This window comes from Crocodylus siamensis, chromosome 1 (assembly GCF_052110815.1).
Source record: "Crocodylus siamensis isolate JL-2025a chromosome 1, ASM5211081v1, whole genome shotgun sequence".
NCBI classification, from domain to species: Eukaryota; Metazoa; Chordata; order Crocodylia; family Crocodylidae; genus Crocodylus; species Crocodylus siamensis.
This window is the reverse complement of record NC_143395.1, coordinates 150617263-151168942: the sequence shown is the minus strand read 5'-3', so window position 1 is coordinate 151168942 and position 551680 is coordinate 150617263. Positions and strand designations below refer to the sequence as shown.

The 551680-nt window shown below is 43.2% G+C and overlaps 8 protein-coding genes across 15 annotated transcripts; 4 read left to right on the top strand and 4 right to left on the bottom strand.

Annotated features, from left to right (window-relative positions):
• Positions 1-13822: 13822 nt before the first annotated feature.
• Positions 13823-21643, bottom strand: CYP1B1 (cytochrome P450 family 1 subfamily B member 1). The gene is made up of 3 exons (XM_090045440.1): positions 21186-21643; positions 19131-20138; positions 13823-17024 (listed from the first exon to the last, which is right to left on the bottom strand). Exons 1-3 carry the CDS (start codon positions 21203-21205, stop codon positions 16412-16414), a joined length of 1641 nt encoding a protein of 546 aa, XP_089901566.1. The 5' UTR covers positions 21206-21643; the 3' UTR covers positions 13823-16411.
• A 107239-nt stretch (positions 21644-128882) lies between these two features.
• NANP (N-acetylneuraminic acid phosphatase) lies at positions 128883-135592 on the bottom strand. Its single transcript, XM_090045426.1, has 2 exons — positions 135394-135592; positions 128883-134431 (listed from the first exon to the last, which is right to left on the bottom strand). Exons 1-2 carry the CDS (start codon positions 135481-135483, stop codon positions 133709-133711), a joined length of 813 nt encoding a protein of 270 aa, XP_089901552.1. The 5' UTR covers positions 135484-135592; the 3' UTR covers positions 128883-133708.
• A 7467-nt stretch (positions 135593-143059) lies between these two features.
• LOC149873474 (sulfotransferase 6B1-like) lies at positions 143060-167200 on the top strand. The gene is made up of 7 exons (XM_090045418.1): positions 143060-143564; positions 152879-152991; positions 153386-153475; positions 154143-154269; positions 158428-158522; positions 162466-162622; positions 163096-167200. The coding sequence occupies exons 1-7, from the start codon at positions 143378-143380 to the stop codon at positions 163224-163226; spliced, it is 900 nt and encodes a 299-aa protein (XP_089901544.1). The 5' UTR covers positions 143060-143377; the 3' UTR covers positions 163227-167200.
• Positions 167201-176740: 9540 nt separating this feature from the next.
• EIF2AK2 (eukaryotic translation initiation factor 2 alpha kinase 2) lies at positions 176741-220526 on the top strand. Its single transcript, XM_090045379.1, has 16 exons — positions 176741-177169; positions 178064-178172; positions 180456-180576; positions 181940-182130; positions 198254-198380; positions 199640-199722; positions 200985-201048; positions 202056-202087; positions 202237-202308; positions 202755-202874; positions 207373-207483; positions 207577-207769; positions 211532-211657; positions 212287-212385; positions 216417-216479; positions 216588-220526. Exons 2-16 carry the CDS (start codon positions 178075-178077, stop codon positions 216705-216707), a joined length of 1620 nt encoding a protein of 539 aa, XP_089901505.1. The 5' UTR covers positions 176741-177169; positions 178064-178074; the 3' UTR covers positions 216708-220526.
• A 605-nt stretch (positions 220527-221131) lies between these two features.
• GPATCH11 (G-patch domain containing 11) lies at positions 221132-231091 on the bottom strand. Of its 3 annotated transcripts, none has more exons than XM_090045388.1 (9): positions 230957-231091; positions 229917-230003; positions 228991-229217; positions 227460-227501; positions 227259-227379; positions 226590-226680; positions 225731-225841; positions 224952-225033; positions 221132-222362 (listed from the first exon to the last, which is right to left on the bottom strand). In XM_090045388.1, exons 2-9 carry the CDS (start codon positions 229967-229969, stop codon positions 222307-222309), a joined length of 783 nt encoding a protein of 260 aa, XP_089901514.1. In that variant the 5' UTR covers positions 229970-230003; positions 230957-231091; the 3' UTR covers positions 221132-222306. The 3 variants fall into 3 exon arrangements, with proteins under 3 accessions (XP_089901514.1, XP_089901531.1, XP_089901520.1); XM_090045405.1 differs by having other exon boundaries at positions 231037-231057; XM_090045394.1 differs by having other exon boundaries at positions 230864-231045.
• Positions 231092-231150: 59 nt separating this feature from the next.
• On the top strand, positions 231151-321888 carry HEATR5B (HEAT repeat containing 5B). Its single transcript, XM_090045366.1, has 37 exons — positions 231151-231266; positions 235871-235995; positions 236118-236301; positions 237871-238082; positions 241270-241378; positions 242685-242834; positions 244341-244512; positions 246484-246641; positions 248225-248474; positions 250722-250877; positions 252737-252987; positions 253446-253557; positions 254817-254969; positions 255291-255390; positions 255966-256075; positions 258586-258749; positions 259692-259867; positions 264212-264317; positions 265445-265635; positions 268091-268250; positions 269594-269783; positions 270938-271107; positions 274217-274361; positions 275222-275461; positions 275701-275952; positions 277323-277504; positions 285166-285234; positions 289331-289507; positions 292512-292749; positions 295122-295382; positions 298124-298251; positions 300755-300899; positions 303191-303460; positions 305938-306162; positions 311201-311352; positions 318032-318245; positions 320109-321888. Exons 3-37 carry the CDS (start codon positions 236176-236178, stop codon positions 320411-320413), a joined length of 6219 nt encoding a protein of 2072 aa, XP_089901492.1. The 5' UTR covers positions 231151-231266; positions 235871-235995; positions 236118-236175; the 3' UTR covers positions 320414-321888.
• Positions 321889-325269: 3381 nt separating this feature from the next.
• STRN (striatin) lies at positions 325270-417022 on the top strand. The gene is given in 20 exon segments (XM_090045353.1): positions 325270-325435; positions 325438-325613; positions 342158-342261; positions 356270-356343; positions 359786-359864; positions 361424-361591; positions 370013-370148; positions 374724-374859; positions 379835-379945; positions 382244-382330; positions 382907-383050; positions 387610-387746; positions 394176-394351; positions 395817-395864; positions 396738-396859; positions 397710-397877; positions 399257-399397; positions 405692-405799; positions 407267-407353; positions 407443-417022. Coding segments are annotated over 20 exon segments (2475 nt in total). The 5' UTR covers positions 325270-325332; the 3' UTR covers positions 407613-417022.
• A 6554-nt stretch (positions 417023-423576) lies between these two features.
• On the bottom strand, positions 423577-536219 carry VIT (vitrin). Of its 6 annotated transcripts, none has more exons than XM_090045290.1 (19): positions 535939-536218; positions 487767-487839; positions 483420-483485; positions 482379-482535; positions 479131-479264; positions 471269-471346; positions 466538-466618; positions 464217-464423; positions 462740-462790; positions 455852-455890; positions 455693-455749; positions 454626-454688; positions 449150-449197; positions 438163-438225; positions 435240-435387; positions 434665-434768; positions 432472-432698; positions 428625-429138; positions 423577-426941 (listed from the first exon to the last, which is right to left on the bottom strand). In XM_090045290.1, exons 2-19 carry the CDS (start codon positions 487795-487797, stop codon positions 426763-426765), a joined length of 2247 nt encoding a protein of 748 aa, XP_089901416.1. In that variant the 5' UTR covers positions 487798-487839; positions 535939-536218; the 3' UTR covers positions 423577-426762. The 6 variants fall into 6 exon arrangements, with proteins under 6 accessions (XP_089901416.1, XP_089901425.1, XP_089901442.1 ...); XM_090045299.1 differs by having other exon boundaries at positions 536161-536183; XM_090045316.1 differs by lacking the exon at positions 438163-438225 and having other exon boundaries at positions 535939-536219.
• Between the last annotated feature and the right edge of the window lie 15461 nt (positions 536220-551680).

The window sequence follows — 551680 nt, the reverse complement described above, 5'->3', positions numbered from 1 at the left end:
AAAATCTGCAGGGCTGGCAATGAGCAGAAACAGCTTTTTACATATGATCGAGCTCATTAGACCTGAAAGTCCTTGTGAGACTACAAGTACAGAAGCCAACTTTGCCATGATTGCAGATTCACTTCAACAACTAGGTGAGATGAAGCAGATGTGTATTCTAATGTCACGCTTGGCTCATGATATAAAAGAACCACATTTCAGCAGTACGCCTTTTTGTTAACTAGATGGTATACTATCTTGTAGCTGAGGTTAAGAGGCAGTAGGCTAAGAGCCCGCAGACATTCTGTTCAACACTTTTTCTCACTGGCTGCTTACCAAGCAATGTGGTCGGCACTGAATTAATGTGATCCACTCCCCAGACAACTGCTCTGGCTCTGATCTTACAGCACTACCCACGTAGGTTGGTCCTAGATGTTATCCAGGGCCAGGTTCAGACGTTACACATCACAAATTAAGCAAGCAGAAAGCACTCTGAAGCAATAACTGAACAGATGTCCACACTTCTTAGAACATTTAAAAAATGGCAGATCATGCTCTAAGTTAACCCTTGATGAATGTATACTAACCTAAAGCACCTTTTGTTAGCGTGCTTTATCAAACATCTGCGTCAGATCTCATTGAGGGTTACCTTAAAGTGCAATTGCCCAATTGCCACCTTTCCAGGCACTGTTGTGCGGGGCTGTGCTCTAGCCTCGGACAGAGCTCGTTTTCTGGGCCCCAGCCTGGGCCAGCCCCACTCCCTTGACTGCCACTAATCCAAGTCAGTGACCGCCTCTGATTCCAGCCTCACATGCAGCCGTGTCAAGGAGGTGAGGGAAAGGGAGTTTCTGTCCCCGCAGTGTTCCCCAGCCTGGGCATGTGTGGGTGGACACCACCGAGTGTCCTGGACACTGACCACCTGTGAGAAAACTAAGGGGCGGAGGGTTGTTGGGCCTCCTCAGACAGCCGGGGCCTTTCGTGTATTATCTAGGGGTGGATCTTGGGGTCAGGGATATACATAGAGCTACAGCCCACCTCATATACATACACAGAGGATCCAATAAAGTTCAAAAGTATATTATAAACTCACAATCACAATCCTGGAGTTTGTGACTGTTAGACCTTGTTATCCCTTGGGGAGCTCTGGTGAACAGCTGTTCTCCCAGGTCCTGATGTACCCCTCTTATGTAATTGTAGGCTCCTACCAAGTCCCACCCCCGGAGCCTTCTCTTTTCCACACTGAAGAGTCCCAGATCCCTCAGCCTCTCCTTGTACGGCCTGCCCTCCAGGCCTAGGATCATACAAGTGGCTCTTCTCTGGACTCTCTCAAGCTTTTCCACATCCTTCCTGAAGTGGGGCAGCCCAAAACTGGATACAGTACTCCAGCTTCGACCTTACCAAGGCCGAGTAAAGCAGAAGGATGACATCCCTGGTTTTCCTGAAGATGCATCAGTAGACGCATGCCAGAGTTTGGCTTTTCCAGTTATAGCATCACATTGGTTTGAGGTTTTCTTTACAGCCATGAGGCCTATTCACTTACTTTTCCTTAAAATTAAAGCCTAGTTTCTTATGTAATCACATCCAGAAGCTGGATGGTAAGTTTTCTATCATTAGATGTATCCAAATTAAGAGGATAATGTCTATTCTTTATTAAACATTTTACAAGCTGAAAACATACATGGTTGCAAACTATTAGTTAGTACAGGCCTTCATTTGTTTGAGTTCTTAAATAAAGCAAGTAAAAGAGCTTCTGAAAATCAGATTCCTTCTATCTGTTGAAAGCCATAATTCTTTTCCTGGGTTGTGATCCAAAACCCATTAAAATCCATGTGAGTCTTGCAATTGATATTAATGGGCTTTGGATCAGACTCTAGTTGACTGTGAATATTAACTTCTTTCTCTTTTAACCTGAGGGAAGATCAAGAAGGGAATTGATCATGTTTCATTGTTTCACAGTTTCATAGTTTGTAGGGTTGGAAGGGACCTGAGCAGATCATCAAGTCCAAACCCCTGCCTCGGCAGAAAAAAGCAAGGTGTTCATCTAGCCTTCTTTTAAAGACCCCCAGGGTAGAAGCCAGCACCACTTTGCTTGGAAGTTGGTTCCAGATCCTAGCCACCCTGACAGTGATGTAGCACCTCCTGATATCTAGTCTGAATCACTCTCTGGCAGCTTGTGACCGTTATTTCTAGTCACTCCTGGTAGTGCTCGGGGGAACAGGGACTCCCCCAGTGCCTGCTGGTCCCCTCAGACTAGTTTGTTACAGGCCACTAGATCCCCACTCAGCCTTCTCTTGTGGAGGCTGAACAGGTTCAGGTCTCGTAGCCTCTCCTCATAGGGCCTGCCCTGCTGTCCCCTGATCATGCGAGTGGCCCTCCTCTGGACCCTCTCCATGTTGTCCACATCCTTCTTGAAGTGTGGCACCCAGAACTGGACGCAGTACTCCAGCTATGGCCTGACCAGTGCCGCATAGAGGGGGAGGATCACCTCTTTGGACCTGCTCGAGATGCATCTGTGGATGCATGACAACGTACGGTTGGCCTTCCTGACTGCCTCCCCACACTGCCGGCCCATGTTCATCTTGGAGTCAATGATGACTCCAAGATCCTTTTCCGCCTCTGTGCTGACAAGAGGGGAGTTCCCCAACTGGTAGGTATGGTGCCGGTTGTTCCTCCCCAGGTGCATCACCTTGCACTTGTCAGTGTTGAAACCCATCCTGTTCTCATCCACCCACTCCTGTAACCTGTCTTGGTCTGATTGCAGCCTATTCCTCCCTTCTGACGTACCCACATCCCCCCACATCTTAGTGTCATCAACAAATTTGAACAGGGTGCTTTAGTTAGTTCTGTTAGTACCTACATGGGTAGACAATTTCCAATACTAGAAAGGATCAATGACCACTGGAGTGAGTTATGTAGTAGTAGGGTGGATTTTCTGTTTGGCAAAGGGCATATCTAATCTTGAGCTTATGCATCAGGTCAAATGAGACTGTTTCAAAAACTTTCAAAGGTAAAGATTTGAATTGCCATGGGAAGTCTATGCTTAGTGAGGCACTCATTCTACCATGTGCTAGAGATACACTAAAGGAAGGGAAAATTCCCATGAGTCTGCACAGGCCATTGATTTATTTTTAGTCCTTAATTTTATTTTAGCTACACTGAGATAAACAAGTGGAATCTGATATGCATAGCTTGTAGTTAGATAGAAGTTTATATTTTCTAATGTTTTGGGCATTAGGAAATATAATTTACTGCTTGCCTTTAATAATTCAATATTGCTTTTATTAAAATAACATGGCAAAGCTTAGTTGGAGGTGTTGTAGGGCTTCATTTAGCATGACTTAGAAATATTATATTGAGCACGTAATAGTATTCCTGAGCAACATAGTATGAATCAAGAAAAACTTCAACAGAGGACATTTTATAAACATATTTTCTATTTCTTATTTCATCTCTATGCTTTTATCAGATCTGAAACTTTCCTTCCCAAATTTGCAGTGTATCTAAATGTTATAATTGTTTGTCTCTAATGGATACTGTGAGAGTTCCATAGTTGGTGGAAACTCCTCAGCCACCCCTCTCCTTCACTTTGGGTTGCCTCTCTTAATACTTTTCTGCCATGCCTTGATGTTCAAAATATAAAAAAAGAGAAAAAGGGAAGTGAGATTTTTCCAAACACCCATAGTGATCAGGATGAAAGTAAGGGTTGTCTCCACAGGGCTCCACCTTCCTTACACCCTGTACTTATCAGATCTATGCAGGTATGCATGTTCTCCCCTGGACTTGCCCTTTCAGTAAGTATGATGTGACAACTGATTACTATCCAGTTATTCAGTCTCTTATTCTCAGGAACTGGCCATTAACAGGCCAATACTTATGGGTTCCCAACCCTGCTAGATCTTTTCTTCAATAGACAATAGGCTAATCCCCACGGGGTCTATCCATAATAGGTCCTTGTTTCCCTGGGCCACCAGTTAAGTATCAATATTCAATTGATTTGTCTTTACTTTGTTCATCAATTAACAAACGTTTCTACACTCAAATCTATTCTCACCCCAGATCTATTAGCTAACGGGTGCTAAATATTAATTAATTCATATTTACAGTCCTTCCATTTCCACACATAGCAACCTTATATTTCACCAACTAACAAGTTTACCAGCATCTTGTCAATCACTCTTCCTATATTTTCTTAACCTGCTCAGGGTTCACTTAATATATACACCAACCCTCAATCAATCAATTCATATACATTCCATCCTTTGACCAGCTGGCCCATCAAAAAGCTTTTCCACTCTGACTATAATAGATTTTTCTACATCTTACTAATTGACAAAGTTCATTTAGATTATGCTTCTCATTTAAACTCACTGGAAGTGAGTTCACTCAATTCTGGACTAACTAGCAGCAGTAACTCTCTCACCCTGGCTGCAGATTCTTGTGCTGCCTCCCCTGTAGAGGCCTTTTTTCTCCTCTTACCCTGTTCTGGGTCTGTCTCCAGCTCAATGTCCCAGCTCCTCTTATAGTTCCTATGCCTCTGCATGGTGCGCATGAGCTCTAGCACACTCATGCTTCCCCTGTCTGGGGAAAATCTTCCTTCCAGCCAGCCTGGCTTTACCTTTCAGCTTGGTCTCCCTTGGCCAATGGGGCCCAGCTCTGGGACCTCACATGCATCTTTCACCTCTTGCCAGACACATGGGTCACCGTGTTCACCCCAGACACTGTCAGCACATCACTCTCTGCTGCTTGATTGGCTCCGCATCTCCTGGTAAGTCCTCTGCTCTGTCTGGACCTGGAGGAGCACTCTGAATTGTAATAGGGCCTGGGGCCAGTGCCCTGTTACAGATACCCAAATTCAGATTGTAGTCTGGTGAATTACTTAAAATACTGCTTAAGAGTCAAATAAAGAGGAGGTAAAAGAGGATAAATTCCAGAGCAGCTTCCATTTCTCATAGGAACATGCTGATGCACATGGGAACACGTGCTCATGATGGCTTCTTTTGTAATGGCGAGAGGAGGAAAACCTGAAATCCTTGACAAATCACCACCAAAATTTCTAAACCAGATTATTGATTTCCTATGCCTGGCCAGGTAATCACAGCCCTCTTTTAATCCCTGCTAAAACAGAATGGCCACTCTTCTTACTGAGAGTACTGTAAAGGCTCTGGGAGCAAAACTTAGTATCGACAATTCTTTGTTACTCACAAGGGAACTGCCTCACAATTCAAAATGTTAATAGTGCTAAATACCATTAAAAGATGATGGAACTCGTACAGGTGGAGATGTGTTCAGGCCTGAGTGTTCCAGCCCTATTGGCTCATATCAGCTCAGGAATGGTTCTGTGCAATAGCTCTTATGCCTCTGAAGAATCTCGTACAGATGTTAAGCCTGTGGGCAAGCCAGCTCTTAGCTCCCCATGTCAAGTGGAGATTTTTTTCTCTTGATTGAGCTGGCATTGGTCTTTAGGGAGAGCAGGCAATGCAGAAGGTTCCTATTAGTTCAGAAAACAGAAACATCTGTGGAAGTCATGAATGACTTGCTGGCGCAGTTTAACAGCAGGAAAGCCTGAAACAGCATTCAGGGCCAACACTGTTACGCACTGCAGAAGGGAGCAAATATCTTGGCCCCCTCAACAGTATAAATTCCTTTCTACTGGTATAACTTCATGCACCCAAGGAGTTATATTGCACTAACTATATCTTTTTCTAAATTTTTCAGAGGCCAGAGATGGTTTAGACCACCCCTAAACTGAAGTCAAGAAAAAAAATACAAAGGAAGAGTAAACAGTAATGAGTAATGAGAGTAATCTCAGAGTACTGAGAGACTTTCACTTTTACCTAGAGAATTGTTCAAGATTCCCCTAGGATAGTGGAGCCTGCAGCCTACAAGCTGTGGACTGTTTAGAAATGTTATGAACCAAGGTGGTGGTTTCAGTGCAGTTGAGGGTTGATAAAGATTCTTATGTTTGAGGAAAGGACTGCAGATATACTGAAATAGCTTACAAATCTAAGTGTCTTGACCTGACATTTGCATTCTCGAGAGACCATCCCTTATAAGCTGTGAAACAGAGCTGAGGAATTTATTTCCACACCAGTTTCATATTATGAAGGTTTCTGTACATGCATTTCCTTTAATTAACTATGTGATTATTCTAAATTAAATATTTAACCCTGTATAAGACAACCCAGCTTCTTGGCTGCCAATGAAGGTCATCTAGCACAGCTGAGGAGGAGGGGCATAGCAATGACTTCAGTTGCATCTGGAAAACTTGTTCAAGTTCAAGTCCCATTTTGGGTGTCATTTTGGAATCAGCTATAGTTGTGCATGCATACGATCCTCAGTGGGAACTGAACCTAGTACCAGGAAGCAGATCTCCTTTAAATCAAGTAGCAGACCTGTGATTTTTGATGCTAAAGAGTCTGTCTTCTATGCCCCTGAATTTCTACAAGGTGTGTGATTGTGGAAGCATGCCCAGGGGGATCTTAGGAGTTCTGAGACAGCAACTCTCTTCTCCTGTGCATTTTTAAGGTCTACAGAGAGTTCTGGCTCTTTCATTCTCTAGTGTACATGCAGTGATATTCAGGAATTCATCTTCAAATGCTTACTGTGATTTCTTTAAATGGTAAGCAAGTTGTTTTTTGAGTTTATGCCAGCTCTTTTTTTCAAGTGTTTTCCCAATGAAGATGAGACTCTCCAGTGACAATGTCTTCTAGGCATTGCATTGAAGCTGTATCATTTGCAATTTTTTTTGTTATTGGTATATTCCTGTCTTTGATCAATTCACAGAGTGATTCTCATGCAGGCTTTTCATAAGAATAACATCTTTTGTCACGAAAGCTGTTGAGGCTGACTATTGGCAGGGAATAGAAAGTATAAGAAAAATGGGGTAATAAGAGAAGGAAAAATAGAGGAAGTTAGGAAATGGGAGGGAAGAAAGACAGTAAAGAGAGGAAATATATGAAAATAAGGAGAGAGGGAATGAGAAGGAGAAAAAAGGATGAGTGGAAAGAGAGACCAAAAGAACAAGCAAGAACAAAGGATGAAAGAAAATGTAGAAGGTGCCTTTACCAGTAGAGTGACTCCTTGTGTCTCCACCTCTGGACACTGCAGTTTCTTGCTGTTAAATTTTCACTGTAAAAATCTATGGAAGGTGCTCCTGGAAAGTGCTTGGTTGGAAGTACAGAACACTGAACTTGTCTGCAACCAGAAAGCCTTCTTGCAAGCTCCCTCATGTTACTTGTATAATGGCAGTGTGACTAGAAGGCCTAATCACAAACTGAGATTCTGCAGATTGATCTGGAGGGGTAATTTTAGATGTTCACCCTGGATGACTATTCACACTTTGACCTGTTTCTTGGAAAACTGGCAGATAGTAAAACAATTACCTGTGACACTTCCATGGCCAGTTAAAGAATTCAGCTCTCTATCTTCAATCCATTCCAGGCTTTTCTTTTTTTTTTTTTTTTCCCTTGGAGAGGGAAATGTGCCGCAAACCCCAAGATTTATATGGCTCTGATGTAGGGTTCCATTAGGCAGATCCTTATTGGAAAAGTTGACTTTGACAAATCGAGATACAATCCTGACATCATAGAAGATTTAAGGAGCTCCAACCTGAATGAAAGTTGTGCCTCATGAACTTCTTGCTATAAACCATCTGGAAAACTGGATACTTCCGTTGTGTTCAGAAAGGTGTAACTGACCACCTAAGACCCCAATTTTTGCATGCAAATATTTTGCAATAGCTTCATTCTGCTTCCAGATGTTTGGTGATTTAAACAATTGATGAACATGTGCTCCAGTTTCCTGAGAGGACATTCTGTTTTGCCATACAGAGCTCTTTCAACAGCACCCATAGCAAGCATCATCTCAAGAGACTGATGAAAATAATAGTTGCTTACTTCTAGTAGTGCTATAATAAGAGTAGATATGGGAAAAAGTGATAAGACAACAGCAGACTTGCATAGTTCCTTGTGGTATTTTGAAGCCTGCTCCTTCCCCCCTTCCACCAACCCCTGTAGGACTTGCAGGTTGGACAAACTGCCAAAGCCCTACAGCTCAGCATTATGTTGGTAACTGGATCACCAATGATTTCCTGAACCAGGGAATTCATACATGTAGATACCCTCCTCTCTCTCTCTCTCTCTCCCCCTCCCTCCTCTCTTCCTGCTGTTTGATGGAGATGCCTCCAACAGGCCCCTCTGAATATGTTTCATTGGATGGGACATACCCAGCAATCATGTTATGCATGTTCTTGCTGGGGATAGAACACACCTGTTTGTTCATGTGTAAGTTCTTCTTAACCCAGATGTAACACTTTTCATCGATGACCCAGGCATCTTCTTGCATGGTTCTTTTTCATACATGTCTCATATTAGCTGCAACTAGCAGGATTATATTCAAAATGTGGATAATTCAAGATGTTCTTATAGCTGCCAGAGGCCATGTGGTACAGTGCATCAGCCTAAGAGTCAAGCAATTTGAATTCTGTTCTTGGCTGTACCACTGAATTTGCAGAAGGAGGTTTTTGTGTGTCACTTTCCCCACTTGTAAAAGAGGAACAGTGATTCTTACCAATTCATGTAAGGTGCTTTGGGATCTGTGTGCAAAAGCTCTGGTTATTGGCTTTATTTTAATGCCAATGAAAACAATTGCTTATCTAACTCTTGCTGGAACTGGCTGCTTAAACAGAAGATTTGCCTTGCCGTTCTAATTTTACCACATCCTTTTTAACAAATAAAGGTAGCAAGATTTGCTTCAAGTTATGTTTCCCCCTATTTCTGAGATTTAACCTTGTTTAATTTTCTTGCATTTATTTCCTGTAGTGCTTTTGCTTACAATTTATGAGCTACTTTGTATTCAGCTCACTGTAGTAGGAGTATTTGTCACACACTTGGAAGACTGTTAGCTTGGCAGTGAGATACAGGCTATTAGAGAGAGACACCTGAGAGAAAGAATGCATCACACAGAGAGAGAGCTCATGGAAAACGCTTCTCTTTTGTTCTTGTGCCACTTGGAAAGGTTACCCAGAAAGCTTCCCTGCAGGGCATACTGTTCTGGAGTGTAGGTACAGCTCTATCTCGCTTCTGCCAGAAATGGAAAGATGAACCCAGTTATGTCTTGGAACAAGTTACAGCATGATGCTGTGTTCCAGCAGCTACTAGACTGTGTCTCACCAAGGGAAGAAAAAGTAGCTTTGCGGTAGTGATAAAAACAAAGATTCCTTTAAAAGAATCTTATTTTTCATTAGAGAGAGCAATTGTGAAATCATTTGGTTTAATCTTCAGTGGCACTTTTTGCGTGAATTGAGCCAATCATCTTTCTTAAACAAAGAGAGGATTGATCTAAGGTTCAGAACTTTTATGATGTTCTAAGCAGAGTGGGAAAACATTAATAAATAATTAATTAAAATACAAAATACAATTAAATATATAAACTGCAGCAAGAGGCTCCTTTCATCCAGGAACTGCACTGTGCCATTTCTGGGGTTCTACCCTGCAGTGCACATCATACTTAATTTACACTATCAGAATCTGACACGCAAGCTGTTCAGAACCTAATTGCCTAACTAAAGAGACACTGCATCTTCTTCACTTCAGATGCATTGTTATGAATATGCATGTTCTTCATCATCCCCTTCCCTCTACTGTGGGAATAATCTAGACATGCTTTTAGTTTGGGGTTAGATGACAGACTTCTACCTGCATTTAATGAACATGTACCTCACTATCAAGACTGGAAAGAAAAAATAAGTGGTGGTACCTGTTAAAGCTCTGCCCCTCACCTCCCACTGAAGTGCCATCAGTTATTAAAATAGGCCATTGCTTCTGGCACTCAACTCCAATGGCTTCTGACATTCTCATGATACAGACCATTTAATTCAGTCCTTCAGCTGATACAGATATGTAGATCTCCATGGGATGCACAGATCCTTGCCACCTCTGCTGGAAACCCATGCAGAACTACACATACAATGCTAACTGCCACATTTTGGTAGATTTCATATTCATTAACCACCACCCCCTGCCCCTACAGATTCCTTCACAAATTGTACAGAGCCATGCAAATGATAAAGATGGACCATACATACACATGGGCTTTGACACCTCCCCTCCCATATAGCCTTATCCAGAAGATCTCCACAGTTCATTCATCCTTCAAATGCATATAGTCTCAACAGCTTCTTCCACAATTGATACCACCTTACAGGCCACACACTTGATTCACTCCACCTACCCAAGACCCCATTCCTCAACTACAATAGAGACACCCTAGGCACTGGGGAATGGGCATCAGCATCCTAAATCAGGTAAATATTAGTGGATCTTCTCACTGTCCCCCTGCTCCCAAGTTTGGATGGACTGTGAAGAGGCAGGACACCCCTGCTTCATTGTCTGGCTGGAACTGGCTCTGCCCATAGACAGATCCAGGATATGAAAAATGGGGATGCGGGAGCAGTGACCAGCACTGTAGGGGTGGCTGCACCCTCTGCTCTCAGCCTCCCCCCATACTGGGGCAGACAGACCCTGCCATGGGAACAGCAGCCAGGGACTTTTTTAAAGCCCCCAAGTCAGGTAAGAATCCCTTACCTTTTCTGCTCTCAGCATCATCTCCCTCCCCCATGTGCTCATTAAAACCTTCCCTCTCCCACACCCAATTTATTTGTGCCTCTGAGCACAGAAGAGAGAACCCACCTACTGCTGTTCCTGGGCTGGTGGGGAAAACCTGGGAGGAATAGGGAGGAAAGGGGAACCTGCCTATCATCACTGCTACTGTCCCTAGCTGAGCCCAGCTCCCCACATAGCTGTTCTCTGCAGCCCTGGCTGGAGAGGCAAGAATAACTCTGAAGCTTCCCCTGTTCCTGGGGTAACTGGAGACAGTGGGGAAAGCTGAAACAGTGGGTAGGGGAGGGAGGTATGGGAGAAGAGGGGACATGACACTGAGCACATAGGGGAAGGGAGGAGGTGCCAAGAGTAGGGTGGGTGTATTCTTACCTGCTTTGGAGACCAAAAAGTTGCAGGCTGCTGTTCCCACAGTACAGTCTGAAAAGGATGTACAAATGCACCCTCTGAATCCACCCCTGGTTCTTCTCCTTGCTTTCAAGAGAGAGTGTGTTAATGCCTTCTACATGTTGAGAGGTTAGTTATCCATAAGCACAAGGAACAGCTTTGACTGGCCAGCAGAGCTATCACATGCAGGAAGAGATGGCAGCAGGCTCTTAACAGTGATGATAGTATGTATGGGCCCATCCAAGGTGTTTCTGAGTCCTGAATGTCTTATTTTCTGCATGTGCGATGTAACATACTTTCCATTCAACTTTTGTTCAGACCATCTGATGATGATGAAGTAGGCTGCAGCCTACAAAAGCTCATGCCTGTGTGAACCAGTTAGCCTACAAAGTGCCACCCCACCCTGCCTTCACTATAACAGTCAGCCAGGTTAACCCAGCTCAAGTGACAGTGACCATGTTGCAAAACAGCTCTTCTATCCAGAATGACTGAATTAGATACTGATGAGTAGTAACTCAAGTTAGTAGCTCAAGCTTCTTTAACTTCACTCCATACTAGCTGGAAACATCGCTGGTAGTCAAGTTTCAAACCAACCTGCTGGAGAGCTTGAACTATCACTCCTGAAGCTAGAGATTGTCATGTGTAGATAACAGATGGATTACATGTAAAATTTGAATTATAGTTTGAACTAACAGTGTGGTGAGGATAAGCTATAGTCCCTCACATCCTACATAAGACTCTCTTCATTTATCTTAAGCACACTTTATTTTCTCGGTCCCCTCTCCCTTTCAAGGTCTCAGTCTGCATAGCTGTTCTACTTAGGTGATCCTTTTTGATATCTTAAAAGTTGGTGTACTGTTACCAGTATAGTTATGGGAGCATGGAGCTTTGTTTCTTAGGCAAGTTATGCACCCCATGCATGGCTCTGTGTCTATATTGTTAGTAGTACCCAAGCTTCCTAGCTTAGGTGCATCTAAACATGGTGCAGCCACTTCTGTGACAGCAGTATTGCTACACTCTAAGTCATTTTTAACCAAGTCTGTCTGTCATCATTCCTTCTATATGATTTCCTAAGCTAATCTATTTGCTTCCCTGTCCTCTTAACCAAGATTATTCTCCTATCCCTGCTGACTGTCATGCCCATGTATAGGATGGTTTGAACAGAGATGATCCTGCCTCAGGCAGGTGTTAGACTAGATGACCATCAATGACTGAGTGGTTGAGAAATGACCAGAGCATTTTCTGGTCCTTGGCCTTTTGTCATTTGCTCTTTTCATTCTGATCTTGTTACTCTTGAAGTTAATGGATGTTTTACTATTCATTGGGAACATGATTACACCCTTGGTCAGTAGAAGTGTCCCTAGCCTCTGCTATATGTATTGTTCCAATTTACATGACTCCATCTTTTGCTTGTATATTGACATAGTTGTGAATCTACTGGTCTTCCAAGAAACTCATGACAGTGCCGTATTCAACATGAGTTAGCAGTATGATGCTGTTGCAGAAAAGGCAAATGAAGTTTTGGGTTGCATTAGTGGAAACATCATTTACAAGACACAAGAGCTGATAGTTCCATTTTGGGTAGGCCTTGGCTGGAGTCCTATGGCCAATTTAGGGCACCACATTTTAAGCCAGTGGTAGAAGAACTGGAGAGAGTCCAGAGGCAAATAAGAACTATGACAGAGGGGTTGGAAAACAAACTATATGGGGAAAGGTTGAAGGAACTTGGCACGTTTGGTTTCGGAAAAAAATGGAGATTAAGGGGAAACTATGATAGTCTTCAAATCTTTGGAGGGCTGCCATGGAGAAAAATTGTTCTTCATTGCCATAGAGGGGAGGATATCAGGCAAAGCAGATACAGATCCATTTGCAGGAAAAACTTTGTAACTATAAAAGCTACCTCAGTAAGTGGTGCCACTGTCTGAACCTGAAGTTTTCCAGACTGGGTTAATTTGTAAATCCTGCATTTGTGCAGAGGGTTGGACCTGATGGTCCTGAAGATCGCTTCCAGCCTTATGATTCTGGGGGAGAGGTGGGGAGTATGAGAATGTCCCTTTTCTTGAGAACTCTTCCCATAAGAAGATATGAATGTGCTGGTATCTGACTTCATGGTTTCTGTGAAATCACTGGGCTCTTGAGATCTGTATTTAAAAAATGGATTTGAATAAAATGCTTCTGCCATTTTTTTTTATTTGATTCACTTTCTGTCTCTTTCTATCCTGATACAGTTCCCAGGAAGAGCACATATTTTTGTGATGTTACCATAGGGACATCAAGTCACAGTTTAGGAAGGAAGTGACAGGGCAAAGAGGGAATCTGATGAGGTGTGACATGTCTGTTCTTGGACATAGTTTTGCCCAATCTAGCAGTTACTCCAGAAGCTGCCATTTTCAACTGGGAGGTGGTCTGGTCGGGAGGAGAAAAGGGGGGAGAAAGTTGGAACACAGGACAAAAAAAGAGAGAGAAATGAATTGAAGGTACTTTGTCATAGAAGCCTTCATTTTATCCCACTTCTCTAACTACCGATTTTTGGCCATGATGGTACAATTTAGAAGCCTGAGTCGCCTGCTCAGCAGTTACAAATCCTAGCAAGAATCTAATAACTTCATGCTAGCTGAGAACTGCAAATAAGGAACAGTTACAGATGTCCTACTAAAGCCAATGTTCCCTGGCTGCGTCAGGACAAGAAACTGTTCAGACAGAAAAGATTACTGTCTAGCAGAGAAAAGGCAACTCTTTGGCCTGCCTATAGCTGAAGAGTGCAGAAAAAGTGTTTGAACAACTAAATTTTTCCAGTTTATGCATAATATTGAAAGAACAAAGCCAGCAAATACAAAGAATGCAGGTGCTGTATGATTTATAGTTAATAATTTGGTAATACAATCATCCATCTTAAACATGTCCACAAATATTAGCTTAAGAACTGTATACATTCTAAATTAATGTTAATGAATTTAAACTTTTTTACAGTGCATATATTTGACCATAAAGTATATTGCATATTATCTGTTCATAAACATCAGTTTCAGCTGTATGAATGAAAGTCAATGTTAGCAGCCACTTATGTACTTTAAAGCTTTCGGGTAACATATAAAATTACAAAAAGTTATTTTATTTGTTAAAATACAGAAAAAATGATCTGGGAGTTAGCACAGCTATTCTGTTGTGATTCATATATTTTTTAATACGTGAGATATTTATGTAAGAAGAAGAGAAAAAATGTGTTGCTGGCATCTGATCTAATGTAGATCTGAATATGAAACTGTAGAGTATGTTATAAAGCATTTCACAGGTATAGGCTAAGTTCTGGGATATCATAGATTTTGTCATCCATACAATACCTGAGTATACCCCGTTATACTGAAAAGGCCATTTAATGTTTATTGTTGCTGTTTTGAAATCCATGAAGATGCGCTCTTGTGCAAAGCCAAAAAGATATGAGATAGCAGAGTTGGGTTTGCTATTACCATGTGGAGAGCAAAGAGTTCTTTTAGGTGTAGGCAACCCCTGGCACAGGTGCCAGAACATGGCATGTGAAAGCATTTTGCTTGGCACGCACCTCAGGACAGATAGTGGGGAATGGCCCAGGGCTGCGCTGCCACAAGTCAAGGTTTTCGGTGTTTTGGGCACTCTGCCCAAAAACACTGCTGACCTCCTGTAGACCCTGATATGGCCCTCCTTTGAAGTCAATGGCAACGCTCCAATCTGTTTCAAAAGGGTCAGGATCAGGCCTTAATCCTTCTCCTGTAAGTGTCAATGTGAATTTTGCCATACTATGGACTTTCTATATAAGTTAAGGATCAATCCTGCAAATCCTTATTCATGCTAATAGTCCTTATTCAGACAAATTGCTCCATTGATTTCAACAGGTTATGAATATTTATAGGATCAGGCCCATATTTTACTGGATACCAGATGGTCTGACTATACAACAGTCAAATAATAGGCCAAGTGCCTTTAACTCCCATTGATTTCACTTGGAACTGATGGTGGTTTGTACCTCACAAGACTTTGCAAGGTCATTGACTTACAAATAATGCGTTTGTGCCATATCTATAATGAATATCATTTATTTCCTACTGAATACATCGGGACAGAGGGACAAAGCTATAAATATTTTTCAGATAAACTCTGAACTGAAGGATATCATAAGGCTCTTTATCTATTTATTATTTTTTAAAAGTGTTTTCTGAGTAAAGCAAAAGACATTTTCGAGTTACAATTAATGGACCCAATCTGTTTCTGTATCCCAGCTTCCCATTAGTTTTTGTTTCACATCCTTTTTTGAAAGCGTAGTGCATTAATCCATGATGAACCATCATATGCGTAATTTTAACTCAAGCTAATAGAAAGACTATGTGATAACCATCAATACTGTATACATTATTCAGTCTTTGTAGCACAGAAGTTCCAACCCAAAAGCCCATTACAGGAAAAACGTTACCCACACAAATTTCAGCTGGACAACTCGTGATTAAGGATCACTCCTGTGCCTAAGAGTTGGTAAACTTGGGGCATAAGCTTTTAACTGAGAAAACAAAGTTCATAATGGAAGGCCACTAGTAAGTTTTCCTAATTAAAAACAATTGCTATTTTCTTTTGATTGAGTCTTTTCTTTCTTTTTATGAATATGTTCATGGATTATATAGCGCATCTGCCATTTGGTGATAAACCATTTTTTTTCTTTCCTTTCAAGATGTAATGAAAGTCCATGTGGCAGTACATTCCATTTGTTCATATATGTAATTTACAGACAAAATATGAACTACATTTCAAAATATTGTGCTTATAACTGAGTCTAGTTTTTTTGTCATACTTGTAAACACTTTGGAATGTTAAAGGCAAGACTTCTTACTACAAATTAATTTAAAAAAATTGAAGGTTCTTTTGTTTAAATCAAAGAACAGATATACATCCCAGTAGTTATTATACAGGACATACCAGTTCCCTGCAGTGTATCCTTGCAGAATTGAGCTCTAATATTCTGGGCACCTCTCTTTCTACAACAGATGTCACTTTAGGATGTAGAATCAGGGAAGGCAAAATCAGGGCTTGGAGCGTTTCATAGAAACAGAGAATGGATTGTGCAAAACTGTGTGTGTGAGGATACTCCAAACAGGCAGTAAGAAAAGCATGCTACAATAACTGTTTTCTTCCTGCCCATTCACAGACAAGTCAATGTACTTTCCAATCCTGTCCTTGTCCTTGCTTCATCACTTCATATAAAGGGTCCATTGGTTCTCTCTTTCGGAAATTCAAATAAACAAACAAAAAGAACTTGCTTACTGCTACTCCCTACTCTTGTGCCTTCTGTGCCTCCAGCTTGCTTTCTTCCAAAAAGCCCACCAGAGTATATTATAATTTATTTAATTTATGTCTAAAGAGAGAGAGAGAAGAAGGAACATCCTTACACACTCAAATGTCAATGTTCAGAAATTTTCTGAGAGGTGATTTTCACTGGCTGTCTTCTCTGTTTGCAGTCTTTGAACAGCACTGTCTAGCAAATCTAGGGAGTCCCTAAGTGTGACATTAACTGTAAAAGGCTTAGGTTTAATGGTCAATCCGTAAGTAAAATCCATTTTAGGGTCCTCATTTGGATTAGCAGTAAAATTGCACTGGTGCACAAGTATGGAAGTAAAGAGAAAGAGTTGCATCTTAGATAACTCCTCTCCAATGCACCGACGTTTACCTAACGAAAAAATCATCACACTGCTTGTAAGATCTTTGTTGAGAAATCCTTTCTCATCCAGGAATCTCGATGGGTCAAAGTCCTCTGGGTTGGACCACTTTGCTGGGTCATGATTCACTGACCACTGATTAACAAATATCACTGTATCTTTGGGAATGAGGTAGCCCATTAGGCAGGTGTCAGCTGTGGTAGCATGTGGAATAGTGACCGGCACAAAGCTGCTGAAACGCAAAGATTCATACAGGAAAGCCATGACGTAGGGCAGGTGTGGCTGGTCTTCAGCGGAGGGCAGGCGATCTCTACCAACAATCTTATCTATTTCTTCTTGCATCTTAGCTTGCACTTTTGGATACCTGTTTAAATATAAGTGTGTAGATATAAACTATCTATGCAAGCAGAATATTAACTTTCAGCCAGCTAATTTTTAATATAATTCTGTGCTACTAGAGCTGGTCTGAAATCACTGACAGAACATTGAAAAATGCAGTTTTATCCAAATCAAAATGTTTGGTGAGAATTGGTAGATTTTGACCAAAATTTGTTGGGGAGAAGCCAAAATATTTCATTTTGATAGTGTTGTTTTGGTTCATTTCCACTTTTATAATATTGTATATGCATTCTATTTAATGTTAACTTTATTTATTAATGGAATATGAAATAGGAAATTCATTAATAAACTATCAAGATAGGTAGACACTTACATTTGAATAGAAATGACATGTTTAAAACATGGAATGAAAATTCTGCTTCCAACTAGCTCTCTCTATGATTTTAAGTCCATTAGCACTGGTGCTTAAATTAACAAATATTAAAAAATTCTATTATAGATTGTTGAGAGCTATATGCTTATTAAGCTAAAAATAAATTCCCTAAACTTAAAATATTATCCAAAGAAAATAGTTCACGAGCATTTTAACCCATCAATTTGTGAATACTTACCATAAATGATATCAAACTAAACTTTCTTAATACTATATTTTAGGATCACTAGCAAAAAATTATCCTATATTATAGACTTGTCACATAGAAAGAAAGATTATAAAATAACTTCATAAAATAACTCTTCAGAATTGGCTTTTCATGTCTCTGTTTCCCCTCCCAACATATTTCTGTAAGAGAATTTACATGTAAAAAAAATATATAATTTCAAGTTCCAAGCCGGGTATGGATACATGAAATTATATCCTATCCTTAAGGTGTGAAATATTTGTCTGATTTTTAAGCAGCAGTGGAGTAGATGAGCCTAAGGAAAATCTCATAAAATACCCCCAGAAGGCATAAATGATTAAGGAAAAAAAATGGGAGCTAAAAACTTCTTCCAGCTGTAAGATTCCACCCTCCCACCGCTGCACTCTGCTGAGTCCAATCTGTTCTAGGAAACCTTGCATCATAAACATGTTATTCTCATAGGTCCCCAACAGATCTGCTTATTCAAAAGTTTTGAGGTGGTTTTCCACAAGTCACACAACAATAATAAAGGTACATATTATAGGAGCATTAATAAAACAGGACAATTTTTTTATCTAGCTCAAGTAGATGTTATCTTACGATCTCCTTGATCTTGACCTGGGAAAATCTATTATTTCTAGGTTTGGTTTTGTTGCCTTTTTGCCAGCTTCACTCTATATGCAACTCCAACAGCAGAACGGGTTTTTTTCTCCAATATCTTTATTTCTGGCAGATTTCCCGGAGCTTCCGTGTTAGTTAATCACAACAACCCTAGTACTTCACTGCCTACAGTTACAGGATTGTTACCTTACCTTTACTTTCCATTAGAAACCAAGAGCTAATAACCAGCTTGCTTTGGTTTAGAGCATGTACATCACTGCAACTCTAAGCTTAGGCCAATTTGTTCATGGACTGCATTGGATTTCAGTTGCAGGATTTGTTCCAACTTGTCTTTTTAATGTCAGGGAAAGTGTTCCGGACAGCTAGACCTATTAGCTTATAAGTGTTGTTTATTTGAGTTGGCTTTGATCTGTGGATCGTTTCCAACAGCTGCATCTTGTTGGCTTCGAAGATGCAGAGCTGTTGGGCAGTGGTCCCCAGCTTTGCTTTGTGATGGGTGACACCAACGCATACACTTGACACTTGGGGAAGGCAGGAAATTGCCCTCTTGACTGAAAATTAGTCAGAGCAGTTCTCGTGGGGCTGAGATGCAAAACTGGAGGGTGAGGAGGGGGAGATCCTTGGCCTTCCACCCCTGAAGCTAAAAACAAACAGCAGTTTTAATCTAGGGCTGATGGGCAGGTGCTGGATGTCTGCTCTAAACATGTGCTAATTAGGATACATCGGAGCAGACTCGATTAATGCAGTCAGCTGTTCTGTCACAAATCTACTAGTGCTCGTATTACATGGCCCCCCAGAAAAGTTCTTGAGGCACCCCAAGCTGTCACCGTCCCCTGGTTGAGACTCCCTGGTGTGTATGCATGTGTCGGAGGGGTGTTTAGTGAACGCACCTGATGAGGAAGAGGAGGAGCCACTGCAAGGCCGTGGAGAGCGTGTCCTGACTGGCACCGAAGATGTCAGTGACTGTGGCAGGCACATGCTCAAGGGGCAGACAGGGCTGCTCCTGCTGCAGGCGGATAAAGGCATCCATCATGTCGCGGGGGGCAGCACCTGGGCGGAGGCTGCCATGGTGCTGCACAAACTTGGCACGCACAAAGCCATAGAAGTCACGGTTGAGCTCGCGGAAGGCGGCATAAGCAGCTCGCACAGGGCTGGGGAAGCAGCGCAGCCAGGGCAGCACATCCACCAAGCTGCCGGCACCCACAGCTTGGCTGAACTGCTCATTGCGCCCCACCAGATGCAGGAACTCACTGTCACTGTGGCTGTAGCGACGTCCGAAGCACAGCGCACTCATCACGTTGGCTACTGCCACCACCAGGCTTCGCGCTGGGTCCACAAAGGCACCACCTGAGCTGCCCCATGCCAGTAGCTGCAGCAGTGCCTGGGCCTCAGCCAGCAGGTGCCGCTCGAGGCGGCGGCGGGCCCCAGCACCACCTGTGGAGAAGGAGCGCACCATGCCCTGCGCCACCCGCCGGTGCAACTGCCACAGCTCAGAGTAGGTACTGAAAGCCAGGCTGCGTCCACCTGATACCAGCTGGAAGGATGGGAAGGGAGGGCGCCCTGCAAAGGTGGCAGCCTGGCGCACCAGTGCCTGCCGGATGGCTTGCTCACCATTCAGAACCACAACGTGCCAGGCACCCAGGCGCAGCTGGAAAATATCACCGTAGGCTTGGGCCAGGCGAGTGAAGGCCAGGTGTGGCGTGCTGCCCAGCTGTGCCGCATTGCCAATCAAAGGCCATGCGAAGGGGCCCGGTGGCTCCCGGTATCTCTGCTGCTGCCGTTGCAGCAGTAAGTGCTTGCCTAAGTGTAGCACAGCCAGCAGGGACAGCAACAGCAGCAGGCAGCATTGTGGCACTGGGAGGCTCCACACCACTGCCACCAGTCGCCGCAGGGCTTCACTGCAAGGAGAAGGGGGATATCAGAGTGGGATGCACGGCCCTCGCATCTGCCCAACCACGGGAAAAGGAAAGTGATAAGGATATGGTGGCAGCACCTCCCTGGGCAGCCTATCAGGGTTGGTGTGGCAGCCAAACCCCAGGCACAGCTGGGATTGATGGGGATAGAGACATGGCAGAATCTGTATCCACACACACATAAAAATCTATCTATCTATCCATCTATGTGTGTGTGTGTGTGTGTGTGTGTGTGTAAGGTACTGGGGTGGGCATAAATAGATAGATGGATATTGATATCTATATGTTATTCTCATAGATGCCCAACAGACCTATGATTGATAAATAAAGATATATAGATAGATATAGATAAAAAACACTACAGCAGAGCCATTTGCCATGTGTGTAACTTGAATTAGCCCACCATTGTTCACAATAAATACTATGATATATATAAAGTATTCTCGTATATACTAAGTACTCTATAAATATATATGTATATGCATATTCTGTTTGGGCCCAAAAGCTTGCAAAGAACACATTTTTCCAACTATTTAGTTCGTCTAATAAAAGAGATCTCATTTACCCAAAGAACCTTGTCTGCCTATGTATACACACACACACACACACACACACACACAGTGGCGCTGCTGTAGCTTTATATATACACATGCAAACACATACATACAATATGTATATATGCTATATATACTTCTATATGCTGCTGTAGCGTTATATCGATGTCTATAGATAGATACATACGTGTGTATATCCACCTCTCGATTGATCGGTGGAACTACCTCTCGATTGGATATGATTGGATCGATATCCGCACACCCACTACATACATCCACACCACAGGTACATCTGTAGACACACACACGGAGCGCAGGCACTCATGCCCCTGCCCCACTGGCCGCGCCCACCCCTGGCTCCAGCCCCGCGCCTGGTCGCCGGGCCCCGGTGCGGTGCGGTGCGGCGGAGCGCCGCGCGCTGCCCGAGGAAGGGGACAGCTGCCTCGGCTCCTGCAGCCCTGCGCGGGGCCGCACTGACCTGTCCGGGAGGGCCTCCATCGCGGTGGGTCCCGGCGGGTCTCCGCAGCCCGGGGCAGCGGCCGCTCAGGAGCGCCCGCGCTCGCGGCCCCGGGCGCGGCGGGGCCCGGGCGGGCAGACGCCTCCCGCCATCGCCTGCCCCGGGATGTCCAGCTCTGCTTCGCCCGCTCCCGCGTGTCACCCGCTGCTCCGCGGAGCCGGGGCTCGCGGCGTCCCGCGGCAGGCGGGGAAGCGCCTTCATCTTCGGCGCTTATGAAGGTGCCGGCCCGCCCCGCCCCGGCCCGCCCCGTCGCCTCCCCGTTGCGTGCGGGAGCCGGCGCCTCCGCCTCCGGCACCTGACACGGGCGGCGGGGACACGCGGCCGCGGGCGGGCGGCTCGGCTCGGCTCGGCTCGGCGGCTGCGGGCAGCCCGCGGTGCTGCAGGGCCCGCTCCAGGCGCCCCCCGGGGCTCCTGCTCCTCCCGCCCTTTCCCCAGCCCCACAGGGCGCCCGCCCATCCTGTGCCGCCGGCTTCCCAGTGCCCTCTCCTGCCCTTCCGGCGAGGCGGCCCGGGCCGACCTGCGCGCCCTTGGCTTTCCTCTCACTGAAGCCACGGGGGCCTGAGCGGGCCCTGCTGGAGCCAGCGCACTGAGCCCTGCCTCAGCACCTCTGTTTTGTCACCCTGAGAGAGAAGAACAGCCCCCATCTCCCATCCCTGTTCTCTCCCAGAGATAGAGGCAACTAGGAAGAAAAGCCTGGCTATGGAGCTCTGCTGTTGTCCAAGGACTGGGGAAAGCCAGGGCAAGTTTGGTAGGTTGAGCTGGGAAAACAAGTTTGCCACACACACTGAAGTCTCTCCACATACACCCTACACACACACATACACACCCACTGAAGTCCTTACATATACATACCCCTACACACACTGAAGTCTCTACACACCCTATACACACACATCCCAAAGTCCCTACACACAGTTCCTACCCCCTACTGAAGTCCCTACACATGCACACACACAAAGTCCCTAACACACACATACACACCCCAAAGTCCCTACACATGCATACACACACACTGAAGTCTCTACATACACCCCCACCCCCCAATGTCTCTACACACCCCCACTGAAGTCCCTACACCCCCCTACATACACACATACCCTACACACCCCCCCACTGAAGTTCCCATACACACACAGACACACACACACTGAAGTCCCTGCCCAGGGCACCTGCAGTCTAAACAGTACAATCTGAACCTTATTTCCAGCTTTCTAGCATGGCACAAAGGCTGGGGGAGGCATTGTTTGGCCTTTGGTGTCTTAGCAGGGTCCTGGCAGTCAGGAATGAGACCCTTAGCTCGTGCTACGTTCTGGAAAGGGAAGAGCCATTAGGAAATGTCTTCTCATGTCCTTGTGCTCTTGGCCTTGAAACCAAGGCCAGTGTCTCTGACAGACTCCACATCCAAAGCCATCAGCTGGTACCCAGACTCAGCATTATTAAGGAATGCAAAGGTTCCTTGAAACTGAGATAATGACATAAAATAATGGCATTACTAAGGACCAGATCCAAAACCCACTAGTGTCAATGGAACAATTCCTGTCATCCTCAGTGTGCTTTTGATCAGGTCCTAAGTCATTTCCACTCAGTTTTAACACCCTTCCCCCACCTAATTTCCTTTTTCTTACTTCCCATTGTGACACTCATCCCCAGTCAAATATATCTGAACCTCACTTAGATGCTTGTTTCTTCATGTCTGGTTAAGGCATATTTCCCCAGTTCTGGGTGGAGACCTTACTCCAGACAATACTTGTGGTGAATCCATTCCATGACGGTAGTCAAAGTGGATTTTGTTCGACTGGTGATTTAAGACTGCATCCATCAGGCGTGTTCTCCAAAAGGAATACCATTCTCGTTTAAGGCTTAAAAATATAGCTGATGCAGGATGGGAAAGAGAAAATTTGCTGGGAGAGAGGCAAATAAGGGTGTCTGGTGAGGTATGTGGGAATTTTGAGGTGAAAGGAAAGGAGTTTGGATCCATTAACTCTCCTTAAACAAAGCTCATGATATAAGTCAGCGGGGATTCAAAATTAGTCCAATAGCAGAGACTCCAGAGAGGTCAAAGAGCCTTGCAATTCATTGTTAAGGGAAGTGACAGCTGGCTAAGGAAGAAGAGTTCCTAAGGACTAAGTGTAATTGCCTGCTTGGAGACTAAAGAGGTTTTCTTTACCCTTTGGGGGAAAGTTGGGAGCCTTACACTAAAGTTCTCTTGCTCAAGTAGCTCTGCTTATATCTACTTGAACTTTTGCATGAATAGGAATTACTTATGTTAGTAAAGGTACATACAGTCAACTCTGAGCTTGTCTCAAGTGGTGGCAGCAGTTCTCTCTTTTTGGTGCTGACCGTACTGAGCCATTACATAGTTTTGAAAGCATCAGCTTCCTTTCATTGAACTGACTGCTGCACACAGGGACTCATGCAATCAGCAACTGAAACTGCACAAAGGCTTGAGTCAAGAAGTTGCTGAATTCTTCCCATCCTACTTAGCCTCCCTGTTCTGAGGGTAACACTGTCCCTCTTCATTTTCACACAAACCTAGAAGGTTTTCAAGAAGTGCCTGGAGAGGCATCTATCTGGGGTGGTTATGGATAGGGGTGGGCAGTTATTTCTGCTGGAGGGCTGCTCAATGAATTTTTGTGAGAAGTTGAGGGCCACAAGGGTAGCCCCGCCCCTTGACAGGTGCCCCTCCCCCAGTCACCATCTTGGGACTGGAAGTCCCACCACCCTAGCCCCCAATCTTTGCCACTGGATGTCTCTCCCCTTGCCCCAGAAATATTCCTTTTGTGGGGGGGGGGGTTGCCATCTTAAAACCAGAGAAAAAACATATATGCTAAAAAATAATTTACTATAACTTATTTTAATTTTATTTTTTAAATATTTTGTCCTGAGTTGTGTGTGGTTGCATGGTATATCTAGAGGTGATTGCAGTCTTACTCTTGTATATTGTGTGGGGGGTAAGGGGGTGTATGTGGGGGGATGGTTGGGGAGTGGGGGGTGTCAGGTGTGGGTATGGTGGGTGGGATGTGGAGGGAGGGTGTGGAGGGGTGAGAGTATGGGGTGTGTGGTTGGGATGTGTGGGACGTGTGTGGATGTGTGTTGGGGGTATGGTGGGTGGTGGGGCTGTGGGATGGTGCAGGGGTGTGTGTGTGTGTGGGGGGGGTGTCCTCAGAGTCCCCAGAGTGTGCAAGTCCTTGAGCCACATGCGGTAGCAAATGAGGCCAGCCCCACACAACCCCATAGCATGCAGCTCGCCGTGCTTCCACCCCAGACCCCAGCCATAGGTGGTAGCACCATGCAGGGCCAGCCCTACCCTGCCCCATAATATACAGCTCCCGCCCAAGTCCCTGGTTGCACATAGCAGCAGCACGTGGGGCCAGCCCCACCCAGCCCGTAGCGCGCAGCTTGTGCACTCCTGCAGCATGCAGGGCCAGCCTAACCTGGCCCCACAGAGGTGCTGGCTTGCAGAGGGGCAACAAAGGCCAAGGTTTACAGAGGGCTTACAGGGGGGCATGAATGATGCATGCCTCTGGAGGCTGGGGGGCAAGGCAACCACCCACAGGTGGAAGCAGCGGGGGTGTGGCAGTGGCAAGCAGAGAGCTTCCACAGGCAACTGTGGCAGCAGCAGCAGTGGAGGGTGGTGTGGCAAGTGCTGATTAGCAGTTGGTGACCACCCACAGACGCCGTTGGCAGCAGTCAGTGGCAATCGGCAGCTGCCTGCAGATGCTACTGGCGGTGTCAGCGGTGAGGGAGGGGTGGGGCTGGCGAGTGGCGACTGCCTACAGGCGCCACCGGCAGCATGGGCAACGCTTCTCTCAGGGGGTGCACCGCCAATCTCAGGGGGTGCATGTGCTTCCGAGTGCTCCCCCTACGCATCACCAATGCAGAGTGGTTCCACGGGCTAGGTGGAATTGCCTGGTGGGATGCTGCCCACAGGCAGTATTTTTCCTGCCCTAATTTAGGAGCAGCACAGCCAGTATTTCTGCAATAGCCTAGACTCACTAGGTGAACCCTGTGGTCCCTTCTAGCCCTGTGAGTCTAAGTTCTCTCCAAACCTATGCTCTCTTGTGTCTTTCCTTTATTGGGATCATGGGATCTCTCAGTGAAGTTTTTGTGGACCAGTGATCACTCTTTTATCCTTGGGTGACTTCAGAATGGAGTTTGTACAAAATATTTACAGCTTATAGAAGATTCCAACCTATGACTCAAAAGGCTTTGAATGTATTTTTTCTGATCGTGTGCTTCTGAATTGTGTGCAAAAATATACACGGTTAAGAAATACATGCAGTAGCATAAGTGCAAAATCGAGATAGTATGAAACTCCTGGGCAGCTTAAAACAAACAGTATAAACAGAAGCATACCTTATTTTTTTGTACTATTTAATCTCACAGGCATTTTGTAAACATATGGGGCCCGATTCTGATCCTGGGGATACTGGTGTAAACAAAAAGTAGCCCCGTAAGAAGAGTTATACCGGTTTAAGATCAGACTTAACTCTTAGATATTTACAAGGACACCAGATGACTGCAGCTAAGAATTTGGCTCCTAGGCTTTGTTCTGTTGCTGGGCTTGTGTTTTGTTTTTTAGATTTCAGGCACTTCAGTCACAGTAAGACAGACAACTTAAAGAAAAGGTCTTATGTACTCTGGGAATCTACCTCAGAAAAATCCACACTACCAAACTGTTGCCAGGAGATTTCTCTTTTTCTTTTCTGTTTGCTTGCTTAAATCTTACAATTGCAGGGGAAATTAAATAAAATACAAAAAGAAAAAAATCTATTAAATAACTTAAAAGGCCTGATTCTGATCTTATATCAGAAGTAAATATGAGATGTATATAGTTATGTATGATGTATAAAGCCAGTCCTGGACACTTATGCTTATTAAAGAGCTATGACATTATCAGGGATTAGGCAGGTGTGTTCACTGCCTGCACTTCACTATAACTGGAATAATTATGTTTTGCCTACCACCATTTCAAATGAATAGGCCAAAAGTTGCTCCAATTATCAGTCATTGGGCATGTGATGACTTCTTGGTGGGGAATGTTCAGAGTCCAAATGATTAGTATTTTAAGTGGGTAAACTGTCAGTGTTTTCAACCAGCAACTTTCTAGTAATTCATCAGCCACCAACATATGGTAACCTTTGTGCCCTGGAAGATGAACGCATACTATTCATGGAGATGGTCTGTGAGAAAAAATAATTAGCACTTGTGAAGCTGACAGCTGAATCAAGCAGGGACACAGAAGTATGAACATCACAAAAGTTCTCCTAAGCAAAAATGCCTTCTTCTCTAACCTGCAGGGTCTCAGCTGCTGTTCTGTTGTAGCTAATGGAGTTAAGACAATTTATACTAGCTGAGAATTTGCTTCTAGTTGTTAAGGGTCTTCCCCTAATGACTCTCTCTCAATCAGCAGAAGACTCTTCCACATTAGTAATCACAATCTAGTCATCCCTTTTCTTCTCATTGTTAGACACCAACAAGTAAAAAATTAATCTAAAAAACAGAGATTGGGGGTTGAGGGTGGAGGGAAATAGAGCAATATGGGTTACTTTGCAGAAGGGCTGAAATCTTCTGTGAGAATATGGGTGTGTCTGTACCATCTTTTCTGAATTTGAAATGTATTGTTACATATAAAGATAAGAATCCAGCACCTTTTCTATTAGAAGAAGGAGTTAGACAAAATGAGTTCAAGCCATGGAGAAAATGGCAACTCTGTAACGGTATCTAACTGCTTTGTGTGCTTCTCTTTACTTCCTAGGTGTTCAGCTTTATCAGTCAGGCAAAATCAAAGATGACAAGAAGAATACTCAAGAAGGTAGTGTTGCCTTGTGCTAAGGGCACTGGTGAGTATCAGCAGACCTGGGTACTTTTCCTCTGTCTATTATCTCTCCTTTCTGTTTTCCTTGGTCTGCCTTTGATTTAAGGTGGTGCATGTAAACTATTTAGGATAGTAACCACCTTTTTAGTTCTGTGTCTGGTACAGCATTTGGTACAGTTGGGTCTTGGTCCCTGATTAGGGTCCCTAAGCTCTCCAGTAATACAAACAATAATAGTAATTATACCAACTGTATGATGTGGCTTTTCAGCACCCAGCACAGTGGGGCCATGGCTTTGGTTGAGACCACAAGACACTTTTGTAATGCAAGTTTGACCCTGATCCTTTTTGTAAATTCAGCAGACTTAGAAGGAAAAAATACACCCCTTGGCATGGGTATTTCTTCTGGCAATTGAGAACAAACCCAAGGGAAGCTTGTGCTTGTCTCTGAGCCATACTGTTATTCTAGCCTTCAGCAGTAGCAGATCAAAGACCACAAAGCAAAGAGGCTGCAGGTGCCAGTCGGGACAGGTTCAGTCTTTTCACAACATCGCAGTAATACACCTTCACTAATGCCTGTTAATCTCATGGCATGCCAGTGAGGAAAGAGAGAGACAATACAAGAAATCCTTCTCCCAAACACCCACCAGACTCAGATGGACTGCAAAGAGTCCTGTCAGCTCCCTCCATAGCAGCAGCAGTGCTGGACTCGTGCTCTAGGTTTCATAGATGTGGTAGAGATGGAAAAAGTGATATTTGGGGTCACAACAGCAGGGGCTGACTTTTGAGGTGAAAGCAGGGATGTCTAGTTAAGGCATCAGAAGATATCCTTTGTGAAAGTAGTAACAGCAGCAACACCAAGGACAGAGAGGGCAGGTGCATTCCAGAAGCAGGGCAGGGCTCAGGTGAGCTCCTTCTGGAGGGGTATCAGTAATATGGGGGCTACACAAGTGAGCTGGCACCCTCTCATGGAGATAACAAGTGGTGTCCAGCTCTGGCAGGTGGTTTCCAATGGCAAAGGTGGCAGGAGCAGCATTACTGGAACAGGATGCAACATTCCTCCCTTGAGCAGATAGGCACATCAAGCTTCCTACTGTCATCCTGTGCTCCTTCCACTTCCTGAGCTAGTTCAGCTTTCTTTACTCTATACTGCAGTGTGTGGGGTAAACATACCAGGAATTGCTATTACTATATGATTTAGGGAAAGTGTAAAACGTCCTTCATGGACAATTATGTAGGACTGTGGGACTGAGGCGGCAGACACTGCATATTTGGGCTTATACCAGTTTCCTCAGTGTGAGGTGGGGGTTAGGAGCAGCACCAGGCCCTTGAGGGACTGCTTTGGCTGCAAGCCAGACCTGCTTCTTCTCTTCCTTTCTGAGGTATACATGATATGCAAGCCAAGTCCAATCAGTGGCTGTCCCAAGAAGATAGATAACATGATCCCTTGGCTGTTTGCATTGCACCCCCTCCCCCTGCACACCTCCCCTTCTCCCTGAGTGACTTTGATTACTGTACTTTACATGAGCTTTTAATTTGTGTGCAGGCAAGTACAAAGGCACAACCGGATATACCTGTTATTTGCCAATGACCTGAAAGAGAATAGTTTATGTGAAGCCTTGGGTTATGGTAATGCTTGCACGCGATTCCTCAGTATACTGTAGGCTGCAGGCAAGTGATGGATAGAAGTGATGAAGGGTGGAGGGAAGCTTTAAAGCAACAGACCCTTATTTAATTCCTTTTTAACTTTCCAATTATGTAACCCTCCTGGCTTTATATTGTTTGGGGAGCCAGGCTTTTGCCTTGTCTACAGGCAAGAAATGCATTGTTCACACCACATTTATCCAGGTGAGTATTTGCCATACTTTGCTAGGAATCGTCACTGCAGCTTCTAAGAGTTAAGTTTTTCACCCATCACTTTTCAGTTGTTCAGCAAGCCACCCATATATTCATTGATACCTTATCAGAGGGAAATCTGTCTAGAGCAGAAGACTGGGAATCAGGGGAACTGGCTTCTATTCTTTGGTCTAACACTGACTTATTGAATACCTCTGTAAGTAGCTATACAAAAGGAGAAAGTAATATATTTACTGTATTTCGATGATTCCACCTCAGATCAGTTAAGTTGTGAAGCTCCTGTACATGGCCAGCTAGCTCAACCTGAGTGGTTTTATTTCTGACATGTATATTATCTGCAAAGATTTTTTTGAAAGGAATTCAGTCAACATTATGAAGAAGTATGAGCTGGAAGGAAATCCAGCTTGTTGCTGGCTTTTCTTCAGAGTGCTTGCAGGTCTGAAATGTAGGAGGATTAAAATTTGGGCACCATGGGGCTGATTCTGATAGTCTTATTCACAAAGGATATAGGCTCAGAGACAATGGCACAAGGACAAGTGTAAAGTGCTATTCAGCATGAATCGGAGTATTGTAATACAGCCATTGAAGAATATGTGATATATCACAAAGCCAATCTGTTAGGTAAGAAAGCATTGCTTTGCCTTGCTTTCTGAGAATAACCACACTTCATCTTTTCTGTGCCTCTTTCTCAGGAATATTGTAACAAACTGCCTGATGGATAGAAACTATCATTGACCCAGCTGTCGATACCTAGGAAGACTCTTAAAGTTTAAGTGGCAGAGAGCTGTGTTTCTGAAGTAAGAGGATTTTAGTTCTTTCCTCCTTTTGGGGAGTCAGACATATGAGAAGGGCCAGTATATCCCTGATACCCACAGTATATCAGTTAACCACATTTCTCAAAAAAAGGCACTCCCAAGAAATGGATCTGTACCTGCAGGCAGTATACATGCATAGAATTTTGTTCCATCCTATCCTTTTTTTCCTGTCCCAAACTTTCCAATTTTTATCTTTTTCTATTTCCCATCACCTTTTGTGTTATAAAAATTACAAACTTAGATTATATTTAATTTATCTATTTTGCGATGCCCCATTTGTGTCAGTACTTGGGGTGAACATGAAAAAATTGCTACGTGGTAGTAAGTTTGTCAATTCTAATTAGAACACGTGGCATGTCTTCCTATGGTGGGAATGTTTCCCTAAGCCGGTACTTGTTCTCCCTTCTAATTACATGTTCAAGCTTGGACTTGTTTAAGGAAGTCTGGTTTGTTTGTTTTTTTAAATTTCACATAGGATCATGCATAGTACAAGCTCCCAAGTCTAAGTATTAAATGTGTTTAATAAACTTAAAGTAGCATAATGAAATTGTATGTAGCATACTTTCAGAGTATTACACTTATGAAAACAGTCTTTATGGTCCTTAAGTTATCTAAGGCCAGACCATACATAAGTATGACCTGGAGTACACTGTATTGTTATGGAGTACACTGTATTATTATAAAGTTTACAGAAGACACAAAGCCGGGAGAGCAAACACTTTGGAGGACAGGATTACAATTCAAAATGACCTTGATAGATTGGAGAAATGGCCAAATGAAGAAGATAAAATGAACTAAAGACCGTTGCAAACTGCTACACTAGGAAGCAAAAAACAAATGTTAAGATACAAAATGGGGACTCAGTAGCTAGGTAGTAGTATAGCAAGAGGGTATCTGGGAATTAAAGAGCACAAACTGAATATAAGTCAGCAGTGCTGTTGCAAAAAATACAACTCATTTTAGGAGGTATTAACATAAGCGTGTAATTTAGGTTCAGAAAGTGATTATTCCACTCTATGTAGCATTGGTGAGGTTTCATTTGGTATGGTCTAACTCTGTGTCTAGTTTGCAATACTGCATTTTCACATTGATTGTTATAAAGAAGATGGTAATCCGTTATTACCAGGGATCCAGGTTTTCCATTTCCCATGGAAAAACGGAGTAAACCACAGATTTCACCTTTTACCAGAGGCAAACACAGATTTCTCATTTTACCAGAGGACCCCATTGATTTTGAAGTTTTGCGATTAGCCCTCTGAAGGCTGGCAAGAGTTCCAGCCTTCAGTGGGTTGTGGGGGAGCAGGAAGAGGGTGATCAGGCAGGAGACGCCATGTGCATATAGATGCACATGGCCCCAGGCAGTCTGTAGAGTAGCTCCCCAGGTAAGTAGGTGGGTAGGGTGGAAATTGAGCCCTCGTAGGGAGGGAAGGGGGGAACTGGGCCAGGCTGGGGCTGCTGTCCAGCTAGGCAGTGCTTGGGGCCTAGGGCCACAATGCGTGGCTGCAGAGCCCCACCAGAGTAAAGGATGGGGCCACAGGCATCTCGTCCAGGGGCAAGGAAAAGGGCCAGCTCTCTACCACTGCACACATTCCCCAGAGGGGAAGAGGGACCCATGCCACCCAGATCTATACATGGGATGGGGGTGGGGGCAGATGTAGGCTGTAGGCTTGGGCTTCCGCCCTGCTGCCCTACTCCAGGGCTTCTGCAGCCCAGCACATGTGACCCAGTGCAGCAGGGGACCATGGGGCTGCGCAGAAAAGCCGCTTGTTGCTACGAGCTCCAAACGGCCCTGAAAACATGTATCCTATGTACACAGCAGCTTTGATTAGTGCAACCCTGTGCTGCTGTCCTCTCTGCAGGAGACATGTCACCAGGGCAGCACGTAGCTCACAGCTTTTCCACTTGGCCCTGCTGTTCCCTGCTGCACCAGATTACACTCACCAGACTGCAGAGGGCAGCAGAGCAGGGTGGGAGCCTGTGCCTGGAGCCTACACCCACCCCTACCCCACCCCCAGATCTGGGGGCCACGGGTCCCCCTGCCTGCGGGGAGTGCATGCAGCACCAGGGAGCTGGCCGCATGCCCCTGCCCAAGCCCACAGCATGAAGCCTGCTGCACCCTCACCCCATGCACAGATCTGTGGGGTATGGGTTCCCTCTGCTCCCTGAGGAGTGCATGCAGTAGCGGGGAGACAACCCTACTCCCCACCCACCTGAGCCTGCAGCAGGTAGGCAGGCAGCAGGGGGGGACTGGGCTTTGCTGCAGCAGCCACCACCTCCTGCCAGGGGCAGGGGGCTGCTGACCCAGGTCCCTGGACCTGTAGCCCTGGCAGCTGGGGCCCCCTCCGCAGGGCTGGGGAGGGTTGGGGGGGCTGTGCAGGGGTGGGGAGTGAGAGGCACTTTAATTAAGGTTTTAGGGGTTTTATCAGAGAATTTGTGATTTTCTATATTTATTTATTTTAATCAGGGAGAACCAGGATCCCTGGTTATTACCCATGGACGGGGTGGGGGAATAAAAGTAATCATATTAATTGGCAGCAAAGATTTAGGTTGGATATTAGGAAAAATCTTCCTAAATTGTAGGGCGATGAAACACTGGAACAGGCAGCCCTGGGGATGTTGTGGAATATAGTGGAGCCTAATGGAATATAATGGAGACTAAAATCCTAGCTCAACTGGGGTAGAGTGGGAGAGAGCCAAAAAATCTCTGCAGCTGTAACCCAGTGGTTAGTTAACTGACTGGCCAAACTCCTGGGTTTAAGACCCTTGGCTCCATAAGGTTTGGGGGGTTTTTTTTGGGGGGGGGTGTTAACGTTGGGGCAGCTGTGACCAGTTGGGCTATGCCATATAAATTGCCTGTGGGCACATCTATATGTGCAATTACAGCGCCTGAATAAACTGCAGAGCTTATTGCTTCAGAACTGATTGCTCCTGGGTGCACCATTGGAACATGTGCCCAGGAGCAACTACCTCTGGATCAATAAGCTCTGCAGTTTATTCAGGCACGACACATGGAATTTGGGAGTAGCAGCCCCAGCTGGCAGGGGGTCCTGAGGCTCAGCCTGCCAGCCCAGGTCTGCTCCCCCTGCCTCATTGTGCTGCCGAGGGCCTGGCTGGGGCATGAGGGAGCTTCAGTGCAGGGCTAGCCAGCAGGTTAGCTGCACTTGCACTAAAGCATCCTCGTACCCCAGCCAGTTGAGCAGTGTCTACACATGCCTGCTGTGGAGTTTTTTACACTGCAGCAGGATAATACTTGTAAATACAAGTAAAATAAATTACTTTACTCCAGCCTAATAAATGTCTTGTGTAGATGTGCCCAGTGAAAAGAGGATATGCAGCTTTGGTACTTGGTAACTTAGGGTCTGAGCTTAGAGCAGCCTACAAAACACGTTGGCCTACATGCTTTGGCTGGGTGCTTTTAGCACTGCAGGCTATCTGCAAGGCATGAAGGTAGCACTTTGCACGCTTGTAAAGTTTTCAGCAGTTTGAATTTCAAATGGCTTAAACTTAGTGGCTGAACTTTACCCAGTTGAACTAAACTCTTGTACCCAATTGCATTTACACAAGCAATAAATGGGCATTGAGTAAAACTCTGGAGCTTATTGTTCTGGAATGTACTGCTCTCAGGTGCGCTGGTTGAATGTGTGCCTGGGAGCAATAAACTCTGGAGCAATAAGCTCCAGAGTTTATTCATGCATAGCCCATTGAGCCAGGTTGCAATAGCCCTGGCTGGCAAGGGACCCTGTTGGGGAACGGAGCCCACCTACCAGTCTGGAGCTGCTCCCCCAACCTCAACATGCTGTGGAGGGGCTGGCTGGAGCACAAAGGTGCTTCAGCATGGAACTAGTTGGCAGTCAACCCCCTCACTGAAGCACCCTCATGCCCTAGCAGCTGGGGCAGCATCTACACGTGCTGCTGCTGTTTTTTACTCCCTAGCAGGATTTACAGGTACTATCCTGCTGAGGAATAAATTAAATTACTTGGGCCTAATAGGGGTGCACGTGTAGATGCCAAGACATTTACTGTGCAGCTAATTAGTCAACTATGAAGTAAATATCTTGTGTAGATATGTCCAAAGAGTCTGAAAAAGAAGGTCCTTCAGCCTCTGTGCTTTGGGCCTGTAACGTCAGAGGTCATGAGTTTGAGGCTGCCCATACCCTGCTCTTGCTGACCAGAGGTTCTTCTTGGGTGCACATGACTGCTTTTTTTAAATTTAGGGGTGGCCATGGCCCCCTGGACCCTACCACATAAGGTATCCTGCAGGAGGGTGCTCAGCCTGGGTGCTTGCTAGCTCAAGGGCTGGGCTTTGGGGTGAAGGCTGCGTATTTCATAGTTTCATAGTTGTTAGGGGCTGGAAGGGATCTTACAGGTCCAGCCCCCCTGCACTTGGGCAGGAAAGACTGCTGGGATCAGATGACCCTAGCAAGTTGGGCGTCAAGACACTTTTTAAAGATTGCCAGGGTGGGTAAACGTACTACCACTGTGGGGAACCTGTTCCAAACCCTCAACACTAGACATGTAAATAAGTTATGTCTAGCCTGAAGTGATCTTCAATCAGTTTGTGCCCATTATTTCTTGTCCTTCCGGGGGGGGGGCCTTGGTGAATAGATTCTCCCCCTGATGTATGCCCCCCAGATACTTATAGGCTGCTACCAAGTACCCTCTGAGGCTTCTGTTCTCCAGGCTGAACAGTCCTAAGTCTTTCAGCATCTCCTCATATGACCTGGTTTCTAGGCCTCTAATCATGCATGTGGCCCTCCTTTGGATTCTCTTGAGCTTCTCCACATCCTTCCTGAAGTGTGCTGCCCAGAACTGGATGCAGTACTCCAGTTATGTTCTCACCAAGGCTAAGTAGAGCAGGAGGATGACATCCTTTGCCTTGCTCAGAATGCCTCAGTGGATGTATGCAGCTGAAGGGAGCCTACTTTTGCTTATAGAATTACAGACAATTAGGGTTGGAATGGACGTCAGGAGGCCATCTTGTCCAACCCCCTGCTCAAAGAAGGACCATCCCCAACTATATCATTCCAGCCAAGGCTTTGAATGGCCGGGTCTTAAAAACCTCCAAGGATGGAGATTCCATACCCTCTTTGGGTAACCTGTTCCAGCACTTTACTACCCTCTTAGCGAGAGAATATTTCCTAATATCTAACCTAGATTTCCATTGCTGAAACTTGCTGGGTAGAAGGCCCTTTGGCTGCATGTGGCTTTAAAAAATACCCTGAGGTAGCCACAGCCCTTCTGGCCACATCATATAAGGTGTCCAATAGATTAGGGTGCCCAGTTGTTCCTGGGCTTGGTGTTGGGACTGGGAGGAGAAACATCAGTATCTGAGGCTTGGGCTGTTTTCTTGTAAGGCTGGCACTACAGCAAGGGCTGGTGCAGGAGAGACTCTAAAAGTCTGTGGCTGTAGCTTGGTGGTTATCTTGCTGGCTTCCCAAGACCAAGGCCTTGTGTTCAAGGGCCTTAGCCACGGTCCTTTTTACATGCATATGACTTTTTAAATATTTAATTTACAACCCCTTGGGCCATACTACGTAAGATGGTTGAGAGAGGTATGAAGCTTTTGGTAGCTTGGGGGCTGGAATGACTCTGGGGAATGGCAAGGGTATGAGTTGTAGGCTACTTGTGTCTACCTGCTGCTGAGCAGAATGTCCTCTTGGCTGCATGTGTCTGTCTTTTTTAATTTTGGTGCATTTCTGTCCAGTGTAAAGATACCACATGGAATATGATATTAATTTTAAACCAGTGTGAATTACACTAGTGTAGGTGTTCTGTGTCCACAGCTGTAATCAATCATCACAGAAAGTGCCTGGGTAAGATAGCTTTGCTTATCCTAGTGCTAAAGTGTTTTAATAGCAGCCTACAGTCTACCCCTCCTTGATGAACTACTGTAATTCTGTTCCCATTCTGAAATAAGGTGGCTTATATAATTTAGTTAGTTGTACTAAACCTATATACATTAAACCTGCTGTTGTGGTTCAGTGGTAGAATCCTTATCTACCACAAGAGAGACCTGGGTTTGATTCCTGAATGCATATAAATACAGCCATTAAGGCAATGAATGTCCAGGCTTGGTCCAGCCTTTGGATTCTGTCTTAAGTGGTCTAAAGGAGAGATGCAAGGTCTTGGCAGCTTCCACTCCTGCCTAGGTATACATATAAAAAATCCTGGTGATCATACACCATGATCCAGAAGGATCAACAACTGCCTACTATATAAGCTGCAGCAAAATAACATGTGGTCCACAAACTAAGCATTTTTTTGGTCAAAGTGATGTAACACTCAGTGAGCATGGAACTGTCCTTGTTACAGAGTTTCTTTTCTGTTACTAATTTCATTTGCATTAAAATCTGCAGATTTCAGACTCTTGGAGACTCCAAATAAAAGGCAGGCATCAATGATCTTTGTTCTCACTCTTTCTCAGTTGCACACTAATAAACACACTCCTGCTGACCATTACTCTACATCCTTAGTAAAGCCTTCCTGGCTTTGGTCTGCTGGCATGGTTCGCCAGCACTTCAGATGAACTCTACTCAGAACAGGAGAACAGCAGGGCTTCACTAGCACCCACAGACAAGGGGGGGCTAACAATAGCCAGAGCTTGCTAATGCCTTTCGTATTTTTTTGTTCAAACAAAGGCTTAGGAAGTAGAGTGCGGGGGCCAGCTTTCTGTAAACTGACATCACACTGAAGATGAGGTAGGGCTGACCATGGCCCATTGATAATTTTCCCCCAGGTTCTGGGTTGGGGAGTGGTGTTAATGAGGCCAGGTTGTATATTAAATCAACACTAGAGAATAAGCTTTTTTCCTTGATGAGGGTCAAAAGTCAAATCCAACTCTTTAAAAGGTGCAAAATATATAATATTAAGAGTAGATGGGGTGTCTCAAATCAATACCTTTTTATAGTGGTTCCTCATGCAGAGCACCTCTTTCCATCAAGCTTGAAAAAAGCAAAATAATGTTAAGACCAGAGAAGAAAGACTTTTTACTAACTCTTTTCATTGCTACTATAACTATGGAACTTTGTTGATCAACAGTTACAACACTAAAAGTGACTGTTCTGGTCTTAAAAGACAAGTTTTAATGTAACAGAAACGTTGGTTGTTAATTAATGCGTCTTTTATTTAATTTTTTGTAAGCCTAGCAGCCCAATCTGCAATCACCTCTCTCACCTTGTGCTGGTCAGAAAAAATTCAGACATTCTCAAATAGTATAGAGTTTTCATTCCTAATTTGAGAAATTAGACACCTGCAGGATTGGATTTAGAATGAGCAGGGACAATCTTTAAAGCTTCCCTGCTCAAGCAGATTAAACTCTATCCATACAGCTGTTGTACGAAAAGAAAGGATTGGGAGGGGCTTCTTTAATGACTGCATTTGTCAATCGTATATACAGTCACAGGCATGTATGGCAATACTGTCAAACTCCTGGCCTTCCCTCTTAAAAAACCCTGATTTATTCATGTATTTTTTGAAACAAGCATGGTCTAAAACAGAAGTGAATGTTAGACTGAAATTGTAGAGCAGCAATTCTCAGCCAACATGTCAAAGTATCCTGGAGTGCTGCAAGCTCTTTCTAGAGTGCCACAGGGTGCCATACTTTATTAGGACTATTAGGTGTGCGAATTCCTACACATGATTCACAAGAGAAAAGCAGCTTTCTGTAAACAGGAATCCAGTGTCCAAAAGGCTGCTCATACATGCTATGGGGGTTTACTTCAGTTTAATTCTCCCTAAATTGAAGAGGTGGGTTTTTAAAAACACCACTTCAGATTAGGGCAAAGTAAACCTCCGTGGCGTGTACACAAAGATCGGACCCAATTCTTACCTGCCTCTCTGAAGGCAGTGGGGGGAGGGAGAGGGAAGGCAAGCTACCGGAGAGCTGAGTGGTCCCTGAGCTGCAGGGGAAGGGAGGGTGGGGTGCTTCCCTCCGCAACAGTGGCAGTGCCCCCCAGGCAGCACCTGCCCACCGGCACCCAGCCCGGGCAGTCCCAGGTAGCACTGCAGCTGTAGAGAGAAACACCAGGCCCCCTCACAGGTCAGGCAGGAAGGTCTGGCTCTGGGGAGGAAAAAAGAAAAATCAAGCTTGCTGCTTGCTTTTCTTTTTTTTCCTAGGGGCCTGGAGCTTCCCTCCATGACTGTAAGGTAGCAAACTAAAATACCCTGGACATGTTTTATTTTGCTGTATCCCAAAGTCATTTAATGCTCAATATGCCACTGACAGTGTAAACGGCCAGCAGTGCAAAAGGGGATTTAAGCTAATTTTGTGTCATGTACAAAGGTCCAAAATCACTCTGACCAGTTGTGTCTTTCAGAGTAAACTGTAGCAGAAGAATTGCTCTATTATTTTTCCATAGTCAAAACCCAAATAAAAGCAAAGCGTTGGCATTTTCTAAGACATGCCTTGAGCCTAATGAGGGGTGCCTTGAGTTTAAAACCCACTTGTGTAGAGAGTCTATAGGTCTAGGAAGGGATGAGCCACGGCACACCTGATTCAAACAATTAAGAACTGAAACTTCTGGGGCAGGGAGTTGCTTTTGGAGGCCTGGGTGGTGGCAGTACTTGGAGGCAGATTCCAGCCTGACATGGTCCTTGTCCCTGTGCTTGTGTTGTCTAGGTCCAGCTTGTACCTTATTCCAGCTATCCAGCATATGGCTGTGAGACTCCCCTTTCCTCCTCCCAGTTCCCTGTTTGCACTTACACTTATCCATTTGGACAAATCCTTCTAGACATTAAATCTATTCTGGTTTTGTTTTGGGACCAGACTGCTCGGAGGGTTTGGGAATGGTGAAGGATGCACTGGAGCTCTTTGCTCGGCAGTAGATGAGTGGTTAGTCCACCCTTAGCTAGGCCCTTGAAGAGGACAATTGCTAGGCAATGAAGAGCTGTGTAGTGATGCGATCACTGGAAAGTGCAGAGGCCTTGGCAGGTCCTGTCTAGGTGAAATCTAACAACTCAGTCAATTTCCCATCTTGATCCCTTCTCCCTGCTGCTGCATGCTGCAAAAGTGTCCCACTCAGCTCCTTGCTGGATGTTGTCCCCAGGCAAGTTGTACTGAGTGTGGCGAGCAGAATGATCTTGATGTGGCATGAAACCAAAAGCTAAAGAAAGGAGCCCCCCAAGACAGGCAGGGTGACTCAGCAATGGTTTGCATTGCTTTGATGTGCACATGGAGTATACAGGGGAGTTTCTGGATTGCAACTATCTATGGATTAACAGCTGCATGAAATAGTGTTCAATGTTTCAGAGCCAGTCTTATACCCTTCCTCACTGGGATCACTACAGTAATCCAGGAGGTGTCCTGTGGAAGTTAGCAGGGCTAATGTTGAAACCTGTTGTTGTTCAAGCTGCCACCGGGGGATTAGAGTCTGTATTGGGGTCTGGTAGGATTTGTGAATGCACCCAGGGTGAGGCGGGGAAATGTTAACACATGAACCTAGGCAACTTTCTTTCAGCCTCCTCCTACCCTCAGTCTGTGTAGTTGCAGTGCACTTCTCCCAAAGCAGAACCAGGAATTTTGCTATATGACCTCTGAAAATTAAATGGAGCCTATAGTCCATACTCAGGGACAAAATGCCATTTTAGGCACTGGGAGCTTTGTATAAAGCTGCTGGATTTACTCTTTGTGATGTTCAGCACATTTTAAGGACTGAATTCTACAACCAACACTTAACCAGTGTAAGGCTCATTTCAGTGATGAAACTCATAGATGCATAGAAGTAGGGTCGGAGGGGACCTGAGCAGATCATCTAGTCTGAACCCCTGCCCTGGGAAGGAATGAATACAGGGCTTTTATATACCCTGACCCCTACTAAGTTTAAGCTCAAATGACCCCAGCTAGGTAGTTATCAAGCCTCCTTTTAAAGACCCCTAAGGTAGGAGCCAGCACCACTTCCCTTGGAAGCTGGTTCCAGATCCTGGCCACCCTGACTGTGAAGTAGTGCCTCCTGATGTCTAGCCTGAACCTACCCTCAATCAACTTGTGGCCGTTGTTCCTTGTTACTCCAGGGAGGTGCTCAGGGGGAACAGGGTCTCACCCAATCCCCTCTGGTCCCCCTGGTAAGTTTATAGATGGCCACTAGATCCCCTCTCAGCCTTCTCTTGTGAAGGCTGAACAGGTTCAGGTCCCTTAGCCTCTCCTCGTAGGGCCTGCCCTGCTGCCCCCTGATCATGAGAGTGGCCCTCCTCTGGACCCTCTCGATGCTGTCCACATCCCTCCTGAAGTGCTGTGCCCAGAACTGGACACAGTACTCCAACTGTAGCCTGACCAGTGTTGCATAGAGGGGGAGGATCACCTCCTTGGACCTGCTCGTGATGCATCTGTGGATACATGACAAGGTGTGGTTAGCCTTGCTGACCGTGTCCTCACATTGGCAGCCCATATTCATTTTGGAATCGATAATGACTCCAAGATCTCTTTCTGCCACTGTGCTTTCAAGAAGGGAGTTCCCCAGCCTATAGGTATGCTGCTGGTTCTTCCTGCCCAAGTGCAGTACCCTGCACTTGTCAGTATTGAATCCCATCCTATTCACATTTGCCCACCCCTGTAACCTGTTCAGGTCCAGTTGTATCCTGTCCCTCCCTTCTAGCATGCCCACCTTGCCCCAAATCTTGGTGTTGTCAGCAAATTTGAACAGGGTGCTTTTCACCCCCTCGTCCAAGTCACTGATAAAGAAATTGAACAGTGTGGGCCCGAGGACTGAGCCCTGAAGGGACTCCACTGCCCACATCCCTCCAGGTCGAATATGACCCATCCACCACCACTCTCTGGGTGCAGCCCCCTAGCCAATTTGTGACCTATCTGACTGTGTAGGCATCAGTGCCACAGTCACCTAGCTTTTTAATGAGAATGCGTGTAGGAGACCAGTGTTGAAGGCCTTCCTGAAGTCCAGAAAGACTACATCCACTGTGACACCTGCGTATCTAAGGATTTTGTGACCTGATCATAGAAGGCAATCAGGTTGGTCTGATAGGACCTGCCCTTAATGAAACCGTGTTGGTTGCCCTTGAGCATCCTCCCCCTTGCTGGTCCCTCTCAAGATGTGCTCCTGGATAATTTTTTCAAAGAGCTTCCCAGGACCAAAGTAAGACTAACAGGCCTATAGTTGCCTGGGTCCTCCCTCCTCCCTTTTTTGAAAATGGGGACCACATTGGCCTTCTTCCAGTCTTCTGGCACCTGGCCAGAGCACCATGAGTGCTCGTAAAGCCGTGCCAGGGGCCCCACGAATGACTCCTGCTAATTCCCTCAGCACCCTGGGGTGGAGAGTGTCTGGACCTGCTGATTTGAACACGTCCAGCCCCTCCAGAAGTTCCCTAACTCGGTCCTCCCTGACCCTAGGCCTGGTGGAGTCACTCCTGAGTCCGTCCTGTATCCTGGTGGGGGAGAAGTCCCCCTCCTCAGAAAAATGGAGGCAAAGAATTTGTTAAAAAGGTCTGCTTTTTCATCTGGTGCAACCACCAGATTGCCAAGCATATCCTGCAGGGGCCCCACGTTGCCTGATGCTTCTTTTTGCTCCCTATGTATTTAAAAAAGGACTTTTTGTTGTCCTTGATCCTTGTTGCTAGCCCTAGTTCCATCTGCATCTTAGCCTTCCTAACAGCCTCCCTACATACTCTTGCTATGGAGGTATAATCCTCTTTAATGATAGCCCCCATTTCCACTGGATGTACGCCTCCTTTTTGGCTTTCAGATGTTCCTGAATGCCTTTGGTGAGTCCAAGGGGGCTTTTGAGCACTCTTGCCCTTTGACTCACATTGGGACTGTCACCCCTTGGGCTCGGAGGATCGTCTCCTTAAGGAACGACCACTTGTCTTGGACACCTAGTTCCCCTACTCTCTGGAAGTGCATTGCCTCTCCTACCAATCTCGTCAACTCATTGAAGTTGGCCCTCCTGAAGTCAAGGGCTTTACTACATTTATTATCTTAATCTTGAAATTAAGACCCTGCAGGTTGCAAAATATTGCACTGTAACTATAAGTATACTGTTATTCTCCAAAGCAAATCCAAGCTGTCTGCTACAGGCCTTTTTAATTATTAACACAATTAAAGTTCTTCTTTTCTTTGAAGACTGCATGGGTAAAAATGGCAATAAGGAAAATGATGATTGACACTTCTCTTTTTGCCTATTCCAACGTTTTATATCCATTTAGAGTCTTAATGTTGGACTGGATTTAAGAAGGAAAGCTAGGTATGAATCAATCAAATTTACAGCTAGTAAATGTTGTTAGACCTCAACAAGATGTCATTTGGTATTGCCTTTTGGAACACCAACTTAAAACTAGTGGTTCAAGTAGATGAAAATGGGTGGGCAGTCTCATCAGTTTTGGTGGTTTTTATTACAGGCTGTGACATGGTGTCTTTTTGTAGGGATACCAACATAAACTGGAATGAGAGCCATATAGTTGTTACCTGGAGGGATTACTATGGCTTTAATGATCGATTTGCATTACCTGCTGCTTGGGCTTCCAAATAGGAAGTGAGAGTGGGGGAAACTGCCACGGAAAGAAGTATCTCTCCTACTTCATCCCTTTCCAGGTTCCTGACAATGTGACTCTCTTGGGCCTTGCTACTAGGCCTGCTTCACTATAGCAGCTACCTAAAAAATCAATTTCAAAGGGATATCCCTGCAGCAAGGTGGCATGAATGGCAGCAGTGTCCCAAGTTGAATATTCCAGATAGTTTTGGCTGAATGCCGCGGAACTGTTAGATTCCCCTTCGGCCCACTTACAACTCATCCAGATCTTCATGAAGAGAAGGCTGATCCACGAGACACATTTTGTAGGACAAGGAGAAAGAGTGATGGGGCAGGTGGGTGAGCCCCCACCCCTTTCAAGCATGTAGGCCTGAAATTCAGGCAAGGAGGCCTTCTTCACATGTGGACTGGGCAGGCCTGATCCCCAGTCATTTCTAGGATTATTTTGTTTAACAGTTTTATTTTCCCTTGACTGCCCCATGTTTCTAGAGGCTGCAGACTCATATATGCTGTTGCAGTTTGTAACAGGGAGCCAGAAGCTCATGTTACTTTAAGGGGATGCTGCAGCAGGCTAAGCTTGCTGTGTGGGACTAGCAGCTGTGCTAGGGCTAGCTGCAGGGAAACAAACAGGCCAGTATTAGAATAGGATCTACTCCTGGGGGAGGGCCTATCCCAGGAGCTTCCCATGTGGAGCCAGCAGCTGGGCTAAGCTGCAGCAGGGAGTTTGGGACATGTATTGTCCAGGACAAGTATGATCCTACAGTAGAGTAGGTACACTCACCAAAACGTGTAGGTCGACAGTTACCAGGCCTGACTGGAGCATGAGGGTGTTACAGTGGAGGGACTTCCTGCTGGCTAGCCCCACATTGTAGCAACCTTGTGCCCCAGCCAGCCCCTCAGCAGCACATTGAGCCAGGTCGGAGCAGCCCTGAGTTAGAAGGCTGACATCCCACCCCACTGCCAGTCCGGAGGTGCTCTGCCCCAGCAAAATGTGCTACAGTCCTGGGAGCATGTATAAATGCTGAGCCCGGGAGAAAAACTCTGATGCAAATTGCGCTGGAGTTTATTACTACATGCTAATTACATGAGTATATACACCCCCTGGGGAGAGGATTTATCCAAAATTAGTTCTATTTGTTGTTAGTCAGCTCTTGCAGTGCACATCCTGATCTAAATTCAACCCTGATCTCTGAGGGTACAACTCTCTTGCCTTCATCTGTACTCTTTTATTCCAGACTCTAAGAGATCTGGTCTGGGAAGCAGACATAGTAGCAGAAATTTCCACCTGAAAATGAGAATCATTACTAAAGAGGGTAATGTTAACTGGGCTATGCTGAGAAGCATAAATAATAAAAAAAATTGAGATATTTGTCATTTCTCTTCAGTCTACCCAGCATTTATTTCCTACATCCCATGTTACAAGCAAGTATGAACTGAGGGCTTATTGTATTACTACCAAGGAAGTGTGATATCATCTTCCCCACAGGTGCTAAGTCAGTTTTCCAAGGTGATGGTACGTGATTTACCCTATGCTTTTCAGAATAAGAGCACACACGGAATATTTAAATAACATCTATAATTACTGGAAAGCTTGTAGAATAAATACTGTCTAGCCTGATGAGTTATAAAACACTTTATGGCAAAGTACAGCAATATCATTTATCTTCATCTTGATAAATACCTGTTATGGTTTGAATTAGATTGAAATTAAATGAAGCTGATAGCCACATATATAAATGCTCTGCACATAGCTCTTATGTAATGCTGGTTCTTAATAAAATTAATGATATAGTCCATATTACTGCAGAAGCAAATTTGCTTCTATTTTGACATTTATAAGTCTGTATTTCAGAACTTTAGCCTGTTTTATCTCAGATGAAAACCACAAACACAATAAATGTTATGAGATTACTGCAGGAAAAGTGAACACCAGCTTCTGTAACAAATGCAATAACCTGATGCTTTTTTCCTCTTAGATCATCACTTGACTGAAAAAACAGAGAAATGTTAACGCTGTCTAAATATTATCTCCTATTTATACTCCCCATGTCTGTGTTTATTGAAACAGTTTGGTGTAGTTGCATTAGTGTATTTAAACAGGGTGGAAATTGCACTTGCTTTCTAAGCCTATTTGCTATTCATTATCTTTCTGTATTTGAAGAGACGCATGGTTTGAAGCTGCAAAATGGGATGAAAAAATAAATGTGTTCCTGCTTGGTCACTTTTGTGCTAATTTACAGTTCCAAATTGGGGGACCACTGTCCTTCTAGAGCTCTGGATATTTTGGTAAGAAAAACAAGTTTGTAATTTTGGACAAATTTACAAGTGTAATACTTTTTAGATTATTTTAACTTAGATTCTGCAAGCCCACAGTTGAAATTAGGTACTGTATTCACTCAAATCCAAGATGAGAGGTTCCCCCCCCTCCATTTTAACATGAGGGGGAACCTCTCATCTTAGATTCAAGTATGAGGTATAGCAGGAAGCTGCTGTGGCTTGGGCTCAGGCTCCAGCCCCAACTCAGAGTTAGGGCTGGAGCTACATCTGCTGTCTGTCCCCATCACCTTTTCCTGCTCCCCCCAAAGCCTCTGCTCTATGCCCTCAGCTTCTGTGGCAATAGCTTGGGCCAGGCCCTGGAACAGGGCCAGAGCTGGAGCAAGAGTAAGCAGCAGCAGGGAGGGGCAGAGGATGTAAAGGAGAGGAAAGATACAGGGAGACAGGAGGAAGGGGGACCAAGGCTGTGGGGAGGCAAGCATTGAGGTGGTGGGGTGGCAGGCAAAAGGAAGCAGGCACATGGGGGTAGGGGTGGAGGCAGATGGGCAGTAAAGGACAAGATGCCAGGGGCAAGGGGCAGGGATCAAGCTTCTTGCCCCCACCCCCCACCTGTCTTATTGTCTCCCTCCAATAATTAGTTTCTATACATGGAAGATTACATCAAATTTATATATTTCCCTTGTAGAGAATCTAATTATTGGAGGGCATCTTCAATTCAGGGTTGTCTTTGGATTTGGGTAAATACAGAATCACCATTAAACTTCATCATAATTATAAACACAAAGGCCTCCATTATGTCCATCCAGTTTTACCGGGGTAAATTGGCCAATTATCTATAACAAATCTTCAACTGTGATTTTTTTTTTTTTTTTATAGCAGCACCAGTGAACAGAGAAGCAGCATCCCAACAGATAGTTTTGGGATTCTGTTTAATTGAAAAGCAGAAGTATTACCTTTCACTCCTCTTTCAATAAGCCAGCTGACTACAGAGCCCTATTGTTACTGGGAGAGTTTTGCAAAGGCATTAGAAAGCTGCTAGTGAGATTAGGGGAGAGGACGAAGGGAAACAAAGTCTCTTCCAGAAGTTCTGGAAGCTGAGCTAGATAAAACATCCCGTAAAATGTATCTCTGTTCCACAAGTAAAATGCTATTGATCAAAGCCACTACCTTTATACAGAAGCATGATATAACAGGTAAATCTAGGATCATATTCCAAAGGTCAACAAACTGGTCTTGTTGCATTAATGGAAGAATAGAATTTCAGAGCTCTGATAATCTGACACCTGGGGCACTCACAGATGTGTAGCTCCCTGTTGTAGCTCATGGCACTTCACAGAAGGAGCCATGAGTTACAGCAACCCTCCCCACACACACACCCTCTGACCCAGCTTGCAGTAGGGGAGGGGGGCTCCAATCCACCCCTTCCCTCTCCAGTAGAAGCTTGGCAAACCTCAGACTGGAGCTCTTTCCCCTTCCCCATCCCTCCTCCTATCCTGCAGACAGCACTAGGGTTGGGGTTTTTCACGCAGGGGCAAACAGAAGTTAATGAAGGTACTCCACTTTGGAATGCCTTCGTCTGTACTTTCATTAAATGAGGGTTAACTTGTTGCACAATTGGGCACTTTCAAAGCAGTCTGCAGCCAGGCACTTCTGTCAGGGCATGACTGTAGAGTGCTTTCAAGGGGCCGATTCTGTGACAAATATCAATTCTGTCAGCGCCCCTGGAGACAAAAAACCCCTGTGATTACATTGCATCATATCCTTCTGTGGTCACCTTGCTTAAGCACATGTTGGGCTGGAAAGGACCTCAAGACTTAAGTTCATCCCCCTGCTGTGAGGCAGGTTTGAATACTTCTAGACCATCCTCTACAGATGTCTATCTACCATGTTCTTAGAAACTTCCAATGAAGGAGATTCCATAACATGTTTTATGTTTCCAAACAGCTGGAAAGTTTTCCTCAGTCTCCAAATGAAACTTTGTTTGTTGCAAATCCTTGTGATTCAGCTGATTTCTTCTTGTCCTTTTCCCTACGGGCCTCAGGAATATGATTTCATAGATTTCACAAACATTAGGGCTGGAAGGGACCTCAGAAGATCATCGAGTCCAGCCCCCTGCCCCAGGGGCAGGAAGTCAGCTGGGGTCACAGCATCCCAGCAAGATAAGCATCCAATTGACTCTTAAAGGAATCCAGAGTAGGTGCTTGCACCACTTCTGGCAGCAGCCTGTTCCAGGCCTTGGGGGCTCGGACTGTAAAGAAGTTCTTCCTAATGTCCAGCCTGAAATGGTCTTGAAGAAGTTTGTGATCGTTTGACCTTGTCATCCCTTGGGGCACTCTGGTGAACAGGTGTTCCCCCAGATCCTGATGCCCATCCCTTAAAAACTTATAGGCAGCCACAGGTCCCTCATGAGCCTGCGCTTTTGCAGGCTGAAGAGTCCTGTAGCTCTCAGCCTCTCTTCATAAGGTCTGTTTTCCTGCCCTCTGATCATGTGCATGGCTCTCCTCTGGACTCTCTCAAGCTTCTCCACATCCTTTTTAAATTGTGGAGCTCAGAATTGGATACAGTAGTCCAACTGTGGCCTCACCAAGGCCAAGCACAGTGAGAGGATGACATCCTGGGATTTGCTAGAGAAGCATCTATGGATGCAAGCCAGAGTTTTGCTCACTTTGCCAGTTGCAACATCACATTGGTGGCTCATATTCATCTTGTGGTCAATCATGACCCCCAAATCCCTTTCAGCCATGGTGCTAGCAAGTGTAGCACTGCTGAGTCTATAGGCATGCTGCAGGTTTTTCTTCCCAAGGTGGAATACCTTGCATTTTTTGGAGTTGAAGGCCATCAGGTTTTCATCCGCTCATTTTCCAAGCCTGTCAAGGTTGGCTTGGATCACTATCCTGTCCTCAGGTATGGACACTTTACCCCAAAGTTTGGTGTCATCAGCGAACTTGGCCAGTCTGCTCCTGACACCAGTGTCACATCATTAATGAAGAAGTTGAATAAATGATGAATGTCTAATTTGTGACCATTTGTGTATTGAAATATGTATTCATTGGACTGTTACCATTTCTTCTCTCAGTCTTCTTGCTTCTAGACCAGTGGTTCTCAACCTTGTCAGACTCAAGGCACCACTCGTTAGACTCCAGGCATTCTTTCATAACTTTTGTGAATGGCCCCATTTCAAAAACTAATTTATTTTTTTACAGTGTTTACCTTTTTGCAGAGAAGCTGGGCACCACAGCACGTGGTTAAGAATCACTGTTCTAGACTAAACAGAACCAATCACTTCTTCCTCTCCACATGGGTCATGAGTCATATCTTCTAATTATTTTTATAATTCTTGTTACTCTCCTTTAGATTCCCTGCAGTTTGTCATTAGTTTTCTTAAAGTGTGGTGCCTAAGACTGAGCAATTACTGCAGCTGAGTTCTTAAGGTCTAGCTAAGAAAAACACTTTATAATAGTCATCCTTATTTGTTGGAGGAGATAGGTTTCAAGGGGTAACAATATTTGCAGTTCCACAGTGGTAGTTGCCAAAAGTTGTCCATACCTTTGCTGGTTACATCACGAGCAGGTCCAAGGAGGTGATACTCTCCCTCTGTATGACACTGGTCAGGCTACAGTTGGAGTACCACATCCAGTTCTGGGCACCGCACTTCAGGGGGAATGTGGACAGCATTAAGAGGGGCCAGAGGAGGGCCACTCTCATGATCGGGGGCAGCAGGGCAGGCCCTACGAGGACAGGCTATGGGACCTGAACCTGTTCAGCCTCCACAAGAGAAGGCTGAGAGGGGATCTTGTGGCTACCTATAAACTTACCAAGGTGGACCAGCAGGTAATGAGAGAGTCCCTGTTCCCCGGAGCACTACTGGGGGTAACAAGGAACAGTGGCCGTAAGTTGACTGAGAGTAGATTCAGACTAGATATCAGGAAGCACTACTTCACTGTCAGGGTGGCTAGGAGCTGGAACCGACTTCCAAGGGAAGTGGTGCTGGCTTCTACCCTGGGGGTCTTTAAAAGGAGGCTAGACAGCCACCTAGCCAGGTTTGTTTGACCCCAGCATTCTTTCCTGCCCATAGCAGGGGGTTGCACTTGATGATCTGCTTAGGTCCCTTCTGACCCTACCAACTATGAAACTATGGTATGGTAGGCTACAATGCAGTGGGAAACTGTGAAAATAAAAAAAATCCCCTCACAATACGCATATGAACCAATGGCAGAGCATTGACTATGCATATGCTGATGACACTGGGTCACCTTGGTCCACAATGTGGACAGGAAGAAAAGACAGCAACCAAGAGCAGTAGCTGATTCTGGTCCCTATGTAGGTGTAGTTTCCTAATACCACTTACAATACGTATGGGTCAGATTCTCACCAGGTACAAATCTGTCTAGCTCCATTAAATTTAGTGCATCAGAGGCTCAGCTGCTGTCAATTAGCGCAGAGATACTGGTATAGTCAACTCTTCCCTGCTGAAGCAGGATGTAGTAATTAAGTTGACTTCCATGCTCTTCAGCCTCCCTTTAACTGCCATTGACACAAATAAAATCATTGCTTTCAACTTCAGTGAGGTTTGAATTAAGCCCCATGTGCTGGAACAGCTTCATTGCAATATGCAAGGTGCCAAGTAGGCCTGTGCGAAGGTATTCAGTTTAGATTCAGCCAATTCAGAGGACAGTGATTTGATTTGGAGATTTAGATCACTATCCCAAATGTATTTGGCCGAATCAGCTTCGGAAGATTATGCACTGAATTGGAGAGACTTGGTAATTCAGCCATAGACTACAGTGGGCAATCACTAAAATACCTATTACTTTGTCATTTTTTGGCAGATTTAGATGAAAACAGCAGGGATGGTAGCCCCTTCTGAGGTCATGAAGTCTGCCAGGTTTCACATAGATAGGTGCAGGGGTTTCTGGGAACCTGGACCCCAAGGTACTGACAAGCAAAACTTGTGATATGTGACTGTGTGTGTATGTTAAGGCGCAGTGGGGTGAAAACAGAAGACATGGTAGCCCCTTCTGACGCCATGAAGCCTTCCAGGTTTCAAGGAGATAGGTGCAGGGATTTCTGGGAAACTGCACCTCAAGCTTCTGAAAGCAAAACGTGTGACACATGTGACTTTGTGTGTATGTTAAGGCACAGCAGGATGAAAACAGCAGGGATGGTAGCCTGTAACAGGGGGCCAGAACTGGCCATCACTGTCATAGTAACTAAGGAGTAATTGAAATGAGAATAAGGTCTGAGAACATCTATATCAAAGGTAGCAGACCAGAGCTTATTATAATATTCTTTCCTTCAAGCTGTCAATTAAAGATCTGTTGTACCAGTTCCAGTTGCCTCCAAAGGCAAACCAATGAGAGTTTACAGCACTGTCACAAGCCTGGGCTAAATTCATCTCTGATTAAGTTCTAGAGTTATAGTAGGAATGAATGCATCTTCTAGTGACTAACACAATTATTTAAAACTCAGACCCCAAACACTGAATAGAGGAACTCAGTTACCATTTTTGGAGATTTTGATTTAAATGCTCAGTTCTCCATTTTTTATCCAGCTGCTAGTCACTTCTGAAAACATGAGTACATGGCCTAAACTGACCACCCTAATCCCTTTACCAAATTTTAGCATGTACAGCTCTAGCTACCTCCAGCTACAACTGGCATCAGGAACCACCACTCTCTTCCTTCCTTCTTCACCTACTTTCCTTGGTGGGAAAAAGAAGCAGTACTGGCTCAAGGAAAACTACTTGCTAGTGGAAGGTGCAGGACTTGCACAGGGGCAGATGAAGAAGCAGTTTCCCTGATCTGCCTCCACTGGCCCAGGGGTTCCCAAACTGTGGTACATGTACCCCTGGGGATAGGCAAGAGAAATTTTGTAACGGTGGATTTAATTTTCATTATAATAACAATTGGCATTTAAGGGGTTAAAATATAAAATGTATGCTGATAGGAGTATGCAGGCAGCTGGTAAATCTGGAAGGGGGTACACAATAAGAAAAAGTTTGGAAACCTCTGCATTAGCCCTCACAGAAGAGGTTAGCTGGAGGGAAAACACACCAAACACTGAGTTATGTCCAGGTGGACACATCCTGTGCACATTTCCTTTTTCATGGAAGATGTTCCTTACTGACAACTCTTCTCTCTGCAGTGGGGAGCCCTTACTACTGTCTCATGTGCTCTTTGGGTCCTGAACAAGAGCAAATGGCACAGAGGGCATATGGCAAACTGCTTCGGCAGAGGCAGTGCTTTCAGAAAGAGAAACATTGAGTACCCTGCTACCAATCACACTGTTAAGCCAAGTCAGCCCTGGTATTTGCTGAAGAGTCTCAACAGATGTGCTTGGCCACCCACTGCCTCCTTGGACTCCTTCCCTTCATGGTTCAGATATTTGTACAATCCTAAGTATGTGTTGCTCTCTGGGGCTATTCCAGTTTCCCCAGATGCACTATTATAAAAAAAAAAGCAGGTGATAAGTCTGAAAAATATTTGTCCAAACTCTTCCTGGCTACTGTCCCTAAAAGTGCTCAAGAGAAAAGTTTTCAATGTTGTTTAGTTCAAAACAAAGTATGTACAGGCAATGGCTTAGTTCTCTTGGCTGAGCAGGGCAGTGTATTTGTTAGTGCTTGTTCTAAAGTCTTAGACCTGCAGTTTTCAGTGGAGTTTTTACGTGGTATTTATCCTGTATTTCAGATCATCCTCTCGGTGTGTCTGTTGTTTTATGCTCAGCTTGTGTATTATTGAGCCCCGTGGGGCTTTATACTGCACCTATTTTTTACATGTGCTTATGTAGTCCCTTGATTTGATTGTCCACCATTGGAATATAGTGTCTTTCTGTGATAGCAATCACACTGTGTGCTTCCTCTCACCGTTGATTCCTGCTCTGTGCTAGAAGTTTAAGATTGGTAGGATCCAAGTGTTCAATGGAAAAACCTCACTCTGAACGACACTGAAATAAAAGTGATTTGCACTTTACATGCAATATTTTTCTTTAGCTTCTATTTAACTGTAGCATCACAGCTTTCTTCTGTCAACTGTTCTCCATGGAAAATTATCTAAATGTTAATTTAAATGTAGACCGTGTTTTTAAAGCTGCATCAGGTCTAATTATGCCTTTCTTTGGCAGTGTATAGTACATCACTTACATAATCTTCTCTACCTTTTTTGTGGTGAAAGAGCTTCAGGTATTCCTGTCTCCATGCAGTGGAAGCATTGGTTCCATTTATGGTCCAATACCCACACAGTGGGACATTTTGAGATGCTGAGGATCTGAGCCTGTGAAAGAGATAGAATTGGAGTGGGCTGCTTGGGAAAAGGACAGAACAGATGCATGTGTAGATCACCTGCATGGAAAAGTCAGTTAAAAGTTAATGCAACCTAAGTTTTAGGGCTAGGTCACTGATACCAACAACTGGCTGGTGTATTGTGGAGGTAGGGCTTCAGAGCTTTCCCTAGCTTTCAGAGTCAGGATGTAGTGATATATAAGTGAATAATTACAATTTAGACCTATGACAGGGACACGTTTTTACATGCCTCCAAAAACCTGATGAAACCATGGGGTAATATGTCATAGAATTAAAGAAACTCAGTAAGATCTGTGACTTTGGTGAGTTGACAGAGTCTCTGATCAGAGAGAGAATAATTTGTGGCATTAAAAACAATGTGTTGACAGAAATGGCTTCATGCAAGGAAAATACACCACAAATAAACAACATACTCCAGATATCAAGGGCAGCCAAAACATTGAAAGCTCAAGTTAAAGTTCTGCATCTATCGTAAGAGGTTAACTTTGTCCTTAGAGCTATACACAGGAGACTGTAGATAGAAAAGTTTACATGAAAAACCAAAACTACTTGCAATGAATGCAGCGTCCAGGAGAGATACTGCATACCAGATATCAGGAGGTGTAGGTTGTGGCTAAGCCCCAAACCATGTTTAACTTTTGGGAAGTCTTGTTATAAATGTGGCAAAATATATACTTTGCAAAATACTGCAGCTCTCAGATGCAGAAAAGTCAAGTGCATGCCACTGATGACAGCTTTGTTGAGAAGTTCTATGTAGATGTATTACAGGGATGAGCAAAATACGGACCACAGACTGGATGTGGCCTGCCAGGCAATTCTGTGTGGCCCATGGTACCCCCCCATTAGCTGCCTGTAAGCCCTTCCCCTTGCTGCCTCTGCAAGCTGGCAAGTCCCTGCAGGAAGTGCAGCTCTGGTTGCTAAGCACTCGCCACCCCAGCCTGGCCTGACGTGGCCTCAGCCCCAGCCCCAGCCCCAGCTAGAGGGTTCTAGAGGCAAGAAGCCTCAGCCTGGCAGAGGCTTTTGCTGGCCATGTGGTGGCTGTTCCCACCCTCCCTGCCTGCAAGCCTGGGAATTCAAGTACGGGGCCCACTGGGCTGGGGTCAGGGACTCCAGCTGGAGGGAAGGCGTGGGAGTGCAGGAAGCTGTTTGCTATGCAGCTGAGTCTGGCTGGCCGTGCACACTGCCACTATGTGCAGCTAGGGACTTGGCCAGGCATGCAGGAGCTGCACGCTTTGGGGCTGGGTGCAGCTGGCCCCACACCCTGCTACCACATGTGGCCGGGGTCTCAGATGGGAGTGTGGGAGCTGCATGTTATGGGGTTGGGAGGGGCTGGCCCTGCACGCTGCTACTATGTCCAGTCGGGGACTTGGGTAGGAGTGCTGTGGGCCTGGATGCGGTGGCCCTGCATGTTGCTGCCATGTGAAGCCAGGGACTCAGGTGGGAACACTATGAGGCTGGGTGGGGCTGACCTTGCTCACTGCCATCACATGCAGATCCACAAACTGGCACACTCCAGGGACTCCAAGCCACCCCACCACACACACACACAAACACCCTCCCATAGGCCTCACACACAATCCCACCCCCCCACCATAACTCCACATACACCCACACCCTCACATACCCCATGCCCACCCCCTTCCACACCCACCTCCACACACCCCACCAATCATACTCACACCACACCCACTTCCCAACCACACCCCATGTACACCCCTTCCCCCTCACATAATATACAAAAGTAAGACTGTATTTTGAGCTACTATGGAATCTCCTCTAGATACACTACATAAATACACATAAATCAGGACAAAAATATATTTTTCAATAGCATTAAAGTAAGTTATAGTAGGTGTTTGATTTTGTTAGTGTATAACCTTTTTTCTGGTTTCAAGATGGTAGCACCCTCGCTCACAAATGGAGTACTTCCAGGGCAAGAGGAAGGACATTCGGTGGCAAAGATCAGGGGTTACAGGATGAGGGCGGGGCACTCGTTAAGCAGCCCTTCCCCTGAAATAATTGCCTGCCTCTAATGTATTAGTGTCCAGCAAACCATGGAAAAGGATTGGTTAATGAAAAAAATATTCTGCTCCAACTGGATACAGGGATGCAGGTTAAAATTCCGCCTTAAAATGATTATAATAGGCTGAAAGTAAGGCCAAAGTTGGAACCAGGGCCAGATCCAGGAGGTATGGGGTAGGGTGTGGTCTCATTTCCCTTTGGCTGTGTAGCGTATGCACAGGGAGGTCTCTAAACTCACCAGCTTGGTGGTGCTGGACCCACCACTTTGGCTCACGTCTGGAACCTAGCAGGTGAACACAGCAGCTGGTCACTGCCCACTTTTCCTGTGCCAGCAGGGGTGGGCAAAAGGTGTGTGCAGGGTTAGAGGCAAGTGGAAATATTGAACAGCACCAAAACCAGGATGAATTGCTGGGGTACTTTATTTGATGCTTTTTCCCAGTGTGACACTGAATCATTGATAAGCATGATTATCCAGTCATTTAATTTATACAATTTACAGTCATTTCATCTGGACTGTATTTCCTTCCTATGTGAAATAAAAGAACTTAACTCTAGGCTGGTAAATTATACTATGTGGGTAAATATTCCATATCTACCATGTGTTTGTGCAGCACTTAGTACATTGGAACCCCATCCTAGCTGGTCTCTATTTTTGTCACAACTTGCCTCAGATAGAGAAATCTTGTGGATTTTTTCTTTTATGGGTTCAGCAAAAGAAAAAACGTGAAAGCTGAACCTCTACGTAGTCTAGAGGAAACCTTAAACATATCCTTCCTTTAGCTCATCCTTTTTGTATAGCTGCCATTCTTCTCAACAACCCATGTATATCTATAAGCATTTAAAAAGGTAACATTTGAGCCTAGAAGTGACTAAAAAATCTACTTGAAAGAGGATTTGCGCTCTGCAACACCTTGCCGTCAGCAACATTTTCAATGAGGAGTGAAGTTTCCAACATGAAAGAAAAGAAGTCAGTGTTGGATTTAGAAGCTTCTTGAGGTGAGTAAATAAATTGCTCATGTTTCATCCACTGACATCTGAAGTAGTAACTGCTTCTTAATATTGATTGACAGCACAGATGTGGAGTCACCCAGGAAAGCATCTGATATACAGATTCACCTCTAGCTTTCCACAGCAGAGAACTGAGAAGTGTAAAATTAAATGATTTTCTAATGCTGCCTCGGGCTGTTGTACTAAACAGTTTGCTTTCTCTGGAGCATATTACCTTTCCGTCTCTTAAAAACAGAAAATATTAAACAATCACAGAGTCATTAAGCCCCAGCAATGGATGCTTATGCTCTTTTTATAATATTTAATCAAAAACATTAATAAGGCAAATATGTAGCTGAAATTGCTACCTCCCCAGCACAGGTCCTGCCCATTTCAGACTCCTGCAGGAGTGTGCAGTCACAAGTACTATATGGAGCAAATGCCATTGTCTTTATTCCCCACCCCTATGGAAGGACTATCATGTGTCCCTGCATCTAGGTTGGCCTCCACTTTCTTGTTTCCAAGTCCAGAATTTAGATCACCTCCTAGACAGTCCTCATCAGTCAAGGTTTAATCATCTATCTTAAAAGCAGTATAAATGCATCAGTTTTTCATTGTATAACCTAGAAATTATTAATGGACCCCATGGGCTCTCCAACATTCTGTGATTTATTTTTTCAATACAAGCCAGGAAAATTCTTCCCACTCAAACCCTCTCATTTGTCTGTAAACACTGAATGACTTGCCATCTTTCACAATATATATCTCTCATATAGATATATATTATTGATATGATATATATAACTATAGATATAAATAAATGAATAGATGCACACAGAATATTTGTTATTTTAAATTTATACGTAGCATATATAATATAAACACAACATATATATGTTTGCACTATAATTTTCTGTGTAGGACTCTTATCTGGAGAGGACATGAACAAAAGGGGACATGTTAAAAAGAGACAAAATAATAAATGGCCTAGAGAAGACAGGTTTGTTGCTTCTATTTACCTTTCTCATAACCTAAGAACAAGGGGACCTTCAGGAAAAATGAAAAGCAGCAAATTCAAAACGGATTAAAGCACTATTTACAAAATGCACTATTAGTCCTGAGACCTCTTTGGCATAAAATGCCACTGGTGCTTGCATAGCACTCAGACTGTTTCCCCACAGAATTAACCCTCCAAAATTGGGGTGCATGGCTTAAGCAGGCTGTTTCTACACTGGGACAGAAGCATGGCGATGCTGTAATGGCTGCTGCTTTTCTCTCTTCTCCCTAAGGCAGCCATCAGCACTGAGCAGAGCCTACTGTTCAGTGTTAGAGCTAAAGATAACCCTCTCACAAAAATTATGCCAATTCTGCAGTGGCTATGAGAGGTTAATTCTAGCTTTTGCCTGAGCAGGAGAGGGAGGATGAGTGAACCAAGAGCAGGCTCTGACCCTTCTCCATGATGTCAGCTTTCAGCTATGACTGGAAAAAATATTGTTTCTTCATTTTGCCTTCCCCAAAAGATGCATGTATTATTTGGGGGCACATGGTATGTTAGAAAATACAAAAACAAATCTATGAGGCCCCCTATTAGCAAGATTAAGAAAAGGTCTTTTTACTTGCAAGACTATCCAGAGAAACCTTAGAAAACTTTAAAAGCATGTGGGAAAGAGTTGTAAAGAGATTCTTGGGGTATTATTTGTCTGACTCAAGCCTTATCCGTAGCCCGCTTAAGTCTTACAACATTAATGTTCTCTAAGGTCTTTACCTTGTTTGACATTCTTTACATTGCTTGACATTTCTAGGCCATAGATAAAAGTGTCTATCAAAACTTCTTTGGTCTGGGCAAGACACTGATTTCTTTTTGTCTCAAGACGACTCTTAGCTGTTCTCCATGATGCAGCCACATGGGCCATACTCTTTAAGTTTATTACTTTTTGTTTTCATTTCTTTTGAATAGTCCTCCTATATCCTACCCAAAGAATTCAAACTCCTGGAGACTTTCTTTGTTTCAGATGTCCCAATTTACAGGTCAAAAAAGTTTGGTGAGGGGATGGACTTGCCAAAGGGTTGTGTGCTTACCCCAAATGTGTTTTGAACCCATTTAGGATTTCATGGCCAATGGTTACTGATATTTCTGCTTGTGAGACATCTCCCAAGCTGCTGTTCTCCAGGGCTGAGACTTGTGCAGATTTGATATTTAGGGAGGAGAACATCACCTTGCAAAATTCTCACTCTCCCACACTTTTCACTTCTGGGTCTGGCTTCTTGGATGAAGTTGTGATATATTTGTGGCATAACTTTTGGGCAACCATGTGCTCATTTCTTGTGTCTCTCCTGGGAAGTTCATCTTTGAAAGGAATTATATTCTGAATTTGGAGCATTTATCAAGAAATGAAGGCAATCTCCTGCTTCCTGGTTATGAAAGACCTAATCTGACCCGCCTTGAGCACGTATAACAATGTCCAACAAATCAAAGAAATAGAAATAGACAGTTGTTGACCTAGCAATGATCTGACCTCTGTGCACTTCCAGAATGAAGCCAAGAAAGAGGCCTGCAAGCCCATGCTTCTGTCATTTCAAGACAAGCTGTGTTATCTGTGGATTCTTCAGGTCATAGCTGTAGTCAAACTTTTAGGAACAGATTAAACTTTATTAATATATTAAACTACAGGACAGCATAGGCCATGGAACAGGGTGGGCCACCCGGGCCATGGCCCAAACAACTTTTAGCATGTTCATTTATATAACTCACAAATGAGCAATTGTCATTCTGTTTAAAACTGTGTAGCTATTTTTTTAACTGCATAACTAGCTAAATTAATGTGCTAAAAGTTGGTTGGGCCGTGGCCTGGGTGGCCCACCTCATTCCACAGCCTATGGAGAGGGATATAACAGGGAGACAACTCTGTTATCCAGCTCCTTGCTTCAGACCAGCTGTCCCCAGGCAGTTCTATACAACCAGCATGGATAGCACCAGCCTCTTAAAGAGTCACCATCCTTACATCTCCCTTTTTTCCCATAAAAATACTGAAATGACCACATCTGTTTACATTCATAGCATTTTCACCCCACCAGCTCTTAACTAGCCTTTCACTAGGCTTTCTTATTCTTGTAAACCTCCCAATGTTTGCTGAGATTTAGCCTCACTTTGATGCCTCTGATTCTCACAGATTCACAGAAGTTTAGGGCTGGAAGGGACCTTGTGAGATCATTGGGTCCAGCCCCCGTGCTCTGGGCAGGAAGCACTGCTGGGGTCAAATAAGCTGAGCAAAGTGAGCATCCAGTCTCCAGTCACCTTCTGCAACTTGTTCAGATTGAACTCCTGAAGCTTCTGTGCATTGCTCTGTTAAAACAAGCCAGAAAACAACGTAAAACCTTGACCTATTATGTCCACAGGAGAGCATCTCCCAAACTTCACTGAGGCATATCAGAACGGAGTCTATGGCACTGTTCATTCTTCAGCTACTTTGCATTCCTCTAACCTTAACAGCAGAACAAAGTGTTTCAAGGTTTTCAAGGTGCAGTTACTCTTTACTTTGTAAACAAGTACCTAACCTATTCAACTGTAGCTGTCTCTAAGATCCGGGTTTTGATTCAATAGAAAAGTGCTGACAGGTGTTGTCATGCAGAAATTAATTCTTTCAGCATAACTGTCTTTGGCTTAGGTGGCTTACCGTGATTTATTCTGTGTAAAATATTTGGCAAAAATAACATCCACATGTCCTGTTTAAATGTTAAAACAAAATTGTTAAACCAGGAATTCCATTCAGATCAGCCTCTAAGACACTAGTTTAAAACTAATACTTTCACAATGATAATGTTTTAGTTTAGGGAAAATTAAACTGATATCCAACAGGTCATCATAATTTGGAAAGATCTTTTCAGCAAAAAGAAGAATGCCGGTTCTTGTTTTAGGCTGGCACCAAAATCTTTTTCTAGTATTTCATTGCATAAAACCAGACTATAACGTTAAAAACAAAGTTCTCCATTTCCCAAATCTGTTGCTTTTTTCTCATGAGAAGAAGTCTGCATCTGTCCATTACCATAAATCAAGGTGGCAGACTATGCTGAAATTAATCAAACCTGACAATGTAATAAGGGTGATTGCAACTTAAATTGAAATATATGAGTTTAATCCAAAATCTCATCTCAAAACAACAAGAGTTCTTTAAACCTAGTAGATCTCACACTGAACTTCTTCATTAAACTGTGCTTTACCCCATGGTAAGAAAACTATAGCTTTATTTCTTTTGAAATACTTGACAGATGAGCATTCTTTTCATCTACATTTCAAGCTAGTGTAAAAATCATTTCCATGTGACAGTGTTGCCATCTCTCAAGTGTAAATCCCACAGTATATGTTGCTTAAAGACCTAGTTCCTGAATATATGAGATACATGAGATTCAAAGCTTTCATTTTTAAAGTAAATTTTTAGCACTTCTGATTCAAAGTAAAAGCTTGAAAATATAATCCCAAGGGCTATTAACCCCCAGACAGACACAGACACACATGCACTACACACACACACATATGTAGACAAATATATGAGAGAATATATATGTTATATATAGATGTATATATGCACCTATATACATACTTCCACACATGTATGTATATTTAAGAATATACATCCATGCATATAAAAAGACACACACGTATATAATAATGTTTAAGTCAGAAATCATGCCTTGCGTGATTTATGTCATGATTTTTCAATTATTGGGGTTGGAAATATTGATGTTATTTCTCATACTTAAATAGTGCCTGCTGAGACTATCAGTGTCTAGAGGTTCTGGATTTGACCTGTAATTTACAACTCAACAGCAAGAAAGTTACTGTTATCATTTTTTCTCATTGAGCACCAATGTGCCAAACATCTATGCATCTTTTAGGTGAAGTCATTTCAGTTATGAGCAGACTGAAAAATAGATAAGGAAAACACTGTAACCAGAATTTTAGTATTATAGTGTTTTAGTATCCCAGAAAAGATATTCCTTTTTTTAAATTAAAAGACAGATCAGTGTGCATATATCTCAACTCACCACTGCATTTTATACTGCTTTAATTTCACTGAAATTATCTGTATCATGTAATTCATGACCCTAGATCAGAAATCCCTCAAATTTGTAAGGCTAGATGCAGGCCTCATCTTTGTAGCTGGACTTTGTCTACTTTGGGGTGATATAAGGCTGTTAATTTAGATGTTCCCTAGTGCTGAAAAAATGTGCATATAGATGTGGATTTAATTTTTTCAACTTAGGCCCACTTTGACACAGTAAGATGGAAGAACCAAACTGGAGTTTCTCATATGCATCATCATTCTTTAATAAATTATTTTAAAATATTTTAAACAAGCATATATGTTCTAATGACTAAAATCTTAAGTTGTCTAACTACAACCCGTCCCCACCCCACCCCGCCAGGACTTTTTGCATAATATAGGTAAGAAAATGTAGAATTACATTAACACCATATGCCGTGGCATAATATGATCTCCTCCTCTCAGTAAAAAAATACTGTCCCTAACTTATAAAAAGCAATACAATTTTGCAGTTTGATAAGAACACATTATATAGAAGAAGAGAGTATAGGCAGAATTATAAACAGGCCTAGGGTACAGAAAGGTAATTTGTAAAGCTGTAATTTAGACTGGATCTCTGAGTCCAGCGCCCTGCTATTGCAGGCAACCATGTTGTATACTTGGGTCACACTCCATTGTAAAAGTATTTCGTTATTTCCCCCCAACTACTCCCCTTGGGAGGCTTGCATACCCAAGTACTAAATGACTGTACAGTAACTGGCATTATTGCACAGTAACATCCCCGCACAGCTTCCTGGTGAGGCTGACTGCTCAGTGTCTTGTTACTACTGTGCAGTAGCGTTGCATCACAGCTCATGCCCTGCAATGCTACTGCATAGTAGTAACTAGCTACTGAACAGTAAGTGTCTTGTATAGATGTGGCCTGGGATTAGTACTTTCTTAATTCTGCTGGAAATATTACAGTGGGAGTGTCCACATGTGACACTATGTCACCGTAGTAATGCACTGTGGCACCTAGCATTGGTGGCCACAAACTGTGACACCACAGCTATGTTACTGTAGCTACCTGCTCCCTTGATATAGTGCATTGCTACAGTGACATAGGGGCTAAAAGTAATTGTGCAGTGCTGGTACAGTGCAGTACAGGCTGTTACTGCACCATCGTTTAGTACTTCCAAAAGGGAGTACTAAATGACAGCGCAGTACCAATGGCACCATAGGGGCATGTATAGACACACCCAGTATTCCTCAATATGCAATAGTAATAAATGTCTCGCTGGGTTCAATTTAGGAACATGGCATTAATCAGTATAAACTTGCATGCCTACTTTAGACAGTATAGTGTCATCACCATTTAGAATCACTAAAAACCTTAATCTGGGCATGCTTTCCTTTTATTAATTCTGTGTTGTCGTTATTTGAAGATTTGCTGAATTTGAACAAGATGGAAAGCGTAATTTTGTGGTTACAGCCTGAAGTATAGAAACTTTTCAATGGATTTTCATGAAGGGGGTTTGAAAATCTGACTGCAGCTATAAGCCCCAGCACTATGATCAGTGGACTGCTATGCTCCTATTCAGCCCCATTGCTTTAAGCATGCAACTCTCTCTTCTGTGCTTTGAAACCTACAGAATTGAAGCCTTAGTACCCCAAGCTAGTTCTTTGTAGTATGCCACAAAACTGAGAATTATGGATTGTGACACATCACTAATCTGAGGCAATGTTTTCTGGTATTTATCCCAGTTAGAGGTCAAACTCAGTATCCATCAGAGTAGTATTTTAAAAAAATAACAGTAATTACCTCTTTAGGGGCCTGATGCAATCCTATTCAAGTCAATGAGAATTTTCATTGACTTCAGTGAAGCTGGATAAATGCTAAAAAACTACATTTTGCAACCTTAAAAAACAGATAAGGAAGATTCTGTGCTGCTGCTTTAAAAGCATAAGGAAATGTTTCCTAGTGAAGGCAAAACCCCAGCTCTAAATCTAACCCCAGTTGAGCACATCAGACTTTTACTACCTGATTTAGTGTTACATCATTCATTAAAAAGTAACTTTGAGGAAACGTGTAGAAACCTGCCTGGTGAGCAAGTTTTCTCTTTCTTTCCAAGAGCTCTGACAGCTTTGAAGCCTCAGGAACTCTTAACTTGCTGCTGTATAACTTTATAATATACATGACCTGCTCTTGCTTTGATGTAACTGTGCAAGAAAAGTGACACTTTCAAACAAACTTTTAATTTTATATTGTTTTATTTATTTATTTTTTAAAATCTAAATGCTTACGTTGAATGCAGGGTAAAGCACCTTCCGCAACTGTGAAGTATTGAAGGCCCTCAGGAAAGACACTCGCTCTTCTGAAGCACATCGGGGATGTAATTAGATTCTATACACACAGCCTTGCTTTAGGAACTGTAGAGAGCTACTACCTCATACAAGCTCAGGGAGTTATTGTCCTGTCCCCCAGGGCAGAGAGGCCATGTATTTCATGCTATCCTTTCACTCTCCTAGATGTATGGGACTCTGCAACAGAAGCTGTATTGCTTCTGAGATGCCCCCTTTCTCCCTATCATTGTGCAGCCTTCTCTTTGGTATGCTGGAGGGTAACGGCCTGTGTCCACATTGACTCTGACACATGAAAGATCTTTTAGTTTGAAAAAAGTCCACCCATTCTTTTTTATGCATTTATTTGGAAAAACGTTTAGATTTCCTGAAGAAGCCTGATGATACAAGGGTTTTCATAGGCCTTGTTTGAATCAGGACCTAAATGATGCCAGGTGCTCTTTCACACTGAACTCCTCAACACAGAAGCTGACAAACTGGAAGGGTTTCAGAAAACAGCAACAGGGAGAGGGATTCTCTGAATAAAGGGAGAGTGATTTTTATGGTGGCGAGGGAAGACCTAAAAGAACTAAGTATTTATAACTTGGATAAACAAAAAATAAATAGGTGATGACCCCTAAAATCCCAGGACAAATTGCAGTTGTACAGATGTCCATGTCCATTATCCCAGGACCCAGGATAAATTCTAAAAAAAATTACCCTGAAAAGAGGTAGAAACAATTTTTCCTGGGATCCTGCAAAGTATATCTGTTCAAGTTATCCCAGGAATCAATAGCAGAAAAACAGCACTGCATTCAGCCACTTATTAATCCCCAATTAGACGGGCAATCTGTGTACATGCCAATCCTGGGTTGTTTTGGTTCTGGGATAAACACAAGCATAATTTATGCAGATGACAGGAAGCAGGTAATAGCCTGTTTGCTACAGCAAAAGCCTATTCCAGGGCAGAAGCAGACAGATGACCCCTAATCAGTACATTTTTGCTACCAATTTTTCCTGGAATAATTTTTTCCCTGATTCAAGGAACTTACACAGGCTGAGAGTTTTATAGTGTGTCCATTCCTTGTTTATAGTGCTGTAAAGACTAATACACCACTATAAACTTGCTGTGTGTCCAAGCCATCACACATGTACTTAATTTTGCATTATTTCCTGTTGAATTTAATAAGACTGCTTTTCTATATAAAATTTAGTATCAGTGTGTGTGTGTGTGTGTACTCGCATGTGTGTAAAACATTAATTCTTCCTCCATTTTTGCCTGTGATTGATGCACTGGTTTCCAGAAAGTCAGTGCAAGGTAGTAAAGATTTAGTACCAATTTAAACTTTGGCATAACTGGACAAATATGGCTTTGGTTAATAAAACTGATATTGGGACAGATGTTTAAAAACAGTGTCGGCTGCACAGGTATGAATGAGACTTTTGTTTGAAAAGTCTTTTTGAACAAATAGAACAATGAAACTGTTAAATTTCAGTTAATTTTAAATGGCAATGCCTACTTTATACTATTTTTAAAACCTGTTTAAATAAAACTTTAGTCTAACAGAAGGATATTGATTCATATGAATCCAACAGGAAATCCAGGATGAGACTGAGTGATGTTGGCAATCCTTCAAGTTTCAGGAAAGGTGACTTTATTAGTCTGGAAAGCTCCAATGGAACGTTTACATAGTGTGCATTTGTATAAATATTTTATTAAAGATGGGGAGCTCATATTAGACTTGCATTGATCCAGCTTGTATGGCTTCCTGGCAGAAAAGGGAGAGGAGAAGCAACCTGTCATGGGAAACAGAAAAAAAAAATCCAACAGAATATATTCAGTTCTGCAGTTAGGGCCTGACCCAAAGCCTAAGAAAATCAATGGGAGTTTTTCCAGTGACTTCAGTATGTTTTGGATTAATTCTTAGCAATATCTTTAAAGATGATTTATTTTGAATTGTGTAGGGCTATACTTTCAAAGGGGCCTTTTTCAACTGTCATGTTAGTTACTTGCCACCTGTTTCACTGAGCTGAGAGAAAAGATATAGTTCAGGGCAGTCCAGGAATGGGGCACAACAAGTGTCCTCGGCACTAAACAGAGTTGTCTTGAGGCAGTTTTGGACTGGCTTGTGTTCCAGTGGCCCAATCATTCTTGTCCCTTTTTTAGTCTGTAAGAAAGTCTTCCCCCTTACTCAGGGAGGCCCGGACAATGCAGGTATCATATACAGCCAGGAGTTCAAGATACTAGTCTGTTGGCTGCAATAAACAGGCAAGAGACTAATCTACTGTGCAGGAAAGCATCTTGTGTAGACACACCCTATAATTAGTTCATCTGCCCATAACTTGAAAGTGACTTACTTTGGTTTATTTTAAACCAGGTCCTAAACTTATAAATAAGCCTGGTTTATACCAAGATATTAATGCTTACATTGCCTCTTTGTGGTAGAGCACCTTTGGGGTGCTCGCCACGTAGCAGGGGCTGCAGTAGGCTGGGGCAGAGCCCAGCAGGGAAGGCAGCCAAGTGAAGCCCCCCAGATCTCATTCTAAGGGGGGAGGTGTGGGGTGGAGCACCTTTGGGGGTGCTCACCACTCAAAGGCTCTCACAGGCTCCGAGGGGAGCCTGCTTTGGAGGTGCAGCGGGGAAACCTCCTCCACCATTTTAAGGGGGGACGTGTGTGGCAGGGCACTGTTGGTGCCTGCCACTTTAAGACCTAAGCCAAGCAGCCAGCAGGCGCCTGATTGCAGCAGCCACTTTAGAGTCAGGGCTGCCTATAAAAGCAGAGTATTTTGCTGCTGGTAGGGGAGGAAGCAACATTGCCTGGCTGCAAGGCTTCATGGAACACTCCTGGAGGTAAGGGAGGAGCTGTAGTGGATGGATGGATGCTTCTGGTCCTGGGCATGACCTAAAACTGTACCCTGCTGGGAGTGGGTGGCCTGGTGGGGCTCTCAGTGGTGTGGGAGCCCCCAGGAAATGCCAAGTCAGTTACCACCCTGGTGAAAGGCGGGTAGGGGCGCCTTAACCCTAGCCCTCACCTTCGGGTGGGTTTGCGTAACGTCAGAGGTAGTTGGGGCCAGGCATGGCTATGGCGACCTGAGCCCTGAGGCACAGGATGCAAGACCCTGTGGAAAAGTAGTTGGGGCCACGCATGGCTATGGTCACCTGAGCCCATTGGGGAGTGAAGCCCCATTGCCCCAAGTGAGGGGATCAGAGATGAGTAGCCCGGAGTGAAGGGGGCAGTGTGGAGCCCCAAGTGAGGGGGCAGTGTGGAGCCCTGAGTGAAGGGGGGTGGAACATAGCACAATGACATGCTGCTCCGGGGGGAAGAGTGAGAGTCCCCATGAGACCCTGGAACACCAGTCGCGGTGTCGGATAAAAATGCCCTGGTGAGGGGTAGCCCCAGAAAGGGGGCAAAGACAAGGTACCCCAGTGTGGGGGGAGAAGAATCAGAGGGCTCATGGCCCAGTATGTTTATATCTATAGAGTTGCCCCGGAAGGGGTCAGAGCAAGCTTAGACCTGGTCGGGTAATTGGCTGGCCACTATCCCAGTGAGTGTCACAGGAGAGGCCCAAAAGACGGTACGTCTGCCACCCAAGAAATGGACTAGCTAAGCCTATGTCCTAAGGGGCCCGTTCCAAGAGGGAGAAAGGCAGAATAAGTTGTCAATGCATGAAAGAGAACCTGTGAGAGAGGGTGGAGTGTGAGAGGCCCTAGTGAGAGGAGGGTGGTATGAATGTGTATGCGACTGAGGCCTGACAATGAGGCCTATGCTTGGTCCAGCCATAGGCTGGGAGCACTGTAACATCTGGATGCCATCTGTGAGACATGGGCTGCGGTGTAAGGGAGGTACAGAGCTGCAGATAGTGCCCCCTGGCATCAGGGCACAAATGGGCAGCCTCCCGCCTTAATTAACATCCTAATTAATTAAGAACAAGGCATGGCAGGCAGATCAGGTGGGTGGCGTGCCCAAAGGCAAGGGGGGAGCCTAGCACTGTGGCTAGGTGGGGAGCCCCAGTTTGCCACACTCTCTTACTGGCTTAGGTAACTCATTTTAAAATCACACCTTTAGTTAAGCTGCTGCAATTCTGTGCATAGGCAAACCCTGAGATTGAATGAGATGTGAGCTCCCTCAAGGGCCACGACTTGCTGGAGCCTTCATCCTCCTTTTCATGGACTGTTACCTCCTGACAATTAACAATTGCTTTATAAATGGAAAACAACCAGATTTATATAAGGCAACACCTACCTGGCCAGTAGATTTATGAAGAGGGACAGTTTATGAACAGGAAAGCAAACTGGAAGGAAAGAGGAGCTGACTTAAAATTCTCTTTAAAAAAAAAAAGTATAAAAGGAAGTACATGAACTGTCATTAATAAGAATGTTTCTACAGAAATTGGCCAAGTACTCCACAAGTTGCTGAAAGAAATCTGATGCTTAATTCTTTAAGACAATTTGGATGTTGCCAGAGGTACTGTTCCACCTGCCTACAGGAAATAATCTGCAACTTTACATCTGAAAAAAAGGTTTAAAACTTTATATTAATCATTTCTGTTACAAGCTACCGGTGCTATACATGTTGCTGCAGATTAAACAAATTGTTGGCTGGGTTTCAAGTACTAAAATACTAAGCTCCACACATTGGACTGCTGTTTGTATTTGTTTTATTCCATCTGCAGCTCTCAGCAGAGAGGTCCATGTAGCCCTGAAAATAATTGAACAGTTATCACAATCACATGGGAGTTTTTCTCATTTTTGTGATGGGATTTCACAGTGAGCCCGTCCTGCTTCAATATGAGAACAAAGGTGATTTTGTGATTAAGGAACTAAAGAGACCTGTCTGGGTTCAAGATAGTTCTCAAGTCAGGTCACACTTTTTTTCATTTTTCTATCTGTAACATAAGCATAGCAACATTTTCTTTTGCACCAAGCCCTCCCTTTTCCCTGTCTTGTCTATTTGTATTGTAAGGGCATGGGAACAGAGGGTGACACATAGAGCTGCACCTATTGGCTATCTAAGTGGACCTAGGTGCTTAAATGTAAATGTGTTCAAGTTCAAATTACTGAAAACCCATGAAAGCATCTATTTTTATACCATACCATTACCTCACCAGAAAGCTGCAGAGGGTGGGGAGGATCCAACTACCTTTTGGATGAATGTTTTTTCAGGGACTCAAGCAGAGTGGAATAGGATCACACTTGGACTCCTAGGTCCACTTATGCACCTGACATGTGGAGTAACATTTTTGGTTTTACTATTTAGCTTTACAGTACCTGGCACAATGGGGCCCCAATAATTGCTGTATCATAATCGTAATATTTCAGTTGTGCAACTGCAGATGTGAATACACAACAAAGTAGATAATAACCTGCAAGAACTTGAAGCAACAGCAGGTTAGGGTTTTGTACACAGAAGGCACATGCTTTTCTTGGGTTGAAACTGTTGTATGAGGTATGCCCACATAAAACTAGTGTGACATGCTAGCTGGCAGTAACCTAGCTCAGGGGTTTTGAAAGGGCAAAAGTTGATTGGAGGACTTGGCATTCCCTTTCCACACCAATCAGGCCCCAGAGACTCACCGCCCCCCCCCATGTCCTGATTCACCCCTTAGGTCACCTGGAGGGGAATAAAAGGGGCAGCATGGGCTGACTCAGGGGAGAGACCAGCAAGGGACAACAAGGAAGGAGCTTCACAGAGCTGAGCCAGCAGGGCAGGAGCAGTGCCTTGGAAGAACCTGAAAGAGCAGGACCTGCAGGCAGCAGTGGGACCCTCAGCAGTGTGGTGTGTGGCCAGTAGGAGAGGCCCCCCACTGGGCTCCAGGATCCCCAAGGAGAAGCTGCAGCCAGCAGGAGAGGCTTCCCCTGCTCCAGGAAGGATCTCAGCAGCAACCTGAGAGGTTCCCAGCTCTGCTTCCAGCTCCTCCAATCAGAGGTCAGGCAGCTCGATGTGAGGCCAGGGCTCTGGGAGGGTCAAGACCCCTAGCAGGTTGCACTAATGCCATCAGCGGTGGTTGTGTAGCAGCATTCTTGCATACCACATGGGAGATCTGGATTCAAGTCTCAGCTAGGTTGAGTGAGCTAACAAGAAGCAAATCTTCTTGCAGTGGAAAGGGGCCATTGTGTTTCTCCCCCTTTCTCCCCCTCCAGGTACCAAGGACCTATATTTCCTTGACATTTTGTGCCTTTTTATATTTCACTAACCCGTATTGTTTGTTCTGCTGTTTGTGTTTTATATTTTGTTAACCTTGGTTTTTGTCAATGATTGTGAGTGTCTAACCTTTATTGAATCCTGCCCTGACTAAGCCATGCATAAGTACTGAACTTCTGTGTACTTCTCTAACCTGAATCAACCCCCAAGACTATACTATCAATGAACCCAACAGTTGAAAACCCATAAATTGGGCCCCACAAAATCACAAGGGTTACTTAAAATCATGCAGTTCAAAATGGGTTCTCTTTATTTCTCTTTTGATTTCTGAACCTTTAAGATACATGTTTCAAGGTTCTTCTCTGCAAGCATAACTGGACTTTTTTTTTAAAAAGGGGAAAAAATCAAACCCACATTCTCATAAAATAACATGACTCCAGATATAATGAAATTCATTGCAAAGTTCTGGAGTTTGCAACCCTGGGATCATTTGATATTTGTCTACCCCTAGAAAATTCCCTCATAGGGTTCTGCTAGAAAATAAAATCTGACTGTGGGGCCAATCTTCCCTCACCCACTTCTTATAAATACTGCTGCTTCTTCCTAACATGGCATAGTGCTGGAGTTCCAGCAACTGAATCACATAGGTGTTATTCTAACATCCACAAGTGAGGACAAGATATGAGGTCTGTTCAAAAAGTATCAAGACTGATGTTGTAGGAAACAAAATATTTTATTTACAGGGGTTTCAGCTTAATCTCCTTCAAAGTATGCTCCTTCTGCAGCCACATACTTCTCTCAACATTTCTGCAATTGTTGGAAGCACCTTTGATAAGCAATTTGTGGAATCGCTAAAAGCTGCTCAGTTGTATTTTGTTTTTTGGTTTCTATATCACAAAATCTTCCTTTCAAGGTTTTCTTTAGTTGAGAGAAGAGAAAAAAGTCATACGGGGCCATATCAGGTGAATATGGAGGCTTCGGCACTTGTGGGATACGGTGTTTGGCTAAAAATTTTATTAAAAATTGCTTCACAAGCTGTGCTGAGTGGGCAGGTGCATTGCCATGGTGAAGTATCCATGATCAGACACCCAGTTTTCTGGTCGTTTCATTCCTAAATCACCAGTTAGAATTGAATGACATGAATCAACAGAAATTCCAAATTCTTCTGCTATCTCTCAGACAGTCAATCACCTATCATTACAAACCAAACTATGAACCACTGCCACATTTTCATCATTTCGTGATGTTGAAGGGCATCCAGAACGCTCACACTTTTGACCGATGATCGTCCTTCTTTGAAGCGACGATAGCATTCAAAAACCCTTGCACAGCTAATAGTGTCATCACCAATTGCTATTTTAAGTAATTTATATATTCATAGATGCTCGGGTTAGAAGGAACCTCAACAGATCATTGAGTCTGACCCCCTGCCTAGGCAGGACAGATGCTGGGGTCAGATGACCCTGGCCAGATGCCTATCCAGCCTTCTCTTAAGGACCCCCAAGGTAAGGGAGAGCACTACCTCCCTTGGAAACCCATTGCACATTTTGGCCACCTTTACCACGAAGAAGTTTTTCCTGATATCTAGCCTAAATCTGCTCTCTGTCAGTTTGTGACTATTGTTCCTTGTTACCCCCAGGGGCGTCCTGGTGAACAGAGCATCTCCGATCCCTTGCTGTGTCCCCCTAATGAATCTGCAGGCAGCCACAAAATTACCTCTCAGATCTTCTCTTGCGGAAGCTGAAGAGGTCCAGGTCCCTCCATCTCTCCTCACAGGGCTTGTTCTGTAAGCCCCTAACCATACGAGTGGCCCTCCTCTGGACCCTCTCGAGTCTATCCACATCCTTCTTGAAGTACAGCACCCGAAACTGGACGCAGTACTCCAATTGCGGTCTGACCAATGCCACAAAGAGGGGAAGTATCACCTCTTTGGATCTATTTGTCATGCATCTGCTGATGCATTATAAAGTGTGGTTAGTTTTGCTGATGATTCAAATTCAATTGTTTCATTTGCCATTTTCCCAATTTTCATGCAAAATGTAATACACACATGTTATTCTGGACACTCTGACATAGCGAAAGGGGATGCAAGACACAAATGATTTTATTTCAACCGCTGGCCACAGAAAACTAAGGAAACACCATGAGCTGCAAACCTGCCCAGAGTCCCAACATGCCCAGACATGTTCAGCAAAGCCACCCCCCTCCCCCAAGGCTTTGTACCACAAATACACATTCAGTCTCGATACTTTTTGAACAGACCTTGTATGCCCCCACTTTCAGAAAGCATCCTCACATCTGTAACCCTCATGGATTTCCAGGCTGTTTCTCAAAAGATTCCCCACTATCCTGCAGCAATTTGGAAAACCAGCATAAATTTTAGTGTTAGGATATACATTTGTTTTGCTTCTTTTTATTGTCTCCCATGGAGAATCTTTGGCTGCTTAATGCAGCTTACAGTGACAAAAGCTACTAGTATATAAACTGGTATCTTGAGATCAAAGCATGTTGGATTTAGAAATACGATGCATTTCCTCTTAACAGTTTTTTGATAATGGGCCATCCTTTGTGGCAAGGGTTACAGCAGCAATATATTGGGTTATGAAAGATTTCATGAAGCAAAACTTTCTATAGCACTTGCCTTGTGAGTGTAGATGGGCAAGGAAAGACAGAGAAAGAGAATCAGACAGATAAAGGCCATAACTACTTAACTTGTTACAGGTAGGTATCAGACACTTGCAATGAGTTATATAGAAGGGGACACTGTGCAGAGCCCCAGGGAAATCAAATGAGCAATTGCAGGTGCTAGGGTCCACTTGCCTGAAGCTCAGTGTGTGAGCAGTGCTTACTTTGTTCTGCTGTAGATGTCTGCTCTTCCCGGTTCCTAAAGTTAACAGTTACCTACTACAAATTGCAACAGTGTTTGCTAAAGGGGTAGCAAGCCATTGATTAAAATGCATGTGAACGCACCACTGTACCTAAAGCAGTGATTCTCAACCACGGTGTCTTGATATCCTTTCAAGGGTCCTACAAGATGCTGTGCAGTGTTAACGCGGATAGGCATGCAAATGTGATTCACAAGATAAACCCAGAGATTTCAAGTAGGAATCAGTAGCATAAAAACATTCTCCTCTGTTGTGGTCTTTCTGAGATTTTTGCAACAGAAAAATTGCTCTATTATGGTTCTTTAGTCAAGAAACAAGTGAAAGCTAAGAGCTGGCATTTTCAAAGTGATGCCTTAAGTCTAAAATGGTTGAGAACCACTGGTCTAAAGGGGTAGAAAGGTGCAAGCATGAGATTTTCTGAGCATGTACATTCCTAAGGCAGTTCACCCAGACTTCTTTAGATATGTGGGCACATGCTACAGGTGTCTGAATGAATGGGTCTAGACTCTCCTTTTGGAGATACATAGAATGCAGGTCTATATATGCTATGCAGATACAAGGCCTGGAGGACTGCAGATATTATGGGGTGCACACATTTTTAGAAGCCCATCAGAGCTTGTTGGCTATAATATTTACATCTAGCTTCTCATTGGTTCAGTACTCACTTTGAGAAGGAAAAAACCCACTAAATGTATGCCAGCAGTATATTTTATTTGAATGTAATGAACTGCGTCATTTTATATTTAGCATTACAGGATGTGATGGAATTTAAGTTGCCTCTCAGAGATGGCAAAATGTTTGTACCAAAGCTGAAATCCTCTTTCAAATTTTGTACAAACAACTTCTAGTAACTTGGACTAAAAGAAAATTACGCCCATGACATTCAGCTGACTTGCTGAAGAGTTCAAATGGGCAGAAGCAAAGCAACTCTCAGCTTGAAGAAACAGGAAAAATCTATGTAAATACCCATCATGATAGTTATCTTCAAAAATAATATTTTCTGAAACTTCTCACTTGGTGGCAGAAAGAACCGAGAGAAGCTTGGGAGCTGAGGCCTAGGAGAATAAATTAGTCATGCACTTCCAAAAAAAGCAGTTCTGAAAAACAAGGTTATGAAAGGCACAGTTAGGAGGGGTGAGGGGGTATCCACTCGAGTCAGGAAACAGACTATGAGAAGTGAAGATTTTAGATGGGGGTTCTGGTGAAAGTGAAAGAGAGAAGTAGCAGCAAATCCATATGGGTAGCTGACTGAACAGGAAACTGCTTCTGATTCCATATAGGATCTGGGGAGGGTGATACTGGAAGTTTGGGTGGATTGGTTTCTTAGCTGTGATGGGGAAGGGAGAAAGGGACATAAAGAATGGCAGAGATTCTGATGAGGCCAGGCAGCAGACCAGGTGTAGAAGGAAGAACATATTCCTTCCCTCAGCAGAGTTAGCTTAGAATCAACACATCTGGTGGTGCCCAGCATTTTTTATTTTGCTTTTATATATATATATATATATATATATATATTATTTTTTTTAACTACAGTATAGAACACACTAGGTGCATCCCCATAAGCATGAATGTGCTGCTTGCAGTGCTGCAGACCCAGTGTAAAAAAAATCTGCACAGAAAAAACCAGGGCAACACATATGGTGGTAGTGTGCCGCCTGAAACCAGAGCCTGGCCAGCCAGAGCCATGCTTGGACTGCTGCCCAGGATCTGTGTGTCTGGATCGCTGCTGCTGGAACCCCAGAAGGCTCCCAGGACCCTACGTAAGGCTGCTGGGACCAGTCCAGGTGGTGGGCCCACACTTCCATACCCCACCTAGGGCAAATTGCCATGTGCCAGAGCACATGTGCAGGGGCATTCCCTGGGGACAACTAGCAGTGGCAAAAAATGTGTCACTGTTAGTTGTCCCCAGGGAACACATGTTCCTGCTTGTGGGGATGCGCCTACTCTGTTTGCAAAAGAACTTGTATGGCAGAGTACAATAATAACAATAACACAGTGAAAGTGAACCTTATTTTCTATTTTCATCAGGGCACATTTAGAGAAATGGGTATAAAAGTGTACAAGTTTATAATTTTTGCACAGAACATGAGCTGCATTATACTGTTCATGAACCTCTAGACAATTGCATTAGATTTCCACTTGCAATGACATTAGTGTTACTCAGGGAGGGGACTGAGGTGATTACCCTAGGTGCCAAAGTGAAGGGGCACCAATAGGCACTTTCCAGCTGGAGCAGGGTACAGGACAGAGCCATGAGCTGCTTGTTTGCAGGGGTGCCGGGATGGGGGGAGGGTGGCACTTGCCACTGCGTGCACTCCTGGGCAAGCATGGCAGGGCATGCATCTCCCCGATCTGTGTGCAGGGTGAGGACGGGCTACCACTGTGGGCTTTGCCCCAGGTGCCAAACTTCCTTGCTATGGCACTGGTGTTACTACTCCCAAGTCATGGAGTTGCAGCTGTGTATTGCAGTTCTTCACTTGGTATAGATCAGCATAGCTCCACTGAAGCCCTGAAAGTTCTGGAAGGCAACAGGGGATTTGGGAACATATACAAAGATAGCAGATGAGTGTCTAAGAGGACATGAAAATGCAAATGAAGAAAGGTGTGCAACTGTGCAGAGTCTTAAAGACCAGGATGAGATTCTTGAAAAGTTGTGGCTGGCTCAGGGCAGGTATATGAAATGGGAACTGGCAAAAATCAAAGCAGCAGGAGAGGAATATGGTTTTGAGAAGATAGGAGACCACAGAGTAGGGAGTTCTAGTAGTTCAAGATGAGCTAACCAACATGTGGACAAAGTATTGGGTGTAAGAAAGGAGAGGAAGTGAAATACAGAAGAGAACAAGTGATAAACCCATTAGCACCTTCTGCTTGTATTGAATTCTGGTTCAGGATTAAGGGTCTCCTGAAATTCTCACTTTGCTAATTCAGGAATTTCAAATTTTTAAATATATACTTAGAAATGAAATAGGAGCAATAACTCAACAACTAACATTAAATTGGTTTAGGGAACCAGTAACTTTGGGATTTTATTTTTAGTAGTTCCATTAATTGTCAGATTAATATGACATTTTATACAATATCTTTTATTAGGATATTAAAGTATATTTTTGAGAAAGCAGAACGAAGATCATCTTGATGACTTTTTACACCATTTCTGGTCTTTTGATTTAGAACTATTTTATAACCTGTTATAAATATGATATTTTCCTAAATAAGATTATCATTACCTCATGTGATTTGAAAGTGTTTTTCAAATATTTATGTTAAATTTCATATAAAAAGACTCCAGCAAATATGCTAATTTTAAAAAGCAAACATAAATCCAAAAATGTATGTCACTAGGATTCTTCCAAAAACTATGAACAGTGAATGATTTTATTTTCCCTCCCAAAAGCCAATACAGAGTTGACACTTCTGAGTTGATGAAACGTCTAAAGTCCTTCTGTAATCTGTACAGGCACTGTGCTGTATTTTAAAGCACCTTTTGAACAAATTGAAACATGACTGTCCCCAGGAACTGTTATGCTGTATCAGAGCAGTCGTCCATTTAGTTCAGTATCCTGTCTTTGGCAGCGGCTGATATACCAGCTATTTTGGAAGCAGGTGCAAGAAATACTGTAATAGGCAGTTATAGATAACCCATCAACAAGGGAAATGTATTCCTAATTTGCATCAGTTGGAGGCTGGTTTATCCTCTAACACAAAGAGTGTTACTGTATTTACTTGAATATAAATGAGTGTGGCCCCACCTTGCAGGAAGTGGACCCAAACCAGGTTGCCCTGTACCTCACCTGCATATACATTTTTGGAGCATCCCAGGTCTCATGACCAGAACATTTGGTTCCAGTCATGAGTGGGAAGAGGGGGCGCTAATTAGCATATAGCCCTTTTGTTGAGGGGTTTTAGGGTACACACACCTACTGAGCAGTGTGAGTTCTGGGGTCACCATGGCTTGAAACACTGTTGACTCTGCTGGGACCCAGCCCAGTGACCCGTATGGTATATCATGAGCTTTGTGACTTTGAACTAATATTGTGCATAATTTGTACGATGTGAGTACAGAAGTGCTGCTTTAAAGTGTGCTATGCAGTACCTGTGCTAAAACTTGAAGTGGTTGAAAAAAAAGGTAAAATGTACCAATTCTGGATGAAGCAAGTCTATAGGTACCCTTGATATTTTGCTCATATGCAAATTACTACAGGCATGTTTATTTAAAAAAATCAGTATTTTCAAATTTGCCCCTCACTTTTATACGCTTAGGGAGAGCAGGGTCTGACAGGAAGGCAGGACGTGGAGAAGGGACTGCAGGAGGAAGAAATTGGGCGACCAGATGGCAAAGGAGCCATCTGACCCTGACCTCTGCCGGATTAGTTTTCCTGTTGCAGCAGTGGGAAGGGGACATATTCAAGGCAAACCTCCAATAATTAGACTGTAATACCTGGAAAATTATTTATATATGGTAAAATTATTTATATATGGAAAAAAATTCCATATATGGAATATAATTATTGGGAAATTCCGTATATGGAATCAAATTATCTTTTATTCAAGTAAATATGGTATATTCCTCCCAAAAATCCTAAAGAAAAACATGAATTCTGCCTGAGAATGTAAGTAAAGGTGATTGTGAAAATGATGTTAGACACTGTACAAGATCTGATCCTGTAGTCCGTGTTTATGGCCTAACTGGGCTGGAAACCAAACACTTCCAGTGACGGGTAAATACACTCTACTCCCTTTGGCAATCTTGTGAATTGAGGGTGTAAATGTGGGTTTCACAGTGGGAGGAAAGTCATTCATAGGTTTTGGCCTTTACTCCAACAAGCAAAACCCAAGAAATGTCAGAGGCCTGGGAAAGGGTTGCTGCTTGATTTACTCTTTTACACATTAAGAGGAAGTTGCTGCCTTTAATCCAGCAGATTCTACACACAGAGATGGGAACCTTCAGAAGAGCACAAAGGACATTGTATTGAGCACCTCTGCTGAATAACCTGAGTTTCCTCTTTCAAGTGCAAAACAGTATAATAAATATTACACGTAATAAAAATAAGTGACCATGTGTCCAAATCAGGCCTGAAAGATTTAAGACTTTCTAAGCCTAGGTTACATGCTTCAGGATTCACAGTGCATTTGACATGAAGCTGAGGATGGTGATATGTACTCTTCATTTACAAGCCACATAAAAGGATTAAAGAGAAGTCTTCCAACTGGCATTTCCATTGCTAGTCATAGGCACAATCTGTGTTACCCATTTCATTATTAATACAAAAAAAAAAAAGAGGACTTATTCTCAGAAAGTGCCCTTCAACTGTTTCGAACAAGTGTGATCAACAGCCTGAAGACCCTAATTGCAGCCTATTAAGAATAATGAGATTTGCATTGTAGAAGCCAGAGAATTACAAGGATAAAAGGAGAATTTTCACAACATGAAAGGTTAAGACAAATATATACAGCCTGAAAGTGCAGAGGACACAAATTGGTGGCTCATTACTGCAGACTGACCCATGGGTAAAAGTGTCATCCAGTTCAGAGGCTTTCCCAGGAAGTTTGGCTGCAAAAGTTACAAAAGATAAGGACATGCTTGTGGAAACTGCTAAACTAATGAGAGTTGAAAGTTGCTTGAAATATCCCAATGACCTCACAGATGGGATGCTTATTAAGGTATCTGCATCAGGCTCCTTTTTTTTGTCTAATGGACTGTTGCAAAGCTTTGCCGAGGCGTAGCCAACAGTCCGTGAAGGTGTCTCCATGCTTTCTGACATAGCAAAAGCATTTTTGAATGAATTCAAAATCAAAACCAACATGCATATCCGATTTTTGTTTGCGGGCATGTTTGTGAAATAGCGCAAGCAAGGCAGTCAACTATGATTACTTCATCAACACGGGTTCTGCCGCCACTTACGTGACGATCTGCTCGAGTGCGCTGGTAGTGAGCCAACTGCAAATTTAGGTCTTGAAAGTATGAAGAAAAGTGCTTTATGTGTATGGGTTCTATGAAGGCTTCGTGAAACAATTAAGCCATGTTTAACAAAAGCCTTGCCATTCTGATCAGGCACAACATAAGTAATTAAAATACTATTTTAAAGACAAGTGAACGTTCTTTTTCACTTTAAAATATTTTCAAAGAATATGGAAAAACAAGAACATCATTTTGCTTGTTCTAAGCTATGGTAAATGAAAATAATACACCGTATAATAAGTCAACAGTAAAATAACATATCTGTTTATCTAGGCTCCCCTGTCTCTGAAGTAGCAGATGCCTCCCAATAATAGAGGAATGGTAAAATTTCTACCTCTTGTTTCTTTCCCTGCTTGCAAGATACAAATTGATGAGGTTGGGTTTTTTCCTCATTTCATTTCTTCTGGTTAGTTTTTGGACATCTATGGAAGTATGAAATGACTGCAGAAAAATATAAGCAAAGAAAAGGGGTGATGGAGAGTACAAGTTAATTAAAGATATCCCTTTGTTTCAAATTATAAACATTAATCAAGTTTATAACGCTATTAAATCCATTTTGGTCAACAAAAGTATAAGATAAGTGGCTGGTAAAGACTGCAAGCTTCAATTCTAACCATGTCTAAGGAAGGTCAGGGGGGAAGAAATTAATCAAAAAGAGTGTAGGGTATAACTTATGAAAGGCTGTATTGAACAGGTCATGTTGTCTCAATGATCACATTTCAGGAAAACCCCAACTGTTAAATTCTGTGGGCGCATCCACACATGCAAGCACATGCGCTTGCAGCAGCTCAAACAGAAGCGGTGCAAATTTGAGCCAGGGCTTTTTGCCTCTGTGCATGTGCCTGGGCATGCACTTTGTTGTAGAGCAAGTTGTGCCACTTGGGGCAAAATAACCTTGCCTGGCTCCTCCCGGATCTGCAGCCAGCGTAAGCTAGAGCCCAGGGCTGGGGCAGTATAAAAAGTGGCCCTGTCCTGGCCCCATCCATACAAAAAGCTGCCCTAGCAAGCAGCTCAGAGCTACTCTCTCTCAGGAGCTTCTGGTGGCCCAGCCAATTGGTACCTGGGGACACTACCCCTTGTGCCAGCTGGACTGCTTGTAGCAGCATTCCAAATCCATTTTTCTGAATACTGCAAAATCCATGTTCTTCCACAATTAGCACAAAAGACCACTCTATACACACACGTATAGAGAGAGACAGACAGAGAGGGACCGATCAGTTGGGCAATGCTTTATTGGTATATTTACAATGTTAAAGCAGTTTGGAAGCCTACCAGTGTCTCTATCATTATAATAAAATTAATTCTAAATATATACATATGTGACTCTGTGCTTTTGGCTTTCCTCACACATGATGGGTGTGTGATGGGAGGGATGTGGGGTTTGCAGGAAGGAGCTGGGAAGGGGTGCGGGGGAAGGCGGGTGGGTGTGTGGGTGGGTGTGGAGGGATGTGGGTTAGTGTGTGGGTGGGTGTGGGGTGACTGCAGGGGGACTGGATGTGGGGGGACCCTGTGGGGGGTTCTGTTCAGGAGGGGTGGGTCCCCTGGCCCACCCAGGATGCAGCCCCCCCACACAGCACATGGACTGCCTCCCCCCTGCAGGGCCCCAGCTCCCCCCTGCAGGGACCCAGGCACTCTGCAGGGCCACAGTCCCCCCCATGCATGGTCCCAGGCACCATGCAGGGCCACAGTCCCCCCTGTGCAGGGTCCCAGGCACCTGGCAGTGCCACATCGCCCCAAGCAGGGCCCATAACTTATCTTCTGTAGCAGGGACAGCATACCTGCAGGGACCATGCCAGCAGAGTCCATCAGGAACCAGGTGCCAAGCTGTCCCGGGTCCTGCCAGCACTGGGGACCTCACACAGCCAGGCCGGCCTGGTCCCATGGCTCCAGGACCTGGTGTGGCATGCAGGGACTGCGTGCTGAGCCGTGCTGGCTCCTGCTGGCACTGAGGTTGCTCATGCAGCCAGTGTGAGTGACCCCAGTGCCAGCAGGACCCAGAGTGCCTGAGTGCACAGTCCCTGCACATCACGCTGGGTCCGGCTTCTGGCAGCAGTGCTGCCTGCCCCACTGTGCAGGCAGGGAGGTGGCGTGCGGCAGACCAGGCCAGGTCCATTCAGCATGTAGGAGCCTGGGTCACACAGCACTGCAACACTACCCGCTGTGCCTGCAGCAGAGCCACAGCTATGCTGCCTGCTGCCACCAGCGCTACGGGGGCCAGGTAAAGGGACAGGCATGTGGCAGCTCTCCCTTGGGCCCATTCACATCCCCCACTGGGACATGCCTTCCCTCCCCCGCCACTCCCCATCCCCCTCCACTTCCCATAGCCCCCAAGACCCCCTCCACTTCCAACACCCCCCAAAACCTCCTTGCCCCCACACACACTCACACCCACCCACACCCATAAATCCCCCCATCCCCATTCCCTAACTTACCTTGGACAGTGCTGGGGGGCAGCAGGAGCACCACAGAGATGCTCTGGTTTCAGCATCTTCTGGAGGACTGACTCCTAGGTTTGCTGACCATGCCTTGCCCTACTGTCCTGCAGAGTGGTTGTTTTTGACCCCTGGATTTCCAGGGGTCTGATTTGGCCCTGCGCTGCAAAGTTGCAGCACAGGAAACATTTTTCGTTCCCGTATGTGCCTCTTGCCTTGTCTTAAAGGGGTTTGAGACATGGCAAGAGGCATGTGTGCACTCATGTGGACATGACCTGTTGGGTAGCTTACATAAAATCTAATCACTTTAGTGCTTTGATATGAATACTGAAATAACCCATGAGATAGAGGTCCAGTAGATAACACCTCTGCATTTCATCTTCTGAAGCTGTTGTGGAAATCAGTGTGTCCACTATGCATCATGCAGCATGACTAGATTGTTGGCAAAATATAAGTTTAATAGTAACCCAAGGCAAAAAATCCTGTTACTGGACTAAGCTGCTTCATGAAAGCAAGTGGCATATCACTTCAGATGTGCCCTTTGATGTAAAAGACTTCTTCTGTTAAAGAAGTCTTTGGAAGGGACCCTTTGATGACCTTACCTTAGAGGAAGGGAGCCTTAACTGCAAATTGTAATTCTAAAATGCTTTTTTTATATTATTGATTGATGGTAAATTCTGTTCCTGAAGTAAGAACAATTAAAAAAAAACCAAGCAGATAAATGAAAATTAAAATCAAGGACGGTTCTGATCTGTCTTCAGTATTATGTGAACCATACAAATGTAGGAAGAGGAGAATGTAGACAAAAGATTCCCACTGCATTGCATTTCTAAAAAATGCAGATAGTAGTAATAAGCATATTGTGCAAAGTTATACACTTGTGTCACCTTTCACTATCTGTAACTCCACCATTTTATAGTAGGATTGTTGCATGAACTGGCCACTTGAATGTATAACTGCCTTACAATTTGTTTTTCCTACTCTTCCATCCTATTGTCCATTTTTTAATCATGAGTGTGCATGTTTCCACTCAGATCTAATGAGCAGTTAGGGTTTGCTTAACCCCCATTGAAGATAAAAGAATTCCAAAAAGGATAAATGTGGTTTCAGGGCTTTTTGTACACTTTAAAAAAAATAATTTTCCCAAATGGTTTGGATAGGGATAATGCTGCCTGAGGCAGGAGGTGGATTAGATGACCTCTGGAGGTCTGTTCCAGTTTGACTTCTCTATGATTTTCCTTAGGTACAATTAAAAGATATATTCACCTAGGTGAACACCTCAAGTCTTCTTCTCTTCTCGATTTATTGGAATGTACTATTAGCTTTACTGGCAATTGTGAGTGTTATTCAGTATGTTTACACATGCAATTTATGAGAAGCAATAAACTCTGGCACATCTTGCACCAGAGTTTATTGCTTTTGGGTACAGCATTTATACTTGTGCCTGGGACCACAACACATTAAGCTGAGTCAGAGAAGCTCCAGCTGGCAGGGGTCCTGTGGGGTGAGCCTGCCAACCCAGGGCTGCTCTGACCTGGCTCAGCATATTACGGAGGGGCTAGCTGGGGCACAAGGCTGCTCCAGCATAGGGATAGCCAGCAGGCAGCCATTGCACTGAAGCACCCTCATGCTTCAGCCAGCCCCCGTCAGTATTTACACATGCATTCCTGTGTACTAAAGATGGTACTTGTAAATACAAGTAGTAACCTCCAGTAGAGGTAATTAATTTACTGAGCCGCATGTGTAGACACAGAGACTTTACTGCAGAGCTAATCAGGCAGCGTACCAGTAAGCATCTCATGTAGAGGTGTCCACTGACTTCAGTAGAATCATGACAATTTATAACAGCTAAGGGGGGAGGAGTGTAAAAATACATATGCATATGTATTTGCTATGCATATGTATTATCCTTTGCTAGGATTTAATCATACATACGATACATTTCAGATCAGAGTAGATTTCTTGGACAAGCTCTGTATTCCCCCAGCTGCCAGTGTGATGCTGCAGCCATCAGGGCAAATAATAATCTGGCATGCATCTATCAATGCATCTCCAGCAAAACCAAGGAAGTGATTTTTCTGCACTACTCGGCATTGGTGAGACCACAGCTGGAGTACTGTGCTCAGTTCTGGGCACCGCACTTCAACAAAGATGCACTTCAACATGGAAAAGCTTGAGAGGGTCTAGAGAAGGGCCACCTCTATGATTAGAGACATGCACAGCAAGCCATATGAGGAAAGGCTGAGGACCTGGGACTCTTCAGCCTAAAATACAGAAGGTTGAGAGGGGACTTAGTTTACCACTACATCAGGGGCATACATCAAGGGCTTGGTGAACAACTGTTCACCAGGACACCCTTGGGGAAAACCAGGAGTAATGGTCACAAACTCCTTAGAAGACTGCTTCAGGCTCAACCTTAGGAAAAACTCTGTCACAGCTAGGGTGTGGAATAAGCTTCCTCCAGAGGTGGTACAATCACCTACCCTGGAAATCTTCAAGAATAGACTGGATGGTCACCTTACTGGGGTCACCTGACCCCAGTTGACTTTCCCGCTTGGTGCAGCAGGGGCTGGACTTGATCTTCTGAGGTCCCTTCCAGCCTCACAATCTATGAATCTATGACAAGTGATCTACTGTAGGGATCCCATTCTACTCTCATTAACATGAATGCCAGTAGCAGTTGTCAGGATGAAAACTCTAGTATCTTCTAATGAGAAAAATATTCCATTATTTAAAACAAATAATATGGTCTCTCTATGCCTGCATGTCCTGATGCAACAGGGTCCCACTGAAATCACTGGTGATTGCAAAATCTTTTATACCTTTTTGCTTTAATTCCATTGACATCATTTCATAATGTTATAAAGTGCAACTGAATACGTGAATGTCATCAGGTATTTAGAATAATAATAATTTAATAGTTTTTAATTCTCAATCCAAAATCAGCTTCAGGTAAAAAAATGGTTACCAAAAGTTTTTTCTATGGGATGATAATACCTATGAAGAGGCAGGACAATATAAAGTGATAATATAATTTATTCTGAACCCTTCCCTACTAATACAACTGCAAAAATTTCATCACTGGACCAAAGCATTCAAACATTAAAACATTTCAACAGTTCTACAAACTATTATAATATTAAATATCCTTCTCTGAAATTATGAAGTTGGTAACAATTAATAATACCCTAAATGTTAACTCTATATTGTAGTCATTAGAAATAAATTTTACTCACCTTATTCACAGGTTTAGGTCAATGTGTCTCCAAGTGTGGAAAAAAATGGTTTGGCCATGTAGCAGATTACTGCTCAGGAGGTTTTATTCTTGACTGCTGCGGACTACCTATTTGATTTTTATCTTCAGTTCACTGTGCCTCATTTCTCCATCTGTCATCATACTTCTCTAGTCTGTCATGTCTAGATCACAGACATTTTGCAGCATAGATTGCCTTTTACTATATGTTTGTCCCAGCACCTAGTATACGGGGCCCTAATCTCAGCTAAGGCTTCTTGGGGTTACTGTAATAAAAATAATATCAATAATAAATAGCACTCAGGATTCACATGACCTCAGAGTTCACCTGAGTGGGACTACCCAGGGGTGCACTGGGGAGATGCAAAACCAGTTGGAAAATCAACTATGATTATTTCCACCACCTGAGGACCCTATACTGGTTTTTTTCTCCCCTTTAGTGATTTTGCTTGTGTGCAGTGGTAACAATAGACAGACTGTGAAGAGCTTTCTGAAATGTGCTCTGCCCTTTTCCAGTATTCTAGGAAATTAACCTGGTATAGTCAAGAAAAATAAACAGCAAGGTTTTGATCAGGATTTTTTGCTAGGCCCTATTTGAATTTCACACTGGTAAGAGTACTACCCCAAAAGCTATTGAAGGGACCTGGCAAGGGGACAAAGGCAGATTCTTACTGAACCAATTTGCCTGCTCCCATTTGGAACAAAATGTAACTTGATAGGACAGGCTGGATCCAGGAAACAAAATCAAATGGCAGAAGCAGAAGTAATCAGGCCTCAATTTGGCAGCAAGCAGTAAGTTCTCTCTCAACCTGGCATATAAGGACCCCTGCTGTAGCAGCTCTGAATGATTCATTTTGAGATTAACAAACTTCTTCACAATGCCACAACCTGTGATGGTGGGAATGATGGGTTCCCATTCAGATTTAATCACAGCATGATGGCTGAGTTGTTTTTTTAACCCTAACAAGATCTGTCATTAAAAGTTACTGGAGCCTGACTTTTCTTCATTCTTTATCAGTCACCCTTAACCAGGGCTGTGGGTCAGATATTCTTTGAAGACAGCTGAACTACTGCCTTGCTGCCTTTTATTTTCCTTTTTGCTAGATAATAATGATAGCCAGGACTGAGTGATGGACTGGCTCTGATGTAGCACAGAAGGACCTCATGAACCTTGGCAGTCACAAATGGTAATCTATAAGCAAACTAGCTAACAATCTTCCACAGTCTTTAGTGCCTTCTGTCTGTTAAAATGAAAGATAGTAGAAAAAAAAAAGGTGTTGTATTTTGGCCAGCAAATGTTAGACCAAGAGAAAATAAGAACAATATTAAGTTAGAAATCAGGTACAACATTTGATAGGTATTTTTGTTGTTTAAAAAGGCTATTGACATTTTTAAAAACCAATTAGTGATAAGGTAGCTTTAACCAAGAAAGTTTGACTCCTTACAATATACACTCTTGCTAATGAATAAGTTTGAGCCACTTTCAGATATTACTTGAAGATTATATAATGTTAACGCACATTTCAGAAGTTAGGCAGTACCCTTATCAGGTATGTAGGTTTGTACATACACTCAATAGCTTTTCCTGTGATTTGTTACTGATTAGTTACTGTGCAGTAATGTATGTGTACATGCCTTACTACGCAATAACACTGTATGTGTGGACTGACTTGGGACTAACTTTAGTTAATTTGGGATTAACTAACGTTAATCTGCTTTAACGCCTGCATGTGTAGACGCAGGCATAGTCCCACTTACTGCGCAGTAAATTAGTACTCAGTAAATTTAAGCTGGCATAAATTCATGTGTAGACATGCCCACTATGGGGAAAGTGCCAGCATTAACAATTGATAGCTTTCTTGGAAGTAAATCTGTGTTATTTAAAAATGAAGACAATGCATTGGTAAGTATTGCCACCACGGATCCTTTTTCACCACCAGGTTTTGCAGCCACTGTGCTGTCTCCACTGACGACATTATATACCCACAGTTAGTCAAATCACTCTGAAGGTTGGGAGTAATTTTAGATGTTCACAGAAGTTGAGTTCTAATTGAAGTGTTTGGGAGAGACAAACTCAACCATTTGCAAGTGCCTGCTACTCATACACAGAAATCTGCATTAATGGATGCAAAACCAGAACTCTGATGAGCCAAAAAGTTATTTTGTGAAAGAAATAATTTGGTAAATATAGTGTGCCCTGGAGATATGGGATGATGAGATCTCCAGCTGGTATAAATCAGAATAACTTCACTGAAATCAATGAAGCTGCACAGTCTTATGAAAGCTGAGGATCTGGGCTGGTGCTGAAAGCCTGCCATTATCCGAAAGAGAATGTGATTGCTTGTACGCTTCAGTGATGCCTGGCTTATCCACATTGCCCTGCAAATTCTCCTTCTTCCTGGTGTCAAAATATGCATATTCACCTTGCAGGCCAAAAAAAAAAATCAGGCTTTATTCTTGACAGCCTTGTGGAATCACTAGTACTTTTTTCAGATAGGTGTAAATTGCTAATAAATCTTAAAGGGAACCTGGATAGGAAGAAAGTTTGTGTTCCTGCTTTGTATTGGGGTAGACAGAAGAAATAATTTCCTACTAATTGCTAGTTTAAAAATGTATTTGTTTTCAACGCTTTTATTTTGCAAAACTGAATAGAGGAGTGGCCCTTTTGAGCAATCCATGCTCTTGGTGAAGAGCTACAGCATAGCTGGGTCTATCTGTATGATACTGGAGTACACAAAAGCCCCAAAGGAAAGTGTAGTAGCAACAGGGAAAAGAAGAAGAAATACCTGATTCAAATATATGGGCCAACTGAAAAATCAGTAAGTATGGATTTATTTTATATTTATTATATGCTGTTAATATCCTATCTTTACCAATCTATCTGAGCATTTCTAATGTGCTTTTCACCATGGCATTTGGGCATTACAAATAAATACATAAATACGGGTCTTGCCCATGATACTCCATTTCAGCTGATAATGTTTCTGCCAACTGCTAGTAGTTCAGTCTCCTTTTTGCTCATTTAAAAAGATTTTGACAGGAGAGAAGCTACATTCCAGTTGACGCCTATTCTTCCAGATGTCCTAGAGTATGTCAGCTCAGGAAGTGAAGATGAATGACCATAGAACCCAAACCATCCATTTCAAGCGCTCCTGCTGAGATGACTTAAATTGAATTAAGCCCAGTGATTACAAATCTGAGACATGTTTTCATTCAGTTACAAAAAGATCAGGGACAAATTCCTAACTCCTCCTGTTTTGGGCCCAATTAAAAGGGAGTAAGTGAACTCTAGTTCTTTCTCTGAACTAACTGTTGAGCATGACAAGCTGCAGAGTACATCTATCTACTTCCTTATTATTCAGTAAATTTTTGTCTGTATGGTTCATTGGTAATTAAAGTAATAAACACCATTGAGTCACTAGTTCACCAGAAAAGTTTCAGTGAGCTAAAAACAAACAACCGAAGGAGGTCCAAGCAAAACAGATGAGACCAGTGATGTCATTATTGTCTTTTCAGTTACTCCCTTTTGTCATTCATTTAGGCAACTTATTTTTGTCTACATCCATTGAGACCCCAGATGCAAAGTTTTTCTGAAGTTAAATTAGAAGCTTTCAAGATATACCTTTATTTTTGCATTTGGGACATCAAGTCTAGATCACAAAGTAATTGCATATGGAATAATGTAATTTTAGTACTTGAATTTGCAAAAACTTACTCATGTGAAGAATCACATGAAAGAAGTCCTCATTATGGAATCAGGCTTTTCCTTTCCTTTCCTTTTTAATTTTAAAATGGGAATAGATGGAATCAAGCATCTTTTATAAGGGTATTTATATACCCAAGGAAGTTAGCATTATGATATTATAGATTAGTCAACTTTGGTCTGTTATGATAGTTAGGAATCTGTCACCCATATAGCATTGTACTGAAGTACCTGTACTATAGATTGCACAACAACAAATTACTGTGGTGCTGTCTTAGGGAGAATGACAGTATAAAGCCTGTGAACAGCAACACCTTTGAAGTACTGCAGCAGCATTTCCAAACAAAATTAACCCAAAAGTCCAGATTTTGCTCAAGATGAGCAGATACATTCATTTGCTCATGAGTGAAAATATTGTTTTGGTTGAAAATCAATTTTCCATCAAACGCAGTTTAGACTGAAGGTTTTCTACATAGTTTAGATGATGTAATTCCCAGAATTCAACAATATACCTAAATAGCAGGCATACTTGTACCAAAACTGTTTAAAGGACTTGTGTTACAGGATTCTTGCAAACACTTCCAAAAATTGCATGGCGCTTCTCTTTGCAGAATAGCATGTCTAATTTGTTGTTCCCTAATTCTCTGGGTCTCTTCCAATAGTACATATTCCTAGGTGTCTGATTTCTACTATGTGTGTGCATATGTGTATTTTCGTTCATATGTATTGATGAAAAAATATGAACATTCAATTTTTCAAAGTAATTCTTCCCCAGGGAATTTTCATATGGAAACTTGTTGATGGTAAACATTTGACCAGCTTCTAATAAGCATATTTTTTATGTGAAAGAGACAAGCCCTTCTGTATAATCTGATTTTTGTTTGACCTGGACTCCATGTTTGGTTCATATTCCCAGAATGATGTTTCAGCAATATAAGACCTGAGTGAGTCCTTGGAGATCAAAATGTTTCCACCACACAATCAGATCTACATCTCCACTGGTTTCTGTGGAATGTGGGACATGGTCCGGCGGTGGGAGCATGACTGTAGTAAGAGGGAGCTCCTGCAGATGCCACCAGCACTGTTGATAGGAGGGAAAGGGGTGGCAAGTGGTGACCAGGTGTTGACAGCCATCTACAGATGCTGCCAGCAGTGGCAGCGGCAGCCAGCGGGGATTGCTGACCATCCACAGATGCCATTGGCAGTTTTGGTAGCTGGAGGAGCTGGCGAGCAGCAACTGCCTGCAGACCTTTTTGTAGCGGGTGCACCACCATGCTTAGGGGGTGCACATACACCTGCATGCACCTGCTAGGTGTTGCCCCTGCATCAGAGGCATCTAACACAACTCCATCCCCTGGGAAGATCTTCTATTAAAAGAGGAGGGCCTTCACTCAAAGTCTTCCTCTAGCATCTGAACATGTCTCATTCTCCTGTTCTTCCTACCTGGACTGCATGTTCTGTGCAGCAGTCTAACTACAATGGTCAGAGATGCAATTTCATATTGAGGACAAGCCAAAAGCTTATTATAGCCTCAAGGACCTCAAGTTACATTAGGTTCAAGGCAGCCTGCTAGAAGGTGGATGGTTGTTGCAGCAATCCACACCATAAAGTGCTTTGACACAAAAGCAAAGTGTCCTGAGGAGTGTATAGACTGATTGGAAGAGTCCTTTTCTCGGCATCCTTTTTCCCCAGTAAAAGAGTTGGGACTACAGCTTACAACAGGAAAGATAAAGTGTCCATGGATCCAAGCCCATGCTGAAGTTTCACGTTTCCCTCCAATGCCTCTTTACTCTTCATAAAACCAAAGGTCTGATTTAGACACTAATCCTTTCCTTCTCTGGATGTGACATTGATGTCCTACTATAAAACAAATTGGCTGCCACCCTTTTGACTTGCATATAATCCTTCAGTCTATCCTGGAGCTGTCAAATGAATGTGAGGATAGACAATGCTTTAGTTTCCTTCATACACCATGGTAATAGACAATGCATAAAACTCTTGGTAGAATAGTGTGAAATGGGTCAGCAGCCTACAGCCTGCAGACAGAAAAACGTTGCCTACCTGTAACAGGACCCCCTAAGCCCCATTATTTAAGTGGAGAAAGGGTAATATTATATAACTAGACTATTGCAGGCAGATTCACAGAAGTTTAGATAATTGAATGCCATTTGCAAAATGCTAAGCAGATGATGGAAGATGCAGGCAGGAGCTTTAAAGCTGCAGAAAGCAAGTCACAAAAGAAATAGGCTACAGCTACAGAGCTCAAGGCTTCTAGAAGTAGTGGCTGCAGCAGAGCTGAAAGGCTAATGAGAAACCCCTGTCTTTGGCTGAGAGAGTCACAGGTCAGAGGATGGAAAGAAGACCAGAGTAGTATAAGCCTAGCTTCTGGGCTTGAGACAACATTCTGGCCCAGATCCTTCAGGAAAAAGGAGATCCCAGAAGAGTGTTGCAAACCTGGCCTTGTGAGCCATGTGGATGGGGTCTTTTGGAATGAGGGATGATGTAGTGAGTAGCTCAGAGGATATGAGGCTGGTGGGTAGAAGGCAGCTAGCAAGTGAGTAGCTCACGGGGGTTGAAGTTGGAACTAACACGAAGCAGCGGAAACAGGGCAGAGCCTAAGGGTTATAGACAGAAGTTAGGATAGCCTTCGTGAAAGGCAAAGGCAACCCCCAGTATGCGTGTATCATTGTGTTTATGAAAGCTGTGAGGCACGGGGTGGCTCGAAGGGGGAGTGTGGAGGCCACAAAGCGGTATCCTGGAGAGGACACTGGTAACTGGTTTGGTTCACAGAGGTTATGAGTCCTGCAGAATCACTGAAAGTGTCCAACTGGAGACACTTGAACTGATTACAGAGTTTAGGGGAGTTGATGTTGGGCGCTTGATCCCAGGGGCTGTGTTAAAGTAGAACCTCCCACGGGCCCAGTGAATGAAGGTAGAATCAATAAAAGGGCCTACAGAACCATGCTGAGTGAACTGAAGCAGCAATGTTGGGAACACCTAAAAGTTCTTCAATTAACAAAGCTTTGGCTAAGCACAATTATTTATATATATTACACATTTTATGGGGAAAAAAACACATTCTGGATAAACCAGAAGTCTGGATAAATGAGGTTCAGATAAATCAAGTTGACTAATATAATGCCTATCTTATTTCAAGATGTTTTATGTTTGTTCTACTAATTGTTTGGCCTTTGAAAACCTCTCATAAAAGAGAACCTAAAGCTTGATTCCTTTCAGTTTGTGCTTTGAAAATAGTGGGGTAAGGCAATCTAAATATTTGGCAGGTCATGACAATAGCTGAAGGAAAAATTTAAAAAACAAAAAAAAACCCCACTTATTCAGGACTGTTATAGAAGTGGGAACTCTTATTTTTCTGATTTTCATTAAGTTTCGCTTTAAATGCTTTGTAGCAGTTTGGGGGTTATTGCTAGCTCATACAGTCTTATTGCCTTCACCAAGTTTTTTTATTTCCTGGACACACTTGCCTCTCAGAAACACCAAAATATAAATCAGTCCTCAATAACACAACTCAACATGGTCCATACAGGATATACTCACAGTCCTGGGTCTCCTCTAGCCCTGAGGAGAAGTCTCTAGCTCACTGCTGCTTCCTCCACACTGCAGTCTTCCTCTGCCTGGCTTGGCTCCAGTCCTTTCCTGGTGCAGCTGCCTCCAACCTCTCAGCCTTGGATCTCTCCCCAGACCCCGAGAAGTAGCCTGGCTCCTCTCTCCTCCCCATTTCTCCAGCTTCTTCTCAGACTCCTCTTCCCAGGAGCCTTTAAGGTTCCTGTGGGCCAGCTAACTGTCTGAATCAGTTGGCCCAGTCCTCCTAGGTAGCTTGTAATCACTCCCAGCTGCTTGGAGCTGGGCTGTAGTCCTTGTAACTCTGCAGACTCCTACAGCCTAGTGTGTACAGACTGCTGCAATCCTCTGCCAACCAGTCTGCTCCATGCCTTTATGAAAAAATTAAACCTATAAAAACAAAAAGTATTAGAAGTAAATGTTGATAGTTAGATCATAACTACAGCTTAACCTTCTTACACTGATTTGTGAATGATAAGTTGTACCATTTAAAATAATGTCAAAAGACACAAAGAAATTGTCTTCCAACATAGACAACACATCTTCCTCTTTGAAGAATAAGAACGTTTATACAGCTTGCTTCTGTTAAACTCCAGATAATTGCTTCCACAACTGACTCACTTATTAACTTAATGGCTTACATACCATTGTGCAATATTTAACAGATTTGAATGTTTCATTCTAACTAACAGATCCCTGGAAATTTATAAACTTATTCATAATGTCTGTGATATTGTCAGTCTGTTTTAATCTGGTCATTAATCTGTTTGTCACAATAACCTGACTAGTTGCAACTGAGATTTAGGGAAAACTTAGTTAGACTCTAATGGGGACTGCCTATAATCTGTCATTATACTTTGTGATCTAGTATCTGTGGATCAAGAAATTAAATGCTGTTATAGTTTGTTTATCCTTGGAAACCCTGCTAATGCAAGCTGTAGGCAATATTTGATACTTTTTACCTACAGACCTTACTAGAACTATTGAGAAATGTTCTACTGGAGCCTAGACTGCAAGGAGAGAATTGATTTCTACACCTAGGGATATTAGAACCATTTTTTGCATAGTGCCCTGAAAAGGTATTGGTTCTAGCCAGATTAGGTGGATTTCATTCTATGGTGAAGAACCCACTGTGAATTATTTGCAAAATGTTTTCCCAAGCCACCAGGATCTCTGATGATGCTTTAACAGCTTTTATTCTGCAATATAAGGCCAGATCCTCAGTTAGCATAGCTCAATGCAACTCCATTTGTTTCAGCAGAACACGGCTTCTGCTGGCTATATCCTTTTATGCTGGCCATATCCTTTTATAGTAGTCAAAAATATCTCTACTTGTTTGTGTAATTCATTTACTATAATATTTTTTGTTAGGTGTCATGGACCACTGGGGGTTGCAGTATTCTGTTATCTGTTTCCTGGTAAGAGATTCTCTCAACCCTTCTCAAAGACCTGAAGATCCCATCATTTCCTGCTGCTTACTCCCCCTCTCATCTTTAGATGAGCAATATCAGCGGACCTTTGCTTCTGGAGGATAAATAGACAATGCTCCTTCCAGAATCCACTTTGGAATATAGGAAAGTAGAGCTGGAAGGGACCTCACAAGGTCACATAGTCCTGTCCCCTGCTCAAGGCAGTATCATCCTTGACTAAGCCATCCCAGCCGAGGCTCTTGACAACTACCAAGGATGTGGATTCCACAGTTGCTCTAGGTAGTTTGTTCTAATGCTTGACCACCCTAATAATCAGAAAGTTCTTCCTTAATCTTCAGCCTAAACTTCCCCTGCTTCAGATTGCTTTTAGTCTTATCCTCTACAGTCATGGATAAAAGCTCACCTCCATCCTCTCTGTAATCCCACTTCAGGTTTCATGATTTCCTTAATTTATTATTCAATGTTTATAAAATGGTTTGAAAGTTTAGTATGGATGATACATTTTGTAAGGCATTAGAAATACCTAACAATGCCTAATAACTAACCAAGGGTTGAGACTAAAAGTTTTATATACAGTAACCCATAAATATTCTCCATTTTCCTCTCTTTTCTAACTGGGGGAGGTAACAAAAAATAGCATGAAATAATGCTCAGCCCCAGGGAGTTACCTTGCTGTCCCTATATCATTCCTAACTTCTGAAGGCCCAGGAAATACAAGTTGAGGATCTACTTTCATGGTACTGCATTACGGCTAAATCCCAGAGCCAGTATAGCGTGACTGACTTATTAATCTCAAGGTGTAGCGTGCCAGGAAGGCTGCCAAGTTTTTTGAATATGTCTTTGTTGTCTTTTAGGATGTAGGCTGCCAAGATATGTGGTTTGGCTGACTGGAAGTACTTTTTGTTTCCGTATGTCAACACAGCAAGCTGGTTGATCAAAATGTATTATTACTAAGTTCCTACATGCATGGGATACTGGCAGATAAAGTGGTTTCCGTATCATTTCAATAACTGGGAGCTATGGGATATGTTCCTGTCCTTGATGTTTGCTCTTGGCTCACAGTGGGTTTAGGAGCATTAGAGTGATTGCAACTTTATAGCACAGACTAATAGCAGAAAGGTCATGAGGTTAGAAGAATGTTGTTTTTGCTATGGATGTTTGGGGCTGAAAGCAAGCAAGGATGTTGGCCTCCATTCTTAATGATGGGGTGATTGGGTGATTTATTTATGAAACCCACATTAATGCAAGAATTAATACATAAACAGCACTCAAAGATTCATATCTGGATGATAAATACACTGTTCATCTGAGCTCCCAGGACTGGAGGAATCAAGAGGCCAGCTAGGGATTCCAAAAATTCAGATTGTCAAGACCCAGTTAACCAGAAGCAAAAGATCTAGTGACCCCTTCTCACATACCTGTGGCCTGATTGGCTGTCATACCCTTGGTTCTCATTAATCTGTGCCAGTCAGGAAGCTCAGCTGCTTGAACAACTTACAGAGAATCAGTAACAGAACTACTCAGTGGGTGCATCTACATGAGACATTTACTGTGCAACTGCCTAATTGGCTCCCTCAGTAAAACAACACTGTCTACACGTGCGGTGCTATTAGGATGGAGTAAATTAATTAACTCTGACATAGAATAGTGCTGCCAGACACAATGGAGTTATTTACTCTGCTGCAACACATTTGTAGATACTGATGGGTCTGGCTGGGGCACAAGGGTGCTTCAGTGTAGGGACTCCCTGCTGGCTACCCCCATACTGAATATCCTCACATCCCAGTCAGCCCCTCTGCAGCATGCTGAGCTGGATCAGAGCAGCACCAGGATGGCAGCCTGCCCCTCAGGGTCCCTTGCTAGCTGGGGCTACACTGCCTCCGCTCAACGTGCTGCAGTCTCAGACGCACATGCAAACAGCACACTCAGGAGAACTGGAATTCATTCAGGTGTGCTAATTGTACACATAGATGCACCCAGTGAGTCTTCCTGATTCCTGCCTAGCCTTTTCTCCTGTTCCTGCTCTGCCTAGTGTCTCTTCTAGTCAGCTGGCCCCTGCTTCAGACTTCACATCCTCAGTTTGCATATGTGCTACAGTGCTCTGACCATACATGCTCTTTCTTATAAATAAAGACTCGAGGTCAAAGCATGCATTTCTCATCTCTACCCCCAAGGGAAGCAATAATTCTAAATCAGTGCAGTTATAGGATTAGAAGTGTTGCTATCATCTGAAATCAGGGCTGGCAGCTTTCTTCAGAAGATGTCCACAAATTTACCATCTAGAAATGAATCTGGTGCACATTTCAGCCAGTAATAATGGTGTTTCCCAATTGTCATATTGGTCTTGTGTGTGAAAATAGAAGCTTTACACCACTGTGTATCACAATACAGGAAGCACACATTCAGTGTCCATTACCAGATGGAGACTATAAAAAATAAGAAAAATATTTAATGTACTGTAACCATTTTTTCTATAATAGTTCTGTTTGGCAATTTAAAGCCAACATATAATCTATGACAGCGGATCCCAGACTGTGGTACACGTATCACCAGTGGTATGCAGGCAACCTGTGAGTGGTATGCAGAAGTCTGGGGGGAGAGGCGGGCCACACACACACAGACACCTAGCCCAGCCTGCTGCAGGAGGTCAGGAATGCAGCCCAGCTGCATGTGCAGCAGTGCGCAGCAGGTAAGTGTGTTGAGGGGAAAGGGCAGGGGAGAGGGGTGCAGATTGAGGCCCCCATGGTGAAGGAGGGAGTGGGACAGAGGCAGGAGCAGGGGTGAATGTGGCCCCAGAGCAGGGTAGGGGGGTGGGACAGTGGGAGCCCCAGGTGGCTCAACCAAGGGCAAGTGGGGCAGGCAGGGCTCCTGCCACTGTGCACACCCTGGGGTAGGCACAGGGAGCACCTGCCCCCTGGGTTTGTGCATGGGGTGGAGGTGGCTTTTGTTGCCTCATGGCCACGTGTGACGCCATGTACCTTTTGTGCACTGGCTGCCCAATGGTGGAAAGCACATGGCATTTGCATGCAGCTCCTGAGGTGCAGAGCTCAGTGTGCAGCAGCAGCTGCCTCTGCCCCACACATACTTCTGGGGGGCAGGTGGCCCCCATGACTATCCTGGGGTGTACACAGTGGTGGGGGGCCCCCGCACCCCTGGAAAGGCCCAGGTCACCCCGGGAAGGGCCGTGGTGGGTGGGCATGCCCAGCAGCACCTGAGGTGGGGCCTGGCCAGGGGTGATTTGTAGGGGGTGCACACGGGTGTATGTGCACCCCCTGAGCGCTCGCCAACCCACTTCTGACACTGCTGGCAGTGCCTGCAGGTGGTCACCGACCCCTGGACAGCACTCACCACCTCTACCCTGCCACTAATGATGCCGGTGGTGTCTGCAGGAGCTCCCCCATTTACTGCCTCCAAGCTTCCACTGCTACCACGCTCCCACCACCAACAGCGCAGCTGTGGCCCCCCAGTCACTGGGGACACACACCATTCATGGGCCTGGCAGGGCCTGCGCAGCTCCACAAGGGGACACCACCTGGCTGAGTCAGGATGCTTGGCTTGGGGGTACTTTTGGCTTTGGGCTTGGTCTCCCTGCATGCTGGGCACAGTGCAAGCAGGGCGCAGCTGCCAGTACCGCAAGGGGCTGTCCACAGGATCTTCCAGGAACAGCTGCCCCAGTCTGCCCAAGCTCTGGCCTTGCCCACCCTCAGAGGGTTGGGGCTGGGGCCAGGGCCTGGACAGGCATTGCACAGGGCTGCTATGCTGTGAGATCCCGGCCAGCTCAGCTCTGAGTGCCACCTGCAGCAACTATTCCCAGAGCCCAGGGAGTTCCTGCTGCGGCTCGGGGGTCTCCACCCTGCTCACACTGTGCCTGGCGCACACAGGCTGATCCGGGAGCCTCCCAAGCCTGGCATCCTGCCCCAGCCAGGTGGCATTCCCCAGTGGGCAGAGCGGCTGCACCCCATCCCCTGGAGCTGAGCACCCCCGCTGCAGCCTAAGTCTGCAGAGCCCCAGGGCAGCCCCCGCTCCCTGCCCTGTCCCAACTCTCCTCTAGCTGCTGCCTGCTCAAGGGACTAGCTGGGCCCGCCTGCTGGCAGTGCCTCCCCCCATGTCTTCTTCTCCTTCTCTCTTCTCTCACACTTTCTATCTCCTCTCTCTTTTTCTCTCTCTCTTCCCTCTCCTCTCTCTCTTCTCTCAGTCTTCTCTCTCCCCTCTTCTCTCTTCTTTCTCTTTCTCTCTCTTCTCTTCCCCCGCTCATCACAACATGCTTAACAAAAAAGAATACACAAGAACAAAGGTAGCATATGAAGTTTTATTTATTGTCACCAAGCTTAGAATTTTTAGAAAACCTGGTATTTACTGTAAAAAAAAAAAAAAAGCAACAGCATTTATTATTATTAACTATATTAATATGTAGTGCATCCTGCCATGTACCCTCTGCCTCAGTTTTGTTTTTCTGGTGTGCCCACATTCCAGCACCTTACAGGGTACACATTGTGGGTTTTTTTCAGTACTCTGGCCAAAAATGTTGCCTGCCCGTGGTTTACACTTTCTTTTTTCTGATTTATAATTGTTTTATATGGCTACCATAACTGATAAAACAATATTTTACAGTTACTAAATGTTTTGATGTTGTTTTAATACATAGTTTCTTACCTATGTGTATGAAAATTATGCTGGTAGTACTAAAGGCTGTATCATTTTAAATTAGTGGTACTCAGTCTGTCAGAGTTTGGGAACCGCTGCCCTATGATATAAATTACATTTCCCATGATTTGTCAAATGTTAAACCTTTGATTGGGTTTGTCTTGCCACTTGCCAGATATTTTGGCCATGCTCTGATGACGTTTTTATACTTGTCCCCTTTTTTTGCATAACACACACTATGTTACTGTAACAGGATGATTTGACCCTTTAAGAACTTAGTGGGGAGCATGCAACCATTCCTGTTCACGAAAAAGGCCTACCAAGATATGAGAAGGACCTCCTGATCTGGAGCTGGGAGGTGTTTTCTGGGGAGTTTGAGAAAGTTCCTGAAAGAAGAGTAAGAGGGAAAAGAAGTAGCCAGGGGAGTCCGTGAAGGAACAGCTCTGCTACAGGAAGGCAATTGGAACAATCCCTAGTTTTGTTTGACTGCACCAAAGAATCACAAGGTGGGACAGGACCTCAAATATCACATAGTCTAGTCTATACAGGATTTGCTGTCCCTAATTCATAAAATCATAGAATCATAGAAGTAGGGTCGGAAGGGACCTTGTAGATCTTCAAGTCTGACCCCCCGCCTGAACAGGAGAAAAACTGGGCTCAGATGACTCCAGCCAGGTAGGCATCAAGCCTCTTCTTAAAGACCCCCAGGGTAGGAGCCAGCACCACTTCCCTAGGAAGTTGGTTCCAGCTCCTAGCCACCCTAACTGTGAAGTAGTTCTTGCGGATGTCTAATCTAAACCTACTCTCCAACACCCTGTGGCTATTATTCCTTGTCATGCCAGGGGGCGCTAAGGGAATCAAGGTCTCTCCCAAACCCTTCTGGTCCCCTCTGGTGAGTTTATAGATGGCCACCAGGTTCCCCCTCAGCCTTCTCTTGTGAAGGCTGAACAGGTTCAGGTCCCGCAGTCTCTCATTGTAGGGTCTGCCCTGTTGTCCCCAGATCATGCGGGTGGCCCTCCTTTGGACCTTCTCTATGTTGTCCACATCTCTCCTGAAGTGGGGTGCACAGAGATGGACACAGTACTCCAGCTGTGGCCTGACCAGTGTCGCATAGAGGGGGAGGATCACCTCCTTGGCCCTACTTGAGATGCACCTGTGGATGCATGACAAGGTCTGGTTAGCCCTGCCAACCGTGACCTAGCATTGTCGGCCCAGGTTCATCTTGGAGTCAGTAATGACTCCAAGATCCCTTTCTGCCTCCGTGCTCTCAAGAAGGGAGTTTCCCATTCTATAAGTGTGCTGCTGGTTACTACTGCCCAAGTGCAGCACCCCACACTTGTCAGTATTGAAACGCATCCTGTTTTTGTTAGCCCACCCCTGTAACCTATCCAGGTCTTGCTGCAGTCTTTCCCTCCCTACTAGTGTGCTCACCTCACCCCAAATTTTGGTATCATCAGCGAATTTAAACAGGTTGCTTTTCACCCCGTTGTCCAAATCGTTGATAAAGAAATTGAACAGTGCGGGCCCAAGGACCAAGCCCTCGGGGACTCCGCTGCCCACTTCCCCCTAGGTTGAATATGACCCATCTACCACCACCCTCTGAGTACAACCCTTGAGCCAATATGCAATCCATCTGACTGTGTAGGCATCAATGCCACAGCCACCTAGTATTTTAATGAGGATGGGGTGGGAGACAGAGTCAAAGGCCTTGCTGAAGTCCAGAAAGACTACGTTCATGGGAACACCTGCATCCAATGCTTTTGTGACCTGATTGTAAAAGGCAATCAGGTTGGTCTGACATGACCTGCCCCTAATGAAACTGTGCTGGTTGCCCTTGAACATCATCCCTGAAGCCAGCCCATCGCAGATGTGCTCCTTGAGGATCTTCTCAAAGAGCTTCCCTAGGATTGAGGTAAGACTGATAGGCCTATAGTTGTCCAGGTCCTCCTTCCTCCCTTTTTTAAAGATGGGGACCATGTTGGCTATCTTCCAATCATCTGGCACCTGGCCCGAGCACCACGAGCACTCATAAAGCTGTGCCAAGGGCCCTGCAATAACCCAGGCTAGCTCCCTCAACACCTTAGGGTAGAGAGCATCTGGACCCACTGATTTGAACACACCCAGCCCCTCCAGAAGCTCTCTAGCCCGGTCCTCCCCAACCTGAGGTCTGGAGGTGTTCCCCTCGAGTCCGTCTTGCATCATGGTGGGGAAGTCCTGGACCTTGCGCAAGAAAACAGAGGTGAAGAATTGGTTGAAGAGGTCTGCTTTCTCCTCTGGTGCAACCACTGGATTGTCCAGAGTATCTTGCAGGGGCCCCACGTTTCCCGATGCCTTCTTCTTCATCCTCCCTATATATTTGAAAAAGGACTTTTTATTATCTTTGATCTTGGACGCTAGTCCTAACTCTATGTCCGCCTTACGTTTCCTGATAGCCCCCCTACAGGCCCGAGCAGAGGAGGTATACTCCTCTTTGGAGATAGCATTCCCCTTCCACCAGGTGTACACTGCCTTTTTGGCAATCAGGCATTCCCAGACGCCCTTGGTGAGCCAGGGGGGCTTTCAGGTACTCTTGCCCCCTTTGCTTCTTCTTGGGATGGTCACCCCTTGGGCCCTGAGTATCATCTCCTTAAGGAACGACCACTCATCTTGGGCACTGAGTTCCCCTGCTCTCAAGAACCCCAGCACCTCTCCCACTAATCTTCTCAACTCATTGAAGCTGGCCCTCGTGAAGTCTAGGGCTACCACCTTGCTGCAGGCCCTTGACACCCTGCGCTGGATGGTGAATTCCACCAAGCAATCATCACTGTCACCCAGGTGGTCAAGAACCTCGAGGCCCCTTACCAGGTCATCACCAGGACCAGGTCCAACAGGGCATTTCACCCCAGACGGATGCAATTATTATTAAATTTCTTCTTGAAAACATCCCTAAACAGCTTTTTCCACTGATCTATTGCTTTTAGGATTAGGAAATTTTTCTTGAGGTTTGGTGTACACCTGCTATGCTGCAGTTTAAATTCATTGCCAGGCATCCTGTCCTCTACCAGGGAGAACAGTTTTTTTTCTCCATTTTCTTTCAGACAGCCTTTCAAGTAGTTGAAAACTATGACAGAGTCCCATCATAATTGTTTTTTTCTCCAAGCTTTTCTCATGCAGCTTGCATTTCACTCCATTTATCAACTTTGTTGCTCACTTCTAGACTCTCTTTTCAATTTCTCTTCAGCTTCTTTAAATGAAGTAGGCAAAATGATACAATACTCCAGTACTCCACCTGAAGCCCAACCTGAGTAGAGTGGGACTGTCCCCTCCTGTGTCTTATATTCAATATATCTTTATATTTTGAGTATAAGTTTCGCTGAAGAGGCTGCAGGCGGAACCAGTAGGAGTCTGACTGCTGTGGCACAGGCTGGCACAGCCCTGCAATTACTAATAAGGTTAAAAGCAAAAACTGGGGGAAGTTGCTTTATATACTTGGATTCAGCTTCTGGCTGCAGTTTTCATTCCCCAGCCCTTGGTGCTGGGATTTCTGTAGAGAGAGGATGTGCTAGAGCTAAGGAGCAGCTACCCCCCAGAAACTCTTTGTCTTAGGTTTATAATGAGAAGACCCAGTCAGCTTCTGTTTTAAGGGGGGAAAATCATTATGCAGATTTTTAAAAGTAGAGAACCTCAGCTCAACCACCCCCTGCCCACAGGTAGGTAGGTAGATAGTGTTAGGCACTGAGGGCAAATCCATTCCCATTGAAATTCATGTTAAAACTTGCATCACTCTTTAGGATGTTTATTCAATGCATTAAGCTGGGTAATTCTTAGATCTCCAAATGTAATTTTTAATAGGGAATTATCAGCTACTGGGGAGAGTTTTAATAGGGTTCCCCAGGGATGCTATTAAAAAGTTCAGTGCTATTCAGTATTGGTATAAAATGGTCTAGAAGAAATATAAACTCACTTGCAATTTTTTTTAAACCAGCAGATGACACAAAATAGCAACAGGTAATTGATATAGTGCAGTCTGACTTTTTTAGTTGCAATTGAACAATATGGGAACGTGAAGGATGAGTAACAAGGAGTTATTACCTGTATACAGGGATGGATTTTGGGAGGGAGAAGAGGAGGGGTGCAGTGGTGCAGATCCACCCCACTTTCAGTTGACCAGGCCACAAGAGCAGCAACCAGAAACTGTTTTTTTTAACTCCCTGAAACAAGTAAGAGTTTCCTGTTCTTCCCTGCTCAGCAGCACCTCCCCTTCCCTCTGCTCCCCTTTCCCCCTCTCCTCCTCCTCCACTCACAGCAGCTGCTGTTACTGGGAGCCCCAGGGGCAGGGAGCTCCTCCAGCATGGGAGCTTCAGAGCAGAGCTCATCCAGGGACAGTGACAGCAACAGGCAGGTCCCTTCTCCCTGCCCAGTCCTCCCAGGTGTTCCCTGCAAGCAGAGGAGCAGAAGTTGGGGAAGAGAACCTGCTCACTGCCATCATTGCTCTCTTCAGTGGATCCTGCCTCCACATACAGCCCAGCTGGAATGGAGCAGGACTGGCTCTGGAGCCTCCTAACCCCCCAGCCAGCTGGGGACAGCAGCAGTGGGTGTTGGGGGAGGGAGGGAGGAAGGGGAAGTGCTGCTGTGCAAGGAGGGGGAGGGAAGATTTTTGCCTGCTTGAGAGACTTAAGAAAAGTGTTTGCTGCTGCTCCTGTAGAATGGTCTGCCCATCCTGGTTAAGTGAAGGAGGCTGGGAGCTGGGGTACAGCCACCCCGGCAGCACAGGTCACTGCTTCTACGGCCCCCTTTCCAAAATCCTGGATCTGCCCATGTTTGTACATACACAGCAGTGAGACCACTGCAGAGGCTGATGTCCATACATTCCCAAGAATATTGGAAATGGTTCTGAACCAACTCTCTATGAACTGTAGTCTAAAAGACAGGCCTTGGATAAGAGACTAAAGAAGATCAGTCTATTTCATAGAATCGTAGGAGAAAAATCAGGTTGGAAGGTACCTCCAGAGGTCATCTAGTCCTGCCCTTTTGTCAAGATAGGATCAACCCTGGTTAAACCACCCTAGAGAAATATTTATTTAACTTACATTTAAAAGACTTACAATTGTGGAGATCCCACAGTCTAAGTATTCTGTTCCAGGGCTTAAGCACCTTTACAGTTAAACAGCTTGCTTTAATATTTAACCTAAATCTCCACTTTTAAAGTGTAAGACCATTACTACTGTTCCTACCCCTTGTGGATACACATTTACACACACACGCACAAACCCAACTGATAACCATTCTCTCTGTAATAACCCTTTTTGTTTTTGAAAACTATTATCAAGTCCCCCTTCAGATTTTTTTTCTCGAGGCCAAATAATCCTAGTTCTTCCAACTTTTTTCCCTGTGAAATGGCCCAGATGAGATGCAGTGATGGGGCAAGCGCTAGGAGGCACAAGGATTAATGAAGCCATCACTTGCCTTCCACTGTAAACATGTCACAAATATGGCTTCTCCCTCTGCTAGTCCCACCCTTAAATTCACCGCAGGCTGTAAATTGAAAACCTAGACCAAAAGTTCCTTATTCTATGAATCTTTTTAGTCTACCGGGCCAAAGCATGCCAAGATGCAATCCCTGGAAGTTGAGGTCAGCAAAGTTCAAACTAGAAAGGAGATATAGCTTTTTAATGAAGGTCATTAGTCACTGAAGCAAAAGGATGTGATAATTCTCTACTAAGTTTTTCAATCAATGGTAGAGATTGATGTCCAATGGATATACTCTCGCTCAGTCATCAGTTGAAGAATAGCTGCTGTAGTCCCCACACAGTGATATTTGACAGCCCCATTATGCAGAAGGTAAACACCAATGTACTAATACCTGAAAGGTCAAGTCCCTGGTTAGTAGCACTCGGGCAGTTATTAAATAACAATGTCTAACAATTATAATTTCTATTACTGTAGCACCCCAAAAGCTCTAGTCCTAAACCAGGATCCCATGCTGGTAAATGCTGTATACAAACAGAAGAGAAATTATTCCTTGCCCCACACACATCCTTTCTTCTGGTTGATTTTAAAAAAGGAAATGAATTGCTTTATTTATCCCTTCTCTCTCTGAACGGATTAAAAATAAATTAAAATGACAGTGCTCATATTAAAGTCTGGTGAATTTGCTGCTCCAAGGGGAATGCAGATAGCAGTAAATTATCAGGAGTTGATAGTTGGGTAGTGGAGGAGCTCTGGTGGACAGTCAAAATGATGGTGAATTGACAGTGGTAGATTTACTGTACTAAAGATTTATCTTGGAAAAGTACCTGGTGCTTTGTTTGCCTCTTTTACTAAATAACAGGCATCACATACTCTAAGTCTGCCCAAATGGGTGTGTTTGGCTGTTCTTCAAACTAAAAAGAGCTTTGGCAGATTAAAGCGGAGCTTGGCTGTTGCTCAGGTGAATCAACATGGATATAATACCATGAAATGGCCTGCAGGACAGCCTTCTGATCCACAATTACACAGGTTTGTTATGCCATGCAAGATAAGGAAGCTATTTAATTTCTTTATCTGCTCTAATTGAATATGCCACACAAGCAAACAGCTAAATGTCTCTTTGTTTCATAAATGTTTTTTGCTCTTAAGGCAAGAAGCTGAATGGGTTGGCTGGGCTAAAGCCTAATTAGGACTTTACTTTTAGGCTTACACTGTTACAGAAGTTGTTTATAAAGCACAGTTTTTCCAAGTACAGCCTTTGGTCAATATAGGATTTTACATTCAGGATAAAGGAGTGGGATTAAGACTTTCCATAGTGTTTCCACACTTTGGATCTCAATGAAACCAGTAAAAAGATTTTCACTGAATCGATTATCATTGGTCTGCCCATTGAAGAAAATTATAAAAATCCCATGGACAGCTATAGCAGCAGAACTGGACCCACATTTGTGTGACACTTAGGTCTTGTATAAAATGAGAACAATAATACTTTATTTCCTAGGGTGTTTTGAGGCTAATTTCAACATGTCTCTTCCCATCTATTGGTAAATGTCTCATTCTGTGTGTCTTGCTTTTAATTTTAAAGGCATAAGTGAGCCTTGACATGTTAAAGAAAAGGAACCAGAAATTAAAAGGCTATGTGAAAGGTGAAGCAAAGAGGGTCAGGAAACCAAAAATATAAAACCCTAACCAAGGAATGAGCAAGAGAGTGAACTAGGCAAAGCCAGAAAGGCATTTCTCTGCATAACCCTTGTTACAATTTTCTTAAAACTGGATTCAGTACAAAAAATATTAGTGGCAAGTTCAGCATGAATTTGCATTTTCAAAGCAACATAAGACATTTTGTAGAATGTCTGCAGCATTTTTCTTATGAATTTTTCAAATAAGACACAAGATGCTTGCTCACCACCACTGAAGAAAATGAGTGTATTTAAAGTGAAATGTGTTTACATTCTAATGGCTTCACTACAGTTAGCTGACACTGTTGCTTTACTGTTCCAGTTTCAAATTTGGACCCACATGGTGTTTTTCTTGATTTATAATGATGATATGTTTCCTGATTTATAATTGTGTTAAGTTTGTGGAAAGACCTAATATTCCAGGTGTTTTGGAGTTATGATAAAATGTGCTGTAAAATAGACAACAGCTTTCTGATGCAGATTAAGGGTAGGTTGGAGGGTGGGGGAAGAGGTTTCTGAAAGCTGTGGTATTGCTGGCACTGGAATATTGCCTAGAGCACAGCCTAGGCTCTTTGGTTGCTTTGGGAACTGAAAGTAAAGATAAAAGAATATGGGTGTTACCAAATCTATCCAGCAAAGCTTTGGCAATGTTTCCTGGTAATAGAAAATTATATTTATGGGAGAACAAAGGATTGGCTTACTCAGCCTTCAGAAGTGATGGTAATAAACTGGAGTATAAAGTGCTTGATTTAAATAACTTAAACTGTATTTAGTCTTCCATAAAATCTACACTATATAAATGGCCAGAAAGCTGAGACAGCGTGATGCATTTTGGCTATGCTGTCTTGCATCCCTGGCATATTGCTGAAAAGGCATAAAAAGATGAGGACTGAGTATGTGACCCAGCGATCTGACCCAGGCCAAAAACATGAAAGACAAAGTTAGGACTTTTGATGTCTTCATAATGATCCCACATGTCAGAGTCTGATTGAATTCATTGTTGCTTGCTTGCACTGCATAAGGTGAAATATTTTTTGAATGCCACTGAGGACTGCATTGTATTAATTTGGAACAACTTGTTCCAAGTCCAACATAATGAAAGCTAGCAGAAATGGAAGGCATGTGTTTTTGACTTCAGCCAATGCTATGATATAGCTGATTTGTGATTCATTTGCCATCCATGGAAAAACTTGAGGCATGTCATTGAGTGCTCAGAAGCATTTACGCTTTCTGAGGGATCATCATTAAACTTGCCTTTTATATGATTGTTTTATCATATCTGATATTCCTGAGTGGCAAATATTGAAATGTAGTTATTGTCTGGTTTGCTATCAAAAAAGCAGAAAAAAATCACCCTGGAGACTGAAAATCCATGGCTGCCTAATGACATGGCTGCCTTTGGATGTTCCAGTTCTACAGTAGTATAGCAACCATTTCCGTTTGAACTCAGGATCAGGAGGAGATATGGGCTGTTATATGGACTATGGTGATTCAGTAACCAAAGCTTGCTTTTCATCCCCTCGATAGGGGCGGCAGCAAAATGATGACTGCTGCAGTGACACTGAGAGAAAGAGGGCCATGGGGAGTCTTGGCAGGAGACTGAAGAAGGTGCTTAAGAATGCAAGGAGAGGAGGTGGTTAAGGGGTAGGAGATTTTGTAATGAAAACGAGGGAAAATATGGGAAGGTGATTGCATGAGGTAAGTGTGTCACAAGACACTGTGTGAAGGAATGTGGCAGGAGAAAATGAGTGAGGGAGGAGCATAGGCAGATTAATGCACAGGCCAGCTGGGCCTGGGCCCAGGGGCCCCTGCCTCAGTGCAAATGAACTGGCAGCTGGGCTAGGTACCCACTCTTTGCTAGGCGCTGTTTGCCAGGCACCATTGCAGCTGGACTGCCCTGTGGTGGAGCAACAGGCTGTCCCCTGAACGCGGTGTGCGCTGCACATGTCCAGTGGGCTGTGGCTGTGCACCCCTGGCGTCAGCTCCAGTGTGGGTCTGTGGGTAGGGGCAGCCATGGCTCCTACCTCAGGCCTTGGGGGGTAGTGCGTTCCACTCAGGCCACTGCGCCCACTGCGCCAGCTGAGGATGGAGTCCACAGCTACAGGACAGGGTATGGCGGGGGCAGGCTCAGCACACCAGTGAATCTTAATCTGCCCCGGGGAGGAATGAAACAGACAGGGAGTCAGCAAGAGAGGAGGGGCAGGAAGGAAGAATGGGAGAACTGTAGCATCCCCTTTTCAGGAGTTAGGAGAGAATCAGTTGAATCTGTCTCCCTGGATACTTAGAAGGATTACATTTTATATGTGCATTGTTTGAATGCAAGATTGAATTTAGATTTTACCCCAAGATGATCATAAATTTGCTTTCCCCTAGAGAGCAAATGAAGAACAAAGTGGCATATAGCATAGCATAGCATATACAAAATAATATGTTAATCTAAAGCAGACAAGGTTTGTTGGGTAAATCTGATATCTTTTATTAGACCAACTCAAATATTTGGAAAAATTCTTCTTTGCAAGCTTTCAGGTATAACTACCATTCATCAGGCTGAGGAAGCATCTGCAGCTGGTCTATGCTCTTCATCTAATGTATTGGGGGGGGTCTGACTTGAGGTTTTTGGGATTACTGGAGTGGACAACACTCTTATTATTCTCAGAACAGTACTTTTCCCATGTGTAAAACAGCACCAACAGCAAACCAGGCATGTTTATAATCCAGCTCAGTTTCCATTCATCTTGGCTATAAACCACACATAAATTCTTTACAGAACCTCCTACCTCCTGAGACACACACAAGTAAGAAGTTCTACTTTATATGTGCAGTAGTGGTAGGTAATGCAAGATATCTTTTAAATATCCATATATATCTTTTCAGTCTTTTGAATGCTGTGAAGCCTCCCGAGTGTTACGCCTGTTCATGGGCCATCCTGCTTTCCTTAGCATAAATGGTTCCCACCCCATGGAAGTTCAGCTTCTTTTGTCTGGAGTTCTGCAACATCCATGGACTCATGGGTTAGTGTGTTTCCTGAAGTCATCTTCATAACAGCAATTTTCTGTGTTATAACAGCACCTTCCTGTAACAGAGAATAAGTACTTTGAGACCTTGTATTAAAGGCTTTTTCATGTTGCTGCTGCAATACCCCTCCTTTATTGAAAAGTACTGTATTTGCCCCAGTCCTAGACAACCGGGAATTTAAAATGACCCCCAAATAATTAGGTTCTCTACCTGGAAAATGCATAATTTTTTTGCATATTTTTTTTATAATTTTCTATGTATAGAATTTAGTTATTGGAGGATCATTTTAAATTCACCCCTTCCACTGCTGCAGTGGGGAAGGCAGTGAAGGTGGCAGGAAATGGGGAAGGCAGGAGGCAAGCAGGAGGTGGGGAGGGGGTGGGATGATAGGCAGTAGGGGGCAGGCAGTGGAGGAGGCAGGTGGTGGGGCTTCACCTCTGCCACTTGCCCCACAACACCTGGACCCTGCTGCCTGTCCTCCCCACCACCTGCTCACCCATGCTTCCCCCCATATCTTTGCTTTTCCGTGCTGCCCCCCTCCCACAGCCTGGATCCCATTTCCCTCTCATCTTCCCCACTTGAAGCCTCTGCTCCCCACCTTCCTCCCTGCTGTTTACCCTTGCTCCAGCTCTGGCTTCGGGGCCTGGCTTGAGCTCCTGCTGCTATTGCTACCACTGCAAACATGCTCCCCTCCAGCTGCAGCAGAGATAGAGACTGCTGGAGCCATACCCAAAGTAAACATAAGCATTGGGAGTGGGGGCAGGCAGGGGCAGAAACTGTCGGTTTGGGGGGACAGGGAAAAGACATGGGCCTGAGCCTTCAGGGGGGCAGGCAAAGGAACAGAGCAAGGTGCCCAAGGCTATGGGGGTGAGAGGCAGGGGCAGAGGTAGCGGGATGCAGGGGGCGGGAGGGCAGGCAGCATCTGTGGCTCCAGCCCCAACCCTGGAGCTGGAACCACAACAGCTCCTGCCACTTTGTACTCAGATTGCAAGCATTGGGCTTTCTTGCCTCATGTTAACTGGGAGAAAAAACATTCTTTGCTCTGATGCTCAGGTTCCTGTGTCACCTTGGACACACAACTTAATCTTTCTGTACCTCAATTCCCCATCTGTAAAACTGGGATAATATGAGACTTCTGTCTGATTTATCCCCTTACATTCTAATAAGCTTTGGGGAACAAGCTCTTTATTATAAGCACAAAAAGCAGCTAGTACAACACAGACAGGATCTGTGTTGGGCCCTCAAGGCTTTAATTTAACTAATACAAAGGAAAGATGTAATGCAGATTTGCCATTAGAAGTTATGGTGATGGATGCACTATGAGAACCTAGAAAGACACCCCACAAGAACTTATTTAATAATCCAACTGATAGTTGAATTACTCGATAAGAAATGTGTCTAAAGTGTCCATTCATTATATTCATGCTGTCACTTCTTTGCTCAAGTCAATTTGTGGATGAATTCTATCCCATCTTAAAAAAGAATAAAGTGGCTTCCAAGCCATTGGTAAAGTACATGTAAGTATTGAGATTAGGATTTGAATTAAGAAGTCTTAAAAGTGTTTGTAAACATGTGCACAAATGATACAGGTACTGAGCCACTGTTGAAAATTTTGACAAGAAAGAACTTTCAATATGATGCATAAAGCGGTTTGTTTCTCTGGAGGCCCACAAAAAATCACAGACACACATACATTAAACGGCACAAAGGTGGCATTTGTTTGCAAACAAAGGTCAGAGCAGAGTCAGGTACTCAGATTACTCTGACCCCGCATTGGTATTCGCAAGCGAAATTTATCTTCTCTCTCCTGGGCACGTGTGCAGAAACAGGAACTCGTACAGCTTACTTCCGTTTCATACAAGCATACATGTAAGTTACATCACTACATACATCGCATGTATAGTATAATTAACTACTTAAGTATGCAGGGCGGAGAAGTAAATATGCATCAGCTAATTAAGCATGCTCAGAAACTACAACAGGTCACCAAAAGTTTACTTTCTCCCCACCCTTTCAAGGACACAGATAATTGAATTTTGGCTCCTGCAATCCGCATGAGAAAGACTTAAGCCAGGTGAGGGGGAGAACTGCAATTAGCATAAGAAAAGCTGTAGCAAGGCTGGGAAAGAAAAAGTCCTTGGCAGTATTTCTTGCTTATCAGGTACAAGATGCAAGCTGCGCATTTCTAACAATATTCTATTTCTAACAAATACTTGTCATGTCATGGTGCATATAGGAGCAAGAAAAACACAGGGCATGTATTTCGTCTGACCCTGGTTTGAGTCTTATTAATTTTTTGTGATAATTAGGGGCAGCAGCAGTACTAACTTTTCAAAAGCCTGGATGTCACTTCTCCTTTTTTTTATTTTTGGAAACAACTACTAATATCAAAAAAGGCCACTGGGCCATATCCTAACACTAGTGATGGATGATACAGACTACCAGAACCTCTAAACTTGCCAAGAGAACTGTTCTGCTGCATGTTCTTCTGGCTCTCTGTCATTGAACTCTGGGTTTTATTTTTTTGTTTAGTGCCTCTTAATGTTTTTCTGTTATCATTGTCTCTAATACATACATTATATGGAATCTTGTTACACTGCAATCTAAATACAGCATGGTGTCATGTTTTAAACTTAGGAGCCTGGTAAACTCTGGTAAATCAAAAACATCCAGTCAGAGGTTTATTTTCCTATTAAAAATACTCTGGTATTAAAACTTGTTATATCTTCTGTCACTTAATATTTTGTGAATTGCCAGTACCTTAAGTAGTAATTTTGGACTTTATCACAGTGCACTTGTAATCATTACAAACTACAAAGGCAGAATAACTTAAACTTCAGTAGACCAGAAATTGTTATAATCAGAAATTTTAGCTAGGTTTGTTATTGCTGCATTTTTTCAAAACATGCAAATAGTGTTTGAACAGGCGTGGGATAAGCTGATATTCACAAACCCATGTTTTTAACCGTCCCTCAAGCCTCATACAGAAGGGAATGGCGAGTTGAAAATTACAGGCATATATTTTACTCAGAAATTAGCTTTAATAATGACACCATTACAGCATAATTCTGTCTCAGAGGTCATAAACCAGTATGGAAATAGATAGATCATCATTAACATTTAGTGCTGGGGTATCCATGAGCATGGTATTATATTTATTATGCCTCACAGGCAATTTTAAAGTATGGGTTATGGCAGCATAGTACTTGGAGGAGTCCTAGAACTTTTTAATTTAAAAAAGTTTTATCCAAAAGTACAATCCTCTTATAAGAAGAAGTGCTTGACAATGGAAAAGCTATCTGTGAGAATTCAGCTACCTCACACAGAGGAAGTAGTATAATAAAGAACAGCTTTGATGTAGTCAGTTGTAAAAATAAATTACATTTAATTATTTATCAGTCCATAAGCAGTATGCACCATTTTATTTCATTTACAATTTTGTTTCAATTGTAACTCTTCCAGAAATGTCTCAGCTTCTGTGAGCCTTTCCTTTGTCAGTAGATTTAATAAAGATGTGATGATGTCTGATAGTTTCCAGATCAAATACTTACTTAATCAGATGAAATTCACAAGAAAACACATGGAAACCGTAAGAGTTTCTGTAAAATGTCCTGTACCTTTTAGTAAGTTTGTCTTTCAATGAGATATTGCATTAAATGAAATAAGCTTTGGCAAAGCTGTATCTTCCTGTACAATATTCCTTTAACAAAAGTCTTCCTGGGAAATTATGTTTATGGCCAACACATGAGTCAACTGTACCCAGTCAGATGGGCTAGGAACAGAAGTTACACATACACTGGTTTAAGTGATCAGAAACTGGTTTAAACCTGTAACAGAACAGAAGTGCAGCACCCATAAACCAGTTTCAAAATGGCTGAAACTGGTTTAAGATAAACCTGGTTGAATGTGGTATTAAGATTTAACTGATCTGGGTCAAACCAGTTTATAAACTTGTGTCCCAGATCCTTTCCTAGTTCAAGTTAAATCAGAGTCCCCCAGGATCCCAGCATGTTTTCGAGCTCTGGGCTGGGCTGTGCTGTCTGCTGCAGCAGACAAGGGGAGTGGGGGAGGGACTGCCCCCTGCAAGGCAAACCCCAGGTGGGGTCTGGGGCCGGGGAGGAGGGTTAAACACCCTTTCCCCCACTTAAACTTACTGCTGGCTGTAACTGTGGACTACAAATCCTAGAGGCACCTGGAAGCAACCCCTGCCTGTGCCTGGAAGCAGGAGGAAGAAGTGATGAGCAACCCTACAGTCTTGTTGTTGTGATTCTGCACTGCAAATCTCAGAGACCTTGAGGGCTGCAGGAAGAGGAAGCAAACACACAGCCCATGCTGGCTCCATGCCAAAGAGCAGTGCTCTAGCGCCCCCTAGCTTGAGCCACTGCAGGCATGTGACTGCATTTCCTGAATCAAAAGTCAATGTGTGTTGAGTTGTTTCTCAATTTAACCTCTGCAGCTTAGACTAACCTGCAAAGACTGAAATGATTCATCTTTGGACTTTTTGACTGTCTGTACTTACCCATGGAGGCACATGAAGGAAAAACCCCTACCTCTGTCCTCATGAACAAGACCCCCAAGCTCCTTGAGTCCAGATGCAGATAAGAATATCTTTTGTTTTTCTACAAGACACCTGTGCAAGCAAGTGAACATTTAGGAAACACAAGGGTATGGAGTGGAGGAGGCTATGGTCCTGTCCTTACATGTGTCAGCCGGTAAGGCTGGAAAAGCAAACAGTGTGTTTGAAGCAAATGGAGTCTGAAAAACAACACCGTAGATTACTACTTCCTGGGCTGAGGGGACTCGGCTATATATTGCCCCATTCACAGGCCACCAAGTAAAAGCTCAATCTAACTCTTAAGTGTGTCAGTGTCCCAGTGATAATAAAATCACTGGGATCTAAAAACCATAGCACTCGCATTGGAATGATAATCTGACAGGCAAAAAGATGGTATTTTTAAAATTATTATTTTATTTATGTGGTGCGTTTTAAATAATTACCATGCAATGGAATATACTATGCAGAACAGAACATTGGTTGAATCTCAGAGTGAAAATCTGGTAGATTACATTGTATTATACACTGTGGAATTTAACCTTGTGCTTCTTTGTAAGGAAGTTTTTTTATATTTACCCAAGCATGGTGTATGCTGATTCTGTGCAATATGCACAGGAACTTGTCAAGCCATAGCTCCTTGCTAAATCAAACTACTAAGAAAATAAATCAGCTGATATTTATATAAATCTATTGGTGCATTTCTCTGTAGGTTTTTAAGGAGGTTTTGAATACCTGGCTAGAAAAAGCCCTGGCTGGGATGATATAGTTGGAGATGATCCTGCTTTGAGCAGGGGGGTGGACACTCCTGAGGTCCCTTCCAACCTTCATTTTCTATGATTCTTTGTAGGGCAATTTGACAAGGGTCCTATATTCAAATAAGGGCCTGAGCTGTATATTAAGACCCTTTTAAATGATTCCGCCAACTGAAGGATCCTTAAAGTTGGGTGTTAAAGGAGCCTTTGTAAATGAAAATTGGGCCAACGAGCAGCACTTAAACAAAAAAATCCCCTCAGAGAACTGCCTACTGCTCAGTAATGATAATGACAAATCAAGCCAGAAGCTGACTTTGAGTTTTTCCTGCTTGAATGTAATTAGACACCTCAGCGTTAATATTTCCATCTTTTTTTTAACACAAGAAATTGGCCTGGAAGTAAGTGAAACCAATAATGAACATTTTATTGGTTTATTGAAAGGAATATAGAAGAAGTAGAAAGAAGAGACCAAAATACTTCTATTTGAAAATCAATAGAAAATATAAGGGCTGTTTAGTTTAGCAAGGAGACAAAAATATGACATAGTACAATAAATCCCTGATATCTGGCATGAGTGGGGCATGCAAGGTACCAGTAATGTAAAAATGCCGGTTACCTGAGGGCACAAGGTTTAGCCCAGATGTGGAGTGAGGGTTGGGGGTGGTGGCAACTGCACGCAGAGTGGGGGCAGGGGAATGGTGGTGGCTGTACGTGGATTGGCAGCAGTGCAGCATGACCAGCCAGCCAGAAATTCTGGTTGCTAGAAATGCCAGTTAGTAAAATCCCAGATAACAGGGATTTTACTGTGGAGGGCTATAAAATAATTGAAGTACATTTAGTCTCTGCACTTTATCATAATACAACAAGGATTTGCAAACTCTTCTTCGGTCATGTATCCCTTTTTAAGTTAGTCACACTACTATGAAAACAGTTGTTCCCTTTATGATTCCATGTTAGGGATAATAAAAAATAACACTTTTTCAATATAACCACACTCTAACTTTTCCAGCAACTTAAGAGAAATTGTAGAGTTGTCCTTCATTTTTTCTTCTTTTCCTCTCTTTCTTCCATTTATTTTCCCTGTTCCCTTCTACTTTCCCATTCCTTCCTCTTTTGTACCATTTGGAGGTTCGCCACATACCTCTAGGGATATGCTTACTTCATTTTAAGAATACCTAAAATAGAAGAACAAGGGGTAAAGATACTAAAAGACAACATTTTAATATAACTTATGAGTTGTACAAACCAGTATGTGGAAATCACTGTCAAAGGTAGGCAAGGACCTGCAATAGTAGAATTCATAGAAAGTATTAGTAAGATGTAAAACTAGACTAGATGCTAGACAAGAATGAGAATATTATCCAGAATTAAAATAATCTTCTAATGTACAAAATGTATCAGTTATCTTGCTTCAGGACATCAGTCAACTAAGTGCTGCCTGGTGTTTGATGAACCTTCTTTCAATCATGCTATTATGTAATTAACCATTATGGCAGCTTTATATTTATCCCTGTAAAGCATCTGCTGCTGACAAACTGTCAGAAACAGGATATTGGAGAAGCAGAACTGTTTATCTGATCTATGATGGAAATTTCTATGATTCCTCTTAAATTAGTGAAACAGTCATTAGATGTTTCTGTGTTTAAAAAAAACCCAGAGAAATTAGGATTTGCCTTATCCCTTGTACCAGTCTAGCGTTGCAGGACTGAAGAAGCTTTGAGTGTGAAGAGGAATGTCCATCATGTTTATAGGTAGAGCTTCATCTTAGGTGAAGCTCCTCTGCCTTCTACATAGCTATTATGGCAATATATACCAGCTGAAGGTAGAAATGCTTCAGCATGGGAACTGTTAGCATCTAGTAAAAGGTGTTTGTTCTTTTATTATTTTGGAGGAGAATGAATGATTAATTATTGATCATCAAGATGGAAACTCTTAGCTAAAGGTCTGTTCTTTATGAATCATAAAAATGTCTAAATTTCAGTTTATTTCTTTGGGTCTTCTGTTTCTTAAGGTGGAGAACATGCCTCATACACATGGAACATACTGTCACTATTTAACAAACAGATAATGTTGATCTAGGTGTATCTTTAGATTGCCTTTTCCAGTGTATAACATGGAGATCCCTGCTATGTCAATATGTCAGCTTTTTAAAGACAGCTCTCTATACTTACATTCTTATAGCATTCACTAGAATGGCTGGTTAAAGAACACAGGAACATAAGATGTGCCACACTGGGTCAGACCAATGTTCCATCAAGCCCAATATCCTATATTCGCAGTGGCAAAAGTGGATGCGACCTTCTGCCCCTGGGGCGCATCTGCACGTATGCTTTAATGTGCATTAGCCTATTTTAATGAGCATTAAAGCGTCACTTTAAAAAAAGCATGCTTTTTACTTAATGAGCATTAAAATAAGCTAATGCATATGAAGCGCCACTTTAAAAGCATGTTCTTTAATTAATATGCATTAAGCCAGGCTAATGCGCATTTTCCTAGTATTGTACCTCACAACGGAGGGTGCCTATACATGAGCAATGAGACTGCTCTGACATGCTGAAATTCAAGTGCTACTGCTCCCTTGCCTCCAAACCTCTGGACATGTGGGGAGCCCTGTGGGCCAGATGACACAGCATGACAGGCTGGATGTGGCCCATGGACCGGGTGTTAAGAAGCCCTGCGTTAGAGTGATCTATTCTCTATTCCGTATCCACCCTAGCATCCACCATTATTGACTCAGAGATACCAGAGGAAACATCTACAACTGTTCTGTTCAAGGTATATCACTCTTTATCTAATCGATTCATCTCAGATTAAAACAGATTTACCTCTTTCATGATTGAATATCACACTAAATATCACACAACTTTACAAGGTTTCCACCCAAGTTAAAATTCAGCGGCCCTTAAAGTGACCGTTAAAGACATTTCACATGATCTGCAAACACAAAATAATTCATTTCTGGAGTCTTCATTCCCCTTTAGAGTCTCTTCCTGACCTGACTATGAGGGTTGACTTAAATCCTCTCTCAAACCTATAGTCTCCTGTCTTAGGCCTTTACCTGAAAGGCTGGAACTCTTCAGCTTGGAAAAGAGACGATACTGGAGGAATATGCTAGAGATGTATCAACGCATGAATGATATGTGAAAAGTGACTAACGAATGCTTTTTTTTCTCTGCTACAAGAACAATGGGACACCTGTGAAATTTCGAGGTGGTAGGTTTTTTTTAAAAAAGCAGGTATTTTTACTCAACACATAATTAACATGCAGCAGCCACTACCATAGCATGTTGTAGGGGCCAGTAGGATATCCAGGTGCAAACAAATTTGATATATTTACGGATGGATGAAACTAACTGCTGGTGACTGGGGTGGTATACCAGGGAATGGATCACTCTACACCTGCCCTTCTAAAAATCAAAGCATCTGCCACTGCTGGATTCAAGGCTAAGTGGACCCTTTGTTTGACCCAGTAATTTGAATGGTCCTATATTTATGCTCTTCTCCATATTGAAAGTTACACTGGTTTAATTAAAAGGGCTAATTCTAAATACATGTAAAAGTCAGGATTCATAGGCATTATAACATATTTCTTGATTTTTTTGTGTTTTGTCCCTTTCAGGTGAAAAATGCCACAAAAATTAACAAAATAAAAGTCCTAGCATCATTTCAAAAGAGAATTGAGATGTATTGAAGTTAGTGATAGCCAGTCTGAACTTATACTAGAGTATATATATGCCTATAGATCCTGACTTTTGCTCCACCCTCTCAGTCCAGGGCAAAACACAGTGTGGACACTATTAATTCTGTTTTAAACTTGGTTTACATCAAGATACCCAATGTAAAATGACAAAAATGGATTTGTAATTTTCCACTTTGGAAAAAAATAGCTTTCTCTTTATAGGATGGTATTTGCTATGTCTGCACTGCATCACTGGTATATCAGGAGTGTCAAAGATAAAGTTTGTAGGGCTTCAGAAGGGAATTTGGGGGTAGGATGAGCTGGGGACATGCGTTGGCAGCAGAGAGGCTGTGTTAATCTGTGGCTCCCTGACACTGCTTGCCCCTTCAATGCTGCTCACCCTGCCACTAGAGATGGGACTACATCTAGCCTGAAGGGGGCCGATGGTGTTTGACGCCCCTGCTGTTTACAGTGTTGAGCTGGTACTCCTGACACTGGTTGTTGTTATAGCATGGCTAATTCACCAGTCTTTTTAAATCATTTCTATGCTTTGTTCCCAAGAATAAACATAGATTTCTAATGTAATTTAGTGCTAAGAAAATGCAGTACTAGAGATCCGACTTATCTCGAAATCACAAAGTAGAAATGTATGGAAACACTGGGGGGTTGAGGGTTTACATGAATGTGCAAAAAATGAAAGAGGGCCCCTCTGCTGAAATATTGGGTATGAATACATTACTCAAATAACCAGGGTTGGGTGGTACTACCTCCAATTCTATCCATCCTGACACTGCCCTACACAGGAGTCTTGCTTCAACGAAGAACTTAAGTATCAGTCTAAATTTAAACCTATGGTTTCTATTAGCTTCAAGGGGATTAACGCACATGAAGGAATCTTTGCAGATTCAGGGCCCATAATTATTCAGATTTCTAGAGCTATGCAGTATCCACATTGCTTTTGGGGATGCTATTTCAAAAGCATACATGGCTAGCTCTTTATTAATAACTATTACATGATTCTATACTCATTTATTACAGTACTCTATATTGTACAGCAATTTATTTGAACACTCATGTATCTGTGCTTGTTGAATTTGAATGTACAGAAAAGCAAAGAAGGTTCTGTTGTGAACCCCCCTAGAATAGTACTGGCAGTTTTGGTCACTCAGGCTCAAGAAAGATGAACTCAAAAGATGAACGGGGCAAAGTAGGACTATTTGGATAATCAGGGATGCAGAGATTATCATGGAGAGGAAACTAGAAGAACTTTGTTTAGTCTAGCATGAGGTACAGCGTGTATGAGGATATGCCTGCTTTCTATAACTATACCAGGGGTGTAAACTCAAGGGATGAAAAATAAATATTTAAGCTAAAGAACAATGTTGGCATAAGAATAAATGCATATAAATTGTCCATGAATAAATTTAGGTTGGAAATTTAAAAGGTTCCTAGATATTAGAACAGGAAGGGTCTGGAACAGCTTTTTCAGTGGAAATAATGGGCGCAAAATCCTATTTATTTTTAAGATAGGACTTGCTAAGAGTTTGAATTGGATTATATGACAAGGTATCTGCAACAGCAGGAGACTGGGCATGATGACATAAAAGGTCCTTCTGGTCCTGCATTCCTACCTGCATGGGCTGGAGCCTGAAGTTATGCCAGAGACCATTCCTTCAGTGGTGCCAGTTGTGCTCATAAGTTTTAAATGATAATCAAGATGGTGAATGATCAGAGGTCATTACCAGTGAATTTGAAATTCCTTCTGGTTTGCAGTGTAGAGGCAACATAATGAAATATTTCTAAATAGGAAGTGAAAGCAATATATTGATTTGTGTACAACCCCATCACCAAGAACTTGAGAATTGCACGAAAATCTTGCTAGGTTTAGTTGCCATTGCTTTGTGCTCAGCTCGAATAGTTCTGCCTTCTCTAACTTCTAACCAGCAACTGAAGGAGTGGAGTCAGAAGCAGTGCACTACAGCAGAGCTGGCCAACATGCAGACCCCAAAGGGTTAAGTTGCAGTTCCCAGGCTTCTCCCTGGCCATCACTGCTCCCCATCACTGCAGCTGCAACAGCAGCAGGAGTCTCCAGGTTGTCCATCCCTCCTCCAGCTTGTACTTCTTGCTGCTCCCTCTAGTATGGTGTAGTACAGGGAGATGAAGATGAGGTTATGGAGGCAATATACAGGGGAGCATGCAATGCAGCTTTGAGGGTCAACTGTCCAGGCATGTGTTGGCAGCAGAGAGGCTGTGTTAATCTGTGGCTCCCTGACATGAGCAGGGGCAGTGTCTACACAGCATGCAGCCTTGGAGGCCCTGTCACTCCACCTGGTGCAGCCCACGTCATGCAGTGTGTGGCTCCCACTGGTGCTTCTCCAGGGGTGTGCAACCTCAGAAGTTGAACAGCTTGCACTAAGGAAATTGAATTTAGGGAAGAACTCGGGATAGGGTTACAGATTGCTGCATCCTGAGTGAGTAGTTGCTGCCTTCCAGATATTTGAGTCATCTTGGGGAATTCCAGGTAAATGTGATCGCTCAGTTTCTGAGGGGGAACAGCTGCTTTTTTTGCTCAAAGGGAATTCCCACTGACTTTGATCATAGGACATCACCCCTGATTTTGTTTTGCTATAATAACCCCCTGGTGCAGAGTCAATACATTTGTCAGCCGCAGATGATAAGGATTAGTTAACAAGTAGAGGGTCTGATTCTCCCCTTACTTACACTAGTCTTACACCTGTGTAACAGCTGCAGCCATACATTTCATTTATACTAGTGTAAATATGACTAGAATTGGATACAGGGGAGCAAACATAACTAACAAATGCTACAACTTTGCTTGGAATGACCTGTTAGACTCTCCATGAAAGTTAGATTTAGAGCTTTTGGCTATCAATAAGTGAAAAGAACAAACAAAAATCTACTAAATTTGTCATCTTGGGCACAAAAGACTTGAACTGGGCCCACTTCTTAGGAAAAAAATTAACGGTTTACCAAAACTAAACATAAAGTTCATTATTATTATTATTTGGGGAAATTGCATTGAAACCCAATGATGAGATCATGTAGTATGCAAAAGTAACTGAGAGGGGGCACACAGGGGAATAGCTGAAGGGATTAGGATCTTCTGGCTGAGAACTTTTTAAATTGAAAAATGAAGTTTTAAAGGCAACAGGTTCCCCCCTCCCTCCCCCCACCATTTCAACTGATGAGGAAAATGCTGCTCTTCACTTCTGCAGTGTTTCGCCTTGAAAAATGGGGAGGGGAGTAAAAGGAAGAGACAGCAAATTAACTGTGCATTCTTTTTTGCTTCATGAACTCAGTCTCAAACTTTAGACATTTTTTTAAAAAATAGAAAATTAGCAGGGCCTCCATCTGTTTATCTCTGGACAATTCTAGCAAGTTCTGTGCAAAGTCTTATACCGGACTATTGCACAGAGCCATGAGCAAGAGCTCCCCCTCTCTAGTGCCAGGTAAAGAGGGAAGCACCTCTACATCAACAAGACACAGCTATAATGATGTGGATAAAGTTCTGACTTTCACATGTGTGCTTGCTCAGTCTCAAAATGAAGGTCAAAGAAGTGTAACGGGGCATGATAGAACAGTTCTTTTTCTTTTACCCTACATTAGGGATGGCCAACCTCCAGACTTGTGCCTCAAGTGGCATAGACCACTGCTAAGTGTGGCATGCCGGTCCCAGGGGCTCAGTAAAGGCAGGGAAACCAGAATGGAGGCAAGGGGACTTGAGCAACCTCCTTAAATGGCGGGGAGGCAGGAGCTGCAAGGGAGGATGGTGCTGGAAGCACAAGTGTCAGATGTCACGAGGAAGAGCCCAGGTTAAGCTTTCCTGGGCCCTGATGTTTAAGAGGTAAACGGGGTTACCGTGGCCATTTGAAGAACTGCCTTTCTCCAAAAATGTTCCGTAAAATATATGAGCAAGAAACTACGAATATGAAAAACTAGATTCAAATGTCACTTATTTTTATTATGATTTTAAGAGGAGTTGCAAAACAATAGATGCATGCCAAACACTTGAAAAACAGAAGAAGCTCATTCAAGCGGGTCACTCTCCCCCTGTATATTGCCTGCTCACTGCATAAAAGTGGCTTTGCAATCAAATGAGTAGAAGATTAGAACAGTGTTTCCTGTGGGTAGAAAGCGTGAAACAGAAAAGCAGTCTTAATCTGCCACCTACCGCACATTATGGAAAATGCAGTAAAAATTATATCTGTGTTCTCAAACCTGAGTGTTAAAATTTGGTTCATAAATCTGTATTCTAACCACCAAACTGCAAATGAATGGTTTTGGGAGAGCTCCCACTGAAGTAGCTTGGGATGTGAGTGCTATGAAGATAAAGTTATTTCTATTTTCCTAAGTGTGGATTTAGGCATTTACTTTACACATAAAAATTATTTTTTTCCCAATGTGTGTATACAGTTACAGTATAGACAGAAAGAAAAAAATTGCAGATGTGCTCATAGAAACAAAGCATAACTGTGCTGTTTCCTTTAATGTAGGGGTGAAAAAAGGTATATGCGAGCAGCATATAATCAAATAGGTTTATTTTGTTGTACCTACCATACTGGTAATAACCATCTTCTTTCTTAAATAAATCTCACAATGATATTAAATAAAAGAAAACCTATTGGTACCATCAACTTGATCAACATACACTTGGACCTTTTTTTAATGTGGATGCTGTTTCTCACAAGTAAATCCAGGATGGCAAACATATTGCTTTTTGAAATTTAAGACATGTTTCCTTTTGATGAATTACAAAAGCTACTCTACATCTTCTGTTTTGATGATCTATAAATAGGGGTTGGAGATGAAGGATTTTGTTATAGCTAAACCTCCAAATTTGGATGCAAGAAATTCTTACATTCTTAGCTCTGCAACTATTTCTTAGGTAATTGTGGACAACTCATTGAATTTTGCTATGCATCAGGGTGCTGGCAGACATTTCATTTATGGCATGGTTGATCTGTTAATCATAACATGCCACATTTTCAGGCAATTTATGGCATCTTAAAATGTCAAGGCAGCCACAGAAGTGTTCCACATATAATGGGGAATATTTTTGAAACAAATTTGTATGGCACCTTAAATTGAATGTGTGGCATGCCCCACAACAATCAACTGAGTGTTGGCATGGGGATCAGGGTTGCTGGACTGCTCAGGGGTCTGTAAATACTGAATGAGAGGGAGCCAATTGGCAAGTCCAGAGCTAGGCGCTTGGCAGCCCTGTATGCACACAGTCAATAATCTCCCTCAGTTCAGCTAGGTCAAAGCCAGGCATAGCATATGGTAAGGCAGGATGCTCGATTTTTGGAATCTGGATTCAGATCATATCTAACAATTAAATTAACATCCATCAGGGGCCTCAGTTTCTCACATTTAAAATGAAGATGCTAATTCTTCCTTTACCTGTTTTATCTAGAAACCCTTCATGGTAAAGATTATTTTATTAGGTAGCTTTGTACAGTTACAGTACTTCATACAACAGGGACCTAATATCGCTTGCTACATCTAGATGTTGTAAGAGTGAGAAATAAATTATACATATAGCTAGACTTCACAAACCTCTAATGCCATTTATTGAGAAAAACGTGGAAATAATGAAAAGCATTTGTGAAGTAATAAACCTAAGGTGTATAGCAAATTACATAATCTTGTTCATTTTTCAATTATTTCAAACATTCAAAAAAAAGTTAGGTGGGAAATTGTGACCCTAGTTAACATGATTACCTAATCAAAGATACTATTTCTTTATGCAAACCGCTAGTAAAATAGCCAGGTACAAGGCTAAGAATATCAAAGTCCATTGCAATACCATGGCAATACATTGCAAAACCATGGCATAGAATCATAAAAGCTAGAGATATAATCTACCTGTTGGATAGTTCACAGCTCTGCAAATACAGAACTGCTCCCTAGGTCACTTTATACTGACAAATACCCAGACAGTGTATTTTGAAGAGTCCTAAATATAGGGCTTCAGTTGTTTCCTTTAGGAGAGGCCGGAATATAATCTTTTTCTCCTTTTTTACTCTGAAGTTTGTTGACCACATGTATTTGTGTGGCTCAAAGATAGTCTAATGAGAGCTGAGGATGTGTCTATAGACGTGTACACATAAATGAGGTGCACACAAATGTAGGCCTGTAATTGTGTACAGAACTCATTTTAAAATTCTTACCCCTAAAGCATAAGTGAAGACTGTTTTTGGACTGGCTTCACTTTAGTATAAACTCTCTTCTCTTCAGCTCATGATGTTTGTGCATTGTGATGAAGTGGAAAAATCAGACCCACTACAGCTGTTTCTTGCTGGCTACTGTCTTATAGGGAAGGACGTGATTGTCTACTCTGATATTCAGTGTGTGTGTGACTCAATGATAGTCCAGGAAGAAGAGGGAAGATACTGATTTACTGATGCTCAACTTTAAGCGCTACTTGTGGACATAGTCAGCAATGAGTTTCATGTCAGTAATCAGTGTCTTTTTCTGTTCTGTCATGCTTATTCCCTGGGCTACTATGGCAAGATCTTCAGCAAACATGTATTGCTTAGATGCTTCATCTAAGTTATATACGTTGAAAAGCACTGATGTTATCACTAACACTTGGGGGACTCAATTCTTCAGAGTTTGTACTCTGCTTTTTTTTCCTTGGCTGGTAGTGAGTTTGAAAGATCTGTTGGAGATCGTGTTCAGGATGAAAGCATGTAGCTTGTGGTCATGTATCATAGAGTGCAGTTTATATATGATGCCTTGATGACATACAGTGTCATAGGCAGGTGTGAGATTGATAACAAACTCACCTGTTTTCTGCCTTATTTTAAATTTGTTTTCTATGTCAGATATAAGTAATCTAACTTGGTCAGTGGTACACTGCTTTTTCTGAAAGCCAGTTTGCTGTTTTGGGAGCTGTGGATCAATGATGTTCTCTATTTTATTCAGGATTATGCACTCTATGAGTTGTATGTAAAGCAGAGTAGTGAGATGCATTGGTAGCTCTTTGGATCCTCTGGTGGTTTACTAGGTTTCAGAAAAGCAATGATGACAGCTCTTTCCCAATTTTTGGAAGTCTGCTACTTTTTAGACATTTATACATGAATTTCTGAAGCCATTTTTTCATTGTGCTTCTGACCCTGTAACAAATTCTGGGAATATCTTATCCAGTCCAGCAGCCTTGCAAGTCTTGATCACTTTAATAGCTGTGTTGAACTTGTTGTCAGAGTTGGGGGATGGTTAAATTAAGGTTGGCATAGGGTGATTTACGTTGCTCATGAATCAGATGTCTGATTGTTTCTTAATGTGTTGCTTGCTTGGGTTACCATACTTGCTGCTATTGCACAATATTTTCATGATGGAATTTGCTGACACAAGGCAATGTCATTTTTTTGGTGCCTTCACCTGTAAGATGATTAATGGTGCTCCATACTTGTCTACTCAAGTGGGTCATATCCAATCCTTCTATGACAGTAAGCTTTTGATATTGTTCATTGTGATAGCCAGCTGTTCTGTTTCTTTGTACAGTTGCAGAGTCATTGCATTGTTTGATGTTGTTAAAGATATGTTCATACTGCTTGTCTCAGCTTGGCACATCATAACTTAGGTACATAGAGTGTGGTTATTTTAATTAGACTGTTTGCAAATGTATTGTAACCTTGATAAATGCTGGTTTGTGATGGATCCTCTAGTTGGTTTTCTCTCTTTTTGGTCAGTCTTTGGTATTTCTGCCAATGTGCCTTCCAAAAGTTCCATCTTGGAGCTGGTCTAGATGGTGCGGGCTCAAAAATCATATTGTCAATAGTGATGAGTCCATGGGTCTGTGCTGGGAGATGGAAACTTGTCAAGTACCTTTCTTATTGGTATTTTACTTGAGTCACCCTTCCACCAGGCAAGGTCTGGGTTTGTCTCAATGTTCCAGTGTCTAGAGTGAAAGGTACTTGGCTTCTTTGGGTCATATATGAAGGTTATGTCTTTCAGACTTGACCAGAGACAAAGACTGGCTTTGTTGATGCTATTAAAGGAGTATCCCCAATCTTGATGGTGACAGCTGAAGTCTCCAGTGAATAAGGTCATCTGATTATAAATAGGAAGGGATGTGCTTCACAGCGCAGTAGAGGGGCTCTTTTATGCTGCTGCTGATTAAGTTATTGGCCTGGACAGCACTCCATTCTGTTGCATTTCAGGAGGTGTTATGTCCTTTGGCAGTGTATGGAAGGGTGTTTCTTATGAAGGTAGTGAGGTTATGGATTGTGCTAGCTACAGAGACTGCAAGACTGTAGCCTGAGGGCTTAATCTGCTGCAACTGCCATATAAGTGTTTCTTGTAGAAGGACAGCATGTGGTTTCATTTCTCTGGTGATGCATTCCAGCAGTGATTGCTTGAGCAAGGTATAGCCTTCAACATTAAGTTGAAGAACAGTCAAGCTTTCCCCTCATAGATAGGAGAGGTTGCTTTGGCTCACCTTGTAGTTAATTAAGTACATCAAAATTGGAAAGTATAATGTATTAAAATTGGAATTAAGTTTTAAAAAAGAGATTTTTTCCAGATAACAGCCTTCTAGTCACTCTATAAAGGTCATATATATTAATAGTTCTATAGGGAAATAAACAGAAATAAATGTTATGGATAGGCTATATTTAAACAAGCTGGAAGATTGAAGTATTGAGCCAAAATAAATCCCATGAGGTTCGATAAGGACAAGTGCAAATACCTGCCCTGAGGGCGGAAAATTCCCATGTACCAGTACAGGCTGCAGACCAACTGGCTAAACAGCAGCTCTGCAGAAAAGGACCTGGGGATTATAGTGGACCATAAGCTGAATATGACCAACAGTGTGCTCTGGTTGTGAAAAAGGCTAAGAGCACACTGGGCTGCATTAGTAGGAGCATTGTCAGCAAATTGAAAGAAGTGATTATTCCCTTCTATTCATCATTGGTGAAGCCACATCTGGAGTATTATGTCCAGTTTTGGGGCCCCCAGTATAGAAAAGGATATGGACAAATTTGAGACAGTCCAGGGGAGAGCAAAATAAATGTTTAGGGGATTGGGACACATGATGCATGAGGACAGGCTGAGGGAGCTGGGTTTATTTAGTCTGCAGAAGAGAAGACTGAGAGGGATTTGGTAGCAGCCTTTAACTACATGAAGGGGGGTTCCAAAGAGGTTGGAGCTAGACTGTGGTGGCAGATGACAGAACAAGGAGCAAAGGTCTCAAGTTGGAGCATGGCGGTGTAGGATAAATATTAGGAAAAACTCTCTCACTGTGAAGGTAGTAAAGCGCTGGAACAGGCTACCCAGAGAGGTTGTTTAATCTCCATTCTTGGAGGTTTTTAAGACCTGGCTAAAGAAAGCCTTGGCTGGGATGATATAGCTGAGCCTTGGCTGGGATGGCTCTGCTTTGAGCAGAGTTGGACTAAATGACCCCCTGGGGTCCCTTCCAATCCTAATTTTTCTATGACGCTAAAATGATAACGTTCAAACTCTTTACAAAACCATGTCATAGTTGTTAGATTCACTTTGTGCTAAAAAATTCTCTGTCATGCTATTTCTTCAACAGAAAACAAACAGAAAACAGGATGAATGTTGAGTCCCTGGTTAAAAGATGTCCCACTCTTGGCAGAGACCTAAAAACCATTACAAATTAATGTGGAAAATATTAGAATATCTGAAATCCCTTAGGTGGACATGATAGGAATAATGGGAAACAGCATTTTCACCCACTGACATTTATTGAAAGAGAAATAAACAACCTGTTTATGTGTTTGATGTATTTTCTTACTGAAAGTAAAAAAAGGACTTAGAATGTTCAGGACCCTTCTCATTTAAATATCTGCAACAAAACACAATGGAAGGCATCAACAGTTTGAAAAACAAAGCCTATCGACCCATCCACTGCTGGTATCCTAATAAATCCTACCCCTCCCTACTCTGGAAGATTTACATGCCATAAAAATATGCAGTGTTAACAATACTAAACACTGTATTAGCAATGAAATGAATAGGAAAACAGAGAACAAAATGTTAATGATTTATGCAGAAAGACTGACCAAAACTGTTACCATTACTATTTTGGCAAAAATGCTATGCTGTCCCTTTTCACATTATAGTGGTAGATAATAACATTTATTTTAAAATATAAAACAGAAACATTAACTGTAATTCTTAGTTTTCAAGGGTTAAAAGAACTCCACAATTTATAGTGGCATACTTGATATCTTCTTTTATAATACAGACCCACATTTAATTGGAACCTGTCTGAAGATTTTTTTTTATCATTTCTAATATATGTGTCTATTTTTATGTCTTGTTTTTATTGTAAGCCACCCAGAGCCTTTTTGGGGAGAGTAGCATAGAGATCAATAAAGAAATAAATATGCTGGTTACTGCTACAGGAACTCTTGTTCTATCTTTTGCCAACTTTTTCATGGCAACACAGAGGAACAATTTTTTATCATGAACAAAAGAAAACTATCTGTAATGTGGAGATACATAAAGACCAACTTGCCACATTGATCAAGCATTCAGTCTATAAAACTGAGAAGCAAAATTACTAGAAATCCCCCTCCTTCTCCCTCCCACCCAGTTCCCTTTCCTGAAAGCACATTGATCTTATGTATAACAACTTCACATTCAGTGGAAGCCAATGATGGCTGCTAATACAAAAAATGAAGAAACTAAGGCCCAGGTACTTTAAGTGACTCTGTTGCAATTCAGGCACATGTAGGATGGGTGGTTCTGGACTCTTGATTCAATTTGCAAGTTTCTGCCTCTCCCACTTTTATGACCCCTGTTGTCATCACTGTAAGGTTATGACATACTGAGATTCTTGCAGTGGACTCTTCCTCCATTTGGGGTGCTCCTAAGCAATAGTCTTCCACAAGTTGATGATTGTATCCACAGATAAATGCAATCATGGACAATCATCCTCGACTGTGAGGATTTGCTGATGATGATGACAGATCAAGGGAGGCTACACAAGGCTATAAATCAGTTCCCAGACTCCAAGTACCCAATCCACTGGAAAAGACGGACAGACTCCTTTTCTGTCCCTTAGTTTTGGCACTGTACTTAGACTGATGTCCTCAGAGTCATTCATATAGCATATGAAGAAAACAAGCTACTTCTTTTCCAGAACAATGTGACACAATATAAATGAGAACCCAAAGAGATTTTACAAGGATAACTTTTATTCTCAATGTTTTTTTTGGAGATGCATCTTTATCATTACAGTAATATGCTGAAAATGTGAAGATAAAAAGTGCTAATTCATAGATAAGAATTCCCTTTCTTCTTTGATCAACTTAGACATAAATTATAATAGTAAATATTTTTCTAATAGTACCATGTAATTTTAAATACTTTATTTAAACATGTACCATTAAATTTGACTACCATTTTTGTGAGTAAATAGAAAAATCTTGTTCTTAGAGTGTGTGGAGAAAAGTCCTAGAATGTATTAAAATATTAAAAGAATTATTAATATTTAGTTTTCCCCATAGATTCATTTCTAAGAGCAGCAAGTCAGCAAAATTGTATTTGAATTGTGGGAAAAAATATCTCATTTAGTCCATTATGAGCTGTGATATCCAAGTGCGATTAAATGCAGTCCTTTTCCATGCAAGGGGATCAAATGTTCCCGGCCTGTATAATACAGGGTGCATCTACATGTGCAATTAATTTACAGCAATAAAATCTGGTGCATATCATGCCAGAGTTTATTGCTCCCAGGTGCTGTGTTTGAATGCGCACCCAGAACCGCAGCATGTTGAGCCAAGTCAGAGCAGCCCTGGCTGACAGAGGGCCCGGGAGGTCAGCCTGCCAGCCCAGAGTTGCTCTGACCCAGCTTAACGTGCTGTGGAGGGGCTGGCTGAGGCATGAGGATGCTTCAGCACAGGGCTATCCAGCAATTAAGTACTAACCTGCGCAGAGTTTATTAGTTACCTCTAGCCTAATAGGGCCACATGTGTACAGACCGAGATGTTCGTTGCAGAGCTAATTAGGCGCTCCACAGTAAATGTCTCGAGTAGGTACACCCACAGAGAAGTATCTTCAGAAGGACGCCTATTTAAAACAAAACACAATCTAAACAAATACTTCCAGCAACACCTGCCATGCAAGACAGCGGTAGGTTTAGATTCTCATCTCATGTTCTGTGTGAAAGTGGAAAGTTTCTACTGGAACCTCTTGCCAAATTTTTCTCGGACTCTAACTGTATTTCTGTTTCAGGAACCATAGGGTATGTGGTTAACCACACAAGTGCCTGAGATATGTTAGCAAAAGGATCAGACAAGGATGGAAAAGAAAAGAGAACCTTAAAAGTATCTGTTTATATTATGATCCTGCAGAGATTTATATACATGTTTATTTTAAACATGAGTAGTTCTACTGGCTTCAGTGGGACATCAATGTACAGATTATTTGTTAAGGTAAGGCCCATATAAAAGTCATTGTAGGATTGGGGCCTCTGATTAAGCATTGGAATTCCTCATAGATCTTACCTTCTTACAGTGTAATTACTCATACAAAATAAAAATGAACACCCTTTATGCTTTCCTGTTATAGAATCATAGAAACATAAGGCTGGAAGGACCCCCTGATTAAGGCAAGGGCTCCTGGCCCTTGAGCAAATCTGTTAGAATTGTCCTGTGCAACTCCCTACTAGTTAAATGAGATAGGGCACCAAACATTCCAAAAACGTGAGGACAGTACGTGTTACTGTATATCTGGGTCCCTCACAACATAGGCACAAAGCTGCAGTTTTGCTTTAGGCACAGTTGACATCATCCCTGCATTGTTGCATCTCTTGTATGTACACAGTGTGATCTAGAAAGCAAGTTATAATGGGCAAAATCTGTTGCAAGGCTTGGTAGAAAAATAAAAGCTAAGCACAGAAGAAAGAAAACACTGTACAGAATACAGATTGTTTCTGTTTTACTTCTCATTGTATACAGCTGGTTCCCAGATGGCAATTTTAACAGGAAAATAAGGTGGAAAACACACACAGCTAAGCCTTTAGTTAAAAATCTTAAGGCAATTTTACAGTAAAACTAATTAATAAGACAGATTCAAACAAAAATGTTAAACAGATAAGCAAACAAATAGCATAAATGTGCACAATCAACACCATGCAAACAGCCTTAATTTAGTCACTCAGGGCACCTATACATGAGCAGTTAGGCTGCTCTGGTGCACTGTAATTATAGTGTCAGAGCAGACTTGATTAATCAAGTCTGCTGGAGCATGGTAATTACCACACTCCATCAGACTTTAACTAAAACTCGTTTGAAAAGCTTTAAAGCGCCCCTGCTGCCATTTTTCAGCATAGGGATGCTGATACATGAGATGTTCTGGGTGCTTTAATTAGAGCTGCTTTTGGAGTGCCTTCCCCCACTCCACTCCTGGAAGCACCAGAGATGACCATAGCAGGGTGCAGGGCCCAGATGCAGTAGCGGGGGTTGACAAGCGGCCGGACGTGAAGCCAGTTTGGCTTTGCGGGGCCTCCCAAAGCATGGGGCCCACGGCAGTCACCTTGATTTGCCCCCTCTAGGGATGTTCCTGATAAACACCGTCAATCACTAGCCATTGACCTAGGAACAACCAGAGACATACAGACAATGAGTTTCAGTCTACTTCTGTAGCCTGTAAATCCCATTGACATCAGATGGACTAGCTCGAAAGACTCAAGGCCTACTAGTTTGATCTTACTACCTGAAAGTAGCTCTTGAAGCATCCAAAATGATCAGTAATGACATTAAGAACATGAATGGTTTTAATAAACTGGAGAAATGCTCTAAAATTAATAGAATGAAATTATGAAGGACAAGTGCAAAATCTTGCACTTGAGATGGAACAGACAGTACTGAAGAAAGGATTTTAGTGGACCATGAACTGAGTAAGCCACCAGTGTGCTCTTATTAAAAAAAAACAACCAAAAACATACTTGGCTATATTAATCTGTATTATTAGCAGTGTGTGTGTGTGCATAACTACAAAAAATCCAGTTAGTGTAACTGCACATGTGTATGCATCCAACTGGAGGGCTTGGTGGCAATGTGGCAAAGCTAAGCACAGTGGGATAGCTCCTATAAAATACAATGTTGCAACTTCCAGAGTAAGGCAAATTTAGGGCACCTCAAAACTCTAGCCCCCTATGCTTCATGGGACTTATTCCTTGATTGGAAAAAGGCTGAGACATCACCTTGACAGAAATGCACCATCGCTGAGGTGTTAGGCAGTTAGCAACAGCTTTAATCCGTTGCTCTCTAGCAGAAGCTATAACCATTGAGGCATTGAACATTTGCGCAAGGCCTGGCCTTTGGACTCTGTCTCGGGGTCTAAAAGGGGAAGGGTAGGCCTAGGGCAGCCTCCCCTCATCTATATTCTTGCCTAGATGTACACTCTGAAGGTTTTGGTCTGATCCATACTGGCCAAAACAAAGCGACTTGCGTGCTGGAATGTTCAGACTCTGACCCTGGGGCTTGATTTGGACTCTGATTTATGGAAAAGAGCACTATTAAACTGTTAGGTATTCCTCATCTCCAATGATTAATGATTTGCTTATTCCCTAAAACATGAGATTTAATATCCTTTCCAAAACCCTTAGCAGTAACTCAATATTATATATGCACCCATAATGAACTGTGGTTCCTACTTGTTCTCTCTCCAACTCATTTACACACAAAAACCTCTTACCCAAGTGTATTGCTACTTTCAAATAGAACAAGATGGACCAGCCAGATACAAGTCAGAGCTCCCATTCTGCTTTTACTCAGGCTGGCTATCCCCTCACTTTGCAGGCTAAATCAGTTGAGTACTAATGGTTCTCCAAAGCCCTACCACAATAACCTCATCCCTGGTTGCCAAGAGGATTGGCAACTTGTTCCATAAAGAACCCAGGGATGGACTTGTGACAGTAGTGTCAGAAACAGCAAGAAAGTAATTCCTATGAAGATGCAGGAACTCAGGTCTGACTTTGCCCATTGTGGCTTATGCCCAGTCCAAGAAGTTAACCGGGATGACAATCACTGGGTTAACTCTGCAATGCAGTAATATCCTGTATGACTTAAGAGATGTCTACCATGCAGTGACTGTAGTTTACATACATATATTTGAACTAGCTCAAGTACTAATAGCAATGAGTGTTGCCACAACAGCACAGAGCTAAAGTTCGAGAGAGATTAAAGGAATAACTGTTTCAGTGTCTAATCATTACAGCTGTATTTGAAGTCAACAGTAATTGCAGATTTTCAGCAGCTCTGAAAATCAGGTACAAGGTTTTAAAAGTCTAGCTTTATGATACTATTTTTGAAAATACAGGCTGTGTTTAAAGGAAAACATATAGTTATCCATAGAAATTAGAACTAAGTAAAAACAGGAGATATTTTCTTAAATTAGTACATAATTTATTTTTAAATCAACAATTAAAAAAACAAAGCCTTTCATTTATCCATGTTAAACAAATGTCCCCCCCACCAAAAAAAAACAATTCAAAACTATTTTAGATTGTTTCCCTTAGAAAAGTACTTATCTCTTGAGGTAAACATTTTTAGTAAAGGTGCATGTGGAATCCCTTGTTTTCAAGTAGTGTTTCTGGGCAGTGTATTTTAGTCAGGTTATTTATTTTCTTTTTTGGGTCATAGTCATGACACAAAAATAGAAATCAACTCAATAAAACTGTTTCACTATTCTGGTTTTTTGCTGCTCCAGATGTGAAAGTGATCCAGAACTTTTTTTTCAAGAAAACTCAGCCCAGTTGTTGAAGCAGCCTTAATACTATATTATCTAGATTAAGTGACTGGTTCTTTGTAAACACCTTACATTTTTCCCCCTCTTCCATGTTTCTCACATTTTTCTTGTTTTATAGTAGCATACTAACAATGGAAAGTAGCGTAAGTGCAGGCTGATGGCTTGGTACAGTATTCAGGAAATGAGAGAGAAATATTTATTTGGCCACTGCATACCAGTGTATCACCTGAGTATACAATAACAGTGCTTTTTTTCTTCTTTTATGACTAGAAGTAAGAAAAGACTGGCCATGTGCAAAACAAAAATAACAATGTTCCACTGTAAAACAGAATGAGACTGTCCAGACATTAAGCAGGCTCAGTAACCTAAGTCAGAATGATACTTTGGCAAGAAGAGAGTATGAACCAGATCCCAACTTTCATAAATCATGGAAACTCGATTGAAATCAACAGAGCTGTGACAATTTACAACAGCTACCTGAGTCCATGAACAATATTATGAATTATTACAGTTTGTACTCTCTACTACACAAATACATAAAAGCCTCTCTGACTAAGATGCTATTATGTGTGGTGCCAGACAAACAACCAAAGTTTTAACTGTGATAAAAGCTAAGTGGTTATAGTACTCAAACACTTGGAATTAGGATGGTTCAGTACCAAAAGAAATTTACAGCCAATCTAACAGTTCCACTCACTGACAGTTTCTTTTTTATTCCCCTTTACATAATCCTCCTCATAGGCGTAGTTTAAAAAAAAAAAAAAAAATAATAACACCCCCCAAACATTAATATATACTAAAAGCTTTTCTGTTCCTTGAAGCTTGCTTAGTTCTTCAGTTGAACTGGTCACATTTTTTCTGAAAAGCAATTTATTAAAAGAGGTACTAGATAAAGAGTGACTTATTTTATCTTAAATCTCAGTCAAGTTAGGCTAACCAAATTGGACCTTATTTCAACCAAAATAAGGATTTCAATGCAAGAGACTACACTCACGTAACTTAACTGGTTTAGATGCATGCTTTGCTAAACTAACTCGCACGGACAAGCCATTCCACATACCCTGCTTTCTAGTAGGTTTCTGTGCTTTGTGTGCTGGTCTTTTATGACTCTCCAAGTCAGCAAAACATTTTTCTGCTAACTCACAAAAATATCCATAATACCACAATGCCTACTGCCATAAGCATTATTGCAAAACATGAAACCTGTCAGCATGTAATGACATATTTGGCTACAACATTAAAAAGATTCCATGATTTCACAGACGCGTATAAATTCCAATTAAAAAAAAAAATCAAAATTAAGCTTTCCCAAAACTTCAAAATTTAGGAAATAATGAAGCCAGTTTTGTCTTCAGAAGAATCTTAAAAACTGTTCTTTACAGAGATCTTTATCACAAAGGAACCAAAGTACAACAAAATTCAATTAATAATTTTGTGAGGGGACAGTAGCTGTATAGTATTTAATGATGTAATCTTCTAAAACCAGTGAAAAAGGTGAGCCACAGCCATTTATCACATACAATATCATTATTAAAGTTTTTAGAAGAGAATGATGTACACCATTTACTTGTACTAGTTCCATATGTAGTTACTTGAAGAAAATGTAAAGACATGTAGCATCTGCAATTAGGAGAGGTTGTACAAACATACAGTTAAAGAGAACCCCACAGCCCTGATCTCATATCTGGATCAGAGTCAGCAGACTCTTGAGTCTCCCCAGCCAAGTAAAGGATCAGGCCCAAAGTCTGCAAAATGGTTAGTTAGATTCACCAATAAAACCAGACCAAATAGAGGCATAAGCTTTAAAAATATGTTCAAAACTGTATGAAGACCACTGAAAATATCCCTGTGAAATCACTTAGCTAAAGAGTTACATGAGTTATAACTTGCATTATGGTTATACTTAGTATGAATGCAATATAACAAAAACTGATCCATCGAGTATCTCTGATAAATGGTCCCATATATAGATGGAAGTTTTGAAGTGAACATGTATTTCTGCCAGGGAGGTATCCTATTTAAAAAAAAAAAAAAAAAAAATCACTGTGGGGAGGAAGGAATCTGTGAATAAGGGCAACAACTCTCAAAATTAACTGAAAAACCTTACCTCACTTTCCCTCAAAAATCAAGCCAAAACTTGTTAAAGCATCCTGACATGTTGGATCCCATTGTTTTTATGTTTTTAATATTGAAATTCAGTTCTTCTGGAGAAGAATTTCCATATTCAATTATGAAAGTTTACTAGATTTACTCTCTCCTGACTTCTCCTGTTTTGCACACTGCAAACAATCCTAACAATTAAAGTTCCTGCTAAACTTATAAGCCAGGAAATTAATTGGGGGTGGGGAAAAAAAAAAAAAAATCAAAACTTTTTTTTCCCCTTTTCATTATGAAATTAGAGAGACTGATAAGAGACTTAGGTCAGAGACAGACATGCCTAAGAAACAGTCTGTCAAAATAATTTCCAGGTGTAGACAGTTTAAGAGAACTGCACTTATGCTTTTCCTTTTCAAAAACTTTCAAGCAGTAAGTATTGGATTGAATCTTCTATACTTTTCCTCTACTCAACTCCATGCACAAATATCCACGCATCCACCGTTTAAGTAAACATAATGTTCACATTAGAAAGATTTTTAGAGCCAAATTTTAACCTGAGCATTATCAATCTAAGCACTTAGCATTTCTGTAATTCTATAGTGGAACTGTCATGTATTTCATTAATACTAGCCATTTTATTTTCTAGGTTAGCATTCACTTTGCGGTCCATATTCTGTAAGAGTGCTGGAAGATCAAGAACAGAAGAAATGACATAGTGAGGTACTGGGGAGGTATTCATAGGCTTTACCACTGTTTTATTTATCCAGACAGTTGCTTTCAAACCAGCATTCAAACCTCCTTGAATATCTGTGTCTAGGGAATCACCAACCATGACACACTCCCCAGGCTGCACTCCAAGGAGATCACAACAGTGATGAAATATAGAAGGTGCTGGTTTTTCTTCTTTCTGCTCTCCTCCCACAACAATAGCATCAAAATATGGTTGACAGGCACAAGCTTCAATCTTCTCCCTCTGCGTTTGCTTGTCTCCATTAGTTAAAAGAAGCAGGCGGACCATTTTTCGAAGTTCAGTTAACATGCACCTTGTATCCTCTGGGAGGATGAGATGCTGGAGGCGAGTCTTTTTCCACAGGAAATAACACTCTGCAGCCAGATTTCGATCGACTTCACCACCCCTTGTTTCTTGTATAGCTTCTTCCCAATGTGAAATTCTTAGATCAGTAATGCACATCTTTGCTGGATCATGACACTCTTTGAGGAGCTTCGCTTGGACCTTCTCACAAACACAGCGGGCTTCTCTTTCGTCATAGTGATGTTTGGACTGCAAGACACTTATTACCTTTAGCAAATGAAAGGGAGAAAGAGGGTCTCAGTGGTGTATTATGCATTCAAGAACAACTAACACCTTCACTTATCACCAGCTGTACTTTCTTCTAGCAGTCACAAATCCATTAAAAAAAGCACAAGTTTTTCCAGTAACGTATTATCCAACATAAGTAAGGAAGTCTGGCCCCTGTCTACTTCGCACTTATGACTGTGCTCCACCAGAAAGCACCTGGGATGGCTCTGTGCTTCTCAAAGGCACTCTAAGTTACTACAACCTTTTTCACATGTATCTTGTGCTTTCACAAGAAGTCTTTAGCTCCGTGGCAAATCCTTCATGCTCTCAAGCCCTTGCTACATGTTACATATACTACACAACTGACTGGCAAATTGCATGATAAATGTAGGCCAGCCACACATGCCACATCATTATCACACAATAAAAGTGACTTTCCAGCTATAAGAAGACCCAACCAGCTATCAAGCTAGCGCTTCAAAAAAGCTTGACAACTTTATGGCTGGTTTCAATCCAGCTTTCATTCGAATGTGTAGCAAGGTCCTACACTACAAAGCAAGAGCCTTTTTTAAACGGCATCTTTTACTGGACTGAGTCACTAGATCTCTCTGCCAAGTGGCTCAATAAGAGATACCACTGCTCCTTCCATATCTCCTAAACCACCAGGGCTCCCATACTGCACTCATGTAAGAAACAGATGCAATAACTAGGTGAATGCAGAAAGCTGCTGGCCCAGCTAGGCAGAGGCAGCTGTTACCCCCACGCAATGTAGCATCCCTCTTGATAAGAGCCCTCTAGCTTCACCGAGGGCTGAAGCTACGTGGCCTTAGCTCCCTCCTGCTGCTACAGGAGCGGGGCCGGTGCCACCCTTGCTCTCCAGAGCCTGCGCGGGGGGGGGGGAGGCGTTGGCTCCCCCACTCCGAGGACTGCTGGGAGACGCTAGGGGGCCGCTGGGCCGATACCTCCTCGATGGCGCGCCGCCCCGCCGCCGCCGTGTCCACCAGCGTGTTGTCCAGGTCGAAGAAGACGGCCTTGACACCCTGCAGCCCCATGGCGCCAACCAGCCTCACACTGCCTCAACCGTCACCACTCGCGGACACTAACGTAGCTCCGCCCTCATCTCGCAAAACTCCTCTGATGTCGCGGGAGTTCCAGCCTACAGAGGTTATGAGGTGGGACGGAGGGGGACGAGGAGGTTACCTCTCGCGAGGACCCTTATCTACGTGCCGGGGCCGTAGGTTTCGTTTGACTTGCCCCGCTGCTTCCCTTCGAGGGAGGGCGGGGGTCTGAGGCTGCTCTGTGCGCATGCGCCGTGGCGTAGGCTGAAGCGGCCGTTGACCATCGGCTGTCCCGCTGTATAGGGAGCGCTGAGGCGGAGGCGCTGAGCTCAGCAGCCCTTCCCTCTGCCGGCAGCCAGCCGGGCGCAATATGGGATAGGTGCATTCCCCTATGCCGGAGGAAGAGTGTCCGTGCTTGAAAGCTTGCAAATAAAAAATACATTTTGCAACGGTCTAGTTGGTGTGATAAAAGATATTGCGTGTATCACACTGACCGCCTGGGTACACGAGGACCCCCTGTACATATGTGGCACAGTCGCCTCTCCGGCAAAGGGCCTTCAAAGCTGCCTGCATCTTTTGCAGACCTTGTGGGGTGTGACAAGTCTTGCGTGACCATCAGCCTCAAGTCACCAGTCTTGAGGAGCCATGTCACAGAGCAGGCAGGAAAGGGATGGGTGTCACTGTCCTAGACCTGAAACTAGATCATTTCCATAACGGGCTGATACCAAAGGGGCAGCAGGTCGCCATGAGGAAATTGTTGCCCCTCTTTTAAATGACACTTCTGTTAGGAGAAGGGCTCTGGACTCCGCCCCTCGTCCATCTCCTGTGTGGCCGTGCTGGTGACCCCGCTCCTCAGAACTGTTGACCAGGGCATGCTGAAGTGACAGCCATGCTCTGGGGGCTCTCCTGCACCATACAGTGCCTCTCATTACTTTTATGGGAATGCGAGTTGTCTGTCCTGACAAGAAAATGCCAACATTTGTGTTTGTGCAGTCCCAAAAAGGGATTGAACCAGGGGTCAGCAACATTTTTGGGCAGAGCGGCAAAAACATGTGCAACCGTGATTTGTTGGCGTGCCAGGAGTGGATGGCAGGGGAGCTGCAAGGGACCCAATACTTGTGGCAGTGACACCCTGGCCCCTTCCCTGCCATCTATTCTGAGGTGCACACGCCTTTGTGTGCCACACTGGTTGGGGGTTGCCTAGCTCTGGACTGGACAAATTTTGGGACGGAAAGGGGCATCAGTAGCTATTGAGTATGGGAGTTATGGATAGAGATACAGCCTCTGAACTGGAGCTTCCTAGACCTTAAATGCTGGAGGCTGCAAGTGAGAGAGGAACATTGGAAAAAACCTTGGTCATTCCCAGTTCACTGCCTTTCAGATTCTGCTGTCTGCCACCAGGACAGGAAACTGGGTAAGATGGACCTATGGTCTGAGCCAGTCGATGGCAGTTCGTGTATATAATTACATCATTCTGAGAGGCAAGGATTTCTGAGGGTGATATGTTTTATTAGACCAACTATGTAGTTGGGATACAATTAGACAAGCATTCAAATACAAGTTATTCTTCCTCATGTCCAAATGTCATTTTTTTTACCTGCTTGAGGAGAGAGGCACCTTAATCTACATGAAGTGCAAGCCGATTGTCTTTATGGAGGAGAATATTAGGGTAGCTAGAGCTTAGTTGCACCTGCTCAAGTGGTGAATTATAGTATTTAAACTTTTATTTTATATTCAGCCTTATTTAACCATTCCTTAAGTTTTTATATAGCCTCTTTATAATTTGAACTTTTCTTCTCCATTCTGAGGTTGCCTTGAGCTTGCTTTCACATTGTTTCTGACTTTTCTTACCACTGTAAAAAGCTGTTTATGTTCTTCTAACATTACTAACACTGGTGTTTATAAGTGTGAGTCTTGTTACTAGCTCAAATAAACTGAACTTGGCACTAACCAACTAAATCAGAGGGATGGCATGATTGGATATGTTAATAAAAGGTGATAAGAGGGAACCAGTTGGACAGTGTCCGCCCAATTGCAGAGCCCTTGGAATTTCCAGAGTTGATGGACAGACCAAATTAGGAGTCTGGGGCATGCCCAAATTAAGGTACTGGTAAAAGACCAAACTGAGATGTATGCATATGATGGGCTTGTTGGAACAAAGGAATATGATGATAGGATAAGAATATGAGCAGAATGATGATCACAGGGAAACCATTCATTAGTACCTGGAAATGAAGAGTCATCAGAAAAAAAGCATAAAAGGTGGGCAACAAGGAAGTTGAGTGTGTGTTGTCATCCTAGAACATCTGGACTGAAAAACAGCCGTTACCCACAGATGACCACGCTCTAATTTCAGGAACTGATTGGCCACCTTTCTGTGAAGTAGAGTAATATCTGGGATTAGGTGAGACTATCGAACTACATGTTTTTCTGTCTATGTAGAAACTATTAATGCATTTAATATATTATAAAGTTAGATTTTAGTTAGGTTGAATTGTATGAGGTCTATTCCGTGTTAGACTCCTGGTTAATTATGCTTTAACAATCCTTTAGCGCCATGGGGCCATGACAGATAAGGTTGGTAGTCTTAAGGAATAGCTGATAATCTTTCAAAACACTGGGGATAGATGTCCACATAGCTCTCCACCCCTGCCGGTGGCACATGACCCCCCTATCCTGAAGACAGTCTTCTGGCTGTACGTGGGCCCTTGGACCCTGTCATGGCAAGTGGCTGCATCACCCCCACCCCCTGCTGTGCTTTCTGGGCCCTTCTCTGCTGAGTGGCATGACAGAAGGCTTCCAGGGCATGCAGGCCACAGGTTAAGTGCTTGTAGATTTGGATAAGCCCACTGGCCACCAGTTGGACAGCCCTGAGTTAGACTATGGAGAGAAGGAGACTTAACAGATAGCAGAGGGAAAAATTGACAACTGTTACCAGGTTTGCCCATCACTTTGCAGGGGTGCTCATTTATTAGGGGTATGTTTCTATCAATGTGCTGCTTGTGTTACTTGTGTTTCTATATGGAGCTGTATCTCTCCCTTCTGAAAGTCCTCACCCCCAATGGAGCTATCTTGCAGGACTCAGTTTCAATGGGGCTGGGTTCCTTCAACCACCGAATCAGTCAAACACAGGTATGCACATACACAAACAGGTCAACAGGATATGCCTGAGCCAGGCTGGGTTATTTAGCATTGACAGACTAACACCCTCATATGCCTTGAACTCAGTTCATCAGGGGAACAGTAACATGCAGTCAGACACAAGCACATGGGTTCACAGAGCAGATCTGAGTCAGGCCGAACTATTCAGCATTGATAGGCTGACACCCTCACATGCCTTGAACTCAGTTCATCCCTTATTTCAGCAGAACAATAATGAATGCAGTTAGGCACACATACACGCATGCTAACAGAGTACGTCTGAGCAGGCTGGTCCGATCAGCACTTTCAGCTGATACCCTCATGTGCCTCAAAACTCAGCATGTCACAGTGGTCCTAGTAGTAACCCCCTTGATGAGCAGACCCCACTGTAGTATTGGGCATTACAGGGATCTTTGCCTTAGGTAAAAGAAGTGTTGCTGCAGAGCAAATGGGGAGGTCACGGGGAAGAAAGATTAAGTGAGGTTCAGAGAGAGTATAGCAACCAGCTTGACCATAAAAGTTATTTATTGCCAGGTATATGAACTTATAATGATACCAGTAATAATAGCCATACAAGAGAGAAAAATAAACAGTTACAGTATTACCTAGTTACAGTTAGGTTTTGGGGGAAGTCTAGCTTGAGTTTGATTAGCAAAAGTCAGGTCTGGAAAGCTGTTCCTAGAGCAAGAGAACAAAAGTCAGGTTCCTGGAGGGAGAGAGAGAGAGAGAGAGAGAGTGATCAGCAGAAGTCCAGTCTAGAAAGCTGTTCCTGGAGTGAGAAAGTAAAAGTCAGATTTAGAAAGCTGTGCCTGGAGTAAGGGAATAGAAGTCAGGTTCCTGGAGTCAGACAGAGAGAGGGGGAGAGAGAGAGAGAGCGAGAGTTGGGATCTCACCACCCAGCAAAGCTTGAACCAGCTGAGGTTCTCCCAGGTGTTTGTTGGAGCTTGCAGACAGGCATAGTGCTCAGCATGATCAATGGAGGGATTCCAGGCAGAAAAGGAGTGGAACTGGTGCAGCTTTTGGATCCAATCATCAGTACAGTAACTTGAGCTTTGGGTAGGGGTTTTGCAGAGAACTAACAATGGCTCAAAGGAGAACAGTAGGTTTATTTATGGGTAAACAATGGCTCATATGGTGGATAATAGGAACTGATCACTCCTGGCTATGAGTGGAACTCCTCTGAGGAAGCTCACAATACAGACAGGCAGATTCATTGTTTTGGATACCAATAGAGGAGTCATTACTAGAACTGGTCTGATAAATGCTGAGCTGCCTGTGTGTAGATATGGGTTGATTAGCATTTGGAGCAAGGATTCCCCATCATGAAGTGCTCCCCTGCTTTTCTGATCCCAGAATTCAGTGCGTCCTTGCCTTGGAATCTCTGTTCTCCATCCTGAATGCTAATGAAGGTTGTCAGGGGACCCAAGGAAGCCAAGAAGACTTACCGGGAGAGCGGGACAAGAGGGACGCTGCGATGGAGGGAGAGCCCGCGCGGCTCATTAGCTGTGTCTATGTACAGCTGTGGCCGGCAGCTGACGGTGACGTCAGACGCCAGCTGGGGGATTTAAAAATGGCGGCTGCCGCTCCGGAGGCGGTGGATGGAGAGGGGAGCAAACGGCTGTCAGAGCCGTCCCCGCCGTTAGCCCAGCGGGACGGACGCTACAGAGCCAGAGTGCTGGAGAGTCCAGTGGCCCGGAGAAGAGGTGGAACGGCTGGATCACTGGCAGATAGAGCCCGAGGCGCCAGATCGGGTGAGCAACGGAGGATCAAGACCACCCAGGAGGATTCCACGCCACAGGAAGTAAGTGCCGAGGCAGTGGGTGCAGGAAGCGCTGAAGAGGGGCATGAGGCTGAAGGATCACCTGGCGGGAGAGAAAGATCAGGGCGGGATCGCCGCCAAGAATAGAAGGCGCCGATCGAAGAATAAGGGGACAGTGCGAAATATCCATCCAGGAGGTTTTACTCCTGGGCACTATCAGAGGGTGCTGGTGATAAGTCCGGGAGGTAGTCCATATAGTAGGGTCACTTTGAGAAGTACACAGCTCATGGTGTAGGGTGATGGATCGGTGGTGGAGATTATCTATTGTAGTAGGGCTGGGACACCTATACAGGTGGGGAAGGCCATTATAGAAGTCTGCAGAAACATCACTGAGCAGGCGCAGGGAAGTGGAGGTCACAGGTGGCGTGAGGTCGGGGTGTAGGGGTGGCAGGAGCCCCGCATGTAACCGATGAGGCCAACCCGGGACACCGAGGGACCTGTGAACTAGCCCCGCCCCACTGGGATAACAGCAAAGTCATGGCAGGCGAGAAGCGGGGTTAGCGAAGCGGGAATACAACCTAACCCAGTAACACCAACACTCGGTGAAGAGGGTGGTCACCAAAACGGAGAGCCAGACTACTAGTAGAGATCTACAAAGGCCTGTTGGGGACAAAGGTGCATGCCTGTTCCATCTCCCATTTAAATTAGTTGTCATCAGGTTCAATCTCTGATGCAAATGAGACTGGGGAGTTGCTTCACTTCTTTCAACTTTGTTGTGTCTCCCACTGCATCTTCCTTGTCTTTTGTAAGTCCTTCCTCTAATCAGTTCTTGTTCAGGCAGAGGTGGGGAAAGGGAGAGTTTTTTGTGAGTCAGACAGGCTACATCCTGTGCCAGGGTTTCCCAAGAACACAGAGCTGATGGGTAACAACTTCTGCTCATATCAGACAGAGCTAAGGCAAGCCCAAGAGATCATCCATGCCTAGCCAAAGACAGACTACTTAGAAGAGTGAGCAGGACATTTTGCAAGCAACAGGATATTTTGTTGCCTTCCACAAGAAAAACATAAAGATTATGAGACCATAGCAGGGGAGCTGCTGGCACATTTTCCCCTTATTTGTTACATCTGGCATATATGTCAGGCTCCTGAAGACTAAATAAATACATTTAACTTAAGTTTGGCCTTAATGTAGGGGTGAAACTTACTGGCCAATGACATAGCAGAGGTGTCCTAAACCAGGGCTGTCTAATTGGCAGCCTGCAGATCACATGGGACCCATGAAGGGTTAATGTGTGGCCTTTGCAGGTGCCTACTTAGCCATCACTCCCCCAGGCAGTTCAGCTGCTGCCGCTTTCCCTTCCTCTCTCAGCCTTAGCTTCCTGCTCCCATCCTGCTGGACAGGGCAGAGCAGGGCAGGGCAGACCATGGTGCTGGGGTAGCCCATAGCATGGTGCAGAGGGAGATGAAGTGAGAGCTGGCCATTGTATGGTGTGTGAGGGGGATGCTTCCCACATGCAGGCAAATTACTACAGGTACCCATAGATTTAGTTCATCCAGAATTGATACAGTTGACCTTTATTTAAACCGTTGCAAGTTTTAGCACAGGTACTCCATAAACACGCTTTTAAGGAGCACCATTGTACCTACTTGTACGTTTTTTGCAAATATATTTTTGCTACTTGCATTTGCAGGTAGCAAATTTACTTGGGATTGGGGAGATTTACTGTAAAGTAAGCATGTGTATGTGTAGCATACGCTTACTTCAGAGTTATCTATGCTAATTCACTGTTGAGCATCTTGTGTAGATGCACCCTCCCCTTATGGTCCCCTTATAGTTGTGCTCAGTGTCAGCTACATTTAATCAACTTCATATGTGATTTTGATTACTAAGCACATGCTTTAATGAGGGGCAGTAGTTTAATGGGTTTAATAAGGTTTCCTTACATGCAAATATAAGATGAGGGGCTTTTTCCTATGTTGTTGGGGAGGGGGGTGGGGGCTCAATTTCTTTTCAAGTAAATACAGCAAATTGAATTAGTTCCGACTGGGGGAAGGGGGATGGTAATGTGTTATCATAGATACTTCACAGGTACTTAAAGTGGGATAATGGACTGTAGAATGCTAAAATTAAAGACAGAATTGAGAAATCCAACCTGTTTTTAGCCTTAGAGTGGACAGGGTAAAGTTGTTTTATGGGTGAAGGATATTGGAATATGGGTTTGATTGGGTTGTATTAATTCCCTATGGAATTAGTAGGTTCTGATGTGGAGGGATTCATATGAAATGTTGAGGTATGCAGGCTGTCAGGTTTTGACCAAATTAGAGCTTGATGTGTGCATTAGTAATAGACTTACAGGAAAAAAATATGCAAAATCTTCACTATATAAAAATGTCAGTCTCTCCACAGTAAGATCTTAATTATCCCATAAAAGAGGAAAAACAATTACTACCAACCTTTCACTTGCTTTTAACTCATTATTGATGTGACTCACCCAGTTTTACAACTCTTGGTTCTTACGCAAACCAGAATAACAAGGCATCAGATTCCAGGCTGCCCCTTAAAAAGATCCTGTTACACAAGGGGAAAATTACAGCAAGGATGTTAGGTCAAAAAACCTTCTTATCATCACGACTTGTGGAGGGGCAAGACTTTTGATGCTCCTCCTTCCAATTGTCACGTTTTATTTACTCACCCCTCCCATCTGGAGAAAGCTGCATTTAAATGTAATCTACAGTACCAATACTTAACAAAAGCAGTTACACTTTATAATATAAGGCAAAAGTTCATGCTGCAGAGGCTTGTAGTTCAGGCTATTTTTTTTTAGCTGTAGTTTCCCTTATTAAGCAAGAGGAGTACATTCAGACATTGAGTAAGCAAAAGAGTTCGCAATCAAGACATCCTCACTCCACCACCACAAACTAAAGAAATCTAGAGAATCATTAATAATTGCGAGAGATTCTAGCAAGAGGCACACAGCAAGTTCCAGCCATGGCCAGCAACAGAGCTGTTTTAGAGAAACTTTTTGAAGAAGCTGCTAGGAAAAAGTCTGAAGAGCTGCTCATTACCTACCAAGGAGTGTTGTACCCTTCATTGTGTAGTGCAGAAACCTTCCAAGCACTGGACATGATGGAAGCTAGAAAAGATGATGTGTTTCTTGTTACTTATCCAAAATCCGGTGAGTAGTGACCTTTTGTGTACACATGTGCATGTACAAAAATAAAGTTTCATAGATGCCAAATGTATGATCATTTTTAGGAGTGCAGAAAAGCACTAAAATTAAGATGCTGCTTGTAAGTAAAGCCTTATTTACTTATCACAGGGAACTAGCATATTAGGGAGCACTGTGTAGCTCATATAATTTTAGATACATGCATCTAATTTAGCAGTGACCTAGATATTGGGGCAGACAAATGATATTTGCTATAGTAAACTAAATGCCAAGAATTGTACAAAGCCATGGGGAGCTTAATAATACAAAGCTCCAGCACTTTAAAGCTCTTTGGTTTCTATAGCAAGCATATCTCAATTTTTTATGTATATGTAGTACTATATGTGGTGGATAGTTGGGAAGCCAAATCAGACTCTGAATTGTCCCAAAGGGTCTCATTTCTTAAACACAGTGCAGTTAAAGCTATAAAACATAAAAGGCATAGATCAGTATAAAAAAGGCACAGGCAAGATTGTTCAGACAGAAAACAGGATGGGATTTTCAAAAACAGTCAATATTGGCCCGGTTCTGCTGATGTTAAAATCGATGGTAGTAAAAGCCAGGCAGTTCAGAGCATGCAGCATACTCCAGGTAAGTGAATCATTTGCTTCAATGTATAACACAAGTCAAATCCAAATCCACTGACTCGTGTATTTGGAATAAACATTGGTTATGGGCATATCAGTTAAGTGCATGGGCAGAAAGGGGGTGCAGATGATGAGGTGCATCATCCCATATAAAACAGCATATTTTTCTCTGCTTAAAAATAACTAGAAGCTTTACCAATATGCTAGGGGCCTACAGCTGTATTATTCAGTTTGACTGAAGCAAAAACAAATAATCTGCAGGGATGTGAAATAGAAGTTTCATTAGCAGGAGCAGCAAACAGACAGCAGAATTGCAGAAGAAAGGATTGGTGGAACATCACGGCCATTAAAAAGAAGAGTGGGTCTGTAACACCTGTGGAATGGAGAGTTTGGAAGGGAGCAGGTAGATTGTAATAAGTCATGAGATCAAGTGACTCCCTCAGCCAGCCCTGTGCAACTAGAAATGCCACTGCCAGGCAGGTGGCTTTAAACTTTGAATGAAGCAGGCACCCCTCTGAATCTGTCCCTGGTTAAGTGCATAAACTGCATTTTTGCAAATTATATTTCAGCCTTACCATCTAACAATAATTGAAGTTTGCATATTAACTTTAACTGTCTACTTCTTAACTAAGTGTTTTCCCTTTAACTGTGCTGGAAAGTGAAGAGGAAACAACAGTCAAAATGGTGCCCTTGGAAGCCTTGTATTTGTGTCAATTTGGGGCTGCTGATCCCACACCCTGTGTGCTTATTTTGTATTCTCTACATCATGTTGGATGAGTGCATTCTCTGGAGAGATGCACAGCTGTTTTTTTCCGTTCTGTGGCTGTGGACTTAAAAAGAATAAACCGTAGTTGAAAATCCCAGTGTCAGAACTGATAGTGCCTTGGAACAGTTGTTCTGAAAGTCTTTTTTGGAAATGTACTTTGAGGAAGGGTGTGAGGGAAGAAAGGAGTTTGCTTGACCAAAGAAGTCAAATGGAAAGCAATCTAATTAGCTAACGGGTTCACCATTACATTTATACAGAAAATGTAGCTGTGTTGAGGAGTTCATGACCCCTTGTGGAGCTGTTCCCAAAGACACAGAGTTGCTGTCAGTCTCAAAATTTATTTCAGCATGCTGGGCACCTTGAGCAAGCTCAGAGGCCCCGAATAAAACTGTTAGAGGTGATTTATAGTTTACAGACAAGATGCGCACGCAGGTGGGAATTTTGCACTGTGAAAGAAAACAAGATATCAGGTCAGTGTGAGAAAACTCTTAATTGTTTCAAAACTGATTTTTGGCTGCATGCTAACTAATAGGGAGGGGAGGGGCTGCATTCTTGATTGTTTCAGACTTCAAGGCGACTAGGCCTGTGTCTTATCAGCCTGTCCTTGAAGCACTGAGTCTGCTGTATAGTTAACTTCTACACTATTATTTATGGTCTTGTTAGTAAATTTCTACAGCTGGACTACCAAAAACATAGGCACAGGTAGAAAAAGACTGAAATGTGTAACTCCCCCTTTGTGCATTTCAAATAATAGCATAAACTAACTAGTGTGTCTAACTTTTTTCCTCAGAGCTGTTGTCTGAGCAACTGCAGAAAAAAAAAGTTAATTAAAGACCCAGGTTAAATTATTTTTTCTCTGGGATTTTCAGTTTATTTACAAGTTTCTTGTCCAGCTGAGATAATACAAACTGATGAAACCTGAAGCCACATGCTCTCAACATAATTTAAATAAAATATAAACAACCAAGGACAGAACCAACCATTCTCTTCCCCAGGAGTACTCATTATTAAAGCACTAATCAGCCCCTTTTCTTGTGTTTTGATGAGTTTAACACTAACTGGGCACACAGTTACACACAGATGTATACACACACACAGCAGTTGCAACCCCAGTGAGATTAAACTTTTGTAATCCAACTTTCTATCTGATTTGGAAACATGTCCTACAAATGCAGTATGAAATAGCAGAATCTTTTTGGGGATGGAGGGGTGTTCTCAGCCCAATGCTAATATCTGTTTCAGAAGCTACAATAAAACATTGCTTTTTCATAGATTCCATAAACATTAGGGCTGGAAGGGACCTCAGAAGATCATTGAGTCCAGCCCCCTGCCCCAGGGGCAGGAAGTCAGCTGGGGTCACAGAATCCCAGCAAGATAAGCATCCAATTGACTCTTAAAGCAATCCAGAGTAGGTGCTTGCACCACCTCTGGCAGCAGCAGCCTGTTCCAGGCCTTGGGGGCTCAGACTGTAAAGAAGTTCTTCCTAATGTCCAGCCTGAAATGGTCTTGGAGGAGTTTGTGACCCTTTGACCTTGTCATCCCATGGGGTGCTCTGGTGAACAGGCGTTCCCCCAGATCCTGATGCACATCCCTTGTATACTTATAGGCAGCCACAAGTCCCTCCTGAGCCTGCGCTTTTGCAGGCTGAAGAGTCCTGTAGCTCTCAGCCTCTCATCATAAGGCCTGTTTTCCTGCCCTCTGATCATGAGCATGGCTCTCCTCTGAACTCTCTCAAGTTTCTCCACATCTCCCCATCCTTTTTAAATTGTGGAGCCCAGAATTGGATACAGTACTCCAGCTGTGGCCTCACCAAAACCAAGTACAGTGGGAGGATGACATCCTGGGATTTGCTAGAGAAGCATCTATGGATTCAAGCCAGAGTTTTGCTTGCTTTGCTGGCTGCAACATCACATAATATGTGACGTTCACAGCCTTCCATCTTTTATAGGCCTTTCTTTTTAGACGCAGGAGGTCCACTAGTTCCCTTCAGAGCCAAGGGGCTGCTGTGCCCTTTTGCTGCCTTTCCTCTGAGACAGGATAGACATTGCTTGTGCTTTCAGGATCGCTCCCTTGAGGAGCAACCACTCTTCCTGAACTCTTCTCCCCTTTGGGTCATGGTCCTTTAGGGCCTCGCCAACAAGCCTCCTGAGTTTGTCAAAGTCAGCTTTCATGAAGTTGAGGACTTCTGCTTTGCTGACTGACTTGCCTGCTTTATGTGATTATTATGTGAACATCTCATATTCATCTTGTGGTCAGTCATGACCCCCCAAGTCCCTTTTGGCCATGGTGCTAGCAAGCGTAGCACTGCCAAGCCTATAAGCATGCTGCAGGTTTTTCTTCCCAAGGTGAAGTACTTTGCATTTTTTGGAGTTGAAGGCCATCAGGTTTTCGTCTGCCAATTTTCCAAGCCTGTCCAGGTCAGCCTGGATCACCATCCTGTGGGTGTGGATGCTTTTCCCCAAAGTTTGGTGTCATCAGCGAACTTGGCCAGTCTGCTTCTGACACCAATATCCACATCATTAATGAAGATGTTGAAGAGGATAGGTCCAAGGATGGAGCCTTGGGGGACCCCACTGGTGGCAGCGCACCACAGTGATTGAGTTCCATCAACTACCACTCTCTGGGTCTGACCTCAGAGCTGGTTCCCCAGCCAGTGGACTGTGATGTAGCCAAGGCTGCAACTGGCCAGTTTTTCTATAAGATGATCATGGGATACCAGATCAAAAGCTTTTTTAAAATCAAGATATATAATGTCAGTCTCTTCTCCCTTGTCCAGGTGATATGTCACTTGGTTGTAGAAGGAGAAGAGTTTGGTCAGGCAAGACCTACTCGCAACAAACCCATGCTGGCTACCCCTCAAGAAGTTGCCTTCAGCCAGTTTATCAAGAATGGTCTCTATGATCTTCCTGGAGATGGAGGTCAGACTGATGGGCCTGTAGTTCCCTGGATCTACTTTTCTCCTTTTTTTCAAGGCACCACATTGGCCTTCTTCCAATCTTTGGGCACTTCACCTGAGCACCACAAGTTCTCGAATATCTGTTCCAGTGGACAAGCTCTGGTGCTTGCCAGCTGCTTAAGTGCTCTGAGGTGTAAGCTGTCTGGGCCAGCTGATGTGAAGGTGTCCCGTCTCTCAAGGTGTTCCTTTACATGGTCAACATTGATGAAGGGTAACAGTTCTCCTTCACCCTGGCCGTCCCATACCGTATTGAGCAGGGCCATCCCTTGGGGCTGGTGGAAATATCGACACAAAATACCTGTTAAGCAGGTTGGCTTTTTCCTGGGCATTGGCCATATGGTTTAGCAGGGGTCCAATGTTACTCTTGCTTTTCATCCGGCTCCCCACATAGAACTTTTTATTGTCCTTGATACATGTAACCATTTGGAATTCAATTGCAGCCTTGGCTTTCCTGGTTCGCTCCCTACAGGTCCAGACCAGTGCAGAGCACTCCTCCTTTGGAGTGGATTCAGCTTTCCATCCTTTATAGGCCTTTCATTTTAGACACAGGAGGTCCACTAGTTCTCTTCAGAGCCAAGGGGCTGCTGTGCCCTTTTGCTGCCTTTCCTCCGAGACAGGATAGACATTGCTTGTGCTTTCAGGATCGCTCCCTTAAGGAGCAACCACTCTTCCTGAACTCCCCTCCTTTTTGGGTCATGGTCCCTTAGGGCCATGCCAACGAGCCTCCTGAGTTTTTCAAAGTCAGCTTTCCTGAAGTTGAGGACTGACTTCCGCTTTGCTAACTGACTTGCCTGCTTTATGGCAGATGGTGAAGATAATCAGCTCATGGTCGCTGTCACACAGCTTCCCTTTGATCATTAGGTTGCTGATTTAAGTCATCCCCTGTTGCCAGTACCAGGTCGAGCAGCGCTTTGCCTCTCATCGGTCTATAGACTTCTTGAGTCAGATAGAACTCATCCACACACGAGGAACCTTTGTGACTGTTTGGATGTGGCAGAGTGCTCTTTCCACGAGATGTCAGGGTAGTTGAAATCTCCCATGATAACCATGCACCGGGAGTGCACAGCTTCATGTAGTTCCCTGGAGAAATCCTGGTCAAGCTCTTGATCCTGGCTAGGAGGTCTGTAGCAGACCCCCACTGTTGTGTCCCCTGGGTGCCAGTGTCAGCTTGCAGGGACACGTAGCTTTCCTTGACATAGAGAGCTACCCCCTTGCCCCTTTTGCCCATACGATCTCCCCTGTACAAGGTATAGCTGTCTATACCTGTGGCCCAGTCATAGATGGAGTCCCACCAGGTCTCCGTTATCCGTATGAGATCATAATCCGTTTTGTTTAGCAGGAGGATCAGTTCCTTCTGTTTGTTCCCCAGGCTCCTGGCATTGGTATACAGGCATGTAAGTGTCCCACTGGGGGCCTTTGCCTTTCTTACAGATCGCTCTGGGGCTGGGGCAGATGTGGGTTCCCTTAAGAGTCTTTGTTGCACAAGGGGCCGTTCAAGCTCCTGGAGGCTAAGTTCCAATTTGGTCCCCAGAAGTGAGTCACACCACGAGCCACAGAGATAAAGCCTTTATTGCTTGCAAGCAGGTCAGCCTGGAGTCATGAGACTCAGATCAAAGCCGACCCCTAGTGCTGGTTCTTCATTACTTATATATCCTGTTACAGAGTACTGGAATCTTTCTTTAGCGCGTGCGTACTTTAGGCCAACATAGTTACAAGACTTGGGACTTTCTAACTGTGAGTTAGCAGGGCGGGAGAGAAACAAGTAGCGGATGCCTCTTAAGATATGGGAAGGTAAGAGAAACAAGTTAGCGGATGCCTCTTAAGATATGGCAGGGTAAGAGAAACAAGTTGCCAATGCTTCTCCAGATATGCTCTTGTGGAATGACTAAGCGTAAAAGCAAACAGTTTTCGCCCCTGCTTTTTCTACATCTTGGCCTGCTGGATTTACAAAAACTGCCCAGTGGGCTTGCAGTGGTGGTACTCCCCCCATCCTCCGGCAGGCTCAGTTTAAAGCCCGGTTGAGCAGGTCAGCCAGTCTGGCGGAGAAGAGCCTCCTCCCCAGCAGAGTGAGGTGGAGGCTGTCTCTTCCCAGCAGCCCACTGCCTCCCTCAGCAAAGAGTGGGCTGTGATCGTGGAAGCTGAAGCCTGGACTTTTTTTTTTGGAAAGTTTTAAACCTTTCATATTAGAAAAAATGCCGGCTGCTTTTTTTTATACTTGATTTTTCTCAGAAGTGGCTTTTTTTTCAGTGATGGATCAGAATCAAAAAGAGTTACTCTTCTTGGCTGGGGACAGACATTCAAAAAGCCCAAGCCTGAACTGATTCAGTCTTTGCAGGTTAGTCTAACCTGCAGAGAGTGAACTGGTTTGTAAGTGGATAGACGTTCGGCACATGGCTGTAGTGGCTCAAGCCCAAAGCCCAGGGGTGTTAGAGCAGTCCTCTCTTCCACAGGTAAGCTGAGCTGAGAAGCAGGGGCATGGCCAGGCCCCAGCAGGCCCGCCCCAGTGGCTCCCTGACAGTGGGAGCAATCCTGGCACACAGGGATGCCTGACCCCAGAGGGGAACTCTTCCCCCTCCTCCCTGTCCCACTGCCATGGCATGGCTCCAGCCAGCGCTGTGCCGGGGGCAGGCTCCGCTCCCTCCCCCATCACTGGGGCTCTGTTTCCTGTGCCTGCAGCTCCAGCACTTGCAGCAGAGCAAGCCCCACACTGGAGCCTGCTGCCTCCTTGCTACGCAGGTCCCCGCACTCTGCCGGGAGTGGAGGGAGCTCCGCTCCCTCCTTCCATGTGGAATCCAGGACAGGGCTTCCCCGCTGTGAGTGTGGAGCTGCAAGTGCATGGTGTGGAGCCCCAAGGATAGAAACGGCTGAGCAGGCTGCATGGGGCTGTGCTTCTTGTCCCCAGTGCAGCGCTGGCTGCCTCTGTCCCTGGGGCTCCATGCCACGCATCTGCAGCTGTGTACTTGCAGCAAGGAAGCCCCATGCTGGACTCTGCACAGAAGTCGGGTGGGGCTCCCTCCACTCCCTGTGGAGTGTGGAGACCTGCGCAGCGAGGAGTGGGGGATTGTGTTCAGTACACCACCTGTTTGTTTATTTTTTCTGGACTGTTTTTTTCTATGTTCCTTTGCCTCCAGCTTGGGTGTGTCTCCTTATAACCTTCACTGTAATTGTTTGTATGGGTCCTTTGAACTAGGATTTGTGATTTCACTCATAGGGCAAAGCCACTCAGACTTGTTCCCTTGCCTGATGATTTGCATTAGTTATTTCCAAGTAATTCAAGGAACTCACAGTTGTATATAATGCATATGTTGATTATTATTCTATAAACCTCATGTGATCTGCATCTGGGACATCTCAGTATAGTGGTCTTTGAAATTTCCATGCTTCCAAGATCTTAAATCCATCACAACGATGAAGTAGATCTTGGATCCATCAAAATGTTGGGGGATATGCGAAATATGTGGGTTTTCCTTAACTTCTTGGAAGCTCTTTCCTCAAATTTATCTTCCTTTTTGTTCCATGTTTTTCCCTTTTCTCAAGTATCCTCCATCAAACTTTTTTCTGTCCACCTTATCTGTTGTTCTCCCCAACTCTCTTTTTTTATTTCCATTCTTGAACTCTGCTGAAATATTTTTCTCCACCTTTGCTCACTCTCTCATGCTGAGGTGGAGAGGAATCCTGCTCACTATTCTTCAGCCTTATAGCGAGTTTTCCTACAAGGTACCTATTCTACTGCTGATGCTCTTTATTGTCCCAACTGAGTATTCCTGAGTCAGTTGCTTCTGCATTCTTTTTCACATCTAGGCTAAGTACAGTCAAAAAGCCCAAGTCTGAATTGATTCAGTGTTCACAGATTGAAGTCTGAGCTATGTAGATAGAACTAATAAGCAAGTGAACAGACATTCACTTTTGATTCCAGAAATGCAGCCACATGGCTGCAGTGGCCCAAGTCAGAAGCTGAGGGTGCTAGATCATGCTTCCCTGCTTGGCTGGAGCAGACAGCTTGGGCCAATGCTAGCCCATCTACCCTGCAAGGGGGTATAGGGGAGGTGCAAAGCATCCTGGGATGCTGGAGGGCTGAGAGTTAACTTGAATCTGGAGGAGAACTGAGACAAAAGTCCAATAAAGCGATTCAACGTAAATCAGTTAAGTCTGATACTATATCCATCCAGGTTTATCTTAAACTGGTTTTGGCCATTTTGAAAGCAGTTTACATATGCTGAACTTCTGTTGTGTTACAGATTTGAACTAGTTTCTGATCACTTGTACCGGCTTGTATGTAATTTCTGTCCCTAGCCCTAAAGAGAAAAATATTCCCTGAACTGACTAGGGTTATAAAGAAAAAATATACAGCAGTTTGCAGAATTTGCAGGAATAGCTTTTAATTAATCATCTTCGCTTGTTCTCTTTGCTCCTCAGTTTTGAATGGAAAGTGCAAGAATTCTGTGGTCTTTTTTAAACTATTTCCACTGTATTCCTGTGCTGCTGCCTATTTACCATATACAGCAAAAGCAGCAGCCAAAGTACCTATTGGAGACATTATATGCATAAAGTAAACTAAAAGACAGCTGCCCTGGAAAATATGACTGACTATGCAGTAATCGAATAATACTGCGCAGTGGCATGTCACAGCACAGACAGTGCTAATATGCTACTGCATAGTATTTTTAGGCTACTGGGAAGTAGTGTCATGTAAAAGACATTCACCGGCACTACTATGCAGTAAATCTGGTTACTTTGCCTTTATTTAGTACTTGCTAATGCACAGACTGCTCAGTAACATCTCATGTAGATGTGCCCCTAGTTGCAAAAAGTACAGGAAATCCATTTTTGCCTATAATACAATACAAAGGAGATATCATCGACTTAAAAATCACCATTTTCTTTTGGAAAATTACAGGTGTCCTGGATATTTCACAGGTTACAATTTTAAAATTCCTAATTTCCTTCTCTAAACTGTTTTATTCTATTTCAGGAACTAATTGGGTTTTAAAGATATTAAATGACTTGAGAGCTTCACATCAACAAAAGGCACCCACACTGGAGCACCAGCTGATGCTTGAATTTGGAAAGCCAGAAAAATTTCAGGTCAGCATTGAGCAAATTTTGAAATGTCTTTTTAGCATCTAGTATTTTTAATTGTTTCTGTTTTTTTAACAACTCAGATTAGAACAAAACGTTACAAAATCATAGATTTTTTTCATGCTGGAAATTTGAATTTGATTCTGTCTTAATTTCTGTTACTCTTGGAAATCTTAGCATAAGGTATCGAACCATGGAAGTAAGTATGAGATGATAAAAAGAAAAATATTAATTTAACCCTAACCTCAAGCCTAGAAAAGGAGAGAAAAGACTATCTGACACTTACAACTTTTTTTTAACTTCAGAGTAAACATATTGGTATCATAAACTGTCAGCATCTTTGAGGCAGAAGTTTTATGGCTTTTTTTGTTTTTGCTTACACTTTTTTGTTTTGCTTTAGAAAATAAAAGATTTATCTTCTCCGCGAGTTTTTTACACACATCTCCATTATGATAATATTCCAAAGTCTGTCTTTGAAAAAAAGGCTAAGGTAAGTGACTATTTTAATAAGGGTTGACAACTTGACATTATCCATTTCCTGAGATAATTCATATTTTCTCCTGTCAGTTGATCTCTGTATGGCTTCTGTAGAACATGATGCATTTTAGTCTGACAGGGCGTGTCTACATGTGTGCATTTACTGTGCAGTAACCAAAATTACTGTGCAGTATGGGTGCTTCTCTACACTGTGCAGTAAATATGGTGACTTACGCCTACTTGAGTGGCTGTAAAGTAATGGGCTGCCAGGCTCTGGAATGGACTCCCAAGGGAGGTGGTGCTCTCCCCTACCTTGGGGGTCTTCAAGGGGAGGTTGGATAGATATCAGGCTGGGGTATTATGATCCCAGCACTTGTTCCTGCCCAGGCCAGGGGGTTGGACTTGATGACCTGTTCAGGTCGCTTCTGACCCAAGAAACTATGAAACTAAGAAACTATGAAACTGTAAAGGAACTGAAATTTAGAAACAAAGCCCTGCCTGCAGGCAAGTTTGTATACTTGTATAGACAGATCTTGTGCCTTCACAGGCTTCCTCTGACTTTAGCAAAGCTCTGTTGAGCAATAATGATTTCCCCATACAGTGCACCTGGCAAGACATGAATATGTTTTTAACACCAGATGCTTGTAATCAAGACTCATTTTTCTTTCCTGTTTTAAAAGGTAGTGGTTGTATTTCGAAATCCAAAAGATACAGCTGTATCCTTTTACCACTTCTACAACAACAATCCTGTGCTTCCAACTATGAACTCCTGGGATGAGTTCTTTCAAAAGTTCATAAGCGGAGAAGGTATACTTGTTTTATCTTAGTAATATTTGTTCTTAGCTATAGTGTAATAGTGCACTCATTATACAATTTATAATTATATAATTATACAAATACAAAATAACCTGGTGGGAAATAGCCTCAAATAGACCCAGTAAGAAGAATAGCAATGAGAACAACACCAATTTAAAGTGAAGCTCTACTGTAGAATAAAAATGGCATTGTGAGTACCATACACATATCAGTATGTATACGAGTACATCTACATGAGACACTTAATACCCAGTAGACTAATTCTACTGCACATTATCATGTCATGGCAAAAACCTTCATAGATTTCATAGACATCAGGGCTGGAAGGGACCTCGGGAGATCATTGAGTCCAGCCCCCTGCCCAAAGGGCAGGAAGTCAGCTAATGCGCAGTAGAATTAGTCTACTGCCAATTAAGCATCACAAAAAGACTGTGCACCATTGCTGCTGCGCATTTATGTAGTACTTCACATTAGACATACTAAACTTAATGCACAGTAGCAGTGGTACCATTAATGCCCATGTAGATGCACCTGGTTATTTCCAGATGAAAGGTATTTTGTTAAAAAATAGAAACATTGTTTATAACTGCCAGTTTTTCAAATTCAAGCTGGGACTGTGAATCAAGTTGAATTCTTCCATTCTTCTGCTTCATCACCACAAAAGATGGCAGTTCTTGAGGCTACATTACACCTCTAATAAGTTTGAACTTCCAAGCTGGTACACTGTTCCAATGATGGAAAATGGAATAGGTTCCATTCATATATCCACAACTGCTTCAGCTCTGCAGAGCTACCAGTGTAAAAAGGGGTAAAACAATATTTTATTAAAGTCAGTAGATATGGCTTTGGTTACATGAAGAGAAACAGATCTGAGTAAGTCAGAACCATGTATTTATACAATCATTTTTCTGAGTGGAACTGAATTTTAACACCAGGCTCACTCTAATCCCCTTGCTGTGCTGGCTACTATGGTTCTCACATGGGTTTCAGGGTTTTTATTAATTTGCTGATAAGTTTACCTGAAACATTGTAACATAGTCCATTTCCTGATTTCATAACTGCTGTGTCTCTGCAAAAATAATAGGAGTAAAAAGCAGTAAAATACATTTTTAAAAAGGAAAGACTTTACAATGTAGGGTTGTGAGAAGCTTCAGTCGCTGATTTGATTCGGCAGAGATTCAGCCTGGTTTGATGCTGAATCTCCTAATCTGAATCGAATCAGGAGACCCTTTAATCTCTATGAATCAAATCGGAACTTTCTGAATTGATTCCTAGAGATTCAGAAAGATTTGATGATTCGGCCATAGACACAGCTTTAAATGTTTTTTCTACATACCTCAAGGTGCCAGGTGGCTTGTGAATGCTGAGATGGTGGGGTGGATGGAACATCCCACAGGAGTGAGGGGGGTGAAGGGGGGCTCCGCAGTGTGCTCAGCAGCAGACTCAGAAGTGGACCAGAAGCACTCTGGTCCACTTCTGGGTCCACTGGGGAGTGTATTGGGGGGGCCCCCCTGTACCCTCCCATCTTGATGACTGGTGCCTCCTAGGTCTGTAGGGCACTCAGGGTCCCCCTGCAGCTGATCACCAAGCTGGGTGGGCAGGGGGGGCCACTCCCACAAGCTCAGCGGCGGACCCAGAAGTGGACTGGAAGTATTTGTGGTCCACTTCTGGGTTTGCCACCAAGCACACGGGGGGCCCTGCTGTGCTCCTGTGGGATGCTGCATGTGTCCCACCATCGCAGTATTCACAAGCTGCACTGGTACCTTGAGGTATGTAGAAAAAACATTTAAAGCTATATCTGTGTCTGAATTGCTGATTCTCTGAATCAACATCAAATCTTCAGATTTGGATTTGGCTGAATTGAATTGGGACAGTGATCCAGATCAACGAATCAAATCACTGTCCCCGATTTGGGCTGAATCCAAATTGAATACGGCCCATTTACGATGCTCAGGGTTGAAAGGGACAGGGAGAAACATCTGTCCTGTAATGTGTGGCGTACATGCGGTTTCAGTGCAGTCTTACTCTTTGTTCCAACCCCTTTTACACTGTTTTGCAGTAAAGAGGCCAGAAAGCAGCTGGATTTGAGCAACTGAAAAACCTCTGGAGTAGGGGAACTTCCAGCTCATACAAAACTTGCATACTTGATTTTGTACCATTATAAATCCTAGTAAAGGGCCTATATACAGAGGCTGTGGCGGGCCAGTAGGGGGCGCTCCTGCATTGAGCCACCCACCTCCCTGCGCCCGACCACCTGCCAGGCTCTGAATGCCTCCCTAGGGGCGCCTTATGTCCAGCCCGACCCCTTCCTGGAGCACATACGCTAGCCTGGGGGTAACGTCACCGCCACCACCCCAAGAATGGACTCACTCCCGGCTCTGTGTCCTTGGGGAAACACAGGCCTAATGTCCTATGGGTACTCGACCCAGTACAGGCATTTGGGGCACTTCCCCAAGTCAGGGGACAAAAAGTAAAGTCCCCCTTAGTCCGGAGACCTAAGGGGTCTCTTAGGCATAATTTAGACCCAACCCTCAATAAGTCTCCCACACCAGTCACAAAGGAAGTCTTTATTGGTTACAGGGGTAGGGTGAAAATAGGGTACAAGATTGAGCAATATCCTAGAAATCCTAAAGAGCAAACAGTCTGGCTGAGGTACCCTTTTGATCATGCATCTGAGTTACTGCCAGCTAGATATCTAATCAGATCTCAAGTAGCTTACTCACACGCATCTTCCAAAAGCCGGTGAAGTTTTCCTTTGGAGGCAGGCGGTTTCTAGCTCGTGAGTATGGGGGAGAGAGCCAATTTTAGATGGTCATGCTCATCTGTGCCCCCCGCTTGGCTGCTGCCTTACCTCATGGCCCAAGCTAGTCCGCCTCCTAGCCCGTTCTAACTTATATAGCCCCTGTGACCTCATTCACCTGGTCCAGTGGAGGCCAGCTCCGGTTGGCTCTCCGCCAACCAATTTGAAATACATCACCAGTTACTGGGCAGATTCCAGCTCACCAGGTAGATGCCCCTCACCCAGGTAACTGATGCCAGTCACGTAGGCAGAGGGAGCAGGTTTCCCCCCTCCCTCAGGAATGCAGCCAGCTCAGGTTACCTAAAGAGACAGGTTGAGGTGTGAATCCTCTGTGCTGGCCCATCTTGATCACATTGTTGTAGGGCAGAGATTTTGGGGAGAAACCAAGGTGGCTTTCTGCCACAGAGGCTATCTCTGCTTCGCATATGGGGACCGCTGCTACTTTAAATTACACTAAAGTTCAGGCTAAACTGAACAGAGAATCAGCAACCATGAAAAAATATCCCACAGTTCTTGCTGCTGCACTTAAATGAAAGTTACAGCATAGGATCTGTATCATATTTTAATAAAATAAAATATACTGGCTGAAACTAATTTTTAATTCAGCTTAAGGGCCTACTTCTGCAAGCACTTAAGCATGTGATAACTCTACTCAGGCTAAAAGCTCCACTTAAGTAAATCCTGTATATGGTGTTTGCTGAACCTTAAACATATTTGTGCTTTTACATTTTAATTTTTTTCACACTTGATAAGAAAGATGTCAGCCAGGTTATGTGATGGACAATGCACGCACTTTCCTAATATTTATACACTATTTTATTCCTGATCCCTTTAAGGGATATTAAAGAACTAATTAGTTGTAAACAAGTACTGTAACTTGACAGGTAGAATCTTACTGTTTGGTTTGAAAAGAAACATGGGCAAAGAAAGTGGAAAAAAAAATCCTGGAACAAATGATGTACAAGACAGTAGTTCCCAAACTCTGACAAATTGCACACCACCAAATTAAAACAATACAATCTGAAATACTACCAGCAAATTTTCCAATTCAACCTTAAGTACCACCAGCAAATTTTTGTCATATAAATTAATTATAATAAATCTGTTAACATGTACCACTGAAAGGTGATCTGCGTACGACTCATGGTACCTGTACCACAGATTGGGAACCGCTGGTCTAAGACAACTTCTTTCATAGAAAAGTAGTGAGAACAGACTGCAGAAATATTTAGGCAGTCTAAGCTTTCCAGGATGATATAATGAACTTCATCTATAAATTTAATCTAAGTGCTAATTTGAATACATATTCAGTTTCCTTGACTTGCCATATTTGCTTTATTCAATTTCAGTCGTCTGGAGCTCGTATTTTGACCATGCGCTTGCTTGGAACAGACACATTGATGATGAGAATGTCTTGATAATCACATATGAAGAACTGAAAGAGGTGATTTTTACTATAAATTAGAAACTGAAAAGACATATTGGGCCATTGTGCTGGAATTAATAGGGAGTTTGGGTGGTTTTAGGGGCATTGGTGGGATCTGAGAAAGAAAGGAGTAGGATTGCATCAGTTTTGCTCAGAGACTCCTTCTAGGTCACAAATAGAAAGTCTGGAACCTAAAATTCTGCAGATATTAGGTGACAGCTAGAACAGCTAGTGAGTGGAGAACAATTCTACTAGAGTAGGGATATCAAATGCAAATCAGTTGGTGGGCCATGTTTCCTGCTAGCAGCCAGGGAGTCAGTGCCACTGTGGCTCACCCCTGTCACTGACTGCTGCTGATTTTTGTAACCACCAGTGATTGAAAATGCTAAATTTGGTGGTGGGAAAACAGGAGTGGTGAGAAGGTGCCTGACTGCAGTGACAGCTGTTAATCCACTGGGTGCTAGCTATGCCAGGACAATAGTTCTGACAGCCATAGCAAAAATCACCACAGGCCAGATGACCCACCTCTACAGGTTGTATTTGGCCTGTGGGCTGAATGTCTGAAACCCCTATCCTAGAAGAAAGGCTCATCAGGAACATAACTCAGAATTCTGCACCAAAAGTTGTGAGTGAACTGCGAAAGATGAGGGTATGTCTTGACTTGTGGACTTTGTAAATAATTCCAGGCATGAGGAAGAGAGATACTAACTTAACTGCTGGGGACCCTTATTTATGTTGTTGGAACAACTTGGAGGGAGTAGGGAAGTGGTGCTTTCTTTAAGGGGTAAACTGTATATCCATATGGGACTGTGTTCAGTGATGGTATCCTGCCATAGGCATTAGTTAAATCTGATATAAAATTGCTCATTTAGTATATTCTCAATGTCTTGTCCAGTCCAGATCCATTTTGTTCCAGGCAAATTATGCTTTCCTGTGCTCTATTTTCAAAAGCTAAAGAGGGCAGGCATGATGTAGCAGCCATTTTAAAATCTCCTTCTGGCTGTTTCTGACGAATTAAGGTGCCACTTATGAAAGCTTATGCACCTCTGATTTAGTCTACAAGGTGCGAATATACTCTGGTTTCTGCTGGTCTTGTATGAGACATGTGATTAGATAGCCCATTCCCATTTTTCATTCTAAGCACAAAGACCCTGATCATGAAACACTGATGGAGCTTATTAACTTTAAGCATGCCCCATTGTCTGTGAGACCCCCTGAAACAATTAAATTACATTATTGTTAGAATGATGATCAGGGATCTGGGTTTTCCATTTCCCATGGAAAAGTGGAAAAGAGATAGCGGGATGAGTGAGGAACGTGATGCGGGTGTGTGGGGCTAAGGGAGTGGGGAGGTGTCCATGGGAAGCCCCACATGGACTGGTAGCTGCATGTCATAGGGCTGGGTGGGAAGCAACACATGGAGGCACCAAGTTGTGCACCACTGGGTTAGGTAGACTCCTGCTTGCTTTCATGTGCAGCTTCCTGCTGTAGTGCACATGGAGGCATGAGACCACTTGGCCCAATGGTTTGCAGCTCCTGCCTGCAGTTCCACAATCTACATTATGGCACAGAGCCAGCCCGGTCTGGTTCAAAGGTGTGCACCAGCGGGCCAGGCCAGCTCCGTGCCAGCAGGTGAGGGACCTGGGACTCAGCCAGTAGTGCATACTGCTGGGGGCTCTGCCTGCTATGGCCATAAACTTCACAACGGCCTGCCACCTGCTACTGCTGAGCTGCCGGCGGTGGGAGCTGTGTACCACAACACCCCCCCCACACACCCCTTCACAACCCCTCCACAAATCCCACACTTGTTCACAAACTCCACACACACCCCTACAACACTTCACAACCCCCCCACAAACTCCCCCCACACCCACACCCCCAACACTGCTTCACAACCCCTCCACAAACCTCACACCTGCCCACACCCCCTCATACCCGCTCTCCCCACACCCATTCACAAGTCCCCCAGAAGCCCCACACCTGCCCACAAATCCTACATATTCCCATACCCCTTCATAACTCCCCCACAAATCCCTCACACACACCTCACACCCACCCCCAGCCATACAAAGTACCTGCATACATTTTAAACAAGGCCCAAATAGTGTTATATTAGTTTAATTTGTAAAAAAAATAATAATACATTTTGCATAATGTTGAGTTTTCTTGCACATAATTTTGAATTTTTCTCTGTATAATTCCCTGGAGTGTATAGAGTAGTCTCAGCAGGAATTCTGATTTTCCATAATGAAAAACCCTAAATCAAATGCCAAAATTTATAGGTATTTAGCATGCAAGAAGCAATTTTTGTGGGTGATATCCAGGGAACCTGGTTTACTCTGTTTAAATATCCAAAATTATCTGATTAAAAAAAATCCCAAATCCATGTCTTTCCATGATTAAAATGAAATACCACTATATATATAGGTATGAGTTGAACACTTATTTTTTAATATATTTACAATTTAAAAGCAATTTTGAAGCCTTGTTACATAAAATAAATGCTAAATATCTATATATGTTTATGTTTGATTTTGTTTTTTTTATCATAGAAAATCAGAGCTACCCCTGTCCAGGACATGAGTCCAGCTGTGGCTATCCCTCTCACTGCTTTGTGGCATGAGCAGCCCTTATTTGCTGGTGCCCCTCACTCCAAAGCCAGAACCCCCCTCAAGCCCTGCCAGTGCCCCTCATTCCCAACCCACAGCCCCTGTCTCCGGCAGTGCCCCTTACCCCAGTCTGTTACTCCTTGTGCTGCTAGCAGTGAAGCTGGCGTGGGGGGGTTGGCAGTAGCAGCAGCACCAGCAACTAGTTTTGCCACCTCTCCTATGCTGAGTCCTACCCACTGGGCCATGGAGACAGCTCCTGCTTATGCCAGTCTGGCCAGGCTGCAGGCCTGTGCCCTGCTGTGGGTGCACAAATCTGAGGGAGCATGTGCCCCCCCGTGCCTCCCCGACACACTGCCTATGGTGCCCAACCCCGCCCCCCCTGCCGGAAGTGTGTGCAGCAGCGGAGAGCCAGCCCCCCTGCCAGCTCCCCACCCTCCTGATGAGCCAGCCATGGTTCTGTCCTGCTCCCCAGTCAGGCCCCCTGGCCACACATTCTCGCCCCAGGCGCCGTCCCAGCTGGGCGGCAACCACAGCCCTAGCTGCCAACCCTGCCCCACTCCTTCCCTTACTGTGGGGACTTGGAATGAGCTGCTGTCACTGCCACCTCAGTCTACCCCCTCCTGCCCCCCCCACGTCACTTATGCCCCCTTACCCATAGACTTACCTGCAGAGAGATTCAGGAGCTGCTCTACACCATGCTTCCTGACATCCATGTGCATGTATGCAGGTATAGATGTATGTGGCACCCCCTGCCTGTGATCGCCCTCCTCCTGCTCCCTCCAGCCCCAAGCACTCCCCTGTAGACTGGAACTTTCCCAGTCTGCAAGGGGAACCCTGTGGTTTCCATGTTTTTCTCCTTTAAAGATGTTCTTGATATTTTTTTTTTCTTCTTCTTTTAAAAGAGAAAATCTTTTGCCTGGCAAATGGGAAACCTAGATCCCTGGTGATATCTATAGCAGCCAACTATATAATTGGGAGGGTAGGTGAACTTTTGGGCACTATTGTGCCTTTCCTCAGATCTCTCAAACTACAGTATGTGTACATTTACTCTTACAATTTAAGATTCCATAATAACAGTTCCTGCTGTTACACAAAAATCCTCAATTGCAATAATTAGGAAAAACGCAAAATATTAAGAATGAATGCTTCCTGTATTTCCATTTTGAAGAGGGAATTATAAAATATTATCTAAAATAATCACCTTTCCCACAGCCTTTTTTGGTTGAACTTAATACTCTAATCCTATGTGTTGTGGCTTATGTAAGAATGACGTATGTTATATGATACAACAGTACAGGAAAAGATCAGACATATTTACTTTGACTTGATTCCATCACATTCTTGTTTTTCAGAATCTGTATGAAGGAGTGAAAAAAATAGCTGCATTTTTGGATTTTTCTCTGCCTGAGGAAAAGATGCAATCTATTGCAGAAAATGCCACTTTTCAGTCAATGAGCAGTAAATCTGAAGAAAAGTATGGCAAGTTTGGTCCTATTATTTTCAGAAAAGGTAGATTTCTATAGCATGATTACTCAAGTTTCAGTCCAAAAATCATCAAATAAATGTTGATCTAGAGAGTTAATTACTTTTTAAAAAATGTTATTAAGATATGTGCCCTGTGTGAGTTCTGTTGGGAGGTCCCAAATGCAGGATTAATGCTTTTGAATCATGGCTGATAATTAACTTTCATCTTTTGAAAAAAAGATTTTCAAAACTAGCTGGCTATTGAAACACTTACTGTTATTCCTTCAAAACGAGATTGGGGGAAAAATGTCTTGGTTATAAAAGGTGCTTGCAGAGATGCATGTAAAAGTCACTGTAAGACTTCAACTTCAAAGAATCCTGCTAACATTTGTATAAGCAACATGTTGATTTGAAATGAGGTAATAAGGTCAGTCTTTCAACAACTTGGGTCAATATTGCAGTATTCTTTATCTGACTTTTTTCAGAAATATTGATTTGTCTATTTCATTGTTTCTGAGGTGTTGTTCGAGATTGGAAGACCCTCTTTACTGAAGCTCAGAGCCAGGAAGTGGATGCAAAATTTGAAGAGTGCTTAGCAGGAACTAAACTGGGAGCAATGTTAAAATATGATATATACTGCAAATTCTAAATCTTGTAACATCAGAATGAAGTTACCATGTGTTCAACAACAGTACATACTTTACTATTAAATATAATTGTCCTAAATAAATATGCCATGAATCATAGATTAAAATAATCTAGACTTTCACATATTTATTGGCAAAATAAAAAGTCTGAAAGCACTGTAAAGTCACTAAGACCAACTTTTCCCCATTGATACATATGCAGAAGAACTTGAGAACATATGGCTAGGATACTAAAGTACTCACGGCTATTTCAAATTACTAATATTTTCTTGATCTGCCACTAATCCACATTGATCCCTGTTCCACATCCAAACATTTTGAAAGTTCAAGCTCCTTGAAATTTTCCTGGTATTTTGCTTTGGACCCATCTTCAGTAATTGATTTGGTTTTCTACACAACTTGTGCTGCCTGATACCTTGTATGAGGTTCTTGTAGCATCCAGGAGTTTAGTGATTAATTTTTTATTGTAGCAGGAGTCTATCAGGAGGGTGCATTGGCATTCTATGTAAGATCCAGTGACCTATTAATGATTTAGAAAAAGGGGATGACTGATAAAGCAGCACAAGTTGATACTGAAAAAGGGTATTTAGTAAAGACCAAGAAGAACATCAGAGAGCTAAACAGAGTGAAAAGACAAATTCAGTTCATTGATGATAAATACAAAATAATGCATATTGTCAGGAAAGTTTAACTGCTTATATCATATCAGGTTCTAAATGAAATGTATCAGTGTAGAAAAAGGACCCTGACAACACTGCAGACAGCTCTATGCAGACCTCAGCCAAATGTACAGTTGTGATCTCAAAAGGCAAGCAAAATAATATGGAGCAGAAGGAATGGTATGGAGGACAATATTAATAATTAAATACTATGAATCAATGGGTTAGGTTCCTTTGAGATAATGTATATGATCCTCTTCCCACCACTTAAAAAAAATACTGAATTAAACGAGTTTCAGAGAAGGGTGATTAAAGACTTGGGAGAAAATCAATTGAAGAGATATTGACAAGGAGGTGCAACTAAAGTATAAAACAAGATATGTCCTCAAGAAGTCAGAATGTCTGGGTTTTTTGTTTGGGTTTTGTTTATTGTCTTAGTATATTGATATTAGTATATCTAATATATGAGAGGGATGAGATATTAGTATAGCAAATAAAACTAAAAGATGACATATTTAATGCTGATAAAAAGAAATATTTAAAAAACAACATATAATTATGGCTGTGTATAATTAATTCAGATTCAAGAAGCTGTTGAGATAAGAGAAACACATTTTGAAAGACAAAAAAAAATTGAAAGTGTTATTACGTCTTCTGCTTTGTACTTCAGGACTTATGCCAGTTCCTACTAACAGAGATAACTATTGTGGGAACAGGGGAAATCTTCTACTTCTATTTGCTGCAAGAGTTATTGCACCTTCCTGTGAAACATCTTGTACTACCCACTTTCAAAGACAGGACATTAAACTACATGGACATCAAGTCTGGATAAATATGGCAAGCCTGATGTTGATTCAGAACATGCAGGGTTTCAGTCATGAATTATACCAGTATCTTAGGCAAGGTTTTGTTTTGATATCTTATATAGGGCAAACTCTGTAGTTGGACGAGCTGTTGGACAAAAGGTGTTTGGGTGTATTGCATCATTCTGGGTAGAGGAAGAGGTAATTGTTGGGGCACTACTGCCCTCTGCTGGAACCTTTTTCCCCCCCTGCGTGCATTATTATTCTCTGCATAAAAACAGACTGAGTACTAGTTTGTGTAACTATCACTCTTTTCTCAACCCTTCTAAAATCAGTGTTAGTGAGAATTGTAAGCTGTGTAGCAAAAGGCCAAAATTTTTTTATGTGTCCCGGGATCCGGGGTAACATAGAACACCTACCTGCAGCCCGGGACGAAAGCTGTGTAGAACCGAAGGAAAAACCTGCGCGGCTCATTAGCCACCTCTTTTTACAGCTGTGGCTGGCTGGTGATGTCGGCGTCAAATGCTGGCCAGCAAAGTTAAAAATGGCAGCCGCTGCTCTGGAGGGGGCAGATAGCCTGGAGATCAGGCTGCAGCCAGCACCTGCAGCAGAGCATGCTTCACGGGCAAGCCTCCGGGGATTCAGCATGCCGGAGGGACTGGTGGCCAAGGAGAGAGGCACAGCAACCTGGACACCGGCCGTTCTTCAGAGGAGTGACGGGCCAAGTAAGCCAGGGAAGACCGGGGCAGCCCAGGGAGCATCGGAGGTCACTGAAGTGAGTATTGAGACGGCGGGCGTGGAGAACTCTGAAGAAGGGGTGAAGAGCCGAGGACAACCTGGCTGGAGGGTAATCGGGGCGGGATCGCCGCCGAGGTCTTCGGACTCTGATGGAGAGACCCGAGCCAGGCAATAAGTAGCTGACAGAGGGGAGTGCCCTCCCTACTCATAAGGGTCCCCTGATGGGGAGCTGGGGGAGGGTCGGCTAGGAGTAGTAAGGACTCCAGCGTCCCCGAGTAGGGGCATGGAGCATAGAGGTGCGCATGGTGGAGAGGCTTGTGGTGAGGTTTCAATAGAGGTGACGGCATAGGTGCTCTTATAGGATAGGGTGAGGGCATATGACACTTTGGGGTACTCGTGCCCCCCCAGTATTTGGCTCTCAGAACTAGAACGGCGTCAGAGGCGTGTGGGGACAACCCTGGGGAACGAGAAGGCGACGCACCGAAGGTGGCGTGAGGCCGGGCTGTAGGGGTGGTGCAGCCCCGTGAGCAACCATCAGGCCTAGCCCGGGCCACTGAGGGACCCGCGAACTAGCCCCGCCCACTGGGGAACATCAAGTTGTGGCAGGTGAGAGCGGGGTTGGCGGTGCAGGAAGAAGAACTACCCCGGCGACAAACAGGCCCAGAAGGGACGAAGACAACTGCAAGGAGATCAGAGCCGCCCTAGAGCAGCTGGAGAAGGCCCACTGGTCGCATTATGGATTTCTTTTCTGTGAACAGGAAGCAGGTGCCATCTTATATACATAATAGATGGAATGGTTCATTTTGGCCTTAGCAACTATGAATTGGATCACTATGCCACCTCAGTCATACATTACCTTGCAACTTACTTTGGTATTGATTCATGGTACTTGTAAATTTGGTTTTGTGTGTTTTACTCTATCTGCTCATTGATAGTAAATCAGTAGGTGTTCCTGGGTCTTTGCTGTGCTTGAGATTTTTTTGTTGTGTTGTCTGTAAATATCTTATTTTATTTCTGTATAACTGCTGTGCGGCACTCTCACATTTATGTAAACTTGAAGTTTTAGCTTTTAATCAAAATGAACGCTTTGTACTTTTCTACGCTTGTATTAAGCTGCACACGCGCATTCTGTAAGTTTAATTTCTTATCTGTAAGTGTCATTTCTGCAGAAATGAAACTTATGTAGAAAATCTACCTACTAACTACTGTGTAAAAGAAACTATCCTATCCCTGTATGCTTGGCTTATATCATAGTTAGTGTCACAGAGGCAGTCCAACCAACATCTATAAAAGAGGCATAGAGGCAGAAAGTAGCAGAGATGACGACTGGACGACCCTGCAGGCCTGATCACCCTGCAGCCAGTCCTCAGCCTCCCCGCCTGGGCATATCCCAGCGAAAACCAAGGCCTCGAAAATCCGACAATCGACAACGATTCACCGTGTTACAGTTTTGTATTCACCATCCCATTTATGAGCTGTTGACCAGTTCTGGGACTTAAGGAGCCGGCAGCCGCACCCATCATTGGACTGGTTCCAGTGGTGGAAAGCAAGGGCTTGCTCCGGAACCCTGTGAACCAACAGACCCCCTTTGTATTCGGCATACTGTAACTGAAGAAACATCGGAGACTCCACTTCTCGACTGCCTCTCTTCGTAGCTTAGACAGCATATCTACGCTCTCTATACTTATATTTATTGCAACTTCGTTCCAGCCGGCCTCCCCTCTTATTCGTAAGAGGGTGAGGCCAGGTGGGTGAATAAAACAAATTTTTACTTCACATTATATCTACTCCATAATAACTTCTACTACTAACATCCCATCTCAATGAGCTGTTGACCAGTTCTGGGACTTAAGGAGTCGGCAGCCGCACCCATCATTGGACTAGTTCCAGTGGTGGAAAGCAAGGGCTTGCTCCGGAACCCCGTGAACCAACAGACATCCTATAGACTTATTATAAAAAACTAACAACTTACTCTAAGTCGTCTACTTGTGCCAGCTCGGCAAACCTTGAAGGCAGTTATAAAGCTACCTCCAATCCCGCCACACAAGCCGCGCGCTCGCCTGCTCCGTAAAGCCCGCAGCTCCCCAAGCAGTGCCGGAATCGCAAGCCCGGCATTCCGCCACACTGTCAACTAAATAAATCTGTAGAAACTGAAGTTATTTTGCCTCTTTGCAATGGGCTTTGCATATCTGTGATGATGCTGTAGTGAAGAGTATTTTTATGACCAAACTCCAATAATTGGTCAAGCTTGTGAGGTCCTGTACTCAATAATATATTTCTATTTGGTGTAATGTAATAGTGTTTAAATGTTGCAGCTGATTCATTCCAAACATTTCAAGGAGAGAGATTATTTTTGAGAGACAGCATGATGGAGAGGGTACATATAGCCCCAAACATATGAGGAGAGAATGTAGGAAACTTATGTGGAGGACGGGAGAACACAGATCATGCAAAGATCCTTACATAGGGGGCAAAGCTAGTTGAGACCAATATGAAGACGGGCAAATCAGCAGGATCATCCATCTCTCCCATCAGTGATAGCATATCTATCCTTCCACACATCAAAGGTGATATATTCATATTTCTTCATCCATATTTGTCTTTTTGAACCTTTTTGTCTGGTGACTCACAGCTTCTAATAGGTTGTCTTTTCAGATTACTTTACCCTCACATCACCTAATAGCTTGAGAATCATTGCTGTTACCTAATGCAGCTGTTAACACTTTTACTTCTCCATTTCTTCCTAAGAAAATTAAATTTTTCATTTTGAGCAGGCTGGCAGTTGTTATATTTTGTCCCACTGTTCATCCCCTACAGCAGATCTTGTGATTACAGTTACTTCTGGGCCATCTATCTCCCTATGCAAAACCTGCTCAGGTTTGAGGTCTACTACTTATGCCAAGCCTCTGAAATATAAGTGCCTTTCTGTGCTGTTGGTTGGTTGTCTTCTTGTCTTGCCATCAGCTCAAAATCCAGAATTATATCTGCTTTTTCTGTAGAAAGTAGAAGGTGGTGGGTACTGTCCTCTTCATTGAAAACACCAGAAATCTGAAAGAAGGATAGCACAGCTCAGAAACATACTTTCCTTGCAGCAGCCAAGCATGCAGGAGACAAGGAAACAGCAGAAACCCTTCTCCATCCTGAAAGCAGATGGAGGGCTCTCTAGGGTTATGAACAGAAATTACACATGAACTGGTATAAGTGATCAGAAACTGGTTTAGATTTGTAACATAACGGAAGTTCCATATACATAGACTGCTTTTAAAAAGGTCAAAAGTGGTTTAAGATCCCCTCAAGATTCAAGTTAACTCATAGTCCCCCAGCATCCCAGGATGCTTTGCACCTCCCCCACAACCGCCCCTCTCAGGGTGGGCTGGCTTACCGCTGCCAAGCTGTCTCCTTCAGCCGAGCAGGGAGGCATGCTCTAGTGTCCCCCAGTTTCTGAACTTGGGCCATTGCAGGCATGTGGCTGCATTTCTGGAATCAAAAGAGAATGTTTGTCACTCGCTTATCAGTTTAATCTATGCAGCTTAGACTCACCTGCAAAGATTGAATCGAGTCAGTCTTGGGAGTTTTGACTGTACTTAGCCTAGAAGGGGAGAAAAGAACAAAGATTTCTATACCTTTGTGCTTCAAATATATCTAACACCTTCTAAACTAGCCTTGCAAGTCATGTACAGCCTTGCAAACTGAGCCTTGCAAGTCATGTATAGTTCCCAGTCAGTGCCAGAAGAAAAAGCCATATGTATTCCCCCTCACCTTTTGCTACAGAACAGCACAGAGATATATCCTGTCATGTTAGGGCAGTGCTTCTCAACCAGGGGCTGTGGCCACATAATATTAACACTGTTAGCAAACATGATTCACAAGATAAACACATGATTCACGAGATTCCAAATAGAGTCTGACCTGTTGTGGTCTTTCTGAGGTCATTTGCAACAAAAAAAGTGTTATATTGTTTTTTCCATTGTTGAAAACAAAAGTGAAAATGAAGAACTGTCATTTTTCCAAGAGGTGCCTTGAGTCTAATGAGGGGGTCCAAAAAAGTTGAGAACCACTGTGCTAGGATAATGACCTGACTCAAATGCAACAATACCGTCCCTATTCACCCTGTCTTGTTACAGGGAACTAAAACCCCTCCTCATAGAGGTGAGACGTCTTGCTGAGACAGGCCTCTACTGTGTCAGTTTATTCTATCTTGGCTCTCCTATACAGGTGCCCTGCTCCACCACTCATTGGCCTCATCCATCCCACTACTAGAGGACCTCATCCATGCATGGTGCCTCTCCCTTATCCTGCTGTGGCTCTCTCCTTACCCCCTCAGCTCTACAGCTGTAAGGTGCCAACTCCTCAAGCTGAATCCCCCAGTGGAGGTTGGCTAGTTTCTACTTTGGGACAAGTGTTTCAGTGCACAGCAGGTAGGAGACAGTTTTTAAAATAAAGCAAGAAAAAGAGATAGAGGAGATAAAAATAAACATGAAGGGTTTTTTATATATTTGTTGTGTTGGGTTTTTAACCATGTGATCCATCAGATAAGTCAAGATATCCAAGACCAATGCTCAATAGACATCTGTCTGTCTTGTGAGTCAGTAGATTTGCACTGAGATATCAGCTCATTGAACATCTGTGGGTGTGGTTGTGCTATTCTTGAATGACAGTCCCTTCTGCACTGTCACATGTGCAGTTCGTATCTAACAGTCCTGAATGTGGTGTGAGGTTTTTCCTGAGGTTTCGTCTTTCCTCTGCATGTTGAGCTCTTTTTTCCTCAGCATACTTGTGACATCTGATGCTTTGCCTGTGTGAGTATTCAGTCCAGCTTCAAGGGACAGGTTGTTGGTAACAATATGGCCAAGGTATACAAATTTACTTACAACTTGTGATCATAGGTGGTGAATCAGTGTTCTGGCTGATTATAAGATCAAACTCTTAACAGGCATGAGTGAAGAGACTCATGGGGCTTTGAATGTCTCTCTCTGGACTATCAGTGCAGTGTAGTGTCATCAGCAAATGGCACTCACAAATCAAAACTTTCTGCACTTTAGTCTTTGCTTTAAAGCATGTGAGCTGAACACGTATGTAAATAAAATTCTTTCAGCATCTGTCTGTAACAGGGCCCCTGGCCCATTGTTGAGAAAGGGGAGGGAGCCCAGGGTCTGCTGGTCAGCCTAGCCCCTGCAAACAGATTTGATGGGTTGCAGGGATCTAAATAAGATGACTATCTGCCTCAGGTGTGGACAGTGATTAACAGGCCAGGGGTGGAAGCAGAAGGTCAGGTGACCCAAGGAAAGACTCAACAGCTCAGAGCTTAGCCCAGAAGATGCAATCTGGCCCTGTAGACCACTGAGGCAAGAGCTACAGAGCAAGGGGAATGTAGGAAATCTGCTAGCTGGTACTGGGACTGTCTCGAGTAAGGCGAACAGAAGGAAAAGCCATATGCATTTCTCTCCACCTCATGCCACAGAATAGTGCTGATGCCCTACATGGGGTAAGCGGAAGCCTTGTTATGCAGGCAGGTAGCCATTGTTTATGTTTGGACTCAGCAAGGGTTTAGTTGTGTTTGCCAGAAAGCTTACTCCTGGGTTCCAGTTTCAACTGGTAGTTTGGGAGTGGTTGAAAGGTGAGTGAATGGAGGATACAGCAGGGTACCTGGGGTTTAACCCACAGTAGGGTGCCAGGGGCACACTAGTGTTTAGGGCCCTCCTAGGGGCCTTGATTCCAAGCTTGGACCTGAGGGGGAGATCCAAGCCTAGAGTGAGGGAAAGGCTGAAGCCTAGCTGGGGCATGAGCTGGACAAGGGCTGGGAGGCCCAGTGCCTGGGGAAGACAAAGCCAGGGCCAGGGGGGTCCTGTGCATGGGAGGGGCAGAGACAGGAGCCAGGGGCCCAGATGGAGCCAGAGCAGGCTCAGTGCCCAAGGCAGGGTGGAAACAGCTCTAGATGGTCGAAATCTGATCAGTGGCCTATAGCCCAAGTGGGGTGCAACCCAAGAGGGTAAGATTCAGGCTGGGACTCAGAAGTTAGGCCCAACACAGTATTCTGGGATAAGGGAACAAGCAAGAGAAAAGGGGCTGGGGCCAGGAAGGCCGAGGCTCTGACAAGGGTATAAAGGCCTGAGGTGGCCTGGTACTGGACTAGGGCCAAGTGTCCACTGAAATCATTGATGGGTAGCATAAGCGGCAGGTGGAGCCATGTAATTAGCCTTTAAGACTTACAGGTGTCCTGGAGCAAAGATGGGCCAGGAGTGCCCACTCAGCTTAAGGGCAGGCTTGAGTCCAGGAGGAGCCTGCTGGCTGCTAGAGGAACTGGGGCTTGCTTTAGGACCTATTGGGTAGCCTCCCTTTTGATCTAAACAATTACATCAAAGGCATGGCAGACAAGTGAGAAGGGGAGGGGACCCTAGAGCTGGAGCAGGGTAGGAGTTGCGTGACCACTAGGAGGTGTTGCAGCCACCCTTGGCGCTCAACTTGATTATACCATCTCAAAAGTGTAGGTCAGAAGAAAAGAAAATCTTGAATAGGTTGAGGGCAGGGACACAGCCCTGCTTGACTCTGCTTCAAATCTCAAAAGCCTTATATGTTGATCCCGTATAGGTGACTGTTCCCCACATTCTGTCATGGAAAGGGTAGATTATGCTGACTGAGTTCTGGTGGACAGCCAATCTTTTCCAATAATTTAAAGAGGCCCATATAAGTGATCTGTTCTGCTGACAAACTCAAAGACCAAGCACAACTAGTAATATTTGTTTGCTATTTTGGAATAGATGAAAATGTAAAGAAAGAAATGGCAGGCATTGTGGCTCTTAAAGAAACAATGCATGGAATTGACACAAATGCACTAGAGAATGCACTGGAGAATGCTAGTGTCCCACTAGGTAAATTTGCTAGTACTGCGATGGACAGAACTCCTGCAATGATGTGGTGAAAGGTAGGTCTCGTTACACCTGTAAGGCCTTAGCAAGGCAGTCAGGCAACTTGGTGACTAACACTCAACCCCCTAAGCAGGGCCAGCTGAGCCTGAGCCCGCTGCTTGGTTCCAGTGCTGCTCTTAGGAGCTTTAGCAGCACTTAGCCCCTGCTGTGCAACAAAACAGCCTCAGTCTGCATGTAGCTCTTGTCTGTGTGACTTCCCTGGAGCCTGTTCCAGCCTGTATACCCAGTCCCTGAACTTTGGACCCCAAGTTTGACTTTGGGTCACGTGGCCAGGAACACAGGCTGGCAGCCTGGAGAGTGGCATCTAACCAGTTAACTCTGTAGGGGGGAAGGTGTGGGGGAGGAAAGGATCATGGAGGGTGCAGATTGAGACCCCACAGTGACGGATGGAGTGAGGCTGGGGCACAGGCAGATGAAGCCTTAGGAGGCTGATTTGGGGGATGCAGGTGGTGGGAGGGGGCAGCTCCCTGCCTCTGCACACTCCCTGGGAGAGACATAAAGGGTATTTGTGTGTGAGGTGAGGGTGGGCTGGGTGCTGTGCCAGCCTCTTCCCAGTGGGGGGGGCTGGGCTAGGGCTGCACTTGGTACAGGCAGTGGCAGCAGTGGGGGGGAGGGAGCAGTGGGGGGGTGCCTATAGTGAATTTTGGAGTGGTTGTAGCCCACCTTGTAGCCCCCCTCCCAGCACTGCCAGTGCCTACCCCACCCCTGTCCCTCCCTGCCCTGAGTGTAGCCCTGGCTCATTCCCCCCAACCCCGAGCCCACAGTGGGCAACTTGCGCACAGATCTGGGGGTACATGCCCCACATGCCTCCTTTGGGGGGTGTGCAGAGACAGGAGCTGCCACTCCCCGCCCCAGACAAGCCACCTGCAGCCCCAGTCCCACTCCCGCCCTCACTGCAGGGTCTCGACCTGCCTCTCCCCATGCCCTTTTCCCCTGCACAGACTTACCGGGTGTGGGACACTACTCTCAGAGCTGCCTGGCTGTATATCAGCAATCGGATTGGTATTGGCCAATATGGCTGATAAATAATTGGCCATCAGTATTGGCCAAAAAAATCCTTATTAATGCACCCCTACAAATTTGTGCTGCCACTTTTTGCTGCTGCACATGTCCTGTGTGGTACCCATATACTCAGTTGTGCTGACAGCACAGAAAGCAGACATGAAGTTGACACAAGAGAAACCTAAGTGTTCTGACTGCACAGTTGCTACGGAGCTGCCAAAACAGGGAAACGTGGTTTCATGACATTGTCAAGATAATAAAACACCTGTGCTGCAGTGTGATGAAAACCACAAAACTGTGCCAAAAGGTGAGCAGCTCGCCCAACAAGACAGATGCTCAGTGCAGCATGACACATTTTTAACCACGATAGGATACAATATGAACTTAGCTGCATAATGTGGATAAGGTTGGCTAACTGCAGGTAGAATAGCCACTTAGCCAATCACAGTAAAGGTTAATCCAAATTTGGTTTTAAGTTCCGCTTGAATGCGAATAAATTTGGGATTAAATTTCAACAAAGTGTGCAGATCTTCGGGTCCCCATACTGCTGGGGAAACAAATGACTTAAGAAGCTTTGCAGGTGCTGCAGAACCAACAGCTTAGCTGATCTGGTCCAGGCATCATCTGTAAGGGTGTCTTTAACAATTGTGCATAAGAAGTAACAAGGCTTGAACATGCTATATTGGATTTTGTGAGTATACTATAAGTTATTCTTTCTCTCTTAAATAAAACAAAGCTTGACTTAGAGAGCTGCGTGTCTACTTTAAATAACTCATCCACTCGACCCGTTATGGGTACAACACCCTGCATATGCACTTTGGTGCACGGTAAAATGCTCCACTTGGCATCCTGGCTCCGAGCATACTGGAGAAGCCGGGGCAGAACTAGAGGAGGGGAGATGCTTTGGCCAGCAGCCAGAGCATCTTCTGGAAGGACTAAGCCTCTGTCTACCAGTGCACACTCTTTGTGGCATGCACTGCACCATCTTTTTTTTCATGGTGGTTTTTTTGCTACTGGAAACTGGGGGACTGTGGTGTTGACACCCCCACAGTCAATTGGGTCACCAGCTGGCTGGAGTGCCGCACCCAGAGAGTGGTGGACGGGTCATTTTCGACCTGGAGGGATGTGGGCAGTGGGGCCCCCCAGGGCTCGGTCCTCGGGCCCGCACTGTTCAACATCTTCATCAGTGACTTGGACGAGGGGGTAAAAAGCAACCTGTTCAAATTTGCTGATGACACTAAGATGTGGGGGGATGTGGGCACACTAGAAGGAAGCAACAGACTACAATCAGACCTAGACAGGTTACAAGGGTGGGCGGATGAGAACAGGATGGGATTCAACACTGACAACTGCAAAGTGATGCACCTGGGGAGGAACAACCGGTACCATACTTACAGGCTGGGGAACTCCCTTGTCAGTACAGAGGTGGAAAAGGATCTTGGAGTCATCATTGACTCCAAGATGAATATAGGCCGGCAGTGTGGGGATGCGGTCAAGAAGGCCAACCACACCTTGTCATGTATCCACAGATGCATCTCGAGCAGGTCCAGGGAGGTGATCCTCCCCCTCTATGCGGCACTGGTCAGGCCGCAGCTGGAGTACTGCATCCAGTTCAGGGCACCGCACTTCAAGAGGGATGTGGACAACATGGAGAGGGTCCAGAGAAGGGCCACTCGCATGATCGGGGGCAGCAGGGCAGGCCCTACAAGGACAGGCTATGGGACCTGAACCTGTTCAGCCTCCACAAGAGAAGGCTGAGGGGGGATCCTGTGGCCTGTTACAAACTAGTCAGGGGGGATCAGCAGGCACTGGGGAAGTCCTTGTTTCCCTGAGCACTGTTAGGAGTGACCAGGAATAACGGTCACAAGCTGGCAGAGGGTAAATTCAGACTAGACATCAGGAGGCGCTACTTCACAGTCAGGGCAGCTAGGGTCTGGAACCAACTTCCAAGCGAAGTGGTGCTGGCTCCTACCCTGGGTGTCTTTAAGAGGAGGTTAGATGAACACCTTGCTGGGGTCGTTTGACCCCAGTACTCTTTCCTGCCATGGCAGGGGGTTGGACTAGATGATCTGCTCAGGTCCCTTCCGACCCTAGAAACTATGAAACTATGGAATTTCCCAGTAACAAATTTTGACCCCACACTGTAAAGTTGCAGTGCTGGACATGCTTTAACATGCCAAGTATAGAGTTTGTGGCACTGCAAAGAGGTTTTCAGTGCCACAAACCACATGTGCCTGCATATCTGGATCTGGCCTGACTGCCACACAGATCTCCATCCCCTCCCCAATCCATTGCTCTGCTTTCTGCTCCCTGCCTCATCTGTGGCTGTGCTGTGTGCACTCTTCCCTAGTCTGCCAAGTGCCACATGCAGAGTTACCATGGCACTTGTGACATGTTGTGCCACAGGGTGACTGTCCCTGAATTATCAGATGACTTTCATGGTAGATTTAAAGACTTGCAAATACTGAAACTTGTGAACTCATTATTGGTTGGTGTGGTTAATGAAGGCTGCTGGCCTACCCACAGATCCTTACTTGCCCATCCATCTGCTGTAGGAATGGACGTTCCAGCATTCTTAGAGCAGCATTTCTCAGCCCGCGGGTCATGACCCAAAAGTGGGTCACAAGAATATATGAAACAGTCACAAACAAAGTTTAAAAATGGATTCTCCTTTCAAGGAGAAAAACATGGGAAACTGTGGCTTTTCCCTTGCAGGCTGGCAGAGCTCCAGCCCCTCCTGCCCCACACACTGGAGGGCTGGGGGGCAGCGGTTGGGAGTGAGGGGCACTGAATTGGGACTGGCCATTGATGTTTACAAATGACTCCTGGTTAGGGTGGCCATCATAGAGGGGAGTCTGGTTGTCCTTTACTGCTACAAAACCGGATGCCTTTATGTCCCCTATTTTTTCTTGTTGAAGAGAAAAATAGAGAACATAAAGGTGCGGGGTTTTGTATCAATAGGGGACAGAGGAGCAGAACACAGGCATGTCCTCTACCATGGTCAGCCTAGTCCCGGTACAGTACAAAAATGGTTGAGAACTGCTGTCTTGGAGGAGACAGGTGTCTGAGGCCAGTGAATACATCAGTGCATTTGGGTGCGATGCTTTAAAGGCCCCCTGTGCTCAGAAAGTGCTGCATCATCCTCTGAACATGGGGCTCCTTCATAACTTGGATCGGCTTGACCCTCTCTGGTTGGAGGAACAGGGCCCAGGGTCGGATTCACCATTTCGTGGGCCCCCAGCTGAAGAAAAAAACTTTTATATGACTCCCCCCCATTCCAATACGTAAAAATAAGCACCTCTTCACTTAGGGCCCGGCGTTGATCCGGCCCTGACGGGCCAGTAATGCCCCCGGGCTTCACGTGCCTTCGCCCGGGCTCCGCTTGCCCGGCGCGCCCCCGAGCGCTCATGCGAGGCGGGGCGCAGCGCGCCGCCGGCCCCACGCCTTCGCTTTCGATTCCCGGCCGCGGCGGCAGGGAGCGGGGGCGCGGCGGCGGAAAACGAAACCGGGCGGCGGCAGAGGGCGGCGAGTGGTGCAAAGCCGAGAGCAGGCAGGCGGGCAAGGAGCGGGTCCCCCGGAAGTAGTGGGAAAAACACCACTTCCTCGCCTTCCCCGGGTTGGGGATCCTGTGGAAGCATACTGCTCAAGGTTTGGCCCTTTTCTAGTCCAGGCGGCAGCTGCGTGAGGAGCTTTCCGGCAGGATCCAGCGGGAGGCAGGCAGTGGGACAGCAGCTGGAAGCGCCCTCCGGGGCTGGCGTGTGGTGCAGCCGCTGCCTGAGGCCAGATCGTCCAGGTCCCGGGCCCACACTTCCCACAGGTAAAGCCGGGGGTCGCCCGCTGTGCCCACAACGTGCCCTGCCTTCTTTGGGGAAGGGGACGTTTGGGGGTTATGCTGTAAGGTCCTCATCTCCCCCAGACAGGCCCAGATTCGGCCCCCAGTCCCCACATGGCAGCTGGAGTCCAAGCTTCCAAAAAGTTTTAATACAAATTTTTTCCTCCCTCCCACCCTACCTAGGTTCTTGGTGGCCCCAGGCAAACTTTTAGTCCCTCTTTACCATGATCATGGAGATCATGATGGTAATAATCAAAAAATTACCATTTTTGGGCCCCCTTTCTGCCTGGGCCCTGGTTAGTCTCCTGGTTTGCCCAGGCCTGTGTCTGGCCCTGCTCCCACCCCACAGACCGCTGCTAGAAGGTGGGGGCGGGTGAAAGAAAAAAATGTGGATCCATCATTACTTAGGGCAGGGATTCACAACATTTAGGTGCCCAAGGGCACATTCACATTTAAAAGAAAAAGCAGTGGGCCTCAATATGACAACATTTTTTGTTGGAATAATTAATTTTACTGATCAGGAAAATTCAGGCAGGCACCTGAATAAGCTTTGGGGGGTGGGGGGGTGATGGCACCAGCAGGCACTACATTGGGAACCACTGACTTAGGGTGATCATATTTCTTGAACCTCACTTCCTCTCTACCTCCTCTCTCTGGCATGCTTGGCCGTTTCTAAGTCCTTGACACACTTCTTTTAGCATGCAACAAATATTTTGTAGCAAAACAGCCTATAATTCTTTATGCTCATAAACACTTCCTGGATCTGTGTCTGTACACTTGAATTATAGGTCTGCAATCTCTGTGTTTGTTTTCTTATTTTCTTGGGGCAGAGACAAATGCTAAAAATACACATTCATTGTCAATTTTCCCCCCTTGCAGATTGGGTCAAAATGGCATCCAAGAAAGAGCTTAATGAATATTGTCAAGCACATGGATTAAAGGTGTTGTATGAGATTGTCGGGGAGGAAGGCCCACCTCATGATCGCAAGTAAGTTCATAATGGAGGCCAGTAGATATCAGTGGATCTTCATTAGTAGTCTGGAAGGTGGTAGGGAGTGCATTTTCAGCAAGTTCACAGATGACACCAAATTGGGGGAGTACGTGCTGGAAGGTAGGCCTAGGATTTAGGGAGACCTAGACAAATTGGATTATTGGACCAAAAGAAATCTCAGGAGGTTCAATAAGGGCAAGTGTACAGTCCTGCACTTAGGATAGAACAATCCCATGCACCAGTGCAGGCTGGAAGCTGATTGGCTAAGCAGCAGCTCTGCAGAAAAGGACCTGGGGGTTACAGTGGACAATGAACTGAACATGAGTCAACAGTGTGCCCTTGTTGCCAAGATAACTAACAGCATACTGGGCTGCATTAGTAGGAGCATTGCCAGTAGATCAAGGGAAGCAATTACAGGCAGTCCTCAGACTTACGACATAATTGGTTCCTGAAAATCAGGTCATAAGTCAAAACCTGGTAACTCAGAACCAATTTTCCCACAGGAACAATGTTACAAATGGGGGATTTGTTCCTTTACCATGCTCGACAGCTGTGTCTAGCTGGTAAGTCTGTTGTGGGGGGGAAGGGGGAGGGAAGTGGCATGGAAGGGCAGATCAATGCCCTGCAGTGAGGAAGGGATTGGGGCTGGGCAAGCAGCGGGAGGGCAGAGCCCCCATTCCCAGTGCCACTGCGCCCACCTAGAGCAGAGTGCAGTGCAGCCCTGGCCCCACCCCAACCCCATGCAGATCAGATGCACATGCCCCCCATGCCCTCCTGGACCAGCAGTACTCAGCGGCGGGAGCCATTCCATGCTATCCCTGAGTCCTGACCCTGCCCCCCCACTCCAGCTTGGCAGCCCCTGTCCCAGCCCCAATTCCTCTCTCACTGTGGAGTACTGATTTGCCCCCTCCCCCCACACCCTTTTCTCCTTTCTTCCCCCAACCACAACAGACTTACCAGTGGACACAGCTGTATCGAGCATGGTAAAGGTGAAACCTGCATCAGAACCTCAAAACAGGGTATCAATTTGCAAATATCGCACATGCTGTTTGTCATAAAGTGAAAAGTTGTAAATTGCGGACTGCCTGTATTTGCCTCTGTTCTGCACTGGTGAGGCCACATCTGGAGTGCTGTGTCCAGTTCTGTGCATCCCACTACAGTGAACAATCTACTAAGTTCAGCAGAAGGCAGCAGAAATGGTTAGAGGGCTGGGGCACATGACATGAGGAGAGACTGAGGGAACTGGGTTTATTTAGTCCATGGTAGGGAAGACCGAGGGGGGCTTTAGTAGCTTTCAACTACTTGAAGGGTGGTGACGAAGAGGATGAAGCTAAACTGTTCTCAGGGGTGGCAGATGGCAGAACAAGGAGCAATAGCCTCAAGGAAAGTTTAGGGTAAATATTAGAAAGAACTTTCTTATGAGGAGGGTAGTAAAGCACTGGAATAGACTACCCAGAGAGGTTGTGGCATCTCCAGCCCTGGAGATTTTTTAAGACTGAGGTAGGCAAAACTGGGATGATGCAGTTGAGGATGGTGCTGCCTTAAATGACCTCCTGAGGTCCCTTCCAACCCTGATTTTCTATGATTTTTGTGATAATGTAAGAATATGTAAGCTGCTAGATTATCATTCTTATGATGATTAAGTGGTGATAGTTTTTAAATGATCCTTGCAGCAACCCCACAACATGTGACCTAAGGTAGGCTCCACCCTCTCTCTGCTGTCAACTTGTAGTAGTGAGACATATCTTCGTTGGTGTTTTGGATATGTATCAAGAGATCCACTCTTGTTGACCACCGTGCAATATGTTTTTTAAGGAGTCCATCTTTCAGAAAGTGTTATCGGAGTTGGCAATCCCTTGATTCAAGGATAATGTCTTCCATGGTTCATTGAGGGGTCTTGAGTCCAGTCCTTGAGCCACAGATCCATCTGCAAAAGTTGGTGGGTCTCTCCACAAGGGAAAGTTGGCTGCAGGATGGCATTTCTGTCTTTTCCCTTTCTCACCTAGAAAGTGTTATACTAAGTGGAGAATATGTATATGTGAGTTGGGGGAAGGGGAGAGAACATATTTAAATAAAAATGTTTCAATGTAAATTTCTAAAACATTTTGGAAAGGAGTTAAATGCGTGAAATCCTTGAATACCGAAGTACTTTCATAGCATAGCATAACATAGCATAGCATAGCAACACTCTGAAGAACAACAAGCAAATCTTTACAAGGTACTTAAGTATATGGCAAGGTTTGGCAGTGTTTTGTGAGCAGTTAATTTTCTTTATTGCAGGTTCACTATTAAGGCTGTAATAAATAAAAAAGAATATCCTCCAGCTGAAGGTCAAGCCAAAAAAAAAGCAGAAGATGCAGCAGCAAAAGCTGCACTGGAGTCTATTGAAAAAGAAGGGAAGGTAAACTGCATATCATGTTTAAATATAAAATAGAAGATGACTTTGCAAAGTAAACAGTAAAATACCATTCTTACATTGGGGTTGGAAAGGCTTTTAAATTTGTCCTCTTCTGATGCATCCTCTGAACCATGGCAGACATCATTTATATTTCACTAAACTGCCTCTGAGTTATGGGTATCTGTTGTATGGCAAAGCCAAAACTAAAAGCCTCTGCATTCCCCTGCCTGCAGGGAGTAAATTTGATCTTGGCAAGGACCAGTTCCCTTTACTGTCTTCTATAGAATGCATCTGTCTATGTGGAGTTTCTCAACTGTGTGACAGCTTTAAAGAAGTGATTTGCAGATATGAAAAACTCCCTTCATTAGTTGATTTCCAAACATATGAAGAAAAACAAAGGCCTGCCATGGAAAGAGACATTGCAAATGAGTCTTTACAAAACAAGAATAATTGCCATGTCAAACCCACATTAAGAGCTTTATCCTGGCCAGTTTTGTAGACCAGCAGTATCTTTGATCTCTATGATACTAAACTAATAGCAGCAAAACAAGCCTTCTTTTACATTGCTTCATATGTTTCTTATCCATGAACTGAGGTGAGAAACTGAAGCATAGTTTTCAGACCTAGTCAACCTTTATCTCTCTTCTGTGACTATAAACAGTATCTGATGAAGTGAATTTGGAGTCATGAAAGCTTGTGCTCTTTATATCTTAGTTAGTCTATAAAAGTTGCATATCGACCCTCTAGAGTTGATATGCAGCTTTATAGACTAAGAGATATATTAGTGGGAACCCCATTGTGAGCAATAATTCATTATGCATAAGCCACCAAACAGTCATCAGACATGAATTTGGTCAGGATTTACATTTAAATAGACCAGTTAATCGCACCTTAAATTGTAACCCAGCCACACTTTAAAGCAATTAATGGCACCATAAACAAGGAATAAGCCACAATAAAGTTGTTCTGCAAAAAATGTATAATAACTTTGTGGCTGATTCCCATCATGCCATTCATTAAATATATGGCTAGGTGCACCCTGTGGCTAGGAGCCATGTCAACTGATCTGGATTCCCATGTGTTCCAGAGGCTGGAACGCTGCAGCTGATGGGGCTACCATGCTGTGCTTCCGTGGCTGGAGTCTCCTGGCTGGGAATGCCTTTGCTGATCAGGTGTGTCCCTGCAGTTGCAAGTAGGGATCAGCTGATGGGCTCCCAGCCTTGGAGATGCATGGTGCAGGAGCCTGTTGTGTGCCCCTGGAGCTAGGAGCCTGGATCAGCTAATGGGAACCCTCAGACAATGTATATTTCATGCTATTTAGTAAATTGCAGCTTTTAAAACTATTCATCCTTTATATATTTTGTAGCCTGAGTGTGCCTCAAATGTACAACCTTTGGTATCACTGCTACCACCAGCACCTTTAGCAGATGTAGAAGAAAAGAAACCATTACCTTCTAAGGTGGACTATATTTCTTTATTGTCCCAATATGGACAGAAGAACCACTGTATGGTTACCTATTCTGAAGAGTTGCAGTCTGGATTACCTCATTTACCAAAGTAAGATGCACTTAATGTTGTTATTTGCTTTTGGTTCTTCCCTGTATTTGGTTCATGGCATCATTTCTTAACACACATTCTTTTATGATATTCTTCAGAAATTCAACCAGATATCAGTTGTTAATAGCTAAAGGACATGGTGATTTAGTAGGTAGAAGAAAAATAAGGAATAGGACATTTTTAGGCTTTAGTTCTAGAAGTTTATTGGCCACAGTTTTTGTATGGTGGAGGTGCTATATTCATAGTTGAAAATACAGATAGAAAATAAGTGAATCACTTAGTGGAATATTGATGTACAGGCAGTCCTCAACTTAGGACTTTTTGAGTTGCAATGAATTTCACTTATGACGTTTATAAATTGGTGCCCTGTTTCAACATTCCAACATGGATTTCATCTTTACAATGGTTCATACTGCATGCAGCTGGTAAGTGGTGGAAGGTGTGGGGCAAGGGAAGGAGTGTCGGGGGCAGATCAATGGCTCCTGTGGTGAGGGAGGGACTGGGACTAGGTTTGGGGCAAGTGCTGCCCAGCTGGGGCCAAGCGGGCGTGGGGAAGGCGGGCACACTCCTTGTCTGGCAGTTCCTGCTGCTGCTCCTGCTGCTGGTCTGGGAGGGCATGGTGGGGTGTGTGCCCCTGGATCTGTGCAGTGTAGGGTGGGCAGAGCAGGGGCTGCACTGCCTGCCCTGCCCCAATTTGGGGCCACATGCCCCTCCCCCCATGCTCTCAAAGCTACGGCTTGTCCGGGGTGTACGGGGGGCGGGGGGTGGCTTGTGCCACTGAGTGCTCCTTGTCTGGAGGCAGCGCAGCAGCTCCGTCCTGTGCCTGCCCTGTCCTGGCTGGGCGAGCAGTGGGAGGGCAGGGGGGGTGTATGCCCCTAGATCGGGGCTGTAGGAGGGCTGCAGCCACCCAGAAATTCAATATACCCCTGCTGCCTGCCTGGAGTGCAGCCTGGTGTAGCCCCAGTCCCACCCTGCACAGATCCAGGGGCACATGCCCCGCCGTGCCTACCTGGATAAGCAGTGGGAACTGCTGGTTGAGTCCCCAGATAAGCAGCATGAAGAGGCAGGAGCTGCTGCCCCAGCTACTCCGCCGTACCCAGCTGGTCCCAGCTGGACAGCGCTTGCTCCATTCCCAGCCCCAGTCCCAGTCCCAGTCCCTCTGTCACCATTGGGGGTTGTTGATCTGTGCCCCTACACCTTCCCTTCCCCCTTCCCTGCCACCACTTACCAGCCACATGCAGTATCAACCGTTGTAAAGGAACCAGTTCCCCATTTGTAACATGGTTCCTATGAGAAAATTGTTTCTGAGTTATGACGTATTGATTTAAGATGTGTTTTTCAGGAACCAATTGCATGGAAAGTCTGAGGACTGCCTGTACTGGAGCAAATGAAGCTCCACTTTTCTAGTTCCTGACCTTAAAAAGGTCAGGTAGAAAGAACCAACACGATATGATTCATTAAAAAAAAAAATTACAGCTTGTAACAGTGCCAGTGTCTGGTCCCCTAAATTCTCGCTTTGTTTTCTGTTCAGTTTTAATTTTGATAATAACTTGACTCTTCATTTATAAGACTCAGTTATTGGCACTTGTGTTATGGTGTTCATAGGGAGCTAGATTAGCCCCACATGTGCTAAGTGGTGACCTTTAAAGGAGAAAATATGTTGTTTGTGAACTCTTTCTTCTTATAATGTATAATCTGGACTGCTTTATTCTTGAGGCTGTAAATCAGGAGTGGGCAAAATATGGCCCACAGGCTGGATTCAACCCACGAGGCCATTCTGTCCGGCCTGTGGGACCCCTAAAAAATTTAGAAAATATTTCTCTGTCTTTGGTTCATGTCAAAAATGACAGAAGCCAGGGGTAGTAGGACCCAGGGGAAGCCTGGCGGGCTCCCACAACTGCAGAGTCCGCCCAACCCTGCCTCGCCAGCCGGAAGCCCCACGAGGGGCTTCTGGCCTGGGACCATCTGGCTTCTCTGGCACCGGAACCTCAGGTAAGTGGGGCAGGGAGGGTGGGCCCTCCCTGCCCCACGGCTGGTGCTCCCTACTGCAGCCGCTTGTAGCCCACGCGAGGCTGTCTTGAGCAGGCACAGGCATCCCCAAGCAGGCTGTGAGCGGCTGCAGCGCGGGGCACAGGGCAGGCGAGGGGCCACTTTTCCCTGGGCTCAGCACCAGCTTGTAACCCACCCCTGCTGCCAGCCTGGGCCCCACGCAGCTCTAGGCTCACTGTCGGGACTGTGCACAGCAGCAGCAGCTGTGGCCCCCCCGCTTGCTGTGCTGGCCAGTATTTGCTGCTGCTGCCCCTCCAGAACTCGTATGCTGGGCAGCAGCAGCCAATGCTGCCCAACACAGCAAGTGGGGGGGCCACAGCTGCTGCCATTGTGGAGCAGCCCCAACAGGCGAGCCCAGAGCCGCTTGGGGCCCAGGCTGGCAGCGGGGCCAGGTTACAAGCTGGTGCTGAGCATGGGGAAAGCAGCCCCTGCTCCGCCCCATGCCTGGCACCCCATGCTGCAGCTGCTTGCAGCCGCCTGGGGTTGCCTGTGCCTGCTCAAAACAAAATGAGGGCAGGCGGTACATGGCAGGATGCCCTGCTTGTGCCCCCTGCTCCCCACACCTGCTTCCCTTTGCCCCCCACCCAGAGCCCCTGCCCCCTAGCCCGGGCTCTGTAGCTGTCAGCAGCTACCCAGAACCTGGGCCAGCTGCAAACATCTGCAGCCTTTCCACCCTGGCCCCCGTCTGTGCCTGCTCAGGACGGCCCCACGTGGGCTGCGAGCAGCTGCAGCAGGGAGTGCTGGCCATGGGATAGGGGAGGGGCTGCCCTTCCCCTGTGCTCAGCACCAGTTCATTCCCTGTGGGCGAGCAGGATGTCAGGGCTGCATGCTACCCCCAGCCTGTACTGCGGGGCTGGGAGGCACTGGGAGTAAGCAGGTGCACAGGTCCCACACCAGTGTCCTGGGGCCAGTGCCGGAGGGGCCCAGAGCAGGGTGGCAGGGGTACAGGGTCCTGGCTGGCAGGGGCTCTATGGAGCTGGGCCAGTTCCCCCCTCTCCCTGCTGGTACAGCCCAACCCGGCTCCACAGACCCCTGCCAGCCTGTGTCCTGCTCTGGGCCCCACCAGTACTGGCCCTGAGACATTGGTTCCAAGATGGTGACCAGGGGGCGGGGCACCTGTCAATGGGCGGGGCTACCTATTAACAGCTTGCCAAAACTGGGTAAATGGCCCTCCGCCTGGAATAATTGCCCACCCCTGCTGTAAATAGAGGACCTCCAGAACAGGTTGGAGCAGGACCACTGCCTCTTGTTAGAACTTTGTGTTAACATTTAGGGTTACCACTCCTTTGAGTTAGATCTCAAATGGCACAGAATATATTCCAGGCTCTGCTTTTGGCAGCATGAAGTGGAAGATATTAATTCTGACATAATCGCTGACATAATCATCTTCCAAGTTCTAAGTGAATAAGGCAGCTTAGTTTGACTTTTTTCAGTAAAAGGTGCATGAAATAAAACCAAACTCAGTGTAGCTTCTGTAACCTTCTCTAAAGGAAGCCTTAGCACAGCAGCTTTTTCTTTGGTATACAGGTTTCCCTCCATTTACGCGCATTCTTTTTATGCGAAATTGCTCCTATGCGATGAGCATATTTAGACCCATATTTCGTCATATGTGAAGTAAACTCACTCTTATGCAATCAGCATAGATGTCCCCCCTCCCCCATCCCCCACTCAAGCAGGTAAGTCTGTGGTGGGAGGGGAAAGGGCTGTGGTCCCACTCACCTCAGCCCTGTCTACAGGAGCCCTGGGAGCGGCCCGCACCAGCTGCCTGCAGCCGCAGGGCTGCACTGTGCTCCACTTGCCCCCACCATGCCTGGGCTCACTCTAGCTCCTGGGCTGCACCGTGCTGCGGTGCAGGCAGTTGGTGTCGGCTGCTCCCAGGGTTGTTCCAGCACAGGCTGGGGTGAGTGTGGACAAATGGAGCCCCCGGTGGCGCAGGGCACAGTACTCACCCCAGCCCCTGCTGCAGCAGCCCTGAGAGCAGCTGACACCAGCTGCCTGCACCAAGGCACAGCACAGCCGAGGACCTGGAATGACTGGGGACAGGCGGAGCATGGTGCAGCCCAGTGGCTGAAGGCAGCTGGTGCCGGCCACTCCCACTGCAGCTGTGGCTGGGGCGAGTGCCGCTCTATTCCCTCTGCTTTGCTGCCTTGTGCAGCCCCAGGAGCAGTGCCACTTCCCCAGCCCCTTCCCTAGTCCCAGTCTCACTCCATCCCTCCCTCCCTCACTGCCATGGGAACGTATCCCTATTTGTTCATTATAAACTGGGTTTGCTTTATGCAAATACAATTTATGCGCCATTCTCTGGCAATGCATGTACAGCATAAATCGAGGGAAACCTGTATTAGTTCCCAGACCTACTAAAAATAGTTTGGGAACTTGGTTGCCTAGGTTCTCCTTTTTGCCAGGTATGGGTCTGAATTTTCCTGTTGCTTCTTTTTATGGTTTCCCAAGTTAGAGAGTGCAGCTACACACTTCTGACCCCATTAGAATATCAGGCAACTGCTGCAAGTCCTCCCTCTGACCAAGTCTGGTCATCTTTAAGAGGCAGGTTTCTTTTCTCAGCTCAACATAGGAGTTTACTAGTTTCTTGTTATTCAAGAGTAGAATACTTGCACCTCTTCCCATATATGATATTGATTTAGGTGAAATGAGAGGATAATTTATTTATTTATTATGGTGGTAGACAGAGGTTACATTCATGAACAGAGACCCATGGTGCCATGCATTGTGCATTCAGTAAAGAACAGTGCAAAGATCAACATGTCTAATTGAAATTATGTGAGAGGCAAGGATTTCTTAGGGTGATATTTTTATTGGACCACCTGTGTAGTTGGGGTAGAGATTGATAAGCTTTTGAATGAAAGATGTTCTTCTTCAGGTCATAATCTAATCTAATCTTAGTTATAGCTAGTGGTCTCATTAAATCATGCTGGAAGTACCCTCCACAGCAGCTCCTTTAAAGTTTTTCATTTCACTGCTTCTTCTCCTCTTCCCTCACCTGCCCCTGATTGCCAGAGGGGCTCTGCTGGCTGGGCTGTTTGCTGCTGATCACTGGGTAAGTAAAAATTATGGCATATTTAAAACCATGTTTTTTGCTTCCCCAGCAATCAGCAGCAAACAGCCCAGCCAGTGGGGCCCCTCTCCCAGGGCAGGTGGTGAAATGAAAAACTCTGTCTGTCTGGGTCCCAGGTCCTAGGCCTGTCGGTTCCATCTATGCCCCCTCTCATGCTGCTGTGCCTTCAGAGGCTCTCTGGTATTGTCCCGCTGGGCATGTTAACTGTTCCCCCCTCCAGGCACTCTGTGATTCCCCGCTCTCGGGCACTATAGGATTGCTCCCGTGGGTGTGCTCGGTGTACCCCCTGCTAGGTGCTCTGGATTTGCCTCTCACAGGATCTATAAGATTGCCTCTCTAGGTGTGCTTGGTGCACCCCTTGCAGGCACTCTAGGCTTGCCCTTCATGGGCTCTATGAGGTCATCTCTCGGGTGTATTAGGTACACCTCACCTAGCCAGTCTGGGATTGTCTATCATGGGCTCGACATGATTGCTGCACCCCATGCTCTGGGTGCTATGGGATCTTCAAGCCATCCTTCACAGTTTCCTCCCTCCCAAACCACTGGGTTCTTCACTCAGTGTCTTGTCCTGCCAAGTCACAGGGCTAAACAAAAGTACAAACACAAGCACTCAGGGCTCTAAGAAAACTCTAACCTGGGTTAACAGCTGCTAGCCATTGGATTCCCTAGCTGTCTCAGGGCCTAGCACACTCACAGTTTGCCTGTAAATCACAGATGCCTCCAGCTCTTCCCTGCTCACCAGATTGCCTGCCCTATATTTCTCCTATGGTCCTGCCTGCTTCCAGTCAGGTAACTCCTTTGGACTTCCTGCAGGTGCTTGCTAACTAATCTGTTTAACTGATTACTTTGGCAGCTCTGCTCTGCCTGTCCTGCAAAACACTCCCTAAGCTGCTTCCCACTTAAAGTAACAGAGTGTCCCAGGCTCTCTGTCACACTTGACTACTGCGTAGGTAAGTCAAGGTAAGTTTTAGAAGTGGGAGAATAGTGCAATGCCCAAGAGACTCTATAGAATCTTATGGGATAGCTGTTGAGGCACAGAGAGGACCAAAAAGGATAAACTTTAGAGAGAGAAACTTTCAATGAAGACTTCAAATGTATTAATAGGTTATACTACTAGCAGCCTTATTAGGAAAATAAACTTGAATGCACAACATTGATAGTTCCTAGAGGTAGCCAATAAAGTGACACTTTCTCTTACTTAGTTTACTCAAAAAGGCAATTAAGAAATAATGCGCTCCCAACTTAACGCTGCCTGCAACTATGAACACTCTAAACAGCATGTTTATGTAATATATCCAAGTTTGCATTTCCATTCCTGCCTGTCTGTTGTGTTCACCCACATGACATCTTGTTTGTACTTCGAGCCCTGTCATACAAACACTTATTTGTGCATGTAACTTCATTCTCATGATACTTTTACTGATTTACTCATAAGAGTAAAGTTAGGTACGTGCATTATGGTAGAACTAGAGAAGAGGTGGGCAATTTATTTTGGCTGGAGGGCCATTTAATGACTTTTCCTGAGCTGTTGAGAGCTGCAAGGGTAGCCCCACCCCTTGACAGGTGCCCGCCCCCTGGTTGACATCTTGGGACCAGTAGTCCCATCCCTAACCCCTGACCTTTGCCACTGGAAGTCCCGCCCCTTGCCCTGGAAGTACTCCTTTTGGGAGGGGAGGATTGCCATCTTAGAACCAGAAAAAAACAAATCATATACTAAAAGTCAAACACCTACTATAATAGGGGTAGGCAACATTTTTTGGCCGGAGTGCTGAAAAAAACACAATGTCTACCTTGGAAGGTGCTGGAGTGCAAACGTGCTGGAGCCCAGAGCAGCTGTTTGTAGTCTCTGGCTGCAGCTGGGCCAAGGAGCCCAGTCTGCTTGCAGCAGGGCTTGCAGCATCCCAGCTGCCTGCTGGGAGCAGCCTGGGCTCCATGGCTGGCAGCAGCTGCTTGGAGCCCGAGCTGGCAGTGGCGTGCCAAGCAAAATGGCCTTGCTTGCCATGCTTGGCATGTATGCCCGGGGTTGCTGACCCCTGTACTATAAGCTATTTTAATTTTTTTACAAAAAAAATTTTTTTGTTATGATTTGTGTTCGCGTACTGTATATAGTTTCATAGTTGGTAGGGTTGGAAGGGACTTAAGTAGATCATCAAGTCCGACCCCCTGCCCTGGGCAAGAAAGAATGCTGGGGTCAAATGACCCCGGCAAGGTGTCTGTCTAGCCTCCTTTTGAAGACCCCCAGGGTAGGAGCCAGCACCACTTCCCTTGGAAATCGGTTCCAGCTCCTAGCTGCTCTGACTGTGAAGTAGCACCTCCTGATATCTAGCCTGAATCTACTTTCAGTCAACTTATGGCTGTTATTCCTTGTTACTCCTGGTAGTGCTCGGGGGAACAGGGACTCTCCCATAGCCTGCTGGTCCCCTTGGCCAGTTTGTAGACGGCCACCAGATCCCCCTTCAGCCTTCTCTTGTGGAGGCTGAACAGGTTCAGGTCCCGTAGCCTGTCCTTGTAGGGCCTGCCCTGCTGCCCCCTGATCATGTGAGTGGCCCTCCTCTGGACCCTCTCCATGCTGTCCACATCCCTTCTGAACTGCGGCGCCCAGAACAGGATGCAGTACTTCAGCTGCGGCCTGACCACTGTCGCATAGAGGGGGAGGATCACCTCCTTGGACCTGCTTGTGATACATCTGTGGATGCATGACAGGGTGCGGTTAGCCTTCCTGACTGCTTCTCCACATTGGCGGCCCATGTTCATTTTGGAATCAGTAATGACTCCAAGATCCTTTTCTGCCTCTGTACTGACAAGAAGGGAGTTCCCCAGCCTGTAGGTATGCTGCTGGTTCTTCTTCCCCAGGTGCAGTACCTTGCTCTTGTCAGTATTGAAACCCATCCTGTTCTCATCCGCCCACCCCTGTAACCTGTCCAGGTCTAGTTGTAGCCTGTCCCTCTCCTCCAGCATGCCCACTTCTCCCCACATATTAGTATCATCCGTGAACTTGAACAAGGTGGTTGTCATCCCCTCGTCCAAGTCGCTGATGAAGATGTTGACAGTGTGGGACCGAGCCCTGAGGGACCCCACTGCCCACATCCCTCCAGGTCGAAAATGGCCCATCTACCACCACTCTCTGGGTGTGGCCCTCCAGCAAATTTGTGACCCATCTGACTGTGTAGGCATCGATGCCACAGTTGCCTAATTTCTTAATGAGAATGGGGTGAGAGACAGTGTCGAAGGCCCCAGAAAGACTATGTCCACCGCGACACCTGCATCCAAGAATTTTGTGACTTGGTCGCAGAAGGCGACCAGGTTGGTCTGACAGGATCTGCCTCAAATGAACCCATGTTGGTTGCCCCTAAGCATATGTTCCCCTGCTGGTCCCTCACAGATGTGCTCCTGGGTAATTGTCTTAAAGAGCTTCCCCAGAACCGAGGTAAGACTAACGGGCCTGTAGTTTCCTGGGTCCCCCTTCCTCTCTTTTTTGAAAATCATAGAATCATAGAAGTAGGGTGGGAAGGGACCTTGTAGATCTTCCAGTCCGGCCCCCCGCCTGGGCGGGAGAAAAACTGGACTCAAATGAGTCCAGCCAGGTAGGCATCAAGCCTCTTCTTAAAGACCCCCAGGGTAGGAGCCAGCACCACTTCCCTTGGAAGTTGGTTTAAGCTCCTAGCCACCCTAACTGTGAAGTAGTTCTTGCGGATGTCTAATCTAAACCTACTCTCCAACAACTTGTGGCCGTTATTCCTTCTTATGCCAGGGGGCGGTAGGGGAAATGGGGTCTCCCCCAAAGCCTTCTGGTTCCCTCTAGTGAGTTTATAGACAGTCACCAGGTCCCCCCTCAGCCTTCTCTTGTGAAGGCTGAACAGGTTTAGGTCCTGCAGTCTTTCATTGTAGGGTCTGCCCTGTTGTCCCCGGATCATGCGGGTGGCCCTCCTCTGGACCTTTTCAATGTTGTCCAGATCCCTCCTGAAATAGGGCGCACAGAACTGGACACAGTACTCCAATTGTGGCCTGACCAGCGTTGCACAGAGGGGGAGGATCACATCCTTGGCCCCACTTGAGATGCATCTGTGGATGCACGACAAGGTCCGGTTAGCCCTGCCAACCGTGACTTCGCATTGTTGGCCCATGTTCATCTTGGAATCAGTAATGACGCTGAGATCCCTTTCTGCCTCTGTGCTCTCAAGAAGGGAGTTTCCCATTCTGTAAGTGTGCTGCTGGTTTCTACTGCCCTGCATTTGTCAGTATTGAAACACATCCTGTTTATGTTAGCCCACTCCTGTAACCTATCCAGATCTTGCTGCAATCTTTCCCTCCCAACTAGCTCACCTCACCCCAAATTTTGGTATCATCAGCTAATTTAAACAGGTTGCTTTTCACCCCATCGTCCAAATCTCTGATGAAGAAATTGAACAGCGCGGGCCCAAGGACCGAGCCCTGAGGGACTCCGCTGCCCACTTCCCCCCCAGGTTGAATATGACCCATCCACCACCACCCTCTGAGTATGACCCTTGAGCCAATCTGCAATCCATCTGACTGTGCAGGCATCAATGCCACAGTCGCCTAGTTTTTTAATGAGGATGGGATGGGAGACGGTGTCAAAGGCCTTGCTGAAGTCTAGAAAGACTACGTCCACGGTGACACCTGCATCCATTGCCTTTGTGACCTGATCATAAAAGGGAATCAGGTTGGTCTGACATGACCTGCCCCTAATGAAAGTGTGCTGGTTGCCCTTGAGCATCATCCCTGAAGCCGGCCCATCACAGATGTGCTCCTTGAGGATCTTCTTAAAGAGTTTCCCTAGGATAGAAGTAAGACTGATGGGCCTGTAGTTGCCCGGGTCCTCTCTCTTCCCTTTTTTGAAGATGGGGAACACGTTAGCTATCTTCCAGTCATCTGGCACCTGGTCCGAGCACCACGAGTGCTCGTAAAGCCGTGCCAAGGGCCCTGCAATAACCCTAGCTAGCTCCCTCAACACCCTGGGGTGGAGAGCATCTGGACCCGCTGACTTGAACACATCCAGCCCCTCCGGAAGCTCTCTAACCTGGTCCTCCCCAGCCTGAGGTCTGGAGGCGTTTCCCTCAAGTCCGTCTTGCATCACAGCAGGGAAGTCCCGGTCCCTGCACAAGAAAATGGAGGTGAAGAATTGGTTAAAGAGGTCCGCTTTCTCCTCTGGCGCAACCACCAGATTGCCCAGCATATTTTGCAGGAGCCCCACATTACCCAGTGCCTTGTTCATCCTCCCTATACATTTGAAAAAGGACTTTTTATTATCCTTGATCTTGAACGCTAGTCCTAGCTCTATGTCCGCCTTAGCTTTCCTGACAGACCCCCTACAGGCCTGAGCAGAGGAGGTACACTCCTCTTTGGAGATAGCACCCCACTTCCACCTGGTGTACGCCGCCTTTTTGGCAATCAGGCATTCCCGGACGCCCTTGGTATGGGACCACATTGGCCCTTTTCCAGTCTTTCAGCACATCACCAGAGCACTGTGAGTCATGAGCGCTCATAAAGCTGTGCCAGGGGTCCCGCAATGAGCTCTGCTAATTCCCTCAGCACTCTGGGGTGGGGATCATCAGGACCTGCTGATTTGAACACATCTAGTCCCGCCAGAAGTTCCCTGACTATGTCCTCACTGACCCTGGGCCTGGCAGTGCCTCCCCTGGATCTGTCAGGAATCCCGGTGGGGGGGTGCCCCGGGCCCTGCTCAAAAAAATGGAGGCAAAGAAATTGTTAAAAAGGTTAGTTTTGTTATCTGGTGTAACCACCAGATTTCCTAATGTGTCCTGCAGAGGCTGTACATTACCCGGTACCTTCTTTTTACCCACTATGTATTTAAAAAAGGACTTCCTGTTATCCTTGAGCCAGGTTGCTAGTCCCAGTTCCATCTCTGCCTTAGCCTTCCTAACAGCCCCTTACAGTCTTCAGCAATAGAGGTATAATCCTCCTTGGTGATGGCCCCTCCCTTCCATTGGGTGTGCGCCTCCTTTTTAGCTTTGAGACATTCCTGGTTGGTTTTGGTGAGCCATGGGGACTTTTGAGCGCTCTTGCCCACTTTATTCCGCATTGGGATTGTCACCCTTTGGGCTTGGAGGATCATCTCCTTAAGGAACAACCACTCTTCTCGGACTCCCAACTCCCCTCCCCTCTGGGATCTCAGTGCCTCCCCAACTAGTCTCCTTACCTCATTGAAATATAGAGGTGATTGCCTAAAAACTCCAGAAATAATCTTATTCCTATATATTGTGTGTGGGGCAAAGGGCTGTGTGTATGGTGGGGTGTAAGGGGGGTTTGTGATGGGGTGTGGCTGTGGAGCGGGCAATAGGATGGGGGACTGTGGGGACCCCCCACACCCATCTCCCAGTGGCAACAACAGCAGGTGGAGGAACTGGCCACCTCCTGCTGCTGCTGCCAATGAGGGCTGTGCGTCATGCAGGAGAAGGTGTGGGGGTGTGTGTGTGTGGGGAGTTCCCTACACCCTCCCTCGCACCCATACCCTGCCCACCGGAGGTCTGTGTCCCTGCTGCCCCGCTAGGCATGGGTGCCACGTTGCTGCCAGCTCCAGCTTCAGCTCTACACTTCCTGCCCCCACCTAGCTGTAGCTCCGCCCTGCTCTGCTACTTCCCTACCTCCTGCATAGTGTGAGTAGGATGCTGGGGAAGCCAAGCAGGTCTCCCAGTGGCTGCAGCAGCAGCAGCTTTGCAACTAAAGATACATGAACCAAGTAAAGTCACTAAAGGACAGAGTTCAGACAAATCTTGGTGCCATAAACCTGGTGCCATAAACCAAGCTAGCTCCATAGATAAAAATATTTTTCTTTACTTTATATTAAGTCCAAAACTGATTGATCTGTTGGGCTGTAATGATCCCAAGGTAATTTACTTCAACATGTTTGATGGGAGAATTGTATCAGGGTATGGACATATTAAGGTATGCACATTTGCAAGTGTTTCAAAAGGAGAGGAGGAACTCTTGCTACAAATATAACAAAACAGCTCCAGCTTTAACACTGTTTCACCAGGGTTAAAGTTGGCACTGCTTTGCTATGTTTGCATTATTCCCAGTTTGTCCACACATAACTTGTTAGAACGTAACAGCTGCTGCACACTTTCAGTCATCAGCTCCCCTTTTCGGATGTTCCCCTTTTTGAAACGGCTCTAAATGTGTGTCCATACCCTCGAAGTCGTCTTGTGACATTAGGCTTAGAAAGAGGCATTTCCAAAAACAAAATGGAGAAGCTAGTTAAAAAGACCTAAAATCAAAGGAACAAAAGCTGAATTTCTCAGACTTAGGCTGGGGTCTGTTCATGTTGTGGACACCTTTGTAGTTACAGAAATTACCAAATTAGTAAATCACAGAAAATGAAAATCCACTCCTACTGGACTCCATACCAGCTTACCAAAACTGGTCAAGTGGCCACACCTGGCATATCATGAAGAGTGTGCATGTGTATTTATATGTATCAGGAGCAGGAAACTTCCAAAATACTTGTTAGATCATCAGGAAATAATGGAGACAATAAAGTAGGCTAGGATTCTACAGAGCTGCTAAGCAGTTTGGGCCGTGTCTTCACTGCAAAAAGAGAAAAGCTAAACAAAACAACAGTTCATCCATACACTGAATTATATCAGTATAAAATCCTAACTTAAGATAGTTGTGTTAAACCTCAGGTTGTGGAGGCCCTAGCTATGCTGATATATTGTAGGATCACTAAAGCCCATGGGGTTGTTTGTGTCAGGGCTGTCCAACTCATGGCCTTTCACCCATATACAACCTGCAAGGGGTTAATTTGTAGTCCATGGACTCCTGGCTGGATGCCAGTCCCTATACTACTCTGGCTGCTGCTGCTGCTTGGGTCTCTGGGCTCCCTCTCCCTCCTCTTCTTTTGCTTCTATTTCCTGCCTCTGTGCCTGGGAGCAGGACAGGATGGTGTGGCCTAAAGGGCCCAAGCAATTGTTCAGTGCAGTAAGGTGGGCACCTGTGCGGCGTGGCTGTCACAGGCCAGCTGGGCACTGTGAGTATATCAATTTAGCCACTTGGCTGTTTGGTTCCAGGTTGAGAAAGCAGAGTTGGGAGTAAAACAATGGCAATTTTATTATAGCTTTACACACACAACAGTTAACAGAGAAATAAATGCAATAAGCAGATAATGCAATATTAAAGAGCTAATAGTAAATAATAATGGATAATAACAACAGATAAATAGATCAATCTGTTGCAGGCCAGCTATGCACTGCGAGAATATCAGCCCCTGGGCTGTTTAAAACAACAGATAGACAGACATGGGTTGGCAACTTATTAGCAGTCCCTCAATGCCAGGTAGTGTGCCAGGTGATTCCAGCGAAGTCAGCTGTCCCCGATCAACGCTGTCTGAAGGATTAGCGGGGAAGGTCCCTTGATCAGGATCCGATCCTCACTCACACCAGGAGTCCGGAGTCTGGGCTTGGAACATTGATTTCCATCCTGTTCCCTTTTTTTTTTCTGTTGGTCACCTAATGCATGCACTTTTTCTATCTCGTCTTATGCTAATTTGCTGGCCTTAGGGCCGTTCACAATCTTGTTTTATAGATATTACCCTATGGGATTAAAAGGTGTTAAAATTATTATAAAAGGTTACTACCCAGATTTGGGTTTATCCAATAAGCAGATTGCAACACAGCATCTTCAGGTTTGAAATTAACATTACCCCACCTAAATCCAGCCCTTTTAGAACTCTCTATGCTTTTTTGAGATGTCCTTTTCTGAAATGTGCTGGATAAGCTAGGTAGTTGAATCCAGTTTTTATCATCATCAAGGCTAAATTCTGAGCAAGAAAGAACTGTTAGGTCAGCTAATTTCACAGCCATAGCTTTGTCTTTGAGGCCTAATCAGTTCCACAAACAGAAGTTACATTTGCGGGTTACAAAAATACAAGCCTTATATTAGACAAAAGTTCCAGATGCCTCTAAGAAGCACATATTTATTGCTTATTAATTTCTTTGGTTTTGGCTGTCATATACGGCTCATTGGCAGGGAGTGCTGGTGACATGGGAAGTTGGAAGCCTATATAACATGTGACCCCTTCCCATGGTCCACATGAGTGCAGTCCCTGGCTGCTCCAAAGTTGGATAACTCTGATTTATGTAATTAGAATAAAGTTTAGTGTATTTGTATTAGTTTTTGGAATCATCTGGGTTTGGAATCTTCCCAGACGACAGAGACATAGAGGGAGAGAAAGCAAGCGAGCATACTTTAGGCTCCATCTACATGTTAAACTTAAGATGTGATTAATGGGTGATTAATCACTACTTAAGTGATCACCTTGCCACACAGTCAATCAACTAATGGCTTGATAAAAAGAGGAATAAATTACGAAATTATTCCATAAATTACATGTACAGGTTTCCCTCGATTTATGCGGTACATGCATTCCCAGGGAATGGTGCACAAATCAAATTCACATAAAGCAAACCCACTTTATAATGTAACAAATAGTGATGGGTTCCCATGGCAATGAGAGAGGGAGTGAGGCTGGGACTAGGGACAATGTGAGGGGTGGGGTGCCGCTCACAGGGCTGGACAAGGGAGCAGAGCAGAGGGAACGGAGTGGCACTCACCCCAGCCCCTGCTGCAGCAGCCCTGGGAGCAGATGGTGCCAGCTGCCTGCAGCTGCTGGGTTGCACTGTGCTCGTTCTGTCCCCACTCGCCCCAGCTTCTGGGCTGTGCCGTGCCCTGGTGCAGGCAAGTGGTGTTGGCTGCTCCTGGGGCTGCTGCAGAAGGGGCTAGGGTGAGTGGGAACAAGTGGAGCCCGGGGCAGCATGGGACACAGCACAGCTTGTCCACACTCACCCTAGCCCTTGCTGCAGCAGCTCCAGGAGTAGCCGACACCAGCTGCCTGCACCAGGGTGTTGCAAAAAGCGGTTTGTTTCTTTGGAGGCCTGCAAAAATCACAGACACACAAACATCAGCCGGTACAAAAGGATGTATTTGTTTGCAAACAAGGTCAGAGTGGGGCACTGATGCCCGAATCAGCTTCTGACAAACTAATTGTGTTTGCAAGTGGAATTTATCTTCTCTCTCCTGAGCACGTGTGCAGACACCGGAACTCTTACAGCTACTTCCGTTTCATACAAGCATACATGTAGTTACATCATTGCATACATCGCATATATAGTATAATTAGCTACTTAAGTATGCAGGGCGGAGAGGTAAATATGCATCAGCTTATTAAGCATGCCCAGAAACTACAACAGTTCGCCAAAAGTTCATACCCCACGGCCACAGTCAATTGAATTCCAGCTTCTGTATCAGCGTGAGAAAGGCTAAGGCGGGACCGGGGGAGAAAGGAGCCTTGGGCAGTATTTCTTTCTTATCAGGTGCAAGATGCAATGCGCATTTTTAACAAGGGTGCGGTGCAGCCCAGGAGCAGAGCTGAGTGGGGACAGGGGGAGCATGGTACAGCACAGTGGCTGCAGACAGCTGGTGCCAGCCACTCCCAGGGCTGCTGCAGCAGGGGCTGAGGTGAGTGGGGCCCCCTGGCCCTTTCCCCTTCCCAGACTTACCTACTTGGATGGGGGGTGGGGGGCACCTAAGCCAACTGCATAAGAGCAAGTTTACCTCGCATATAACAATTGTGGGTCTAAAAATGCTCATCGCGTAAGAGCAAATTCACATACACACAACCCGCATAAATTGAGGGAAATCTGTAATAACTTTGAAGCTGCTTCCTATCACCCTAGCTGTCGGTGCACACCATGCACCCCTGCAACATGCACGCCATACCTTATTGCTGGTGCAGGGGGAGCCTGATCCTGGGTTTCCCCTGCAGCAGCAAGAAGAGAACTCTTGTGGCTGGGAGCCCCCTCAGTTGACAGAATTATTATTTATACCTGCAAGCAAAAATATATAAAAGAATGTTAAAAAAAAAATTCTTTTAAAACCTTTTCTCATGTAAGTGGCATATAAAATTAGTCCTTGCCATGCAGGATTTATGGATATTCATTTATTTCCCACTAAACATTTTCTACAGGTTTACTTGTTCCTGCAAAATTAGTGGGAAGATTTATGGAAAAGGCACTGGAAATAGTAAACAGGAGGCAAAGTATGCTGCAGCAAAAGAAGCATATTACCGGTTAACTGATTCAGAAAATTCAAGGGTATGTATTCCATGTCATCTGAACAGGGAAGTTTTATTTCTGCTTCCTCTATCTTTAAATGTACCTTCATAATCATTTGATTAAAAAACATATATTAGGTTTAATTTTGAGGGAAGAGAAACCCTTGCCTCAAAGATTTCTATTGATGATGGTACAGTGTAGTATAAGTAAAATTCATATTATATTCCTATATTTAATAGACTACTGTTTTTAAAGTTAGCTGTCCAACTGCATGTGTTTATAAATAGCACTTTCTGACCTTCAGCCTTGGACACAGGTTATCATCTCATAAATAGAAAGAATTATCCAGTTATCTTAACACATTTTTTTAATCCAGGGTGTACTCAGACCCAGGCTTGCCTGTGTGACAAATGAGTTGTAACTAAAATATATAACTTAACAAAAGGTAGTGAGACCCAACTTCATTTTTGAATCTCAAGGGAAAAAGGTAACTATAATGCATCGCTGCAGAATTCTTAATACATAAAACAATAAAATACATTACATTTAATGAATGTGTCATGCTACTACAGATTGCATGAAATTCTAGATGCTTTGAATAAAGATTCCTTTTAAGTGGCTGTTGGAATTTTAATTTTGAGTTTCCTCATTCTTTGGTTTCTTAAAATTGATATCATCCTGGTAGTTTTCTGCCTTTAAACATGAACTTCATCATCGATTATTACATGAAAAAATGATAGGAAAAGACAAGAAATTTCTTAGAGACAGGTTTTCATATGACTAAATTTGCAACACAATTTTTGGTTGTTTTTTATTTTGCTCACACAGTTATTGCATGTGTGTGCACACTGAAAAATTACATTTTCTGTTAATATATTTTATATGTACAAGTTTGTGCACATGCATCTCATTTTTCATATACATGATGAGGTGAAGTTGACAACTGTGAAAGCTTTGCCCTTTAATTAACTATTATCTTTATTATGTTCTGATTTTTAAAGGGGTTTTACTTTAAAGATGTCACTTCCCTTCTTTTTAACTCCTGTGAATGAGAGCATGTACTCTAGATATCTATTTGGCTTGTGGACATGATCAGGTCAAAGGACATTTTATGTACTTTTTTTATGCTCATATTTAATTGCAGATGTGGAAAAGGAGGCAAGTTTAAAACCAGGAATAAAATTCCTGGTTACATGGAAGTCAGTAGAGTGAGGATTTCGCCTCTCGTACTATGTTAAGCATTTTTTTCCCATTTAGAAAGGTGGCTCTTATGGTTAGGTAATTTATTTATTTTACAGACAGAGGACCAACCCTCTATTGCCAGTTCCACAGCTGATGAATCTAGTGATACCAGTGAGGTAACACCTCAATCAGTATCAAAGTAAGTTGAATCTGTTAATACTGTGATGCCTACCAAAGTGTATTTGTTTGTTACAGATAGAGTACCTGAGAGAGTTTTAGGCAATCTCTAACCCTGTCTTCAAATATAATAAATGCATTTTAAAATTAATTTATAATCACATTTTTACATTAATTTTATTTGACATTTCTGTTTCTTTCTCTATAAACCAAGAATAAAGTTCAATAATGCAAGTACATTTAACTTTTTCAGTATACATTACAAAACAAAGCAAAAAAACCTGTGCTTTCCTGGAAGAATCAGCATGTTAGTTTGATCTGGCTCTGCAGTGTCTGTATAGATCAGGCACCTTATTTTATAGATCAGGTGCTTTAGTGAGGCTTTTTATTACATAAAAGCACCAAAAAACCCCACTAAAGTGCCTGATCTATACAGACATTTGGTGAACCGGTTCCAACTAATGCAGTACCTCTTCTGGGCATGTGCTGGGCTCAGTGCAGGAACAGATTTGAAAGTAAAGCACCATTTTTTATTTTTTTCCTTAATGTCTGCAAGTAGCTTATGTGATATAAAGATTTTGCATTTTTTCCTGATTCTATTCCATTAGAAGCATTTCTGTTAGTATGTGAAAGAAAAAAGTCACTTCATTAGATTTTTCTAGGAGCCATTTTCCTCTTATGACTCTCTTTACAAGGAAACATTAATTCTTTGATAATTTCTTATACCAGACTTATAATTTCTGCAGTACTATTTTTTCACTTGCCATGAATGAGCAGGAATGACCTATTCTTGGAGAATGAAGGGAAAATTTAACAGAAAGTCAGTTGTGAGAAATTTTCCTTTCCTGGGACAGAGACCCTTGACATAGACCTAATATGCTGGTACTTAGGTCAGTAGTTAGTGTGAAAAATTGCCATACTCACATTTTCCCAGTTGTATTGTGCATTGTGAAAGAGCTGGTGTGTTCTATGCGAGCTGGCTTCACTTCACTGAAATCTTTTCCTGTACCTAACTTGAATTAAAGGTGAATACCTAACTGAATTAAAGCTGGTAAATCACATTGACATCTTTGGATGAAATCCATTATAGAGATAAATAATGTGTTATTGTTATAAACTTTAATTAAATCACTACAACCGTGGTATGACTGAAGTTTTGTAGTTTAAATTTGTTCACATTATCCTTTCTATATTATATCAAGAGTTGTAGTTTTGATTTATGGATTAAGCAGATTCTGGATTTATGGATTAAGCAGATTCTGAAATTCATTTTTCCTTCTCTAGTGATGCTTACTCTCTGAACTCAGCTGACACAGGAAAAACAAATGACAATTCTTCATCTTGTCAGGTACAATGGGGTAGTTTTCTTTCCATAATTATGTTTCAGGCTATCATTATTGTTTCTATTGCTAATATTTTTTGTTAGTGAATATGAGAGATAATTAACATTCTCAGATGCTTGTGACTATCCCCAAAATATTAAAGTTGTACATAGGTTAAATAGGATATGCTATCATCTCCTGTGACCTAAATTTTGGAAGTTTAAAAAGTATATCTGGTTTGCTGGCCTGGGATTTCAGGGCAGTATGTTGAGGTTTATTTTGTTTTGGGGAATAGCTCTAGGCTTCAGTTTTATATTGTGATATGCCAGAGGCTTAAAGCTAAAAACAGTGTGTCACATTTCCCCACAAGAGTTAACTGTTTCTTTCAGTAGCCTCTTAAAGCTAGAGCCAAGTGAGTTTTAGGAAATCATATCAATTTTCCTCCTTTTACCCATGAAGGTTAGCATGACAGCAAGTATATCATTTTTATAAAATGAAGCAACATAACTAATGAGGGGCAACTGGAGTTAGCAACTCTGGGTAACATTTTTGTCAGGGGACGCAAAAGCAGCTACCGCCATGTAGTAGTAGCAGGCTATGCTGCCATGATTGGCATGGCAGCAGCCAGCACTGCCCTGTGCATCATGGCTGTCCCAGGCACAGAGTTGCCCTGCTCTGCTTGTGATAAAATGTTTACGTTTTCACCATGATTTTTTCCATTATTACTATCTACATACTACAGGCTGATTTTTGTGGGTGGCATTAACAGTGACAGATCCATGGACGCTAATGGAGCTGTGTTTGTATTTTACATGCAAATTAAATTATTTGAAAAGAATGATAATGCTCTACCTGGCTTTCATATGAAATTTATATTGAGGTACAATACAAAGAAATTACTAGTCACTCAGCATGACCATATCTATGGATAACTGTCAGCCACATCCTAAGCTATAAATAATGAAACATAATGACGTGTAAAAGTAATAAATAAATACATTTTAGTCCTTTTTTTCTCTCTCTTTTGGTTTAGGCAATTTCCAGGAATGCTGTGAAATCTAAGAGGTACATACTTATTTTGTGTCTAGCTATTACATGTTCTAACATTATATTGCAAACCCTGTTTAGTTGCTTTTTCACTTGTCAAAATCATATATATAAAATAGAATTCCACACACACAAGATTTCATTTTAAATTTTCTTTTATGTCTAAGAGGAGGAGTGACACTGGCACCTAAATTCTCATATCCGGAGATGAAGGAAAATAAGTACACAATGAATGGAAGGTGAGAAAAAGCTTTTACGTAAGTTTTAATGAGTGATTGCAGTGATGCAGTACACTAATAGGTTGGCATGTTTTTAAAAAAGGTGGGATAGAAAAAATTGTTTTAAAGAATGTGTGCAAACTAACACTTGGGGTTAAGGCTGTATTTTAGCTTAGCTTACCTTAGTTTAGCTTATTTTGTTTATATCAGTAATTCCTAGCAAAATGCGCTGTTCTGATTTTGTCTCTTGAATGAAGTATTTTCTAAATATAAAAACAACTCACTCGCTTAAATTTTGGCTCTCCTTGAGACTTTGCTTTACCCTGTGAAGACTTGCTCCTGTAAAAGACGCCTAACATTATTCAGGGGTCACTCCAGGCCTTGCAGGGTCAGATGGTCAGATACATACGTTTGAAATATAATGTTACGTAATTGTACTAAGAATGCTTTATATTTTCTCCCCTAAGATTTCTCAAGGATTTTGAAGGTATAGAGTTTATTGGTTCTGGTGGATTTGCGAATGTTTTCAAAGCAAAACACAAATACGATGGGAAAACCTATGCTATTAAACAGGTTACGCTTGATGAGTAAGTACTGTACATTTATTTGCTTTTATTTAGGGAACAGTGTCATTTAAATTGTTTGTAACGCTTCTGTAGCTATTTAAATATTTTCCCTTCTGTATGATCCAGTTTTTTTAACATTTGGATAAACTTTTTATAAAATTTTGTCATTGTTTTTTCTGTCATTGAGCCACTTACTGAAAAGACCATAATCCATGAGCGGGCAAAATATGGCCTGCAGGCCGGATCCTGCCTGTCAGCTGACTGGAACTGGCCCATGGCGGCCACCTCAGCAATCTGCATGGGGCTGAGACCCACTGGTTCTCACTGGGGCAGCCTGTGCTATGCTTCTGACCAGCACACGCAGCTTGTAGCAGGGCTGTTCCCAGTGCAGTGGCAGTCTGCCAGGTGCTGCACTGCTCCCCTTGCTCCTCCCACTTGGTGCAATATGTAGCCACCTGCAGGCGGGCATTGGCAAGGTGTAGGGGGTGCACGTGCACCCATGAGATAGATTGGCGATGCACTCCCTGCGACTGGCCGCTGCCACAGCTGCCAGTGGCGCCTGTGGGCAGTTGCTGCTCGCAATCCTGAGAAGTAAATTAAATGTGAATTCTAGCTGTTCTTCAAATAAATGGTTTTAGTTTGTTTACAGGTGAGGTTAAAATAGTTCATAAGATGAAAATACATTAATTTAGAGAAGCTGGACATGTACAAGTCCATAGTACTGGAAGCAATGCATCTGAGGGTGCTGAGGGACTTGGCTGCTGTGATAGCAGAGGTGCTGGCCTTATCTTTGAAAACTCGTGGTGACTGGGGAAGGTCCCAGATGATTGGAAAAGGGCAAATATAGTGCCTGTCTTTAAGGAAGGGAAGAAAGAGGATCCAGGGAACTACAGACTGGTCAGCCTCATCTCAGTCTCCAGAAAAATCATGTATCAGATCCTCAAAGAATCTACTTCTAAGTACTTGGGAGAAGAAAGTGATCAGGAACAGTCAGCATGGATTCACCAAGGGCAAGTCATGCCTGACCAACCTGATTTCTTTCTATGATGAGATGCTGGTCAATGTGGTGTCCTTGATTTTAGCAAGGCTTTTGATATGGTCTCCCACAGCAGTCTTGCAAGCAAGCTAAGGAAGTATGGGTCGGATGAATGGACTGTAAGGTGTAGAAAGCTGGCTGGATTGTTGGGCTGAACAGGTAGTGACCAATCATTCGAAGTCTTGTTGGCAGCTGGTCTCAAGTGGAGTGCCCCAGGGTTGGCCCTGGAGTTGGCTTTGTTCAATATCTTTATTAACAATCTAGAAGGTGGGATGAAGTGCATCCTCAACAAGCTTGCAGGTAATGCCAAGCTGTGGGAAGTAGTAGATATGCTAGAGGATAGAGCTAGGATTCAGAGAGACCCAGACAAATTGGAGGATTGGGCCAAAAAAAATCTTATGAGGTTCAACAAGGACAAGTGCAAAGTCCTGCACTTAGGATGAAAGAATCCCATGCACCAGTGCAGGCTTGGGACCAGTTGGCTATGCAGCAGCTCTGCAGAAAAGGACCTGGGGATTACAGTGGACAATAAGCTGGATATGAGTCAACAGTGTACCTTTGAAGAAGGCTTACAGCGTACTGGGCTGCATTAGTACAAGTGTTGCCAGCAGATCGAGGGAAGTAATTATTCCCCTCTATTTGGCACCAGTGAAGCCACATCTGGGGTAGTATCCAGTTTTGGGCCCCCCACTATAGAAAGGATGTGGATGTGGAAAGGATGAGAGAGTCTAGCAGAGGGCAATGAAAATAGTTAGAGAGGTCAGGGGCACGTGACTTAGGAGGAGTCTGAGGGAACTGGACTTCTTTAGTCTGGAGAAGAGAAGGCTGAGGGGGGATTTAATAGCAGCCTTTAACTACCTGAAGGGGGATTCGAAAGAGGATGGAGCTGGACTGTTCTCATTGGGGGGCAGATGACAGAACAAGGAGCAATGGTCTCAAGTTGCAGCAAGGGAAGTTTAGGTTGGATATTAGGAAAGAATTTCTCACTAGGAGGGTGGTGAAGCACTGGACTGGTTTACCAAGAAAGGTGGTGGACTCTCCATCCTTGGAGGTTTTTAAGGCCTGGCTGGATAAAGCCCTGGCTGGAATGATCTGCTTGGGGATGGTTCTGCTTTGAGCAGGGGGTTGCACTAGATGACCTCCTGAGGTCCCTTCCAAACCTCATTTTCTATGATAATTCTATTACTCTAATAAATATATGCCACAGTCCAACAGGTCTTTTTTAAATGCAGATATTTTCACTGAAGTCACTTTGCGTATAGAGACAAAAATCGAGGTATAGGCAGTCCTTAGACTCACGATATAACTGGTTGCTGAAAACTGCATCTTAAGTCAAAACGTTGTAATTTGGAACCGATTTTCTCGTAAGAAACAATGTTATAAATGGGCGATTTGTTTCTGAACCAAGGCCCAGTACCCTATTTTCACCAAAAATACCCCAGAATTTTGTACTCGATCAATTATAGATGAATAATATAGCTACATTAATGTAGTTATATTGTAAATAGCAATGATATTGATTTGGAAGGACTTCTTTGAAATTACTTTGGAATTTTTTACGGGCTCTTGGTTGGACTTCTTGAAGGATTCTTGGCTGGAGTCTTCTCAGGAGTCTCGGCTGCAGGATTTTCTGGAGTCTTGTTTGCTTTCTTAAAGAAAGTGTCCAAAGAAGTTTGGACAGATGTTCTTCCAGGGAGTTGAGTGACCCAGTGAACTTGTTCACTGGCATGGCATCACATCGGATCAAGCATTGTAAAGTTGAAACTGATGTCAGAAAGTTGAAACAGGGTGTCAATTTATAAACGTTTATAAATGCGAAACGTTACTTGAAACGTTGCAAGTTGAGGACTGCCTGTACTAAGTTATGTGCAGTAATGTTTACAGGATTGGAATCTTTGCCTGCTAATTTTTTCTCTGTTAGTATGGATTGGACCCACTCTCTACATTGTTTATCTATGGTTCTCTTGGGGGTAAGAATGTCAGTACTTGGAGTGACTGAGCATACCGCAGTGAAGGACAGGGATGCATAGAGAATAGAACACATTTTGTAGACATGATTTTCAGTTCCTATTTGAAAGTATATTTACTTTTAAAATAATCCAAAGTAGAGATACAAAAACCTAATGATTATTGTTGCTGCTTGATCTCCTGTTTTTAATTTCTCTAGTACAGTAAACTCTCTGGTAACCGGCACATTACAAGGCAGCATGCTCTGTTAGCCGGCATGCCGGCTTCTAATCATAGAATCATAGAAGTAGGGTGGGAAGGGACCTTGTAGATCTTCCAGTCCGACCCCCCTGTCTGGGCGGGAGAAAAGACTGGACTTAAATGAGTCCAGCCAGGTAGGCATCAAGCCTCTTCTTAAAGATCCCCAGGGTAGGAGCCAGCACCACTTCCCTAGGAAGTTGGTTCCAGCTCCTAGCCACCCTAACTGTGAAGTAGTTCTTGCGGATGTCTAATCTAAACTGACATTCCAATAATTTGTGTCCATTGTTCCTTGTCATGCCAGGGGGCGCTAGGGGTAACAGTGTCTCCCCCAACCCCTTCTGGTCCTCCTCTAGTGAGTTTATAGACAGTCACCAGGTCCCCCCTCAGCCTTCTCTTGTGAAGGCTGAGCAGGTTTAGGTCCCACAGTCTTTCAATGTAGGGTCTGCCCTGTTGTCCCTGGATCACGCGGGTGGCCCTCCTCTGGACCCTCTCAATGTTGTCCACATCCCTCCTGAAATAGGGTGCACAGAACTGGACACAGTACTCCGGCTGTGGCCTAACCAGCATCGCATAGAGGGGGAGGATCACCTCCCTGGCTCTACTTGAGATGTACCTGTGGATGCACGACAAGGTCCGGTTAGCCCTGCCAACCGTGACCTCGCATTGTCGGCCCATGTTCATCTTGGAGTCAATAATGACTCCAAGATCCCTTTCTGCCTCTGTGCTCTCAAGAAGGGAGTTTCCCATCTTATAAGCGTGCTGCTGGTTACTACTGCCCAAGTGCAGCACCCTGCACTTGTCAGTATTGAAATACATCCTGTTTATATTAGCCCACTCCTGTAACCTATCCAGATCTTGCTGCAATCTTTCCCTCCCTTTTTCTAAGGAAAAGTGAAACCAGAAGTGCCCACCATGGCACTCCAGTTTCTCTGAGCCCCCATGCCCCGGGTCAAAGCAGCCTGTGCTGCCAAGTCCCCATGGCCCAGGGACATAACAGGCTGTGTGGAGCTGTGCAGGACCTGCCTCCTTGTCCCGCCTGGCCCACAGGGCCCATAGGAGGGACGGTGATGCAGTGGGAGGGCGGGTGATGTGGCGGGAGGGGGGGCGGAGGGATGCCCCAGACACGGCATAAGAAGCGGCAGCCCGGGCCTTTCACTGGCATATTTTGTTATTCAGCATCCCCAATTCCTGGGGATGCTGGATAATAGAGCTTTTGCTGTAATTTTTATAGAAATTTTTCAGTTAAGTAATGGAAATATGTGTTTGTTTAAACAGTAAAGTAAAACGTGAAGTAGAAGCACTATCAAATCTCAGCCATGAAAATATCATAAGGTATTACACTTGTTGGTCTGGGGATGACTTCATCTTTGACGAGAACAATTCAAGGTAATTAAAAATCAATTCTGCAGTGCATTCACGTTATTTAACTGAAATATCTAAATTGTTTTAATGATTTGATTTATATTTTTTCTTTTATAGTCAAAGAAAGTGCCGATTATATTCTTGCCTTTTCATCCAAATGGAATTTTGTGAGAAAGGGACACTAATGCATTGGATTGATGAGCAAAGAGGAAAGCAGCATAACCAGGGTGTCTCTCTAAACATATTTAAACAAATAGTGAAAGGAGTGGAATATATTCATTCTGAAGGTTTAGTCCATAGAGACCTTAAGGTAAGCAGAATCAATCACTTTTTGATGAGTAGACAGACGTAAAGATTAGTATTGGATTTTCAGTTGTTTGTTATTCAGGTACATCCATAAAAATTATACCCACAAGTATCATAGTTGGCTTTTTCAGCAACTAGCTGACTGCAAGGTCTTAACCAAGCAAATACACAGTTTAATAGCTCTACAAAAGAATTGTCATCTAACATGCTTATACTGTGTACTAATTGTTCCCACACCCTAAGATCGCCAGTGACAGATACAGAAACATATTCTTTTGGGTACCGTAACTTCCTCTGGTAATAGAGTTGCACAAAACCTTTTCCTTGTACTAATAGTGATAGTAGCCCAGTCTGTTTCCTGGTCTGGTGCTGGAAAAAAGGATTTGTTGGAAAGCCTTTTCTAACCATACCATAGAAGAAAACAAAAATTGTTTCAAACAGTAAAATCTGGTTAATTTGTCACTCCAAGGGGTTTGGTAATGATGACAGTCAAATGGGTCGCTAACTGGTTGGAGGGCCGCACCCAGAGGGTGGTAGTGGATGGGTTCTTCTCGACCTGGAAGGACGTGGGCAGTGGGGTTCCGCAGGGCTCGGTCCTCGGGCCCGCACTGTTCAACATCTTCATCAGTGACTTGGATGAGGGGGTAGAAAGCACCCTGTTCAAGTTTGCTGATGACACTAAGATGTGGGGGGATAAGGGTGCAATAGGCTACAAGCTGACCTTGACAGGTTGCAATGGTGGGCGGATGTGAATAGGATGGGGTTTAACACTGATAAGTGCAAGGTGTTGCACATGGGGAGGAAGAACCGGCACCACACTTACAAGTTGGGGAACTCCCCTCTTGCCAGCACGGAGACGGAAAAGGATCTTGGAGTCGTCATTGACTCCACGATGAACATGGGCCAGCAGTGTGGGGAGGCAGTCAAGAAGGCCAACCGTACCCTGTCATGCATCCACAGATGCATCTCGAGCAGGTCCAGGGAGGTGATCCTCCCCCTCTATGCGGCACTGGTCAGGCCGCAGCTGGAGTACTGCGTCCAGTTCTGGGCGCCACACTTCAAGAGGGACGTGGACGATATGGAAAGAGTCCAGAGGAGGGCCACTCGTATGATCAGGGGTCAGCAGGGCAGGCCTTATGAGGAGAGGCTACGGGACCTGAACCTGTTTAGCCTCCACAAGAGAAGGTTAAGAGGGGACCTTGTGGCCTGCTACAGACTGGTCAGGGGGGATCAGCAGGTATTGGGGGAGTCCCTGTTCCCCCGTGCGCTGCCAGGAGTGACCAGGAATAACGGTCACAAGCTGGCGGAGGGTAGGTTTAGATTAGATATTAGGAGGCGCTACTTCACAGTCAGGGCGGCTAGGGCCTGGAACCGGCTTCCAGGGGAAGTGGTGCAGGCTCCTAGCCTGGGGGTTTTTAAAAGGAAATTAGATGAGCACCTTGCCGGGGTCATCTGACCCCGGTGCTCTTTCCTGCCAAGGTAGGGGGTTGGACTAGATGATCTACCTAGGTCCCTTCTGACTCTAGCTACTATGAAACTATGAAACTATGACACATTATTCAGAAATTATTAGTAGTTAGCCATTTTCAACTTTTTGTGAGATAGTGTATGTTATTTTAAGACATGATAGAGAATGATATTTGACATTTATCATGAATAAAAATATATTATCCAAATTTCAAATACAAATTGTACACGATCTGGCTTGCCTGATGAATACTGTAAGATTATAAAGATAAAAGCTTGATGTACATTTTTTACTAGAAAAAATATCACAGGGCTCACAAAACAAGAATTAAATTATTATAATGGAGTAATCAGTTAAAGATTTTTGCTTTGTATACTTCTGTGCTTTTGTTGCCAAAATAGAAAATAATTCCGTAAAACTGAATGATTCATCATTTTGATGAGGCAGGAGAGACTGAATAACATTCAGTGCTTTTTGAGAGGTGCTGTAGAAGGTATTTCTTAAGCTGGCTAAGTATCAGAAGCTATTGTGATTTAATATGGATGTATATTTAGAACGAATTACTTAAACTTTAACAAATGATGAATTAGCCAGTTTTTTGTGTACAAATCAAAAGGATCTGGGTATTCAGTGTAGTGAGTAATAAGACAATGGTGATGACTTATACCAGTGAGTAATTGTCCAGATTTCACTGTTCATACTAGTCAGTTCTAATTTCTTTGTTATATATGTATATTCCATTTTATATCCATGTCAGTTATTGCCACATTCTGTATAAAAACAAATGTATACTTTGAACAGCATGCTTTTTTCCTTTTGCATAATTTTTAATCCCTACAGAAAATGAATAACAATCATATTAATCTTCTGATCAAGTAAATATAAAATATTATAAAACAGCACAAAGGCTACAAGCAAAACACTCAGTAGTCAAAAAAATACCAAAGTTCATGTTGAGTGTGCAACGATCTGGCTTGCCTGATGAATACTGTAAGATTATAAAGATAAAAGCTTGATGTACATCACCTCTCTTGTGTCTATGTGTTAATAACATTGTATTTAATTACAGAATTGCAGGAAGTTTTTTCCACAGTAGGCCTGATGAACAGTGCTCATTTTGTGCTCATATCTTTCTCTAGGATTGCTTTCTTATTCTTCATGGTGTTTGTAATTACAATATCTGAATTCTTTACAAACACAAATTAATTTTCCATAATGCTTCTGTGAGAGGAGGAGACAGTATTATTATCCGCATTTTACAGAAGGGGAAGTCAGGCACAGAGAAATTAAGGTCAACAGTATCTAGTTACTTTTGATGCCCAATCTAAAATGCCTAGATCTGTTTGTTTTTGTGGGTTTTTTTCATAAGGATATAATTAATGATCTATAGAAAGTTTGATTGAAATGATTTATCTAGCATCATCTAGGAATCCCATGGCAGAGGCAGGGATAAAATTGAATTCCACAGGCCATCCTACATCTGTCTTGAGCCGTGCAATGTTCTTTTCTCTTGTGGCTGTGCCCAGCCTCATTTATAACATATCTTCCAACTACTTCAAGATAAAAATAAGGTTTTACAGACGACAGTCCCCTTTGCTACACCATCCTGATTCATTCTCAGAGTATGGTCATTCAGTGCAGAGAATGAGTCTGGAACTCTGCCTTTAATATGAGATTAAAGACTGCATCATAACACACACACACACAAATTTAGGAAAATGCCAGAATTAAGATTTTCACTTCTGTGGCATCTTCCTAATTTTGATTGTCCTATTTAGCAACTTTAAAGATGTTCTTTTAAGGCAGGTGTGTGTAATTTTTAGTTTTTAAAAAGCAACAAGAAAAATAAAAATTCTGTCACGTAGCATCATTGACACTCACAATTGGTATTGGAGAGGAAAGTTTTGGATCCACCCCATAGATTACTATCACTTGATAGAGTCTGTAATTCTCTAAGTTTACTAAAACTAGGAGGGGGGACACTATGCCAGTTGGATTGCTGACATCAAGGAATTGGGCATCGCAGGAAATGTGTCCATTTCTGACTCTGGAACAGTGTTGTTTTATAGGACACTGTTTGCCTTTTCCTCACACTTAACCTCTCCCTGATCATTGAAACAGTCATGGGTTCAAATTTGGCTTGTGTGTTTAAAATCTGTCAAATTAACAAATTTTGTTTTTCATAAATATAACTTCTCTAATCATTTCCCTGAATGTTTAGTAATTTTTCCACAGAGGGACACTTGCTGTTAAATTTTTGTAATGTGAAAACTTACATTTTTTTAACTTGTTTTTTAGCCTCAGAACATATTCATATCAAGGGAAGATAAAATAAAAATAGGTGACTTTGGACTTGTAACTTCAGTGAAGGATGAGCCTCGGACAAAAAACAAGGGAACAAAATCATATATGAGCCCAGAACAGGTACTATTTTTTAACAGTTCTTGCAGGTTTAATAATACAACCTTGTTGTCCTAGTGTCTTCACAATTAGTCTGGCATTGCAAGCTCACTTTTGGCTATCATCTAACCTAATTTCACCAATCTAAAACAATTTGCTTTAAGTTTCCTGGGTCTGCTTTTAAGTCAGGGTAGGTTTGATTCAAACTGGACAAAACTATTGTGGAAAAGCCATTAGGAAAAGATGTGATCCCGTCTTACTGTTGTTCCCCTGTACTACAAAACTTGAAGTCAGCGGGATGATTATCCTTCCTGAAGAGCAGCCCACTGGCTTTCAATAGGCCACCATTTAGATAATTTAATATACATTTGGTAACTCTGGCACATGGTTAGGAAAATCTTGGCTCTGTCTGAGCCCAACTCTAAAATGTAAACAGTTATTTATCTTAACAGTATGGCCCTAAAGAAGGCTTAAAGTCTATGTAATATAATTTCATTTCACAGTGATATTGTCCCAGTCAGGTAGTCATCTTAGGCCAAACTCCCTATGATTTCAAAGGGAGTTTTGCTCTTATAAGTACTGCATTAACTAAAATGCATTTTTTGTGTAAAAGGCACACCTGGTTAATGTTGTTTGCATTATATTCTTCATAGGATGGAGACACTTATGAACAGGAAGTAGATATATATGCATTAGGATTAATTTTTTTTGAAATTCTTTGGATATTTCCTTCTGCCCATGAAAAAGTTAAGGTAAGTTATTTTTAATTATTAATGAGAAATAGTTTAAGAGAAAACTATTTAAGGCATACCAGTTTCTGTAGCTAACAGCATGCAAGGAAGTGATGTAGTTAACATCTTGCCCAGCTGTCCCGTGACTACTTAGCCCCAGTGACCAGGTATGCACTCACAGCTGGGTCAGCCTTTTGGTATGAAGCCAAAGAAGCTTGTACCACCAGAGCGATAGCAAGATATTATTGTCCCTCTGCTGCCAGGAGTCTAATTTTAGCCACCCAGTCTACATAGCAATAACTCTGTGGAAAAGTCAGAAGGGCAGAAAAAGTATACAAGGCACACTAGTTCAAAGAACAGTGTTGCAGCATAATAAGCATGATAATAGGATTTTCCAAAAGGCAGGATTCTCACGGGGATTATTAATTATCATAACATTTGCTGGGAGGGGACCAGCAGTGAACAAGCAGTACAGCAAGTTCTTGGAGTGTGTAGGGACAGGTAGTCAAGAGGTCAACTGGTGGGAAAGCTCTTCTTGACTTGCTGCTCACAGACAGGGAGGAATTGGTTGAGAATGTGAAGGTGAAACATAACGTGAGTGATAGACACCCCCCCCAAAAAAAAAAACAAAAAAAACAACAAAACCCCCAGCTGCTGTAAATTGAAGTGTGCATTGTATGTGAGAAATATGGTTAGAGCAATTTCTGTTATTAACCAGCAAAAGTGAATGTAAAATCTGCATGGGACTGCCTGAGAGCAGAACAGTGAGCAGACTCGGTTCCTTAGCTGTTGCTGCTCAGTTGCTTACTAAACGTAAAGATTAATTTTGGATAAGAAGCTAAGAGAGAGCCTGCAGCAGCACAGACCCAGGCCTTGAGGCCTGGGACTGCTAAGTAGCTAGGGAGGGTAGAGGCAGGGCAGAGGGGGTCCAAACAACTTGTTAGACTGAACAGAAACCCCTGGGCCCCTTAGCAGTCAGAGCTTAGCTGTAGCAGAAGGGGCAGGGCTTAGCTGTATATAAGCTCAGCTTCTCAGGTAGGGCTGGAAGTCTAGTCCTCCAGGTGAAAGAAATGAGGATGGAGCTGGCTGCCAGGAAAAAGGAAGTACCCTGGGAGCTGGGGGAATCCAGTCAGCTCCTTATGGAAGGACTGTGGAAACTGTTACAGCCCTGAGGGATTTGAATGAGTTGCAGCCAGAGGGTTAGCACTTTGGGTTCTAGTTATTATTCCTGTGTTTGAGTTTTTAAACACCGGAGGATTGGGTTATGCATATGGGGGAGGTGTGTGGAGGTCATATGAGGAGCCTGAGACATCCAGCGTAAAGCCTTATACGAGTTGGGGACCCCAGGGTGCTGCTGAGCAAAATCAGCCTTGCCTGGGTCAGGTCCCCCAGAGGTCGGCATAGAGGGTGAGAGCAGCTTTGCCAGTGTCAGGGACCCTAGGGATTGGTATAGAGAGCGAGACAGGGCTGAGGCCCAGGGGAACTGAGAAGAGATATCTGTGAGGCATGGACATGGCTATTGGGGCAGGTGGAGACCATGATTATAGCCTCTAAGGTACAAATAGGGCTATCTTAAAAGAGAAACACACCTTGTGGAGTTTGGGCCTTTGGGTAGTGGAGCCCTAAGGGCTGTAACAAGAAGGAAGGGACCAGAGAGGAGGCTACCCTGGTCTCTAGAGGCAGCCTGCCCATTTAAATACTGTAAGATCAAGCTGTAGCAGGCAAGACGTAGGAAGTGAGGGAGGCCAGGAAGCATGGGCAGGTGAGTCCGACCACTAGGGTGCATCAGGCACTTGGAGCAGATTCCTCCAAGCCTGTCACAAGAGGGAGAAGACATAACTTTTAGGTTAGACATAACTTTTAGGTTCTGCAGGAAGTGTGTGGTTAGGGCTGCTCTATGCAGTGGAAACTTAGACATTTCTAGAAGGTAAATGTCTACAAAAAGTGAAATGTTAGAGATGACTGCTTATGATTAAGACCCTAAGAATATCGCAATTTTGTGGACTGCGCAGAAACCACGACATTCACCCCACACCGTGATTTAAAAGGGTTGTGAGCATAGGTGGTGGAAGGCCGGGGTTAATGGGGTTTACCCCTCTTAAACGTGAGGCAGTGCAGGGGGCTGCAGGCCAGTCCAGGTGAAGGGTTTGGGTGGCTGCAGTGGCGGGGAGGGGCATGCACAGGTAGACATGGAGCCTGCAGGTGGCCAGGATTGCAGTCAGATGGCATGCGAAGCACTGCCCACCACCACAGGTAAGCTGGGGAAGGAGAATGGGGGGCAGGGGCAGATCAAGGCCCCCCACAGCGAGGGAGGGAGTGGGGCAGAGACAGGGGCAGGGGCTGTGGTGAGTGGAGTCCTGGGGCTGGTGGTGGGATACTTGGAACCTGGGTGGCTTGTCCAGAGCCGGGAGGTTGGGGCAGGAGGTTGGGGGTGGGGGGAGGGGGAGGGGCTCCCACTGCTGCATACACCTCAGGAGAGGCCCAGGGTATATGTGCCTCCTGGATTTGTGCGTGGGGCGGAGGTGGACTGCCCACTGGGCTCTGTGCCCCACTGCTGCTGCCCTGAGAGCCAGCTGCCACACGCAACACCATGTGCCTGCCACTGTCAGCTCCTGGGGCAGCAGCAGCAGCACACAGAGCTCAGCCCACAGCAGTAGGCCACCTCTACCCTGCACACAGATCTGGGGGGCATGTGCCCCCTGGGCCTCTCCTGAGATGCACGCAGTCCCAGGAGCCCCTCCGTGTCCCTGGACAAGCCACTTGGACTCTGAGCATCCCAACACCTGCCTCGGGGCTCCACTCACCCCAGCTCTTGCCCCTGCTTCTGCCCCATTCCCTCTCACAATGAGTGTCTTGATCTGCTCCCCCCTTCCCCACTCCCCTTCCCCTTCTCCAGTTTACCTGCTGTGGTGGGCAGTGCTCTGCAATTGTCTGGCTGCAGTCCCCGGCCTTCTGCTGCCTATGGCTTTCTGTCTGCCTGCCACACGTGGGTGGGGAAAATACCATTTTTCATGGAATATTCATGGAACTACTGGGATCCATTTGCCAAGATCAGTGGTAGTTCTGTGAATATTCTGTGAAAACTGATACTTTATCTGCACATGTACTGCGAATTTTGACAAGAAATCCACAATTTTCTCAGGGCCCTACTTATGATCAGCTGGCACAATCAGGTTAAAAGTAAGATGATCTGAAAAAAAAATTAGAGCAAAAGTGAGAGGCAGCATAGAGAAGAAAGCTTCAGTTGCTTGGACACATCTACTGGAAAGAATGTACTCTTTTGCTTATCAGAAGGCAGAAAGCAGACTAAAAGGTGGGAACAGGCACAAAGTAGCATGGATCTAAAGATTCTATGTGCTTAAGTGTTACACAGAGCACAGTGCAGAGGTTTAAAGTACAAGATGCAACTGGGCCCTGTGATCATTAGGATGGAATAATATCTTTCCTATCTGAAGTTTGCCTTCTAGATCAGGGATGGGGAACCCCTTTGCTCTGAGCATGCTACTTCAGTTTTTTGAAGGTAGTAACATCAATAAATCCTAAAATCAGGTTAATATTGATTGGAATCTCAGTTTTTGATTCAGATTCCTACAGTTTTAGAAGCAATGTAGCCATGTATACTTGTGTTTGAAAGAGAGAGACTAAGTGAATATGTGCGTGGAAGTGGAGGGGAAAAGTGCTGTTTGTATCTGCTTTGTAAGCAAGTAGCAGTCATGTCAGCAGGGGCAGAGATTTTTTCATGAGGTAGGAGGGGTACAGAGCCACTGCTTTTAATCTTAAAAATTCTGAGAGCAAAATAAACATAACTAGGTTCTATGGAACATGAAGCTCTCCAAAGGAAAAGTGAACTAACTCAAAGCTTTACATATTATTTTTAAAAAGCATCTTATAGCCAACTTTTCACTACTTTTTTTGATAACTGCTGCATTTTGAAGACTTGTTGGCTCCATACTGCTACATTTACTGGTATTAAGTTTTCATACATTATATGGTTCAGAATCACTTAAAGAAATAGGAAGTTATACTAAAATACTATTTGATGTGACTTCCAGTTGTGGCCAGAAATAAGAAAAGGCACATTTCCAGATGCTTTCAACACTCAGTTTCGTGCAGAGGTACAGTAGAACACTTTATTTCTCTTTAAATGGTTTTCACATTAAATCACATTCAGTATTTCATTTCCTATACTATATATATTGTACCGTGATATTTTTCTTTTGCAGAAATACATCATTGACCAACTGCTTTCAGCAGACCCTAAAAAGAGACCTGCAGCATCCAATATATTGGACCTTTTGAAAGTCACTTCTAAAAATATAGTTACAGCCTCACGCACTCATTAATCTGCTTTTAAAGAAACGTTCTCACTCTGTTTAGATCTGGATATTGATTTCTTTCAAAAGTGGAAAAAAACAAGCTTATTTAGTACCCTTGACCAAACCTTTGGGTTGTGAGACCGAAAGCTGCTTTTATGGTGTGATTCGGACAAATTGCTATTTACAAAGACCTTGGAATGAAGTAGAGCCTCGGGTCCTCATGCTTTCTCTCATCTTAGAGCTTGTGGTCAGTACCCTCTTTCACAAGCAGATAAGCAGAATCATGGACCCATGGTCATTTTCTTCCAGTGTTGCAGAGCATTAGTTTATGGTGCTTGAGAAGAAAACAGGGGAAAGTTCCTTTTTGTGGCTTCTGGTATGGAAAAGCATGGAAGGGACCAAATCCTGCTCTTAATGTTGCTGCTGTTCCCTGTTTATAATTGCTTGCTCTATCACAGTAATTTAATAGTCATTTAATAGTCACAGTATAATAGTCATATAATTTTGTATCACCAAGAAAAATGAACATTTCTATTTCAGAGAATTTAGGAAAAGCTTCCAACAGTGTTTCAGTTGCACTAGCAGGAAGTCTTATTGGAGAGCAGGCATTTATGACTTCTGCTGCCTTCTTCATTGTTTCTCAGAGTCTGCTAAAAGCTTGGAAGCTGCTCCAAGGTCTCTGTGTTGTGCTGTTAACCTAGCTGTAATAGTATTTGTATAATTAACAAGTTCTGTTACCAAAGCTTTGCTGATGCTAACATATGAAGAAAAAATCTGGGGCCTCTTCAAGTACATCACAAACTGATTTTATTCCAAGTAGTATACTGTATTGAAAACTGAAGATGAGTTAGCATGTGCCAAATGTAAAAAAGATAAGAAAGACATTTCTAAAGACTCTAAGCTTTTAAATTTTTTTTATACAACAAAGGTAATATACTAACAAATTGCTGTTGCTAAACAGTGTTGCAGTAAATTAGGAGAGCCTTTCAAACAGTGTGAGGAACTCAAAGTCACTTAATTCATTTTTATTCTCAAAGGAATTTTAAAGTGATCTTCATAGAGGCTAGATGATGTGCCAAGTTTTTTATCAGAGAAGCCTGGGATTTGAATGAAATGAAAAATCTACCCCACCTTAAGGCACCTTTGTCAGGTCTAAAATATCCTCTTAGCAGCAGCTGCAATGAGCAGTATGGCCTGCAGTTTCTACTGACTATAGAGGAGAGGCTAAGGGACCTGAACCTGTTCAGCCTCCACAAGAGAAGGCTGAGGGGGGATCTAGTGGCTGTTTACAGACTAGTCAGGGAGGACCAGCAGGCAATGGGAGAGTCCCTGTTCCCCCGAGCACTACCAGGAGTGACAAGAAATAACAGTCACAAGCTGGCAGAGGGTAGATTCAGGCTAGATATCAGGAGGCGCTACTTCACGGTCAGGGTAGCTAGGATCTGGAACCAACTTCCAAGAGAAGTGGTGCTGGCTCCTACCCTGGGGGTTTTAAGAGGAGGTTAGATGAACACCTTGCTGGGGTTGTTTGACCCCAGTACTCTTTCCTGCCATGGCAGGGGGTTGGACTTGATGATCTGCTCAGGTCCCTTCCGACCCTAGAAACTATGAAACTATGACTACTCAGGGTTAGAGCCTGTGGGTAATGTGCTGTATCTGTTCTACAGGTGCCGACTCCCAAGCCCAAAGCACTGTAGTGCTCAGCTGTGCCTCAGCAGAGTTTGTTGGTGTGCCTGCAGTGCTATACTAATTCAACTGCCGTTTTCCATTCAGAAACTAGCAAGCACAGAGGTGCCCTATTTCAGCACAAGGTCATGTTATAGACATACCCTGTGATAGTCTTTACCTCCAGCATCATGTGTGGCACCTGGAATATGTTTCCAGGTATAATGCAGTGTGATGGATGGTGTACAGATACTCAAGGTAAGGCAGGGAACGAGGAGCTGTGTCTCTGCAGGGCTCCACACAGGCTAATATACTTGGCTAGGAAGGGCATATTAGCATAGGTGCAGTGTGAGTTATTTGAACTAACTCAGTGGTTTTGACACAGCTCTGCATTAGACTTAGAATGGAGATGAATTCCAGGAAGGCAAGTAAAACAGACCACGTGGATGCAAGGGAGAATCATAGAATCAAAGGAGCGGAAGGAACCTGCAAGATTGATTCTGGCCCCCTGCCACAGGCAGGAAGTTATTGGGCTGAAACAAGCTCCACAAGGTGCTTGTCCAGTCTCATCTTGAACACCTCCAAGGATGGTGACTGCACCACACTCTCAACAGATGTGGTGCTCGCCATCCTTGGAGGTGTTCAAGATGAGACTAGACAAGCATCTTGTTGAGCTCGTTTGAGCCCAATAACTTCCTGCCTGTGGCAGGGGACCGGACTGGATGATGTTGCAGGTCCCTTCTGGTCCTTTGATTCTATGATTCTCCCCTACATCCACCTGGTCTGCTTTACTTGCTCCTACATCTGTATACCAACATGGCCATACCCCATGAGTTCTGTGGTCTGGGCAAAACTCTCCTGCTGTATGGGATGCGAGTCTTACTGATCCGGGTTGTCCCAGCACATGGCTTCTCAGGCTGGGTGGTGCAGGGCTGCTGTGGTAAAGTGGTTGGGGCATTATTTTAACACCCACTTTAAATCAGCACCTGAGGCTGCTGCCCCACTTGCCTTTAGTTATACTACTGGTTACCAAACCCTGTAAGGAATGGTATTTGTAGTTGGGGGAGGTAGTGCTTTCAAATCAATGAAGGCACCTCCAATAGAATGGGGTGGCGTTGTGAGAGCTCAGTAAAATAGTCTCCCGCCATCAGTGTTGCCCAAGCCTTTCCCTCTTTTCAATGTTATACCAACTCTGGTCCTACAAAAGGAGATGGGAAGGGCTGTTGTTTGGAAACACACAACTTTGCTTTATGTTACATGTACAGAAGCCTGTATTGATACAAGTGAGATATATTGTCCCAGTCTGAACCCTGGCTGAAGCAAGGTTTGTCCATGCCCTCACTCTTCCACCCTCAAGACAGCCAGTATTCACTTTGGCTCTTAACATTAGGCTAGAACAGGGGTAGGCAATATTTTTTGGCTGGAGTGCTGAAAAAAACCAATGTCTACTTTGGAAGGTGCTGGAGTCCGGAGCAGCTATTTGCAGCCTTTTGGCTGTAGCCAGCCCACAGAGCCCGGTCTGCTTGCAGCCTCCCAGCCGCCAGCTGGGAGCAGCCCGGGCTCCACGGTTGGCAGCAGCTGCTTAGAGTCCGGGGTGGCGGTGGTGTGCCGAGCAAAACGACCCTGTGTGCTATGCTCGGCATATGCACAGGGAGTTGCTGACCCCTGGGCTAAAACATAGGATAGAATTTAGCTATGTATTTTAAGCACTTTTGAATTTTTTGTAGCCACATTTCAGTGTTTTCACTTCCCTGCTTTACCTGTGAAAAGCTGAAGGGTGTTTTGATGTTTTAGGAATTTCTAAAGATTGTAAGAAAGAGAGTTGGTCTCAAAATTTTTAAGAACTGGTTAAACAAATGCTTGTCTAAGGTGGTTTAGAGAGGGGTTATCCTAGCTATGCTTGGGGATATAGCTGAGGATGGCCCTGCTTTGAGCAGGGGGTTGGATTAGGTGGCCTGAGGGCCCTTCCAATCCTAATGTTCTATAATTGCATGATCCTGCCTTCAGCAGGGGTTGGCCTGGATAATCTCCTGCGGTGCCATCCAGTCCTGCTTTCCTACTAGCAATCTGTTTGTCTATCAGAATGAATCACTGTATGTCTTTTTAAAAGATACATGGTGGCATATGCATTCCTAATTTTGTGCTTTGTTGAAATCTAGTAATAAAACACTTTACTGCTAATCTGTGATGGTTTGTTTTTACATAGTATTTTAAATTTGCATTCTTCTGTAACAAACAAGATTATTTTTATATCACTATATTTTAATGAATATGAACACTTTCTTCACGATTAAAAGAAAATAACTTTCCTGTTTTAAGACTAATGTATGTAACCTAGTGACGCAAAGTGCAAGTGAGACTACTGTGGCATAAAAGAAAATAACTACTTTTAACTTCTTTTTCCCCTCATAGTGTCAGGCCTATATCCTACTAGCATATTCTCCACTGGCAACTGAAATTCAACGACATGTTTCAGCCACATATTCATTAATTGCAGAAGAACCACAGCGGTAACACGTCACTTGTCACATTCATCCCAAAACTGAATCACCTTTGGGGTTCACTGTCTGGCATACATGGATGTCCTAATTACATCACTTTCCCTTTCTACCATAAATTGTGTGGAAATATTGACCCAGAATTCTTGTTAGGTCTGCTTTACAGTTATAGCTAGCTCTTTTAATTCAGTTTTTTTTTTCTTTCAACTGGGATGACATGATACCAGAGATGTTGCTTGCTGACAACCACTGCTAACATTGACTGGATAAAACCAAGTTGTACAAAAACATATTTACAAACATTTGTATTTAATGATGAACAAAACACATTGAAGTTACTAAATACAATGAAGAAGTTTCCATACAAACAAACATATTTACATAGGGCAGAAGTTACTGATTAATTTTAAATGTTTGTTGTGCAGATTCACATTTTCTTTCTTCAACATTCAGATTTCTGGCTGCATTATGTTGACCAAGGATAAACTTAGTGAGATTTAAAGGTGCAGACAACCTTGCAAAGAACACATAATAAATGAATTGTCTAGCACTGCCCAGAATAAGCACTAATATACTTTACTATTCACTTCCCTGTGAAGCTGAGTTTTATGAGTCTGTTCCATGCTTTATGCTGAAAAATGAAAGGTCAGTTTTACTTTAAGGAAAGCTGTAAGCAGTTGTTTGGGTACCTGTTCCTAAAGTCAAGTACTGTTCATTTGAAGCCTCCATGTATCCAGTCGTATGAAAGGGAGTTTATGCTCTGAACGTAGGCAGCTCCATGTAAAGATTTTCAGAAATTCTATGCCAAAACTTTCTAGAGCTTTCGGGGCTTGTGCTCAGAAGTCTAAGACTGCAATTGCAAAGATGGTGCTGGTCGGTCTTTAATTTATTAGAACTGTGGTGAGAACCTCATAAATCCTGCCTGCCCCTAAGTTATTCAACACCAACAATACTGGTAACTTGTAATACCTATTAGATAGCGAATTCAATGATTAGCTTCCTTTTAAAAAATGTCCTTTTAAGAAAAAGGAGCTTAAAAATGGCATTTCTTATTCAGAAGCAAACAACTGAAAGAAGTCAGGGTCCAGCAACCTTTTACAGCCCTGGGTCAAGAACAACATGGCTCTGGTCTGACATGAGCGGGTGACATCAACAATGGTCCTTTCCCCATGTCCACCACTTCTACCAGCCTCCTGTTCTCCTGCTATGGTGCTGATGTAGCTGGAAGTTGCCTGGCCCAAGTGTGCACACAAGTATAGGAAGGCAAAGCCATCCAGCTCTGTGGGCCATATCCAGTGGCTCCTCAGGTCAGATATGGCCTGTGGGCTGTATGTTGCTGACCCCTGGTCTAAATTGCTCTATATGCCTTTCTACCTGCTTGATTTGAATGAATCATGAGAATTCTTTTAAACATGGCAGTGACTTTTCCATATTTTTCCAGAATTCTTTTTATTAGAAAAAAATTAGTCATGATCTGCAGAACTGTCTCCAGGGCAGTTTGAAGACAAGTCTTCTGAATCTAAAATGCAAGAGGGAAAAAGGTATTTCAATAATTGGAAGAAAAGATGTATAACCTGAATATTAAAAAACGAAGAAAACAGAGTTTAGTTAGCTTAGAACATCACCTTTCTTCTGAATTAGTAGTACAAACCAATTCATTCCAGGAGTTTTGACTTGCATGTGAATTCTGATCATGTTCTTTCAGTCACGGCTTTTCTAACTGGTGGCCCATGAGGGGTTAATATGTGGCTCCTGCCTAGCTGCTGCTCCAGTCTCCAAGTTCCCCTCCTTCTTCTAGCTGTTGCTTCCTGCCTCCACCCTGAAAGTGGGGCAGTGTAGCACATTGCTTGGGAGGTCAGGGTTGGGCAGAGGGGATCATGCTCCTGCAGTTCAGCAGTTGTGGGGCAGAAGGGTGCCCACAGAGGCATGCAGTGTGGTAGGGATGTAGGGGGAGCACCCACACAGTATTCAGCTGAGTGGCCTGTGCCATGTTTGGTGCAGCCCACACAGTGTGTGGCTCTTGTTTGTGTGGCCTCAGGGCTTAAAAGTTGGATAGCCCTGCATTAAATAAGCAAGGGAAAAAACCAGGTCTTAACAGCATTCCTTATCTAGCTTGCTGACATAGGAACCTGAAACACAAACTCCAATACTTCTAGTTGCAGAAAAGTTTAACCATTAGACTATTATTAAATAAAATAATTCCAGATAATATTCTAAATACTTCAAGCAAATTTTGATACTATCCCATTAACATTTATTAAAGGAACCAAATATTCTATTTTAAGCACAATTTCAGACATTTGTATAAACTTTCCCAATACTTTTTTCCCCCACTTTCTAAGCTGGAATTCTGTTAGCTAGAGTGTTGTCCTGAGGGAGCTTCTTCAGCTTTAGGAACACAACTCCTTCAGCAACAGCATCATTTTTAAAGCTGCCCTACCTGCTATACAAACATTAGCCTGCAGGAATGTCTGAAAACATTTTGCCCAAAGCTAGAAGAGATGTCACTGTATGGAGGCATGTGCCATAAGTCAAGCCCACAATCACCCAGACAAAAGAAAGCAGTATGACATTGATGTAGCTTCATCTGAACTTCTAGATCTTCCTCCGGAAGATTATGCTGATCTGCAAGTTTCCATTTTGCTTCCTCAGGTCAATCTCTTTCTTCCATAGCATAATCTGACTTTTCTCGTAGCAGCCACTTAAACCCTCTTCTACAGAGCACAGATGGAAATACAAGGGAATCCAGCGGCCTGCTGAGTGCACCTGACTCTCCCTCAATAGAACAGCAATCACTTTTCATAACTATCTACCAGTTGAGTGTTTTAAGAGGTGCTTATTCAAGGCTCTGACCATACAATCATTGCAACTTGTCTAGTCCATGTTTATTTGAAGGCTCTGTTCTTAAGCATAACATCATTAGACCAGCAGCTGCTACTCTAAGGGTGCATCCAGATGAGTGCACATGTGGTATGTGGTGCCACACATGCAGGTGTTTCCCCACGCTGCTGATTTGCACCATGGGCATTTTATGACACTGGGAGACTCCCCCCCCAAAAAAAACAAAACTGTGCTAGAAAAAAGCAGGGTGAAATATGTGGCAGCAGTGTGCATCACCCAAAACTGAAGCCTGGCCAGCTGGCACCATGTTTGGCTGCCAGCCAGGGTCCCTGCTGCCAGATTGCTGCCACTGGAGCCCTGGGAGGCCCCCAGGATCCCATGTAAGGCTGTGGCTGCCAGGCCCTAGGTGCTGGCCCCAGCCTCCCCTACCTCATTTAAGGCAACTTGCTGCGCACCAGGGCACATGCGCATAGCCTCCCCACCCCCCATGTGCAGATCTAGGGGCACATGCCCCCCATGCCCTCCTGGGGTGCATGTAGCAGTGGGAGCCAACCCCTCCCTGCACCTCTTGGACAAATCTTGTGGCTCACCCTGGCTGAGCAGTACCTGCCCCTGCCCTGCTCCCTCCCTCACCACGGGGTCTCTATCTGCCCCACCCACCTTTAAAAACAAGGACAAAATATAAAGGGGTACATGAACTGAAACTTTGAGACAGAAGGGGTACACTTGATAAAAAAGGTTGAAAACCCCTGTAATAGCTGACTGAACGAGCTTTACATAAAAGCTCCCAAAACCCCTGCTGAAGTTCTCAATCTTTACAGACACTGCCAAGCTAGGTAGAAGTAACACATTGCTTCTTTCAGTAAAGGGGGTGGGGGAGGAGGAGAAGGCAGGGGAAATGAGTTGTTTTTAACATCTGCAAGCGGCTTGGTGGGTGTTTGAGCCCTGGAGTACCCAGAGTCAGTGCCTATGACAGCTATTACACAAGCAATTGTTATTATACAGTAATAACTGCTGAAGAGCTGCAACTCTGCTGAGTACTGGGGAATACTTTTACTTCTCACCTGGTTGGTACCAAGTGCCCATGCTTAATTTTCAAACCAGCTAAAGTGGAAAAGAAATTGCATTGGCATATGTAGGCATGATGAGAAATGTTTTCTAGCAAGATGTTGCCAAGCTGGGACAAAAAGGGAGTAAGGAATGCAGAATATGGTTTCAGAAACATAACCAAAGGAAAATCATTTAAATATAAGAAAGATTTACTTACCCTCATAGGCTGTTCCACACCAGATGCAATATAAATGTTCCTCTCTTAAATAGGCTGTTAGGATTTGTAGCTTTTCTGATGCCTATTGATGCACAGAGAAGTAAAAAAGCTTGAGACGATTTTACATGGCACACTTTTGAACTACTGTCCCTTCTTAGCTTTTTTGTGCTAAAACTGAGCTGACTAGGAGATCACAAGGTAATTCAGAGATTCCTAAATGCAACTTAGGAACATTTGGTCGGTCAAATGATGGTAGTTTTCCTCATTTCCAACTAAAGAAGATTTAAAAGACAGCCAAAATACATTAGCCAGCTGCATTATTTTAATGGAATACTGATTTTTAGTGGGTTTTTTCATACTTTTCTCCTCTGCAAACTGAATCAAGACTGACAACATTAGTGGAGTATAGGGCATGATGCTCATCATTTTCAAAAACAACCGTGATTTTTCTATGCCCAATTTGAGATGCTTCTGAGCAATTACTCGATGCATCTAAGAAACAGGCCCCTCTAAGGTGACAAGCTGAACACCTGAAAATAAGACACCCCAAACTACTCCTATTTTCTTTTGAAAATTGTAACCAAAATAGTAAAGTGGCTGGTGTTTAATTCCCAATATGCTGTTCTCAACAAATGAGCACACTTGTGCTTTGTATTCTTTCTAACAGTACTGTGAGAACTCTTTGCAAGATACCACTTGTTAGTTTTGAAAATACATATGTATGTAAATATTTCACAAAGGAAAATAGCTACATATTAAATTTTAGTGTCAGGACTCACACTTAAGTCTGAACTTTTATATTCATCCTCCTCCTCCTCCTCCTCTTCATCCTTTTCTTCCTCTGCTTCTGATTCCATCCAGTACCAAATCTCTTTGGGAATTTTAATGTCCTTAAAAATAAAACAAAGATTAAAAGAAAAAAAAAATCTCTCAAAAGGGTTTTCTAGCAGATGTAATCATCCTGATGTAAGTAATAGCTAAGCCAAGTAACATTTACAACAAGACTTATAAAAATATAATTACACTAGAAGGCTTGGTGTAAAACTGCTAAAACATAGAATACAATGGACCACAGGTAGGCTTGGTTGTGGGTTTAATGCTTTTTTTAAGCAAATTCAAAAGGGATGTTAACTTAACTTTTGATCTGATAAAGTGTCAGACTATACCACCAACCATTCTTTTCTGTTATCAGTTCTCTTTATTGAAAATATCCACTTCCAGCAGGTAAACAACTCTTTTTAACACTTTGATACTTAAACGCCTAGAGTTTATTGAATCCAATTATCATGCTATTTCTCCCTCAACTAGGATGGTGAGAGCAGCTTTGACTGAGGCAACTACCTCCCTCACCCTTATAGCCAGACAACTATTAGGAGGAAGGCAAACTGCAAATGATCAATTAACCCAAGGATGTACAACTTCTGTTATGTGAGCTGTAATAGTCCATGGGACACAGGGCTGGTGTGTAAGGATATGCACTTCCGAGCCCAAACACATGGCCAACCGCCGCCGCCACCTCAGTCAAGCAACATTCAATATCACATCATAATTAATGACTGAAATCTCTCTCTCCATAAATACTGACAACTTTAACCTACAAATCATCCTTCTACCCCCAAAACAGTTAATCAGCCTTACCTTTTGAGAGTCTAATTGCTGACAGGCCTTCTGGCTTTTTCTAAGGTCCCCTTCTATCTTACGTTCCTCTTGTTTGTTTTTGAATCTTACTCTATTAAAAATGTAGATCACACATAGACGATTTTTTTTATTTGTACTGGTTTCCTACATCAGTAACTTAGTGTCTTGGTATATGCAGACAATTCTCTGAAAGAGGATCAAAGCAAACTGTCCTAAACAGGGCCATAATAGTGTGGATGTGTGTGTTTGTACACGCATTTGTGTTTCATAAATCACTGTGAAATAGTGTTTTAAAAGACAGACTTTTGATTTAAGTACCGGTCTCTAAGAAAAGTCTGTATTTGCATTTATTAATCTAGGTACTGGTATTACTGGTCATAATAGTATGTGGTGCTGTAAAGAGAATATACATCTTTTAATGCTGATGCATCTGAACCAGTCTCTGTTCATTCTTTAGAAATGATTGGGAATTCCTGTACAGTTCAAATCCCAGCACACATTCACTTGCACAAATGTTACTCAGAATTGACAGCACATTTAAAAAACGATGGTCAAATCTGGGAGAATGCCTGTAACATGCTTATGAGAATGAAACCTGGATCCTATTATTATTACCTAAATATCTGTACAAGAAAACGTGGCTAGGATTTTTTTATTTTTAATTTTTACCTAAACTGATCTGCAGCCTGTTCATCTGCTTGTTTTTTCATATGAATTTTCCGTCTATAGTTTTCTAGCTTTTCTTCAGCTTTCCGCTTTTTTTGTTCTTCATGGCCAAGCCCACTTCTGCCTATTCAAGTTCAAAATACCAGTGTGAGCAGTTTGAAAGCTTTGAACTCCAACAAAGGAAAAAAGATAAACACCACATACCTGTTTTAATATTCAGTGGAATCGGCTCAATGATGCCTTTTCCTGTGTGGGGAAAAAGAGCAAAGACTTTAATGCAGCTAGGTCCCTCACCAAACCATAGATGAAGCATATCCAAGTAGACAAACTTTAGACATCAAACAATATTTCTGATCTTTTGGAAACTGATAAATTCAACATCAAGTTATATTTAGTTCTTTTGACAATAACCAAGTTGAATCACATGTGCCTTACCTTCCTCTGTTGTATTCCTGTAGTACAGATGTAGGCTGTTTACAGGATGCTGTCCAGTTCATCAAGAGTGGCATTTATTTGATGCATCACCCTTTTTGCAGTTAACAATAACAATATACCATTCTTCTGCAGCAGCTTTCATATGAGAATATCAGGATGCTTTACATTTCCCTAACCAGCTGCAAAACGTTACTGTGGAGTGCAAAGAATCCAGAAGGAGCTAAACATATAGAGCAATGGATCCTCATGCAGAAGTGTTACAGCATCGTTAGTCTTAATTGCCCTTCTTGCCTCATTGCGTCTCAGTGCAGGAAGAAGGGGAATGGACACAAACTGCTTTCCAGATTCAATATGCAAGTTGGTATATATTGGGACTTTGACTCTTTAACCTCTGGCTGTACTTAAAAGTTCCCAGTTTGGAAAGAACAACAAATTAAAGAGACTGGGCCCTGTCACAAGTGGTAAAATTCCTTTGAATCACTGGGCACATCTGATACATCAGTTAGGCAGAAGCAAGAACAGTGTCTTCCTCCTTCAGATCCCCCAATATTGCTCACGCTTTTGTATTTAAAATTATGTATATGCGTCTACAATAGGGGTGTCAAACATGCCTGAGCTCAATTCAGCCTGTGGAACTGGTCCATCTGACCAGGAAGGCTAGTAGAAGTAGATGGGCAAAGCCTACTACAGATCGCCATGTCCCTCAGGATTCAGGGACCCCAAAATCGGTAGTAAGTCCTCGGCCCTGGCCCTGTCGCAGCTGCCCCTGCAGACCTGGTCCAAGAGGAACCCGTTCAGTCCAGATCCAGCTGGGGGCAAGTTTGACATCCCTGGTCCATAAGGTACAAAGTTGTGCCAGGTAGGAACATCCAAGCTAGATCTGCACATGCAAGAACTGGAAGCAATATGGCTTTGGAAGAATGACACTACATACAGTTAATACACTTAGCTTCTCAATAGAGCTATTTAGTCCAGGCAGAGTATACTAACATGGCTGTACTGTTTTCAGATCCACAGCTTGAGCATGCAGAGCTAGCCCACATACGTCTGGCATAGCTTTACACCTTGCAGAGCTACTCTAACAATTCTTTAAGGCTTGCCCTTGCCTAGCTGCTGTTTCTTCTCTTGCAGGGCTAAGGAAGCAGTTCAGGACTGCTGTAATAAATAGCTGTTGTTTTTCTTAGAGAGCTATTTACTGAGTTCACCCAGAGATCAGTGGAGCAGATCATGCTATCCTTTGAAACTCACATTTTGAAAACTTGGCACACACACACAAAAGGTCCCAAGTGGACAAACTTACCAGTTTTGCCAAGGGCCTGGCCAGTTTTGTACCCCATCTTTTGAAGCAGAGCAAAGCCTTTGTTTTCATTTCCTAATGCACTCTGCAACACAGTGTCACGTCTCTCTTTTTCTTCTTCTTTTATACTCTTCTGTCTGTTCTTCTCATTAGCTTCTTTCTGCCTTTCTTCTTTCTGAATAGTTTCCTTCACACGCCTCACCATTGGCAATCCTGGCCTTACATCCTGTCTATAAGGAACAACAACAAAAATATTGTTTGTTTTATTGTTACTGAGGAACAGCAAACATGTCATAACAGCATAAACCAGTAAATCAAGACAGTGAGAATATTAAACAAGCAAATTCTGGTGGCTGATACAGGTCCCTGTTAAATACTGGCATAGCAGGTTGGCCCTGTCTATTCTAACTCTAGTGATAAAACAGCTTCTACAAGGACAGAAAATTTAGGAGCAGAGGGGCAACAAGAATACAGAACAAAAACCTAAGCTGAGAAACAAATAACCTGTTTACACTTATCCAGATTTTTTAAGTCACTCCACTTCCTCTTTAAATTCCTACTTATGATTACTGCATCTTTCAGGGCAAATCTTCTCATTTTTGCTTTTTGTGAGAAGAATCTGGGCTGCTTGAGGCATGTAAAAACCTTTTTTAGTTTTTTTGAGTTTTAGACAGTAATGATTCAGAGCTGTTAAGCTGGGAACCCAAGAACAGACCCACCTAGTTTAGCTCAAGACTTTTAGAAGTTTGGGCCTAAATTCATTTTGGGCAAAAAACATTGCTTGTACCTTGTGTGAAGATTTGACCCTTAGACAGTTGCCTGGTTGCTTTAGCTTGTTCCCTAACATTACAGAAAAACTCAGAAGTTAAGCTGTTCCCAAACATTACAGAAAAAAGCAGCATGGCTACTGGATGCAGAGACATACTTACTTCATATTAATGAAAATATCGGACATGTAGTCATCTTCCTCCTCTTCTCCCATGTTCAGTATCTTTGCCCTGCTTAGATCCTCCTACCTATATATAACAAAAATGTGTTAATGACCCATTTTCCTTTTGCAAAGGAAGTAAGGAGCCTGCCTTAGATAAAAAAACCCTCACTGCTCTACATCTGCTGCATGTAGCACTAGACCAGTGCCAAAAATACTGTGCGGCTGACACACTAACAACAATTCCATAATACTTGATGGATTATCCAGCCTACACATTATTTATGGTTTTAACTGACTCTCACAACCTAGCTCCTTAGTGCTCAGCCTGCAGCCCACTGAGCCTGGGCTCCCCAAGTGTCAGGAATCTGGGGGAGTGGTGGCAATATTAACTGCTGCTGCCAAATTTCTGGATCCGGTTAAAGCCCCACAGGGCAGATAGACTCATAGAGAATGAAGGTTGGAAAGGACCTCATAAGGTCCTGTCTACAGTGTACTTTAATGTGCATTAGCCTATTTCAATGCAGATTAAAGCACCACAAAAAAACCTATGCTCTTTAGCTTATGTGCATTAAAATAGGCTAATACACATTTTTCCAGTACCTCACAATGGAGGGCATTTTTACATATACAAGTGCTGCAGCAGCATGGAGCACTTTGAAAAGCACCCAGCGCCGCATCACTTGCAGTTGTACAAGCGGCAAAATGAGCATCAGCACTAAGAGAATGGCAGTGGCATGCTTTTGAATTAAAACACATATAAAGCACTTTACTTGAAAAGCACACCACCACCATTTTCTCTGCGCATTTTGCCACTTATGCAAGTGCATATGGCACAGCGCACATCAGCTCCCAAGCAGAGCAAACTCAATTCATTAAGTCTGCTCCAGCCTGTCGCGGGATGAAAAAGTATAAATGCCCGGAGGTACTAGATTTAACATGCATTACCTAAAGCACATTCATGAACGTGTAGATGCGCCAATCCAGGCCAACCCCCTGCTCCAAGCCGGACCATCCCCAGGGACAGCCGGCGCCACCTACCGGGGCGCGTGTCCCGGCCCGTGCCGGCGGCGGCCCCGGCGGTGTCTACCCTCAGCTCCCTGCCCGCGACCTCGTCCCACCTGCCGCAGGCCCAGCTAGCGCATGCGCAGAAGTGGAACCAACCCGGAAGGAACCCTCGCAGGAGCCGCCCCTTCCCCCCAGAACTGCCCCGCGAGCCTCATTCGCGTGCGGCTGTTGCTTGCGCCTGCGCAGTCTCCCCCTTCAGTTGCCCGGAACGAGCTAGTGCGCCTGTGCAGCCGCTTGGTCCTTCGACTCCGGCCTACAGCTGCTGTGGGGGCTGGGTTTGGCGGTGAGTGAGCGCTAAGGGGCCGGGGGGCTTGCCATAGCACCCCCCCCGCGACGAGCCGGGGGGAGGGTGTGACATGACCCAGTCGGGTGGGGCGGGGCCGTCCCGCAGGCGCAGCCTTGTTCTGAGTCGGACTTCAGCGCCGCGAAATGCTCGAGGGGGATGGGGGGACACGGGACGCGGCGCTTCTCCCGGGGCAGCGCCTGCACACAGCGCCTTTCTAATCCGGGCTAGCACGGGGGTGATGCGCTCATTGCTCTCCCCTCCCAGCCTGGCAGGGCTTATCCCGGGACAGTGGCTCCATGCTCTATCCCGAGATAAAGTAGCTTGTCCCATTAGAGCCCACAGAGTTGTGATGTCCTGCCTCAGGCGGGTGGTTCTGCACTGACAGCCCCGGGGAAGGACAGGTGGTTGGTAGTGTCATCCAGGGGTGCCCTCTTGCCCGGTGCAGCCGCTCCTAGCTCTCTGGAGCCGAGCAAGCACTCTGCGATGGGCCCGCGGCTCAGAAGCGTGAGCGAAAGAGCTGGGTTCGGCCTTTCCTGGGAGCACCTCGAGGCCAACAGGGTCGAGCCTAGCTGTGCTAGGTACTTACTGCCAGTTGCTTCAGAGGGCCGTTGGATACTCCTGGGTTTTGGCTGACTGGGTTTCGCTGCATCGTAGATGTCAGACTCAGCTGAGGCCCTGGCTGACAATCGTTTGAGTTGTTGCAGGCCTTGGTGGGGGCAGTGCCAGTAGCAGCGGGGCAGGCAGCCACTGAACAACTGAGTATATTGCACAGCCCTCGCTGGCCCTCAAGGCCCCAGAGTCCATGGCAGGCCCCAGCCCCAGCTTACTGTACCCATTAATAGCTGGAAGCAGCTCCATGAGTGGGATCTGTCCTGTCAGGCACTGTGTTTGACACCCCTGCTCTGCATTGGGGATGGTCCTGCTTGGAGCAGGGGGTTAGACTAGATGATCTCCTGAGGCCCCTTCCAAGCCTAATTTTCTGTGATTCTGTGATGCAGTAATGATTTTGCCCATTTTCCAGTTGTAGGTACTTTGCCCAGAATGTCCATAGACAAAGCCAGAGCCAGCACCATTTCTAATTGAATTCAATGGAAACTTACCCTTTGTTGTCTTTGAATGCTGCATCAGGTTTCTGATACTTGTCCATGACTTTCTGGTTTGCCTGCCTACATGTCTTAATATATTGTTTTTTGTGTAGAATCGGGGCCTACACATTATAATACCGTTTAGTTCATTGCTGTCCTGTTTGAAGGCAGGACTGGGGTCCATGAAACATGAAGCTTGGAGCGACCTTTCATAGTTTCTAGGGTCAGAAGGGACCTGCGTAGACCATCTAGTCCGACCCCCTGCCATGGCAGGAAAGAGTACTGGGGTCAAACAATCCCAGCAAGGTGTACATCTATCCTCCTCTTAAAGACCCCCAGGGTAGGAGCCAGCACTATTTCTCTTGGAAGTTGGTTTCAGATCCTAGCCACCCTGACTGTGAAGTAGCGCCTCCTGATATCTAGCCTAAATCTACCCCTCTGCCAGCTTGTGACCATTATTCCTGGTCACTCCTGGGAGTGCTCGGGGGAACAGGGACCCCCCCCCAGTGCCCGCTGGTCCCCTCCGACCAGTGTAACAGGCCACTAGATCCCCCCTCAGCCCTCTTCCGTGGAGGCCGAACAGGTTCAGGTCCTGTAGCCTTGCCCCATAAGGCTTGCCCTGCTGCCCCCCAACCATGCGAGTGGCCCTCCCCTGGACCCCCTCCACGCTGTCCACATCCCTCCTGAAGTGCGGTGCCCAGAACTGGATGCAGCACTCCACCTGCAGCCTGACCAGTGTCACATAGAGGGGGAGGATCTCCTCCCTGGACCCGCCCAAGATGCATCTGTGGATGCATGACAAGGTACGGTTGGCCCTCCCAACTGCATCCCCACACTGCCGGCCCACGTTCATCTTGGCGTCAATGATGACTCCAAGATCCTTTTCCGCCTCTGTACTGACAAGAATGGAGTTCCCCAACCTGCAGGCACAGTGCTGGTTGTTCCTCCCCATGTGCACCACCCTGCACCCGTCGGTGCTGAATCCCATCCCATTCCTATCCACTCACCCCTGCAACCTGTCCAGGTCCGACCACAGCCTATTACTCCCCTCCAGCATGCCCACATCCCCCCACATCTCAGTGTCATCAGCAAACTTGAACAGGGTGCTTTTTACCCCCTTGTCCAAGTCACCGATGAAGATGTTGAACAGTGCGGGCCCGAGGACCGAGTCCTGTGGCACCCCACTACCCACATCCCTCCAGGTCGAAAATGACCCGTCTACCACCACTCTCTGGGTGCGGCCCTCCAGCCAGTCGGCGACCCAATTGACTGTGTAGGTGTTGACACGACAGTCCCCCAGTTTCTCAGTGAGAACAGGGTGAGAGACAGTGTCGAAGACTCTCCGAAAGTCCAGGAAGACTACGTTCACTGCTACCCCTGCATCCAATGACTTGGTGATCTGATCACAGAAGTCCACCAGGTTGGTCCAACAGGAGCTGCCACTAATGAACCCATGTTGGTTGCCCCCAAGCATGATCTCCCCTGCTGGCCCTCCGCAGACATGCGCCGGAACAATTATCTCAAAAAACCCGCCCAGGATCGAGGCAAGACTAACTGGCCCATAGCCTCCCGGGTCCTCCTCCTTCCCTCCCAGAAGATGGGAACTATGCTGGCCCTCCCCCAGTCCTCCTACCTTTGTATCCCTGTGACGGGCATGACTAAGTTTAAATTCTGTGGGGAGAACAGAGGTTATTGGATTGGTATCAGGTGATATGGTTGATTTAATCATCACCTATCAGTATTGGCCAAGAAAATCTTTATTGGTGTACTCCTAGCAAGACCCTTAGCCCAATTCCTACATTGGGCCTTGAAATCTTGTCTCCCACATGGAGCCCTGCCAGTATAGCTGTGATAGCAAAGCCCTCTTGTCTAGATGCAACATATACTGATGCATTTTTCAGCCAGTGTAGCTTCATCATTACCCTAAATGACATAAGCTAACAAAAGCACTCTTCTCTTGACATAACTCTGTCCGCTCCTGTGGCTTTGCTGACATAGGTAAGTTAGTTTTTTTTCACACCCCTTAATGGGTGAAGTTAGTAAAACGTTGATGTAGCTTGAGTTGGATCCCAGATATTTTCTCTGTAACGTTCTGCCTGCCTGCTTAGAAGATCCATGCTCTGCTGGATGCTAGCATGTTGGCTGCTGTTTGCATCATGATTATGTGCACATACGTGGTCTGCAGGCTGCTAGTGAAGCTTTGCCTACCCCAGGTTGCTAGGACCTGGGAAACCTCTGGGAATGTTTCTGCCTCTCAGCTTTCATAGAATCATAGAATTATCGTAGAATATTAGGGTTGGAGGGGACCTCAGGAGGTCGTCTAATCCTCCAATCCCCTGCTCAAAGCAGCACCATCCCCACCTAGATCAACCCAGCCAGGGCTTTGTCAAGCCGGGCCTTAACCTCCAAGGATATAGATTCCACCACCTCACTAGGTAACCCATTCCAGTGTTTCACCGTCCTTCTAGTGAGAGTTTTTCCTGATATCCAGTTTAAACCTCCCTTGCTTTGTCATGTATGGAATATCTTACCTCATACCAAAGGCAATTCTTGCCTTTGACTTGGGTGGGGGAAATCCTTTTTTCCTTTGCACCCTGGGAATTGCTCACTACTAGTTAGAGGGCTTATGGGAAGAAATTAGAGGATAATCTTGTTATGACTGCTCATTGCTGTAACTCTTTTTTGCATATTCCTTGGTAGTGCTGTGCCCAATAGATTCTTCAGCGTCTGCCTGGTAACTCAGAGACAGTGTGGCTACTGTGCTGCAGACCACTGATTTAATTGCAGAATTAACCTGGACTACCTTAGGATCTCCACTGTAAAGTCCTACACATGTAACTGTGTTCACAGCAGTGCTGTACTTGCCTATGTCCTGGGTTTTGTTTCTGGTGAGATATAATAGTTCTTAGCAGTGCTTTGATATGGTTTGTTCTGAATTTATTTGCAGGGTGCAAATGCTCTGTCTACTCATGTGGAGCTGCTGTTTGTAGCAGAGATGTGGGGGTTTGGGAATATGTCTCCCTGGTTTTGTGAGGGGTCTGGCAAATGAATGGAGTTATACTTGGTGAAATGCATGTTTTATAGAATTGTACCATTCTGGCTCTGTGAAATGCACTGTTTCTTGGCTATTTACTTCAGAGACAGCCCTCAGCTAGAATGTGTAGAGACTTGAATCCCATCAGCTATGCTGGTCCCTAAACCATGATGGATTGTTCCATACTCTGCCCTTCAGCCTACCCAGTGTCTTGGAGGAGTTAAAGGGATAGCTAAATTCATTCCACAAGCCACAAAGGAGGGATGGGTCTGTGGATACTGAGACTCCCAATCATGCAGTTAGTCCAATAAAAGATATCACACACAAAAATCTTTTCCTCTCCTGTATTTTCTGGACCGTCATGGCTGCAATATCACTTTGATACTACTTGTGCTGTCTTTTTGGGAAGATGAGAATAAAGGGGGTTCCTTTATTTGGTTGGTAACTTTCTCTCTGCATTGCTTTTTTTTTTTTTTTAACAGGACTTCAACATCATTCTGGCCAGAAACAAATTCAGATTTCACAGGAATTTATGTATGAATTTCTGCTTTTAACATTTAGGGTCCTGATCTCTCAAATACCCATGTTTGCGGCTAATCTTAAACATGTGAGTATGGCTTCTTTGAGACTAGTTCAGTGGAAATGTATGTAAGATTATGGTTTGATACCATAGTTTTATATGCTGAACACTGCAACTTACTAAAATATTTTTCATCTACTGTTTTACAGTAACTTTTTTGTAGAGGGAATACATGAATCTACAGGAAAAATCAGAATTTAACTAGAGATGGAGCTAGCTCATAGTTTGTTGCTAAATGAAGAGGCTTTGGTTCAGATCACAGAAGCCAAGAGACCAGTCTTCATTTTTGAGTGGCTGCGGTTTTTGGATAAAGTTCTGGTAGCTGCTAACAAGGTAATTTTTTCCCCCGACTTCAAAACTGTGATAATTTCATTCACATTAAAGATACTGGATGGACATCTATACTGTAGCAGTAAGACCAAGGAGTTGTTACTGGACTTTAAGTGGTGACACCGAAATCATGAAAATGCCTGGATAAGAATAGGCTGTTCGCTGAAGAGAGAATTTATTGAGCACAGCAATTTGCAGTTCCAAACATAAGACAAAGAGCAACAGAAAAAACTATGCTTAATCTAAGACATAGCCAACTAAGACACAGCAACAGCACACAACTCAGCCTAAGTCAAGAAGCAACAGAAACTTTGCATAAGTCTTAGGTAGTCCGGAGAATAGAGTATGCAGCTAGGGATTCAGAAGGTTTTTTTGGGGATCCATAAGCCATCATAGCTGGTGGGGGTGGTCCCATAGATTTCATCTTAGCCTTGGCAATTTGCACCCCTCTTACTCCTTGGTTACCTTAATAACAGCACATCTCTCACCCCTCTCATGTCTTCCACGACTTCTGTGTTCTGTCTCAGGATGTTTTTCCTGATTCTGTAGCATCTGTGGCTTTCACAGGTTTTAACAAAGTGCCCGCAGCTCGCTCTGAAGTGTAGCCCCCTGCTTGCTTATGTCACATCAGAGTGTTCAATCAGTCTGGCCCCTTCCCTGCTACATCAGGTTTGCACTCAATGTCTGTCATTCAGCATGTGTGACCTAGCTTCCAAATTAGTTAAAAGGCCAGAGACTATTAATTATATCATGCCTTTGCCAACAGAGTCAATCTGAGGAGTGACTTTAAACTTGTCGGATTGTGGGGGGAGGAGGGCGGGTCAGCAAGAAATAGGGGATGCGATGTTTACCAGGGCGCCTGTTGGGGTAACTAGAAATAATGTCCACAAACTGAAAGAGAGCACATTCAGACTGGACATCAGGAAAAAAATATTTACAGTGAGGGTTGCCAAAATATGGAATACGCTTCCAAGGGAGGTAGTGCTGTCCCCTTCCTGCGAGGTATTTAAAAGGAGATTGGACAGACACCTGCCTGGGTTCATCTGACCTCAGCACTCTTTCCTGCCCGGGGCAGGGGGTTGGACTCAATCTAATAGGTCTCTTCCGACCCTAGCATCTATGAAACTATGAAAACAAATCTGTATACTTTAGTTTGAATCTTGGAGTTTTTTAGTTACCTGTGCTTGTTTATTTCCTCATTATGTGTGCTAAGTGTCTATACATTTAAACACATCTGAATTGGAAGGTTTTGCAGTTCTTCAGTAATATGATACATATTTGGGAAAGTAGAGCGCTTCCTTTCCACTGGGGAGACTTCTGATGGTGAGGAAAGAAGGCGAAAAACATGGCAGAGAGGAAGTCTTTGAAGCGTGCAAGATTCTCTAGAAATCTGTTCTTGAACTGCTAATAGATAATAGAGAATAGAAATAACTTCTCACTAAGCAACCATATATGTGCTTTTCATATAATAGCTATATTTGCTAGCATTGAGTATAGTGTGAATTTTTGTTTAATTGAAATGATGTTGAATCGCATATGAGTGGAAAGATAACACTTTTGTTCCTTTAACAGACAGATGTCAAGGAAAAACAAAAGAAACTTGTAGAACAGCTAACAGGACTTATCAGCAGTTCTCCTGGGCCACCCACACGGAAATTATTGGCTAAAAATCTTGCAGCTCTCTATAGCATTGGAGATACATTTACGGTTTTTCAGACACTTGACAAGTGTAATGACATTATCAAAAGTAAAGATGACACTGCTGCCTACTTACCAACCAAACTGTAAGTAAAATGAATTATGGGTGGTAGTAATGGTTTTTAAGGAAAATAGTCTTTTATAGTACCAGCTCTTCTGTGTGTGTGTCTAATAAATAGATGAGTATATTACAAGAGAGATTCGGGAGAGGACAGAAACTTTGTTGAGTTGTGTGTGCGTGCACGTGTGTGTGTGTGTATATTACATATGTGTTGCTACTTTGTGTGAATGACAGAAAGCAAGAGCACGATTGGGAGTGTGCAGAGAAGTCTGTAGACAAAGGTCCACATGGCTCTTTGGAAGTTAAAGGTCTATCTTCCAGTTAAGGGGATATTATGTTGTCAGAATTAATCTTTATATGTGCCATCTAACGGAAAGCCAACTGCTTGGTAACACAATGGAGAAATGCCTCAACTTGTAATTTATAAAAGTATTTATAGGTAGGGACCTACTTAACTTGTGGTGAGTCCAAGCCATTTTTGCAGCTCTGTCTTGGCACAAAGAGCCCATGTTGTGGCAGCCCAGCCCTCCATGTTGATTGGTGGAGAGGCCTGGGGGGTGAGGGGGAGGGGAAGGGACGAGGGAGCAGCTGCCATATTGACTGCTGGCTGCCCTTTGTCTGGTGCTGTATTGGCGGGGGCAAACACCATCTTATCTGCTGCCCCCTTTGTGCTGCCCTGTCAGCAGCAACGAGCTGTAAGGCCTGCCCAGGAGGGGCAGACTTAATAAAAACTTACTTTTATTTAGGGGTTTTTTCGTGCATTTCGCCGGCAACCCCAGGTTTCATGGTTTCTGAAATCTGAGAGGCCCCAATTTAGGTAGGCCCTATTTATAGAGACAGTCCACTCCCTCAAGTAAATGTTATATGACAACTTGCAGGTTGAATCCTAAAAAATGTTATTTATTTTAAGAGGGAACTTTTATGTAATGTTATGTACTTAGGGAAAAAAGGGTGCCTGTTTTCTGCTTGTATTTAACTATTATAGCAATGGTTTTCAAACTTCCTAAATTCATGGAACCCTTTCTTATAATTTCTTCTGCCATGGGACCCCTACATCTAACGTAAAGACTGACACAGAGCCAAGCAACCCGGCCTAGCAGCAGTGGTGCACTGTCTCCCTGCCCACTCCACCATTAACCCAGTCTCTGTGACCTGTCGCAGAACCCAGGGTTCTGCAGAGCACAGTTTGAAAACCACAGTATTGTGGTATGCAGTATATGTCTCTTGAATAAATAATTGCTAAGTGTGTATGTGGTTTTAGTTCACATTTCAGATACTATTCCAGTCTTGCTATTAGTAACTTAGGGCTTTAAAACAGTTTGCTGTGACTTACAACTTCAGTTAGGAGTGTGTTTAAAAAAATATCCAATCTATTTCTATTTGTTTATGTAGTGTTTAGTGAACTGGGCCCAACTTCTTACTGGCTCCTATGCATTACTGTAGCAATATGTTTAACAATGCCCCCTCCCATGCAGGCATTATATTTATTGTGCAAACATGTTTTAACATGTTAATTGTATATGGGCGTTTTACAATTTATTGTGCAAAGAATTTATAGTGGGCTGAAATGGCAAACCAGACACACAGATGTTTCACATCTGTGTGGCTGGTTTGTATCCTGCTTTAAATTAGATGCGTGGCATGTATAGTGGTTGCCTCCTGCCTGACCTCGTTGGTCAGCTAATCATCGAGATCAGGGGGCAGCCCTGGGTCTTGGTTCAATGAGTTGGTCTGAGTCCCAGATTATTTTGATGGGGCAGGGGTCCAGGACACAGCTGGCCCATTCCTAATATCTGCAGTTTCCTTTGAGGGTTTGGCTGTGGGGAACCCAGCATCAAGGACTTGGTCCCTGTGCTGGGCTCCCTGCACACCTGTAGTTGCACTGTTGGGATCTGCAGTATTTTCCATGTGATTCTAAAAATTGTATCCTACCATGCCAGATGTTCATGGCTGGAGGAATGATTTTTTTGGGGGATCAGGCATAAAATTCTTAATGGCTGCTAGGGGCCAGTAGCATCAGAAGTACTCTTTGGGTGGAAACTATCCTTGCTTGGATGTTTGAGGAGAGAATTTGGGCATTTTTTTGTGAAGTAAGAATTTGAAATTGTTACTTTTCCACATAATATTGCAACAAGACTGTTAGATTACCTAAAGACTTTAAGTTCAGTACTTTCTACTTTTAATGCAATGTGTTCTTGTTGAGGAGGTGAATCCTTTGATAAGTTTGTAACAAACAAAGAAACTGCTTGGATAATTATGTTGTCAGTGATGGAAGACACAATTCTGAGCATCCTACATAGAATCTAGCAAGGATTTTAAATTGAGACACTTAGCTCCTTTGTGACATCAAGTTGCATGTCCATAGCCTTGACATGCAGAGGAGCTAAACCTGTTAAGCTTCTGGACTGACAGTGCGCATCTCTAATTGAAACGTAGCATAACTTAAAATCTTTCAGTTTGTTTGAGTATCTGAATGTAGGGGAAAATATGGGTGCAAAACTTGCATAAAGGTAATGACTTAAGAGTGTCTGTAATCTTAGGTGCATTGTAAAATTTGCTATACCGAGGGTTGGCAGCCTTTTTGGAGTCACAGGCCAAAATAATTCCGCTCATTCTGAAAGTGAGATGCCACTTGCAAGCTGGCCACTGCTGCCACTTCCTCTGCTACTCATTCCCCCTGGCTGCCAATATACCATGGATTTATTTTTTTAGCCATCCTCTGCCAAAATGCTAACTATGTCCCTGCTTCAAGGGCTGGATGAAGTTGCTTAGTGGACTGGATCCAACCAGCGGACCATAGATTGCCAGCCTCTGTAGTTGGCAGGGAGTAGGCCTCAAAATATAAACAGTGTAGCTTTGAAGCTGTTTTTCCTGGAGAATGTTTTATGCAATCATTAAAGGTTTTCATCCTACAAGGACGTGAACACATAAGTGCATATTGAGGCCTAAAGTATAGATTCTGCCTCTGAATTCGCTTAGATGCATCTCTGTACCTGTAAGCTTAGTGAGAGAAGAACGTTCAGCTAAGTGAAATGTTCACAGTGAATAATGAATATAGTGGCTAGTGCATAGTAAATAATTTTATAATAATCAAAAATCATTAAGAACATAGAGAAATTTATTTTTAAATGTAATTTCTAGGCTGATCCGTCTCAGGTAATGTGTTAGACGTTTTGAAAAGGAAGCTGCTAAGCACTGTCTTTTCTTTGTAGGGCTGCTGTGGCATGTGTTGGAGCATTTTATGAGAAAATGGGCAGGATGCTGGGCAGTTCTTTTCCAGAAACAGTTAACAATCTCTTAAAGTCTTTGAAAAGTGCAGAGGTGAGTTATAGGAATGTGTCATCTTAGAGCTACAAACCTAGCTTGCTTTAAGGCCCAAACTACTTTCAGTTAAAATGTCTTCATGCTTTTCTTATGTATTGGGCAAGTAGCTACCTGTGCAGCCCATTTCAATATAAAGATGTGTGTTTATTTGTACTGTATAATTGGCTTAAAATTTTGAATATTTTAACGAGTGGAACAAGCCAACATAATCCTTGTAACAGGTACTGGTCTTTGGGGTGTATGTTCTTGTCTTTTTATCTTAGTCCAGTGCTCAGTCCTTTATGACTGAGGTGATTATGGGGATTTCTGCTTTCTTCTGTAAAAAAGGTACAGATCGCTTTCCAGGATCATCTGACCATATATTAACCAACATATTTCTTGTCACTGTCATGGCAAGGCATTGGCAATGCCCTTGTTTCTTCTGCTCTTTGCCTGAGGCTTGTTGTAGGGCTATAAACTGCTTTATGACTTTTATTTTTGTAGACTGTTTTATGACTCTGGGTATGAGAGAGGTCAAGGGTGTTTTATCTTGTCGACCTTTTGGATAAATAGTTGCCTGCAAACGTGAGGGAATTAGACTCGATGGCCCAGGAGGTGGCTTCCGTTCTTAGGTTTCCTTGTTTGCATTTGTGATAGGTTTGATGCTTGGATACAGAGCATACTTTAAAAATTACATGCATCAATACATACGCTTGACATATGTATCCAGGATAAGTGGGGATTGGCTGGTGAAAGACTAACTAAACTAAACTAACTAAATAGCTCATATTTTTTCCCCTTTTTTGTGTATGAAGTAAAATGCAAAAAATCACCTGCATTAATGCAATACTGTTTTCACGGTTAAAACAATAACTTGCACATGTACACTACATTTAAATCCTGTTTCTTATTGAATGTACACTGTAATACTAGGTGTGTATTGTACATAGTGTATTTGAAACAGGAGAGGCAGCTTTTGCTGCACTAGTTGGAGACCTTGGGGAGTTTCTGTTAGGCTTTTAGCAGGGGAGTGTATTACTCCATGTTCACCAAAACCTGGATTTTACACAATGATCTGTTTTAACAACTGAGACTGTTTCACACAAGTATAGAGTATGCTATTACAGATGCTGCACAGTAAGTTTGTAATTGTTGTTCAGTACCAATATATTTTAAGGGGCTTTAGTAAAAGAAGTTCTTATGCTCTGTCGATCTATCATTGTTCTTTTTCTGCAGATATAACTATAATACTGATACTCGGGGACAAAAAATTACTGAGTGCTGCCAATTAAAAACTACTTTTTCTTTGCTTTCTTACTTGCAGTCACAGGGTCGAAGTGAAATACTAATGAGTTTACAGAAAGTTTTAAATGGACTTGGCGGTGCAGCAGCTTCTTGCCATCGTGACATTTATAAGAATGCGCGATCTCTGCTGACAGATCGATCTATGGCTGTACGATGTGCAGTAGCTAAGGTGGGTATGCTTTTTACAAGGTTTAGGAATCCTGTCTCCCTTGTACCCCAAAAGCAGTTAAATGAGGAAAGTGACAAAATTTGCTGTTCATTTGCTTAAGTTTTCACTAATCATTTTATGTTTGGAAGAATGAAAGAGTTTGATGTGGTAAGAAATGTTCATGAGAGAGCTTTTGTATATTTCCATTAAATCTGATATTTGTCTATATAGATGATTGTAATTAGTATGATATTAGTAATAGTAAACTATTTTTGAAGCAAATTCATGATATAGAGAGGAGCCACCTTCATTTGGAGATGCAATCTTTGAAAAAATGGAATTACATTTCTAAAGGTGTTTCATAGAAATTTGGAGCTACAGAAGCAGGAATGTTCTGTGCAGTACAGTATTTTGGGCCTTGTTCAATTTAGTAGTCATGTCCTAAGTAATGTGGCTTCTATTTCTATGTTCTTACTTTCTAATAGAGTTCAGCATTAGGAAGAGTTTTTTTTCCCTGATGTTCAGCCCAAATTTTTGTTGCAAGCTGATGTTTACGTCCTTTAAATATTTATAGGTTATATCCATGTTACTTTTTATTTGTTGATCAATTATGGCAAGTTAGTATTCATGACTAATTCATTTAATTGTTTCTCATAAACCAGTCTTTACCATCTCCTTGTCATTTAAAACTAGATTGGACAAGGTAAAAAGACATGACCTAAACAATACACTCTCATTTACTTATTCTACTCTGTAATATTAGCAATAAAAATGAAGCTGTAATTTAACGCATGCCCATTCCAACACCTAAACTTTATTGCAGTTTTAGATTTTAGAGCAATCCTCAAACAGCAATCTTGCCCCTGGTCCTCCAGTATTTAAGCTGGCTATTATCTATTTAGTGCATGGCACATTCATATTTGACTTGATCCTATGACATAATTATTTTAAAACAACAATGTACACACACAGGACTCATACAGTCTTAGTCCATATACAGGAAAGAATATGGTATAGTAGAGAGAGACCCATATTATCAAGAAGTCTTAGTGTGAAGTGTTAAAATCTCAGTGGACTAAGGAGACTGTATACACTGCCCATTTTAAAATAGAGGGTGGGATAAACTTTTTCCACAAAATTGAGGAGGCCTTTGGTTCATTGTGACCAATACAGTCTGTCCAGATACAGTAAATCAGGAGTGTCAAGCTCACCTGGCCCCTTGCATCAGATTCAGACAGGGACAATTGATGGCAAGAGCAGTGGGGCTGTTGCTTGTACCCTGCTACCAACACGTGGCCCTAACGGGGCTTGCTATTCCACATTTTATCTGCATGCCCTGCCTCCAAATTCTCAGGCCCTGTAGGAGCACATCTCTGCAGTCTGGATCTGGCCTGTGAGAATTTTGTTTGAAACCCTTGTACTCTACAAAAATATTTACTAGATAAGTGTAACCTGTGTGATTGTATTAGTTATCAGAAGAGGGGGAAAAGGGTGTAGTAGTATTCAATAGTTCTTATTTTTCCTCAGTGCCTGCTGGAACTACAGAATGAAGCTGTATTTATGTGGACAGCTGAACTAGAAAATGTGGCAACACTCTGCTTTAAGGCCTTGGAAAACTCAAATTACGGTGTACGTGTTGCAGTGTCAAAGCTTTTAGGCACTGTCATGGCTACAGCATTGATACCAAAGCAAGCAACAGGTATACCGGCTTTATAAAATCATATTGCATGAGATGTCATTTTAGGGAGGATGAGTTACATTTTTGTTTTGCATTGTAAACTTCAATTCTAATTAGCGTACAGTAAACTAAAATGAGTTATAAAATGAGTTAAGTCTGTGCATATCCAGTTATATTCACATAAAGAGGTAGAAGAAATAACTCACTTGAAGCATTTTGCTAGCATAAAACACAAAACTTCTAAAAGTATAGGCACGCCAACCAGGACCTCAAATGTAATCCATCCAGACCCGTAATATACAAGTCACTTCACCTGCATTCTGCCGGTGACCAAACCACCCCCTCCTACTCAGCATTTTAGGCAGGGACAGTTGTATTGGCACCTGGGCAAGCTGTGTCTGTGTTTGTCTGAGAACAGAAATATCCTGGTGTTGGTGTGTAAACACATTACCCTTCTGATGAGTGTTTAGTGAGTGACTGAATGCACAGCCGCTTCTCTCATTGATTCAGTGAAGCAGTTCTGGGGTACTTATTCAGATGGACTTTGTGATGTCCTAAGATAAAGTACTTATCCTGTGAACCTTTTTACGATTTATCTTAGGACAATGGACCTGGTTACTTGAACGATTGTATTTTGTCCCAGGGTAAAATGGTTTATCCTAGGACAAATGCAACATCTGTTTGTAGCCTTAGTTAGCAGGGAAAACTCTTTTTTTCTTTGATATACTTGTCTTTTTTCCCTCTGTATACTCCCAACATTTAATAGTTTTGTGAGTTGGTCTGGTGACACTAAGGAGGATTTAAAAAAAATGGAAATAGATTGGGCATGCTCTGAGGAAACCTAGACACTAGGGTTAAGAGAGAAACTCTAGAGCTGAACTCTCAGAGAGCATGGAAGAGAGACAAACCAAAGAAGTCCTCAGGAAAGAAATACATCATTAACCATAGGAGATTAGTCAGACTCAGAATGAAGTCAAACAGTTAGCCCAGGGACTGCTTGTAATCTGGGACTTCGTCAGATAAAAATGACTGGAGCAGAGGGACCTGGGCATAGTAGTTGAATCACAGGATGACTGGTTGCCAATATGATATAACTGTGAGAAAGAGATAAGATTTGATCTTCGCAGGGATCAATCAAGAAATTTCTAGTAGAGGTAGGACAGTACATAATTGTTCAAGGCACTTATAACACTCCATGGGAGCATTATGTACAGTTCTGGTCACCCTTCATTGGCAGTGTATAGGGGATAGGCGTGCATCCCCTGGAAGTGCTGGTGGAAGTGGACTTCTGGTTTTGCCTGGGGGAGTGCCGCCACCACCCCGTCGGTGATCCGGTGCTCCCCCAGACTTGGGAGGCACCAGTTGCACACCCTCAAAATATTTTAAACTGAGGGGAAGCCTACTAGAATGATAAGGAGAATGGAGAGCATGCTTTAAAAGAGACTAAAAAGGCTGGATATATTTAGTGTAGTGAAGCAGACCAAGAAGGGACATGATTGCTCTCTGTATGTACCTTGATAGCAAGTACTGAGTGGGCAGGAAAGAACTAGTAAAGTAATGGACAGTACTGATACAAGAACAGATGGATATAAACAGGGCATGAATAGGCTGGAAATTAGAAGATGATTTTGGCTAAAATTCAGCATCTTCCATGTTTCAGGGATGTATGTGGTAGCTGGGTTGATCTGAGACAAAAAGAAATGCAAAAATCTCGAACTCTTGGTTTGAAAATGATACCTTTTATTAGACCAACTGAGAAATTGCAAAAAATATTTTTTTCTGCAAGCTTTTGGGCTCATGAACTCCTCATCATGCTCAGGGAAAGTTCAAGATGGTAAAAAGTCCCAATATATAGGAAATAAGCTTCATTTTCACACAGAGGAAGCAGAAGCTGGAAAACTGTAAGAGTGGTGTTAATGGACTCTCCAAATCATTGCTGATGAGGTCTTGTTATATCTCTGATATGAAATACTGCCTTTTTCCTTCCACAAGTGATGCGTCAGAATGTGAAGAGGGCTACACTTGAGGAAGTCTTAGAACTCATGGCCACAGGGTTTTTGCGAGGAGGGTCTGGATTCTTAAAGAGTGGTGGAGAGATGTTAAAAGTAGGAGGGTCTGTCAATCGAGAAGTACGAGTTGGTGTCACACAGGTTTGTAATAATTTTTTGAGAAATTCTCTTTCTTCATTTCAAAATAGAGGAACAGTATTACACTCAGTATTACACTGTAGCTACAGATTTGTGTGTTTAAAAAAAAAAAGTCTCGGATTTGTGATTTTCTTGTTTGTCCCAAAACATTAGAAGAGCATAACCGTGCCATATACTGTGTCAATTAGTGGTTCCTGTAAATTAGCTTCATACTGGTTCATTATCTAGTGATTTGGGTAGATTAGGTGAATTTATCTGCATAAATATTCTTTTAAATTTTTTTGCTTAGCTTGCAGTAGTGGTTGAATTTTTTTAATTATTTTTAAATTGCAATATATGACAACCACAGGTTGAGATTTTTGGCTTTTGTAAGTAAATACAAGAAAAATTCCTTAAATAACAGAGTACTTTAGGTGCTGTCTGCACCTTAAAACTATTTAGAAATTGATATAGTTCAGAATGCAGCTCCTAGTTGAAATTGTGTTTCCTTTAGGGAGAACATCACATTTATCCCCAATCTGTGCTGACTACCTGCTGGTGTTCTAGATAAAGTGTGTACCCTAAATTCATCTCTTCTCCTAAGGTGCCTCTATATTGGGATTTGCTGGGGTGCAGGAAGTCACAGTTACCTAGTTTAAAACTGAAGAGGGTAGGAATAGTGTGCTCCATTTTTCCTCATGCAACTTGTTAAGTTTCATAATTATACAACACCTTGTACTTTTACACATGTCATAATTATTTTAAGTCTATAAATAATAGAACACATTAATCATAATTTAGAATTATGGTTTATATGTAATGGACAAAATGTATATCACTGTTATAGTAAGCTTCTACCTAACTGGTATGATGTGGAATTACAGTTTTAAATAAATAACCATTTATTTATTTAATTTATATGCTACCTTTGTTGGAAAGTATTCCCTCTTCCTGCCCAACCCAGCCTTGCTTTTCATTCCCTATTCACAACCATAACAGAAGACAGTATTTTTTCTCTGTCCCATATTCCCTTCCATTCCTACCCACATTCCCCAAGTCTCACACGTAGGGGAGACCTCCCTCCTCGTTCCCAGCCCATACCTCCCTGTCTTTACTTGACATTTGTGGTGATTGATGAGAGCATTTGTTTTGCAAAATATTTTTCAGTGAATTTGGGGTATTTTTTTTTATTGGATCAGTTTATAGCAATTTCAGGCATTTAATTAAATCTCAAGTTCAGATTTTCTTTAAAAAACTAGAGCAAGTTATGCACAACATATCTTGCATATGCTTGCCATATCTGAAATGAAAACATTAGGAAAAAACAGTCAGTGTGTATTTTTAATTGGATTTTCCTGAAATGCTTCTGAGGTTATGTCTGTATTGCACAATGTAGCATATTGTGGGCACAATGAGTTAGCTTGGTTACTGGGAGGAGTCTCACTATGGTGTATGGAGCTAATTTAACTTAGCTTTCTCTGCTCTGCTCATTCACAACTAGTAGAAAATATTTTTCAGTACAAATGTATCATTAATCTTTTTCTTTTGAATACTAAGTATATCCTCTTGTTTCCATATTCACTATGTATATGTATCTGTATCTACAGGCCTATGTTGTCTTTGTTACAACGCTAGGAGGTCAGTGGTTGGAGCGCAACTTTGCTACATTCTTGTCTCATGTTCTGGATTTAGTTTCCCATCCCCGTGCGACACAGACTCATGTGGAGGCGGTATACTCTCGAAGATGTGTTTCCTTTATCCTGAGAGCAACTGTTGGCAGTTTATTAGGGGAGAAAGCACAGATAGCAGCTGCCAAGGATATCTGTCAAGCCATTGGTAAACAAATGAAGGCAGTAGGTAAGAACCATTTTTGTCTTTACTTAATGATGTACTCAATTTGTTTCTTATGAATGGCCCGCTAGTTTTGTCCAGGTTTGTCATTGTCTTCCAAGTCAGTAGAGGTGCACTGACCGTTGCATTGGTCCAATATCGGATCAGTACCGATATAAAGAAAAGTGGCTGTATTGGAAATCGGCTTGATGGGGCTGATAATTTGACCGATAAATGCCCAAGTTGCATGCAGCTGCAGCATAGCACTCAGTCACTGAGGAGCAGAGCTGACAGCATGGAGAGCTGCCTCCAGCTGGTAAGTTTGGTGTGGTGGGAGGGGAGAGGGAAGGGGTGTGGGGGGGCAGATCAACGCCCCGCGTGGTGAGGGAGGGGGCAGGGGCAGGTGCTGCTGAGGCAGGGTGGGTCAGGCGTGGGGCAGAGCCGCAGCTCATGAGGGGGGTGGCTCTGGCCACTGCTTGTACCCCAGGAGGGCAGTGGAGGCAGGGCATGTGCCCCCAGATCTGCATGTGGCAGGGCAGGCGGACTGCAGCCTTGGGCTGGAGCTGGAGCTGGAGCTGCATGGGGCTTTTCTCGCCAGGGGCTAGGCTCAGAGGGGGTGTTGGTGGCACTGGGAGGGGGCTGCAGCCACCCCAGATTTTGCCACAGCTCCGCTCCCAGCGACATCACCGCCAGCTGCCTGGTGCAGCCCTAGCTCATCTTGGCGTGTGGGTGGAAGCGGGGCATTGAGCCAGGGTTGTGCCAGGCAGCTGGCCACAATGGCACTTGGAGTGGAGCTGCAGCAAAATTTGGGGTGGCTGCAGCCCCCTCCCAGCACCGCTGGCACTTGCTCTGAGCACAGCCTCCAGCAAGAAGAGCTCCGCAAAGCTCTGGCTCCAGCCTGCCTGCCCTTCCCAGCACAGATTTGGCACATTCCCCCGCAACGCCCTCCTGGGGTGCAGTCAGCAGAGCCACCCCTCCCCCTGTGAACTATGGCTCCGTCCTGTGCTGGCTCCAGCTCGGCAGGGCAGTGCCTGCCTCTTCCTCTGCCCCCTCCCTCACCGCGGGGGCATTGATCTGCTCCTCCCACTCTCCTTCCCTCCCCACTCCCCTTCCACTACACCAGACTTACAAGCTGGAGGCAGCTATATTGGAAATTGGTTCGGCATCCACCGGCATGCTTCTTTAAATATTGAGTATTGGTACTGGCCCCCAAAATCTCTATCAGTGCACCCCTACAAGTCAGTATTTTTCTCTTTATTACTGTATTACTGAATTATTACTGTAGTTATGCTCCAAAATGGCTCAGGTAACTTTTTCAGTCAAGGCTGAGTTAAGTCTTCCAGGTAGCTTAGTTTTACTCTGAAGACGAATTTTTTTAAGTAGCAGAGATTTCTGCATGTCATTGCAATGATTTCCATAGCAAATTTGCTTAGTTAAAGTCAGCAGAAAATCCTAGTATCCCAAATTTTGTCTGTTTTAAAAATTGTTTTACTAGCTGCCCACGGTGTGAGAATGATGAAATAAAAACTTCAAATTGGTACCTTCTTATTAGGAATCTGTCCTTGCTATTTTGTAGACTGGTGGAGATTTAAATTGTGACTAAAAAATCACTCCTGATCAGACTTATTGTCTTCTAAGACTTTAATAGACACCAAAATCTTTTCTGTGTTATCACAGACCATAGATGTTCCTGCTAAGACAGTGGGGAAGAATCAAAGTATAGATGTCATGGAAATATACATAGCAGAATCCATCAAATTACATTTGTCTCATACTGTCATTTTAGTGTTAATGTAATTTGCATTTTCTTGTGAGCTTGTCACACATTCTTTGCCCACATGTGTGTGCATGTAGATTCTTAATACAGAATCCCAAACTCCTAATATAGTATTATTCCTACATATTTTGCATATATGGGTATACATATAGATGTTCTGTATGTCTGTTTTTTCATAGTCATGTTTGACATTTTATAACTCTCCATTTCTCAGTCAAATGGCTTTTTTAATTATAATGGCACCCCCTATAATTTCTGAGAATCTACTGTAACTTGACGCTTTGCTGGGCAATTTACTTTGGCTTTGCTGTAAAGATGTTACTTTTTTTCTGAATTAACTTGCTTTGCCAAGCCTTAAGAGGTAGAAAACGATTTGCATTTTTAATGTAACTGCGAACCTTAATTTTTCCTTTCTCTCTTATGTAGTGATTTTTATGTGCATCCATTCAAGTGTGAAATGAGAGTTTAGTAGGATATTTTGATTTTCTTTTTTCCAGAAGCAGTAGTGAATGATGCTAACAGTGAAAATAAATCGGGAGCTGCTGATGTAGCTGCAAGCCAACATGTGATGGTGTGTGCCCTTCAAGAGCTGGGTAGCTTAGTTCAGAGTTTGAATGCCACTGCATCTCCTCTTATTCAAGAACCCTCCATAGGTATGAAAGTGAAGTTGAATGGTACTATGTAGCATTTCATAAGATATATTGACCAGTTAACATGAAATCAGTGTAGCTAAAACTGGTCTATATGAAGTTTATAAAATTATTCAAAGCATTTTGCTTCAAATTACAACTTCAAACATTGGAGTGAGTTTGCTCTTTCTGGTTCCTAGCGCTCGTCATAGATTGAGCTACTTGTACCTCCTGTAGTTAAAGTTGTTCAGTATTTCCCATTATAAAGACCCTAAATTTTCTGTGTTGAATTTCTGTTTCAGGCTAAGCGTTTGGAGAATTTCAGCAGAAATGTTTCAGCATTTCTGTCATAATATCAAGGAAAAATATGTTGTTTGGTCTTACAGCATTTTAATTGGAAAAAAATCTGCCATCTCCAAATGTCGGTCTTGAAATTTTAGAAGTGATTGCTTTTGTGCTCGGCATACATCTTTTTGCTGCCTGCTCCTCCCCCAAAAGAAAAAAAAAGAAAAAGAAAAAAAACCACATTTGCCGAAATTATAAACTTTAAACATCTCAGTTCTCACACCTTTAATAGGATTTGAATTTGGTAACAAACATCTCTGAAAAGCGTAATCACGTATGACCTTCTACATTCTTTGGGGTTGAGGCAGACTTTTCTTACAGTTGCTTCCCATGACTACAAGTGGGGCACTGAACCTTAGGACAAAGGTGACTCTTTTCTCTGTCCTCGGGGTTGCTGGTGCCCATGCAGTAAGATGGGGGAAGCAGCCTTCTCCAAGTGTAGATGGGACAAGAGCTAGGGCAGAGGGAATAGATTGGGGAAGTGAGCACTTCTAGGGTGACCCTTCCTTCAGAGGATGGGATGGGTGACAAAATGCCTGAGTAGATGCAGGGGGGAGACTGAGTTTGGGTTGAGGAGTAGTATACAGTGGGCCAAGGAATGGCACAGAGATGTGGATACTGGGAATTGTTAGGCTGGAACATCATAGGGTGCAGAGAAAATGGGGAAACAATCACTACAGTTGTAGGTGGACTAAGAGACGGGACTGTAACAAGGACAGACTGGAAGGAGTCTGCATAGCATGCACTCTCATCCAGAACCTGGAATGAATCAACCTATTGCTTCCAACCACTGATCTTTTGTTAGCAAATATCTGTGAAACACTGGCAACATGGATCTTATCCCCTATGCAACATATAGAATTACAGCCTGTTACCACTATCAGTTACTTCATTAGTTCAAGTGTCAGAGGTCTTCCCTGTGTACCTGACAGTTCCAACCCTTCTGGTATACTATGTGGGGGTCAGTATGATGCCATCGATAGAAATTCTGTTGATTTGGTTTGTTTTCTTTGAAAACATAGGCAGGGCCGAATTATGACATGCTGGGGCCCTAAGCTAGGGGTTCCCAACCTTTTTATTTTGCGGCCCGGCAAACAGCAGACCACCACACAGAGCTCTGTGGCCGGAGTTTCCTGCCGGAACACAAGTAAAGATACTTCCACCCCCTGGCTGGGGGGTAGGCCCAAACCTCAACTGCAGCTGCTGCGGGCCCTGTGGTAGGAATCGCGGCCTATCTGTGGGGCTGCAGTTTGCTGGTCTGTGGTCACTTCTGGTCTGGCAGCTAACCCTTCGCAGCCCAGGGCTTGATTTAGAGGCCCCTCATAATGTGAAGCTTACTTAGTTTATGCCTAAATCTGGCACTGAATATTGGCATTTACATAAAAAAACGTACTAAAAGATGTGGGTTGTAAAGTCAAGCACTTCAGCGTTAGGAAATGTGAGAATTAAGCTTGCTTTTGTAACCTTACTTTGGACCCCTGTACATTGTAATAAGGAAGACGTTTTTAATTACATGGTTACAGACTATTTTTTCACAGGGTTGCTGGAGACCGTAACCTCAGTTCTCCTTCATCCAAGCATGGCTGCTCGACTTGCTGCTGCATGGTGCTTGCGCTGTGTAGCTGTAGCGTTGCCTTTCCAGTTGACTCCATTTCTGGACAGATGTGCGGAACGGCTCAACAATCTGAAGACCTCTCCTGAAGCTGTTAGTGGCTATAGTTTTGCAATGGCTGCTTTACTCGGTGGAGTACATCAATGTCCCTTAGGTATTCCTCATGCAAAAGGAAAGGTGAGATAAAAGTGCAATTTTAGTCTGTGTAGCTACTGTATATAACAGTATAAAAGCTAAAGATATTTGTATCCAGAAATAAGTAATTCCACAATTGTGCAACACTGACCATTAAAATTATATTGATATAACTCATACCTGATAAATATTTAAAAAACCCATGAGCTTCTGTATTTCAGACAAGGTGTTTCCCAGGTTTATTTTCATTTTTCTAGTTTAATGGAAGTGTGTTTTGGGATGTCAGTCAGAAATGTGATTGCACAGACAGGTTGTCCATGTCAACACTGCTAACACTCTGTTATTTGCACAAGAAACATGTGATCTGTTCTTAACACAAATTATCTGGTTTGAAGACATCTTTACATTATATTATAGCACAAGTAACAGCTATTTTCTGATAGTTTCTTTAAGTGATTTAACTTGCATTGTAAATCCATTATTGTATGTAATCGTTGCAGATGGTAGTAAGTATTGCTGAGGATCTATTACGAACTGCTGCTCAGAACAGCAGATTGTCTTTACAGCGCACTCAAGCTGGGTGGCTTTTACTTGGAGCACTTATGACTTTAGGTTTGTACTAGTAGTTTTTTTTTAATATTGTTTTAACCTGTCTGGCATTTTGGATTTGTCTGCTTCAGTAAATGTTTGCTGTGCAGTGGTAATCCAGTACCAGTCTAATGCTAGGGGACAGAAGGCATATTAGTACTTCAGTGTAAAACAGCAAGATAGTAAGAATTACCATATCAGGTCACACTGCTGCTATCTTCTGCTGAGTTCTTCCTCTAGCAACTGCATATAACTGATATGTGGAGAAAGGCAAATCTCCCCACACCAGTAATGTATCTTACCTAATAAGTAATGCTATAGTAGGGAAAGGGACTTCTTTTCTGCTTCTATCAGTACAAGATGTCATTATCCATTTCAGTATCTCGCATCTTGAGCTCAAATGCAAATGTTAAAGGTCCTAACATTATGTAGTAGTAGTTTTTGAAATCCAACCCATTATTTGGCTCTGATGTTCTGTGACTCTGGGTTCTGTAAATAAATTATATAGTGAGAAGATTTAAATATTCTCTTCTTAAATGTCCATGTTCTTGGAGAATTTTTAATTTTAGGAGACATGATGAAAAGGACTTTGGTGCTTTCAATGCACTGTAATAGTTTGATCTCAGTCAAGTTCCACCTGAATTTCTTTCTTTTTTATCTAAATAATCCTACCTGTAACATTTTATTATAAGAATGCCTAATGATGCATTTAGCTGCTTTCATTATCCTTTTCTGAACTTTTAAATGTAAAAAAATAGTTTGCAGGAGTGGCTTTTTTTTTTTTATAGTTTACAGAACTTCTTGAAAGAACTGACCACTCAGTTATTTAGTTCATAACTATCAGTTATTTTTTGTAATAGTAATACAATGAGATTAAGGTTGTTTAAAGAACTTGTTTTACTCAGAATATTAAGAATACAATGAAGTAAAGACCAAAACAAGATTGGTAGGTGTTAGTCATACATTAATTGATGAAAACCTAGACTTTTAGAGGGACATTGGCTCCTTAAATTTGATCTCAAATTATAAAACAAAATGTTACTGAACTCAAAGTCAATAGATGTGTCTGTAATTTAAAAAAGAAACATACCATTGCAATTTATTTGAAGCACTTTTAACTGGGAAATGAAAATTACTAATTTTTCCCCCCCTCATTAATCTGCTCAGGTGAAATGGTTTCAGTTTTTTGTTCTTAAAATTTTCAAATTTGTTTTTATAAATTCCCAGTATATTTCTATTTAAAAGTAGGTACTGCAGTTTCAGATTAATATTTTCGTGGTTAGGTCCTTCTGTTGTTCGGTACCATCTACCAAAGATGCTGCTGTTATGGAGAAATGTGTTTCCTCGTTCCTTGAAGGAGCTGGAAGCAGAGAAGGCACGAGGAGATTCTTTTACATGGCAAGTAACGTTGGAAGGTCGTGCTGGAGCTCTGTGTGGTAAGGCTTACAAAGAAGTGGTCAAAGTTCGTGTGTTGTTTTTTTTAAATGCATATTAATTTCAAAATCGCAAATAACAAAGAATTTGTAACTTCACATCTTTTTTTCAAAATAGATTTGAAAAAGAAAACAAAGTTTTGAATTTTTAATTACTTTTAATAATTTCATTATTACTTACCTCATTTATAGGGTTAATACAAATAGATTTGTTATTCATTGCTTATTGGCTAACCTATTAATATCCCTATTTTGGTTAATTGGTGACATTTTTAATTTCCATTTCTGTTTCAATTAAGCATTGAAATAATTTTCCATTATTAGCTATGAGAAGTTTTGTTGCCCACTGTCCTGAACTGCTTACTGAAGACGTAATCAGAAAATTGATGACACCTATAGAATGTGCCATGACAATGATGTCACAGTAAGTAGACACTTAAAAATTTTTCCATCTCTCTGCTTAATTTAACTGGACATTTAAAATAGATTTAAAATTATCCTTATTGTTGCTATAAACTGATAGTTTAAGTTGTCAAAATTCAGCACATTTAGTAAGTTAAAATATTAGCAGTTTTTCTGCTCTTCCCACTCAAAAAGGATATTTAAGAATAAAATTAACCTATTTTTATTACTGATCAGTTCTGTGTCTTCAAATTTAATGAAAATATTTATTTAAGTCTTAAGTATTTTGTAAAAGTTTATTATTAAAGAACCTAAATTTTGGACCATTTGAACATTTATAGTCATAGTGACTTACTATTACTTTTGGATTTTATATGAGGGTATATAATACTAGTTTCATCATTAATAAAGTTCCCCTAAGTATTGTTACATCTGAAAATAAATTAATAATTTAAATGTGTTTCTCCAAATAGTTTCCCGAACTATTTACTATTATCTCAGCTATGAAATGCACATGGCAAAGACATTTTGTAAATGCTGTATATTTCTGTACTTAAACTCTTTTTATTGTTTATTTTTTATTTTTTTACACTGTAGTATTCCATCAGTTATTAAAGCCCATGGAGCTCATCTTAAAGCTAGTGCAGCTATGGTCCGATTAAGACTTTATGACATTTTGGCTTTGTTACCTCCAAAAACTTATGAAGGTAAATAACGATATATATGGTCGTTTCCTTTAAAACATGTACTAGGTGTTTCTTTTGATGGAATCTTGGGGAGTGGTTGTTGAGGCTCAGATATCAAAGTTCTGTCATTTCAGTATAAATACAGGAATAAGAAGATTCCATGTTGCTATTTCAAAATAAAAGGTAGTACCTATAAGAGAGAGAAACCTTCTAACATTCATATACTACGTTCCTTGCTCTTAAATATAATGTGGTTATTTAGATTGGGGATGTCAGATATATGGCATGCTAGGGTACTGGTGGGCCAGGGAATTTGAGGGCATGGGTACTGCTGGGAAGAGGCATATTGCATAATCTGTGGTCCCATTGCCCTATTAGACATGTTCCTTGATGGCAGGGGGTATTGACGTATCCCTACTCAGCCTGCTGGGCTGCTTGTTCTGTTTTCTCTCCTGTGGTAAGGGACCTCTTAGCCCCTGGCTGATGCTTGCCTCTCTGCTTATGCTGAAAGCAGTCATTTGGCCCATGGCTGTTGCCCCACTGCTGCCACTTCTGATCCTGTTGCAGCCTCCACTTCTGCTGCAGATCTGGCTGCAAGGAGCCCTATGTTCAGGGTCTGGTCCAAGGCATGGACTGACTTTGACATTCCTGGTTTAGATGAATAGTTTGTGTATTCCATATTACATACTTTATGAGCTATGTATTGTAATGTGCAAGCATGTTTCAGAAAGTAATGACGGTTTCAAAATATAACCGTTTTGTGTGCAGTTAAGTGGAAAACTACACAGCAGCGGGCAGTGCTGATGGTGGTGGTGTCAAACTTATTGTTTAAGACTGTAAAGGAGTGATGAGGTCTAGTAAATAACTGTGCACACACAAAGGTTTTATTTTGAAATGGCTGTTACTTTCTGAAATGCCCTAATAAATTAATACATTTTATTATATTGTATAATAAATTGCATTACATAAGTACATTTATTTATTTTTGCAATTTGTATGTCTTGGCTTGGCTATGTTGCTACATGTGATCCAGTTCCTGTTTTTATGGCATTAAAAAATTTTAACTGTTATTTTACATATTATTTAACACGCAAAATAAAGTGATACAAAGAGGGAACATTATTAGAACAGTTGTGCTCAACCTTTTTGACCGGCAGGCAGGCTGGGCGGTGCCCAATCCCTCCCTTGGCTAGCTCTGGTGGGGCCACATCTGGCTGCAGAGATGGGGGAAGGGGACAGTTTGGGCCCGATCCAGCTACCATGGTGGCATGGGGCTTGGGCTGGCTTTATCCTGGCCCCACAGCAGAGAAGGGCTGTGACCTGGCCCTGAAGCAGGCCTGCTGGGGAAGGGGGAATAGTCTGACCCTGCGGGAGGAAGCAGGTGTAGCCTGGCCCCAGCCCTATTGCTCAGAGGGAAGGGGGTGTGGCCTGGTTGTGATCTGGCCCTGCCAGGGAGAATCATGGCTCAGCTCAGATCTGCCCTGTGGGACTTAGGATTTTGGCAGTGGGAAGGGGTGGCAGTACTGCTCCCTCGCTACCTAATTTCCCAATCCACGAGTAGCCTGAAGAGCTGGATTCCTCGGCCCTGTGGGCAGCTGCCTTTGGCCCGTGGGTTGGAGGCTGAGAATCCCTTCATTAGAAGGTATGTATGGAAAGTGTAGAGTTAAGACTGAGTATTCTTCCTTAACTCTGCATTTCTTGACTTCTTAAGTTTGTGGCTTCTAAGTCTCTTTAATATGTAATGTAACAATAGATGTAGTTGAGGAAAATATATATTTCGGGTGTTCAGAAATTTAACAAGTTGTATGCAAAATAATCATGAAAAAATTGCAGTTTGGACAACCTTCTCATTCACCTATTTGCAGAGCACGTTTTCGTGGAGAATTTTAATTATGGATCACTTACTCTATTGGTATCTAAACTGTTAGAAAATTAAAAAGTCCTGGAGCAAATATACAGAAAACATAATGTTTATAATACATTTTTCAAATGCTTTATCTGTTCTGGTCCAGAAGCAGTTATTTTATTTTGTTTTTCGCTTTGCATGTCAGTTATTACTAAACTTGGATGCAAATTTACTGCATTATGGAGTAAGTGTGCTAGTATTCTAGATTGGACAAAGAGCAATAATACATATATTTTTTCTGCTGTGGCTTGTGTGTGCTGTTTTATAATATTTACAAAAATAGACTCTGATTGTGCAATTCCTCACAGTAATACCCAAGTACTTTAAATTAATTTAGCAGCACCATGTGTGAAGTAGTGTTCCCAAAATTGGGACTGTAGTCTTGAAGGAATTGCTGTGATCTCTAGGTTTAAGGGACTGGTTCTGGACATTGTGAGTTCTTAGGTTCTGTTTGCAGTTCTGTTCCTGACATTGGGCTAGTCGGGTTTACTTCTCTGTGTCTCAGTTTTCCATTTGTTAAATCAGGGTATTGCTGATTGCTTGAATTTATAGCATAAATCCAATTATGAAAGCTGCTATATGAGAGGCAAAATGATCAACTCTAATGTACTGTTCTTTTATCTAGGATCATTTAATGCACTTCTTCGGGAGCTGGTGGCAGAGTTTACTTTAACAGACAACTCTGCTAATACAACTACATCACTTCTCAGATCTCTCTGCCATTATGATGACAGTGTTCTTTTGGGCTCTTGGCTGCAGGAAACGGATCATAAATCAATTGAAGACCAGGTGATAAAAATAACAAAAATAAAATTAAACTTTACATTGGCAGTATTTAACAAAATCCAGAACTCTTAAAAACTACTTCTAATATGGATTAGAAGGGCTAGTGTAATGCTCCTGATTTCTGAGCCTGTTTTGTAATATTATATAGGTTTAAAGCCTACTGAGTTCAATTTGAATTTGTGATAGAACTAGATACAAAAAAGGTTAGTAAAGAATATTATATAGTTCATCCAATTGTGGCTAGTCTGTCCTTTTTTTTAAAGTTTAATTAGATCTGGCAATAGTCCCAGCAGTTTTTTTCAGACAAGGTATCACAGATTCTAATTTTCTGCATATTATTTTGGAACTGTTGTCACATCTTCATTGCAAATAATGGAATACTAATGTAGGATATTTTTTAAGACAGCAATATGAAATATCATTCCAGGTTATTGTTTGATGGTATATTCATTCTAGTGGATGAGTTTATAGAAATCTTTGTATGTCAAAGAGGACCATCTCAAAAGCTTTAATGTTGTCTACTTTGTGAATCATTCCTGTCTACACTGGTAATTAATGTTGCCTTTCCACCTCCCACTGAAGTTGAGAGAGAATTAAGATTTTTTTTTCCTCCTGAAAAATCACTTTGCCACTTTTATAGTTGTAATTGCAACTAGACCCAAATTTGATCAGCCTGACTCTAATTCACTCGTCTTAACATTCACAAGAGTGATTGAAATTACATTTGCACCAAACTATTAACTGTTTTGAACCTTCAAGGATTTATCTGGTACTGTAGACAAATATGTGGATAAATGAGACACAGTAGTTGGAGAGCTCCTGTTGATATGTTTTCTAGTTATAAGTTGCTGTATGTCCTGTTTTGTTTACCTCCTAGTTTTAGTTCAGAAGATGTATGTATGAAAATGTATTTGGAAAGTATTTATATCTTGTGGCATTTTGCAGCTTCAGCCAAACAGTGCCTCTGGAAGTGGTGCTTTGGAACACGATCCATCTTCTATTTATTTGCGCATCCCTGCTGGTGAAGCAGTGCCTGGTCCCCTTCCCCTGGGAGTATCAGTCATAGATGCCTCTGTGGCTCTCTTTGGTGTGGTTTTTCCTCATGTTTCTTACAAGCACAGGTCAGTCTAAATTTTGCAATTCCAGGAGATGGTGGGCATTTTCTTCTTTTAAGACATGGGTTTTCAACCTTTTTTATCAAGTATACCTCTTCTGTCTCAAAGTTTTACCTCCTGTACCCCTTTAGATATTTTTTCTTGTTTTTAAGGTGGGAGGGGAGAAGAGGGGGTGTGTAGATCAAGGCCCTGTCGTGGGGGGGGGCAGGTGCTGCTCAGCCAGGGAGGGGTATGTGGGGGAGGGCAGCTCCTGCTGCTGCACACAGCCCAGGAAGGCATGGGGGGGTGCATGCCCCTGGATCTGTGTATGGGGCAGGGTGGGCTGCAGCTGGGGCAGCGCTGGTCTCTTCCTGGTGGGGGCTGGGCTGGGCTGGACTGTGCTCGGGGTGGGTGGCAGCATCGCTAAGAGGGGGCTGTGGGAGGGGCTGTAGCCCCCCATTCCCCCTCCCAGCTCCTGCTGGGAACAGCCCAGCACCCTCCTGACCCCAGTCTGCACTGGCACACAGCCTGCCATACCCCATGTGCACATGCAGGGGCATGCACCCCCCATGCCCTCCCAGTGGAGGGAGCTGCTATTGCCCTGCACCCCCTAGACTCGGCCCAGCTCTGCAGCGCCTGCCCCATTCCCTACTCCCCCCAACCACCCTACCAGTGCCACTGCCCAGCCCCCACCAGGAAGAGCCCAGTGCAGCCCCAACCTCAGCCCACCTCACCCTGCCCTGTGCACAGATCTGGAGGCATGTGGCCCCCATGCCCTCCTGGGGTGCGTGTAGTGGGAGGAGCCGCCCCACGTGGCTCAGTCCCAAGCCCTGCCCTGGCTGGGCAGCCCCTGCCCCAGTCCCACCCCTAATCCTTCCCCCCACAACTAACTTACCAGCCAGACCCAGCTGCTCTCCACGTGGCCAGACTGTGCTCTTGGCTGTCCATGTGCTATGCTGTGGCTGTGCACATGCATGCGGAGTTCTGCTTACCACTATGACCCTTTTAAGTACCTTTACAGGTACACGTGCCCCCAGTTGACAGCCACTGTTTTAAGAGAATTGTGTTATTTTTCAAAGAGTGAATCTGTCCTGAATGTTAACTGTTTCAAACTTGAATTGTGGTATTCTGTGTTCATTTCATCTGATTGGGTTACAGATCACACAGTTTTGGTTTAGTCCTGATTTACAGTTCTGAAAAGTGAAACTGGGATCTGAAGGTCAAATTAGTATCTTTTTCTCCTTCAGTCCAAGGAGGGATGTCCAACTTCTAACCAGCTAGGGGCCACATGCCCTTCAGGTGCATTGGCTGAAGCCATACTAGCATGAGCCGTGGGCTTTCTGGGCATCCCCACACTGCATCCTATATGCAAGTGCATCAGAGTCACCCTCTGCTCCCTGGCCACGGGCTCTCCTGCTGCCCTGTGCCACATGGGCACACTGGACCATAGACTTCTCTGGTGCACCACACTATATGGGTGCCCTAGGCTGTGGGGTTTTCCAGCACTGTGGGCTGTGCCATGTCATGCAGTCCTGCCCCACTGGATAGGGGTGGGATATGGAAGCCAGAGAAGGGAAGAGACCCCAACTGCTGCTGCAGTCAGAACAGTGAGAGAAGTGGCAGCTGGGCAAGACCCTTGGGACTGCAGTTGGGCAGCCTTGTCCTAGTGTCTTATTAACAGTAATTGCATTTCTGCAAGCCAAATTCTTGTAATATCTGTGTAGCTGCTAAACTCCGATCAAGCCCTTAAGAATTTTTGTGGCCTCCAGTTCCCTTTATTTAGTCTACACCAGGGACGGGCAATTATTTTGGGTGGAGGACCTCTTACCAAGTTTTGGCAAGCCATCGAGGCCCACAAGGGTAGCCCTGTGCCCTGGTCACCATCTTGGAACCAGAAGTCCAACCCCCTAGCCCCTAACCTTTGCCACCGGAAGCCCCTCCCCTTTGCCCCCCCCGCCACAAGTACTCCTTTCAGCAAATGTATGTCATCTTGGAACCAGAAAAATAGTGAATTATATTCTAAAAATCAAACATTTACAACATTCAGTAATTTGATTTCAAAAAATATTTTGTCCTGATTTATTTGTGTTTGTGTAGTGTACATAGAGGTGATTATAAAATAGCTTAACATGAAGTCTTACTCTTGTATATTGTGGGGGGGGGTATAGGTTTGTGGGTAGGTGTGGGTGTTTGCGAGGAGCGTGGCTGGGGAGGGCTGTGGCATGTGTGGAAGGAGAAAGTTTGCCCACAGCCTCCCTGTAGCAGGCGGAGCCCCCTGCAGCACTCCTCCAAGCCTGGGCTCCACTCTCCTGCTGCTCCTGGCTGGCCTGTGCTCCCATTTGCAGCCACTCCCCCATCTGCCACCACTGCATTTCTGTCTCTTCCCCGTCCCTCCCCTGCTTGCTGCTCTGGCACCACATCCCAGCTGCACAGCAGAGACTGCAGGATGCAGCAGGAGCTGGACCAGCTTGGCCAGCACTGCTTGGAGTCAGCTGAGAATTGCAGGGCTGGGTTGGCTCCTGCTGCTTTCTGCGGCCCAGCGCTGGAGCTGGGAACCATGGGGTGCCAACTGGCAGGGGGTGGAGGGGAGCGGTGGCAGTGACAGGCAAATGGCTGTGGCAGGTGGGGCAAGTGGGAGTGAGTGGGTGCGTGGAGTGCAATGATAGTTGGGTGGGAGTGCAGGGCCAGTGCCAGCAGGGTGGCAGGAGCTCTGTGGAGCAGGGCTGGGCTGCACCAGCAGGGAAAGAGGGGAGCCAGCTCGGCTCCAGAGTCCCTGCTGGTCTGGCCCCGCCTCCCTGTCACCCCACTCTGGGCCCCTCCTAGCTCTGGCCCTGACACACCAGTGTGGCCCCGCACTCCTGCCCAGCTGTTACTGTGCTCTGCGCATCCACTTATTGCCCCTTCCTGCTGCCAACCACCGCTTTCACTGCTTCCCTGCCTGTGGCTGCCATTGTTCCTCTCCACCCCACCACCAGCTGCTCCAGCACTACGTGGTTCTTGGCTGCAGTGCTGGAACACAGCAGCTCACCCAGCCTGGCCTGACCCTAAGGACTGGGGCAATTGTCCGCCATCTTCCCCTGCCCCACTTCTTATCTGAATTGCCCTCTGGCGCAAGGAGGCAGGAACAGCCCCAGGGTCCCAGGCCAGAAGGCTTTGGCCTGGGGGGTTGCAGAGGGTCAGGGTAGGCAGGCAGGCCTTGTTTCTAGAGCCTTGGTTCTGCTGGTGGCTTCCCTTGGGTCTTACTGCCCCCAGCTCCTGTCATCTCTGACAGGCAGCCAGGGCCACATAAATTATTATTTTCTAAATTCTTTAGGGGTCCCGCAGGCTGGATAGAATGGTCTGGCATGCCAGATGCGTCCCGTGGGCCGTATTTTGACTGCCTCTGGTCTACGCAGTTATTGCTGATTTGTAGATGCTTAAAAAACACTTTTCTGAATAAAGACCCAAGGGGGAACATGATTCAGTTTGCTTTCTTTTACCTGTGTTTCATGTTAGCACTGAAAAAACAGCAGGTGTGAAAAGATGTTACTAAATGCCTTGTCATTAAATGTAGCTACTGTGACTGAATACATACTAAAAGTAGGTCTGAGTCACTTTGAAGTAGAATTGCTCTTTAATGCAGTCCCTGTAGGAACAAATTGTGCTAGGTAGACAATCTCATTCTGCATTAGCTACTATTTATAGGAGATTTGGGATGTATTTGCAGATAGAGCTGAGGGAAGTAATTCAGCTGTCAGATGAAAGTAGCTTGTATTACTGTTGTAAGGTCCGTCTATGTCTGAATGACACTATGACTGATTTCTGGGAAACCACTGCTGTCTAAATGGTCAGGGATCCAGGTATTTCTTAACTTTCCTGCTCCTGGCATCTGTAAGAAAAAGGGAAGCTGTTACATATTTTCTCCCCCTCTGCTAAATTCCTAGCAGCCTTTTTTTGGAGATGGACAGACAAAGTGTGACTTATTCTCCCCATGCCTCTTTCTTCTGGCATTGTTTTTTTCAGACAGGAGCAGGTAAGTGTTTCTTGTTTCATGTTCCCATAATTTTCAGGTAATTTGGTCAAATACCCTGCAGTCCCTACGACCTGTGAATAGTGGTTTCTTTAAAGGTGATTACTGCTTTTGGTTTAGCTCAAAGGGCCAGAAGACTGTCAGCCAGAGATGGCAGCTTTCTCTGCCTAGCAGCATGCTCTCAGGCTATTATGTGAAACTTTTCACAGAGCCCAATACATTTTTCAGCCAAAATACAGAATGCAGTGCCTTGCTCACCATTCAACCACTTTATTTTTAGTATTTTTAGCATCACTCCTTTTCAGTGTTTTTTTTTTTTTTTAAGAGTCTCTTTTTTAATTATGTTCTTTGCTTTGTTCCAGACTACAGATGTTGGATCACTTCGCTGAATGTGTCAAACAGGCTAAAGGTGTTCGACAGCAAGCTGTGCAGCTGAATATCTTCACTGCTGTTCTCAGTGCATTGAAGGTAAAACTTTTAAAATGTGTAACTGAGCCATATTGATATTTGAAATGGGATTTATATTATGTTCAAAACCTGTTAAAAGACCATTATTAAAATTGAAAAATGAAGCATTCAAAAGTGAAGACATGCCCTCCTGTGTATCATATGCATTATGGTACATTATCTAAGTCTGCTTTTTTCCCCAACTCCATTCTGCACTGAGTGGAGTCCCTTTTTCCATTCAGTGCAGAGAATGGGTGGTGCTTATTTAATGTTACAGTTGCTCAGCGTTTTGTTTTCTTTTTCTTTGGTCTGTGTTCCCATGGTTCAAACCCAACTTTGAAGATGGAATTATCCTTTTTTCCTGGGTTGTTTTTTTTAACTGCAACTGTTTCATCAATTAAAAAGCATCTAGATTTACAACATTGCTGTGAGATAAGGATATGACATTACCACTGTTTACAAATGGGAAATTGAGATACAGAGAGATTATGGTTACAAGTATTGTATTTTCTCAAATCCAAGATGAGCCCCCTCACCCCCATTTAACACGAGGGTGAAGGAAAAGCCTTTATCTTGGATTTGAGTATTAATGCCTGGGACAGGCAACTACTCAGGTCTGGCATCAGAGTCACAGCTTGCTCCCACTCTCCCCCCACTGGTAGAGCAGGTGCTGGGGGATAGGTGTTTGAAAATGGGTCATCAAAAACAATTAGCAAAGAGCCTTGCAACACTGTTGTTGATTTTGGAGGAAGCTAATAGTTTTACTTCTTAAAGTGGAAGTAGAATTTTGTTTTGATTTTACTTGAGTGTTTACATAGTCCCCATTCTATTTATTTGTATATATTATGTCATATATTAATATTCTCTTATGTTTAAAATAAAAAGATAAATCTCCTCCCCCTGAAAACACTAGCATGGTTACTACCATTGGAAGAATTACAGGAAAAGTGGATATTAAATGCTTTTCTGTACAGTGGGAAATGTAAGATATATCCTGCTATGCCTTAAACCTTTGTGTAGAAAATCATTAGCCCTTTTTATTAGTGATTATTTTGTAAGATTATTAGCTTAATATATTTTAACTTTCAGCAAGAGACAAAAAACTTTTATTCTTTGTGCTCAAATATTGCTTCATATTTTTCATACAGGGTTTAGCTGAGAATAAAAGCACTTTAGGACCAGAAGAAGTTCGCAAATCTGCTCTGACTCTGGTTATGGGAGCCCTTGACAATCCTAACCCCATTTTGAGATGTGCAGCAGGAGAGGCTCTTGGTAGAATGGCTCAGGTGGTTGGAGAAGCAACTTTCATTGCCAGAATGGCTCAGTACAGCTTTGACAAGTAAGTTGTTGTCACTTTGCTTCATGAAAGGAACTAAAAGTTCAAAGTTGTTTGGAATTGTCTTTGCTAAATAGGACATAGATATTTTAAGTGTATTTCCTTTTTGCTGTGTAATTTAGGCTCTGCAAGCCTGACTAGGTTTGTAGATCCTGAGCTCTTCTAGATGTGGTTACCAAAAGTAAGCATTGACTGATTTTTAAATACCTGGAACCTAGATGGATGGTATATTTAAAGATGGACCCACTTTATCAATACTACTCAAAGCACCCATGATTTAGCTTGTTTACTGTCCCATGGTTGCTTCTTTCCTTCCACTTCGTTGGCATTTGGCCTGCTGAGATCTGGTGTGTGCTACAGATTTCAGAAAGTGAGACATCTCTGTTTACTTCAGATGGACAAGTAAACTGTACAAAAGTATAGTTTTGGTTTTTTTTTAAACTGGCAAAAGGTAGGATTGGATGGCACATTAGAAACTAACTGGTTCAGGAAGGCACAAGCTTTTGCAGGAAATGACCTACTTTATCAGATTAGCCTAGCACCCAGCAGAGTAATTTGTTGCTTGGAAAGCTCGTCTCTCTCTGAACCAGTTAGTTTCTAAACTGCTTTCTGCCTGACTTCAGATTAACATGTCTGACTTTAAAACTGAAAATGATCTTTTAATGATCCATTTTCAAAGTCAGCTTCCATTTAATTAATGCTTTTATTATCTGGTCCTAAAAAAATCCAATTGAGTCCTATATTCCTCCTTCTCTTTTTTTTTGCAGAGGTGCAAAAGAAAAAAATGCAACATTTTGTTTATAAAACGAGAATACTCCTAACTTTCATAGATTAAACATTTGGGGATTTTGTATTTCATTAGGCACTTTTCTGTTAAGTAAGGGGAAAGATGCCTAGAGTTGCACCCCTTGATTTGTTCGATTTGGACAAACCAGTATTTGAATCTATAGGAGAGGTTTCAGATTCTTCCCACATTGTTTTCTGTGTTCAGCAATATTCCTACATACTGTCATTCCAAGTTTACAAGATAAAAAGTCTTAATAAAAGAAGTAAAAAATTATTAACAGAAATTTATTAACAAAATCCTTGATCAGTGACTGTTAACTAGGGTTCTGAGATCCTTTTCAGGGTGCCATGGGGTGTCATGCAGTGTTAGCACTGTAAAGCATGCAAGTAAGGTAAACCCAGAGCTTTCAAATATGAATCCATAGTGTCAAAAATATTCTGAACTGTGATCTGTTACAAGGAACCTAGAAACTTGAATGGCTCCATTACTTTTTCATAGCGAAGAAACAAGTGAAAACTAAGAGTTGGTATTTTCTGAGAGGTGCCTGGAGGTTGGGAAGGTTGGGCGCTACTGCTTTAGATTAGCCTAAGTATTCAGAGAAACTTCAGCAGGATGCTTATTTTTATGCATTCAAATATTTTTTCAAGATTTTCAGCAGTGCTCATAATTTGAACCTTGTTTCCTACAATACTCAAGTTTGTAAGATTTCCAGTTTTAATTTATTGCGTTTCCATGATTCTTCAAGTGCTTTTATCTCCATGATTTGCCCTCCATGATCCATTTAATTCCTCCATCTGTGCATATTGTTAAATTATTTTGTGTTATCTGTTGAAGGTGTGTAATTTATTAGTTTGTATTCTGTCAGCAGGATGCTAACTTCTTACATATTGAATGTAAAGAAATGATACTTTGCTTGCTTCTTTGAGGAAGGTTCATTCTTTCTGTCTTCTAGCAGACAATAGTGGTCTCCAGCCTCATTACTGATGGGTGTCACATCTGTTGGTGCAGATGGGAGCTAAAAGAAAAGTGATTACATGTTATTGCTTATGTAACCTAGTGCCTTTTAAAAACTTTCTCTTGTTTTTTTCCTCTCATTCGTAAAATCATTAAGTTTTCAAACAAAAGATTTGTTTTTTAAAAAGTCATAAAATGCACCAACAGGAAAGGAAACGCTTGGATGAGGATATTTTAATAATTAACGTGGCAGTATCAGATAATTCAGCTCTATTTCTCTGTAGTCATGTGTGTTGTCTCTTCATATTCTACCTCAGCAACAGTTGTAAACTTTGCAGCAGTTTTCACAAAGAGTTTGTATGACAAATCATGGTGATATTGCAGTGTCAAGCAAAGAGTAAGCATTTTAAGGATATCATGCATCTAAAAATATTCTTTATCTAAAATATCAAATTCTGTCCAGGAAGCAAGAAGGAAATTCTTGAGGAGTCCATATGATTTTTACAAACAACTGGATTTAAGAAGTTAATAATCAGAAAGTTTTAAACATTTTCCTCTTTAGCTGTGGCTTCCCTAAAAGTCTTTAATGTTTTTCTAATTGACAAATGTAGTCCTGGTGGGAGCTCAGTTTCATTCATTCTTATGACCACTTGGACAATACTTGCCTCACCTACAAACTTAGTAAATATCATGATTTTTGTGGTTTAATTTTGATAGGTTAAAATCCGCACGAGATGTTGTGTCAAGAACTGGTCATTCATTGGCTCTTGGCTGTCTCCATCGTTATGTTGGTGGAATAGGCTCTGGACAGCATCTGAAAACCAGCGTCAGTATTTTGTTGGCCTTGGCTCAAGATGGCACTTCACCTGAAGTCCAGGTAAAAAAAAAAAGTATTTTGAATTTTTTCAGTATGGTGCCAGATAGCAATGCATTGCATGTCTGATCATCGTATTAAATCATTAGTCTGGTGGGAGAATGTTATAGGAGCTCAAAAAAGGAACAGATCGTCCTGCAAAAAGTTCGTTTTAATTGAAAGAGGACCTTTTTGTCCTAACATTGCCTTAATTTATGATGGAATGTTTTGAGTTTCTTCTCCAAGAAGAAGCTAATCTGACTTGCAACAATTATTTTAGGGAAGTCCTTATTATACTGTGTTATCTTAAGGGGCTTTACAGTACTAGTAAATAAAGATACTTAAACCTACAGAACTATCATTTTAATAAAAATAATTTTTTTAAAAAATTGGAAGAGCAAATATAAGTTGATTCTTAAAGGGAAAGTAAATATATTCTTGCTATTACTTGACAATGACTTCTAAAAAATCAGTTCAAGAATTAAAAGAACCTCTGGAGGAATAATAAAATGGCTTTTGAAAAAAAAGTCTGCCTGAAATTATTGTTCTCAAGAGATTGCAGTGCAGCTGTATCACATCAGGAGACTTTTCTTCATTCTTCCCTCCCATTAATTTGGATAAACTCTTAGTTGAAGTTGTTCTTAGCTATAATGTCGCAGCAGGAAGAAGCTGTACCATTCAGAGATGATTGTTCAGAATTTAGTGTGTGGAGCTCACAGTAACTACAGAGAGACAAACACCCTCATCTGTTTTTAACTATTAAGTTTAGAGAACAGGAATGAAGGTAATCTTTAAGTTGGCACTGTAATTGTGATAATGTTTCTCTAAATGTATCTTGCCACTCCATGGCAATACAAAATACTTGCTTTGTTTGGTGATGTTTGTTTGTTTGTTTTATATATTAAAACTAGAAACCCTTTTAAATTTCCATAAATACTTAGAAGCTAGGTAAAGTTCAGTTTTTAAAGATGTGTTCTAAAGACTGCGGATTTGTTTCTGTTTCTTTGTATACTTTATGATAGTGCTGTTTAAAGAAAATTACAAACTTATTTTGCAGCAAGGAATAGTAGATGAATGTTTCTCTTCTCATTTGCAAAAAAAATAAAAATTAACCATTTTCATTCCAAAAAGATTACCAGCAGGTGAAGAACAAGAATAGAAAATCTCTTTCCTGAAGTTGTATGTTCCAGATTCAAGACATTAAGATATTCCTCAGTACAAAGGATTAAAATAGACATGTTTAACAATACTGATATGCCTCTGTCCAGTTTAAACAAGGCCACTAAAGAAAGCAAAATATTCTTCTTTTTTTGATCTCTCACTCTCTTCTCCCTGTCTTTCCCCCCCTCTCCACCCCCACCCCACAGACGTGGTCCCTACATTCACTTGCCTTGATTGTAGACTCTAGTGGGCCAATGTACCGTGGATATGTGGAACCTACTCTGTCTCTAGTTCTTACCTTGCTCTTGACAGTTCCACCATCTCACACAGAAGTACATCAATGTTTGGGCCGATGTCTTGGAGCTATCATAACTACAGTTGGCCCTGAGCTGCAAGGTGAGTGTTCATCTGCAAGAAAAACAATCTGAGTGTTAATCTGCAAGAAAAATTCTTTTAGTTAAAACAAAGTTAACATATAACATACCATTTTTGGAATGTTTAGATGTTTTAGGAACCAGCTAATGTTACACTTGAGACATGATTAACCAGCTAATCAAGTGCTGTTATTTTCATAATTTCCCCCCCATGATCCATTTCTTGCAACCATGACAACAAGTGGGGCACTGCTGCAGCTGCAGGTCCTGTCACCTATGGGACTTGCAGCCACGGGAGCTTGCTACTTGCTGATGCAGGGGGAGCTGCACCAACAAGAAAGTATGATTGAACCTGATGCTGGATCCCATGAGCACATCTGCCATGCACATGTGGCATGGCAGGGGTTGTGTGGTTCACATATCAGATCTTACCATGCCTTTGCCTGAACATTGAGAGGCCCTAAAAGTAATTACATTAATAATTTTAAGTTTCCACAAAGAAACTAAAGTCTAACTTTACCAATATCCAGTTTCCTTATGATATACCTACCGTCTGTCTAAGTTAGATAAAGATGTTACAGATTTTTGAGCTGTTCCAATCTATGACCGTTTTGCTTGGTAGAAATACTAGTTTGGGAAAGTATCAGAAGTAAATGATATTTTCCTTAAGAACAGCTAGGTAGTTAGTGTTGCATAGCTTCTATTCTGAAAATTCTTGTGGCTGGGTTTGTAGATCTGCAACTGTGGTTATGGATTTTGATGCTCTTGTAAAATGAAGTCAAAGTTATTTGATTCTAGTACTGATATACTGTAAAAAATCTTAGGTCTACTTACTTTTTACTGTATTTGCACTATTTATGTGAAGGTATGTGATCCAATTTAGAAAGAAATCCAAGTATAATGGTTTATTTTAATGTGCAGTAGGGAGGTGGAGCAATAGATATGGGATCATCTTTGACGCAGTGTCTTAGTTGAAACCTTACTGATTAAATTTCTTAACTTCCAAATATATTTTTAATAATGACAATGGAAATCTTCCCTACAAGTATATCTTTGAAATAATGTGGTTGGTAACCTGAGCTGGGAATTCAGAAAATAAAAATTGTATGTTAATTGTGCACAGATTCTGCTCCTTTGAAGCTTTGGAATTGACATCTTGCTCTATTCTGTTGGTAGGTAATAGTGTCACCATTTCAACAATTCGCTCTTCCTGCTTGGTGGGGTGTGCCATCACACAAGATCACTCCGACTCTCTTGTTCAGGCAGCTGCCATATCCTGTCTTCAGCAGCTTCACATGTTTGCACCACGGCATGTTAACCTGTCCAGTCTGGTTCCCAGTCTTTGTGTAAGTGTAAAATGGGGCCCTCTTTTCCTTTGTTCTAAAAAGGGCAGCAGAAATGGTTAGCAGTGTATGGGGGATATGCCTATGACTTGAGAAGAAAAGCCTTCAAAAGCTTTCAGAAGCTTGGGAACTAAATGGGAGTCAATAAAAGGATGTTGGACTCTAGTCAGTTTGGTGCTTTTAAAAATTTTATCCAAAGAGTGAGGGCCCTTGTTTTCATTTAGTATAACATGTTCCAAGTATATAAAATAAATGAGAGAGAGAATGATCTTGAATCATCCTGCCTCATGTAGCTTGATAAGAAGGAAGTTGTGTGTTTGTGTACATGTGAATGTAGGACTTTCCCATCTAGTATAGTCAGGTGTAGTCTTCCTAGTTCTTCTCCCAATCCTGCTTCTCTGTTGACATTTACCCTTATTTCTCTAAGCATAACATTAGCAGCTCCTGTCTCATGTCATCTAGTCTGGGAATTCTGTAACCTTAAAGGTTTAAGAATACTTTGGAGTTGTATATACCTATATAATTTTTTATACCTATGCTACAAAATTCAGAAAACTGAAATAGAGGATGAAACCCTCCCTTACAGATCATCCCTTGGCTTGTGAGTCACACTCTTCACAGTTTACGGAAGGATTCATAATGGTATCAGTCCAAAGGACCTACTTCTGTAGGATTTGGGACTTTGGCCTAGATTCTGTATAATCTGTCCAGTCATTCCCTAGAGCAGGGATCAGCAATTCCCAGCACGCGTGCTGAGCATGGCACGCAAGGCCATTTTGCTCAGAACACCACTGCCAGCCCAGGCTCTTAAGCAGCTGCTGCCAGCCGTGGAGCCCAGGCTACTCCCAGCAGGCGTCTGGGAGGCTGCAAGCCCTGCTGCAAGCAGACTGGGCTCCGTGGGCTGGCTGCAAACAGCTGCTCCAGGCTCTGGCATGTCGGCACTCCAGCACCTTCCAGGGTAGACATTGTGTTTTTTTCAGCACTCTGGCCAAAAAACATTTGCCTACTCCTGCCCAATTTACTTTTCCATTTTTGGAATCCAGTACTTTAAGCTGTGTCCCCACCCTCTGTTGCATGTCAAAGGGCTCAGAATTCACTGTGAAGGAGTCGTCATCCAAAACAGAGCGAGGTGGGCCCTTCCGCAAAGTAATAATACGTACAGCGTTTTGTAACAAAACAGTGAGAAATTTGTATTTTCTTATGAAACCATCTTAAACCAATTTATTGCATAAAACTTTTAGATTTCTGCTTGCCTTTCTGTTTCATTGTTATAATCATCTTTTGACACTAAAGGCAAGGGGTAATACTTCCAGTAACAAAACTCCAAGGTTTTTGTTGTTGTTTCCGTTGTGACAACATAAGGATGATCCATGGAAAGAGGATCTGTTAAAGTCTGTTTTTCTGTACTGAAATCTTTAGATATTCATGGATGAAATAAAGGCCTACTGTTAAAATACTTCATATAATGTATGACCTTTCATTCAGGAAAATAATTTCCATCCTCATAAAAGCAAATGTGTATTCAACTCATTAAAAACTAAGTTTCAGGGGAAGGCAAGAATTAGTTTCTAAAAGAGAGCTCTTTATCTCCTCCTCTGTGGAAAAACATACAGTTCCTTCTACAGCTACTTCCTCTAAAGAAAAGTTAGGAACTTTCAGAATCCTTTTGGAATAAAAACATTTACTTGTACTTGAGTTTATTCAAAAGGGATTAGAGGCAAATTTTATTAGCACAGGCACTTGAAAGCTTTCATACTGAGAAGCATTTTTGGGGATGCATGGTATATGCTGTGGTTTATATCTGAAAGTGGACATTTTTAATGTTAGTTGTCATGTGTGGTTCAGCTGCTGCTGGTGGCATCCATCTGTTGAAAAGTGTAATTTTTGTCAGTATTGGGGTATAAGAACATAGTATTCAGAGTTTATAACTGGTAGTAGAGTGTGATGTAAACTGGTGTCGTCAGTCAAACGCTGCCCCTGTAATTTCAGTCTCATAAATGTTAGTACTATTTAGCTGGATGGCCACTGTTAACTCTGGAAACCCCATTGTGAAAAGTACTTATTTGTGAACTTTTTAAATCGGATTTTCTAAGATCCTCAGCAGCCATCAGCTCACAGTTAGATACTCTAGGAGGCTAGATTTTTCCAAAGAGCTCCCCTTCTGTGCACATCCCTAAATGAAGCATTCAGACTTTTAGAGTTGCTTACCACCCAGCTACTCCCATCTAAGAGCAGTGGGAACTGCTGAATGTGTGGGCCTTTTGCAAGTCTGTTTATTTTATTTGGGTGCTGAAAGGGGCAAGGAAAACTTAGGAATAGCTGGCCCCAGTTGGGGTTTCCAAGCACTGATGAAAGCTGTGCTCTTTCAGAATAGTCTTCTAAGCAAAATGAATATGAATATGTTTTACTCTGGTTTGTCACATCTTTCACTGTCTTTTACAGGGAGCTAGCTCCTCAGATGATTTTGAAGTTTCTTCTGTGGCTCTAGTGGCATACTGCTTGCCTTTTAACTTTTTGTCTCAAACTGGAGTTCAACACCCTTTTCAAACGTTAATGTTATATATTGTAAATAAGATCTTTCCATTTTAAGTTCTCTCTTTGTGCTTTTTTCTGGAAGATGGAGTGATGTGTTGGGAGCTTCCAACTTGTGCTCAGGTTTTTCCCCTTAGTTAACTTGTTGGGTTTTTGAATGATGCAAGGGAAAGTGCTTACCTAACAAGAAATGGAGAAATAGAATGGAACTACATCTGTGTTAATCCCGTGAAGAAATTACAGATGTCTCTTTTCCAACGGGAGAGAGAAATCCATAGTCCATGCAAATATAGTAAGAAGCGACAGGTAGTGCTCTGTGTGTGTATAAGAGGCAGAAGTCCTGCCCAAAGAATGTAATCATGTTTGGGGTTTAACTGCAGTGACTCAGTAAGTTAAAGAACTTGTCCATTTTAATTGACATCGTCAGCCAAGCGTTTTTTATTTTAGTATCTTATTCAAGTTATTCACTTCTTTGTAACTGTTTACAAATTGTACTTTATTTCACTGAGCATGCCTGCCATTAATCACTAACAGTTCAGGTACACTACAGTTTACCAGTTTATAATGGCTCTGATTGCAGGTTCATTTGTGCAGTTCCCACTTGCTACTTCGCCGGGCTGCAGTTGCATGTTTGCGACAGCTTGCACAGAGGGAAGCCGCGGAAGTATGTGAATATGCCATGAGCTTAGCTAAAAATGCTGGAGACAGAGAGAACAGTGGCATGAGTAAGTGTTTTGTGTGTCCCTTTTTATTTATGTGTCAGTAAACAAATGAAAACCACCGCCATCTGATGGAGTTTCTTCTTGCTTCTGTACTTCCAGCCAGAAGTAAGGAACTTAATGCAGTCTGGATCATTAGAAATGATTGGATAGATGAATTTTTTCCTCCTTATATGTTTAAATGATTCCCTAGCCTTCCTATTTTGTTCCCCATAATGTTGCTGGTTTTGAAGGTGGATTTGATAATACTGTGTGATTAGGCAATACCCAATTTTGACCTGTTCTATTTGCAACGTGCCTAATCTGCCAGTTTTCCTAGTTGGCCCAATCCTTATGTGCAATTATTGTATACATTTTTATCTGGAGGAGGTAGGGATGCTGACAAGAATTGATTCCTACTGTCATATTCAAATTGTCAGGAAAATGTCTAGAAATCTACTGTAATTTTGCAGTTGTTGCTGTTTATATTTAGTCTGGTGCTATTATTGCTGTCTTTCATCTGACATTAAGTGAATGATTATTTGCTCTCACCAAATTTTGTTTTAGTATTGTGTGGCACATTTAAAACTTAGTTCAGAAGACTCTTGCTAGGGTCTAATGTCACCATGTTGAATATTTTCTGCATGGCACAAGCTGTTTTTATCTTCCATTAGCTTAACTGTATTTAATATTTCACAGAGGATGTTCAGTAGCTGGCAGAATCTAATTACTAAAAAATTAATGTATTTAGGAATTTGTGTTTCACTACTTGAACCATGTGCAGCTAAGAGTGACTATAGAATGTCTGTTTCTAGTGGTGCTTATTTAGTTTAAGGCCCAGTAGTTTCAGTTATTTTTGAAAACGTTCTCTTTTGATCATTCTGCAGATATTAATCCTTTTGTACCAGGAATTGGTTCCCGGCGGGACATTCATTCCCAGCATCAAGGAGTTAATATAACAGAAACTGGCCTCGAGGGAGTTCTTTTTGGAATGTTAGATCGGGAAACGGACCGAAAGTTGTGTTCTGATATTCATGATACTTTGGGACATATGCTTTCGTCCCTGGCAGTGGAAAATCTCTCCCATTGGCTGATGTTATGTAAGGATGTCCTTGCAGCCTCCAGTGGTAAGCATTTTACATTGTAAGTACTGTTGTATCCTTAGGGTTAATATCTTTTTAGGACCTTTTGTCCTTATTAATATTCCTTTCATTTGTTCTTCTTCATTTCTGTGTATCGTTGCTTCTATAGGAATAACAATTTAAATCTGAATTTAATGGATGATTTGAGAACTCCTCACTGTAAATTCTGTCTGAAAAAACATAACTACTAACAATGGAATTGCTGACTTATGATTGCCTTGTAGACATGAGCACCACAGCCCCTTTGGGAGGAGGAAAGGATGAGGAATCAGAGAAAAAAGATGAGATGGATGATGATACAATGTTTACCACATTGGGTGAAGAAGATAAATCAAAACTTTCTGTGGCTCCTCGCTGGGCCACTCGTGTGTTTGCTGCTGATTGCCTGTGTCGCATTATTATGCTGTGTGAGAATGCAAATAAGGCTCACTTTGATCTGGCCTTGGCCCGTTCAGCCAAACTCAAAAACCCCAAAAGTAAGCACGAGTATTTGCAATTCTTTTTTGTTTTTCTTTAAATTTAACTGTAAAGAGGTATTGCATACTTGCAAAGAAAATAAGAGTTGTTAGAAACCATATTGTATGTGTGACAGGGGTATCTTTCCACACAAACCATTAAAAATGAAATACCTTATTAAAGATACCCATTTTTATCAGCACCTCTCCATTCAGCAGTTTCATTGGCCAGTTTTATAAGTGCAAGTCCCCATTTCTCCACAGTGTATGTGAAAATACAAAATATATGCATCATTCTAGTACCGTGCAGGACCATAACTCCAGCTTTGGTAGTATCATGTGTCTGTGCATCAGAAGTCTGGAACATTTTTGGGCAGAATGCCAAAAACACCCCAACCTCAACTTGTAAGATGTTGGCATGCCAGGGGTGGATGGCAGGGCAGCCACAAGGGGCCTCATCCTTGTAGCAGCACAGCCCCTTCCCCATAGTCCACCCAGATATGCATGTGCACCAGCCACCTATAATAAGCCGGGCAGGAGCTCTGCAGACCTCCGAGCAACAGATTGCAGCTTCCCCACTGTCTGCTGCTAGCAGCCTAGGCTCCATGGTGGGTGACAGGGGCCTGCCCAGAGTTTGATACTGTTCCTACAAAACCAGTTACCAAATAAGTCATTTTAAAATTTTGAATCTTGGAAAATAATGTGTCTCTTAATTCGTATTAGTTGTTTTAATGACCTAGAGGAATCTTCTTTAATTGTAGGATGTGTGGTATTAGAATCCAAGAGTAAGGTATTAAATATAGCTAGATTCTCCCCTGCACCATTCTCGCCAGCTTTGCACAGATCTCTGTATAGAAGTCCAGAAACTTTTTTGGATCCAACTTTTTTTGAGAGAGATGGGAGACATGATGATACCCTTTTAATCTCAGAATACTGTTACCTGCATTAATTAGTAATTTTGTATAGTAGCTAAATGTTAAAGTTAATCAGACAATCCTGTACCAGTAGATGTCACTGTAGGATTAAGACTGCAAAAGTTAGAGTTTCTGTGGACATAAGGTACAAGTCCTTCAAACTATATTTGCGAAGTGTTTATATATAATAATATGCCTCAAAGCACAAAGCCATTTTTCATGTTTTCTTTTACTTTGCTTAAAATGTATAACTCTGAGTTTTTCACAAAAGGCATTAAAATTCCAAAGTTATCATTTTTATTAGTAATCAAAAGAAGAGGGTGTTTGCTGAAATTTTTTTCTCAAGCCATATAAATTTTTAAGATTCTGTGAAGTTTGCATCTTATACAAATTTCTCACAGGGAAGTAGTTGTATAGTTATAGTATCTCTGTATGTCATCTCAGTTTAGTAAGTGGCTTTATCGTCTTTATTTTCAGATGACTTTTTAGTGCTCCATCTCTCTGACCTTATTCGTATGGCATTCATGGCTGCAACTGATCACAGCAACCAGCTGAGAATGGCTGGTCTCCAAGCGCTTGAAGACATTATCAAGAAATTTGCATCGGTTCCTGAGCCAGAGTTTCCAGGTCATGTGATACTGGAGCAGTACCAGGCTAATGTGAGACCTTCTTTATATATTTAGGAAATTGTGTATTTTTGCCAGTGTGCTAGTGTCAGTTCTGAGAACATTTTGTAACTTTTAAATGACTTGTGAAGGAACTTTGTGTTTGAGAGAATGTCCTGAAGAAACCATTTTATTTACCTCTTTAAAATTATTTCTGTATCTGTTCCAGCTATTAATTACAATTTAGTAACTGGTAGAAGTTCAAAAAAAAAATCAATAGCCATGATTCTTGAAAGCTAAATATTATGTGGTGTGTTTAAATTTTGGCAACAGTAATGGCCGTTTCATTGGTAGAATTTAGAATTTGAAAAGAACATTTTAATTTCTTCCAGAATGAATCTAATATACCTGTTTTTTTTCTTGGGGATTAATGACTATAGTTCTGTTCTATAAATCAGACCAGGAATCTATGAGAACACAATATGAAAATCTGAAAGAGTTCTAAGTTTTTTTTATTCCTGTGTGTGGCTAATTTATTGTGTGAAGTTGCTGAAATCTCTCAGTTCCTCCTCCCCTGATGTCTCAGTTTCTTCACTCTTAAAATTTGAATGAAGGAAGTTTTGTATTACAGGGAAGTTATGAGAGTTAAAAGGATGCAGGCAATTTAACATTTTTCATCTGTCTGACTTCGTTACTTGTGCCAATAAGTAATAGCTAAGGTTAGTGTCACTGGAAAATTTTTTTTGTCTGGTTACTTTGTGTGTGTATGTGTATAATAGCATTTTGCATATACAGTCAATTTTACTGTTCTCCTGTATTTAGGTTCTAATCCTGCAAACGTTTTACACATGTAACTTGTCCGATTGACTTCATGTATTCAAATTAAATACTATACGTATTTGCAGGATCACGGTCTTGGTTCATTTCCCCCAGTTTCAGTGGAGATTTTTCTTACAACAGAAGTGAGAGAGACGTTTATAAAACAGTAAAGTGTAGTAGTAAAAAAAAAAATTTCAGATTTTAAAATAGATTGAGACTCATGAGTCTCCATGTTGTCATTTAATACTGTAACAAAGTAATTGGACATATTTGTAAGGGCTACATGTAGATGCAAAGAATGCAATTATGGTTTCTGTCTTTTTTTTAAATGAGTTGTACCTCAGTATATTATCATTCTGAACATGATTGATTTCATTTTCGTTTGGAGACCTATGGTAAGCTGTTGTGTTCTTGACTTCATGATCTTTTACAAAATTAGCATTAATATTACTGTTTTTTATGTATCAAATTGGGTCTTATATGAGCCTACTAATCTAGAGTTCTTTTAAACGTGAAAGGAAATGGCATTTTTGTTGATGTGCAAAATCTGTATATAAAATCTTCTATTATAATTAAGCTTAAATATAACTTTATGAAGTTCTGAGCAGTTCAGAGTACTTCACTGGTCCAGGTCATACTCTTTTGTAGAAGAACTTACGGGAAAGGAAGCACAAGTTTTCTTGTGCAGGGACTGGGACTTCCCCGCTGTGATGCCAGACGAACTCAAGGGGAACACCTCCAGACCTCAGGCTGGGGAGGACCGGGCTGGAGAGCTTCTGGAGGGGCTGGACGTGTTCAAGTCAGCAGGTCCAGATGCTCTCCATCCCAGGGTGTTGAGGGAGCTAGCTGGGGTTATTGCAGGGCCCTTGGCACGGCTTTACGAGCACTCGTGGTGCTCAGGCCAGGTGCCAGATGACTGGAAGATAGCTAACGTGTTCCCCATCTTCAAAAAAGGGAAGAGAGAGGACCCGGGCAACTATAGGCCCATCAGTCTTACCTCAATCCTAGGGAAACTCTTTGAGAAGATCCTCAAGGAGCACATCTGTGATGGGCTGGCTTCAGGGATGATGCTCAGGGGCAACCAGCACGGTTTCATTAGGGGCAGGTCATGTCAGACCAACCTGATTGCCTTTTATGAACAGGTCACAAAGGCAATGGATGCAGCTGTTGCTGTGGACGTAGTCTTTCTAGACTTCAGCAAGGCCTTTGACACCGTCTCCCACCCTATCCTCATTAAAAAACTAGGCGACTGTGGCATTGATGCCTGCACAGTCAGATGGATTGCAGATTGGCTCAAGGGTCGTACTCAGAGGGTGGTGGTGGACGGGTCATCTTCACTCTGGGGGGAAGTGGGCAGCGGAGTCCCCCAGGGCTTGGTCCTTGGGCCCGCACTGTTCAATTTCTTCATTAGTGATTTGGCTGATGGGGAGAAATGCAACCTGTTTAAAATCGCTGATGATACCAAAATTTGGGGTAAGGTGAGCACACTAGTAGGGAAGGAAAGATTGCAGCAAGATCTGGATAGGTTACAGGAGTGGGCTAACATAAACAGTATGTGTTTCAATACTGACAAGTGCAGGGTGCTGCACTTAGGCAGTAGAAACCAGCAGCACACTTATAGAATGGGAAACTCCCTTCTTGAGAGCACGGAGGCAGAAAACGATCTTGGAGTCATTATTGGTTCTAAGATGAACATGGGCCAACAATGCGAGGTCACGGTTGGCAGGGCTAACTGCACTTTGTCATGCATCCACAGGTGCATCTCAAGTAGAGCCAGGGAGGTGATCCTCCCCCTATGTGACGCTGGTCAGGCCACAGCTGGAGTACTGCGTCCAGTTCTGTGCACCCCATTTCAGGAGGGACGTGGACAACATTGAAAGGGTCCAGAGGAGGGCCACCCGCATGATCCAGGGACAACAGGGCAGACCCTACAATGAAAGACTGCGGGACCTAAACCTGTTCAGCCTTCACAAGAGAAGGCCGAGGGGGGACCTGGTGACAGTCTATAAACTCACTAGGGGGGACCAGAAGGCTTTGGGGGAGACACTATTTCCCCTAGCGCCCCCTGGCATGACAAGGAATAATGGACACAAATTATTGGAGAGTAGGTTTAGATTAGACATCCGCAAGAACTACTTCACAGTTAGGGTGGCTAGGAGCTGGAACCAACTTCCTAGGGAAGTGGTGCTGGCTCCTCCCCTGGGGATCTTTAAGAAGAGGCTTGATGCCTACCTGGCTGGACTCATTTGAGTCTAGTCTTTTCTCCCGCCCAGGCGGGGAGTCGGACTTGAAGATCTACAAGGTCCCTTCCGACCCTACTTCTATGATTCTATGATAAGAAGTGACATAAAGTAATTTGCAATGTCTGTAGAATTGTCCTCTTGAGTGGGAGGGCAGTGTAGTACGAGAACAAGGGTGGCAGTATACCTTCCCTGTTCTCTAGTTCTTGGGGAAATTGTTGTAGTGAAGGCCAAGAGCTGTTGCGATCACTGCCTATGCTGCCCTTCCACCTAACAACATAGCTTCAGCAGTTTTGTTGGAAGTCCCATGATTACACTAACTTCATCGACTATAAACTTGTATTCTTGGGTCTGATCTCCCTAAATAACTCTTACACCTCCTGCACCCAGCAGCTCTTCTCCACCTACATTCTCTTCCAAATGCATATTCTGTAAATTCATTTGTTTTCCCTTTGGTTTATTTTGGTCAAGTTCTTGTCAAATATTTCTAAGGGCAGGATTGCCATTATCTAGTAGGGGCTTACCAGCCAATCTCTTTGGCTCTAACCTTCTGCATTCCAGTTTTGGATTCTTTCTATAAACACGGCTCCGGTTCCTTTGACCCAGCCCATACGGCTTGACTCCAGATTCTCTTTTATGTGTACGTTCTCTCTTTCTCTCTCTCTCTCTCTCTCTCCCTCCCTCCCTCCCTCCTTTTGCTTAACCACTCTCTGTTTTCTGGTTCATTTTCTACATCCTTTCTAAAGAACACTGTTCCTGCATCTGTCTTCACAGACCCTTTCACTTCCCGTCCTTTGTTTACCTGCAGGCTCCTTGGTAGTGCTTTCTCTTTTTACTTATTTTCATTTTTGTCCTACATTTCTGTCATTTGGTGTCTTCACTTTAGTGAAACTACCATAGCAAAGGCCACTAGCAGCCTCCTGTTTCCCAAATGCAAAGAATTGTTCTCCTCAGATATTCATCTCAGACTACTAGTAGGATAGTCATTCTAGGTGGGGTGTTTCAAATCATACCTGTTGAATGCTAGGTTGTCAACAGAGGTTGTTTTCTATTCCCTTAGAAAATTCAGGCAGTTTTTCAGCTGTGGAACAAAGAGGCTCTCGTTATGCTTCACAGCTTAGCTCTTTCTTTGTAACTTTTTTCAGTGTTTCACAGTAGGAATCCATTGTGTTACTTTTTTTTTAAGAAGTACAAACAGGTTGTGGATGCACTTTTCTGGCAGGAACGAGTAATGGTTCTCTCAGGTCTTGGTATCTCTTTCCCCCCAGCTCTCGATTGGAATACCTTTGTTCCCCTGTGACCCTGTCTTTTGGGACGCTGCTGTGCTGGCAGTACTTCCCCAGCTTGAGTCCACCAGTTCTTTTGCGTTCTGTCTTGGACTATAGCCTCATATTGATATGATGCATACTGAGTTTCACACCTATGTCATTAGCTATATACAACTCCTTGATGGATCTCACTCTGAAAAAGTTTTTGCTGTGTTTTTGTTTTGAGTTCCTGCCTTTTGTTCTCAGAATAGAAAAGTGATCTAGCAACTAAAATGTTTGGAATGCAGTCTAATGACATCCCTGACAGCACAATTCATGCTGTGCCCATGAAAGGAATTTGATTGTTTTAACTGTGAAATTTCCTCCTTGCTACTGTTGTGAATAATCCAGTTTTGGAAAGGTTGCCTAAAACTTATTGATTTCTGTAAATCCTATGCATATCCAGCTATGAAAATCCCAAAGTGTTGAGACCAGTCTTGAAGAAACTAAAGACAGTATAGTAGGCAATTAGGCCTCTGACCTAAGGCTAAGATTATGGCCCAGCGTTGGTCTCGCCACAAGTCCTGTATTTTTGTATCCATTTCTCATCACTGATCCATGCCAAACCGTAGGTAATTCAGTGATATATTTGGATAAATTTTGGTGTCATACTTGGTTAAGCAATGTACCACTTTGTGTGAACTCATTACCTGGACTAGCTTTTGTGACTCCTTTGTCCCTCTGGCTTTATTACTTGTTTGCCTGTCTCCACATTACCCCTCTCCCTCCTCCTCCTCTTCCCCATCCCTTCTTCATGTCTTCCCTGTCTCTTGTATTCTCATCACTCCTTGTTTGACAGCCTCTGTGTGCACAGTCCTTCATAGCATCTGATGAAGTGAGCTCTTGCTCACAAAAGTGTATACATTTCTGACACCCATGGGCTAACATCCTAAGGGATAGGCAGCACGGGTTTGTTGCGGGTAGGTCTTGTTTGACCGGGTGACCTATCACCTGGACCAGGGAGAAGAGATTGATGTCATATATCTTGACTTCAAAAAAGCTTTTGATCTGGTATCCCATGATCACCTCTTGGCCAAACTAGCCAGTTGCGGCCTTGGCTCCACCACAATCCGCTGGCTGGGAAATTGGCTCCGTGGTCGGACCCAAAGGGTTTTAATCGATGGCAGTCACTCATCGTGGTGCCCTGTGATCAGTGGGATCCCTCAACGCTCTGTCCTTGGACCCATACTGTTCAACATTTTCATTAATGATGTGGACATTGGAGTCAGGAGTGGACTGGCCAAGTTCGCTGATGACACCAAACTTTGGGGCAAAGCATCCACGCCGGAAGATAGGCGGGTGATCCAGGCTGACCTGGACAAGCTCAGCAAATGGGTAGACGAGAACCTGATGGTGTTTAACACCGAAAAATGCAAGGTTCTCCACCTTGGGAGGAAAAACCTGCAGCACCCTTATAGGCTTGGCAGTGCTACGTTGGTTAGCACTACAGAAGAAAAAGACTTGGGGGTCATCATTGACCACAAGATGAACATGAGCCTGCAATGCGATGCTGCGGCTAGTAAAGTGACCAAAATGCTGGCTTGCATCCATAGATGCTTCTCGAGCAAATCCCGGGACATCATTCTCCCCTTGTACTCGGCCTTGGTGAGGCCGCAGCTGGAGTACTGCATCCAGTTTTGGGCTCCACAATTCAAAAAGGATATGGAGAAGCTTGAGAGAGTCCAGAGGAGAGCCACGCGCATGATCAGAGGTCAGGAAAACAGATCTTACGATGATAGGCTGAGAGCCATGGGACTCGTTAGCCTGGAAAAGCGTAGGCTCAGGGGTGATCTGATGGCCACCTATAAGTTTATCAGGGGTGACCACCAGGATCTGGGGGAACGTTTGTTCACCAGAGCACCCCAAGGGATGACGAGGTCGAATGGTCACAAACTCCTGCAAGACCGTTTCAGGCTGGACATAAGGAAGAATTTCTTTACTGGAACAGTCTGCCAGCGGAGGTGGTTCAAGCACCTACATTGAACACCTTCAGGAGTAAATTGGATCCTTATCTTGCTGGGCTCCTATAACCCCAGCTGACTTCCTGCCCTTTGGGCAGGGGGCTGGACTCGATGATCTCCCGAGGTCCCTTCCAGCCCTGAAGTCTGTGAAATCTATGAAAAGATATGGCTTGCGGAGCGTATCCCACGGGTCTTGGACTGGACCTGTATACCATATGCAGAGTGCCCTGGCTCGAGCCCTAGTCCTGCTGTGGCCAGTCTGGGGCATATGTTGCATCTGGAGCATGGGGCCTGTCACTGCATCTGATTTGACACACAGATTAGCCCTATGCCCCTCTTCTGGCCTGCGGGGTCTAATGAGTTTGATACCTCTGAGTTAGCCTGTAAAATTCATCTCTCCCCTGCCTTCCATGGACAGTTAAGTTCAGTCTGATATGTGCCAAAGTATCTCCCAATTTCAAATTAATTCTCCCACCAGTTGCTTGAGGCAGCAGCCTCAGACCTCTTGTTTCACTAGTCTTTTACATATGCAAAGCAGGTAACCCTCGGTTCTCTGGACCATGGTGTACATGTAAAAGGTCTACTCACGTGCCTGATGAATCCGCTTGTATGGAGTCCTGCAACCATCGCACCAAGACCTTCAACATGTATGCATAGACAAGACTATGGAGGAGAGGAGGCTGCCCAAGATCTACTGTCCCTTCCCACCACCTTTAGACCATTGAGAAAGAATCCAAAGGCTAGACCAAGTCCAGACATTCACATAAGCTTCTCAGTACCTATTTATGTCAGGTTTACAATAAGGTGCCCTGATCAGACATCACCGTAAGCTTCCCAGTACAACAACCTGTTTTATTTGTATAAAGCATTTTGCATATGGTTATATTTTAAAATGTGTTCTATTTTGGATGATATTCCTGCTTGGATAAGTGGATGTTCTTAAAATGGGGTGTACAAGCAGTGCCAGTAACCTCTCAAGGTTGTTGATGTTTTAAGTTTCATGACAGTATTGCAATAAAATAGTGCCTTTGATACCAAATGAAAGAGGGAGAATATATTAATAATCTGGAAGCTGTAAGAGTGAAGGAAATAATTACTGTAGTATGAAAAGCTGCACATATTCAGCATTTTGTTACAAAGGATTTACAGTGACAAAAATGACAAAGGTATGTAACAGGTAAATTTGGTTTAAAAGGTGGTGTTACTTGTAAAGAAGGTTAAGTTATATATTTTTTCAGAAGAATACTGCTACAGATTTCTGTTGGTTAAATGATAGTGAGGACCAATCTGGACGCAGTTATGAAAACCCTAGGCTGCTCTCATCTTTTTTACATAATTGCATTTGTTGAGTGAGGGTTTTTAATAGATTCCTTTTTCATTTTTCATAGGTTGGAGCGGCACTAAGACCAGCTTTTTCCCAAGATACGCCTTCTGATATAACAGCAAAAGCCTGCCAGGTACAGAGAAAAATATGAAGGCTTTATAGTCGATACTTGACATATTTCATGTTTTTAAAAAATATATCTATATGATTTTTAGGAAAAAGGTGAGAAAATAAAAGTTAGCAAACACCCCCCTGCTGGAAAATGTGCAGTCCCATCCAAAAATTATCGCTTTATTAGGAATATCTTAAGAGGCTCTAGGAAACACATTTTGTTCAATAATGCAGTAATCATTTATGAGCAGTATTGTAAGATATCTGTTTATTTAGTCCTTCTGGAACTAATTATAGGTACATGTAAATTCTAGTTTTAAAATAAAAAAATCAACTTGCATATAAAATGAGACACTTGAATCAACATATCTATTAAAAAACAAGTATTGCATTTACCTGAATCTATGCTGACTCTGAATTTAGGATGAACCTCCCTCCCCCCAATAATTAAATTCTAGACCTGACAAATTGATTAATCTGCTATACTTTTCCACATATAGAATCTAATTATGGAGAGTTTCCTAAATTTGTGTTGTGTCCCCCCCTCACCCCCCATTGCAGCAGTGTGGTAAGCACAGGGGGGTAGGTGGTGGTGGAGAAGCTATCCCCATTCCCTCCTCCATCACTTGCCCCCTGGCAACCTCTTCTCCTTAGTGCCTGCAAGCCCCCCACTTGCTGCCCCTACCTATCCTGCTTTCATCTCACCTGGCCCCTGCCATTCCCCATGGTGGCTGCACATTCGGGCACCTCTCTCTCACCACTTGCTTGTCCCTCCAACCTTTGTTTGCACCCCCCCCCCCCAGTTGCCTGTTCCCTGCATCCTCCCTACCACCTCTTACCTTCTCTTTGCAACTCTGTCTCCTGCTTGGGCACTGCTGGTCCAGGGCTGGGAACCTGGAGCTCATGCTGCCTCCAGCCATAGCTTGGCCATGTAGCAGCTGTTGCAGTGGCAGTAGCATCAGGCCTGGCTCTTGGAGTTGGGGCTAGAGCAACTGCCATTGCTGTTTATACCCTTCACCTTGTCAAAGTTTACTTGTACATTGAATGCAGGGATGAGGAGCTTGAAGCGGCACTTTGAAAATTAATTTTTAAAACTCTTTTTCTATTATCAAAAGCTTGTTTTTTCTGTGCAACCCCATTTGATCTTATATGCTTGTGAATTTTAGTTCAGATGGGCCTATATGGGCTACTGTAAATGACATTCCTGTTTTATTTTGGTGGTACTATAATGTGGGTCTTCTGCGGCACCTAAGAATATCCTGAAATTTTTTTACAAATACATTTTATCCACTTGTGCCTGTACTTGTCTAGGCTGACTTTGTATTTACTTTAAGGGAAATCTTCTTTCCAAAGTCACAAGAACCTTAAAGTCTGTAAGAGCTTTCTTGTCTCTCCCTTGTCTGAGAAAAGCTTCCATGGACCTAGAAGGGGTTCTATTACGAGAACCGTATTGCTACCCCAAACCTTAACCATTCCCATCACAGCAAACAGTCTTGATCAAAACAACTTCAAAGCAGAAAAAAATTGTCAATGTGTGCAGAAAATTATTCTCTTTTTGGGTCCAACTATGCTAGAAAACAAAGAAAGAGACACTGATTTAATTTGAACCCTGTGTTTCTAGTTCCATATGCCTCTTTAAAACCTCCACTGGAATTAAAGAAGTGCCCTTATTCCAAGGGAAATGCTGTCACTTGCCCTTCTCAAGACAAAGCATTGCATTAAAATGTTTCGACTGCCTGACTCCTGTGTTTATGCTGCATAGTACTTACAGTGGAATGAATGGGTGATGGGTCTGTTGTGCCTCCCTCCCATGATAACATGAGGGTAAACATTCTGCTGCCATCTGTTCTAGAAGGTGGAGAGGTATAAAATCACTCTGTAATATGACGCTAGTACAAGAACAGAAATTTCACTACTTGGGAAGAAGCCCACTGTGTACCTGTTCCCTTCCACCTACCTGGAGAACCTGTTGAAGTGAAGATGTGGAAGAAAAACTTAGGCATCTTTGACTCATAGGTGTGGGGAAACTGCTCTCCCATCTTTTGAGTGGCATTAAATGTTGTGGGGAGAACTTATACAGTCTAGGTAATCTTAACTATATGCAAGAGTTTATACAAAGCAATATCCCCACTTCACTCTTCAGGAAATATTTCAGGGAAGGTAAACTGTTTCAGTTTAGATGCAGCTAATAACTATCTCAAAGTTTAGAATCATTGCGCTGTAAGAGACCTCAAGGGATCATGTAGTCCTGCTCCCTGTACAGACGCAAGCTTTACTTTACCTAAGCCATCCCTGGCCTGTCTTGTCATAGACCAGTAAAGAAACTAGAAACAGTTTCTAGTATCTAGCTGCTCTGACATCTAGGAATTTTGTCCTGAAGGTTGACTTCTTAAATAGGATTGGAAGGGACCTCAGGATGCTATTTAGTCCAACCCCCGTTCAAGGCAGAATCATCCCTTTCTAAGATGAAATATTCCTTTCTGTAGTATAAGCACACTTCGCTGTTTCTCTCACCATCAGCAGTTGTGGAAACCATTGCTGTCATTTTATGACATTTCAATATATTTCAGAACTGTTTTCACATCACCCTTCTTTTTTCAGGGTAACCTTTCCATTTTCTTCCACCTTTTACTAATGTAGCTTATTTTCTAACCTCCAAAACCCTTAGATCTTTGCCCACGTCCTTCCTCAAATGACCAAAAACCGGCCAAATAGACCAGTGCTATTACTTAATACTTGGATACTGTACTATCTATTAGTGTAATCCATGATAGCATTTTTCTTTTTTGCAACAGTGTCATATTATTGACTCTGCAACTCTCAGATCGCTCTTGGCAGTGCTGGTGCCCAGCCAACTCTCTCCCATGTTCTACTTGTACAAAGATTTATCTTTCTTGTTTATGGCTGAGTTGCCATTTTTTTCAAGATGGTGAATAGAATTAAAATCCAAAACTACATTTTACATCCAATACTCCGAGATCCAGTGCCACCTGCAAATTTGATGTGTATATTCTCTGCTCTTTCATCCAGATCATTAATAAAAAATGTTGACCAGCCCAGGTCTCTCCTTTTGATATTTCCAATTGATGCTGATCCATCCAATGTTTGTTGCCTACAGTCTTTCAGCCATCTCTCTATCCAAGGTAGTTCCCTGCTACTCCTCATTTCTCCAGCTAATAATATGGCTATATCATGTGTCACTGTTTTAAAATCTGGACCTTAATAAGGTTTTCATGCCATTTGCATTTTCATTTTCCAACAATCCAGTTGTCCTACGAAAGGAGACCAGGTTAGTTTAGCATGGTTTATTCCCAGTGAATAGTTGCTGCCTGCTAGTGACACCTTTTTGTCTTCTAGGTGCTAACAAATGGATTGCTTTTCAGATTTGTTTGGCCAAGATGGGTGCTATGTTTGCATGCTATCTAAAAATGAAATGGGTGAAAATTGTACCATGGCTACCTCACTTGTCACAGATACCATTAGCACTGGAAATCTATGTTGTACTTTTGAGGCTTTGATTTATTTTAAGATGCTAGTTACAGGGGCATGGTGCTACACAAGAACAGGTGATCTGCAGGATGCCTGAAACTTGAGGACCTGTTGCAAATGAAAAAACCCACAAAATTCATGTCTTCCCCCTTCCCTCACACTTGTATGGTGGTACCTTTTACAGGACATGGTACTGGAAGAAAATCTTGTAAAATGGATGGATAAATACACACTTAAAATACTGCAACAGTGTTAAATTGCAAGTCATGAATATGCTTAATTCTTCCTTTTTGATGATTTTGATGGCATTCGGTACATAATTTCACATCAGATAGATTAAAAACAATGTGTAAATAACTGCTTTTTTAAGTACTACTGTTTAAGTACCTAATTCAAAATAAGTGCAATGACAAATTGTATTTGCATGATTTGGTAAACACACCCAAGATGGAATAAAATCTTTTGTTTCTTCTATTTACTGTGAGTCATGGATAAATATATATTTTACATGTTTTATGTGGATCTGCAATTTATGTAATTCATGAATTTATGTAATTCATAAATTGCAGATACGCTGAATTTGTTTGAGCTTTTATCAGTTTGATTAGTTTAAATTTATTCTTGCCCAGGTATGTAGTACGTGGATAGGGAGCGGAGTTGTAAGTGACCTGAATGACCTTCGTCGAGTTCACAATCTCCTCGTCTCCTCCCTGAGAGTACAAGCAGGAAAGGGGTCTTCAAGCCAGCTTTACCGAGAGAGTGCCACCACTATGGAAAAACTAGCGGTCCTGAAAGCCTGGGCTGAGGTAAACATTTGTTGCTGTTTCCTTCATATTTTTAGTTTAGCTTCATTAGCATGGCTGCAGCCCATCCCGCTGTTTTAGCTAGCCAGTCAGCCCAAAGGTTGCCATCTTCTCCAGAGACTGTCTTCCTCTTTCTTCAGGTCTTTGATTCTACTTGTCATTCCATTCCTTTCACTACAGGGGTTCAGATCCTTTCCTTTGAATTCATCTGTGATTTTTATGCTACTTCTGTTGTATCATTCACTGCTGCTCCTCTTCTCATAGCCTCTGCTATGCACAGTTAGTCTCTCTCATATGCTTACTCTTTTCTCCCCATGTTCGTACCCATGGCTTTAAAAAAATAATGTGTTGATTAAGTGAATGGTTTTCAACCTTCTTTCATTTGTGGACCCCTAAAAAATTTCAAGTGGAGGTGTGGATCCCTTTGAAAATTTTGAATGGAAGTGCAGACTCCTGTGAATTGTAAGTGTGAATATACACATAATTTTTATTGCTCACAGTCCTTTTTCATGGACTTCTTATGCATAGTCTGTGGATCCCTCTGAGTCCATGGACCAAAGGTTGAAAACCACTGAAATAGTATGTTGGACTGTCGGGGTTCCTGCGCCCTGGGGACCCAGCCAACACTACCTGCCAGTGGTTTAGTGTGTCATCACCTGTAATTGGAGTGTCCCACGTGTGCGTTTCGCCTGCCACGACTTTGATGTTAACGGAGTTGGTTCAGACGTCTGACGCGCGTAATCCAATTATGAGTCTCGCCGACGTCTCGTGAGGTCCTGCGTTGCTGAGGGCTCCGCCTCCCCTACACCCTCACCCGTACCTCCAGGCTGGTGACCAACTGATTGGTATGGCCACGTGTCCTCAAGTCCACTCAGATAAGCCACAAAAGAAGGAATAAAAATCAAAACAAGCACTACGACCAAGACGGTTCCCTTGATCGGGGCAGCTGCTCTGGCCGTCCGCAGCTGCCTTCCTATTCAAACTTGCCCTCCTAGGGGTCAAGCCCTCTTGTAGGGCTTTACACGGTTCCCTTTTTGACAATTTAAGTTTGTAGTTGAACTGCGCCCCTCTTACAAGGACTACGGCACCCAAAGTTAGTAGTGCCCTCCTATTAGGGCCTTTATGGTACCCTTCTGCCGGGCTCCACCGGCTCCCGGCCGGCAAACCAACAGTTCTATTCCCCGCAGGGACCAGCAGACTGGGTTCAAAAACCCCTCTGGTGTTTAGCTTTTTGCCAGAGGCTCCTACCCGCATTCAGCGTTGCTCTCCTTTCTCCACACACCGGGGTAAGGGGAACTTCTGCTGGTCTCTTTGCGGCTGCGGACCTGGAGCCGCTGACCCTCTGCTCAGCCCTAGAGCCTTGGAGCCTGCTGGCTCCTTCTCTCCCTCACATGGACTAATAAGAAATTCTCCTGGTAATGCATAGTCAGCTATCCGTCTGCTTAGATGTTGTTTGGGAATGATAGATTCTAAGGATCTTTAGTGTCCTAAAAATTGGATTTTATATACAACATTCTGTATTGTAAATAATTTATTACGATGTCCACACGGATTAGATTGAGAGAGACTTTTTAGAAGATACTATATGAATGTGTCACTAAGCATTGTTGCCTTAATAGGATGTATAATCTCATACAGTTGTAGAAAAATGGTCTTATTTTCAGACCTGCTAGCTCCAAAAGCTACTGCTAAGGTTAGTAGAAGTGGTAGAAGCCTAGTACCTCTGAAAATCAAACCAAAAATATATACAAAGGTGTGATTAGACAGTAAGCATAAGACATTGTTGCACAGAAAATGTATACTCATTTCAAGTGCTCTGAATGGTTACATTTATATTAAAGTTGCTGTAAAATAGTTTAGGTTGACTTCAATGTCTTGTGTTTAATGGTGATAGTGCACTTAGCTTTTGCCTCAAAGTATTGTTTTATGCATAACCTTTTAAATGTTGGTGTATTTTCGAGCATGTATAATGGGATGACTGTAGCATAGATCCCAGAAGGTGCCATGCCAAATGGAACAGTCAGTGATCCAAGACTTACTAAAGCATTTCTGAAACAGCTTGCCCTATGCAAAATGTTCTTGTAATGGAAGAACAGAAGTACCTGATTTAAGAGTCTGTGTTGTGCGAGCTGCCATTTTGAATTACTTTCTAAAACGTTACCCCTGTGGTATAGAGTGCTACAAGTGTTTTGAAAAGGATGAGCAAGAAATGGAACACAGGTTGGGTTTTTGTTTGTCTTTCTCATATTAACATATGGTAGGTTTTTGTGCGTTTACTCTTTTTTGGAGATTATTTTTGAGAGAGAGAAGGTTTAACACTTCATCCCATTGTGTTAATCAAGCTATTTACAGCTTTTATTTTTTGAAGGAAAGCATCTGTTGTGTGGGGACATTTATTTCTGATATATTTCTTCTCTGAAAGCACATTTTATTTCTACTGCATATCTGCGTATTTACTCTTATTAATAAATAACAGCAAACCATCAAAAATAAAGAATAGCTTTTCTTATGAAGCCTGATCTACACCTAGAAATATTCCAAATTAAGCTACATTTGATTTTAGTCACTTTAACGTTACCAGATGAATTTGCTAGTCAGCTTCCACCAGATGGTAAACAAGGCATGATCTTAAACTCATTTCAGAGTATTTCTGAGAGGTTATATTAATTAACTACATTTATTCAGAAATCAGAACAACCATAAATTATATTCTTCAGGTAAAAGTCTGGGTAGTCAGATTGGCTTTGTACTGTGTTCAGAACATTGGCAAATTTTACTTTGAAATAAGGGCAGATAAAGGTTAGTAGCTTTGCTGCTTTTCTTGTAGATTGTATTCTGGTAAATTTTGTAGTAATTTTTAAGGACTTCAACTACACAAAAAAAATCTAAATTTTTTTGATAAACCCAAGGGGTCACCTAGTGTGGAATCTCGTTTCCCTTAGAAAAGACTTCTCCTTTTCTTTTAATGGTTTTATAATCTAAACTTTTGTATGCATTTTGTTTATAGGTGTATGTTGTAGCTATGAAGATAAAAAAAGAGGCTGAAACTAAACCAAAGCGAGCCATAAAGAATACAAATGAAGATGAAGAAGATTTTGGTGCTGTGGATGAGCTCCCACCAGACAGTTTGATAACACTTGTACAACCTGAACTACCCACACTTAGTCGCCTCTGGTTAGCTGTGCTCAAAGACTATGCTCTTTTAACGTTACCAGCTGAATTTGCGAGTCAGCTTCCACCAGATGGTAAACACAATTTCTTTTTTTTTTTTTTTTTTTTAATTTTAGTGAAAGGACAGAACAGATATCTCAGCAGGGAATTTTGAACTCTTTTTAATAATTACCTCTTTTCAATTTTGTACCTGCAGAAACTTGACATAATTACATGGCATACTAGGATGCATACCTATTGTAAAAAAAAAGGTAGAAATGTTAAGGCTTGCCTGTATGTTGTGTGTGTTTCTTCAACATTTTGGAATCAAGTATTCCATATCAGAGTCGAGATGTGAGGTGACATTAATATCATGCCTTGCAGAACGCCAGTACTTAATCCATGGGGCTGGGCTGTGTGGCAGGGCGCAACCCATAGTGCTTTGGGGGAACCTGCAGCTTGTGGTGTGTGTGCTGTGGTGCTACTGGGGAGTCCACAGCCAGGGTGCCCATGCAGGTGCGGTACAGTGGGGGACCTGAGAGTGAGGCTGATATGCCTGCATCTGGGACTCGGTGAAGGGGCTGCCCATATGCACAGTGCAACATGGGGGCACCCAAAGGACCCAAGGTTTGTGCTAGTATGACCCTTGCTGGTGAAGCCTGGGTGTCATGCAGCCCCTGTCCACTAATAAGTTGAATGGTCCTGTTGTATGGTGAATCAGGACCATGCCTATAGAGCAGGGGTGAGCAAAATACACCCCACGGACCAGATCTGGCCCGCAAGGCCATTCTATCTGGGCAATGGGACCTCTAAAAAATTTACATAATTAATTATTATCTATCCGTGGCTGCCTGTCAAAGATGACAAGGCACCAGTGGCAGTAGGACTCAGGGGGAGCCGGCAGCAGGATCCAGTAGCCACAGCAAGGCCTGGCCTGCCCTGCCCCACCCCGATCCCCTAACCAGAATTCCTTGCCTAGCGGAGGCTTCTGGCCTGGCAACCCAGGGGCTGTTCCCTGCCTCCTTCCAGCAAACTCAGCTAAGAAAGGGCAGAGGGAGGCAGGGGAGGACTGCAGATGTTTGCCCTGGTCCTCAGGGCCAGCTCCTGCCGAGTCCTATGGTCTGGTAATGCAACCAGAAACTACGTGGTTTCAGACCAGCTGGCGGGGGGTGGTGAGAAGTGGCGACGGTGGGCAGAAAAGTGGGGAAATGGCAGCTACAGGCCAGGGGGCAGTGGCAGTAAGCAGGCGGGTGTGAGGGCGGGGCCCATGCCAAAGCCCTGGGTCCAGGGCCAGCAAGAGCCCTGAGTAGCGTGGCAGGAGCGTGGGGCCCAGGCTGGGGTTGTATGGAGCCAGGCCAGGCTGCACCAGCAAGGAGAGCTGGGAGCCAGCCCAGCTCCATAGAGCCCCTGTCAGCCCAGGCCCTGAGCTCCTGCTGCCCTGCTCTCTGTGTGCAATGAGGGAAGGAGAGAGTATGTGTGTATGCTCTTAGGGTGAGTGCCACGCATACCCCACAATACATATGCAGCCAAAACCCCCTTGCAGACCTCCATACCGACAACCCCTCACACACCCCAGCCACCCTCCTTTCCACACATCCACAAGCCCCATACCCACCTATACCCCACATTTCCACACATACACCCACCTGCTCCTTCATCACACATGCATCCACACCCCACATGCCCACCCACCCACCCAGACCCTCTACCTCCCACAATATACAAGAGTCAGACTTCATTTTAAGCTATTGTGCAATCACCTCTATGTACATTACACAAACGCATGTAAATCAGGGCAAAAATATTTTTTTGAAATCAAATTAATGGATGTTGTAGTAGATGTTTGATTTTTTTTAGAATATAATTTGATATTTTTCTGGTTCCAAGATGGCAAACCCATTTGCTGAAAGGAGTACTTCCGGGGGCAAGGGGAGGAACTCCTGGTGGCAAAGTTCAGGGGTTAGGGGGCGGGACTTCCAGTCCCAAAATGGCAACCAAGGGCTGGGGCACCTTTCAAGGGGTAGGGCCAGAGACAACCTTAGCAGGGTGCGGGGCCTGAGTCAAATCAGCCTGTGCTGGGCCCTGCCCCTAGAAGCCGGTGATGGATTCAGCGGCGAGGGGATGGGGTGCTGAATGGCCGGATGTGAAGCCGGCAGCAGTGCAGAGTCACCGTGGCCACTCTGCCTGGCTCTGTGGGGCTTGGTGCCCAGGGTGGTTGCCCCAATTTGCCGCTCCCCCAGGGATGGCCCTGGGTGGGGTTACCTATGCGGCCCTTCACAGCTTTACGACACTGGGTAAGCGGCCCTTCAGCTGAAATAATTGCCCATTCCTGCTATAGAGGGTCAAGTGGATATGTAGGTATTTCCTGTTACTCCCATGATCTGTCACTGCCACTATACCACAAGATGTCAGACTTTAATGGCTGTTTTTTTTCTGTGAGTTAACATTTAGTTTGATAATTTAACAGGTGGGGCATTTTACACTCCAGAGACAATTGATACAGCTAGATTGCACTACCGGAACTCATGGGCTCCAATACTGCATGCAGTGGCACTCTGGCTAAATAGTACAGGATTTAATACTTCCGAGTCAACAGAAGAAGCAGCTGCAGCAATACCTAATTCGCAGAAACGTGCTACTTCTATTATGTTAAACCAGGCACCTGGAACACCACCTACCACTAAATCTTTGCTAGAGATAAACAAAGATAGAATGCATTTGATTTTAGGTAAGAGTCATGGATTACATTTCAGAGTTAAACACAGCTGCTTTGTGGTATTAAGTGGATATCATTTTCTTAACATTTAATGATATTTGGTGATAGTGAAAATGGCCCATCTATCCATAGATTTCATAGATTTTTAGGGTGGGAAGGGACCTCAGGAGATCATTGAGTCCAACCCTCTGCCCTGGGCAGGAAAGAGTGCTGGCGTTAGATGACCCCAGCCAGGTGCTTGTCCAGTCTCCTCTTAAAGACCTCCAGGGTAGGGGAGAGCACCACCTCCCTTGGAAGCCTCCAGATTCTAGTAACGCTTACTGTGAAGTACTTCCTGATGCCCAATCTAAATTTGCTCTCTGTCAATTTGTGGCCATTGTTACTAGTTACCCCAAGGGGTGCCCTGGTAAATAGAGTGTCTCCTATTCCTTTCTGCTACCCCCCCCCCCGATGAATTTCATAGAATCATAGGAGTAGGGTCAGAAGGGACCTTACAGATCTTCAAGTCCGAACCACTGCCAGGGCAGGAGAAAAAAAACTGGGCTCAAATGATTCCAGCTAGGTAGGCATCAAGCCTTCTCTTAAAGACCCCCTAGGGTAGGAGCCAGCACCACTTTCCTTGGAAGTTGGTTCCAGATCCTAGCCGCCCTAACTGTGAAGTAGTTCTTACGGATGTCTAATCTAAACCTCCTGTCCAGCAACTTGTGGCCGTTATTCCTTGTTAAACCAGGGGGTGCTAGGGGAAACAAGGTCTCACCCAAACCCTTCTGGTCGCCCCTAGTGAGTTTATAGACAGTCACCAGGTCCCCTCTCAGCCTTCTCTTGTGAAGGCTGAACAGGTTCAGGTCCCACAGTCTCTCATTGTAGGGTCTGCCCTGTTGCCCCCGGATCATGCGAGTGGCCCTCCTCTGGACCCTCTCCAAGTTGTCCACATCCCTCCTGAAGTGGGGCGCACAGAACTGGACGCAGTACTCCAGCTGTGGCCTGACCAGTGTTGCATAGAGGGGGAGGATCACCTCCTTGTTCCTGCTAGAGATGCACCTGTGGATTCACGACAAGGTGCGGTTAGCCCTTCCAACCGTGACCTCATGTTGTTGGCCCATGTTCATCTTGGAGTTAATAATGACTCCAAGATCCCTCTCTGCCTCCGTGCTTTCAAGAAGGGAGTTTCCCATTTTATAAGTGTGCTGCTGGTTACTGCTGCCCAAGTGCAGCACCCTGCACTTGTCAGTGTTGAAGTGCATCCTGTTTTTGCTAGCCCACCCCTGTAACCTATCCAAGTCTTGCTGCTGTCTTTCCCTCCCTACTAGCGTGCTTACCTCACCCCAAATTTTGGTATCATCAGTGAAATTTGTAGGGGGCCACAAGATCATCTCAGCCTTCTCTTGCGGAGGCTGAAGAGTTCCGGGTCCCTCAATCTCTCCTCACAGGGCCTTATCTGCAGGCCCCTAACCATACAGTAGCCCTCTTCTGAACCCTCTCAAGGTTATCCACATCCCTCTTGAAGTGCGGCGCCCAAAACTGGATGCAGTACTTCTGCTGCGGCCTTACCAATGCCACATAGAGGGGAAGTATCACCTCCTTAGACCTGTTTGTGATGCACCTGCTAATGCATGACAGAGTGCAGTTAGCTTTACTTATCTCTTTGTCACATGGACGACTCACGTTCATCTTGGAGTCTACCATGTCTCTGAGATCCCTTTCTGCTGCTGTGCTAGTTAGAAGGTCATTATCTCCCAATCTGTTTGTGTGCTGGTTATTCTTTCTCCCTAGGTGCAGCACTTTGCATTTATCTTTATTAAACTGCATCCTATTCTGTTCTGCCCAGTTTTCCAACCTGTCCAAATCCACCTGAATCAATTTCTTGCCTACCCATGTGTTTACTTTGCCCCATAATTTGGTGTCATTTGCAAATTTGGACAAAGTGCTCTCCATGCCCTCATCCAAGTCACTGATGAAGATGTTGAACTGTACTGGTCCAAGGACCAAACCCTGGGAACCCCACTGCCCACATCTTTCCAGGTCAATACTGACCCGTCCACCACCACTGCCTGGGTGCATCTCATAAGCCATTTCACCACCCACCTGACCATGTAATCATCTACGTCACAATCGCTTAGTTTATTTATAAATGGGATGAGACACCATATCAAAGGCCTTTTTAAAATCCAAGTAAATGACATCTACCTCAACTCCTACATCTATTGTAAATGACATCTATCTTGATTTTTGCATTCTTTCTAGTGCATAGCCTGGAAACCCCCCTCTTTAGAAAAAAGAATTGTAGCTGTGAAAAAGACCTGTATCAGACTTTGTTTCTATTGTTCAAAGATAAAAATGTGTTGGGTATCTGTATATAGCTCAGATGACAAATTTTAGTATATAGACTTGTATTCTGTTAATAGTTTTAAAATTGTGATCTAGGGAACATTATTCAGTAAAAAGTATTTAGACAAGTCCTTGCTTTTACCTGCACTGCAGTGTCTCATCTGTAGATTTGAAGGTAGTAGTTATCTACTTTTACAGTGCCACTGTAACATCTATTAGTAATGAATCATTTGGTGATTTCAGTGATCAAGGCTATGAGAGTGTCCACATGTACAATTTTCTTAGGATTTAGAATACCAGCTTTCTTAATGTGCTTTATTACTTTTGTGGATTTTCTGAATTCATAAGGATCTCTATAATTTCAATGTGATGTAAAAAGTAATCCCTATCTTTGGATACAAAACACAAAGTTTATTTCTTTTCAGGTGTTAGTATACAATTCCTCTGCTCCCCTAGGCCTGAGGAGCCTGTTGAACATGTCACATCCTGCTTACAAGCCCTGCACACTTTACTGGATTCCCCTTGTGCTAGAATACATATTGCAGAGGATCAGGTATAGTACACAAGTCTAATGGTATATTTTTAGACAGCTCTATTGTACATATGTACATCGTGCATGTGATATGATGTATATATAATATGTAAATGCCATTTATAAAAGTATGTGTGCATGTATACACGTGTATACATACAATATAGATAGTCCATGATTAATCTGTGTAATATTTCTGTGTCTGTGATCATTAGAGCTGATAAAAAAAAACTTAGGCAGAACTAGCTACCAAAACTTAGAAAAAAACAAAAGTATTCTTTTCGTTTCTTATAATGATCTGATTTAAAAAAAAATCATTTTCCATTCTGTGAAATTATTTTTAAAAAGTCTTTGTGAAATTTAATTTTAAAAAATTATTTTAAAAAAATGCCTGGGGTTGAGTAGGAAAAATATCCCTTAAAATAATAATTTAAAAATGAACAGCAACAAACAGACTATGTTTTCCATTTAAAATTTCAATCTAAAAAGAAAAAAAAAATTGTTTCCAAAGTTCCGTTTTTGAATAAAAGCTATGCTGGAAATACTTTTGTCATTATGTTCAGTATCTAACATGTTGCCTTCTGTTATGGAGAGACATGTATGAGTTGTATACCCAACAAATAAAAATTCTGTCTTGTCATTAGAGAGAGATTACTATTTCCTGGAGGTTATGGGATTAAGTCAGATTCCCAGGATGATTTTTGTGCAGAATAGGGGAAATCCAGGGAATGTATAAAACTTTTGCATTTGCACCAGCAGATCATCTTTAATTTTTAATAGCACTAAAGTCAGTGTCAAGATCATTGCTTACTCTATTGTCCTTAATGCCTAATAAATCTTAGCAAATAAATAGATTTTTATGTTTTTCCTTTGTTTTGTATACTATTGCAGTGTAGAAAACACTTGGGAAATTTACATGGAAATCTTTAGAAAGACTAGTAGTACAGAGCAAAAATAGTAAACCCTAAACCTTTTAATTTTGTAGCTCTGGAGAGTTGAGGAGCGAGTCTGTTCTCCTTTACTCTGCTGTAATGCATTACAATATTCAGGAGATATTTCTGATCATATGAGCTCAGTGCGTTTAGTGAAATACTGTTCATTGCTTACACATTGCAGCCATGTCCAAGACGTGTATTAACAGTTAGGCCCTTGCCCCATGTATGCATGGCAGGAGATGTGATTTGATATCAGGGAGCAACCATGCCATCATTATTTGTCAGTTCAAAGAGAGCCTGGGATCATAATCTCGGCCTCTCACTGCATTGGCAAATTGAAAGCTAGGTGCTGTAGCCCCATGTGCAAAGCCAATAGTCTGCTGATGGTTGGCTTCACCTTGGACAGCCCTGCGTCTCCAGTTAACCTGTGGCTGTCCGACAGACAGTCAGTTGGTTGTTGGCCCTGGCCAGACATCCTCAAGTCATGAACTTGGGTTGTTCAGGCTGGGGCTGCCGGTCACTTAATAGTCATAACATGTTGATTGCATCATAACTGTAATGTGTAGACGGGGGCCCTAGTTTTCCTAGGTCATCTTCTTTTAGCAGCTTACGGTGTTTACAAGGGATATAAATTTTCAATATGCTGTTTAGAAAATACTCAACCTGCTGGATAAGTTTTTGGGGAAGATATATCATGACCACCTTTATTTTTCTATGAGTATAGTTCTTAAAAAATGGTTTCTTTGGCCATGAGAAGATTTCCCATCTATATGCAGTATTCCATATTTTCCAGAAGTCTGTGAAGTTAGTTTTCAAGCTAGCTGGGGTGAATAAAGCAAAAGAGACTGCAGAGTTCAGTCAGATGCATCTATTTAAGTATTGTCAGGCAGGAGGGTCTGCAGATATTTTGCACTTTTACATTTTACTTCAAAATTGAATCATTAGAGTAAAAACAAAAAAAAAGAAGAGAGAGGAGCATTTTGGAGCAGCAATCTCTCATGTTTCTCAAGGACATATCACAGTGAGCAGTCTTTTGCTTTTGGAATTAGATTTAACCAGTTTTCACTTCTGAAAATACCGGATTGTGATGCGTGAAAAGCATTTGTTTTAGAGTAAGGAAATGATTTAGCAAGTTAAAGGGCGGGGCAGGCCATATTCAAAAGATATTTTTTCAGAACTAAATTGTAAAATAAATAGGGTCAGAGTCTATTCCATCTATTAGATGTCTAAGTAATCTTGAGCACCTAAATGCAGTCCTAGTCCACTCCATTCACATCCTTGAAAACCTGTTAAAGCAACTGCTTGTGTAACACACTGTAATCTTAGCTTGAGCAGTAATATCCACCTTTTATATCAGTAGTTTTTCAAGACTTGAACAGGATGGGATAGCTTTACACTTAGCTGTCTAATAGCTGAAATAGGGTCTGGCTCATGGTGTGTGCCAAATAACTGCCTTTTTAAAACTGAAAATATATTTTGTCTAAGAACAATAGTACAGTGGTCAGACCCATTTTTTCTGTTTCTCTTATGAACCATTCACTCCTAATTTATATTTCTTTAAATACTTTTCTCTTTTCAATTTATCCCAGCTCCTTGGTGTTGAACTTCTAAGTGTATTGCATCGACTTTTATTGACATGGGACCCTCCCTCCGTCCAGCTGCTCATTACTGGAGTTGTCCAGCAGATAGTGAGAGCAGCTCAAGATTATTTGCAGGAAAAAAGAAACACTCTGAGTAAGACTATATGTAACAAATGTAAAACTGTTTGTCTTAACAGAGGAAAATAGTGAATTGGGTGATGAACTGAAATTTATGAAAGCGTGGATCTAGGTAAAAATGTTTCTTCCTTATTATACAGATCCTTTCAGTACGTTTGTAGCTATAGATGACCTTTTTTTAAATTAATATTGTACCAGCAGGGTTCTTTCTGTATCAGAGACAAGACCCCTGCTAGTACAGGTAGGCTTTATCTCATTTCTCTCATAGTTTGAATCTTCTGATTTTCAGGTTGCATTTATTGATGGCCTTTTTATATATCCATTTGTTTCTGTGCTTCCTTTTCTTTTCTTGTGTTTACAGAGGGCAGTTGTATCCTCTCTTATCCTTTGTTTTGCTAGACTATTTAGTCTCCTCTTGTATGAAACTACTCACCTTTCCCCAGATTGTCTTGGTCAGTGGTGCTCAACCTTTTGGTCCCACAGGTCAAATGAGTGGTGCAGCGTCAGTCCCTATACTGGATCCCTGGGGTTGCTCTTCGATCAGGCCATATGCTGCCTGGTCCTGCTTCATACTACCTGAATCCTGTTTTATGCCTCCCTGCCCCACATGCCTGTATTGGATCCTATGCTGCCCTGGTTCATTGCACCTGAGCTAGCGCACAGGGCCATGCTGTCTGGCCTGTAGGGTTCCCCATGGGTCTGGAAATTTGGCTGTGCTGCCAAATTTTCAGACCTGTGTGGAGCTCTGCAGGCTGGAAGATATGGCTTTCTGGCCCATAGACCAGTGGTTGTGTACCCTGGGTCTCAGTAATTCCTCCCTTGTAAATGCACCAGTTTAAATTATTTTCTGATTATAAATAACCAGAATTGCACACAGGCATTTCAGATGTACATTGTCATCAATACTTTTCTGTCTCTACTGGAAGTAATTATTAATATATTCTAGGATCACAGTGGCTTTTTTCAAAGTCGTATCACACTGGTAGTTTATTGTCATCTTGTGATCAGGTAAAGCACCTTTATTCTTTTTGAGTGGCATTCTGCTCCTTTTTGTCATCAATAGAATTTTTTATTAAAAGACTCTAAGGCTATAAACAGACATTTGTCCTTGGAGCAGGATGAACTGTGCCGGGATGTGTCCCAGCAGAGTTGATCTGCTTCATTGGCAACATTGTCCCATAGGATTGGGCCTGTGCTGGTCCTGGGGTTTTAGGGGCCTGATCCTGCATGCCAACTGTAAATGGGGAACTGACTTGGCATGTTTCCCTGTAAATGGGAACTCCAGTGTTTTCCTCATTTTCAGAGGTGCACCCCATGTCTGGGCGCAGCAACACAATGTGCATGTTTGGGGAATTCCCTGCTGGGGGATTCTCAGGATATGCTTCTGGAAGAAGATAATCCAGGCCCCTGAAGCCCTGGGAGCACCTGTCTGGGGCAGCTGGAGTGTATGGGCAGCTCCAGATTGCCTGTGTTCTCCTGTCATAAAACAACTGACATCTGTCACAAAAATGCAGTATAAGTTATACCAGCTAGTGTCATGACCGCAGTTTTGTGCTTTTGTGGTTCAACAAGGGCATGGATCTCTCTTTTATTTGGGTTTTGTGCTGCCACAATAATTCTTATGGTGGTACAAAAGCAAAGTTCATTTATCTTTCCAGTCTCAGGTGGTGTGGTACCAGTTGTTCCCTGAAGCTATTTTAAATTCAGTTGGGCTATATAGACCTATTTTAACCTTCCAAACCTTTATTACTGAGGTGCAGGAGAAGAAAAAGACACAGCTTGTAGATGTGCCAGTTGGGGAAAACAGTCTTCTAAACTGAATACATTTGATACAGAAATAATTGAGAGAAACAATAGCATGATGGCATTTTTGGAGTCATACTGCACTTCAATATTTTGTTCTACCAAATTGTTATGTGCTTATTACTAATAAAAAGAAAGAAAACCTATGACAGTGTACTTCACATGACACTTTCTTGTAACTTACAGAAGTTAGCATCTTACAGCTATAATTTTACATGCAACTTAAAAAAAAAGTTGGAAACTGCAAATGCTATGTTGTAACTATTAAGTATTAATTTCTGGAGTCTTTATGTAATTTTTAAGTCAGTTGTAATCACACCACCTTTAAGGCAATTTTAAAATCCTTAACTATGTTTCAATTTGAAAAGCAGTATTTTATTTAGCAGCTCCATTATCATAAATTACTGTGAACTGCTAGCTTTTCTCAAAATGCTATTCACTCGTACAATGATTTTATGTAATATTTGTTATGTTTTTTATTGTACCAAGCATCTTTCATTGCAGATGAAGAGGACATAAAGGAAAAAGAAACTTGTCTTGTGTTAGGAGAAGGTGGTGAGAGTGGTGGTCTTGTGCCTGGAAAATCTCTCGTCTTTGCAGCTATGGAATTATTAATGTTTATCTTAGTACGGCATATGCCACAGCTAAATACAAAAATGTCAGACTCTCCAAGCCATGTCTCTACTAAGCTCCAGCTGTCTGAAGAAAGTTCTCGTCTTGTGGCTGCAACAGTTACTATCCTATCTGACCTGCCTTCTTTGTGTTCTCCTGCTGGTACTGTATTATAACTAAATATGTAAAAATGAATGTGTTTATGATAAATATTACATACACGGTTGTGTTTGTCTTAACAATACCCAATTGTTGCTGCAATTATATATTTTCTGTGTTGCAGACCACTTTAAAATGAAGCTGATAGAAGGCAAAGATAGAGTTGCACCAATAGGGTGCTGCAGCAACCTGAGGTGCCTTGAGATCTTTTCAGGGATGCTGCGGAGTGTCACACGGTGACACTGTTAGGTGTGCAAACATGATTCATAAGATATCCAGAGATTTTAAGTAGGAAATCATAGTGTTAAAACCGTTCAGACCTGTTGTGGTCTTTCCATTTTCTTTTCAAGAAAAGAATTGCTATATTAGTTTTCCGTAAATGAGTGAAAACTAAGAGCTGACATTTTCGAAGACATTGCCTTGAGTCTAAAAAGGCACATCTATAAAGAAAGAACTCTACCCTGCCTTCTTTCTGGGAGATGTCAGATAAAGAGTGCTTGAGTAGTGCCTTCACCCCTGTGTGAAATGGAGAACTTCTAACATTCAGCAGGGACCTTTCAGGACAGCTAAGGAATTATTGATAACCTGTGAAAGACCTTTTTGGTTGGGCTTTCTTAGCCAGAAGACATGTTTGTTTTGAGGATGCAAAAAAGAGGATGTATACGCCTATGGTATGTTAGGAGATCTTTGGTGCCCCTCGGGATGAAAGGGAAGGGAGAGTAATAACCTAAAGTATTTATATGCCCCAGACATCCTACATAACTTGTGCTATCAACACCCTGAGAGGTAATGAAGCATTGCTATCCTTATATCACAGATGTGGAAACTGAAGACTAGAAAAGGTTTTGAGCTAGATCACAAAGGGCCTTGGCTAAAATTTGGCCCCTTGGTCCAAAAGTATGATCCACATAACTTCTGTGTAACCCGTTAAGGTGCCTGAACCTACTGACACAAACTTTCCCTGGTTGCCCACATTTTGGCTCCTGTATATGCACAGAAGCATGTCATTTAGGCCACTGACAAATATTAAAAAGGTGAAATGGGATTGGATGAAATGATCTCAACAGTTGCACTTCCTGCCATGCCATGCTGATTGAGCGTCAGATCCCATCATGCCATATTGCATTGGTAGTCTTCGTTTCTGTGGCTGGGAGCCCCATCAGTTGATCAGTGCTTCCAGCCACAGGGGCACACCATGATCACTGATGGGATTCCCAGCCACAGAGGTTCATGGTAGCCCCCTGCAGCTGGGAGCCCTGTCAGTAATTAGAGCTCTTAGCTGCAGTGGGGTGGGGGAGAGGCATCTTGCATTCCCATGGCTCGGAGCTCCATCAGCTGAGTTAGGCTCCCAGCCAAGGGGAGCTTGTGCTCCCCCACCTCAGAGTGCTGATCAGCTGACTGGTGCTGCCAACCTCTTGAGTGTGCCCTGGAGGCTAGGAGCAATGGCCACACATTCAATTAAAGATACGATAGGAGCTAACCGTGAAGTTGTTAATTCATATTTTGTGTAATATCTTTGCCACTTATTCCTGGTTTTATCACACTATTAATTGAATGAACATGTGGCCAAAGCACGGTTTAAGATGCAATTAACCAGTTAATCGTGTCTTAAGTGTAATGTGTGTCAGGGACCTTAGTAGTGCTAGGGTTTGAGCAACTTGGCTCTTTTGGAGCCACAAGCTGAGTGAATACACTTGCCTATGTCCCTTGAGGGGCCCAATGTAATGGATTTGCCCAGCGCTTGCCTAATGTACAGAACTGAACTGTATGCAAAACACACAGGTGCTCCTGCTTTGCCAGGAGAAAATGGTAGTGGTATCCCCTTTATACAAAAGCTTGATGGTTAGAGCACTCACTAAGAATATGGGAGAACCAAGTTAAATGTCATGTTCTGCCTGAGGGGATAAAACCCGTATCTGCTGCCTTTCTAGAGAGTACCCTGACTCTGAAGTTATAGGCAGCTCTAGGATAGGGCATTGTCAATGCTTTCTTTTGAAGCTGTTCCACTTGGCAGAAAAGAATACAAGATTCATTGGGTTAGGAGCAAGCACTAGAGCAAGAGTGAGCATGACACAAGCCAAGTATTTACAGCTTGGGAGGATAGAAGTCATAGGTTTTGGTTCTTATTACAAGCACCCTTTCTCTATTTTACAGTCCTTGGAACAAGGACTGGAGTCCAAGTCTTTCCCCCACGCAAGTGAGAGCTGTGCTGCCTCCTATTCTTTCTGTCTGACCAAATGAATCTTGATTTTTTTTTTCCTGCAAAATGGAATAAGTTAATCATACTGTGCATTCAGAATAGAACAACAAATTCCTTTGTTAATTGTTAAAATATGGAATTATATGTATCATTAGATAAATTATAGTAGATTTTGGCATATTTGTTGATAATAGATGCCTCTCTGGGAAAAGATAAAGAGACTATACCGTACTATTTGTTAAAGTTAACAGCAAGAAATGTACCATGTTTTTTATTTCAGGATGCATGACGATATTACCCACAATCCTGTTTTTGAATACAAAAGTGTTGAAAGAAACAGCAGTAAAATCAGTGGATAATCAGGTTCCACCCCCAGTCAGTGCAGCTCTCCAAGGGTTAAAAACTATTGTAACTCTTCCAGTCATCAAGACTGATGAAACTCAAAAGCAGTGGACCAATCTAATCCGAAGCACTCTGGCATCTATCTTGGAATACTCTCAACCAGGTAAGCAATTGACCATCATTGAAGAAGCTTTTAATGGAGAGGCAAATTTATGCATTTTGTATACAATTTTAATAGGATATATTAAGAAAGGAAAGAGGGACGACCCTGTTAACTGTAGACCAGTCTAACTTCGGTCCTGGGAAAAATCTTTGAAAAAATTTGTCAAGGGAGGCCATCAACCACAAGCTCCCAACTGGTGGGGTACTGAAAAACAACCAGCATGTTTTTGTCGAGGGGAGGTCATGCCTAACAAACCTGGTATCCTTCTATGATCAGGTAACTAACCAGCTGGACATGGGACAAGAGATGGATATCATCTACCTAGATTTCAGCAAAGTGCTTGATACTGTTTCCCATGAAATCCTCTCAGGTTGGAGAGTTGTGACCTAGATCAGGCTACAGTAAGATGGGTTGGCAACTGGCTCAGCAGCCATCCTAGTGAGTGGTAATGGATGGAGTGGCCTCATCCTGGAGGGCCATCTCCATTGGTGTCCCCCAGGGATCAGTGCTTAGGCCCATACTCTTTAACATCTTTATCAACGAGCTGGGTGAGGGAGTGAAAAGCTCAATGATTAAGCTTGCAGATGATACCAAGCTGTGGGGACAAGTGAGTACGTCTGAGGACAGGACAGAGATCCAGAAAGACCTTGACAGGCTGGTTCTGCAGGCTGAACACAGTCAGATGAGGTTCAACAGGGACAAGTGCCAGGTCCTTCATCTGGGTAGGAAGAACTCTCACCATATCTATAAGATCGTGGTCCACTGGTCCACTGACTGGCACTGCATCCAAAGGGGACTTGGGGGTGACAATTGACCAGAGGATGAATATGAGCCACCAGTGTGAAGAAATCGCCAACGTAGCGAATGCATCAGCAGATGTAGTCAGTAGATCCAGAGAGGTGCTCCTCCCTCTCTATTTGGCATTGGTGAGGCCACAGCTGGAGTACTGTGTCCAGTTCTAGGCACCACACTTCAAGAAAGATGTGGACAAGCTTGAAAGGTTGCAGAGAAGAGCCACCTGCTTGATCAAGGGCCTGGGGGATAGGCCTTATGAGGAGAGACTTCAGGATCTGCGTTTTAGTCTGACTAAAAGAAGGCTGAGGGGTGACTTGATAGCCACCTACAAATATGTCAAGGGAGAACACTGGGATCTGGGAGAGCAACTTTTCAGAAAAGCACCTCCTGGGAGGACAAGGACAAATGGGCACAAGCTTGTTGGGAAAAAGTTTAGGCTAGACATGAGGAAAAACTTCTTTTCCATACAGGTAACTAGAATCTGGAACACGCTTCCAGCAGAGGTGTTGCAGTTGCCGTCCCTGGTGGTGTTCAGGCAGAGGCTGGACAAGTTCCTTGTTGAGCTCGTTTGAGCCCAATTACTTCCTGCCCCTGGCAGGGGACCAGACTTGATGATCTTACAAGTCCCTTCCAGTCCTTCTTTCTATGATTCTATAATATACTTAAGATTTTGGAGCTAAAAGGTGGGATTAGTACAGTATGATCAGAAAACAAGGAAAAACTAAGAGGTGGCATTTTCTGAGGGGTGCATTGAATCTAAAAACAGAATGAGAACCACTGCAGTAGATCAGATTTACTGTCTTGAAACATACCTCAGTGAAACTGGAAACCAACTGAGCTTTGAGAAGTGGTGTAATAAGTTTTGTAGCGGGGCACTAAGGTGTCTGCTACTTTGAGAGCAGAGATAAGGACCCAGGTGCAGGTTGCCGGGATAACCGGTTAATGAGGGTAGTGACTCGCACCTGCCTGGTCAGCTGACTGAAAGGGGCAGGGCCTGGTGCCTATATAAATTACAAACCTGAGGCCAGGGGGGAGTTGACTGCTGGCTGCCAAGGGGGAAGGAGCTCTGCCTAAGTAAGTGAAGAGGAGAGCCTGGACTGCCTGAGCAGGCTGATACTGGGGGAGAGATGGAGCACCCTTGGGGTGGCTCGAATGAAGTTACAGGTAAGCAGCTAGAATTTATGTTATAGCCCAGGGGCTTATGTTCTGTGTTTGTTGTTTACACTGGAGGTTTGGGTGAGGCTATTAGGGGTTGGAGGAGGTCTCATAGGGGACCCACAGCAGCGTGGGAACCCCAGCCCCAGGGAGGCGCAGGGAGAGAAAGGGCTGTGGAGAGTCTGGGCATCCAGGGAGGCGCAGAGAGAGACAGGGCTGCAGAGAGCCCGAGCACCAGAGAAGGCGCAGAGAGAGACCAAACAACATCAGTTACATCTGCGAGGCTTGGGGCATGGTAAAGGAAGGGGTCGTTGGAGCCACGCAGAGCCCATAAGGCTGGGGTGCACTGAGACACCCATTACTGATCGGGGCCAGGGTACAGCAGAGAACCGTGTCCAGGAGGCTGGATAGGCAGCCTCCCTATTATACAATAACATCAAAGACGTGACGGGCGAGACTTGAGGGTGCTTTGAGGCAAACTTGGCATGGTAAGGGGGTGCTAGGGGAGATCACGGCCACCCCTAGGGCGCCACCCCGTTACAGGTTTCCTGTAATAATAAAATAATTTTTTATTATGAAGAATGTAATAATAATACAATTATGGAGGTAGAAAGGGCATAGATCAGGGCTGTCCAACCTTTTTAAATGTGGGGTCAGATCATGAATTTTTTATCACCCAGTGGGCCGGCAGTCCAGTCCAGCCATGGCCTGGGGGCACAGGGGTCAAGGGGTGCCACCTGACCCCACCGTATCTTCCCTGCCACCTGGGCGGCCTCGAAGATCCTTGCGTACCTGCGTGCCTGGCCTCAGCAGCCAGACGGACATGCGAGGACCCTACAGGGGGGTGCGGGATGTTCAGGGACACCCCCCTGCTCCCTCTCCCCTGGGGAAGCCCAAGCCTGAGCCCAACCGGCAGGGCTCCCTCCCTGGGCCCCACGACTCACCACCCCCAGCATGACGTCTGCAGGCATGGGGGGGGTGCCTGGACAGCCACAGCAGCAGTGGTAGCAGCATCTCCCACGGGCCTGGCCGCAACATCCCTCTGAGCTGGCATCCGTGCCCCCCGTGCCCGTTGCACCGTGACCTGCTCTGGCCAGTGGGGCCAGGAAGGGGCACCATGAGATGAGGGGGGAGGGGAGGAGCTGTACCATGTCAGCAACGTCAAGCTGACATGGTGCATGTGGCAACCTTGTCCCTTCCCCAGCCCTTCAGCAGCCATTAGGAAGCTGCTGGGGGAGGGACAAGGGGTGGGAACAAAAGTAAATAATGTTTACTTTCGTTTCCTGTCGCAACACTTCGGGCCTCAGAAAATGGCTTGGCGGGCCACATGTTGGACAAGCCAGGTATAGATAATTGTAGCAAGGTTCAGAATGGAAAAGGAGATTTACAATAACATAATACAAGCAACCCTCGCCATTCATGAGGGATACATTCTCGTATCCCCTGTGAACAGCGAAATCCGCGAAAAAGGTACTGCGGCGGCAGCAAGCACAGAGCTTCCTAGGAGCTCCTGGAAGCGTATTTAAGATCCAGGTTCGGCATTCACGAATATTTGAAACTGCGAATGGCAGACTCACAAATAGCAAGGGTTCCCTGTACGGAGTACTGGGGGAAGTTAGCCATTGACCAATAGGGAATTGAGATAAAGTTAGGGTGCAAAAACCACTTAGAGATTCTAAGTATGCTTGATAAAGGATTGAATGTACCTTTTCAGTAATAAGAAAATCATACCCTTGACTCATCCACTAAGAGGATCTCTATTTTGTTTTCATAAACTCTAACCAACTTGGATTCCTCTAGGTCCCTACCTTGCCCTTGCACTGGAAGAGCAAAGAGGCTGCAGTTTTTGTTGTCTGTGCTGAAAAGAGATCCAGAGTTACATTATTATTTATTTTGTCACTTACATAGTGATGGTACCTCAGCCAGAATTATCTCACCGCATTCCTTTTGTCTGCATATGAAGATTAAATAGAGCAATGAATAGAGTTCTGCAAAAAGACAAATGTGAGAGTGCAGGGACAGTTGAGCTGATTAAACAGTACCATCCCACTGGCATATTTGAGAGAAGTGAATTATTGCATTAAGTTATCTATACCTGTGGTACTCAACTGTTTGGCCCTGTGGGCTAGATAAGTGGTGCGGAGCCAGTCTGTGGCCTGGATTGGGCCTCATGTGACAGAACCAGGCCCAATGTGGCCGCAGCTGGCTCCTGTACATCTGGATTAGGCCTCACTTTGGCCCTACTTGCTGTTACCAGTCCCACATGCTAAGATCAGGCCCAGCACACTGGGATTGAGCCCTGGTACTCCACACTGCCCCTCCTCAGGTCTTGCCCTGCATGCCAGAATTGAGTCCTGCTCACTGAGTTCCAGCCCCATGCTTCCCTGTGTGCTCGTCTAGCCTTCAGGGTCACGCTGATATACAAAACACTGGGTTTGCGTATCTTCAGTGCATTTTTCAGTACGCTGTGGAATTGAATACTTTACCCTTTTAGAAAGAAGAATATGTACAAGGTGTACTGCATGTGCTTTTTTTTTTTTTTCCAGAAGGTTTATACAATCAGTCAAATCAAAACCAGTGTTTATTTAGAATACTTCAAGGCCCTTCCCAGTGCAGACTTTTTTACCACGCTAGATTTTGGGTTTCTGCCCTCAGCCATTTCAGCTGCAGATGATGTTTAAAAGAATATTTTAATAATGGGAAACATATTTCTTCATTGGATGGTCTTGCCCAAAAGTAGCTTTATTTGCTTGTTTAAATATTAAAACTCATAAAAATGCTTGTAGTCAGAGATTAAGCTTGAATAATTTAGGTTTAATAGGTAGAAGTTTTAGAAATGTTGAAGCACTTTACAACAGATGACTAGTCATTTTAAACAAACTAAGGAATATCAGTCATTGTCTGTAATGATAAAAATGCGGATCTAGTACTGAATAGATGCATATTTGTATGCAGTTGATGCAGTTGAGGTCGTTCCCAGCATGTTTCCTCATTGTGAATTTATCCTGGTGTGGTAGGATTTACTAAACAGATTCTAAACCCTTTTCAGAATAAGCTAACAGTCTGCTCTTTTCTTTTTGTTTTTCAGAGGCCTCTAAGCCTGTTCTTGATGAAGTAAGCATGCTAACAGCTATTGCTCTCTTCCTTTGGTCCGCAAGTGCAGAAATAATTGGAGTGCAGTCCTTGCAGAATGGTTGTGTGAACAGATTTAAAAATGCATTAAATTCTTGTGATCCATGGGTAAGCTTATCACCTGGGAACGTACCCCATAGATATTTGATATAAGACTAATTAATAAGCATACTGCATTTTCTGAGTTTCCTGAAAATTGTTATGACTTTCCGTCAAAAACTAATCAGGTACTGTGTGTCAAATTAGTCATCATTTTAAACTGTTGCACCATGGCATTTGTTAAAAACAAACGAGCCCCTAAGCAACTGTTTAGGGGTTTCAAGTTACTTTATGGTAGATTCTGAAATCCTTAAACGGAAAATTATTTTTGTTCATATATATGAATTTAGGCGAGGAAAAGCCTATGTGGCTAAAGACATCTGTTTTTGTTTGTTAGCCCCACTTTCCCTGATACTGTTTTGACACTTTTTTTCTCAGTGGATAAAAATGAAGCCCCCCATTTCTAGTGATCCTCTTTTTATACATGTGCAAAATTTGTGCGTCTGTTATGTGTTCATCAAAACTCGTTAAATGTACAAATCAAATTTAGGTATGCAGTTACGTAATTTGTGTGTGCGTATCTGAGGACATCTAAAATTGTGACTTACATGTGTGAACTTGCTTGTGTTCATTATCTTTTGAAGTTATCATCTCAGATGAACCTTTGCTAATATGATGCATTTTAGGGAGGTGTGGCTCAAAGTAGTGTGAAATTAAACCTACTTTTAGTTATGTGGAAATCAGTTTGTTTTGTGGGTAGTCAGATATGCAGACAGAAACTCATAAAATGTAATTTTATTCCATAACCCATAAGGAATGCCAGGTCAGAGAGATGACTTTACACTAGCACACCTAAGAAACCCTTATGGTGGGGACCTGAAGTCTCTTCACACTTTTTTGTGACTTGTGCTTTTGGTTTGACAGACTCCATCTGTTTTGCTCTTCCTTCCTCATGTATCCAGAGATTCATAGTCAACAGTTCACTTAATAATAACAGTTCAATTATAGTTGCATTTAAAGTAGCTACTGATTATTTAAGAGTTAAAACTAACAGATTTGGATAAAGAAAACTGTCAACTCTTTTTCTTACCTAGGCAATGACAGCATTGAGCTGGCTGGAAGTATTAGTTATGAAGGTTAGAGGTTAGCAGTGGTAGATTTCCATGTTAAAATAGTGCTTCTCTCTGCTCCCAAAGCCTTAAGACACTGAAAGGACTCTTTTCCTTGATCTCTTTTTAAGAAGAAAAACACCTGTCTTTCATCTAAGAATGAACTATTTTACATAGAATATTCATGTGGAATTCCTCAGGACTTCTTTCCTTTCTTCCCATTATCCAGTTTTTTTTGCTCTCTCAGTATACTGCCAATCCATATTTATTTATGTAGGCTAAAACTTCCTCATCTCTTTTTCCCTACTGCTTATGGAGTTTTCCTATATAGAAAACCTATAGGCCATGTCCAGATGAGCAGGGACAGCGCTTGCAGCAGCACAAATAGTAGTGGCACAAATTTGTCCTGCTACTTTGTGCCGCTGCAAGCACAAGCCCTTACAAGTGCACTTTGTTGGGGGACACATTGTCTCACCTGGGGAAACTGCCCTTGCCCAGCTTCTCGTGGCTCTTCAGCCAGGGAGAGCTGGAAGCTGGGGCCAGCACTATAACCTGATGTCCTGGTGGCATGCTGCAGCAGCAGCAGGACAGCATGGAGCCAGAATGTTGCTCCAGGCTGCCAGGCCTCCATTTGTGCCAGCACACACTTTTTTGCAACATTGTGCTGGGGTTTTTTTTTTCCCACTTTTTTTTTTTTTTTTCCTACCGGAAAATCCTGGTAGAAACATCCTGGAAGTCCAAATGTTGTTTCATAGTTTCTAGGGTCAGAAGGGACCTGAGCAGATCATCTAGTCCGAACCCCTGCCATGGCAGGAAAGAATACTGGGGTCAAACGACCCCAGCAAGATGTTCATCTAACCTCCTCTTAAAAGCCCCCAGGGTAGGAGCCTACACCACCTCTCTTGGAAGTTGGTTCCAGACCCTAGCCACCCTGACCGTGAAGTAGTGCCTCCTGATATCTAACCTAAACCTACCCTCTGCCAGCTTGTGACCATTATTCCTGGTCACTCCTGGCAGTGCTCAGGGGAACAGTGACTCCCCCAATGCCTGCTGATTCCCCCCTGACTAGTTTATAACAGGCCACAAGATCCCCCCTCAGCCTTCTCTTGTGGAGGCTGAACAGGTTCAGGTCCCGTAGCCTCTCCTCATAGGGCCTCCCCTGTTGTCCCCTGTTCATACGAGTGGCCCTCCTCTGGACCCTCTCCATGCTGTCCACATCCCTCTTGAAGTGTGGCGCCCAGAACTGGACGCAGTACGCCAACTGCAGCCTGACCAGTGCCGCGTAGAGGGGGAGGATCACCTCTTCGGACCTGCTCGAGATGCATCTGTGCATGCATGCCAAGGTGTGGTTGGCCTTCCTGACTGCCTCCCCACACTGCCGGCCCATGTTCATCTTGGAGTCAATGATGACCCCAAGATCCTTTTCCGCCTCCGTGCTGACAAGAGGGGAGTCCCCTAACCCATAGGTATGGTGCCGGTTGTTCCTCCCGAGGTGCATCACCTTGTACTTGTCTGTGTTGAAACCCATCCTATTCTTTTCCGCCCCACCCTTGTAACCTGTGTAGGTCTGATTGTAGCCTGTTGCTTCCTTCCAGTGTGCCCACGTCCCCCCACGTCTTAGTGTCATCAGCAAATTTGAACAGGGTGCTTTTTACCCCCTCATCCAAATCACTGATGAAGATGTTGAACAGTGCGGGCCCGAGGACCGAGCCCTGCGGAACCCCACTGCCCACGTCCTTCCAGGTTGAGAAGGACCCATCCACTACCACCCTCTGGGTGCGGCCCTCCAGCCAGTTGGTGACCCATTTGACTGTGTGGGTGTCTGCACCACAGCCCCCCAGTTTCTTAATGAGAACGGGGTGAGAGATAGTGTCAAAAGCCTTCCGGAAGTCCAGGAAGACTATATCCACTGCTACCCCTGCTTCTAATGATCTGGTGATCTGATCCTAAAAGGCCACCAGGTTGGTCTGACAGGACCTGCCACTGATGAACCCATGTTGGTTGCCCCTAAGCATGCAGTCCCCTGCTGGCCCCTCCTGCATGTGGGCCAGCATAATTTTCTCAAACAGCTTGCCTAGTATCGAGGTAAGACTAACCGGCCTATAGTTTCCCGGGTCCTCCTTTCTGCCTTTTTTGAAGATGGGAACCACACTGGCCCTCTTCCAGTCCTCCGGTACCTCACCAGAGCACCATGAGTGCTCGTAAAGCCGTGCCAGGGGACTTGCAATGACCTCGGCCAGTTCCTTTAGAACTCTAGGGTGGAGATCATCTGGGCCGGCTGACTTGAATACGTCCAACCCCTCCAGAAGCTCCCTAACTAAATCCTCGCTAACCCGTGGCCCAGGTGTGCCTCCCCTGGGGCCCGAGGGGGGCCCAGCAGGGAGGTGGCTGTTCTGGTCCCTACTTAGGAAGACAGAGGCAAAGAAATGGTTAAACATGTTAGCTTTGCCGTCCAGTGTGATGACCAAATTTCCCAACACGTGCTGCAACGGCCCCACTTTACCCGGGACCTTCTTTTTACCCCCTATGTATTTAAAAAAGGACTTCTTATTGTCCTTAATCTGGGAAGCTAGTCCCAGTTCCATCTCTGCCTTGGCCTTCCTAACTACCCCCCTACATCCCCGAGCAACTACAGAATAGTCCTCCGTGCTGATGACCCCTTCTTTCCATTGGGTGTAAGCCTCCTTTTTAGCAAGGAGACATTCCCGGATGCTTTTGTTGCTGGTCCATGTTTTAATGTTCACTGTATATGGTTTGTGGCACCAAAAAGAGGTTTGGTCTGCTTGTCTGGATGTGGCACCCATGGTGCCCCTCCTACTGAAATACATACAGAGGTTCTATGAGAAGGAAAATATATGAAAAATGCTTACTTACATTGAGTCATTTAAATCTTTATTCAGACTGAAAATCCTCTGCAGCAGAACTGTCTTTCTCTAGGTGAAGTTGGGGGGTTGTATACTCTGACCATGCTGAAAGTCTACCAAAGACAGACTTGCTGGAGTTCTTAAAACAGTTGTATATCATGTCTCTTCGTTTAGCTGAGTAATCACAATTCTAGGACTCCTGGTGAAGACCAGTGCAAATCGAGAGGGCTAGTGTGCTGAGCAGGAGCCTTTAAATTCCTTAATTTTATATGAACCTTATTAATGATTTGGGTGATGGGATTGATTGCAGATTTGTTGATAACCTCAAACTGGGTAGTGAGACACTGGAGATGTGTTTATCCAGAATGACCTGGAGAAATCTGAACAAGGACAAATGCAAAGTTGTGCACATGGGCCATCCCATAATTGCTTGCAAATAGATTGGGGAATGATTGGCTAGGCTGCCATACTGCAGAGAAGGACCTGGAGGATTACAGTGAACCATAAACTGAATATGAGCCAAGAGTGTGCTCTTGTTGCACAGAAAAGAAAAGCCAACAACAATACTGGGTTGTGTTAACAGAAGTCTCTCTGGCAGATCAAGAGAAGTGATTCTTCTGCTCTGTTCAACACTAATGAGGCCCCACCTGGAGTACTGTCACCAGTTTTAGGCCTCATACTACAGGAAGTGGACAGATTGGAAACAGTCCAGCAGAACGTGACAAAAACTATTAGATAAGTGGTGGGGGTTTCAGTCTCTGACACGATGTTTCATTTGTGGCCACGGGGAGGACCACATGCATACCTTTGCACTTTCACCATTTGTTTTTAATATTTGTATAATAAAGGTTTAAAAAGTTACGATTAGAGACCTGGGAAGCAAGATTTATGAAGAAAAGCTGAAAGCTAGGGTAATTCAGTCTGGAGAAGAGAAGTCTGCGGAGGATTTGATAAGTCTTCAAATACCTCAAGGGAAACTATAAATGGGATGGAGCTAGATTTTTTTTTCTCTGTGCCCATAGGGGACAAGAATAGGAGCAATGTCCTCAAGCTGCAGTAGAACAAATTTAGGTCAGATTAGGAAGAACTCTTTGACTTTAAGTGTGGTCAAGCATTGCAACAGGTTACCTAGAGAAGTTGTGGATTATCCGTCCCTGCAAGTTTTCAAGAGCAGGTCAGAGATGCTTGGTTGACATACTTTAGTCAGGGATGATCCTGCTCTGAGCAAGGCGCTGCGTTAGCTGACCTGATGACATCCTTTCCCACTCTGCTTTTCTGTGATCCCTACTCTGCTCTGTATATGTCCTTAGTTCACTTCTCTCTTCCCTGAAAAAAAATTCCCTGCTTTCTTATCCAGCCATGCTGAGTATCCTTAGCACAGTTTGGTGAGTGACACAGAGTAGCTTGATACCAGCCACAGCCTATCCACACTGTTTGGTACATCAAGGAGAAGATGCTCTGGATTGCATTGTCTGTATAATTCAATTTAGTTTTTCAGCCAAAAAGAAATGCAGCTACTGCAGTGAGTAACTTAGTTTTTATTTATGCACTTTTATCATTAGAATGCACTAAGCTGAATTTATATAAAATAATTTATTTAAAGTACACTTTTAAATGTTACTTTTAAAAAATATTAGTGCCTAAAAGAAATATCATTTTACTTCTAAAACCATTATGACCACCCAAATGCATAGATCTGCTCTGTGACAGCCTGAAAATCAGGAAATTCAGGCTGTATCAGGTCCAACAAGTGAAGTGAATTCCAACATCCTAAGTTCTCAGCTGTCAGACTTTTATTGGGCAGCATTCAGAGGGAAGTTGATGAAACTCTGTCACATCAGGTTCAAAAAAATTAAATTTAGAGGGCAGTAGTAAATAATGTTGTAGAGAACTGACGCTGCATAAATAGCAAGATGACATAATTAGGTCTCTTGTTTTTATAGTTCTACAATTTCAATTTAATCCATATCTTATCTTTTACTGCGTAGGTTTTGTCGCCACAAAATCTTCTCAAAGTCACTAATATATTTCATACTACTCACAGTATTGATCCACACATTGGGTATTGATCCTATTGGGTAACTCATCCTGTTTTGTATTACTTGTTTCCAAGCTCTTAGATATCAATGTCCTGTTGTATTCAAGACCATACTTCTTCATTTGTTCCTATATAGTATTTTGGGAATAGTCCTTCTAAAATCCAGATCAGATATATTGACTGAGGTCTCCTTATTGAAACAATTTTAGAAGATCAAAAAAGGTATCAGTTAGCCATTCGCCTGAACACAGTTTTGTAAATATCTGAAACTCATCTGTTTTCGGTAGGGATCGCTTTAACCTTGTGGAACTGGAAGAGCCTTTCAAATACAGTACTCAGATTTCTCAGATGCAACCAGTGTTGTTGCTGGTAGTTCTAAAATGTATACAGCCAGTGCCCTGTGGCCAAAAGTGACTGATCAGAATGTTTAAGAATAGTTATTAATCTCCTTACTGAGTTTCATGTAGTTATTACCCTTGTTTCCTACATTTGTTTTCTTTTTGGCATCCTTTCCATTTTTGAATAACAGTATTTTTAGCAGTTGAGCCATCTGTTAGTCTTACTGTTTTCTGCTATTTCAGTGGTTGTCTTTTTGTCCTTTATTTTTTTCCCTTTTTTGTCTCCCTGTCTTTCATTTAAATACACAAATATGTGTTGGACTGTTACAGATTCTTAAGTTAATAAATGAATGCAGATTTCTAAATTCATAAGTTAATACATATATTTATATTGACTAGGTCCAAGCCAAGTGTTACCAGCTTCTACTTTCTGTGTTCCAACACACTAACCGTGCTCTGTCAACTCCATACATCCATTCATTGGCACCGATAATAGTTGAGAAACTGAAAGCTGTAGAAAGGAACCGCCCTAACAGCAACACAGAGCTTTTAGCAGTCCAAGAGGGAATAAAAGTCCTGGAAACATTGGTTGCCCTTGGTGAAGAGAAGAACAGTAAGTATTGTGTCTAGAACACTAATAGTTCTGAAGCAGGAGTATTTTACAACCAGCTTGTTGCAGTTGGGGATTTAATGATACACTTAAAAGTGGTTGTTGAAATGGTGCAAAAACAAGTTGTATGATAGTTTTGCATCACAAGAGGTATAATGTCAGGTATCAAAGTGACCCAGTGTATAGTGGCATGTGTTGCACTAGCATTTCAGTTTTTCTTGTATGCTAAAGCAAACCTTCCAAACAAGTCTCTAGGCTATGAACTGGTCCTATTTTTAAATCTTTTAGTACTGACCACTTTGGCATATCCATTACCAATTGTTTTTCTCAGGCTTGGTACCAATATTACCCTCATTACCAAGTTATCTGAGTATTTAGCCAAACTAGCAGGAAAAAATAGTGATATTCTGGTAACTCCTATATGGAAAAACCTTGTCTATTATGAAGCATGCGTTTTGTTATGCATTTAAAATGTATGAACTGTCATATTACATACTTAAAATAAGCACTTTGATTAGATTGCTAAAAAGTAATAAAGGTGCCTGCGTTAGTGTAGTTGCTGTCACTTTTCCAGGGACATTTTCTCCAATATCCATACCATTCTGGGCTGTGATCTCACAAGTTTAGCATGGATAGAATTACAAATGCTTGGGTGGGAAATTTCTAGGATGTTGATGATTTTGAGGATGGTTATTTTTGCTGAACCAGTGCATGAAGGGAGGATTATTGCTATCAGGTATATAATTCCTCAAGTGAAGTGTATAACCAAAGTCCTAAGGGAGTGGAGTTGCTAAAGATACAGTGTGTCTACACAAGATGTTTACTCCATAGTAAAGTCTCCATGTCTACATGTGCGGCCCTATTAGGTCACAGTAAACTAATAAACACTGCCATGGGTTAGTACTTGTAAATGCAGGTACTGTCCTGTGGCAGTGTTCTTCAGTATACCACAGTGCACGTGTAGATGCTGATGGGGCTGGCTGGGGGACTAGGGGGCTTCAGTGCAGGGGCTGCTTGCCGGATAGCGCTGCACTGGAGCACTTGTACTCCATCCAACCCCTCCACAGCATATTGAGCTGGATAGGAGCAGCTCTGGGCTGGCAGGCTGACCTCTTGGGCCCCCTGCCAGCCAAGGTTGCTCAAGCCCAGCTCAGTGTGCTGCAGTCCAGAGTGCACATGTAAATATGGCACCCAGGAGCAATAAACGCTAGCACAATATGTGCCAGAGTTCATTGCATCGCATTAATTTCACGTGCACATGCACCCACAGTGAGGTTCTTCATCAAAGTAAAGCTAATACCTATTGAGAATTTCTAATTACAAAACATCTTTTGTCTTGGGCTCTCAAACTGCTGGAAAGATACACTTTGACTCCCATATGTAAGAGAACAATAGTTTAAAGCTTTTATCGACAGGTAAACTGTGGCCCAAACAGTAATTGTTATGATCAAAATTGCAAAATAAACCTGTGACAGACTAGGAATAGAAATTAAGTCAGCTACTTGCTCTATCAGAAAGTTCAGTCTGGTGTCTTAGGCACATTCTAGTGTCATAGGGCAATTGTGTTGTCCTGGGAGCTTTATAAATGTAATATATTTTATCAGTGTGAGCTATATTAGGTCATGCAGTAATTTCTCCAGTGAAGTGGATGGATAGAATGGGAACAAAGTGTACTAATGCTGGTAAGAAAAAGTAAAAAGATGAACTGAAGAAAAAAATCATCTCATCATCTTTTTGGTTATATATATATGTATATTATTGCTGTGTTTTTTTTTTAACCTTGATACTAAGTTGTTTTATCAGAACTGTAACTGGCACAACTGATTTCCCTTTTAACATGATAATCTTGTATTCTTTCATTTTTAGGAGTCCAGTTGCTTGCTCTTCTAGTTCCAACTCTGATTTCTTATCTTCTGAATGAAAATGCCTTTGCTTCTGCATCTGCAGCTTCAAAAGATCTTCATGAATTTGCACTCCAGAATCTAATGCACATCGGTCCCCTCTATCCACACGCTTTCAAGACTGTAATGGGAGCTGCTCCAGAGTTGAAAACACGTTTGGAAACTGCAGTCCGAGCAAGTCAGGCTAGCAAAGCAAAAGCAGCTGCCAGGCAACCACCACCCACAGTACATTCTGCTCCAACAATTAAACTTAAGACTAGCTTTTTTTGAATTATTTTGACTTACTCCTTTTGGATCATGCATACAATTAAATGGTCAAAAGCACTACATCATTCCTGATGTACTACTGCATATAAGTCTGTGTTTGTATGTCGAAGGCTGTCTAATAGAGCTTTATGTGTAATTATTTGAAATCTGTGCATTATAAGGGAAGTAGTGTTACTAATATTTGTATAGATTTTTAAAAAATGGAATGTGATCATATTTGTGAATGTACGTTATAAATTATCCAGCAGATTATCCATAGTCTGTCCTGCTAAACTGAGTTATTTATTTTTAGACCAGTGACCCTGAACCTTGCAAATGTGTCTTTAAAAGCCTAGTTCATGTTCTGCCAACATACAAAGTGGGAAGGGAGTGGGAGGAGAAATGAACATGTAGTACATCCCATTTTATCTCTGGGAATTTCAGGTGTGGGAACATACATTTTTTTTCTTTAAAAAAAAAAATGTGGAGCTGTTGCATATCATTGAATTTAAAAAAGCTGGAATTGAAATGTTTCAGTCATTTTTCAAGTGAGTTTTGATCCTTTCCAATCAAGCATGCTAAGTGAGACACCTTCAATTGTGTGTGTTATCTTTTTCTTTCCAGAGTAGTTTCCATGAATGAAAGGATTCAAGGAGCCCAAACCCTTATCTAAGATAAACAAGGTTTACAAATAGGACTCCATAGTATCTGCATTTCCATAGTTGTGGAATTTGCCCCCAGCCAGAGACGACCCAAGCAGGTTGTGGGGCCCAGGGCAAATCAGCCTGTGCCCCCAGATGTGAGGAAGCCAGCAGTGGATTCGCGGGGGGCGCAGTTTTGAGCAGCTGGTCATGAAGCTGGTGGCATCACAGAGTTGCTGCAGCTGCTCTGCCCAGCTCCATGGGGCCCCCCAAAGCACGGGGCCCAGGGTGGTTGCCCTGATTCACCCCTCTTCTCCCCCCAGGGACAGCCCTGCCCCTAGCATAGGGGTCTGTGGGAAACCATTTTCCTACTTTGCTCAGCTCTCCTAGTTCAGCAGCATTCTGCAGATCAGTCCTATCTCTTTACCTGGGTTCTCAGATGAGGAGCACTATGATCGTGCTGTAAGATTAGAGCCCATAACTGAAGCCTTTGCACTCTTTCTCCTGGCTGACCTCAGAAAAGGTTGGTGGAGAGCTCTCTTCAGGCAGCTATTTAAAAGGGCAACTAGAGCTTTCACCTACACTTTCTAGTGTTAGGATTATGTGGAAAGCATAGAGCCACATATTCTCTGCATGCAAGACTTAAACATTTATGCCGAGGACCTTGATTTAGGAATTGTATTAGTGCTACCTTCATTGGTAACTGGGAATTCTACAACTGGCACACCTGGGAAAATACTGAAGAATAATATTTTATTGAAGTAAATGGTTAAAGCATCATTTCCTATGTCTCTTTAATATGTAGTAGAATCTCTGTACTTTCATATCTTTATAAGTAAAATTTCCCAGTTTTCTGCAGAGATCAGGAACTTCTTTTATATGACTGTGGTTTGTTGTGTCAAAACCTAGAAGTCCTTGGTTTACAAATGCAGGGCATATTTTAGTGCTTTAATCTTTGCTGTCTGGGAAAGCTTATACCATGTCCATGTACTTTATCCACAACATTTGAGAAGCAGATCCTGATTTTTTAAAATTATAATAGGATCTGAATAACAGTAACAATTGAATGTGATTGACATTTGGCTGGAAAGGGTGTAGACTTTGATCTTCCTGTGGTCATTTACCTACCTCTTTCTTCTAAGAAGCCAATAATCTAGCCCTATGCAAATTATACAAGAGGGAAGGGCAAGATGAACTGTAATTATATTCTGTTTCCTCAAGAACCAGATAGCGTTCTTTTGACTTTTTATTGCTGTGTTAAATACTCTGAAAAGTTATCAATTCAAAATGCTGTCTGACCAGTATTAGAGGAATGCTGGAAGTCATGTGATCCTGCAAACAGTTACTACATAGCATGTGCTTTATTTCTAAGCTTAGTTCTACAGAGCTAGACTAGAGACATCAGGCATGTCTACACGTGATGCTACATTGCTGAAGTGATGTGCTACGGCAGCATAACGTCCATAGGTGTCTACACATGACTGTAGCAGTGCACTCCCATTATAACTTGTTGTACTGCTACGACAAAGCAGTGCTAAAAATAACCATGTGCCATGCATACGGTCCAGTACAGGCAGTTACTGCATCATGCTTTAGTACTTCCAAAAAGAAGTACTAAAGCACAGCACAGCAACTATGGCACCACAGGGCAAGGTGTAACATTTACAACAGATTACTAAACAAGAATGATTTCAAAACTGAAACGTTAAAAACCTATTTGAACAACAAATGGTGACAAACCTTTATAACATTTAAGAGTAATTTCAAAATAAAGTATCGAAGAAACTCTTTTCAGAAAAGCAAAGAGAAATGAAGACCTCTAAAGGAAACCAGGTGGAAGTGAGGGAAAACACTGTGGTGGTACGTCTTCTGATAGTGTCAAATTAGTTTATGGTTTACAGTTTCCATCAACACTGTACACTAAGCAGCCAGAAACACCAGTTACATTACTGAATTTGTCTGTTGTACACCAAATAGCCACTAGCCATTTTGTCCTGAGCAATCAACCAGTTTGCCTACTTTCCTGGGCTAAGCAGCAGGAAACCTGCTATTTTAGTTTTCCATAAAATAATCTTGTTTTATGTAAGTATTTTTAGCCAGACTTTAGTTTTTCTCAAAAAAAAAAATGGTTGAAAACAAATCTTAGAATGTAGATCTGTAGCTGGCCAATAGTTTGAGGCTCATAGGATGTCAGTAAAAATGTAAAATGAACAAAAATGTTAAGCAAAGTGAAAACAGACCCTGAAAAAGACTGGTGGGTAAAGGAGAGAGACTTTTTCTCTACATTGTATACAGACTGCAAGGGCTCCCATGCTCCACTTTTAGAAACAGGTTTCTTAATTTTCCTGTCTTCAGTCTTGTCCTTTCCCTGCTCCTACTGCAGAAAAATACACACTTGATTTATATATATGTTTTGGCAACAAATGTCATTTGATTTAAAAAGAATACTTGAAATGTCTCCTTCCCTTCCCTGCACCTTTTATTTTTGCTCCCTTTCCTTTCAGTTTACTTCAGTTCTTTACTATTCCATCTTCTCAGTACCTCCTATATTCTTAATTTCGTTTCAAGTTACTATAATAGCTTTTTTCCTCCCTCTTGAGCACCCTGAGATCACTTAGCCTGTGTCATCTGCAAACACAGCATTAATCTCTTACTGCTGGGTAAGGAGACAACAAAGACGACCTGAATGTATGAGCAACAGGAACAACTCTTTAGGCCAACTCTAGCATTCCCAGTGTACATACAAATAACAACAAAGGCTCTAGAGACACTTTTCAGTACCTTCTGTGTTAGTGGACCTCTATGGATATTTAGTCTGTGTCAAGACTATATTGGTGCCCTGTGTTTGCAGGACTTTCAGGACTAAATGAGGCCGTAGTGGCCTCATTTAGTCTTGACCCATGGCTACTGTCTTACCTGGAAGAGAATTGTTTTCTGCTAGCATTACTTGTCTAGGTGCAATGCCTGTTTCCATGTCTTAATTACTCTCTTGGTTTCCTTTCTCTGTGATTCTGGAGTAGATCTCTGAGCAGGCTCAGTGGCCTTTTGAGTCCCTCTCCTTCCTAAGGAGTAGAAAGGACTCTCATTAAGGTCCAGGGGAGCTGAAGCAATGCAGGAGGATAGTGCTGTCTTCAGGCCCCAGGTGGTGAGATGTGCCCATGGGGGTACAGGCTGGGGGCTGACTGCCTGAGCAGCAGCTCTTAAGAAAAGGATGGGGGGTGACAGTGGACAATAAGCTAAATAGGAGTTGACAGTGAGTCCTTGTTAGTAGGAAGGCTAGTGGCACACTGGGCTGCATTCGTAGGAGCACTGTTAATAGATTGAGGGAAGCTATTCTTCCCCTGTATTTGGCACCGGTGAAGCCACAGCTGTAGGGCTGTGTTCAGTTTTGGGGCCCCCACTACAGAAAGGATGTGGATGAACTGGAGAGTCCAGCAGAGGGAAACAAAAATGGTGAGGGGGCTGGGGGACATGACTTGTGAGGAGAAACGGGGGGAACTGGGTTCATTTAATGTGGAGAGAAGACCATAGGGTGGATCTAATAGCAGCCTTCAACTACCTTAAGGGGGCTGCCGAAGGGGATGGAGCTAGATTGTTTTCAGTGGGGGCAGATGACGGAACAAGGTGCAGCAAGGGAGGTTGAGGTAAGAGATTAGGACAAACCTTCTCACTAGGAGGGGGGTGGCATGCCCTGGCAGACAAAGCCCTGGCTGGGATGGTCTAGTTTGGCGCTCGAAGGCATTTTGCTTGGCACACGTACCTCTGAGTGACTGGCAGGGAAGGGGCCGGGGCTACACGGCAACAGCAAGGATCGAGTTCCTCGTGGCACCCCCGTCATCCATCCCTGCCACACCAACATTTTACTGGTTGAAGTTGTGGGTGTTTTTGGCACTCTGCCTCAAACTGTTGCTGACCCCTGGTCTAATTCCCGCTTGGAGCAGGGGGGTTGGATCAGCCCTCTGAGCTCCCGTCCGGCCTTTACTGTCTGTGATTCTGTGGCTCGGCGGAGGGTTTCTCAACTCTCCTCGGGCAAGGTCAGCTGGACCTCAGCAAGTTCCACCAGGAGATGGGAGGCGCCGCTCAGCGTGGAACGTGTGACGTAGCTGGGCGGAGCCGGCTGCGCACCCCGGGGACTACACCTCCCGGCATGCCACGGGGCCGGGGATTGTCCCAGCCGAGCTGCGGTAGCGCGCGGGGGCGGTGCGCTGTCAGGCGCCGTGACGCTGAGGCGGGCGCGAGGCAGGCGGGGCGCGCCCGGAGCTGTGGGTGCTCCGCCGGGCGGGGGGCGGCGGCGCCGCCGCCATGGACGAGCAGGCGGGGCCCGGCGTCTTCTTCAGCAACAGCAACAATAACAACGCACTGCTGCTGCCGCCGCCGCCGGGCCCGGGGTCGGGGCTAGAGCCGGGGGAGGCGGCGGCGGCGGCGGCGGGGGGGCCGGGGCCGGAGCGGGGGCGGCCCCGGCGGCGGCGGCGGCGGCGCGGGCGCAGTACAGCGTGCCCGGTATCCTGCACTTCCTGCAGCACGAGTGGGGCCGCTTCGAGGCGGAGCGCGCCGAGTGGGAGGCGGAGCGCGCCGAGCTGCAGGTACCGGCCCAGGCAAGGGCAAGGGCGGCGGGACCCCGGCCTCGCACGGCCCCGGGCTCCTGACCCCGGCTGTGCCCGGCCCGGCCCCACCAAGGGGCTGCGGGGGCGGCGCCAACGCCAAGTCCGGCCCAAAGGGGTGGGGGCGGGGCGGGGCGGGACGGGAGAAGGGGCTTGGGGACCTTCCCTTTCCCCTCCCCTGGGAGCCCCTCTTTGGGGACCTCGCCTTTCCCGCTCTGCCTTCTCCCTGCCCCACTTGGGGGCCTCCCTCCCTTCCCTCTTCAGGACCTACCCATTCCCTGCCCCCTCTCCCCTTGGGGACCTCCCCGTTGCCCCCCTGAGTGGGCAGCTCTAAGGGACTCAACATGTGACCAGGCTGGTGCTCTCAGTTGCTCCCCACCTGCTACTGCTCACCCCCACTTCCACAGGAGCATCCCTATGCCTGGGCTGGCGTCCGGCCTGGTCTTTAATAAGGGTTGCGTTTGGGTCATCTGCATCTTGGCGGGGTGTGGAGGCAGGGGTCTCTGTGTGAGGGGATGGGGATGGGACAGTTTTGTCTTGTAAGTAAATTTAAAAAAAGCTGGATAGGTATGAGGTGAGGGAAAGAGGAAGGAATCTTCTAAGCTGGAGCCAAGGGTCCCACCTTCTCTGATGAATTTCTCAGCAATCTGACCAAGATTGCTCTTAGCAGCTGGTGATAGCAAGCCTGTTGAAAATGAGCCTGCATGGCTGGCATGTGGGTAGCAGCGGGGTCTGGCAGGCTAGGTGCCTGGTGGAGTCATGGCAATACAGATCAGTTCACCTGAGGTTCCTGTCTGTGTCTCTTCAGCGTCATAGGTGTAAAGGATGGAAATTTGAAAAAAGAAAGAGTCTTGAACAGTATTCTTAGAGCAGGGGTGTCAAACATACATCCCCCCAGCCAGATCCAGCCCATGGCTTGCTGGACTGGCCTCATGCACCAACCCCAGCCCTACACACTTAATATGGTGCATAGACTAGACTGCACACAACACAGGGTGTTGTCTGGGGTGTGCACTGTATGCAGTGCACCACTGGACCAGCCCTGTGTGGTTGCTCCTGAACCAGTCCACGTCAGGCCAATGCAGAACCAGCGCAAAGGGCTGGTCCAGTGGGTACTGTATACAGCCTATGCCTCCAGCTGCCCCTCTGTGCCATGTGTAGTGTGAGTGGTTGTGATTAGTCCAGCCCTGCACCATATGCTGCATGCACCAATCCTGTGGCTCTGTGTATGTGGCGCACAGGGCTGGCATGGGGTGTGGGCAGGACTCAGAGCTGCAGGCAGCATAAGGAGTCCAGGGCATGGGCTGGACCCAATGCTGCAGGTGGCACAAGAGGGCCACGGTGTGGGCTGCATGTGGTGCCCAGTACCAACCCTTTCCGATGTACCAGCCCCATACGCAACATGCACAGCAAGCCCCAGGGCCAGCATATGCTGCACATGGCACAAGCTGAACCCAGAGCCACAGGCACTGCACAGTGGATTGGTCCTGATTTGTCCTGGTTACTGCTCCAGCGATCTTCATCTAGCCCCTGGATGATGACACCCCTGTCTTAGATATATTAATTTGTAATATTTTGCACATGCAAAGCACTTTTCATCAAGGGATTAAAAACAAAGTATTACAATGCTTGTTAAATGCATAGGTTACATGGGGAAATTGAGGTAAAAAGCTTAAACTACTTTCTGAGGTTGTACATTGTATCACTGGCAAAATTTGGAATACCAGTTGTCTGCTTCAGCCACTGGGCCTTTTGGCTCTCAACAGAAGGTTATATAATTATCTTTGACTGGCACTGCCACGAGTTGCAACCACACTTATCTGTTGGTGATAGTCAAAAGGTGAGACATTCTTTGTCTCTTTTGTAAACATCAAAGCAATAATTTCCATCCTGACCATTTACAGTTCAGTGCTTTCTCATCTGCATTGACAGTTTGTGTCAAATACCTTATACTCATTAGGCAGACAAGGTTCTTTGGGTAGATGTGATATCTTTTATTAGACCAACTAATAAAAAAATAACACATCTACCCAAAGAACGTTATTTGCCTATGTCCTTAGACCAACACGGCTACAATAACCAGCAGCCCTTATTCTCATTAATAACTTTTTTTTTAAAGTTGATTGTTTGCCTGAACTGTGAGCAGAACTTGGTTTTAGCCTTGAAGCTGGTCTGTACTGAAGTGTTTAATAGAAGTTTTGAGGCGGTATAGTATCTTCTTCCTTGATGTCAAATAATTCCTTATTCTGTATACATTTACTAATCTTTCATCCAGTTTGGTTTTAAATGTTAAATTATCACTTCTCTTGAGAGCCTGTTCTCCTGCTAAGTGATGCCTTTGTATCTCATGTTCCCGATGTTCCCCAATTTAGTCTCATTTCTCACAAGCGTTCTTTCTTGTCCTAACCTTACCTTCTTTCCTACCAAGGCATATGCACCCTTTGTCTACTGCTGTTGTGTTTTTGCTTTCTTTTCCATAGTCATGGGTTAATTGCATTATATTTTAGAGTTCTTAATAGCACATCAGTACCACTGTAACTTCTCACTTCCATTGGTACATTCTAGTTCAGAGGTTCACAACCCCTGGGCCGTGGCCTGGTACTGGGCCGCAGAGGTTTGGCTGCTGGTCTGCAGAAGGGCCAGCATACATACTTAGGGTTGGCTGCTGCTCCACTTTCGGACTGCAGTTTGCCAGTCCTCAGTCACTTCTGGTCTGCAATCTAAAAAGGTTGGGAACCCTTGTTGTAGTTTATTAGAATTTTTCTTTGCAATGAGATTCTTTGTAGTATTCCAGGTTCACTCCCACTAAATCCATGAAGAGACATAGTTATCTTTCCTCTTGTATGATTCAATACTCATAGTTGTATTTGATGGTTTTGACATTAAATGTAAATAAGTCATCAAATGTGACTTGTCTGTCTATCATGTTTATTAACCCATATTTTTTCCATGATTAGTCTTGGTGAACTTCTGTCCTGTTTTAGTGTTCTTACACTCATTATCACACTTCTTGTCCCGCTAGCCTTTCCTTTTTCACATCTGTGCGTGATAATGTATTTAGTAGAATTCACAGATTCATTGACACCTGATAGGGCTGCTCTGTGACTGTTCCAGTAAGGCCTTGAACGTGCAATCTCTGGGTTGTCAACTGTGTGGCTTAGCACTCATGCTACCCTCCATCCCTTCCTGTGAGAGGTTCTGCACATTACTATCACTTGCAAATTTCAAGAGGATGCCAGCTATAATTAAAACTTTCAGTAAGATCAGGACTAAAGCCACATACAGACATTATGTTTCTGCTGGGAGAATCCCTGCTTTCCTGGTAGAAATGAGCTTACAAGCATTTCTTCAAGTCTTCCAGGGAAAATGTGTCAACCTAGAAGATTTCCCTTGAAGAAACTCCTGAGAGTGAATGCTTGTATGCTCCCTTCCCAGTTCTGGCCCAGGATAGGAATGAGGAAGTGGGGCAGTGCTACCTGTGCTGCCCCAGACCAGGAACTGCCCGTTGACTCATGTGGAGGGCAGTGTCTTGTTCACTCCCAGACCGGTCTGGGAGGGGATTGGAGTGCCTTATCCCCAGACCTGGGTGTCTCCAGTGTGGGGAAATGAGTTTTTCCTTGCTGCTCCACTGTCCCAGGAATAGGTGCTTTCTCCATGCCTTCTCTAGATCAGGATCCTCTGGTGGAGTGGAGGAGAGAGGGGGTGGTTGCAGGCTGAATGCCTGTACTACTTCTCCTGGTAACAGTTCTGGCACTGGGAGTTTCTCAGAAATTTCCACCACTAAGAGTAAACACCTGTTCATGGCCTAAAACAAGTTCATGCGTGTCTGTTTGTTGCTTATCCACTATCCATGTGCTGTTTATTGTTGATTTTTGCTTACAATAGTTTAGTTGGTTTTCAGTCCATGCAAATATTTGTGTCCAGTCAGAATGCCAAGAGTATGATATTTAGGAGGCATTGGCAAATGATAGTTTAAAATTAGTAGAGTTGGAGTGTTGTAGCTGCAAAGGTACAGGAAATATGTAAAAAGGAAGTTTTTTGGTGATATGTTTTATTTGACCAAGAGTATAGTGGAGAGAGCTGTTACATGAGCTTTTTGAGCACAAAAAGTCTTTTCTTAATTATAAAATGTAGTCTGTGTATTGTTTCTTCTGTTATCTCCTAGCTGTTTGGGGTGATTTTTTTTTTTTTCATGTAGCATGTATTGCTATTGAGAATGGAAGTTGATGTAATTGCAGGCAGCAGTGATTTCCCAGAATTTTCACATAGCTTTGCATTTCTTAGATTCTTTTGGCAGCTGCTTAGTGTAGCTGGCTAGGAAAGGTTTTAAATTTTCAATGTTTTCATTCTGCATTGGAATGAACCTTTCAGAGTCTTTCATGAAAAACTGTGCCAGGATAACCAATAGTTTGGTGGCAGAGCACTTGTTTGAGATGAAGACTGAGAGGGTGAAGTTCTTGATCTGAATCTCACAGAACTTAAGCTCTCGCATCTTTGCCTGGGGGTCAGCATTCATCTGTTCTGTAGCCCAGGAAGTTCTCCTTTGATTATTGCTGTTTGAGGTGTCCCACTTTGTATGAATAATCAAATGTTCATTGGGCCAGAGAAAGCAAGAGATGGACTCTAACAGCGTGCTTAACTGATTGACCTTAATTGGTCAGAGCAGAGATTTGAACATGTATCTTGCATTCCAGGTGAAAGCCTTAGCCACCAGGCTTTTGGCTTTTCAGTGTGGGTGAATCTCTGTCCTCTGATTTCATACATTTCATAGATGTTAGGGCTGGAAGGGGCCTCGCAAGATCATTGGGTCCAGCCCCCTGCCCAAGGGGCAGGAAGTCTGCTGGGGTCAAATGATCCCAGCAAGATAAGCATCCAAGTGGTTCCTCTGGTTTTGCCTGAAAATATCATCTTTGTTCAAACCAAAGCATAGGTGCAACTTTGGGTTTGCCAGTGGGTGCTCACTTCCTCCTGTTCCCACGCCGAGCCCCATGCATGCCCAGAAGAGGCAGCACATTATTTCATCCTAGCTCCCCCCACATGTCTTGTGGATGCTAAGTACTCGCTTTTTTGGTGGATGCTTGAGCCCTGGAGCACCCATGGAGTTGGCGCCTATGAACCAAAGCATCCCTAAAGAAATGTATGTGTACATTTCAACGAACTGACGTTTTCTGTCCAAAAAAGTATTTTGTTGAATAATTCCTGATAGGCTTTATTACTTAGTTCTCAACCATTCTTAGCCAATGCCCATTCATTATATGTAGGCCCTGCTCTACGAAGTGTACTAGCCCTGATTCCTTTTCCTATTAAAATTTCCACTGTTAACAACAGACAGTTTATTTGTGGCAGGGGTGGGGGTGGAGATGACAGAACTCTTGGGAATGGTGGAATCCAATATGGGCAAATCAGTAAGAGTGTTCTGTTGATATAATTTGCTTTTTCAAAAAGTTAATAGAATAAAGATGACTGAGTAGACACACTTGTTGCTTAGGTTTTAAAGAAGCTTTTGGAAAGATGCCTCAAAGCAACCAGCAGATAAAGGACCAAGTTTTGTCATGGAGTAAAATAAGTATAGGTGATATCAAACAACTGTAATGAAAGGATACTGCTTGCTTTGGAGGGGATTACAAGAATGGCACATTAGAGGTTCATTTCGAGTCCAGAGTTCTTTGATATGGCAAAAGGGGTTAGGCCTGGTTCCTCTTGCTTTTGCTGTTCTGTTCATGAGATTGGAGAATGTGCCATAAGAGCCAAGACAGCTATAGTATTTAGGAGAAGGGGTAATGGAACCAGATAGCTGTGGTTATTTATAACGTGCTTGTGAATAGCAGTTGTTGCTTAATCAAAATAAAGTTTGTCTCTTCCTGTCTGCTGACTTTCAGATGATGGCAAATATGTAAATGCTCCTAGAATGATGATGTTCATTGTAAATTCAATCCAGAGAGACTTGGCAAAAGTTGAAATATTAATATGGCAAGACGAATGGATAGTGTGTTGTTTATGTTGTAATTAGGGCTGTAGCCATGTTGGCCTAAAGGCATGGGCAGACAACTCTTGGGGTAGAGGCAATATTTTTTATGAAATGTACTGTCTCTACCCCAAGAATTTTAAGTTGAGTATATAGTGGTATAAACTCCAAAAGAATTTAATAATTATGGACCGCTAAAGACAAATTGAAGTAACATTTGAACAATTACTGGGTGCTGAATATTGTTAAAAACAGATACACTATTTAAACATGGTAACTGTGCATTGAATGTTTAGGGCCCTGTATAGGCAGAAGTGAGGGATAACCCATAGAAGTTGAATGGCTTGCAAGGAACAATTGTATACAAAAGCAAAACAGTGATGAGTGACATTTTTTGGAAGGGAAAGAGAAGGTGGAAGATTGTGGCACTGTATTTAATGCTAGTTTCTCAAACACAGGTTGAAAATTGTAGAGCTTTGAAGAAGTGACAGAAGTATTTAAGCGGCTGCAAAATTTGTATTTAGTCTGGAAAGAAGCAGCTAGATGAGACTTAAAGTAATTGGCAGTTTTCCTTTCTCTAATTTTTCAGTTGCAGACATTAAAATTGGAGCATTCACTTGAAGCAGAGAATGGAAGCTTTTCATTTATCTCATTTTTGTTAGAGAGTTGTCCATTGATTTCCCCCTTATTCTCCCTGAGCACTTGCTTTCATGATTGGTCTTATTTAAACGAGTGGGACTGCTTGGGTCCATTTACAGGAGATGTTACTGTGCATTTATATCTAATATTATTCTAATATTATAAAAGCCTAAGTCTGTCTGTCTGTCCGTAACACTTTATTTGCGCTCTGATTGGCTGATGGAAACAGCCAATCGGAGTACTCCAAGTGTGGGGGAGTGCTGCCATGATTCTGAAGCTGTGCTGAGGACTAGATGGTTGGGGGAGCTGAGGCCAGCAGCTGCTGGCCCCAGCTCCCCCACCCCCTGTCCAGTCCTCCATGCCACTTCCAGGGAGCGAGGTAGGGGATGCAAGGCCAGCAGCTCCCACTCCCTGCAAGAAGTAGAACAGTGGCAGCATGGGGCATTAGGTGGCAGTACTCCATCCCAGCCCCCCCACCCCATTCTTAACAGGCAGTTTGCTAGTTTCTTGTATAGTCAAGTACTAGATGAAGGCACAGTAACCGGAGTTACTGGCAGTAGTGCTGGCAAACATCTTTTAAGTCATGCTACTGCTCAGTAGCCTAATAATACTGTGCGGTAGCATGTTAGCATTGTGAGTGCTGCGATGTGCTGTTGCTCAGTATATGACTTGTACACAGTCAGCCTCTCATGTAGATGTGCCCCTTGTGTAGGTAAATGATCATCTGCATAAGTAAGGAGTCACTGGGTGTATCTACATGTGCAGTTGATGTGAAGTGATTAAAGTCTGGAGCACTTTAAGCTGGAATCAACTGCTCTCCAGGAGTAGCGTCTACACATGAGCCCAGGACAGCAGCACTTTGAGCTGGGGTAGAGCAGGCCTGGGCTGGCAGCAGGCTCAGGGGGCCAGCCCCAGGCTCTGGATGGCAGGGTTGGGTGGCGGAGAGGCTGGCTGGGGCGTGAGAGTGCCAAGCGTGGCTAGGCGGCATGTAGCAGTCTGGCCCCCTGCTGCCTGGGCTGGCTGGGTGCACTTTATGCCCACAGCCACTGTCTTCATGTATTTCATTGCAGTTAATTATTCCACCCTAATGTGGTAGTCCCTGACATTATCAGCTGCACTGGCCAAAAAAGTCAATTACCGATGATGTTAACCTTCCTTTTATTGGTGCTGATCCGATATGCAACTGATATATTGATGCATCTCTAGTGCATTTGCCTTCCTTAAAAAAATAAATACGTACATGGAACCCAACTTTATGCATTTAACTATCCAAAAAAGAAAAGTACTACATTATGTGAAAGTAATACTTGTACTTATTATTAAAGCCTTGTCTAATTGTTTGTCTAAGAGTTTTCTTCGTTTACAACATGATCTTGGCAAGAAGTATGTAGTTGGAATATTACTGAATTACAAGTAAAATGTTTTCAAACTTTGTAGATAGATTTAAAAACTGAATTTTCACTTATAATGATATTACAGTTAACCTGTATTTCAAAGTGTTAAGTGTAACAGTTTGTGTGTTTTGATAAACTTTGTGGAGGGACCTTAGATACCTGAACTCTTACTTTTATGACTGGTTTTATAATGTTCTCTGTATGTTGTGATAGCTGGAGCTGGTATATATTTAATACTGATCTCTCTTTGTTTCTTCTATTTGGCCAAGACATTTTAGTCAGTCTTTTGATACTGACCTTCATTACATTTCTTTTAAAAAACCAAGGCATCATTTATTACTTCTAGGGCAAGCTGTGTGAAATTCCCAAACAGAAAACCACAAGTGTCATGATTCTTTCTTGTATCCTCACTTTATTTTATAACAAAACAAAATCCACGTGTCTGATTTTAACTGACATTAATCTGTGCTTGCAGACTTACAGGTGAAGGGAGAGAAATTGGAAAACCTACTTGCATTTTTAGCATGCTGACTCAGGCTGCCATGTCTCGTCAGTCATCCATTCTCACGTTTCTCAGTGAGGGAATACTAGAATTGGCTTAGGAATGATGATGGGAGGGGAAGAGATTCTGATATTTCTATTTTCAAATGCTTGGGAGATGCAGAAGTGAGCCAGTGAAGCTGAATCTAGTTTTTTTTTTTTTTTATTAGTACCCAGGCTTCCTAAATAACAAGTTTTTAGACCTCTTTAAGTGGAAGTTTGACTTTTCCACTGTGGAGTTCTTTTTTCATTACTGTAATTACCTATGTTTATCAGTTTCCCAGGCAGTAAAATAATCCATTTTGCCCGCTTCAGTCCCTTTGAAAAACATGTTCTATTTGAATTTGTTATTGTAAGATTAACCCACTGAGGTTTACATAATTCATATTCTGATACTTTGGGGAAGGAGGGAAATACATAGGCTACACTCCAAATTCTATTGTGGGGGTCAAACCTTTTTAGCCCGATGGCCTCAGTTGGGCCCCTGGACACCTTCCCCCCTCCCCCAATGCCAGATCCAGTGCATGTGGCACCTGCTCTGGCCCATCTGTAACCTAGTGGGAAGAGGCCTGGTATCCTGGGTACTTGACTGCTGCCACAGAAGCAAGCCATACTGCTGGGCTGCTTCTTGCAGTGCTGCTGGGGCTCCAGTGTCACAGCTCTTGCCTGAGTGCTTGGCAGCCAAGCCAGTGATAGCCATGATGCAGGAACCCTAGCTGCACCGTGGCTTCTTTCTATGGCTACAGCTAAGTACGTGGGTACAAGCTGCGGTGCCAGAGCCCCAGCAGCACTGTGGGAAGCCCAGAACCCTGGGCACTTGGCTGCCACCCTGGGAGCAAGCCATTGTGCTGGGCTTCTCACAGTGCTGCTGGGAGGCCCAGCACTGCCAAGGCCCTTGCCTGGCGCTGTGGGAAGTTCTGCCATTGCAGCCAGAGTCAAAGCAAAAGTTTGGGACCTGGATGTCTGGGCTGTGTGGGCCAGATCTGGCCCGCAAGCTGTTTGATGCCCTTGCTCTAGTGTGTATTCCCACCTTTCCCCTATGCAGTGTTTCCCTTACTGAAGCAAGCCCCTGTAATACAGAAATCTTTAGTTCGTTCTGAATGAGCATTCCTCTCTGGTCTGGCTGTCTTGTCATGTTCTAATGTAAATCTGCATCCTTTTGAATGTGTGTTGACCAGCAGCTGTTTTACTAATTATGTTGCTTCTCATAAATTATTCAAGAGTTGCCATTTCCTCATTCTCCTGTACTTCATCCAATAGGAATTCTTGACAGATGATTTTCTCCTTGGCCTTTAACCTTTGTCATCTTCATAATAATTGTCTATTCTATGTGTAGTAATGGTATAACTTGGTATAGAAGATTTCATGTCTACTTAAAAAGAGTATATCATTGCAGCATAATATTGTATATGCTATAAATAGCCCTTTTGTGGAGAAAGGGGTTAAATTCAGTTCAAGTAGGCTGCCTTTTTCATAGCCAGCCTGTATTTTAGAAATTTCTCTACGAGACAGTTACCTAAGACAGGACTGTAGAAGTATATGAGTGAAAGTGGCACAAGCAATATGTAGCTTTGCAGCTGGGGGGACATTAAGCAAGTACAAAAACAGCTATCACCGTAATCACTTTGGAGCAGTACTATGGGTTTGAGTTTCAAGTAAGTATGGCTGACTTGGTATTTTTGGGTGTAGAAGTGAGAAGCAATGGCAAAGCCTAACTTAATTGCCTTTGTAAGCACTCATTCCACTTAGGCGGTTCACTTGCTCATTTTGTTAATGGATCCTCTGGTTTTGCCTCTTCTGATCTATTCTAATTTTTCTTGCCCTAATATGAACAATTGATGAAGCAGCAGAACTTCCATCATGTTAGTTTAAATTGATCAATGGTAGTTCAAACCCTTGCTGTTGTTTCTACCCTTGCTTCGTGTGGGAAATTATGCAGTAAGTTAATGGGGGGGTATCTTTCAATATTGGCTTATAACATACTGTATTTTGGGTGACACATCACTGCCCTTATTGCTTATATTATTAGTATCTTATTTGGATGTTGTGCTGCTTTGGCCTTTCATGGGTACGTGTCATCTGCTGAGGAGCCTGCTGGTTGGTGCTCAAAACAAATTCATATCCTCCAATAAGAAAAGCTTATTACAGAAATAATTAAAGGACTAGAGGGATTTGGCTATGGGGAATGATTAAATAACTTGCTGTATATAACTTGACTAATCAATCATTGGCATTTGGAAAAAAATATTTAAAACAGTGCATGGCAGTTTAGTGAAAATGATGAATAAAAAACTGACTACCTGGAGAAAATTGACTTTGAAGAACTCTATTGAATAGTATCCTTATTTGAAATACTTTAACCTTCATTAAATAAAGTATTTACTTGAGCAGCCTGCACTCCTAAAAGCATAGGTGGCATGGCGTATCAGGTTTTCTCCATCTCTGATTTTTATAAGAAATGAAGATTTTAGAAAACTGAATCTTAGTTTATCCTGATGGTTAGTTGCATAAAATAGTTAATTTTCCCAAGAATCTTATATTAAGTAAAACATTGGATGGGTCGTGTATCTGATGCAAATCAACTGAAATAAGGACAATAACTGCATTTTATTGTGATGAATACATAGGTTAATGGTGAGCTTCTGACATTTTTAGTTATCTGCTCCACATAAATAACTTTGCACGTTTTGTGGTTGGTGAAGTACAGAACATCATCTATTTTAACTTACACTTTTACTTTTGTATTGCTTTTCATTATTATAAATTATAATAGGCACTGTATAACACCTGTAGCTTTCTGAAAAGCCCATGTCAGATTTAACATTGACTTCTGAGGCAAAGCTACATGACTCCTGAGGAGAGGGTGAGATTACTGAGTTTATTTAGTCTGCAGAAGAGGAGGCTGAGGGGGAATTTGATAGCAGCTTTCAACTACCTGCAGGGTGGTTCCAAAGAGGATGGAGCTAAACTGTTCTTAGGAGTGACAGATAACAGGACAAGAAGCAGTGGTCTCAAGTTGCAGCAAGGGAGGTTTAGGGTGTATATTAGGAAAAACATTCTCATTAAGGGGGTGGTAAAGCAAAGGCTTAACTAAGCCCTGGCTGGAATGATCTACTTGGGGATGGTCCTGCTTTGGGCAGGGGGTTGGATTAGGTGACCTTCTGAGGTCCCTTCCAACCCTAATTTTCTGTGATTTTTATGATTTGGTTTCTCATTATCTTATCTTATTGTTTGACAAAAGCAAATATTTTGGCCTTCAAGTCCAAAATTGAAAACAAGCCCTAACTGAAAGTACCTAGAATTTTAAAAGACAAGAAATGCAGGCAAGCCAAGGGAAGGACTGAACTGTTGGGATGTGATGGTTCTCATCATTACATTTTATATTTCAAAATACGTTTGCTTTTGCCAAGGTACTATGTATTACAGTTATGAATCTGAATATGTTTGGCTTTAAGAAAATACAAAGTATGCTTAAAAGTCTCTTAAAACAGTAAGCAAATTGTAAGCAATAGAAATCAATATTTTGAATAATTTCCAATGATATATTTAACAGTCAATTGTGAAATGTTTTATTAACTGTGCTAATGCAGTTTTTTAATATTGTAATTGACTTGGCTTTTCCTAAATGGTTTTGCATTTCCCTTTGGACTCAAAAAATATGAAATTAGCTTTCAGGTCATATATACTTCCTTCCCTCACCATCCAGTCTCTATAGTCCAGTCATATTATTCCTGTTTTAAATGTGTATTTTTACCTGGACAGAAATAATACCCCAAAATTAAAAAATAGAAGGTTTCTGGAAAACAGGTATGTGGTAGGAGACCAAGTCCAGGAAAAGTACTTGTCCACACAGGGAGGATAAAGCACAGTAGCCATCCCAAACTAAAATTTGCTATGTAAGGTGCCTACCTCACTTTGAAAGTAAGAGCCAAGCTACATCATGCACCTGTAGTGCACCTAGGTGTCTATATGGGGAGTTAATATGGCATAGCTAGTTATTCTTTGTTATTAATCTAACCTGCTTCTGTGAGACATTTCAATGCTGCTATTTAAACACTTTTAACAGGATTGTGCTCAATGTGTAGGAGTGTTTTCTCCAGTGATCACTCCTAGTAATCACTCGGAGTGATCACTAGGAGCTGGGCCATTTCCCGTGGGTGGAATGCATGAATGGGAGCCAGGAATGATGATTTTGGGTCATAATTCTGAATTAAATTACTTCTGAACTACATATACCCAGCTGTAAAATAGGGATAGCTGTTTCCCCTATTGTAAATGCAGTTAATGTTTGGAGACATCTTTACTAAATAGTAATAATAGAAAATTCCTATTAAGTTGGCAGGTTCCAGAAGTGTTCTGTAAAGCCATCTTAGATTAAACTAATATTCAGTGTCAATAATTTGCATGTATACATACTTTTGATACAAATATATTTTGCTTTGAGCATTTTATTTTAAAGCTTAGCTTCAAATAACATACATTTTAACTTTTTTGCATATCGGGGGGACGGCAGGGTGGGGAGAGGGAAAGAGGGGAGTGAATTTCAGATCCTACGGATTTATAGATTTATAAGTGAAAAATATTCTGGAAATTCTTTTACACTAAATTACAATCTTTTATATATCTGTAAAATATAAACAGTACTTTTATAAAGTTATCCTGAGGCAATATTACTATAACTATCTCTGGCCCAATACTACCAGAACTGTGACTTTACCCCTCCCCACATTGGCTTCACAGGCATGAGACCTTCAGACTTGTTTAGGGCCAGTTAAGCAATAACATTACTAAACATGAAGCAGGTTTTCCCTCCTTTTCTGTTGACAAGAAATATCTGTTGTTTTGGGGGTTTTTTTAATTGGCAGAGAATAAAAGAACAAAGACTCTTATTGTAACATTAACTTAGACTGCTGCACCCACGGCTTTTGATTCTTGTTCAAGGAAATAGTAAACATTTTAACTATAGAAACTATATAAAATGGAATACTAGATTTTGTAAAGCACTGGATAAAGTTACTTTTAGTACCTTAATATTTGTTTTTTCCTGGTATGTTTATTTTTGATTCTGTGACTTGAGTTGTGTTAACACTGCATTTTTATGCTCTTAGTTTAGGAGTAGTTTCAGAGGGACTGTGCCTTTTTATTCTTCATTGCTGAGCCAGCAGGGGCTAGGAGCGCTTCATAGAGAGAATATGTGCTCCACCCACAGGGAAAGCAGCAGTTCCTGCTTTTGCATCAGCCCCTCAGGCCACTTTAGAAATGGCATTATCTTGAAAACGTTATGCATTCAGACCATAGAGAAGGCCAGTTATGGAAAAACCTGTTTGGGTGTGTTTGCCAAGCCTAAGAACTTTTGGCAAACTGCTTATTCAAAACTAAGGGGTTTCCTTCCTTAACTTTGCACACTGTCAAAACATTCAGCTTTAGTTTGATCTATTCTACACCTCTTGTGGTAAGAAATAACCTGTGGATTCTAATTATTCATTTATAAAAATCTGTCATTTGCAGAAGAGTGTAAAAAAAATCTGTTTGTATATGTGTGTGTATTAAAACCTGAGCTGAGACATCTCACTTTTTTGTATTGCATACCATATAATGCAGATATTGTCTCATGGATCACTTGCCCTTCAATTTGTAATTGTGCAGACTGCTGCTCCCACCCTGCCTTCCCTAAGTTTATGGTCATGTAACATCGTTGTGGTCATGTGGCTACAGAAATTGTTTACATAGAAGAGCAATTGAGTATGTTACTATTTCATTGCAGTCTTAATACAGTTTAGAATCCAGAAATATACGTCATGGGTACCAGAGAGTTACAGGATTTTAGTGTTTATTTTGGCTGTTAGTTTTGTATACAGGAATGGAGTCAGATTAATGGGGGGATGGAAGGGGGCGAGTTTGTATAAAGGTATCAAGAATTATGCAAGTGGGTCTTGTAACAATTTAGTTTGAACTGTGAATCAGTGTTTTGGTAGCGGAATGAAATTAGCCTGTTAAACATTAATTCCATGCATGGTGGGATCTTTCAAAATCCAGCAGCTTTAATTGTCTAATTCCTTGACTGACTACATTTTAAATGCTTGCATAAGTCTTCATCTAGACAGTGTCCAACTCTTTTGCTGGAGATGATGCACTTAGAGGTTTCAGATTTCTGCAAAAAAATTGTTTAATTGCAAGCTTTTGGGCACAAACACCTTTTGTCAAGCTTTGAAGAAAAGACTGTAAAAGTTCTCCTGAGTAGAAATGAAAGTTTGTATTTCATAGGATTTCACAGAGGAGTCAATAGATGGAAGACGCCTCTGGGCAGTCAGTTCATAGCTGGTATGGAGCCTGTCACCTCCTGTGAGAATCTGTGACGATGCAAATTACCTTGAAATAAAGGCAGGAGCAGGATCTCAGGTTTCAGGTAGTCACAGTTGCTTCCTGCTTTGGAAAATATTGGGAATATTATTGGGATTTTTATTTTTTGCAAAAACCTTGTTGGTCTAATAAAAGATATTATCTCTACTGTGAGTCCTGATTGCCTTTTCCTCTAGACCAATACAGCTACAACCTAGATACTCGACACATGGAAGATATTGCATTTTAGCCAATTTTAAAAAAATGAAATCTTCATATTTTCCCAAGCAAACTGTGACTTCATAAGAGAAGAAATTACAAACTGACAGCTTACTTACCTCTCCTGATATCTTCCAGGGCGTTGCTGGAGGGGGTTGCTCAGTAAACCCATTTCAGTAAACCATCGTACCCTCTTTTGGACTAGCCTAGCTTACTGTGTTAGTTTAGTGTACAGTGTCACTCTGTAAGTGACTCCCTTCAATACTGTGTCAGGCTGAGACGGAGTGTCTATTCCCTGAGGATGCTGCTTTCTACAACTTGGTTTCAGAGGGATTGAGACCAAAATGGCCACAGAAAATACCAGTTGCCTTTGGTGCTGTGTTCCATAAGACTAAGGTACAGAGATTAATTTGGGTGAAGAGTTTGCCTGTCTACAGCTGCAGCCCTCTATTCTGTTTAATTTTCCTCAGTAAACATGTCAGAAGCTTTGGAATTTATTCACAAGGATATGTGTCTTGTCTGACTGTGCATGTGGACAGCTGATGCTGCTAGCAAGACTGGTGGCAGACATTTAAGAGCAGATACCTGTAGGTATGCTTGGCTACAAGCATCTCTGTTCCACAGGTTGGTCCAGAGAGAGAACAAGAACCTGCCTTGTGCTAGAGCATGTTTGTGGAGGTCTTTTTCATGGTTAGGCATGAGTCTTATATTACTACTTTTATATGTAAAGCCAGTGAGAGTTAAGCATCTAGTTGCCATTTGTCTTTAAAAACATCACCTAGACAACTTTTTTGTTATTAGTACAATCACCATGACACTTACTTAATACAATATGATACTGTAGTCTCTTACTGAAGGATTTTAGTGAAGGCTTCACACTCCATGGTTGGCTTTTAATTCCCTTCAAGTTTAATATGCTGAAATTGAAAGGATTCTTTTTGACCTTTGACATGTAGTACACAAACAGATTAGATGTTCTGTAGATACTTCTGTTATCATTCTACAGGTTTTGCCTTTCTCCCCTGCATGTTATCACCAAACAGTTTTTCTTGCCTAGAGCACTTTTGAATGCTAAATTATCTTTTCCTTGTCATTACTTGAATGTTTGTTTACTCATGAGACCAAATGAGTCTCGTCAGACACTATTCCAAGTTACTATATATTTAACTCTAATGTAGTATTTTGGAATCTGTAATGAGTCTGGTTTAAAGAGTTAGTCTGTTTAAGCATATACTTGATATAACTTCTGCTTTGTGAGTAGTAGCCAGGCTGCTTTCAAAAAACATAAGTGGGATTCAATTTTGGAATTGTTTCCACAACACAGTGCCATAACATAGACCTCAAGATCTCATCCACATCTTAGTAAAAACAATACATTTAATGAACAATTTGCTGTGTTTTGAGTTTAAGTAGACTATTGTCTTTTTCAGGCTCAGATCGCCTTCCTCCAGGGGGAAAGGAAAGGACAAGAAAATCTAAAGAAGGATTTAGTGCGGCGAATCAAAATGCTGGAATATGCTCTTAAGCAGGAAAGGTACTTCACTTTAATGACTCTTTAATATCTTGCACATTTTTAAGAGACAAATACTGTTACCATTGTGGCTTATTGAAGGAAAAGAGTTCTTTGTAGGTCCAATTTTCAAATAGGTAATTAAAGTCATGGGAATTGTTATGCCAGATCAGGACACTAATCCAATTTGTATAATATCCTGACACCAACATATGCTTCCAAAAAGATGCAATACAGTCCTCCATTAGGTATTCTTAGGTATTCATGAGCACATTTTCCCACGGGCAAGCTTCCTCCCTACCCTCAAAAATGAGGCTACTTCTGTGCCCCAGCATCAACAGTTTTTTCTTTCTTCCACAGCTCCATATTTTTTAATGATGAAAACTTTTAGTTACTGAAAAATAGTATAAACTTCTGGGTTTTTTTCTAGTCTTGCTAAGCTCTAGTGGCAGTAAGTTCCACAGGCTAATGCATAGTTTCATCGTAGCTTGGGTCAGGAGGGACCTGATCAGATCATCTAGCCTGACCCCCTGCCACAAGCAGGAATGAATGCTGGGTTCATAAGACCCTAGACAGGTGATAATCTAACCTCTTGTTGAATTTGCCCAAGGTAGGGGCAAGGACCACTTCCCTGGGAAGTTGGTTTCAGATTCTGGCTACCCTAACTGTAAAATATTGCCTTCTGATCTCTAAGCTAAACCTGTTCTCCATCAGCTTCTTACCATTGTTCCTCATCACCCCAGGTAGTGCTGGGGAGAATAGGGCTCTTCCTGTTTGCTGATGATCTCCCCTGATGAGTTTGTAGACAGCCACCAGATCCCCCCTCAGCTTCCTCTTGCCAAGGCTGAATAGGTTCAGGTCCCTCAGTCTCTCCTCAGAGGGCCTGTCCTGCTGCCCTGTCACCAAGCGGGTGGCCCTCCTCTGAACCCTCTCCAGGCTGGCCACATCCTTTTTAAAGTGAGGCGCCCAGTACTGGACGCAGTACTTCAATTGCAGCCTGACCAATGTCACATAGAGGGGGAGGATCACCTCTCTGGACCGGCTTGAGATGCATCTTTGGATGCACGACAAGGTATGGCTGGCCTTGCTGGCTGCAGTCTGGCATTGGCAGCTCATGTTCATCTTGGAGTCAATAATGACTCCAAGATCCCCTTTTTGAGGGTAAAAAAAAAAAATTGTTTACTTTGATCAGTTTTAAATGTCGCCACCTTTTGATTTTTCCCCTGCATGTCCCCTAGCATTATATGAAGGAGTGAGCAGAAGTTTTCTCTGTACTTCTCATGTCACTCATTCATTGTTACCTCTTATAGGGGTCCTCTCTAAAGTAAGAGGTCTGTTAATACAGTTTTTGTTAGCTTTTCCATTTTCTGAACTCTATTGTTACCCATTTTTTCATAGAATGATAGAAAATGAGGGTTGGAAGGGACCTCAGGAGGTCATTTAGTCCAATCCCCTGATCCAAGGAGGACCATTCCCGATTAGATCATCCCAGCCAAGGTTTTTGCTACCCATGTCTTAAAAACCTCCAACAATGGAGATTCCACAGCTTGTCTGGGTAACCTGGTCCAGTGTTTTACTAAGCTTCTTGTGAGTGAGTTTGTCCTAATAATCTAACCTAAGCCTCCCCTGCTGCAACTTGAGAACATTGTTCTGTTATATGAACAGTCCATCCTCTTTATAACCACCCTTCAGGTAGTTGAAGGGTGTTAATAAATCCTGCTCCCTCCCCCCAAGTCTTCTCTTCTCTAGACTAAATAAGCCCAGTTCCATCAGCCTCTCCTCAGAAGTCGTGCTGTTGTCTCCTAACCATTTTCATTAGCCTCTGCTGGACTCTCCAGTTTGTCCACATCCTGTCTGTACTGGGGGATCCAAAACTGGACACGGTACTCTAGCTATGGCCTCACCGGTGTAGAATAGAAGAGAATAATCACTTCCCTCAATCTGCTGGCAACACTCCTACTAAGGCATCCCAGTATGGTGTTAGCCTTCTTTACAACAAGGCCACACTGCTGTCTCGTATTCGGCTTACTGTCCATTGTAACCCCCACATCCTTTTCTGCAGAGCTGCTGCATAGCCAGTCAGTCCCCAGCCTGTATCGTGGTGTGCATGGGATTGTTTCATCCTAAGTGCAGGACTTAGCACTTCTCCTTATTGAACTTCATTACTTTTTTTTGGTCCAGTCCTCCAGTTTGTCTAGGTTTCTCTGAATCCTGGCTGCCATGAAAGCATACAAACACAATCATGCGTTCTGGGCTCTGTCTGTCTGTGTCACTCTCTGTCTGTCTCTTTGATTGAGGTAGTAATTCTGTCATTATTATGTGCTAATTCCTTTCTGGTTTTTGCTCTATCATTGCTGAAGCAGAAGAAGCATATGGGAGGGGATTTGGTGTGAGGTACCTTATGATGAGTTTGAGGTACTTTCTGATGAGTTTCTTCCAGAACTATACCAATGAAAATCTGTTTGTTGGTTTGTTTCTAAGCATCAAACTGCACCCTGTATTTCAGGTAATAACTCATAACTGTTGAACAGTAAGAATGTCAAGAGGGAGATTTTGAAACAGATTGATAACCTAAATAACAAGTCAGAACCTAGAAGTTCTTATGGAAATTTTGAATGAAGTGGCTGACTCTTCTAAAAAGTGAGATCTTAAAATCGGAAACCACAGCAAAGGCCTCAAGGGTAATAAATTACATGTTCCGTTAAAAAAAGATGGATGTGATGCTAGAAATTAAGTCAGAGAGCTTCAGTTAGGGTTGAATAGTTGGAAGCAGTCATTTAAACAGAGGGCAAGATCCTTGCTTCCACTCTTTGTCCTTTACTTCATGTAAAGGGGCCAAAGCTACATAAAGTAGCCATAAATTCCTTCTCTCCAAGCAGGGGAAGAATACTTTGGAGAAAGTTCTGTGTAAGGGAGGCATAGGGTTGCCTTCCAAAGCCCATCTTAAAAGATCGGATTTTGAGAAGGGATGGTAGTTACGAGTAAGATCAACAGTGGGGGCTGCTTTAATCAGCATTTCAGATATTTCAGGAAGCCTTCTTACCTAAAGGATAGCTTAGAGCAGTGCATCTTGACCTTCTGAGGTAGTTTGACCTGCTGGCAGTGGTGGTGGTGCAGCAGTTTGGAGATGAACTTTATTTCCAGGAGCAGGAAGTGGCTGTGGCAGGGTGGTCATTCCTACTTGCATTAGGTTTATCTGATAAAGCTAATGGCCTGCTTCTGCTTCAGCTGCTTCCTGGTCCAGCTCCACATGAGGCATGTGGGACAGTTGTACCTGGCTGCAGCCCCCTTGAAAGGGTCTTGTGGCACTGCAGTTGGGAACTGCTTGTCTACAGACTGCCATAGCTCAAACAGGCTCACTGAACTCAGTTATGCCAGACACTCTGCAAAAAGAATTGGGAGGGTGAGAACATTGCTTAAAGCCACATTAGGTTCTTTGTCTTGCTGGGTTGCAAATTCCATGGTGTAATGAGCGTGATGTGAAAACCATACTATCATCAAAGAGAAATCTTCTCTCCCCATCTTCTGGAACTTGACCTCATCAACCAAGCTGTGGGTAAAGGAGTGTTAATTGATAATTTTAAATAAAAAAGCTTGGACATAGACCCCTCACAAGTTAATTTAAAGTAAACCCATCGCTGGGTTTATGAAAGAGAATTTATTTCTAAACCACAGAAAAGCATCAAACAGTAAATTTTAACACTGAAAATGGACAGTTTCTAGAGTTGGACCTGTAGTTCTTGCTGTCTCAGTGATATGGAGAAGTAGGAGAACAATGAGGTTGCAGAATTTGCAGATGATGCAATTATTTTGCTTAGTCAAAACCAAAAAAAACAAACAAGCTTCAGAGATGCTACCCCCCCCCCAAAAAAAACAAACAAAAAACCCACAAACAAACCATTACTGGGCTGTACAGTTACTTTTGGAATTCACTGAGAAATGAAAAGCAATGAACTGCTTATGCTTATGTACCAAGGTCTAAACTAATTCTAGCCACCTATTTGTGGATAGCTCAGTGGAAGAATCTGCTTAGGGGTAGCAGTGATCAAAAAGGCAAACTTCAAATGTAAGAAGAATCAGAAGATGATGCTAAAATATTATGAAGCCACTGAAGTAAATAAAGTTAATGGAACTGTCTTATCTTAAACATCTTCTACTTTGGTTACCTTATAGCAAAGAATATAACAGAAATGTTAGGTCGGTGAAAAGGAGGGCGGGGGATGATTAGAGGCATGGAAAGGAGGGACATTTGTGGAGTGACTGAAAAGTGTAAGGACTCTTAAAAGAGGAGGATAACAATAGACCAGGAAATGAAAATAAAATTATAGGACAGTAATTTTTTAAAATGTAGTGAAAAGGTTTTTGTTTTTAACAGAAAGCATACATAACTCCTGGATCTCATTTCCTGAAAAGATCCTAGCTAAGAGTGTAGTAGGGGCTAAACATTCATATGGGTAATGAGAATGCCCACAGTTGCATCCAGTGAGATCTGAAGTCAATTAACCATCTGAATACTTGCACTTCAGGGCAGGGGTGGCCAATCAGCAGCACTGGTGCCACAAATGGCCAGGGCATCCTGTGTGTGGGGCACATGTGAGGAAGAGGACAGGCAGCATAGTGGCACATAGGATGGGGAGCAGAAAGCAGACCAGGCAGGAAGCAGAAAACAGCCACAGATGAAGCAGCATAAAGAGATCTGAGTAGCGCTCAGAGAAGCCGTGGGGCTAATTTGTGTCATGAAACAGCTATTAACAGTTTAGAACAGGGGTGTCAAACTCACCTCCTGCCCTAGCCTGTATCCAGACCCCAGGACTCCTTGTGGACCAGGTCCTGCCTAGGTACATTGTGGCTCCAGTGTTGGTGACAGCAGCTCCAGCTTCTGCATGCCCCAGGCTGGAGCTGCTCCTGCCAACACGTTTCATGCCAGAGTGGCAGCTCTGACTCCAGTACAGAGTTAATGGTGACACATCCACCTCTGGGTCTGGCACATACCACATGACAGCTGTGGAGAACCATACCTACTCAAAGAGCTTTCCAAAATTCAGAAATTAGCAATGTAGCTGGTTTAGTCCAGCCATAAGCATGTAGCTAGAGCCCCTTGGGTTCTTAGAAACATGCTGCTTGGGCCACACTAAATTGCCTAGCTTCTAAGGTTTGGCATGCTTCTCAGTGACACTTCTGGGCTTGCCATGAAGGCAATGTGGATATGCCTCATGCCTGTCAAAAGGACAGATGAGCAGGAAGGAGAGAAACCTTATTCCTGGCCTGTTTTGGTGAGGCTGGAAGAAAGCAAGACTGAGAGAGAAAATTAAACGGGAGGGAGGGGGAGAGGAAGAAGCAATTTCCCTCAGTCTTGCTGTGTACCCCCACCTCCACCCCCAATTTATCAAATCTGTACTAGGCAGAAGACTAAACTTATTAGCCATAGGCCAGTATACAGAATGGTGACCCTTAGTAGGGTTGATTAACAGCACCTTCAGGAGTCCAAGAGCAAGGAGTAAGTGGCACTGGATTTCTGAGCGGTATGTAGCCTTGAGCCAAGCTTTTGCATTGTGGGTGTTCAGCCCCCCCTGCAACAGTTAACTTTAATTTTGAGCATTGTCATTGTTCTCTGTTTTGTGGCTTCTTTGTGATTTTTTTTTTTTTTTTTTTAAGTGCCTCAGTGGAAAATTAGGATTATACTCCATTTATGGAGCATCATGATTTGTTTCTCTTACAAAGATTTGGTCAGCCATAAGATATTTAGATTATTAATTCTATGCTTTATTCAGTGATGATACATGGTACACTGTGGTTTTTATTGATTGAGTCAATGCATAAAAGGCAAAATAACCTTGCAAAGGAAGAGAGATTAATTATTAAGCACTTTTTTTTTTTTTTAAAGCAATTCTGCTGTAGTTTTGCTAACATCCAGCAGACTGCAGTGTAAGGCTGTTTCCACACTTCAGGATAACAATCGATAGTTACTCAGTCACCTGTTGTTTGCTTAAATTGCTCTTTTTGGGAGGAACTAGAACATATTGATCTTTTTTCCTAAGGATATGTCCAAAGATTAATCAATCTGTTACCTCTTTCTTGTACTAGACTATTTTAACCAAAGTACTAAATTCTTATGATACTTTTGCTAGAAATAGTTTGATTTTTATGTGTTTTCTGAAATGGTGCGTCTGGTCAAAGCAAGGCTGGCGCCTTCTCCCCTGGGCAGGGTATTTCTCAGTGCTGTTCCTGGCAGTCTTTCTTGTTTACGTCTTTTGGTCTGGCGACTCCTTCTTGTTCTTCTACGAATGTTTGGCAGGCTCTTTCGGCACAGCTGGATCGAATGCTTCAGGACTGGAGACTGAAAGTTTTCCAAGACATAGTGGCCTTTTTTGATTGGAATCAAACTAGTTTCCTTTTATGAATTAGTTTGTAGGTAATGACACTTTTAATCTTGTGTTTAAAAATATAAAAGTCTAACAAAAAATTCTTCCATAACTTCAGGAACTGTTAATGTTGGGGCAACCATATTGAATAGGCCACCTGTATTATTTACATAGCAGCTGGTCAGCTCATGCATATTTAGAAAAGAAGAATGAAGCAAACCAGTGAATTGCCTAAGGTGAAAGAGCAAAAGCAGTTGTAGTTATCCTTCTTATCTTAACTAGGACTACTTAGTAACATAGGTTCACAGTCTAAAAATATCTTCCAAATTGCTTGCAAAAGTAAGTTTGCAGATGGAAATCAACTTTGATAAAGCAGCATCTGTTCAAGCCAGTTATTTTCAGCTTCTTAATTCCTTGGCCTCTACATACTAGTGGCTGCACAAATACTCCTTAGTGTGATGATTTGATATCCATAGATAGTTTGATATCTTGTGTTTTGTCCGAATCCACTTTTTAGATGAAGATAATTAAGCAGAACTTTGTTCACGTTGGAATGCCTCCCACCTCTACCTGAAATTTTAGCCTATGATTTTGACTAAGTGCCATAGTTACTGGAAGAACTTTGGTTTCCTTTGTTTATTGGAAGAACAAAAACAATATAGGTAGTTATAATATAAAATATGTTGCTACTCACAATATGTCTGAATTTTAATTCCAGTGATAAGAATAGTTCAGTTGCAGTTAGATAGAGCTCAAAGAGCAGACAAAAAAGCTGAAGGGGTTTAAACTTAGTGGGGGTGCTATAATGAGAGAGGAAGTATTAACTCTCGTGGAGTGCTGACAGATGGGTAGGGGACTGGGAAATAGTGCTGTACTTTTCAGCTCGGCGTGCCCCTGCACTGAGTGCGGTGCATGCCCAGAAGACAGTTCGCGTCAACTTGTATCACTTGTGTGCTTACATGGGGGGTGGGGGTAGCGCTTTTATCTAATAGCTGATTGAATCAGCTTTAGGTAAAGCACCAAAAAGCCCTGCTTGAAGCACATGAACTATACAGATGCTGGGGAGCTGGGTCAAACTGATGCAGTTTCTCTTCTGGTAAAGCACTGTGGGTTTTTTTGTTTATTTTTGTTTTTTTCCCCATGTCTGTCAGCACCCTTGGTACAGAAGTAGTTCAGGGAAATATAAAAGGCTAAGCTGCAAAAATAGTATCTAAAAATGAAAAATTCAAAGAAAAGAAGCTATTGATAATGGCTTAACAAGAATGTGAAGTTTTAAAAGAAATTCAGTGTTTGGGGGTTTAAAAGAAACAATGTGTTGAAGTTTGAAGAAAGAGAGAAGAAATAAAGATAGTTAGAATATTAAAACATGCAAGAAAAAGGTGAAGAAACAATATGAGATTCCAGCCCAGCTTCTTGGAGAGATTCTGGTAGCCTGTTATTGCAGAGGATCAAGGAAGAATTTGACTGGATGGTTCCTCCTTGTTTGGGATCCTGAACATATGAATCTGTTTTCATCTTTTTCATTCATGGGCCAGGGAGGGGAGGGATAGCCTGAGCCACTCGCATTAAGACAATGACTGTAATCAAATATCATGGTGCAGCCTGTTGTCTGTTAGGCATTTGCCAGTTCCCTTCAGAGGTCAGAAAGGAATTTTGTTCTCTGTGTGATTGGCCAGATTCATTTTGTATTTTCCCGTCCTTATCCACGAGCGCTTGTGGTGCTCGAGCCAAGTGCCAGATGACTGGAAGATAGCTAACGTGGTCCCCATCTTCAAAAAAGGGAAGAGAGAGGACCCGGGCAACTATAGGCCCGTCAGTCTTACCTCTATCCTTGGGAAACTCTTTGAGAAGATCCTCAAGGAGCACATCTGTGATGGGCTGGCTTCAGGGATGATGCTCAAGGGCAACCAGCACGATTTCATTAGGGGCAGATCATGTCAGACCAACCTGATTCCCTTTTATGATCAGGTCACAAAGGCAATGGATGCAGGTGTCGCTGTGGACATAGTCTTTCTAGACTTCAGCAAGGCCTTTGACACTGTCTCCCACCCCATCCTCATTAAAAAACCAGGCGACTGTGGCATTGATGCCTACACAGTCAAATGGATTGCAGATTGGCTCAAAGGTCATACTCAGAGGATGGTGGTGGATGGGTCATCTTCACTCTGGGGGGAAGTGGGCAGCGGAGTCCCCCAGGGTTTGGTCTTTGGGCCTGAGCTGTTCAATTTCTTCATCGGTGATTTGGATGATGGGGTGAAATGCAACCTGTTTAAATTTGCTGATGATACCAAAATTTGGGGTGAGGTGAGCTAGTAGGGAGGGAAAGATTGCAGCAAGATCTGGATAGGTTACAGGAGTGGGCTGACATAAACAGGGTGCGTTTCAATACTGACAAGTGCAGGGTGCTGCACTTGGGCAGTAGAAACCAGCAGCACACTTATAGAATGGGAAACTCCCTTCTTGAGAGCACGGAGGCAGAAAGGGATCTTGGAGTCATTATTGACTCCAAGATGAACATGGGCCAGCAATGTGAGGTCACGGTTGGCGGGGTTAACCAGACCTTGTTGTGCATCCACAGGTGATCCTCCCCCTCTATGTGATGCTGGTCAGGCCACAGCTGGAGTACTGTGTCCAGTTCTGCGCACCCCATTTCAGGAGGGATGTGGACAACATTGAAAGGGTCCAGAGGAGGGCCACCCGCATGATCCAGGGACAACAGGGCAGACCCTACATTGAAAGACTGCGGGACCTAAATCTGTTCAGCCTTCACAAGAGAAGGCTGAGGGGGGACCTGGTAACAGTCTATAAACTCACTAGGGGGGACCAGAAGGGTTTGGGGGAGACAGTTACCCCTAGCGCCCCCTGGCATGACAAGGAACAATGGACACAAATTATTGGAGAGTCGGTTTAGATTAGACATCCGCAAGAGCTACTTCACAGTTAGGGTGGCTAGGAGCTGGAACCAACTTCCTAGGGAAGTGGTGCTGGCTCCTCCCCTGGGGATCTTTAAGAAGAGGCTTGATGCCTACCTGGCTGGACTCATTTGAGTCCAGTCTCTTCTCCCGCCCAGGCGGGGGGTCGGACTTGAAGATCTACAAGGTCCCTTCCCACCCTACTTCTATGATTCTATGATCTGAGTCCCTGGAAATTAGTTTCAGCTGAAGGTGGGGCATCAGATAGTGGCCCTGTGTTTTGTTGTGGTACCAAGAATCCTCTCTCTCAGATGCATGGTTGGTGCAACTTACCCTTAGTCCAACTAATTTCAAGATGGAATTGGAAAGGATGATTTCATTAGTCAAATTGGCAGGGACCTTGGTGGGGTTTTGCCCTTAATAGTATGGGGTGGGTTTGTCTGCTAGGGTTATCAAGGCATATATGTCCTAATCACTTTTCTTGCCCTTTAGGGCTACTGATTGCACTTCCATCTCTCGTGCTGCTTGTTTGTGGCATGAAATGCTTTTGTCTATTTTATTTGCTTTTGTCTATTTTATTCAGATATTAAGGCCAATTGCTTCAGTGACCTCTGACATACAGGAGGTCTGATATAGGTCCTTTCTGACTTGGGAAATTCAATTAAAATAATTGTTGTGGCAAAATGGATTTAGAAGCATGTAAGAGAACACTTAAATATGGTCATATATAAGTTAGCAGGGGATTGTAGTTTTAGAGGAATTAATTGCAGATATGCTGATTTGTGGAGAATTGGAGGAATAGAAAAAGCCATTGTGACAGACTCGCACCTGCTGTAGTCACCAATGAGCTTGTCCCACCTTCTTGAGTCATGTTGCACCTGGGCCTGTTTGCCCACCAAGACTTGATGTTCGTGCCAGGGTATACCTTTGCTTGTCTGGAGGTGGTAATCAGTGGCCCCTGTGGGTTCAGGTGCAGTTCTGTTGGCATGTTTTCTCCGAGCTTGCACGTGCTCTGGCTAGACATACATCGTCAGCGAGCCCTCAAGGTGGAGTTTATTTTCATTTGGCCCCCCCAGGTCCCAATGGGCTGTCCTGACCTGGGGGCTTTGATACAGTCCTCTGTGTGCAGTGGGCAGTGCTGTTGCTTCTGGGCTGCACTGTTCACTGATCACATCGGGTGAGCTGGTATCTGGATGGGTCTCTGGTGCTCTGATGGTGACTGACACTTTTAGTACTTTCCCAGGTATTTTTGCCCCAGAGAAAGCGACTGGCCTTAGGCCAGCTGTGGTGCGCGTCTGGGTTTTCCCCAAGCACCTTGACCACAGGATGCGTGTGCTAGCCCTGAAGGAAAGTGCTGGGTCCCTTCCGGCAGCAAGGAAAGCATTTGGCTCCTTTTCTGTCACTCCGGCATGCTCTCCCCCTTCATCCATCTCCAAGCCCTGGGCACTGGCAGTGTTTCCTTGTTCGGTGTGGTGCCGGCTGGCTTAATTGTGGCCCAACCACCTGGAGTGCAGTGCCAAGGTGAGTTGGGTGGGGGACCATCACATCCATACTAAATTAAAAGCAATGGTCCTTGCAACTAGTCTTAAGTCTCCGATATCAGTAATTAATATAACCTAAACATTATAAAGCAAATTGAAAGGCAAATTGATGGAATATCTGGATGATGGAACCAAGTACAGTTAGATCATACAAACCAAACTAATTGCTTAGTTTATAAAACCTAAGAAATCAATATAAAGGAAGAAATGAAGCACAACAGATTGCATAATCTAGGTGTAAGTAAAATTACTTAAAAACTATAATTAGTTTTTAAAAAATTTTTTTTTAAATGACATGAAATTAGTTTAGTTGTTATAACTTGATAAAGGCTGTATAGGCAGTCAATAACAAGCAGTCCAGGGTTAGTAGATTGTATAGCATTTGTTAAGGTTTTGGGTTGTTGATTGTGCTCATTAATTGCCGGGAAGCAGGGGTAAATGATGCATAATAGCCAGGTGAACATCAGTTTGGAAATATGGAAGTTAATACCTTTAGGGAAAAGCTAAATACATTTTTAATTTCTTAAATTAAATCTGTTTTTCTTAGTTCTGCTTTGCTGTGCCTCCCCTTTTCCTTGCTTCTTGATACTAATTTGTATAAACTTCTTTTTCCCTTTTCCCTACCTGTTGTTCAACCAAATATTTCCTCAAAAGTCAGTCCCTTTAGTTGTTCATTTTTGTTGCTTCTCTTGTCGCTTTCCAGTTTGCTGATACCTTTCTAATCCAAAATTAAATAGAATATTAATTTATAATTGAAATAAAGGTGGTTTTCTGAGGAAATTAGCACTCTGACTTAATTTCTTTACAGACTTCCATTTTACTTTATTAGGAAAGGATAGGAAAAGCCTGAACTATTTAGTGAAAGAGAGAGTAGCAGCATCAAAAATGTATATATTTATAAATACAAGCAGATTTCATGCTTCAAATCCTACTTTGGTTCTCTCCATGCCAAAGTTAAAATAATCATGAAAGGCACCAGATGTTTCTTCCCCCATGCCATTTCCATGGAAATGATGAGCTTTCTTGATCAAGCAGAACAAGTAAGCAAAACTAATTCAGGTGAGAGAGACTATTCTGAAGGTAACTTGGAACCAATGAAGAAAAGAGGTAACTTAGTGGAACTGGATTACCTTTGTTTAATTGTCTAGTACTCCCTATCTCTCATTTATTATTATTTCTTCTGCTTGTCTCATAATACCATATTACTAAGACAAGGTTCCCCCCACCATTTAACAAGGAAGGGGGTGGGAAGAGGTCCCTCTTGGTACAAGATGGCAGGGTGGCTGCTATGACTCGTGACCCTGACTTAGGGTTGGAGCTGCAACTTCTGCTTGCCATCTCTGCCCTTGCTGCTTACCCTCCAGTTTTTGCCAGGGGCACAGAGCATGTGGTTGTTCCTTCCCCAGCCTAGCCCAGTAACAGTGGTGGCAGAGGCAGCAGCTGCAATCCAGGCTTCAGCTCTGGGGCCCAGGTGGAAGTGGTGGCAGGGGCAGAGGGTGGAGACACAGGGCAGAGTTCAGGTTGCCTGCCTTGCTACCACTGCTTTCTCCACTTCAGCACAGCTTAGGCTGATGAATTTAAGATTACTCTCCAATAATTAGTTTCAGTGTATGGAGAATTATAACAAATTTTATAAATTCTACATGTATATAATCATATTATTGGCAGGTTGTCTTGGATTTGGGTAAATATGGTACATATAAAGAACCTCTTAAAATAGCTTCTCTCTCAATGTAGTTTGCTTATAGAAAAAGGTAAGATGCAAAATTATTGGTCTCTTAACTAGTTTAAAGCAGACAAAAGCCCATCTCTGACTTGCATAGGAGGCATAGCCTGAAGATTAGATAAATTTTGTCCAGGGCCTGAGGCTCAATACTTTTAGGTCCTCATTGAAAATGTTGATTGTTTGTTCATTTGTTTGTCTTTCCATTGGCTTGTGTTTTGAAGCTGTAATAATATTTATATCTTACAGAGGAATTTCAGTGATATCAGGTTTTTCCTTTTCATGCACGTTATTTTTCAAAATATTAAGTTCTATAAGTTGGTTAAATCTGTGCTATTACATATATAAAAATAAAAGTAAAGTGGGGGGTAGTGAAAAAACAAGGAATACAAAATGTCATTGAGCAATATGAGTCCCTTTAACACAGGCATGTTAGCAGAAACACTTATCTTCTGTACCTGGATCAGTACATTGAACAGTGGATAAAACCATCAGATTGCTGTGTTTTATGTGCAGGGCTGTGGAGATGGTAAAGGAGGAGCTCCCATCCTGAGACTGCTCTGTCTTGGTAGTTATCATTTTTCTGTCTTTTAGATTAGCAAAATATGAGTAAGTGTATGGATTTGCTAGTTAGCACTCTTATTCCACAGTGTGTAGGAATCTTCCTCTCTACAGTACTTGAGAGAGAACGATCTAGTTTTTGAATAGGGGTCTTGAAATAAGCAGATCTGATTTTGATTCTCAACCTGTTCTATGAAGTTAATGTGATTTTTCCCCCCCCCCCCCGCAAAAGGTCTTAGTGTATTTGTTTTCTGACTTCCAAAATGGTTAGAAGGATGCAAGATATTACAACCAGTAGTCCTTTTTGGTATGTTCTGTTGAGTGTGTTGATACAGTACCTTTTTATATGGTATTTCCTACAATTCCATTCAGTTTTAGCAGGTTTGGGAACCCAACTCTGAACACACTACTGACTGTACAGGCTTTTAACACATTGTCATAGACATCTTTTCAGGACTTGTCTCAACACAAATGTGTTAAGGCTGTTGGCAGAAAGCATGGGTGGGGCTAGTGAAACTGGCTGAAGTGTCTGATTAATTGACCCCAGAGATGTATGGTAAAAGTGGAGGAGTGGAAAGCATCAACTGATGTTTTGAATAGATGTAGATAGCAGAGACCTCAGTTTAGCTGAGTGACAGTGAGAACAAGTGGTGGAAACACAGGAACAACAGGAATGCATTCCTTGTAGCAAACAATACTTTTTTAGCATCTGATGCATATGGTAATGTAACTGACTGTTTTGTTACCAATATCTGTCATTATTTAAATGTTCAAGTAAGTAAAGTTATAGGATAGGGACATACTTAAATTCTTCTGAAATTATGTGGATGATTGTTTTGGCAAAGTGGTTTTTAAAAAACAAAATCAGCACCTGCAGACTTTTCTTAAGTGTGTTAATAGATTTCCTGGTTTCTTTTCTTTATTTATTTTCAGAGCTAAGTACCACAAATTAAAATATGGCACAGAGCTGAATCAGGGAGATATGAAGCCTCCAAACTATGATTCTGGTAAGAATTTAAGGTTGAAATAATTATTTTTAAAGTTCTCTTATAATTTTAACTACAATTTGTAAAAGGTAGCTAGGTGATAATTGGATAGAGTAGTAGACAAAAAAGGAATAGACACATGGTGACTAGTCAAGATAGAATGTTTTATGTTGCAAAATGTTAATGTAGCTTGTAAAAGTAGTTTTTAAAACATTAGTTTCTTGGGGTGGGTCTTTTATGGGGTGGGGGGGTTTGGTGAGTTTTATCTATATTTTGTAATAGGGCCATCAAATGAATATGGGTAAAAATGTAAGCTCTAAAGTAAATGCATGGGTGTTTTTGTTTTTTAAACTAAGAACATTCTGGCATGGCAAAAAGTTGGGGGAAGTGTATCTTGGGAACTTTATTATTTTGGAAGAGTTACTGTGCATTACCAATGTAATATAATTAGCATGCGGTGCATAATGTATTTTGTCTTGATTTACGAGCTTTTCAGATTGCCAAAAAAACTGAAAGAAATGCAAATTAGAGATAAATTAAAGGTGTTTTTTTTTTAATATCCATTAAAGATGGATATTACTGGGTTTTTATAAAACTAATGAAAAATATAATGGTATATAATTTTTATAAAACTAATAGAAAATGTATAACAATTAGTGAATACTCTGCTAGTATTGGATAACTCCTCACTGGATCGCTGCATAATTTAATTACTCATTTCTCCAAAATATGGATCTCTTTCTGATAACTAAATAGAGTGACTTTGAAGCTAAAGAAAAGGAAGAATTAAAATTTCCTTTTTGTTTTGGTCAGCACAGCAAACGTTGTTCAAAAGGCCTTTCTTGTCTCTAACCTAAGATCCAGATTTTGGATTAAGTCCTGAAGGAGAAAAAGGAATGAGAAATAATTCTAAAACATTGTTCTCTGGTACAACTAAAAAAAGCGAACATTAACATGGTCCCTGCAGATCTTAGCCATGCCATTTGCTGAGGAAAATGTGTCCTAGGATATGGACAAAACTGCATTTTAGCCTCTTTAAAAGAGGATGGGTAGCTATTGCACAAGAGCATGCATCAGTTACTACACTACAACTATTAGATCTGCAAGATCTTGTCTTATCATAACATATAATATAACATGTCATGATAAGACTTGTTTAACTAATGAGTTAAATCTCCCTAACTTTGACCCCTGTAGGCAAGCGAAGTGACTTAGGGTTCAAGTGAAAGTGGTCTTGCTACATTTGCATCACTCTAGGATCAGCCAGAGGTAAAACAGTTTAGCGACACAGTTGTTGTATCTGCATATGCTGTGGTGAAGAGACTTGCACAGCTTAATCTAGAAAAGAGTCTGAAAATACCTGCTTGTCAAATTTGGCACGCGACTTGTCTTTTCCTAAATATATATAAAATGCCTTGGTTCTGAACTTTATTGCAACTTGTTTCTTAACAAGTTAAGCTACTGTGCTCTTATCTGAATTGGAGAAATAGTCCATCATATTCTTCCCGTAGCTGCCAAAAGATTAGAGGTTCCGGCATTATAAGCATGTACCATCAGGACTGAGCTCCTAATCAGTATAATCCTTGTAATCCATGATAATTGTCCTTAGTGCATTAGATGCTTGCCTATCTACATGTTTCTCTAGAAAAGTAGGAAGAATATTGAGGCAAATCTTTACAATACTTCAACCTAAAGTCCCTGTTATTTGGGTTCTATCTGAAATCTTGGATTCTGTAGTAATTCTGCTAAGAGCACTCTTAATTAGAACAATGCATTTTCTGCATTCTATACAACATTCCCGTAAAAGCCTCATTTGACCTATTGGGCAAGTGGTCCAAGCTTCTTCACTTTCAATTGTAAAGGATAATGGGATTTATTTTGCGGGGGGGGGAGTACAATTCTATCTTCTGGGGTGTTTATACATTTAACCAAGGTGGCCTCCAAAGGAAAAGCGTACAGTCTCGGGAGTGGTCGTAAAGCACAAACTTTTCTTCAGTCTTGATGTTTAATGGTCTTTTACTTAAAACAGGCTTTGATAGTTGCAGGGTGGATCCAACTGTCTTCAGAAAACAATGTGTACATTTATTTTCATTGCTATTCCTGGACAAACATATAGATTCAAGGTTGCAAAGTATTTAACATACAGATGGCGTACTTTATACATAAGTGCTATATAAATGTCAATTAATCTTGGTCCCTTTGGTAAGTAAAAGTATTAATCCCACTCTTGAAAATGGAAATCTCAAAGCTGCATATCAAATCAATGATTAACTGGGATTATAATGTAGAAGCTTTTGGTTCTCTAGTTATATTTTTACAGTGTTACTCTGTTCTTCCTTTAGCTGCTGGGCAATATAATAGGTCATGAGTTTGCAATAGTAGATAACAAACCTGGATTTTTTTACTTGAGCAATATAAGCTTAAATTAGGTACAGAGGTCACTGTCCATCCCTGATCATCACACGCTTATGCAACACATTGTTTTATATATTAAATCTATCTGGTTGGTCATGCATAAGGATCTTTAGCCAGCTTCTAAGTACGTTCCGTTTCCTAATGGTTTATAGGACAGACATTGGAATTTTTCTGCAGGTTTTTACAGAGTAACATTAGATCCTGACCTATGGGCATGAAAAATTTGAAAATTTGCTAAATGTTTTTTTAAATAACTATGGGCAGAAGAAAATTGCATATATCAACAAAAATCAGCCACACCTTTTTTCCCCCTTCACTACAAAAAATAAAATATGGGTGGAACTTGATGTTAGTTCATAATGGTGTGATGAAATCCTTCATAAATTGTAAGGATTGATGGACCGTTCAGTTACCAGTGAAACCATAAAAGTTTCTTTTATATGAATTTAAACTCTGATTGAGGCACTTAATGCTAGTACAGAACTCTAGATATACATGCTTTTGAAGAAAAAGAAATTGGAAAAGGATTTTCCAATTTTTTTCTTCAAAAGCATGTATATCTAGAGACTTTTGTTTTACATTGATGACGTGATGGGTGAGAGCCATAAGGGAAGTGATGTTGATAAGTATAACTTGTTTTAAGAATGCTGATGGCAGTCAATGTAGTGTACAAGTGATACAGCGGTTCCATAATACTTAATTTTTATTTTATTTTATTTTATTTTTTACTTTGAATCCATCTTAAAGGGCTGGGGTGGCATGGGTACTAAGACGTACAGTTTACAGCCCAGGAGTCAGGTCACAAGTTTGAGACCATAGCAGAAGTGCTTACAGTGTGTCCTGGCAGATTCCAACAAATCTGTGAATTCTGCTAAATACCTTGTAACAAGGACACAGAAAAAAGGAAAGGAAGTCATCCTTAAAGTTCTTTGAACTGTGTTTTGAATGTTAAAGAGGTAATTCAGTCTGACTTGCTCTTAAATTAAACTCAAATCCTCTTTTAAATAAAAAATGGGAAAACATTTTCTAATGAAACAATCTTTTCCAGATGAAGGGAATGAAACGGAAGTTCAGCCACAACAAAACAGTCAGCTAATTTGGAAACAAGGGCGACAGCTGCTGAGACAGTAAGTGTCACAATTAATGTTCAAAGATGGGAGCTTGACTGAAAGGTATCAACACTGAATCTGACTACTGTATTTTAATATTTCCATCTGATTTTTCTTTCCTGAAAAGTTAGTGTAAGCGCTTAACCTTCTCTGGAAGGGCTGTTACAGCACAGAAAGTTTTTTAGAAGTGTTGGTAAGTTTCACAGTTTAAAACAAACTGTTTCTGGTGGGTGTTATAGGAAGGTTAATAGGGAAAAGAGGTTAGAGAAATCTTAACATTTATTTTTCCCTTAAAATATTTAGCAAAAATTCAAGAGATAAGATTATTCCTTCTAGAACCATGTGAAATAAGAACAACTTTTACCTTTCAGATTTTTTTCACATGTTTACATATTTTTTTTCTAATTTTGACTAACTTTTAACACATCCATGAAACAATCTTACTTGGTCCATGTCTGAGTCCATCTGTTATATATCGGTGGTATGCAAGTGTGTAAAGCCCAGATCTTAGTGCTACTCACACACCTCCTAGACACCTAAGTTAGTAAATGCAATTATTTTTCATGCTACATAGTTGGACTTAGTTCATCGTGCATGCTCAGAAGCAGTTTCCTATGGGCAGGTATATGTTGAACTCCATTTATGTCCTATTGCCATCCAGTTATATCTGGGAAAATACACATTCTGTGTTAAATCCCCAAATCTGTTGTCAAAGGAGATACAACGTGTATTTTAAACTCATTTTACAGATTTGGGGCTGAGAGATTAAGGGATTTGTACAGGGCTGTGCCACATATCCATATATCTTACTTAGTTACACTGTAAGGTACCTGTCTACCCTGTCTTCTGCATGACTTCAGATTAACTTGACTGCCTATCTGCATATCCATATCAGCCAGCTTTACACTTCAGACAGTCTGACTCCAAGGCTCAATGAACCTTTTAGGCCTTAGCTGTCACCCTTTATGTAAATGAGCGAAATTCACATTCTGCATGGTTGTTCCAGTTTAACAAAACAGTTGGGTACTCTACTAAATGTGTATATACGTATTTGATCATAAAACTGGTTGTTTGTACTGGCATAACTAGTCAAAGAGTAGAAAATTGTCACAGTAGGTATGTACAGGCTTTGTGTAAAGGTTATCTAGGAGGCAGATTTTAAGTTAGATTTTTTTTTTATTTTACTTTAGATGTTCATGAAATTCCTATAAAAACAAAATAGCTATACGGTGTATGAAATGGTTTGGGATTTTTTTAATTAAAAATCATTTACAGTTTATTCATAGTTCTTTTTCCATCTATCTTGGTAAATGCAATGAATAACGTATTGTATAACCTCTGACTACTAGGCTCTTTGATTTTTTCTCAGTGACTGTACAGGCTGGTACTGCAAGAAACGATTCCCTCTGCAGCTGGTACAAGACAATTTATTATAATGTTTCATTAGCACAGCACCATACTTCGCTAAGCTTTGTACCGGAGAGGAGTTTAGGGAGTATCTTTTATATAAAGATTTAAAAAGTCATATAGATTACACAGATCTGCATGAAAGTCTAGCATGAGTTCTACTCCTACAGGTATCTACAGGAAGTGGGTTACACGGATACAATACTGGATGTGAAGTCAAAACGTGTGCGAGCTTTGTTGGGCCTTTCAAATGATGCCTCAGACAGAGAAAATAACAAAAACCAAGAGCCAATGGTAAATGGCACAGAGGCCCAGATTAAAGAAAACGTAATGATTGGGTAAGTTCTGGACATGACAAATGTTACCTTTTAATGTGTGTGTAAATTATTTGTTTGTGAAAGATTTTATTCGCATGAAAGATTTTTATGACTCTTCTTTCTAGATTCCAAACTGACTGAATATTTCTAGCCAACTTAATTATTAAATAGTTAGGTATTAACGTGGAAGCCCCACTTTAATTATTGAAAATTTCCATAAAGAAGCAATTTATTATTTAAGTGACACTACAGGAAATTAAGCCTTCTGACTTTAAGGTTATGTTCTTTAAATGCTGAAAGGAATATGTCAATTACTGGGCCAACAGAATTTTCCTTTGGCTTGCTAATACTCTCAAAATTGTACTATAGTCTTCAATATTCTGGTATAAGATGCCGTATATGAGGACTAAATAATCTGTATAAGGTGAAGGATTTTACAGCATCTGGAAATGTTTTTAATATGCATAACTGGCTTCCAACTTTTATAAATACTCAACTTTGCTGCTGACATTTATGTTAATAAATATGTGAGAATGCAGGTAAAATCTACATGTAGCTTCCACATGTGCGTGCTTGTCACTTTCTTGATATCTCTGATACCACCACAAAGATGGCAGACAGAATAAAATAAAGTTTATGCTTCATTTATTAAATTGTTTTCCTCTTTCTAGAAGAAACTTATTACAATTAAAATGTTTCTGAATGCTTGCTTTTAGACATTCCAGCAAAATTAGTTTGTGGCTGCTGATTTTAAATACAATAGTTTATGAAGTGCTAGATTTAAAAAAAAAAGTCTGAGTTTTACTTCAGAAGGCAGCACCATTGCCAACACGGGGTTTAATTTATGATTTTGCCTCTTGTTTCAAAAGCAAGTACGGTTTAAAAATAGCAGACTGCAGTCCCCACTATATTCCAAGGCACAATGTTGCTTTGTGACGCTTCCTAATCTGAAGAGAATTCATTACAGTAATCAGAGCCAGTAAAGCAGCTGGTCTGTGTTTAGGGAGATTACCCAATGGACATGAGCTAATTATATACTTCACGTTAGGTTGTGAGATGGGAAATTTTGGTGTGTAACCTCTGTTATACACCCTTTCAGGCTGGAAGGAGATGGTATCTATCTTGGGTAAAAAATGGGAGAAGCTTGTCCTTTTTACAGTCAGAGTGAGAATTCCTATGTGTACGTGTTGTCGTTTTTCTTTTTCTTTTTTAATTGAAGATGGCTAGAGAGAGTGAGGTTATGTGATGGCTGTTTTGCATCGGAATGGAATAGTCAGCAAATTTGTGGAGACCTGTTAAGGCTGAGAGGCGATGAGCCTTGGAGCTAACGACAGATAATTTGTCTGGGCTCCTTCATCAAATAAGTTCTGACCTCCTTCTAATGGTTATGCATATTGTGGTGTAATACTTCTTCCATGAGCTTTTGTTTTAGGTAGTGCTAGATCTGATATAAATAAAGTTGACATTTTAGATTTGCAGGCTGATTCTGGATGTGGGTGCTCAGTAATACCATGTTTGGCTGAATATTGTCATTCTACAAGATTTGCCATTGCAGTTTGATGTTAATGCATGTCCTCTTTGAGGAACTTTTTGTTCCTGGCTCACTTGTGATGCAGAAAATGTTTAGCTGAGCACCTGAATGTTTGATATGTACAGTATACAACTAAACTTTCTGGTTCAGCTGGTCTCTACATCCTAAGTTTTTGCAGTAGAGGAATTTCTAAGTGGAGTTTTCTGACATTTTTTCAATATTGTCTCAGTGCTCACAGTTTATCATGCATCTCTTGATCTTAGTTCAAACTGGCTGGCTTGTGTTTCTTTGGAAGCAAGGGAAGTCTGGTTTTTACTGAAAGTTTGAGGAGAATTTTTTGCTGAGATGAGTGAAAAATTGGTCTTCTGTGTTGTGAATATTTTGGATACTTGTAGTTCAGCCACCATCCTGTGCATATTGGTGCAGGAGGTATTCCACATCTCCAGGCAAAAGGCTGCTCATGCCTTTTGGACTAGTGAATGCTGCAGAATTTTGTAATTCCTGACTGGCGCTATATGATATCTCGCCTTCTACCTCCTTCTAGCCACATTATCATTTGCTTACAACGCTGAATCAGGTTGGAGACCAGACAACAATGAGGGGAGTAGGTTTGTCATAAGTTGGCTGAGGTGTTCCTGCGCCAGATAAGGTGTTACCCTTTGCTTAATCCATGTGGATTGTAGGGCCTATTTGCTTTTGCAACCTCTACTAGAGCACCTGAGCCAAGTAGGTGCTGGAGATTCAGGACAAACAGGATGTGCCAATTCCAGTCCAAATGCTTGCTCAGCCTTTAAAGACTTAAAACTGCCAATCCCACACCCAAGCAGTACAGCCTCTAAAGAAGTGTAAATTGTAATATGCCTAAACTTTAGGCAGACGTGGGATGAATTTAAATGCCTATCCCACGGTGCACTGGCCCATAGGGAGGATCAGAGCACTCAGAGAGATGTCTTATTAGTCCCAAACTATTTGCTACCCCCAAAAGTGGGGAATTGATTCAGCTGTTGTTTCCTTCCCACTTCCACAGTATATGGAGTGTGGATGGAGAATGTTAAAGCCAGAATGAACTTGAGCTGGGAGGCACCAGGAGCAGCACTGAACAAGAGGGCATGCCATCATTGCAATAGTAGAGGAAGAGGAATGGTGCTGTGGCAAACTAAGAACAAATGAAAATGGCTAGAAGAACAGGCAAGCAATTAAGGGAAACCAGGAAAGAAAAATCTTGTGGGTGGAGAATAAGGGAAGGAGGAAGAGAGACAAACTGGTAGGTACACTTAAAAAAATGGAGGGAGTTGCCCCTCTCTTGTTGTGCCATATCTTGCCATACTTGCATTAAAGACCTAGCATTCTGACATTCAGCACCATAGTACTGGCTCTAAGTACTTGCCTTTCCTTAGAGATCGAGGAGCAGCTGGGAATTCTTGGGACTCTTGATAGGAGGCAGATGTCCAGCTTGCCCATGTGGGTGGGGAGCAATAAGCAGCACTTCTACTGCAGTGTTAATACGAAGATAGTTGCTTGCTGCTTTTTTACTTTAAAATGCTTAACTCGATCCATCAGGTTCTCAGTACTTCAGAAAGCTGTAATGCTGGCTCGTTTCATCTTCCTAACCACATGAAGTTGGATTTCCAAGAATGTTGTGGTCTACAAAGCCATTTTCTCTAAGCTCAATAATCATTTTGTCCCTTTTTCTGACAATAATGCCAGTTTCAAAAACTAAAATTAAGTTAAACCTGCTCTTTCTTAGTTAAAGCAACTTGATGGCTGTGTATTAGTAACCACTGCGCATATAGCCAGGTACCTGTATTTTGACACATTTGTATCTGCTAATGTACAGAACCTCATGAAAACTTTAACATTCAAGAGCACCATGTGGATTTGGAGTGTTCCTGGAAGATTTTGATTCCATAGATGAAAACATTATTTTGGTCACTTGACATTTGATTTAATCCTCTTCCTACTTGTCTCATGGTATTTTAAAGGGGATCTATATTCACTTTCGTCAGATCAAGTCACTTGCATTACAAAAGATAAGTACCGCTCCTTGGCATGAATGAATTCAGAAATAAATACTAAAAATTAACTTTCTAATAATGTAAAATTCCAAAATGCCTGCAATAGGCAGACAAGGTTATTTGGGTAAATGTGATGTCTTTATTAGACCAACTGAAAAGTTGGTGTGGGAAAGCCTGCAGTGAGAGGAATGGGTGCTTTTTTCTCCATTAAATGATCTATGTTGTAAACACAAATGAATGAAAACTGTCTCAACGAAATACAACATGATCTTATGTGACAAGAAAGAATTTTTAATTTAATGCATTAACCCCTTTTTTTTTTAATTGGTTCCTTCCTTTAATTGAGTCCTGGTCAGTCTATATTAATCTCGGAGGTATTTATTTGACATGGACAGAAACAGACATCATAATGGAACAAAATGGAAAAAGGAATAAAATATATATTACCAAATAACTTATTATGGTTAGGACTTGATAAGGGGACTCAGAGATTAGAAGCTGTAGTTAAATGACCAGTGAAAGTTCATTCCAACAGTTTAACATGTTTTTTAATTAAAGTTAAAAAAAAAAAAATAAGAAAAATTTAAGGCCAATTGGCATATACTCAGTCTTTCTTTAAAAACTAACTAATCCTTTTATTGTACTATGTTTGATTTCTCTTGCATTTCTTGCACATAAGAAAAGAAACCTCAGTTAAAAAATGTAATGGGTTATGCTCCTACTTCTTATCAAGCTTATAATGAAACAATTATTAAGACTTTAATTTCTAGAGTAAAACAAATCATTCCAATGAAGACTTAAGCAAGTGACCATCATTCTAGTTCAAAAACAGATTACCTGAATAACTCTCATGCATCCGTAAATCCTTTTGGCACTTACACATTTAATCAAACTGCTCTGTGCATACTGGCTTATGGACGTATGTAGTGTTGTGCATCTCCTTGCTTATAAAATGGTTTAAAAAAGAAATTAAACCTTTCAAATTTTGGTACTACTGATCTGCAAAAGAAAATAATTCCCAAATAGTGTGTGTATATTAGACATGCATAATGAATTAAAAATTGGAAATCTAGTTGAGTTTTAAAAATCACTTCTTTCCCTTCCCCCCTCTTCCTTCCCCTTCTTTATTTATCCTTGGCTGTCTCTTGCCTTGCCCTAAGCAGGGCTACAAAATAAAGTAGGTATTCACAGCAGATGCATTTATGCATGGCTTCTACAAGGAACACTGTTGCCCTTGTTCCTTATAGCTGATCTCTAAATAATAATTAAAGAAAAAGCAACACCTTGCCATGAGACACTTATTCCTTGAAGCCAAGCCCCGTTTCCATTAATCCAATGGGAAGTGGAGTCAGTGATAGCAGCTTCTCTTTAGAAGACCCTGGTAGAGAACTATGGCTTAAGGCTTGCAGCTTGTTCTTGGAAACCTCACACAAGTCTCTTATGGGCTTGGAGGAAGAAGCAGAAAGACATGAAATAGGGGTGAGGAAGGCAGGGAAGATGAGACGTTAATAAGGAAGTAACTTTTTGTAAGTTACTCCAAGCATTCTAGTGGGTTGTTTCTTACAAAGTTTGTTTGATTTGTTGTGATGCAGTGATCTAACTAGTCAAACAGCCTTATCTTTGCATGTATGCTTGGGACATTACATTGTATAGTCTGAAAGTCTCTTCAGTTGGTAAACTTGCAAATTGCATCCAAACCATTTTGTAAGTGTTACTTCCTGGTTTTAGTGTGCATTGCCTGTTTCTTGCATACTGTGTGCTAATTCAAAACAAAACTTTCAAAAAGATTGTGAATACTGTCTGGCCTGTCTAATGTTGTTTTTACCTTGCACATAACTGCGTATGGTGATTACATGTTTTATTTATTTCCATATATTCAGTTAAGCTGCATATACGTGGCCTGGATCTCATTGTGTGGTTATAAGAATTTTAATACTATGAGAAGACAGTATTAGATATAATGGTCTCAGCCCAGTTTTTAATAGTAAATGAGGACTGAGTCCACAGATATGGTTTGGGAGACTGTACCAGGTCACTGGTATCAGGTATAGTTTGTTAGCACATGCTCCTTCCTTCCTGGGTCATGTCATGAAATGTTTCTAGTGCTCTAAAGAAGCCTTCTGTTTTGATCCCCTAGAAATACATATTTTTTTGGTTAGGTTAAAGTGAACCCTTTCTTTAATAGAATTATGTTGTGGATTTCCTTTCTTCTTCTGTAATTTTATCAATAAAATCTGATTTTAAGATGACCTGTCTTTTGGTATTGGATACTAATTGTTAGATTAGTTGCTCGCAACCGAACACTTCATAGTCTTCCTCCCCACCACGAAAAGAAACTGATGGCTTTTTGTCACATTGGGTGTCAAGAGAAGTTTATAATCTCCTTCCCCAAAATTAGTACAGGAAGCCTTCCAAGAGCTAGGGTGGGCAAATAGAAATACAAATAAATGGAAAAATCTGAGGTGTTATTACAAAGACAATATTTATCTTCAACATCCATTTAAGCTATTTGAATTTAAATTTATTATATATTATGGAATCATATTAGAGAAGCAAAGGGAAGTATCTGCAGTATGCGGTCTCAGTAGCATCACTTATTAACGTGCAGAAGTGAGTTTCCCTATATTTTCCATGTTTTGCACAGTTCAAACCTGGATCTATGTAGCCTCTAAAATTTTAGACCTTGAGAGCCTTTTTGTGTTGGTAACTTTTTGAGTTACTTTCTGAACTGAAAGGATCCTAAACCAATTAATTTTTTTTCTTTAATCTGGAACCATATAATTTTATACAGCAGCTTGACGCAGGAAATGAAGGTTTAGCTGACTAGTGTGGTGATATTCTGTAAGGCTAAGTGCAGGCTTTTAAATGCTATGCTATGTATGGAGTACTGAGAGGTCAGAATTAAGGAGATGGTAAAATTGTCTATTAGCCTAAGTAGGATTTAAGCATGTTCTAAATCTGAAATTATTAAAACAGCATATGAAACACAACTCAGAAGAAATCTTTCAGGTTGGTCATATCTGCAGTAGATCCAGGAGGCAACCTGGCTCTGAAGGAGACAAGTATTGCTGCAATACTAGGCCATGGTATAATTTTAAAGGAAAAAAGTCAGCAAAAGTAGTTGGAAGACATGGCCCCACCCGGGCCTCATATTTACTTTTTTGCCATAGTGCAGCAGTTCCTTACTCCTTTTGGCTACCTCTGTCATTCTTTTGCATCAACTTTGCATCTTTCTCAGGACTGTACTTCACACATCAACCTCAGCTTTCAATTTCTGGTTTCATTTTTGCAACTACTTACAACTTCTTTTCTGCCTAGTATTCTAGTATAACAGGTAAGGGGTTTTTTGTGGGTTTCTTTTTTGTGTAAATTACAAGTGATTTCAGGTACTCCTGTCAATTTCTTGGCTTTTACAATCGCCTATTTAGATTAAATGACCTTTTTTCCTGTTGCTATATGAAAGATCCATACCAACAGTAAAGTATAATCCTGTGACTGTAAAAGTTACTGTCCTTAAAGTGTTATCAAGTGCACAAAGGCACAGTATTTTTCTCAAAAATGCTAACTGAAATATAGGCAGACAGGGTTCTTTGGGTGAATCTGATACCTTTTATTAGACGAACTTAAATAGTTGGAAAAAATTTTAAGCAAGTTTTCAGGTTTAAAAACCTTTTGTCAGGCTGAGGAAGTCTCTGCTGTCGGTGTGTACTCATCCAGGAAGAGCACACGCCAGCTGCAGACTTCCTCAGCCTGACAAAGGGTTTTTAAACCCAAAAGCTTGCTTAAAATTTTTTTTCCAACTATTTAAGTTGGTCTAATAAAAGATATTAGATTCACCCAAAGAACCTTGTCAGCCTATGTCCTCAGACCAACGCGACTACAACCTACACCCCTGTAACTGAAATATATTATTAGTAACAGTAGGATTTTTTTTTTATTGTGATTACCAATGGAGAGAGAACCTTGGGTATTATTAGCTGTAGGAGTTGCAGGCAGATTGCCTGATAGTTTAACATTTAGGTTTCATGTTTTCTTCCTCTGCAGAATGTGTGTCATTTGTCTCTACCTGTTCTTTTGCTTTTCTACCAAAATCTTTGGAGTTCTGTCCCAGTACGAGTCTGTCAGAAGTCTGTCTGACTTTGTTTCAGGTTCTTGTTCCGTGTAGGGCTCATAAATTGGTTGCATTTATTCCTTTATTATCGCTTTAACTGTATGCTTACCAACATTACTTTGTCTGCTTGGATTCTTCTTCAGCTGTTGGCATAGCAACCCTTATGGTTCCTGCTTCAGAGACGCTTGGAATTTCTGCTAAAACTGAAAAGGCAACTTTTGTAAAAGATATATTATACAGAATTAAACATTTGTTTTCCATTAAATGTATTTTACAGGAACAAATTCAACACTTTTCAAATGTTCCTGATTGACAGGCCTGGAGCCTGGCATATCTTGTTCCCTAGTAAGATGGAAGGACATAAATAACAGAGTGAAGTCTTACTGTACCCCCTTGTGTATGTGAAGTTAGATTAGTATCCTTGGCTTATTCTACCCTGGTCCTCTCTGCTGCAGTTGCCAGCAAAGTGTGCTTGTTTGAAACTGGTTTGTCATCTGCATCTTTGTCAGATGGAAGCTACTTTAAAATACATCAAAAACTGAAGCAGCTGAGTTGGGAATTGCAGCTAAGCATGGTATAATTAGAGGGTGTAATAAAATAACCTACAGTTAATATTACATTGTTTTGCCCACAAACATAATTGTATATAATCATTGTCCAATTTTACCAACTGACTTATTTTTATCCTGTGGGTTCTTGGGCACTAAAAAGCAAAACACATGAATGCAAGAAAGATTTTGTAGATGATCATTATTCTTTTTTTGTTGTTGTTTTCTTGTTACCAGAAAACCAGAATTGACAGACTCTGCCTCTCTGTTAGAGACTTTCAAGTTTCTTGAAAATGCAGCAGCAGAATTCAGTGATGAAGAAGAGGAAGAAGACATTGAAGGAAGAGAGAAAACAATTATTGATACCTCAACGGTAGGTCAAAAAATCCAACTGAAAAACTTGTGGTGGACTGATAAGAGCTTAATGTGATCCCTTACAGATGCACATTTGCATGATGTACATCCCCAAATGTGTGTGTATCTGCAAATCATTAAATGAGCTCACATCTGACTGTCTAGTTGGTAATATGAGAAGAGGGGCATAACAAATGCATTCCATTTATTTATCCCTAATGGTAAGCTTGCTTCCTTGAAATGTGAAAATTGTCCCTAACACACAAATTCAGCTCCACCATTTGTTTGTTGCATGTATGGCTCTTAGAGTGAGAGGACAAAATACTTTATAAAACAGGAGAATGAACAAGAAAACAAAACAAATTGAAGGAGAAGTTTGAGCATCAGCATAAAACAGAACCCATCAAACCAATATCCCAGCCTACCTTTGGTTGCTAAATGCAACCAGAATCTTACAGTGTATCTGAAAGATGTCCAGGTTCAGGCTCTGGTGGACCTCAAGAAAGAGGGATTTGTAGAGTTAAGGAGCAACTGGTGAAAATAATTTCCCACATCTTCTCATCAAGCAGAATTACTGCATTGATGGCACTTGCAAGGAATTGCTCTTGGCTCTCTTCAGAGATCACAATGGGACATAAGGGAGAAGCTGGTACTCTTAGATATGTAGGGTCCAGACTGATTAGGGCCTTATGAGTCAAAACCAGCACCTTGAATTTTACTTGAAAAACTTTTGGTGTCCAGTGCAGACTCTGGAGCATATGAAGTTGTCCTCCTGGCAACCCAACCCTGTCAAAAGGGAGATCTCACTGTATTCTGCACCAGCTGCATCTTCCAGATAGTCTTCAAGGACAGTCCCATGTAGAGCGTGTTGCATGGATGTTTATTGCCAGATCTGAATCTAGAAAAAAAAAGGATCACGGTCTTCTCACCCCGTGAGAAGACTTAGCACTAATGCCACCTAAACTTCCATCCAGGTGCAGCAGAGGATACAGGGGCACTCCAAGACTGCAAATGTGAGTGACAAGGGGAAGCTGAATCCCCTCTCTGAAAGGTGCTCAATCTCTTGCCAAGTTGTGCAGTTTTGACTGAAACTGAAACCATCCACATCCAATGCCCAAGTGTATCTAGACACTGGGAAAAGACTGAGACTGTGGGGCCTGGGTCAGATGAGGAAGAAAAGCAGAGCTGGGTGTCATCAGCATACTGATGGCACCTCCCTCCAAATCTCTGCATAGTCTTGCCCAGCAGCTTTATATATGCATTGAACAGAAAGGGTGACACAGTGGAGCCCTGGGGGACTCCAAAGTGACTCCATTACTAACTTCCAGGACCTTCCTGCTAAGAAAAAACATAATCACTTTAGAGTTGTTCTGTGAATACCCACCAGATCATGTAAAGATTTTATTAACACCTCCTAGTCAACTTGAGGCAGGTGAGTAGTACTTACTCATTTAAAGTCAGCTGTGTAAGCATGCTCAGAAAGATCTGAGAAGGCACACTACTCAGTATAGATTCCTGAAGTATTGGTTGCAAAAACAATTGTAAACCATGGCAAAAATCAAAATGAGTGACTGTGAGGGGAGGGAGACTCGGGTCCTTTTCCTCCTCAGCCAGAGTGGTATTTGAACCGACATCTTCTACTTTCCATGAGCTTCATAGATTTCATAGACATTAGGGCTGGAAGGGACCTTGGAAGATCATCGAGTCCAGCCCCCTGCCCCAGGGGCAGAAAGTCAGCTGGGGTCACCCGATCCCAGCAGTATTAACGTCCAATTGACTCTTAAAAGAATCCAGAGTAGGTGCTTGCACCCTCTGGCGGCACTCTGTTCCGGGCCTTGGGGGCTCGGACTGTAAAGAAGTTCTTCCTTACATCCAGCCTGAAATGGTCTTGGAGAAGTTTGTAACATTTCAACCTGGTCTTCCCATGGGGCGCTCTGGTGAACAGGCATTCCCCCCGATCCTGATGCACACCCCTTGTATACTTATAGGCAGCCACCAGGTCCCCCCTGTGCCTGCGTTTTTGCAGGCTGAAGAGTCCCATAGCTCTCAGCCTCTCATCATAAGGCCTGTTTTCCTGACCTCTCATCATGCACATGGCTCTCCTCTGGACTCTCAAGCTTCTCCACATCCATTTTAAATTGTGGAGCCCAGAATTAGATACAGTAGTCCAGCTGCAGCCTCACCAAGACCAAGTACAGTGGGAGGATGACATCCTGGGATTTGCTAGAGAAGCATCTAAGCCAGAGTTTTGCTCGATTTGCCGGCTGCAACATCATATTGGTGGCTCATATTCATCTTGTGGTCAATCATGACCCCACCCAAGTCCCTTTCAGCCATGGGCATAGCACTGCCGAGCCTATAAGCATGCTGCAGGTTTTTCTTCCCAATGTGGAATACCTTGCATTTTTCGATGTTGAAGGCCATCAGGTTTTTGTCCGCCTATTTTCTGAGCCTGTCAAGGTCGGCCAGGGGTTAACTAAACTAGAGTCAAAAGCTCCCTCAGCCCCTGCTCCCTCTGAGCACTGGCTCAGTGGGTAGTTCAGAGGGATGTACATGTGGAGAGGAAGCCAGTGGGAGACTGGCTCAGTGAGATGGATACTGCACTACAAGGGGGAGGCTTCTGTCTTCTGGCCCCAGCTCATTTTCCCCAGTAGTGTTTCTGCATTTTACATTTAATAATCATTGCATAAAATGGATAGACAGCTGGTGCGTGTGGGGGAGGTGGTATTAAAACGACCACACTGTTTAATGCAATCTTTAGCCTTGTTTTGAAGTTAAACATTTTAATTTTTCTGATTTTTATATTGGGAACATATTTGATTCTGAATATATTTTAATATATATTCAATATAATATATTTTAATATAGTATAAATTGCCTTAAAGCTATAATACTCATGTGCAGGAAAAAAAGATTTTTGCTGCATCCCAAAACTGAGTTACTGCATTTCATTCTGAGCTGTGTATGCAGCATATTTGAAAAAAAGTATTACAAAAATAACAACACTTTGGTGGGGGGAGGGTTGCCTGGTTCATTCTCTTTTTGTTTTTTGAAATAACTAACCTTTCCAGTTAACATTGCCACCTTGATGGTGTCACAAGCAATCAGATAAAAATCCAAGGTGCATAGAATTAATGCATTTTTTTGTTTGGGCCAAAAAAATCATATTTACCTGATTTATTTTTTTAATCTAAAATATATTTAAAAATTGTAGTTGAGTCATGATAGAGCCATCATTAATTTTTGGAAACAGATAACTGTATAAATGAGGTTTGCTGTTTTTTTTTGTTTTGTTTCTTCTTAAGAAATGCTTTTACAGAGGATCTTTGTCAAACTTGTTGCCACTAACCCATGGCCTATGAGGTAATGTCTGCGACTTCTGGGTAAAATCAGCTTTAATACAGTTTATTCACTGTGCAAGCCAAGGAAACAAGGTTTAAGTTGAATGTTTAGTCTTCTTCTAGATCTTAGAATTGATTCTGTCTTAGGAACTGTGAAGAAGTCTTCTAGCCAGATTAGAATAAACAGAAATGTCTCTCCATGAGCTAGAGAGTGCAGGCCTCTATGTTGAATTTATGATGGCTTTTAATAAGGTCTTAAGTGAAATTGGTAATATTGAACATCTTTTTTTTTTCCATTGAAATAGATTTGTTAATGTAGTTTTAGTGGCATCTGAGGCACACGTCAGCTAAACAACTGTAATTTAACCAGTCAGTTTTCTTGCTTTAGAAGTTCAAAATGCTTATCATATAAGTTTAGCAAGTTATCAAGCTAGTATTTGAAGTGATCAAGGAACACTCAACATGTAGAGGTAACAGTCGTTAAATCTCGGCTATTAGACACAGCCAAATGATTTTGCCCAGCAAAGAAGAATTAGAGCAATAAGAATTCCGTGATCACCTCATGCACTCATCTCTGGTATTTCAATTTTAGCTGTATTGCCCCCGCGGACATGAAATTAAATATCAGAAATAGTATTTCCAGAGATGTAATCAGATTTAGACCAGTCACTGAGGGTATGACCAAACCTAGATATTACCTGCTTTAAAAGGGAAGGGGTGGTTTCATTACAGCTGTATCACCAGGATCATGCAGGCATAGTCATTTCATGTTAACATCCTTTGTGATCCTTTGGTATCAGTACAGTTGTTACATCTGTCTGTGCCATGATACTTGCTGCTTAGCCTTTTGTAAAGGTTCAACTTTATGAACTTTTCTTGAAACAAAACTAAGAACTCTGCAGTCTTCTGGACTTAAATTGTGTGCATGTTTGTGTAAATTAATTGTAATCTGCGCTCTTGTAAATTGCTTGTATAACCTTTTCTTTTGAAAGGTTGAGTATTAACTACCTTGAAGCAGAAAGATTGTTATAAGGCAGAATTTTCAATTTGACTTAAAATTTGAACACTAAAGTATGTGTGTTGTATCCACTTTGCCCTACCCAAAATATTAACCTATGTGTTGATAGATAGTAAGTAAAAACAGAGAAAAAATATATCTATTAGAGTTCTGTGTATGAGTAAGGAAGATGGGCATTTTAAAGTTAGATAGATGATAGATTTTTAGTTTAATTTCCTTCTTTGTTTCTTTTTAGATTGTGAGGAAAAGAGTGCTGTCTGATAGCAGTGAAGATCGAGATACAGAAGAAGCTTTGAAAGAATTTGATTTCTTGGTTACATCAGATGAAGGAGATGGAGAATCCAGAAGTTCAGGAGATGGAACAGACTGGGGTAAGGAAATTTTAATGGATTGCACAGGGAAAAAAGAGGATTAAGCATACAAACTGCTATTTTGCCAGGATTTTGTCCAAAACAATCCTACTCTAGCTTCTTGTAAGGCAGACTGAGACTCTTTAAAAAGCTTATTTTATTATTACCTTTCTATATCCAGCTTTTATGCAGAGGTTCTTAGAAGCTCACTTTTTGAGTTGTGTTGTCTATTTTAGATATTGTAAATTCAGTTTGAATATTTGCATGTGGAGCTTCGATATATTTTTTTCAATCTATTCAGACTCCATAGATGGAGTATGATAAAACAACATATATAATAAATCAATATATTGTGGACAAGAACATGAGAGGCACTGAAACTTCTCCTTTCTTCATCTTTCATGGAGAAAGCAATGCGAGTCATAACGACTTAGTTTTATTGTATTCAGTGTACAAATAGGCAGCTGAAGCTGTACATCTCATGGCCCAACCCATTTTTATAGATGCCATTTCACTGAGGCTTCCAGGGTTACGATTGGACATCATTTTTCAATGTCATAATATTGATTCCCTGGGGAGCTAGACACCATAGATGTTTAACAGGATAAAATGCATAACATCACAGTACATTTAAATACAGCTACAGGAATTCCCTTAGGTCTGTATATTTAAAAGTTGCTGCTTTGCCAAAAATAGTTGCCTTGAAAGCCATCCTGGAAGTTGCTTGTTGTTATAATCATAACTTTATCTTTTCTGCTTTTAGATTTTACTGTAACTGCCATTTGTTTCACTGAAATGTAATTAGCTAGCATTTGTCAGTAGGAGCCTTATTTTGAGACATTATTTTAATGCCTCAAACACCTTTGCCACCTTTTTTGTCTTCCATTGGGAACAGCCCAATACATATTTTTAAAAGTCTGCTAAAAAACAAAAGAAAATGAAAAATGTCATGGGTATCTTGTAATATAGTAATTGAATAGTAATCAATTTTTGTGCAGCAATAAAACTAAGGCATATTTTATAGCCATAGGTTTTCAATCCTTTTGAAATTTAATTCGCAGAAGATTTTTTCAGCTTATTTATATCACAGCCCGTAATTAGTTATAATGGCCTATCTACATAAACTTTTTCCTGGATCTGCCATTTTTAATCCTTTAGTTGTTCATGTATGTAAATTTGATTTAAATGAAACTCGAAATTTAAATTTAATATCTAAATACTTAGTATATTGGAAGCAGAAGGATATAGATATAAATGTTGTTTAAAAATGGACTTCTAGCTTTGATATACATTTTTGTAACCAATTTTAAGTAGTTTTAATAATAATAATGTGTTAAACAGCTACGATTGATTGCCATAACTGGTCACTTTTTGAAGACTCTTAAAAGTAGCCAGTGAACAGTATGCAAATTATATAACGTTTTACATACTAGTTTAAGATGATTTGTAAGATTTGATTGAATATGACACGCAGTACATGCAAGAGATACTCAAGTGCATAGTACCAGAGGTGTGCTATAGAGAATTCATGCCTAAAATAATTTACTGACAATTTTGCCAACTATGTCCTACATGTTTAAGCATTTTTGCCTGAGGAGAGCAAAGACTTCATTTCTAATCTGGAGAAGAAAAGTACAGTCAGCTAAAACTTCTCTCTCTAACTTCAAAATACTAGTCCATTTCCAGTCCATTTCCACCAAACACAGAAATGCCAACTCACCTTGGCTCATTGCATTTCATCATTTGTACATGTTAACAATATCTACTTTAAGCATTCAAAACAGATATTTATTCTGTCTACTCTGCATTCTTTCAACTGTCGTTTTTATTGCTTGTATTAAGTAAAAGATAACTATATAACCCTTAATTCTAGCCTGTCCAGTAACATCAAGTAGATTGGGCTTAATTTATTCATCTAATTTAAATAGTAAAGCTGCTGTATCCTTTTTTTCTTTTGTTTTCTCATGTTCTTTTTGTGTATAATGTCCTTGTTTCTATTTAAAATCTCTCCCTTTATGTTGTCTCCTCAACTCAGTTATTTTTTTTTCAAATGGTGATCAAACCTTGGCACTTCTCCCAATTGTGATTTTGATTAAGTATTTAATTGCATTATTTATTAACAGCTGCGGCATCTTCATTGCCATTCTCTTTGATATTAATCTCTGCTCCCTGACCAGTTTTGTACCCACCCAAGGCTTGCTTATTGAAAGAGAGAAACTAAGTTAATTTTTGACATTCTTCTAATTAATTTTGTTGCCTATTCAGACAGATCAGCCTTTTCTGTTTCACTTCTCACTTAGTGACCCTGTTTTGACATTTGCTCCGTCATGTCACCACCCTTATTCTTTGTGTTAAAGCCTTTTTTCAGAATACCTCCATTTATCTTCTTGTGTTGTTCACTTTTAGCTTTTCTCTGGGTGCATCAACACTTGTGCTGTACTGCAGAGTAATTAGCTCCACAGTAAAGCATCACTGTCTGCACATGCACTGTTATTAGTAATTAATTAACTCCGCTGTAAGATAGAATTGCCGGGGTAGTACTTATCTTACGGCAGAGTAAGTAACTGCACTGACACACGCATATAGATTGTGACGGGTTGGCTGGGGTTTGAGGGTGCTAAAGTGTGAGGGCTGCCTGCCACCTAGTCACACAGCTCTGCAGGTTTTGCACTTTCATGCCCCAGCTAGCTCCTCTGATACTGCCATCTGCCAGCCAAAGGCTGCTCTGCTCAGGCTCAAATTGCTGCCATCTCAGGTGCACATGTAGACTGCACACGGGAGTATTTGACTGGGTAAAACAGCTCTGAAATTTATTGCACATATAGACTGTGTCTCTTTCCTATCCACTTACCACCTCATTTCCTTCTGAGTATTACTATCCCTATATTCTCACAAATGTTTTGTATGCCCTAATGCCAAAATAACATCTGTCTTAGCCCTAGCCCTTTTGTGCAAACTACCCTCTCCTTCTATCTCTGCTAGTTATTACAATTCTGGGGATATTTCTTGCCTTCTGCCCCCAGAAAAATATGCAGATTTGCTGACAATGGAGAAGAGACATACTCTACAGAGAGCTGATATGCATTCCTTTCCCCTGAAGCATGTATGGGGAACAGTTTATGTATAAAATCTATTATCTGTGGACAGATCAAAAGGATATGACAACCTTGTGGACATTCCAGCACAAAAGATCCATTAAGAGAATAAGTTCTTGCTTTGAATTTTTTTAATAAAAAGGTGTAGTTTACTCATGTGCAAAGTAAATTGGTTTTCTTTTTTAGATTTAAATGTCAGATTTTTTGAAACAACAGAAGTTATCTTTTGTGTAAAGAAATTCTCTAAATATGCATTCTCAGTGTGTAGATTATGCGAGATATACCCTTTAAATCAATGATTCCCAAACTCTTGACAGGTTGCGTACCACCAATTTAAAATGATACAACTTCAAGTGCTACCAGCAAATGTTTCAGTTCAGCCTTTAAGTACCACCAGCAAATTTTTGTCATATAAAGTTATGATAAATCTGTTAGTGCATACCACTGAAAGGTTGTCTGTGTACCCCAGTGATACCTGTACCACAGATTGGGAACTACTGCTTAAATGACAGACCACTCATAGCCAAGTGATCTGGTATGAACCATTAGCAAAATATGTATTTTTTTTTAAAGGCATGGGATCATTTTGCCTGTTTTCAAAAATTGGGTGTTAGGGGTACGGAACAAATTTTAAATATTATGGAAGAAATTGTAATGAAGAAGGTCTGGTCTTCAAATAATAGCGCTTTTTTTTTTTTTTTATCAACAAGTAAACAGCTGGAATGGTCATAAAATAAAACTAATTTAAAATAAATATGTAAATGGAGGAACTGTACTGCACATGGCTCTCAGCTGTATGTAACAGTCAGCAGTTGTGGTCCATTCTTTCAGCGTGCTGGAAGAAATATGCTTAATATGTTACATACAACCTTTCATTATGATTTTCAAAGCATGTAACACATATTGGTAAGTAGTATTTTTCCCCTGTCTTGCAACAGGGGTATCTGAGTATCTGTGGCTTAGTTCATGTGTCAACACAATTTAAGAGAGCTTTGTATAAGAGTCAGCCTTCCTAACTGAGTCTCATGTTCAGATCACTGGACATTCTGGGTCTGTCTGTGTGGCACAATGCAGGGTCATTTTCAAGATGCCTCCAGCTAACTTTGTTCATGCTGGTGTATCATATTGGAGTCTAAAAGCACAAGGCAACAGCATGCAGAAATACCTAAGCCCTATTCTCAGAAGTTTATTTGCTTGCAAGTGCAGTGTCATACTAACATCAGTCTCCTACTCAAATTCTGGAGCTAGTGTATACAGAAGTAGCTTGGATGTATAGGCATGCTGCTGCCTTCACTGTAGTTTCCTTTATTTTTCTGAGACTGATAACTCAAAGTTTGCCTGTCATTTGTTAATTGTCATATTTTTTTTACGTTAAGACTTTTTTTTGAATGCTTGGTGAAATGTAATTTTAAGTGGTTGAACAAAGTAACATGAACTTACTTTTTAATATAAATGATAGCATATGACTAGGATTATCAATATGAAATCCAGACACAGCACCCAGCCTTTGAATGTTGGTTTAGTTAAGAAATATAATTGCTACTTATGGATACAGTATTTTTCTCTGGTAAAAAATATATAAAAGCAGAATAGACATTCCATGCATGTAACTGAAAATAAATAAATCTCCAAGCAGGTGTTGCTTAAGTTCAGAGTGCTGCTTTCTTTGGTAGAGCGATTAGGCATGTGAAATTGAATCTCAAAATTATTGTCATCTTAAAAAATTCTGGACAAAAAAATTGCAGTGTGAATAACAATTTTATAGCATTCACAATCAGTGCTATTTCTGTGCATCTTGAAAGGAAGGCTTAAAAAATTGACAACAGCTGCTACCTCCTTCAGTGAAAAATACTTAGTGACATTATTGAAAAAGGATGTTTCATTTGTTTCACTTTGTTTAGAAAAGGAAGACCAGTGCCTCATGCCTGAAGCCTGGAATGTGGACCAGGGAGTAATAACCAAACTCAAGGAACAATACAAAAAGGAGCGCAAGGGGAAAAAAGGGGTGAAGAGTAAGTGGAAAACATTGCACCTTAAAATCATAAATCCCACATCTTTCACACCCCTAATTCTATCTTTCTTTCAATGTTTTCCTGAAACTACTTACTCTTTTACTTTGCTGCTCCTGACTGCTTTCCTGTTGTTCATCAATTTTCAGGGGTTGAAATTAACGATAGTCAATCCAGTTGCCTGAGAAAGTAGAAAGATGTTGCCTGGGATATAATTTTTCCAGTCTAGTGTTGACTAAATTCGAAAGGACTTGTGCTGGGCTTGGATTGTGCACATCTAACATTTAAATGGATACTTTACTGTCACTGTATGTCTTAATTAGGAAAACATAGAAGCTTTATTTAGTTTGGTTGGGTCACCAGTTTCGGAGTCTGGTAAATAATTTTTTCAAAACCCAATACAACATTTCTAGTATCTCGTTAGCTGGTTTTGGGAGTGGAGGAAGACAGCTGTGGTAGGAAAAAAAGGAGGAAGTTAATTTCTACCCCTGTTTTACTTAGTAATCACAACATGAAAGTCATGCTGCTGTATCTTGTTATGCAGGGCTCGAAATGGAAAATAAATCTTATTGACAGCCTATTTGTCACAGGGCATATTGACCAATTATCATTTTATCTGTAGACTTAACAATTAAGTGTCGTATTTGATTAAGATCAAATAGCTGATCAGCATCTGAAATACAGTTTCTAGCCCTGTGTGTCATACTTCTGTCACCTCTCTTGAAATGCAAATCCATTTTGTAAATCCTGTTTTCTAAAACAACATAAGCATCAAAGCTTTTCAGAATCAAGTTAAATGTTTAAAATTGTAAATTGCCACTATTTCCAACCTACAGCTGTGTTGAGAATTTTGGGGGAATAATTTGGGGAAAACTGAAGTATAAAAAAAGTTGTACCTTATTCAATGAGCAATTTGAAGACTGTTTCATTACTCCTCCCTTTGTGGGAAGATGCTTATTAGTGTAAAGGAACTGTCAATTCTAATACATGTTTGCAGAGTCATGCAAACAGCAGCTCCTCTCCATCACATTATTCTAGTTGCCTCATTTTGTTGTTTTGCAATTAATAAATGCTAATTGTGGTTAGTAACTACCCGGTCATTGCTAGTTCTGAGATTGTAGTACAGGATAAACTAACCAAATCAGTACTTACCAGAATAAGAATCTATTTAAAATATGAATGACTTTTGAGAGAACTGCATGTCCTTCAGTTTGGACTAGTTAAGTACTTTTGACTTATCTAAAGAAAATGCAAGCCTGGTAAGAAACTAAGCATCACAAAGTTTTTCTCAACAAACTATTTTTTACATTTAAAATAGAGTTATAATATACCACATGAGTTCACAGAAAATTAGTTCAGTGACTTTATCTGTGAAATTAAAATTCATGTATATGATACCTAGTATAAATATAGGATAAATATTTAACTTTCTAAAAAAAAAATTAAGAAATCAAAATGAGTACCTTTCTCTCAAGCAGTTGAGTGCATTTATTTTAATTTATCAAATTGTATTAACTGATCATTAATTTAGGCACAGACGCATCAACTTTTTTTTTGCATGTTTAATGAGCAAAGTGCCTGATGAAAGATGGCATTTTGGTAACTTATGCTACTTCAAAAGGATTATAAGTACGGCTCAATGTCATGTTTTTTCGATGGAGGGCTGAACTTGGGTGACGCAGTACAGAAATTAAGCATCTTTCCATGGAGAAACCATTGTTGAAAGGGCATGAACTTAGAAATTGGGAAGAGTTGCAACCTGTTATCATCTGTTCATGATTTTAGTGAAAAAGTGGTGAGCAAAAGCATCTTGGGGAAGTGGTGGGGCACAGGGTAAAACCCTAAAGGACTAAATATCTTATTGTTGAGATGTGAAATTTGTTTATGTAATTTTCCTCTCAACATAGATGAGTATCTAGAGACTGAACTGTTATTCAGTAAAATGTTGTGCATTTACTATAAATCAAATGCTGTAGTAAAACAGTCTTGCAAAATCTTTCTTACTGTTTGCCTGTAGCAAGTAATGCTCTGAGACCAGCAAGTAAAATACCATCTAGTATTTTTATCATTGTTATGGTAAGGGTGGGCAAAGTGGATTTGCAGCTGGTTTAGAAAACTTACGATTTTGCAAGGCTGCAGTAAAATTTTCTGTGAAGTAATATAATAAAATCATACATATATTAGAATACACTTCTATGTTAACCTGCTTAAAAATAGCTGTATTATTTACTGGTCTAGGGAAAAAAAACATATTGGACTATGGGTAAGAGATTTTCCCATTCTTAATTAAACTTACAACAGGAAAAACTACCGAAGATATGTTTCAGCCTCAATCCTATATAAAACAGTCAAAACAGGGATGTGGGAAAATGATGGAGCAAAGCACAGGTAAGTGTAAAGGGCATGGGTCTTCACCACATGTAGCTTCAGGAAGTAAGCCAATGAATCCAATTTGATTTGTGTTTAATATAAGTACCATAATCATTTAGACTATGTAAGACCACAGTTGTACACTACTGCACAAAGTAATTTTAAAATATTCACCAATGTATTAAGAATGATGCACAAATCATGTTACGCAAACTTTAAACTGATAGTCACAGTATTTGCAGTTATTTTAGGAATGCAATAAAGCATTTTTTTAAAAATCATTTTGTTGCTATGAGTTTATTTGGAGGTGGTATTTAACTTGATGCACGTAATAATGTAAATTCATAAGTGTGGGGGAAAATTATGCATACAAATACCTCAGTTGCTTCATCATTTTCTTTTCAAGTTCATTTCATGCTGGAAGGTTAGTTACTACTGGAAATAGGTGCTCATTAGTGACGTGTGTGGTAATATCATAATCAAAGATAGGATCCATTGTTGCTTGTCTTGATGTAATATATTTGATGTGATAAGTAGCATGGCTGCCAGTTTTGTTTACATAAACTGTTTCACTTTTTTGTTTTTCTTGGTTAGGGCCCAACAGGTCAAAGCTGCAAGACATGCTTGCAAACTTGAGAGATGTTGATGATCTCCCTTCATTACAGCCATCTGTTGCGCCATCTTCTAGACCCAGTAGCTCAAGACTTATTGAGCATGAGATAAACAGGACAGATGAAGGCAAGTATATAAATCTATATGTGCATAGCTACAGTTTGCACTTGAATGTTACTTTTCATCTATGAGTATCAGACTGCTTTACAAATACTAACTTAGCCTTGCAATGTCCATGAGTAAGGTAAATATTATCTGCCCTCATGGGGAAAATTGAGAGATTTAGAGACTTGACCTAAAACCATTTAAAGCTGATGAAAAGGCTCATTTGACATATGTGGGTTTTGCAGTATATGAGCCCTAAGTTTGGCACATTAAGGAGAGACATCTGACTCTACCTCTAGTCTGACACCGAGCCCCAGGCCTTAACTACGAAGTCATCCTATCCCCATGCATAGTATATATCCATTACTTTTAAAATATATATTTTAATGCAATGAAAACCTAGTGAAAGATACTTTGCAGTTAAACAAAAGGCTTATCTCCCATGCAAATACTTGCAGTGACAGAGTCCAGAATTACAGAGAGGACAGGCAGTAATTTTACTTAGCAAGATTGCCCTTTTTCGTAAGTTTTTAGGGACTGTATCTGAGATTCTCGGTGACATGTGGCTTTCCATCCTGGAATCTGTGATAGTAGGTGTTGTCTTTGTGGCACTGAACCACTTGCCTTAAAAACAAAACAAAACAAAACACCCCCCCCCAAAAAAACACCCCAAAAGCTACCCCTAAACATTGTTGTTGTAACTTAGCAACCCCTTGAAATATTGGGGGAATTTGTATTGAACATTTTCTGTCATCAAACTTTTATTTTGGCTTTTACCACCCTTGAGAGAAGATGGCATTCAATTTTTATGTTTTTTGTAACAGAGAGAATCAGTTTGTTTTGTAAAAAAAGAAAACCAAAAAAGCCTAGTTTATTTCTCATTAGACAAACTGAAATACAAAAAGGAAACAGTTTAATATTCATTTAATAATAACCTAAGGTCCCCAGCCCTCCTTTGATACTTGTGATATGATATACAAAATGTATTTGTATCTGTTTTAAATCAGCACACAACACATGAACCTAGAGTGTGTGCTATCTGATATGCTGACAGGTAGTTCAGGAAAAATGTGCCAGATTTTCAGTGAAGACAGTAGGCTAATGGTTCTTAACCCTTTTAAGCTCGAGATGCTCCTTGTTAGTCAAGGCAGCTCTGAGAAAATGGTTCCTTGATTCTAACACCTAAACTCTAGGCACCTCTTAGCTTTCAACCATTTTTGACTGGAAAAATAATAGATCAATCCTCCTGTTGCAAATAATTCAAAAAGATCAAAGCAGGTCACAGTATTTTTAACACTATGGGATTTCTACTTGAAATCTCTTGATTTTTATCTCATGAATCATGTGTAGGTGTTTTACACCAACAATACTACTCTTGCAGGGCACTGTGTCACCTTTAAAAGGGTCTCTCAGCGTGCTGGGGTGCTGCAGTAACCTGGTTGGGAATCACTGTACTAGGTTATACTTGTCCCCTAGAGAATTGCAGCAACTTTTTCTGGCAACTGGTAATGAAGAACATCAAAACTAAAGGCAGATAGGAGATGTTATCACTCCTGAAAATCAACTTGCAGGTGCATGAAGTGATACTGAATAAGCCATAAATGCAAATGGAAGAATAAGATGGTATCAACATTAGTAAAGTAAAGGAGAAAAGTGATGTTTTTGATTTCAAAGACAGAAATTTGGATAGGATTAAGTTGTGTAGAGCCTTGAAGAATAGGACAAACAGCTTTTATGTTGTTAGAGAAGTCCAGAAAGAGACAGTTGCAGATTTATAGAAGTGCATGAAGGCACTTAAGGCAGACAGTTTGTCACATTGTGGAAGGACTGGAGAGGAGTTGTATAGAAGAATTAGATGCAGTAGCCATATGATAATGGGCAAGTCTATGCCACTGGCAAGTGTTACATTTATTGCATGAATCATGTTAACTTGCTGCATATTCATCCAATTTATATGCGATTAAAATGGGAAGCCAGCCATTAAGATGTTCTGCACTTTTAATGTGGAACTTTGAATATGTTGCATGTCCAGACACTAAGAGGACAATGAAATGGGAGAGGAATTAGCTTGTTGATGGCATTGGATAGTAGGGTTTAACAAATCCATCTAGGAATAGTGTGTTAGAGAACTATGGGAAAAAATTCCTATCCATCTGAGCTAAAAACATTATAAGGTCAGACAGTCCTAAGAGTTCTAGTTTCCTTGAAACTTTTCTACCTGAGAGAGTATTCATGTCATAGCAAAACAAGTGTTGCAATCGATTGAAATTTGGGAATGCAGTACACACATGAGGATGAATTTGACATTAGTGTGTATGCTTATAATAACATGGAACACAGCTTTGGAGCCTGTGGTCTCATAAAATTGTGGTAGAAAGTGAGGAACTATCAAATTCAAAGGATCCCTTAGACAACAGCACAAAAAATTCCACCACAAACCAGTTAAACTCCACTATTTCTACAAAAATGCTGCAGGTTATTGAGGTGGACTGGTATGTTGAATGTTCATATTTTGTTGGTGCACTTCTTCCACTTCTCTAATTTGGAGAATTCTCAACACATCTCAAGAGGGAGAATGCAAATGTACAGGAGCAGACGGCAAAGAACAGTGTCAGAATAGTTTATGCTAGTATAATTTAATAAGCAGTATAACTGTTATCTGTGGCTGTGTCTACATGAGCTGCTGACTGTGCAGTCATTATTACGCAGTAGCACTGAGGAACAGCTTTTTTGTGATGCTGACTGCGCAGTAGCTTGTGACTGCTGCCCAGTTGTTGTGTCATGCTTTCTGCAACTCAGGGCTATTGTACAGTAGTCACGGGCTACTGTGCAGTCAGTCTTTCATGTAAACGTTGCCTGTAAGTCTTAATTGTTAAGTACAACTGTCAAGTCTGTCTACATCCCGTGACTATGATGTCCAAACATCTCAGTTTGCATTTTTTTAACCCAGTTTTCTTTCACTGAGTCAGATGCTTTCTATGGAAGAGGGGTTGAAATACTTAGCTTTTTCCGCCATAGTCTCTGAGGGTATGTCTAGTGCAGTGACTTGTAGCTCATGTGAACACAACTGAGCTGTCTCTAATTTTGTTCCTAGTGTAGCCCACATGAAGCTCAGTGCTCCCATAGCTAACTGCACAAGCATTCACCCAGATTCTTACAGACTGCAGCCTATGCTGAGCATCATGCAGCTACAGCTACACTGCTCTTAATATAAGAGCTTGCTAAATCGGAGCTAGCCTGGGTATGTCAACACAAACTAGTGACAGCAGTGTGGACATGTGCTTGGATAGCTGTGAAAGCAGCATAAGGAGGGGAAAGTCAAGATTTTTTGTCAGTACTTGAAATTCTCCAGAACTATTGCTTCACGAACATGTTCATGTTCCTCTCTTTCTGCTCGCTCATTTTTGTGAGGGGTGTACAGAAGCAGAGGAAAGAGCTGTGTTCTTCTATATTACTTTAGGCCAGGGATCCTCAACCTCTGGTCTGCAAACCAAATGCCGCCCACACAGCTTTGGAATTTAGCCCATAGGGCTCCCCATGGGTCATGAAATCTGGCAGTGGTGGAGCAGTGACAGTACTTTCACCCTTCCCCACTGTCTCTGTATGCCCAGATTGGGGCTGAGCCACACCTCTTTCCCTTGTTGGGGCTGGCCTTCACCCCCTTTTCACCATGGGAGTTGGTTCAGGGCCAGCTCACACCCTTGTCCACCCACAGGGCTGGGCCATGCCCCCTTCCTCTTACAGGGTCAGACCATACCCCCACTCTTGCAGGGCTGGATCGGAGCAGAGTCATGCCTCCTCCCCCTTCCTGGGGCCAGGTTGGGGTGGGGCCAAGCCCCCTACTCCCACATGGCTGAAACAGGGTCAGGCTGCCCCCTTCTGCATAGTCAGATAGGGCGGCACCATGCCTGCCCTGGGTGCTGCAGAGGGACCAGGCACTGCCCATCCAACCCGCCAGTCCAAAAAGTCGAGTACCCCTGCATGAGGCTAGAGGTATTCACAAGTGGCACAGGCAACCTGTTTATGTGGCATATAGCAGATCAGGGAGGGGGCAGGCAACAAAGTTGCAGATAGGGCAAGGAGCAGAAAACAAAGCAGCAAATCAGGCAAGGGAGTACAGGGCAGGGAGCAAAAAGCAGAGCAGTACATGGGACAGAAGACAGGGAATGGAATGTCCCATAAGAGGACATAAGCTTAATTTATGGCATGCCTGCCAGAAATATTGGCCCCCTGCTACTTCAGGCATTTTAAATTCCTGAAATATGTACATAGTAGTCTTCTCTTTTGCTGTCATGACTTGCTTTTAAAAGTCTTGAGGAACATAGACTTCAGGGGTATAGGTTTAAAAGTGAGGCGTTTAAAAAAAAAAAAAAAAATCTGCTTACTAGTAGATTTAGGATTGTGATTACTGTTAGAATTCGTTTGTGTTTTTCTGCACCTATATTGCCTTTGTCCTTGGTTATTAGTCGAGGTATTATTTTACAGAGCAGAATGTAATTTTATATTTTTTTACAAAAACTGTTAAGTTGTCTGCAAAAACCCATGAGTTTTGTTTGTTTTTTCTTTTCTTTTTCTTGTAGTGGAAGCTTTAACGTTCCCTCCTACTTCAGGGAAATCATTCATTATGGGAGCAGACGAAGCACTTGAGAGTGAGCTGGGTCTTGGAGAACTGGCAGGTCTTACGGTTGCCAATGAGGCAGATTCACTAACGTATGATGTGAGTATCTTGTAAACTGTACTTCACAGTATTTGATCTTGGGTTCTAACAACTCTACATGTACATGTATGGCACTCTCGCTGAAGTCAATGGAATTTGCATATATGCAGACTGCAGGAAAAACATTAAAACAAAGGAAATATAAACATTAGAGGGGTAAAATTGGCTTTGCAAAATGTAACATAATCCTTTTTAATAAAGGTTCCTGTCCTCTTTTATCCTTGAAAAGGTTTTTGGCAGCTTGACCTCCTAAGCGTTTTGTTCCTTTTGCATTTAGTAACTGCCTCTACAACTTCCCCTCCCTTGCAGTGTGCAAGTCTTGAGGTAGACCAGGGGTCCACAACCTGCGGCTTGCATGGCACGCAAGGCCATTTTCTCCACATGCCACAGCTGGCCTGGTCTCCAGGCATCTGGCACTGGCCGTGGAGCTTGAGCTGCTTACAGCAGGTGGTGGGGAGGCTGCAAGCCCTGCTGCCCAAAACCCAGGCTGGCTGTAGTCAGGAGGCTGCATACAGCTGCATGCACACCTCTGGGCAGATGGCGGGGAAGAGGGCTGGGGCAATACAACACCGGCCCCTCCCCCACAATCCTCCAGAAGGCACTTGTGCTTCTGCTGGTGCCAGTGCTCCGGAGCCTAGTGCATCTGTTTGCAGTCTCCTGGCTGCCTGTTGCAGCTGCCTGGAGCCCATGGCCGGACATCATGACAGTGGCTACACATGCATCCCCAGATGAATGGAGAGGGAGGGGCGAACCCCCTCCCTGCCCTGCACCCCAAGGCGCACATGCAGTTGTCACTAATATGGAGCCTGACTGGGGATCCAGGGTCCGATGCAACCTCCCAGCAGTCTGCCAAAGCCAGCCCCAGGCTCTGGGCTGCTGTAATAGGCAGCAGAAAGCCTAAAAACAGCTGCACTGGGCTCTGGAGCACTGCCACAAACACTGTGCTGGTGGCAACTGCACACTTGCCTTGGGATACAGGGCAGGGAAGGGGATGGGGCAGTGCATCCCCAGCCCTTCCCCCACCATCCACCGGGAGGCATGTGTGGAGCGTCTGCCAGCAGCGAGGATCAGGTGCATCTTAACTCCTCTGTGGTCTGCTCCTGGCATGCCAAGTCAAGGTGTGGGTCTGTTGGGGTGTTTTTGGGACTCCAGTTAAAAATGTTGCTGACCCCTGTGGTAGACCTTAGAAATAGAAAGCCAAAACCTTTAATGGTAATGTTGTCATTTTGCACATATAACCCAGCACCAGCCAAAATTAATAGAGCTTGAATGATACAAGGGAAGAATGGACTTCCATGCATTAATAATCCCCACTCTGCTGTACTTAAGCACATCAAAGGAAGAGACTGCAAGAGCTAGTGGCAGGGAGGACACCTGCAGAGCATCCTGACTACCTCAGTTCCATTTGGAGCATGCGGGGGCAGCACAGATGTCACCTTAAATGGCTGATCTGCAGTCATGGGGCAGTTTTTTCACATTTCTTTAAAATCTCTATTTTTTGGGAAAGTTGTGTTTTAGCTGTTTACTTTTAACCATCTTTCTGGAACTACTTATTTGGTGATCTTGCACTTTTGTATCAGTTCTTTGGGTTTTTATTTTTGAGGATAACCCTCTTATTGCTGGCCCCTTTAACATTCATCCTTGTTCACATTTTCTCCATAAAGTTTGCCTTTCAAACTCATTGGAGGCTTAGTCAACAAGATGTATGAACCTTTTCTTAACTGTAGACTAGCCTGTCTCCCAGCTGAGTTACTTGTTTATTCACACTTTGTAGCATTGCTTCTGAACCTGGATATGAATCAGGTGCTTATAACAGCAGGATTTTTCCTGAATTTTTAATAGACCATTGAGTCCCAAACTTTTTCAAACAATGAACCGCTGTCAGGCTCAAAATTCCTTGTAGATTGCCATGTATCCTGATCAAACTTCTAATTGAAAACTCAAAGTGAGTAAGCGTCATGACCCACAGACCGCTGTTTGGGAATCACTGTTACAGATTGTCTGAGTGGGTCAGTCTTTTAACTTTAGACCTAGGAATTAAATCAGATTTAAGGTAGCAGATGACTATTTCACTTGAGCAGTGGCAGTCATTGGTGGGATTTGCAAAGTGGCAATGTGATGGTAGATTCATTTAAACATCCTGACTGGATGGCACGTCTAGGTCAAATACTGATTTTGGAAACACTGACTGAGTCCTTCAGTCCCAGTATTCTATATCCCCTTGTGAAATCCAAAAATCCATTCAGGTAATTTAAAGTGGGGGGTGGGAAAGGGAACTGGCGTATTTTACTAGAACTAAAGTAACTGTTCTTACTTTAGAGGTTCTGGGATGTCCAGGTGCCTCATTGGAGATTGAGGTAGATTGGCCAAAGAGGCCATTAGAAATGCCACGTGCAATACTAGATGAGGAAAAAATAAATATGATCTGCTGTGAAGGCCTGCACTACATACTTTATGTTCTCACGTACAATACATCTTTTTCCCCAAAATCAATCCCTTGAAATTGGGGTACATGTATTAAGTGGGGAAGGTGATTTTCTGCCCAGGTTTGGAAACCCAAAGGTTTGATTCCTGCTTTTCATTGCAGCAGCAGTGATATTACTGTTCAGGTAGCCGAGGGAATCAATTGATTTAATGCCTCTATTATTATTCTTGACTCTACAGATGTTAACAATAGGCTCTCCTTTTGAATGAACTTAATGTTCCACTAATCAACCTAATCTTTCCTGGAAAATTTTTGCTGTCTGCTAGCTGCTCCTGGTCTCTCTCTTTTACAGCCTCTTTAGCTGTTTAGCACAGACTCTATAATTTTGAAAAGATCTACCCATGGAGACCTGTCTTCAGCATCAGCTAGGGGTTCTGCTTAGTTATGGAGGAAAGGGAGAGTAAATCAGCTGGAGATCAGGCTCTTTCCCTATTCCCGTACTTCCATGACCTCCAGGACTGGAAGAAGAAATGCCAGACGCAGCACTTGAGAAGAGAGAAGATATGGATGCCCAAGAGGGTGGAAGCATCTTCACCTCCACCTTCAGTAGTTTGTCTGGAGAACAGATATGCAGTGTTAGTAGCAGAGAGGGAGAAGCATGTTCCATTGGTGGAGGAAGACGAGCCAGGCCTCACCAAGGTGGGAAGGATCAAGATGACTGCCACCAAGAAGAAACGATGGATGGTGGTAGTTGGAGACTTCCTTTTGCAGGAGTCAGAGGGAGCCATCTGCCAACATGACCTGTCGTCTTGGGAGGTCTGCTGCTTGCTCAGAGGCTGAATCTGAGATGTCATGGAGGGATTACTGGGACTCATTTGGCTGTCTAACTACTACCCCGTGCTGCTTATCCATGTGGGCACTAATGATACCGCCAGGGGAGACCCTGAGCATATCAAAAGTGTCTACAGGTCTCTGGGTGCAAAAGTGAAGGGGTCTGGGGCTCAGGTTGTGTTCTTGTTGATTCTTCCGGTCAAGGGAAAGGACCTGGGAAGGACCAGGTGGATCCTCAGATCAACACCTGGCTGCACAGGTAGTGTTGCCAGCAGGAATTTGGCTGCTTCAACCATGCAATGTTTTTCCAAGAAGGATTGCTGGGAAGAGGTGGGATCCACTGGATGAAGAGAGAGAAGAGCATCTTCACAAACAGGCTTGCTAAGCTAGTGAAAAGGGCTTTAAACTAGGTTTGTCAGGGGGTGGAGACCAAAGCCCTGGGGGAAGTGGGAGACTTGGAGGAAGAGCAAGCAAGAGGGGGAAACAGCAGGGAGGTGCGCTCATACTTCGTGAGAAATCAGGGCAACGAACTAATCACCTCAGGTGCCTGCATGGATCCTGGGAAACAATCAGGAAAAACCAGAAGTCCTTGAACAATCGCAGAGCTGTGATGTGATTGGAATGACAGAGACTTGGTGGGAACTGACATGACTGGAGCACTGTCATGGATGGGTACAAACTGTTCAGGAAGGATAGGCAGAGAAGAGGAGAAGGAGTTGCACTTTATGTAAAAGAGCCGTATGATTGCTGGAGCTCCCGTATGAAGCTGGAGATGGGCCTGCTGAGCATCTCTGGGTTAGGGTTGGGGGAGAGCAACAAGGGTGATGTCATGGTAGGGGTCTGCTATAGACCACCAGACGAGGAGGATGTGGTGGATGAGGTTTCTTCAAACAGCTAGCAGAAGTGTCCTAGTCACAGGTCCTGGTTCTCATGAGGGACTTCAATTACCTGGACATCTGCTGGGAGGGCAATACAACAGTGCACAGGCAATCCAGGAAGTTTTTAGAGAGTGTTGGGGACACCTTCCTGATGCAGGAGCAGCCAACCAGCGTTATGCTCTTCTTGACCTACTGCACACAAACAGGGAAGAATTGGTGGGGAATGTAGAAGTGGACAGCAACTTGGGCAGTGATGACCACAAGATGATAGAGTTCAGGATCCTGAGGGAAGGAAGGATGGAGAGCAGCAGAGCAAGGACCCTGGACTTCAGAAAAGCAGCCTGACTCACTTGGGGAACTCATGGGCAGGATCCTCTGGGAAGCCAGTCTGAGAGGGAGAGGAGTCCAGGAGAGCTGGCTGTACTTTAAAGAAGACTTACTGAGAGTTCAGGAACAAACCATCCTGATGCACAAGAAGAATAGCAAGTGTGGCAGAAGACCAGCTTGGCTTAGCAGGGAACTCTTTAGTACTTCCGGGCTCCTGTATGCAAGCTCGGAGACTGATCTGATGTGCTGTCACTACAGTGCACCAGAGCAGACTCTATGAATTGAGTCTGCTGGAGCATGATAATTACCACACTCCAGCCAGCCTCTGTGTCTTGTGTATCAGTGTCCCTACGCTTCAAAATGGCGGCAAGAGCACTTTTATCTAAAGCTCGTTGGACATGCAATGCTCTGGGCACTTGCATTCCAAGAGCCGCTCTAATTAAAAAAAAAATGTTCTCCATTGTGAGGTACTGTACTAGAAAAGGGCATGCTAGCCTATTTTAATGCACGTTAGCTAAAGAGCACAGATTTTTTTTGTGACAGTCCAATGCATGTTAAAATAGGCTAATGCGCATTAAAGTGCAGGTATAGAGGTGCCTAATATGGGCCAAGTGGAGTGAACTGATAATGCAATCATATTTCGTTTGAGGTGGCAGTTGCTAGCTCTTAGGTGAAACTACTACTCTGTTCTCACCCTTTTTTTTTTTTTTTTCCCTTAGAGCGGAGGCACCTAGTTCTTTGAGGTGCTTTTATAGTTTCAGTATCTTTTCTTTTGTTCTGGTCAGTTATTTTTGGAAGAAATTTAAAAATATTGATGTATGAATTTAAAAAAATAGAAATTAACGCAAACAATTGTTTGCTTTGAGGTGCTTCTCCAAGGTATTTGTTGTCCTTCTCACGTTGTGCCTATATTTTCTTTTCTTTCACCTCTTATTCTGTGTGTTTCAGAGAATTTTATAAAAGTTACCCTATGTAGCTGTAGCTGCCATAAACAGTCTTTTGATCAAGAAATTGAGACTTAACTGAGCCCAACTCCTGTAGAGGTGCAGGAGGCAAGTAGGCCTTATGGCACCTAACTTCAGGTCCTTGGTATTGTTCACTGAGCTGTGAAAACCAGTTCCTTCTGGGAAGAAAACACTGTAGAGCTATTTCCATTTCTTTGTTTGCGTGTCATCGTCTCCCTTTTCACCTCTTCTCTCTCCTTCTCTTTTCTCCTCTTCTACCCCCTTCCCCCCTCTCAAGATCTCAATGAATTTGTGACAAATTGACATTTCCATCTAGGGGAACTTAATCCTCCACTAGAATAAGGAGACTGACCACCTACATGATCCAGAGTTTGCTGAAATGTACAAATGCATGTGACTGAAATTTGAAAGAAGTATCTTTCTTCCCAGTTTAATTTGTATTTTATTTGGGCATTAGTACCATACGACTTTGTTAACAAAATGCTTAATAGTCATAGAAAAATACGGCTAGAAGGGAGGGACCATATGACCATGTAAAGTTAACTCCTGCTCAAAGCAGGATCACTTCTATCTAAACTATCCTAGCCCAGGTTACTTGCCTTGAAGACCTTTGAATTACTGGTATACACGTGACCTCACAGAAAACTTTGCATAGGTGCAGGGGCATGGTATTATGGGGTGATTGCTTTTTATAGGAGGCTCTTACTTTTCATTGTTGAAAGTCATCTGTTCTTGTTATTTAAGAACATACTTAGTTCTGCTTATAAAGTACAGCTGCCCTTTTTAAATAAAAAGATGAGGTAGAAGGATATCCTATACATTTATCTTTTTAATACTAGCTACATAATTATGTTAGGGTTGCTGCATTTATGGTAAATAAAGAACTGTTAAAGGACTTGCTGTATTAAGTTGTATTCTATAAGCAACAGGTTAAAGCTTTGACTTCTCTTTTGTTGTTTTTTTCCCAAATTAATGAAAAGTTTGGGTTTTTTCTTTACAATAGATAGCAAATAATAAGGATGCGTTGAGGAAGACTTGGAACCCCAAGTTCACATTGAGAAGCCATTTTGATGGGATACGAGGCCTGGCTTTCCATCCAGTTGAACCAGTTTTAATAACAGCATCTGAGGACCATACATTAAAAATGTGGAATTTGCAAAAAACAGCTCCAGCAAAAAAGTATGACTTTAAAAAATGTATTTTCCTGCTTCTTATTTATTAAAACAACCTAAATAAGCATTTAGAGAGGGAACAAAAATGGGAAGGCATTGGGAACTTGATACAAGTCATTGGAATCAGTCAGTGGAAGTCCTTCCTTTGATTTCAGTATGTGGGGAGTCTTCTGTTGTATGGAAAAAATATGGACCATGTGGGAGCTATATGAGATCATTAATCTCTTTTTGTTTTTCTTTTTGAAAATCCTCTGATTCCCATATTTACTCTACTATGAAATACAATTTTTACTAAAATTTACTCTTTACTATAGCAAATCTGAGTACTTTGATTCCATATAGATGCTGTACTAATATCCTAGACAAGTATTATAAAGGTGACCCTTTTATGCATATACACATGTCTCTGCATATATAAATAAAAACAGAGGTGTATGTGATGTCAAACTGTCTGGTGCACTGCTCCTGATGTGCTGCTAGGACTAAATGGGTCTTTCCTGTTGGGAATTTCCAGTGAGAGATGCAGCTACCATAGCCAGGAACAACACCGCTCTCGCTCTCGCTCTCTCTGTCCCTAGAGCACTTGTCCAATACATAGCTTGTGAGCCAAACCAGGGGCTCCAGGACTGTTGCGCATGCAGCGCCTGCTCCAGCCAGTCCTGGACCTGCACTGCACCTGGCATTTGCAGGCTCTTCATGCAGTGCAAGTTCTGGACTGGCTGGAGTAGGTCCCATGTGCAAGACAGTCCCAGAACTCCTTGGGTGGGTGCCATCTGCAGTGTCATCTGGCCAGGGTGGCTACCACATGCATGGTGGCTGCTGCTCTAGCTGGACTGCATCACATGTAGCGCCCATTCCAGCCACTTTGGGATCTGTACTGCATGCAGCATCCAGCTGGACTGGCCATTGAATTGGGCATGCTGGCACAGTTGGGCAGTCCATGACCAGATCTGCCCTTCCAACTGGTTGCATGCCACTCATCCAGATGGGGTATGCTGTACTCCTCCAGTCTTCAGTGGAGAGGGTTCACAGGGAGAGTAACCAGATGATGGAATCTGGAACCATTCTTGGACTGCTATAAATTCACCTGGGGCTTTGGTATAACTAATCTCAGAGTTAGGGGTATAATTACCTCCCACTTTGTTATGCTGGGAAATAATGTGGTATAAAAAAAGTCTGTAGTTTTTTGAAAGCTTTCCCCCCCACCTTTTGTGCACCAACTAGTTTTATTGTTGTGAGGTTGCTCATGACTAGTCATCTTCCATTTGGGGGCTTCTTACAATCTAACGTTTCTAGTATTGAATCTCAAAGAAAAACTATCACCAGAGTTGAGGAAAATTTTCCATAGGAATTTGCAAGAAATTTAAAGTTGTTTTGGCACCTTGTTTCATGTATTTCTAGGAACATTTGTATATAATCAGATGATTGTCAGACTCTTCTGTGATTATTTTTCTTCCTTTTTTCTTTTTCAGGAGCGCTTCACTTGATGTAGAACCTATATATACATTCAGAGCACATAAGTAAGTATTTGACAAAATCATTGTTTAATTCTGAGAAATAAAACACTGTTCAGAGTTGTTCAAGAATTGATTTGTATATATGGAATACGTGGAATGACTAGCCAGTTTTTTATATTTGTATATATTTTTTTTTACATATACATACACACACTCTTTTTATATTTCTATAACAATAAAAAATTGGCTACTCATTCCATGTGTTAATATAGCTTCCACATTATCTATTTTTAAATGCTTCTGTGTGCTTGTATCTAGTCTGGCTATTCTTCTTCTAGTTGGGGCTTGTTAAAGCTACAGTTTTAAAGAGAAAAACCTTACATGCCCATGGTGTAAATCTAGTTTTGCTCATTGCTGCAGCACAGGATTTGTACTTGAATTAGTTTACAGTATGATGCTGTCCCTGTCAAACCAGACCTCACTTGGTCTGCTGTCTGGTACCATGTAAACCAGTACAGCCTGATACATGGTCAGGTTGTCATCAACTAAACCAGTGCTCCCACCTGAGCTGGGCTGCGTGAAGAGGGTGTGTGGTCACCCAACAGGACTAAAAACAAGACCTGTCAAAAGTGGATGAGCTCCCTGTGAGCCAGTAGCCATCCACACCTGGAGAGATGGGCAGCACCAGGTCACTTTGCTTAAAGAATCACCAATGATGTACTGCATCTAAGGTGTCCCAATGGTTGCAGCAGCCACAGGACTGATTTAACTTGATGAAGCTGTCTGCAGAGAACTAAAATATAAAAACCATTTACATTATTTTCATGAAAGCTATCCTATATATTCAAAAATATAGTTACCCTAGCCTGTGGTCCCTATGATATTATTGTGTAAATAGTTGTAACTGATAACTTGCTTCTGTGGACTTTCTTCCAGTGGTCCAGTGCTCTGTGTGGTCATGAGTAATAATGGGGAGCAGTGTTATAGTGGAGGAACTGATGGTCTCATCCATGGCTGGAATACAACAAACCCAAATATTGATCCTTATGATTCTTATGGTATGTTTTTTGTCAAGCAAAAACCTGAAATTTCTTATGTCAGTGGCATTGTCAGTTTTTTTACATAGCAATGCTTTGTTGGAAATAAAAAGGCAAATGTTGGTTTCAGACACTAAGCAAACTGCTGCTTTAATACTCAACAAAAAGAGTGAAACTTGCCTGTTTTAACAAAATGGGTTTTATCATAACATTTGTGAACATATTTATAGTGAGAAACATACTAGGCCTGTTTTATATGTTGTATTCTAACCTTCCATATCTCTCTGACAGTTTTATGAGACTGCAATAAATTAAAAAAAAATGGACCCTACAGTGAGAGAGCTGTCAGCACTATGTACAAGTTGCTGTAAATGCCCAAATCAAGAATATTTACTATCCCCTGAAATGTATATTTTAGTTGTTGTGCTTTCAGCTACTTAACTGTGCTTTAATTTTAATATGAACAGATGGAAGAGGCTGTTTGTGCTGCACCTATATGTGACAAAGTTTCATTGTTTCCTGATATCTGGGTGATTTTGCATTTTTAAGCAACTTTTGTAACATTCTGATGTTATATGGGATAGTTTGAAAGTTTTTTAATCAAAGCTCATGTTTTAACTGTTTTCTTTAATATTTCAGTTGCCCCCTTCTGAAGCATAACTGCGAATTCATTTTCCATTAGAAAATTGGAAAATTGAATATAAGATGCCCTGGTGAAGTCTGGACACTAGTATACTACAAAAAGGGAGACTCTTCCAGTGATAGACCCAGCCAGGGCCTGTGGTGTTAATATGTTGTATGTGTACTAATGTGTAACTTAATTTGATTTCTTTTATTTTGAAACTTGTTTCGTATGACATTTTGTTCACAGATCCTTCCGTTCTAAGAGGTGCTTTTGTAGGCCACACAGATGCAGTATGGGGGTTGGTTTATAGTGGAGCGCACCAGCGTTTGCTGTCCTGTTCAGCAGATGGCACCATACGTTTATGGAAAGCTGCAGAAATTGCTCCAGCTCTTAATATATTCAATGATAATCAAGGTACAGAATAATTTCCTGTTTTAAAGCTTATGGTATCACTGTTCAAGCTGTCCTAATTTCTCTTCTTAAATAAAAGTGTTTCTATTCTATTTTCATAGGTTTATTACTGTGAATATTTTTCATGCAGAAAAATGTGGGTCATTCCTCAGCTAGAGCTTCCAGTCCCAATAGATTCCTACTTTTCAGGAAAAAGCATTAGTAGAATAGGCCCAAGGATTAAAAAAATACTTCCAGAAGCCATTGAAATCCATAAGAATCTTGTATTTTCAGCATCTCTGAAATGCAGGCCACTCACCTAAATGCTTTAATAAAGATCTAAGTATACCCCTAAAATTGAAACTTTAGATTGTCATGATTTCTATATTCAGGCATGTGGAATAAAGCAGGCTATTTGCTTTAGTATATGTTGTTTTACTGATCATGGCATATACTAGTCTGAAAGCTTTTGTAATTGAATTACTGAAAATTTAATAACATGCAAGTTAGTAGTTTGGACTTAAATAACTACATTTTTCATTGTCAGGCTTGAAGGAATGGGAGAAAATAGGAGCCACTACTTAGAGAAAGGGGAACTTTACTCATGCTAAACAGGCCATGTACAGGCATTTATTTGTTTCTACCAGCTGGCAACTAGAGCATACCAGCATTCATTCAGTTTTTTCCACAGGAAATGCACCTGGTTTGGGGGAGAGGTCTTTGCTCAATGAGTAATATCTTGCTGGCATGAGAGTGTTGTGCAAGCCTGTACATTTCCCCACAGCTACACTCCTTCCAGGTTAGGAGGAGTGAGTGGCAGGAGAAACACTTCCCAGGCCAGTCTGGATAAGGCATGTGGGGAGCAGATGACTTGTGAGACCAGGAGGAGTTGGGTGGCTGGGGAATGTTCCCTGCATATCCTGCAGACTGAGAACTCCCTGATCTGGCAATTAAAGCTCCATTCAAGAAATGATTTCCTTCCTTATTGAATGGACTTCAGACTACAAATAGATCCACCCCAGCTAAAAATCCAGTTAAGCGTATCTTAGCAAAGAATGTTTTATGAGGCCATAGATCTGCCAAATAAGGTGAGTGACCAAGTTGGACAGTAGGCTTGGATTTTGGCACCTTAGTCTCTCTCAATATAATAAAAACCCTGTATAAACCAATTGAATACTAATGGGGTGACCAAATTCAGATAATGATATGATGATGATGATAAATACAGAAGCCTGCCAGGTTTCCAGTTACTTTTCAAATAATAGTGAAAAGTGTGTATTTTTGGACCACATTAGGAACTCTTTTTTTCATATTAATGAACATTTTTAAGCTAAATTGTAAACTATTTTTTTTGCCTTTGCCATTGTGTAATAATCTAGTTATAACATTATTCTTGTCTCTAGAAATGGGAATCCCTTCATCAGTGGACCTTGTAAGCAGTGACCCAAGCCTCATGGTAGCATCATTTAACAGTGGACACACTAGCATTTTTAATATGGAGACACGACAACAAATTCTGACATTGGAATCCAGCATAGATACCAGTATGTATCCAAAAGGAATAGAAGCTTTCTCCAAAGAGGGGATGATACTGAATTTACCAAATAGGCAGATATATCATGTTGGGTTATAGAAGGGAAATGCACTTGTTGAATTTCAGAAACAATAATAACTTATTTTTAATCCGCTGGACTTCCTTCCTGCAGGGCTTCAGCAACAGCAGAATGAATCACTTGCCTCTCTTTGGGGAGAAGAACTGCATCTTTAGAATTTTTGATAACTAACTTTATTGGACAACTTTTAGAGGATTGTAATGATAGTAAATATTTAATACAAAGGATTCAGATGAGGAAAATCCATAATAAAACCCAAATCTCAGAAAAATAGGATGGGAGTTTTTCCTCATGGATATTTTGTCTAGGCCCATGCTCAAGACTGGGATCAGCTCTGTCTAAACTGGTGTTTTGCTACCCAAAAGTAGGTCCCAAGAATATATGAAAGAGTCACAAAGAAACTTAAATGGATCAACCAACTTTAAAAATGGATTCTCATTTAAAGGAGAAAAATGTGGGAAACCCCACATTTTCCCTTGCAGGTTGGCAGAGCTCCTTTTTGCCCCAGAGCTCCCTTTTTCAGTACAGTACTCCAAGTGATGCCTTACCAGGTACTGAATGGAGTGGAAGAGCCACTTCCTTTGACTTGCAGGTGATGCTTCTGTTGGGTTTTTTGTAACAATAGCACACTGCTGAGTCATATTCAGATTGAGGTCCCTTACAACCTCCAGTTCCTTTTCAGCAGAGCTGCAGCCAGCCCTGTAGTTTCCCAGACTACATTTGATTGCTCTGTTCTAAATACAGGACTCTGCTCTGCTCCTCTTCGTATGTCTCTTTGCATTTCTTGTGAAATTCAGTCCTTATTGAATTTCATTCATTTAATTTTGAACCACTGCTCCAGTTTATCAACATACTTTTTGAATCGTGACCTATTCTCCAAAGAGTCTGCATCTTCATCCATCTTACTGTTATCTGCAAATTTGCTAACTGCAGTCCCATTCCCCAAATCATTAATGAAGATATCTGACAATACCAAAGCTAGGACAGAACTCTAGAATCCTACTGGACACCTACTCTCAACTTTGAGCTATTGATAACTACGTGAGCATGATGATCCAACCAGTTTTGTATCCACCTCACAGTATTTGCATCTAGACTGTATTTTCTTAGCTTGTTAATTAGTGTCCTGAGAGAAAATGTTAAAAACCTTGCAAAAAGCTTGGTTGCCTTGTTATCCTCCAGGTGCTTAGAAATAGATTCTTTAATGACGTGCTCCATAATCTTTGCAAGTATTGAGGTTAGAGTGACTGGTCTGTAATTTCCTGGTTCTTCCTCCCACCCCCTTTTTTCCTTTAAAAAAAAAAAAAAAAGAAAAAAAAGAAAGAAAAAGTTATGTCTACACTTGCACAGGGTCTCACCTGACTTCCATGAGTTCTCAAAGAGAATAGCCTGTGGCTCTGCAAAAACATCAGCCAATTTTGTTTGCTTCTGCTGACTTAAACATCCAGCTTCTATGCATTTTCTAACTTGTTTTTTCCCTATCCTATGCTGATGATCCCCTCTCCTATTCTTGCTTCCCCCTATGTTTAGTCATCTGATAGGTGACCTTATTTGTTAAGACTGAATTAAAAAATGCATTAAATGATATGGAGAAGAACCTTTTCTACAGCATTCATGATTAGATTGCCCTTTTCATCCAGGAAGGGGTATTCCTAGCACTTTCCTTGATTTTTGTTACTTCTAATATACTTGTAGAATGATTTCTTTTTTGGTAGTCTTTTACATTCCTTACTACCCAAATTTCATTTTGTGCCTTGCCCTTCCTGACCTTCTTGCATGCTCTTATTCAGTGGTGTAACTAAGCAGGAGGAGTGACTGGGGCACCAGCCTTGGTGCAAATTTAGTGGGGGTGCAAAAAATAGCACTTCTGCTGCTGTTTCACCAATTGGCAGCCTAATTCACTGTCCCATTTGGCACACCACCCAGGGTGCAAAATTGCCGAGTTATGCCTCTGCTTCTATTCATCCCTTGTAGTCTGGTCAAGTTTCTGCTTTTCAGTAAGGTTCTTTTTTAAGTTTTAACTCACTGAAATTTCCTGTTTAGCCAAGCCAGTCCCTTGCTGCACTTCCTGTTCTTTGTATTGATAGCTTGCTTTTGCATCCTTTAAGAGCAGTTCTCTTGGACTCCTTTTCCTGTTTCACTTGACACTCAGAGGTTCCTACCTGCCAGTTTCCCAAGTCTGTTAAAGTCTGCCTTTTCTGGAATCTGGTCATCTTATTTTGCTGCTCTCCTGCCTTCCTTAGCTTACCATACTGAAATCTGTCACTTGGTAGTCACTGTCACCTACCTTGTCTTATACCTTCAGATTCTCAGTCAGTTCCTCCCTATTTGTGAGCAGCAGATTGAGAAGAGCTCCCTCCCCACCCCTCCTTAGTTGACTTCTCCATCAATACCAAAAAGTTTTCTGACACACTCCTTAACTAAACTTGCTAGACTGCATGTATGCTGCTTTGTTGCCGTCCTAGCAAACGTCAGAGTAATTAAAATCCCCCATTAGCATCAGGTCCTGCAGTTTGTGTCTTAAAATATTAACTGAAAAAAAACCTTCCTCTTGTTGGGTGGTTTATAGCAGACCCCTACCATGACATCACCCTTGCTATTCTCACCTCTTACTTTACCCATAGATTTCAGGAGACTTACCTCCCATTTTTTGCTGTACTTCAGAACAAGTGTTTGTCTCCTATATAAAAGCAACCACTCCCTCCTTTCCTCTGCCTATCCCTCCTGAACAAGCTGTAACTGTCCATGATGGTATTGCAGTCATAGGAACCACCCTACCAAGTGTGTTCTACCAAATGGCATCATACTTCTGTGATTATACTAGGATTTCTGGTCCTTGCAATTCCCCTTCTCACAATTGTATGTGAATGTTGAAGAGGACTAGCCAGTTCCCTTGTTGCTTTTCTTCTGACGTTTAAGTCACTCCAAGTCGTGCAATTTCAAATGAAATCTCTAATCTTTATTTTTACTAGTCTACTAACCTGGGGAAAAGATACAGTTACTATATTAAAATGAGTTATAAGATTCTCTATTATAATCTTATAGGCTTGTTTCACTTTTATGCAGACTTCCTGTGGTTGGTTGGGTTTATTTTTTGGATTTATTTTGCTATATGGACATAACACTGAACATGTGGAAAGAAGCTCATCTACCTAATTAAGTATCCAGTCTCTAACAGTGATCAGTATCAGGAAGTTGTAAGAATTTTGGAGTTGGCAGATTACTTCTAGTAACTGGAGACTTGGTTTGAATATTGAAGCATAATATTTAATATATTTCCCCAAGATTTATTGTTAATAAGGGTTTTTGGTTGTAGCTGTGTTGGCCTAAGGGCATAGGCAGGCAAGGTTCTTTGGGTAAATGTGATATCTTTTATTAGACCAACTGAGTAGTTGGAAAAAGCTGAAAAGTTGGTCTAAAAAAAGATATTGCATCTACCCAAAGAACCTTGCCTGCCTGTTGTTTATTAAAACAGTTTTGGATATTTTTCATAGGAGCATATATGCCCAGTGACCTTTATTCCTCCCCTTCGCTACTTTCTTGTTTTCACAGACTTACTGCATACTCTGTGAACAGTTATTTCCTTTTATTTATTTTTGAATTCGTCACTTTTTTGTTTCATCAAATGTTTCCTTACTTCCCTGTTATGAGTAGTTTGAGGAGAGAAAGAAAGAGAGCAGAAGCCCTAATCTACCCTCTTTGTCTTTTTTTACCTTTTTTTCTCCTTCCTACCTATTTATATTTTCACTACATCCTCATACACTTTGAGCTTCTCTCATTCCTGTTTCCTGATCTCCAGCTGTTTCCTTTTTCACTGACACCCTCTTTTCTACCTTGTATTCTATCACTGTAATGTCCCCCTGTAGCCTTCCCCCCCCTGTTCTCTCCCCCCCGCTTTACCTTTTTTCTTTGTAATTTCTACCTATTTCCAATTTCACTGTCATCCTGCCACACTTAGCTAGTCACAGAACAGCAGAGACTCCCTATTCCTGAAGAGGGCCAACTGTGCCCAAAAGCTTGTTAAGAACTTTTTTGCAACTATTCAATTGGTCTAATAAAAGATACCACATCTGCTCAAAGGACGTTGCTTTAAAAAACAAAAACAACCAAAAACATTTATATAACTTTGTCTCTACTACGTCACTTCTTTTTTTTATTGTAAACAATCCTGGTAGCTTTAATTTGTCTGCATATGAGAATTATCCATGTCTTCCCTCATTCACGTTGCCTTTTTTCTGAATCTGCCCTACTTTGCACTGTTTTTTAAGATAGTGACCAGTGTTGCTTAGGGCATTTCACTCAAGTCAGCACCACAGTATGAAAAGTCAGTATAATTAGCATTTATTTCCATAAGGATTAGAAAAAAATCTGATTTGTAAATAGAAAGTATTGCTTTTTTTTTTTTCCACTGGAGGATTTTGTCAAAATGGTATTCAGACTGTTCTTCCTACAGTTGTAGGAAAGTAGGGCTGGAAGGGAACTCATGAGCTCATCTAGTCTAACCCCATACTCAGAGAGGATGATCCCCCGACTAAGACAATTGCAGCCAAGCAACTGTCTAACCTGCTCTTCAAAATTGACAAGGATGGAGATTCCACAGTTTCTCTAGGTAACCACCCACATGGTTAGAAGTTCTTTTTAAACTCCAACCTAAATTTCCGCTGCTGCAGTTTGAGGTCATTGCTCTTAGTCCTGTCTCTTTCAACCACAGAAAGTCTATATCTGTCTCTTATTATCACCCTTCAGATATTTATTAACCTATTTTACCCAGAGAAATTATAGTGGAGTATGGTAGAACTTCACTCTATAAACTCAATGCTTTTTTTTTTTTTATATTAAAATTTTGATATCATGGAACAAGTCATAGGTTACATTTAGATTTGATATGTAAAACCGTGTAATTTGCACCACAATTCCAGAATTCTAGTTTACCAGAGGATGCAAAACTGGGCTCCTGACCTATTGGGTATAACTCTCTGTGCTTCACCAGAAGTAGCAAGGTTACCACTGGAGGCCTATGTAGCCTAGCATAGCATAGTCGCGTTGCTGCCATATTTCATCTCAGTGTTGAGTGAGTTTCAGTAGACTATGAAATGTTTTAAATGTCATCTGCCTACACTTTGCTTATTGATTTATCCTTCCTAAAACTACTTTTGACAAAGTGTGTTTCCAAATATCTTCCATTTTTAATCACTTAAAAAAACCCCCAAAAAAGCGCCCCACTGCCAAATAATGTTTTTTCTGCATCTCAGTTAATAGTATTATAAGGGGCAAGATATAGAATAGTTAATCCTAGACTTGTTTCACATATTTTAAATATTTGCCATGGTCAGAAGAGGAAGCAGTACTATTAGAAGGTCAGAAATTCCTTTTCTCCAGTGAATTTGAGCCCCATGTGTCAAAAGATCATGAACATTTATAGTATATATGGAATAGGATAACTGTATATGTTTCTAAAAACTTACTACCTATAATGTTGATTTTCCTGAGGCCTGCATGATTTGTCTTACGTACCAAGGAACTATGGTTTTACAAGCAGAAAGATGTGAAGAAAAATTAATTCAAATATTGAAAACACTTCCGGGGGGGTTTTTTGGTAAAATGTGTGGCAGGCAAGTGTGCCTGTTAATGTGTGTTACAGTACAAACATTTTATTCCCTTACATTTGGGATAATCAACATAATTTACCTCGTGACTTTCCTGTTCTTAAGTTATTCTGCTATTCAAAACTGTTCCTGTAAAACTTGCATACAGTAGCATGTGTGTACACTTGCTTAATTATAGAATATGTGTGTGGCCTAAATTTTCAAAAGGGATTAATGGTTTAGGGTTCTTAATGTGGGATATTGCCTTAATTTTTCAGAGGATGGATTTTCAACTTTCTGAAAACAAGCGTCTCCTAAGATGGTGTCTCAAATTTTTGGCATCCAAATCTCTAGCCATTTTTGAAAATGTGGGCTTCACTTTATCTACATGCATAGGTCATACAATATATAAATGAACATGTGGGCAAGTATTCATGTAAGGCAGTGTATATCTAACTTGCAAAGTACTTGCCTCTCTCATCCTAATGATTCTTAATACAAATGTAATTATGAGTTGAGAGGCTGTCCCTTTATAGAAGTGGGAGATTTAACTTCTGCATAGAACTAACTAAACTTTTTAGTAGAATTTCAAAGGAGTTAATGACCTGTATATGTTTACCATGCATTTTTTTTAAATTAGCAGCTAATTCTTCCTGCCAGATAAACAGAGTCATCAGCCATCCAACTCTTCCTATCAGTATCACTGCCCATGAAGACCGGCACATCAAATTCTATGACAACAATACGGGTGTGTATCTTTCTCCAGCTACTAGCTCTAGTGGTTACATAAACCAAAGATTAAACAAAAATTCATTCTAACTGGTGCCTTTCATCTTCTCTGGAGGAGGCATCAAGGACTTAATGACTTCTGCCACAGGACTGTCTCACTTTTGGAGCCCATAGATAGGCTATCCACTTGGAACATTCAGAGGAAGTGTTAGAAAACTTTTAACTGCTGTTTTGTACCTTCTTGGTTTTAAATGGCTCAAACAATAGTGATTTTCCCTCCCCCCTCCCTGAAACTCCCTATTTCATTTGTGGCACTGTTAGTCTGGTGCTCCATTCTTGGGAAACATTACCTCACACTTCTCTAAAATGTTCACTTGCTTGTTTTATCTACCTTCTAGCTGCACATCATTGAATCATTGTAGGCAGTGACTGGCAGTCTGGGCACCTCTTTAGTACTGCTGGGCTGTTAGTGGAAGCACAGCTCTCTTGTGAAGTACCATTAATATTGCTTCTGACTTGATGCATTTCTTCAGCAGTGTTTGTGACAAAGGGAAACTACCCATCTTTTTTTCCAAGAGCAACTGCACTGATTTTTATTTTAACTGGGAACTATATAGAGATTTATTATAACATGTATAGAGTGCAATATTTATGGTGATGATTTAAAACATTATAACCTAGAATTTTAATGAGGTGCTGTCTAGTGGAATGGCAGAGTTGCATGAGCCTGGCTGCCATTACACAACAATCCATAGCTGAAGAGCTGAGTTGCAAACTATTTGGTATGCCCACTGCAGATTTTACAGTAAAACAACCATCACCTGTGCCCATGTAGGGGGAGAAAGAGGGATCTGAGGAGCAAAGCTGGCCAAAAAGAGGAAAACAAAACCTGTTTCATAAAGTATATTTGGATATTAGAGTTAGTGTTTTACCCCCTACTCTTCCTGTTTTCTTTTATTACTTCTGTTATTTTTCTAATAGAAGAACATGTTCTTTAGGAAAAGATACGATGTTGCTGCTGCAATAGCAATAAGCAATAAAGGCAATACAGTAGCAGAGCTGGCTGAGTTTTGGGGCAACATGGATTGCCTGAAACACACACCCTGTCATGACTTATTGTTGTGTAACTGGCCTCTGAATCTGTTAGAAAGTAGAAATATATACATCCTGTATGGCTACAGCATAAGCTGTCTTACAGCAAGTAGTATTTTGCAACAGTGGGCTAACACAGTTCTTGACATCAGTATTGTTGACCTCCTAGGAAGGTCAGCAATATAAAATGACTTTTTATATAAACAAATTCAGCCAGGCACAGACAGGATTTTATTTTAATAGCTTATGTGACAGGACTTAGAATAAGTAAGAGATCATAATCAAAACGTTCTTTTTCTTTAGATTCAGTGGAGTCATACAAAATATTAAATTGCCAAGTTTAATTGAATTATGAAAATAGGAAAAATAACATGGACTCTTTTTTCATTCAAAGGAAAACTGATCCATTCTATGGTAGCCCACCTAGATGCAGTCACAAGTTTAGCTGTTGATCCAAATGGCTTGTATTTGATGTCTGGCAGTAAGTATCTCACGTGTCAGTTTCTTCCTTTTATCATAATAACTTTGATGTTCAGTTCAATTACAAAAAAAATTTTCCCCTCTCTGTAGGTCATGACTGTTCTATTCGCTTATGGAATCTCGAAAGCAAGACCTGCATTCAAGAATTTACTGCTCATCGTAAAAAGTTTGATGAGTCCATTCATGACGTGGCATTCCACCCATCCAAATGTTATATTGCCAGTGCAGGAGCTGATGCCCTAGCTAAGGTCTTTGTATGACATAGTGCTTATCCTCCAGCGCTAGCTTGTATATATCTAACCAGCTGCACAATAGAGAAGAAAGGGGGCAAACATGTCCTACAATTCAGAGAATGTTTGTAATGGTCTAGTTTCTGCAGGGTGCTCTTTTTTTCTAAATTAAGGTATGTTCCAGTTTCTGTGAGCTCAGCTGGTGCTTTGAGCTTGGAAACTCTCTGTTTCAAATACTCCACAAAAGAACAGCTTTTATTTCTGAGGGTGTGAATATTTTCATCCAGGCAGGTCTTGGGTGAAACTCAGTCTATATATTCTCTGTTAATACTGTAGGTTACTGTGGAGGGATGGGCAAGTAAGTAGTAATAGTCTGATAGCCGCACAGAGTAGAGGTGGGGTGGGGGGGGCAGAGTGGGACAAGGGAGGAAGGAAATCCCAGTGTAGTTCTCATTAAGGTCTATACCACATAATGCATCTTGAAAAAATGACCTTTCAAGTTCCCTTTGAAGTACCACAAGAACTTCACTTGTTCATCCCTTCAGCATTAGAGACTAGGTAAAGTTTAGAGAGAATAGCAGATAATTAATCTCAGCCACTGGGCTGCTAGCATAAGGTAAATCTGGTTTAAAAGAAAATTACTAACTTTTAAAAATATTAATGCAGTAATGTTTTGTTAAATCTATTGTTATACATACAGTGGATATTTAGTTTGCAGAAGATTTATACAATTTATTTTTTGAAAGAAAGTGTTAGCAAGTGGCTAGAAGCTTAGCCCTTAGACTAGTCACATTTAACGAGACAGACTAAAACAGTCTGTATACACTGTAATAGTGAATTAACTTATTCAGATTTATAATACTATTTGTTGTTGGAGGTCAGGCACAAGAAATATTCTCATTTTGTTGGGGTTTTTTGCCCATGTTTCAAATCCTTGGCCCTTATTTTTGTTCCTTGTCATGTGCAAGAAATAACAAACTCCCCAAGCCATCTCTAGTACTGTTTAATAAATAAGTGTTTATCGTTTCCCTTCCTGATACTTTAATGACCAGAGTGGCAAGTTATGACTGAAATTTATTACTTCATCTTAAGGATAAAGCATTATATGTGGTGTTCCGCCTGAGCCTCTCTCATAGGTTGATGCAATAGGGTGCCCTTACCTTTTTGAAAGATTCTACTATTTCTAGAAATACTCCCTAACTTGGAAACCTGTGGAGTTTTTTTTAACATGTCCACTGTACTGGGCATGTTGTGCCAGTGATCTTTAAAGTATGATTATTGAATGAAAAAATTATTCCATATAAAAGGGCACAGATTTTCTCCCTAGATGTATCCAGAGCTTCCTGTAGACTTGAGTGACAGAAGTAAATTTTTTTAACCAGTTTTACTGTTTATTCCTTCAAAGTCTCAGAGCTGAGAGAGCCAAGTGGGTTCTGTTCTACTGAGCATCATCAGTGAGATTTCATGTTACTAGTCTATCAATTCTGTGAAGGCAGGCATAGCCCTCAAGTGGCATGGAAGGCAAAATGTGTGCTGTATATTCTGTATTGCTCGTGTTGATACGAGGAAAAAAAAGAACCCTTAAATTGAAGGTTGAATTTGTAAGACTGGAAGTTAGTTAATAAATCTTTTATCTTTTAAACTGACACAATTAAAATAGGAATCATTGAAAGAGACAAAGAAACTATTCCATTTTTAGAGAGACTTTTCAACATGAAACCACAGTCTGCCCAAGTCCCAGAATTTAGATTAACCTCATTGCTTTATGCAGGGTTGATGTAGGCTATTTGGGTTTGCAGGATATTATATTTTATTGCAAAAATACCTGGGGATACCTTTCACTTCTCAGAATACTCAGACATTTGTTTGTGACAGTGTTGTACAATATTTCCATTAAATAAATTTAGAATTTTTAGCACTAAACAGATGACAATGACAATGGTAACTCAGATAATTTAGTTTTTATAATATGTTTTGATTATGGTGAAAAGGGGAAAAGCTGGCTGAAAACTGAGCATTCAATTTTGTGAAAATTCTTCTGTGTACTTGACTCTTGTTTTTTGTGTCATTATTTTATTTCTTTTTGAAAAGAAAATTACAAAAGTTTATTTGAAAAATTCTAAAAGTTATGTATATTATATATGTGTATATATATATTGTAAACATGTATTAAATGTGTCTAGTAAGAGAAGACTACTTGGGATGCATTTTAATGTTTTAATATTAAGAGTTCTCTTGAGTTCGTGTATAAAAAGGATAATGGTATGACTACGAAATGAATGTTGTGCTGTTTGCTTACACAATATAATATGTAGTTAAAGTTGTTTAAAATGCTGTACATAATTAATTGGCCAGCATGCTTGATTTTAAAGACTGTTGTTCTGATTACAATTGGAATGTAAGAAATGGCTGTTAAAATGTGAATTGAAAGATGTTCCATTCTCACTATTGAGCTGTTGCTCAAACTGAAATGAATCTTGAAAAGCTGGCAATAGCTAGAGGATGAGGTGCCTTTTAAAAAAACAAAACAAAACAAAAAAAACAAATGTAGCCTTACAAAGAGGTTGTGAAGTATATATTTTTGTGCTGGTGTAACTGATGTCAGTGTCTCTTTGCTGTACTTGCTCAAGTACTTGTAGAATTGCAGGGTACTGTGCATGAGCCTGTCAGCTCTTCTGAACACCATCATAGAAGTTAAGGATGGAAAAGATGTCTTGGGTTTAGTCATCTGCTTACCAAAGTGGGGTTATAACCGTGTGCGTTTTTAGTAATGTTTTGACCAGTGAGGTTTTACACATGTCCTGCATTATTAGGCTTTTGTGAATTCCTTTGGAAGGTTCCCAGTGCTCAAAACAGCAGATACCCATAGACTCTTAAGATATTGCTTCCTTAGTTGTCTTTTAGCCGAGTTACAATAGCTTTTTCCTTCTTCTGTCACATGCAAAATCTCTCCAGCCTCTGATCATTTTTATAACTTTTAATGCTGTTTCGGGTGGGAGGAAGGAAGGAAGGGATGTTGCATAATTTTTGTCCTGCCATGATCATAGCATTCCAGGTGTGAGAGCTAGAGCCAGTACCAGAAGAGGCTCTGTTAACTTTCCTTTTTTCTTTGTGGTTCTTTTGCTTAGGCAGACTAAAACAGTTGGCCTTCTTGCCAGTGTAGCCAGTTTAATTTACCATTTGCTGTCTGTGTTCAGCGTTGCTGCCTCCTAGGTTTCTTTTTCATTTTCCATGTATGTTTTGCAGTTCTCCCCCTCCCCCCCTCAATGGATCCACCTTCAGAGTTTTGATATTAATCTAATGTTGTTGTTTTTATTTTGATCCATGTTTATAGTCCTTCTGGGCCACTTAATATTTTTCTCTGTACCCTAATATGTGCAGCTTTTCTCAATTAAATACAGTTGATAAAATTAATGTTCTAGAATATCTAATGTGAATATTGGACCCAAAACATATCCTTGTGCTCAAAATTTGCATACAGTTTGTTATATTACTTTTTACCATTACTTTGTTTGATTCACATGACACATTTTTTAAGGTTAATTCTTAGAAATTCTGTGGATAATAACGTGTGCTACTTATTTTAGTAAAGTCCAATTGAAAAGAAAAAAATTTAGTTCCTTTACCAAATGTAAATAATCCATTAGGTTTAAACATTGTCCTACTTCACTTCCCGTTTACAAGGGTAACTCGTGCTTTTCTGTGTGTTTGATTTGCCTAAAAATCCTTTCTTTCACAAAATGTGATGGACTCATTTGACGTATACCCTGAATTAAATATTGTGGAAAATCTTCCATTCACTTCTAAAGTACCAGAGTCTATTTTATGTTTTGTGCCAGAGACAAACCTCTGTGACATACCAAGTAAAATCCTAAATAGTATTAAAAATATCTCTAGTCTTTTTATAGTAAAAGGTTGCCTTTGATTTTATTTTTAGATAAAAATGGGGAGTTTAATTTAATAAGAATACACATTAGGAAGAGCTCTTCTAAATTTTAATTCCTCTTACTGTAGCTGTCCTTAGGGTACAGTATGTGACATTATTTTAGTCACAAGAAAAGTATTCCCTAGCATAATATATTTGACTCTAAGCATGTAATGTTCAGTATTGAGCTTTGCAGTCAAACCATAAGCCTGATTTTCAGGGCTGTAAATTCCAAATAAATAGAAACTTGTCTTTTTCAATTAAAAAAAGAGAAAGTAATTCCACACTACCTCTACTATTACCACTGTATAGTCAGCATATGTTTTTTCACACTTTTTCCACAGTTCTCAGGAGTTTTTGCCACCGGGGAAAAAGCAGGAATTTAGTAGGAATCAGGAATTTGAATATTGTGTATTTATTTTACAGTAATTATGTCATTTTTTGTTAGGCATGTTGGATCACAGATGAGTTTTAGCTCAACCCAAAGAAAAACAAAAAATTCTTAATTGGCATAAACATCATTTTGCACACTTCTTTTCATGCACTTTCAAAAAAAAAAAAAAAGGGGGGGGGTTTGGAAATAATGCCAGTCAGTGCTTGGTGATGTGTGTTGGACGCCGGTTTGAAGCGTTTGCTGATACATTTTGTTTTGCCGCAACAGGTAAATCCCAGGAGATCAAATTTTCAAACTTTTTGTGGCCAGTATTAGACTGGAAGATGGGGCATTGTTTAGGTGCCTAAATACAAATTTTTAGAGAGAGATTTGAAAATGGTCCCAGAATAGTGTGTGAATGTGGACCCTAAATGAACATGGCAATGCCCTTCTTGGACTCTGATGTCCAAGGGTCAAGATTTGAACTGGACGCCAATAAGTAATGTGGCGTTATTGGAGAAGATGCTTTCTAAATGCACCTTTTTGTTTCAAGGCATATTGTTGTTGGTCATTTGGCTTGACCGGACATAATTGACCAAATTATTCATTGGACTATGATAATAGAGAAGATTAGATCAAGAGGTGAAATTTTAGCATTGACTTGCTGTGTGTCACTTTGGGTTAGATGGAATTATGAAGGCTTGAAGCCAATTCCAAATTTGACCTGAAGACACTGGAAACAATAGCTAGAAAGAACTTGTTAATGTTAGAACTTTGAGATTCTCTGTGATTCAATTACCCATATTTTATGATGCTTCCTGCTTTAAATTCCAAAATTATCAAAGTAAAATTATATTTGTTCAGATTTGAAACTATACCATTAAACAGAGGTAGCAAGAAATCTTATGTATGTTTGTAATTTAAATTTTAAAAATAAAACTTGATATTGTTCCTTTTTTTTATGTTGGAAAGCCCAATGCTGCGGTGGCTGACACACATCAGACACTTCAGCAGGACTGCTTATGCTTTCAGTCTAACGCATATAAAACTTTTCAGGATCAAATCAGGCCTTAAACTTTTGTTTTGTTAGAATTGGATCTTAATCTGAAGGAGGCAGTGCAAGGCAGGCTTTCAACCATCGTTCTGAATTTCCATTGTTTTCTGCATTTTTATCAAAATCTGTGTTACATAAAAGATTATGGTATTTTCCATTTATTTCCCATTCCATAAAAATATATGCAGAGTCAAACATGTAAGGCTAGCTTTAAAATATAGCTGGTCTATTTCCTAGTGCAGCTCATGTGTAATATACAAATATTTTACTCATTTTACTACGTTTCTATTTCATGAAATGTGAATGAGAATTCCAAGTAATTTCATTAATCAATTACAGACATATATATTCCAGTTTTTTGATCTGTGACGTGAAATTGTTCATTAAAATGATGAAAATAAGGAATTTATGGAAATAACTGTAAAAGCACTCACCTGTCTATAATGCAGCATTTAAAAATGCATTCTAAAACTTGGGGGTGCTAATTAGAAAATAAATTAGACCACAACTACCAAAAATGGAGAAATTGAATGATGAAATGAAAACACCCACATGCGTATACACTGTACCAACTATGGAAAGTATATGTGACATGGCTAGTTCACTTTCTCTCTCAAACCTGTAGGCATGGTAAACTTCAAAGTTTATAGCTCTTATAGCTCCCTGTGTTGATTTTCAGGGAATAGCTTTGTAATGAGACTTCTGAGAACCTGTTAATAGATTTCATCTTGCAGAGGAGCACTATTAGTGATTAAAAAATCACCTGCAATCTCGTAGTCTTAACCCTTAACTAGTAAGCTACTATTCAGTGGGTGTGTCTACAGATGTAACTAATTTAAAGCAATCCATTCCAGAGCAGTTTGAGCTGGAGTAAATTACTCCTGGGCACAGCATTCACACGTGCACCCAGGACCGCTGCAATTTGAGCCAGGGCAGAGCAGGTTATGCCATGGCCACTTCTTCCCTGCTCTGCCCTGGGCTCTGAGTGGTGGCACTGGGGATGAAGGGGCTGGTTGAGGCATGAGGATGCTGAAAGTGTGGAGTCGTGTGGCTTGGTGGCAAGGACGAGTCCGCTGGCTGGGCTAACCAAGCACAGTTTACACCCATGGCCAGCATCTACACATGCATTTAATTGCAATTAACTACTCTGTCATAAGATAGTACTGTCCCCAACCATCCCCGACAGTACTATCTTATGGCAGTGTTAATTACTTTACTGCAGCCTAACTAACTGTGACACATGTAGACAGTGACATTTTACTCGGCAACTGGTAAGTCTACTCCACAGAGAAGCGCGTGTGTAGATGCAGCCAGTGAGATTGACTGATTGTGGAAAGGGAGCAAACAACATTTTACCATCAGGCTACATGTGGGAACTAGAAAAATAGTTGCTAGAGTAGAACAACATTTTGAAGGGTGATCTTATGTGAAATAGAACAAAGAAGTGAAATTTAGGATGGTATAAGGGAAAAAACAGGACATGAGTCAGCTCTCTAGTGCTTGTATAATGGTCCATACTCAGACAGCTACTCCTATTTCACCAGTGGGACTGTTCCTGTGAAATCAATCCCTCTGTTTGCCCATGATGACTTTCCCCTGTTAACTAACATATCTATCATCCTGAGTATTCACCTTTCTGTATTCTTGGGTTAGCCTCCCCTCCCCTTTATAAAATACATGTTTATGGACTGATGACATCTCTTCAATGTCAGATGTCCTGTTTTGAAGGTTGAATTGCGTTGGATAATAATGGCAGCCTGATTTTGTTTGGTCTGTCTGTCTGGAACTTATGAAATACTATACCATGTAAGACCTCACTTTGAGCATCTTATTTCAGTTGCAGTGATGCAAATGATGTAAATTGGGTTTATGTAGCTCATGATTAACATAGCTATTTGGTAAAAGAGATGTAGATCTCTAATTGAGCTAGTGTGTGTTTTTTGGTTTTTAAACTAGTTTGCCTTTGTCTCCACTGCCAAGCCATGTACTGCCCCAGTAAGAACAAGAAAATGTGGTTTTTTTAATATGTTCAGTGCCCTGTGTTGACAAGGCATGAAAGTCCTGTTTGCTTTCATTCAGTTTGAATCACAGACTCCCAAAATTACTTGCACTCTGTTTTGAAAAGGCTGTGGTCCTAGCACCAAAGTATTAAGCTGGAAAGCTAAGAGGTACACAGCTGGATTTATACTTTTCTAGAACGGACAGGAGAAGTTTTGCCAAACCAAATACCTTCATTACTTTCATGGATTACTTATGAAAAGCAGCCAAAAATATTGTATAAGTGATAACTGATGGACTTTTGGCTATCTTATCATTTTTTTCTTTATTGTAACTATGATTTAAATCATGGCAATTGAATGTAGCTTGTTTTCAGATTGACTCCCAAAATTGTTGTTTTGGGCATTTACAAGAAAAGCAAGCACATTTCAGAGGCCATCACATTTGCGCTAATAGTCTGGGGCAACTTTCATTTGAAAATGTAAAATGAGCATGTTGGCAAATAATACCTTGTAGCTTTGGAGACCAAGTGAACTGAAAAGGAGTCCTATATTATTTTCAATGGCTTCCTTAAAACTGGCATTTAAGCAAGCTGTAGGAGATAGACGGCATAATATAGCCATTGTTCATGTGGCACCATATTTTTTATTAACCACTGGTGAAATCCAGACTGTTGTCAGCATATACAGCACCCACAATGCATTTTATGTAAGTACATTCACTTGACTTTGAGAGAGATTGTCAGATTAAAAAAACTTTCAGACATATATTTCTTTGCCTATGGAACTAATGAGTCTCATAACTTAAAAAACAAGCAATTTTAAGGCTGTGATTTGCTTGTAAACATGAATGTAGCAGCCTCTTATTTTGATTTGTTTACTTTTTAGTTTTCTCCTAAAATAAAGTTAAGTTCAAGACCAACACTTCCTCACAGTGCCCTTTTAGGTTATTGTTGGTAAACGTAATATACAGGCCACCAAAACCACACTTTTAGTGATGAAATTTTGGGTCGCTTCCCCCAACAAATATATTAGAAATAAATGGGTACCTATCATCAAGAGTGACATGCTAACTCATCCCTGAAAACAAAGGGAATTTAGGTTGAGTTCACATGAATTTGTGTATTTTATGTTGCAACTGGTTTTGAGTGACTACTTTTGAAACAGTGTCTGACTTCAAGTGTTTTGCAAAGTAATGGCTCAGGTGGAAAATACCTGCTTACTGAGTAATATTGCCTGCTTGCCAGTTTGTGTCTGTGGTTCAGTATGAGATTGTTGTAAAAATTTTCTAAGCATAGTAATTTGATTGTGTTACAAGCTACTGTTTCACAAAAGTTAATGTTATTTTAAGTCGCACATTCCTTTCTTTTCTTTTCTTTTTAAATAAATGCAAAGGAACTATTTCTCCCAGGAACAAGACTGATGCAGATGTTTTAATTTCAGGAAGGTTCGTTTGCATTCATAAAGTTGGGTTGGGAAAACTAATGACTCGTTTTAATCTTTAAACTGTTGAGAAGATTTTATCATGTAGTAAATTCAAAATCATTGTTAGAATGAAAGTATTCTATTATCAGGGTAAAATTTTAATATTTGTTTAGTAATTCAGTATTTATGAATATTAGATTTAGATGTATAAAACTGCAAAGTTAGAAATTGGGGTAATGGTCATTTAAAGAAATGCTGGTATTCTTTTGGGGCTCTTCTGAATTTTCCCCTTTTATGAATTGCAGTGAAACTGCTGTTTGTGGAACTTCTTGGGTAGATTGTATTTAAAGTCACATTCACTTGCCTGATAAGCCAAATAAATATTTTGTCATTAAAATTTATATAAAACTGCGTATATTAGTGTGTAATTTTAAAATGAGACAACACTGAGGTAACTGTGCAGGTACTTATATTGCTCTGGCAGTAGTGAAGTGGAATCTCTGTATGCTGTACCCACATTCTGTGCTGAGCAAAATCACTTGGACTTCCAGAATTAAACAATGGTTTTTAAGAGCAGCTTTATTTAATGTTACAGCAGCAAGTAAATTTCATTTGTATCATATAATTATGTAAATTGGGTGCTAATAAATACTATTTTTCAACGTTTGGTACTGTGTCTATAATTCTGCTTTATTACTTTAAAAAACATGCAGGTATGTTGTTGTCAGTGAGCCAGACTGGAGGGCCACACTGGAAGAGCAAGTACATGCATAGGTTTAGTCTACAATGGCATGTGCTGCTTTAAAGGAAAATGTAGATTACATTTTCCTTTCCTGGCTAGCATATAATCAACCTTTAATATTTATGCTTAATACTTTGTGTACATTCTTCCCTTGCTATGTGCTTTCTTACATATATTCCATCTTAATACCTGTGGCATCTTGCATTATACTGTGTAGTTTTTACTCACACTTCGCCCACTGTATTCAATGGGAATTACGCAAATATGTATTCAAGCACGGTAAGTTGCCTTTGTGGGACACATGCCATGGATGGTTGGCACATCTAAATGAGCATGAATATGGCTTTTCTAATGCACATTAAATTTAGTACCTCAAATATGAGATATTAAATTAATGCACATTAGGTTGCACGTTAGCATAATATGGGTTTTTTAGGTGATACTTTAATGTGCAGTAGAATAGGTGACTGCACATTAAAGCGCATGTGTAAATGTGCCCAGTAATTGCAACAAACAATGCATTTGACCTTGCCATCTCTAATGAACATAGCAGCTTGTCTGAAGCTGGAAAAGCTGATAGAGAATGACAGACAGTAGTCATAGGGCGTGTCTACATGTCACCCTGTCTCTAGCGACATACTAGAGATGTACAACATGCTACGGCAATGCAAGTATCATGTGAGTCTACATGTGACCAGCAGCTACTTCGCTGTAGCAGTATGCTCCCCAATTTTAACGCATGCTTCAATGAAGTAGCAGATAAAACTAACCATGCACCATGCCAAAACCTTAAAACTAACCGTTCCAAAAGCAAGTACTAGAGCACAGTGCAGTAACAATGTTGCCATAGGGTGATATTAGACATACCCATGCTGCTGTTGTAGACTGCTAGAAAAAGAAGTGGGCAGTTCTCTGTTAGCTGTGCTTCACAACTTTCTGTGAAGTCTATAATTTTTATGTTCAGTAAAGTCTATCTTCTGAAGGTATTGTGTATGTTTCCTTTGAGGATAAGGATTGGGTGGTCAGAGATGATGGAATGGTGATATAGAAAAATGGTTCTCTCTGGTGACAAGGTTTTTCTGTTAATCTTTTTTTAGGTGCAACATTCTGTTAGACTCATTCTGTAGCATAATGGGCGCATCTACACACACTTTACTGTGGAGTAGGCTAAATAGCTCTGCAGTAAAGCGTCATTGTCTACACGTGCACTTGTGTTAGGGTGCAGTAAATTAACTCAGCTGTAAGAGAGTACTGTTAGGGACAGTATTATGGTGGAGCAAGTAACCACTGAAATGCACATGTAGACAGTGACGGGCTGACTGGGGCATGAGGGTGCTAAAGTGTAGGGCTGCCTGTTGCCTAGTCCACACTAGCACCCTTGTGCCCCAACCAGTTCCTCTGACACCTGGTGCCACTGTCCAGAGCCTAGGGCTGACTTCCCATGCCCCCTACCAGCTCGAGGCTCCTCTGCCCCAACTCAAATTGCTGCTATCCCAGGCACACGTGCAGACATTGCACCTGGGAGCAGTTTATTCTGACTCAAAGTGCTCCAGAGCTTATTTCTTTGCATTAATTGCACATGTAGATGCACCCAATACTACTTTGGTTTCACCTACTTTAGTTACTGTAAAGCTGTCTGGCAGGACCCATGCTGTATTGGGATGGGCCTCAGTAGGTTTTCATGGTTTTGTGGTGGTGTTGATCATGGTGGCAATAGAAGTATCAACAGTTTTTGTATTTGGCATTCTGGAAAGATCTGAATCTGTTTGGTGTGTGTTGGTTTGCAGGGACGGTGTTTTTAATGACCTTGGTGCAATCTGTTGGGGTGCAGATGTTTGAACACTGGGTGTGGGGACTGGGGAAAATGGCAGTCATCTCATTTAACATACGACTTCATGGAAGACGCTCAAAACAATGGTGCATAAAGACAGAACAGGAACCTACATAAAACTGGAAACCATTAATTTGTTATTGAGTCCATCCAGCTTTCCCTGTGCTTAGAGCTGGTTGTCTCTGTTCTGTGGGTGAGAGAAAAGGTCCTGTTAACCAATCCCCGCCCTCCTCATCCCCTGTCTTGCAGGAACATGGGAATTATCAGCTCAGAACAAAAGCAAGTCCTGCCCAATATCCTTTTTTCCAATGGTGACCTGCTATTGGACCCTGCAAAGAAAAGTGTAAAATATTTAGTAATAACTTGTCCACACAGGCAAGTTTCTCCTAAATGTTCTGAAGAGTTAGCTTATGAACTGACCTTGAAGTTTATACTGCTTATAAGCTGCTAAAATGAAGATGGTCTTACCGGCAATAATGGCCAAACCTAAAGGTGCACTGAACATTTTATTCTATTCAAATATTATGAAATAAAAGGTATGGAAATTAACAAAAAATCATCTTGAGACCTCTTGGATGATAAAAATTAACCCTGAGTTTATTAGAACTCAGAAATGTGAACATACATTCGTACCTAAGTGACCTGTCAAAGAAAGTTAGTCCTCTACAGTCTGGGAGTTTTAAGAATGGAGATGAGAATAGTTGATTCATTTTGTTCAGAAATGAGATAATGCTCATAGGTCTTTTAATAGCTTTTCTTTGCCTACCAGTAATAGTGAACTTGTTCTTGCAGAGAGAGTGCATCATATAGTTTAAGATAATACACAACATGAAATCTGCTTTTCCTATTCAGGATGTCAAGATAACATTTCTGATTTTTTTTTTCTTCAGTTTAGATTGGCCAATAGATTGTCTGAATGTGGTGATCCATGTATTAGTGGTGTCAAGAAGGACTGGTGTAACTTATTTCAAAGCCTTCTCTAAATATAAAGAATATGCAATAGGAACTGAAGCTGGAAAGGGGAAAAAGGAGAAAATAATTGGCCTGCCTGTCAGGAGAATAAGAGTAGCAGGAGTTTGAAGAAGCCTCTTCTGTGGATTCCTGAAATGAAACATGGAAGAGAACTGGGGAGCTGGAAAGCCTCCATCTTGAAGTCATGCAGTCACTTACGGCAACTGCACTCACACAAAACAGCAGGTGCAGCTTGACTGCAGCCAGGGAACAAGTGGTGCCTGCTGGTTGAAGAGGGAACCTCTGACCAACCAGTGGGGCTTGCAGTTGAAGAACAGCTCCCTAGTTGCTTTTGGACCCATGCAAAAAATCACACAAAACCCAAAAGAGATCATGAAGACTTGGACCCCAGGCTACCCAAAGTAGATGATGCATCAGTTGTTCTCAACCTGGCACACAAAGATCTCTTCCCTCTACGTGATATCCCTGTGCCAGGTATGTATCTTCTCACTGTAATGAGGGGCATCCTGCAGGGCCAACTTCAGTGCAACAGTCTGTTCTCTGTTGTCTGAGCTGTAAGTGGTTAACATGGGCACAGGCCTGCAGGCTTTGTGGCTAAATCAGCCTTCCTGTCTAGACCCAGCATGGCACCCACCACACTTTCTGGTCTTAAAATTAAAACATGTTGTCCAGTTAGTGTCATTCTCAGGGATTCTTTACCTGGACTAAAGGATTTCAACCCATTCTACTTGATCCCTTCTTGGAAGTGGTGGCTTTTTAAATAAGGTTTCCGTGTTTGAATTCTGCTCTGTAGCGTTTCTATCAAGTGTTCTCTCAAGTCCAGGAAAGAAGACAGATATCAGGTAAGCATAACTGGACTTGACACCTCTGTGTAGTATGTATGAAGAGTGTACTCTCTTCTTAGAACAAAGCGCACATGCCTCAAGGACTTGCAGCAGTGGGTTTATAGCTAGGCCTCACGTGTCTCTGTACAGTTAGTAAAATTCAGTTTGGGATCTGCTTGTTATCCATGTCGTTTCTAAATATTCTGGAAATGGCTGTGAATGGCTGCTCTGGGAATTGTTCCAGCCTTTAACATCTACTCTGAGTCGACTCAGAGAAAGCAAATGTGACATCACATTTATATGCATAAGGGATGTTTTCTATTACAAGGAAGAGCTGTGCAGCTCATGGCTCAGGAAGTTCTCCCTTCAGTTCAGCTTGTTTTTTTGGAGCTGAAAGATGAGCTAAATCCACAAAACATAGTTAACATTTAGGCAGTTAGGTCTAAAATTGCAAACATCCAAAGCCACTTTCCACTACAGCTCATTATTTAGAGCACTGACCCACAATGTGGAGTTCAAACCCACTTTTGTCCTCTCCCAGAAGGGTGTCCATATTACCAGTCTCCAGGCTATTCTGCATTGCAGGCACTTTCCTCCTCCTCCTCCTCCTCCTGCACTGTTCTGTGTGGAGTCGTTCACTAGGCAAGAGCGTAAGTCAAAGTATCCCACCTTTATGTAAGACATCCCCTTCCCCCCCCCCCTCCCTTTTCCTAGTCCCACTTTTGTGATGACCGGGTATCCTAGTTTCTCTGTTTAAAAATCCCAAGTTCTCCTGATTTTTAAAGCCCCCCAAGATCCACATTTTTCTGTGATTAAAGTGAAACACCACTATATATGTATATGTATATGTATATATGTATATGTATATATATGTATCAGTTGAACACAATGTTTTATTGATACATTTACTATTTTAAAGCAATTTGGAAGTCTACCACTGCCTCAGTTGTAATAAAATACGTTCTATATACCTATATATTTTGGTGTTTGATTTGGGTGGGTTTTTTCATAGGAAATCGGAGCTCCCTCTACCCCCCTTCACTCACTAAGATGTGGGTCTAGCTGCAGCTCTCCTCCCTGCTGCTTTGTGGTGCTGAACAGCCCTAAAATGCCGGTGCCCTGTCTCTGTCCATGCCAGTGCTCCTCCCTTCCAGCCCACAGTCCTCCACCCCCCCAGCCCTGCTGGTGCCTCTCACTCCCAATCTGCTGCCTCCAGGCCCCCAGTGTGTGGGGAACAGGGTGTGCAGGCACAAATGACAAGTTGGGTGGTGGGGTGGGGAGATGAGTGCCACCACAGATATCTGCTCCCACAATGGGGTGCAGGCAGTGCTGCAGTCTGACCAGACCAGCTCTGGGAGGAGCCACCTCCGAGCCCAGCAGGACCTGGCATGGGAGGGAGCAGTGTACCACCATGGCTGCCAAGGTGAGGTGCCTCCTGCCTGCCCAGCAGCAGTGGGGAGCACAACTGCACTACCATCACACCTCACCATGGCAGCCATGGCAGTGTGGTGCTCCTTCCTGCACCAGGTCTTACCCGCTGTGCTGCAGAGCTGGTTTAGTCAGGCTCCAGCCCTGTACCCCTGTAGTACAGAAATCTGGGGGGCATGTCCCCCCCCATGTGTTGCCTGTGCCCCCTGCCTCCCAGTGTTGCCTGTGGGTGCTGCCTCCACCCATAGACTTGCCTGCTGGGAGCTGCAGAAGCTGCTGTCCTCCACACTGCCTGGCTGCCACGCATGTGCCACTGCCTGACTGTGGCACCTTTGCAGTGTCCTGCTCCCCCGCAGCCTGAAGCAGCCCCTTGCAGGCTGGAACTCTGCCAGCCTGCTAGGGGCAACTTGCAGCTTCCTGCGTTTTTCTCCTTTAGAGGAGAAAATCCATGCTTTTCTGTGGCAAAGAGGAAACCCAGATCCCCCTCACTCTCCCTCTCTAGCAGGGAGGAGGATGGTGCCCCCATGTGACTTAGGGTGTGGCATGGAAAATGAACTCCTGATCTCTTGCCTAGCCCATGTATTGAAACCACAGATGCAATGAAGGAGCTGCAGCAGCTCCATAACCACCATTTTTAACAGAAAGGGCTTATGCACGTAGCTGCAGGGAAGAGAGAGTTCAGACCTAGGGGTGTTAGAGGGCAGCTCCAAGCCCGGGGCAGCTCTCACACATGGGGCTGCGCTATTTGCCATGCAGGTAGCAGCAGTACAGTCAGCCCCCAGCAAAGTCTGAGAGAGACTTTGAATCTAACTCAAGCTGTGGCTCCTGCTACAGGAGCAAGGTGCCTAAAACAAAAATGCTACAATGCTGAAGGATGACTTCCAAATCCTTGAATGGGTTTAGCCCTAAATCTCTAATCCCACCACCTACACAGGTTCAAAATGTATCTGGTAATTATCAGCATACACGGCATATTGATTTCATTCCTAAAAGGGGTCAAATATGCCAGAGCTGTCTGTCTGCCTGGTTTAACAATAGGGAGGGTGTTTGGCTGACTAGCACAGAAGTGTTTCTACTCAAGGTCTGCTTAATCCTGAGCCTTCACAGGATGTTTCTCTGATTCTTTGGCATCATGTAAAAATGTCTTATTGTTGTCCTTTGCTGCTGCTTAAATTATTGCTCTGCTAGTTTATACTGTTGGGTGCACAGTTTTCAGCATTTGATGTAATTTATCTGAGTACATTAAACATGAAAGTTCAAAAATCTTTTGATGATAATACCTTGGCTCCTACTGAACTTCACAGATTAGATATAGGAAAGACCTGTTTCCATTTTAAAAACTAAATTGCAACAGCAATGTTTGGTTATCCATTTTCTGGAGAAAATGTAAATCTCAAATGTATGAGACAACATGAACTGCACGTCTTTTGGGGTTTCTTTATTGCAAAAGGTTTAGCAACTTGTATTATGAAAAGCTCTTTAGATAGCCCCTGTGTTACAAAAGGAGCTCTGCTTCCTTCTCTAACAAATATACAAGGACAAAAACTTAAGATGTACATGTTATCCCATATTTTACCAAAATATTCTTTCCAAGGCTTTTTAGTACATAAACTATCTATTTTGGATGCTGTCAACAGGTAAAATAGAAAATACAATAGTACATTTGGCATTGGGTCCATGCATTATATTTCCCCTGGTGGTTAGCAGTAGTGTTAATCCTTGTAGAATATGCCCTTTAAACCCTTTACATTTGCCATATTTATTAAAAGGATATCAACATTGAGGTATTCTTAATATTCAAATCCTTTTCACTTTTCTGGATCTGGCAACCTAACAAACCATATGCCAAAATCCATATGTCATTCAGTCATCATAGAGAATAATTGTTCAACAGAGCTAAGCCACCAAAAATTCCAACCCAACCCAACCCAATCCAAACCCTTAAGTTCCTTTTAAGATCAACTTTGCATGTTTGAAAAGAGGATGGCATGGCCACAACTGCTACTTGTAAGAACACATTTTAAAACTCTTGTGATAAATGCTTAAGAGGTTGCTATTCTTAAGATTAAAATGTGCAAAGGAATGAGTATATCTCCTAAGCATGCAAACAGACCTAATTATTATGCCCTAACTTCTCTGGTATTTGTGCTGTTAACAGAGAAGAAGTGCTCAACTTGGAAGTATCTTAGTATCTACTCTGTTGATAGAGTACATTCTGTTTTGAACTAAATATGCAGTGACATTTTGCTGCATTGAAACATAACCTGTAATATGAAGAGTAGCTGAGAAGCTAAAACACAAAGCTAAATATGTCCTTTCCTTAGTCATTTAGGATTCTCAGCCAGCCTTTAAGAAGGGAAAAGAGCTTTTCAACAAGTAAAACTGGTAACTGGTCCACACTTCTCTTACTCAGTTTTGAGTCTTGAGTTTTGTCTAGCCATATAAGCTTCTTTAGTGTGTCAGCAGCAACACTGAAGATTTGAAGAAGGGGGGTGGGATTCTGCTGCTCTGATTTAAGATTTTGCCTTATCACTAATTTTTTATTGTTACTTTTAAGGCAGGAGGAAGACACTGCAAGACTCAAACCTTTTACCACTAACTTCCACATCTTTTATCCATCTGCAGTGACCCTTATGCCTTCTATCTGTGATACTGAATTAAATGAATTGGAATGAATTAAATGAGTAGAATGAAATACATTTCTGCCAGAAGAGAGAGGGATTTGACTATTCCCAAAGTAATACAACTGTTCCTCCTAATAAGACTACCAGTTATAAAATTAAACAGATTTGTAGCAGTTGTACTACCCAGATTGATTTTTGTATCGCTCATTGTGGGATTTTTTTAACTGTAGCCCAATTCTTTAATTGTAGCCCAACATTTTCAAACCTGGATTTCTCCTTAGCTATTCATTTACTTTAATTAACATGTTTGCACAAGGAGGTTTTTAAGATAGCAGATAATTTATTTATGCACAGGACAGGGACTGTAAAAGTTGTGATGTGCAAATACACTCAGAATTGATATTTCAATTTCTATTTTAGTGTGCTGCAATGCCTAGAGATATTTGCCTCCCACAAGCTTCTGCAGTGCACGAAGCTAGACACTATTGCTTGCTCTCAGCCCACGTTTACTTCTTTCTGTCCATAAATTGTGAATAATGAACTTGTTCTCTCAAGTTCTACTGAGTGGAAAAACAGATAACAACTGCACTTCCTAATTAAAGCATAATTCTTCCAAACCTCTCCCTAATGTGTCACCCCAGCGTTGTTTCTTGGTGATGATTTATCATGCCTTTTTCAATAAGGAGCTGGCCACCTATAGCTGGTATGGTCAAAAGCAGTGCAATACATATGCTATGAGCCAGAGAATATATAGTACTCAACCTTAAGTACTATGTATACAGAATGGCTCCAACACTGGAACTCTTGTTTCTGCCAGTATTTACAAAAAAACAATAACCCACTAAAATAACATCCCTCAAATCCTTAGCAAAAGCATCCCTTGCTCTTGTTTACTATCCATTCTGCAGATGGAACCAAAATGAAGCAAGCCCGGGTCGTGGTGCAGTGGTCCTCATACTCCCCCTAACCCCCATTTGTGGACTATTTTATAATCAAAACCCTTTCCCTAAAATCTTTTTTCCCAGCCCTTGTTGAAAATACAGAGCTCAGACACCTGGCAAATTACATTAACGTTAGAATAGTGCTGAGACAATGTTAAAAGCAAATGCTATTAGAGAGAAAGTGTGTGTGGTGGGGGGGAGGGGGAGAAGTGGGGGATTTTGTTTACATTTCCAGTGTTTGGTATGTTCATGGTTTGCTCCTTCTCCAACAGTGCTACAGCTTCTGTATGATCAGGAGATATTTAGAGCTGCCATTGTTCTCAGCTGCTCTGATCCATTGTAGTCTGGTTCTTCCCTCCTAACTGATTTGCAAACCTGGTCACTGTGGAATATATATACTTTTTTGAATCTGTCAAATTTCATTAAAAACCCCAAAAACCTGTGTAGAGCTTAAGAGACAGGTGTTCAGGATTTGCTTCTGGAAGTTCAAAGATCTGGACTGGCCAACTAGCAGAAAGCATCAGTGAGAACATTATATGTTTCCCCACTGAAAACCAGTATGTTGGGCAATCCCTGGAAGTGCTCTGCAGACCCACAGTAGTTCACACTTCACCACTTGAGAACCACTGGGGAGGGGTAGAGCACTTCTTTAAGGGGGTTCTCCAGCACACAATGGCATGAATCAAATGAGGTTGGGGCTTTGTATTGACAACTGCTATGCAAACCCTTGTTTTGGAAACACATTTCAAAACCACAAATCTGAATCATGTCCTTTCTTTTCTCAAGGATCCTAACTGTACCTTGCATTTCTCCAGTCAGAACAGAGTTTTGAAGCCCGCAAAAAGGAAAAACATATCAGTCTAGCAGAGCATTACCATGCATAGGGAATAGAGCTGAGATCAACCTTGTTAACACAAAAATGCCAGGGAACTACTCTGCTGGTATATCTTGGACTCATAGCTGGCATTACTTGTATAGCATTCTGTGCATCTTTTGTGAGACACCCAGTGATCCAGCGTTAGTATGATACTGTGCCTGATCTGATCAGTTCCGAGGCTGAGAATTGAACTCTGTACAAATGTTCTGGATGATCTTGGAAACAAATTTGTAGAGGTTGTCAAACTCATCCACAAAGAAGGAGTGCTCTTTATCCGGGTCTGTTGCAATGGCTTCCAATTCATCCTGGGCTGCCCATGCAATTCCTATGGAGTATGCTATGACTCCTGTAAAGAAAGTCAGAGCTTGAGGATAATGTATTTCAAAATAACCTTTGCATTGAAACTAGACAGGTATTGCAAACTGTAATGATAAGGACATAAAAAGGAAGGGCAAGATTCTCTGCTGTCTCTCTTGAAAAACACTAGCCAAAGGTACAACGGAGACTATTTTTATTCCCTCCATCTAAAGTTAATGACTATTTTGCCCCTACTCTCACTCTGTTGCCTAGAATGGAAAATTTGAAAGGGACACCAGAAAGCCATCTATATTGGATTTAATCTGTTCCTGTGACGGAATTGCTCTGTAATTCTTTGGAAACCTACAGCACAGGGATAGAAGAGTGTATTCAGGGTAGAGAGGGAGAAGGAACAAATTGGTCTAAAAAAGTCTTGCACATGGCAAAAAATATTTTAAAATAGCAGACTTTTATAGGTAGTTGGTATAGTTCTATGCAAAGTGTGCATTTACTGTAAACTGAAATCAAAAGTAAGCTTATAAACAACACAGCAGCTGGACCTGCCTATGATGTTTTCTTAGAGGTTTCCCCTCCATTTTCTTACCAGGCCCTAGTCTTGATCAGATTTCAGTGGGCCATACTGCAAAGTATGGTGGGCGTTGCAAATCTCCTGATAGTATGTTGTAATAGAAAACTAAGAGCAGAACACTGTTGCCTTTCAGGCACCCAGAGGGCAGTTTTCCAGTTGTGAAGGTGTCACTTAAACACAATTTACAATTCTAATACCAGTGCCATGTGGGCATGTAAGCTTCTAACATGTGTGAGAGCATAAGTCCTGAGAAACCAGGATAAAGGTCCTCCCGTGTTCTAGTTCCAATGCCTGAGTAGTTATGGTGTTTGCCCAGGAAGCAGGAGACCAAGTTGTTAAGCCCTCCTCTTCATAGGGGAGAGGGTTTGAGCCTGCATCCAAGAACAGTGCTCTAAAGACTATGCCACAGGCCAAGAATTAGCTAGTCCCCTATCTAGCCCTGCTCTTTGAGCCGGAATTACTGCAATTCTCATCTGATAAAATGGATGAGAAATTTCTATTTAATAGAGAACAAGGAGCCAAGCTAGAACCTGATCTGCTACTTTCCAGAGTAGTTGCCATCTCACTGGCCCACATATGCGCTAGCTTGCTCTCTTTCTCTTGGCCCTGCACCTTTTTCTTGGCTGTTCTGGGTGGCAGCTTCAAAAGGAGTGCTAGAGAGAGTTCTGGATAATGGTTAACCTGTGGCCTTGTGGTTACAGCACCAATATAGGAAGTTAGAGATATGTATGTTCAAATTCCCTCTGGGTAAAGTGGAAAGGGCCATAACCACTTACATATTGGGGCTAAAATATGGGAGCTGTTTCCCACTCCTCCCATCTAACACCTTCTACTCACAGGTTTCTGCTAGGTAGTTTTGTGATTTACGCATCATCCGTGTATGCACATACATACATAGCTGCGTAGCTGCATGCCCAGTGCACAGCCAGCTGTTCACTAAGCACACTCACATATCCATTCAACTGGAGTAATAGAATCATAAGCAATGTGTAATCACCAAAGATAGCACTTATGCAGCTGGACAACTGTTATTTGGGTCCATAAAGTGAAACAGAATTGTGCCTGATGGGTCTTTTCTTGATAAATGTTAAGGTACTATACCAAGGTGGAGTCAATAACCCTGAAGGAAGAGCACTATTTTACCATTTTGATGAGCTGTCATGGCTGGCACCCGGACATCATCATAAGACCTGCCATCGGTAATGAGAATCATTATCTTCCTTTTATTGGGCTTGGATTTGCTGAACAGGTGCTCAGAGGCATAGTTGATGGCTTCTCCAGTGCTGGTCCCGCCACTCCAGTAGTTGATTCTCTTAATGGCATTCAGTACATCTTGCTTAGTGCTGTACTTATCAAAACCAAACTCCAGCCTCTGCTCATATGTGTACTGCACAGCTCCAATCCGGGTGTCGGTGTCTGAAATCTCAAATTCCTTGCTTATGTTGGCCACAAATTGGAGAAGAGTGCGAAAGTTGCCAGTGCCAACACTGCTGGACCCATCTATTACAAATCCAATGTCAGCTGAATTTAGACAGGTCTTACTGCAAGCCAGTCGATCAGTGTCACAGACCCGCTTCACCAAGAGCTGGACTACCTTATGTAGGCTAAACCAACTTGGTACATTAATGGAATAGAAGCCATTTGTTCTACATACAGCCTGGAGAGAGAGGCAAAAGTAACAGAGCATTCATCAACCATTATAAGGATTTAGTTTAATTTCACTATGTTTCTTGGGAGGGGGTGTCAAAATAATCATTTACATTCAGCTAAAGCATTAGCTTTCCTACCCCTTTTAGTTACAGAGCATGTGATGGAACTATCAAAATTATCTCAACTGGATAAATTCAGTCTGAAATGTTACCACCCACTGCATATGGTGGGGAGGAGTTATGAACAGGTTCTGGAGTACTTAGTCTAAATCTTGCACACAATGCCAAAACTACAGATTTCTTTCAGACAGATGTCTTCACTTAATTGCTGCCGCTTCACTATGGGAATGTGTCTTTGTTGGATTTCTGTATTTGTCTGGCAATGACTCTCTACATCCTTTCTTCTCTGTTTCAACATAAATGGAGGCTCCGTTACATTTCAACCCTGCAAACAGCCTGGTTCCTCCGAGTCAAGCTGCAGTGCTTTGGGTTCATGTCATCTCAACCACAAGAGAGGATTACACAACTGAAATGTTGTAAACAAGTGTGTTGATGATGTGGAAGTTTAAGGATAGGCCTTCATCATTTTGCTGGCTCCAGAATTAAAATTTAATTTAATCTTTTTTAGCCAAGAGCCATAAGTGCTTATTTTAGCTAATGTGCATGGGGAGCAAGTCTGAAGAGGGTCTTCCAGAGCTGACCGGAGCAGGATCAAAAGAGGTAGAACAGGGGTGGTTGGATGGAGGGAGGGGATGCAGGTTATGGTAGAGGCAAGATTAGATGCATTTAAGGTTTAGGTTAGGGTGCTAATGTTTCAACCATTGTGATGAGAGCATTTGACAACTCCAGTTGTATTTCTGCACCTGAGCCTCCACAGAGGACAAGGCAGCTGCCTCTGCCCTCAGCAAACCTATATTACAACAGCTGTGAGTGAGTCACTGCATGTGCTGGTTTAGGCTTCACTGCATATCCTGCCCATGTTTATCCTCTTTGGTTTTTGCCCCTCTTTTTAAAATTTACCTTGACACTCTGCCCCAGCCAATCACAAGATACCATCTTTTCCCTTCCTGTTTGAGTCCCCTGCTTTCCTTCTTTCTCTTTGTCTCTGGCAGTTTCACAGAGACTGGCTGAAGCTTTGCCTTTTAAAAATGAAATGAAAATGAGATTAAAGGCCAATTTAAGTGCTGACTGGGGACAGCCCAGTGCACGGCATTGCATGATTTGAAATGTAGAGGAAATATGTTCCATGGCAGACTGACAGTAGAAATTGCACAAAATCATCTTTAGTGTTGCTCCAAGAAAGGCAGCTTTCTGAAAATACCTACTGACTTCCTCTCTGCTTCCTGAACCCTGCCTGCTCTAGCATTTTCCACCTCCGGCTCCACCCTGCAGTGTTGTTTAAATAGGCATCCAGTACTGGGGCCAATCCGCAATGGCAGAGGACGCATGTTCTCCCTATCCACACTGTAAAATGTGTTGGGATTTATTTTTACTCAAAGTGTAACAAGACATCTCTTTATTTATGAGAAAAAGATTGAGATGACAAACAAGTTTATTAAACTGTTATCTTTAGTAGTTAATATGTCTGCACTCTGTGATTTCTTATGGAGACTGGGTTTGGTTTCATTAAAGAACTCTCATAAAAGGAAGTTGAACACCAGTTTGATTTCAGGCTAGCATGTGCATGTGAATCCTTCCATATCACTGAAGTCCTAACTAAACCTGCCTTGTAGTGGCCATTTCAAGATACCATCACTGTACAAAAAGGTCTGGTCACTTTTACATTCTTATTCAAAAAATGAAAAAAAAAATAATTGGATACATGGCCATTGGATGATGTGCCTTAACCATTAATATATCAGACGTGTGTAATTTCAGAATACCTACAGATTTAGTCTTCATCAAACTGTATTAGTAACTGTCTATAAAGTCTTGTGTTTTAATATAAAGTTGCTCTTGGCTAGAATGTGAAAAAATATCTGAACGGTTTTAAAATATCTTTTGTACAATTCCAGAGTGCCATGACAGATATATAGCATCCATGGTAAACAGAGAATCCCAAACTGGCTACTAACTTACATGTCACAACAAGTTTCAGCCCAAGGAAGCTGGAAATTTTAGGTTTATGCCTTGTATTACCTCAGCCCCAGTTAGGGATTTAATGAAAATTCAAAATAAAGATACTGAAACTAAACAACTGAAATTTTATGCCAGGGTCAAAAGTTTTGTTTTCTGATTAATAGTCTGAAATCTTGCTTTATTGATGTACAAATCCACAGATGCGTTTATAGACTGACAAGTCTTCTCCTATTTTACTAAATGGGAGAAATTCTATAGGGCACAAATAACTTTGGGATAAAATCTTACTTCCATTTATGGGACTGTATATTCACAGTAACTCCTTTGTCTTCAATACAGTTACTTCAGGTTTCCATCTGTTGGGTTTAACTTTATAACACACACACAAAATCCCCAAGTTGGGAATAGCAATCATGAATAAATCATTTCATACGCTTCTTCGTATTACAGTTTACAACTCTAGTTTCTACTGAAGCTTCCTACCTGCTCAATCATTTAAGAATTCAAAAGAAGGGGAGGATGGTAATCGGAGCGCTGGGAATTTTTATGGCTGATATTTCTGTTGCCTCATTATTTTGTGTTCTCTTCATTCTATAGTGCTGGCCTATAGGCAAAAGCTACACACAGCCATAGTGGTATGTGTGCTTAGTTGAGATGGTTCATCGAATACAACACTGTAGGAATTAAGAGATGGAAAAGACTTCCAGTGTTCACTTATCTATGCCTACTCGCTTGCTGGGGCAGTGTTATTCCTCACAAGGCCTGTTTTATGGCATTTTCTAGAGTCCACGTGCTATGGTTTTCCCCTTTAGGGGAATCTCCTATTGCCAGAGAGGCATCTAGCTGTGTTACCAAGCAGGCAGGGTGGCACCTTTGAAATTAACTGATTTAGAGAGGCATGAGCTTTTGTAAGCGTCAAGCTACTTCATCAAATACTCTGATTCTTGTGTTAAGAAAGGATCCTTCTCAGTTCAGCAACCATTACGAAAAATGGACTTTGCTAGCAAGGGCAGCATGTAATAGACCTGAGACTGATATAATTTCAAATTCTGAACTGTAGCTTTGCTAATCTTTTTTAACACATGTATGTTGCATGGATATCTGGTCAACATAAACAGGGAAGCCATAATCTTTAAGAAGAAGCAACCAGGGGAGATGGTGCCTCCTACAAGTTGGCTGTAATTAGACTCTTAGAAACTAAACACCCTGAGAACTTTGGAAGACTTTGCAACCTAACCCACATGTATCCTGCTTGCTACTACCTTGTCCACAAAGTTGGGTTCAATAACATTCTGCTTTTCATTTTCATCAGCTGCTTCAATGGTGACAAAGAAAATGTTGATTCCAGATTCTCTGGCTAGTCTGGAGGCCTCCTCCACCTTGTCAGTAGGCCACCCATCCACCATCACGATGGCCACATTGGGTGCTCCGCCTCTGTTCCCATTGGCATCCGAAAAGAAGTTTTTGTTAACAAACGAAAGTGCCCTCCCTGGAAGAGAAGTACAGTATACAGTTGGGGATTTATCCTGTGCACAGTGTTTTGTCTGTCCGTAAATATATGGGAATATTAAACTCTTGTAGCTAATGTTATTCATTGATCTTTAGGCAGAGGTTGAATTCAAGACTTAGAGCATTGCTGAGATGTGCTTTTGCAGGCAGAGCTGAAACAGCTACAGAGATGGGGAAATACCTCTGATGCTGTAAACATCTGCTCTACCCTACTACTAGAGTAACAAATATCATAAGCCTTCTCTGCCCTTCATACAATCTCTGATGGGTTGCCAAAGATAGCAAGTATCTTAGATATGCCAGTGGCTGCTGCTGATAAGGATAATGGAGAAATGTGTCACCATCCAACCTTCTCGGTATTCCACAACCTTCCACGAGGTAAGAAAGATAGAACTAGGATTTTTTTAAAAATAGAATAACTTTTCTTTTTCATTTGTGGGTTTAACATTCCCCTTGCTAGCACCGAAGTCATCAGCATTAAAATCCATCTGACCACCAAGGAGTTCTAGTGGAATGACAGAGCAGCTGCAATGTTCCTCTCAATATTATAGCAGTATATGCACCACAGGGTGTTAGGGGCATATTTTGGAGCATTGGATCCCAAGGCTAATCTCATGGCACTGCAAGGGGATTCTGGCTAGGGACAGACATTACAGATAAACTGGCTTAAGTGATCAGAAACTGGTTTAAACCTGTAATAAAACAGATGTTCAGTGCACATAAACAGGTTTGAAAATGGCTGAAACCAGTTTGAGATAAATCTGGTGGAATGTAGTATGAAACTTAACTGATCTGAGTCAAATCAATTTAGGCAATATCTGTCCCAGTCCCCTTGCTGGTTTAAATTAAATCAGTCACCCAGCATCCCAGCAAGCTCTCTGGGCTGGGCAGAACTCTGTGCTCCACAGCAGAGCTGGCCTCTCCCCTCTGCTCCTTGGCCGACTTGCAGGCACAGCAGGGTCTGCTGGCTTTCCCGTGCCTCCCCCTCCCCCTTGCTGCTTAAGCAGAGATCCCTTCCTCCTCTCTGCCACGTCACGGACTATAGCCAGCATATGGTATGCTAGCTAACGCTGTGTAAGGCTCCAGCAGAGATTGCAGACACAGCAGGGTTTACCTGGCTTCCTCCTGCCCTAATCCCTTCCCCACTTGCTACTCAAGCAGGAAATCCCCTTCCTCCCATCTCCCACAGCATAGACCCCAGCCCCATGGACCCTAGGCATGTGGTATGCTAGCTAATGCCAGGAGATGTCTGTGTGTCCCTCTCTCTCCAGTTTCACTGGGACAGGCAGACAAAACAGTGACTGCTTAGGGCTGTTTGGAGCTAATCAACAGGTCTGCTGGTAAGCTGTTTAAGAAGTTTGAAGTAATGGAGAGGGGCCATTGTTTTGCTAATTGGGTGATGAAGAATGTTATTGTTATCAGCCCTCAGCTGGCTTGCTTGCCTGTCATATTGTTGCAGAAAGTATGATGACAAGGAGGGAGATTAAAAAGCTGTGTATCATCAACAGATGCATGCACTGCATCTCCCTCTCCCCCCTTGCCTGGTGAGGCTACACTCCCACCCCTTGAGCAGCCAGCAGGAAAAAACCTGGGACCATGCAGGCAGACCTCCCCAATGAGAGAGTCCTGCTGGGGTCTTGCCATGCCCCGCTCATCTCAGCTTCTTGCAGAAGGGAAGGGAGGGCTGCTCTACCACCTCTCAGCTTCTGCCCTGAGTCACTGCAGGCATGTGCCTGAATTTGCTCAGTCCAGAGAGAATGTCTGTCTGTTTTTAAAACAGTTCAGCCTAGCCAGGTTAGACTAACCTGCAGAGATTGAATCAGTTCAGGCTCAGGCTTTTTGAATGTCTGCCCCTAGCCTGTATGTCTACCAAAAGTGGGATTCCATATCCTTTTGTTCTTCCTTGTGGTAAATAGCATCAAAGCAGCTAAGCCCAGGTTACATACCGACATTGGAAAGCCCTCCTTTCTGTGAAATTTTCTCAATGGCATTTCTCAGATCTCTGGAGTTTGCATAAGTTTTGAGGTTAAATTCTGTTGAAGGGTCATCACTAATGGGTCAAAAGGAAGAAAGAAGCTGTTAATTTTTGTTTCACACGCAGCATGTTCCCATTTACAATAGATTTAGTAATGTTCTTGGGCAAAGGGAACCCGTGGGCCAGATCCAGTGAGTCAGTGGCTGTCCACCTGTGGACTGGATCAAATCTGTTGGCAGGATGGATCTGGCCCAAGGGCCATATTTTGTCCACCCTGATCTACTCCAACCTACAGCAACTTTTTTACATACATTCAAGCCTTAAAGGTAATCAAGTAGATTTTTCCTAATTGAATAAAACTATCTGTTTTCCCCTACATTTCATGGGTTGAATTTTAGACTATTTAGGTCATTTCTGTCATTGAAAGTAAACTCTAATAAGAAGAAAGACTATGACATACTAAAAGCAGAAAGACGTAGAACACTTATGCAGGCTGAGGTAGAGGCAGATCTAGCCAGCAGACTACCAAATATAAGTCACTCTTACCCATATTGGATGATGCCCATGAGAGGACCAGCTATACCAATATCAAGAGCCTGAGACACATCACTTAGGAACTGTTTTTGGATCTGAAAGCGGCGTTTACCAATGCTCCAGCTCCCATCAATCAAGAAGGACAAATCAACTTTGCAGTCTAAGATGAGACATAGAGGGGAAAAGAAGAATCAAGCATTGCTGGGTACTTTTATTCTTTAATGGATGCTTTTTATCTCACATCAAAGTGTCTCATCTGTACCTGGCAACATATCCCACAATGGAAACACCTTACATCAAATCAGTCTATCCTTGTTTACAGAAGCAACTTTGTCATCTAGCCTGACCTCTTATATAACACAGGCCATCAGATTTCACCCAATTATGCTAATATTTGGCCTAAACACTGTAACGGATATAGCACAAATGATTTATCACCTACAACATTAATCCTAATCAGCAGGCTGGGGACAATCCATTCACTCCAACAACAGTTTGAAGCTGAATTCTGGGCTCTACTGAAATAAAGGGCAAAACTCCCGGAGTTTCCCTCAAAGTAGGCTGGGCAGATGAAGCACAGACCCGATTCCTCAACCCTGGGCCACTTAGGCTGCTGTGCATTCCTGTTCATGGCTGCTATACCTTTGCCTGGGATAGCCCTGCAGTTTTCTTGTGCCACTGGCATTGTCCTGGGAGTATGTTAATGTGCATCTTATGCCCTTCAGTTTCCCAAACCTGTTGTATTGTGAATAGGCGTTACTGAGGATTTTACCTTCCTCTGTGCAGCTATTTTTTTGCACTTTCTGTAAGTCACTGATAAAAGCAATTCCAGAAATGTGGCTTGTGGTATCACTGAAGGCTTCAGCGACTGTGGTCTGAGGTAGAATTATCCCAAGGATGACAACCTTGTGTTTTTTTCACATCTAGTATAGGCTCTTTTTTACTTTAATTTCAAACCCTTAAATACATATATGCAATATATACTATTGGCCTTACCATATTGGCTCATTCTACTGAAAACTGCACTCTAAAAAGCCGTGCTTAGTCTAACCGAACTCTTCCCTCTTACAGTAGATATATCCATATTCCTTTGCAAATGGTATATACAGCCATTAACCAACTGATTTTTACCTGTATACCAGTCAATGGACAAAGAAACATCATTGACTGGAATGGGACTAAAACTGGCTCAACTACAAGTGCTAAATACCATTTTTTCCTCAGTATAAGCCACAAGTTATTCTTTAATGTCACTTCCTACCAATCAGATTAACAAGAATGAGTACCTTTTAATTATAAATTAACCCAAATGGTACACAGTACTGATTGTTGCTACCAGATTATGTAACTGACTTCCCATCTAATGACTTTGTTTGCTCAGTAGCTTGGCTGTTGTTTTTCTAATTTCACAAATCCTAAGTGCTGGAAGCATGACAAGGAACTGTGGTCATTCATAACTGAGCATGGGGCAAGGATAGGCTCCTACAACAATACAGCCTTCATCAAGGACCAAATTATCCTGAGGTTTCAGCTCCTTAAAATGAAATCCTATCCTGTGATCTGATTATGTGAAAAAAGGCCTTTTTTTTTAAGGGGTTCTGATCATGTGCATGTTTTGCCTTGTGTAGAAATTAGGAAAGGCCATTGACTGCTGTGAGACTTCTCTCTGTGACAAATAAGATGTTATGAGGCCCTCACCTGACAAATACTTCAGTATGTTCCCAACATTTTCAGATTTGCAAGAAAAGCTAACAGGAATTCAGCAACACAGGCTCTGTGGCCCGATCAGGGGAAAGGAGCCAGGCCATACCAGAAGTGACTTATCAATACAGGAAGGACAGGAATTCTGATTCTGTTACACCTGCTAATTTCATTTTACATTGTAATTGTTGGTTGTGAAACTGTGGTCCTTTGCACTCTGTACGTCTCAGAGCCAAGGGCAACAGAGTGAACCTAAACAGACTCTGTACTAAGGACCCTTAATTACTGTGACAGTATAAGATACAGCTGGCATTCACAGACAAGCCATTAAAACATTTAAGTAATAGAAATAAACATAGGGATTATGTCAATATCCACTTAAATATTTATTTTAAAATCCCCTTTAAATGTAGTTTGTGTTGCTGTAACGTGTCCCTGTGCTACAGAATTTTGGTACTTGCCATCCACATCTGCTCCATAGCAGCTGCCGGCAGTGTAAGTGGAGAGCTGAGGGCTTTAGCAACTCAGAGAAGGGTTTCTGTCAGTGGTGAAACCGAGTCTGTCTTCTCTTTAACTGAATTTCCTTCAGTCTCACTGCTTCCTCTAGGCTTGATGCAAAGATTGTTGAACTCAATGGGAAATTCTCCCATTGACCACAGAGGTCTCTGGGCCATGCCTTTGTAGAGAGAAGAGTGAGGGTTTTTTTTCTGCATGACTCCTTACTTACTCCAATAAATTGTTGCAAAAGAAATGAAGTCCCAATTTCAGGAGCCCAGCCTGCTCCATCAAACAGGTCAGATGAAAGGAATCCTATTACTAGAGCTCAGTCGCCTGTGCATGATCCCAGAGCCTCAGTTAGCATCTTCCTCCTGTCAGATCAAAACTCTTCTGTGCCTGACGTATTTCCAAGCCCGATGTTCTTGGATGGTGGAATTCATCTGCCTCTCACAGCAGATCTTGAACCGCTAGTATCTTATTTAACATTAGGTAAATCAAGACTCTGTTGCTCCACAAAGTTAGAAGTTTTACATCAGAAGAGAAACATGGACCATGGCAAACCAGAAACCTTAAAAGCACGTCCAGTATTCTGTTACAAAGGCTTGTGTGTTCTGCAGTAAGTTTTTCTAGTAGCTAACATTTAAATTATTTTACTGTATTCCATCAAAAGCACGTAAAATGTAACAGCAAAAAGCCCCCCATCACTGAACTATATAATTAATTCTGATTTACATACTTGGATTTCCCTGGGAAACAGGCTCTAAAGGTTTTGGATTCAATTCTTCCTTGGAACTGAAGCCTGAAGAGAACAATAAAATGATTAGTCGACAAATGCACAAGAACTGTTCTGAGTCTGACCTCACTGACGGGAAGGAGGAGGGGCAGGGTGGCATCTTAGGTAGAGACTAACTGGTGAAGTAGGAGGTTGTTTGTGAAAGCATATGCCTCTCTGAATGAGTTAGTCACTAACATGGTGCTTTTAAACAGGATGCTGAGGCATCCTGGGGTGCCCTGAGATCCTTTCTAGGGTGCTGTGGGGTGCCATGTCGTGTTAGCATTGTCAGGTGTGCAAACATGATTCAGGAAATAAACCCAGAGATTTCAAATAAGAATCCATAGTGTCCAAAACATTTTGCCCTTGTGTGGTCTTTCTGAGCTCTTTGCAGTAGAATTGCTCTAGTATTTTTATGTACCCCAAAATGAGGAAAAAATAAGAGATCACATTTTCCAAAGGATGCTTTGAGCCTATTGAGATGTGCCTTGAGATTATTCAGAGATGCCTTGAGTCTGAAAAGCTTGAAAACTACTGCTCCAAGATGCCATCCTGCCCTGTGTTCAGCCTGATTTCAGACTAATGTGGCTACCCAGCGCCATACTCACTGAAGGGAAGAAGGTAACAAATACCTCATAACTCCTTACGCTTTTGTGGATAAGGACAAAAATGGAAAATTGTGGATCTGGAAAATATTTGTGCTACTTCTGGTTAGCATAGGTAAAATGTAAAATAACAAAATGAGCACTAGAAGTAGTTTTTGTGACTTGTGCCTCTTGATTTTTTTCCCTGCAAAATGGGGTACTTTCAGAACCACAAACAAAATGCACCAGGGAAGCAGTAGGCCATCGTGAACAATAACTCTACAAACAGTTTACTTTTGCTGCAAAACTCAGGGTTTGATTCTTCAGTGAGGTAGAGGGAGAGGTAAAATGTAGGATTCCCTGGAGATAGCAAAACCAGTTTTCTGTCTCCACTTCCCTAACTAACTGGAAAAGAAAAGAATTGGGATCAGGTTATTTTGTTTCTTTATATTGGCTTCGAACTGCGCCTTTGATCTCTTGCCTACTATTAGAGATATCCATCTACTAATCCAGAAATCATATGGTCAGAGAAGAGCTATTAAAACAGAACATCACATTCAGTCTCTAAAATGGGTGGGAAGAAGGCTTCTTGATCAGATGCACAAGTTATTTCCAGTCTTCTCTGAACTGCTGGATTTGCCCAAAGTGACATTTTCAACTCTCTTGTAATTTTTAGTGACAGGGATTAAGTGCGAGAAGTGTTTTTTAGTAAGCTTCCAAAACGACTGGAGAGAAAGTGTTACCTTTATATCCTGTCCTCCTAACTCCAGATTCTCCAAAGCAATAACTCACCTGACCAACAATGAAATAAAAACCCAGTCTGGTAGTACAAATTGTACTGGGGTCCTCTTTGAAGCACAGTTTTATTTTGTGTCCATGACACTGGTAATTAATTTTACTTTTCTAGGGGTGACAACCACCACCTCAGTGAAATAAACTACAGTGGTAGATGTAGGAAAGAAACATTTCTGGAATCTCTCTCTCAGAGAAGCTCATTCTTACTACAGTTACAATTTGTTGCAAAAATTGTACATTTTACATTTCACTTTCCATGCTTTGCTCAAAATAGCAGCAACTGAAGGGAGGGGGAGAGATTATTATACCAATTTTAGATGTTATAAAGGGAAATTGTAGGAGAAATCAGAGTCTGATTGTCTACTGCCTCCTACCTTGTGCAATCATTTACATCCGTGAAAAGTGAATGAAAAGGGGGTATAAAAATCTACCCCCACATTTTAAAATGGCCTGGGGGTGCTTAAACTACAGCTTATTTGACAACTTTAAAGTGCCCTTGCAGCCATTATAAAACATGGGGGGAGGGGTACTTAATACACATGACGGTGAGCCATGTTGCAGCATTCTAATTAGAATGCAGAGCAGACTTGATTAATTTTACACCTTCAAGTCAGCCAGCCTTGATAATTTACACCCCAGAGTACTCAAGGAGCTGGCCTGCATCATAGCCCAGGCTCTGGCATGGATCTTCGAGAGCTCCTGGTGCTCTGGTGAAGTGCCTGACGATTGGAAGAAGGCCAATGTGGTGCCTATCTTCAAGAAAGGGAGGAGAGTGGATCTGGCAAACTACAGGTCCATCAGCCTGACCTCTATCCCAGGGAAGGTCTTAAAAAAAATCATCAAGGAGGTCATCCTTAATGGACTGGCCAATGCCAACATCCTGAGGGTTAGCCAGCATGGGTTTGTTGCAGGTAGATCTTGCTTGACCAATCCCATTTTCTTTTACAACCAGGTGACCTATCACCTGGACAAGGGAGAGGAGATTGATGTCATATATCTTGACTTTAAAAAAGCCTTTGATCTGGTTTCCCATGATCACCTCTTGGCAAAACTGGCTAATTGTGGCCTCGGGTCCACCACGATCCGCTGGCTGGGGAACTGGCTCCGTGGTCGGACCCAGAGGGTGGTGGTTGACAGAAGTCAATAGTCGTGGTGCCCTGTGACCAGTGGGGTCCCCCAAGGCTCTGTCCTTGGACCCATATTGTTCAACGTCTTCGTTAATGATGTGGACGCTGGAGTCAGAAGTGGACTGGCCAAGTTTGCTGATGATACCAAACTTTGTGGTAAAGCATCCACACGTGAGGACAGGGGGGTAATTCAGGCTGACCTCGACAGGCTCAGGAAATGGGCAGATGAGAACCTGATGATGTTTAACACTGAAAAATGCAAGGTTCTCCTCCTTGGGAGGAAAAACCTGCAGCATCCTTATAGGCTTGGCAGTGTTATGCTGGCTAGCACTATGGACGAGAGTGACTTGGGGGTCAGGACTGACCACAAGATGAACATGAGCCTGCAATGCGATGTTGCAGCCAGTAAAGTGAGCAAAACACTGGCTTGCATCCATAGATGCTTCTCAAGCAAATCCCGCGATGTCATTCTCCTGTTGTACTCAGCCTTGGTAAGGCCACAGCTGGAGTACCGTGTCCAGTTTTGGACTCCACAATTCAAAAAGGATGTGGAGAAGCTTGAGAGAGTCCAGAGGAGAGCCACGTGCATGATCAGGGGTCAGGAAAACAGACCTTATGACGAGAGGCTGAGAGCCATGGGGCTCTTTAGCCTGGAAAAGCACAGGCTCAGGGTGACCTGAGGGCCACCTATAAGTTTATCAGGGGTGACCACCAGGGCCTGGGGGAACGTTTGTTCACCAGAGCACCCCATTACAAGGTTGAACGGTTATAAACTCCTGCCAAACCGTTTCAGGTTGGACATAAGGAAGAACTTCTCTACTGTCCAAGCCCCCAAGGTCTGGAATGGTCTGCTGCTGGAGGTGGTTCAAGCACCTACACTGAATGTATTCAAGAGAAACCTGAATGTTTTTCTTGCTGGGATCCTATGACCCCTGCTGACTTTCTGCCCCTGGGGAAGGGGCTGGACGTGATGATCTTCCGAGGTCCCTTCCAGCCCTAATGTCTATGACATCTATGAAATCTATGAGCCTGCTCTGACATGTTCTAATTAGAACAGAAACCAGCATGTCTACAGGTAGCCAAAATGACCAATTCCAATGTAAGAAGTATTTTAGACTCTTACAGACCTACACCTACACATACATGGAGGAAACATGACAGACTTCAAAAGGGAAATGTCAAGTGGGTAACATAAAGAGGGTGAATTAATTACAAACAAGAGTTCAGAAACTATGGGAATGACAGAGTTTCTCTGTCCAGTAAAGCAAATCAAATTGTCAATAGAAAGACAGGTTATCCACATAACTAATATTACAGGAAGTTACCTCTGAACTCTGAAGAGAGCTGCAATAGCTTTGACTTTAATGGGGCATCTAACATGAATGAAGATACCAAGGAGTTTAGAAACTGGATGGGGACACAGGAAAATGCTTGCTGTTAAATGGGAGATGAGTCAGCAGCTATAGTATACACTCTTCAGGAGCCCTAGCACAGATTCTGTCTGACCATTTCTTATTGCAACATTTTTCATTTCCACACTTCTGAGACAAAGTACTAGCTTAGGGATAGAAAAAAGGAAGCTTACTTTCCCCCACCTTAGGTGGCTGCCATGAGTGTCTCAGACTCTCAGCACTAGTTAAGACAGGACCGAGGTGGTCCCACTCTAGGCACACAGAGTGCCTTACCACCTTTGTTGGGGAGCACCCTCCTGCAGATGCAGTTTCATCTCCTGGCCTTTAACTGTCTCATCTCTTGAGCAAAAGCTTCCCTGACATGGGTACGCTAACCCAGAAAAACATGTGACATAGTGAAAAGTGTTGCAGCTAAGCACAGCCCGCCTTTTCCATCCAGAAGAGGGAGGGCTGTGTTTAGACTGTCGTGTGCTGTACCGTGACTGGCTCTGCCCCTTTCTGCTGCAGTTTCTCTGAAGCATGTCACTGAGAGGGTTTCTTACCTTGCCTCCCTTGTACGCTTCTGTGTCTAATCCTAACTGATGAACCAAACACCAAAAAACACAGGGAGGAAAAGGCTTTTGCTGCATCATGAAGATGCTCCACTTGCAAGAGATGTTAAACATTTAATAGAAATGTGGTTATTGAGACATAACGTGTAGCTTGGCCTGTTTCCTGCCTTAGCCCGCTGTGACTAACCACAAAGGCAACAAGTGCTCTAACAGACTAAATAGGGACAGAGACAGGAAGGACTCAGGGGCCGCGTCTACATGAGATGTTGATTGCGCAGTTGTTACTGTGCAGTTATTTAGTTCTTACGTACACAAGTACTAAATGACTGTGCAGCAACCGGAGTTACTGCACAGTAGTGTCCCTGAACAGCTTTTTGGTGATACTGACTACATGGTAGCTCATTACTACTGCGGAGTAGCGTCTCGTCCCATTTCATACCATGTGATGCTACTGCGCAGTCAGCAGCTCATGTAGATGCAGGCAGTGAAATCAGGTTCTGAAAGAGAAACAAACGCCAAAATGCTCCAAGCCCCAGTTCTGGTTTTCACAGAAGTTGTCTCTAGCTCCCTGCTCCTCTTACATCAAACTCTAGCTGCTCTTTTTCTGAGCTAATGCTAGTAGGCATGCATGCCATTTTAAACAAGAAGGAACAATCAGGTATAATACAGTGTTACAACAGAATAAATAAATCCCGTCATATTATGTTACAGGTTTTTCACTGCTTTTTGAACCTTTGCTGCTAAAATACTTCTTTAAGAGAAACCCCCCCACCTGCAGCTGCACATGACAGCAAAATCTCTCATCAGCTTTTGCTTGTTGCTGCTTACGGTAAATGAATAAAATACACATTTAATCGGGTTTTATCTATCAGTTATTACAACAGAGAAGTCTCAATAGATACCATCTTTGACCAGGAATTTTCACTGATACAGAGTCTGAATATATTCTAAATTTAACTTGCGTTATTTGCTTACGTACGTAATCATAGCAAGAAATCCCTTCCTTCAGAAATCTCAGTCTAGCAGTTGCTAGGGCACAACACAGTCTCAAAAACTGACTCCAACCAGAGACCAAGACTCAGGATCTGGTCAGTGCCTTGCATAGCCAAATATACTGAGAACAACATGACATCTTCCCCAGACTGAACATTTGCTCTTAATTTGCGTTTAGGAAGCTATACCTCACAGTGCCACCTGGTGACATTTTACTGCAACAACAATTGATGTATCTCAATCCTGAGGGTGTGGACACAGGAACACTAGCAGCCTTTTCAAAAGGGGAATGTCTCAAAAGAGCAGCAACTGCTATCTTCTAACTGTTATGTGCAAAGAAGCTGAGAGCAATCCAAATGTAGCAAAACTGGCTCCAGCGTTAATGCTCTGTCATCCAAGGTCAGAGTTGGAGTGGTTTTGCTGCATTTGAATTGTTCTCTGTTTACTCACACAGAACAGTTAGAAGGTGCAAACTGCTGCCCTTTTAAAACAGTTTCCCTTGTGATAGGGCTCCAAGTGTTGGTGTGTCCATACCCTACATATCCAATTTATCAGGAATGGTAGACCAGCAATTCTCAACCAGGGTGCCAGGGCACTGTAGGGTGCCTTGAAATCCTCTCAAGGGTGCCACTCAGTGTTAGCACTGTTAGGTGGTAAACATGATTCACAGGATAAGTCCAGAGATTTCAAATAGGAACTCACAGGCTGCATCCCCATAAGCTGGGGTGTGCGGTTCCCATGGGGAAAAAAGCAGCAGCACAAATCTGTGGGGTAGGAGAGGCTGGGGCCAGTACCTGGGCTGGCCCAAGCAGCGTTACCTGGAGTACTGGGGGTCTTCTGGGACTGCAGCAGCAGTGATCTGGGTGCACAGCGCCTGGCCGGCAGCTTGAGCATGACTTTGGCTACCCAGGCCCGGTTACGGGCAGCACATGCTGCCCCTATGTATGCCATCCTGCTTTTTTCTGGTGTGGATTTTTTTCCCAAAACCCCCACTGTGCTGCAAATTAGCAGTGCAGCGAACCCCTGAATGTGTGGCACATGTGGTTTGCAGCACTGCAGATGGGTTTGTGGTGCCACAAACTGCAAATGAGTGCTTGTCTGGATGCACCCATAGTGCTCAATCCATTCTGACTCGTGTTCTTTCTGAGTGCTTTGCATCAGAAAAACCCATCTGCAGGTCTATGAGGAAATACAAGACAAAAAATCTTGTGGGAATGGAGAAACTGGTTCCAAAAAGAAACAATCACTATCTTCTTGGAAAGACTAAAGTATGTATGGGACTTGATCTCCTTCTAGACAAAAGACCTATTTCAGACCCCATACAGTATATCTTCCCACTGTTTTTTATTTCCCTTGACCAGCCAGGGGTGGAGTCACCTGTGAGAAGGACAGAGACAGATTATGGGAAATGATGCCAAGGTAAGAGAAAGGCATGAGGAAATACCATTATTACCTAGTAAAGGAGCTAGCCTTATAAGCAGAGTCTATCAGTGGTTGACAGATATCAGACCTGATCCCAGGTTAGAGGACTATCATGTTCCCAGTGCCCTTGGGAAGGGGCATTAGCATGTGTGTGTGTGTATGCATGTGTGCCCACCATAGAGACGTCCCACAATAATGCACAATTATTCTCAGCCCACGCATTGTCATGGATATCTTTGGGTTTCTAATAACTCATTTTCCTGTCAGTCATAGGGTCCTTTTTGGATCCTGCTTTCTAGAAGTACATGGAGCTCAGTTCTCAATCTACGGTAAAATGTCATCATTCTTGTGCCTCTCCATACGGCACTGGCTCAGGAGCGGAAGCAGTAGGGAGAGTGCTGTCATTTGCGGTTGCGGTGTCCCAAGGTAGAAACCTGCCTGTCCAGTCTGCTTGGCTTTGCCCTTCAAGTCAACAAGTGGAGGAGGAGGCTGGAGTGTAGGCGGCTGGAACAGTACATGAAAGGGCGTTTGTCTTTTTAAAGTGTTTGGCGAAAGAGCACTTTTCACACAGTGTCACAAATTGCACGTGGGCTTGGTGAGCAGACCCGAATTGCCTTTGTGGGAGCAAGCCCAGGAAATGCCCAATTGTGTTTAAAGATGGTTATCTTCTAAATACAATGGATAGGTATGACAAGCAATGTGTTCAGCCATGAAACTCTCTAAATAATAAACACGCTAGAATTTGTATCACTTTGCTTCAAAAACAAAAGCAAGAGAAGATGGCAGAAATGTTCCAGAAGGGGGAACATGCTTGGGATTTTAGAAGTAACAACAAAGTCTGTACTTATACTGGTGACAGACTGTAAATAAGAATGGCTTATACAAGTTTCTGTGTGGTTCTTTGTTTGACAGCTCTGTAGGGGATGAGGGGGCTAACAGGGCTTAGAGCCAATGATGGCAATGATGCTGAGGCAGGCATAGAAAACCCTATGAGTCAGCAAGCAGGCAAAAAGACCAAATGGTTGTTACGAGGGAATTCCTAAAAGGACAGGGCATCAATGCTCAGAGTTCAGAAAGAAAGCAACACAATGCCAATGAAAAGGGGTTTGGATCAGGAAAGACAATCTGCAGAGAAATCACAAGCCAGGGAAATTAACTACCAACGGAGCAGTGTTAGCTGTTCTGTGGAAGGTCCCTGGAAAGTTTCCAGTCTCATCCCCTGTTTTTACTAGTTCAGTAATTTTGGAAAAATTCAGCTTCAGGGTTCAGATTTTCCAGTTTTGATGTCTTCCTAAAAATGAGCATTTTTTTGGACATCTTGAGTAAAATGTGGTGCTCCTGCTTTCCTTCATATGGCAAATGGTAAAACACCTTATCCTATCAGAAAGCAAACATGATGACAAGCTCATTTTTAAAAGCCCATTCCCCTGAAGCAGCTGGGAGTAGAAAGCTGATTTTTGGAAGAGGAAGCAGTACTGAGAGGTAAAGTGCCACTCCAGGTTTCCCTGAAAATTAGCTTTGATCCAACCTCACTCAGAACGGGGGTGTAAATAGTACACTGCCCACCCACTTTGCATTTCTCTCAGGAAAGCCCAATTCCTTGTTGCTTTGCCCCTTGCGTAGTCATGCACACTTGTGCTTGGTGAGACTAAAGTGCCCTAGTTTGTTCTGGAAGGAACTGACTTCATACTTGCTTTCCCTATGTGTAGTAATGATAACTAACACAAGGAGAAGGAAGTGAAGGCTTGGTCCCACAGGACATGACCCTACAAAGAAATATATACTTGGATGTCTGCAGGACAAGGGGCTTATACGCACATTGTGCTTAACAATCAGGAAACAACAGCGTCAAATTTCACACACACAAACTTCAGCTTGTCCCCTTCTGCATAGACAAGCTAATGCAGCCTTTTATTACAGCTACTCCTCACTTAGCATCATAGTTATGCTCTTGAAAAATGTGACTTTAAGTGAAACAATGTTAAGCGAATCCAATTACGTCACCTTAGTTACCTACTAGCAGGTGGCATCCAAGCTACATTATAACCAAACATTGTGTGACTTTAAATGAGTATGTTCTCTAATAGATCAGCGATGTATAACAAAACAACGTTAACCAGGATGACATTAAGTGAGGAATACTTGTGCAGTCACATAATACTTCTTAAATAATACATGATCATCACACTTCTTTTCCACAGCCTTGTACTTGCTAGCATCATGCACTTAATATGCACTCTGTATCATATATCTGAAATCCTTCAGTACTCCTTATTTGCATGGCTTGAGATAAAGCATCTTGAGACTAACACACAAAGTAATATTAGACTCAAAATCTGAGTCTTTGGATGCAGAAATATTTGTTTGTTGAGGGGGATGGCTCTGCTTTACATGGCTTTTCTAGTTCACTTTTAAATTATTTTGTTCTTTTGTCACGTTCCTGTTTTATAAATTATTTCTGTGAGCCACCCTGAGCCTTTGTTGGGAAGCGCAGCATATAAATCAAATAAATAATACTAATTCTAATACTAATTCATTACAGTCATTTCCCTTCCTCCTTAAGCCACCAAACAATGCAGTTAAGTTAGCTTCAGAGGTAACTGCCTCATCCCCTGATCTGCATCTAAGAAAGGCTGGTTTCCATTGCTGAACACAACAGAAGTAGCTTTGTAGCTGCCTAAAATGCAGCCTTAGACAAGGCAGCCAAGTTCATTTTTATTTGCATGTGAACGTAACATTTCCAGAAGGCTTTGGGTCAGCCCACTGATTTATTTTTCATGTAACAATAAGTTCACCAAGCAAATGCATCTCTGTGCTAATTGGGGAAGTGGTCAGTCTGTATGAGCCTCCCTGTTCTGCCAGTGCAGCTTAATGTCATTACTGCCATGGGAATATCAGCCTAGGATTCAGGCAGCTCACTCCATGCTAATTAAACTTTCCTTCCCTGGTTGTCATAGCTGTCCATGCCCATTAAACTTCCATTCATTTAAGTAAGACAGCAGTTGATACATGCAAGCCAAAAACACTTCTTTTGAAGAGACAACCTGAATGCATCAAGCACATTTGGGTTAGAGAAAATGCTAACAAGAACTCAGTTACCCCTAACTCATGCCCCAAGTGTTTCATCAAGTTTAAAAGAACCCATCTTTTCTTTTCTTTTTTCCTCCAAATTTATATACACTACACTGGGCTCACTGCTGCAGCTCATTCCAGAGAGACTGAGAGCTTACCTACGAGGAGCAGTCAAACTTCCTCTTTCTGATTTGGCCTGCCACCTCTGCGGCAGGGAAGCCTGTTCACATAAAGGATGATGCAGAGTTTGGGATATAGAATCAGCTCTCCTATCTCAAGTATTGTGTTTTCAATCAAATGTACATGGGTTATGTCACTCATTGCAACTAATAGAAATTTTCTTCATCTTTCAGCTTTGAAGTAAGAGTTTTCAAATAAAAAAATGCTTGAAATTGGACTTACCTTGGCTTCCACCAACAAGCACAGCTTCACAAATGGGATACCAACAAATCAAAGATATTAGAGTACATGATACAACTTCATTGTAGTGTGGGACCATTCCCTCTAATGCGCATTTGTGTTTTCTACAGTCCACTTTCAAATGCCTCAGGGATAGGGCTTTCATAAGTTCTAGTCAAGCAGGGGAGTCCAAAGGTGGTTGAATGATGCCAGCCCCATCAGTCCCTTGAGTGCCTCTAGAAGCTGGTGTGCCTTCATCATACTATCCCACTGGGCCAACTAAGCTTGGGTGGGCTTTGGAACTTGAACTTTTCCTATCGTGTCCATGATTAATAGCTCAGGATGTAGAGCCCCTTTCCTCAGTGCAGTTTGCCCCTCTTCCCAGATTTCATCAGTTCTGTTTCTAAATGGGACTAATTTGATACTGATTCAAGTACAGGGTCCACAGGGCAATTGCCACCCTGTATCCTTTTCTTTAATTATTCCCATGAAATGAGATTATTACTATTACTGTCATGGGCCTAATTAATAGTGAGTTTCCTTAGGGATGTGGAAAGATGACAGGTCTGATGTGTTTTATTGTTTTAAATATTTACCTGCTTCAAAAAGGCTCAATCCAGGTTTCCACAAGTCTGTTTCCAATGCTTTCACACACAAAAGAGAAGAAAAATGATTACTTCCAAGGAGAAAAAGATTTAAAGTTACAAAGCACCGTGCACAAGTTAGAGAAGTAAATGAGTCAGGAAACCTGAGAGAAACTAGTCAGATTTTTTGTATCAGTAAAACTAGAAACCTTTATGAATACACGTCCACCCCTATTTAGTAGCTTCATGTCGTCTCTGCTTCTATGTAAGAAATCTTTATCTTGACATTAAATGAGCCTCTTTAGATCAGTTCTGTCCTGCCCATTTTCTTTAACACTGGAACAAGGCTGGGCTGGGCTGTGCCAAAAAATCTTTCAGAGAACCCCCTAGTATGCACTGACTCCTGCATTGATCTCATGGGGCAGTTGTGAGTGGGGATGATAGTGGAAATTCCTTTGTTAGTGAAGGAGGGAATGAAGCAGCTATCAGACTAATAACTGGTTATTAAAGGCTACCCTTCCCAGACCAAAGGAATTAGGTAACTTCTGCCCACCATCCTTTATGTATGAATGTTAACAAACACCAAAATCTGTAGCTCTGAAGTCTAAACATTCAGAGTCTCCAAGGCAGCCACCTTTGTGAAAGCACTGATTTTGCCATTGAGCTTGGCATCTTTATGAGGGCCACTCACTTCATTTTGCACATGGGGGGATCCAGTTGCAGAAGTGAGATGACTAAAAGGCAATGTGCGGCACTGGTTTGCTGGAGTGAGAACCTCAGTGGCCTCCTAACCCTGGCACAGCTCTTCAAGCCCTCATGGCCACAAACCCAGGGAGACGGTCTTTGTTGTATAGAGCTGAGGATGCAAAGGATATAAAAGCAGGCAAAAGGCTGCTATAACAGGGCTGGATATAACAAGGAAGCAGGGGAGGCTGGTTTTGTTGCACTGTGTTTTTAATATGGTGGCACAGATAGGGTGAGATGGAGTGGCGGGAATGGGGGAGTGAGCAAGAGGGAAGGAAATAGAAAAAGAAGAACAGTCAGAGGTTTTTTTTCTGCCTTGGCCCCCTCAGCTACTTGAGTGTTGTGCAGGTATCACAACAAAGGCAAGTCTTGGTGCATGTGAGTGGATGGTGAATAAGGATTTGTGGATAGTTCAGTCCCGTAGTGTTTGGTCCTTGGACCTGTACTCTTCAATATCTTCATCAGTGACTTGGATGTGCGTGTGAAGTGTAGTCTGTCCAAGTTTGTGGATGATACTAAATTGTGGGGTGAAGTGCACACTTTAGAAGGTAGGGAACAATTGCAGGCAGACCTGGACAGGTTGGAAAAGTGGGCAGTACACAATAGGATGCAGTACAACAAGGACAAGTGCAGAGTGCTGCACCTAGGGTGCAAAATATCCAGCGCACCTACTGGCTGGGCAGTCACCCTCTCAGCAGCACGGAAGGGGAAAGAGGTCTCGGAGTCATAGTGGACTCCAAGATGAACATGAGTCGTCAGTGTGATGAAATCATCAGCAAAACTAACCGCACTTTATCATACATCAGCAGATGCACGACAGAGAGATCGAAGGAGGTAATACTTCCCCTCTATGCAGCATTGGTCAGACCACAGTTGGCGTACTGCGTTCAGTTTTGGGTGCCGTATTTCAAGGAGGTTGTTGATAGACTCGACAGGGTCCAGAGGAGGGCCACTTATATGGTTAGGCGCTTACAGGACAAGCCCTATGAGGAGAGATGGAGGGACCCAGACCGCTTCAGCCTCTGCAAGAGAAGGCTGAGAGGTAATTTTGTGGCTGCCTGCAAATTCATTAGGGGGAATGCAGCAAAGGATTGGAGATGCTCTGTTCACCAGGACGCCCCTTGGGGTAACAAGGAACAATGGTCACAAACTGACAGAGAGCAGATTTAGGCTAGATATCAGGAAAAACTTCTTCACGGTAAGGATGGCCAACATTTGGAATGGGTTTCCAAGGGAGGTGGTGCTCTCCCCTACCTTGGGGGTCTTTAAGAGAAGGCTGGATAGGCACCTAGCTGGGGTCATCTTTCCTGTCTAGACAGGGGGTCGGACTTGATGATCTGTTGAGGTCCCTTCTGACCCTAGCATCTATGAATCTATGATTTAGACTGTAAAAGGATTGAAAGGGATGACTGACATCTTAAGCAACAGATGGTGAAATGGGCTGCAGTCATTTTTTGTTGTTGTTGAACATTAATTATTGGAGTGCTAAACTTAACTTTCATTGCTCCTAAAACCAATGGCTTCAAATGAAACAAACTTGGATGTGGAAGATCCATAACCATAAGCTTCACATTGGAGGCAACAGAATATTTATGGAGTTTATATAATTAAAAGGTAAGATAAAATTGCAGCATGCGATAGGACACATGCTTCATATGCATACCTCACAATCATCAGGTGACACCAGCTGAAGTAAAGATGTCAGTACAAGGGCATGTACCTGTCTCTCAGACAAAAAACCTAGTTTCCATAACCACCTTATATTTGTGTTCAGCCCATGAATTTATGTATGAATTGAGCACTGGCGCTCCTTGAAATTTCCCTGGAATATTTAATCCCAAGAATGAAAAATGGATTCTCTTCCACCTATGACTTAAATGATTATGACATGGAAAAGACCAACCAACTATGTTTTGGTCAGGTGCACTGGTGAGGTTTCTTTGGACGCATGCTTTTTAAGAGCTACTTCTGCTCATTCTGGTCAGATGACAGCTAACTACATAAAAGTGCCTCAGGTCATTCCAAATGTATACTGAGATTTGCATACTGCTCTGTTAGGCAATCTCATAATTGTTTACAGCCTTTAACATTTTTCTGCCAATGAGCAAACCCTGCCTTTTCCTTCTAAACAAACAAACAAACAAATGACAAATGACAAAATTTGAGCTGGCCAATTGTAAATGGGTTAGTCTAGTAACTGAGAGTATTCAGCTCTCAGGGAGAACAGTATGGTGACAATAAACAGTCCTATTCTTTGGGATTATTACCAGACAGCCGATAAGGAAAGTTCTGTGCCAAATTTACAATGCAGTGATATATTAGCATTCTAGAAAGCAGCCAGGATTTTTCACACAATGACAGATCAAGGTGGCGTGAATCCTAAACCTGTTGACCTTTGGAACCAAGTAAGACTATAGTTTTCAAGTCCTGAACAGTTTTCAAACTATTTTTGCAGGGGAAATCCCTGAGAGTGTGAAGACTGTCAAGAGGGGTTTGATCCTTGTCAGGGGAAATGCAATTCCTCCAGGAGCATAGGACAATGCTTGGAGGAAAATGAATTTTTCAGAGTGTATATTGTTAAGTGACTGCTCCCCCCATTGCATCTGCCTCAGACCAATGACCAAAAGCTCCTTGAGAACCCGGCCAAGACTGTAGAACTGGCCCTTGCTTCACAAGAAACATGCAGTCAAGATAAACAAAACGCTATTCCAAGAAAGCACAGGGTTGTTCAGTGATTTCTCTTTGATCATGTGGTGAAGTTGGCTAGAAGTGACATCTTTGACCTGCCAAAAATTAGTGCTAAAGATGAAGATGAGGATGGCAAAAGTCACTCTGAGCCCAATATTTTTGCCTGCGATTAGAAAAACAGAATCATTCACAGTGTGGGACTTCTGCTGTATGATTGCCTTGAGGAAACATTAGGATGTTTAAACAAAAATATTAGCAGAATTAAAATACTGACTACTGACTTCAGTTTAAGCAAATGTCAGCATCCTGCCCACTGCTCTTTAGGAACATTTTGTCACAGATTAAAAACTACTTTGACCTCCTTTAGTCTACAGCCAGGCTCCTTTCCTTTTCTAAGTCCATCTCCAGGTAGATGTGCTTTCTTGAGCTATCCCTCATCTGCCTTCGAGATCGGAAGCTCTCCTGCCCTAACATGACAGGTAGACAGGTACAGAGACAGGTTGGTGCCCATGGTTCTGCTCACATCTCTTGCACCACAAATGGACACTGAGTTTGGGAAGAACCAAGAAAGAATAAAAAAAATGGTGAGCAGAGAAATAAAAGGTTAAAAGTTTTTTGGATGGAGAGAATGAATAAGTATGACAGACAGTGTCAAAGAGACAGGAGGCTGAAGGCTAAAGAAGAGGAAATGGAGGAGCAAGGGGAGTAGCAGTGAAGTAAAAAGGAAAAATAGCTGCCATCTTAGATATGCTCTAGCTCAACGGTAAGACCTAGGCATTATCCAGAATTGGTTTGGTGAGGTTCTTTGACCTGAATTAGGCAAGAGGTCAGATTAGGTCACCCAAATGGCCTCTTCTATCCTTTAAATCTACAAACCTTCTCTCTCCTTTGCCATAAAACCCACCAGTGTGCACCTCCCTTCCCCTCATTAAAACCCTGTCCTCAGACTAATGACATAGGTCCCATCTCTCTTGATCAATAGTGTACCTAGGGCAGGACAAGGGGATCACCAGTGCTGGGTGCCAAAGTACAGGGGATGCTGGTATGGCCCCTGTGCCTCCAGGAGTCTTTTCCATGGCAGAGATAGCCACAGGAAGATAGGCAAGGGCATCCCCATGCTATATCTGTGGAGGACGAGTGAGAGAAGCAAGGGGAATGTGGGTCCCCCGACATGGGGGAGTGTAATCCTGTGCCCAGAAGCATATCTGGGGCTGTAGCAGCTGCTACCTGAGATCAGAGAGCAGGGGCAGATAAGATTCCCTGCCTCTCCCCCTGGCCTCCTTCCTACTCTCAGTGTCCAGTGTATTCCACCCCCTCTCACCTCACCACCTCTGCCCCAGGTGCTGAAATATCTTGCTATGCCTCTGCTCTTGACTGAGTTATAACCAAACATCCAGGGCTTTCCAGATATGGAATATTCCAGCCATCATCAGAAAAGCAGTCCCAAGGGTTGGATTGCTTCCTAGACAGAATCACAGAATCCATGCACAGCTAAGAGGTAGGCAAAACCAAGGGAGATAATTATTCTTCAGTATCAGGAACAGCCTTTGAGGTTATAGACAGTTTGCAGAAGTTTCTAGTACCAACAGATACAGAAGAGGCTTTGGCTAGACCAGTGGAGGGTCAACCTTTTGACACAAATAAACCCTGTACTGGCCCAAGTGCTACCCCAGTCCCTTCCCCTGCCCAATCTGCTTCTTTGCTTTTGGCTTCCTGTCTTATTTGCTGCCTGTTCTCACGCCCCCAGTCTGCTGCACGCCACTTGGGACACCCATGCTGCAGGCTCGCCACCCCTGAGCTAGCCAGTCTTGTTCTCTTTGACATTCATTTTGGAGAAATACAAAGGAAACTGTGGCCATTGCAGCAGAACTTCATTCCTACAATTGTAAACTAGAGCACAAGAGTTATTGATTCACACGTGGTCACTACTGTTCTGCTGACATGATGCTTTTGTGAGATGCGTGAGAAACGTTGCTCATGAAGTTACCCTGGATAGCAACATTTTAAATGGAAGAGAACGAATGGGTGGATGGCAAATTCTAAAAGTAACACTTGCCCAGATTGAGTGGGGGCCCAGCAGGTTTACGGAAGGCTGCAACAGGCTCTTGGCGCTGAAGACCTGTGTAATTTAACAAAAGGATTAACTTTAATTGATGAGTAGAGAAAAATGTAATTACATGGTACACAATGGCCCTGAAACCACTATTCTATGTGCTCTTTTAAAGACCAGTGGAAAAGGTAGAGGAAAAAGCATAAATACAGAAGTCCATTTAAAGACAAAGGGACAAGTTAAGATGTAGTGGATGTGGGAGTTGTTCAGGGTAGTCAGAGGCACTTAAACAAGGCCTGCTGTTAGGATGCAGAATAGTTTCTACAAGATGGTGAACTCTCTTGACTCCTGGGAAGAGAAGGTAGTCAGTGCTTGTCAGGACCAGGCCTATGGGCCCAAGAATAAGAGGGAACTGAGGCCTGGTCCAGAACAAGCCTCTTAGCATTGCAAGTGTCACTGAGAACACTTATGGAATAGTTTACAGTGACAGAGAAGAGTTACAAGTTTATTTTCTTTTTTTGTGGCTTATCTTAAAATGTCCTAATTGAACATATTGCAGGGCAATAATCAATGTAACATTTGATAACAATGCAGGATGCTGGAAAAGTAGTAAGCATCTGTCTGTCTCTTGCAACAACGGAATTATGCCAAGTAAGACATTAGCTCTCTGAATGTAATCGTTCCTTGAAAATAACGTGAAGCTGGAGTGACCTCTCCAGGGTGCAAAGTCCTGGTAGTGTATATGGAGAATCTGGGCTGCCCATACACCAGTGTCCCCCTCTCAGTCTCGCTGGTTTAATCCGAGGGAAAGGTAGGTGGCAGTATGTTTGGAACCAGCCTGGCTGCAAGAGCTGCTAAAGCAAAGTCTGCTTCATGGTAGGGTAGACTGGGCTCTTTAACATGGTTGGCAACCAGTCTAGGACTGAAGCCCTGAGAGATGGACAAAGGGAAGATCTCCTTTGCTCTGGAAGCTTCCTCTGGAAAAATACTTAGGAGATAAATCAACACTCATTAGATGTGTGCAGTATGTTAAGGTACAAAGGAATATTTGAACAATGACTGAAAGGTTTTACCTGTAGTGGCCCGAGGAACGTTTCTGTTACTTGCATAGGTGGAAGTGCCCCTGAGTGCTTTGAAAACATTTTACTGGTCAGTATAGAGAACTTCAATGTAAAGATTTGCATTATTTTATTTATTTAACATGATTATGTGTGTAGTAATTTAAGACATACCTTGATTCTGCCCTCTTCCTTGCACAGCCTGGATTTGCCCTAGGTAGGCATTAAAATGGAAAATGTCATTTATATTCTGCTTAGTTCAAGACTGTCACTTTCTTGGATTTCCATTTAATTTCCCTTTACAGCTCTCAGAGTTAATGACTGGTCTATGGAGTTTTTTCATACTGCAGTAGAGTATTTTCAGTCTAAGGCAGTGCTTCCCCAACTTTTCCTCAGCATGACCCTATTTCTGACCCCATTTCCTCAGCCTGGTCCCTTACTCCAAACCCACAGCCCCCTACAACCCCAAGTGCTCCTCACTCCCCACCCACAGCCCCCTGGTCCTGCCGGTGCCCCTCACTCCACACCCATAGCCCGCCTGAGTGCCCCAGGGCCAGGGCCAACAGCCCCCTGCCCCCCACTTCCCCACCCCAGTGCCCAAGTCCTGGCTGCCACCGGTGGGAGGCAGTGGCTGCTGCAGCCAGAGGGAAATGCAGAGCCTGGCTTCCCACCCCTGCCCTGTCCATACCTTGCAGGCAGCACTGCCAGAGCAAAGCCCTCGGGGAGGGAGCACACGGGCTGACTGCTGTAGGCTTGGGTCTCACCTCCCCACTGCCCTTCCCCCAGGGGCTCCACAGCCCAGTGGGCAGGACCCAGCATGGTGGGGAGGGAACGTGGTGAGTGGAAGCACTCCCTGCTCACCCGGCAGCAGCATGGGCACAATGTCATGCTGCCACCGCTGCTGTGCTTCACCTTGGTGGCCATGGTGGTGCAGCGCTTCCTCCCACAATGGGTCCCACCAGCTGGGCCGCAGAGGTGGCTCCTGCCCAGAGCTGGTCCAGCCTGGCTGAAGCCCTACAGCCGACTGTGGGTGCAGAAATCTCAGGGGCACATTTATTGAGACCCCATCCACTAATGTTGCGACCTCCTTTGGGGTCACCACCCACAGTTTGAGAACTGTTGGTCTAAGCCAAAAGGCAGCAGGTGGCCACAGATAAGTGGGGAACAACGAAATGACTGAGACAACAAACACCTTCCTGGGGAGAGCTGATTTCTGCCTGAAATAGCTTATTCAGAGCCCCCACAAGAGTTTAACAAGGAAAGGGCACTTTTCGAGTAGGGGATTGAACATGAAGTGTGACAGACCTCATGAACAAGAACACAGTTTTAATTATGTCCCTGGAAAAGGCCGGCTCCAAAGCCCACTGAAGTCAACAAAAATTGTTCAGTTGATGTCGACGGACTTTGGATCAAGCCCCAAGAGAAAGTTTGAACAACAGCCATAGATACCCTGCATGGAAAAAGCCTGAGCGATATGTTCCGAAAATCTGATTGCTCCATAAATTCTTAGTGTTTCAAAACCTAGGGAAGGCAAACAGCTCCAGCCCAAAACAAACGGGAACCGTCATGACCCACCTACCAGGGCTTATACATTCCCTGGCACAAATAGCTCCCTTTCCAGGTATCCCTAGGAACTCTCCAGACAGCATGTGAGCTCCAGGAGACCGATAGATCCTGTTTAAGGAACTGACAAGCTTAACTGGCAAAATTGGCAGAGCTTTTAAACTCTGTCAGCATGTAACTTTGGCTCAAGGAGTGGCAAAGATCCGCAGTCACACCTAGCAAATCAGGCTGAGTTTTTGAGGGCTACAATACCCATTTCTGCAGCAGGGTCTCTACAAAACATTTGTGACGACTCTTTCCAATGTAGAGATTTTGTGCATGTGCCAAAGAGACTGAATGGAATTAACCCAGGGAGAGCTGAAGAACTCCCCCCGTGGCAGGGCTGCCACAATTGAACCCATGATGTTTACTTAACACTATTTATGAGGCCAATAGAAACACGGTAAAAGAGTCATTTGTCAAACAGAAAAAGCCCCCTATTAAATCAGTATCAAACGAAGTCTAACCCAGCAAACTGGCATCACCCTCCCCGACCCTCGCACCCCCTGCCTGGGATCAGACACAGCCTGGCCCTCTATCTTCCGTTCAACAACACTGGGCTTTCAGGCAGTTCAGTCCTGCGGTGCCTCCCGAAGGCATGTTACCAATGTCCCCATATTAGTTCTGTTAGCCTTCGTTAGCCAGGACAAACAGGGGGGTTTGAATCGTAGCTCCAGTGCTTACAAGGGTTGTCCTTGTTTTACATATAAGACAGGCCCGTGTGTCTGCAGCCCTGTGGTGAGTGGATGTGGGCGGGTGTTCATTAAACCTGAGCGCTGAACAAGTAGGAGGCTGAGGAAGGCGACGCTTGTGACTGACCACGTGGAGGCTGCCGGTCGGTCAGAGCGAGTCCCAAGAAGAATGTCAAATGTGAACGTGGCGCAGAAGGACCTTTTAATTGTCCAAGTTAGAAAGATTTTGCTTTGGATCAGTGCCATGGCTGTAAACTGTAGAGAGCCCAGCAAAGCCCAGAGAGTGGAGCTGGGAGATGTCAGGAATGAATGTTAACTGTGCAACGAAAGCCCAGCTCTGTGAGGTTTCGATTAGACATGACCAGGCTGAACATGTCACTAGTGTGCTGCTCCCCAGGTCTGGAGTCAGTGAAATGCTTCCAAGCCAGGGAGCTGGGCAGGGCCTGCAGCTGGAACCAGATCCCAGCCTGTGGTTGGGAGCCAGGCCTGCAGCAAGGTGAAGATGCGGGGGCCAATGTAGCCAGACAGCCAAGCAACAGGGAGCTGTGACTGGGACCAGGAAAGAGGCAGAAGCATACAAAGCAATGGAAGCTGGAGGGAGAAAGAGCATCCCTGTGAGAGTGTGAGGGGGGCTGGTATGCCTGAGCTGTGGCAGCTGTGCCAACAGGCAGTCTCTGGAGGGGCAAGTTGTTCATGTTAACTCAGGGAAGGAGCCAAGGTCCAAAAATAAACTCCAGGTGTTTCCCTCAGTGCCAGGCTGGAGACCTTCCCCACTCCTTCCTGCATATATTAGCATGAGTGTGAAGGTGCTGTTGGGCAGGCAGCACAGTCTGTTCTTCTTGCTCTGTTCCATATGGGAAGGCTTACACACGCACGCGTGCAGTGCAATAGAGCACAATCAGTAAGCACAGGCTTACCGGAAAGTTTGGCATGCAGACATCCCACCTAATTTAGGAAGCTGCTTATAGGGCCTGCATTATTTTGATAATACCTAGAGACAGGGAAGTCCATTTGCTGAGCACAGTGCAGGCCCAGGCTGGGAGGCAGCCTCTTCCCTGAAAAGTTATAGTCAGATGAGACACAGGCAAAAATTTGAAAGGAGACAGGGAAGCGTAATGACTTGCCCAAGGACACGTCGGAAGCTATTGGCAATGCCTTACCTATGTGACCATGCCCCCTCTTACTGGTACGATAGGCTGGTATTTGAAAAGGGTATAAACCTAGTAGGTGCCTACAAGGACTTAAGTATCTAAGTGTGAGCCTGCTCTATCCTGCTTGAGTCCTGGAAAAACCGTTAGCATGTTTACTTTTATAATATGGCTATATCTTAGCCCTAAGACCAAGTCACAAAAATCAGTGAGGAGAATGGCCCCTTCCCCTTTTGCATTAATGTTTTCTCAGCAACTCAGGTGTGATAGCACTGAAATGCCTGCCAGGTGGAAGAGGGGTTGGTTCCCAACATCATATTTAATATACAAATTTATACCCGGTTCTTCACCTAGCGGGTCTCATGAATTTCCCAAAAAAGGACTGTTCCACATATGTCAGTCTTTGAAATCAGCCACAGATTATTTTAATGCTTTTCCGAAGAGCTTCAGCACTAGGAGGAGCAGGAATCTGTCTGGATGGCTCCTCCTAGGGTCTGTTGTGAAGTTGGGGCATTAATAAAAAAGAGCAGAGGGCATTTCCCCTACTCATGATATCTGGTGACTTCACCATGTCCTGAAGGCATAAGAAAAAAGCAGCAGAAGCAATAATCTGGTCAGAAAATTGTTACTTATTTAGCAGGACCTGGATCCACTCTTTAGACTTGCTGCTACAAACATTTACAACTGTGGATAAAATCCCACGGGCATCATAAAAACTATGGGTAGCAGCGAGCACTGCAGCACTCCTCTAGAAAACCAAACATGCCAGGGGTCATATGCTTTACACAGAGAATCATGTATGGGGCCTGTCATGCCATAAATATATGAGAGATCAATCCTGCAGCCCATGAGGGTCCGCATCATTGTTTTTTGCTCCACTCCATATCATTATCTGGAGCAGTTTAATTTTAGATACAAAATTTGGGGGCATTTATTATGATTTATTTTTTTCTTTTAAATTCATGTTCTTTTGATGAAGAAGATGGTGAAAATAAATACAGAAGACCATAAGGAAAGAAGCGCAAATACAAGGATAGTCAGAGGTAACAAGGGGCCTTCTTTTTTTTTTCCTTTGGGAGACTTTAGGCTATAAATCACTTTTTGATGTAAGTACTATAAAATCTTGCTAATGCCAGTGGCTAGAAATGGCAGAATATCTTTCCCAGTAGATGCAGCTGTAGCCGCAGCTATGCTACTTGGACTACACTGTTTCATGGGCATTCAGTCCTGATGTGCCTTTTGAAGACAAGCTCCCAAAGCCCACTGGTATTTGGATATGAAAAAATCTCATCAGCCAAGAAACAGGAGGGCATTTGATTCCTCCTGCTGTGTCTATATGAACCCTTTGCTTTTAAAATCCGGGTAAGTCAAACTGTGGTGTAAACCCGATCAACCTCAGAACCTCTAGTCTGAACCACAGGAGTGAGTAAAGAACACATGTAGGACCGTGGCCTTTGAGAGCCAAGTCTGATGGTCCTGCATAAGACATTGTTTAACATAAAGACTGTTTAAAATAAAAATTCTTGGCAATTGCTAGACTTTTCAAAAAGCAATTAAGCATTTAGGCTCTATATGGAATCCCTCATTAGATCAGGAAAATGATGTAGAAGGTCACATTTTGTGACTTACTGTACTGGACAACTTCCTAAAACTGATTTTAATGTTCTTGTTCCTATTCCTGTTGACATCTGTAAGAGCAGGACTAAGCTGCTTGTGGGTGCCCCATCACCCTCTGCACCGATGCATGATATACTGCAGACTACTTTGGTCTCTTACAGTCTTTCCTCAGGTCTGGCCTTTGCACTGGTAATGTCTCTCAAGAAATATAAAAATGCAACAAAACGAGAGTGTAGCTGTGATTTTTCTTTTCTACATCTTACAATTGAAATTCAATCAGTAACCAAAAAAAAATCTTATGAATCAAATCCCATGATATATCACCCTTAGCAAAGAAGCCAATATGTCTTGGATTGGGTCCTGGATACAAGATCACAATTTCCATTGTTCTCAGTGACACTCATAGCTTGAATCTGAGAGCTGGACTGAGCTTGCTCTATTCAGAAAGGGTGAGAGAATGAGACAACTGTCCAAGACCCATATACTCAGTAGTGACCAGATTTCAGTGACCTGAAACTGAATTTGAAAATATTATTTGAAAATATTTGAAATTAGCATTTGAAAATATTCTTTTTTTTTTTACTCCCCAGCTGAGTAATTATACACTGTATGGGTAGCTGCTCCAAATATTTGTATTACAGCTTGTGGGTTTGAAAGGAAGCAGGTTTCTGGATCAAGATGAAGAAGAAACTTTGACCAGCCATGATGCTGTTGTCAACAACACAAATGCAAAGCCAGGAATAACACTATATTTTTACCAGATCCTGAGGCACAGTCTGAGGTTTTCAGAAGAGCATTGGCCTGACTCAAGTCAGCATTTCAAAGCTCTCATCCCTCTTTGAGCATTTTTAAATAGCTGTTCTGCTGTTTGACGTATAACATGTAAGAGCAGAATTTAAGTTTTAGTCTGAGGGCGGCAAAGTGGAGGAGATCAAACATGGTTAAGTATCTCAGGAGTCTCAAACAGATGTAAGTGGTGCAAGACCTATCTTTTACCTATGCCAGAATTTGCATATACCCAGTGGCCATGTCTAGAACTTGCACATACCCAGAGATTTGCACATACCCAGAGAAGCTTACTGCACAAAAGCTCATCGCTACTGTGCAACAGCTCTGTGCAGTAGCGCTACTGTGCAGTAGCGTTGCTGGGCATGAACCCTGATGTAATGCTATTGCACAGTAATAATGAACTGCTATGCAGTAAGAGTCGCTAGGCAACCATGCTGGGATGCTACTGCTCAGTAACTCCAGTTACTATGCAGTCATTTAGTACTTGGTTATGCAAGTACTAAATGACTGAACAGTAACAATTGTGCAGCAGGCGGCTCATGCAGCTGCGGCCAGAGTGTCTTAGGGAAGATGCTTCCTTGGAGTGGAAGGTAGTCAACATCCTGAGAAATCAGCTCTATCTTTGCTTTTTTTGTGCAAATGCAGATTAAAATCCTTTGTTTTAGGTCCCCTTGTTCCATAACATTGCTCCTGGTTTGCAAAGGAATTGCTAAAGCTCTCTGTTAGAACCTGGGGCCGTGTCCAGACGAGCGTGGACATTTGGTTCCCTGGGGACAAGTAGCAGTGGCGCACTTGCACTGTGCTGGCCCAGCAGCCTTGCCTGGGGTGCTGGGGGCTGCAGCAGCCATGATCCTACCAGGCAAAGCCTGGCTGGCAGCTGCAGCACAGCTCCAGGAGGCCTGGCTCTGCTTTTCACTGGCATGTGCTACCTGTGTGTGCGCTGCTCCGTTAGTTTTTCCGTGGTTTTTTTTTGACTCCTGGATATCTTGCAGTATGGAGAACACCTGACTGTGCAGCGTATGGTGCTGCATCCTGTTTGCAGTGCCACATACTGTACGGCCACACTTATCTGGATGTGCCTTGGGAGCAGCTTTGCCATTGGCTTCAGTGGGGCCAAGCTGACATTCCAGTTTTTAACAGTGTCACTGCACAGTCATTGATCTACCCTGTGCGTTATCCACTCCTCAAACTACAAGCACCATCACTGTACTTACTTGAAGCTGCAGCTGCCACAGATGAGTAAGCTGGGTGGACACTGCTAGAACCTAGGCAGAAACAAGAGAGTCTCTTCTTTGGAAACATATTTGACCAGAGGTGTCAAATGAATAGGAGGCCAGATCTAGACTCCAAAGCTTCACATGGGCTGGATCTGGACTGTGGGTCTTTTTGCAGGCTGGATGACCCACCTCTAGATTCAGCCTGCAAAGCTTCTTGCTGTGCTTTTTGGAGCTGGCACCAGCAGCCAAGGAATTAACAGTGTTGCTGCTCAGTCCCGATCATAACAGCTGCTGGAGCTGTAGTATCCATTTGGCCAGCACCCAGGGGTGAAAAAAGACTGATTTTAATTGCCAATGGCAATTGAAAAAACCTAAATTTGGTAGCTACCTTTACTCCCTGGATGCTGGCTATGCTGACACTGCAGCTGCAGTGGGTTAATGAGTGTTAACTTCTTGGTTTCCGGCAACCGTGGTGAAAGTGACCCACCTCTGTGGGCTATGTTTGACACTCATGTATTAAGTTATAGAAACAATATACATGCCCTTTGAATGAGGGGGAAGGAAAGGATCAGGAAAAACATGGCAAGCAAGTTCATAATTAGAGAACTATGAATATTTTCCTTTATAAGAGTCCAAATAGGACTGAGGGAAAAGTAATTACAAAAATACAAGTTATTGTGTAATTAATCAAATAAGTGATTTTCCAATCTTTTTGTTGAATTATCAAGCTCAGCTCTAACAGCTAGCCAAAATATTCTGAGGAATTTCTGTTGAATAATATATATTTGAAAATTATAACATTTGGTGGACTTTCTTTTTACTTTTTGTATAATGTAATTGGAAGTAAGAATAAGTTGTATTTAAGAAATTTCCAGAAATAGCCCATTTTACGTAAGTGATTATATATCAACTTGTTGATGAACCAAGATGAAAGTAGTTACTTTTACCTGTTATTAGCCCACATATAAAACACAAGGCACTTCTACAGCGCATTAAGTTTAGTACCTCTAATATAAGGTACTAACTAAATGCAGAGTAGCTGGCACTACTGCTCTGTAGCAACAGTGCATGGCCTTTTTGTGATGCTTAATGAACAGTAGACTAATTCTACTGTGCATTAGCATGACTTTTGCCATGACATACTAATGTGCAGTAGAATTAATCTACTGAGCATTAAGCATCTTGTGTAGATGTGCCTACAGTCATACAGATGGTTAAGAAAAATATCTTCTCCAGGAGTTTTGTAACTTCTCAGAGGACAATATGAGCACTCTATCACACGAGTTTCATCTCAGCCTTTTGGCACAAAAATAAAATATTTTACCCAGTATTCATATTTCTATACTGAATTATTTAATAAATTGTGATGATCTTTTAAATAATGACCCAATAAAACATAGGACTTGTTCTTAAAATACTAGGAAGACTACAGGTTAACATGGCAAGAAAAAAGTTCTACATTTGTTCTACTTACCTATATCCCTGACCCGATGCACAGGAGGTCGTGGTTTGACAGCAGCAGTAGTAGTTGTTGTTCTGGTTGTCATGAGGGGTGCAGTTGGCTTTGGTGTTACATTGATGGGTTCTGTTGCTGTGGTAGTAGGTGCTGGTGTTGTGGTAGTAACTTGTGTAGTTAATGAAGGTATTGGAGTGGTCCGATAATCTTTGCGAAATGTTTCTCCTGTAAGTATTTCATAATGTGGTATGTGTAGCAATATGATACATGTGGCATACATAGAAACATCAAACTCAGTCCATTTGTTTCAAAAGGCAAATACATTTGCCCATTTGATTTATTTGGGCTCTCCCTCAACAAATAAGCATCATATCCATTAATGCCTTCACTGATATGTGGATATCCCACTTACATCTTGATGTGATGTGGTATTATACAATTCTCTGGAAAGCAGTGATCAAGAACTAATTTTCAGTTTTCATGACCTATTTTTTTCTCTTTCAATTTCTCCACTTTTGACAGGGAGACCTACAAACTTAATAGTTGCCTTAGAATCACAAAATTGCTGATATGGCCAATTGCAGATAATTTCTATTTCATGGCCATGCTCTCCCTGCAAAGTCTGGCAATTAGGGAATCCGTTTGAATGTAAATCATCTTGCTAGTGGTAATAAAAAATGATTATATGTGAATCATAGGCCAAAAATAAAAGGCATCAAACTACCACAGTACCACAATATTGTCAAGGGGTGGACAGCCTTTAGGAACAATGCTTCAGGTAATTATGGCAATGTCAGCACATCAACCACTGCTGTTTTGCTGAGGTGAGGTGGAGGATGGCACAATTTCATAAGTATCTGCATTATTCTAAAGTCGACTCATCTCAACCTGGTCATGCTTTCAAAAATTTGGACATTCACAGTTGCAACAGGAGAGGAAGTGGAGGTGGAATGAGACCAGTTTTAACTTGCTGGCTGTCAAAGGTACTTCCTCAATATCATTGTGAAATGATGTTTTTATAGCTGTGCTTATCATTTATTTCATCAGCTTTAAAAATAAACCCTGAACCCTGTCATTTCAATCCATCTACAAAAAATGCCACACAATCACATCTCACGTTCCTTCCACGCAGGTGTTCATTTCAACAAAATTCCATGTCCCCAGGGAGAGGCAGAGACATTTGGGGGATCAAAACAGCATTGTTTATCTTTAATTGGTTTATTCACGGCTATCTCTGCAGAACCTGCTGTTTTGTTGATGGTATGTTCTTATGGTGAAAAGCATAATCTATGACACTTTCTGATGGATTAATTGCTATCTGCTGCTGGCCAGTGAACAATTCCAATCTCAGGCAGTTTTACTAGGATAATACTGAAAGAGAGCTCTGAAGAAAAACCGGAACAGATTAGCTGAAAATTCAGTGTAATGGCTCCCTTTGAGCTGAACCTTGCCTTGCCAGAGGAATGTAGAGGGCGCAGTGGGCATGTCTACCAGCTACAATGCAGTGCTGTGTGGATAGATACCTGTGGTAGTTCAGGTACCAGACGCAGTACAGCTGCATTAGCACAGCACTTCATTGAGACTGAATGAGCTAGTCAAGTATCTCTACACAGCTCCTCCTTGTGCTGTATAGACATAGCCAGTAAGTCTTTCAATGTAATATTGTACCTCTGTGCTTCAGGGAAGGCATACTCTTGACATTTATCTACCCAGCTTGCAAGGATGAGAGAAATGCAGAGTTGATTGCCATTTTATAAACTCAAAATGTCCACAGAAGACTTGTACTGTGTGGAGAAACATGGCTCTCTCCCTTTACTCCAGGCCATGAGGGAGTGACAGAAAATACACCTGATCCTATAAGAGGGTATCAGTAATCATGGCTGTGTACTTAGCTCCAGAGCTTCTTATGGATATAATATCTGCCTCAGCCACAAAAACTCTGAGAGTTGTTGTATAGGCATGAACGCTCCTTGCCTGCCTCCCAGCTATGTAAGAAGTGTCTGAAAGCCACAACGTCAACCTTCAGATTTTGCTGTGCTTGCTGTCCTCAAAAGCTGTGGTGTTAGGATATCCTGGTATTTTTCCTCAAACTTGCATGCCCTTTGGTGTCTATGAGCTTATATGAGCAGCAGTAGTGCAGTCACTGGGAAAGTGAACCCAGAAGGGAAGCTCAGCAAAGGGTGGAGTATATGAGTACTATAGTGTTCAATCCAGTTTTGGTAACCAGCTGCAGGTTCTTTAGACTGAAAAGCTAGTCTGTCTAAGGAAAACTGAATCCACTTGTTCTGGAAAGTAGACCCACTCCCTCTCTAAATTTCACTGAGGTTCCCAGGGCATACCTGGTTCAGATGACTTTTCTGATGTCTTAGAGGTGTCAATAGTCTTAGTAGATTTTATATCTTGCTCTGACTTTCTAGATTCTGAAACACAATAGAGCACATTATGAGAATGTAGTTTTAGGAGAAAACCATCTCAAGCCTTTCTCTTTTTACAGAGCATTAGTCACCATGGTACCTAGCTACAAATAAGGTAATATCTGCAGTCTGTGCTGTGCTTTGGAAAAGTATATTGAGACTTGCATCCAGGAAGTAATATGCGGTTAAGTTATGCTGTCCTGTACTCAAAACTTGATTTCACTGGGACTTTTTGAACCAATTCAAAAAATACAGAGTTTGACTAACACTGCAAAACTCCAATGTTTAACTGAAAACTATGCACTCTGAGAAGGACCACAAAACACAGAGGAGTTTTCTGGTTCCTGATATGCAGTTATTAAACCCTGATCTTGTATGTCCTTGAATTTATAGATGGTTCTGTAGACCCTGGGACTATTCACAGGCTCAATGAAGTACTAGCAGGGTCCGGGTCTTGGAATACACCAGGAAATTAGGTAGGATTGGAATGCAGTATACCTGTTCCCAGTTGAAGTACAGCCATAACTTGTTAATGCCTGACAATAACAAATCACTTTGGGGCCACCTGCAGACTTCCATACTTAAGGCTAAATGAGAACCTGAGACTGTGGATTAGCAGAGCACTTAAGTATGTGCATAGCTTCCTTTGAGTAAAAGGATATTTGATAAAGCTAAGGTTTGGGCCTTTAGTTTTCATTCGGTTCTTAGCTTTTCCAATAGGACTGACCTATTATAGAATGTACTCCAGGGTTAATAACAGAGGTGTAATGACATGACTGGGTACCTGCCACACACATGGGCAGCAGCACCTTCCAGTGGCCATTGCACAACTAACCCAATTGTGCAGCCGTGCAATGCATCAGCTGCTTTAAGAGCACAAAAGATATCAGGCAGTATGGTTCTACTGAGACTGGTGCCGGAATCACAGCTCTGGCAGCCAGCCAGGTGTGCAAGACAGGTGTTTTCACTAGAAAGGACAAGGAGATACTCAAAGGACTCTCTCTAGCTATGTGGCTTAATTTTCCAGCTATGTAATGTGCTCATGTTGTAAATCAGATCTTTTCAGATAAGGAAGTCATAGCCTTCCATTACGAGATGGATCTTACACCCTTTACAGAGCTCTTGAGAACTCAATTGCAAGACTCAACTGTGACTACCAAAAGGGCACCATTTCACTGGTGACAAGGAAGTCTGCTTGGAAGACTGTTTCAGAAGGTTAGAGCTTTGGTTCCTGTGAAATAGGACTGGGAGAAACAAACTGGAAGACTCTTCAAACATTGTGTTAGGTAAAGCAATTATTATCAGTGTCTTTGGTGACTTGGGGCTTTCATCTTAGAAGCCTAGTACATCCATTGCAAGTCTTAAATTTTTAGTTCAAGCTGATTAATACAAGACCAGTGCCAATAAAATGTTTATCAATGATTTACTGATGGATGAGGTCATCTCTGGTATTTTGTACATATAAGTGACATTTGAATGACACTGCTGATTAACTGCATTTCTCTCTCCTGATAGATTGGGACACTAGTGGCATAAATTGCATTTTGAGTTACACTGTTCAGAGCCAATTGACACTGTAAAGCAGGGGCGGGCAATTTTTTCATGCGGAGGGATGCTTACTGAGTTTTGGCAAGCTGTTGAGGGCCTCATGAGTAGCCTTGCCCCTTGACAGGTGCCCTGCCCCCTGGTCGCCATGTTGTGACCAGAAGTCCCACTCTCTAATCCTGACCTTTGCCACTAGAAGTTCCTCCCCTTGCCCCCAGAAGTACTCCTTTCAGGAAGGGGTTTTGCTATCTTAGGACGAGAAAAATACCAAATTATGTTTTAAAAAGCAAACATCTACAATATTAATTAATTTGATTTCAAAAAAATATTTTTGTCTTGATTTACATATGTTTGTGTAGTGCACATAGAGGTGATAGCATAATAGCTTAAAATAAAGTCTTACTTTTGTATATTGAGGAGGTGTGTAGGTATAGGTTTATGGGGAGCTGTGGGTATGTGGGGTGTGAGGGGTGGATAGGTGTGGGGGATGTGGGTGTTTGTGTGGATATGTTGGGGGTGGGGTTTGTGGGGGACCTGCGTGTATGGCAGTGTGATGGGGGGTGTGGGTTCATATGTATGCTGGGGTAGGCGGGTGGGACTCGACCTATGAACACACACACACGCTCCATCCCTTATTCCCTCATTGCACACACATACACATGCACTCACACACACACACCCTCCCACTCCTGGCACTGGGGTATGGGTGAGGGCCCCATCCTCCTGCAGTCTGGCCATGCAGCTGGGAGCTACATGTTGCAGAAGTGGCTGGCAGGTGGGCAGGAAAGTAGTGAAAGTGGCAGCGGGGTGGGGAGTGGGAGTGAGCAGGTGTGCAGAGTGCAGAGACAGCTGGGCAGGAGCATGGGGCTATGCTGGTGTCCTAGGACCAGAGCTGACTGGGCCCAGAGCAAGGTGGCAGGAGCACGGGGCATGGGCTGGCAGGGGTCTATGAAGCCAGGCCAGGCTGCTCCAACAAGGAGAGGGGAGAGCCAGTTCAGCTCCAGAGCCCCTGTTGTCCTGGGCCCTGCTTTACTCTGGGCGCCACCAGCACTTACGCAGGCTCCATGCTCCTACCCAGCTATTACTGCACTCCACGCACCCGTTTGCTCCCATGCTCACCCCACCTCTTGCCTGTGGCAGCTTTCACCACTTCCCTGTCCACCCACCAGCTGCTTCTGTACCATGTGGCTCCCAGCTGCATGGTTGGACTGTGGGACTCAGCAGGAGACAGCCTGGCCCGGCCCAACCCCAAGGACTGAGATGATCCCCATAGCCCTCCCCTACTACCCTCCCCCCACTCTTACTTGAATTTCCCTACAGTGCAGGGATGCATGAATAGCCCCAGGGGCCCAGGCCAGAAGGCTCTGCTAGCAGAGGCTTCCAGATGTGGGTGGAGGTGGGGGGAGGGCTAGGGGGCAGGGCTGGGTCGGCCTGGTAGTTGGGTCCTGCTGGCTTCCCCTGGGTCCTACTGTTCCTGGCTCCTGTCATCTTTGACAGGCAGCCAGGAGAAGATGAATATTAATTTTCTAAATTTTCTAGGGGCCCCACAGGCCAGATAGAATGGCCTGGCAGGCCATATCCAGCCCATAGGGCAGATTTTGCCTACTCCTGCTGTAAAGTCTGACACTCCAACTGTAGTGGCAAATGGCCCAGTTGGCCAAGCTGACACACTGGGCATAGGAACGGAAGTAATGGGAGGATTACTTTTTTTTTTTTTTTACTTTTTCTAGGAGAAGCCAAAATGTTTAAGAGCATGGCCTCCCTTCTAGAAGTGTGGCTTGTGTTCATGCCTGTGATTTCTGTGTATCCATTCAAACTGCAGAAACAAGCCTGAATATTTATACCTGGACCTATTGCTAGAATCAGAGAAAAATTGGGCTCAGGATAGGATCATCCCTGACTAAGTAGTAGGGCCGTGCGAAGTTTCACTGGCTGTTTTGTTCTGAAACTGTTTCAACCAATTTCAAGGTTAAAACAGCAAAATCAAAATGAAAAAAAGGCTGTTGAAATAGCCTCAAAACAAAATGAGGCTGATTGAAACGTTTCAACCATAGGCTGGGCATGGGAAGTCCACCTGGCCTGACTTCCCACCTTCAGTGCAAGATACAGCAGGTGGATGGAGGCAGCCCAGTGGGGCTGCTTCCTGGTGCCCCACACTTGATTGCACCGGGGGCAGGAGGCAACCCAGCGGGCCTGCTTCCCTGGACCCTGTGCTTGATCACACTGGGGGTGGGAGGCAAGCCAGTGGGGCTGCTTCCCCGCCCCCCGTGCTTGATCGCACCGGGGGTAGGAGGCAACTCAGGGTCTGCCTCCCACCCCCGGTGCAATCAAGTGCAGGGCACTGAGAAGCAGCTCTGCTGGGCTGCCTCCCGCCCCGGTGCGATCAAGCATAGGGGTCAGAGAAACAGCCCCACTGGGTTGCCTCCTGCCCTGGTGCTATCAAGTGCAGGGAAGAGGGTAGCAGACCCACAGGGCTGCCTCCCGTTCCCTGCACTATCAAGTGCGGGGGTCAGGGAAGCAGTCCAGCTGGGTGATGTAGCACTGGGGATGGAAAGTCAGCCCAGCTGGTCTGACTCCTGGTCCCTAGCAAAACTTGAAACAGTGGTGAAACAGCCTTTCTGTTTCAATGGAATGAAATGGAACAGCTGTTTCGACTCGAAATGAAATTTGAGACGAAACTCTGTTCCGTTGAACTGTCAAAACTCAAGACAAAATGGAACAGTGCCATTTCGCACAGCCCTACTAAGTAGTTTCAGACATGTATTGATATAATCTGCTCTTAAAGGCTTCCTAGGATGGAGATTCCACAACCTCCCCAGGTAACCTGTTCCAGTGGTTTAATTTGCTGATTCAAATGTGCATGCAAGTGCACCACAAACTAAAATTACATGTTTTCAGTTATGCATTCTCAATAGATGTGTTTCATATATTTCAATGTAAATATATCATCCATATGCAGTAATTTGCAGCTGAGTAGAATACTTGCTTCAAGTTAATGCCAAGTGGTGATGCACCGTTCCAGACTCCAGAATATGAATTATACGATCAGCCAACATTATATGTATATAATGAACAAATATATGTGAGGGAATATCACTTCTAATTACTTGCCTGATTTAACAGTTGAGCTTTTTGAGGAAGAATATTCAAGAGTTGGTGGGTATGTCACACCTTTTCTTGGTTTGCCCTCTGAAAAAGAAGAGAATACATGTTATATATATATAAATGCACATACACACCTAATTCACAACAATATAGATTCAAAGCCTTGAAATGTAACATAGACAAATGGCATAAATAGCTACATTACTTTTAAAATAATACACACAGGAGAAGCTCTTGACCAAAGATTCCAAGTTTTCTGTTGGCAAAATTTCCAACAAACGTAAAAGTACAGAATCAGGCTCTTAAACCCACCCCTATTCACTTTTTCTGGCATCTCCTTCTTTCCGTTCCTGTATCTCAGAACTGTTTTGCTAAACACACCAAGGCCTAAATCAGGAAAGCAAGTAAAATATTAATTCAAGAAACAAAAAATGATAGAAATAATATTAGAAAGGTAAAGTTGGGAAGGACTTTAAGAAGGGGAAGACAAAGGAGGAGGGAGCCTTGGACCACTAAACCAAGCAGCACTTACAAGTACAGCCCAGCCTAGACCGACGAGCAGAACATATATACAGGTAAGCAACAGGGGCCAGGGCAATGCTGTGATTAAGGGGCCAGTGCACACATCCACAGGAGGCCTCAAATGCCTCTACACAAATGCTTGTAGTATGGGAAACAAGCAGGAAGAACTTACCCTCCTGTTAGCTGACACCAACCCAGACATAGTGGGGCTCACTGAAACGTGGCGGGACACAATGCATGACTGGGCAGTGAATATCAAGGGCTATAGCCTGTACAGAAGGGACAGGACAGGCAGGAAAGGTGGGGGTGTGGCGCTCCACATTAAGGAGGAATACACATCCTCACCAGGTAGCACAGAGTCAAAGGAGGGGCACACAGAAGTGCTCTGGGTTAGAATACAAGGCAGTTGAGGGGAAAGAGACTTAACGGTGGGGGTCTACTACAGACCTTCCAACCAAGGGGAAGAGCTAGACCAGGAATTCTTAAGTCAGTTCACAGAGGTAGTTAGGTCAAAGGATGTGGTCATCATGGGTGACCTGAACTTTCCAGACATCTGCTGGGAAGAGCAGTCAGCCAAGTCTGACCGCTCATGTAGGTTCCTAGCCCAAATGCAGGACCTCCTTCTAATCCAGGAGGTGCACAGCCCCACCAGGGAAGACGCCTTGTTGGACCTGGTGCTGGCCATGGGTGATGACCTGGTGAGGGGGCTGAGGGTGCTCGACCACCTGGGTGACAGCAATCATCGCCTGCTGGAATTCACCATCCAGCGCAAGGTGGTAAAGGTCTGCAGCAAGGCAGCAGCCCTAGATTTCAGAAGGGCGGACTTCAATGAGCTAAGGAGAATAGTCGGGGAAGCACTGAGGTCCCGGAGGGGAGGGAAGGGGAGCCAGGTGTCCAAGAACAGTGGTTGCTCCTTAAGGAGACAATCCTCCAAGCCCAAAGGGAGGTAATCCCAACATGGATCAAAGGGAACAGGAGGGCACAAAAACACCCATGGCTCACCAAAAGCATAGGGGAATGTCTCCTATCTAAAAGGGAGGCGCACACACAATGGAAGGGAGGGGCCATCACCAGGGAGGACTATACTGTGGTTGCTTGGGGATGCAGGGGGGCAGTCAGGAAGGCCAAGGCAGAGCTGGAACTGGGACAGGCTTCCCAGATCAAGGACAACAAGAAGTCCTTTTTTAAATACATAGGGGGCAAAAAGAAGGTACCGGGTAATGTGGGACCCCTGCAAGACACGCTAGGAAATTTGGTCATCACACCAGATAACAAAGCTAACATATTTAACAACTTCTTTGCCTTCATTTTCCTGAGCAGGGACCAGATCAGCCCTCCTGCTGGGCCCCCCTCAGGCCCTAGGGGAGGCGCACCTAGGCCAAGGGTCAGGGAGGATCTAGTCAGGGAACTTCTGGAGGGACTGGATGTATTTAAATCAGCTGGTCTGGATGATCTCCACCCCAGAGTGCTGAGGGAATTAGCTGAGGTCATTGCGGGACCCCTGGCACGGCTTTACGATCACTTGTGGTGCTCTGGTATGGTGCCAGAGGCCTGGAAGAGGGCCAATGTGGTTCCCATCTTCAAAAAAGGGGGGAAGGAGGACCCGGGGAACTATAGGCCAGTTAGTCTTACCTTGATCCTGGGCAAGCTTTTTGAGAGAATTATTCTGGCACATGTCCATGAGGGGCCAGCAGGGGAGATTATGCTTAGGGGCAACCAACATGGGTTCATTACAAGCAGGTCCTGTCAGACCAACCTGGTGGCCTTCTGCGACCAGGTCACCAAATCCTTAGATGCAGGGGTAGCAGTGCACATAGTCTTTCTGGACTTTTGGAAGGCCTTCGACACTGTCTCTCACCCTGTTCTCATTAAGAAACTAGGGGACTGTGGTGTCAACACCTACACAGTCAACTGGGTCGCCAACTGGCTGGAGGGCCGCAGCGAGAGAGTGGTGGTGGACAGGTCATTTTCGACCTGGAGGGATGTGGGCAGTGGGGTTTGGCAGGGCTCGGTCCTCGGGCCCGCACTGTTCAACATCTTCATCAGTGACTTGGACGAGGGGGTAAAAAGCAACCTGTTCAAATTTGCTGACGACACTAAGATGTGGGTGGATGTGGGCACATTAGAAGGATGGAATAGGCTACAATCGGACCTAGACAGGTTACAAGGGTGGGCGGACAAAAATAGGATGGGATTCAACACTGACAAGTGCAAGGTGGTGCACCTGGGGAGGAAGCACCAGCACCATACCTACAGGCTGGGGAACTCCCTTCTCGTCAGTGCAGAGGCAAAAAAGGATCTAGGAGTCATCACTGATGCCAAGATGAACATGGGCTGGCAGTGTGGGGACGTGGTCAGGAAGGTCACCTTGTCATGCATCCACAGATGCATCTCGAGCAGGTCCAAGGAGTTGATCCTCCCCCTCTATGCGGCACTGGTCAGGCCGCAGCTGGAGTACTGCATCCAGTTCTGGGCGCTGCACTTCAGGAGGGATGTGGACAATATGGAGAGGGTCCAGAGGAGGGCCATTCACATGATCAGGGGGCAGCAGGGCAGGCCCTATGAGGAGAGGCTACGGGACCTGAACCTGTTCAGCCTCCACAAGAGAAGGCTGAGGGGGAATCTAGTGGCCTGTTACAAACTAGTCAGAGGGGACCAGCAAGCACTGGGGGAGTCCCTGTTCCCCCGAGCACTACCAGGAGTGACCAGAAATAACGGTCACAAGCTGGCAGAGGGTAGATTCAGACTAGACATCAGGTGGCGCTACTTCACGGTCAGGGCAGCTAGGATCTGGAACCAACTTCCAAGAGAAGTGGTGCTGGCTCCTACCCTGGGGGTCTTTAAGACAAGGCTTGCCAATCACCTTGCTGGGGTCATTTGACCTCAGTACTCTTTCCTGCCCACGGCGGGGGTCGGACTTGATGATCTGCTCAGGTCCCTTCTGACCCTACTAACTATGAAACTATGTAGCCCCACCCTCTGCAGAAAGGCAGGATTGGTTACTCCAGATCACCCCAACATCTATTTTGAAAGATCTCCAGTAAAGGGAGATCCCACAGCCTTCCTAGGTAGCCTCTCAATGCCAAACTATTCTTATAATTATAAATGTTCTCTGATGTGGAATTCCTCTTTAACCAGAAGACATTCTTTTCTAACCTCAGGTTCATGATTTACTATTGCTGATGACAGTCATTTACAATAATGACACAGAATCCCATGCTTGGGTACTGAGACATACAGTAGCTATATTTGGATTGAACATGGGGGGGTCCTTCCTTTGAAAACAGGTATAGTTCGCAGTTATGCTATCTACCACAAACTTTTCTAGTGCAAAACCAGATGGCATTCCTATTGATGTGTGTGTGTGTGTGTGTGTATATATATATTTTGCTTTGCAAATTCTTCATAGCCAGTAGCTTTGATACCTTCATGTTTCTATTCCAGGCTAGATTCAGAAAAGTTGGGATAAAACTATACAGAGGTAAATTACATCTCCTTCTGCCAGTCAACCTCATTGTGCCATAGATGGGACTTGCCAGTGAAGACATTACTGCTCAAGCTTTCACTTATAAAGATGCTCTGAAAGAAGAAACTACAGAGGAAAGGCACTGAATCAATAAGTTCTAGCACCAAGGCCACAGCCTCAGATCAGATGGAGCCAACACTTTTTGAGTTGCTCTATGAGTCTATTCTCTCACACTGAAGTAGTGACATGTTTTTTTTTAACATGCGAAGGTCTCTACTGGCATTTCAGTTGAAATACTGAGGACTGAACCATGGGGCTCCAGACCAAAATGAATGAGAAGCTACAACTTATGCTGCATTTGGGGGTGGGGGTGGGGGTGGGTGATAACTGGTATCCTCTGTGGATGGGAAAAGGAGGGACTAGTCATACACTCAGCAGTAGCCTGGTTGAGTCTGAGCAAATCTGGCCTGCTTCATATAAGAAGGTTAACAACTGAGTTGGAAAAATACTGCCTTTGTTCCCCAGTTGCACCACCTTTGGCACCCCCGTGTCCTTTGTTTTATCTCCTTTAAAAGCCTGTTCTATTTTAACAGAGAAGATCAAGAGGTGAGGAAAGTAATTTGATAACATTTCACCCTCATTTCAAAACTAGGTCCAAGGCCTGCCCAGGTCTCAGTGCTGACCCACTGAACTAGCAGTCACAGAAACTGTTGCAATCACCAGCACACCATGGAGTGATTTAACTAGCATCATGTCCAGTTGCTTTCCTTTCCCAGCCCAGAAGCCTACTTACGCCTGGATTACTCGGGGGCAGTGTTTGGCATAAACTTGGAGGAAGGTTCAAACTCACACTGCTGATCCCATAGTAAGATATATCAGCCACTCTGCTGCTGCACCCTGACTCATGCAGGGTATATATATGTATGTATATGTGTGTGTGTGTGTGCATGTATAATACATATGTATGTACATGTATTAAATATGTGTGTATACACACATACGCACACATACACATGTATATATTATATAAATAACACATGATTATATATATATCTATATACATAACATGAACAAATATATATAAATATATAGAGGGCATATATAATGTATAACATACACGCATGTGCACACACACACATATAAAAATAACACATCTGCAAACACTCTATGTCCCAGGTGATAGCTAAAGGGAAGGGTGTCAGAAGGACACAGTGGGGTGCCTAACTCTGGGGCTGCCCGCTGCTGCCTACCTGCTGCTTTGCTTCACTCTGCTGACACTTCCTGGCAGTGGGTGCCTTGGAGCACAAGGCATTCTCAGAGTCAAGTTGTGTAGAGCAACAGTGGAGTTTGCTGCTGCCCTCCACTTTTCCCCATCAAATTCTGATTTCTTTGCTCTCTGGACAGGGGCTGGTGGCAAAAAAATAGGGTGACAGTTTTCCCTTGGCAGTAGTGAACTCCCCTGCTAGTTTAGAGAACTATGGCCACCTATATACATGCTTTGGGGGGGTGGGACATTTTAATTAGAGTGTTTTTTGGAGATCTGCTTTAATTAAAAAGTCTTATTGTCATGTGTACTAAACCTCCACAGGTTTAAAAATGGCTATGGGATGCATTATTTAAACTTCATTTGATCAGGTTTAGATAAAGCACCCCAGCAGCCATTTTAAAACCTGCAGGGGCTTATATACATGATGATGAGGGCATTCTGGAGCATTCTAATTCGAAGGCAGAGCAGACTCAATTAATCAAGTCTGCTCTGGCATGTTCTAATTAGAACACAAACCAGCATATATCTATATCTCCCTATGATTCCCAGAGTGCCTTACACTCCATGAGACTTCCTAGCTCTTTGCTGTGATCCTCTGCCAGCAATTGAGAAGGTAGGAGGAGGGCAGGGAGGAGGGGTGAGAGAAAACTGCCCAGGGTGCAGTTTTTCTATGCTATGCTTCTGTTTTCTACAGATGTGTATTCACCATTTTAAATATCACAAACTACTCATGAGAGTCTCCTGACTGAAAGCAAGCCACCAGCATGTTTTCAACGTACAATATCATACACATTTTGGTTTGCTGATAATGAAGTTGATTGACATACAGGTGACTCAGCTAAAACTCCCAAGCTGTTCTCAGAGGATGCCTTAGAAGGTTTTTATGTCTAGTCATTATTTTCTTGTAATTGGCTCTGTAACAAATGTTTCTTTGTAGAAAGTGGGGTCTGTGTGTATTCAACCACAGGCCAACAGGATGAAAAGTTGTGGATTCTCACTTTTTCATTACTTTAAATTCCTCAGAAACCAGTCATATTTTCAGAAGGCTTAGTGAAGACTCCCTTTCCTAAAATACGCCTTTTTTTGGTTTTATGTGAGCCACTTCATGGACTGTCCATGGTTTCATTGATGTTAAGGAGGCACCTCACAGTGTGTCAAAAGAAAGACATGCAGAACGAATGACATCATGCCTCAATATACCTAATCTTGCTCTACCTATTTGTGTTGCATGTATTTCCAGCTTTCTGCTGCACCATGTATCACATGGTGTTGGTACAAGGGTGGCTATATGCAGAATTAGAAGTTTTGTGACAGTGGGCACATCTACACGTACAGTTAATGTGACTGAATAAACTCCAGTGCAATTTGAGCTGAAGTAAACTAACCTGGATGTCACCATCTACACATGGATTTAAGCGCAGTAATTTACTTTGCCATCAGATAGTACTTGTCTAACGGTGGGATTATCTAACGGTGCAGTAAATTATTCTACACCAGCCTAATTGCCATGCACATGTAGATGATGACACTTTACTGTTCAGCAAATTAGTCTACTGTGAAGTAAAGCACACATGTAAATGCACCCACAAAAATTTGACTGGATAGTGGCTGAGCAGGAATTCATTGGGGGGGGGGTGGAAATCAATTTCCCACTTACGATTCAGAGTTAGGATGTGCTCTCATAAGAAGGCAATGCCAAACTTTTCAGCCATGACAGGAAATTTCCAAACCTCCAAAGTAAAACCCTTTAATAATGTGATCTTGCATGTGCTGGTAGACTGAGGCAAAAAGAACATCAGAAGCTCTCAAGCAACAGTGAAGTTTGATCATATTCCTAATCCTTATTTGCTATTCACAAATTGTTCACAAAAATATTCAGCCTATGTAATATGGGCTATTTTGATCTTTCCATAAGTCATGTCTGAACTACTCATAACAGTTATATTAGTTTTAAACAAGCAATGGAAATACAAGTCAAATGCAAAAGTTATGTACAGAGCAGTGTAAGTTAGATACACTAACAGCATAAATTAGTTACCCTAACTCAGATCTCCATTCACTAATTTTAGACTCTCTTAGGTCTACTTGGTAGATTACTCTACCAATGTGCAAGAAGGACTAATTTACCCTCTGAATTTACAAATATAAATTAGTGTAAGTGGTCGAATGCTGTACTTTATATGAAGAGGGAGAAAATCAAGACACTGAACTGTGTCCTAAATTGAAACTTAATGGAACTCCAGAAATTGGTTGCTTAACAGAAGTGGATCAGAACTCTAGTTAAGACATTTGGGATATACTGATATGGTCTGCTAAGGCAGGGTATTGCTTAATAAAAGTGGTCACTGGTGGTATTTCTCGCAATTCAGCTTAAGATTCTACTTTAAAATTCAAAATTACCAGCATATATTTTTCCATATGTCTTTGGGTTCAATAAAAAGCCTTGGTACCAGTGGCCCTAGCCAATAACTGTAGCAAAAGTCTTTTGTTATGGTTATGAAGAAACACTCTGTTTTCATGGTTAGCTGATATAAAGATGTTTGCTTCTGTTTTTACAGAGTCCACATCACTTAAAATCGTAACTGAATTAGCTCTTTTGCTTTTCAGCAGTACCTGAAACAATGAAGGACTCCCTCCAGCGTGGCAGGGACAAGGATCGAATTCCATTGGAAAAGCTCCCTTTATAACCAGAATGTCCAGCAACTTTTTGAACCAGGATTTTCCCTCCTGAGCTGTCAATTATACCACTACAAAGAAAGCAATATGAAATCAGAAAGGAACCACAGAAACTTAGAAACAAAACCATCCAAGAAATGTGGAACATTTTTAAATGACATACTGTCCTATAACAGTCTTCACTGAAATATGTGGAAGTTTGCTGCTGAGAAGCATTTGTAGTTCTTCAACAATGGAAAGCTCAGGTCGTTATAAAAGAGACCATCTATTTCAGACAGCTATGTTTCTGAGCCAGACCTGATGATGTGGCTGAAGGGGTAGTATTCTATCTATCTCCATCCATGCACATCCTAGGGAAAGCACTTGACTATTTTTATTTAAGTACCTGCACATCTGTAAGCAAAGGGGTGAATGCTATGCTGTATTATACTCTGCAGCTCCCTGCTGGCTTCAGTAAATGGGAAGGAAGCTACAGTAAGTTGAGGCTTCTCCTTTCACTGGTTGACTATTTTAACATATTCTTGTCAACATAAGAAAAATAAAAGGAAACTCACAAGTTGCATATACCATAGACAGACAACATCATTAGCAAATCCAAACACAAATGGGTCTTATAGAAAACAGAGACTTACTGTTCCAAAATATGTGTTTTTGCCTTTTTTGAGTTATAAGAGAAAATGACTTCACTATCAGTAGTTGAAGTTAGGCTTATCTTTTCTCTCTGGGATATTCTACACTCTGATATTCATGCACAATTCTCATTGTATTTAATGGTAATTGTATGCAAATACTTGAGGGAGTGATATGTTTTTTGTAAAGCCAAAGAGAGGTAGCTATCTGTGTTATGAAATAAGCTCCTGCTTACAAAAGCTTATATATCTCTGATTCAGTTAGTCTATAAGATGCAAATATACCCTGCCTTCTGCTTGACTTCAGACTAACTGAAACCTCTTTTCCTTTTGTGAACAGCAATTTACTTCCGAACTTATGAGCAGGTACAATTGCAGCCAGCAGATGGCAGCAGTACATATAGATATATATGTGTGTGTGTCTAGGCAGGTGTGAGTCAATACAAGATTGAGATAAGATATTCAATATCATTTTTTATCTACTCTCCCATTCAGTAAGAGACTCATACTTTCCCTGACCTTCCTTTTGTTGCTAAGACAGACAAAACTTTTGGGCTTGAGGCAATATCTTTATTAGACCAGTTAGATAGTAGCAAAACAATTTCTTTCCACGCAAGGTCTTCGGTCCAATCACTCTTCGTCAGGTAGAGGAGACTTCAAAGAAAAGTTCTCACGGGTAGAAAAGAAAATTCATCTTGTACAGGGGAGGTAAAGGATGGTGAGGTTCCCCCGGGTTTCAAAGTCCATTTGTGAAAAAGTTGCTCTGTGAATATTTATTTTGTTGGTAACATATTGTAGAAACCCTTCTTGTTACCCTCACATCTCTTGCTAGTTGCAACTTCAATTGCACTTTGGCCTTCCTGATTTCATCCCTGAGTGCTGGAGCAACACTCTTATACTCCTCCCTAGTTGTTTGTTCAATCTTGTAAGCTTCCTTTTTGTGTTTTAGCTCATTGAAGAGTTCCCTACTAACCTAAACTTGTCTTCTGTATTAACTTCCTTGCCCCTTCTTACCTAATTTAAAACCAATCTAATAGGTCAATTAAGCTGTTCATGCCATTTGGGGCTGTGATCTCATCAGATCACATCTGAAAAGATCTAAACCAAGCCAATATATGAATAGGAGAACTCAAAGCCTGGTAGTGGGGAGAAGGAAAAGAAGAAATCCTGAAAGATTAATTGAGTGATTCCTTTCCAAGTCAATACTGGACTTCTCTTTAATAGCATTAAAGTACATTTATAGGAAATTATTTTTCATGTAAGGCACAAAACCCTGAATCTTGAATATTCCTGGTTACTAAGGTATTGCCCCAAACAATGGGTGAAGCAACAGCTGCGCTTCTAAGTGGATATGGAGGTTGTAGGATAGTGCTGTGCCAGTGAACTAACTTACATTCCACTAATGAGCTGTTGGCGCTTCAGTGTAGCAGATACAACCTAACAGAGGTACTTGTTTCCCTTTCTGTACCTTTTTCTGTGGCATGAAGGCACATCACTCAGTACTTGTAATGGAGGCTGTCAGCGGATGCTCTTAGGGTATTTCCAGCTCAGGCGATCCTACTAAAGCACAGGCTCAACTCTGTTGTCAATCCCATGATACTATTGATATTGCTGTTATTACTTTTTTACTCTATCACTTATTGTGATATACATACATGTACGTAAAAATAATATTGCAACAACAAATAGTTATTTACTACACATATATGGGTGATCTGAAAAACTCTAAGCTCTTCTGTAAAGCTGATAAATACCCTCAAGAACAAATAACTTCAATGGACATTCGAGGTGCACAGCACTTTAAGTTTGATCTCATACATAAAGCAGTGGTGCTCAACCTCGTTTTCCAGTGGGCTGGATGGGCAGTGCCCAGTCTTTCCATGGGCTGGATCCAGCCAGTAGACTCAATTTGGCACCCAGGGCAGGCGCAGTGAGGCTGGGGGTGGGGGGCAGCCTGGCCCTGATCCAGCCATGCAAGGGAACACGGCTTAGCCCCGTGGGGGCAAGAGGGGGCATGGCCCAGCCCCAATCCAGTTCCATGGGGGCAGGGTCACAGCCTGACCCCACAGGGTGTAGCCCAGCCCCAACTTGGCCAGGTGGGAGGAAAAGGGGCATTGTGTGGCTCGGACCTGCCGGGGAAGGGGACAGGGTCACTGGCTGACCAGCTGTGCAGGAGGGTTGTGGCCCAGCCTCACCTGGGCTCCACAGAGAGAAGGGGGCAGCGCCTAGCCTCAATCTGGACATGTAGGGGGAGGGTCATGGTCCAACTCTAACCCACCAGAGGGGGCCTTGGGGTTTTGGCAGCAGGGAGGGGATGCAATATATTAACTGCTAGCACTCTCCCACTGCCAAATAGCCCCATGGGTCAGATGCCAAAGCTCAGCAGGCTGTATTTGGCCAGCAGGCTGGAAGTTGTATACCCCGATATAGAATAAATGTCCCTCTTGTGTTCTTTTTCTATAAAATTGCAGTCTGTAGTCAAGTCCACCAGCATGGTTTAGTAAGCCTCAAAGCCCATTTTGTTATACTGGCATTTTGTTGGACTGATTGTCTGACCTGTGAATAGCAGCACCGCACACACTGGAAAAAGAAGCATAAATATCTGTGCCATAAACACGGTATTTTACATCTTGACATCCAGGTGGACACTTTGCAATGAATTCTGGATTGATTATCTTCCCAGCTTTGACGTCACAGTCGATCTGAGGGATGTCTGTGAATGCAAAATAGTTGTAAAGTGAGATTTAATATTCTCATGGTTGAATAACCATGTAATGCAATCTTGTGTGATAGGGTGTTATGCGTACCATTCATAGTGCATTTGCACTACAGTCTCTGGACACCAAAAATGCCTGTACATAATACTTAAAAATACAAGACAACAGGTGTGAGTGTCACTAACAATGGAGTAAGGAAGTGGGCATCACTTATCCCAAGTATAACTTGCTTTAGATGGAAAATCTCCACTGACCTCTCCCTTGGGCATGTTAAAGACTCTAATCACCATGGGCTAGATTGCGGCACACGGTGAGGGAGGGCAGGGAGCTATTGTGCACACATGAGACAGTTTTCCAGGACTTCCCTTGTGGCCAGGCTGCTCTGTATCACCCACAAGGTAAGGCTGTGATTAAATGCCACACCCAGAGCCCACGACTTAACAGCAGGCTTGCATTTTAACTGGCTTGGCAAAACTGAACGTACCGAAACATCCTCCTAGGACTGTAGGTAGAAATCGCACATCTTTGTATTAGGGACATAGAACACACCTTTCGCAGCAGTTAAGATAGTGTATTTCACTTCACTGTGTGCTCATTACAATATATCAATGCCTCGCCACCTACGCTTTTATACCATGCTCTTCATTGTGGAATTTGAGTATGCAGTATTCTTTTGCTGGACCTATTTCACTCTGATGTGTCACTTCATTATGAGATATGCAGTCATGTTCAGAGAGGCTGTGTATTGCTGTATGTTTCTAATTGCTCTTTAGAGAAACCCAAGGAGTTGTTGAGAGATAATCATAGCCACGCTCATATTTGTTTCTGCATCAAGTGCTCCTATTGTAAAGCATCCTGGCATGCTAAAGGGACTACTTACAGAGTTTAGGCTTTTTGGTCTTCTTTGTGGCTTCTTTAGCTGCACTGGTACAGGTCAGACACAAAGCTAAGGCAAAGAAAACAATGTCAGGCAAATGGGTGACTGCCAGCACCAGTCAGCAGAAGCACCAATACTTGGAGTTCCTAGAACAGTGGTTTTCAACCTGTGGTCCATGGACTCCTGGGGGTCTGCAGATTATGTCTAAGAGGTCCATAAAAGATTACTATGATCAATCTAAAGTATGTGACTACCCACATGTATAATTAAAAGGGGTCCACACCTCCATTCCAAATTTTGTAGGGGTCCACAAGTGAAAAAAGGTTGAAAAACATTGTACTAGAATCAGGATGAATCATCATAAAAATTAAACCAACATTTTCTACACAGTAATTAGAGGTCTATCTAAAGTGAAGTCTGCTTTCAAGATGGCTTTTGCTCTGGGTGGGGCTTTTCACAAAAGGGTAAAAATGGACTTTGCTGGATCACTTTTACACTCAGACACATGCACAATCATGCACAAGCACTTTCTGTCTCACACCCCTGCCCCCCTAACATGACAGATTCATTGCCAGAAGATACTACTGAGTCCAAGTGCTCAGCAGATATAAGAAACTCATAGACATTTGCAAGGAGTAACATTTTGCATTCAAAAGCTTGTCTAACTTTATCTCAAATACAGAGTTGGTCCAATAAAAGTGATCACCCTAAGAAATCCTTGCCTCTTGAATAATTTCTGGACCACCATGGCTACAACATCACTTTTACACTAATACAACCTTCCACGTTTCTGTTTAATAGAATAAAAAATGTAAGGGACGTAACATGCCTTATGGCAAACTAACAATTAGCTGAGGAGCTAGGGAGGGGGAGTTAGAAGGAAAATTTCCCTCATGGGCAAGTTTTGCTATAATACCACACAAAAGGGATTATAGAACCCTCCTGAAGCAGCTGGTACGGTGCACTGAGGAAGACAGGATGCCAAACGATATGGCCCACTAGCCTGATTTGGTTTGGTAGTTCCCGGTATCCTGTCTCAGTTAGTGTGTTGAAGACCCAGTTATGCCTTGACACACCCAATGATAAGTGGGATATGTATTGTTATGATGAGAAATACATTTTAAAATATTTTCTCATTTGTTATTGGATGTCCATTGACTGACCAGATGCCATCTGTAATGTTCATTTCCCTGTGTTTATTTTTCTTTTTTTCAAGTACTATACTGTGGTTATTAGCTACATACTGGGTGTGTCTACACGTGCAAATGCAATGGGGTGGGTTTACGCTAGAGTAATTTACTCTAGCGTAAACCCACCCTGGGTAGGCATCTACACATGTGGGGAAGCGAGAATAGATTTGGTGCTCATGGCAGTAGTCAGCTCCTGCCCACACCACTCCTACACAGCCCCCCAGCATCTAAGGGGAGCTGTAGGCTCCACCTGGGTGCTAGCCCAGGGGCTGGCAGGCAGCACTGGACCAGGAGACAGCTGTCTTCTGCTGGGGGCTGGGACATTGCTCCCTGCCCCTTGGAGCTGCCTGCTGCCAGGGTGGCTCCACCACTGAAGCACAGGCAGGGACAATGCCCCCCTACCCTGGCAGCAGGGAGCTCCCAGCCCCTGCTCCGCAACTGGGATCCTGGAGCAAGGGACTGGAGATTCTCATCTCCCAGCTCCAGCTCTGCAATCGGGGAGGGGGGGCTGGGAGATAAGAACTGCAGTTTGGGGGCTGGGAGCTTCCTGCTACTGAGGAAGGGGACATTGTCCCCACCCAGGCTCCAGTAACAGAGCCTGCCCAGGCAGCAGGCAGCTCTTGGGGGCAGGGAGCAAATTCCTGCCCCTTGCTGCCCAGCTGACTGGGAGTACATGCCATACTGCACAATAATTATTTGTGAGTAAATTTGCTACTTTTATTTAGAGGTAGCAAATTTACTCCTGATTAGAGCAAATTACTGCACAGTAAGTATCTGCATGTGTAGAACCCAATACTTACAGTGCAGTAATTTGCTTTAATCATGAGTAAAGCGTCTCATGTAGACACGTTCATTCTCACCTTCTTAGGCTTCCCTCTCTCCCATCTGGGTTTGCTTTTGTTCATACAGCCTGACCACAGTGCCTTCTACGCACTGAAACTCTCAATGCTTGTGTGTGCTTTTCGAGTTCTTTGGCTGTACCATGCACACGTCTTGGTTGAGCTATATTAGGGGCAGGCAATTATTTTGGGTGGAGGGCCACTTACTGAGTTTGGGCAAGCCATTGAAGGCCACATGACAGGCAGTCAGGGGCAGATAAATATTAACTTCCAAATTTTTTAGGGGCCCCACAGGCTAGATAGTATGGCCTGGTGGGCCGCATCCAGCGCACAGGCTGCACTTTGCCCACCCCTGAGCTATATGGATCTCTCTCACTGATTCCCCACATGCCTCATAGGACACTCACTACAGATGAGCCAAATATTCTAAAAAGGAACTTGCCAAGTAGCCCTTCCCTTGCTATATCCTCTTATTTCCCCACGCTTTACAAATTTATTCAAGGTTTGTTCCTCTCTGCACTCACAACAGAGAAGCTCATGGCCAGAGATTTCCTTGGCAGTTCTGTACAATCTCCACATTTTACAGCCATGTAAGGTTACATGGGACTCAGTAAGCAATTAGGAACTTTGCATGCAGTTTGGTAATTCCTTCTATTCTCTGAATCTACCACTCTTCCAAGTCTTAACACCCATATTTGTTTTTTTTGTTTTGTTTCTATATCCGCTGATTCCCTTTGGAGGAGTTCACTGAGAGGAGGTAGTACTTCTCCTCAGCTAGGTATATATAATTTGTTTAGATCAGTGGTGCTTAACCTCTGGCTGGCAAGCCAAATCTGGCCCATGGAGCCACATGAACTTGCCCAAAGGGTTCCCCAGGGGTCTGGACATTTGGTGGTGGGGGAGCAGTGGCAATTAACACTGACACCATTTCCCAGATTTCCAAGTCCTGTGGGCCAGATAACATGACCTGTGCATGGAACCAGGGTCTTAAGTGTGATCTGGTATGGGGTCCAATTCAGTGTGCAGAACCAGATCTGATCTGTGGGCCCTGGGGCTGCGGTCTGATGTGGAATGTGGGGCTGGGGCCACGTGCCTGCCCAACCCTGTGCACTGGGCCCACATACTGGATCCAGCCTTCAGACTGACCCTGCATCACTCATTTGGCCATAGGGCCAAAAGATTGGGTACTACTGGTTTAGACTGTGAGCCATGCCTCAAGTTCTACTCATTTCTAGGATAGATTCAAATCCTTTAATGGCTCCTTTTTTGCATGATCTGGCTTTAATTTGCAAAGGGGATGGATGAGTGAAGAGAAGGGAGCAGCAACCAGCTCTTTGCCATGCTCTTCACCAACTCCACCAAATCTGAGACCAGTTCATGCCAGATGGGAAATCTGACCCCTGTTATGGAACAGTGGAACACTGAAACAGTGTCTACCATTACACTCTACCCTTTGGCCTCTAATTTCAACAGTAACCTCTTAACAAAGGCAGAAGGCAGGGCAGAGTAGCACCCTTCTGACTTAGTCTCTAAAGGCACCTATGCATGTGCTGGATGTCTGCTCTGACACATTCTAATTAGAATGCATTGGAGCAGACTTTATTAATCGAATCTGCTGGAGCGTGTTAATTAGCATGCTCCTGCAGCCTCTGTACCACATGTATTCACTGTCCCTACACTTCAAAATGGTGGTGGGAGCACCACCATTTTGAAGTGTGGCATGCTGTATACATGCAAAGCTGGGGGCAGTTTAATTAGAGAGCTTTCAGAGCCACTCTAACACCCCTCCCCACCCCAGAACATGTGTAAAGATGCCCCAACATTCTAGCTTTATCAGCACAATCCCACCATAGATGTACTCATTGTGGCCCATTGCAATCCACATGAGATCTAGAGATTGCCAATTAATTAATTAGTGGTCAATTGATTAAATTTTGTTGTGTGGAAAAGTTAAGAAATTGGGTTAACATTGATGAGACAGGCCCCACCCCCTCATCTTCTACCATGAACCCAAGCAGCAGTGGGCAGGCCAGGCTGAATCCCATAGCCACCGACCAGCCAGCACTGGAGAACACAAATCCACTTCCAGAGTTGTTGAGTCATCTTGGAAAGCTTTTTGTGCTGTTTCCTCATTTTTTTTCCTTAGGGGAGTGCTTCTCAGCAAATATTTGAATGACATTGTCAACTGAGTCATAGTGTTGAGATCATTCAGACATTCAAAGTTCAAAGGAGGCTTCCAGTTTTCCACAAATCATTGGCCCAGAACTATATTGTAGGACCTGTCAAATCTTTGGGTGTGTAGGCATTCACTATGCACTTACCCAAAATGACTGCAATAACTGACACCTTCATGATGAGGAAAAACAAAGTCCAAGAGTTTCAACAGGGTGTATACTGAAAGGGAAAAAAAAATCAATGCTATTGCATTTGCATTCAGGGGTGTTATAGGTATTCTGGGTGGTGGTGTAGCAAGAAACATTTTTTGCCTGCCTCCCCCACCCCCTTATGAAGACCCTCCATATGGCAAAAAGCCCTTTTTGCAGTATTTGCCCCCTTTGGGGGATGCTTTCTCTTTTCTACCTTTTCTTCCTTCCTCCAACTTCTTCTTTTATAATATTATTGTTATTTTTATAGAATATAAGGTATACTTGTAATAAAAATACAGTGTCTAGATGCTTTTATGGATATAAAATAGTATTCTGCATCAGTATGTTCCCCTCCCCCCCATTGTATTTGGTCTATTTGTTGTATGTGCCATGGTATTTCATCCTTTTATGTTTTATATTCTAAGCTTTTTAACTCTGTAACAAATGTACTTTAAGTTTAAAAGTAAGCTGTACCATGTAACAAAGTTAGCAAGGGCAGGAATCAAACTGCAGCTTCTCTGTATGGATCAGGTCTCTGAATGAGGATAACAAGTTAAGGAGCAGCAATTAACACCTAGAAAACCATAGACTAAGGAGAGGAAAGGATCAGAACAGAGCCAGGAACTCCCTGAAACTTAACTGTTAAAGGTACAGAAGCCCTGATTTGAACTAATCAACGCTGAAGACCCACTCTTGGGATTGAATACCTTCCCCCCACAATCAACTGCCCCCAGAGCCCTATTCATCACAGCAGTGAATTAGTCAAACTTCATCAATGGACTGCACATGCCTGAAGGCGTGACCCCTGGGGTTGACAGCTGCCATCCAGCAACCACCAAGTGGGGTGTCCCGCAAGGTCAATGACCCCTGGATTGGGTAAGCCCGAAAATTGGGGAGTCACCAAAGTCTACCAGAAAGGGATAAAAGGCAGCAAAGAATGACCCCCAATGGTGCCCTTTTTGACCTGACCAGCACCCTGCCTGCCCAGCCAGAAGGACCAGCTGGTGACCCCCTTCTGAAGCAACATCACACTGAAAGAAGCCTTGACTGGCCATCAACGGCAGACTCCAGCACTTGGGAATAGGTATATCTTGACACAGGTGCTTACTGTTCATAGCTAGCTACTGTGAGTGTGTGTGTGTGTGTGTGTGTGTGTGTGCGCGCGTGAATGTGTGTGGGTTTGAGGGGATCAGCCCTAAGGTTTATGATCTAACTTTTGCATCCATCTAATAAACCAGAGCTTTATGATGATCCTGTGAGTTGGTCCTTTGTAGCCATCAGGGGGAGGGGGAGAGGAGTGAGGAGGTCACACTGTGCACTGCTGATTAGCCCTCTGAGTTTTCCCATGGAAAAGGTGTGTCTTAAAACATATACATCATTTACTTACTATAGCCCTCATATTTAAATAGTGGGAGAGACTCCAAGGATTAATTTTTGGCTTTGTGTAAGTAACTGAGCTTTGCTATTTGCTTCATTGAAGCCAGAATTTCACCCCAGACACTCATTTTTGAAGCCAGTAGTAATGGATTGCATTGCAGACATTGATATATTCTTTCAACCATAAATATTAATTTATTTTCCTTTTAGAGAGAGCACACAAAAACACAGCACTGTACTTTTTCAGGTACCTCTGATGACAGAACAATCAGCCTGACTTCCAGCACCTGGGAAATTATTCCAACAAATTCTAGTAAGAGACAATATATAAATATCTGTAGGAGGAAGAGGTGATCACTACGGGTGCTTGTACATGTGACAAAGATTGCCCATTTTTGCGGTTTGTGTCACTCTGTACATGTGCAGAGTGTTTTACCATTTAAATGAGTTTGTTACATTACAAATTAAACCACATTTGCATGTAGTTTAGTATGCAATGTAAGCATTTGTAATGTTGCAGCCTTTTGACAGCTTGCCCCACCTGCTGCCTGCTGTCCACTTCAGGAGAGCGGGCTGAAGGCAGAAGTGGTGAGAAGCCTGATCCTTGTTTTTTTTTTCTTCATGGAGCCTGCCCGCATCTTCTGCAGCTGGGGGATGAGCTGCTGGTGAGCTGAACACCCCCTGAGCTGTGGGGGACCCTGAACCTTTTCTCCATGGTGGCGGTGCTTACTGGGGCCGCAGGGAGGGATGCTAGCAGGCCAGATGTTTCCCCAGCTCAGGCCTGGGGAACAGCTGGATTGGGCTGAGTGCTGCCTCCAAGCTGGGGCAGCACCTGCCCACTAGCCACCTGCCTGCGTGGCCCAAGGGGGTGCCACCACTTTGGAGGGAAGGCCGCTAGTCATAGGAGAGGCATGCAGGCTCTGCAAAAAGAAAAGAATTGGGCTCCTCACCCCTTTTTTTTTCTCCGATGGAGTTACCCCTAAGCTGTGTATAGCCCTGGTCTTTCCCTCTGCAGTACTGGTGCCCCCTGGGGCCATCCAGGTGGGGCGCTAGTGGGCCGGGGGCTGTTCCAGCTTGGAGGCAGTACCTCACCAGATCCAACTCTGCCCTGAGCCTGCCCAGGGAGCAGTGCTCAGTGGGCTTACAGTGGGCAGGCTCAGGGAAGAGCTGGATCTGGTGGGGTACTGCCTCTGATCTGGGGAAGCCCCTGGCCCACTAGCACCCCACCTGGATGGCCCCACGGGATGCTGCTGCCACAGAAGGAAAGACTGCCCCCCCACAGCTCAGGGGCTGTGTAGTCTGATGGTAGCTCTCACCAGCAGGCTCTGCTGGGGAAAAAAGTGGTGATTCTTTTTTTTTTTTTTTTTTTTTAATAGAGCCTGCCCATCTCCATCTCCCACAGCTGCGGTCCAGCTGCTGATGGGCTCTGAGCTGTGGGTAGCCATGGTACTTCTTTCCATGATGGTGGCATCTCCTGAGGCCACCTGGGTGGGCAATTAGCAGATGGGTGCTGCCCCAGCTCAAAGGCAGCATCCAACCCGATCCAACTGCTCCCCAAGCCTGAGCTGGGACAGCATGTGGCTTGCTAGCCAATTCAGGGGGGGCGCAGCTTGCCCCTGGCTGCAGGAGATGTGGGCAGTCTCCATGAAAAAGAAAAAGGATTGGGACCCTTGCTATGACAGTGATGGAAGCCCTTAAACTTAAATCATTGCAATTAAAAACCCACCGTTTCAATTTAGGGGACTAAACCCCCGCCATATATAGATCACATATCCCCCGGGCACCACCTGGGATAACAAGGAATAATGGCCACAAATTGATTGAGAGCAAGTTCAGGCTTGATATCAGGAGGCATTACTTTACAGTTAGGGCTGCCAGGCTCTGGAATGGGCTCCCAAGGGAGGTGGTGCTCTCCCGTACCTTGGGGGTTTTCAAGAGGAGGTTGGATAGATATCTGGCAGGGGTGTTATGATCCCAGCACTCGTTCCTGCCCATGGCAGGGGGTTGGACTTGATGGTCTGTTCAGGTCTTTTCTGACCCAAGAAACTATGAATTTGTTAAGAATAAATCTTGCCAAACCATGTGGCTTCTGTTGATTGCAGTAACTCTTTTGCTGGATAAGGGAAATGCAGTGGACATAATATACCAAGGTTTCTGACAGTCCCAAAATGCCATCCTTCTAAATAAGCTGGAGAAATGTGGGGTAGGTAAAATAACTATTAGGTGACTATAAAATTGACTGGATAACTGTGAAAGGTAAGTCAATGCATCCATGACTGGCAGCAGCTCTCAAATGAGGTGCCACAGGGGTCTGTTTCTGTTCTGGGTTCAGCAGTGTTTAATAATGACAAGGATGCAGAAATAGAGATCAAATTTGCAGATAGTACAAAACATGGAGGGATGCCAGCCAGGAATAAAGGCAGGATTAAAATTCAAAGGACTCTGGGTAAACTGGAGAGCTGGGCTATGGAGGCAACAAAATGAAATTGAACAAAGACAAATATAAGGTGCTACAAAATAGGAAAGAAAAAACAGATGCACAAGCATATAATGGGGATAATTGGCTTGGCAGTGACACTGTGGAGAAGCTGGGGGTTACTGTGAATCACAAACTCAGCATGAATCAGTAATGTCATGCTGTCTTTAAAATAGCAAACGCAATTTGGGACTGCATTAACAAGAGAACTGTGCACAAACCGCAGGAGGCAACAGTACCGTTGGCCTAACTGTTTGGAGGAGGCCTAACTCTCTGGTGCTAGATAGGCCTCGGCTGGATTACCGTGTCAAGTTTGGGCCAATCCATCTGTGGGAAGATTTGGAGGTGGATGACAAAAATAATAACATGATTGGAAAGTACGAGGAATGGCTGAAGAAGCTGTGTATTATGTTTAGCTTGGGAAAAAGGTGACTAATGAGGACACCACAGTAATTTTGAATGGCTGCCATAAACAAGATAGAGAAAAATTGTTCTCCCTTACCACAGAAGGCAGGAAAGACACAAGGTTTAAACTGAGTACTGCAATGCAGATATTAGGGCTGTGCGAAGCTTTGGCCACTGATTCAATTTGGCAGAGATTTGGCCCAATTTCCAAATCTGGAATCAAATCAGGAGGCCCTTTAATGTCTCTGAATCGAATCAGAACTGTCTGAATTGATTCAGCAAGATTTGGCGATTCAGACAGACACAGTTTTAAATGTTTTTTCTACATACCTCAAGGTACCAGGCAGCTTGTGAATGCTGCGCTGCTGGGGTGCATGAAGCGTCCCACAGGAGCGCAGGGGGCTCCCCAGCACACTTGGCAGCAGACTCGGAAGTGGACCAGAAGCACTTCACAGTCCACTGCCAGGTCTGCCAGGGAGCCTGCTGGGCCCACCCCTCCGGTGTGCTGGGACCTTTCCCCCATGTCCAGAAGTGGACAGGAAGTACATCTGGTGCACTTCTGAGTTCGCTGCTGAGCATGCAGGGGCCCCCCCTACGCTCCTGTGGGATGCCTCATCCACCCCAGCAGTGCAGGGTTCACGACCTGCGCCTGGTACCTTGAGGTGCTTAGAAAAAACATTTAAAGCTGTGTCTAAGGCTGAATCGCTGATTCTCCGAATCAGCATCGAATCTTCACATTCAGATTTGGCCAAATTGAATCAGGGACAGTGATCTGAATCAACTAATCGAATCACTGTCCCTGATTTGGGCCGTACCTGAATCTGAATTGAATAGGGTCTATTTTGCACACCCCTAGCAGATATGGATCAAATCTCAGGAACCCTTTACTAACTAAGAACAGCAGGACAATAGAGTCAGATGCCCGGGGAAGTTGTAGAATCTCCTTCACTGGAGGTTTTCAAGAGGCTGGATAGATTTTTGTGCAGCAGGTAGGACTAGATGGTCTTTGAGGTCCCTTCCAACCCTGTCCTATTTATGGAGTTAACAAGCAGTTAGCTGCAGTCACCCAGTAAGGACAGATTAGGGATGATTCAAAATAGCTTGCTATTCTACCATCAGTAATGATCTATAATAAGGATCTCTTTCCCTTTCTGCAGGCTATTGTTTGTATGGAATCTTTATCACGCCATTTATACAGCACTCTTTCTGGGATATTTATATAGTGATGCAGCGGTGCTTCTAAAGTAAGTTGGTAAGGTTTGGCAAAAAGATTAAATGACTGGCTAGTGATGGTAGGCAAAAATATGAGTTCCAATGACAAGAGAAAAACAGTAGGATAAACTGCTTCTGATGAGAAGTTCATTTTTAGAAGTGAATTTTAAAACCATTTTTGAAGTGCTGCAATGTCTGAGCATATTTTTTTAACTTCTTGGTTGAAACCTTTTTTGAATCAGCAGTGTGCCAAGCTTTGTAACAGATTTCTTAGCCTACTTTGCTGACTGGGGCTTGGACAACATCTGCTGGAACTTTGTCCAGGTCATACACAAATTTGGAGCCTTTTCAAGGTTTCCTATCACTAGATAAAAACACCCAGTGCCTTGGATTTAACATGATGCCATAGGCAACAAGTGCTGGTAAAATCAGAATCCGAGAATGCCTATGTTGGTTTATATACAAAGCATAAATCCACCACACACACACACATATACATGTGAAATGATATGAACAACTTGCCTTCTCAAAGCTGTCTATAGCTTAGAATTAGGACACAACATTTTATTTAATTCAAATATATCATTCCAGAGATGCATGTAAATGTAAAATCCTGCTGAGTGTTTCTTTCAAAAGATACCTAGGAACATGAAAACAACCACACTAGAACACATCACTGGTCCAAAAAGGCTAGTTTTTGAGATTGGGCTTCTAAGTTAAGTCTAAAATCTCAATAATGTGGCATGCCAGCCAAGCAAGGTTATCTATGGAGCTTCTTCATTCTCTGTATACTCTTTCCTTCCTCTTTATCTTATGTCCAGAAACCTAAATATTCTTTTCCAAAGATAAAACCTATCTGTGAATTGGGAAAAAAGTAGACAGGAATGATCTGGAGTCATCCTTTGGTGCTCCTGACTCGAGTTCATGACTGCATTGCAGGTTCCAGCCATCCTATTATGAACAGCTAAAAGATCCTTGGGGAAATTATGCTTCACTCTCATGTGGGCTCCCACAAAGAAAGCCTGCCCTGGTTGCTTTCCTTAGTGCAGTGTGGCTATTTCAGGCTCAGGGCTACTCCTGCCAGGTCCCACACCATGGCTGCACATAATTGTTTTATCTGTGAGACCTGATGATGCTCCAAGGGAATTAATCCTGACTGCACTGCAAAATCCCCATGGTGAATCATGAAAAAGCATCTCTAATTTTGCTATAGAAGGATTCCACATGAACTAGCTGCCTCCCTACACCACTCTGATCCCACACACATTTCCCCTTTAAATGCCTGCTGAACGCTACTAATGGAGTAGGAAGAAGGGTCCTTCAAGAGCAGTATGTGAGAATGTGTGTATGTGTATGGGGGAGAGGGGGGCCCTTAGGATGCACTCTGCCACCCACCTATTCTTTGTGGATGTTCACTTCCCTTGCTCCCTTCTTTACTACTGAAGGTGAGAAGATTGATTCTTATTGTAGCTTTCTGTGCAGTACTCACAAATGGACTGATCCAGGGTCCACAGAAATTGATGGGAGATGTTCCACTGATTCATAGATTTCATAGCATTAGGGCTGGAAGGGACCTCACAAAATCATCAGGTCCAAGGGGCAGGAAGTCAGCTGGGGTCAAAGGATCCTAGCAAGATACTCATCTAAATGTTTCTTGAAAGTGTCCAGAGTAGGTGCTTACATCATCTCTGGAGGGAATCTATTCCAGGCCCTAGGGGCTTGGACAGTAAAGAAGTTTTTCCTTATGTCTAGCCTAAAACAGTCTTGCAGGAGTTTGGACCTTGTCATCCCTTGGGGTGCTCTGGAGAACAGGTGTTTCTCCGGATCCTGGTGCATACCTCTTATGTACTTATAGGCTGCCATCAAGTCACCTCTGAGCCTATAAGACTCTCCAGGCTGAAGAGTCCCATGGCTCTCAGCCTCTCTTCATAAGGCCCACTGTCTTGCCCTTTGATCATGCATGTGGCTCTCCTCTGGACTCTCTCAAGTTTCTCCACATCCTTTCTGAATTGTGGAGCCCAGAATTGGATGAGTACTCCAGGTGCAGCCTCACCAAGGCTGAGTACAGCAGGAGGATGACTTCCTGGGTCTTGCTTGAGGTGCATTGGTAATTGCAAGCCAGAGCTGTGTGTGGTATCACATTGGTGGCTCATATTTACCTTGTGGTCAGTCATGACCCCAAGTCTCTTTCAGTCATGGTGCTAGCAAGTGTAACACTGCCAAGCCTATAAGTCTGATGCAGGTTTTTTCTCCCTAGGTGGAGCATTTTGCATTTCTCGTTGTTGAATGCCATCAGGTTTTCATCCGCCCACCTTGCAAGCCTATTTAGGTCATCCTGGATCACCAGCCTGTCCTCAAGTATGATTACATTTCCCCATAGTTTGGTGTTGTCAGTGAGCTTCTGACACCAGAGCCCAAATCATTTATAAATACATTAAAGAGTACAAGTCTGAGAACGAAGCCCTGGGGGACACCACTGGTCACTATGTGCCACATTGATTCGGTTCCATCAACTACCATTCCCTGGGTCCAACTTTGGAGCCAGTTCCCCAGCCATCAGACCATGAGATTATCGAGGCTGCAGTTCCCCAATTTTGCCATGAGGACATCATGGGACACCAGATCAAAGGCTTTTTTGAAGTCCAAATATGTGATATCAACCTCTTCTCCTTTGTGAACATGTGTCACCTGGTCAAAGAAGGAAATGAGATTGGTGAGGCAAGACCTACCCACAACAAAGCCATATTGGCTGTCTCTCAGAACGCTGCCTTCTGTTAGCCTGTCATTAATGGTTTCTTTGATGATTTTTTCCAAGATCTTTCCAGGGATTGAGGTCAAACTGATTGGCCTGTAGTTTCCTGGATCTTCTTTCCTCCCTTTCTTGAAGATAAGCACCACATTGGTCCTCTTCCAAACTTCAGGTACCTCACCCAAGCACCACAAGTTCTCTACTATCCTTGCCAGTGGCTGTGCTATGATGTCAGCCAGTTCCTTTAGCGCTCTTGGGTGCAATCCATCCAGACCAGCTGATTTGTGGATGTCCAGCCTCTCAAGGTGTATGTTTGCCCTTACCCTGGTAATCCTGCATCTTGTCAGGCAGGGTGGTCCCTTTGGGCTGGTGAAAGATCGAAGCAAAGTAATCGTTAAGGAGATTGGCTTTTTCCTGGGTGTTGGTTAGCAGCTGCCCCACTTGGTTTAGCAGGGGTCCAATGTTGCCCTTGTTGGGTTTTTTTAACTTCCCATGTATCTGATGAAAGACTTTTTATTGTCCTTGATTTGTGTAGCCAGTTGGAGTTTGGTTATAGCCTTGGCTTTCCTAGTTCACTCCCTGCAGGTATGGACCAGTGCTGAATACTCCTCCTCGGTGGTGTTTCCTGTCTTCCAACTTTTATAAGCTTCTCTTTTTAGGCACAGGAGGTCCATGAGTTCCCTAGTGACTGATCAGATTTGGCTGAGTGCCCTTCCCATGAGATGTCAGGGTAGTTGAAGTCTCCCATGACAATCATGCACCAAGAACATGCAGCCTCAGCCAGTTCCCTAGCGAATTCGTGGTCAAGCTCTGCTCCTGATTTGGAGGTCTGTAGTAGACTCCTACTCATTATATCCCCTTCACCACATTCCCCTCATATTCTAACCCAGAGGGTCTCAAGTCACCCTTCTTGGGTGCCAATCTCCACTTGTAGGGTACTGCTCCTTCACATAGAGAGCTACACCCCCTGCCCTTTTTTTCAACACATCTCTCCTGTACAAGGTATAGCCATCTATACCTGTGGTCCAGTCATAGATGGAGTCCCACCAGGTCTCCATTATCCCTATGAGTCATAGTCATTTCTGTTTAGCAGCAGGGCCAGTTCCTCCTGTTTGTTCCTCAGGCTCCTGGCATTTGTATACAGGCAAGTGAGTCTGCCATTGGAGGCCCTAGGCTTCCCTGCACTCCTAGAAAAGCCCCATCCCTGGGCTGGGGTAGGAGTGGGTTCCCTTGAGCAGCCTGACCTGCTGATTTTGTGGTTGACACTTGGTGGGCTTGCACTGGTGGTTATCCACCCATCCCCCAGTCAACTTAGTTTAAAGCCCAGTCAAGCAGGTCAGCCATTCTGGCTGAGAAGACCTTCTTCCCCAGTGGAGTGAGGTGGAAGCTGTCCCTTCCCAACAAACTGCTTCTTCTCTCTCTGAAGCGCAGACTGTGGTTGTAGAAGCCAAAGCCTTCACAATGGCACCAGTGCTGCAGTCTTCTCCTCACTACTTCAATTCATCTCTCCCTCCTCAGCCCATGACCTATAACCAGGAAGGATTGAGGAGAAAACCACCTGCACCCCAAACCTTTGAGCCCCACTCCCAGAGTCCTGTAGTCATTCATAACCCAGCTGGGATTGCTCTGAGCTGTGTCATTTGTGCCCACATGGATAAGGAGCATGGGGTAGTGTCAGAGGGCTGGATAAGTTTTGGGATCCTCTCAGCTACATCCTGGATATGGGCCCCTGGGAGGCAGCAGACCTCATGGGCTAAGGGGTCAGGGTGGCAGATCGCTCCCTCTGTCTCCCTCAAGAGGGAGTCTCCCATGACAACCACACTGCATTTCTTCTTAGGGATGGTAGCTGGTCATGCATTTCTTCCTCAGTTACAGGAGCTGGCAGCTCTGCTGGACTCTACTGGTGCTGCAAGGGGTTCATACCTGTTGCGAAGATTCCAGGAGGGAGGTGACCCTAGTGCAGTGAGCCTTGGGTCCAGAGACAACCTTCATCCAAGGGACCCCTGGTGGACAATATGGGAGCTCCTCTTGTCCACCCTTGTCCTGGCAGCCAACCTAGCTCTTCTCTCTTCTTTCTTCAGGTGAAGGGCCTGGCAGTAGGAGTTTGTCTCCTCTTCACCATTTCTGATGGCATGCAGCCTCTGCACTACAGTCTGGAGCTCCTCTTTTTGGCACTCCAGAGACTCCAATATGGAGCAAACCTCACAAGGAGAGGTGTCATTGCTCCTGATGCCATGTGCCTACAGTTGTGCCAGGCAGCCCCCACAGCTGAGAGCCAGGGGCCCCATCTGAGTGGAGGCTGGAACTATGGGTCTGTCTGGGTGACGGCCTCAGAGGTACTGGGGGGAGGGAACCTGAGTATTGAGGGGATCTTTGGGGCTGCATGGCTCCCTGAGGGGGCTGGACCAAGTAGGACCCAGGTGGGGCATGACCCTCCTTGGTTCCACTCAGCTGCCTCCCACAGCTGTCTAATTCCCATCCACTGTGGGTCCCACTTACCTCCTGGCTGCGCTGGGGGGTCGAGGTCAGTGTCCACCACATGTCTCCTGGGGTTCCTGGGGGTCCTAGACTCACAGGGGCATGATGGGCTTCCACCCATGTGTCTCTCACTGGAGCAAGACCCCAAATGGGGTCCAGACCCCCATTCCAATGGGTATTGTGTTAGCTTCAGATACATTCACATAAAGCCCTTTGAAATGCCACTACACTGTTTGCTCAGTAACTGCCTGCGAATGCTAGCTCCACAGACTGATTGATTTATGCACCATGTAAGGAAGCTTTGCTGAGGGAAGTACCACAACACCTGTATCAGGGGTGGCCCATGTGCCACAAGTGGCACAGGCAGGCCTCTATGTGTGGCACATAGTAAACAGGGAAAGGGACAGGTAGCAGAGGCAGATGAGGCAGGAAACAGAAAGCAAAGCAGCAAATTGGGCAAGGAGCACAGGGAAGGAAGCAGAAAGCAGGGTAACAGATCAGGTAAGGGAAGAGGATCAGATTGACCCTTGGGGCGTGTGCAGAGATGCAGTGGCTTGGATGAACCTTCTTTTCAGTCAATGATGCTGTGGGAGCAGCAGCTGGGGACTTTACTTAAGCCCTTGAATTGGGTAAGATTTCCTTACCCATTTTCCCTTCAATGCCTAATGGCACCTCCCCTTTTCTCCCCTCCCCTCTGCTCCCCTTCCCTCTTCCCTGACCATGACTGCTGCTATCTCTAGCTGCCCTGGAGATAGTGGGGAGGCTCCACTGCTGCCTGCTCCAGCTTAGCTCTTCAGGAGCTGGGCTCAGCCAGGGATAGCAGCGGTGGGTTCTTCTCCCTTGCTTGGTCCCCCTAGGTGTTCCCAGCCAGACCAAGAGCAAACACAGGGAAAGAGAACCCACCCACTCCTGCCTCCACTATCTCTGGAGCCTCCCCCCTGCTCTCAGGTGAGCTGGGGACAGCAGCAGCAGTAGCTATGAAAGGGGAATGGGAGGGGAGGGGACACACTGCTTTGCATGGAAGAGAGGGAAGATTGTTACTTGACGGAGGGGCTTAAAGACCCCAGATGCTGTTCTTGCACTGCAGACTGCCCACCACAGTGGGGGGAGGTGGGAGAGAGGTTGGGAGTGGAGGGTGAATCCCTCCACCCCTTTAGAAAATCCTGGATCTTTCCCTGTCTCTGGGTAGCCTGTTCCAATGCTTGACCACTAACCACTGCCATAGTAAGAAAATTCTTCCTAATATCCATTCTACATTCCCCTTGCTGCAACTGGAGATGATTTCTCTTTGTCCTGGTCCTGCAGTCACAGAGACCAGGCTATCATTATCCCTGTATAGCCATCTTTCAGCTTTTTTTGTTGCTCGTTTCTAATGATTTGCTCAACATTTGTGAAGTTGATTTCACAGAGCAAAGTAAAATCATATTATCAGTGAATACTATGAAAGCCACAAGACTGAGAACATACTTTGCAGTGAAAAACAATGTACAGAGTTGAGATATGGATATGTTATGACCTGTTGTTTTTAACTTGAAAGGAATATAGATGAGACTAGACAGGTGGGACTGATTTTATTATAACGTCATAAAGGTAGGGTTAAAAATAAAAATGAACAGAGTATACAAAAGACATCCTTTTGTAGGACTTCAGCTGGATCAAGTCATAGCAGTTTTTCAGAAAAGATTATCATGATCATCTTATCTGACTACCTGTATAACCCAGGCCACAGAATTTCACTCAGTGATTCCTGCAACAGGTTCAGTGGGTTGTGATTGATTTAGACCTTATCTAGATGCATCTCTGTAACAGAGAACCAAAGGCCCCTGTTTCTTTAAGAGTGAAGGAGCAGCAGAGAGAGCCTTGGGCAGGGAAAACTGCTCATTATGAGCTTCCAGGGAATAGGTACTCAAGGAATTACCTGATGCAAGCACTTGCCGCAGAACTAGCTGTGTTCCAGTAGCATATAGGGTGCCTTGCATGAGACACAAAATAAGAGCACACAGACCAGCAGCAATAAGTCACCCTGAAGTTGAGCCAGCATGCTGAACCAGGAAGCACCTGCAGCAGCCCAGGGAGGCATCTGACTGGCATGGGGCAGGGCCAAGAAGCTATATTAATTATATTATATTAATTCAGGCCCTGAGCCAGAAGGATCAGTCTGGCCCTAGAGGCTGCTGAGGCAAGAGTTCCAGGGCAAGGGAAATGTAGGGGCTCTTCTAGGTGGCACTGGGGCTGTCTTGAGGAAAGTGAATATAGTGCTGATGCCATACATGGGAATATTACCTGGGGTAAGGGGAAGCCTTGTTATGTAGGCAGGTAGCCATTGTTTGGACCCAGAGGGGTTTTAGGTGTGTTTGCCAGAAGGCTTACTCCTGGGTTCCAGTTTCACCCGGTGGTTTGGGAGTGGCTGAAAGGGCAGTGTGTTGAGGCCACAGGGGGGCACCTGAGGGGTGCATGTTGGCTTAACCCACGGTAAAGTGCCAGAGGCACATTGGTACTTAGAGCCCAGCTTGGGGCCTGGAGTCAGGGCATGCCATAGACTTAGGCCTGAGGGGGAGTTTAAATCCCAGAGAGAGAGACTGAAGCCTAGATTAGGCAAAAGCTGGGCCAGGTCTGGGGGGCCCAGTGCCAAGGAAGGGCAGATCCAGGGCCAGGGGGTCCTGTGCATGAAAAGGACAGAGGCAAGGGCCAGGGAGTATAGGAGTCTAAGCAGACTCAGCAAATGTACTGCCCAGGACAGGGCAAAGACAAAGCCAGATTAGGCAGCCAAGGGCTGGAACCAAGAAACCAGGTCAGGCACAGTGGGCCTAGGCTAAGAGAGTCAGTGAGAGAAACAGGGCTGAGGCTGGGAAGGCTGAGGCCCAGATAAGAGTATAGAGGGCTGAAGTGCCCTGCTACTGGGTTGGGGCCAAATGCCTACTGAAGTCATTAACTGGTGATATCTTTGAGACATGGACATGGTTGTAGGGAAGGCCAGAAGCCATGATTAGCTCTTAAGGCTAACAGGTGCCCTGGGAGAACTAGCTGGCATCTAGAGGAACTGAGGCTCACTTTGGGACCCATTAGGCAGCCTCCCTTCCAATCAAGCAGTTACATCAAGGCATGGCAGGAAAGTGAGACGGGAAGAGTTTCATAGTTTCATAGTTTCATAGTTTCATAGTAGCTAGAGTCGGAAGGGACCTAGGTAGATCATCTAGTCCGACCCCCTGCCTTGGCAGGAAAGAGCACCGGGGTCAGATGACCCCGGCAAGGTGCTCATCTAACTTCCTTTTAAAAATCCCCAGGCTAGGAGCCTGCACCACTTCCCCTGGAAGCTGGTTCCAGGCCCTAGCCGCCCTGACTGTGAAGTAGCGCCTCCTAATATCTAATCTAAACTTACCCTCCGCCAGCTTGTGACCGTTATTCCTGGTCACTCCTGGCAGCGCACGGGGGAACAGGGACTCCCCCAATACCTGCTGATCCCCCCTGACCAGTTTGTAGCAGGCCACAAGGTCCCCCCTTAACCTTCTCTTGTGGAGGCTAAACAGGTTCAGGTCCCGTAGCCTCTCCTCATAAGGCCTGCCCTGCTGACCCTTGATCATACGAGTGGCCTTCCTCTGAACTCTTTCCATATCGTCCACGTCCCTCTTGAAGTGTGGCGCCCAGAACTGGACGCAGTACTCCAGCTGCGGCCTGACCAGTGCCGCATAGAGGGGGAGGATCACCTCCCTGGACCTGCTCGAGATGCATCTGTGGATGCATGACAGGGTACGGTTGGCCTTCTTGACTGCCTCCCCACACTGCCGGCCCATGTTCATCGTGGAGTCAATGACGACTCCAAGATCCTTTTCCGTCTCCGTGCTGGCAAGAGGGGAGTTCCCCAACCTGTAAGTGTGGTGCCGGTTCTTCCTCCCCATGTGCAACACCTTGCACTTATCAGTGTTAAACCCCATCCTATTCTCATCCGCCCACCGTTGCAACCTGTCAAGGTCAGCTTGTAGCCTATTGCACCCTTCTAGTGCACCCACATCCCCCCACATCTTAGTGTCATCAGCAAACTTGAACAGGGTGCTTTCTACCCCGTCATCCAAGTCACTGATGAAGATGTTGAACAGTGCGGGCCCGAGGACCGAGCCCTGCGGAACCCCACTGCCCACGTCCTTCCAGGTCGAGAAGAACCCATCCACTACCACCCTCTGGGTGCGGCCCTCCAACCAGTTGGCGACCCATTTGACCGTGTGGGCATCGACACCACAGTCTCCCAGCTTTTTGATGAGGACAGGGTGAGAGACAGTGTCGAAAGCCTTCCGGAAGTCCAGAAAGTCTACATCCACAGCAACCCCTGCGTCTAATGATTTGGTGACCTGATCGTAAAAGGCCACCAGGTTGGTCTGACAAGACCTGCCACTGATGAACCCATGTTGGTTGCCCCTGAGCATGCATTCCCCCGCAAGGCCCTCCTGGATGTGTGCCAGGATAATTTTTTCAAAGAGCTTACCCGGGATTGAGGTAAGACTAACTGGCCTGTAATTTCCCGGGTCCTCTTTTTTTCCCTTTTTGAAGATAGGGACCACATTGGCCCTCTTCCAGTCCTCCGGCACCTCGCCAGAGCACCACGAGTGCTCATAGAGCCGTGCCAGGGGTCCCGCAATGACCTCGGCCAGTTCCTGTAGAACCCTAGGGTGAAGATCGTCCGGACCAGCGGACTTGAACAAGTCCAGCATCTCCAGAAGTACCCTAACTAACTCCTCACTAACCCCTGGCCCAGGCGTGTCTCTCCCGGGGCCCGAGGGGGGCCCAGCAGGGAGGTGGCTGAACTGGTCCCTACTTAGGAAGACAGAGGCAAAGAAATCGTTAAATATGTTAGCTTTATCATCTGGCGTGATGACTAAGTTGCCCATCGTGTCCTGCAGGGGCCCCACATTACCCGGGACCCTCTTTTTACCCCCTATGTATTTGAAGAAGGACTTCTTATTGTCCTTAATCCGGGAAGCTAGTCCTATCTCCATCTCTGCCTTGGCCCTCCTGACTGCCCCCCTACATCCTCGGGCGACTGTAACATAGTCCTTCTTGGTGATGACCCCATCTCTCCATTGGGTATATGCCTCCTTTTTAGCAAGGAGACATTCCCGGATGCTCTTAGTGAGCCATGGGGGTTTATGTGCCCTCCTGCTCCCTTTGACCCTTGTTGGGATTACCTCCCTTTGGGCATGGAGGATCGTCTCCTTAAGGAGCAACCACTCCCCTACGACATCTGATTCCCTTCCCCTCTGGGTCCTCAGCGCTTCCCCAACGATCCTCCTTAGCTTGTTGGAGTAGAGTACCCTACAGCTGAAGCAGGATAAGGATTGTGTGGCCACCAGGGGATGTTCCAGGCATGTCTGGAGTCTGAATCTGGTTACTATGTCAAAAAGCAAATTCAGAATTGCAGGTAAGATATTTGAAAAGAATCATGGAGTTGAAAGTGTAGATACAGGATTTAGAAGAAAAGATTGTGGAATTGGTATTCATATACAAGCTCTTTCATTCCATTCGTTATTTGAATTACTCTTCTCTCTTTAGTTAAGCCACATATCTCAGGGCCGATTTGCCAACGCCCCGCCCACCTGTTTCTGGGCCAACTGCCTGCCTTCTCTCTCACCATGCCTTGATGTTAATTGATTAATTGTTGTTAATTAAGGTGGGAGGCTGCCCATTCATGTTCCAATGCCAGGGGGCTCTATCTGCAGCTCCGTACCTCCCTTACACTGCAGCCCATACCTTGCAGATGGCATCCAGCTGTTATAAACATCACTGGCCCCACACTGGGCCCCAGAATCCTCCTATCAGGACCCCTCCTGATCCCTCCATTTAGATGGCCTACCCCACCTTCATTCAGGCTATCTAGCTCCCTGAAACTATTTTCCCCTCTCAGGTATGGTCCCTTCCCCTGGGACCTTTGGCCACACAGGCCCTGGCCCCACCTCCAAGGCCAGTCAGGCACCCCAGGCCCTCCAAGCTCTGGGCGTCCCTCACCGTGGGTATGCTCTTCTAGACAACTAGCAGCATCATTAGGTAGTAGTCTTTCCTCATTACCACTTACCTTACAACCCTACTTATTCTTACAATCCTTTCCTACACCTCTTGACATGAAATTACAGCAAACACAAATGTAATCAAATAGCAAAATTTAGTATACTCATCTTTTCAGATTGGTTGAATTTTCCATTGCTTCTTTTTTTCAGCACACTGCCATGAATATTAGCTATCCAGTATAAGTTAAAAACACTTCATGACAATTATATCAAAACTTGGATTAGAATGTAAGCAAAATTGTTGAGATTAAAGCAAACAAACAAACAAACAAACAAACAAACAAAAAGCTTTAAATAATTAGAGACAACAAGTTACAGGACCTGGAGCTGCTTTCTGTATTTTGGATGATAGTTTAGCAGAGGGAAAAACAATCATGACAAAAGAGACTGTATCCGTTATAGAACAACATATGTTGCCCACAAACTATAATATGCTTGAATAGCAGTCATGGTAATGTCAAGAATGAGCTTATTGACAGTAATGTTTTGCTACTAATGCTTGTTCGCATGAAGAAATCTAGCTCACTTCCTAGAAGAAAACCATTTAAAAATGTTGTCTATCATGTACTTCCACAATTAATCTGTCAAAGGAAATAAGAATCATAGTGCATTCCAGAAGAGTAATAAGTGACATAAACCCAATTTAGCTGCTTTTCCCCCTCCCATTTAGGTATTTTAGTCTAACAGCAAATCATATACTCCTTCCACTTGTAACAACAACAGTAGGCCTGGCCAATTGCTATTCTCACTATCAGAGCAGTCCTGGTCCTCCTTTCTTTCAATGAAATCCCAGCAACAAAAGTATATGATGCAGGATCTTGAGGTGTGCTGAGCACACACCAATTAGTGTCACTGAAGACAAAGTTGCCACTGATTTGGGCTCAACACTGTGAAAATTAGAAGGTATCTTAAGTTGGGCACCCAAACACCACCCTCAAGACAGTGGTAACTCCTGAGGTTTTTGGCTACAATTCAGAGGGAGTTGTGGCTGCTCAAAGATGCTCATTCATTCAATTCAGGAGTTAGGTCAGGATGGAGCTACTTTCATTTGTGCTTTAGCCATATTAGACAAATATGGACTGAAATAATTTGCAAACCCTAGCAAGCAAGCAGAATGCTGTGCAAATTCCAGGAGAACTTGATTTTCCAGTCTGATAAAATGTTAGAGTCAGCAAACAGCCAATTACATTTGGAGCTAACGATAACAGAGAATCCAACCAGTGTGTTGTGGCTAATGGCTCATTTTTCATAGTGCTTAGGGCCAGAAGGGACCTAAACAGATCATCAGGTCCAACCCCTGCCCCGGGCAGGAACGATAACACCCCAGTGTCCAGCCTGACCCCCAAGGGTCACCACCTAACACCCCAGCCAAATATCTGTCCAGCCTCTTCTTAAAGACCCCCAAGGTAGGAGAGAGCACCACCTCCCTTGGGAGTCCATTCCAGAGCCTGGCAGCCCTGACTGTAAAGTAATGTCTCCTGATGTCCAGCCTGAACCTTCTCTCTAATCATTTGTAGTTGTTATTCCTAATAACCCCCAGTGGTGCCATGGGGAACAGAGCCTCACCCAATTTCTGCTGGTCCCCCCCAATGAGTTTGTAAATGGCCACCAGATCCCCTCTCAGCCTTCTTTTGTGGAGGCTGAATAGTTTCAGGCCCTTTAGCTTCTCTTCGTGGGGCCTGGCCCACTGCCCCTGACCATGTGAGTGGCCCTCCTCTGGACTGCACCCGGAATTGGATGCAGTACTCCAAATGCGGCCTGACCAACTCCACGTAGAGGGGAAGGATCACCTCACCTCCCTGGACCTGCTTGTGATGCATCTGTAGATGCACGACAAGGTGCAGTCAGCCTTACTGACCACTTCCTCGCATTGGCAGCTCATGTTCACACTGGAGTCAACAATGACTCCAAGATCCCTTTCTGCCACTGTTTTGACAAGAGGGGTATTCCCTGTCCTATAGGCGTGCTGCAGGTTCCTTCTCCCTAGATGCAGCACCCTGCACTTGTCTGCATTGAATTCCATCCCATTCTCATCTGCCCACCCCTGTAACCCGTCTAGATTTAGCTGGATTCTGTCCCTCCCCTCCAGCATGCCCACCTCACCCCACATCCTGGTGTCATTTGGACAGCGTGCTTTCCACATCCACCTCCAGATCACTGATAAAGATGTTGAACAGTACAGGCCCCAGGACTGAGCCCTGTGGGACTCCACTGCCCACATCCCTCCAGGTCGAAAACGACCTGTCTACCACCACTCTGTGGGTGCAATCATCTGGCCAATTTACCACCCATCTGACTGTAGGCATCAATGCCGCAGTCACCTAGTTTTTTTAAAAGAATGTGGTGGGAAACGGTGTCAAAGGCCTTCTTAAAGTCCAGGAAGACTACATCCACCTTGACACTCTCGTCTAGGGACTTTGTGACCTGATCATAAAAGGAAACCAAGTTAGTCAGGCAAGATCTGCCCTCAATGAACCCATGTTGGCTGCCCTTGAGCATTACCTCCCCTGCTGGGCCCTTGCAGATGTGCTCCTTTATAAATTTTCTCAAAGGTCTTCCCAAGGATCAAGGTAAGATTGATTGGCCTATAATTGCCAGGGTCCTCCTTTCTCCTCTTCTTGTAAATGAGGACCACAGTGGCCCTTTTCCAATCCTCTGGTACCTGGCCAGAGCCCCACGAGCGGTCATACAGCCATGCCAGGAGCCTTGCTATGACCCCCACCAATTCCCTCAGTACCCTTGGGTGAAGAGCATCTGGACCTACTGATTTAAAACACATCCAGCCCCTCTAAAAGTTCCTCAAGTCATCCCCAACACTAGGTATGGCGGTGCCTCCCCTGGGTCTATCCATAATCCTAGTCGGGGGAGTGTCCTGGTACCTGTTCAGAAACATGGAGGCAAAGAATTCGTTAAAGAGGTCACATTTTTCATTTGCTGCAATACCAGATTGCCAGGCCTGTCCTGTAGAGGCCTCATGTTACACAGTGCCTTCTTCTTACTCCCTATGTATTTGAAAGAGAACTTTTTGTTATCTCCAATTCTGGTTGCTAGCCCTAGCTCCATCTCTGCCTTGGCCTTCCCAACAGCCTCCTTGCAATCACGAGCAACAGAGGTGTAATCCTCCTTGGTGATAGCCCCTTGCTTCCACTGTTTGTGCACCTCCTTTTTCGCCTTTGGGCATTCCTGGATGACTTTGCTGAGGCATGGGGGTTTTTTTAGCACTCCTGCCCACCTTGGTGCACATTGGGACTGACTCCCTTTGAGCTTGGAGGATCGTCTCCTTGAAGAACAACAGCCATCCTGGACTCCCATCTCACTGAAGCTCTGAGACCCCAATACCTCTTCTACTAACCTTCTTAGTTCACTGAAGTCAGCCCTCCTGAAGTAGAGGACTTTTGCCGTACTGCTTGCTTTCACCACCCTGCACTAGATAATAAATTCTAGCAGGTGATGATCACTGTCGCCCAAGTGGTTGAGTACCTGCAGACCCCTCACCTGAGGCAAGGACCAAGTCCAGGAAGGCATTTCCCCTGGCGGGACAATGCACCTCCTGGTTTAGGTGGAGGTCCTGTATCTCGGCTAGTAACCTACACGAGCGGTCAGGCCTGGCTGACTGCTCCTCCCAGCAGATGTCTGCGTAGTTTAGGTCGCCCATGACAACCACATCCTTCGACTTTACAGCCTCCGTGAGCTGACCTGAGAATTCGAGGTCCAGCTCAATCCCCTGGTGAGGCAGTCTGTAGAAGACGCCCACTATCAAATCCCTTTCCCCACAACTCCTTGCACTCTTACCCAGAGTGCCTCAGTTTGCCCCTCCTCTGACCCCATCCTGATCATCGAGCACATGTATTGCTCTTTGACGTAGAGCGCTCCCCCACCACTTTTTTCCCTGCTCTGTCCAGTGATTTGGACATAGACACAGCTTTAAACATTTTTTCTACATACCTCTAGGTAGCAGGTGCCTTGTCAATGCTGCTGCAATGCTGGGGTGCGTGGAGCATCCTACAGAAGGGCGGTGGAGATCCCCAGGGAACTTGGCAGCAGACCTAGAAGTGGACCAGAAGCACTTTCGGCCCACTTCTGGGTTTGCTGCCAAGCATGTGGAGCCCCGCTCCCCCATGCTCCTGTGAGACATTCCATCTACCCCAGCATCACAGCCTTCACAAGCTGCTCTGGTACCTCAGGGTATGTCAAAAAAACTTTAAAACTTGTGTCTATGTCCAAATTGCTGATTCTCTGAATGAGCATCGAATCTTCAGATTCAGATTTGGCTGAATTGAATCAGAGACAGTCATCTGAATCAATTAATCAAATCACTGTCCCTGATTTGGGCCGAATCGAAATCAAATAGGGCGTGCTTCACACACCCCTAATAATTAGCCCCATATTAGTATGATATTTTTTCCCTCATGCATCCTTCTTGGTAATATGAAATCAGCCATGTGGGCATGCACATTTTGGCCTTGATGCATAAGTCAAAGTTTTATACATAAAAATTAGTTACATTTTGGGTTGCATTCAAGAGTCAAAAAACTTTATCAACTTGCCTTCCTTCTGTTCTGGTGGGAGATACGGCAACTCACTTCTCAGATTTTGTATTTTCTTTGCAAGTTATTCAACCCTTCTGCATTTCACATTAAAAAAATAAAGGAACTCAACAATATAACTACACTTTTAACACCTCATGCCTGCATTGATTTACACTGTTATCTTTTACAATTAATTTGCTGATGGCCTCTTATTTCAGTGCACCTGGTTATAACAGCAGGCCCTCACATATGGTGCTGGTCATCACACAGATCCTCAAAGCCCAGAACATGAAAGTGAAAATCTTAAATACAACAGACAGTGCTTCTGTTTAGATATTACAGTTTTGGTAAATTATATCCAACCCCCATATTCTCTTAATCCATCTACATAAGCAGGCATGTATATGGCAGTTATCTCAAATATCTGACTGGGTATGATGTCTAAACTCAGTAAAAGGCATAATACCTTTAAAAGTACATATCTTTGAAAATATGAAGAGATAGTAATGATGTATATATTTTATTTGTTTGATTTTCTTTAATTTTCTTAGCCAAGTTCTTTACGCTAATAATTAACTAGTAATAACAGTCAGCAGATCCTATGTAGGGCCTTGCTTTATAGGCCCTTTTATTCAGAGTTCTCAAAGCGCTTTATAAACAAAGGCCATTATCATTATCCCTGGTTTTCTGTTCTACCTATACTCCACTAGTATCTTCATCACCAAAGGAAACTTTGGCAGTGCAATATGAAACACTGTAGCTCCAAGCTGGTAGGTGCTTTGCTACCCCAGGAAAATTTACAGGCAAGTATTAGGTGGCCTATATATTGCACAGAGAGCTAGGCACCAAACAGCAGTGGAGGGAAGTAGTAGGGGGCTAAATTAGAAAATAGTAGATGATGATGGCAAGCATCATAGCCCAGCCCCTGGCATGGATCTTTGAAAACTCCTGGCGCTTGGTGTAGTGCCCAAAGACTGGAAGAAGGCCAATGTGGTGCAGATCTTCAGGAAAGGGAGGAAAGTGGATCCGGCTAACTATAGGCCCATCAGCCTGACTTCTATCCCAGGGAAGATCTTAGAAAAGTTTATTAAAGAGGCCATCCTTAATGGACTGGCCGACATCAACATCCTGAGGGATAGCCAGCACGAGTTTGTTGTGGGTAGGTCTTGCTTGACCAATCTCATTTCCTTCGACAACCAGGTTACCTATCACCTGGACAAGGGAGAAGAGATTGATGTCATATATCTTGACTTTAAAAAAGCCTTTGATCTGGTATCCCATGATCACCTCTTGGCAAAACTGGCTAATTGTGGCCTTGGGTCCACCATGATCCATTGGCTGGGAAATTGGCATCGTGTCAGACCCAGAGGATAGTACTTGATGGAAGTTAATCGTCATGGTGTCCTGTGACCAGTGGGGTCCCCCAAGGCTCTGTCCTTGGACCCATATTGTTCAACATCTTCATTAATGATGTGGACATTGGAGTCAGAAGTGGACTGGCCAAGTTTGCTGATGACACCAAACTCTGGGGCAAAGCATCCTCACTTGAAGACAGGCAGGCGATCCAGGCTGACCTGGACGGGCTCAGCAAATGGGTGGATGAGAACCTGATGATGTTTAACACTGAAAAATGCAAGGTTCTCCACCTTGGGAGGGATAACCTGCAGCACCCTTATAGGCTCGGCAGTGCTACACTGGCTAGTACTATGGAAGAAAGAGACTTGGGGGTCATCATTGACCACAAGGTGAACACAAGCCTGCAATGTGATGCTGCTGCTAGTAAAGTGAGCAAAACACTGGCTTGCATACGTAGATGCTTCTCAAGCAAATTCTCCCCTTGTACTCGGCCTTAGTGAGGCCGCAGCTGGAGTACTGCGTCCAGTTTTGGGCTCCACAATTCAAAAAGGAAACTCAAGAGAGTCCAGAGAAGAGCCACGTGCATGATCAGAGGTCAGGAAAACAAACCTTATGACGACAGGCTGAGAGCCATAGGGCTCTTTAGCCTGGAAAAGTGCAGGCTCGGGGGTGATCTGATGGCCACCTATAAGTTTATCAGGGGTGACCACCAGTATCTGGGGGAACATTTGTTCACCAGAGCATCCCAAGGGATGACGAGGCCGAACAGTTATAAACTACTGCAAGACCATTTCAGGCTGGACATAAGGAAGAATTTCTTTACTGTCCGAGCCCCCAAGGTCTGGAACAGCCTGCCATCGGAGGTGGTTCAAGCACCTACATTGAATACCTTCAAGAGTAAATTGGATGCTTATCTTGCTGAGATCCTTTGACCCCAGCTGACTTCCTGCTCTTCCGGTGGGGGGCTGGACTTGATGATCTTCCAAGGTCCCTTCCAGCTCTAACGTCTATGAAATCTATGAAATGCTGAGGCAAGGGTATGTGTTCATCCTGCCCATCTCAGAGACATGGAATATCTCTATACTGCAGACTGTTGTATAGGCTAAGTACAGACAGTCAAACAGCCTGAGGATGAATCAATTCAATCTGCAGGTTAGTCTTAGTTTCATAGGTTAAACTGCTAAGCCAGTGAACAGAAATTTACTTTTGACTCTGGAAATGCAGCCAAATGTCTGCAGTGGCCCAGGCCAGAAGCCAGGGGGCTCTAGAGCACATCCCCCGGCTTGGCTGGAGCAGACAGCTTGGGCTAAGGCTAGCCTGCCCACCCTGTAAAGGGGAGAGGGGGTTGTGGCAGAGGTGCAGAGCATCCAGGGATGCTGGAGTACTGTGAGTTAATTTGAGTCTGGAAGGGATCTGGGTCAGAAGTTCCATAAACTGATTTAACCAAAAATCAGTTAAGTCTGATACTACATTTTTATCTTAAACTGGTTTCAGCCATTTTGAAAGCAGCTTATGTGCACTCAGCTTCTGTTGTGTTACAGATTTGAACCATTTTCTGATCATTTATACCAGTTTATGTGTAATTTAAGTCCCTGGCATGGTTTTGAGATACCTAAGATGGATTTAAACAAGCTAGCTTGGATACCTTCCATAGCTGCAGCAGCGGAGTGCTCTGGGTGGGTTGTGTAGTAATCACTGGGTTTAGGGAACACAGGTATATATGAATGAGAAGAACTAAAAAGCAAGTTTTATTTGTGGAGCAGTAAGTAAACTTTTGCAGATCTTCAGTCTCTAACTGACCTGAGAAACCACCATTCCAATTGCCAGCTTTCTCAGTCTCCTGTTAGAGAGCCTCTCTAAATTGTAACTTCTATTATTACATAGAATCATAAAATCATAGAAAGAAGGACAGGAGGGACCTATAAGATCATCAAGTCCAGTCCCGTGCCATGGGCAGGAGGTAACTGGGCTCAAACAAGCTCAATGAGGTATTTGTCTTTAAGCCTCCTCTAAAGACCACCAGAGATGGCGACTGCACCACTTCTGCTGGAAGCATATTCCAGATTCTAGTTACTCGTACAGAAAAGAAGTTTTTCCTTATGTCCAGCCAAAAGTTTTCCTCAACTAAGTTGTGTCCATTGATCTGTGCCTTCTGGGGGGGCGGGGTGGGGGGGAGGCTTTTCTGAAAAGTTGTTCACCTAGGTCCTGGTGTTCTCCCTTGACATATTTGTAGCCACCTCTCAGCCTTCTTTTGCTCAGGCTGAACACTCCCAGATCCCAAAATCTCTCCTCATAGGGCCTGTCCCCCAGGGTGGCCTTTCTCTGTACCCTTTTGAGATTATCCACATCCTTCCTGAAGTGCAGTGCCCACAACTGGACACAGTACTCCAGCTGTGGCTTCATCAATGCCAAATAGAGGGGGAGGAGCACTTCTCTGGATCTGTTGGTGACATCTGCTGATGCATGCCTGAGTTCCATTTGCTCTGTTGGAGGCTTCATCACACTGGTGGCTCATATTCATCTTCGGGGCGACTGTCACCCCTAGGTCCCTTTCAGATGCAGTGCTAGCCAGTGTACCACCATCCATCATATAGATATGATGAGGGTTCTTCCTACCCAAATGAAGGACCTGGCATTTGTTTTTGTTGAATCTCATCTGTTTTGTTCATCCCATAGGGCCAGCCTGTCAAGGTCTTCCCTGAATGCTTGACCTGTCCTCTGATGTGCCCACTTGTCCCCACAGTTTGGTATCATCTACAAGCTTAATCATTGCACTTTTCCCTCCCTTGTCCAAGTCATTATTAAAGATATTAAAGAGCACAGGCCCAAGCACTGATCCCTGGGGTATACCACTGGATGGCCTTCCAGGATGAGGCCACCTCATCAATTAAGACTCGTTGGGATTGGCCTCTGAGCCAGTTCCTAACCCAACCCACTGTAGCCTGGTTTAGGCCAGTACTCTCCAACTTAACTGAGAGGATTTCATGGGAAACACTATCAAAGGCCTTGCTGAAATCTAGGTAGATGATGTCCACCTCCTGCCCCATGTCCAGGTGGTTACCTGGTCATAAAAGGACACCAGGTTTGTTGGGCATGACCTCCTCTCAACAAAGCCATGCTGGTTGCTTTGCAGTACCCCACCAGATCCGAGCTTTTGGGTGATGTCCTCCTTGGCAATTTCTTCAAAAATCTTCTCCGGGACTGAAGTCAGACTGACCAGTTTATAGTTGGCCAGGTTATCCCTCTTTTCCTTCTTAAAGATGGGTACAAGGTTCACCTTCTTCCAGTCATTAAGGAAAGCTCCTGAGTTCCACGATTCCTTGAACAGCCTCGCCAGAGGCACCTCTATGAGCTCAGCCAGCTCTTTCAGCACTCTTGGGTGAAGGTCACCTGGACCAGCTGACCTGAAAGCATCCAAATGATCTAAGAGTATCTTCACCTGACCTGGACTGATTTTATGAGGATCACTGTCTTTGCCGTATTCTCTGCACCCCTGGTCTGGTGACCAGTTCTTGCTTTGTTTCAGGAATACTGATGTAAAGTAATTGTTAAGGAGCTCTGCCTTTTCACAGGGGTCAACTGTGGGCTTCCCCTCTGTGTTCTATAGGAGTGCCACAGTGGAGCTTGATTTTTTCTTGCTCCCTATGTACCTATAGAAGGATTTTTTGTTATCTTTAATTTCGGTCACCAGCTTGACTTCCATGGATCCTGGCCGCATGAGCTTACTCTCCTCTGGATCCCAAACCATTTTTCCACTGGATGTACACTTCTTTCTTTTTGAGATGTTCCTACATGTGGCTCAACATCTTTTCTCATAACAATAAGTACAAAAATCAATTAAGATTCAGCTACAGAGGAAAGGTTACTAATCTGTCATTCTGGAGTGAGTCATTATCACTTGCATTCTTATTCTCCCTCTTTTTGCAGCTCTTTTAGCAAGTTTCTATGAGTCTTTCAGGAGGTTTCATTTTCCTGCTGAAATGATGAAGTATCAGACCTAGTTTCTAATTTGTTTTTGGTGGGAAGCTTTTCCTTCAAATCCTTGTAGACTTCAGTTCTACTGGGATCTAACAGACTTGTACTTTGGGCAGCCCTGCTTCTGCATACAGCACAAAGTTCATTAGCTACAGGCTGCTGAGGCTGATTTCCTCTTTCTGCATGATGGTATTGCATTTGTGTCTGTAGCTACATTTCTTTTCATAAAGCCATCAGTGCTTCTTGTGTTCTGGAACAACTGGTTTCTTCCTAAGATGATCCAGATTTTGCCCGCTATAGCCAAGACTACTATCAGGAGGCATTCATGTTGTATCTTCATGTAGTGCAAGCACATGCTTAACTAAAACTCATTTTTTTCACAAATTGCCAGACCTAAAATTGGTTTCACCTCCCTAGGTACCATAGTGTTAGCAATCCAAGCTTGGATGCTACAAGTACACCTCCCTTTCACTGGTATATTCATTCCTGAATAGCCAATCATTTTGATTCTTGTCAGATGCACTTTTGGTCTCAATTTAAATTTTCTGTATTCATGCTCTAGTAAAATATTAACCTCAGCTCTAGCAACCAATTTAAACAAAAACATTGTTCCTTGCACTTCTACTGGCAAAACCCAGTCCCTCTTATTGGTTTTGCTTGATTCAACCAGATCTATACACAGTTCTTCTGGTATGCTCTCAGCTGTATGTACTTGAGGTTTTTGTGTTTGGGATCTATTGCACCTGAAAAAGTGGTTCTTCTTGTAAGAATTAAAACAGAGCTATCCAAATTCAGCACAATATTTGGGGCCATGTCGCCTTCCATATTTGGTGCATGCTTGCTTGCCAGTGGAAAATTCCATGTTGTAAGGTGGCATTTTTCAGCCACATTGTTTCATGCATACTGCATGGGTGACCCCTTTTTGGTGCCTTCAGCTCTGCAGCCTGGGCTTCCACAGTTTCTGCTGCCCTGTACACTTGGATAATCTTTTCCAGGGATAAATTTTCCTTAAACAATAGCCTCCCTTATAATGCAGTGTCTGTGATGCCACAAATAATCCTATCTCTAACAAGAAATTCTGTCAAATTCCCAGAAACAGGTCTTACTCAGTCTCTTTAGTTCAGTAACATCCTGATCTCTACTTTCTCCTATTGCTTGTTTGCACATAAAAATCTGTCTTTCAATTCTTATTTTCTTTTTGGTATTCATTACTCTTCAACTTTGGGAATTATATTTAACTGCATATTTTTGCCTTCTTTGAAGGTAAAGATATTACAAACAGTGAGAGCCTCCTCCCCACACAGCATGCAAGAACTGAGGATTTGACTGTCCTTTTTCTCTTCTGCCCCTGTAGCTGCTAAGGAAGCACTCAGACCTTTGTCTGAACACCTTCCAGTTCTGTGCTATATTGCCCAACAACAGAAGGGAAGGTGTAGATTGTAAAACTTCTATGACTAGCTGTTCTTTTCCTTAATGATGTAGGCAGATTACTTACAGAGGCCTTTTTTCTTCTATATGGCTGCATTTTTTTCTTTTCTTTTTTTTTTGATTAAAAGGTGATTAATTAAATTAATTAATTACTGTTCTTCCCAATTTCTATATGAGTTTTATCTGGAAAAGCCTGGTCTAAGAAGGCCTACTGGATCAGCCTCCTTGACAAGACAAGACAAGACAAGACAAGACCTTGTTTGCAAATTCAATCTGACCTTATGCATTAGATGGCCCTGACGGTACTCAGCCCTGGCAAGACCAATGCACTTCAGGAATACCTTTCAGGCAGCTAGGGATCTTGCATGTCGGAAACTTAGACTCCTGGAAAGTTCAGTTACATCCAGGGGTGTTGCGACCAAAGAAAGTTGTTTGTGTGCAAAACTTGCAAAGAACAATTTTTCCAACTATTTTGTTGGTCTCATAAAAAATTGCTCGTTTACCAGTCATATCCAGGGCATTTTGAGGATCTAAATTTTGGATGCTTTAGCCCAAGGGTGGGCAATTATTTGGACCTGTGGGCCACATAAGGAGTTTTGCTGAGCTGCTGTGGGTTGGGGCAGCATCCCCTCAGTCCACCCCCCTGCTCCACCCCGTAGAACAGCTCAACAAAACTCCCTCTGTGGGATGGGACTGCGAGCAAGTGGGGAGTAGTGCTCAGGAGTGGGACAGGCAGGTGAAGCCAGGATCACAGGGTGGGGTGTCAGGGTGGTGACAGTGTGGGGCTGGGGCCTCGGACAGAGCTATGATCCACTGCTCGCTTGCCCCTACAACAGGTGTGTGTTCCTCAGGCAAGGGTGTGCAGGGAATGGATCGTAGTTCTGCTCCAGGCCCGGCCCTGTGCTGTCACTGTCCTGGCCTCAGGTACATCTCCCCACCTGCCCACACACTGCCCATGCAGCTCCCAGCTGGTTTTCATGGAGACAGTGGGATCACAGGGCAGTGACAGTGCAGGGCTGGGGCACAGCAATGATCTGCTCCCCATGATCTACTCCCTGCACATCCCTGCCTGCAGAACTGGGGCTCTGTCCTGGCCCCAGCCCTACACTATCACCTCCCCAGGATCCCAGGGTCTCCAGAAAGACCAGCTGGGAGTCATGTAGGAAGGGCGCTCAGCTGGGTGGGCAGGGAGCTGTGCCTGGGGCAAGGGCTGGGATCTTGTGGGGGTGACAGCTTAAGGCCAGAGTTAGGGCAGAGCTGTGATCCACTCCCTACATGCGCCTACCTGCAGAACACATGTACGTCACTTGGGCATGCAGGCAGTGGACTGTGGCTCTGGCCTGAGCCCTGGATCCAAGCTGTCACCATCCCAAGATCCTGGAGTCTCCCCTGCCCTCCCTGCCCATCTGGTTCCCAGACATCACTCCCCACCAGCTTGCAGCCCCATCCCAGCCTGTGTGCATCCTGCCCCTGGCGGTGGGTGTGCAGCTGATGGGCTGGGGTGCCTGGGCAGTGTGACTAGGTCTGGCAGCTGTGGCAGCTGGAAGGAGCCATTGCCACTGCTGGAGTGGCTGGGAAAAGTCCAGCTGCATGCGTGGGTTGCCCCCTGTGCTGGGGATGAGGGACCTGCTGTGGACCAGAGAAAATCCTACAGTGGGTCAGATCCATATTTCCCCTAGATCATATTTTTCCCACCCCTGCTTTAGACACACTCAACCCCCTTTCTAGATCTGGCCCCAAGTACCTTCCAGTACTATGTTAAAGGAGTAATATTTGGCTTCCTCTTTCTTTTCTACTGTCCTGTTGAGAGGGAAAGGTACAAAAAGTGAATGGTTTAACCAATATCAGAGTCTACCCACGGCAGAGCTGGGATAAAAACCCTGGTATTTTGAATCTCTACTTCATGCCTTATCCACAGATGTACACTTCCTCTGACAGTGAAGTACACCTCACATTTTTTTTGACTGTCTAGTTTAATTTTCATTATAATAAATGGAAAGATCCTAAACTAGTATAATGCACACCACTGAAGCAACATTCAGGAGTGAGTTTTATTAACCTACAAAAGAAATGGATTGGCTGGATCCCATCCAGAATCCAGTTCTCTTCCTTCAATAAACTTTGTTTTCCCCCTGTGTGTAACTTTTGGTGCATGACATAACTGGAGTGAAGATTCTGGTTACACTTGTTGTACTGCCATGAACTCTGTACATTTGCACCCTGCTCAATTATGATTATAAATGACCCTCCAGAATGAGATTTCCTAACACTTACATTGAATCTTTATTCAAGTAAGTTTTCTCACCCGCATTCATTAGAGGGGCCAGATGGTCCCAGAGAGAGATGGACTGAGAGCACAATGGCCTCTATTGAGAGGCCAGGTGTGCCCTCAGAGAGGGGCTGTTTGGGAGACCTAGTGAAGGGTGAACCCAGTGAGTGGGGCAGAGTATGTGGGCCTATTGAGGGGTCTAGATGAGCCCTGAAAAGGAAGGGGTTGCATTTGGGAAGATCTATGGAGGGCTCCAAGCAAGCCCAGAGAGAGGGTGTGATCTATGGAGGGCCCCAAGAGGGCAGACCCACAGAGATGAGAGGGCTGACCACTGAAGGACTGACCCTAGGAATCTCAACTGGCCTGTGTGGGGCCAGGGCTCAAGAGGGGTGAAGTAGACCATGGCAGAGACTGCTAGAGCAGGGGGAGTTTGGAGGTCTTCACTAGCCTGAGGCGGGACCAGTGCCTAAGAGATGCCAAAAGTCCTTGTGTGGCCAGAGCCGAGAGGAAGGGGTCAAGGGTCATGTAGCCTGGGATAACCAAGGTCGGCTCCTGGACTCTGTATAACAACTAACATCAAGGCTGGGCAGACTGTCCATATGGCAGGGTATACCAACATTTTTTGGGGTACCTTGTGATCATGGGGTAAAATTCCTTCCTGACCCCCAAAATGGCACTCAGTCAGACCCTGAGCAGAGGAGCAAGACCATTTAGCCAATAACCTCTTGTTCCAGCAAGAATATTAGCATACCCCAGTCAAAGCTGAGGACACAGCTGGAGCAGAAGGTGGCAATGTCTGCTTTGCCACCTTCATGCATCAGAGACTTCCCTCACACAAAAGGGATTTTTCTCCTAGCTACTTCTGTCCATAATGTGAACACTGTGCACAACCAAAGCAGTGTAGTGCAGTGCAGTGGTTGGCAGCATTTTCTGATGGTGAGGCAGAATGATCCAGCTTAGGTCCAAGATGGGCCGATGCTAGGACCTGGCCAATCTCCGGGTGCCAAATGCTGCCAAACCTGACTCCACCCTCTATTCCAATGTCTTCATAGGCTAGATCCAGTGTATAGGTCATAAATTGGTGGCCTCTGGCTCAGCAGAATAGTGAATCTAGCCCATATCAACAGGCTAGCAAATCACCAGTTAACAGCTAACGTTTGGAAAACACCCTTGTTACTCTGCTCCTAAGAGGTATTTGTATGCAGAGGTTAGCCTAAGATAGTTGTGATCATACAGGTAAAAAACTTTACTAGGAAATATTAAAAATTATGCTTATTTATGGCTTTGTAGAGTTGGAATGGAATATAGGACTCTGGGCCTGATAGCTATATGGGTACATAGTTGGTACACGTTGACACACTCTAAAACATACAGTTATGTATGAAGCCTACATTAGCCTGGGTTAAAGGGATTAAGAAGCTCCAGTGCCATGCAGTGATAAGAACAGTGGTAAACTCCTGTGCATAGTAACTGCATCAGTACAGAGTTGTATGGTGGTAAGATATTCTTAGACAATGGGTGCAAAATTGCTGGGGTGGGGAATATTCAAAGGCATTAACAGTCTCTGTAGGTCTATTGTTTGTGTGTGTATATTGAGAGGAGGGGGCATTCTGTCCATCCCCTCACTCTCACCTCTGGTGAATGGTCTCCATTGTGTACCTTTATACTGGCGGTGGCCCTGATGTGCTCTATGTAGGTGTCCCTTGACTATCACACTGGATACCGTGAGGCATCTTATCATTTTTGCATAGTGGGGGGTACTCTGCAGGCTCACAGGATACTCACATTGCTCGGGCCTTGGGCCCCAAGCGCCCCAATGATCAGTCTGTACCAAATCCTTTCTTCTTCAAGGTGGCCCGTGTTTTTACAGCTTTTGCTTCTGGGCTGCAGCAAAAGCCTGCCACCAGTTCTTGAAGGGGATAGTCACATCGAACATCAGGATCATTTGTTGGCCTCATCTATTATAACAATATCTGGGTGCAGCTGGCTGTTGCAGCCTGGGATAGCATGATTCCCAGCTATAGTCTTGACTGATGTTGAGATGTCTCACTGGCCAGTCCTGTACAGTGTTGTGATGCAGTTGCTATGCTTTCATGTTGGGCTTGCAGCCACACAAAATATGGGGCAGGGTCTCATTCTCATAGCCACACTCTTATTTTCGTGGTCATAGCTGATGGTGCTGCTGAGTGCAAAGCAGTTGAGACAGGCCTGATGGATAAAACTAGTCTGTGAAGGTTTTCATGAGGTATGAAATGGCTGCTGACATCCATCAAAGTCCTTTGATTTTGCCCTGGTCATGTTTTGCCTTCAGGTCACTGATGTACTTAGCTTGCATGGCATCCTTCAGAAACATCTCCAGGCAGGTCTGGACTTGGGGAGTGGGGAGCAACAGCGATGCAGTTGGCAGCTGGGACTGGAAGCAGCAGGAGTCCCCAGCAGTAATGGATGTGCTTCCTGAGGCACCTTGTGGTATTGTGGGCTTGGCTCCACAGGAAGGTTAGTTTGCTTGAACTAGCCTTCCAGAAACCTTCTCAGAAATATGGCCAAGCCCTTGTTGCCTGGCAGTCCACTTCTTGATGGTCTCCTTCAGAGCATTACCAGTGACACTGCTCATGGTAGGTCAGGAGGTGGAAGGCATGGGTGATTACAGTGATGTTGCAGAGGTTTCCAAGGTGCAAGACACTGGCACCCCTGTGCCAGTAGTGGATGTGCAGGATTTCATTCCTGGTCTATAGAGATAGGTTCAGCCACTTCTTCAGGAGCTGCTTGATTTCACCATCCGCTTTCTTGAGAGGTGTCTTGGGGACTGCTGAGACTCTCAGTATGGATGCGATGCAGAGGATAAGGAAGGTGTTTAGGAAATCAGTTTTCTACCAGAGGGCCAGCAGGAAGAATCATATTTGTGGGTATCCTGCATGATCCTATAGATGGTCTCTTCTGGCATTTGTCTGAGCCAGTGGTCAGTGGGTGTGCACAGATGGAGGTAGCTCTTGCTCTCCTTCAGGTGCCTCATGGGCTGTCCCTGGATCTTTACAGTGGTGGCCAGGACAGTGTTTCTATTCCTACAGTTGATATGTGGGGAGACACATTTGGAGACACTGAAGTGGAGCCCCATTCACTGGCTGCCTTAGATTGTTAAACAGGAATAAACCCAGAAATTTAGGATCAGGTTTAAGATAATAATTAGTGGGTCTGCATCATGCCAGTTTCATGTTAAAGAAACTGCATAGTGTTAAACCAACATACGATAAGTTTCTCACAGTGATGAATCAGGCTGTGTTTTCTCTAGAGTCTCTCTCAAAAGAAGATAATTTATGTGAAACTCCAGTGTCATTTATCTTGCTAGGCCTGTCTCATAGCCTAAATAAAACTGCAATGATTATAGCCTTCATTTGTCTCAGGGAAGAAAACCAACAATTTTGTTAAATCCTGACCTGCCCCTTCCAGTAAAAGAAGAAGAAATGTATTTGGAAGACTTTACCTGCTTGAAAAGAAAACATCCCTGGGAATATCCAGATTGCCTAAATCTGGGAGCTTCAGTAAACCATTTCCTACAAAGGTTAACATGTCATATAATATTTCAATCTTAGTTATGATTTGTAACTTTTATAGCACGCCGGAGCTTTATTTAGATCAAAGCTTACATTTGTCTGACCAATCACGGTGCTGAAAATCATTATTTTACACAGCATCAGCTGTCCTAAACCACATCAGTTACTCCTTGATGAATCCCTCCAAGCATGCTTCTTTATTTCTCCATGAGTTGGGAAGCACATTCATCCTCATTACTGCCTGTAGCTGGCATCGTGGGGTGCTTGTACACATGACATCATTAACTTGTACACAATGAAAATGTCATTTTGTGTGGCTTAATGTCATTGCAGTGTACACATGCAAGACTTTTGGGGGGTTTAAAATGACTGCATTGTTGCAAACTAAACTACATCTGGATGTAGTTTAGTTTGCAATGTTGCAAATTGCAACGATGCAGCTGTCAGCTTGCTCCCCAGCTTACAGAAGAGGTGGGCAGGTTCTGCAGAAAAAAAAAGGATTGGGCCCCTCTCTGTTTGTTTTTGAAAGCAGGGTCTTGTGGCTGGCAGGACACCTGGTGCCTGCCTGGGAATGAGTTGGCTTGCCCCTGAGGCAGCACAGAAAAGTGGCAGGAGGGGAGCTGGGTTTGCTGGCTGGAGAAGGTGATAGGGATGGTGCATGGGGTGCTGGAAGCCCAGGTGGGCTGCTAGCTGGCCAGGTGCTGCCCCAGCTTGGAGGCACTTAATCGAATGATACCTCAAGCCCACCCAAGTTTCCAGTGCAGTGTGAACCATCCCCACCTCCTTCTATGGCCACCAGCACATCCAGCTGCCCTCCTGCCATCTCCCTGCACTGTCCCAGGGGCAAGCCAGACCATTCCCTGGTGGCCCCAGCCATCCTGCCATCCTGTCAGCTGCAGGACCCTGTTTTCAAGAACAAGTGGGGAGGGGCCTGATCCTTGCTGTTTCAGAGCCTCCCTGCCTGCCCTGTGGCTGGGCAGGAGGGCAGAGCTGCCAGTGCAATGAGCAGCCCTGGGGGGCCCTGGTTCTTCCTTATGTGGTGATGGTGCCCTCTAGGGCTGCCTGGGCAGACTACTAGCAGACTGGGTGTTGCCCCAGCTTGAAGGCGGCACCCAGCTTGATCCAACTGTTTCCTGAGCCCCACCACTGGAAGCCCACTGGGCACTGCTTTCTAGGAACAGTTGGATTGGGCTGGGTGCTGCCTCTGACTTGGAGCAGCACCCGGCCTGCTAGCAGCCCACCGAAGTGGCCCTGGGGGATGCTGCTGCTGCGGAGGGATGGACTGGGGTCCCCACAGCCCAGGGGCCATTCAGCCTGCTGGCAGCTCCCCCCTTAGCTGCAGGGAAGGAGTGGGTAGACTCTGCCAGAAGCAGGATCAGACCCCTCATTGATTGTGTTTCTAGCAACTGGCTGTGGCTGACTGGATGCCTGGGGCCACCTGGGAAAGGGCTGGCTTCCTCAGGGGCACTACAGGGAGGTGGTGGGAGGGGGGAGAGGTGCCCTGAGGCAGAAGAAGGTGGCAGAGACAGCATGCAAGGCTCTGGAAGCCCGGGCAGGCTCATAGGGATGTTGGATCAGGTACCTCTGAGCTGGCGAAGCACCCAGCCCACTAGCAATCTACTTGGCCAGGTCTGGGGGGTGCTGCCACTGCAGAGGGAAGGACTGGGGCTCCCTGCAACTCAGGATCCACTTGGCCCACCAACAGCTCACCCCTTGGCCATGGGCAGGCTCTGGCTCCAACAGCAAAAAAAAAGAAGGATCAGGCCCCTCGGCATAACATGACAGAAAAATTGAAATGGTTTAGTCCCCTTGGTTTTATTTTATGCCCCACCATTTCAGTTTAGGGGGCACAGAATAAAACCGTGGGGATTAAGCTTCTGTTTTATGTACAAGTGCCCCATGGAGACAATGTAGATAATCTACCCAGGCACACCTGCCACTGCCAGTCATTTGCCAGCGAGCAACCCCTATGTGTCTTCTTCCTCACACTTCTTACTCAGGTGTTACTCTGCAACTTGGTCCACCTTGCCTGTTCCTTCCACAGTATGTTGGCTCCACCCTTGCTGCCTGTGAATCAACCCCTTCTGCCAGTGTACACTGGAGCTTATTGAAAATGTTCCTATCTCTTAATAAAAGATGGGGAGGTTCCCCTCCCTCTTATCTTAAATCAGTTCTACTACATATCCAACGTGCCTCAACATAAGAACTTGACAGGGGTCACTAATGTCTCTACCACAACTGCTACTCAATAGAGATTGAAAGAAATTGAAGGTGAAAGGGCTAAATAAGAAAACTGAAAGCACCTGCAATATGCCTAGACCTAAGGGCCATGCTAGATTCAGTATGTTAAATCCATACTCTCTCTGATTCTGTTTTCTTCTTTCTAAAAAATGCACCATTTTCTATTTTTACCCCAAAAGCCAGCTTTAATAAGTCAAATTGGACTTCTTAAATGCAATGCATGTTTTCTGAGGCTGGATACAAAATAAAAACACAATGAGTACACACACTTTTGTACTGCCAGTGACCTAGGAACTACTGCACTATGTCAGATTTTTCCCTGAAGGCACATATTTGATCTAAGAGTAAAGAATTTATGCTAAGAGATCCAATTCCATGAAGAAATTGCGCATCACCCTAAGGATAGTTTACAAATTTTTCTGACATGTTCAAACAAAACTTGACATTTTTTTATAGAAGCTCAGAAGGAAAAGTTCAGAGAAGATTTAGGATGTTTATTGTTTCCTTGATATAAATATATATGTCCTATGATGGCACATGTGAGATCAAAAGCAGAAGAGATCCTTAAGTGCATTGCTAAGTTTATAAAAGAACGAACACAAAAGCTTAAGTTCTGATTAAACCAGAATCTCTTGTTTTGGTATTACTAATGATGCTATCTCCCAACTCTGATCAGAAACTTGATTTAAAATACTGCCCCCTCCCCCCCCCCCGATGTAAGTGGGAGTGGTTTGAGGCAGTGGTGCTGAACCTTCTGGCCCTATGGGCTGGATGACTGATCTGTGGTCAGTCTGTGAGCTAAGTCAAGTGTGGGGCCAGTCTGATTGGCCAGATCCTGGCCCTATCCCATGCACCATCTGTGGCTACAGAGTAACCCGATGCACTGGTCCCACTGTATACTGGCATGATCTAGTATGCAGGGCCAGATCATCCAGTCTGAGGGGCTCCCCACAGGTCTGGAAATCTGGCAGAAGGGGAGTAGCAATTAATGCTGCTACCATTCCTTTGCCACCAAATGTTCAGACCTGTGGGGAGACCCACTGGGTCTCACTGGCTGGTTCTGGCCAGTGGGCTGGAAGTCGATCACCACTAATTTCAGATAAAACAATAATTGATAATGTCATTAATACCAAGATATGGGTTATTGAGCACTGAGAGTTCTTTTTTAAATGTCTTTCGCAAACCAGAAAGCAGAGGGAATGCATAGAAGGTAAAAAAAACAACCCCCCCACAAGTTTAAATCTATTTCTGTGCTGCATGACTACACAAAATAGGAACACAGCACAAAATTTAGAATCTAATCTTACTTTTACATTGTAGTTTATTTCAAATAAAAAGGTGGCTATATACTTGTACAGCTGAGAACAGTCCCTTTTATGTTTTGTGACTCCAGAAACAACATTTCCTTTCAGAATAATGGTATTATTTCCATTTGGCAAACGTTGTGGGATTTCCCTCCTTCCCAGTTTTCATTTTTGTTTATGCAACACTATTTCAAATGCACCACGTAGGAGCTCTAGGAGGGACGTTTATTCATCGTTAGCCAATGCTCCCTGCTGGCACTGAAGCAGAACACAAAACATTATGGGCATTTTGATATCACTGACTTGCCATGCCAGGTGGCATATGCTACCTCCTGAACCAGAAGAAGGGTAATTGTGTTCCCAGGGCTCTATGCCCAGGTTAATTAAGTCAGCCTTACAGCAGTGCGCACAGTGCCATACTAATGTTCTGAAAAAAAATGAAATATATATAGAGTCTTTTGTCTGGGCCGGACCTACAAACCATCATGGCAACAGAGTGGTGAACATTTGGCCCTGGCCTAGATAGCTCAACAGTATTGTATTATTCTGATAAATGACTCTGAAATTTCCCTAAAGGGAGTTTGTTCTTGCTGCTGTTCATGCTCTCCCCTCCTTATTCAACCAACTATTTGAGTTTTGAAAAAATGAACAATATCCAAAAAAATACCATTGTTATATCTGTGTCCAGTGTCATCTATGTATATATTGGTGGTATGTCATTTTAATCTCAAAAAATGTGGATTTGGGGTTACTTTTTCTTTTAACTGAAAATTGGGGATTTTTTTTAATCAGAGAAAACCCTGCTTATAACATCTTTCATTTCTCCTGTGCAATATGAAGCTTCATTTCTCCCTGGGAAAAAAAATTACAATCTTTGCATTCTCCTTCACCTGGGGAAGGGTGGATGAGCCCAAAAGCTTGCAAATAAAGACTTTTTTTGGAACTATCTAGTTGGTCTAATAAAAGATACTGCCTCTATCAAGAGTTCTGACTGCTTTTGCCTGTAGACCAACACAGCTACAAACTGTGTCCCTGAAACGTGGAAGATATAATAATTAGACACTTTGAAATGAAAACATCATATTTTTTACAAAAAAGAAACAAAATTCAACACCCTGAGACCTGGAGGCTAACAACCCTACTCTAGCAGCTTTTTGTTTGAGCTGAATTTACATACTTGCAAAACAACTTCTACGCAACAGAACTGCCTTGGCCAGGAGAAACATTCCTTCAACCAACTCCTGTGTGATATAAAATGTCTTAGCAAGAAAGAAGCAAAATTCAACATCCTGCTTGCCATCAGACACCTTCTGGGTAAATAGACTGCCCTAACTTTTATTTGAGCCTTGTTTGCATAAAATGAACTTTTCTACCCAGGGCAACTTATAACATTCCTCATTTCTCCTATGCAATATGAAGTTTCATTTCTACCTGGGAGAAATTTTACAATCTTTGCATTCTCCTTCACCTGAGGAAGGGTGTCTGAGCCCAAAATCTTGCAAATAAAGAATACATTTTTGCACCTATCTAGGTGGTCTAATAAAAGATATCACCCCTTCCAAGAGTTCTCCCTACAAATAAGTAACAGAACTAAAAAGCTTTTTAGTGTGTGAAATCAGTAAACTGTTATCATCCTGATAATGGTAACTTCAATTTACAGTTAGATAGGTCCGGGTGTTTGTCTCTTTTCAGCAACAGTTCCTAAAGTCATTGAGTCAAAAACTGACAGTGTAGAAGGATGGGATTTTTTTTTTTTTTTGCCTTTGACAGTCACTTCAGCATTAGTTAGCTCATATTTAGAGTGTACTTGTTGATGCTTGGATGAAAGATATCATGAAATGAAAGATATCACCTTTACCAAGATAAGAGTTCTGACTTCTTTGTAGGGATAAATTAGAATGCTGCTAGAAGCATCTTTCCCATGTGGAGACCTAAAGGAAACTGTATTTACCACAATGAATGGGGGCAGGAAATTATGGGCCATATAGTATGCAATTTCTATTGGAAAGTTGCAAGCTAAAACCAACCCCACACTACAGAACTTAATTTTGTAATGCTGTTGCTTATCTGGGTGCAGTTTGTTCTGAAACTTGGTTTTAGTGGCTAACTCAATGAGCATCTGTTGAAATTCTGATATTTGGCTTTATTTTCTGCCTGTTAATGAAAACAGTCTGAATAGCAGGTGTAGACAATAGGAGTCTGGAACATCACAGCCCTAAATGCCATGCCTCAGAGCAAAACATATTGGGCATGTCCAGATGAGCATATGCTTGCAATATGCAGTGCTGCAGACCCATCTCCAGCACTGCATGCTGTGTATGCCACACACACAGGTGTGTGCCGTACTGCTAATTTGCAGTGCAGTGGGTTTCTCTGACACTGGGAAATCCTGGTGTCAAAAATATATGTGCCAGAAAAAAGCAGGCCACTCATGGCGGCAGTGTGCACCACCTGAAACTGGAGCCTGAAGCTGGAGTCATGCTTTGGCTGCCAGCCAGGCTCTGTGCACCGCATCGCCACAGCTGGGGCCCCAGGAAACCCCCAGGACCCCCAGGGGTTGGGGCTAGCCGAGGTGGTGGCCCCAACCTCCCCTACCCCACCCCGGGCAACTCGCTGTGTGCCAGAGCATGCGTGCATGAGCGTTCCCCAGAGACAAGTAGCAGTGGCACATAGTTGTGCAGCTGCTAGTTGTCCCCAGGGGAAACACATGTGCATGCTCATCTGGATGCACCCATTGAGATGAAAGCTGGTGGCATGATTGTCCCAAAGTCTATATATAAAAGGATCTGGCTGACCCAGACAGAAAACACTTGTTCCTTGTCACCTTGTGTTTTGGGATAAAGTCAACTGTCTGTTTTCAGTTCATAATGGATCCATGTGCCCCCAAAAGCTGCAGTGACACTTTGTTCACATGCACGTTTGGAGCAGTCAATAGCCGTTTCACCTCATTTTGGTTGTAATGGAAGAGTTCAAACCAGCTCCCACCCCTTTTTTGCACCTCTCCCCTCCCTCATAGTTGGCCTAATCTCCATGCAGTCTTTCTCTTCCTTCAGACGTTCCTTTCTTACAAATATTTCTCCCACCAAGTCCACAGGAGTGACTATGCATGAGAGCTGCAGGTACATTGTGGGGAAGGTTAATAAGGTGGTTGAGGACAAGACACACATAGGATGCCCTCAGCTGTTTTAGTAACTGTAAAAATACTGCTGGACTCACAGAGTATTAACCCTTAGGTAACTCACGTGAAGTGACTGCAGTTAGGGGACACAGCGCTCTTGCCAGCTCTCCTGCATGCCACACCCTTCTTACATGTAATTTGTTTCTGGCAAAAATAGAACAAATGAAGCCTCCTGACTCCCTAACGGAGCCTGGCAGAGACACTGTGGAGGCAGCTGCAGCACTTCATATTTTCCTGTAAACAAGTGATTTTGGAGAGCATGAAATTCTCCATGTTACTATGTATGAAAGCCCAGAAATCTATGGTACACTCTGGTTGGAACATGCAAGGATCACAAGCAGCTAAACAAAACCATTCAGAAATTTCCAGGATACTTTTATCCATGCACGATTACATCTTGCAGCATTTTTTTCCATAAGAAATGAGTTGCTAGATTTGCCATGACATTCCAGAGTTACTAAGTAGAGCTAAGGACCCAGCGTGTAAATGAGATAATCAAACAGAAGAGCAGGTTGTCTACTGCAGAAGGTGTGAAAAACATTTTAAAAGAATTTCAGATGTTCAAGAGAATGATCTACGCACATAGCACCACACACACTGACAAAGATCACAATGGCCCCTCAAAGCCACATGCGGCATGTGAACATCCATGAGCCCCGAGAGAAAGAGAGGTTGGCATAATGATAAAAATAAGGGAAGAAATGCAGATAAGAACTGACTCAGTTAACAACGGGATCATGATGATAAAACCTGCAGATTAAGGATTTGGGTACCGAAATTTTTGAAACTGAAGCTGGTTTAACTAGATTTTAAGTGAGCTTTTAGCTTCACACATGGGTTGAGTTGGTTGCAAGTAGGATTGAATTGAGGAAACAAAAACAGCAACTGGTAAAGTTATTTCACCAACATATTTTAAAGAAAAATACTTCTCATTTTTATTGAAAAGTTACCACTGATACTGCCTTTTTGGCAAAACTTTTTGGTTCTTCACATTTTGTTCTAATAACTATCTCACGCTTTTCCTTTTGAGAAAGCCAGGAAACTGCTAGACCTGTGTTTCTGGCCTGTCAGAAATGCCACCATTGCAAAGAAGAGAGATGATTCTGTGCTTAGCTTCAACCTACATCCGTGTGTGTGTGTGTGTGTGTGTGTGTGTGTGTATGTAGGGGGGGAGGGATAGGGGGTGAGGGAGGAATACAATAGCTTTAAGCCACTGTTGTGTTTTCCCAAATCTAGCCTGCTTTGAGGACCTGGGAGAAACCAGGTGTCACTCAGGGTCTATCTACACTGCAATCCAAAGTTGGGATTTCAGTTTATGTAGATGTACCTAAACTAGTTTTAAACTGACTAGCTCACATGCCACCAGCAGTGTATCTATAATTATCAACACTAAATGTAATGCAAGGCAGATAAATAAGCTGTCAGATAGCTTATGTTGATTTCAGAACCCAAGCTGGGCAGTTGGGTTGGTCTACCCAGTCTGAAAGTCCACCTTTGGATAACCGTATATAATGGCATTTTCTGCACTTGGGGGCCTATATAATTAGCATAGGTTGCCTTGTGGACCACAGCACTGGAGATTCCAGGCCATGCACTGTGCTGTGGTCCTATCCCCAACATGTCCCTCACATCTTGTCTCTGCCCCCAGCAGGGGCCCTGTTACTGGGAGTTATAAGGAAGTCCCTGGGAGTCAGTTTTGTGGTATCTTTCATAATGTATGCTGTGGGTGGGGAGGGGCTGGGGCGGGAGTGGGGGAGGGCAGGCCTTGAATCCTTTCCCAGATGATTACAGGGATTTTAGGAACCTTTTGTGCCACTCTGGCCCTCTTCTGTGGCGTACAGGGATGGGAGTTGGGGTGAGACATGCAAACAAGATTTCCCACTGAGATATATATATACAATAAATAAAGGAAACTGGATACAAAGGACACACTGACTGCACTTTGGTCCAAAATTGATGGACATCTCCTTTATAAGGGAACAGGCTGAAAATCTTTAGTAAGAAATTGTTTTCTAAACATAGTCAAAATCAGTGTTATCTTGCTTGGCTGGTCATTAGAGAAATAATTATAGCCTCTTTGTCATAGTTGCTGCGAGAACAGTGAATACATTGTCCCCAGTCCCATCCGAGTTTTATCACACTTACTCATGCTTAGACGCACTTACTGACAACGGGATTCCTTATGGAATAAGTTACTACTCAGCATGAGTAGGCACGGACAAATTTAGCCCAATAGTTTCAGTTGCTGCATGTACTATCCGATATTTATAACTTCTGGCACTATTGTTCTTCCTAGAATCGCTGAATCAAGTTTATCCCCTCAAAAAGCCCTTTTCCCCTCTTCACTTCATATAATAATAAAAGGCTTCAACTGGCTTTATAGCTTCTCTTCCCCACTACATGAGGCAGATGTATATTGACGATGGACACAGAAGTAATCTGCTTTTCATTTGAGGAGAAAAAAAATGAAGTTGCCAGTTAGTTGCTCCTACCTAGCAATGAAATACTATGTTCTGGGTGTGTCTACAAGAGATCCTTTGAGCACAATAGAGTAATTCTACTGAGCATTAGCGTGGTGGGCAAAACTTGTGCTAATGTGCTAATGCACACTGGAATTAGTCTACTATGCATTAGCATCACCAAAAAAGCATGTTGCTAATGCACAGTAGCACTGATGATGGTGCATCAAGGTAGTACCTGTATTACAGGTAACTCAACTTTTAAGGTGCCCTAATTACAGCTCATTAGGCACACCCTCTGAGACTTAAACCATGATTTTTTAACTACAGCCCAAGATATAAGAGCCCTAGAATGAGTTTTTGACTGAGTCTGGGTTCTCACAGAGACAAAATGGTTTCTTGAGCTCTTAAAACCAATCTCCTGGAATTGCAGCATCACTATCTTTCCAAAGCACAGGCAGGCCATTATTTTGGCTGGAAGGCTACTTGATGAGCTTTGGTGAACTATTGAGGGCCTCAAGGGTGGCCCTAGCCCCTTGGCAGGCACTTCGCCCTCTGGTCACCATCTTGGGACCAGAAGTCCCACCCCCCTAACCCCTGGCCTTTGCCACTGGAAGTGCCTCCCCTTGTCCCAGGAAGTACTCCTTTTGGGAAGGGAATTTTCCATCTTGGAACCAGAAAAAAACAAACAGATTATATTCTAAAAATCAAACATCCACAATATCATATTTTAATTTTATTTTATAAAACTATTTTTGTACTGATTTGTGTGTGTGTGCATTGTGTATATACAGGTGATTGCATAATAGCTTTAAATGAACTCATACTTTTGTATATTGGGGGGTGGAGGGGTGAAGAGGAGTATGGGTGGGTAGGTATGGGTTTTGCAGGGGAGCTGTGTGCGTGTGTGGATGTGAATGCATGTGGGATGTGAGGGAGGGTGTGGGGGTATGTGTGGATGTGGGTGGCTGGGTATGGGGGGTTTGTGGGGATGTGTGTGTGTGGCTGTGTATGGGGTCTGTGGATGGGGATGGTGGCTGGGGGTGTCTGTTGTTGTGTGTGTAGCAGGGTGTGTACACCTAGCAGTGAGTGGGGCTCCCCCCAGAGGTGTGTGGGTGTGTGTGGGACGTGTGGGGGGTATAGGGTGCGGGTAGGTGCAGTGTTTGTGGTGTGTTTGATTATGTGTGGGGGAGGGTGTGGTTGTGGGGTTTGTTCAGCAGAGTTTGTAGGTATGGTGGGGTGTGCATGGGAGTCCCCCATGCATGAATGACACAGGCCCCTGGCAGCTGGTGGGGCATGGCAGCACTGGTGGTGGTGGGAGCACAGTGGTGGCAGAAGCACAGCAGCGGTAACCAGGGAGCTCCCACTGGTGCTGTTGGTGGCATGGGGGTAGTGGTGGAAAGCATCAACCAGGGTCAGTGACCACCTGCCGATGCCACTGGCAGCGTTGGCTGCAGATCCTGCTGGCAGTGTCAGCGGCACCTTTATGTAGGGGGTATACTGTCACACACAGGGGGCGCACATGGACCTGTGTGCACCCCTATGTGTTGCCAATGCCCCCAAGCATGCCCCCTGAGTTAGACAGCATCTGCCCCCACCCCACAACAGCCCAAAGCCTGTGGACCCTGTGGTGCCTCCCTGCCACTGCCCACACCATGCAGCCCCAGCCCATCCCATGCCTGCTCTGCACTGCCTAGCCATGGCATGTACTATTACCCCCTGGGCACACAGCGGGGCTGGGGCAGCTCCATGGCTGGACTGCCTTTCTAGGAAGCCCAGGTGGTGGCCGCTTCTTTTGGCTGCTGCCACTGCTGGCTCCAGCCCTGCTGTACTGGTGGGGACCCATGCATGCAGCTCTGACCCGGTGTGCCCCATGCCTGCTCTTTCCACCACTGCCCTGCATTTCCACCACTGTCACCACCACCCAGGCTGCCCTGCAGCTGCTCTGTACTGATGCCCCACTGGAAAGCCCAGAGGTGGCAGTGATGGCAGCAGAGATGCAGGGCAGCCCTGTGCAGTGCAGTGTGGGCTTTGGGTTGCTGCAGAAAGAAGGGCCTGGCAGCAGTGAGCGGTAGGAGCTACTTTTCCCCCATGCCGAGCAACAGTTTCTGGTTGGCAGCTGCCACCACAGCTGCTACTCAGCTTGGATGCATAAGTCTGGAGCAGGTGGAGGCTGCGCTGGGTCAGGGCTGCTCGTGTGGACCTCCACCGGTATTGCAGGTCTGTGACCAGTGGTGGTGACAGCTGGAAGGAGCTGCCACTACCTGGGATGCCTAGAAAGGCAGTCCAGCCACAGAACCGCCCTAACCCCATGCATGCCCAGGGGTTGCAGGATGTGCCAGGGTCAGACAGCGCCTGGGCCAGGCAGGACCAAGGGACCCACTGTGGGCTGGAAAAAGCCCCTACACAGGCTGGATCCAGTCCATGGGCCATATTTTGCCCCCCTTTTCCAAAGCTTGCAATATATACTTCCATCACAATGGATCAGCCAGCATTCACTGGGCATGTCTACATGTGCATTAATGTGCCATAGTTACTGTGCATTAAGTTTAGTGCCTGTAATAATAAATACTAATTTAATTCACAGTAACTGGTGCTAGGGTGCAGTAGCACCAACACAGGCCTTGTTAGTGATACTAATGTGCAGGAGGCTAATTCTACTGCGCATTAGCACATTAGTACAGCTTTTGCTAATGTGCAGTGGAATTAGTGTACTACACATTTAGTGTCATGTGTAGATATGCCCACTGGGCACGTTCACACAAGTGTGGATGTTTCCCTGAGGACAAGAAACAAAAGAGCTACTTGTCGTCAGGGAACGCCCGTGTCATGTGCCCTGTGGCACATGGCATGTTACCCCGGTTGGGCCAGCACTGGGTTGGCCCCAGCAGCCTTACCTGGCATCCTAGGGGCCTCCAGGGGATGCAGCAGCAGCAATTCTGCCACTCAAAGCCTGGTGGGCACCTGGGGTATGACTCTAAATGGCAGGCTCCAGTTTGGGGCAGTGTGTACTGTTCTCTCATACATCACGCCACTTTTATTTTTGTGCAGGTATTTTCGACCCCGGGATCTCCGGGGACCAAAACCTGCCCCCATGCTGCTACTCTGCAACACAGAGACCAGCTGAATGTGTGGCATGTGGTGCTGCAGATGTGTCTACGGTGCCACATACCGCATGGCTGCACTTGTCTGGACGCAGCCACTGTGACCTACAGACCCTAGCCAACTTTATACTCTCTTTACATTAAACAATTTTTAAAAAACTGTGCACAGTCTCCAAACACCCAGATGGGATCTCTTGGCAGACAAGAAACTGAGAAACAGAAAGACTTATTTTGATTCCAACTTCAATGAGATTAAGGTTTCATTCTAAGTGACTTAGACAAGTCTCACACAGTCTGTAGCTGAGCAGGAACTTCTATACAGATCTGGAGAGTCCCAGACTACTTCCCGAAACCACTAGACCTTGCTTTTCCTATGGTGGTGATTTTGTGGCATAGGGGGCTATAAAAAGGGTCCTTTAACTCCCAGTGTAAGGCCAGATGTAACTGAAGTTTTAATACTAATGTTACTTAAATTCCAGGTCCAGCTTTATCAATGGATCCTCATAAGTGAAGCATAGAAATAATTACAATTAAAAAGATAAGAAAAGAAATTAATATACAAGATGTAAGTAAGATACCGTTTTAAACTACATTGAAAGGGGAACTCAGGTTTTTGTTTTAATTTAGCATTGCTTCTTCCTTTGAACAAGAAAAAGGCAGAATGTATATTTTTCCTCATATCAGGTATAAGCCTTGGTAAGCAATTTGATAGATCAGATAAAGATGGAAGAGAAATGAGTCTCTTCAAAATCAGATAGTAAGTTAATACTGAAAAATCATCATAGGATTGTAATGCAGATATTTCTGCCTTCAGCTGTTTGCATCTTTTTAAGGGCTAAATCTCATACCCCTTACATGAAAAAACAGTGACAATGTTACCTTAGGGAGGGCTGCAGGACCTGGTTTTCTACAGAAAATATGAACATACAAGCTGTTTGACCAGAGTCAGATTTTGGATACTTTTAAATCCAGGCCAATATTGTAAAATTACAGCCCAAAAGTTTAGGGTTTCATTGCAATTGGTTGAGAACTACAGCAGTGAAGCATATTTTAAGCTATATCCTCTCCTTTATTTTAGCTGGAGGATTTTTTGCCTTGGGTGATCATTTTAATTTCTGAAGTTATGTTAAAGGAAAAGATATGACACTGTAATTTGCAATTCCTCTTTTGCTCTGAAAGTGGCACAGTTATTATAAACTTCCAGGAGCAAAATACTGACTAACTTCAGAACTCACCATGTGAAATGTTTGCTCAGGGCATTCGGTTCATGTTTGTACTAGTCTGACACAAATCACATTTTAAAGACTTATCAAGAATCCAATCTCTCTGTGGAGAGCAGAGCAGCTGTGGCAGGCTTGATAACGCTATTCATTTTAGAGTCGCACCAGCAGAACAAGCATTCAGCATAAAAGGACATGTCAAATGGAGTTGCTATACTGTTCATACATCCATATCTATCCATCCAACAGGAGATTTCATAATCTCTCTGTCTCTTTGATAGAAATAATTTTTCACTACCATATCACAGTGATTTGTATGCCTAAGTGCTACCTTAGGGTTAATTAATGATGCTATTCATGCTTCCTTTAAACAACTTGTTCACACTTTATTGAGCAACGAGGGGGAAAAGAGAGAGCCCTGAAGGGGAATATCTTTTAAAAGTAGTACAGAAATTACAGTACAGCCACAATTATTGAGTAAGTTAAACCTTCATTCTTAAGGAGGTGTGTGTGTGTACACACTTTTATAGTGAGAGCGTAATGCTTTCATAAATAATTTTTGAAGTATAAATGATTTAGAATACAGTTTCACAGTATAGACACTTTCCCCTTAGGACCTCTCATAACATGCACATATGTTTAGGGGGGGAGAAAAACCCTCCACAACTTTTTTAAGGATGAAAAAAATATTTAACAGTGACCAAAAACAGCTCACCCCCCCAAGTAAACAGAGCAATAGAACAGAGGATAGCATCAGAATTACCTTGCTTGAGGTATGTAACTTTTTATTCCTTTTCTCCACACAGTATGAATGTGTTATTTTTTTCCAAGCTTTTCTGCAACACAATCTCCAGTCAACATTATTCTAAAGAATCAGAGGCAGACAAAAAAAAGGAGGCCTGGACACCTTTTCTCTTTCCGAGGAGCTAATCAAACATTCCCATCAAGCTCCCAGCACTTTAAAAGGCACATTACACTTACTCACACTCTTTCTCTCTATCTCCCCCTCTCTCACACACGGACATACAGAGCTCCTTACATTGATTTAGCTGCTGAATTAGGCGGTCCGCTTTTAAATCTATGCTCCCTCCCACTTTTTTTTTCTGCAGGGATTTCTGTATTCCCTGTGTTCCCACTTGTCAGACCTGTCAAGTTTTGCTTTTTTAAAAGTGAAGACTCACTTGTTTGATGTTTTGGATCCATTTTCTTTAGTTTCTCTGTCCACTTCATCTACACAGAAGTTAAAATTTAAGCATCTGTTTGTAGTAAAAGGACTACAGTTCACCAGATTGAGATACACTGTAATCCACAAATCTACTCAAATATCAGATAGGCCAACAGTGAGCTAGATTTAAAAGGAAAAAAAGCTTGCTTTTTACAGCCAGATGCTAACTCCTTACTCAGATCAAGTAGGAATGGTTGGCTGAAAGTGACAGAGAAAGGTTATTAGGATCTGACCATAAAGAAGTAAAGATAGGAAGCGAAAACTAATTTGGGATTGTGGCTGGATTCTTTTTTAAGCAGCTCCCAATCGTCATTCACAATACTCTGTTTAAATTCTTTCCCCCTATTTATCTGACAAATCATTTCTGACAAATCATTTTTAGCTTTGTGAAAGTGGTCTTTTAATGTACCAAGTAAATATATATATATATTACATCTATGCTTTGATTACTAGGGATCCTGGTTTTCCCTGACAAAAAATTGCAAATATTCAAATTAAAAAATCACAAATGCTCTGATTAAAACCCCCAAAACCATGATTAAAATGAAAGGCTGCTATATTTATAGGTATCAATAGAACACAATGTTTTATTGATGTATTTACAGTTTTAAAGCCGTTTGGAAGCCTACCAATGCCTTAGTCACTATAATTAAATAAATTCCAAATACCTATTTCGGTATTTAATTTTGGGTTTTTTTATCATGGAAAATCAGGGCTCCCCCTGCCCCCTGAGCTCACAGAACGCAGGTCCAGAACCCTCACTCCCAGCCTGCAGCCCCCTGGCCCTGCTGGTGGATGCAGGTGTGCATCCCTTGCCCCCTGCAGCAGCGCCTAAGTCCTGGCTGCCACCTGTGGGAGGCAGGAGCTGCTGCAGCAAAGCAGAGCACAGAGCCCAGTTCCCTCTCCCTCCACAGGCAGCATGGCTGGAGCAGAGCCCATGGCGGCAGCAGATGCAGGTTGCCCACTATGGGCTTGGACTCACCACCGTGCTGCACACAGCTCCTTGGCTCCCTGCTCCTCTGGGAGTGCACACAGTGGCTGGGAGCCAGCCACCCCCACTCGTCCCTGGATGAGCCACCCACAGTCCCATCTCACTCCCTGCCAGAGCCCAGCAGATGTACATTCAAGGCTCCGGGCCCCAAGCCCCCAGCCCCAGCCCTGCCCAACTCCCTCCCTCTCTCCCTTGCTCCCTCCTGCCCTATGCGGGCCTCAATCCGCCTCCCACTTATGTAGAAGCTGCTCTCCAGGCCATGTGCATATACATGCATATGGTGCCCTCTGCCTGACCGTTCCCCTCAACTCCTTGCAGGCTGAAACATCGCCAGCCTGCAGAGGGCTCATTGCAAACATGCAAAATCCTTATGTTTCTCTGTTGAAATGAGAAATCCACATTTTCGTCTGGTAAAGGGGGAAACCTGTGTTTTTCTCCATTTTTCTGTGGGAAATGGAAAACCTGGATCCCTGATGATCACTTATTTTCATAATGAAATGACAAAGTCAAAGAAAACCCACAAATGGTCCAAAGAGCTTGACTGAGCATTTCTAGCTGAAAGGCCAACAAAAAGTAGGTTCCTGCACATGTAAAATCTTACAGGGAAATCATAGAAAATTAGGGTTGGAAGAGACTTCAGGAGGTCCATCAACATCATTTAAAGGGACCCCTTTCTAAAGGTTATCACTTCATGGGCCAGGAAGTTAGGAATGCAAACCATAATTCACAATGCCCATTTAAATATTCAAAGGTATGTGAAAAGAACGTCAGATATTATATTTTAGCTAAGTATGAATGCTACCATCTAAAATAAGGCATCCCCATATAAAGTACAGGAAACTGTTGAACCTGGACTTAATTAGTGTCTAATTAGCACCACCTGATTAATGGCTGGCCCAATAGTCTGGTTCCAAGTGGGGTGATTTTTGGGCCCCCTCCCCCCCAACCCACTGGCTAACAAATTGACTACAGCATACCTATCACCGCCCAATCAAGCCGGTTTGTACTATGACTAAGTAAGGAAACTCACAGACATTGAGATGTAACTGGAACAAATTAATCCGTTTATTGATGATGACAGGTAAATATAAATGATTCAGAGAACAAATACAGGTGGTAACAATGCTACAAAATACACACCCAGTAAAATTATCCTTATAATTCCTAAAAACCTAAACCTAACTGATACAGTGATGATCCGATGGTGGCTTTCCTTCCGTTTTAGGGGAGGGAAGTGAACGGAACGAGGGAAGAGAAGGAGGAAGAACAGGTGATACATACCCTATGAGTGGAGAGCTGCTACTTATATCCACTATGTGCACCAGGGGAGAAAGAGTCCAGGGAGCCAACCTGCCCACTCTCACTGGGAGATCACAATCAGGAGACCAGCAGCAGTGAGGACAGGTGGAGTCTCAAAGGTAGCAGTCGTTTGGGATGAATGCTGGCTCTATAGCAGCCTCACCGTCAAGGGTGTGCACACCTAGTCAGACCTCCACAGTCACAGTGTAGCCTAATACATAACACCACACAATGAGCACCCACACCAACACACCAGTACACCACAAAGTCACTTCCACTTGATTCATTCACTACACTGACAGTCTCTCTCACGGATATTGATCAACAAAACCAACCAAAAAACAAGAAACCAACCAGTCACACCACACACATGCCCACTCACACTCCTCCAATCACGCGCGTAGTTCCTATCAATCAAAGCCCTTTATAGGGGTAGTGCACCCAGCATGCCAGGGCTCTGCACATGGTACATCTTTGTGCACCAGGTAATCTTCTCTGGCACCTTCAGAGCTAACTGAGCATGCTCCCAAGTAGGAGGTCACCCAAAGATCAACGCATGACCTACTTAGGCTATGCATCTGTGTGTTCTGCACAGGTGGAGCTAGGTGACAGTGCCATGGACTCAGATCCAACTTTGCCTCCAACAAAACAGAATTCAAAAGAAAACATGTGCGTTTCCTGATTGCCCTTCTTCCAAACATGGCGTAAGTTTATATTGTTTAAAATGAGAAAAAATGTCTTTTAACAGTTGACAATTACTCTGTTTTTGACATTTCACAATGCATCAAATACCATTATACTACATTGAATCCCCCCATGTAGTCTCATACTGCATTATTAGGTTAACTTATTCAAATATTCATGGACAAAAAGAATAAGGGCAGAGTAGATTTGCACCTTGTAGACTAAGTAAATCATGAGCTGCATAAGCTTTCATATGCAGCAAGTTATTTCATCAGATGAATGAAGAGATTGCAGAAAGTAGAGCTTCTAGATAGAAAGCAGTGTTTAGAATACAAAATATAAGGAAGAGGGAGGACACAGCAGGAGGCACTACTGGGAGAGCCAACGTGGGTAGGACAGAGAAAAACAAAGCAGTTAACCCACCGAGGGACATAAGGGTTCTAAAAGTTAATCCAGGTAATGGGATAAGAATCTGTAATCTTGGTTTAGACCATACTTATCACAATCCAGACTGTGGATGATTTCATGTTCTGCAATCTCCTGTTCTAGATCTAGAACAGCTACTCTGAGGTCAGCAATGGGATGTCCAGGGAGGTTAAAAGGTTCTGCCACAGGCTTGTGAGTCTTTCAGGAACTGATGTCAGGTCAATGTTCATTCATTCTTACATGTAGGGATTGCCCCGTCTGTCCAATGTAGACAGCAGAGAGGCACTGTAAGCAAGTGATGGCATATATGACATTGGTAGAGGAGCAGGTGAATGAACCTTGGATATTATAATCAGTGTGATCAAGGCTTTTGCGGTGCTACAAAACACATGCAGCACATGTGAAAATTAGATATCCGAAAATCCTAGTATTTAAAACAAAAGTTTTAAAAAAAAAGCAGGGCAGTGCATGCAACTGCAATATGTGCCCCCTGAAACTGGAACCTGGCCAGCCAGAGCCACACTCCGGCTGCTGACCAGGATTGGCGTGCCTGGATTGCTGCTGCTGCAGCCCTGAGAGGCCCTCAGGACCCCAAGTAAGGCTAGGTGCTGGCCCCAGCCTTCCCTATTCCACCTGGGGGAATTTGCCATGTGCCAGAGCACAAGTGCACAGACATGCCCCAGGGAAAAGTAGCAGTAGCACAACTATTTGTCCCCAGGGAAATGTAGCAGTGGCACAACTATTTGTCCCCAGTGATGCTGCTATTTGATCCCGGGGAAACACACATGCACGTTCATCTGGATGCCTAACTTTTAGGCACCTGACTCTTCATGTGGACTCTAGATCTTTAAGGGCATTGATACATGTGTTCTGGGAGGGGGGGAGGGAGAAGCCGCTCTAATTAAAGCACCTGGAGCATATATTCATAAATTCATAGATGGTAAGGCCAGAAGGGAACTTGGAAGATCATTGGGTCCAACCCCCTGCACCAAGCAGGAAAGATATCTGGGGGTCAGGTGACCCCAGCACGGTGACCGTCTAGTCTCCTCTTGAAGATTTCCAGGGTAGGTGATTGCACAACCTCTGGAGGGAGCTTATTTCACAGTCTGGACACCCTGACTGTAAAGAAGTTTTTCCTAATGTTGAGCCTGAATCAATCTTCCAGAAGTTTGTGGCCTTTACTCCTGGTTTTCCCCTCAGGTGCCCTGGTGAACAGTTGCTTACTGAGCCTGTGATGTACTCACCTAGTGCAGTGGTAAGCTGCTACTTAGTCCCATCTCAGTCATCTTGTCCTCAGGCTGAAGTAGGCTGAGGCTCAAGTAAGCTTTAGATAAAGTGTCTCCACTGCCATTTTGATGCGCAGGGATGCTGATATGTGAGACACAGGAGGCCACTGGAGGGTGGTAATTGCCATGCTACAATGGACTCAACCAAGTGTGCTCTGAAGCGCTGGAATTGCAGCATGTCAGAGCAGCCTCCTTGCTTGTGTACAGGCACCCTAAGTATCCAAGCACCCCACACGCTACATGGGGAGAGTCAGACCAGGATCCAGAACAAGAGCTGCTGATCTAGGAGCTGCCTAGAGCTACCCAACAGGGAACTGCTGAGTTGAGAAGCAAATCCTACTCCTAAATCCTGCTTTTCCCTGGAGCTTGGGTATATTACTAAGGGTTGCAATGAGGTCAAGAGTGTGATAGTTCTGGGCATATTTAGCAGCACAGTTTTGGGTACCTAAAGGCCCTAAGGAACTAAAATAGAGTAAGGTGCCTATGGAGCTCAGTATTTCCATAGCTTGGTGGCAGTTGAATGCGAGTTGTCAGAGGTAGGAGTTTTGGATTCAGGTGTCCAAATTCAGCTTAAGTCCTTTATTGGATCTGTCTCTTAATCTTTTAAACCTACCATAATGTGTTTTATTTCTGCAGTGCTTTTCATCCACGGAGCTCAATCTACACTCTGCAAAGGACAAGGAAGGGACAATAACCTTTCTTTTACAAATGGGGAAAATGCGGCAGAGAAAGGTTATCCTAGTACTAGTTGCTTGAGATGGCACAGCAAGTCAATATTTAAACTAGGAGAACTCAAGCCTGCTGACTCCCAGCTCTGTGCTCAGTTTGCAAACACTGCCGCTCTGCTGGAGGGGAGTGGAGGGCTACACTTTGGAAGTAATGAAAAGAATGATTTAACAGCTTGCAAGTAGGGAATTTAAAACCAAGGAAGCAAGTTAAACCATGTACAAGTTAATTGATCTGGAAACATTTACATAGGCTTCACAGTAGCCCTGGGGGGTAAACAAGAATTGCAGACCTGATTCTACATAGAGGCAAATGCAGAAAAATTAAGAAACTTCTTCAAGGTCACAAAAATCTCAGAACCCAAAAACTGAACTCATATCTCAAGACATACTTCAATATCATAGTCCTAGGACTTTCTGGTTTCATCAGATCTAGTTTCAAGCCTTTTACTCCAGATTACACTAACAGGGAACTCAAGAAGAAAATTTTGAGCAAAACTAAATAGGCACAAGTGGTGTGGGTAAACAGCCTGGTTCAGTGCAACGAATTGTTTTTCTTTGTATTTAAATGCTGATAAATGACTGCCTCATGTAAATAAGTGGCCTGTAGTTTCTTTGGTTTCTGAGAACATATAAAAAAAAGGTATGTGCTAATCAAGGCAACGTGTTCTCGAACCGTAAGTGTGGTATGAATACACATTGCCTTGATTACCGTCCCTATACATAAAGGAAATTTAGTGGGGGCGAGGAGCAAGGAAATCACAGTAAAATGAAAAAGCTATAATTCGTACCACATGGTAACTAAGGGTTATGTCCATCATTGTTTGGCTTTAACTGGTTAGAGCACTTACCTCTAGATTGACCCAGGGCAAATAAAGTAACCAATGTCCTGGGAAGCTTACATTAAATACAACACTGTGTTTGAGAAGGCTAAATGAAGACTGAATTATGAACAGCTGTAGCTGCTATGTGAACATAGAAGGTTTCTTTGAAAAGCTGCTTTATCATCTGTAGCTTTTTCTGAGTGACCAGCACCCTCTGGGCCAAAGAAAATCATTAAGTTATTGTCTATTCGCCTTAACAGAGCTGCACACTTACCCAAGCGTTGAATTTGACCTATGATGTGAATTCTTAAGCAGGATGGTGACAGCAATATATCCACAGACTACTAACTAATTGGCTACACTGGGTTGGATGTAGTCTTGGATATAAATCTGAAAACCTAGTTGTTTTTGTAAAGTTATCAAGGGGACTCATTAGCCAAATTAGCTTTCTCAAAGTTACCAGCAGGTGTCGCTCAAGTAAGAGTCTTGTAAATACATTGCCTTAAATATCCAAAATGATGGATACTTTCCTCTTTGATGGCTAGTGTTTCAGCTATAAAAGTATATAGCTTACAGGAAACATTAGTCCAATATTTCATTTCAGTGACCTGCCCATGTGATATACTCATTTCAGGTGAAAATGTGGAAAGTGTTTTGAGAGCCCTGGAATCTTTCCTGAAACAGCTTAAAAAAACCTGAATTAGGGATGAAAAAGAAGAAACATGCTTTATTCAGCTACAAGTCATATGCCTGATGTAGAAAGCTTGAGTGTCTCCAAAGGACACTTAACCAGTGTCCAGTTTAACTGTCTAGGTATCACTAATTTGATTTTTTCCCCCTAACTCTGGTTAATTTTTATAGAATTATTTTCACCTAATCTTTCTATATAACAACTCAAATGGCTCCATGGAGAATATATTTTGGTTTGGACTTCTGCATATAAAAAGGCATGTGAACAAATCAAGAAGTTACTGTTATCCACCGTAGACTTTGCATATATTGAAAGTAATTTAAAATAACTTAACATGCAGTGCTTTGGCCACAGACAGGCAGGCCACAGGGCAGTTAGCAGACGGTTCTTTTTCTAGAGCTTTTGACCAAAGCAGAGTGAAGTTACGCTCAGATATTGTTTTGTTTTGTTTTTTCCAAAAGACGTACATCATTTTTGTACGTAAAAGTGCTGAATTCTGGGCGTTAACCAAAAAAAGTTCAGTCTTACACAGTTAGTATCAAAAAAGCTTGTCTTTTACCAAGGATCTGTATTTACTTGTCCCATATGCCCATAATGCTGCCTATCCCATATTTAGAAAAGAGAATGTCAAATTCGGTGCTGTATTTTTTTAAGTGACCAGTAATGTCAAGGCTTGAATGGTGCCCACTATATTTGGAACCAGGAAATTCCAAGGGTTTCTGTCTGGGAGGAAATCTGCATTAATTATGGACTTTGAGCCTGTTGTTAAAACATCTGAAGCTAAAATGGGCGCAGTGGGTTTAGAAGCTGCTACATTATAGAGGTGGGCTGTGATGTCTGCACCTTACCAGTCTGCCATCAAAAGTAAAAGAGTCACCACAACCAGATCCCATTTTGAGAAACACTGTTTTGGCAGAACTCCTAATTACCACAAATAGTAATGTGTAGAGACTGAACAAGCTTCAGTCTAGGAACAAAACCAAGCCAAACCCCCAAACACGGGGTAGATTTTGATCATCTTGAACCCAGAGTTCTGCGGAGAAGGGGTCTTTTGAGGATTGGTATGATTTACTTTGGGGGATGCTCCCTTTTGTACATATCAAGACACTGACACAAGCCATTTCTGAGAAAACTTACCTACTGAGCAGGTTGTCAATCTAATGTTTCAGCAGTATCAAATTCAGTGGGGAAGCAGACAAATTTCTGGTTCCAAGAGAATCCAAGTGACTTTTATACAATTTGTTTTCTCTACTCAAAGTGAGTGCTTTCAGTGTAGGCCATGTGCTAGAGTTGTCACTGTTAATTCATTTCCCCAAACATACTAGGACTCATTCTGGCTCATGATGCCCATTACCCTGTACATAAGGTTCATGTATTCACTGTAAATCAGGCCTGTAAAATATGAATCCAAAAACAGTCGCCTGTCTGTTTTTCCTGACCATTTTCTCTGTGTGTTTACTGTTTACTCTCTGTAGGGCATCAGGTGTCAAAGTGAGGAGGGGATGCCAGTAAAAGCCACTTCATAGTGGTAGACTAGTGCCTGCCTCCCTGAAACTGAACACATCCTCTCTGTGGTGCCCTTATCCATGTCTTCTCTAACCGTGGCTCTAGGGACTGAAGTCTGTCCAAAATGTGGATTTTTCTGGAGGCAACAAGCTGGAATCATAGTGCTGTGCTGGCACCTACAAGTTTCCAAACAAACTCTAGGGCCAGAACTGCCAGTGTGTTTAATAGGGAGGTTAATTTATTTTCTTTACTAGTTTGCATCTTATAAAGGATAGCTGCAAGAGTTCATAAGGACCCTACCTGCAGGCATTCCTTTACAAAGACTCACCACATCCTAGTTAAAATTAAGGGCCGATCCCCCCTCCCACTCAAGCCATGCTCCTACACTTTCCCGGGTGAAGACAAGTAGGAACGTCTTCCAAGATTCCTGATGGACTGCAGGCTGCTTCTGTTTTCATCTAGGCCTGTTCTACAGCATAGTTTTGTAGCACAGGGGATAACTGGCCCTCTTCCACAACGATCATAGAAACAGTGTTGGAAACTGCTGCAGATATAACAAGCTCTCAGCCAAATTGCTGATCGAGGAATCAGCTTTATGTCCCAGCATCTATCTGGAATTAGGGGCAGCAAACTGTGGGTCAACAAGAGTTTCATTCTGACCAGAACTCATCAGCATGGTGCGGCCGGCAGCCTGCTGTCTCTTGGGAGGCTCTACCATTAGTGCAGGAGCAGAGTAGCGTTGGTGTTTGTGACTCTGCCCCAGCTTGCCAAGGCCCTTCATTCAACTTGACAGCATTCTGCATTTGCCGGCCCCTTGGAAGCTCACCAGGAAATGAAGGCCCTAGATCCCCCGGTGTTTTAACTTTCTGGAGTTTAAGCACTGCTTCTCTGTTGGGGTCTCTAGACACAATCCTAGGGTACAGGCCTACTATCCCTGCTGGAGTAGTTCTGGGCGCTGCACTTCAAGAGGGATGTGGACAGCATGGAGAGGGTCCAGAGGAGGGCCACTCATATGATCAGGGGACAACAGGGCAGGCCCTATGAGGAGAGGCTACGGGACCTGAACCTGTTCAGCCTCCACAAGAGAAGGCTGAGGGGGGATCTTGTGGCCTGTTATAAACTAGTCGGGGGGGACCAGCAGGCATTGGAGGAGTCCCTGTTCCCCCGAGCACCGCCAGGAGTGACCAGAAATAACAGTCACAAGCTGGCAGAGGGTAGGTTTAGGCTAGATGTCAGGAGGCGCTACTTCACGGTCAGGTCGGCTAGGATCTGGAACCAACTTCTAAGCGAAGTGGTGCTGGCTCCTACCCTGGGAGTGTTTAAGAGGAGGTTAGATGAACACCTTGCTGGGGTCGTTTGACCCCAGTACTCTTTCCTGCCATGGCAGGGGGTCGGACTAGATGATCTACTCAGGTCCCTTCCGACCCTAGAAACTATGAAACTATGAAACTATGACAGTGGGAACCCACGGCCTGTTCCCAGTATTGACTCATCAGATTCCCTTTCCCAGGACCTCACTGAAGACAATAAGCCAGTCTCCTAACAACATAAAAGCATAAAAAGTGCCATACTGGATCAGACCAATGGTCCATCTTGCCCAGTATCCTGTCTCTGGTAGTGGCAGGAGTGGATGCTTTAGAGGAAGAGCACTAAACTGGATTGAGCCCTTATTCAATACCCTCCATGACACCCACCGCTATTGGTTTAGAGATGCCAGAGGAAACATGTCTAGCTATTCTGTTCAACTGCTGTTAGTAGAACTACCACTGATGAATTTGTCTAGTACCTTTTGGAGCCTGGCTGTTATCTGCCTCCACCACTTCCTGTCCCAATGAATCCCACAAGTTAACTACACAGTGAATTAAAAAGTACTTTCTCTTGTTAGTTTTAAACCTGTCTCCTACTAATTTCAGTGGGTACCCTCTCATTCTAGTACTCTGGGACTTGGTGAACAACAGTTCCTGGTTTACATTTTAATTCTTCAGAAACAGCATGACACAGAGACTCCTGACAGGCTGACTCACTGGGTGCTGCCGGGTGGGGGGGTGATCCCCGCTGCCACCCACTGCCCCATGCACGAGCCCCCTGACTCCCCACCACTCTCCCAGCCTCCCCATGGCTGCCTTGCCTGCCCTGGCTCAGGCCCTTTAAGGAAAACCCACCCCGCACTCACTGGTTCCTGCCCGGCAGGGGGTGATCCCCACTGCCCCCCACTGCCCCACACCGGGGGGTGGGGGCTCTGCACAAGCCCCCCAAAGCCCTGAGGCTGCTGCAGGAACTGGTGAGTCCCAAGGTTTTTGTTAGTTGTTTTTTTTCTTAAAGGGCCAGAGCTGGGTGGGCGGGACAGCCATGGGGGGGCTGGGATAGCAGGGAAGGGGAAGGAGGCCTCATGCAGAGCCCCCCCCCATGCAGCATGGGGCAGTGGAGAGCAGCCGGGATTGCCCCTCTCACCCCACCCAGGAGCACTTGGTGCATGGGGCCTTTTTTTAAAGCACCAGGACCTGGGGCAGGCAGGGCAGCCAGGGAATGGGGCCTGGCAGGCATGCCCCCATGGTCCCCTCCCCCCCCTCCAGCCCCCACTCTCCCGTCCACTTCTTACCAGCTCCGAATCCAGCTGCAGCTCCCTGCTGCAGCCACTGGTGACTGCCCAAATCATCGAAGCTCTCTGAATCATTTCCAAGGATTTGAAGAGCTTTGAATCAATTTGGACCTTTTTATTGGTCCCCTGGTTCAGTTTGGATTTGGAGATTTGGCCACTGAATTGGGCTAAATCTCCTCTGAATCAAATCAGCACCTGGAGCTTCACACAGCCCTACTATGCAGTACCAACTGCGCAGTGGGGTACACAAGTAGATGTGCCCACTGACTCCTAGTCTGGAGATTTTTTATATCACAGAAAAACTTGTCGCTTATTTTAAACTAGGGTAATAACATGTAGTAATTTCCATATGAGGCTCTCAAAGCACTTTACCAAGAAGAATAAACTGTAACAGCATGCAAAAATATGAAAAATGAGGGAGAAGTTCAAGGATGTTCTTGTCATATTTTCAATTAAAAGAAAAAAAGCCTACAAGAAGGAAAAGCAAGCATTGTGTTTTCTGGTGACATTCAGCACATGGGTTAAGGACCAAAAATTATAACAGTATTTAGGCTCCTAAGGATGCAAGTATATCTGAGAGCCTAATTGCCAGAGGCTAGAGCCCCATAAAGACAGTGCTGCGGCTGCTTAGTAGATCCCACAGCTCTGAGTCGCACAGGGAGACTTACATGCCAAAGAATGATATTCACAAAAGCCAGGTCACCAAGCAGGGAGGTGCCTAGAGCCTGTGTAGGCAGCTCATCTTAGGGATTTGGGTGCCTAACTGTGCACTGCAAGGAAGTGTTTCATTCTGCTTGAATTCACAACCATAAAGCCCTCTTCTGGATTTAAGTGCAGAGGGCTTGTCTCCGTTCCAAGCCTTCTGTCAGTAGGGTTCTGCCAACAGACAGCATCTGCCACTGGGAAGTCACCAGAGCTCATCCTTACCTGTATGGCCTCAAGTGGCTTCCTGCAGCTCCCGCCAGAACTGCACAGCTGTGTACATCTACACAACTCCAACAGCTGTGCTTACAGGGAGTGCAGTGTATCCTGGGAAGAAAGTGCAGGTTCTGGATACAGTCAATGTTGCCAAGTCTGCTTATAATAAGCAGATCTGGGCTTGATTTTTCAAAAAGTTGCTTTACATTTTTTGAGAGTCATGGGTTTTAGTTTTTTGGGCTTGTTTTATTTGGAGCTCACTTATTTTGGGCATGGCTGGGGCTGGTTTACATGGAGACCCCAGCAGCAGTCATGCTGTGATAGCACAGGACTGAGGTTTCTGTGGAGACAGGCCCCAGCAGCTCTGGCAAAGTGCGCTGCAGGGCAGAGAGTTGCTCCAGGGCTGGGCTGGGATTGTGATGGTAACAGCATGGTCCAGAGCCAAGGCAGAGCTGTGACCTGCAGCCTGCATGACCTGGCAACAGATAGCAGCTCTGCCCCAACTCTGGACCATGCTGTCACTGCTGCAAGGAGCTGGGGCAGAGCCATGATCTGCAGCCTCCATGCCCCAGTTATGAAGACTAGGTATTTGCTGCAGATTTTCTCCTGAGATTTGGCAATGCTGGATACAGTCCCTGTGGTGGCAGAAGCATTCTGTTGCTCACAGAGCTGGGGTTGCTGTACCAGTAAAAAGGAGTTTGCTGCCATGGGGGAGCTGTGAGTGGAGACTCACTCAGCGCTCTGCCAGCAAAGCCAGTTTGACAGTGTGGCTTTGCTGAAAGGACTCAAAATTTGGGAAAGATGAATAATAGGAAAGATACATTCTGCAAATGTCCATATGATTTTTTAAAGGTCACTCTTCTGTGCTCACTACTTTCTGGGATGACTTACACAGGCCCCATTACTGGGACATAGCTTGTGAACAGCTCATTTCAAAGAAAAATTTGTCCTTGTTACCAGGAGCTCTGGTCAGTCAGGCAAGGACCAGGTATTTTATCCAGTGAGTGATGTGACCTGTTACAGGTAAATAGCAGCTCAGGCTAAATTGCAAATATTTATGATCCTTATGACACATTTAAAAAAAATATTGGTGAAATAAAATTCAAGCAGCCATATAAATTTGAAGAAATCACGGTTGGCTCATGGTGATTCTAGACTAGCAAAATAGGTTAACAGGTAGATGATTATGAATTATTCACCCACATCTACTAAACTGCAGCCATTTCCTCACACGTTACTGCTTGAAAGGAGCCCATTTGTCTGCCTCTTGTCATAGAAAAGCCCTATGAAATTCAGAAGGCATGAAATCAACAGGGTTTTTAATATAAAATTATATCCCTGCTAGAGAATACTATAGATCAGTGGAATAGGGCCAGATTTGCTTTTTATCCATCGTATTTCCAAGTGACCAATTATTGCAAGGCAATGCTTACAGGACCTTGCTTTCTCATGGTGGCAATCGTGACTTATCATTTCCATGAGGGAGGGGGTAAGGTCTCCCTAGTTCTAGAGGGAAGCCTTAGGAACAGTAACTTCAAAGAAGAAGCTTAAGGTTTCTGTTGTGTTAACATTTGTTGAGTTATTAATAAAACTCAAAACTTTGCTGACTTTTGATCTGTTTCTTGACCACTGTAAAGGAGTCTGTTTACTGTTGGTTTCAACTATTCAGGGAAAATTCATCATTCTTTACACAATTACGTTGGTGTATTCAATATGGATCCCCCACATACGCAGCCAAGACATACATGGCCAGTGAAAAATATGCATGTTATTGTGCCTCTGCTGCTAGAGTTCTAGCCACTGATTTCAGTGGAGTTAGCCAATTTATACTGGGGTAAGAGAAAATTGGGCCCCTGGAATTATAGAACCCTTCTAAATAAACTAATAAGTATGTGCATGACAGATGACATTGCACCATATCCCTTACATTACGTGCTGATTTTTCTCTAGGGTGGAGCTTAGTGTTCAATCACTTGCTTTGTTTCCATGATGTGACACAGAGATAGTAATTATAGTGCATTAGTAAAAACATAAGGTATACAATTTTTTGAGTACTTATAGTACCTTACACAGGAGTTCTATTATTCAATTCTGCCTTAATCCAAGTCATGCCTCTGTATTGCACTGTGATGCGTGGATAGCAATTAACTTTTTAGCTGTGATTTTGTTTCATTGTGTCTTATCCGCCATCACATTGCTTCTATCCTTGGGAGTTAATCCTAGAGTTCTATCCTTCAGGGTTAATTATGGGTTCTGTTTAGATCACATCTGATGCTCTTATTCAGTGACAAGAGCCTTCATTGATACCAAGTTCACGTGATCTAGTGATATCTTGTGTTCTTCCACCATACTGAGTTCAGCAAAAACTCAAAGTTATGAAAATCAGGAAATAAAAGTAGTAAGGTATATCCTCTGACAAGCTGATGCAATCCCCTTCTCCCTGAGGACTAGCAATAGCTGTTAGCAATTTTCTGTAAAAGTATTCCAAACATGATCACTAAGTCAAGTGTAGTTGTTTTGCATGGCGTGGGGATTCATTGAGGTAAACTTTTTGCGTTATAAAGGTGATATGAGGCAGCCTGGAAAGCTAGCATAGGTTGCTCCAGTAGCCTGGACCCTGAGTAAGGAGCAAGGGGAGCCTTGCTCCAATATCCACTGGCTCAAGGGGGCTCTCTTTGCTTCAAAATCCACTGGAACAAGGGTAGCCTTCCAACCCCAGAGCCTGACCCTAGCACTGTTAGCACCACTGTCCACCAGATAGCACTAAGGGATCATTAAAGCATGATTAACACTCAAATGGATGTGAAATACAAAAAACACATATCAGTTCAGCTAAAGCCTAGCTTTACTGATACAACAAACGTTATCTTAGCAGTTTTTATATACAGAGAGAGAAAAAAAGATTTAGTACAATGATCTCACCCAATAATTCCAGATGATTCACTGCTTCATAGAAATGGTGGCCAATCAGTCCCTGAAAGCAGAAGGTGCAATCAGTGAATAATCTTTATGACTGGCAAAATCCAGACAGGTGTTGAAGGCTGGATTTATGACAACACACACTTAACTTTCCTGCTGTCTGCTGTTATGATATTCTTCAACTTCATTCCTTTGATGACTCTTTGCTTCTCAGTACCATTGATTGGTATTCCTGCAATTAGCATACTGTCCATATTTTATCCTGTAAGCAAATTCCTTTGTGCAACAGACCCATCACATGCACATCTCCTAATATGCTCCTTTTTCCAGTGTCTTAATCTGTGCATTGTCCATTGGTTTCCTCTTATCACCTTTCATTAACATAGCCAATCATTTAATCCCTCTGATTCAG

Excerpts from the sequence above, each read along its gene's own strand:
- CYP1B1 (XM_090045440.1), bottom strand. The coding sequence starts at position 21,205 with ATGGAGGCCCTCCCGGACAG. Across the intron at positions 20,139-21,185 it reads ATGGAGGCCCTCCCGGACAG|TGAAGCCCTGCGGCGACTGG; the intron begins GTCAGTGCGGCC and ends TTCTCCTTGCAG. Across the intron at positions 17,025-19,130 it reads CTCCTCCTCTTCCTCATCAG|GTATCCAAAAGTGCAAGCTA; the intron begins GTGCGTTCACTA and ends ATATTTAAACAG.
- NANP (XM_090045426.1), bottom strand. The coding sequence starts at position 135,483 with ATGGGGCTGCAGGGTGTCAAGGCCGTCTTCTTCGACCTGGACAACACG. Across the intron at positions 134,432-135,393 it reads GGCGGCGCGCCATCGAGGAG|GTAATAAGTGTCTTGCAGTC; the intron begins GTATCGGCCCAG and ends CATTTGCTAAAG.
- LOC149873474 (XM_090045418.1), top strand. The coding sequence starts at position 143,378 with ATGGCCAGCAACAGAGCTGTTTTAGAGAAACTTTTTGAAGAAGCTGCT. Across the intron at positions 143,565-152,878 it reads TGTTACTTATCCAAAATCCG|GAACTAATTGGGTTTTAAAG; the intron begins GTGAGTAGTGAC and ends ATTCTATTTCAG. Across the intron at positions 162,623-163,095 it reads TCCTATTATTTTCAGAAAAG|GTGTTGTTCGAGATTGGAAG; the intron begins GTAGATTTCTAT and ends ATTGTTTCTGAG.
- EIF2AK2 (XM_090045379.1), top strand. The coding sequence starts at position 178,075 with ATGGCATCCAAGAAAGAGCTTAATGAATATTGTCAAGCACATGGATTA. Across the intron at positions 182,131-198,253 it reads GGATTACCTCATTTACCAAA|GTTTACTTGTTCCTGCAAAA; the intron begins GTAAGATGCACT and ends CATTTTCTACAG. Across the intron at positions 202,088-202,236 it reads AATGCTGTGAAATCTAAGAG|AGGAGGAGTGACACTGGCAC; the intron begins GTACATACTTAT and ends TTTATGTCTAAG.
- GPATCH11 (XM_090045388.1), bottom strand. The coding sequence starts at position 229,969 with ATGGGAGAAGAGGAGGAAGATGACTACATGTCCGATATTTTCATTAAT. Across the intron at positions 227,502-228,990 it reads CCAGGCCCTTGGCAAAACTG|GAAAAGGCATCATTGAGCCG; the intron begins GTAAGTTTGTCC and ends TTCCCCACACAG. Across the intron at positions 222,363-224,951 it reads GTGTGGAACAGCCTATGAGG|ATTCAGAAGACTTGTCTTCA; the intron begins GTAAGTAAATCT and ends CTTGCATTTTAG.
- HEATR5B (XM_090045366.1), top strand. The coding sequence starts at position 236,176 with ATGGAGCTAGCTCATAGTTTGTTGCTAAATGAAGAGGCTTTGGTTCAG. Across the intron at positions 264,318-265,444 it reads CTGTTCTCAGTGCATTGAAG|GGTTTAGCTGAGAATAAAAG; the intron begins GTAAAACTTTTA and ends TTTTTCATACAG. Across the intron at positions 306,163-311,200 it reads CTTGGAATACTCTCAACCAG|AGGCCTCTAAGCCTGTTCTT; the intron begins GTAAGCAATTGA and ends TTTGTTTTTCAG.
- VIT (XM_090045290.1), bottom strand. The coding sequence starts at position 487,797 with ATGAAGGTGTCAGTTATTGCAGTCATTTTGG. Across the intron at positions 449,198-454,625 it reads TGGGCCCCCACTCAATCTGG|CATTGGAAACAGACTTGTGG; the intron begins GCAAGTGTTACT and ends TGTGTGTGAAAG. Across the intron at positions 435,388-438,162 it reads TGTTTCCCAGGGAAATCCAA|ACTGCAAAGTTGATTTGTCC; the intron begins GTATGTAAATCA and ends GTCTCATCTTAG.